The sequence below is a fragment of the Urocitellus parryii genome, chromosome 14, assembly GCF_045843805.1.
Source record: "Urocitellus parryii isolate mUroPar1 chromosome 14, mUroPar1.hap1, whole genome shotgun sequence".
Classification (NCBI taxonomy): Eukaryota; Metazoa; Chordata; class Mammalia; order Rodentia; family Sciuridae; genus Urocitellus; species Urocitellus parryii.
In genome coordinates, this window is record NC_135544.1 from 23652492 (window position 1) to 24199649 (window position 547158).

The 547158-nt window shown below is 37.9% G+C and overlaps 9 protein-coding genes and 4 pseudogenes across 15 annotated transcripts; 11 read left to right on the forward strand and 2 right to left on the reverse strand.

Annotated features, from left to right (window-relative positions):
* The first annotated feature begins 17999 nt into the window (after positions 1 to 17999).
* LOC113183217 (disintegrin and metalloproteinase domain-containing protein 25-like) lies at positions 18000 to 20303 on the forward strand. The gene has a single exon (XM_026389474.2). It carries the CDS (start codon positions 18000 to 18002, stop codon positions 20301 to 20303), a length of 2304 nt encoding a protein of 767 aa, XP_026245259.2.
* Positions 20304 to 46339: 26036 nt separating this feature from the next.
* On the forward strand, positions 46340 to 46900 carry LOC113183243 (TATA box-binding protein-like 1; annotated as a pseudogene).
* Positions 46901 to 62309: 15409 nt separating this feature from the next.
* On the forward strand, positions 62310 to 64412 carry LOC113183216 (disintegrin and metalloproteinase domain-containing protein 25-like). The gene has a single exon (XM_026389473.2). It carries the CDS (start codon positions 62310 to 62312, stop codon positions 64410 to 64412), a length of 2103 nt encoding a protein of 700 aa, XP_026245258.2.
* Positions 64413 to 84216: 19804 nt separating this feature from the next.
* Positions 84217 to 84735, forward strand: LOC144250048 (proline-rich nuclear receptor coactivator 2-like; annotated as a pseudogene).
* Positions 84736 to 97093: 12358 nt separating this feature from the next.
* LOC113183215 (ADP-ribosylation factor-like protein 5A pseudogene) lies at positions 97094 to 97893 on the forward strand (annotated as a pseudogene).
* Positions 97894 to 102757: 4864 nt separating this feature from the next.
* On the forward strand, positions 102758 to 105133 carry LOC113183214 (disintegrin and metalloproteinase domain-containing protein 25-like). Its single transcript, XM_026389471.2, has 2 exons — positions 102758 to 104797; positions 104903 to 105133. Exons 1-2 carry the CDS (start codon positions 102758 to 102760, stop codon positions 105131 to 105133), a joined length of 2271 nt encoding a protein of 756 aa, XP_026245256.1.
* A 25543-nt stretch (positions 105134 to 130676) lies between these two features.
* LOC113183213 (disintegrin and metalloproteinase domain-containing protein 25-like) lies at positions 130677 to 132827 on the forward strand. Its single transcript, XM_026389470.2, has one exon. It carries the CDS (start codon positions 130677 to 130679, stop codon positions 132825 to 132827), a length of 2151 nt encoding a protein of 716 aa, XP_026245255.2.
* Positions 132828 to 161898: 29071 nt separating this feature from the next.
* On the forward strand, positions 161899 to 164331 carry LOC113183211 (disintegrin and metalloproteinase domain-containing protein 25-like). Its single transcript, XM_026389469.2, has one exon. The coding sequence runs from the start codon at positions 161899 to 161901 to the stop codon at positions 164329 to 164331; it is 2433 nt and encodes an 810-aa protein (XP_026245254.2).
* A 17157-nt stretch (positions 164332 to 181488) lies between these two features.
* Positions 181489 to 246870, forward strand: Slc7a2 (solute carrier family 7 member 2). Its single transcript, XM_026389432.2, has 12 exons — positions 181489 to 181613; positions 220931 to 221321; positions 222011 to 222166; positions 226740 to 226905; positions 227926 to 228059; positions 231721 to 231943; positions 234293 to 234429; positions 236900 to 237002; positions 238581 to 238786; positions 239834 to 240000; positions 240716 to 240824; positions 241852 to 246870. The coding sequence occupies exons 2-12, from the start codon at positions 220946 to 220948 to the stop codon at positions 242046 to 242048; spliced, it is 1974 nt and encodes a 657-aa protein (XP_026245217.1). The 5' UTR covers positions 181489 to 181613; positions 220931 to 220945; the 3' UTR covers positions 242049 to 246870.
* A 15793-nt stretch (positions 246871 to 262663) lies between these two features.
* On the forward strand, positions 262664 to 309141 carry Pdgfrl (platelet derived growth factor receptor like). Its single transcript, XM_026389485.2, has 6 exons — positions 262664 to 262837; positions 275483 to 275780; positions 297777 to 297928; positions 302970 to 303263; positions 307148 to 307287; positions 308689 to 309141. Exons 1-6 carry the CDS (start codon positions 262783 to 262785, stop codon positions 308875 to 308877), a joined length of 1128 nt encoding a protein of 375 aa, XP_026245270.1. The 5' UTR covers positions 262664 to 262782; the 3' UTR covers positions 308878 to 309141.
* On the forward strand, positions 270023 to 270395 carry LOC144250169 (small nuclear ribonucleoprotein G pseudogene; annotated as a pseudogene).
* A 1441-nt stretch (positions 309142 to 310582) lies between the features above and the next one.
* Mtus1 (microtubule associated scaffold protein 1) lies at positions 310583 to 458142 on the reverse strand. Of its 7 annotated transcripts, none has more exons than XM_077792687.1 (15): positions 458067 to 458142; positions 407183 to 409411; positions 402445 to 402640; positions 380550 to 380711; positions 373401 to 373532; positions 370444 to 370482; positions 343309 to 343523; positions 335340 to 335406; positions 320453 to 320667; positions 319433 to 319538; positions 318323 to 318396; positions 318083 to 318178; positions 315588 to 315704; positions 312688 to 312785; positions 310583 to 312160 (listed from the first exon to the last, which is right to left on the reverse strand). In XM_077792687.1, exons 2-15 carry the CDS (start codon positions 409271 to 409273, stop codon positions 311947 to 311949), a joined length of 3822 nt encoding a protein of 1273 aa, XP_077648813.1. In that variant the 5' UTR covers positions 409274 to 409411; positions 458067 to 458142; the 3' UTR covers positions 310583 to 311946. The 7 variants fall into 7 exon arrangements, with proteins under 7 accessions (XP_077648813.1, XP_077648814.1, XP_077648812.1 ...); XM_077792688.1 differs by lacking the exon at positions 458067 to 458142 and adding an exon at positions 457630 to 457892 and having other exon boundaries at positions 315588 to 315701; XM_077792686.1 differs by lacking the exon at positions 458067 to 458142 and adding an exon at positions 457630 to 457889.
* A 44671-nt stretch (positions 458143 to 502813) lies between these two features.
* On the reverse strand, positions 502814 to 536940 carry Fgl1 (fibrinogen like 1). Its single transcript, XM_026389478.2, has 8 exons — positions 536876 to 536940; positions 523199 to 523278; positions 520096 to 520276; positions 511023 to 511182; positions 510687 to 510784; positions 507157 to 507245; positions 506806 to 506993; positions 502814 to 503019 (listed from the first exon to the last, which is right to left on the reverse strand). The coding sequence occupies exons 2-8, from the start codon at positions 523268 to 523270 to the stop codon at positions 502860 to 502862; spliced, it is 948 nt and encodes a 315-aa protein (XP_026245263.2). The 5' UTR covers positions 523271 to 523278; positions 536876 to 536940; the 3' UTR covers positions 502814 to 502859.
* Positions 536941 to 547158: the final 10218 nt, after the last annotated feature.

Consider the following 547158-nt stretch of genomic DNA (forward strand, 5'->3'; position numbering starts at 1 on the left):
TAAATACAGTCTAATTCTGCCTTTGAGTTCTATTGAATAAGAACAAAATATGGTTAAGAAGTTGCTCAAATTTCAAATAGCTTTGACAGCACTATATTTTGATAAGTTGGGAGTAAATGAATCAGAAACATGGATTTTATTTTCTTTCTAATACAGATGTGCTTAAAAATCAAGTGAAATTGTGATTGCTAAAGCACGTTCCATAAAGGCTTAAAGTACAGCATTTCTTTCAACCAAAGCAATGAAGTTATTCTCATTTGTCTTCTTAATGAATTCTAGTAAAAATTTGGCATGGTGTTGATTTTAACTTTTCCCTATTTTATTATTTCATTTGAGAATACACTTTATTTTAAAATTCAAGCTTTATGGATGACCATTACATTGGTTATATTTTTCTATTAATATATGGAACTAGAAAAAAATGTTCTGTATTCACATTTACTAATTTAAATGGAATGGATTATACCAGTTTCCCTTAGAGGTAAGTGGGTGGATGGAAGAAAAAAAAAATATATATATACAAGATCAACAGCTATGCTTGAAAGGAAATCCAAAAATGTGGATCATGCTACATTATTCCCAGAGACTAAGTTTCATCCATTTGTATGGTATTTAGAAAACCCATATTTCTCTTTGAATTGTTAGCCATTGATGAAATTACATTAAGAAAATTGTCAAAGCATCAGAAGTCTCACACTTATTTTAATAATACATGCATACCAATGTTTATAGTGGTACAATCCAAAATAGCCAAGTTATGGAATAAGCCTACGTACCCATCGATATACAAATGGATAAAGAAAATGTGGTCTATATATGCAATGGAGTCTGAAGAAGAATATATATATATGCCATCAGTCATGAGGAAGAATGAAATTATGTCATTTACTGGTAAATGGATGGAACAAGAGAACATCATGGTAAGTGAAATAAACCAGACCCAGAAAGTCAAGAGTTGAATGTCTCTTTCATACGTGGAAGCTAGAGAGAAAAAGAGATTAAAAAGGGGAAATATTTTGTAAATAGAAAGGAGAACATCAGAAGTAGAAGCAGAGGACCAAAGGTGAGGAAGAGGGCAGGTAAAGTGGAAGAACTGGGTAATAAAGTCGACCAAATTATTCCTTATGCATGTATTAATATATCATAAATCATTTCAATTTTATATATAACTATAATTTCCCAATTAAAAATAAATAAATAGAGACCAAAAGAGTAGAGAAGAAGATGAGGAGGGAGGAGGGGAGGGAAGAGGATAACACTGGGAGCTGAAATAGAGAAAACTATATTATATGCATTTATGAATATGTCAAACCTCATTTTTATGTATAACTAAAATGCATCAAAAGTTTTAAAACTCCAGTGGCCCAATAATTTGTTATTTGTCTGTTACAAATCTCAATTTTAAGTGCCAATCATGTCAGCTTCTTTACAGAATTACAAAGCATCCCCTTTACTCTCACAAAATCAGGTTACCATGAGTAAAATTTAATATAAGGAAAGTTGTTCAGCCATGATGTATATCCCCCAGAGACGTTATTATTAGCCCAACATTCATCTTCATGATTGTATCAAACTATTGTTAACTGTGTAAAGCAGAAAATCCATCATTTATGGGTCTCAGAATAACAAAGGATCTGTCACCCTCTACCATCTCATTCTGTATGTATGAAGTACACAGAGTAAAAACTGATTAGTCTCCAGATATTTCAGCTAGCAGGTCTTTACAGTCTGTTTTCCACTTAGGTGGTTGCCTAAGAACAGAAGATTGAACCGGGTTATCACAAGAATTGCCCAACATATCAAACTTGTCAACCGGTTTTGACACCTGCGTCAACACCAGAGAGAAAGCAATGATTGCAGCTTGCTAGTCACACCCCTCTACACGCCCCCCCGATGTCACTAATCATAGTGCTGCCAGTTGGCACAGATAATCCAACAATTCAGACATTATTTTCCACTAAATTTTGTTCAAATCTTTGCCTCCTTTGTATAATCTTTTCTTTTAACCTCAAACCTCACCACAGAGATGTCATTTTAATCCCTTGAAATTTAGGCAGCAGATTAGAGATCAAGCAATAGAAGATGTATCTTCTAAATAATATACTACATGTCCTTTGCCTTTTATATTTTTATGGGCTTGTGACACATGTCATCTTGTTGACAGATGTTTTTTGACCATCCTCATCTAATCATTGCATTGCTGTCTCTCTAACTACATTACTACTAGCATCTCTGGAGATACAAGGTTAAGAACAAGTTGTGCTAAGTATTGAAATCCTGTTTGTCTAGGGGGAAGGATGTTTGAGGCAGGTACTACTGTCCTGCCAACTACCTCAACCTTGACCCACAGGACCCCTGACACCTTCATGACGACAGCAATGACATGGTCAAGGGTCTCCTTTTAATGTGATATATTTCTTATCTCTTGTTACTTTTTTCTTTGTCTTTGATTTTTGATAATTTGATTATGATGTATCTAGGTGAATTCCTCTTTGGATTGGATTTAATTGGAAACTGCTGTGCTTCCTGTACCTGGATGTTGTCATCTTTCCCCAGATTTGGGAAATTTGCCCCAATATTACCTTAAATATGCTTTTTGGGCCTTCTTTTCCTTCATAAAACCCTGTTATATATAGATTCTTAATAATATCTAGTGATTCCCATAGGCTTCTTCATTCTTTCTCATTCTTTTTTTTTATTATTTCATTCCTTTGTCTGGATAATTTCAAATGTTCTATCTTTGTGTTCACTGATTCTTTTTCTACTTGATCAATTCCACTGTTAAGGTTTCTACTAATTTTTTTTTAGCTTCGTTGCTGTATTCTTTACCTCCAGGATTTCTATTTGGATTTAAAATTATTGTTTATATTTCTTTGTCAGACTTCTCATTTGGTTCATGAATTATTTTCCAAATTGCATTTAGTTTTCTATATATATTTTCTTTTTTAAATATATTTTTAGTTATACATGGACACAATATCTTTATTTTGTTTGCTTATTTTTATGTGGTACTGAGGATAGACCCCAGTGCCTCATATGTGCAAGGCAAGTGGTCTGCCACTGAGCCACAACCCCAGTCCTCTATCTATATTTTCTTATATTCCCTGAACTTCTTCAAGAGGATTATTCTGAATTCTTTGTTGGTCATTTTATAGATCATTTTATAGATCATTTTATAGATCTCCTCTACTGCCAGCTCCATTACTATTATTATTTCCCTGATTTTTCGAAATCTTTTTATATCTGAATATTTGAGGAAATGGCCACTCCTTCCTACATTTTCTGGTGTTCTTTGGTGATGATAGACCTTTACTATTTAATCTAGCATGGGATTCTGATTGGGCTAGCTTGTGGTGACCTTAGACAGGTAGACCTAACTAGACCAACATCTAGTTGAGCTGGGCTCTTAATTGTGTCTGGGGTTGAATGGAACTGCTGCTATGTTACACAGTCTAGTAAGACCACCAGCTGAATTCTGGTGTAAGGCACAGAGTTTTCTTTGGCTGTACAGTGCTATAATTTGGGATCTGTAGTTGAGCAGGGTTGCATGTTGAGGTCTAAGGCTAGGTGAGGTCTCTAGGATTACTCTTCAATTACTTGGGGCAGGCAAGGCCAGACATTATGCATCATGGATATACATATGCATGGACTTGCCTCCGTCCTTCAGTAATCTTTAAGCAGATCAGTGAGAGTAGGTGAATCAGCATGTGGCCACTGAACTTCCCTGAGCTTCTCTTTTGGGTAATCACTGACCCACCCCTGTCTTTCAACCTATAGAAAGTTTATGAACCATACTGGTTCTTGGCTGGGTTGAAGCTCAGAAACCAGTACGCAACAGCACCAAATATTTTCTTCGCAGATAATCACCAGCCTGCACCTATCTCACAGCCTGGGGAATTTTCAAGTTAAGCATTGGGGCTATGTAAGAAGCCATCCAAATATTCAAGTCTGGAAGGCCTGTTGACTGTCCTTTTAATAAAGTGTACTGTCTACAGTCCAGTTGGGCTAGAGCACTGGGATAGGTTGCTGAGAGATCCAAGAAGACCCCTAGAGATGGAAGTGAGACATAAGATTTATTGAAAAACACAGGGAAGTTCCATTGGCATCTGGCTGGACAGGTGCCTCACCGGAAAGTCCAATGGTGATGGGCTGGACAGGTATACCTCCATTCACAAGTGCCTCCAGTGTTTTACCAGAAAATAATGCCTTCATCCCTCACAATGCTTTGTCCAGTGACAGCTGACTGGATGAGTATTTTCCTGTCCATGGTACTGTGTTCTGTACCAATTACCACAGGGAGAAGGGTTTTATAAGTTAGGCTACAGAAACAGTGACACCACTAGCTTAGCTTGCTTTGTCCTATTGTATGACCACCAATGGTAAGCATGCAATCAAGAAAACAGCTTTCTACAAATAGTACTAACTTGCCCTAATTCCCAGAATACATGAGAGAAAGCTAGTGTCCTTTGAGATAATCTTTATCAGAACATTCTGGCCCATACTTGCTCTCATTGTTCCCTTAACTTGGCGAGGTTCTTGGGAACAGAGAGGTATACTTCAAGGACATGATGCTTTAATGTTCTTTTCTCACCAATGAAACATAGAGTGATGCTGTAGGCTAGCCTCTTTGGTGGTGTATCTCCATGGTTAGAAAACAGAACCGAACAACCACCATCAATCCATGCACTGGTCATTGTGAGCCCTACCCTTGCCCAATATTCATAACTGACCTTGGTGGTCAGTTCTTCTGATACTCCCAAATGTCTCCCATTGTATGAGATAAGAAAGTGCCTCCCGCAAATGGTCCTTGAACAGCAGGGTAACTGAACTGAATGTTCACCTCCAAATTTCTCCTCCATTTATAAAAACTGTAGATCCCAGGGAATGCTCTGTATGCATCACTATGTCAAGCTTGGGGGCAGGGACAATGAGGTAAAAATTAAACCACTCCTCTTACCTTTGCATGCTGCTGTTTTCAGTTCTGCAGTTCAAGGTGGTGTCTCAGCCTCACAAGTTCTGAGGTATTGTGGATATGTTAGTTGGATTGGGGGAATGGGTGAGAATGAAGCTGGATGATTCTTGTTCTGCCCCCTGGCTCCAATATCACATCTTAATCTCTTAACTATAGAGTTAGTGCTAACATTATTTGTATGTGCTTTTTAATACATGGAGACAGCCCACAAAATCATACTTTAGCTATAGATTCTTTTTCCAAAGAAAAGAAGAAAAATAGGGTGAGTACCTACTGATTGATAGCACAGTGGCATCTGATCACTTTTATTTTATTTTTGGAGCAAACCATATATACTTGTGTTTAAGATATTCACCCATTTTAAACCATTGATAAATTTCCAGGATATCCTTCTCTTTGATTCAACTGAGGGGTCTGTCCATCATTAAATTCGTGAAGACAGTGGATATGTAACTAGGAAAAACTTACTCAGTCTCTAACTTAAAAGCATCACCTACTCTGTTTTGCAAATCAGTTAAGAGGAAAACATGATTTTATGTGTTGTGTAGTTCAAAAAGAACTCAGACTTTGAAACCAGAGAAAATAGTAAGAGTTTTAAATTTAGTTTTTGTAGAGAAAGCCTACCAGTTCATATATGAATATGTCATTGAGGTTATAGGTTTACAAACTGAAAAGCACAAAACTGAGGAAAAGGAAGGAGGAGGGTGGGGGAGGGGAGGGAAAGGAGAAGAAGATGGATAAGGAGGAAGTGCCTGGCTAACTTTGTGTGTGATCTGATTTTTTTTTTAATTTTTTTAAATTTTTTTATTTTTATTATTTTTTTTTATTGTTGGTCGTTCAAAACATTACATAGTTCTTAATACATCATATTTCACAGTTTGATTCAAGTGGGTTATGAACTCCCAATTTTACCCCGTATACAGATTGCTGTATCACATCAGTTACCCTTCCATTGATTGACAAATTGCCTTTCTAGTGTCCGATGTATTCTGCTGTCTGTCCTATTCTCTACTATCCCCCCTCCCCTCCCGTCCCCTCCCCTTTTCTCTCTCTACCCCTTCTACTGTAAATCATTTCTTCGATTTGTATTATCTTGTCTTACCCCTCCTTTCCTCTTATATGTCATTTTGTATAACCCTGAGGATCGCCTTCCATTTCCATGCGGTTTCCCTTCTCACTCCCTTTCCCTCCCACCTCTCATCCCTGTTTAATGTAAATCTTCTTCTCAAACTTTCGTCCCTACCCTGTCCTTGTTTACTCCCCTTATATCAAAGGAGTCATTTGGTATTTGTTTTTTAAAGATTGACTAGCTTCACTTAGCATAATCTGCTCTAATGCCATCCATTTCCCTCCAAATTCTATGATTTTGTCATTTCTTAATGCAGAGTAATACTCCATTGTGTATAAATGCCACATTTTTTTTATCCATTCATCTATTGAAGGGCATCTAGGCTGATTCCACAATCTTGCTATCGTGAATTGTGCTGCTATGAACATCGATGTATGTGATCTGATTTTGATACATAGTTTCCAACCCTGTAAGTCATCAACTCAGTAAAAGGAATATAAGAAAGATGGAAAAGGAAGATGCCCAGAAATCCATCAATAACTACATATAACTAGACTCTGACAATCTACTTAGAAACAGAGCAGGGCTTAGCTCTCTCTCCCACTTTTCTTTGGCTCTTGAGATGTCTCCCAAAATAATGTCTAATACTCACACTTCGGCTAGTGCCACACGATCAAAATATGCTTGTTTCCCTTTTTAATATTCCCAGTATTTTAAAGGAACTATGAAATGTAACTATCACAATTAGTCTGTTTTTTAAAATTTGCACAAACCCCAAAGTTCTAGCAGAGGGTAGGCAGATGATAGCTATGGAAGTACTTACATCTAAAATGTAATATTTAAGAGAAACATTAAGCAAAAGATAAATTTAGGCTCCAAAATAGGAGTTATAGTACATAGGTACATTGTATTATTACAAAATAAAAGCAGTATCACAAATATCAACATATTTTGATTATTGGCATCATTGTTCTGTATTGTAAATGTTTCTCAAGGAATGTCTTTACTCAGATAATATCTCTGGAAGGTAATTCTGTATTGGATTGCTGCTTGGCTAGTAGAAAAACACAAACACAAGGAACAGAAAATCATTAAGCAGTATATAGGACTTTGAGACAGAGACAACTGGTCTTGGGTGGTCCTGGTTCATGGTGATAGATCTATTTTACCTTTGAACTATTAAAAAAGAGATCCAAGTGGGTCCTTACAATTTTACACTGTTTGACTTGAACAAAAGTAAAGAAATTTTCATAAGAAATAATATAATAAAGCTAAGGCAGTAAAAGTATGCCATGAATGCATTTCTAATCCCTGCCATCTTAATCTTGCTTCTTCCACTGTTAAATAGAAGTAACGAGAGTAGAAGTCTTTGTTTAGCACCTGATAATAGATCTACAGGATTCAGAGTTTCACCTTTAAGCATGATGTTGACTATACATTTTGATTTTGAAATGCCACTTGTTGGTTTGAACTACTTCTCTTCTTTTCTTGTTTGCTGAAAGTTTCTGTCCCAAAAGGATGTTGAATTTTGTTTTCCTTCATCTTTTCAGATTACCATATGACCTTTTTTCTTTGTCCATATAGTGAATTATATTGGTTGATTTTCAAACTTAAAACTACCTTTCATTCCTGGGGGTGGGAAAAATCACACTTGGCCATGATGAGATCTTTTTTCCTTTATATATTATGGAGTTAATTAGCTACTGTTTTGTTAAAGATTTTGGGTCTTTGTCCAGGAAAGGTTTTAGTGAAGAGGTTATTTGTTCATTTGTTTTTTAATGCAAATATGAACCTGGTAAATTTTTATTGAACAGTGTTTCTTATTTTCAATTTCTGGAAAATTTGTACAGAATTAGTATTATTGACATCTTAGATATTTGATAGAATTTGCAAGTCATGCCATCTGGATCTGGGTCTAGAGTTTTCTTTGGGTCAAAATTTGCAACTACAAGTCAGTCAACTTAATTGATACCAGGTGATTCTGACTATTTCTTTCTACTAAAATGAACTTTGGCAGTTTGCATTATTAATAATTGCCTAACTTAGGTAGAATTAACAAATAGAGATGATATGCATTTAAACATCTTGATGTTTTGATATGAGTATGTACACACACATTATGCACACACATATATATGGTATGAAATACCACAAACTAATGTATGCATCCCTTCACATAGCTACTGTTATTTTAAAAAGTGAACAGAAGGAAGGAAGATGGAACAGAGGGAACAGAAATGAAGACAGAGGGAACAGAAATGAAGACGGAGGGAAGAGCAAATTTCAGTTACATAGGAAAAAGAGCAGGGGAGGGAAAGGGGAAGTACTAGCGACTTAAATGGAGCAAATTACATTCCATGCATGTATAATCATGTCAAAAATGAACCTCACTATATGTATAACTATAATGCACTGATAAAAACATTAAAAATTTTCAATTATATAACTCAATATTGTCACCTGCAATTTGCTGTGCCAGTGTATCTCCATAATTATCTTGTATAGTTGACACTTTATACTTTTAACTAACATCAACCCTTTCCCGGATACCACCCCCCCATCCTCTGGCAACCTCCATTTTACTGTTTCTCTGAGATTTACTATTTTAGATTTCATATGTAAATGAGATCATGCAGTATTTTTCTTTGTATGACTTATTTCACTTAGAATAATGTCCTCCAGGTTCATCTATGCTATTGTGCATGTTAGAATCCCCTTCTTTTTAAAGGATGAGTAATATTCCAGAGCGTATTTGCATTTGCATGTCTGTGTGCATATTTGTGTATCACATTTTGTATTTTTTTGTATCTGTTTGTGGACATAAAGATTCTTTTCATGTTTTAATTATTGTGACTAATGCAATGAACAAAGGCATAGATATATTTGTAAGATAGTGATTTTATATATATATATATCTCCATAAATATATATGTATATATGTATATATATACATATATACAAAATCATATTATATTCCAATAAAAATCATATTCCAATAAAAATGTGGAAATTTTTTTTAAATGTAAAAATAACACTACACATCAAATAAATAAATAAATAAAGGCCATTTGAACAGATGTGAGGTGATATCTCATGGTGGTTTTAGTTTTCATTTCCCTGATGATTAGTGATGTTGAGCAACAAAAAGCCTATTGACCTTTTGTGTATCTTTTGATAAATAACTATTCAGGTACTTTGCCCATTTTAAAATTGGGTTACTTGAGTTTGCTTCATTTGCTGTTGTTGCTATTGTGTTGCATGAGTTCCTTGGATATTAGCTTCTTAATCAGATATACCATTCGAAAATATTTTCTCTCATTCTCTACTGCAATGTGTGTCTTCCCCATATTCATATTTTGAAATTCTAACTCCCAATGTCATATTTGTAGGAGATGCCACACATGGGAGTTAATTTAAGGTCATGATCACAGAAACTACATGAATGGGATTAGGACTCTCATAAAACTATGAGACCCCAGAGAGCTCTTTAACTCTCTTTCTGTTATATGAGGATACAATGAGAAAGAGAGAAGTCAGCAACCTGAAAGGGGACTCTCCTCATAACCCACCCATGCTGGCATACTGACCACTGTTAAAATATCTACAGCTGTAAAAAACAAATTTGTATGAGTTAGAAGTCACCCAGTCGAATGGAACCACCATTTGACCCAGCTATTCCTCTTCTCATACTATACCCAGAGGACTTAAAAACGGCATACTATAGGGACACAGCTGCATCAATGTTTATAGCAGCACAATTCACAATAGCTATACTGTGGAGCCAACCTAGATGTCCTTCAGTGGATGAATGGATAAAAAAAAATCATGGCATATATACACAATGGTATTTTACTAAGCAATAAAAGAGAATAAAATCATGGCATCTGTAGGTAAATGGATGGCATTGGAGAAGATGATGCTAAGTAAAGTTAGCTAATCCCCCCAAAAAACAAATGCCGAATGTTTTCTCTGATATAAGGGGAATGACTCATAGTGGGGTAGGGAGGGAGAGCATGGGAGGATCATATTAATTCTAGATAGGACAGAGGGGTGGGGTGGAAAGGGAGGGGCAGGGAATTAGCAAGGATGGTGGAATGTGATGGTCATCATTATACAAAGTACATGTATGAAGACTTGAATTGGGTGTCAACATACCTTATATACAAACAGATATATGAAAAATTGTGGTATATATGTGTATTAAGAATTGTAATGCAAAAAAAAACAAAAAAGGACATTTATAATGGCATAAATTGGCGTGAACATACTTTATATACTGAGATATGAAAAACTGTGCTCTATATGTGTAATAAGAATTGTAATACATTCAACTGTTGAGGTGTATTTAAAAAATAATTAAAAATTTTGTTGTTTATGGAAAAAAAGAAGTCACCCAGTCTATGGTACTTCATAATATCAGCCTGAAGTGGCTAAGAAACCTAGGTTTCATTTTTATTCTGTTGATGGTTTTCTTTACTGTAGAGATTTTTAGTCTGATGCCATCTCACTTGTAAATTTCCTTATTTTGTGCTCATACTTTTGGTCTCATACCAATAAATCATTGCCAAGATCAATGTCAAGAAGATTTCTCTGTGCTCTTCTGGTAGTTTTATAGTTTCAGGCTTTATATTTAAATTTTCTAAACAACTTACAGTTGATGTTTGTATGATATAAGGAACCAATTGTATTATTTAGCCTGTGGCCATTCAGGTTTCTCAACACCATTTGGAAATTTGTCTTTACTCATCATTGTTCTTAGCATCTCTAAGGTGCATGGATCTATTTCTAGACTTTCTGTTCTGTTTCATAGGTCTATCTGTTTTTATGCTACCATGCTGTTTTGGTTACTGTAGTTTTGCAACACATTCTGAAATTAGGAAGTGTGATTCCTCCAGCTCTCTACTTCTTGCTCAATAATACTTTGGCTTTTGTGGTTCCATACAAATTTTAGAATTATTTCTTCAATTTTTCTTTAAGGAATGACAGTTTTTTATTAGGATCACATTAAATCTGTAAATCACTTTGGATAGTATGGACATTTTAACAATATTAAGACTTATTATCCATTAACATGAGATATCTTTCCATTTGCCTTCTTTAGTTTCCTTCTTCAATGTTTTATATTGAATATACAAGTCTTTCACCTCTTTGGATAAGTTAATTCCGAAGAATTTTATTTTTCATTGCTATTGTTATAAGAGTTGTGTTCTTAATTTCATTTTGAGATAATTCCTCATTAGTATATAGAAACGTATAGATGATGTATGTTGATTTTATATACCACAAATTTACTGAATTATTTTGTTAGTGCTAGAAGATTTTATTCTATAGTTCTGTACATATACAATTATATCATCTGCAAAGAGAAAGAAACTTACTTTTTCCATTACAATTTGGATGATTTTATTCCTATTTCTTTCCCAGTTGCACAGATTAGAACTTTCAGTGCTATGTTGAGTACAAGTGAGGTCGACTGTCCTTGCCTTTTTTCTTCTCTTGCAAAGAAAACTTAATTTTTTCTCTTTATTTAGCATATTAACTGTGGGATTTTCATACATAGTTTTTATTGTGTCTAGATACATTCCTTTTATATATAGTGTGTTAAGAGTTTTTAATCATAGATTGGGGAATTTTGTCAAAATCCTCTTATGCATTTATTGAAATGTTCTTCTGATTATTTATCCTTTGTATAATGTTAGTTAAATCTGTGTATGTTGAACTTTCCTCCCATCAGAGGGATAAATCACACTTGATCAAAGTGTATGATCTTTTTAACAGGCTATTGAGTTTGGATTGCTAATATTTTATCAAGGAAGGACTTGCATCCAAGTTTATCAGAGATACTGATCTGTAACATTCTCTTCTGGTGGTGGCTTTGGTATAAGGGTAATACTGGCCTCATAAAATGAATTTAGAAGTGTCTTCTTTTTGATTTTTTTTTGAAAGTTTGCAAAGCATTAGCATTAATTCTTTAGGAGTTTGGTGGAATTTACCAGTAAAGCCATCTGAGTCTGGGCTTTTCTTTGTTATGAGAGTTTTTGATTACTCATTCCATCTCTTTATTTATTATTGGTATGTCTGACTTTCCAATTCTTTATTATTCAGTCTTGGTAGGTAATATGTCCCTTACAGTCTGTCCATTTACTTGAGATTATCTAATTTTTGGTGTATAGTTGTTCATAAGAGACCCTTAAGATCCTTTTTATTTGTGAAGCATCTGTTGTAATGTCTTCTTCATTTTAAAATTTATTGAAGTCTTCTCAATTTTTTTGTTAGTTTAGCTAAAAAGTTTGTAGATATTTTGTATATTTTTAAAAAATCAACTCTTAGCTTTTTGATTCTTTTCTATTCTCTATTTTTCTGTACTAATAATTGTGATGTCCTTTATTCTGCTAACTTGGGCTTAGTATTTTCCTATTTTCCAAGTTCCTTGATGGTTATTGCTATACACTGCCTTTATAGGATGATTTTGCTGAATTATATAAGTATTGGACTGTTCCATTTTCATTTTTGTTCAACTCAAGACATTTAAAAATTGTTTCCTTTTATCAAATCTGAATATTGGTTGTGCTAGAGTGTATTGTGTAATTTCCACACATTTGTGGACTTTTCCAGTTTTCCATCAACTGTCTGTTGACTTCTAGTTTCATTCTGTTTTAGTCAGAAGAGATACTTAACATAATTACGATCTTTTAAAATTGTTATGACTTGTTCTGGACTGTAACATGTGAGTAGTCCAGCAAAATGTTCTCTGCATTCTTGAACAGAATGTGTATGCACTGTGGTTGTGTGGGGTGTTCTGTTCACGTCTGTTAGGTTTATTTATTCTAAAGTGTCGTTCATATGTGCTATTTACTTATGAATTTTATGTTTAACATTACAGCCCATATTGAAAACAGGCTATTGCAGTCTCTCACCATTATTATTTTCCTGTCTATTTTCTTCAGATCTGTAGATATTTGTTTCAGATATTTAGACGCACTAAAGTTGCACACAGAGATATTTATAATTGTCATACATCTTTCTGATGTATTGACCCTTTATCATTATATAATGACCTCCTTTGTTCCTTGTGACAGTTTTTGACTTAGCATCCATGTTCTCTGATGTAATTCGGTGCCCCTATGAAAGGGGAAATTTTGGACACAGGGAAAATCGTAAATGGAGATTAGAATGATGTAGCTGCAGACCAGAAGCTGGGAGAGAAGGCTGAACTAAATCATTCCCTAACAACTTTAGAAGCACTGGGGGCCTGAGGATACCATGATGTTGGACTTCTAAAACTGTCATACAGTAGATTTCTTTTTTGTTATTGTTGTTAAGCTACATTATATACCTTTGCTATGACAGCCCTAGAAAAATAATACAGACATGAAAACTATCAAATCAAGTTTGGTCCCTTAAGAACTCGTGATAAAAGTGTGTGTGTGGGGGGGGGGGGGAAGGCAAGAGAATCCAGCTGCAGATATGCAATGTCTCCCTGAGTCATTCATTGGCCTTAGGAAGAAATATGCAGATGAGTGCTGATGTCTGGGTGTCTCTGAGAATGTTTTAAATGGGTTCATTTTTTTTTATGGAACTTAAAGTCCTTCAAGTGGTCCACAGTATGGTTCAATATTGAAATAAACGGAGACCAGGGTCATAGTATGAGCAAACTGCATTGAGTATATGAAGAACATGGGAGTAAGGAAAAGAGTCTTATTCATATTGAACGGTTATTAGAACACAATCAATGAGGGTAAGGAATCAGGGCTTTTATATTGAGTAGTAAGTAGCAACCAGCTTTAATAGAGATAATGGAGCCAGAGTGAAGAGGAATCTGGGGTTGTTGCCATGTTCTTCTGAATTCTGAGAGACTCTTGTTGCTAGGAAGCTCAATCTAGAACTCAATCAAATGAGAGACAATTGAAGGAGAGAGGATTCATATTTCTCGAGAACACTCATTCATGAGTGTTCTTGAGAAAATCGTTGTTGATGGGTGTCAGAAATGAGACATGAAGAGGGCTATACTTAGAAATGATCATGGGAATCATCACTTCATCTGTTGGTAAGTCATTCAAGAGTTTAGCTCTAAAGAAGAGAAACTCGAATAATGAGGACATGAGTAAACACACACACACACACACACACTCACACACAATAAAACAATTAGTTCTTGGCAGTTATTCAGATCTTGAAGAGGATTATGCACTTTGCAAATTCCTTTTCTACTTTATTTGGTGGAGACACTGTGAACCATTTTTAATGTATTGTTACTCAAGTTTGAAAACACTATCTATTAGAGGTTTAGATGGTAATTAAAATGCAGAGGTGGATGGATTTGATGAGCTCTGATATACGAGAGTCAAGTTTGAGGCCTCTGTACTATTATGATATTATTTTACTTTATGAATGAAAATGTTATATTCCCTCAGTGTCTTCGCTTCTGTAGTCACTGTATAAAACAATGTCATAAGTGAAAAGAGTCTGGCTTGAATTTTCTTTTCAGTTTGTTTTCCTATCACCTGCTTGAAAGGTGAGGTTTTAAGAATCCATTCTGACAGATTTATTTTAGTTCAGTCTCAAAAAATGCACACAAGAAATCAATGATTATTTTCCATCACAACAAAAACCTACACACCTTCATTATACATATAAAGACAGACATGGATAGCAAAGAAGCCGATCAGAATTTTACCCATGATTTAGAGAAGTTATCCTTAGAGGTGTCCTTTACTGACATTTCTTACTCTTGTGGGCTTTTGGCATTCCATGAAGTAAGCCTCTTCTTTATTTTACTTGATTACTTCCTCAAACAATCAAGGTGCTCTTCTCATTTTAAAGATCTGGATAGTGTCGAGCCTCAAATAGGTCCCTTGTCTCTTATCTGCAGTGACAAAGAAAAGAAAATTACCTGATCCTGTTTAAAATAGGCATTAAATGTAGAATTCCTGGTTTTACAACTTAAATTACCATGATGAAATTTGATAAAATAGCAAATTGCAAAACAAAGACAATATTGATTTTCAGATGAGAGTCCTATGTATCAATGAGGAAATTCAGGGGGAAAAACCCCAGAAAGTTAGGAAAACATGTAAACAACAAGGCAAAGATTATTTTTTGGTCAGGGTGGGGGGTGGGGTGAGTACTGGGAATTGAACTCAGGGATACCCAACCACTGAGCCACAGCCAAGCCCTAATTTTGTCTTTATTAAAGACAGGTTATCATTGAGCTGTTTAGCACCTCCTTACCATCTCACCCTTACTGAGGCTGGCTTTGAACTCCCATCTTCCTGTCTCAACCTCCCAAACTGCTGGGATTACAGGCATGCACCACTGCGCCCAAAGGCACAGATTACTAAAAGCATGGAAGTATTTAAAATAAATATCTGTGATTTCATCTTTAGGCTGAGCTATCAGGCTATTTGTATGTCTCCCTCACTTACACATCCTCCTAAATAGACTGTACTGTGATTTATTTCCCCAGAATAATTGGCATTGTGTTACCATAGTGGTGAAAGCATTAATTTAGACTGGGTGGAGCATTTTGGCCAACAGTGTTTGAACCAATGGAGTCTAGAGCTGGGCTGGGGTATGGGGATGACAGGTCTATGATGGAAACTTGAAAAGTGGAAAAACATGGAAGGAAACTTATGTGCATCCTATATGAAACTGATAAATAACATTCATTTAAGAATAAAGTTATGGCTAACTAATATGTGAGAGTTAAGATGGCCAAGCATCATGACAATGATATAGGACACAGCTTTCAGTCAATGGCTCAAAACTGTTGAGCACAAGTTGTAACGGTAACAAAAAAACACCTGGGAGCTTGTGGTTGCCCACAGGCTTGCTAAATGCATAGAGAGCATGGAAAAGGTTATTGGTGGAGAAGAAAGTAGGAGTAGGCACCCAATATGTTCTGGCTTGTGCAGGATTTATTGGGAGGTTGAGGAAGGAATAAGGAAGAATAGTAGATAATGGTGGAAGGAGATGGCTGCTAGTTTTCTGGTTTGGAAGTGGCTTTGGCAACCAAAGCAAGGTAAGACTGAATATCTGATCTGTCTGACAAAGGGACTTCTGAGAAAGGAAGACATCTCCTCTGGTGGGCTTCCCAATGTTGACTTACAAAATAATGTTAAATTAACTAGGAAAAAAGTGTTCTCCATAAAGAAGTGTTAATAGAGGAGAGACTGCTGCTGTTTCATGAGTGAACGATTCCATAAGTGACCGGAAAATGATTCTGGGGAGAGAGAAAACTTGAAGAACTTAGAATCAAGATCAAAGAAAAACTAAGGAGAAATGTGTCCTGGGTCCAGGAGGCGAGAGGTCCTGAGTCCAGACACTTTTGTGTGTGAATTTCCTGCTGTGGGAAGTGGTGTTTCATCAGGGTGTTTTAGATCCCTCGTTGCAGATTCCACATTTCTCTGCTGACGTTGTTGCTCTTTCTCCCCCAAACAGTGTGGTGGTTCTCAATCTCATCACTTTTATGATATTATTGCTATGGTATTAAATGTCATGAAAACTATGGATACTCTCACAAGGTCAAGAAAAACAGGTATTTTTATATGGAATCTATTGAATGTAATCTAACAGATTCTTAAACTATATGTTTGCTGCAAATACTGTGGAAAAATATGTTCCATATCATTAACCTGTATCATCTTTTGATGTTTCCCAGGTGTGCCATGCAGTATCTGCATATTCTGCAGATACTGATAACAAAGCAACAAATCAGTATTATTGGCCGGGCAGTGTGCTATTATCAGATTTCTCATTTGTGCAAATTAGCGCCTCACCCAATAGAACCTCCTGAGTATATTTGTATTATCAAAATTATTGTTTAATCTGTATTTTTGTATGTGTTGTCATTTCTGAGACAAATCCATTGGAAAGTTGAACTTGGAGCTGATTTCCTCAGCATCCTGAAATGCCAGGGATTTTGATGTCTTTGCTCTGGTACAGCAACACCTGCACTGAAGCTTACTCCATCCTCCCAGGGTTTATTGATATTTTTTTTTCATTTCTGAAGACACTTTATTTTGCTTTTAGTACCTTCTCTTTTCCCACTGTTACTCTTCCAGCTAGTTTGCTTTTTTTATTTTTATAGGGTCCCAGACTTTGAAAAATATTATTTTATATGAGTGTAATCACATATAAATACCTTTGAGTGAAATGTATCAACCCAAGGTACTCCCCCTTCCAATTCCACCATTGCTTGTTTTAATGCTGGAAAGTATCTAGTATAAGCAAATTTTATTACTTTTGAAGGATAATTGATGCTTTGACATTGAAATCTGACAGGATTGGAGGAATTTTGAACAAATCCTTAGTTGCATGGAAGTCCATATTAAGAATCATGAAGAAAAGTAATGTATGTGAGAATTGTTTTACATATTTCTCATGAGTAATGTGACTAAATAATCCTTAGAAATAGGAAGGAAAAACTATTGTTACTTATTCCAATCCAATTCATATAAATACAGATTCCCTCATCAAAACAACTTCTATATTCACCTTTACATTCAGACTCTTGTTTTAAATATTTATTGTGGAAATGTTCTCACATACTCATATACTTAGAGAATGGTATCATGAACCCACGTCTCCTATATCCGTGTTTGGCAATTTTCAACCAGTGGCCAGTTGTCATTCTTTTCAACTCCCATAATCTGATTCTGCATCACCAAAATTAAGAGAAAATCCAATGCAAAATATCTAGTCATGCCCTAAACTAAACACTAATGCATTTGAGCCCATACCCTGCTGTTCTCTCTACCTTGGCCTGTTGATAATTTAGCCACCCCATCTCTGCCCTTCTTTTTATTTTATTTTTTCTTTTAGTTCTGTGGCTCTGACGGATTGACTCTGAAGGAGACATCCCATTAAGGGTCAGTGCTGCTTGCAACCAAGTCAAAGGGAGGAGACAGGACAACAGCACCTCCTGCCCTGCCTCTTTGCTTCCAGTCACAGACCATGATGGCTGTGGGTGAGGCCCTGGTGCATATGAGGATCACTCTCCTGAAACTCTGCCTGAGCATCTTGCTCTTCCTTTCTGGATGGGCCCAGATTGGGCACTCTCAACACCATAGCCTCCCAGAAGTAGTGATACCCTTGAGGATAACTGGCACCCATAGGGTCATGAGACCCCCTGACTGGATCTCCTACAGTCTGTACTTTGGAGGCGAGAAACACATTGTCCACATGAAGGCCAAGAAACTTCTGGTGTCCAAACCCTTCTCTGTGTTCACCTACACAGATCAGGGTGCTCTGCTCGAGGACCACCCTTTTGTCCAGAGTGACTGCTACTATGACGGCTTTGTGGAAGGGGACCCAGAATCCCTAGTTTCTCTTAGCACCTGTTTGGGGGGCTTTCAAGGAATGCTAGAGATCCATGACATTGTTTATGAAATCAAACCCAAAAGACTTTCTGCCACATTTGAACATCTGGTTTATAAGATGCAGAGAGAGAAGACACAATTCGCACCCATGAGATGTGGACTAACAGAAGAAGAACTAGCACGACAACTGAAGCTCCAAAGGCGTGATAATTCCATTCTGAGGCAAAGTGGCTATAAAGGGTGGTGGACCCACAAATGGTTTCTAGAAACAGTTTTGGTTGTAGACTATAAGCGATTCCTTTATAAGAAAAGTAATGTCTCACTTGTATTAGAGGACGTATTTGTCATTGTCAATCATATACATTCCCTTTTAAGTCCATTGGATGTTGATTTGTTTATACTTGGAATTGAGGTCTGGAATGAAAAGAATCTTCTCAATGTCACTAATGACATGGTTCAAGTCCTGGAACTGTTTTGCGACTGGAAGGTAGCCAGTCTAAATTCTCGCATAAAAAATGATATTGCACATTTTCTGGCACACCAAACTTTTGATAGGTATATTGGCTTAGCCTATGTTGGAACTGTTTGTATACCTCCTTATAATTGTGGAATTGAGAGTTTCCTGGGAGATAAATTGTATGATATTTCACTTGTCATAACACATGAAATGGGTCATAATCTGGGTATGCATCATGATGCACCAGAATGTAAATGCGAGCATCGTGTTTGTATCATGCATGCATCAGAAATGGAAGGCTATAGATTCAGCAATTGCAGTTATGCTCAAATGTGGAGTACCTTTCCAGTTCTGAATTGTATGCACAATGCACCAAACCAAGCAGACATCATCAGGTGGACAGTCTGTGGGAATGGTGTGGTTGAAAGAGGAGAGGAATGTGACTGTGGATCCCCAACTTTGTGTTCAAACCATCCATGTTGTTCGGAAAACTGCACTCTGAAATTTGGGGCTGAATGTGCCTCTGGGCTTTGTTTTGAAGACTGCCTTCTCTTGCCACCAGGTAAAGTGTGTAGAGAAAATGTCAGTGAGTGTGATCTTCCAGAGTGGTGCAATGGCACCTCACCTGAGTGTCCAGAAGATGTGTATGTGCAGGATGGGGTCCGTTGCATGGGCGGTGGCTACTGCCATGAGAAGAGATGCAATGCACGTGATGAACAGTGCAGACAGATCTTTGGCAAAGAATCCAGGAGTGCACAGGAGAGTTGCTACACAGAAATGAACAGCCGAGGTGACCGCTTTGGTAACTGTGGTCTCGTTGGTGAAAACTATGTGAAGTGTAATAAATCAGATTTCCTCTGTGGAAGAGTTCAGTGTGAGAATGTGAAAGAAATTCCCTTTTTGAGAAGTCACACTACTGTGCATTGGATTGACTTCAATGGTGTGACCTGCTGGGGTACCGACTATCATTTGGGGATGACTGTACCAGATATTGGTGATGTGAAAGATGGCACAGAGTGTGGTGCTGAACATGTGTGCATCCGCCAGAAGTGTGTCTCTATGTCGCTGTGGACAAGTGATTGTTCGCCAGAGACCTGTGATAGGAAAGGGATCTGCAACAACAAACATCACTGCCATTGTGACCCTAACTGGGAGCCCCCTTACTGTATAAAAATAGGCCATGGAGGGAGTGTTGACAGTGGCCCACCTCCTGGGAAAACAGTGCAAGAGTGGATGAAGAAGAAGAAAGGTCCTTTTTTTTTATTTCCGTTTTTGGTTTTGTTTATGAGTTTGTTACTTTTGCTTGTAAAGATGCACAAAGCACCACCTAGGAAAAAAGAGAAACGTGTCCAACCTTCACCTGAGAAGAAAGAGTTGGGTGATCAAACTTCACCCGAGGTGGAACAGCTGAGGGATCACACTTCACCTGAGATGGAACAGCTGAGTGATCACACCTCACTTGAGATGGAACAGCTGAGTGATTAAACTTTACCTGAGATGCAGTAGCTGGGTGCTCATACTTCACTTTCACCTGAGAGAGAAGAACTCAATGTTTGAACTTTTACATGAGAAAGAAGATAAAATTTCTTGCAATTTCAGAAAATAATCCCAATCCTCAATGAAATTTACCATCCATTAAATTTTAGTATCCTGGCAGTAGAAATGTTATTGCAAATGTTAGAAACCACTGGCAGAAAGTTTCAGAGGACATTGCTTCAGGATCATAAACTTTCGCTTTTTAATATATGTAATTCCTACCTCATTCTCCCTTTTCATTATTTCAAGTAATTTTAGTGTGTTTTTTTTCTTCATATTGACTCTACTGGGGATTGAATTCAGAACCTTGTCCTCACTAGGCAAGCATTCTACCACCAAATTCACCCCACATCATGGTTTATTTTTCATGGAAAATAGTTCTTTGTGTTTCTTGAGCCAAAGGCCTACTGTATGGATGGATCGTGTGTGGTGTGTACTCAGCTTCTCTCAATTGCAAACCATCTTCCTTTTTCAGTCTTCCCTGTCACAGGGAGAGAGGAAACTCACAAATCACACCTCATTGCAGTCCTCCCTAGCACTTTCTGCCCTTGGGGGAGTCACAGGGAGACTGGATATCTATGGGAACTGCTTACAGTTTGTATCAGCATCACTTCGGTTAGAGTTTTTATCTAGGCAGCAGCAGTAGCTTTCAGTCTACATGTAATTCCTATGTATATTTAGTAACTTCCAGAAGCACAAGTATCATCAGCCCAGGACAGAGAAAAGGTATCAAACAACATACCCTCAGAATCTTGGGTCCTGGTTCTCTAGGCTCCCTGCCAGATTCCAGAGGTTCAGCACCAAGCTGGCTGTACCTGTTCTCAGAGGTTGGGGTCCTAGAACCATGGAACCTACTCCAAAGCTTGGGGTTTGAACATCCTCAACCTCTTCCTGTTGATCTCCACTCGTAATGGTGACAGCTATGCCTTCTACTTAGTAACTTGTGGTTATCTCAGGAGTGTGGTATCTTATTTTGCGACTGAATTCTGAGGGCTATAAAACTTACCTTGGTATGATGGTGGATACAGAAAGGAGTCAGATATCAGAAGATTTGAATTTTTTCCACAATGCCCTTTACTCTCTTGAGAATATGTTTTAAACTTAGGGAGAATGTCTTTGTAATCTCTAAACAGGACCAAAGCACTTGCCTCTCAACTCCTTCACAACTTTGATTATAAAAATAGAATGAAAAAAGATATTTACAATTGTATGTAGGATGTGATAAGTCTTGTTAAAGTATATTTTCTCTGGGGAAAAAGACATAGAGATCTCTAATTAAACCTTAAAAACCATACTTCGAGGTCATTAGAAAGCTGGGAGGCAAGGAGAACTCAATGAACTAAATTTTCCAACTGGAACACAATTGTGAAGTGAGTTGAGTATCGACAGGCATTCTTTTCTCTGGAGAACTAGTGGATGCTGGATGTGAATAGAGGAGGAGGTTTGGCCCCATTGGAGGACAGGAACTCTGCTGAGAAGCAGATGAACTCCAGTCCTCTTAGTTACTTCTCAGGCCTGCATTCATAAAGTAGACATTTGGGGGACTTCCACTGGTAATCATTTTCCCCAAAGTCTCTTCTGCATTGTGAGATGTTGGTGAGCTACTCTGAAATTTCTAAAAGGCATATTTTCCTAAATCCATGTTACATTTTGTACACAAGACACAGTGAAGTGGCTTGTCTCAAGCACATTCAGTTTCTCCATAAAGACACTTACTGAATTCTGGCCTTTCATTTCACAGAAGGCTGAAGACCTAGATTATGAATCTTTAGATGGTAGACATTAGTCCCCGTAATCCTTCAAAGCTGAGCAGTTAGTGTCATGTACACTCCCAAGTGAAAGTCGAGCAGGCCCATATCTGAGCAGTGCCCCATAAGTAAAGATTAATCCAAGATTTATTGAAAACTCGCTTACCTCTGGTTTAGCTTAATCCATGATTGACTTAGGTAACCAGCCACTTAGTCCATCTTCCCAACATAGGAAATGGGAACTCTGTAGTGGAGCCACTTGGTGTTTCCATGTACATTTACCAGCTTATAACAAATATTTCTATACTGTTATGGTACAAATGTCTGTTCCAAAACTCATATTGAAATCTCATTGCCACTGTAATGGTATTGGGAGGTGAGTCTTTATGAGTGTTTAGGCAAGGCCATCATGACAGATTAAGGCCATCATTATGGGAGTGGTACAGTTATCACAGGATTGCCTTTCTCATAAAAGCAATCTCCTTCTTGCACCAGGAAGGCCTCATTACATGCAGTCCCTCAGTCTATGAGTTCACAGCTTTCAAAACCATGAATTAATATATTATTAATTTTCTCTATAAATTATCCAATGTGTAGTATTCTTTTAGAGCAGACTAAAAATATGTGCTAAAACAAACTAAAATGTGCTGAAAGGAAAAACATAAACATGACTTACTATTACAGTTAAATAATATAGAAATAAGGAGGCAGAAATAGGGAGATAGAAGGTCAGATCTAGTGCTAAAATGATTCATAGTGTAGAACAAGAGTACATGAATTTACAACTATGATTAATCTATCTCAAACTAGGAGAAAATGTACAAAACATAAGAAAGACATAAAACATAAAATTTCTAAATCTCAGTGATTTAGAAATTACCTAACTGATATTTTTGAATTAAAAATTATAAATATAAAAAGAACTTAGTAGATGAGTTGAACAGTTGATTGGGCACACAGATATACAGAATTAATCTTCTGGAAGAGATATAGTGAAGCATACAAAAAAGAAACATAAAAAGGTAACAGGTGTTTGAAATATGTGAAAAATTATAAGATTCCTAGTATTGGGAGTGCAGACAAAGGGAAAAGAGAATTTACTGAAAGTAATGTTCAAAGAGGGGTTTTCAATGTTCTTTTATAAATGGAAACACAATTTCACACCACTGGTCCATACTGGATTATATATTTTTCAGAGATATTGTTAGCTTTGGTCTTTCTTCATATTGTGTCCTCTCTAAAGAACCATCTTCAAGTTTGTTCATTGCTTTCTCATCTTATTCAGCTATTCAGATCTTCTGCTGATCTCCTTTTTTTATGATTTTTAAAAAGTTTGGCGATTATAGTTTCCATTGCAGGAATGTCCATTGGCTCTTTGATATAATTTATCTCCTTATTGATATTCAGAGTGGGATTTATATAGTCTACATTTGGTCAGAAGTTATACTTAATCCCCTTAAGCCAGTGATGAATATCACTTATTACATATGCTTTTCTGTTGAGGGTCTAGGGTTTTTGACACTCATAATCATACTATCTGCATAGAAATGAACTTGCCACTTCATCATCCTCTTTGCCCAAAACATGCTGCACAATGACACCTTGAGAGCCTGTCCACCCCATGTTCTACAAAGTGGCTGATGGCCTGCACTAGCAACTCAGATTACTTGGCACTTGAGAATTAACCATATGGTTTTGTCCATCCTCTTTCTTCTCCAGAAATCTACAGGGTGGCCTGCACTCAAATGCCATAGCCCACCCAATCCCAGGAAGTAGTTACATGGCCCTTCCGAACCTCCTGAGGCCTGCAAATCCGTTAGATGGCCCAGCCCACACCCTTGAGCCATAGAAGTTGCAGAGTAGATTAGTCTACTGTCTTGTGGCCCCAGTAAATAATTTGAGTGATCCTTTCCATCTACCCACATCCTAGGAGTCCTTTCCCGAATGGCTGACCTGTCACTGACTCACAAAGGTACCTTAAACCTTCAAGACACAGAAAAGAACCATTTTTTGTACTACTGGTACAGTCCAGCCACCCTATAGCACTTAGACACTAACAGACACCCTGTTCCTACTGTCAAGAGTACCATGCCATGTATGCCAAGGCCAATGGAAGAATCCTATTTCCCATATAGCCTTCAGATTTTATAAGTGCCCTGCCTATCTTGACATGCCAACTAACTGTACCTTGCCTGCTTGGACCTGCCAGAGTAGCCCCACCATTCTGTGACCTGCAGAAACTGAGAGATATCCCACAATTACAACTTCATGTACCACAATCAGAGCTTGTAGTAAACCCACTGTACCTAAGAAAGCTGCACTCTAGATAAATGAACAATCCCTCAATCCTGTCCAGCCTTACTCACCAAGACATTCATGGGCATCATTGGTCTTGATTAGAACTGAAGAAACTGCATTCCCAACATTAACCAAAGCCATCATAAGCCTACCCAAACAACATCCTAGGACACATTACCACATAAAGTCTTTTGCTATGAAATCCATCTCATAAATAGCAAAGGCATTTGATTTATCAGATGTACAACATAAGGACATAGGAAGCATTAAATAGCAGAGAAACATGACATCTCTAAAGGAACACAATATCTGTCTACCAGTGGTGCCAAAAGAAAATGAAATCGATAAATTGCCTGAGAAAGAATTCAAAATAATACTTTTAAAACAAAATTAATGAGATATAAGAGAAGATAAGGAGCCAATCAATGAATTTAGTAAAACAACTTATGCTATGAATTAGAATTTCAACAGAGTGAAGGGCATTGTTAAGAAACAAAAATCTTGGTGCTGACAACTAGATAGATGAAAAAAAATGAAAGTGAGGTTTTAAAAAACTACAAAATAGATCAAGCAGAAGAAAAATTTCTGAACTTGAAAACGGGTCTTTTGAAATATCCATGTTTCTCTCTCTGCACTCCCTTGTCCCCACCCTACCACATAAAAAATAAGACAAAAAAAAAAAAAGAAAATGAAGAAAGTCTTTGAGATTTGTGGGATTTCACTAAGAATAAAAACATTCATTTTTTAATATATTAATAAATAAAAATATTCATATTTTTATAGAGCCTCTGGAAAGAAGACAAAAAAAGCTATAGTAATCTAATTTAATGAAATACTAACTGAAAACTTCTCAAATATTGGGGGGAATGTGGATACCCAGGTCTATGGAGCTCAAAGGACCCCAATTAGATTCAGCCAAAACAATTATTCTCTGAGACATATTATAGTCAAATGTGATATGTCCTAGGTAAAGAATTCTAAAAATGGCAGTAGAAAAGCAACAAAGCACATATAGAAAAATCTCCATTTAACTAACAGTAAATTTCTCAGTGGATATCTTTCAAGACAGGAGAGATTGGGACAATATATTTGAAACTCCGAAGGAAAAAACAAAATAAAACAAAAGCTGCCGACCAAGAATACTATACCAAGCACAGCTATCCTTCAAAATGGAAGGTGAAATGAAATGTTTCCAAGACAAGCAAAAACTGAGGCAATTAATCGTCCTGAGGCCAGCCTTTCAACAAAAGCTTAAGGGAGTTCTACATAACAAAATAATAATACCTACTATCAAGAAAATGTACAAATATATAAAACTTAATAGTAGCTCATATAAACAAAAGCAAAAAAGATCAACCCTTATCAATACAGAAACAATCAACCACAAAGAACAAGAGAGAAAGGAAGGAACCAAAGCATATACAAAACAACCCCCAAATTAACAAAACAACAGGAATAAGTCCTTACCTAGCAATAAAAAGTTGGAATGTAAATGGCTTAAAAGATTCTCCACTTAAAAGATTTATACCAACTGAATGGGGAAAACAAAGACCCAGCAATATGCTGCCTATAAGAAATACACTTCTCTTGCAATGACACACAGGCACTTAAAATAAAGAGATGGACAAAAATATTCCATGGAAACAGAAACCAAAAGCAAGAGCAGGAGTAGCTATTCTTACACAGCACAAACATTTCTACCTTGCACACAGGCAAGGCCATGAGACTTGTTTTGAGACTCTAATGATACAATAGAGAAATCTGGGATCCGTTTGTTAGTTTTTCTTTCCTGGCTCTGCTACCACCATGCATTACGATCTTGGTGAAAGACATTTTAAATCCCCAGATCATCCTTTTGTGAAGACGAAATACTGTACTGGGCCAAGTTAGGATATGCATTGGCTCTAGGTTTCCATGAGCATAGTGTGGTTTACCAATGCACAGGAATAACACTCAGCTTCAACAATACAAATTTCAGATTTCCCCTGTACTACACATCTTGGGTTGTCACCTGCCCCCTCTCTTCTTGGGAGTAATAATAAAAGCATCACATTAAAATAGTCTTAAACTGGGGAAGGTAGCGTATACCTGTAGCACAGCTACACAGGAGGCTGAGGTAGGAGGATCACTTGAGCCCAAGAGTTTGAGAACAACCTAGGTAGCATAGCTACATTCCATCTTAAAAAATCATAAATAAACAAAATAAAAATAATAAGAGTAACCCAGGGTTACTTAAGAAAAGCTCAGAAATAGCCTCTTACTCTGTTCTTGTAGGTACATACTTACAGGAGTGTTCAAATGTTGTAGATTTTTATTTGCTTTGTCATAAATGGACCAGAGAAAATTGTGTGTGGAGATTTTTTCAATTTTGATCACATTTTGTGGACTGCAATTCTTTGTGTAATCAATCACAAATGATTTGTTATTTTAAAATAATAAATCAAGAATGATATATTAAATAATTATGTAAGATTTTTTAAACACTATAATTCTTGTATAGTTTTAAAGGTAAATTAACAAACCAACACACAGCAAAAAACGAAACATCAACAAATAATTGTGCTGGCACATAAGCCTGAAATTAGTTTGCATAATCAGCCTAAAGAGGAAAGTAAATAGGAAGGATAATGAATATTTGAACAACTTTTAATTAGATTAGCAATCCTATCACCCACAATCCCTGAGACAGTGTTTATCACAAAATCATCAAAGAGTGGCAGAAAGCCATTAAAACTCTCACACCAACAAAAGAAAAAGTACCACAATCCCTCTGAGGAACCTATTTAAGGAACAACCATGAAATAACTCAGTATAAAATGAATTGTGTTGGGAAAGATGGAGAAGCAAACAAAATACGTATTTAAAATTGTACGGCTTAAACTGGGCACACAGGCACATGCCTATAATCATAGCAATTCAGGAGGCTAAGGCAGGGGAATTGTAATTTCTTTTTTTTTTTTTTTAATATTTATTTTTCAGTTCTTGGCGGACACAACATCTTTGTTGGTATGTGGTGCTGAGGATCGAACCCGGGTCGCACGCATGCCAGGCAAGCGCCCTACCGCTTGAGCCACATACCCAGCCCAGGAATTGTAATTTCAAGGCCAGTCTGACTCAATTTTTTTCAGAGATAAAAATTGATTTTGATGTTAATGAATGAGTTAATCTACACAGTGGTTCCTTTTGGCTTCAGCAAAAGTATGTACATTAAATCAAATAATTATTTTCTGTGCAACAAATTAACAAAAAATTAATATATTACATCATAATAAAACTAATCAAGAGGGAAATACAAAATGTTCTTCTGCTTTTTTGTTCTGTGTTTTAAAGTACCATATAAGTCTATGGAAATTGAACTGAGGTGTGCCTTGGCTCTCACACAAAACATACCACATTGACCAAAAAAAAAAAAAAAAAAAAGAACTCTGAGATAAAAATAACAATGATTTATTTTGTTTCCTACCTAAAATTAAAAAATAAATAAATAAACAAAAGCTGCAGACATCTCAGTGGTAATGTGTCCCTGAGTTTAATTCCCTGTACCAAAAAGAAAAAAGAAATTGCACTGTTTAAAGAAAAATAAATAAATAAACTTACACATATGCTAACCAACCAACAAGACAATTCAGTTATAAAGTTTAAGAAAAATGCTAAAAGGGAAAACAGTATTAACTCCTTGTGAATGGCATATATTACAAAGACATTGTATCTTTCCTAGGTTGTAGGTTAAGTGGATAGTGTGGAAGGCAAAGGAAAAGCACTTCTCACAAGAATGAAAATTGTTTAGGATGGTGCTGTTAGGATACCTATGCTCTTATCATTGGAAACAAACTCTTATTTAATATAACAAAATAAATTTTTTCTAACATTGGAATATATCACTGTTTAGTTCACACTGATGAGTTACTTGGATTTCATTAGGCACCATGTTGTATCAAATACAACAGAATCATACTTGGTGCCATAAAATGGGATACATAGAGGATTTAAGACCAGCTAAAGAGTGAGGGGCAGAATTATATTATGCAAAATATGAGCGATAAATACACTGAGTATCTCTCTTTTTCTCTCCCTCCATAGGGTTCCATGAACCTAACTTCAGGGAGCAAGAGTACAAAATATTTTCATCAATAGGTTTTACAATGATAGGAACTACTGTGCATATCTTTATATCATTATATAATACTTTACAATTAAATAACACACTGATATGTAGTTCTTGACACATATGGTCGGGAAAAGAGCTAACTGTGTGGAAAAAAGAGATAGTTAATCAAAGACTAGTTGTTGAACTGGAACAAAAATTGTGTTTAGATTAGTGTTGACATGAGCAATGTGTATAGAAAAAAATGGTAGTAATTTGTGCCTGAATGCTAATCCATGAATTTATTTACAAAAGACAACTTGTGATGTAAAAATATGCCTCCAAAATTAATTCAATATTGAAGAAAACAAAGAAAAACATAAGTTCTATTAAGTGGTAGTTACCCAGTATATGACTTTTCCTCTGCATAAAAAACAATCTATAACCTTTCACTACATTATATTCTCTATCAAGGTGTGTTATAATTTGGATCTCTAATGTCCCCTGAAAATCTTATGTGGTAGGAAATGCAGGAATGTTCAAAGGTGTAATGACTAGTTTGTGACAGTGGTAAATTCATTAATGGATTCATTTCCTAGCACACCTCGGGCCCAGGGAAATGGAGCCAGCTGGCTATGGACTGAATATCTGAAAATTTGAACCCCAAATAAACTTTTCCTTCTCTAAGTTGTTCTGATCAGGTACTTTGTTCACAGCAATGAGAAGCTGACTAACATAACACAAAGTGCTCTCTAAATATTTGTAATTAGCTTGACATTTATGGCAATAAACTCCTTTAATGATTCTAAACATTTTCTCAAGAAGTTCATCTCAGTGGCAGTTTCAATATCTGAACTGACAGATTCTGCCACTCTTCCTCTGCACAGGCTTCTTTATATAACTTGATGCAAGGGGAGCAGACAAATGAACTATAGCTATCGGGGTACTGGTAGGATTAATTTATATTATAAGGATAGCACTTAAGTCTGAGTATCACCATCTATTCTAGCTGGAGACCTAAAGCTGGCTTCACAAAATCAAACTATTCCAATAACTTAAGAAAACAATGAAGAAAGCACACAAACACACGGAAATACGTTTTAAAAATCCGTGATGGCTCTCCGACCTTAAGGGTCAGTGGAAAGAGAGAACACCACCGGAATTTTTTATTCTTGTATAGGAGACACATAAGAGGAGGTTTCATTGAAATTATATCCCCCAAAGGGCAAACGGGTGGGATTACAAAGGAACAGGTGAGTGTAACTCAACCCCAGCGGGTGACCCTTACATCTGAAGCCCCACCTGGTCATCTGAGATGGGGTAACACCTAAGTTACTGTGGAAAGCAATAATTGCTCAGTGCCCCATGGCACCAGGACTTCAAGGCATCTGCATCCAGAGCAGCTCCCAACATATTCCCTTTCTTAAAAAAAAAAAAAAAAAAAAAGGCAACTGGGGAATAATATCTTCCAGTCACTGGATTCTTGGTCCGAGGTCATTATGACCTACTATTGAGATAGAAAAGGAATTAGTAGAAAACATATCATTTCAATAACATAATTAACTTTGGGAGATCTAGGTTATTATTATTACTCTGCCAAACACTCATCAGAAGATTCGTAATCTTTTCCCAATTTTATTGGGAAGCATTGTGCTTGGCCATAGTAACACAGACATTTTTATTTGGCATGGCATTTAAGCCTTTCCACAAATCATAGATCAGAGGGCTCATCCACATTATTCATTACAGTGGCTTCTAGAGCATTTTAACTTAATTTCAATCCTTCCATCGGCACCTATCTGACTACAGAGAATCTTGGAAGTCATTTAAGTCAAATTATTAAGAAAATTCATATGTTGTAAGTTTTAAAACATAGCCACAAGGCTGTATTGTAGGAACAATGAATAATATGTTAAGTAGTCACTTAAAGGATCATGACAACAAAAATTTGCCTAGATCTGGTTAATTGGCTTGTTTCAAGGCCTGAATGTTAACTTCAGCATGCTAGCTGGCAATAGGACAAAGAAATGTTAATGAAGGATCAATGCCATTTTTCTCTACTATAACTAGTGATAAAATTAGGCAAGTTTTACCTTTTATAGGTCACAGGATATTTAACCATCCTTTCTCTCAATTTTCACATTTAAGGAGTCTTTTAGGTCTGTTGGCAATGTAAATATTTTGAAGGCAGAAGTCAAACATCAAAACATCCTTTTGGGTGCCATCTCACTGAGGATTAAGGTTTCTAGGATTTATGGCATGCGCATGTAATTCTAGGAGACCAGCCTAAAAAATATCCACCATTTCTAGACACTTTATGTTATACTGACAAGACATTTGCACAATCTATCCACTTAGGAAAGGTGCCAATTTCTATTGTAGAATAATTAGGGCAATAATACATTGGTGGATATTTTATGTAAATAATTGGCCTGTATAAGAAGGTTTTTTTTCAACAATCTTTCTAGTTTGACGATTTTTCAGATATATAATCTTAATTTCTAAGGACTAGCGTGATTGGCTGGCTTAGATTTCTCATATGCTGTCTTTTTCTCAAAACACATATTCCCAGTCTGTTTACCATAAGATCAACATATACGTATAACTGACCATTATAGTCAGTACAATTAATCTAGTTACATAGGTGGACTTTCCAGTCCATACTGCAAGACACATTAAAGGTGGACCTGAGAAATGGGTCCATAGAAGTTTGTTTGTAATTTTTACTTACTTGACAAGCTCATGAAGCTGTATGGCTATAAACTCTGCAGCTGGAAGTTTACCTTTCTGTGCCAGGTTTTTCAGTCATTTTCATGAGGAACAGTTTAAACTCTATCTTTTGAAATTTGATTTAATTTACTAAATCACATTCAGTAGCAATTAGACTCTCAATATTAAAATTAAGACAAAAATTTTTAAAATATTTTGTAAGACCTATTATGTGCCTGGGGGGTCCTGTTTCCCCCTTTTAAAATATATTAATATTGAGGGCTGGGGATGAGGCTCAAGAGGTAGCGCGCTCGCCTGGCATGCGTGCGGCCCGGGTTCGATCCTCAGCACCACATACCAACAAAGATGTTGTGTCCGCCGAGAACTAAAAAATAAATATTAAAAAATTCTCTCTCTCTCTCTCTCTCTCTCTCTCTCTCTCTCTCTCTCTCTCCCTCTCCTCTCTCTTAAAAAAATATATTAATATTGAATGAAAGGCTGACATAAGTCATAATATCATTAGTTTAAATTATAGACAATAGTACAAGCATTATAAATAATAAAAGATTTATTAGCTCTAGCTAGTCATGAGACTTGACAAAAGTCTTTTAAAGGTACTATGGTAAATAGAAACTTAGCCTTTACTAAATGTATGACTTGATTTTTATTTTAACAGAATTACCAAAAATGAAGAATGTATTTTGAAATTAACTCTAGATTAACTTACATAATTGTCTTAATTTGGGATGAGGCTAGTGACAAGAGTTTTTAACTTAGAATCTGTGGCCTTTATTAGGGGCATAAGAAATCATATAGACATCTATCCAAAATAGGAAGTACATATGCTAAGTGAGCCTAGAGAAGATATTTTGTTTTTTACCATTAATAAAAAATGAAATAGAGAAATGAATAGTCTTTTCTCTATGAATCCATGAAAAACTGTCATTATGTTATTAAACTTAGTATTGACCTAAGTAGGAAGAGTTAGTATCTCAAACATTAATGGGTAAAAACAAATTAACAGTATTGTTTAAGACAGTGATCTAATTTAATTTAGAATTTTATATGACATTGAGCTAGCAATAACATTTTTAGAGATCTTATGTCAAAACAATCTTTGGTTAAAGAAACAATTGTATGAGCATCCTTAATAACTTTATTTAATGTGGTAAAATTAGTTCTAATAATTATGTATAATTTATGGCTTTACCAATTTAAAAAATATCAATGTATGGAGGGCATTACCTTATATTATTGAAGTTGAGAAAAGGTCTATCATGTTAAATCTCTTATTGAAATTAGCTATTGGTTTATTGAGCTAATTTATTTATCACTGTCTAATATTTTAGGGGTAACTATTGTTAGGGTTATTTTCCTCAGTGACAAATTGTTGACAGGGACTTGAAGTAAGGCCCTGTTTCAAATGTTTAGAGGCTTCCAAAATCTGTTTTTGAAAGAAGAGTAAAATTTTTAACTAGGAAGCTTATTTTTCTTGGAGTAAGATTAGCATTTTAATCTGTCTGTATGTTTGTCTTTTTTAAAATCTTCATTTGGGCTCCATTTAACTGTGATGTAACATCTAAACTTGGCTAGGAGTATGTTAATCTTTGCAAATACCTTGGAATATCTAGGGATAACTGGATGATACACTCTTCTTTTGAAGATGGGTGGCCCCCTATAAGTTTAGGTGCTGTATTGTCTCTTTAAGTCTCTCCATGAAAATAGTAGGATTTTTCTAAGGGGTTACTAAAATGATTTTTTAGGCATTTTGTTTATCTGTTGGATACCAATTTGTCTTGAATAACTGTCAGTGTTCCAGACAAACTGTCAGGCTTGTCCCTATTCTGTGTTATTGGGACATGGTTATGATAAATCTCTTTAAGACTGTTTTTAAGATGGCCTTCTATTTTAAAGTTTAGCTAAGTAATAGAATAATATTTCTCTAGGCAAGGTTAGACATCTGGCATACATTTTGAAATATTACAAAACATGAATTCGGATTGAAAAATCCCCCTGAATTTGTTCCAGTCTGTATTAAGTTTGAGAGGTCCCCTTTGATCTTTTTTATCCAGTAGACAATTGTTAAGGCTTTCTTTGATGATAGTAGTTGAGGATAGATATGAAAATGAGATACCTTTTATTGCTTATTGTAATATCCCAGTATATAGACTAGCTTATCCATCCTAACAATTTACAAAGAACCCTCAATCTCTTTTTGAGAGAAGGTTTTAAAATATCTCTTTAATCTCAGAATATTATCCTTTAAATGGATGTCTCTTAATTGTCTTTTAGAAAATATGATTAAGGTTACTTCCCAGTGTAGAAACTAGTATATAAATCTTACCATATTTTTTATAGATGATAGGTCCAGTCAGAGAACTTATATAATACCAATGAATTTCCAACAAAATTTGTAACTTCTATTGTTCAAAACTAATATACAACTTTAATTTGGAGAACACCAATCCTAATAAATTGTTCTCCACAATCTCATAAACATTCAATGAGGGCTGGGGATGTGGCTCAAGCCGTAGCGCGCTCGCCTGGCATGCGAGCGGCCCGGGTTCGATCCTCAGCACCACATACAAAGATGTTGTGTCTGCCGATAACTAGAAAATAAATATAAAAAAAAAATCCAATGATATCTTGAATCAATCAATTTTAGTTTCCAAGGAGCAGTGTCCAAATTGGAATTTAAGTCAGTATTTTAAAATATTTATTGCTTAATGAAGGATGTGAATTTATTCACTAAAATTAATCCTTGTCTTAGACATTAATAATCTCTAGGCAAATTAAGACCTACTTAAAGGAAATGAACTTAACATTTTAATAGGTCTTTATCATGTCAACATATGGACAAAATCTTGGTTCATATTAGTATAATAAACTCAGGGGGAAAATATGTAATATCCTAGAATTAATCAGTTCAAACTATTATAGTCAGTCCAGTTACACATAAATCTGTTTTTCAATTATTTTAACTTTCTATATCATCTGTCTAGATAATGATATAAGGATTTCCTTATTTAGGAAAATTCTTTTATCATTAAAATCTAGAACATGAATACCTTGTTTTACCCAAAAATGATTTCTTTCTTCTTCTTAGGACCTCCAATATGTGCTTCCTCTCTGTGGAAGTATCTTGTTCTCCTTTTAGAATATTTCTTGGTTATACTTTGGAACAATTTCTGTAAACCTTAGAATCTAAACAAATTATTGTACCTTGATAAGAAGAAATATCTCAATGAAAATATAGTTACAGCCCTTAGACATTTTTGTAGACAGAATCATATTTGTTTATCATCTTATAAAAGTTTCTACAATAATTTCAGAATTAGAGATTACTTGATGGTTGTATTATCTCTTGAAAGAAAAATTTTTTGGAGTAAAATACATTTATCTCAAATATCTGTAACTATAAAAGGCAGAGCATCAGATAAATGCATGTATAAGAAATATAAATTATGTGTTTTCTGTTGAAGGAAAATGATTAGAAGCAAATATACAGATATTAAACAATTAGACATATGTTCATTATCTTATGAAAAGAGTATAGATTAGTTAAATACCTGGAAAATATGCATTAAGAACAAAAGTATAGCTTATAATTATGTCGACCTTATGAAATCACGTGTTTCTTAAAATATTTGGATCCATTTTAACTTACTTTTAACTAGGGATGCACCCTTATCTCTATGTGACGTCACAAAATTTCTGTGCACATATTTTTTTTTATTTTCTGTATTTACATAGTTAGAAACTGAGAATAAGGTCATTTGATCATCATGAGAGGTTGTGAGAAATATCTCAGATTGCTGGCCTTTTATTATCTCATGATGATCAAAGGTACTCTTATACTCCTCAAAAATAAAACTCAAACATGCATCACTCATAAATGTAGCATTATCTTTGCGATTCTCCTTAATAATACAGCTATAAAGAATTTCTAAGGGAACCTGTTAAGGGATAAAAATCAGATTATTTAGCTTTGAGAACATGTGTGGACTAGGGCAGCAATGTAGAAGGCTGTGAAGTTTGATTTTGCCTGAAAAAGATATCTTTCATTAGTATTTATAGGTGGGCATTCTTGAGTGAAATATAGGCTCTGTGTAGATCTGGTAGCAGATCTGTGAGAAAAAGTATATGTTTAGTGGTTGGAAGGCAAAGCCGGAAACCCTGCTTGAGTGACAATTGAAAAGACCAATAGGAAGGCCCAAGAAAACATGGGGGATGGGAATCACCCACCATTTTGTTCCAGCCATGTGGCTGGAGAACTCTTCCAGGTTCTCCTCAATCCAAAGTTTTGCCCGAGCTCCTGTGTGTTTTTCTTATGTTCTATTACCAGTAGGTCTGATTGAAACCTGATGCGCCCAGTGAAGTCTCTGTGGCTTGTGAAGCTAGTGCAGCTTGATCAGAGCCACTGCTGTTGCCACTGCATGCTGAGCCTGCCAGGGGAAGCACACAGTTGTAACAAAAGAGTGTGGAGTCGGTGGGTGTGGCCATTGTGAGCAACTGCAGCCATTCCTGCCACCATTGCCATGTTTAGACAGGGGTTTCCCCAGGTTTGGGCTTGTTGCCTGAGGCAGGGTCCTGCTTGGGACAAACCCCTGGAGCTTCCCCAATTGGATGCACTCTGTTCAATCTGTTTGCTTTCCCCTGCCTAGAGTCCCTCTGCAACCTCATCATGTAGGCACCTTGCCGGTCTCCCCCAGGTAGCAGAGGTTCCAGTGGTGGCCCTGTGCTCCCCTGGCTATAGGGCAGATGGTATGAGGTGGGAGCCAGGGAGCCGGTGGGTGTGCCTGCTGCCTTTGCCTCCTGGCTTGCCCTGCATCCGGGCCCTTGCACCCTGGGAGAAAGCGCATACATGGGAAGTCAAGTTTCCCACAGATTTCCAATTGGTGGCATTTGTGCTATAAGTAACAAAGGCCCCCTTTTTCTGTTGTTTGCTTCTTTCCCTGTCCTGTGCCTGCATTTGGTTCCCACAATGAAAGTCCCCAGTGCCAGGATGACCTGGTGCTCTACCATTTCTCCCTCCAGTGGTGTGTGCTCTTCGAATAGCCACGAGGTGCAGAGCTCTGAGTGGCTCCCCTGTAGCTCCTCCTCGTAGTATACAGGCACCCCCCCCCAAAAAAATTAAGCCCCCAAAATGGGTCCCAGTGGCAGACTCTGGTGCTATTGCCAAATCCTAAGGCAGCATGCACCCCATTAAATCAAGGTTTCCAAGGGAAAGAATTAGCTAGCAGCTCCACAGGGGACAGTGTCAAAGCCTTGCATTTGCTCCAAAACAGCAGAAAAACAAAATTTCTCACTCTCCAAATGCATATTCCTAACATATAACCCCCAGAATCTTTACCTAATATTTCAAAATATAAAAATTTTTTAAAAAATCCACAAAAGTGCCTTTCCCATGGGAGAGAACTGAACTTGGCAACATATCCTTTTCCAATCATCTTAATTGTTGTGGTACTTAAAATTTTCTAACTTCTCATTTTTTATGTCTACTATTGTCCCCAGAATTGCAAAAAATATAATTTTTTCCTGTTTCTAAAGTTAAAAAATTCCCAGATATTATAAGTTTAATGTCACAATTTTTTCTTCTAATTCACTTATTTTCTACAACTTAACTCCTAATACCCTGAAATCCTAAGTGGGTTTAACTTCTGGAGAGACATTCCAAACCAACTAAATTTCTAAAATTCAGGCTGGCATCTCAGCGGGACCTCCATTTATCACCATCTATCCCAGCTGGTGAACTAATGGAACTAATGCTGGCTTCACAGAATCAGACTATTCTAATAACTTAAGAAAACAACAAAGAAATCACACAAACACACAGAAGTACGTTTTCAAAATCTGTGATGGCTCTGCGCCCTTAAGGGTCTGTGGAAAGAGAGAGAGCCACTGGAATTCTTTATTCTTATATAGGAGACACACAAGAGGAGGTTCCATGGAACATTCTATCCCCCAAAGGGCAAAGGGGTGGGATTACAAAGGAACAGGTGAGTGTAACTCAACCCCAGCAGGTGACACACATGGAGCCACACCTTGTTATCTGAGCTGGGGTGACACCCAAGTTATTGTGGAAAGCAATAATTGCTCAGTGCCCCATGGCATCAAGACTTAAAGGCATCTGCATCCAGAGCAGCTCCCGACATCTGAGGGAGTATTATAATAACTATGACAGCTATAATAAATTAAATCTAATGTTTGCCTCAACATTTGTATCTATTTCTCAATTAGCTAACAACTCCAAGGTGGGGGGGGGCAATGAAATTAATTCTCAAACTCCAGCATGTGATATATGGACCAAGAGACCTCTAAACTGCACTAGCAAAACTGACACCTGGTGATCAAGGTAACATATGAGGATAATGAGACTCTTGAGTTGGCCTGCAAATGAGTGGCCACTCATTTTCTAAAAAATTCACTGTTCAGTCTCAGTTCGGTGGAATATAAGTAGTAAATTTTTCCCCAATAGTGCTTATTAAATTAACCCATTTCTGTGTATGGAGTTACTTTCCTAATTCTCCCTCAGTCCAATCCCATAGCTTTTAAATAGCTTTGATTAGAATATCAGTCTAATTTCAATTTTTGTAGCTTCATTCCATAGCTTTAACTTAAAGGTATTGTTAGCATATGATGAAGTGCACATTTAAAGTATACCATTTGATAAATATGGACACATGTAAGCATCCATAGAAACTATGAACACAAACAAATCAAGGGTCCTCATTTCCTTAACATGGCCTTTGTTTCATGGTTCCATTAACATCCAAAGTTCCCCTTTTCCTCTTGTAGTCCCTCACTCTTACCCTTTCCCACACCTTCCTTATCATACATAGTATGCAGGTATTTTTTTGTTTGGCTTATTTTTGTTGGCATAAATTTTTTGAGATTCATCCTGTTACTGCATGTTTCAATAATGCAATTCTTTTTCTTTAGAGTAACATTCAAATACATGGCTATACCACATTTGTTCCAACTATTGATGGACATTTGAGTCAATTCTCCTTGAGGGTTATTACAAACAAGGCTACTATGAAATTTTGTGTCAAGTTTGTTTGCTATTGTGGTACAAGGGATTGATCCCAGGGCTTTGCACAAACTTTTCTACCACTGAGTTATACATCTAGCCATTTTTTAAAGACTTTTTAAAATTTTATTTTTTGAGACAGGTTTCACTAAGTTGCCCAGGCTGACTTCTTTTTTTTTTTTAAATTTTTATTGTTGGTTGTTCAAAACATTACATAGTTCTTGACATATCATATTTCACACTTTGATTCAAGTGGGTTATGAACTCCCATTTTTACCCCGCATACAGATTGCAGAATCACATCGGTTACATATCCACTGTTTTACATATTGCCATACTAGTGTCTGTTGTATTCTGCTGCCTTTCCTATCCTCTACTATGCCCCCTCCCCTCACCTCCCATCTTCTCTCTCTACCCCATCTATTGTAATTCATTTCTCCCCCTTGTTTTTTCCCTTTCCCCTCACTTCCTCTTGTATGTAATTTTGTATATCCATGAGAGTCTCCTTCCATTTCCATGCAATTTCCCTTCTCTCTCCATTTTCCTCCCACCTCTCGTCCCTGTTTAATGTTAATCTTCTTCTCATGCTCTTCCTCCCTACTCTGTTCTTAGTTGCTCTCCTTATATCAAAGAAGACATTTGGCATTTGTTTTTTAGGGATTGGCTGGCTTCACTTAGCATAATCTGCTCTAATGCCATCCATTTCCCTGCAAGTTTCATGATTTTGTCATTTTTTAATGCAGAGTAATACTCCATTGTGTATAAATGCCACATTTTTTTATCCATTCATCTATTGAAGGGCATCTAGGTTGATTCCACAGTCTAGCTATTGTGAATTGTGCTGCTATGAACATCGATGTAGCAGTGTCCCTGTAGTATGCTCTTTTTAGGTCTTTAGGGAATAGACCAAGAAGGGGACTAGCTGGGTCAAATGGTGGTTCCATTCCCAGCTTTCCAAGAAATCTCCATACTGCTTTCCAAATTGGCCACACCAATTTGCAGTCCCACCAGCAATGTACAAGTGTACCCTTTTCCCCACATCCTTGCCAGCACTTGTTCTTGTTTGACTTCATAATGGCTGCCAATCTTACTGGAGTGAGATGGTATCTTAGGGTTGTTTTGATTTGCATTTCTCTGACTGCTAGAGATGGTGAGCATTTTTTCATGTACTTGTTGATTGATTGTATGGTCCTCTGAGAAGTGTCTGTTCAGGTCCTTGGCCCATTTGTTGATTGGGTTATTTGTTGTCTTTTTGTCTAATTTTTTGAGTTCCTTGTATACTCTGGATATTAGGGCTCTATCTGAAGTGTGAGGAGTAAAGATTTGTTCCCAGGATGTAGGCTCCCTATTTACCTCTCTTATTGTTTCTTTTGCTGAGAAAAAACTTTTTAGTTTGAGTAAGTCCCATTTGTTAATTCTAGTTGTTAACTCTTGCGCTATGGGTGTCCTATTGAGGAATTTGGAGCCCGACCCCACGGTACGTAGATCATAGCCAACTTTTTCTTCTATCAGACGCCATGTCTCTGTTTTGATATCAAGCTCCTTGATCCATTTTGAGTTATCTTTTGTGCATGGCGAGAGAAAGGGATTCAGTTTCATTTTGTTGCATATGGATTTCCAGTTTTCCCAGCACCATTTGTTGAAGATGCTATCCTTCCTCCATTGCATGCTTTTAGCCCCTTTATAAAATATAAGATAGTTGTAATTTTGTGGATTGGTCTCTGTGTCCTCTATTCTGTACCATTCATCCACCCGCCTGTTTTGGTACCAGTACCATGCTGTTTTTGTTATTATTGCTTTGTAGTATAGTTTGAAGTCTGGTATTGCTATACCGCCTGATTCACACTTCCTGCTTAGAGTTGTTTTTGATATTCTGGGTCTTTTATTTTTCCATATGAATTTCATGATTGCTTTATCTATTTCTACAAGAAATGCCATTGGGATTTTGATTGGCATTGCATTAAACCTATAAAGAACTTTTTGTAATATCGCCATTTTGATGATGTTAGTTCTGCCTATCCATGAACAGGTATATTTTTCCATGTTCTAAGATCTTCTATTTCTCTCTTTAGGGTTCTGTAGTTTTCATTGTATAAGTCTTTCATCTCTTTTGTTAGGTTGATTCCCAAGTATTTTTTTTTTTTGAGGATATTGTGAATGGAGTGGTTGTCCTCATTTCCATTTCAGAAGATTTGTCGCTGATACACAGGAATGCCTTTGATTTATGCGTGTTGATTTTATATCCTGCCATTTTGCTGAATTCATTTATTAGCTCTAGTAGTTTCTTTGTAGACCCTTTTGGGTCTGCTAGGTATAGAATCATGTCACCTGCAAATAGTGATAATTTAAGTTCTTCTTTTCCTATTTTTATGCCTTTAATTTCTTTCGTCTGTCTAATTGCTCTGGCCAGTGTTTCGAGAACTATGTTGAACAGAAGTGGTGAGAGAGGGCATCCCTGTCTTGTTCCAGATTTTAGAGGGAATGCCTTCAAGTTTTCTCCGTTCAGAATGATGCTAGCCTGAGGCTTAGTTAGCATAGATAGCTTTTACAATATTGAGGTATGTTCCTGTTATCCCTAGTTTTTCTAGAGTTTTGAACATAAATGTCGAATGCTTTTTCTGCATCTATTGAGATGATCATATGGTTCTTATCTTTAAGTCTATTGATGTGGTGGATAACATTTATTGATTTCCGTATATTGAACCAGCCTTGCATCCCAGGGATGAATCCTACTTGATCATGGTGCACAATTTTTTTGATATGTTTTTGTATCCGATTCACCAGAATTTTATTGAGGATTTTTGCATCCAGGTTTATTAGAGATATTGGTTTGTAGTTTTCTTTCTTTGAAGTGTCTTTGTTTGGTTTAGGAATCAGGGTAATGTTGGCCTCGTAGAATGAATTTGGAAGTTCTCCCTCTTTTTCTATTTCCTGAAATAGCTTGAAAAGTATTGGTATTAGTTCTTCTTTTAAGGTTTTGTAAAACTCTGCTGTATACCCATCCAGTCCTGGGCTTTTCTTAGTTGGTAGTCTTTTGATGGCTTCTTCTATTTCCTCAATTGATATTGGTCTGTTTAGGTTTTCTATATTCTCCTGACTCAATCTGGGCAGATCATATGACTTAAGAAATTTATCGATGCCTTCACTATCTTCTATTTTATTGGAGTATAAGGATTCAAAATAATTTCTGATTATATTCTGTATTTCTGAAGTGTCTGTTGTGATATTGCCTTTTTCATCCCGTATGCTAGTAATTTGAGTTATCTCTCTTCTTCTCTTTGTTAGCATGGCTAAGGGTCTGTCGATCTTATTTATTTATTCAAAGAACCAACTTTTAGTTTTGTCAATTTTTTCAATTGTTTCTTTTGTTTCGATTTCATTGATTTCAGCTCTGATTTTAATTATTTCTTGCCTTCTACTTCTTTTGCTGTTGTTTTGCTCTTCTTTTTCTAGGATTTTGATATGAAGTGTGAGTTCATTTATTTGTTGGTTTTTTCTTTTTTTAAGGAATGAACTCCAAGCAATGAATTTTCCTCTTAGAACTGCTTTCATTGTGTCCTATAGATTCCGATATGTTGTGTCTGTGTTTTCATGTATCACTAAGAATTTTTAAATTTCCTCCTTGATGTCTTCTACAACCCATTAATCATTCAGTAACCTATTGTTCATTCTCCAAGTGATGCATGATTTTTCCTTCCTTCTTTTATTGTTGATTTCCAGTTTCATTCCATTATGATCAGATAAGATGCATGGTATTATCTCTACTCCTTTATAATGTCTAAGAGTTGCCCTGTGACATAATATATGATCTATTTTTGAGAAGGATCCATGTGCTGCTGAGAAAAAAGTGTAACTGCTTGATGTTGGGTGGTATATTCTATATATGTCAATTAAGTCTAGGTTATTAATTGTATTATTGGGTTCTATAGTTTCTTTATTTAACTTTTGTTTGTAAGATCTGTCCAGTGGTGAGAGAGGTGTGTTGAAGTCTCCCATGATTATTGTATGGTGGTCTATTAGACTCTTGAACTTGAGAAGAGTTTGCTTGATGAACACAGCTGCACCATTATTTGGGGCATATATATTTATGATTGTTATGTCTTGTTGGTGTATGGTTCCCTTGAGCAGTATGAAGTGTCCTTCTTTGTCCCTTTTGATTAGCTTTGGCTTGAAATCTATTTTATTAGATATGAGTATGGACACTCCTGCTTGTTTCCGCGGTCCATATGAGTGATATGATTTTTCCCAACCTTTCACCTTCAGTCTATGTACATCTTTTCCTATCAAATGCGTCTCCTGTAGACAGCATATTGTTGGGTCTTGTTTTTTGATCCATTCTACTAGCCTGTGTCTCTTAATTGGTGAGTTTAAGCCATTAACATTTAGGGTTATTATTGAGATATGGATTGTTCTTCCAGCCATATTTGTTTATTAATGTTACTAAACCTGATTTGTTTTCCTCTTTGATTACTTTACCCCCCCCTTTACTGTCCTACCTCCCACTGTTGGTTTTCATTGTTATTTTCCATTTCCTCTTCCTGTAATATTTTGCCGAGGATTTTTTGAAGAGATGGTTTTCTAGCTGCAAATTCTTTTAACTTTTGTTTGTCGTGGAATGTTTTAATTTCATCTTCCATCCTGAAGCTTAATTTCGCGGGATACCCGATTCTTGGTTGGAACCCATTTTCTTTCAGCATTTGAAATATGTTGTTCCAGGATCTTCTAGCTTTCAGAGTCTGTGTTGAAAGATCAGCTGTTATCCTGTTTGGTTTACCCCTAAATGTAATCTGCTTCCTTTCTCTTGTAGCTTTTAAAATTCTCTCCTTATTCTGTATGTTGGGTATCTTCATTATAATGTGTCTAGGTGTGGATCTCTTATGATTTTGCACATTCGGGGTCCTGTAGGCTTCTAGGATTTGGTATTCTGTCTCATTCTTCAAGTCTGGGAAGTTTTCTCATTTTATTTCATTGAACAGATTGCTCATTCCTTTGGTTTGGACGTCTATACCTTCCTGTATCCCAATGACTCTTAAGTTTGCTCTCTTTATGTTATCCCATATTTCTTGGATGTTCTTCTCATGGTTTCTTAACAGTCTCGCTCTGCTGTCTATGTTCTTTTCAAGTTGAAATACTTTGTCTTCATTGTCTGATGTTCTATCTTCTAAGTGTTCTACTCTGCTGGTAGTATTCTCATTTGAGTTTTTAATTTGGTTTATTGCTTCCTCCATTTCTAGGATTTCTGTTTGTTAGTTTTTTATAACCTCTATCTCCCTGTATATTTGATCTTTTGCTTCTTGGATTTGTTTATGTAATTCATTGTTGAAGTGATCTTTCATTGTGTGATTTTGCTGTCTAATGTCTTCCTTGAGATTCCAGATCATCTGAAGCATGTATGTCCTGAGCTCTCTATCTGACATTCCATCTGCTGCAGATATTACCTCTTCTAAAGTTGAGTTGACCTGCATTGCTTGTGGTCCTTTCTTTCCTTGTCTTTTCATACTGCTCGAGTTTCTTTCTGCTTGGTGAAACTGTTGTGTTATCAAATTTTCCCCCTATATATTTATATTGCTCTTGTATAGTTGCAAAGTCTCCCTTTTATGGGGAAAGACAATGGTAACAGTTCTCAATATCAATAGTACATCATCTAAGCACACATTTTCCTTCTTACTACATTTATAGGTAGACTCTATGTCTACAAATGGTGGTTTCGATTATCATTTACAAATATAGTCATTAGTTTCATGAAAGGCATACCATTTCTGGTAGCTTGAAGAAAACTGGATTTCAGGTGTAGGATGTTATGTTTATGGGGAAAGGAGTGAGAGTATGGGGTTAATCTAACTTAGTAACTTTGAAGAGCTCTGACCAATAGATGGGTAATTTATGGAAGAATGTATAGATTCAAATTCCTATCTGTATTTATAAGATTACCCTACTAATGAATAGTAAAATTTAGGAGGTTGCAAGTGGAATAGAGGGAGTAAGAGGGAGGAAAACAGATAACAAGGAAACAGGCTGACTTCTAAATTGTAATACTCCTGCCTCAGTCTCCCAAATAGTTGGCATTACAGCCATGTACTTCAGTGTCTGGATTGTATTCAAGTTTTTATACCGATAAAGGCATTTGTTTCTGTTTTACAAATATCTAGCAGTGGAAAGTTTGGTTTATATGATAGATATATAATTAATGTTTAAAGAAACTGCCCAACTGTTTCCTAAAATCATTGTATGATCCCAGCAAGAACAGAGATTTCTCATTACTGTATTTGATGATTTTATATTAGAATCCTTTTCCCTGGATGACCATAACTGCTGTTCTAGCTCATTGTCTGAATATAAATGGCTCTAGAGTGTGATTAACTCTGGAAAATATTTGTTCATTTTTGATAGCTCCTTTATACAGCTGGTGACAACTTCCAACTACCTGGTAACTTCATATAACATTGTCTCATATATTTACCTCTTTATACTCCCAGTTTACCTTATGAAGCCAATTCTGTGGTCAGTGAGTCAGAGGATCAAGTACTGTCCCCTTCTCAAACAAGGAACTAAGAAAAGATTGGGGTGGGATTTTAGCCCCCATGGAACATGGCAGCCCACCAGTATCCTTCCTCTATTCTCTTATACCAGCAACTAGTCCTGTCACCAATCCTGTTGGCCAGATTGTTGCCAATAAGAGAATACAACACCAGTATTCTCTGGTTCTAATCCTTAGAAGTGATGTTTTTTGGGGGTGGGAAGGAGTTGGGCTCAATCCATGGCTTTAGACAAAGATGATAATAACTTTGATCCATGTATCTCATGCTTCCAAAGCCCACATCTCATATCAAGATCTTTTAAAACTGATAGTGAAGGATAAGCCCCAACTTCTAACCTCTTTTAACTTAGAATGAGGGATACTTAGCCATTTTTCCTTTAGTTTTATGTTTTAATTGCAATCCTGAGACAACAGGAAGAGATCTCACTTAACATACTACTCTGGCCCAGCTACACACCTGGAAATTCCAGGCATAAGGTTATTTTTCATAGGAATGAATCTTCATAAGCTCTGACATTTGAACTTCTATGACTGAATATAACTTCAACTGGTTAAACCAAGGGTTGGAATTACAGTTGTATCTGAGTCAGATTCTTAAACTTTGGGGAAAATAGTATTAAAGTTATATGAACATTTTAGGAATTGGTGAGTTGGAAGATTCTTGTTACTTGTTGCCCATTTATTAGCAAAAAGTGAAAGTCAGGACATTGAACTTCAAAGTTAATTAATTGTCCATGAGATAGAAAATATTAGTGTAGGAGGATGTTCATTTTCCCCCCCTATATAGCTTTGATTTTCATCCAGTTCTATGTCAAGCACTATGTGGATGAATAATCTCTTAGAGTTCTCTTCCTTCTTCCAAAATCACCCTGTCATATGGTCCTATTGGCTCTAGTTGGCTAATTTTAAAGGCACTAATATTAACCCTAAATTTCAGAAAATCAAACCATGGGTTAAACAAAGAGAAGTGATGGACTTTAACCACAAAGAGAGACAGAATAAAAAAGAATATCTTCCATGTTTTTGAGTGGAAGAGAAACAACTCAATTAATTAGCCCCCCAAATACATACACAAACACACATACACTATGCCTGGAATGGATGGCCCCTAGAAATCAGGTTGGTTAGTACTGTGGATTGGTTTTAAAATATTCAGATCTTTAAATTAATACAAAAGTTATGAAATATTTAAAGAAAGAAATAATGGTAATTAAGTTTATTTACAGTGTATTTTGCAAAAATTTAAAAATTCTTTTTAAAAAATTCTTTTTCTATAAAACTTTTTATTAATTACAAAATATCCAGAAAAATCAAAAGAAGAAAATTAAAATCCCCCCAAATCCCCTTAGGGCCCAAACACCAGTAGCTGAAAGTAAATATAATTCCAAACCAGTGTAGATAAGGTAGGATGGAGTCCCCATGACTGAATCCTGGTGGCCTTATAAGAAACAGAACAGAGACCAGACACACATAAACACGTGTGCCCCCTGTCTCACAATGTGATGATGCTCTGTTACCTCGGGACTCTTCCAGATGTGATCTTCGTCACCAGAAGCTAAGTTTTAAACTACCCCAATGGATGCAGACAGTGATGTTGCATTGGACATTCTAGTTACAAATGTAGTTTATGTTTTTAGAACAAGATGCCATTTGAACCTAAGGAACACTGCTTTGAAGGGAGCAAATTTAACTTAAAAGCATGATTTTGGGAAAGTATTAATGAAACTTAGAAAACCTATAATTATAGCTACAATTTGGTCCTCAGGAAAAATTATTTGCACTGGAGTAACAAGTGAAGAAGAGGCTAAATTTGGTGCCAGACTTTTAGCCTGCAGCTTGTAGAAATTACATTTTCAGGTAATATTTACAGATTTTAAGGTTGTTAATGTTTTGGCAGTTTGTAACATGCCTTTTGAAATCCATTTGCCAGAATTCACAAAGAACAATAGACCTCATGCCAGTTATGAACCTGAATTTCTTCTTGCTGTGTGCTATCAGATAAAGTCTCTAAGAGCCAAATTAAAGATTTTTTCCATAGGAAGTATCACAGTAACAGGGCCCAATGTACAGGCTGTGGCTACTGCTTTGGAACAAATATACCCATTTGTGTTTGAAAGCAGGAAAGAAATTTTATAACTCATCATTTAATTGGCTAGAATCTCTAACTGAGCACCTTTTAAAACCTGCTCCACATTGGACTCAAAGCAAAAGAAAAACTGGACCAATAGTAATTGAGGAAATAGACTCGTTTATTCACTCCCAGCTACAGTTTAAGCTCTAGTCCCTTTGGATTTTATTTCAAACTTTGCTGTAATATAAAAAGGAAGTTTACAAGACATTACATTGCTGCTTTTACAAAAGGACATTCTATTTATTTTTGCAGTAATTCTCATGTCCCCATAAGCAGAGCTGTCACAATGTGCACTACCTTAAACTGTTTTATTGTTGTCATTGTAACTTTTTTCCCGTTTGAGCTAATGTATTTTATTGTGAATAGTCTTACATTTTTGCATGCTGAACATGGGCACCAAAGAACCTGTAAAAGTTATTTTTTTCAATTGAATGTGCACAAACAAAAGTTTGGAAAAGAAAAAAAATATTCCAGCCATCTGTCATTGATCAGAAAAAAAGACAGGGAGTAAGAAAAAAGGGGAAATTTTCAGAACCAGCAATTATGGTGTATAAATTATGTAAAAATTAATGGTAATAAGGTTCCTTTTACTTTAATTCAATCAAAGAAAATGATATTGAAAGAAAACTAAAGGAATTAGTAAATTTGAGATTAATATTTGTTTATTGTGCAATATATTTCTTCAAAAAGCTTTATAAAATTAAGGGGAAAACTCCTTAATAGGTTTAAGTAATAATAAAATATAAAATATTATTTTATTCTGAAAAACTTCAGATTACTTATAAATTACTGTTTAGTAGTATTTATTTATTAATATTTAGATATATCCAGATACCTAAAGATAAATATAGAACTTTTGATATTTATACAATTTTTATATAAATGTTTATAAATGCTATATTCTTATAATGTCAAGATTCATAGAATTTATATTCTGTTCTGTAGCCACAATTTCCACATTGACCAACATTAGTTCTGTATTCTTACAATGGATCCAATACTCTCTACCACCTCAGCACAGCACTATTTCTCATATTGGTGAGTGCAAGCTCTGCATAAAAATGCTTAACAAATGTTCACATTAAATGTTCCTTCAAGTGCTTGCATTAATATAACATATTATTATATTATAATAATATGTTCATTGTTGGAGCTCAAGAAGTAAAAGCCAAAAAAGTTTAATATATAAATAATGCTTTCAAGCCAAACAAAGGTAAACGAGTCTAGAAAAATGTCAGGAAAGGCTGATCTTCACTTGTAATAACAGCAGACAGACTAGAAAAAGGCTTAGTAGTATTATATCCATTATTTTACCTGACATTTTAGTTTTAACAAACTCTCATCTCCTGTATTCATTTCTTATATTGAATTAATTCTGTCAATATAAATTTTATTGGTTTATAATTTTACTCACTTTTAATTTATAATTTGAGTAGGTTTTGCAGGTTTCTAAGAGATATAAAAAGGGAGTTCGTTTTTTATTTATAAGCTAAGAAATAACAATAACATAAAGTCAAGTAAATGAAAATTAAAAGTTGGTTAAAAATGGGAGGCAGTGGCCCTTTCTCTAGCATATCCCCTTGGCTCTTCTTCTTTCAGTGGTAAAGATAATATTGACTGCCAACCCAAATGCCAGCAATGGGGGCTTTTGTTTTTCCTGTCCCCAGAGCCTTCTGTGTCTCACATATGGCAGGCCAAATATATTGGAGAATTAATTCCTTATAAGCAGTATTCAACCCATAACTAAAGGAAAATGGAATACAAATATTTCAGTTCTCCCACGTTATGGGTGAAATAATATTAAGATAACTGTGTCTTGTACTTGTTCAGCATATTTAAGATCCACCTGTTGGATGCAGCTCCCTTATGTAATGAACCTAAAGCAACAACATTGTCCTGAGGGTGGATACCCAGAGACTAGATAATAAATAAAGCCTGATGTCCTGCCCAAGTCCACTTCACAGTAGATCCAGTAGATCTATAGACTACCAAGTAGAAATTTCTCTATTACCTAACTACCTATTCAAATTCTATACCTATAATTGGCAAAATCTAATCTGTGGTCTGTATGGTGAGAATAACCAAATTGAAACTCCATGAAAAGGTTCCCACTTTCCTTAAGATAAACTAAGAACTATGTCATATATTAAGTAAAATGGTAGAAAGCAGGGAGTATGGTTCCTACCCTAAGACAATTTAATTTCACTTAAGAAGTTAGCCCCATAGTGTCCATGTTCAAAATGTATGGGTCAGGGAGGCACTTAGGAAATTTGTGCCTTTCATCTCCATAAATTTTGGCCATGCTGCACCAAGAGGTCCTGGATCCTATGAAGAAGAGGAAACCATTTACAAAAAAATATAATAAGGGTCCAACTAAATCTAAAGTTACCTATTCTCCATTGTCCTTTTGCTTCTTCTTCTAGTGGAACAACAACAAAAATGAAGCCTGATACAAATGAGGATAAAAAATTTACATGATAAGGGCAAGGATGTCATGAAAGCTTTTCATGGAAGTGTGCTTTGGCCACTGAAGCATGCCCACCCACGTTACACCCTACATCTGGACTGCTCCCCAAAGGCCCGTGTACTGAAAGCTTGGTTCCCAGCCCATGGTGCTGTGGGCAGGTGGTGGAAACTTCTAAGTGGTCAGGCCTGGTGGGAGGTATTCTGTTGAGGGTGGGTTTGGAACCTTGACCCTTCTTCCTTGATTTTTATTCCTGGACATGATGTAAGTAGCTTTGTGCTACCATATGTTCCCTGCCACCCATGTGCTGTCTGAAAGCAATGGACTAACTGATGCTGGTCTGGAACCTTCAGAACTGTGAGCCCAAATAAACTTTTTCTCATTCTATGTTGGTAATGTCAGGTATTTGTTATAGTACACTCTTTTTCTGGAGGCGTCAACACTCCTCAGGGAAGACCTGAACCATAGCCGATGAGGTATGGCATGCAAATATCATATTTTCCTCTCCTCTAAGTGAGCAATTCTGAGGCAATCATGTGATTTACATGCTGTTTCTCGAAGTCCTCCAGAAGTGTTAAGCTCCAGTTGTCCATGAAGCACTGTTCTTGGTAACAGAACCTTTGCTCCCAACCCTCCATTTATTCCCTATTTCTTTAGTTGTTCCATAAATATTTCTTGCACTCAAATCCTTATTTCAGTGTCTCTGAGAGATCACAAACTAAGGCAGATCCCTTTAAAATTGTTTTTTTAATTGAAAACATGTTGAAAAAAAGCATGTTGATAACTTCAAAAAACATGGCAAATAGTGCTCATTCACCACATCCACTTCAATAACCATATTATCAAGCAGTGTTCTAATTGCTTATATGCTCATAGTCAAGAAATAAAGATGCAACAAGATTTTGTTCTGCCTTCTTTGAGAAACCAAGAAATTGTATAGTCATGTTAAAAACCCATTTAAAATGCTTATTTACACTTATTTGCCAATTTTGTGTTCGTGTAACACAGCAACTGAAACCAAGTACTTCATTAAAAAAAAAGAGGTTTTGGGGGTCTTACAGTTCTGGTAAACAGAAAGACCAAACAGCATGGTATCAGCATCTGACAAGGGCCCCGTGGCCATTTCACTAAACAGTGGATCAGCTGGCACATGTGGGAGCAGCATGTATGCAGAGAGGGGAGGCAAGATACAAGAAGCAAGAGAATGAGCTGAAAAAACCAAATTCACTTTATAACAACCTGTCTTACAAGTACTAATCTGCCGCAGTCTGGCTGGGCACAAATCACGAGCCACTAAAGCAGGAACAAATTTTATTTTTTCTACTGCAAGAAAAAACCTCACACACACTCCTGGGGAATCCTCCCGAAAAGCCACGAGGCTCCTCCAGGAACCCCCAGCCGGAAAATCTCTCCGGGAAAACCCTCCTCCTGCACTTCGCCAACCAATGGGAACTCCCGGGGAATCCCCGTGAGAACTAAAAATAGCGCGAGAACTCAAAATTAGCGCTAGAACTCAAAAGTAGCGGCAGAGGCGGATATTAACGCCTTGCCTGTCAATCAATACTGTTGGCAAAATGCCAGGGGCCATACAGACTCGGCTGTGGCTCTCAGCACTAATCTAATCCCAGGAGAGTTAGAACTCTGGAGACAGCATCAATCCTATGACCTTAATGTTCCACTGTTATAATCCTCCCCCCACCTGTTAAAGATTCTGTTACCTCTCAACATTGGGGACCAAATTTCTAGCCCATGAACCTTTTAGGGACAAACTCTGTCCAAACCATAGTGACATATATATACATGGGCATTTTCCATTTGTATATTAAAGTGGACAAATATCTGCTTTCAGAGAAGCTCATCTAAACTGAAGGGCTTGAATCTACAATAAGACTGCGTGTGAGGCTAAACTGTATTCTGCATAAACAAAAAGAGTGCTTTTAAAACTCTGTTCTGCATAAATGGCCCTTTTGGGATCACATAGGACACAAGCAGTAGATTTTATGTATCCTCAGCATGCTTTAGCAAAATAGGTATCTACCTCCTTAGATGTCCCTGCCAAACTCTCTTAAATATAAAAGGATGTGAAACCCAAACTGAAGCCAACCTCCTACCACATGTGCACATGTGCACACGTACACATACGTACACACCCATACCCACAGGAAATGTTAGATGGTTACTCAATGTAGTCTTCATTGCCCCAATTTGCTTTATATAATGCTGGAAAGTACTCATCAAATCATATTTTAAATAGTATTCTCTATATTTCTATATGAGCTTCCATGTCTTAGCACAATGGAACTAGAGAAAGAGGCACTGTCATGTTCAATTTAGTCAAGATTACCTCCATAACAATACCTCAAAGACTGTATTCCCCTAATTCGTACATGAGGATTAGAATATGAACTCAGCTAAGATTACCATTCTGATGATCATGTACCATGTTATTGCTAATAAATTCCTTTATATAGTTTCCCACACAAACAAGCAGAGTTTCTCTTATGTAAAATTTTAAAAGAAATGTATGCTAAGGTTTGTATTTGTTTAAAAACCAAAACAGTACCCTCAAGAGTATCCTAACCCTATATTAAATGAATATCAAATTTTGGGATTTAAAAATAATGTTAATAAATAATTTTCATTGACTGCATGATTAGATGTGTAAACTTTCAAATGTTGAAAATTCAGCCTGTGTTGTATATTGCCTTTCTGGGTCAGTTTTCCTTTTTTCTTTCTTTTTTAAAATTTAGTATTTGAAGTGCTTTCTCAGTTCAATAGCTTTTCTCTCACCAATTCATTTTAATCATAATACTCAACTAGGTGCCAATTTTGGTTTTCCTATCTGGCTTTCCAGAGAAGCTGAGATTGCAAATGTTACATTAGAACAGGGGGCCTTAGCAGATATTTCTGAGAACCATATGTAAAGGCATTTAATTAAAAAATACATATTTTCCATATTTCAAATAATGATCACATACCTACCTTGGTTGTGACATGATTAAGCATTTAAAATTAAATGTAATTGCAAGATTTTTCTCTCTTGCCTTGTTTTCTCCTGGGAGTATTTTTGCACCAAAGCTCCTTAAATGATACAGATAGTAGGAAGATGACAGACATAGGGCCAGCAAAAAGGAAGGCTGCATGAGCACCATGCTGAGATCCTTTAGACCAGATAACAGTCATGAGTCATCCTCCAGGGTCCACAGCTGCTCACCCTTGATGTGGCACCATAGATTGAACTTTTGTTGAAGGACAGTTTGGACAGGGTAATCTGGTTCAAACAAGTCAATTCTTTAAAAACTGTCAATAGTATCAAGATGGTAGAATAGAGAAGGTCACTTTCCTGAATTCTCTGTGGTGTTAGACTAAGAAAGGAGATGGGTAGTTTCTCAGCAGGGTCATTGAAAGACCAAAAAAAAAAAAAAAAGACCTTTACTGGAATTTAATACTGGACAGTCAAAGCAGATCAGGGACTCAGGAAGGTGGATATAATAAAATAAGGAAGAAATACCTAGTGCATCATTTGCTTCCCCTGCCAGTGGCACCACCCAGAGCTGTCCCTCCTCCAGCAAAATGGAGAGATAAGGGAATTAAATATCCTATATTTTTAGGTGTATCTAGGTACAGAGTTTAGAGATCAAAACCAATGTCCTACTAAATTGAAAGGCATGCTGCACAATATCATTGTACCACAAAGAAACCATATCTCTCCCTGTTGTGTGCAAAGGACATAGGAAGGAACCATTTTGCAGCTGCAATGCAGCAGCCATCAAGTGACAGAGCTAATTCCGGAAAACCTGAGTCTGGTCCAAAATACAGGCTTGACAAACCTACACTGTATGTCATGCCTACATGACTAGGAGAAAATCAAACATAGAGAGAGGTTTACACATGGGATAATTGGTTGATGAAACCCACCTGGCTCTCCCTCTCCTCTTATTTGGATGCTTACAGGACATAGTGGGAGAGACCCATCTGGCTGGGGTTTTGAAAGGGCGGAAGCAAAAGAGATAAGTTTGGAGACTCAACCTGAGAATAAGAAATATGGTGTCCATAGGTGATACAGCGTACTATGAATTGGTTTCTCTTCCACATGAGTGGAACCCAGGGGAGTTCCCCAGGGTGCAGTCTTCCAGCATGGACCAGCAATTGGTGGGCCCTACAGGTAGGATGATTTAAAATCTGCAGACCCAATTGGCATTCAGTGAAGAGCCTGTACCTAAACTCCACCTCCAGTAGTGGAGTTTACCAATATTACCTCTCTCACATTAGCAACCCCACCTTGAGGGTGGAACATGATGCTCCAGATGACAGTGCTGAGAAGGGAAGCAGAGAAACATTTGAACTCCAATGGGAAACAATTTAACTTTTTGAGATTTTTTTCTTTTGTTATTTTCTGTGTGTAATTGTTAGCTTAATGGTTCATGGACGTTTATAGGTATTCATATTCATTTGTTTGTTTTTTCTCAATTTCTAGCATTTTTAAATGAGTTATTTTTCATGAATCAGTTTTTTTTAGGATTGGGATTTTTGATTAGCATATTTATATTCCAGTTTTGTTTTGTATTCTTTATTTTATTTTCAATGTTAAAAATTTTTACTTTATATAATTTTTTTCTCTCTTAGATGTTTTGATTCTTTTTCACTCTTTTTTTCTGCTAACAGCCAATCTCTATTGTTCTCTTTTCACTCTTCTTTTATTTTTTTACTTCTATCTACTCTCCTCATCATAATCATGACATCCTATATCACCTATTCTCTCCCTGTAAACCATTTGAAATTGAAAACCCTTTTGCTAACTTACTATTTTTATATAGGCAATAGCTGATAATTTAATTTCTGTTTATTTTGACAACATTATAGATGTCATTGGTTTAATGCTGTATATTATTTGCAATGGTTGTTGTTATTGTTTGTCTCTTCTTAAATGTTGAGGTACTGGAAAATTTTAGCATCACTGTAAGTATACAGGGTAGTATCTTTATGGCCTCAGATCCATAGTGTTAGTTGGGCAGACGCAAAAACAACATAAAAAATCAAGAGAACAAATCACCCACCAAAAAACAAGATACTTCAATAACAGAATCCATCAACACCACAGTGAAAGAAATGTCAGAGGAGTTTAGAATGCACATGGTTAAACTGATCTGCATAGTAAAAGAATGTAAGGAGTGAAATCAGAGAGAAAAAATAGGAAGTGAAAGATCACTTTAATAAAGAGATAAAAGCTCTGAAAAAAATCAAGTAGAAATCCTTGAAATGAAGAAATCAATAAGCCAAAATAAAAATTCAATGGCAAGCATAACCAACAGACTAAAGCAGTTGGAAGACAGAGTTTCAGGCAATGAGACAAAAATAGATAATCTTGAAAATAAAGTTGAATACAGCAAAAATATGTTAATAGATCATGAATAGAGCTTCCAAGCAATATGGGATACCTTAAAAGACCAAATATAAGATTTATCAGGATAAATTTTGGAGACACAAACCAAAGGAATGCATAAACTTTTCAATGAAATATTATTAGGAAATTCCTCCTCAAAAAGAATGAAATGGAAAAATCAAAAGAAAGGAGGCTTACAGGGCCCCAAATATACAAAATTACAACAGAACCACATTAAATCACATTATTATAAAAATGCTTATCATATAGAATAAGAAAATAATTTTAATAGTTGTCAGTGAAAAATGACTGGTCACATTTAGAGGTAAACCAGTTCAGACCACAACTGATTTCTCAACACACAATTCATAGATAGGAAGTCTTGGAATATCATATACCAAACACTGAAAAAAAATGGATGCTAGCTACAAATACTATACCCAGCAAAATTAAGCTTCAGATTTGAACGTGAAATAAAAACCTTGATAAAAGTTGAATGAATTCACACCTAGAAAACCTACACTACAAAACATTCTCAATAAACTATTTCATGAAAAAGCAATGAAAAATAAAAGTGACAACCAGAAAAGGAAGGAAATACACTAGAAGAATAGTCAATCAAAGGAGAAATAATTCAAATTAAAAACAAAAAATAAATCAAAAAGACTGGGAATACAAATAATTTCTTTGTAATAACATTGAATGTAAATGGCCTAAACTCATCAATCAAAAGACAAAGATTGGTAGATGCAGTAAAAATAAGACCCAACAATATGCTGTCTCCAAGAGACTTACCTCATAGACAAAGACACCCACAACTCAAGGTAATAGAAAGGGAGAAAAACCATATTATTCAAATGGATCTTGTAAACAAGCAGATATTTCTATTCTCATATTAAATAAAGAGATGATCTGAAAGGGACAAAGAAAGCCAATTCTTATTGCTTACAGGAATTATACATCAATAAGACATAACAATTGTAATTGATGCCTCAAACAATAGAGTATCTATGTACATAAAATTGTTCTCAATTTCAAAGAAACAAATAGACAACAACACAATAATATTGGATGACTTTAACACACCTCTCTCACCACTTGGATAGGTCCTCCAAAAAAAAAAAAAAAGAAATAAATAAAAAACCTTTACAACTAAGAAATACAATTAATAATTTAGACCTAATAGACATATATAGAATATTTCATACATAAATGACTGAATACAATTTTTTTCTCAGCAGCACATGGATCATTCTCCAAAACTGACCATATCTTAAGGCAAAAACCAACACTGAGTAAACATAAAAAATAGAGATAAGAGATAATCCCTTGCTTTCTATCAGATCGCAATGGAATGAAATTAGAAATCAATGATAAAATAAAGAATAAAAGCTATTCTAATATCTGGAGACCAATAATATGCTATTGAATGACCAATGGATAGCAGAATAAATGAGGCAGTAAATAAGAAAATATATACATATAAATGAGAATATATATACAATATCTCAAAATCTCTGGGACACTATGAAGGCAGTTCTAAGAGGAAAGTTCATTGTGTTAAGCTCATTCCTTAAAATAGAAAGTGAACAAATAAATAACCTAATGTTACATATTGAAGTCCTAGAAAAATAAGAGCAAATCAACACCAAAGAAGTAAAATAGAGGAAATAGTTAAAAGCAGAGCCAAATCAATGATATTGAAACAAAATGAAACAAAAATCTAAAGTTGACAAAACAAAAAGTTGGTTCTTTGAAAAACTAAATAAAATTGACAAACCTTTAGCTAGACTAATGAAGAGAGAGAATACTCAAATTACTAAAATTCATGATGAAAAATTAAATATCACAATAGACATACTGAAACACAGAGTATAATCAAACTATTTTGAAAATTTATACACTAATAAAATAGAAAATGTCGAAGATATCAACTAATTTCTAGAGACATATGACCCACACAAATTGAATCAGGAGGTCTTAGAAAATTTAAACATATCAATTTCAAACAATGAACTGGAAAAGCCATCAAAAGCCTACCAAAAAGAAAAGCCCCAGGACCAGACAGATTCTTAGCTGAGTTCTACCAGACCTTCAAAGAACTAACACCAACACTCCTCAAATTATTCCATGAAATAGAAAAGGAGGGAAGCTTTCCAAACTCATTCTATGAAGTTAGTATCTCTCTGATACCAAAGCCAGACAAAATTTCAGGGGGTTGGGGCTTTAGCTCAGTGGCAGAGCACTTGCCTTATGTGTGTGAGGGACTGGGTTAAATTCTTAGCATCTAATAAAAATGAAACAAATAAAATAAAGGCATGCTGTCCAACTACATCTACAAAAAAATTAAAAGAAAAACTTCAGACCAATATCCCTGATGAACATAGATGCAAAAATTCTTAATAAAATGTTGGCAAATCACATACAAAACATATTTAAAAGACAATGCACCACAATCAAGTGGGGTTTGTCACAGGGATTGAAGGTTGGTTCAACATATGGAAATCAATAAATGTAATTTATCGCACCAACAGGCATATAGGCAATAATCATATGATTATCTCAATAGAAGCAGAAAAAGCAATTGAAAAAATCAGCACTCACTCATGCTCAAAATATAGAAAAACTATGGATAGGAACATGCCTTAACATTATAAAAGCTATACATGATAAACCCAAGGCCAACATTATTCTAAATGGTGAAAAATTGAAAGCATTCCATCCAAGAACTGGAACAAGATAGGGATGCCCTCTTACCACTTCTATTCCACATAATCCTCAAAACTCTAGCCACAGCAATGAGACAAAAGAAAAAACATTAAAGGGATACGAATAGGAACAGAAGAACTCAAACTATTCTAATAGTAATATAGTAATAGTAAGAAGTCTCTTACTATTATATTTCTATTTATTCTTTAGATCTTTCTAAGTTTGTTTCAGATATTTAGGTGCACTGATGTTGTACACAGAGATATTTATAATTGTATATATCTTTCCAGTGCATTGATCTTTTATCATTACATGATGACCTCCTTTGTCCCTTGTGTCAGTTTTTGACTTAGCATCCATGTCATCTGATACAATTCAGTGTCCCTAGGAAAGGGGGAAATTTTGGACACAGGGAAACCCATAAATGGAGATTAGAATGATGTGGCTGCAGACCAGAAGCTGGGAGAGAAGGCTGAACTAAATCATTCCTTAACTTTAGAGGCAGTGGGGGCCTGAGGATACCATGATGTTGGACTTCTGGCTTCTAAAACTGTCATACAGTGGATTTCTTTTTTTTGTTGTTGTTGTTAAGCTACATTGTATACCTTTGCTATTACAACCCTAGAAAAATAATACAGAAATGAAAACTATCAAATCAAGTTTGGTCCCTTAAGAACTCGTGATAAAAGTGAGGGGGGAAAGGGAAGAGAATCCAGCTGCAGAAATACAATGTCTGCATTCTTAGGAAGAAGTATGCAGACGAATGCTGATGTCTGGGTGTCTCTGAGAATGTTTTAAATGGGTTCTTTTTTTTCTGGAACTTAAAGTCCTTCAAGTGGTCCACAGTATGGTTCAATGTTGAAATAAACTGAGACCAGGGTCATAGTATGAGCGAACTGCATTGAGTATATGAAGAAATGGGAGTAAGGAAAAGAGTCTTATTCATATTGAACGGTTATTAGAACACAATCAATGAGGGTAAGGAAGTCAGGGCTTTTTATATTGAGTAGTAAGTGGCAACCAGCTTTAATAGAGATAAAGGAGCTAGAGTGAAGAGGAATCTGGGGTTGTTGCCATGTTCTTCTGAATTCTGAGAGACTCTTGTTGCTAGGAAGCTCAATCTAGAACTCAATCAAATGAGAGACAATTGAAGGGGAGGGGATTCATATTTCTTTTTGTCATGAGTGTTCTCGAGAAAATCTTTGTTGGTGGGTGTCAGAAATTAGACATGAAGAGGGCTGTATCTGGAAATGATCGTGGGAATCATCACTTCATCTGTTGGTTAGTCATTCAAGAGTTTAGCTCTAAAGAAGAGAAACTCAAATAATTAGGACATGAATGAACACAAACTCTCTCTCCCAAAGTAAATCATGATTTCTTGCCAGTTATTCAGATCTTAAAGAGGATTATGCAGTTTACCATTTCTTATTCTACTTTACTTGGTGGGGACACCGTAAATCATTTTTAATGTATTGTTACTCAAGTTTCAAAACAATGAATTAGACTATAAATAAGAGTGAGGTATAGGTAGTAATTCAGAGATACATGGTTTTGATGAATTTTTTGCATATGACAGTCAATTTTGATTCCTCTGTACTAGTAGAACATTATTCCACTTCGTGAATGAGCATATAATATTCCATCAGGACCTTAGCATCTGGAATCACTGTGATTAAAAAAATATAATGAGTGAAAATATAGTCAAATTTTGGCTCAAAATGTGATGGCTCAAAATTTCTTTGGAGTTTGTTTTCCCATTACCTGCTTGAAAGGTGAGGTCTTAAGAATACATTTTGGCAGATTTATTTTGGTTCACTCTCAAAAATGCATACACAGTAATCAATGATTTTTTTCATCACAGCAAAAACCTACACACCTGCATAATTACTAAGTCATATAACGATGAACTACAGACAGCAAAGAAGCCATTCAGAATTTTACTCATGATTTTGGGAAATTGTCCTCAAAGGTGTCCTTTACTAACATTGCTTACTTCTGTGGGCTTCTGGCGATCATGAATTTAGTCTACCTTTTATAATACTTGTGTACTTCCCCCAGAAATCAAGTGCTCTTCACTCTAAAGATGAGGATAGTGTTAAGCCTCAAAAAGGTCTCTTGTTTCCTATCTGCAGTGACAAAGGATGGAAAAAAAAATTACCTGATCCTGTGTTAAATAGGCATTAAATGAAGAACTCTTGGTCTTACAACTTAAATTACCATGATGGAAATTTGATAATAATAACAAATTGTAAAAACAAAGACAATATTGATTTTTCAGTTGAGAGTCCTACATATTGATGAGGAAATTGAGGGGAAAAAACAAAGTCGGGAAACCATGTAAACAAAAAGGCACAGATTATTAAAAGCATGGAAATATCTTTTATTTAAGAATAAAGTTATGGCTAACTAATATGTGAGAATGAAAATGGCTAAGCATGATGACTTGATATAAGACACAGCTTTCAGTCAATGGCTTAAAACTGTTGAGCACAAGTTGTAACAGTAACAAACACTTGTTTGTTTGTTACTTGGTTGCCCACAGGCTTGCTTAACACAGAGCATGGATACTGTTATTGGTGGAGAAGAAAGCAACAGTAGGCACCCAACACTTCCTGGCTTTTGTGGGATTGATCAAGAGGTGGAGGAAAGAATTAGGAAGAATGGTAGGTAATGGTGGAAGAAGATGGCTGCTACTTTTGTGGTTTGAAGTGGCTTTGGCAACCAAAGCAAGGTACGACTCAATATCTGACCTGTCAGACCAAGGGTTTCTGAGAAAAGAAGACATCTCCCCTGGTGGGCTTCCCAATGTTGATTTATAAAATTAAGTTAACTATGAAAAAGGAGTTCTTCATTAAGAAGTGTTAACAGAGGAGAGACTGCTGCTATGTTTCATGAGTAGACGATTCCAAAGAGACAGGAAAATGATTTTAGAGGGAGAGAAAACTTTAAAGAACTTAGAATCAAGATCAAATAAAAATTGAAGAGAGGCTGGGCACAGTAGTGCACATCTGTAATCCCAGTGGCTTGAGAGGCTAAGACAGGAGAATCATGAGTTCAAAGCCAGCCTCAGCAATTGCAAGGTACTGAACAACTCAGTGAGACCCTGTTTCAAATAAAATACAAAATAGGACTAGGGATGTGGCTCAGTGGTCCAGTATCCCTGAGTTCAATCCCTGGTACCAAATAAATAAATAAATAAATAAATACAATTTTTAAAGAAATGTGTCCTGGATCCAGGAGGCAACAGGTGCTGAATCCAGACACTTTTGTGTTTGAATTTCCTACTGTGGGAAGTGGTGTTTGATCAGTGTGTTTTAGATCCCTTGTTGTAGATTCCACATTCCTCTGCTGCTGCTGTTGTTCTTTCTCCCCCAACTAGTGTGGTGGATATTATTTTTTTAATGATGTCAAGAAAACTATGGATACTCTCAAAAGGACAAGAAAAACAGGCATTTTATATGGAAATTATTGAATTTTCAATCTAACAGATTCTTAATATATCTTTGCTAGAAACACTATAAATTTATGTTCCACCTCATTAACCTGTATCATCCTTTGATGTTTCCCAGGTGTGCTGTGCAGTATGTGCATATTCTGCAGCATCATTCCTACTTTGCTTGATAACAAAGCAACAAATCAGTATTATCAGCCAGGAACTGTACTTTTATCAGATTTCTCATTTGCACTCATTCATCATAGGATATTTGTACTATCAAATTATTGTTTAAACTGTATTTTTGTATGTATTGTCATTTCTGAGACAAATTCATTGGAAGGTTGATCTTGGAGCTGGTTTCCTCCACATCCTGAAATGCCAGGGATTTTAATGCCTTTGTTCTGGTACAACATCACCTACCCAGGAGCTTTCCTCCATCCTCTCAGGGTTCATTGATTTTCTTTGCATTTCTGAAGGTACTTTATTTTACTTTTAGTAACTTCCCTTTTCCAATTGTTACTCTTCTAGCTAGTTTGATATCCTTTTCTTTTAATAGGGCCAGAGACTTTGAAAAATATTATTTTTTGTATGAGTATAATCACATATAAACACCTTTGAGTGAAATCTATCAACCCAAGTTATTCCCCCTTACAATTCCACAATTTCTTGTTTTAATGCCTGAAAGTATCCATTAAAATCAGACTATAATACTTTTGAAGGACAATTGATGATTTGACATTGAAATCTGACAGGACTGGAGGAAAACCCAACAAATCACAATTATTTGCATGGAAGTCTGTATTAAGGACCATGGAGAAAACTAACATATGTGAGAATTGTTTTACATAAGTAACCTGTGTAACCTGTGTAAATAGTCATTCAAAATAGGAAGAAAAATCTATTGTTCTTATTCAAAATCAATATGTATAAATCAATACTCCCTCACCAGAACAAGGTATATATTCACTTTTTCATTCAGACTCTTGTTTTAAATATTTATTGTGAAATATTCTATGTATTCATGTATTTAGAGAACAGTTCATGAACCCACGTGTTCTACATCCGGGTCTGCCAACTACCAACCTGTAGCCGGTTGTCATTCTTTTCAACTCCACCGTCTGATTCTGCCTCAACAAAGTTAAAGAGCAAATCCAGTACACAATATCTAGTCATGCCCTAACCTAAACACGAATGCATATGAACCCATACCCTGCTGTTCTCCTCCATCTTGGCCTGTTGATAATTTACCCACTCCATCTTTGCCCTTCTTTTCATTTTTTCTTTTAGTTGTGTTGTTCTAATGGATTGACTCTGAAGGAGACATCCCACTAAAGGTCAGTGCTGCTTGCAACCAAGTCAAAGGAAGGAGACAGGACAATAGAATCTCCTTCTCTGCCCTTTTGCCTCTAGTCAAAAACCATGATGGCTGTGGGTGAGGCCCGCGGGCATATGAGGATCACTGTCCTACAGCTCTGCCTGAGCATCTTGCTCTTCCTTTCTGGATGGGCCCAGATTGGACACTCTCAACACCATAGTCCCCCAGAAGTAGTGATACCCTTGAGAATAAATGGCACCAGTAGAGCCATGAGACCCCCAAACTGGATCTCCTACAGTCTTCACTTTGGAGGCAAGAAACACATTGTCCACATGAAGGCCAAGAAACTTCTGGTGTCCAAACCCTTCTCTGTGTTCACCTACACAAAGCAGGGTGCTCTGCTCGAGGACCACCCTTTTGTCCAGAGTGACTGCTACTATGATGGCTATGTGGAAGGGGACCCAGAATCCCTGGTTGCTCTTAGCACCTGTTTGGGGGGCTTTCGAGGAACACTAGAGATCCATGACAATGTTTATGAAATCAAACCCAAAAGACTTTCTACCACATTTGAACATCTGCTTTATAAGAAGGACAGAGAGAAGACACAATTCCCACCCATGAGATGTGGACTAACAGAAGAACTAGCACGACAACTGAAGCTCCAAAGGCGTGATAATTCCATTCTGAGGCAAAGTGGTTATGAAGGCTGGTGGACCCACACATGGTATCTTGAAGCAGTTTTTGTTGTAGATTATGAGCAATACCTTTATAAGAAAAGTAATGTCTCACTTGTGATAGAGGAATTATTTGTCATTAGCAATACTGTACATTCCCTTTTATGTAAAGTGGACGTTGAATTGAGTTTACATGGAATTGAAGTCTGGAATGAAAAGAACATTTTTGAAGTGAGTAACAACATATATACTGTCCTGCAGCACTTTTGCAGCTGGAAGAAAGATAGTCTTGATCCTCGCCTAAAAAATGACCTTGCACATTTTTTGGCAAAACAAGATTTTGAAATACATCTTGGTTTAGCCTATGTGGGAAGTGTATGTGATGTTGGTATGCAATGTGGAGTGAATCGTGCCCTGGGAGATAATTTACATGAATTTGCACTTACCATAACACATGAGATGGGTCATAATCTGGGTATGTTGCATGATGAACCTGAATGTATATGCGGGGATCCTATTTGCATCATGTATCCAGAAAAATCAAATGGCATTAAATTCAGCAACTGCAGTTATGCTGAAATGTGGGAAACTTTTCCATATATGAACTGTTTGCGCAGTGCACCAAAACAAGAAGACATCTTGAAGTGGACTGGCTGTGGGAATGATGTGGTTGAAGAAGGAGAGGAGTGTGACTGTGGATCCCCAACTTTGTGTTCAAACCATCCATGTTGTTCGGAAAACTGCACTCTGAAAAATGGGGCTGAATGTGCTTCTGGGCTTTGTTGCGAAGACTGCCTTCTCTTGCCACCAGGTAAAGTGTGTAGAGAAACTGCCAGTGAGTGTGATCTTCCAGAGTGGTGCAATGGTACCTCACCTGAGTGTCCAGAGGATGTGTATGTGCAGGATGGGGTCCGTTGCATGGACAGTGGCTACTGCCATGAGAAGAGATGCAATGCACGTGACGAACAGTGCAGACAGATCTTTGGCAAAGAATCCAGGAGTGCACAGGAGAGTTGCTACACAGAAATGAACAGCCGAGGTGACCGCTTTGGTAACTGTGGTCTCGTTGGTGAAAACTATGTGAGGTGTAATAAGTCAGATTTCCTCTGTGGAAGAGTTCAGTGTGAGAATGTGAAAGAAATTCCCTCTTTGAGAGGTCACACTACTGTGCATTGGATTGACTTCAATGGTGTGACCTGCTGGGGTACTGACTATCATTTTGGGATGACCATACCAGATATTGGTGATGTGAAAGATGGCACAGAGTGTGGTAATGGACAAGTGTGCATACACCGGAAGTGTGTGTCTATGTCATTGTGGGCAAGTGATTGTTCACCAGAGACCTGTGCTATGAAAGGGATCTGCAACAACAAACACCACTGCCATTGTGACCCTAACTGGGAGCCCCCGAACTGCACAGAAAAAGGCTATGGAGGGAGTGTTGACAGTGGCCCACCCCCTGGGAAAAGAGTAAAAGAATGGATGGAGAAGAGGAAGGGACCTTTTTTTTATTTCCATTTTTGGTTTTGTTTATGAGTTTGTTACTTTTGCTTATAAAGATGCATCAAGCACCACCCAGGAAAAAAAAAAGAAACATGTGAAACCTTCACCTGAGAAGAAAGAGATGGGTAAAAAAACTTCACCTGCAAAGCAACAGCAGGGTGCTCAAACCTCACCTTAACCTAAGGCAGAAGAACTCAATGTTTAAACTTTACCTGAGACAGAAGACCAAAATTTTGCATTTTTCAGAAAATAATCCCAATCCTTGATGAAATTTCCACTGCATTAACTTTTAATATATTGGTGGTAGAAATGTTATTGCAAATGTTAAAAACTACTGCATAAAGTTCCAGAGAACTTCAGTATCATAAACATTCATTGTTTAATATATGTAATTCCTAGCACATTCCCACCTCTCATTATTTCAGCAATTTTAGTGTTTTTTTAAAAAAAAAATTCTTTATTTTAACTGTACTGGGGATTGAATTTAGAGCCTTGCACCAACTAGGCAAGCGTTCACCCACCAAATATTTTTCATGGAAATAGTTGTAGTTCTTGAGCAAACACCAATTGCATTGATGGATCGAGTGTGTGTGTGTGATTGTGTGTATGTACTATTCATCTCACAATTCCAAACCCATTCCCTTTTCACTCTGCTCTGTGAAATGGAAAGAGGAAACTCACAAATCACACCTTTTTGCAGTCCTCCCTAGGAGTTTCAGCCCTTAGGGGAGCCAAAGGGAGACTGGATACTTGTGAGAACTGCTTAAAATTTTCATCAGATATACAAAATTACTTAATTGGAAGACAAGTCAGTGGAAAAGGGCCCATAGTGAAGCATATAAAAAGAGACCATGAAAATAAGAAGGTAACAAGAGTGTGGAATATGTGAAAAATTACACAATTCCTATTATTGAAGTGCAGAGCAAGGGAAAAGAAAATTTCATCCAAATAATGTTCAAAGGGCTGTTTTCAATATTTATAAATTGAAGCACAATTTTATCCCACTATTCCATACTGGATTATATATTTTGCAAGAGATTTATTAGTTTTGCTTCTCTATTTCTTCAGATTTTGTCATCTCTATCTTCAACTTTGCCAATATTTTTTTCTCCTTATTCAAATCTTCTCCTGATCTCCTCTATGATTTTTGAAAAATTTGGTGATTATACTTTCCATTTCAGGAATTTCCATTTGGTTCTTTGATATAATTTATCTCCTTATTGATATTCAGAGTGGTATTTGTATAACCTATTTTTGGTCAGAAGTTATACTCAATCCCCTTGAGCCGTGATGAATTCACTTATTACATCTGCTTTTCTGTTGAGGGTTTAGGGGTTTTGACATGCTCTATCATGCTATCTACATAGAGATTATCTTCTTTCTTCCCAGTGTGGATTGTTTTATTACTATTTTTTGTTTAGTTGCACAGCAAAAGTGCTACTTTTCTTCCTAGCACTAACTGAAGAAGTGTAAAAAGTTAGACAACCTTGTCTTATTTTTGATCCTCCAGGAAAAGCATTCTTTCTTTCATAATTGAGTATAACAGCTCTCAGCTGAGCCCAGTTTGCAGAGCTGCTGTGTGTCCTTGCCACTTCATCATCCTGGTGAAAAAGCCTGATCCACATGTAACCTCTTTGCCCAAAACATGCTGCACAATGACACCTTGAGAGCCTGTCCACCCCATGTTCTACAAAGCAGCCTGATGGCCTGCACTAGCAACTCAGATTACTTGGCACTTGAGAATTAACCATATGGTTTTGTCAATCCTCCTTCTTTCTTCTCCAGAAATCTACAGGGTGGCCTGCACTCAAATGCCATAGCCCACCCAATCCCAGGAAGTAGTTACATGGTCCTTCCTAACCTCCTGAGGCCTGCAAACCTGGTCCAGCCTACACCCTTGAGCCATAGAAGTTGCAGAGTAGATTAGTCTACTGTCTTGTGGCCCCAGTAAATAATTTGAGTGATCCATCCCAACTACCCACATCCTAGGAGTCCTTTCCTGAATGGCTGACCTGTCACTGACCCACAAAGGTACCTTAAACCTTTAAGACACAGAAAAGAACCATTCTTTGTACCACTGGTGCAGTCCAGCCACCCTATAGCACTTAGACACTAACAGATACCCTGTTCCTACTGTCAAGAGTACCATGCCATGCATGCCAAGGCCAATGGAAGAATCCTATTTCCCATACAGCCTTCAGATTTTATAGGTGCTCTGCCTATCTTGACATGCCAACCAACTGTACCTTGTCTGCTTGGACCTGCCAGAGTAGCCCCACCATTCTGTGACCTGCTGAAACTGAGAGATATCCCACAATTGCAACTTCATGTACCACAATCAGAGCTGGTAGTGAACCCACTGTACCTAAGAAAGCTGCACTCTAGCTAAATGAACAATCCCTCAATCCTGTCTAGCCTTACTCACCAAGACATTCATGGGTGCATCATTGGTCTTGATTAGAACTGAAGAAACTACATTCCCAACATTAATCAAAGCCATCATCAGCCTACCCAAACAACATCCTAGGACACATTACCACATAAAGTCTTTTGCTATGAAAGCCATCTCATAAATAGCAAAGGCAATTGATTTATCAGATGTACTGATATCAACATAAGGACATAGGAAGCATTAAATAGCAGAGAAACATGACATCTCTAAAGGAACACAATATCTGTCTACCAGTGGTGCCAAAAGAAAATGAAACCAACAAATTGCCTGAGAAAGAATTCAAAATAATGATTTTAAACAAAATCAATGAGATACAAGAGAATATAGGGTCACATTTCAATGAATTCAGGAAAGCAACATGTGATATGAATGAGAAATTCAGCAAAGGGTAATAATCATGATTAAGAAACAATTAGAGGGGCTGGGGTTGTGTCTCAGCGATAGAGCGCTCACCTAGCACGTATGAGGCCCTGGGTTCTATCCTCAGCGCCACATAAAAACAAATAAACAAAGATTAAAAAAAAAAGAAAAATTAGAAAGAACTCTTGGAGCTGAAACCTCAATGAATGAAGTAAAAAAAAATGCAAGTGAGATTCTCAATAACCACAGAATAGGTCAAGCAGAAGACAAATTTCTGAACTTGAAAACAGGACTTTTGAAATAACTCAGTCTCTCTCTCTTCTTTAACTTACCACCCACATAAGTATGAAGAAGGAAAAATTAAAAAGAATATAGAAAGCCTTAGATACTTGTGAGATTCCATTAAGAATTAAAACATTCATAGTATAGAGAATCCAGTAGAAAAAGACAGGAGAGGTATAGTAAAATTTTTTATTGAAATGCTAGCTGAAAACTTCCCAAATCTTGGGAAAGATGCGGATAACCTCACATATGAAGCTTAAAGGACCCAATTAAAATTCAGCCAAATCAATTACTCTCTGAGACAAGTGTAGTCAAATATTTTAAGTCCAAGGCATAGAATTCTAAAAATGACAATAGAAAAGCATCAAAGCACATACACAAAAGTCTCTATTTTACTAGCAGCAAATTTCTCAGTAGATATCTTTTAAGACAGGAGAGATTGGGACAATATCTTTGAAACCCTAAAAGTAAAAACCAAATAAAACAAAAGCCTGCCAATCAAGAGTACGGAAAGTGAAATAAAATCTTTCCAAGACAAGCAAAAATTGAGGCAAATCATCATCACTAGGCCAGCCTTACAATAAATGCATCAAAATTACATCAAAATAAAAGGATAATAACTACTTTCAAGAAAATGTAAGAAAGTATAAAACAATAGTAGTTCAGATAAACAGAAAACAAAAAAATGACCAATCCTTATCAATACAGAAATCAACAAAGCACAAAGAACAAGAGAGGAAGGAAAGAACCAAAGAATATACAAAACAACCACAAAATTAACAAAACAACAGGATTAAGTTCTTACCTAGCAATAACAAGTTGGAACGTAAATGGGTAACATTCTCTACTTAAAAGATTGATACAGGTTGAACAGGGAAAACAAAGACTCAGCAATATGCTGCCTATAAGAAATATACTTCGCTGGTAATGACACACAGTGACTTAAAATGAAAGAATGGACAAAAATATTCCATGGAAGCAGAAACCAAAAACAAGAGCAGCAGTAGCTATTCTTATATAGCACAAACATTTTTACCTGCAAACAGGCAATGTCATGGGGCTTACTTTGAGAATCATTTGGCAAATGATACAGTAGAGAAATTTGGGGTCTGTTTGTTAGTTTTTCTATTCTTGTGTTACAGTCTTGGTGAAAGACATTTTAAATCCCAGATCATCTTTTCATGAAGATGAAATACTGTACTGGGCAAAGCTAGGATTTGCATTGGTTTTAGGTTTCTATGAGCATAGTATGACCAATGCACAGGAGTAACACTGAGCTTCAACCATACAAATCTCAGGTTTCCCTTGTCCTGTACACCTTGGGTTGTCACTTGCCCCCTTTCTTCTTGGGAGTAATAATAGAAGCATCACATTAAAATAACCTTAAATTGGGGGAGGCAGCACATGCCTGTAGTACCAGCCACATAGGAGGCTGAGGTAGGAAGATCACTTGAGCCCACAAGTTTGAGAACAACTGAGGTAGCACAGTTATATGCCATCTTAAAAAGTCATAAATCAGCAAAATAAAAATAATGAAAATAATCCAAAAGTGTTACTTAATACAAGCTCAGAAATAGCCTCTTACCTTGTTTATGTAGGTACATACTTAAAAAGAGTGTTCAAATGTTGTAGATTTTGTTTTGTCATAAGGGAAATTTAATGGACCATAAAAAATTGTGTGCAGAGTATTTTCATTTTTAATCACAATTTGTGGACATTTATTCTTTTTGTATTCAATCACAAATGATCTATTATTTTAAAATAATAAACCAAGAATGATATATTAATTAATAAAGTAATATCTTAAAATACTCTACTTCTGTATATTTATAATTAACAAACCAACACATAGCATAAAGAAAACTCCAACAAATATTTGTTGTGACAAAATGTCTGAAAATTTAGTTTGCACACCAAGTAGTGAAGAATATTTGAGCCATTTTTTATTAGATTAGCGATCCTATCACCCACAGTCCCTGGGGCTGTGTTTATCACAAAACTTTGTCAAAGACTTGCAGAAGGCCATGAAAACTCTCACAGTAACAAAAGAAAAAGTGCCACAATCCCTCTGATGAAACTATTTAAGGAACAACCATGAAATAATACTTTTCAGTATAAAGTTATTGCTAAAGTTGGACAATAAAACAAAATAGAAATATTTTAATTATACTGCTTAGGCTGGGCAAGAGGCATATGCCTATAATCCTAGCAATTCAGGAGGTTGAGGAAGAGAATGGCAAGTAAAGGCCAGCCTGCCACAGTTTTTTTAGAGATAAAAATATATCTTGATGTTAATGAAGGAGTTATCTACACAGAGGCTATTTTTTGTTTTTAGCAAAAATATGTAAGTTGAACCAAATTATTACTGTGTAACAAATTATAATCAAACTTCAATATTCTACATCATATTAAAAGTAAATCAAGAGGGAAATACATAATGTTCATCTGCATTTTTGTTCTTTTATTATAAAGCACCATATCAGCTGTGTGAAAATTAAACTGAGGTATATTTTGATTCTCACACAAAATGGATATTGGTCAAAAAGAAAACATTATAATTAAGAGAAAATAACAATAATTTCTTTTATTTCCTATCTCATCATTTTAAATTTTTTTAAAATAAAAAAAGGAATGTGAATATAGATCAGTGGTAAAGTGTCTCTGAGTTCAGTTTCTTGTACCAAAAAGAAAAAAACAAATTTCATTCCTTAAAGAAAATAAATCATCCTTCAAATATGTCAACCAACATGACAAATCAGCTATGAAGTTTAAGACAAATGCTCAAAGAGGAAACTGTATTAACTCCTCAAATCCCTTTTAATGACACTTGTGAATGGTATATATTACAAAAACATTGTATCTTTCCTTGGTTTTAGGTTAAGTAGAGAGCATGGAAGGCAAAGGAAGAGCATTTCTTATAAGAATGAACATTGCTCAGGATGGTGCTGTTAAGATACCTATGGCCTCCTCATTGCAGAAAAGCTCTTATTTAATATAACAAAATAATTTTTTTCAACACTGGAAATTATCAGTGCTTTTTTTGGTTGACACTGTATAACTTAGTCGGATTGTATTAGACACCATCTTGTATCAAATATATGCACAATTAAGCTCCAGAATCATACTTGGTATTATAAGACTAGATACATATAAGATGTAAGACCAGCTAAAGAATGAAGAGCAGATTCATCCTCTATCTCATGCTGAATACGGGTCATAAACACACTGAGTAAAAGAGTAGATATGGGTATAATTGTACTCTTTGAATTCTCTCTCTCTCTCTCTCTCTCTCTCTCTCTCTCTCTCTCTCGGGTTCCATTTAAATTAAATGAGCAAAAGGTACAATACTTTTTTTTAAACATCATCATCATTTACTGTTCAGAGAGAGTTCTTACAAAAATATTGATATGTGGACTGGGGATGTGGCTTAAGCGGTAGTATGCTCGCCTGGCATGTGCAGAGCGCTGGGTTCAATCCTCAGCACCACATAAAAATAAAGATGTTGTGTCCACCAAAAACTAAAAAATAAATATTAAAAAATTCTCTCTCTCTCTTTTCTCTAAAAAATATTGATATGTTACTTTTAAGGACATAAATGTTTTCTAAAGAAAACCAAACAGCTTGAGTAAATGCTTTGCATGGTCATTTTCCTACTGAGATAAACAGATCATCTTCTCTCCCATATGTACTTGGCACAATGTCCTGTCATAGACCTGCAATTCACCAGACACCTTACATTCCCAAGACAGTGCTAATTGACACAGATTCTGGAATGTTGCTTTGAGAAATTCAGTAATGCCATATCTATAAACCATAATGACAGTCTCAAATGCATTCCAATGATATCAAGAAAAGTGGGCTGGAGGTCTGAGCAATTTGGCAACAGACTCTACTTCCATGAAATAATACTTATAGAAGATTGTTGGAAGAAGTTCAGTCTACAGCCAACACACTGAGAACACACTGCTGATTCCATCTATTCTAATATGTTTGGAGTCCATGGTCTTGACTATTAAAGGAACCAAAGAAGGCAGTTAGAAGTGAAGTACAGGGCTGGAGATGTGACTCAAGCGGTAGCACGCTCGCCTGGCATGCATGCGGCCCGGGTTCAATCCTCAGCACCACATACAAACAAAGATGTTGTGTCCGCCGAAAAAAATAAAAAATAAATAAAATTCTCTCTCTCTCTCTCTTTAAAAAAAATAATTGTTAAAAAAAAGAAGTGAAGTACAGTGTTTATTAGGCAGCATGGGTTGAAGAGGCCAATATCATGGGAAACAACAAAGAATAAACACTTTCTTCTTGGATATATATACCTGATGATTTAATGAAATATGAGCTTGGCCAGGATGTTGGTTTTAATTCCTCCTGTCGAGTATCTACTCTCATTCCAGAAGAAAACAAAACACTATTAGGAAAATGTTCACTTCAAAGAATTCCAATGCCTATCAAGAAAAAAAGTTATTGATTAATAACCATAACATGATTGGCCATCCTTGCTCCAATTCACCTATGTTCAAAAACCAAGCTAGTTTGACTTTTTTCTTAATGGATCAGCCTCATTTGGACTGCAAACTTTCAGATTCATCAAGGGAACTTCATCCATCAAGGATGATACCCTCTCTGTGAGAGAATGTATCCCAAATTTCAAACAATTCTTTTTTGTTGTTGTTGTTCTAATTAGTTATACATGACTATAGAATACATTTTAACATATCATACAAAAATGGAGTGTAACTTCTCATTCTTCTGGTTGTATAGATGTAGAATTACATGGGTCGTGTAATCATATATGCACATAAAGTAATAATGTCTGATTCATTCCACTGATCTTCCCACCCCTATGTCCCCTCCCTGTCCTTCACTCTCCTTTGTGTAATCCAACGTACCTCTATTCTTCAATAGAACCCAATGCTTACAGTGAATTAGCATCCAAATATCAGAGAAAATATTTGACCTTTGATTCTTTGGGATTGCTTTATTTCACTTAGGATGATATTTTCCAGTTCCACCCATTTACTGGGAAATGCCATAATTTCCTTCTTCAGTACAGTTGAGTAATATTCCATTATGTATATATACCACATTTTCTTAATTCATTCATCTGTTGAAAGGCATCTAAATTGGTTTCATAGCTATTGTGAATTGAACTACTGTAAAGACTGATGTGGCTTAGTCACTGTAGTATACTTATTTTAAGTCCTTTGGGTATAAACCAAAGAATGCAATAACTGGGTCAAATGGTAGCTCCATTCCAAGTTTTCTGAGGACTCTCCATACTGCTTTCCAGAGTGATTGCACCAATCTGAAGCCCCAACAACAACGTATGAATACACCTTTTACTCAACAACCATGCCAACATTCATTGTTACTTGTATTCTTGAAAATTTCCATTCTCACTGGAGTAAGATGGAATCTCAGTGTAGTTTTGATTTGCATTTCTCTAATTGCTAGAGATATTGAACATTTTTTAAGATATTTGTTGATTGATTATACTTCTTCTTGGTGAAGTATCTGTTTAGATCCTTAGCCCATTTCTTGATTCGGTTATTTTTTTTTAGATGTTAAGTTTTTTAGAGTTCTTTACATATCCTGGAGATTGATGCTCTGAGATATATGTGGTAAAGATTTTCTCCCATTCTGTAGGTTTTCTTCACGTTCTTGTTTCTCTTGCTGTGAAGCAGCTTTTTAGTTTCATACTATCCCTTTTATTGGTTCTTGATTTTACTTCTTACACTTTAGGAGTCTTGTTGAGGAATTCAGTTCCTAAGCTGACATGGTAGAGATCTGGGTCTACTTTTTCTTCTAGAAACATTGGGTATCTGGTGTAAAGCCTAGGTCCCTGATCCACTGTGAGCTGAGTTCTGTTCAGGGTAAGATATAGGGGTTTAATTTTATTTGTCAAACAGGCTGTCTTTTCTCCAATGTATATTTATGGGGACTTGGTCTAGTATGAGATAACTATATTTATGTGGGTTTGTCTCTGTGTCTTCTATTCTGCACCATTGGTCTTCATGTTTGTTTTTGTGCCAATACTATGGTGTTTTTTTGTTGTTGTTGTTGTTACTATGGCTCTGTAGTATAATTTAGTGTCTGGTATTGTGATGTCTCCTGCTTCACTCTTCTTGCTAAAGATTACTTTGGCTATTCTGGGTCTCTTATTTTTCCAAATGAATTTCATGATTACTTTTTCTACTTCTATGAAGAATGTCATTGTAATTTTAATAGTAATTGCATTAAATCTATATAATGCTTTAGGTAGTATTGCCATTTTGACAATGTTAATTCTGCCTGTCCAAGAGCATGTAAGGTCTATACATCTTCTAAGGTCTTCTTCAATTTCTTTCTTTAGATTTCTGTAGTTATCAATTTTAGGGGTATTTCACCTCTTATTAGATTGATGGCAAAATACTTTTTTGATGCTATTGTAAATGGGATAATTTTCCAAATTTCCCTTTGGTTAATTCATTTCTGATGTATAGGAACACATTTGACTTTGAGTATTAATTTTATTACCTGCTACATGAATGTATTCATTTATGAGCTCTAGAAGTTTTCTGGTAGAATTTTTTGATCTTCTAAATATGGAATCATGTTGTTGGCAAATAGGGATAGTTTGAGTTCTTCTTTTCCTTTTCATATTCCATTAATTTCTTTCTTCTTTCTACGTGCTCTGGATAGAATTTCAAGGACAATGTTGAATATAAGTGGTGATAAAGGGCATGTTGTCTTATCCCAGTTCTTAGAGGAAATGTGTTCAAATTTTCTCTATTTAAGATGATTGTTGGACTTGGGTTTACATATATAGCTTTTACTGTTGAGGTACGTTCCCACTATCCCTAGTTTTTCTAGTGTTTTGAGCACAAATGGATGCTGTATTTTCTTAATTTTTTTAGAAAAAGAAGAAACCCTTCCAAACTCATTCTATGAAGCTAGTATCATCATGATAACAAAACCAGACAAAGACATATCAAGGAATTAAAACTACAGACCTGTATCTCTAATAAATGTAGATGCAAAAATTCTGGTTTTGTAAAGGATTCACTGTGAAGTTTCAGTTCAGCAAATAAAAATCGTAGACATTTTCCCAACTGTATTTGTTAAATTAACCCATTTCTGTGTAAGGAGTGACTCTCCTAATTCTCCTCAGTTCAATTCCATAACTTTTCAATAACTTTGATAAGTAAATAAGCCTCATTTCAACTTTTGTAGCCTCATTTCCATATCTTTAACTTAAAGGTGTCATTAGTATATAATGAATAGCACTTCAAACTATAGAGTTTGATAAATTTAATACACGTAAGCATTGATGGAAATTACGACAATCAAAACAATGGTGTATGTTGAATGTAACCGCAGTTTCATGGATCCATTAACACCCAAATTTTCCTCTTGCCTCCTGTGGTCCTTGCTCCTACCCCTTCCTGTATCCTCCTTCTAATATATAGTATACAGTTATTTATTTGGTTGGTTTACTTCACTTGCCATTAATTTTTTGAAATTCGTCCTGTTACTGTATTTCAATAGTGCAATTGTTTTTATTACTGAATAATATTAAATTACATAATTATACTACAATTTTATATCCATTCACTTGTTGCTGAACATTTTATCATCTTTCTTCGTGGTTATTACAAACAAAGTTACTATGAACATTTGTATCAAGTTTGTTTGTTTTTGTGGGACTAGGGATTGAACCCAGTGCCTTTCACAAGCTGGGTAAGCCCTCTACCACTGACTTATACCCTTAGCCATTTTTTAAGACTTTTTTTTTAAAATTGATTTTTAGTCAGGTCTCACTGAGTTGCCAAGGGTAGCCTCCAATTTACAATCCTCCTGCCTCGACCTCCTTAATAACTGGCAATATACTCATGTGCTTTAGTATCTGGCAATCCAAGTTTTTGTATGGATGTAGGTATTTGTTTCTGTTTTATAAATACCTATAAGGGAAAAGTTTGGCTCATATGGTTGCTATATATTTAATATATAATGAAATGACCTTATTGTTTCCCAAAGTTATTATATGATACCAGCAAGGACAGAGATTTCTCATTATTGAAATCTATGATTCTAGATTTTAAATTATAATCTTTTCCCCTGAATTACTATAAGGCTGGTCTAGCTCATTTTCTAAGTATAAATGGCTATAGAGAGTGGTTCACTCTGGAGAAGCATTGTTTAACTCTGATAGGTCCTTTGTAGAGTTGGTTACAACTTTCAACTAGTTGGAAACTTCATATCACTTTGCCCTCATATGTCCATCTCTTTGTTCCCAACAGTGTCATGGTCCTGGAAATACTCCCAGTCTACCTTATGAAGCCAGTTCTGTGATCAGTGGGTCAGAAGATCAAGTACTGTCCCCTTCTCAAACAAGGGACTCAACAAGGATTGAGGGGGGAGTTTTAGCCCCCATGGAGCATGGCAGCCCATCAATATCCTTCCTCTATTCTCTTATACCTGCAGTTAGTTCCTGTTATCACCATTCCTGTTAGTCAGGTTTTTATCGATAAGAGAATTAAACACCAATATTCCCTGGTTCCAAAAATTATATTTTGGGGGGTAGGGCATCATCTGTGACTTTAGACAAAGGTGGTAAGCCTCAATCCATGCATCTCATGCTTTCAGAGCCCACATCTCATACCCAGATCTTCTCAGACTGGTAGAGAAGGATAAGGCCCAACTTCTAATCTCTCTGAATTTAGAATGAGGGATACTCAGCCATTTCTGCTTAATCTTACCTTTTAACTGCAATCCTGAGACAACAGGAAGAGATCACTTAACATACTTCTCTGGACCAACTACACACCAGGAAATTCCAGGCATATAGTTATTTTTCATAGGAATGTATCTTCATAAGTTCTGACATTTAAACTTCTATGACTGAATAAAACTTCAACTGGTTAAACCAAGGGTTGGAATTGCAGAGTCAGATTCTTAAACTTTAGGTAAAATAGTATTTAAGCTATATGGACATTTTAGGAATTGGTGAGTTGCAAGGGTCTTGTTCCTTCTTGCCCATTTATTAGCAAAAAGTGAAAGTCAGGACATTGAACTTCAAAGTCAATTAATTGTCCATGGGATAGAAAATATTAGTGTAGGAAGATGTTCCTTTTTCCACCCTATATAGCTTTGATTTTCATCCAGTTCTATGTCAAGCACTATGTGGATGAATAATCTCTTAGTATTCTCTGCCTTCTGCCATAATCACTCTGTCACATGATCCTATTGGCTCTAGTTGGCTAATTTTAAAGGCACTAATATTAACCCTAAATTTCAGAGAATCAAACCATGGGTTAAACAAAGAGAAGTGATGGACTTTAACCACAAATAGAGACAGAATAAAAAGGAATATCTTCCATGTTTTTGAGTAGAAGAGAAACATCTCAATTAATTAACCCCCCAAACACATACACAAATGCACTCATGCGCGAGCGCGCGCGCGCACACACACACACACACACACACACTCACACACACATACACACACACACTATTCCTGGAATTGTTGACTCCCAGAAATCACATTGGTTAATATTATGGATTGGTTTTAAAATATGTTCAGATCTTTAGATCAATACAAAAGTCATGAAATACTCAAAGAAAGAAATAATGGAAATTAAGTATATTGGTACCATATTTTGAAACCCTTTTTTTTATTTTGTCCTGTAAAACTTTTTGTTAATTACAAAATTTCCAGCAAAATCAAAAGAAGAAAATTAAAATCCCCCCAAATCCTCATAGGGCCAAAACACCAGTACCTGAAAGTATATGATTCCAACAATCTATCATGTTCAGAAAAAAGAGAGGGAGTAAAGAAGAAGGAAAAGTTTTAAGAACCAGCAATTATGGTGTACATGTTATAAAAAAATTAATGGTAGTCACTTTACTTTTACTTTAATTCAACCAAAGATAATTATTCTGAAATGAAACTTCAGGTATTGGTAAATTTGAAGTTAATATTTGTTTATTGCACAATACATTTCTTTTAAAAAAATCTTTAACATTCAGGGGAAAATTCCTAATATGGTTTCAGTAATATTAAGTTATAAAACATTATTACATTCTTGAAACTTCAGATACCTTATATAGTACTTACTGTTAATTAGTGTTTATTTATTAATATTTAGATAATCCAGTTATCTAAAAATAACTGTAGAATATTATTATGAAAAATGGCAAAATTATTACTTATATTTAGGCTTTTGTATTTCTATAACCCAATATCCTGGTTTTAATATTTATATAACTTTTAAATAAATGTTTATAAATGCTATATTCTTATAATGTCAAGGCTCATAGAATTCATATTCTGTTCTGTAGCCATGATTTCCATATTGACCAACATTAGTTCTGTATTCTTACAATGGATCCAATACTCTCTATCACCTCAGCACAGCACTATTTCTCATATTGGGGAGTGCAAGTTCTGCATAAAAATGCTTAATGAATATTCACATTAAATATTCCTTCAAGTACTTGTATTAATACTTAAAATAATACCTTCACTGTTGGAGCTTAAGAAGGTAAGAGCCAAAAAAGCTTAATAAATAAGTAATACTTTCAAGCTAAGCAAAGGTAATGAGTCTATGTTTTACTATAAAAATGAAAGCTTTTAGTTTTTGAAAAAAAAAGACAAGAAAAATATCAGGAAAAGTTGGATCTTCATTTGTGAAAAAAAAAAGCAGACAAAATAGAAAAAGTCTTAGCAATATTATATGCATTATTTTACTTGACATTTAAGTTTTAACAAACTATCATCACCTATATTCATCTATTATATTGAATTAGTGCTGTCAATATGAATTCTATTGGTTTATAATTTTATTCACTTTTAATTTATAGTATCAGTAGGTTTTTCAAGTTTCTGAGAAATATAAAGAAAGGAGTTGATTTCTAGAGATCCAAGATGGCAGATTAGAGATGTCCATATCACACAAGTGGGCCCCAAAGGAGATCCTTGGGGTGCAATCTCCCATGGGGAGGGTATGTGCCATATCCCACTTCCAGGTACCCTGAACCCAAAACCAACCCTACCACCCTGGTAACCTTAACCATTCTGAAGGTGGAAATACCAGCAAACAACAGACAACCTCACTTATTTGGGTGAGAAGGAAAGAAGAAAAGATAGTGATCTCCAACCAAAACAATCCTTGTTTCTTCATTTGAGGGTTTTCCCTCCTTCTTTTTTTCCTCCCCCTCTATTCTCCAACATATGTGAAACCAAGTACTTTGCATGAATTAGGATACTGAGGAGTGGGATGTGTGAATAGGATATTACAGTTATGTAGTATAGTCTCTTTTCTCCTATTTTTACATTTTTTATTTTTCTTAATGTTAATGTTTGTTTGTTTTTTGTACTCTATTATCTTCCCACTTACTTGTCTGCCCCAAATCACTTCATCTCTCTTCTCCTAAACCATCTTCTTTAGATTCCTCTTTCACACTTCCTAAGATCTAATAACTATCCTCACCGCCTTGTCTCTCAACATCTCATCCTACACCTCACCGCTGGGGTTCATTGTCCACCATCAGAAACTGTAGACCCTTTTGCAAACCTGCTGTTTATATTGTAGATAATAATTGAACTCACCATTTCTGTACATGTGACCAAGCTGTAAACATCTTAATAGCAACTATTTGATTTAAGGTTGTATTTTGTTTGTATTGGAATCTGTTAACATTGTTCTTCCCCTTAAAGGAGAGGTATTGAAACCCTGCAGGGCCACTACACACATATAAGGTAAAAATAGTAACACTTCAGATCTGCAGTGCTAGAAGACACACAAACGAAAAAACAAGAAAAGAAAGTGCCCCAAACAAACCAAGATGCTACATTATTAGAGTCCATGGCCAGAACAGGAGAACAAATCACAGAGAAGGAGCTCAGGATGTACATAATTAAAATGTTCTGTGAATTAAAGGATGATATAAGACAGCAAATATAGGCAGCAAAAGATCATTTTGATAAAGAGCTACATAAGCAAATACAGGAAACAAAAGATTACTTCAGTGGGGAAATAGAGGTTCTGGAAAAGAAAAGTCAAACAGAAATCCTTGAAATGAAAGAAACAAACAAAAAAGAAAGAGAGAGAGAGATAGAGAGAGAGAGAGAGAGAGAGAGAGAGAGAGAACCAAATTAAAAGTTCAATTGAAAGTATCACCAACAGATTAGACCACTTGGAAGACAGAACCTCAGACAATGAAGACAAAATATATAATCTTGCAAAGAATGTAGACCACACAGTAAAGATGGTAAGAAACCATGAGCAGAACATTCAAGATATATGGGATAGCATAAAAAGACCAAATTTAAGAGTTATTGGTATAGATGAAGGCATAGAGTTCCAAACCAAAGGAATGAACAATCTATTCAATAAAATAATATCAGAAAATTTTCCAAACATGAAGAATGAATTGGAAAACCAAATACAAGAAGCTTACAGGATGCCAAATGTACAAAATCACAAGATCCACACAAGGTACATTATAATGAAAATGCCTAGCATAGAGAATAAGGAGAAAAATTTAAAAACTATGAGAGAAAGGAATCAGATTACATATCAGGGAAACTAATTGGGTTATCTGCAGATTGTTCAACCCAGACTTTGAAGGCTAAAAGATCCTGGAAAAACATATACCAAGCCCAGAAAGAAAATGGATGCCAAGCAAGAATATTTTTTTTTAAATTCATTTATTTATTTTTTAGTCATACATGACAGTAGAATGCATTTTATATATAATACATACATGGAATATACATACATCAATCATATTGTCTATTCCCAAGCAAGAATCTTATATCCAGCGAAATTAAGCTTTAGAGTTAATGATGAAATAAAAACCTTTCAGGGCTGGGGTTGTGGCTCAACGGTGCTCACTAGCACATTTGAGGCCCTGGGTTCAATCTTCAGCACCACATAAAAGTAAATTAATAAAAAAATAGGTATTGTGTCCAACTACAACAACAACAGAAACCTTCCAAGTTGACAAAAGTTAAAAGAGAATTTTTTGACTTTTTTTTTTTTACAAAGCCTGCACTACAGAACATCTTCAGCAAAATATTCCAGAGACGGAAATTAAAAACAACAATGAAAATCAGCAAAGGGAGGTATTGCACTAAAGAAAAAACTAATCAAAGGAGAAACCAAGTCAAATTAAATACCAAAAATAAACAAAAATGGCTAGGAATACAAATCATATCTCAATAATAACCCTGAATGTTAATAGCCTAAACTCACCAATTAAAAGACATAAACTGGCAGATTGGATTTTAAATAAAGACCCAACAATATGCTGCCTCCAAGAGACTAATCTCATAGGAAAAGACATCCATTGACTGAAGGTGAAAGTTTGGGAAAAATCGTACCACTCACATGGACTGTGGGAACAAGCAGGGGTTTCCATCCTCATATCAAATAAAGTATACTTCAAGCTAAAGTTAATCAAAAGGGATAAAGAAGGACATTTCAGGAAAAACATACACCAAAAGACATAACAATTATAAATATATATGCCCCAAACAATGGAGCATCTGCTTTCATCAAACTAACTCTTCACAAGTTCCAGAGTCAAATAGACCACAACACAATAATTCTGGGTGACTTTAACACACCTTTTTCACCACTGGAATAGATCTTTCAAACAAAAGCTAAACAAAAAAGCTACAGAACTGAAAAATACAATCAATAACTTAGACTTAACAGACACACATAGAATATTTCATCTATCCACAAGCGAATACACTTTCTTCTCAGCAGCACATGGATCCTTCTCTAAAATAGACCATATGTTGTACCACAAAGCAACTCTTAGCAAATACAAAAAGATAGAGATACTACCCTGCATTCTATAAGATCATAATGGAATGAAATTAGAAATCAATGATGAAATAAAAAAATAAAAGATACTCCAACATCTGGAGACTAAATAATATGCTATTGAATGAAGAATGGGTTGCAAAAAACATCAATGAGGAGACTAAAAAATTCTTAGAGGTAAATGAGAACACTGATACAATATATTGAAATCTCTGGGACACTATGAAGGAGTACTAAGATGAAAGTTCATTGCATGGAGTTCATTCCTTAAAAGAAAAAAAAGTCAACAAATAAAATAACCTAACATTACATCTCAAAGCCCTAGAAAAAGAATAAATCAACACCAAAAGCAGTAGGAGACAGGAAATGATTAAAATCAGAACTTAAATCAATGAAATTGAAACAAAAGAAACAATTGAAAAAAATTGACAAAACAAAAAGTTGACTCTTTGAAAAAATAAACAAAATTGATAAACCCTTAGCCATGCTAATAAAGAGGAGAAAGAAAATTCAAATTACTAACATACGTGATAAAAAAGGAAGTATCACAATAGACACTATAGAAATACAGAAGATAATTAGAAATTATTTTGAAAATTTGTACTCCAATAAAATAGAAAATATCGAAGGCATTGACAAATTTCTAGTCATATGATCTATGCAATTTTAACAGATCAATTTCAAGCAGTGAAATAGAAGACACCAATAGAAGCCTACCAACCAAGAAAAGCCCATGACTGGATAGATACAGAGCTCAGTTCTACAAAACCTTCAAAAAAGAACTAATACCAATACTTTTCAAATTATTTCATGAAATAGAAAAAGAGGATAGACTTCTAAATTCATTCTATGAGGCCAATATCATCTTGATTCCAAAACCAGGCAAAGACACATCAAAGAAAGCAAACTTCAGACCAATATCTCTAATAAAGATAGATCCAAAAATTGTCAATAAAATTCTGGCAAATTGAATACAACAACATAACAAAAAGATAGTGCACCACGATCAAGTGGGTTTCGTCCCAGGGATTCAAAGTTTGGTTCAACATACAGAAATCAATAAATGTAATTCATCACATCAATATACTTAAAGATAAGAATCATATGATAATCTCAATAGATTAAGAAAAAGCATTCAACAAAATACAGCACCCTTTCATGTTCAAAACACTAAAAAAAAAAAACCTAGGGATAACAAGAATACATCTCAACATTGTAAAACCTATCTATGCTTAGCCCTAGGCCAACATCATTCTAAATGGAGAAAAATTGAAAGTATTCCCTCTGAAAACTGGAACAAGGCAGGGTTGCCCTCTTTCACAACCTCTATTTAACATAGTTCTTGAAACAATGGCCAGAGCAATTAGACAGATGAAAGAAATTAAAGGGATATGGATAGGAAAAGAACTCAAATTAGCACTATTTGCTGATGATATGATTTTCTACCTACAAGACCCCAAAAATTCCACCAGAAAACTTCTAGAACTAAAAAATGAAATCAGCAAAGTGGCAGGATATAAAATCAACACCCATAAATCAAAGGCATTTTCGTATATCAGTGACAAATCCTCTGAAAGGGAAATCAGTAAAACTACCCCATTTACAATAGCCTCAAAAAAAATACTTGGGAATCAACGAAAGAGGTGAAAGACCTCTACAATGAAAACTATAGAACACTAAAGAAAGAAATCAAAGAAGACCTTAGAAGATGGAAAGATCTACCTTGTTCTTGGATAGAATTAATATTGTCAAAATGACCATACTACCAAAAGTACTATATAGATTTAATGTAATTCCAATCAAAATCTCAATGACATTCCTCATAGAAATAGAAAAAGCAGTTATGAAAATCATCTGGAAAAATAGGAGACCCAGAATAGCTAAAGCAATCCTTAGCAAGAAGAATTAAGCAGGTGGCATCACTATACCAGACCTTAAACTACACTACAGAGCAACAGTAACAAAAACAGCATGGTATTGGCACTAAAATAGACTTGTAGACCAATGGTACAGAATAGAGGACACAGAGACAAACCCAAATAATTACAGTTATCTTATATTAGACAAAGGTGCCAAAAACATATTGAAAAAGGATAGCTTCTTCAACAAATGGTGCTTGGAAAACTGGAAATCCATATGCAAACAAAATGAAATTAAAGCCCTATATCTCACCATGCACAAAACTCAATTCAAAGTGGATCAAGGACCTAGGAATTAAACCAGAGATTCTAACCCTAACAGAAAAAAAAGTAGGCCCAAATCTCCATCATGTTGATTAGGCCCCGACTTCCTTAATAAGACTCCTATAGGGCAAAAATTAATATCAAGAATCAATAAATGGGTGGATTCAAACTGAAAAGCTTCTTCTCTGCAAAAGAAACAATCAGTGAGGTAAATAGAGAACCTACAGAATGAGGACAAATTTTTACCATACACACATCAGATAGAGCACTAATCTCTAGGATATATAAAGAACTCAAATCTTAACACCAAAAAATAAATAACCCAATCAATAAATGGGCCATGGAACTGAACAGACACTTCTCATAAGATGATTTACAATCAATCAACAAATACATGAAAAATGTTGAACATCTTTAGCAATTAGAGAAATGCACATCAAAACTACTCTTAAGATTTCATCTCAAGAAGGTCGGCTCTCAGACGCCGGGTGGTCAGCAGCCAGCTCCTCGTTGCTCCTGGGCTTTGTTAGATCCTTGCCTCATCTCTCCCTGGAAAAGAGAGGGAGGGAGGCTTCGACGTCGAGAGGGAGCCGTGCAATCCGAGCTTGAAGTCGCTAGGACTTCTCTCAAACTTGTGTGCTGAGGAGACTCAGACGTTGGCCTCAGCTCCTAGGCTGAACTCAGCAGATTGGCCCACGAAAACTTCTATATTGAGACAAAGGAAAGGATCCATCAGAAAACAACACCTATTATTTTGGGCTTGGCAGCAAGGAAGAGGACAGGTAGTGGAAATCCTGTAATCGGAAAAGCAGACTGAAAGGTGACAAAGAAGCTGAAGATGGGTGGTGGAGAGAGGTAATAACATTCCAGCCCCTCAATCTAGAAATGGTAGTAAGAACCAACAGCAGCTTAATAGAAGACCAAGGATCAGAATTCCCAGATGAAAATTGTTTATAAAAAAAAAAAAAAAGAAAGAGGACATGGTTACAACTCATCAGCAGCTGCATAGCTAGGCCACGCAAAATGGGGGGAAGAACAAAAATTTTCCAAGTAATCCAAATTGGAATGCTAGCTTATCAAGTCCCACCCTACTTTTTAAGTCTCAAGTTAATCAGAACTATGCTGGAGCCAAATTTAGTGAGGCACCATCACCAAGTGTTCTTCCTAAACCACCAAGCCACTGGGTTCCTGTGAACTTTAATCCTTCAGACAAGGAAATAATGACATTTCAACTTAAAACCTTTCTTAAAGTCCAAGTATAAAATGATATAAAGTACTAATGTTTAAATTTAGTTTACAAAAAGTTGTCAGTTGGTCTGAAACAAATTACAGATTCACTAGGGAGTTGACCAATTTGTGTAAAACTGCTTATTAATGTAAGAATATCAATCAAATTTCATCTCATTTGTTTTACATATTGTGTGCACTGTAATGTAACGGTGGTTATCAGTGCAACTTAAAATAACTGTACTTGATAGTGTTCTCAATTGAATAGCTTTTAAGTGAAAACCAAGTTTATATTGGGAATGGTAAAGGAATCAACTTTTTATATTTTTATGGGGGGAATATAGTAAAAGATTCATGGAGAAGTAGATTTACGTGTAGTAAATCAGATTAAGCATCTAGCTGAGACAAGGATTGAAAACTAGGTGGACATTTGAAAGTTTAATGTCCCAGAAAGCCAAACTAGTAACACGCCAACAACTTAATGCACTGCCAAGAGAGAATGTGAATTTTTAATAGTTGTATTTTACTAAATTGCACAGTGATGAATGTGTAAAGAGCCCTTGGAGTTTACTAGAACAAGGCACAGTATACATAAGGTGCCTTGTTTCTTAAATTGCAATGGATAGGTGTCTGCCAATAGTTGCACCCAACCATTTTTTATAGAAATAGTATTGAGCACTTGATAGCTTTCAAAAAAATACATTTTTTTTTTGTTTTACAGCACTGCACAAGCTATTCTGACAGTGATCTGGCCTCATACCCCTGCAAATCTTAAAGTGGGGAGCTGTATAATGTGAAAGTTCAAAGTACCTTGGGAAGAAGAGCCATGTAAATACACATAATAAACTTGTAGCATATGTAAAGTCTTCTTGGCCTACAAAAAATAGAATATTTTAGTATGAATTTTCTGAATATAAGACCATGGACTGTTTTTTTATACTATGGCCTAATTTCAAAGGTCCAGAATTGTTTTTAAAGTTTGCCCTCAAGCTAAAGTGCCCGTGTATGTGTGTCATAATTGATTTGGTTGTAAACTATATTACAAAGTAAATCCTAGTGTAATAAGTTTTGTATTATAAACAAAAAAGTCTCAGCTGCTAGAACATTTCCTAATTTTAGGAAATGTAAAATGCAGTACAGGATTCCTCTACTCTCTAGTCTATAAACCCAAAGATTCATTTTGGCTTTCACAAGTTCTTGTAACCAATGATACAAATCAAAATTGTATTTGGTGCCAGTGAGTTTATTTTTTTCTGGTCATGAGTAAGTACAACCCAGGGGACCACTTAATGCAAAAGGTGTAATCTCTTGCATAATACCCCTTTAGGCATGTTTTACCAATCTTAAGGGAAAGATGCTAAATATGACAGTCTAATAGCAAGTTAGAAAAGTACATGGGCCAAAAAGTTCTGATAATGCCCTGCTTTCTAATTTGGCATCTTTTTTGATGTTTTAATATAACAGGCTAAGTTATACTTCACTAAATGAATTTTTTTAAGAGAGAGGGAGAGAGGGAGAGAGAGAGAGAGAGAGAGAGAATTTTAATATTTATTTTTTAGTTATCGGCGGATACAACATCTTTGTTTGTATGTGGTGCTGAGGATCGAACTCGGGCCACACGCATGCCAGGCGAGCGCGCTACCATTTGAGCCACATCCCCATCCCCACTAAATGAATTTAGATGAACTATTGCCCAAGTCAAATATTGAATATACTAAAGGCAAAAAAAAATTCATCTCATTCCAGTCAGAATGGCAGCTATTAAGAATACAAACAACAGTAAGTGTTGGCGAGGATGTGGGGGAAAAGACACACTCATTCATACATTGCTGGTGGGACTGAAAACTGGTACAGCCTATATGGAAAGCAATATGGAGATTCCTTGGAAAACTGGGAATGGAATCACCTTTGATCCAGCTATACCACTCCTCAATATATACCCAAAGGACTTAAAAAACAGCATGCTACAGGGACACAGCCACATCAATGTTTATAGCAGCACAACTCACAATTGCTAAATTGTGGAACCAACCTAGATGCCTCTCAGTAGATGAATGGATAGAGAAAATGTTATATATATAACATATGTATATAAATATTACAGAGAATTAAATGAGAATAAAATCATGACGTTTGCAGGTAAGTTGATGGAGTTGGAGAATATAATGCTAAGTGAAGTAAGCCAATCCCAAAAAACCAAAGGCTGAATGTTTTCTCTGATATAAGGATGCTGATTCATAATGGGGATGGGAGGGCATGAGAGGAATAGATGAACTCTGGATAGGGCAAAAGGAGGGAGGGGAGGGAAGGGGACATGGAGGCAGTAGAATAAGATGGACATCATTACTCTAAGTACATGTATGAAGACATGAATGGTGTGACTCTATGTTATGTACTACCAAAGATATGAAAAATTGTGGTATATATATTTAATCTGAATTGAAATAAATTCTTCTGTTATAATAACAAATTAGAATAAATTTTTAAAAAGAAAGGAGTTAGCTTTTAATTTGTAAGCTAAGAAATAACAAAGTCAAGTAAATGAAAATTAAAAGTAGCAGGTAATGGCCCTCTCTCTCATGCATATCCCCTTGGCTCTTATTCTTTCAATAGTAAAGATAATCCTGACTGCAAATCCAAATGCTGGAAATGAGGGCTTTTTTATTTTTCTTTCCCCAGAGCCTGCTGTATGGCAGGCTGGATAGATTGGAGAAGTAATAGCTTGGAAGCAGCCCTCAAACCATAATTGAATTGCTAGGTAATAAATAAAGTGTGAAGCCTTAACCCAAGTCCATGTCATAGTAGATCCAGTAGATCTATGGACTACCAGGTAGAAATTTCTTCGTTACATAAGGGCCTATTCAAAATTTTATACCTATAACTGGCAAAATCTAGTCCCTGGCCTTTATTATGAGAATAACCACATTGGAACTCCCTGAAAAGACTCCCACCTTCCATGAAGAAAACCTAAGAACTATATCATATATTAAGTAGAATGATGGGAAGTTGGAAATATGGTCCCTACACTAAGGCATTTAAATTTCATGTAAGAAGTTAGCCCCAATAATGTCCATGTTCAAAATGTGTGGGTCAGGAAGACACTTGGGAAATCTGTGCTTTCCATCTCCACAAATTTTGGCAATGCTGAGCCAATAGATCTGGACCCCGAGAAGGGGAGGAACCCATCTACAAAAAGGTAAAATAAGGGTCCCACAAAATCTAAAGTAACCTATTCTCCATTGTCTTTTTTTAGCTTCTTCTTCTAGGGGAAAAAAAATAAAGCCTCTGATATACATGAGGATAAAAGGGTTCTATTACATGAGTAGTCAGGGACAATTATGTCCTGCAAGACGTTCATAGAGGCTTTCTCTAGCCACTAAGGCATGCGTGCCCACTCTTAAACCTTTAATCTGGAAAGTTCACTGAAAGCCCATATGTTGAAAGCTTGGTTCCCAGCCCATGGTGCTGTGGGCAAGTGGTAGAAATTCTTAAGAGGTGGGGTCCAGTGGAAAGTGTTCTGACTGTTGGGGGCATGCTATGGAAGGGTGTGTTGGAACTTTGACTCTTCTTCAATTTTCACTCCTGGCCATGATGTGAGTGGCTTTGCACCACCCTATGTTCCCTGCCATGGTGCAATGTCTCAAAGCAATGGGTTAATTGATCCTGGACTGGGACCTCCAGAATTGTGAACCAAAATAAATTTTTCCTCCTTCTAAGTTGATAATCTCAGGTATTTGTTATAGTAGTGAAACACCCATTTTCTGGAGGTATCAACAACTCCCCAAGAGAAGACCTGAATCAAAGCTGATGAAGCATGGCATGCAAATAGCATATTTTCCTCTCCACTAAGTGAGACAATTCTAAGCGATTTACATACTGTTTCCCAAAGTCACCAAGAAGAGTTAAGCTCCAGTTGACCATGTAGCACTGCTCTTGGTAACGGAACCTTTGCTCCCATCTCTTGTCTTAATTCCCTACTTCCTTTGTTATCCCAAATAAATTTCTTGCACTCAAATTCTTGGTTCCATGTCTTTTGAGAGAACACAAACTAAGCCATGTCCCTTTAAAATTTTTTTCATTAAAAACATGATTGAAAAAAAAGCATGTTGATAATTTTTTTAAAAAAATAGCTATAGTGCTCATTCACTACACCCACTTCAATAACTACTGGGGCAAGACATATTACAAAGCAATGTTCTAATTGTTACATGCTCAGAGTCATGAGCCAAAGATTCAATAAGATTTTGTTCTACCTTCTTTGAGAAAACAAGAAATTGTATACTTATGTTAAAAATCCATTTAAAGTGTTTAATTGTCCATTTAAAAATACTTATTTACAAAAGCTTATTTGCCCATTTTGTGTTGCTATAATACAGTACCTAAAACCAAGTACTTCATGAGGAAAAGTTTTTGTCTTATGATTCTGGTAAACACAAAGAACAAACAACATGGTATCAGCATCTGGCAAAGCCTTCTGGCCATTTCACTAAATACTGGATCAGCTGGCATAAGTGGGAGTAGCATATATGCAGAGAGGGGAAGCAAGAGACAGGAAGCAAGAGAATGAGCTGAAAAAGCCAAACTCACTTTATAACAACCAGTCTCACAGTACTAATCTAATCCCAGGAGAGCTAGAACTCTGGAGACAGCATCAATCCCATGACCTTCACCTTCCACTGTTATTACCCCCCCCCCACATACCAATTAAAGATTCACTACCTCTCATCATTGGGGACCAACCTTCCAGCCCATGAACCTCTGGCGGGGGGGGGGGGACAAACGATGTCCAAACCATAGCAACATATATATACATGGGCATTTCCCATTTGTATACTAAAGTGGACAAATTTCTGTTTTCTGAGAAGCTCATCTATGCAGAACAGCTTGAATCCACAATAAGACTGCTTTTCAGGCTAAGTTGTACTTTGCCTAACCAAAGAGGTGCCTTTCAAACTCTAGTCCACATCATTGGCTCTTCTGGGATCATGAAGGGCCCAAGCAGCAAAGCTATAGATTTCCAGCATGCATTTGCAAAATAGGTATCTACCTCCTTAGATATTCGTGCCAAACTCTCTTAAATATAAAAGGATGTGAAACCCCAACAAACTCCTACCACATGTGCACATGTGTGTGCATGCACACACACACACACACACACACACACACACATACACACACACAGAGGAAATGTTAGATGGTTACTCAATGTAGTTTTCATTGCCCTGAGTTGCTTTATCTAATGCTGGAATGTACTTATTAAATCTCATTTAAACCAGTATTCTCTATGATTCTATATGGGGCTCCAAGTCTCAGCACATTGGAACTAGAGAAAGAAACACTGTCAAGTTCAATTTAGTCAAGATGATCTCCCTAACAATACTTCAAAGATTGTATTCCCCTAATTCATACAATAGGATTAGGATATGCACTCAGTTTAAAAAGATTACTTTACCATTCTGATGATAATGCACAATTTTATTGCTATTAAACTCCTTTGGGGCTGGGGCTATAGCTCAGTGGTAGAGCATTTGCCTTGCATGTGGAAGGCACTGGGTTCAATCCTCAGCACCACATAAAAATGAAATAAAGGTATTGAGTCCATCTACAACTAAAAAAAATATTAAAAAAAAAAAACTCCTTTGTATAGTGTCTCAACCAGAGTTTCTCTTGGGAAAAGTACTTATGTTACTTTTTAAAAGAAATGTATACTAAGATTTGTATTTTTAACAAATCAAAACCAGTACCTTGGAGAGAATCCTAAGCCTACACTAAATGTCAACTTTTGGGATTTAAAAGTAATTTTGAGGGCTGGGGTTGTGGCTCAGCAGTAGAGTACTCGACTAGCATGTGCAAGACCCTGGGTTCGATCCTCAGCACCACATATAAAATAAAATAAAGGTATTGTGTCCATCTTCAACTAAAAATTAAAAATATTTAAAAAAATAATTTTGATAAATTATTTCCATTGATGGCATGATTAGATGAGTAAACATCCAATTGTTGAAATTTTTCAACCTCAAAGCCTAATTCAGCCTGTTTTGTATATTGCCTGTCTGGTTCAGTTTTCATTCTTCTTCTTTTTTTTTAATTTAGTATTAGAAATGCTTTCCAGTTCAATAGCCTTCCTCTCACCAAATCATTTTTATCTAATTCTCAACTACGTGCAAATTTTGGTTTTCCTATCTGGCCTCCCAGAGAAACTAAAATTGCAATTGTTACATTAAAACAGGGAGCCCCACAGATTATTCCTGAGACCCATACTAGAAGCATTTAATACAAAAAAGACAGATTTTTGCATATTTCCAATAATGATCACATACCTACCTTGGTTGTGACATAATTAAGCATTTAAAATTAAATGTAATTGCAAGATTTTTCTCTCCTGTCTTGTTTTTCTCCTATGAATTATTTTTGCACCAAAGCTCTTTGAATGATACATATGGTAGGAAGATGATAGACACTGGGCCAGCAAAAGGGGAGGCTGCATGAGCAGCATGCTGAGACTCTTTGGACCAGATAACAGTCATAGGTCATCCCTAGCATCCACTGCTCCTCACTCATGGAGGTGGCCCCATAAATGGAACTGTTGTTGAAGGTCAGCTTGGACAGAGTAATCTGGTTCAGAAAGGTCAATTCTTTAAAAGCCTTTAGTCAACAGTTTTAAGATGGCAGCATAGAGAAGGTCACTTTCCTGAATTCTCCATGGTGTGAAACCAAGAAAGAGACAGGAAAGGTGAAAGACAAAAGGGGGGTGGGGTGGGGACATTACTGTTATAATATTGAGCACTCAAAGTAGATCTGGAACTCAAGACGGTGGATATAATAAAATAAGGAAGAACACCCAGTGCATATTTCACTGCCCCTGCCAGAGGCACCACCAGAACTGTACCTCCAGGAGCAAAATGGAGGGATAAGGGAATTAAAGGATCCCATTTTTTTTCAGAATGCCTTTTCATTTATTGTGTAAAATGGAACACAACTTTTCATTTCTCTGGTTATACGTGATGTAAAGTCTCACCATGTATGCAGTCATACATGTATCTATGTTTATCTCATTCCACCATCTTTCTTGCCTCATGCCCCCTCCCCTAGTTCCTCCATTCTTCCCATGCCCCCACCCCCCAATTGTGGATCAGCATCCACTTAACAGAGAGAACATTCAGCATTTGGTCTTTGGGGATTGGCTTGCTTACTTCGCTTAGCATGATAGTCTCAAACTCCATGCATTTACCTGCAATGGCCATAGTTTTATTCTCTTTTAATGCAGAGTAATATTCCATTGTGTGTGTGTGTGTGTGTGTGTGTGTGTGTGTGTGTGTGTATATATATATATATACCACATTGTCTTTAGGATCCCATATTTTTAGGTGTGTCTAGATACAGAGTTTGGAGATCAAAGACAATGCCTACTACACTGAAAGGCACTATGCACAATATCCTCATACCGGAAAGAAACCACATCTCTTCCTATGTTGTTTGAAGGACAGAGGAAGGAATCATTTTGCAGCTGCGATGCAGGAGCCAGCAGCTGAGAGATCCAATTCCTGGAAAACCTGAGTCTGTTTCAAAATACAGGCCTGGCAAACCCACACTGCATGACATATAGTGTGCCTACGTGGACTAGGAGAAAATCAAACATGGAAAGAGATTTACACATGGGACAACTGGTAGAGGAAACTCTTCTGGCTCTCCCTCTCCTCCTCCAATCCGACTGCTTTCGGGACACGCTGAGAGAGAAGCATAATGGCTGGGGGTTTGAAAGGGCTGGAAGGAGAGATTGAGTTTGGAGACTGAATCTGAGACCAAGAAATATGGGACCACAGGTGAGGCAGTGGACTAAGAATTGACTCTTCCACCACAAGAGTGGAACCCAGGGGAGAACCCTGGAGTACAGTCTTCCAGTGTGAACCAGCACTTGGTGGGCCCTAAAGGTGGGCTCATTTAAAATCTTCAGACCAACTGGCGTTCAGTGAAGAGCCTGTAGCCTACCTAAACCTAAACCCTGCCCCCACTTACCCAATTACCTCTCTCACCCTAGCAACCCCACCCTGAGGGTGGTGCATGATGCTCTAGATGTCCCTGCCTACCAGTGCTGAGAAGGGTAGCAGAGAATTATTTGAACTCCAACAGAAACAATTTTATAACTTTTCATCAAGATATTTTTTTCATTTTTTCTTTTCTGTAATTGTTAGCTTAATGGTTTATGGACATTTAAACATATTCATGTTGCTTTTTCTCACTTCTAGCATTTTTTTTGAAAATATTTTTTAGTTGTCAATGGACCTTTGTTTTATCTTATTTATTTATATGTGGTGCTGAGAAGCAAATCCAGTGACTCACACATGTCAGGCAAGGGCTCTACCACTGAGCCACAACCCCAAGTCTCTTTTCACTTCTTTCTTTTGCTAACAGTCGATTTCTATTGTTCTCTTTCATTCTTCCTTTAATTTACTCGTATCTTCTCTTCTCCTCATCATAATCATCACATCCTATATCACTTCTGTTCTGTCCCTGTAAACCATTCAAAATTGTAAACTCTTTTGCTAACTTACTGTTTTTATCATAGGCAATAACTGATCGTATCATTTTCTGTAACAAAATATCTGAGGCTGAGTAAATCATAAATAAATGCAGTTTATTTAACTCAGTTTGGGGACTAAAAGTCCAAACCAGCTCCATCATGTCAGCCTCTACTGAGGCCTTTCTGAAGCAACATAACCTGGCTGATGGCATCATGCAGCAGGTAATTGCAGGAGTGGCCAGTGGCACATGGGGAAGAGATCACATGGTAAAAAAGAACAAAAGAGAGCAAGGTAAGGAAGCCAAATTTGCTTTACAACAGCACATTCTTACTGAAGCATCTGTTGAAATGTCTTCTCCTACATTTCCAATTTTATTTACACCTCCTCATTTTTTTGTTAGTTTAGCTAAAGGGTGGTTTTTGTTTGTCTGTCTGTTGTTTTGTTTTTTGGTACCAGGGATTGAACCCAGGGGTGCTTAAACCCTGAGCCACATGCTTAGCCATTTTTATTGTTTATTTTGAGATAGGTTTTGCTAAGTTGCTTAAAGCCTCCCTAAATTGCTAAGGCTGGATTTGAACTTGTAATCCTCCTGCCTCAGCCTCCTGAGGATCTGGAATTTCAGGTGTATACCACTGTGCCTGGTGCTAATGGGTTGTTTGATTCTTTCTTTATAACTTTAAAAAAAATCTTAGCTTTATTGATTTGTTCCTATTCTTTATCTTTTCTCTGCTCCAATCTTTGTGATGTCCTTCATTCCACTAACTTTGGGCTTAGTGTTCTCGAGACTACACTTGTAGTTCCTTGAGGGTAGTTGCTATAGACTGCCCTTATTATAGGATGCTTTTCCTGAATCCTATAATATTTTGAATGTTGTGTTTTCATTTCTGTTTGACTCAAGATATTTAAAAAATTTTTCTTTATTCACATCTGACCCATTGGTTTTGCAATGTGTAATTTCCACACAGTTGAGGATTTTCCCAGTTTTCCATCTATTCTTAACTTATGATTTCATTCTGTTTTGGTCAGAAGAGATATTTAACATAATTATAATCTTTTAAAATTGTTGTGATTTTTTTCTGGAATGTAACTTGTGATCAGTCCAGCAAAATGTTCTCTGCATGATTGAGCAAAATATATATGCACTGCAGCTGGGTGGCATGTTCTGTTCATGTCTCTTAGGTTTATTTATTCTATAGTGTTGTTCACATGTGCTATTTACTTATTAACCTTTGGCCTAATATTATAGCCACAAGAAAGCAGGACATTGAAGTCTCTCGCTATTTTTATATTTTTATTTCTCTCTTTAGATCTGTCAAAGTTTGTTTCAGATATTTAGGTGCACTGATGTTCTACACAGAGATATTTATAATTGTCATATATCTCTCTGATACATTGACCTTTTATCACTACATGATGACTTTATCTCTTCTGACAGTTTTTGACTTAGCATCCATGTTCTCTGATATAATTCAGTGTCCATATGAAAGGGGGAAATTTTGGACAGAGGGAAAACAGCAAGTAGAGATTAGAATTATGTGGTTGCAGACCAGGGAACTACCAGAAGCTGGGAGAGAAGGCTGAATTAAATCATTCCTTAACAATTTTAGAGGCACAAGGGGCTTGAGGATACCACGACGTTAGACTATGGCTTCTAAAACTGTCATACAGTAAATTTCTTTTTCTTGTTAAGCTACATTATATACCTTTGCTATTACAGCCCTAGCAAAATAATAAACATGAAAAACCATCAAATCAAGTTTGTCTCTAAGAACTAGTGGTAAAAAACTAAACTAGTGTGTGTGTGTGTTGGGGGTGAGGGGGGAGGCAAGAGAATCCAGCTGCAGATATGCTTTGTCTCTGAGTCATTCATTGGCCTTAGGAAGAAATATGTAGATGAATGCTGATGTCTGAGTGTCTCTGAATAGGTTCAAAAACAAAATTTAATGGAACTTGAATTCCTTCAACAGTTCCAAAGTATGATTCAATGTTGAAATAAACTGAGACCAGGGTAGTAGTGGTTTGAGCAAAAGTGCATAGTGTGTATGAGGAAAATATCAAATAGGAATAAGGAAATGAGTCTTATTCATATTGAACTGTTATTGGAATACAATGAAAGTAAGGAAGTCAGGGCCTTTTATACTGAGTAGTACGTAGCTTTAATAGAGACAATGGAGCCAGAGTGAAGAGGAATTAGAGGTTGTTGCCATGCTCTGAATTCTGAAAGATTCTTGTTGCTAGGAAGCTCAATCTAGAACTCAATCAAATGAGAGACAATTGAAAGGGAAGGGATTCATATTTCTCTTTGTCATGAGAGTTCTCAAAAAAGTCTTTGTTGGTGGGTATTAGAAATGAGACATAAAGAAGGCTGTACCTAGAAATGATCATGGGAATCATCACTTCATCTATTGGTAAGTTATTCAAGAATTTAGCTCTAAAGAAGAGAAACTCAAATAAACAGGACATGAATGAACACAAACTCGCCCACCCTACTTCACCACCACCCTGAAAAACCATAATTTCTTGAGAGTTATTCAGATCTTTAAGAGCATTAAGCACTTTATCATTTCTTATTCTACTTTATTGGCTTGGGACACAGTGAATCATTTTTAATGTATTGTTACTCAAGTTTGAAAACACTGAATTAGACTAATATTAAATAAGAGTGAGGAGCCATGAGCAGTGGCGTGGTGTAGGACTATAATTCAAACGGCTTGGAAGGTGGAGGCAGGAGGATCACAAGTTCAAAGCCAGCCTCTGCAAAAGTGAGGTGGTAAGCAACTGGGTGAGACCCTGTCTCCAAATAAAATACAAAATAGGACTGGGGATGTGTCTCAGTGGTGGAGTGCTCCTGAGTTCAATACCCAGTATGCTCCCCCACATACACACACAAAAAAGAGGGAGGGTCAGTGGTAATTAGAACAGGTAGATGGACGCATTGTTGAAGTTTTTGGCATATGATAATCAACTTTGAAGACTCTGTACTACCAGAATATTATTTCACTTGATGAATGAAAAGATTATATTCCCTCAGGGTCTTTGCACCTGGAGTCACTATATAAAACAATGTCATGAGTGAAAAAAGGCTGGCTTGAATTTTGTTTTCAGTTTGTTTTCCTATTACCTGCTTGCAAGATGAGGTCTTAAGAATACATTGTGAGGGGGCTGGGGTTGTGGCTCAGGGGTAGAGTGTGCCTGCATGTGTGAGGCCCTGGGTTTGATCCTCAGCACCACATAAAAATAAATAAATAAATAAATGTGTCCATCTACAACTAAAAAATATTTTTTTCCAAAAAAGAATTCATTGTGAGAGATTTATTTTTGTTCACGCTCAACAAGGCACACAAGTAACCAATGACTATTTCCATCACAACAAAAATCTACACACTTGCCTAATTTTAAATACATATAAAGAGAGAGAAGGACAGCAAAGAAGCTGTTTAGAATTTTACTCATGATTTGGAGAAGCTGTCCTCAAACATGTCTTTTAGTGACCTTGCTTACTCCTGTAGGTTTTTGGCATTCGTGAAGTTAGCGGCCTCTTTACTTAATTATGTCCCCAAGCAATCAAAGTGCTCTCCTCCCTTGAAAGATGTGGGTAGTGACCAGCCTCAGCCGGGTGCCCTGCCACCTATCCTCTATGACAAAGAAAAATACCTGATCCTGTCCTAAATAGGCATTAAGTGAAGAATTCTTGGTTTTGCCACTTAAATTTACCGCGGTGGAAATCTGATAATAATAACAAATAGCAAAAACAAAGACAATATTGATTTTCATTTGAGGGAACATGTTGATGAGAAAAATTGAGTGAAAAAAAAAAAAACCAGAAAGTTGAGAAACGATGTAAACAACAAAGGCACAGGTTATTAAAAACATGGAAGTATTTAAAATCAATATCTGGCCCGGCACCCACCCGGCCCGCGTGGTTGACTGGCGGCTTCCGCCTCAGCCGCAGAGAGAACCTGGGAAAGGACGGTGGCCCGCGAGGCTCCTAGCGGTCAAAGCGGCCGCGATATCCCTGAGCCAGGCTAGTGAGGCGGCGTCGATGGAAGGGCCTCGCGTCGCACAGCGGACAGGTTCTAGGTCTCTGTCCACCCTTCTGCCTGGGCCAGAGGAGGCCAAACAGCCTGTGGGGCTGGAGGGGAGTCTGGTGCCTGAGAAGGGGAATTCTCTTCACCAGGATATGAAGACTATTCAATCACCAATTGCACAAAGTGATCCTTGTTGGTTTGGACAATGCAGGAAAACTACCATCCTTTACCAGTTTCCTGTGAAGGTTGTGCATGCATCCCCTACAATAGGAAGTTACACAGAAGAGTGATTAATAATACGCGTTTCCTACGTGGGACATTGGCTGCCAACAATCTCTGCATTTTTTTCTTGAATACTTACTACACCAACACGGAGTTTTGAATAATAGTTGTGGACAGTACAGAGAGGATTTCTGTAACTAGAGATGAACTCTACGAAAGCGCCTAAGGACCTAAGAAAAGCTGGATTACGGTTTTTTGCTAATAAGACGTGAAAGACTGCAGGACTGTAGCATAAATCTCCTAGTTTTTGAAGCTAACTTCTATTAAAGATCATGAGGGGCATACCCAGGCAGGTTGCACTCTTACTGGGGAGGGACTATGCCAAGAACTTGAATGGATGTCACGATTTAAGATTAGATGATCTCTACTGAGCTCTTCTCATAGACTTGTATAAACAAAGTGCTGGACTTTCCCTGAAAACTGCAAAAATTAATGGTTTAGATATACTTATAATGAACTGATTTAAATTTTTTTTTCTACAAGAGGAAAAATTTAAACCACTTATTTGCAAACAAGATGAAGTCTCATATTCCAATTTGCTTTCTCATTCGTTCCTTCCAAAATACTGTATGAAAGCTGCATTTGACATTTTACTCAATGAATCCTCTCAGGACAATGTATAGCCCGTGCTAAGTACAAAGGGAGAGGAAGAAAATTTGAACGTTAAGAGCTTTATTATCAATATTATCCCTCCTTAATTGAATATTGTTCTCTTCTTTTTTTTATTGTTGGTAGTTCAAAACATTACATCTATTTTGATATATTTCACAGTTTGATTCAAATTGTTCTCTTCTTGTTCCACTAAGTCAAAATACAAATCAGCACAGATACTGTTTCCAATATATTAAAATGTAATGTTACTTATGAAAAAAGTATTTTGCTTAAAGTTGTGTATGTATTATGTATATACCTCAAGTTCAAGTTAATAGCTTTGATTTATGTTCTAAAGAAAAGCAAATAATACAAAAATTAGTAATACCCTTAGTTACTGCCCTAATGTGATAAGTACTGGCATTAGTATTAAGTGCTTTTCCTCTGTATTGTACTAACCAACCCCTGCCTCAAATTATTGAGCGGCTCTTAAAAAAAAAAAAGATACAGGAAAAAAAACTTGACACTGTATACCTATTTTGGTTGATCAATAACACACGTAGAAACATGTAATCCAACTCAGTGAAATATCCGTCAAATCTGTGGCTTTACCAGGGACATGATTGCACAGTGAGCTTTACCAGATTATTATTTGTATTGGTTTAAATTACTGAATAGATTATTACTACATTCATCAATCATAGATTGCAATTAAAACTATCAGGTGATTTCTTCTTAATTGACAACTATTGTATAAAACATGACTACCCAGAGAGGTAACATTCTATAAATATTATTAATTTAGCTACAGTCTTTTGAAGTATTAAATTATATATGTCAAGCAGTTAAAATGAATTTGAGAGTACAAGTAAGACATAAAAATTTTCCAGGCAACATTTCAAATTTTTAAATTTGCAGATATCCTACTTCTTATCTTAGGAGTTGGAATACTTGTCAGTTTTTATTGTTGTTGTTTATTTGTTTCTGAAAGTTTTTGTCCATCTTCTTTCACTATGTAAATGCAATGTATAACAATTAATAATGCAAATTATTTTTGAATGCTGTTGGCTGAAAAATTGATTCACATATGATATATTATCTTACTAAGAAACAACTTGACCCAAAATAACTTTTGTTTGCTTAAGTTCTTTTTTTATGTATGAAAATTGAAGGTATTTTTGTCATGATTGTAAAGAGAATTATCCTGTATTAAAACATATTCTTGAGTACTCTATTTGTATCTTTTATGCCCTTAAAATTTGAAAGTTAATCCAAATTGGCATGTTTAGAATATTCAAGAAAAAAAAACTACTCTTTAAAAAATTTTTTTAGTTGTAAACGGACTTTTATTTTTACTTAATTTATTTATATGTGGTACGACGAATCGAACCCAGTGCCTCACATATGCTAGGCAAGTGCTCTACTACTGAGCCCCAACCCCAGTTCCAAATAACTACTTTTATTAAAATTTTTAAATTTTTTAGTTGCACATGGACACAATATCTTTATTTTATTTTTATATGGTACTGAGGATTGAGTTCAGTGCATGCATGCTAGGTGAGCACTCTACCACTGAGCCACAACCTCAGCCCCCCAAATAACTACTTTTAATACCAACCTTTTAAATTTCATGAAGATTCGGGTAGGAAGAATAGTATATACTCTAAGCATTGATAAAAATTTTAAAATGTATTTCTATAAAATGTAAATTGATGAGTATCTAAATCCAAGTTGGGTATGCTACATCAGTGTTAACTTTGGATGTTTCATGTTTTATATTTATGTTTTAATGTTCAAACCTCAATTAAAATATTAGTATTTGTCAGGCTTTTACAAAAGTAAATCCTAAATTACTAAGCTTTGTCCATATGTACTCCTACTTTTGAAATTACTTGTCATATATTAAAAATTCCCTTAAAAAAACCCAGGGGGGGGGGGAATCAATATGTTCCTGACTTCACCCTTTAGGCTGAGCTATCAGGCTATCTTATTCTAGTTCTGTGTATCTTCCCCTCTTACCCATCCTGCTAAATAGACTCTGCTGTGATTTATTTCCTTAGAAGTATTGGCCGTGTGTTGACACAGTGGTGAAAAAAGGTGAGAGCATTCCTCTAGATTGGTTTGAGCACTTCGGTCAACAGGGGTTGAACCAACGGAGTCTTGAGCTGGGTTATAGGAATGAAAGATCAGTGATGGGAACTTGAAAAATAGGAGAACATGGAAGGAAAATTATGTGTGTCCTCTATGAAACCGATGAATAATTTTTAATTAAGATTAAGTTATGGACAACTAATATGTGAGAGTTAAGATGGCCAAGCATGATGACATGATATAGGACATGATCAATGGCTAAAGACAGTTGACCACAAGTCGTAACAGAAACATACTCTCACACACCTGGGAGCTTGTGGTACTGAGGATTGAGCTCAGTGCATTCATGCTAGGTGAGCACTCTACCACTGAGCCACAACCCCAGCCCCCACAAATAACTACTTTTAATGCCAACCTTTTAAATGTCATGAAGATTTGCTTAACACAGCGAGAACGTAGATAAGATTATTGGTGGAGAAGAAAGTAGCAGTAGACACCCAACACCTTCTGGCTCAGCAGCACTGATCAGGAGGTTGTTGAGAGAATTAGGAAGAATAGGAAATAATGGTGGAAGGAGATGGCTGCTACTTTTGTGATTTAAAGTGGCTTTGGCAACCAAAGCAAGGTACGACTGAATATCTGATCTGTCAGACAGAGGGGTTTCTGAGAAAGGAAGACATCTCCCCTGGTGGGCTTCCCAATGTTGACTTATAAAATTAGGTTAAATTAACTAGGAAAAAGGAGTTCTCCATAAAGAAGTGTTAACAGGGGAGAGACTGCTGCTATGTTTCATGAGTAGATGATTCCATAGTGATAGGAAAAAAATATTAGAGAGAAAACACAAAGAACATCAAGATGAAATAAAAATTAAGGTGAAATGTGTCCTGGGTCCAGGAAGCAACAGGTGCTGAATCTGTGCTCTTTTGTGTTTGAATTTTTTACTATGGAAAGTGATGTTTGATCAGTGTGTTTTAGATCCCTCATTGTAGATTCCACATTCCTCTGCTGCCATTGTTGCTTTCTCCCCCAACCAGCATTGTGGTTCTTAATGTCACCACTTTTATGTTACCATTCCTTTAATGATGTCACAAGTACCATGGATACTTTCTCTAGGTCAAGACAAATAGGCATTTTATATGGAAACTATTGAATGAAATCTAACAGATTCTTAAAATATATCTTTGTTACAAACACTGTGTAAATTTATGTTGCATATCATTAACTTATTCCAGGTTGTATCATACTTTGATGTTTCCCAGGTGTGCTGCACAGTAACTGCATATGCTGCAGTATCTTTCCTACTTTGATAACAAAGTAACAAATCAGTATTATCAGACAGGAAGTGTGCTATTATCAGATTTCTCATTTGTACTCTTCCATTATAGGATATTTGTACTCTCAGAATGATTGTTTAATCTGTATTTTTGTAGGTTTTGTCATTTCTGAGACAAATCCATGGGAAGATTGATCTTGGAGCAGTTTCCTCAGGATCCTGAAATGCCAGGGATTTTGATGCCTATGCTCTGGTACAACATCATCTGCACCAAAACTTTCCTCCATTCTCCCAGGGTTCATTGATTTACTTTTCATATTAAGAGACACTTTATTTTGCTCCCACCCTCCCTATTTCTGTTCCTCTTCCAGATAGCTTGATCTACTTTTCCTTATATAGGGCCAGATATTTTGAAAATAGTATTTTGTGTATGAGTGTAATCATATAAAACACCTTTCAGTAACATCTATCAACCCAAGTTATGTATTCCCCCTTCCAACTCCACTATTGCTTGTTTTAAGGCCTGAAAATATCCATTATGAGCAGATTCCAATATTTTTGAAGGACAATTGATGCTTTGACATGGAAATCCAACAGAATTGGAAGAAGATCAAACAAAACATAATTAGTTGCATGGAAGCCCATATTAAGGATCATGAAGAAAAGTAATGTATATAAAATTGTTTTGTATATTTCTCCTGAGTAATGTGTGTAAATAGTCATTTGATATAGGAAAGGCAACTAATTATTATTTATTCCAAGTCAATTTGTATATATTGTAATTCCTCATCAAAACAAGGTATATATTCAGCTTTTCATTCAGACTCTTGTTTTAAATATTTATTGGGAAAATGTTCCCACTTGTACATGTATTTAGAGAATGGTTCATGAACCCACGAGTCCTTCGTCTATGTATGGCAATTTTCAACCAATGGGCAGTTGTCATTCTTTTCAACTCCCACAGTCTGACTCCACCTCACCAAAACTAAAGAGCAAATCCAGTGCATTATATGGAGTCATACCCTAAACCAAACACTAATGCATTTTAACCCATACCCTGCTATTCTTCTCCACCTTAGACTTTTCATAATTTAGCCACCCCATCTCTGCCCTTGTTTTCATTTTTTCTTTTAGTTGTGTTGCTCTGATGGATTGACCCTGCCAGAAGACATCCAATTAAAGGTCAGTGCTGCTTGCAACCAAATCAAAGGGAGGAGACAGGATAACAGCACCTCCTGCCCTGCCCCATTGCCTCCAGTCATAAACCATGATGGCTGTGGGTGAGGCCCTCGTGCATATGAGGATCACTGTCCTCCACCTCTGCCTGGGCATCTTGCTTTTCCTTTCTGGATGGGCCCAGATTGGCCACTCTCAACACCATAGCCTCCCAGAAGTAGTGATACCCTTGAGGATTACTGGCACCCATAGAGGATTGAGACCCCCTGACTGGATCTCCTACAGTCTTCACTTTGGAGGCAAGAAACACATTGTCCACATGAAGGCCAAGAAACTTCTGGTGTCCAAACCCTTCTCTGTGTTCACCTACACAAAGCAGGGTGCTGTGCTTGAGGACCACCCTTTTGTCCAGAGTGACTGCTACTATGATGGCTATGTGGAAGGGGACCCAGAATCCCTGGTTGCTCTTAGCACCTGTTTGGGGGGCTTTCAAGGTATGTTAGAGATCCATGACAATGTTTATGAAATCAAACCCAAAAGACTTTCTGCCACATTTGAACATCTGGTTTATAAGATGCACAGAGAGAAGACACAATTCCCACCCATGAGATGTGGACTAACAGAAGAAGAACTAGCACGACAACTGAAGCTCCAAAGGCGTGATAATTCCATTCTGAGGCAAAGTGGTTTTGAAGGCTGGTGGACCCACACATGGTATCTTGAAACAGTTTTGATTGTAGACTATCAGCGATTCCTTTATAAGCAAAGTAATGTTTCATTTGTTATACAAGAAGTATTTTTGCTTGTCAATAACATACATTCCCTTTTAAGTCCATTGGGTGTTGATTTGATTTTACTTGGAATTGAAGTCTGGAATGAAAAGAACTTTTTTGAAGTGAGTAACAACATATTTGGAACCCTGTATGAGTTTTGCAATTGGAAGAGAGACAACCTAGATTCTCGCATAAAACATGATCTTGCACATTTTTTGGTAAAACAAAATTTTGGTATGTATTTTGGCATAGCCTATGCTTCAACAGTATGCATACCTGGTTTGGAATGTGGAGTGGATAGTTTCCCAGATGATGACCTGTATGAAGTCTCACTTACCATAGCACATGAGATGGGTCATAATCTGGGTATGTACCATGATGTATGGATATGTCAATGTGGGCAACGCCATTGTATGATGTCTGAAGAACGATCAGATGGCACAAGATTCAGCAACTGCAGTTATGCTCAAATGTGGGAAAACTTTAAATTGATGAACTGTATGCTCAACGCACCAAAACAAGAGGACATCTTCAGGGGGACTGGCTGTGGGAATGGTGTGGTTGAAGAAGGAGAGGAGTGTGACTGTGGATCCCCAATTTTGTGTACAAACCATCCATGTTGTTCGGAAAACTGCACTCTGAAATTTGGGAGTGAATGTGCTTCTGGGCTTTGTTGCGAAGACTGCCTTCTCTTGCCACCAGGTCAAGTGTGTAGAGAAAATGTCAGTGAGTGTGATCTTCCAGAGTGGTGCAATGGCACCTCACCTGAGTGTCCAGAGGATGTGTATGTGCAGGATGGGGTCCGTTGCATGGGCGGTGGCTACTGCCATGAGAAGAGATGCAATGCACGTGACGAACAGTGCAGACAGATCTTTGGCAAAGAATCCAGGAGTGCACAGGAGAGTTGCTACACAGAAATGAACAGCCGAGGTGACCGCTTTGGTAACTGTGGTCTCAGTGATGACCACTATGTTATGTGTAATATATCAGATTTCCTCTGTGGAAGAGTTCAGTGTGAGAACGTGAAAGAAATTCCCTCTTTGAGAAGTCACACTACTGTACATTGGATTGACTTCAATGGTGTGACCTGTTGGAGTACTGACTATCATTTTGGGATGACCATACCAGATATTGGTGATGTGAAAGATGGCACAGAGTGTGGTAATGGACAAGTGTGCATACACCGGAAGTGTGTGTCTATGTCATTGTGGGCAAGTGATTGTTCACCAGAGACCTGTGCTATGAAAGGGATCTGCAACAACAAACACCACTGCCATTGTGACCCTAACTGGGAACCCCCAAACTGCACAAGAGATGGTCACGGAGGGAGTGTTGACAGTGGTCCACCCCCTGCAAAAGAAGTGCAAGAATGGAGAGCGAGGAAGAGAACACCGCTTTTTATATTACTTTATTGGCTCTTGTTTATATGTTTGTGGCTTTTAATTTTAATTACAAAGAAAACACAGCTTAAGAAAAAAGAGGAAAATGTGCAGCCTTCACCTAAGAAGGAACAGTTGGGTGCTCAAACTTCACCTGAGATGAAAGAGTTGGGTGATCAAACTCCTCCTGATATGGAACAGCTGGACAATAAAACTTCACCTGGGATGGAAGAATTGGGTGATCAATCTTCACCTGAGCTGCAACAGCTGAGGGCTTCGACTTCAACTTTATCTGAGGCAGAGGAGCTCAATGTTTAAACTTTATGAGGAACAGAAAAACAAAATTTTGCAATTTTGGAAAATAATCCGAATCCTCAATTAAATTCCCATCCATTAATATTAGTATCCTGGCAATAGACATGTTATTGCAGATTTTAGAAAGCACTGACAGAAAGTTCAGATCATTTCAAGATCATAAAAATTCAGTATTTAATATATGTAATTCCTAGCTCATTCCCACTTTTCACTATTTCAAGCAATTTTAGTAGTTTGTTTTGTTATTTCTTTCTATTAACTGTACTGGGGATTGAATTCAGAGCCTTGCTCTCACTAGGTAAGCATTCTACCACCAAATACCTCCCACCCTAGTGGTTTATATTTCATGGATATGGTTCTTTGTGTTTCTTTAGCAAAGGCCTACAGCATGGATGGGTCAAGTGTGTATGGGGGGGTGCATGTGTACTCGACATCTCTCAATTCCAAACCACCTTCCCTTCTCATTCTGCTCTGTCACATGGTGTCACAAATCACACCCCTTTGCAGTCCTCCCTAGCCTTTTCTTCCCTTGGGGGAACCAGAGAGAGACTGGATGCCTGTGGGAACTGCTTGAAGTTTGTATCAGCATCATATCAGTGTTTTCATCTAGGCAGCTGTAGTAGCTTTCAGTCTGAGTGTTATTAAATATCATCAGCATCTTGTGGTTACCTCAGGGGTGTGGTTTCTTATTTTGTGATTGAATTCTGAGGGCTATAAAACTTACCTTTGTATGATGGAGAACACAGGAAGGAGTCAGACATCAGAAGATTTGAATTTTTTCACCAATTCTCTTTAACCTCTTGAGAATATGATTTAAACTTAAGGAGAATGTCTTTGTAATCTCTAAACAGGATCAAAGCACTTGCCTCTCAACTCCTTTGCAACTTTGATTATAAAATAGGATAAGAAGATATTTATAATTATATATAGGATGTAATAAGTCTTGGTAAGTTTAATTTTCTCTGGGGAAAGAAGCCTAGAGAACTCTAATTAATCCTTAAAAACCATACTTGGACATCATCAGAGAGCTGGGGAAGATCAAACTGTAAGAAATTCTGAAGTGAGTTGAGAATCAACAGGCATTCTTTTCTCTGGAGAACTAGTGGATGCTGGATGTCAATTGAAGATGAGATCTGGTCCAGTGAGAGGAAGAGAAGCAGAACTCAAGTCCTCCGAGTTACTTCCCAGGGCTGCATTCGTAAAGTAGACATTTGGAGGTTTGAACTTGTATTCAGTCCCATCAGCCATATTTCATGGAATTGTGGGATACTGGTGAGCTTGTGTGAAATTTCTGAAAGGTGTATTTTCCTAAATCCATGTTATATTTTGGACACAAGACACAGTAAAGTGGCTTGTCTCAAGCACATTGAGTTTCTCCAGTAAGACACTTACTGGATTCTGGCCTTTTATTTCACAGAAGGCTGAAGAGGTAGACTGTGAACATTTAGATGGTAGAGATTGATCCCTATAATCCTTCAAAGCTGAGCAGTTAGTTCATGTACACTCCCAAGTGAAAGTCGAGCAGGCCCATATCTGAGCAGTGCTCTATAAGTAAAGATTAAGTTGGGAGCCATGCTCTCCTTCTCCCCTCATATATGCTTCCATCCGGACTTGCCTGCCACTCCCCAGATCCTTCCCCTATTCCATGAGCCAGTGCCTTCCCATTACCCCCTAGAGATGGACCCTACTGTCTGAGATGTTTCAAGTCCTTCTGTAGCCCCACACCATGAGCCCATTCACATCCATCTCAAAACATTTTTTTTTAAAGAGAGAGAGAGAGAGAGAATTTTTTAATATTTATTTTTCAGTTCTTGGCGGACACAACATCTTTGTTTGTGTGTGGTGCCGAGGATCGAACCTGGGCAGCATGCATGCCAGGTGAGCGTGCTACCACTTGAGCCACATCCCCAGCCCCCATCTCAAAACTTTTTGCAGAACAGCTTTGATCACATTCTTCCATTAGCTTTGTTCTCCCCTCCAAGGATTTGAGCTGCTTTGGGATCCTGGCCTGAGGGCCGGAGGACAATTACCAACCACACGCCTTCTTCCATTTACCTAGTGCTCTTCTTCTTCTTTGTCCACACTCCAGACTCATTTGGGTACAAGTCTCCTCTCTAGAACTTAGATCTTGGCCCCGCACCAAGGTTCTCACCCATCCCTTCCCCTTGATGAGTTCACTCCAGCTTGCCATGGGGAACTCCCAATCCCTTCCCCTTGGCGAGTTCACTCTTGGATCTTGGTTCTCAGGTCCTCAGCAGAGGTCACGAAAGCCCTGGCCAGGCAACCAAGACTCTCTATGGGCAAAGCCCAGGACTAGGGAAGTAGTGGGTGACTCCCTTCTCAGTCCCAGACTCCAACTCACCATAGGGAACGCCCAAATCCCATCTGACTCAACTCTTGGCTGCCTCCTCACCCACTGAGCCTCACTCCATTTGGCTCCTGATCTAAAGGCCCAAAGACCAATTCAACCTTCTAATCTTCATGACTTTTGTACAGGATTTCTTCTTTCTCTACTCTAACCCTTCCCTTTGCTCACCTTGCTCACCTGCCCAGCTTCTACTTGCCACTAAAGCTCTGGATTCCTCCACAGACCCTACTTCTAGCATGGGACCCAGAACTCTCCTATATTGTAAAACCCTAGGCAGCAATCTCCCTGGCTGAGGCCACACTGAAGCTAACGTTGACAAAAGACAGACTGAGTAGACTTGATAGGGGACCTAAGGGGGGAAAAGTGTCAATTTAACTTTCCCCTTGTCTACCAACATTGGCTGCAACCTCTCATTAAGGAGTCAAAGAAATTCACCTTTGGTGCCCCACTCACCATCCTGGCACCCCAGAACCTAAAGGAACTCCTCATCTATAAGGGCTTATATTCCTTACCCCCCTGCTGCCTTTTATCTCTACAGATTTCCCTGGTGGAAGATCCCAGTCTTACTTTCCACACGTGCTCACCTTTAAACCCTGCTACTCTCCCCTCTGCTCCTCACAACTCTTCTGTCTCTTCTCCTCTTACCCATTCATGCATTGAAACTCTGGAGGAGTTTCTTCCACATCCCTCCTATGTATAGGAAAGTCCCTTGCTCCAGGCAACATACACAGGGTTCACAGATGGCTCCTCCTTCCTTCAGGAGGGAGTTCATCAGCAGGGTATCTAATAGTTTCTCTAACCTCAGTTGTGGAAGTGGCTGCCCTCCCCAATAATACATCCAGTCGGCAGGCTGAACTTGTTGCCCTCATCAGAGCCTTCCCTTTGGCAAAGGGAGCCTCCCTCAATGTCTACACTGACTCTAAATATGCTTTCCGCATACTTCTCTCCCTCTCTGTTATTTGGAAGGAGCCTGGATTCCTTACCACCAAGGGAACCTCAATTACTAATGCCTCCTTTATCTCCAATCTCCTTCAGGTTCCAAAGCTTCCCACTGCCATTGGAACTGAAGGATGGCAGCTAAGTAACCCTCTTCTCCAGTGGGCACTTCCTTTCCTGACCTCTCTCCTTGTCATAGGCCTTTTGCTTATGCTTGCCCCCTGCGCCATTATATTTATTCAAGACCAGATTCAAAGGATCTCTAACCAAACCGTGAACCAGCTTCTGTTACAGGACTTCCAATCCCTCACCAAAATTGGACTGTCCCCAGTCAGCATCGCCCAGCACCTCTTGACCATCACCATTGCCTCAGTGACACACTGTAAGGGTATGGTGAGCAATGGAGGAAGAGACCACCAAGAGACCGACTCATGCAACAGCAAAAGGGGTTTTATTGGGGATCCAGCGCGCTGGGGCCCCGTGCTCACTCAACAAGGGAGAGCGGCCCAGAGCCCCGAGCAGGGGTTGAGCAGTGCTTAAGTACACTTTTTTAGGGAGGGCAGGGACTTTACATACATCACAGTCCCCTTTAACAAATCACCATAACACCGAGGGAAAATCAAACAACAATTCTCAAACATGATTAGTACATTCATTGGCGGGTACAGGTCGGGCTGGAGTGATAGGTCAGTCCTAAGGAGGGGGGTACATTCAAACTGATTGGTTTGGGCCCTTAGATGTCTATGTGCCAAGCTGCACAGGGTCCTAGGTTATTAAACAACTAAATGGTCAGGGGGAATATCTACTGGGCAGTCCCAGGAATTTCAGGTTTTGAATGCAGTTTAGAAACTTTACAATACCTAGTCCTTTACATTTCAACTCAGGCTTTGCAGCTTAGAAGCAGCTTTACAATGCCTGGTCCTTTACATTGTAACCTCAGTTTCTTTTATCCTTTCAACACCACTCTCCTAACAAGGGTCCAGACACTGCCCCTTCCCAGCAGGAAGAAGCTGCAGAAAATTGATCAATGCCCCTGTCCCTTAAAGACCCCAATAAGAAACAAAAAAGGGGGGAATGTCAGGTGCTTACTTAGCATCTGGGTGGCCATCTTAAGTGACAGTCGCCATCTTAAGAAAAATTTTGCTTTCCCTTCCCAAGGGACTTTCTGAGAAAGGCTCACCACTCCCTCATACCAACCCCACCCTTAAACACCCACATTAGGACCCGCCCTGTTCTAATCCCTTAGCCACCCCCATGAAAGTCTCCAACACCAAGTCTATATTGCCTCTCTCCATTATGGAGATATGTGCCTTTATTTGACAGCTCTGACAAATAATATCTCAAGTATATCATGGGATCCCTTGAAGAATAAAAACATTCACATTATAGAGAGTCCAGAAAGAAGAGAGGAGAAAAGAAATAGTAAACCTGTTTAATAAAATGCTAGCTGAAAACTTCCCAAATCTTGGGCAAGACATCAATAAACAGGTCTATTAAGCTTAAAGGAACCTAATTAGATTCAGCCTGAACAATTACTCTCTGAGATACATTGTTGTCAAATATTTTAAGTCCAAGGCATAGAAATCTAAAAAAATACCAACAGAAAAGCATCAAAGCACATATAGGAAAATCTCCATTTAATTAACAGCAAATTTCTCAGTGGATATCTTTCAAGACAGGAGAGATTGGGACAATATCTTTAAAACTCTAAAAAAAAAAAAAAAAAAAAAAAAAAGCAAAACAAAACAAAATCCTGCTGACCAAGAATACTATACCCAGCATGGCTATCCTTCAGAATAGAAAGTGAAATGAACTCCTTCCAAGACAAGCAAAAACTGAGGCAATTCATCATCACTAGGCCAGCCTTACAACAAATGCATCAAAATTACGTCAAAATAAAAGGATAATAGCTACTATAAAGAAAATGTAAGAAAGTGCAAAACTTAATAGTACCTCAATACACAAAAGAAAAAAAGGATCAACCCTTATCAATACAGAAACCAACTACAAAGAACAAGAGAGGAAGGAGAGAACCAAAGCATATACAAAACCACCACAAAATTAACAAAACAACAGGAATAAGTCCTTACCTAGTAATAAAAAGTTGGAATGTAAATGGCTTAAAAGATTCTCCACTTAAAAGATTTATACTGACTGAATGGGGAAAACAAAGACTCAGCAATATGCTGCCTATAAGAAATACACTTCACTGGAAATGACACACAGGAATTTAAAATGAAGAGATGGACAAATATATTCCATGGAACAGAAACCAAAAACAAGAGCAGGAGTAGCTATTCTTACACAGCACAAACATTTCTACCTTGCACACAGGCAACAGTCATGAGACTTGCTTTGAGACTCCAATGATATAGTAGAGAAATTTGGGATCCGTTTGTTAGTTTTTCTTTCCTGGCTCTACCACTACCTTGTATTACCATCTTAGAGAAAGACATTTTAAATCCCCAAATCATCCTTGTGTGCAGAAGAAATACTGTACTGGGCCAAGTTAGGATTCACATTGGTTCTAGTTTACCATGAGCATAGTGTGGTTTACCAATACAAAGGAATAACATTGAGCTTCAACAATACAAATCTCAGATTTCCCCTGTACTGTATACCTTGGGTTGTCATTTGCCCCTTTTCTTCTTAGGAGTAATAATAGAAACATCACATTAAAATAATGTTAAACTGGGGGAGGTAGCACATGCCTGTAGTACCAGCCACACAGAAGGCTGAGGTAGTAGGATCACTTGAGCCCAAGGGTTTGAGAACAGCATTGACAGCATAGCTACACTCTCTCTTAAGAAATCATAAAATAAAAATAATAAAAATAATCCTAAGGGGTTGCTTAATCCAAGCTCAGAAATAGCATCTTACCCTGTTCATGTAGGTATATACTTAAAGGAGCGTTCAAATGTTGCAGATTTTATTTGTTTTGTCATAAGGGAAATTTAATGGATCATAGAAAATTGTGTGCAGAGATTTTTTATTTTTGATCACATTTTGTGGACTATAATTCATTTTTGTATTCAATCACAAAGGATTTATTATTTTAAAATAATAAACCAAGAATGATATATTAAATAAAATAATATTTAAAAGTACTCTAATTTGGTGTAGTTACAAATGTAAATTAACAAACCATCACACAGCATAAAGTCTTCTCTGATATAAGGGGGGTGACTCAAAATGGAGTAGGGAGGAAGAGCATGGGAAGAAGGTTACTTCTAGATAGGAAAGAGGGGTGGGAGGGAAAGGGAGGGAGAAGGGGAATTGCATGGATGGTGGAAGGAGACCCTCATTGTTATACAAAATACATGTATGAAGATGTGAATTTGGTGTCAACATATGTTATATACAGAGAGATGATAAATTGTGGTATAAAGGTGTATTAAGAATTGTAATGCAAATAATAATAGAGCTCATGTAAAAAATAAATAAATAAATAAATAGTTTTTAAAAATCAACAGATATTTGTGCTACACATAGTCTGAAAAATTAGTTCGCAAAAGCAGCCTAAAGAGAGAAATATTTAGGAAGGATAATGAAAATTTGAGATAATTTTTATTAGATCAGCAATCCTATCACCCACAGTCCCTGGGGCAGTGTTTATCACAAAACTTTGTCAAAGATTGGCAGGAAGCCATGAAAACTCTCACACCAACAAAAGTAAAAGTGCCACAATCGCTCAGATGAACTTATTTAAAGAACAACCATAAAGTAATACTTTCCAATATAAAATTGTGTTGCTAAAGGTAGAGAAAGGAACAAAATAGAAATATTTAAAATTGTACTGCTTAAGCTGGGCACAGAGGCACATGCTTGTAATCCCAGTAATTCAGAAGGCTGAGATGGGTTTCTTAAGTTCAAGGCCAGCCTGACTCAATTTTTTTTTGAGATAAAACCAGATTTTTTTTTTAAATATTTATTGTTTAGTTATACATGGACACAATAAACTTTATTTGGGGCTGGGGATGTGGCTCAAGCGGTAGTGTGCTCGCCTGGCATGCGTGCGGCCCGGGTTCGATCCTCTGCACCACATACAAACAAAGATGTTGTGTCCGCCAAAAACTAAAGAATAAATATTAAAAAGTTCTCTCTCTCTCTCTCTCTCTCTCTCTCTCTCTCTCTCTCTCTCTCTCTCTTTAAAAAAAAAAAAAACTTTATTTTATTTTTATGTGGTGCTGAGGATTGAACCCAGTGCCTCATGCATGCTAGGCATGTGCTCTACTGCTAAGCCACAACCCCAACCCCCCAAAACAGATTTTGATATAAATGAATGAGTTATCCACACAGTGGCTCTTTTCGTAATTAGCAAAAATATGTAAGTTGAAAATATATGAAAAAAATGTTCAATGTCTCTAGTAATTAGAGAAATGCACATCAAAACTAGTCCAAGATTTCATCTCACTCCAGTCAGAATGGCAGCTATTAAGAATACAAACAATAATAAGTATTGGCGCGAGGATGTGGAAAAGGCACATTCATACATTGCTGGTGGTACTGCAAATTGGTGCAGCCAATATGGAAAGCAATATGGAGATTCCTTGGAAAACTGGGAATGGAACCACCATTTGACCCAGCTGTCCCAATCCTCAATCTATACCCAAAGGACATAAAAACAGCATACTACAGGGACACAGCCACATCAATGTTTATAGCAGCATAATTCACAATAGCTAAACTGTGGAACCAACCTAGATGCCCTTCAGTAGATGAATGGATAAAGAAAATGTGGCATATATACGCAATGGAATATTATTCAGCATTGAAAGAGGATGAAATCATGGCATTTGCAGGTAAATTGATGGAGTTGGAGAATATAATGCTGAGTGAAGTAAGTCAATCCTAAAAAAACAAATGCTGAATGTTTTTTGATTTAAGGGTGACGATTCAAATTGGAGTTGGAGTGGGGGGCATGGGAGGATTAGAGAACTCTAGATAGGTCAAACAGGAGGGAAGGGAAGGGAGGGGGAAGGGGTAGGTAAAGCAGTTGAATGAGATGGACATCACTATTTTAAGTACATGTCTACTTTATGTACAAAAAGTACCAGACATACGAATAAATGTGCTCTATATATGTAATATGAATTGAAATGCATTCTGCTGTCATTTATAACAAATTAAAATTTAAAAAACATTATGTAAGTTGAATCAAAAAATTACTTTCTGTATAATAAATTATAATCAAACTTTAATATCCTATATCATAATAAAACTAACTCAAGAGGGAAATACATAATGTTCTTCTGCATTTTTCTTTTTGTTATAAAGTACCATATAGACCAAAGGGAAATTAAATGGAGGTATACCTTGGTCTCACATAAATCATATACTACTACTTTGAAAAAAAGAACTTATTGTTATTGAGAGAAAATATCAATAATTTGTTTTGTTTCCTACCTCAAAATTAATTTTTTTAATAAAAAAGGGGTCAGACATGGTGACACATGTATGTAATCCCAGGGAGGCTGAGGCAGGAGTATCACAAGTTCAAAGCCAGCCTCAGCAACAGTGAGGCACTAAGCAACTTAGCGAGACCCTGTTTTTACACAAAATACAAAAAAGGGCTGGGATGTGGCTCAGTGGTCGAGTAACCCTGGGTTCAATCCCCAGTGCCAAAAAAATAAAAATAAAAAAGGGATGGGGATAATAGGTCAGTGGTAAAGTGCCCCTGAGTTCAGTTCCCTGTATTAAAAAGAAAAAAGAAGTTCCACTCTTTTACATATATATATAATAATCAACTTACTATTATGTCAACCAACATGACAAATCAGCTATAACGTTTTAGACAAATGCTCAAAGGGAAACAGTATTAACTCCTCAAATCCCTTTCCTAGAGACACTTGTGAATGGTATGTATTAGAAGGCATTGTATCTTTCCTAGGTTGTAAATTAAGTAGATAGCATGGAAGGCAAAGGAAATGCATTTCTTATAAGAATGAAAATTTCTTAGGATGGTGCTGTTAGGATACCTTTGGAGACAAACTTTTATTTAATATAACAAGATGAACTGTTTCCACAATTAGAACTTACCACCACTTTTTTGCTTGACATTGGATGAGTTAGTTGGATTGCATTCTGTGTAGTGTTGTACCAAATACATAGACCTTTAAGCTCCACAATTGAACTTTATGCCATAAGATGGAATATATATAGGATCTGAGACCAGCTAAAGAATGAGGGGCAGATTCATCCACTATCATATGCTGAATGTGGGTCATAAATACACTGAGTAAAAGAGCATTTATGAGTATAATTGCAATTTACCCTCTACATGCCTCTATCTCTATCACTATCTCTATCTCAGTCTCCAAAGGGTGCCATTAACCTAACTTAAATGAGCAGAGGGTACAAAACTTTTGCATCAATAGATCACAGTGAAATAGAAACTGCTATGCATGTCTTCATATCATTATAGTTTACTTTACAGTTGAACAACACACTGATAGATAGTTCTTGACATATGGTTGGGAAAAGAGCTAACTGTGTGGAAAGAAGACAACGTTAATTAAAGACTAGATGTTGAGCTAGATATCAACTGGAACAAAAATTGTGTTGAAATTAATGTTGATACGAGCAATGAGTATAGAAAAAAAATGGTATTAATTTGTGCCTGAATACTAACCCACAATTTATTTACAAAAGATAGCTGGTGATTTTAAAATATGCTTCCAAAATTAATTAGATACTGAAGAAAGCAAAGAAACATGTAAATTCTAAGTGGTACTCAGTGTGTGACTTTTCCTCTGTGTAAACAATGAACAATCTACAGGTTTTCATTATAGTATATTCTCTATCAAGGTGTGTTATGGTTTGGATCTCTAATGTCCGCTGAAAAACTCATGTGCTAGGCAATGTAAGAGTGTTCAAAGGTGTAAGGATTAGGTTGTGACAGTGGTAACCCCATCAGTGGATTAATACCCTTGATGGATTACTAATTTGAATGGACCACTGGTGGTAACTGTATATATAGTCAGATTGGGCATGACTGGAGGAAATCATCACTGGGTCCATGTCCTTGGATTATATATGTCCTTGGCCCTTTCCCCACTCTTGCTCCCTCTCCCTTTCTCTCTGTTTCCTGGCTGCCATGAGTTGAACAGTTTTCCTCCTCCATGGGCTTCTGCCATGATATTCCTGCTCACCCCCAGGCCCAGAGGAATGGAGCCAGCTGAACATGACTGAACCTCTGAAACTTTGAACCCAAAATAAACTTTTTCTCCTCTAAGTTGTTCTGGTCATGTATTTTGTTCACAGCAATTAGAAGCTGACTAAGACAAAGTGGTTTCTGAATATTTGTAATTCATCATTGGCTTGATGTTCATGACAATAAACTCCTTTTATGATTCTAAACATTTTCTCAGGAAGTTTATCTCAGTGGTGTTTTCAATGTCTGAACAGACAGATTCTGTCACTCTTACTCTGAACAGGCTTCATTATATGAATTTGCTGCAGCTATCCCCAGGAGGAACAGACAAATGAACTGTACCTCTCCAGGAACTGGTAGGATAAGCTTGCATTACAAGGAAGGATGTAAGTCTGAGGAGTATTCTAATAAATAGGATAGCCATACTAAGTTAAAGCTAATGTTACCCCCACATTTGTTTCTATTTCTCAACTCAGAACTTCAAGAGGGAAAAATGAAATTAATTCTCAAACTCGAGTATGTGATGTATGGACCAAGAGATCCCTAAACTGCGCTAGCAGAAATGAGACTTGGTGATCAAGGTAGCATATGAGGATAATAAGATTCTTGGGTTGACTGCAGAATTTGATGACTACAAATGAGTGGCTGGTTTTCTAAAAGATTCGCTGTGAAACTTTCAGTTCGGTGGAATATAAATAGTAAACATTTTCCCAATAGTGTTTGTTAAATTAACCCATTTCTGTATATGGAATTACTTTCCTAATTCTCCCTCAGTCCAATTCCATAGCTTTTTAATAACTTTTCTTAATAGATCAGTCTCATTTCAACGTTTCTAGCCTCATTTCATATCTTTATCTTAAAGGTATTGTTAGCATATGATGAACTGCACATTGAAAGTGTAGAGTTTGGTGAATTTCGATACATGTAGGCATTGATGGAAACTATGACCACAATCCAAACAATGGTTCTCCTTGAATGTGGCCACATTTTCATGGTCCATTAACACCCAAATTTCCCTCTTGCATCTTGTGGTCCTTCACTCGTACCCCTGCTCAAACCTGCCTTCTCATATACAATATGCAGTTATATTTTTTGGCTTATTTCTCTAGGCATATTTTTTTTTGAGATTCATCCTGTTACTCTGTGTTTCAATAGTGCAATTCTTTTTCTTACTAATATCTAAATACATGGTTATAGCTAATTTGCTTATTCACTGACATGTTGAAGAACCCTTGAGTCATTTCTCTGTGGAGATTATTACAAACAAAGCTACTATGAACATTTGTGTCAAGTTTGTTTGCTTTTGTGGTAGGAGGTTTTTAACTCCGGGGCTTGAACAAGCTGGGTAAGCCCTCTACCGTTGAGCTATATCCCTAGACATTTTTTTAAAAAAACTTTTATTAATTTTATTTTTGAGACAGGTTTGGGTAAGGTACCTATGTTGGCTTCCAAATTGCAATCCTCCTGCCTCAAAAATAACTGGCATTACGGCCATGTGCTTCAGTGTCTGGCTTGAATATAAGAACTTTTTTTTCTTGGTTACCAGGGATTGAACTCAGGGGCACTCAACTTCTGAGTCACATTACCCCTATTTGTATTTTATTGAGAGAAAGGGTCTCACTGAGTTTCTTAGCACCTCACTTTTGCTAAGGCTAGCTTTGTACTTGCTATCTTCCTTCCTCTGCTCCAGAGCAGCTGGGATTATAGGCATGCACCACCGAACCTGGCCTATATATAAGTTTTTATATGGATACAGGTATTTGTTTCTGTTTTATAATACCTAACAGTGGAAAGTTTGATTCATATGGTTCATATATATTTAATGTTTAGTGAAATGACCCTACTGTTTCTCAAAGTCATTGTATGATCCCAGCAAGGACAGAGATTTCTCATCACAGCATTCTAAGATTCTAGATTCTAGATTACAGTCTTTTTCCCCCAGTGATTAAAAGTGCTGTTATATAGCTCATTGTATGGGTATAAATGGCTCAAGAGCATTCACTCTGGAGAAGATTTGTTCATCTTTGATAGTGCCTTGACAGAGCTTCTTACAACTTCCAACTATGTGTTCATACCACATTGCTCTCATATGTCCACCTCTTTATTCCCAACAATGCCATGGTCCTGGCAATACTCCCAGTCTAACTCATGAAGCCAGTTCTGTGGTCAGCGGGTCAGAAGATCAAGTACTGTCTCCTTCTCAAATAAGAAACTGAGAAAGGAATGGGGTGAGATTTCAGCCCCCATGGAGCATGGCAACCCACACCAACATCCTTTCTCTATTCTCTCATACCATCAACTAGTCCCATCACCAGACCTGTTGGCCAGATTCTTGTCAACAAGAATATTAAACAAAATCTCCCCTGATTCCAATCCTTGTAAATGATTTTTGGGGGGTTGAGGTCCTTCATCTTTGGTTTTAGACAAAGATGGGAATAATTTCAATCTATGAATCTCATGCTTCCAGAGCCCTCATCTCATACCCAGATCTTCTCAGACTGGTAGAGAAGGATAAGCCCCAACTTCTAATTTCTCTGAACTTGGAATGAGGGATACTCAGGGTTTTTTCCCTTAATTTTCCCTTTCAACTTCAATCCTGAGACAACAGGAAGAGATCTCACTTAACATCCTACCCTGGCCCAGCTATAACACCTGGAAATTCTAGATGTATGGTTGTTTCTCATAGGAATGAATCTTCATAAGCTCTTACATTTGAACTTCTATGGCTGAACATAACTTCAACACACTGGTTGAACTAAGGGTTGGAATTGCAGTTGTAGCTGGCATGGATTCTTAAACTTTGTGCAAGATAGTATTTAAGTTATATGGACTTTTTAGGAATTGGTGAGTTGGAAGATTCTTGTTCCTCATTGCCTATTTATTAGCAAAGAATAAAAGTCAGGACATTGAACTTCAAAGTCTACCAATCACTCATGGGATAGAGAACATTAGTGTAGGAGGATCTCCCCCCCCCCCCCCCGCAATAATCACCCTGTCACATGGTCTCATTGGCTCTAGTTGGCTAATTTTAAAGACACTAATCTTAACCGTAAATTTCAGAGATTTAAACCATGTGTTAAACCAAAGAAAAGTGATGGACTTTAACCACAAATAGAGACAGTATAAAAAGAACATCTTCCACTTTTGTAGGGGAAAAGAAAATAACAATTTATCCCTAAACGTACACACACACACACACACACACACACACCCTACCTATGCTACATCTGGAATAATTGGTCCCCAGAAACAGGTTGGTTAGTACTGTGGATTGGTTTTAAAATATGTTCAGATCTTTACATCAATACAGAAGTCATGATATAGTTAAAGAAAGATATAATGGACATTAAGTTTTTTTACACTATATTTTGTAATACTTTTTTCTGATTTCTGTCTTACACAAATTTCTTAATTACAAAATTTACAGAAAATTTTTTTAAAAAGAAATTTCAAAATACCCCCAAATATTCATAAACCAAAAACATCAGTAACCAAAAGTAACATATAATTCTAACCATCTATATCATTGTTCAGAAACAAAAAATGGAGTAATGAAAAAGGGAAAGTTTTCAGATCCAGCAATTATGGTGTCTATGTTATGCAAAAATTAATGATAATCGGTTTACTTTTACTTTAATTCAAAATGGAGTAATGAAAAAGGGAAAGTTTCCAGATCCAGCAATTATGGTGTCTATGTTATGCAAAAATTAATGATAATCGGTTTACTTTTACTTTAATTCAACCAAAGAAAATGATTCCGAAATGAATGCAGGAATTGGTATATTTAAGGTTACTATTTTTTTTTATTGCACAATATATTTCTTTAAAAATCTCTCTAAAATTAAGAGGAAAAGTCCTTAAGATGTTTCGATAATATTAAATTTTAAAATACTATTATGTTTTTGAAATTTTCAGATATCTCATATATTACTTTTTGTTTATAGTATTTATTTATTCATATTTAGATAATTCCAGATATCTAAAGATAACTGTAGAACCTTATTATGGAAAATGGCAAAATTAGTACTTACATTTAGGTTTTTTAATTTCCATATTCCAACATCCTGGTTTTGATATTTATACAACTTTTAAGTAAATGTTTATAAATGCTATATTTTTATACTATCAAGGTTCATAGCACTCATATTCTGTTCTGTAGCCATTATGTCCACATTGACCAATATTAGTTTCTGTATTCTTACAATGGATCCAATATTCTCTATCACTTCAACACAGCAGTTTCTCAAATTGGTGAATGGAAGCTCTGCATGAAAATGCTTAACAAATATGTGCACTAAATGTTCCTTCGAGTGCTTCCACTAACATTGATATTAGGGCTTGGATGCAGCTCAGTGGAAGAGAGCTTGACAAGCATGTATAAAACCCTGGGTTCAATACCCAGTACCACTACAAAAACAAAAGATTGATATTATAAATCATACCATCATTGTTGGAGCTTGAGAAGCCAAGGGCCTAAAAAGGCTTAATATAAAAATAATGCTTTCAATCCAAGCAAAGGTAAGTGAGTCTATGCTTTATTATATAAATAAAAGCTGTTCATTGTTGAAAAAAAGACAAGAAAAATATGAGGAAAAGTTAGACCTTCATTTGTAATAAAAGCAGACTAGAAAAAAACCTCAGCAGTATTTTATTCATTATTTTACCTGAATTTTTAGCTTTAACAAACTATCATCACTTACGTTCATCTCTTACATTAAATTAATGCTGTCAATGTGAATTTTATTGGTTTACAATTTTATTAACTTTTAATCCATAATTTGAATAGGTTTTATAGTTTTCTAAGAGATATAAAGAAATGAATCACTTAGTTTTTTATTTATAAGAAATAAAAATAAAATAAATTCAAATATATAAATTTTAAAAGTAGCAGGTGATAGTCCTGTCTCGTGCATATCCTCTTGGCTCTCATTGTTTTAGTAGTGCACATAGTACTGACTGCCAATCTAAATCCTGCAACTTAGGCCTTTTTCTTTTTCCACCAAATCTTGCTGTGCATGACACATGGCAGGCCAGATATATTGGAGAATTAACACATTGGAAGCAACCCTCAATCATAATCAAAGGAAAATGGAATATTAATTACTTCATTTCTCCCTCTTTATGAGAGAGGAAAGGCAACTATTTCTTGTAGTTGTACAGCATATTTAAGAACCACCTGTTGGATGCAGGTCCCTTATGTAAGGGACCTAAACAACCATCATAGTCCGGTTTTCCAGTGGGAGGTACATGGAGGCTACATGATAAATAAAGTCTGAAGTCCTGAGCCAAGTCCATTTCACAGTAGATCGAGGAACTACCAATTAGAAATTACTCTGTTACCTAATTCCTGATTCAAATGCTATACCTATAATAACTGGAAAAATCTAGTCCCTGGTCTGTATGTTGAGAATAACCAAATTGGAAACACCTGAAAAGGCTCCCAACTTCCCTGAAGATAAACTAAGAGCTATATTATAGAATGGTAGGAAGCAGGGACTATGGTCCCAAACCTAAAGCTATTTTAACGTCACTTAAGAAATTAACCTCCAAAGAATCCATGTTCAAAATGCTTGGGTCAGGGAGCCACTTGAAAAATTTGTGCTTCAAATCTCCACAAATTTTGGCCATATTGAGCCAAGAAGTCCTGGATCCTGTGAGGAAGAGGAAACCCACAGCAAAAAGATAGAACAAGGGTATTATTAAATTTAAAATTACCTATACTCCATTGTCCTTTTGCTTCTTCCTCTAGTGGACCAACAAGAAAAATGAAGCCTGATACACATGAGCATAAAAGGGTTGTTGTTACATGATAAGAGCAAGCATGATTGTGTCCTGCAAGACATCCATTAGTGGCTTTCTCTGGCCACTAAGACATGCCTGCCCACTGTTACCCCTTCTATCTGGAATGTTCACCAAAGGCCCATGTATTTAAAGCTTGGTTCCCAGCCCATGGTGCTGTGCACAGGTGGTGGAATCTCTGAAGAGGTGGGGCCTGGTGGGAGGTCTTCTGACTGTTGGGGCATGCTTGGTTTTCATCTGTGGCTGTGGAGTGAGTGGCTTTGTGCCACCCTATGTTCCCTGCCATGATGTGCTGTCTCACCACCACAGATTCAGAACCAATGGGCTAACTGATCCTGGACTGGGACCTCCAGAACTGTGAGCCAAAATAAACGTTTTCCTCCTTCTTAGTTGATATTATCAGATTGTTGTAGCTACCTGGAAATGGAACACCCATTTTCTGGAGGTGTCAACAACTCCCCAGGAGAAGCCCTGGTCCAAGCCTGATGAAGGATGGCATGCAAATATCACATTTTCCTTTCCTCTCAATGAGATAATTCTGAGGCATGTGACTTGAAAAAACGATCAAGGCTTGCCGTTGGAGAAAATGCCCGTTTATTGAGGAACAGCTCTGCATATTTATAGAGCCGGGGGTGGTTTGACAGTTATGACAGTTTAATGGTTGAACAGTTTGACAGTTTGCTGGGGTACTTTCTAATTGGTGGGTAAGGATCATGTGAGCCAGCAGGGCTAATCTGATTGGTGGGTAAGGATCATGTGAGCCAGCAGGGCTAGTCTGATTGGTGGGTAAGGATCATGTGAGCCTGCAGGGCTCACCATTGGACAGCAGGATCATGTGAGCCAGCAGGGCTCACCATTGGACGGCTCTTCTTGGGGGATGGGGAAGTTAGTCTTTGGAGCCCAGGCGACTCCCAACATGACTTACATGCTATTTTCCAAAGTATCCACAAAGGGCTAAGCTCCATTGTCCATGCAGCACTCTTCCTGTAAGGGAACCTTTGCTCCCATCCCATCTGTTCTTCCCCTACTTCCTTAGTTCTCCCAGATAAATTTATTGCATTGAAATCCTTATTTATTTCAGTGTCCCTGAGAGACCCCAAACTAAGGCAGGTCCTTTTAAAAATTGTTTTTCATTAAAAACATGCTTGAGAAAAATTACGTTGATAACTTTAAAAAACATGGCTGTAGGTTTATTCACTATGCCCACTTCAATAACCACTGTGATAATACATATTACAAAGCAGTGTTCTAATTGTTTACATGCTCATAGTTAAGAACCAAAACCTAGAAATAGTATACTTCTGTTAAAATCCATTTAAAATGCCTATTTACAAATATGTATGTCTTGACCAATTTGTGTTGCTATAACACAGCCAAATACTTCATAAGGAAAAAAGTTGTTGTGTCTTATTATTCTTGTAAATGAAAGAACAAACAGCATGGTATCAGCATCTGACAAGGGCACCCTGGCCATTTCACTAAATAGTGAAATAGGATCAGCTGGCACAAGTGGGAGCAGCATGTATGCAGAGAGGGGAAGCAAGAGACAGGAAGCAAGAGAATGAGCTGAAAAAGCCAAACTCACCTTATAACAACCAGTCTCACAAGTACTAACCTAATCCCAGAAGAGCTAGAACTCTGGAGAGAGCATCAATCCCATGACCTTCACCTTCCACTGTTATTACCCATTCCCACACAAACATGTTAAAGATTCACTACCTCTCAACACTGGGGACCAACCTTCCAGCCCATGAACCTCTGGGGGACAAACCATGTCCAAACCATAGCAACGTATATACACGTGGGCTTTCCCATTTGTATACTAAAGTGGACAAATTTCTGCTTTCTGAGAAGCCCATCTATGCAGAACAGCTTGAATCCACAATAAGACTAATTTTCAGGCTAAGTTGTACTCTGCATAACCAAAGAGGTGACTTTCAAACTCTAGTCCACATCATTGGCTCTTCTGGGATCATGCAGGGCCCAAGCAGCAAAGCTGTAGGTTTCCAGCATGCATTTGCAAAATAGGTATCTACCTCCTTAGATATTCGTGCCAAACTCTATTAAATATAAAATTATGTGAAACCCCAACAAACTCCTATCACATGTGCACACATGTGTCCATGTGCATGCACACCCACGCGCTCACACACACATACCGAGGAAATGTTATATGGTTACTCAGTGCAGTTTTCATTGCCAAGAGTCGCTTTATCTAATACTGGAATGTACTTATCAAATCATATTTAAACCAGTATTCTCTATGATCCTATATGGGGCTCCAAGTCTCAGCACATTGGAACTAGAGAAAGAAACACTGTCAAGTTCAATTTAGTCAAGATGACCTCCCTAACAATACTTCAAAGTTTGTATTCCCCTAATTCATACAATAGGATTAGGATATGCACTCAGTTAAAAAAATTACTTTACCATTCTGATGATCATGCACAATTTTATTGATAATAAACTCCTTTGGATATTCTCACACAAACAAGCCAGAGTTTCTCTTGGGAAAATTACTTATGTTACTTTTTAAAACAAATATATACTAAGGTTTTTATTTTTAAAAAATCAAAACAGTACCTTCAAAAGAATCCTAAGCCTATACTAAATGAATATCAATTTGGGGAATTTAAAAATAATTTTAATAAATAAATCCTTTGACTCCATGGATTAGGTGATTAAACTTTCAAGTGTTAAAAATTTTCAACCCCAAAGCCTAATTCAGATTGTATTGTATATTGCCTGGATGGCTTTTTATTTTGTCATGTTTTAATTTAGTATTTGAAGTGCTTTTTCCATCCCATAGCCTTCCATCTCAGTAACTCATTTTTATCTAATACTCAACTAGGTGCAAATATTGGTTTTCCTATCTCGCCTCCCAGGGAGGCTGAGAATGCAACTTTTACATAAAAGAGGGGGCCCTGCATATTTTGCTGAGACTCATACTAGAAGCATTTGATAAAACAAATAAAAATATTTTCATGTAATTCAAATAATGATCCCATACTTACATAGGTTGTGACCAGATTAAGCATTTAAAATTAAATGTAATTGCAAGATTTTTCTCTCCTCTCTTGTTTTCCTATTGTGAATTATTTTTGCACCAAGTCTCCTTAAATGATAAACATGTTAGGAAGAATGTAGACACAGGGCTAGTAAAAGAGGAAGCTGCATGAACAGCATGCTGAAGTCCTTTGGACCACTAAACAAACCCTCGTGGATTATCCTCCAGCATCCACTGCTGCTCACTCATGGAAGTGGCCCCATAGAGGGAACTGTTTTTGAAAGACTTCCTGGACAGAGTAATCTGGTTCAAACAGGTCAGTTCTTTAATATCCCACTGTTTTAGTCTATTGTGGATTGCTATAACAAAATATCTGCGGCTGGGCAAATTATAAATAAATGCAGTTTAGCTCACAGTTTGGATGGCTAAAAGTCCCAAAACAGCTCCCTCACGTAAGCCGCTACTGAGGCCTTTCTGACAGCAACACAACATCGCACATGGCATCATGCAGCAGGTATTTTCAAGAGTGGCCAGTGACACATGTGGAAGAGGTCACATAGTAAAAAAGAACACAAGAAAGCAAGATGAAGAAGCCAACTCTTGATGAAGCATCTGTTGAAATGTCTTCTCTTTCATTTCCAATTTTATTTGAGCCTCTTCCATTTTTTTGTTAGTTTAGCTAAAAGATGTTTTTGGTTTGTTGTCTGTTTGTCTGATACCAGAGATTGAAGCCAGAGGTGTTCAACTAATGAGTAACTTCCTACTACTTTTTATATTTTATTTTGAGACAAAGTTTTGCTAAGTTACTTAGGACCTCACTAAGTTATTGAGGCTGCATTTGAACTTGCAATTCTCCTGCCTCAGCCTACTAAGCTGCTATTATTTCAGGCATGTTCCACCGAACCCAGTGTTAAAGAGCTGGTTGATTTTTTTTTCCTATTTGTACAAAAAAAAAATCTTAGCTTTATTGATTTTTTTACTACTTTATTTTTTATGTTCTAATAATTGTGATGTCCTTCATTCTGATTACTTGGACTTAGAGTTTTCCTATTTCCCTGTTCCTTGAGGGTTATTGCTATCAGCTGCCCTTACAAGATGCTTTTGATGAATCTTAGAAGATTTGGAATGTTCTGGTTTTGTTTGAACCAAGATATTTAAAATGTTTCCCTTTATTCATATCGGACCCATTGGTTGTGCCAGGGTGCATTGTGTAATTTCTACACATTTGTGGATTTTTCCAGTTTTCCATCGACTGTTGACTTCTAGTTTCATTCCATTTTGTTCAGAAGAGATACTTAACAATGTAACTACAATCTTTTAAAATTGTTGGGACTTCTTCTGAAATGTAACATGTGATCAGTCCAGCAACATGTTCTCTGCCTGCTTGAATAGAATGTGTATGCACTGCAGCTGGGTGGCATGTTCTGTTCATGTCTTATGGGTTTCTTTATTCTATAGCGTTGTTCACATGTGCTATTTACGTATGAACTATATTTATAGTATTATAGCCACAATGGAAAGCAGGGTATTGAGGTCTTTTACTATTATTATATTGCTGTCTATGTCTCTCTTCAGACCTGTCCATATTTGTTTCAGATATTTAGGTGCAATGATGTTGTGCACAGAGATATTTATAATTGTCATATATCTTTCTGATGAATCAATCTTTCCTCATTACATAATGAATTCCTGTGTCTTTTGTGACAGTTTTTTTCTTAGCATCTTGGACAGAGAGTGGAGATTAAAATTATGTGGTTGCAGACCAGGGAACTACCAGAAGCTGGGAGAGAAGGCTGAACTAAATCATTCCTTAACAACTTTAGAGGCACTAGGGACCTGAGGATACCACCATGTTGGACTTCTGGCTTCTAAAACTGTTATACAGTAAATTTCTGAGGTTTTTTAGGCTACATATTTTATATTCCTTTACCATGACAGACCTAGCAAAAATAATACAGACATGAAAACCATCAAATCAAGTTTGGTCCCTTAAGAACTACTGACAAAAGTGTGGGGAAGGGGGAAGGCAAGAGAGTCCAGCTGCAGACATACAATGTCTCTGAGCCACTCATTGGCCTTAGGAATAAAGATGCCAATGAATGCTGATGTCTGGGTGTCTCCAGAAATGTTTTAAATGAGCTCAATTTTTTTCCCCTGGAACTTGATGTCCTTCAAGTGTTCCACAGTGTGGCACAATTTTGAAGTGAACTGAGACCAAGGTAGCTGTATGAGCAAAGTGCATATTGTATATGAGGAACATATAGAATATGAGTAAGAAAGTCTTATTCATATTGAATGGTTATTGGGACACAATCAATGAGGGTAAGGAAGTCAGAGCTATTTATATTGAGAAGTACGTAGCAAGAAAGTTTGATAGAGATAATAGAGCCAGAGTGAAGAGGAATCTGGGGTTGTTGCCATGTCCTTCTGAATTCTGAGAGACTCTTGTTGCTAGGAAGCTCAATCTAGAACTCAATCAAATGAGAGACAATTGAAGGGGAGGGGATTCATATTTCTCTTTGTCATGAGAGTTCTCTAGAAAGTCTTTGTTGGTGGGTGTCAGAAATGAGACACGAAGGGGGCTATACCTAGAAATAATCATGGGAATCATCATTTCATCTGTAGGTAAGTCATTCAAGAGTTTATCTGAAGAAGAGAAATTTAAATAATGAGGACATGAATGAACACACACACACACACACACGCATACGCACACACACTCAATAAAACTATGAGGTCTTGGCAGTTATTCAGATCTTGAAGAGGATTATGTACTTTATAAATTCCTTTTCTACTTTATTTGGTAGGAATACTATAAACCATTTTTAGTGTATTGTTACTCAAGTTTGAAAACACTGAATGAGACTATATAAAAGAGTGAAGTGTAGGTGTTAATTAGAATACAGAGATTGATGGATTTGATGACGTTTTGGTGCATGACGGTCACTTTGAGGCCTCTGTACTATTATGACATTATTCTACTTGATGAATGAAAACAGGGTCTTGGCATCTGGAGTCATTGTACAAAATAATGTAATGTGTGAAAAAATAGTCTTCCTTAAATTTTCTTTTGAGTTTGTTTTCCTAATACCTGCTTGCAAGATGAGGTGTTAAGAATACATTGTGAGAGATTTATTTTGCTCACTCTCAACAATGCACACAAGTAATCAATGACTATTTCTATCTCAACAAAAATCTACACCCCTTCGTAATTACTAAATACATGTAAAGACATGGAGAGCAAAGATGCAGATCAAAATTTTACCCATGATTTGGAGAAGTTATCCACAAAGTTTCCTTTAGTGACCTTGCTTACTTCTGTGGGTTTTTAGCCAATGTGAAGTTAGCCACCTCTTTATTTTACTTGATTACTCCCCCAAGCAATCAAGGTGCTCTTCTCATTTTAAAGATCAGGATTGTATCTAACCTCAGACAGGTCCCCTGCTACTTATGTGAAATGACAAAGGAAAGAAAAGAAAATCACTTGATCCTGAATTAAATAGCACTAAATGAAAAATTCTTCATTTACAACTTAAATTAACATTATGCAATTTGATAATCATAACAAATTGCAAAAACAAAACAGTATTGATTTTCATTTGAGGGTCCTACCCGTTAATAAGGAAATTGAGGGGAAAAAACAGAAATTAGAGGAAATATGTTGGACAAAATGCACAGATTTTTAAAAGGATGGAAGTATTTAAAATCAATATTTGTTTGTAACTTCATTCTTTAGGGTGAGCTATCAGGCTATCTTTTTCTAGTATTATGTGTCTTCCCTTCATACCCATCCCCCTAAATAGACTGCTGCAATTTATTTCCCCAGAAGTATTGACAGTGTGTTGTCACAGTAGCGAAAGCATTAATCCAGACTGGGTTGAACACTTTGGTCAACAGTGGTTGAACAGATAGAAACTAGAGTTGGGTTATGGGAGTGACAGGTCAATGAAGAAAACGTGAAAAGTGGGAAAACATGAAAGGAAACCTTTTGTGTGTCCTCTGTGAAGCTGATGAGTAACTTTTACTTAAGAATAAAGTTATGGCTAATGAATATGTGAGAGTTGAGATGTTCAAGCATAATGATATGATATAGGACATAGCTGTCAGTCAATTGCTAAAGGTGGCTGAGCACAAGTTGTAACAGTAATAAACACATCTGGGAGCTTGTGAGTTGCCCACATGCTTGCTTAACATAGTGAGAACATGAATAAGGTTGTTGATGGAGAAGAAAGAAGCTGTAGACACCCAACACTTTCTGGCTTGTGCAGCATTGATCAGGAGGTTGTTGAAAGAATTGGGAAGAATGGGAATAAAGGTTGGAGGAGATGACTGCTAGTTTTTTGGTTTGGAAGTGGCTTTGGCAACAAAAGCAAGTTATGACTGAATATCTGGTCTGTATGACAGAGTGGGTTTCTGAAAAACTAAGTCACCTCCAATATGTGCTTGGCAAATTGTTGACTCAAAAAAATTTTGTAAAATAAACTAAGAAAAAGGAGTTCTCCATAACGAAGTTTCACCAGAGGAAAATCTTTTGCTGTGTTTAGTGAGAAGTTTCCATGAGTGATAGGAAAATTATTTTAAAGAGAGAGAAAGCTCAAAGAACTTATAATCAAGATCAAAGAAAAATTAAGGAGAAATGGGGTCCAGGAGGAGAATGGTTTTGAATACAGACACTTTTGCGTTTGAATTTCCAATTGTGGAAAGTGGTGTTTGATCATTGTGTTTTAGATCCCTTGTCACAGATTCCACTTTCCTCTACTGCCATTGTTTCTCTTTCACCCCCAGTCAGCGTGATGGTTCTTAATGTCATCACTTTTAAGTTATCATGGCTTTAATGATGTCATGAAAACTATGAATACTCTCAAAAGGGCAAGAAAAACAGGCATTTTATCTGGAAAGTATTGAATGCAATCTAACAGATTCTTAAAGTATATCTTCACTGAAACCACTGTGGAAATTTATGTTCCACATCATTTACCTGTATCATCCTGTGATATTTCCCAGGCATGCTGCACAGTATCTGCATATTCTGCAGTCCATTTCCTACTTTGCTTGATAACAAAGCAACAAATCAGTATTGTCAGCCAGGAATGGTGCTTTTATCAGATTTCTCATTTGCACTCATTCATCATAGGATTTTTGTATTCTCAAAATGATTGTTTAATCTCTATTTTTGTAGGTTTTCTCATTTCTGAGACAAATCCATGGGAAGGTTGATCTTGGAGCAGTTTCCTCAGGATCCTGAAATGCCAGGGATTTTGATGCCTATGCTCTGGTACAACATCACCTGCACTGAAGCTTTCCTCCATTCTCCCAGGGTTCATTGATTTCCTTTTCATATCAAGAGGCTTTATTTTGCTCCCAACCTCCCTATTTCTGTTCCTCTTCCAGCTAGTTTGATCTACTTTTCTTTATATGCAGCCAGAGATTTTGAAAATATTATTTTTTGTATGAGTGTAATCCCATAAAACACCTTTCAGTAACAAAACCAAGTTATGTGTTCCCCCTTCCAACTCCACTATTGCTTGCTTTATGCCTGAAAATATCCATTACAAGCAGATTCCAATACCTTTGAAGGACAATTGGTGCTTTGACATTGAAATCCGACAGAATTGGAGGAAGATCATACAAATCATAATTAGTTGCATGGAAGCCCATATTAAGGATCATCAAGAAAAGTAATGTATATAAAATTGTTTTGCATATTTCTCCTGAGTAATGTGTGTAAATAGTCATTTGATATAGGAAAGACAACCAATTATTATTTATTCCAAGTCAATTTGTATATATTGTAATTCCTCATCAAAACAAGGTATATATTCAGCTTTTCACTCAGACTCTGGTTTTAAATATTTATTGGGAAAATGTTCCCACTTGTACATGTATTTAGAGAATGGTTCATGAACCCACGGGTCCTCCGTCTGTGTATGGCAAATTTCAACCAATGGGCAGTTGTCATTCTTTTCAACTCCCACAGTCTGACTCCACCTCACCAAAACTAAAGAGCAAATCCAGTGCATTATATGGAGTCATACCCTAAACCAAACACTAATGCATTTTAACCCATACCCTGCTATTCTTCTCCACCTTAGACTTTTCATAATTTAGCTAGCCCATCTCTGCCCTTGTTTTCATTTTTTCTTTTAGTTGTGTTGCTCTGATGGATTGACTCTGCCAGAAGACATCCAATTAAAGGTCACTGCTGCTTGCTACCAAGTCAAAGGGAGGAGACAGGACAACAGCACCTCCTGCCCTGCCCCATTGCCTCCAGTCATAAACCATGATGGCTGTGGGTGAGGCCCTGGTGCATATGAGGATCACTGTCCTGCAGCTCTACCTGGGAATATTGCTCTTCCTTTCTGAATGGGTCCAGATTGGGCACTCTCAACACTACAGCCCCCCAGAAGTAGTGATACCCTTGAGGATAACTGGCACCCATAGGGTCATGAGACCCCCTGAATGGATCTCCTACAGTCTTCACTTTGGAGGCAAAAAACACATTGTCCACATGAAGGCCAAGAAACTTCTGGTGTCCAAACCCTTCTCTGTGTTCACCTACACAGACCAGGGTGCTCTGCATGAGGACCACCCTTTTGTCCAGAGTGACTGCTACTATCATGGCTATGTGGAAGGGGACCCAGAATCCCTGGTTGCTCTGAGCGCCTGTTTGGGGGGCTTTCAAGGAATGCTAGAGATCCATGACAATGTTTATGAAATCAAACCCAGAAGATTTTCTACCACATTTGAACATCTGGTTTATAAGATGCGCAGAGAGAAGACACAACTCCAGCCCCACAGATGTGGACTAACAGAAGAAGAACTAGCACGACAACTGACACTGCAAAGGAGTGATAATTCCAATCTGAAGCAAAGTGGCTACGAAGGGTGGTGGACCCACACATGGTATCTTGAAACAGTTTTGGTTGTAGACTATCAGCGATTCCTGTATAAGAGAAGTAATGTTTCACTTGTGGTACAGGAAGCATTTGTCATTCTCAACAATGTACATTCCCTTTTAAGTAAATTGGATGTTAATTTGAGTTTACTTGGAATTGAGGTCTGGAATGAAAAGAACTTTATCAAAGTGACTAATAACATATTTAGACTCCTGGATGAGTTTTGCAATTGGAAGAGAATCAGCCTTGAATCTCGCAAAAAACATGATCTTGTACATTTTTGGGCAAAACAAGATTTTGGTATACATCTTGGCTTAGCCTATATTGCAACTGTATGCATACCTGGTATGGAATGTGGAGTGGAAAGTCTCATGAATGATTATCTGTTTGATTTTTCACTTACTACTGCACATGAGGTGGGTCATAATCTGGGTATGTTCCATGATGTATGGATATGTCAATGTGGGCAACGCCGTTGTATAATGTCTGAAGAACAATCAGATGGCACAAGATTCAGCAACTGCAGTTACGCTTATATGTGGGAAAACTTTCCATTTATGAACTGTTTGCGCAATGCACCGAAACAAATGGACATCTTCAGGGGGAATGTCTGTGGGAATGGTGTAGTTGAAGAAGGAGAGGAGTGTGACTGTGGACCCCCAATTTTGTGTTCAAACAATCCATGTTGTTCAGTAAGTTGCACTCTGAAAAATGGGGCTGAATGTGCCTCTGGGCTTTGTTGCGAAGACTGCCTTCTCTTGCCACCAGGTCAAGTGTGTAGAGAAAATGTCAGTGAGTGTGATCTTCCAGAATGGTGCAATGGCACCTCACCTGAGTGTCCAGAGGATGTGTATGTGCAGGATGGGGTCCGTTGCAGGGGCAGTGGCTATTGCCATGAGAAGAGATGCAATGCACGTGATGAACAGTGCAGACAGATCTTTGGCAAAGAATCCAGGAGTGCACAGGAGAGTTGCTACACAGAAATGAACAGCCGAGGTGACCGCTTTGGCAACTGTGGTATCATTGATGACCACTATGTTATGTGTAACATATCAGATTTCCTCTGTGGAAGAGTTCAGTGTGAGAATGTGAAAGAAATTCCCTCTTTGAGAGGTCACACTACTGTGCATTGGATGGACTTCAATGGTGTGACCTGCTGGGGTACCGACTATCATTTTGGGATGACTGTACCAGATATTGGCGATGTGAAAGATGGCACAGAGTGTGGTAATGGACAAGTGTGCATACACCGGAAGTGTGTCTCTATGTCATTGTGGGCAAGTGATTGTTCACCAGAGACCTGTGATAGGAAAGGGATCTGCAACAACAAACACCACTGCCATTGTGACCCTAACTGGGAGCCCCCGAACTGCACAGAAAAAGGCTATGGAGGGAGTGTTGACAGTGGCCCACCCCCTGGGAAAATAATAATGAAGAGAATTAGGCCAAAGAAGAATTTCCCTGCACCACTTATTTTTTTATTTCCATTTTGTCTTTTGATGTTGATTGTGTTACTTTTGTTTTTGTCGAACCTATAAACAACACCTAAGAAAGAAGAGGGAAATGTGCAACCTTCACCTGAGATGGAATAGCTGTGTGTTCAAACTTACCCTTTACTTGACAAAGAAGAGCTCAATATATAAACTTTACCTGAGATAGAAGAGCAAAATTTTTACATTTTCAAAAAATAATTCCAATCCTCAGTGAAATTTCCCATGCATTAACATTTATTATCCTGGAAGTAGAAATGTTACTGCAAATGTTAGAAACCACTGTCAGGAAGGTCCAGAGATCATTGCTTCAAGATCATAAGCATTCACCATAATACATGTAATTAATAACAGTTTCCTACTTATCATTATTTCAAGCAATTTTAGTAGGTTTTCTAATTTCTTTTATTGGATACTGGAGATTGAATTCAGGGGCACTCAGCCACTGAGCCACATCCCCAGCCCTATTTTGCATTTTCTTAAGACACAGGGTCTCCCTGAGTTGCTTGGCACCTTGCTTTGGCTAAGGCTGGCTTTGAACCTGCAATCCTTTTGCCTTAGCTTCCCAAACTGTTGGGATTTCATGTGTGCACCACTGCTCCCGTGCTGATTTCAATATTTTTTAATGTTTACTGCACTGGGGATTGATTTCAGAGCTTTGCACATGCTAGGCAACCATTCTACCACCAAATATTAGTCTTAGTGGTTTATTGTTCATGGAAATACTTCTTTGTGTTTCTTGAGCCTACTGCACGATTAGATCAAGTGTGTGTGTGTGTGTGTGTGTGTGAGAGAGAGAGAGAGAGAGAGAGAGAGAGAGAGAGAGAGAGAGAGAGAGAGAGAGTGTACTCCCCATCTCTCATCACTCTGCTGTGTCACAGGGAGAGAGGAAACTCAGAAATCACACCTCTTTGCAGTCCTTAGCAGTTTCTGTCCTTGGGGGAGCCACAGGGAGACTGGATACCTGTGAGAACTGCTTGAAGTTTGCATCAGCATCATCTCACTTTGAGTTTTCATCTAAAAATCAGCTGCAGTAGTTTTCAGTCTGCACATTATTCCTATGTATATTTAGGAACTTCCAGAAGCAAAAGTATCATCAGCCCCAGAGATATAGCCCCAAAGCTACCAAACAACTTATCCTCAGAGCCCTGGGTCCTGGTTCTCTGAGGCCTCTGCCAGATTCCAGAGGTTCCAGCACCAACTTGGCTGTACCTGTCCTCAGAGGTTGGGGTCCTAGAATCATAGAACCTATTCCCAAGATCTGGGCTTGAAGATCTGACCTCTTCCCATTGATCTCCAGTCCTCATGGTGACAGCTATGCCTTCTACTTAGTAACTTGTGGTTATTTCAGGAGTGTGGTTTCTTGTTTTGTGACTGAATTCTGGGGGCTATAAAACTTACCTTGGTATGATGGAGAACACAGGAAGGAGTCAGACATCAGAGATTTTTTTTTTAACCACTGCCCTTTACCCCCTTGGGGAAAAGATCTAAACTTAGGGAGAATGTCTTTGTAATCTCTAAACAAGACAATAGCAGTTGCCACACAATTTCTTTGCGTCTTTGATTACAAAATAGGATGAAGAAGTTATTTACAATTTTTGTATGTAGGATGGAATAAGTCTTGGCAAATTTTGTTTTCTCTGGGGAAAAAGACCTAGAGGTCTCCAATGAAACCTTCAAAACCATACTTTGAGGTCATCAGAGAGCTGGGGAGGCAAGGAGGACTCAATGAACTAAATTTTCCAACTGGAACACAATTGTGAAGTGAGTTGAGTATCGACAGGAATTCTTTTCTCTGGAGAACTAGTGAATGCTGGATGTGAATGGAGGAGGAAGTTTGGCCCCATAGGAGGACAGGAACTCTGCTGAGAAGCAGAGGGACTCCAGTCCTCTTAGTTACTTCCCAGGCCTGCATTCATAAAGTAAACATTTGGGGGACTTCCACTGGTAATCATTTTCCCCAAAGTCTCTTCTGCATTGTGAGATGTTGGTGAGCTACTCTGAAATTTCTAAAAGGCATATTTTCCTAAATCCATGTTACATTTTGTACACAAGACACAGCGAAGTGGCTTGTCTCAAGCACATTCAGTTTTTCCATTAAGACACTTAATTGGATTCTGGCCTTTCATTTCACAGAAGGCTGAAGAGGTAGACTGTGAACATTTGGATTGTAGAGATTGATCCCCATAATCCTTCAAAGCGTAGCATTTGTGTCATGTACACTCCCAAGTGAAAGTCGAGCAGGTCCATATCTGAGCAGTGCTCTATAAGTAAAGATTAGTCCAAGATTTATTGAAAACCTGTCACCTCTGGCCTAGCTTAATCCATGATTGATTTAAGTAATTAGCTCCTTAGTCCATCTTCCCAACCCAGGAAATGGGAAATTGTAGTGGAGCCCTTGGTGATTCAATGTATAATTACCAACATACAGCGAAATATTTTTACACTTGCTGTTATGGTTCAAATGTCTGTTCCAAAATTCATTTTGAAATTTCATTGTCACTATAATGGTATTTGGAGGTGAGTCTTTCTGAGGTGTTTAGGCAGGACCATCAAGACAGATTAAAGCCTTCATTAAGGGAGTGGTACAGTTATCACAGGATTGCCTTTCTCATAAAAGCAATCTCCTTCTCTCTCGCATCAATTCTGTCCTTTCCATCTGTCATCATGGATTGATGCACCAGGAAGGCCTCATCACATGCAGCCTTCAATCAATAATTTCACAACTTCTGGAATCATGAGCAATAAATTTATTTTCTCTGTAAATTACCCAATTTTTAGTATTATGTGATAGCAGCAGAAAATAGGCTAAAATCTATGGTAAAAGGAAAAAACCTGACTTGCTATTAGAGCATTTTTTTAAAAAAATGGAGTAAGGAGATAAAAGAACAAACTCTTAGAAGTTCCAAAATGATTCAGAATGTAGAGAAACAATACATGAGTCTATGATCATGATTAATATATGTTAAAATAGGAGAATATGTACAAAATGTAAGAAAATGTAGAATATCTTCAGTGAATTAGGGATTATCTAATTGATATTTTCCAACTCAAAATTATTGTAAATAGAACTCAGTAGATCAGTTGAACGGTTGATTGGACAGTCAGATATACAAAATCACTTAACTGGAAGACATGTCAGTTTAAAAATATCCGTAATAAAGCATAAAAAAAGGCCCATGAAAGAAAGTATATGAAATATTTAAAAAATTATTTGATTCCTAGTATTGGAGTCCAAGAAAGTAAAAGGGAATTCAATGCAAGTAATGTTCAAAGAACTGTTTGTCAATGTTCTTTTTTAAATTGAAGTAAGAATCCATCCCAGTCCTCCATATTGGATTATATATTTCTCAGAGACATTTTTAGCTTTTCTTCTTTCTTTAAATTGTGTCCTCTCTAATGATATATCTTCAAGTTTGCTCGTTTTTTCCTTGCTTATTCAAATCTTCTGCAGATCTCCTCTAGATTTTGAAAAAAATTCCCACATCCTTGCCAACACTTATTGTTACTTGCATTTTTGATAATTGCCATTCTGACTGTAGTGAGATGAAGTCTCCGTGTAGTTTTAATTTGCATTTCCCAAATTACAGATTTTTGAACATTTTTTCTTGACCATTTGTATTTCTTTTTCTGTGAAGTGCCTGTTCAGTTCCTTTGCCCATTTATTAATTGGGTTATTTATTTTTATTGGTTATTTTATTTTTGTTGTTGTTGTTGTTAAATTTTGAGTTCTTTGTATATCCTAGAGATTAATGTTCTATCTGTGGAACAGGTGGTCAAGATTTTCTCACATATGTAGGCTCTATGTTCCTGCTCTTTATTGTTTCCTTTGCTTTGAAGAAGCTTTTTAGTTTGTTTCCATCCCTTTTATTGATTCTTGATTTTACTTTTTGTACTTTCAGAGTCTTATTCAGGAAGTCTGTTCTTGAGCCCACAAGATGGAGATTTGTGCCTACGTTTTCTTCTAGTAGGCACAGGGTCTCTGATCTAATGCCTAGATCCTTGATCCACTTTGTTTGGAGTTTTGTACAGGGTGAGAAATATGTGTTTAGTTTCAATCTACTATATATGTACTTCCAGTTTTCCCAGCAACATTTGTTGTAGAGGCTATCTTTTCTCTAATATATGTTTATGATACCTTTGTCCAATATGAGATAAACTATATTTATGTGGGTTTGTCTCTGTGTCTGCTATTTTGCTCCATTGGCCTTCATGTCTGTTTTTGTGCCAATACCATGACAGTTTTGTTACTATGGCTCTGTAGCATAATTTAAGGTCTGATATTGTAATGCCTCCCATATTATTTTCTTGGTAAGGATGTTTTGGCTATTCTGGGCCTCTTATTTTTCCAAATAAATTTCATGATTGTTTTTCCTATTTCTATGAAGAATGTCATTGGAATTTAATAGTAATTGCATTGAATCTGCATAGTGCTTTGTGTAGTATGGCCATTTTGATATTAGTAATTCTGCATTTCCAAGAAATCTTTGGAATTTTTCCATTTTCTAGGGCCTTCTTCAATTTGTTTAGTGTTCAATAATCTTTATTGTAGAGGTCTTTCACCTCTTATGTTAGATGCATTTGTTAAATTTATTTTATCTGTTAAAATTTATTTATTTGTTAGATTTATTTAATCTTATGTTAGGTTTATTTTTTTTCAAGGCTATTGAGAAAGAGTTTTCTTGATTTCTCTCAGCTGATTCATCATTTGTATACAGGAATGCAGTTGACTGATGCATGTTAATGTTATGTCCTGCTACTCTGTTGAATTCATTTAGGAGTTCAAGAAGCTTTCTGGTGGAGTATTTGGGGGTCTTTTAAGTACAGAATTGTGTTGTTGGCAAAAAGGGATATTTTGAGTTCTTCTTTTACTATTTGTATCTCTTTAAATTCTTTCTTTTTTCTAATTTTTTTTTTATTTAGGATGATGTTAGTCTTTGGTTTAACATCTATAGCTTTTACAATGTGGAGGTATGTTCCTACTATCCCTAATTTTTCTAGGGTTTTGAACATGAGTGGATACTGAATTTTGTCAAATCTTTTTTATGCATCTATTGAGATAATTATGTGATTTTTGCCTGTAAGTCTGTTAATGTGATGAATTACATTTATTGATTTCTGTTTGTTGAGCCAACCTTGTATTCCTGGGATGAACCTCGATTGATCATGGTGCACTATTTTTTTTAATGTTTTAGCATGCTATATGCCAATATTGTATTAAGAATTTTTGCATCTCTGTTCATCAGGGATATTGTTCCAAAGTTTTCTTTCCTTGATGTGCCTTTGTCTGGTTTTGCTATCAGGGTGATACTAGCTTCATAGAATGAGTTTGGAAGGGCACCCTCCTTTTCTATTTTATGGAATAATTTGAGAAGTATTGGCATACGTTCTTCTTTGAAGGTCTGGTAGAACTCAGCTGAGAATTCCTTTGTTCCTGGGTTTTTCTTTGTTGGTAGGCTTTTGATGGCATATTCATTTTCATTGTTTAAAATTAATCTATTCAAATTTTCTATGTTCTCCTGTTTCAATTTGGGGAGGTCATATGTCTCTAGAAATTTGTCAATGTCTTCATGGTTTCCTATTTTATTGCAGTATAGATTTTCAAAGTAGTTTCTGATTATTATCTGTATTTAATAGTGTCTACAGTGATATTTCCTTTTACATCATGAATTTTAGTGATATGAGTTTTCTCTCTTTTTGTCATTAGCTTAGCTAAGGGTTTACCAATTTTATTTATTTTTTTCAAAAAACCAAGTTTTTTTTTTTAGTCTATATTTTGAATTCTTTCTTAGAATCCATTTCTTACATTTTTGGCTCTGATTTTAATTATTCCCTGTCTTCTCCTTTTAGTATTGATTTCTTCTTCTTTTTCTAGGGCTTCAAAATATAATGTTAGGTTATTTATTTGGTGACTTTCTGTTTATTTAGTGAATGCGCTCACTGCAATGAACTTTCTTCTTAGAACTGCCTTCATTGTCCCAGAGATTTTGATAAGTTGTGTTTCAATTCTCATTTTCCTTTAAGTGTATTTTTATTTTATCCCCGATTTCCACTGCTATCCATTAATCATTCAATAGTGTATTATTTAGTCTCCAGGTGTCAGGGTAGCTTCTATTCTTTGTCATTGATTTCTAATTTCATTCCATTATAATTTGATAGAAAGCAAGGTATTATCTCTATCTTTTTTATATTTGCTTAGAGTTGGTTTGTGCCTTAAGATATGGTCTATTTTAGAGAAGAATCCATGTGTTGCTGAGAAGAAAGTGTATTCAGTCATTTATATATGAAATATTCTCTATATGTCTGTTAAGTCTAAATTATTAGTATTTGTTAATACTACTACTAATATTATTACTAATAATATTATTCTTTATTTAGTTTATGTTTGGAGGATCTATCCAATGGTGAAAGGGGTATGTTAAAAGACACCCAGTATTATTGTTCTGTGGTTTATTTGATTCTTGAAATTGAGAAGGGTTTGTTTGATGTAAGTAGATGCTCCATTATTTGGGGAAAATATTTACAATTAATTGTAGTTGTCTTGTTGATATGTAATTCCCTTAAGCAGTGTTAAATGTCCTTTTTTGTCTCTTCTGATTAACTTTGGCTTGAAATCCATTTTATCTGATAAGAGGCTAGAAACCCTTTCTCCTTTACAAGATTTATGTACATGATATGTTTTTCCCATCCTTTTACCTTCAGTGTGTGGATGTCTTTCCCTATGTGGTGAGTCTCTTGGAGACAGCATATTTTGGGGTCTTGGGGGGTTTTTTGTTTGTTTGGTTGGTTGGTTGGGATTTTTAAATTTTTTGTAGTTGTAGACAGACAGAATGCCTTTATTTTATTTGTTTATTTTTATGTGATGCTAAGGATCAAACCCAGTGCCTTGCACATGCTAGGCAAGTGCTCTGACAGTGAGTTACAGCCACAGCCCCTGGGTCTTGTTTGTTCTGCCATCTATGTCTTTTGATTGATGAATTTAGGCCATTTACATTCAATGTTATTATTCAGAAATGATTTTTATTTATTTTTATTTTCATTTTATATCATATTAATTTATTTCTGGTTTTTAATTTAAATTAGTTTCTCCTTTGATCAATTATTCCTTTAGTGTAGTTTATCCCTTTGTGGATTTTCAGTTTTATTTTTTATTTCTTCTTCATAAAATATTGTATTAGTAGGTTTTTTAGTTCAGGTTTTCTAGGTCTGAATTCTGTTTATCATGGAAGATTTTTATTTCCTCCTCAAATGTGAAGCTTTATTTTGCTGAGCATAGTATTCATGGCTGGCATACATTTTTCTTTCAGAGCATGGTGTGTGTGTGTGTGTGTGTGTGTGTGTGTGTATTATTCCAAGACCACCTAGCTTTGAGCATCTGGGCTGAGAAATCAGCTCAGATCCAGATTAGTTTCACTCTAAATGTTACCCATCATTTTTATCTGACAGCCTTTAATTCTATTCTTATTCTGTATGTAAGGTATTTTCATTATAATGTACCTTGGTGTGGATTTTTTAAATTTTGTATATTTGGGACATCATAATCCTGCTATATTTGGTTTTCCATTTCATTCTTAAGGATTCACAAATTTTCTGATATTATTTCAATGGAAAGATTGTGCATTCCTGCAGTTTGTATCTCTAAGCCTTCCTCTATCATGATAAATCTTAAGTTTAATCTTTTCATGTTACCCCATATTTCTTAGAAGTTCTGTTCATGGATTCTTAACATCTTTTCACCATGTTCAACTTTATTTTCTAAATTATATATTTTGTCTTTATTGCCTGAAACTCTTGTCTTCCAAGTGGTCTAGTCTATTGGTGATGACTTTCATTGCATTTTTAATTTGATTTATCATTTCCTTCATTTTGAGGATTTCTGCTTGATTTCTTTTCAGAATCTCTATCTCTTAATTGAAATGATCTTTCACTTCCTATGTTTTCTCTCTGATTCCACTCCTTACATTATCTTTTACCATATAGATCAGTTTAACTATGAACTTTCTGAATTCTATCTCTGATATTTCCTCCACTTTTGGATCAATTAAGTGTATTGTTGAGGTATTCTGTGTTATTTGAGGGGATTTGTTCCCTTGGTTTTTGTATTGATTGTCTACCCACCTATCTGGATGGATCTAATGCTGTGTATTTTCTACCTTATACATTTATAGGGTCTATCAATGTTACTAGCACCTCACAGATGGGGAGGGGAACTCCCATGAGCACCAATGTATGCAAACACTATATAGCAATAGATTAGGTCCTTAGTTCCTATTTTGATATCTAGTGTTAATTGATGTAATACATAGAGATAGTAGGAACAAATTTTCCATCAGTAAAAACAGTAAATAATCATACATTATGTCTGAGTTAAAATCAAACAATTGGTGTTTTCTATGACTTCCACTATATTAACTATTCCTGTGATATTGGTGGTATACTAGACATTATATACCTCAATTATTATTAATAACAATTAAAGATAGAGTTGAGTATTAGGGGAAAAAAGCTTTGGTCCTGATTAGAGCTGAAGAAACTACATTCTCAACTTTAACCAAAGCCATCATAGTTTACCCCAACAACATCCTAGAACACAGCCCCAGAGTAAAGTCTTTTACCATGAAAGCCATCTTATAAAATTAGTAAAGCCAATTGATTCATCAAAGATACCAATATCAACATAAGGGCACTTAGAAAGCATTAAAAAAGCAAAGTAACATGACATCTCTAAAGGAACACAATAGCAACAATCCCCAAAGAAAAGGAAATCAACAAATTGCCCAAGAAAGAATTCAAAATAATGATTTTAAACAAAATAAATAAAAGAGAATGTAGGGAACATTTCAATGAATTTAGGAAAAACAACTCATGATATAAATGAGTATTCAGGAAAGTGTAAAGATAATACTTAAGAAACAGAAATTTAAATCTTGGAGCTGACAACTCAATAAAGGAAATTTAAAAATGCAAGTGAGATTCTCAATAACAGCAGGATATATAAAGCAGGAGAAAAACTTCTGAACTTGAAAACAGATCTTTTTAAAATACTCAAGTCTCTATCTCTGCTCTTTCCTACCACCCCAATACACATGAAGAAGAACAAAATATTAGAATGAATGAAGAGAATCTTGGAGACTTGTGGAAATCCACTAAAAATAAAAACATTCACATTATAGAGAGTACAGAAAGAAGACAGAAGAAAATGTATAGTAAGCCTATTTAATAAAATTCTAGCTGAAAACTTCCCACACCTTGGGGAAGATGTCAATACACAGGTCTATAAAACCCCAATAAGATCCAGCCAAAACATTCCCTCTCTGAGATATATTATAATCAAATGTTATAAGTCCAAGGCATAGAATTCTAAAAATGGCAATGGAAAAGCATCAAAGCACATATATGAAAACTAACAGCAAAATTCTCATTGGATATCTCATTGGGAAAATATCTTTGAAACCCTAAAGATAAAACCAAAATAAAATAAAAGCTGCTGAAAAGAATACTATACCCAGAATAGCTACCCTTCAGAGCTGAAGATGAAATCTTTCCAAGACAAGTGAAATCTGAGGCAATTCATCATCATTAGGCTAGTCTTGCAACAAATTCTTTAAGGGAGTTCTACACATCAAAATAAAAAGATAATAACTACTATCAAGAAAATGTAAGAAAGTATAAAACTTAACAGTCAGATAAACAAAAGAGAAAAAGAATCCACCCTTATAAATACGAAAACCAACCAAGCAAAAAGAACAAAAGAGGAAGGAAAAAAACAAAGCATATACAAAACAACCATAAAATTAACAAAACAACAGGAGTAAGTCCTTACCTAGCAATAAAAAGTTGGAATGTAAATGGCTTACATTCCCCACATAGAAGATTTATTATAATGGCTGAATCGGAAAAACAAAGACTCAGCACTATGCTGCATATAGGAAATACACTTGCTGGCCATGATACACCAAAATAAAGGGATGGACAAAAATATTCCATGGAAGCAGAAACCAAAAACAAGAGCAGGAGTAGCTATATTGACATAGCTCAAATATTTCTACCTTGCATATAGGCAACGTCACAAGACTTGCTTTGAGAAATCAAATTATAAAGTAGAGAAATTTGGGATCTGTTAGTTTTTCTTTCCTGGCTCTGTCACCAACATGCATTAAGATCTTGTGAAAAACATTTTAAATCCTAGATCATCCTTTTGTGCAGATGGAATACAGTACTGGGCCAAGCTAGGATTCACATTGGTTCTAGGATTCTCTGACCATAGTGTGGCTTACCAATGCATAGGAATAACACTGAGCTTCAGCAATACAAATCTCAGGTTTCCCCAGTACTGTACACCATGGGATGTCACTTGACCCTTTCTTCTTGGGAGCAATAATAGAAGCATCACATTAAAATAATCTTAAACTGGGGAAGGTAGCATATACCTGTAGCACTAGCTATACAGGAGGCTGAGGTAGGAGGATCACTTGAGTCCAAGAGTTTGAGAACAGCATAGGCAGTATAGCTACACTTCTTAAAAAATCATAAACAAAATAAAAATAAGGGCTGGGGTTATGGTTCAGCGGTAGAGCACTCTCCTAGCACATGCAAGGCACTGGGTTTGAACGTCAGCACCACATAAAAATAATAAATAATAAAAGATTTTTTAAATAAAAATAATCCTAAAGGTTTATACAATCCAAGCTCTGAAATAGTCCCTTACCCTGTTTATGGGGGTACCTAGTTACAAGAGTGTTGAAATGTTGCAGATTTTATTTGTTTTCTCCTAAGGGAAATTTAATGGACCAGAGAAAATTGTGTGCACAGCCCTGTTATTTTTAATTACTTTTTGTGGGCTATAATTCTTTTTGTATCCAATCACAAAAGATCATTTTAAAATAATAAACCAAAAATGATACATTAAATAATAAGGTAATATTTTAAAATACTAGAATCCTGTATAGTTATAAATGTAAATTAACAAACCAAAACACAAAATAAAGAAAACATAAACAAATATTTGTGCTAACATATAGACTGAAAAATTGGTTTACAAAATCAGTCTAAAGAGAGAACTATATTGGAAGATAATAAATATTTGAGCAACTTTTTATTAGATTAGCCATCCTATCACCCACAGACACATGCATATAATCCCAGCAATTCAGGAGACTGACTCAGGGGTTCTCAACTTCAAGGACAGCCCGACTCAATATTTTTTAAAGATAAAAACAGATTTTGAGGGAAATGAATAGTTGTACACACAGTAGCTCTTGTTACTTAGCAAAATTATGTAAAAAAAAAATTCCTAAATAATTACTTTGTGTAATAATCATAATCAAATCTTAATAAACTACATCATAATAAAACTAAATCAAGAGGGAAATATATAACATTCTTCTCCTTTATTATAAAGTACCATATAGGCCAAATGGAAATTAAAATGAGGTGTACTTTGGTCTCACACATAGGATATACTACTTTGGCCAGAAAAAAAAAGAAGAAGAACTATTGTTATTGAGAGAAAATAACAATAATTTTTTTGTTTCTTACCTCCAAACTAAAAAAAAAAAATAAAATCAAAAGGTATGAGGATATAAGTTTAGTGATAAAGTGTCCCTGAGTTCAGTTCCCTGTATCAAAAAGAAAAAAGAAATTCCACTGTTTAAAGAAAAAAAAAAATATATATATATATATATCAACTTACAAATATGTCAACCAACATGACAAATCAGCTATAAAGTTTAAGAAAAATGCCCAAATGGAAAACAGTATTAACTCCTCAAATCCCTTTACTAATGACACTTGTGAATGGTATGTTACAAGGCATTGTATCTTTCCTAGATTGTAGGTTAAGCAGGTACATGGATGGTAAAGAAAAACACATTTCTTCCAAGAGTAAAAATTGCTTAGGATGAAGCTGTTAGGATACCTAAGGCCTTCTCTTTGGAGACAAACTCTTATTTAATATAACAGATAAATTTTTTTCCAACATTAGAACACATCACCACATTTTTGCTTGACACTGGATGAATTAGTGAGATGGCATTCTGTGTGGTATTGTATTGAATACATAAGACCTTTAAGCTCCAGAATAATACTTGGTGCCATAGATGGGATATGTATAGAATCTGAGACCAGCTAAAGAATGTGGCGAAGATTCATCCACTATCATATGCTGAATGAGGGTCATAAATACACTGATTAAAAGAGTGTTTATGAGTATAATTTCAATCTTTCAATTCTTTCTTTCAATCTCTTTCTCTCTATCTCTTTCAATCTCCCCCACTCCATCTCTATCTCTATCACTACCTCTATCTCTGTCTCCAAAGGGTTTCATGAACCTAATTTAAATGAGCAAAGGGTACAAAACTTTTGCATCAATAGGTTTCACAGTGAAATAGGAACTGCTATGCATGTCTTCATATCATTGTAGTTTACAGTTAAAGAACATACTGATAGATAGTTCTTGACACATGTGGTTGGGAAAAGAGCTAACTGTGTGGAAAGAAGACAAAGTTAATTAAAGACTAGATGTTGAGCTGGATATTAACTGGAACAAAATTTGTGTTGAGATTAACGTTGATATGAGCAAAGAGTATAGAAAAAAAATGGTATTAATTTGTGCCTGAATACTAACCCACAATTTATTTACAAAAGATAGCTGGTGATTTTTAAACATGCTTCTAAAATTAATTGAATACTGAAGAAAACAAAGGAACATGTAAATTCTATTAAGTGGTAGTTACTCAGTGTGTGACTTTTCCTCTGTGTAAACAACAAACAATCTACAGGTTTTCACTATGTTATATTCTCTATCAAGGTGTGTTATGGTTTGGATCTCTAATGTCCTCTAAAAAGCTCATGTGCTAGGCAATGCAGGAGGGTTCAAAGGTGTAAGGATTAGGTTGTGACAGTGGTAACCCCATCAGTGGATTAATACCCTTGATGGATTACTAATTTGAATGGACCACTGGTGGTAACTGTATATATAGTCAGATTGGGCATGACTGGAGGAAATCATCACTGGGTCCATGTCCTTGGATTATATATGTCCTTGGCCCTTTCCCCACTCTTGCTCCCTCTCTCTTTCTCTCTGTTTCCTGGCTGCCGTGAGTTGAACAGTTTTCCTCCTCCATGGGCTTCTGCCATGACATTCCTGCTCACCTCCAGGCCCAGAGGAATGGAGCCAGCTGAACGTGGACTGAACCTCTGAAACTTTGAACTCAAATAAACTTTTTCTCCTCTAAGTTGTTCTGGTCAGGTATTTTGTTCACAGCAATTAGAAGCTAAGACAAAGTGGTTTCTGAATATTTGTAATTCATCATTGGCTTGATGTTTATGACAATAAACTCCTTTTATGATTCTAAACATTTTCTCAGGAAGTTTATCTCAGTGGTGTTTTCAATGTCTGAACTGACAGATTTTGTACCTCTTCCTCTGAACAGGCTTCTTTATATGAATTTGCTGCAACTATCCCCAGGAGGAGCAGACAAATTGTAGCTATCCTCGAAGGATAAGGATGGACTTAAGTCTGAGGAGTATTATAATAAATATGACATCCATAATAAATTAAAGCTAGATCCAACATTAGTGTCTGTTTCTCAACTAGATCAGAACTTCAAGTGGGGGGAAATGAGATTAATTCTCAAACTCCAGCATGTCATGTATGAACCAAGAGACCCTTAAACTCCACTAGTAGAAGTGATACCTGGAGATCAAGGTAGTATATAAGGATAATGAAACTCTTGGGTTGTGTACATCATTTGATGACAGCAAATGAGTGGCTGGTTTTCTAAAAGATTCTCTGTGAAGTTGCAGTTCAGTGAATATAAACAGTAAAAGATTTCCCAACTGTGTTTTTTAACCCTATTAACCCACTTCTGTGTATGGAGTTACCATCCTAATTCTCCCTCACTCCAATTCCATAGTTTTTCAATAACTTTGATTTCTAGATCAATCTCTTTCAACGTTTAGAGCCTCATTTCATATCTTTAAGTTAAAGGTATTGTTAGCATATGATGAAATGCACATTTATCGTGTACATTTTGATAAATTTGGGTATATTTAAGCACCAATGGAACCTATGACCACAATCAAAACAATGGTTCTCATATCCTTGAATGTGGCCATGGTTTCATGGATCCATTAAATCTCCCTCTTATCTCTTATGTTCCCTGGCTCCTACCTCTCCCTGAACACTCCTTTTCATATACAGTAAGCATTTTGTTGGGGGGGGGGGTGTTTATTTCACTTGGCATAAAAATATTTTGAAATTAATCCTGTTATTGTGCGTTTCAGTAGTACAATTCTTATTCTTATTGACTAATATCTAAATATATGGTTATACCTAATTGGTACATTTTGATGAACATTTGAGTTATTTCTCCTTGGGAGTTATTAAAAACAGATACTATGAAGATTTGTATCGAGTTTGTTTGCTTTGTGGTACTAGGGATTGAACCCAGGGCCTTACACCAGATGGGTAAGCCCTCTATCACTGAGTTTTATCCCAAGCCATTTTAAAACATATTTTTTAGTTACAGATGGACACAATTTATTTTACTTTATTTGGTGTTGAGGATCGAACCCAGTGCCTCACGCATGCCAGAAAAGCGTTCCACCTCTGTTGAGGGCCACAGCCGAGTCGGGATGACGCATGGCATTTTTGCCAGAAGTAGTGGTTGAGAAGTGACACTAGCGAGCCATTAAGATGATGACTTTTTGAGTTCTGGCGGAGTTCCGGTTGGGTTCCGCTTGAGCTCTCGTGGGGATTTCCGGAGAGTTCCCATTGGTTGGGGAAGTGCTGGAGGAGGGATATTTCCGGTTGCTGGTTCCTGGAGGAGCCCTGTGGGATTCGGGAGAGTTCCCAGGGAGTGTGTGTGGAGTGTGCTGGTGGAGTTCAGAAATAAAGTTTGTTCCTGCTTCAGTGGCTCGTGATTTGTGCCCAACCAGACTGCGGCACACCTCTGAGCCACAACCCCAGCCCTATCCCAAGCCATTTTTAAAAGACTTTTTTAAAAAATGTATTTTTGAAAAAGGTCTAGCTATGTTGCCTAGGATGGCCTTCAAATTGCAATCCTCCAGCCTCAATCTCCCAAATAACTGGCATTACAGCCATGTGCTTCAGTGTCTGGATGGTATCCAAGTTTCTGTATGGACATAAGTATTTGTTTCTGTTTCATAAATATTTAGCAATGGAAAATTTGGTTCATATGGTAGATATATAATTAATGTTTAAAGAAATTGCTCAACTGTTTAAAGCAACTGCCTAACTATTGTATGATCTCAGGAAGGACAGAGATTTCTCATTACTGTATTCTATGTATGATTCTAGATTCTAGATTACAGTCCTTTTCCCCCAATGATTAAAAGTGCTGTTATAGCTCATTGTATGGGTATAAATGGCTCAAGAGCATTCACTCTGGAGAAGATTTGTTCATCTTTGATAGCACCTTTACAGAGCTGGTTACAACTTCCAACTAGCTGGAAACTTCATACCACATTGCTCTCATATGTCCACCTCTTTATTCCCAACAATGCCATGGTCCTGGCAATACTCCCAGTCTAACTCATGAAGCCAGTTCTGTGGTCAGCGGGTCAGAAGATCAAGTACTGTCCCCTTCTCAAATAAGAAACTCAGAAAGGAATGGGGTGAGATTTCAGCCCCCATGGAGCATGGCAACCCACACCAACATCTTTCCTCTATTCTTTCATACCATCAACTAGTCCCATCACCAGACCTGTTGGCCAGATTCTTGTCAACAAGAATATTAAACAAAATCTCCCCTGATTCCAATCCTTGTAAATGATTTTTGGGGGGTTGAGGTCCTTCATCTTTGGTTTTAGACAAAGATGGGAATAATTTCAATCTATGAATCTCATGCTTCCAGAGCCCTCATCTCATACCCAGATCTTCTCAGACTGGTAGAGAAAGATAAGTTCCAACTTCTAATTTCTCTGAACTTGGAATGAGGGATACTCAGGGTTTTTTCCCTTAATTTTCCCTTTCAACTTCAATCCTGAGACAACAGGAAGAGATCTCACTTAACATCCTACCCTGGCCCAGCTATAACACCTGGAAATTCTAGATGTATGGTTGTTTCTCATAGGAATGAATCTTCATAAGCTCTTACATTTGAACTTCTATGGCTGAACATAACTTCAACACACTGGTTGAACTAAGGGTTGGCATTGCAGTTGTAGCTGGCATGGATTCTTAAACTTTGTGCAAGATACTATTTAAGTTATATGGACTTTTTAGGAATTGGTGAGTTGGAAGATTCTTGTTCCTCATTGCCTATTTATTAGCAAAGAATAAAAGTCAGGACATTGAACTTCAAAGTCTACCAATCACCCACGGGATAGAGAACTTTAGTGTAGGAGGATCTTCCTCTTTTTTTTTTTTTTCCTGGCATAATCACCCTGTCACATGGTCTCATTGGCTCTAGTTGGCTAATTTTAAAGACACTAATCTTAACCATAAATTTCAGAAATTAAAACCATGTGTTAAACCAAAGAAAAGTGATGGACTTTGACCACAAATAGAGACAGAATAAAAAGGAACATTTTCCATTTTGGGGATGGGGAAAAAAATTCCCATTAACCCCCAAACACACACACATACACACACACACACACACACACACACACACACCCTACATATGCTACATCTGGACTAGTTGGTCCTCAGAAACAGGTTGGTTAGTACTGTGGATTGGTTTTAAAATATGTTCAGTTCTTTAAATCAATATAGAAGCTATGAAATAGTTTAAGAAAGAAATAATGGAAATTAAGTTTCTTTACACTATGTTTTATAATACTTTTTTCTGACTTCTGCCTTATACAAATTTCTTAATTACAAAATTTCTAGAAAAATCAAAAGAAGAAAATTCAAAATACCCCCAAATCCTCATCAAGCAAAAACACCAGTAGCCAAAAGTAACATATTCTAACCATCTATATCATTGTTCAGAAACCAAAAAAAGGAGTAATGAAGAAAGGAAAGTTTTCAGATCCAGCAACTATGGTGTATATGTTATGCAAAAATTAATGGTAGTCAGTTTATTTTTACTTTAATTCAACAAAAGAAAAGGATACTGAAATGAAAATGCTGGAATTGGTCAATGTGAGATTAATATTTGTTTATTGTGAAATGTATTTCTTTCAAAATTTTTCTAAAATTAAGCAAAAAAGTCCTTAAGAAATTTTGATAATATTAAACTTTAAGATATTATTATGTTCTTGAAACATCAGAAAACTCATCTATTACTTATTGTTTATTAATATTTAGATATATCCAGACACCTAAACAGAACTACAAAACTTTATCAGGAAAAATGACAAAATGAATACTTATATTTAGACTTTTGTATTTCCATATCCCAATATCCTGGTTTTGATATTTACATGACTTTTAAATAAATGATTACGTATGATATATTCTTCTAATGTCAAGATTCATAGAATTCATATTCTGCTCTTTAGCCATAATTTTCACACTGACCAACATTAGTTCTGTATTCTTTTGTGTTTTTTAAAATTTTTTTATTGGTTGCTCAAGACAATACAATGATCTTGACATATCATACATTTGATTCAAATGGGGTTGAATTCGTATTTTTCCACGTGTACAGATTGCAGGATCACATTGGTTATATAGCCACATTTATACATACAGCAATACTAGTGTCTGTTGTATTCTGCTGCCCTTCCTATCCCCCCCTTCCCTCCCTCCCCTCCCATCATCTCTCTCTACCCCATCTACCTTAACACATTTCTCTCTTTCTTTTCTTCCCCCTCACACCATCATATATGTAATTTTGCATAACAATTGTTTAAGTTGTAGATGAACACAACACCTTTATTTTGTTTATTTATTTTTTGTGGTGCTCTGGATTGAACTCAGTGACTCCTGTGTGCTAGGAAAGTGCTCTACCACTGAGTCACAACCCAGTCCAAGTTCTTATTCTTACCATAGATACAATACTCTCGATCACTTCAGCACAGCACTGTTTCTGAAATTGGTGAGTGCCAGCTCTGCATGAAAATGCTTAACAAATGTTTGCATTAAATGTTCCTTCAAGTGCTTGCATTAACACTGATATTATGATAATACCTTCATTGTTGGAGCTCAAGAAGGCAAGAGCTCAAAAAGTCTTAATATATAAATAATACTTTCAATTCTAGCTAAAATAAGTCAGTCTATGTTTTACCACATAAATGAAAACTTTTAATTGTTGAAAAAAAAAAGAAATATGTCAGGAAAAGTTGGATCTTCCTTTCTAATAAAAGCAGAAAGACATGAAAAATCTTAGCAGTATTATATCCACTATTTTACCTGGCATTTTAGTTTTAATGAACTTTCATCTGTTACATTGAATTAATGCTATCAATATGAATTTTATTGGTTTACAATCTTATTCACTTTTAATCCATAATTTGATTAGGTTTTACAGTTTTCTAAGATATATAAAGAAAGGAGTCAATTGGGTTTTTATTTATAAGCTAAGAAATAACAATAAAATAAAGTCAAGTAAATTAAAATTAAAGGTTGATTAAAAGGAGTAGGTAATGGCCCTGTCTCATGTATATCCCCTTGACTAATTTTTCATTAGTGAACATAGTACTGACTAGAATCCAAATGCCTACAACTGGAGGTTTTTGTCTTTTGTTTTTGTTTTTCTGTTGTGCCTGGCATATGGCAGGCCAGGTGTACTGGATAATTAATACATTGAAGCAGCCCTCAGCCTATAAGGAAAATGGAGTACAAATATGCCAGTTCTCCCTCCTTATGGGTGAAATAATATTCAGGCAACTGTTTCTTGCAAGTTGTTCAGCATGTTTAAGAATCACCTGTTGGACGCAAGTCCCTTATGTAAAGGGCCTAAACCAACATCTTAGTCCTTTTTTAGAGTGTGTGTACACAGAGGCTAGATGATAAATAAAGTCTGAAGTCCTTGCCTAAGTTCACTTCACAGTAGATCCACTAGAACTATGGACTACTAAGTAGAAATTACTCTGCTAAGTGCTTATTCAAATGCTGTAGCTTTGACTCGGAAAATCTAGTCCCTGGCCTGTATGGTGAGAATAACCAAATTGGAACCCCTTTCACCTTCCTGAAGATAAACTAAAGGCTATATAATATATCGATTAGAATAGTAGGAAGCAAGGACTATGGTCCCAAACCTAAAGCTATTTTAACGTCACTTGAGAAATTAGCCTCCATAGAATCCATGTTCAAAATGCCTGGGTCAGGGAGCCACTTGAGAAATTTGTGCTTCCCATCTCCACAAATTTTGGCCATATTGAGCCAAGAAGTCCTGGACCCTGTGAGGAAGAGGAAACCCTCTGCAAAAAAAGATAGAACAAGGGTATTATTAAATTTAAAATTACCTATACTCCATTGTCCTTTTGCTTCTTCTTCTAGTGGACCAACAAGAAAAATGAAGCCTGATACACATGAGGATAAAAGGGTTGTTGTTACATGATAAGAGCAAGCATGATTGTGTCCTGCAAGACATCCACGGAGGCTTTCTCTGGCCACTAAGGCATGCCTGCCCACTGTTACCCCTTCTATCTGGAATGTTCACCAAAGGCCCATGTATTTTTAGCTTGGTTCCCAGCCCATGGTGCTGTGGGCAGGTGGTGGAAACTCTGAAGAGGTGGGGCCTGGTGGGAGGTCTTCTGACTGTTGGGGCCATGCTTGGTTTTCATCCATGGCTGTGGAGTGAGTGGCAATGTGCCACCCTATGTTCCCTGCCATGATGTGCTGTCTCACCACCACAGATTCAGAACCAATGGACTAACTGATCCTGGACTGGGACCTCCAGAACTGTGAGCCAAAATAAACGTTTTCCTCCTTCTTAGTTGATATTATCAGATTGTTGTAGCTACCTGGAAATGGAACACCCATTTTCCGGAGGTGACTCCCCAGGAAAATCCCTGATCCAAGCCTGATGAAGGATGGCATGCAAATATCACATTTTCCTTTCCTCTCAATGAGACAATTCTGAGACATGTGACTTACATGTTGTTTCCCAAAGTCACCAAGAAGAGGTAAGCTCCAGTTGTTCATGAGGCACTGCTCTTGGTAACAGACCCTTTGCTCCAGTCCCATCTGTTCAGTCCCTGCATCCTGAGTTCTCTCAAATAAATTTTTTGCACTCAAATCCTTATTTCAGCATCTCTGAGAGATCCCAAACTAAGGCAGGTCCTTTTAAAAGTTGTTTTTCATTGAAAACATGCTTTAGAAAAAACATTTTGATAACTTAAAAAAAAAAACCACAGCTGTAGTGCTCATTCACTATACCTAATTCCCCACCTGGGTAACACATACTACAAAGCAGTGTTATAATTATTTACATGCTCATAGTCAAGAACCAAAGTTGCAACAAGATTTTGTTCTACCTTCTTTGGGAAACCAAGAGATTGTATACTCATATTAAAAGTCCATTTAAAATGGTTATTTACAAATATGTATGTCTTTGCCCATTTTGTGTTGTTTTAACACAGCCAAGTACTTCATAAGGAAAAGAGATTTTGTGTTTTATGATTCTGATAAATGGAAAGAACAGCGTGGTATCAGCATTTGACAAGGGCCCCCTGGCCATTTCACTAAATAGTAGATCAGCTGGCACATGTGAGAGCAGCATGTATGCAGAGAGGGAAAGCAAGAGAATGAGCTAAAAAAGTCAAACTCACTTTGTAACAACCAGTATCACAAGTACTAATCTGATCCCAGGAGAGCTAGAACTCTGGAGACAGCATCAATCCCATGACCTTCACCTTCCATTGTTATTATCCTCGCCCCCACACAGATACCTGTTAAAGATTCTACTACCTCTCAACATTCAGCCCATGAACCTCTGGGGGACAAACCATGTCTAAACCATAGCAACATATACACACATGGGCATTTTCCATTTGTATACTAAATGGACAAATTCTGCTTTCTGAGAAGCTCATCTATGCAGAACAGCTTGAATTCATAATAAGACTGCTTTTAAGGCTAAATTGTACACTGCATAACCAAAGAGGTGACTTTCAAACTCTAGTCCATATCAATGACTCTTCTGGGATCCTGCAGAGCACAAGCAGCAAAGCTATGGATTTCCAGCATGCATTTGAAAAATAGGTATCTATCTCCTTAGATATTCGTGCCAAACTCTCTTAAATATAAAAGGATGTGAAACCCCAATAAACTCCTACCACATGTGCACATGTGCGCGCTTGCAAATACACATACATACACACACACACACACACAGAGGAAATGTTAGATGGTTACTCAATGCAGTTTTCATTGCCCTGAGTTGCTTTATCTAATGCTGGATGTACTCATCAAATCATATTTAAACCAGTATTCTGTATATGGGGCTCCAAGTCTCAGCACTTTGGATCTAGAGAAAGAGACACTGTCAAGTTCAATTTAATCAAGATGACCTCCCTAACAATACTTCAAAGATTGTATTCCCCTAATTCATACAGGAGGATTAGAATATGCACTCAGTTAAAAAAAAAGATTACTTATCATTCTGATGATCATGCATAATCTTATTGCTAATAAACTCCTTTGTATAGTTTCCCATACAAACAAGAAGAGTTTTTCTTGGAAAAGTGCTTATGTGACTTTTTAAAAGAAATGTATACTAAAGTTTGTATTTGTTTAACAAATCAAAAAATTACTTTCATGGGAATCCTAAGCCTATACTAAGTGAATGTCAACTTTTGGGATTTAAAAATAATTTTGATAAAGAATTTCCATTGACTGCATGATTAGATGAATAAACTTTCAAATGTTGAAAATCTTCAACCCCAAATTCTGCCTGTGTTGTATATTGCCTGTCAGGCTCAGTTTTTGTTTGTTTGGGGTTTTGTGTGTGTGTGTGTGTGTGTGTGTGTGTGTGTTTTAAGAATTCTTCATTTATCTTTTAGAAAAGAAAAAATTTACTTTAAATACAAACAGTATCTTTAATTCATCAATTTATTTTGGTATGGTGCTGAGGATGAAACCCAGTGCCTCACCCATGTGAGACAAGTGCTATGCCCCTAGCTACAACCCCAGCCCCTTGTTTTTGTTTTAATTTAATATTTGAAGTGCTTTCTCAGTTCCATATCCTTCCTCTTACTAATTCCTTTTTATCTAACACACAACTTGGTGCAAAGTTTGCTGTTCCCTATCCCTAAGCCATGGAAGCTGAGATTGTAACTTCTACATTAAAATAGAGGGCCAGCAGATTTTTTGGAAATCCATACTAAGAGCATTTAATTAAAAAAATAGAGATTTTTTTCATATTTCACATAATCATCCCATACCTACATATGTTGTGACCTGATTAGGCATTTAAAATGAAATGTAATTGCAAAATGTTTCTCTCCTGTATGTTTTCCTATTGTGAATTATTTTTTAACCAAGTCTCCTTAAATGATAAACGTGTTAAGAAGCAGGTAGACACAGGGCCAGCAAAAGGGAAGGCTGCATGAACAGATGCTAAAGTCCTTTGGACCAGATGACGGTCAAGGGTCATCCTCCAGCATCTACTGCTGCTCACTCATGGGGTGGCCCCATAGATGGAACTGTTGTTGAAGGACTGCTTGGAAAGAGTAATCTGGTTCAAACAGGTCAATTCTTTAAACCCTACTGTCTTGTCTTAGTCTATATTAATTGTTATAACACGATATCTGAGGCTGGATAAATTATAAATAAAAGTAGTTTATTTAACTTACTGTTTGGCGACTAAAAGTCCAAAACCAGATCCAACTTTTTAGCCTTTACTGAGTCCTTTCGGAAAACAACATACCGTGGCGGATGGCATCACATAGCAGGTATATATGCAAGAGTAGCCAGTGGCACCTGTAGAAGAGGTCATATGGTAAGAAAGAAAGCAAGAGAGTAGGCAAGGAAGCCCATCTTGCTTAATAACAGCACACTCTTGTTGAAATGTCTTCTCTTTCATTTCCAATTTTATTTGAGCCTCCTTAATTTTTGTGTTAGTTTAGCTAAAGGGTGTTTTTTGTTTGTGTGTGTTTGTTTTGGTTTTTGAACCCAGGGACGCTTAACCATTGAAGTACATCCTCAGCCCTTTTTATTTTTGAGACAGGGTTTTGCTGAGTTGCTTAGGGCTTCACTAAGTTGATGAAGTTCGATTTGAACTTGCAGTCCTCCAACCTCAGCCTCCTAAGTGGCTGGGGTTACGGGCAAGCACCACTGTAACTGGCACTAAAGGGTTGGTTGGTTTCTTTTTTTCTATCTTTAAATTAAAAATTTCTTAGCCTTATAGATTCTTTTCTCTATTTTTTTCTATTCTAATAATTGTGATGTCCTTCATTCTGATTATTTGGGCTTAGAGTTTTCCTATTTCCCTGTTCCTTGAGGGTTATTGCTATCGGCTGCCCTTACAAGATGCTTTTGATGAATCTTAGAAGATTTGGAATGTTTTGTTTTCATTTTTGTTTGAACCAAGATATTTAAAATGTTTCCCTTTATTCACATTGGACTCATTGGTTGTGCCAGGGTGCATTGTGTAATTTCTACACATTTATGGTTTTTTCCAGTTTTCCATCAACCGTTGACTTCTAGTTTCATTCCATTTTGTTCAGAAGAGATACTTAACAATGTAACTACAATCTTTTAAAATTGTTGTGACTTCTTCTGGAATGTAACATGTGATCAGTCCAGCAACAATGTTCTCTGCCTGCTTGAATAGAATGTGTATGCACTGCAGCTGGGTGGCATGTTCTGTTCATGTCTTATAGGTTTCTTTATTCTATAGTGTTGTTCACATGTGCTATTTATATATGAACTATATGTATAATATTACAGCCACAATGGAAAGCAGGGTATTGAGGTCTTTTACTATTATTATATTGCTGTCTATGTCTCTCTTCAGACCTATCAATATTTGTTTCATATATTTAGGTGCACTGATGTTGTACACAGAGATATTTATAATTGTCGTATATCTTTCTGATGAATCAATCTTTTCTCATTACATAATGAATTCCTGTGTCTCTTGTGATAGCTTTTTACTTAGCATCCATGTTCTCTGATGTAATTCGATGCCCCTATGAAAGGGGGAATTTTGGACACAGGGAAAACAGTAAATGGAGATTAGAATTATGCGTCTGCAGATCAGAAGCTGGGAGAGAAGGCTGAACTAAATCATTCCTTAACAACTTTAGAGGCACTAGGGGCGTGAGGATAGCATGATGTTGAACTTCTGGCTTCTAGAAACTATCATAGAGTAAATTTCTTTCCTTTTTTCAGGATACATATTTTATATTCCTTTGCTATGACAGCCCTAGCAAAATAATACAGACAATGAAAACCATCAAATCAAGTTTGGTCCCTTAAGAAATAGTGATAAAAGTGGAGTGGGGCAGGCAAGAAAGTTCATCTGCAGATATGCAATGTCTCTCAGCCATTGCCCAAGAAATGAAGATACAGATGAATGCTGGTGTCTGTGAGAATGATTTTTAAATGGGCTCAATTTTTTTTTTCTGGAACTTGAAGACCTTCAAGTGTTCCACAGTGTGGTTCAATGTTGAAATAAACTGAGACCAGGATAGTGGTATGAGCAAAGTGCATAGTGTATATGGGGAACATATAGAATGGGAGTAAGGAGTAAGGAAATTAGTCTTATTCACATTGAACAATCAATGAGGGTAAGGAAGTCAGGGCTATTTATACTGAGTAGAAAGTAGCAATAAAGTTTGATAGAGATAAAGGAGCCAGAGTGAAGAGGAATCTGGGGTTGTTGCCATGTCCTTCTGAATTCTGAGAGACTCTTGTTGCTAGGAAGCTCAATCTAGAACTCAATCAAATGAGAGACAATTGAAGGGGAGGGGATTCATATTTCTCTTTGTCGTGAGAGTTCTCTAGAAAGTCTTTGTTGGTGGGTGTCAGAAATGAGACACGAAGGGGGATATACCTAGAAATAATTATGGGAATCATCACTTCATCTGTAGGTAAGTCATTCAAGAGTTTAGTTTTGAAGAAGAGAAACTCAAGTAATGAGGACATGAATGAACACAAACCCTTAGACACACAGCTCAATAAAACCATGATTTATTGCCAGTTATTCTGATCTTTTTAAAAATATTTTTTTAGTTGTAGAAGAACACAATATTTTTATTTTATTTATTTTTATGTGGTGCTGAGGGTTGAACCCAGTGCTTCACACATGCCAGGTAAGCACTCTACCGCCAAGCTACATCACCAGCCTACTTATTCAGATCTTGGAGAAGATTATGCACTTTACCATTTCCTATTCTACTTTATTTGGTGGGAACCCTGTAAACCATTTTTAATGTGTTGTTATTCAAGATTGAAAACATGGAATTAGACTATAAATAAGAGTGAGGTGTAGGTAGTAATTAGAATATAAGAATGATGGGTTTGATGAAGCTTTGGCTTATGACAATCAACTATGAGTTCTCTGTACTATTATGAAATTATTCCACTTTATGAATGAAAACATTGTATTCCCTCAGGTCTTTGACATCTGGGGTATCTGTATTAAAAAAATGTAATGAGTGAAAAGATAATCTGGCTCCAATTTTCTTTTGAGTTTGTTTTCCTACTAACTGCTTGGAAGGTGATGTCTTAAGAATACATTCTGATAGATTTATTTTGGTTCACTCTTAACAATGCACACAAGTAATCAATGACAATTTCCATCACAACAAAAATCTACACACCTTCATAATTATTAAATACATCTAAAGACATGGAGAGCAGAGAAGCAGATCAGAATTTTACTCATGATTTGGAGAAGTTGTCCTCAGTGGTATTCTTTACTGATCTTGCTTACTCCTGTGAGCTATTGGCATTTATGAAATTAGCTTCCTCATCTTTCACTTGATTACTTCCCCAAGCAATCACAGGGCTCTTGTCATTTTAAACATGAGGATAGTGCCCAGCTTCAAACAGGTCCCCTACCACCTGTCTGCAATGACAAATGAAAAAAAAATCACCTGATCCTTTATTAAATAGCATTAAATGAAAAATTCTTGGTTTTAGAACTTAAATTACCATCATGGAAATTTGATAATAATAACAACTTGCAAAAACAAAGACAGTATTGATTTTCAGCTGAGGGTCCTACACATTGATGAGGAAATTCAGGGAAAAAAACAGTAAGTTTGGAGACCATGTGGACACAATGCACAGATTTTTAAAATCATGGAAGTATTTAAAATCAATATCTGTTTGCCAGTTTGTCCTTTAAGCTGAGCTATCAGGCTATCTTATTCTAGTTCTGTGTGTCCCCCTACATTATCCATCCTCCTAAATAGACTCTGCTATGATTTATTCCCCCAGAAGTATTGGGAGTGTTGGCCACAGTGGTGAATGCAGTAATCTACCTTGGGTTGAGCACATTGGTCAACAGTGGTTGAACCAATGGAGACTAGAGCTGAGGTATGGGGGAGACAGGTCAATGACGGAAGCTTGAAAAGTGGGAAAACATGGAAGGAAACTTATGTGCATCCTCCAAGAAACTGATGAGTAGCTGTTATTTAAGAATAAAGTTATGGCTAACTAATATGTGAGAGTTAAGATGGCCAAGTGTGATGACATGATATAGGACCCAGCTTTCTGTCAATGGCTCAAAACTGTTGAGCACAAGTTGTAACAGTAACAAAAACACATCTGGGAGCTTGTGGGTTGCCCACATGCTTAACACAGAGCATGGATAAAGTTATTGGTGGGGAAGAAAGCAGCAGTAGGCACCCAACACTTCCTGGCTTTTGCGGGGATTGATCAGGAGGTTGATGAAAGTATGAGAAAGAAGGGTAGATAATGGTGGAAGGAGATGGCTGCTAGTTTTTCAGTTTGGAAGTGGCTTTGCAACCAAAGCAAGTTATGACTGAATATCTGGTCTGTATGACAGAGTGGGGTTATGAGGGGGAAAAAAATCTCCCTTGGTGCACTTCAAATCGTTGACTCAAAAAATGTTGTAAAACTAAGAAAAAGAGTCTTCCATGAAGAACTGATAACAGAGGAGAGACTGCTATGTTTGGTGAGAGGAAGATTCCATAGTAATAGGAAAATGAGTAGAGAGCGAAAATCTCAAAGAAATGAGAATCAAGATCAAAGAAAAAATGAAGGAGAAATGTGTCCTGGGTCCAGGAGGCAACAGATACTAAATCCAGCTACCTTCGTGTTTGAATTCCTTTTGTGGGAAATGGTATTTGATCAGTGTTTTTTAGATCCCTCATTGCACATTCCACATTCCTCTGCCAGGGCTGTTGCTCTTTCTCCCCTAACCAGTGTGGTGGTTCTTAATGTCATCTCTTTTATGTTATCATTGCTTTAACGATGTCATGAAAACTGTGGATACTCTCATGGGGTCAAGAAAAACAGGCATGTTATATGGAAACTATTGAATGCAATTTAACAGATTCTTAAAGTATATCTTTGCTGCAAACACTGTAAATTTATGTTCCACACCATTAACCTATATCATCCTTTGATGTTTCCCAGGTGTGCTGCACAGTATCTGCATATTCTGCAGCATCATTCCTACTTTGCTTGATAACAAAGCAACAAATCAGTATTATCAGCCAGGAACTGTGCTTTTATCAGATTTCTCATTTACACTCATTCATCATAAGATATTTGTACTCTCAAAATGATTGTTTAATCTATACTTCTGTATTTTATGTCATTTCTGAGACAAATCATGGGAAAGTTAATCTTGGAGCTGGTTTCTTCGGCATCCTAAAATGCCAGGGATTTTTAAAATTAAATTATTTATTTATTCTAATTTGCTATATATGATGGCAGAATGCAATTCATTTTGTATTACACATATAGAGCACAATTTTTCAAGTTACTGATTGTACACAAAGTATTTTCACATTATTTGTGTCTTCCTACATGTACTTGGGGTAATGATATCTAACTCATTCCACCATCATTTCTACCCCTTTTTCCCCTTCTTACTCCTCTCCCCTCTTTACCCTATGTAAAGTTCCTCCATTTCTCCCATGCTACCCACCCCCATTGCCATTATGAGTCAGCATCCTTACATAAAAGAAAACATTCAGCCTTTGATTTGGGGGGATAATGCCAGGGATATTGATGCCTATGCTCGGTACAACATCACCTGCACTGAAGTTTTCCTCCATCCTTCCAGAGTTCATTGATTTCCTTTTCATTTCTGAAGGCACTTTATTTTGCTTTTAGTACCCTCTCTTTTCCAACTGTTACACTTCCAGCTTGTTTGATCTCCTTTTCTTATCATAGGGCCAGAGAAATTGATAAATATTATTTTTGGAATGAGTATAATCACATATAAACACCTTTGAGTAACATCTATCAACCCAAGGTATTCCCCCTTCCATTTCCACTTTTGCTTGCTTTAATGCCTGAAAGTATTCATTATAAGCAGATTCTAATACTTTTGAAGGACAATTGATGTTTTGACATTGAAATCCTACAGGATTGGAGGAAAAGAGGAGAAGTCATAATTAGTTGCATGGAAATCTATATTAAGGACCATGAAGAAAAATAATGTATGTGAGAATTGATTTACATGTCTCTGCTGAGTAATGTGTCTAAAAAATCACTTGAAATAGAAAGGGATGCCTATTGTTATTTATTCCAAGTAAATTTGTATAAGTTGAGATTCCATCATCAAAACAAGGCATACAACTTTCCTTTTCATTTAGATTCTGTTTTAAATATTCATTGTGAAGATATTCCCATTTGTACATGTATTTAAGAATGATATTATGAACCCACATATCCTTAAACCCAAATGTCCTTCATCCATGTGTGGCAAGTTTCAACCAGTAGCCATTTTTCATTCTTTCAACACTCACAGTCTGACCCTACCTCACCAAAATTAAAAAGCAAATCCAATGCACTATATGGAGTCATGCTCTAACCAAACACTAATGCATTTTAGCCCATATACTGCTGTTCTCCTCCACCTAAGACAGTTCATAATTTAGCCACCCCATCTCTGCCCTTTTCATTTTTTTTTTTTAGTTGTGTTGCTCTGATGGATTGACTCTGCCAGAAGACATCCTATTAAAGGTCAATGCTGCTTGCAACCAAGTCACAGGGAGGTGACAGGACAACAGCACCTCCTGCCCTGCCCTTTCGCCTGCCTCATTGTCCATGATGGTTGTGGGTGAGGCCCTGGTGCATATGAGGATCACTGTCCTGCAGCTGTGCATGGGAATCTTGCTCTTCCTTTCTGGATGGGCCCAGATTGGACACTCTCAACACCATAGCCTCCCAGAAGTAGTGATACCCTTGAGGATAACTGGCACCCATAGAGTCATGAGACCCCCTGACTGGATCTCCTACAGTCTTCACTTTGGAGGCAAGAAACACATTGTCCACATGAAGGCCAAGAAACTTCTGGTGTCCAAATCCTTCTCTGTGTTCACCTACACAAAGCAGGGTGCTCTGCTCGAGGACCACCCTTTTGTCCAGAGTGACTGCTACTATGATGGCTATGTGGAAGGGGACCCAGAATCCCTGGTTGCTCTTAGCACCTGTTTGGGGGGCTTTCGAGGAACACTAGAGATCCATGACAATGTTTATGAAATCAAACCCAAAAGACTTTCTACCACATTTGAACATCTGCTTTATATGATGGACAGAGAGAAGACACAATTCCCACCCATGAGATGTGGACTAACAGAAGAAGAACTAGCACGACAACTAAAGCTCCAAAGGCGTGATAATTCCATTCTGAGACAAAGTGGTTATGAAGGCTGGTGGACCCACACATGGTATCTTGAAGCAGTTTTTGTTGTAGATTATGAGCAATACCTTTATAAGAAAAGTAATATCTCACTTATTACACAGGAAATATTTGTCATTGGCAATACAGTACATTCCCTTTTAAAAAAATTGGATGTTGAATTGATTTTACTTGGATTTGAGGTCTGGAATGAAAGGAACCTTGTCAGTGTGACTGATAACATATCTAAACTCCTGGATGATTTTTGCTATTGGAGGAAAACCAGCTTTCAATCTCGCATAAAAACTGATGTTGTACATTTATTGGCAAGACAAGATTTTCATATATATCTTGGCTTATCTTATGTTGGAACTGTATGTGAATCTTACTTGGGATGTGCAGTGAATCGTGTCCTGGATGATAAACCATTGGAAATGTCACTTTCCATAGCACATGAGATTGGACACAATCTGGGTATGTACCATGATGCAGTAATATGTACATGCGGGCAACCCCGTTGTATAATGTCCAGAGAACCACCATATGGCTCAAAATTCAGCAACTGCAGTTATGCTTATATGTGGGAAAACTTTCCATCTATGAACTGTTTGCGAACTGCACCGAAACAAGTGGCCCACCCCAGAGGGACTATCTGTGGGAATGGTGTGGTTGAAGAAGGAGAGGAGTGTGACTGTGGACCCCCAAATTTGTGTTCAAACCATCCATGTTGTTCAGAAAGTTGCACTCTGAAAAATGGGGCTGAATGTGCTTCTGGGCTTTGTTGTGAAGACTGCTATCTCTTGCCACAAGGTAGAGAGTGTAGAGAAAATGTCAGTGAGTGTGATCTTCCAGAGTGGTGCAATGGCACCTCACCTGAGTGTCCAGAGGATGTGTATGTGCAGGATGGGCTCCGATGCAGGGACAGTGGCTACTGCCATGAGAAGAGATGCAATGTACGTGATGAACAGTGCAGACAGATATTTGGCAAAGAATCCAGGAGTGCACAGAAGAGTTGCTACACGGAAGTGAACCGCCGAGGTGACCGCTTTGGTAACTGTGGTCTCAGTGATGACCACTATGTTATGTGTAATAAGTCAGATTTCCTCTGTGGAAGAGTTCAGTGTGAGAATGTGAAAGAAATTCCTACTTTGACAGGTCACTCTACAGTGCATCGGATGGACTTCAATGGTGTGACCTGCTGGGGTACCGACTATCATTTTGGGATGACCATACCAGATATTGGTGCTGTGAAAGATGGCACAGAGTGTGGTGATGGACTTGTGTGCATTCGCCAGAAGTGTGTCTCTAATTTTTTGTTGACATTTAATGCAAAATGTTCAGCAAAGAACTGTGCTATGAAAGGGATCTGCAACAACAAACATCACTGCCATTGTGACCCTTACTGGGGTCCCCCCAACTGCACAGAAAAAGGCCATGGAGGGAGTGTTGACAGTGGCCCACCACCTCCTGAACCACCCACTCTACCAGCCCCTGAATCAATCACTACACCACCCCCTACACCAACCCCTGCACCATCCAATGCACCAACCCCTGCACCATCCAATGCACCAACCCCTGCACCACCCAGTGCACCAACCTCTGCACCACCCAATGCACCAACCCCTTTTCCACCCAATGCACCAACCCCTTTTCCACCCAATGCACCAACCCCTGTACCACCCAATGCACCAACCCCTGCACCACCCAATGAAATAACCCCTGCACCACCCAATGAAACAACTCCTGCACCACCCCCTGAAAAAATGGCAACGAAGTATTTCCCTGCACCACTTATTTTTTTATTTCCACTTGGTCTTATGCTTTTGATTTTGTTACTTTTGTTTTGTAAGAAAAAACGATAAGCAATGCCTAAAAAGAGGAAAATGTACAACCTTCACCTGAGATGAAATAGCTGAGTGTTCAAACTTACTCTTCACCTGACAAAGATGAGCACATTATTTAAATTTTAACTGAGACAGAAGAGCAAAAGTTTTGCATTTTCAGAAAAGAATCCCAATCCTCAATGAAATTTCCCATGCATTAACATTTATTATCCTGGCAGTAGAAATGTTATTGCCGATGTTAGAAACCACCGACAGAAAGGTCCAGAAATCATTGCTTCAGGATCAGAAACATTCACCATTTAATAAATGTAATTCCTAGAACATTCCTACTTTTCATTATTTCAAGAAATTTTAGTGATTTGTTGGTTATTTCTTTATGTTTTCAGCAGTAGGGGGGGAGTAAATTCAGAGCCTAGCACTCATTAGGCAAGCATTCTACTACAAACTTCACCCCACCTCGTGGTTTATTTTTCATGGAAATAGTTCTTTGTATTTCTTCAGCAAAGACCTACTGCATGGATGGATCATGTGTCTGTGTGTGTGTCTGTGTGTGTGTGTGTGTGTGTGTGTGTGTGTGTGTACTCCCCATCTCTCAAATCGAAACCATCTTCCTTTTTCACTCTGCTGTGTCACAGGGAGAGAGGAAACTCAGAAATCACACCTCTTTGCAGTCCTCCCTAGCAGTGTCTGCCCTTGGGGGAGCCACAGGGAGATCGGATACCTGTGGGAACTGCTTGAAGTTTGCATCAGCACCACCTCACTTAGAGTTTTCATCTAAAAATCAGCTGCAGTAGTTTTCAGTCTGCACATTATTCCTATGTATATTTAGGAACTTCCAGAAGCAAAAGTATCATCAGCTACCAAACAACTTATCCTCAGAGCCCTGGGTCCTGGTTCTCTGAGGCCTCTGCCAGATTCCAGAGGTTCCAGCACCAACTTGGCTATACCTGTCCTCAGAGGTTGGGGCCCTAGAATCATAGAACCTATTCCCAAGATCTGGGCTTGAAGATCTGACCTCTTCCCATTGATCTCCAGTCCTCATGGTGACAGCTATGCCTTCTACTTAGTAACTTGTGGTTATCTCAGGAGTGTGGTTTCTTGTTTTGTGACTGAATTCTGAGGGCTATAAAACTTACCTTGGTATGATGGAGAACACAGGAAGGAGTCAGACATCAGAGATTTTTTTTTTAACCACTGCCCTTTACCCCCTTGGGGAAAAGATTTAAACTTGGGGAGAATGTCTTTGTAATCTCTAAACAAGACAATAGCAGTTGCCACACAACTCCTTTGCATCTTTGATTACAAAATAGGATGAAGAAGTTATTTACAATTTTTGTATGTAGGATGGAATAAGTCTTGGCAAATTTTGTTTTCTCTGGGGAAAAAGACCTAGAGGTCTCCAATGAAACCTTCAAAACCATACTTTGAGGTCATCAGAGAGCTGGGGAGGCAAGGAGGACTCAATGAACTAAATTTTCCAACTGGAACACAATTGTGAAGTGAGTTGAGTATCAACAGGTGTCTTTTCTCTGGAGAACTAGTGAATGCTGGATATGAATTGAGGAGGAGGTTTGGCCTCATTGGAAGACAGGAACTCTGCTGAGAAGCAGATGAACTCCAGTCCTCTTAGTTACTTCCCAGGCCTGCATTCATAAAGTAGACATTTGGGGGACTTCCACTGGTAATCATTTTCCCCAAAGTCTCTTCTGCATTGTGAGATGTTGGTGAGCTACTCTGAAATTTCTAAAAGGCATATTTTCCTAAAGCCATGTTACATTTTGTACACAAGACACAGTAAAGTGGCTTGTCTCAAGCACATTCAGTTTTTCCATTAAGACATTTAATTGGATTCTGACCTTTCATTTTGCAAAAGGCTGAAGAAGTAGACTGTGAACATTTGGATGGTAGAGATTGATCCCCATAATCCTTCAAAGCTGAGCAGTTAGTGTCATGTACACTCCCAAGTGAAAGTGGAGCAGGCCCATATCTGAGTAGTGCTCTATAAGTAAAGATTAGTCCAAGATTTATTGAAAGCCTGTCACCTCTGGCCTAACTTAATCCATGATTGATTTAAGTAACTAGCTCCTTAGTCCATCTTCCCAACACAGGAAATGATAACTCTGTAGTGGAGCCACTTGGTGATTCAATGCACAATTACCAGCTTACAACAAAATAGTTCTATACCTGCTGTTATGGTTCAAATGTCTGTTCTAAAACTCATGTTGAAACTTCATTGTCACTATTATAGTATTGGGAGGTGAGTCTTTCTGAGGTGTTTAGGCAGGACCATCAAGACAGATTAAAGCCTTCATTATGGGAGTGGTACAGTTATCACAGGATTGCCTTTCTCATAAAAGCCATCTCCTTCTCTCTATGCATTCTCTCTGTCCTTTCCATCTGACATCATGGATTGACCCACCAGGAAGGCCTCATCACATGCAGCCTTCAATCCACAATTTCACAGCTTCCTGAACCATGAGCAATAAACTTATTTTCTCTATAAATTATCCATTGTGTAGTATTCTGTCATAGCAGTAGAAAACAGGCTGAAATGCATGTTAAAAGAAAAAAAAAACCTTACTGTTATTAAGGAGTTTTTAAAAAGGAATGAATAAAGAGAAGAGCAGACTCGAGTCTTGGTCTTTTGGATAAGATCAAATGTAGTGTGATTCAGATAGCAGAGCCAGAGTATATGAGTTTATTACTATGATTAATATATCTTAAAATAGGAGAATATGTACAAAATATAAAAAAGAATCTATAATATCCTCAGTGAATTAGAAATTATCTAATTGATATTTAGAACTAAAAATTATAAACATAGTAAGAACTCAGTGAATGGGTTAAACAGTTGATTGGACAGTCAATATATAGAATAACTTAACTGGAAGACACAGTTTTTCTGTAATCAATATAGTTTTCAACATGAGAATAACTAACTTACTCTGAGGAGGAAAGCATTAATCCCTCTTAAAGGTTCTTTAGCTTAACACTGGATGTTCCTAACTAAACTTCCATAACACAAATCTTTGGAGAGTAAACCATATCCACACTCACAGCACTTAGATTAGTCTTGTCAGACAGTTAAATCTAATGCTTTAATCTAATGCTTTCATCAGAATATTTATCTCTACCTTGTGAATTAAGAGTTTTTTTAAAATTTTTGTATCTTTTAGCTGATACTTAAAACATTGCATATATTAATGGAGTACCATTTAATGTTTCAACACATGAGTATAATGCATAACATTTAAATCATTTAATCTACTCCACTGCATAATGTTTAAATCAGTTAAATATATTTATACTCTCAAATTTTTATTTTTCTTTATGTTGAAAACTTTTATAATTCTTTCTTCAATATTTTTAAAATATATAGTATATTTTGTTATCTTAGTCATTCTATTATGCAACAACATAGCAGAAGTACTTCCTCCTATCCAACAGTAACTTAGTGTACGCATTGATAAGTTTTCTCCATTTGTTCTTCTTCCTCCCCTCTCATCCTCTGTAACTCCATTCACTCTAAACTTGTATAAGATCATCTTTTTATAGTCCATATATGAGTGAGATCATGTGGTATTTTTCTAAAATTAAGAGATTTAAAATTTTAAATTGTATTTAGAATTGAATAGATTGGTGGAAGTATGAAGTGATATAAGAGTAAAACCTTAGTAATTTAATTTGTACACAATCTTTTCCCTTACTTATGTATGTCTTCACAATGTCTTGGAGAAGTTAAATAAGCATTAGTATTCCCACTGTCTGGAAAAAAAAGGAAAACACATTGATTTAATCAAGGAATGTTTTGCTCAAAATCAAACATTTAGTTAAGTTAGGAACCAGTAAGATTAATTTGGGCTTTTTACTGCATATCTGTATACAACTTTCTTTTTATTTCATAATTTCTTCCCCCCAATTAAATTTTAGAGAAGATTAAAATGAAAACAGAACATATCTGCAATGCTCTCTAGGGCGGCATCCCACTCAGGGTCAGCACCACTGTAAGTATTATAAGAGGTCTCCTATTCTCTCTTTCTCTGTGTCCCTCTCCCTTTCCAGGTAAAAGAGAAAAGGAAAAGCTTCCTCTAAAGCTTCTGAAAAAAAATGCACAATATCTCCACGCAGTGTAGTTTGATTTAGTACTTGATAGTGGGGTTCAATCCACATCGAGTGGGTAGTTACAACTCTTCTCTATGTTGAGGAAAAGCCCCAGATGTTTTCCTTCTGACTAAGCATGCACTGACTTGTTACAAAGATGCTGGTGGACCAGACCACACTTATCACTAACTAAGACTGCATTTTTGTCTGGGATTCAGAAGGAAAAAAAAAAAAAGTGACCGCTTAATTTGCCAAAGGGCATCAATTCATACCAATCCAAATTTAAAAGTAAAACAGGTGGGAACTTTTAAAACATATTATCTGAAGCATTCATTGCCTGAGGACATTAGGACACATTACAAACTCACATTTCCAAGGATGGATTCTGTCTAAGTCAGTTAAATATAAATATAAATATATCTAAGACAGTTAAATATATCGAAGTCATGCAGAGTAAGGAATTGACTCTCCCGTTTCCTTTCTCCTCGGTACCAGACAGTAATGGACATTTTTACCGTTCGATCTCAAAGAATTAAATTTTCTAATGAGGCCACAGGGAAGCACTGGAAGGTGTTAGACAGTAATATTTTCCACATGAATATTTCAAGAACCAAGTTTCACAATCTGGAATTCACAGCACTATGTAAGAAGTTTTTGCTAAGGGGAAATTGGAACTTAGGTTTTTTGGTTTTTTTTCTTTTCCAAACTTGGGCTAAAACTTTCCTATGAGTAATTCTATTATGGCTAACTTTATGAATATATGATATAACTGGTGTGTCATGAAAAGATTCCCATTCAGTAACTTAACAGTTTCAAACCTCCTATCATTTTATCTTGTGGCTTCATTTCTTTAGGACTTAGAGTTTTCTTAATCATGTAACTTTACTGCTAGCACTTAGAATTGAAATGGTTTCCTTGAATTTCCCATCTAGGAGGTTTCACTTCATTTTGATGCTGATGCTAAGCCAGTGTCCCTTGAGAATAAGCAAGGGACTTGAAACAAGCGTGGCTTCAAAGGCAGCCAGAAAGAGGTCTCAGAGGTTCATGACAGGGAATTGAGAAAGGATTTGAGTTCGGCTCCTATGAAGAGATAATTCTACTTCCATGTAGGACTTCTTCTAGCTCCAACTGTTGAGACTCAAGTATCTCTTTCTCATTTGGTTGAGAGTAAGACACTCTTCTTCATAGAGGTATACATGGAGACACATTCTTAAAATGGAAGACAACTGACTTTAACATGTAGGATTGCAACCTCCTATGATATCACACAACTTAGGCTAAGAAAAAATGTTGTGAAGTCAGCAGTAAGGTAGCTTGAGAAAGCAACCACATTCCCTGTTATAACATATTTACATTGTCTCTTCTCTGTTGTTTTGTCACAGCTATCAAATTCACAGAAGGCCAGTGGTTAGAAATGAAAAAGCATCAGAGCTGGAAGTATAGTAGAGTAAGGTAGACCAGCTGTCCCAGTTATCTCAGGATTGAGGGGAATGATTAGTCAACTAGATAAGCAGCAATTTAAATGAACACTGACTTCTGTTTCACATGGGTTGGTCTCTTCATTGAAATGGTTTACTCAGGACAATATTTCCTTAGAGAAAAGGTCACATAGTGCCATTGTACAAAAATCTTATGTTTGGTGCACAGGTTTAGAATCTGGTCAGTAGCAGAACAAAGTAGGTAGGACTGACTGGCAACATTAATATCCCCTTTATTTTCTAGCTTCATAGGGCAGAGAAGTCCTTCTGAAGGTAATTGAATGCATGGAGGCAAATGATATGTGGAGAACCAATCCATATCAGAGCACAATATTTCACCCCAGACAAATTGGTCTACCCATTTTATCCCAAGCCTATTCAGGGCTTCTTCACTTCCTCTTCCCCAGAATGCTTTTCTCTTTCTTTCCTAGCTGCAGACAAGGATGTTTTAAAACTCTACTTCTTCAGAAAAGGCATTCCCAACCACCTCCTATTTAAAGCTCTCTCTCTCACAGGAATAAATTTTTTCTTTTGGAATTTGTCTACCGGTTTTATTTATAATTGATTTTCAATGCCTTATATTCTCTTGTTAGTCAGCTTTGCATCTTTGAGACCAAAATAAATACTTGACAAGAATAACTTAAGAGAAAGAGTTTATTTTGAACTCAGAGTTTCAGAGGTCTTGGTCCATGGCTGACCAATTCCATTGGTCTGGGTCTGGGGTGATTCAAAACATCATGGTGGAAGGGTATGGCAAAACAAAACAACAACAACAAAAAAAAACAATTTCTCAGCTCATAGTAATCTGAAAGCAGAAAAAGGGTAGAAGGAGCCATGGACTGATATGGTTTAGGATATGCCCCCAGTAACCAATTTCCTTCAGCCACGCCATACCTACCTACAATTACCATCCAGTGGTCCATTCAAATCATGAATCCGTCAAGTGGATTAATCCACTGATGAGATTATGGTTTTCATATCTTATCATTTCACTGATGAACATTCATATATTGTCTAACACAAGAGCTTTTCAGGGACATTAAAATCCAAACCATAACATCTCCTCAAGTGGGCTGTGTAGAAACCCAGGTTGTGAAGTGCCGCAGTGTGTCTGGGCACAAAACAACCGAGCCACCACAAAGCCTTGTAGGTTCAAACAGCAACTCCTTATTCCCGAACTCTCACGGGTACTCTACACACACTTCCCAGAACACACTCCCTCCACCAGGCTCCGTGTGCCAATTCTCCTGGAACCCCTTGCGAACTCAACAGGAACTCCAAAGTAGCGGGCACTGGAGGCATCAGGATCTGCCCTAATCCCCTGGAGCCGCCCTATTCCCACCCCAGGATCCGCCCTAATCCGGGAGCAGGATCACCTTTCAACCATTCCCTCTAGCAAAATGCCAGGCGTCATTCCGACTAAACTGTGGCTCTCAACAGTGAAGTAGGGATATTTCTCTTTGAAAATTTTCTCTGTTCTTGTATAGTGCCTAGCCCAGGTTTGTACATTGTCTAAACCAGATTGTAATAGAAATATAAAGTAAGCCACATTTGCAACTCATTGAAAAAAGTACAAATAAATAAGTTAAATCAATTCTAATCATATCTAATCTTACTTAGCTCCATATATCCAAATAATTATTTCAACAAGTACTCGGGTGAAAAAATATTGAAGTTTTTTTTTACATGATTTTTATTGTACTGTCTTTGAAATACAACATTTATTTTGCACATCAATGAATCTCAATTAGGACTAGCCATACTCAAATAAATGCTCAAGAGCCACATATGGCAGAGGCTACTATGTGGATGATATAGGTCTAAATGGTAAGCCAAAGAAAATGTACTAAGGTGGATAATGGAGACTTTCTATGACTTAGGGAGTTTAGTTGAATTCTATAATCAATTAGAAGATACCATGAGTTTTTGTGAAGATTGAAATAACTTGCGTTAACATAATGAGGGTATAGATTAGGAAGGTGAATTTACAGAAATCAAGGGTTATTTCTGTGTTAAAGAGCTAATGGAGTAATAGTAGCAGAAGTGTGTGGTTGGGGGGAATATAAAAAAGTAAAAGAAAGAGTAAACAATAATTCTAAGGCATTAAGCCTGAAGTGTCAGGAGAATAGGAAGAAAGAAGGAAATAGGAGGAAGATAGCATAAGTAAGTAAGGACCTTGTTTTAGCCATCTAGTTTTTGCAAGTTTATCTCATCAGAGACACAATTTGGAGCAAAGGTGAGACATGAGGCCTGATAAGGCAACTTTGGGGATCCATGCCATCAAGTTGGTTGAGCCTTAGGAATGGATCTCAGCTAAGATTGTGAAGGTTGATTGTTGAGGGCCACAGCCGAGTTGGGATGACTCATGGCATTTTTGCCAGAAGTAGTGGTTGAGAGGTGACGCTAGCTAGCCATTAAGATGATGACTTTTGAGTTCTGGCGCAGTTCCCGTTGAGTTCAGAAATAAAGTTTGTTCCTGCTTCAGTGGCTCCTGATTTGTGCCCGGCCAGACTGCGGCAGTTGATGGAGATAAGAATGATTCAAGAATATAACCTTGGGGAGGGTCAGGACCAGCAACCAGCCAAGTGACAGCAGCTACACGCGCCGGAGGGGAACTTGGACCGGACCCACAAGGACAGGTCCGGCGGAAGGCTGAGGGCTAGGCCCGTCCCCTCCCCCAGTGTCTGCAGGTAGGAGGGGGACTGTGAACACCAGCAGAGCTGGCCCAAAGCCTGCTGAGGGGTGGAACCGGCCCCTCCCCCAGTGCCTGCAAGCGAGGCGAACCTGCAAGCCACGGGCGGGCGGGTCAGGACCAGCAACCAGCCAAGTGACAGCAGCTACACGCGCCGGCGGGGAACGCAGACCAGACCCACAAGGACAGGTCCGGCGGACGGCTGAGGGCTAGGCCCGTCCCCTCCCCCAGTGTCTGCAGGTAGGCGGGGGACTGTGAACACCAGCAGAGCGGGCCCAAAGCCTGCTGAGGGGTGGAACCGGCCCCTCCCCCAGTGCCTGCAAGCTAGGCCAACCTGCAACCCATCGGGAGGTTAGGCCCAGCAACCTATGGAGTGACACAGGTGCCCCTGGCACCTGCTGGGTAGGTGGACCTTTGACTGACCAGCAAAGCAGACCTAGGGCCTGCCAGCATGGTAGACGGATCACACTAATTGGAGGAGGATCACAGCCACTACCTGCCCTGCAAGGGTGATTTTTCAACTATACAAGAGCAATATAAATAAATAGAGGGGGAAAATATCAAAGACACAACAATTTCACCAAGCAGAAAGAAACGCCAGCAGTATGAAACGACAAGGAAAGAAAGGACCACAGGCAATGCAGGTCAACTCAACTTTAGAAGAGGTAATAGCTGCAACAGATGGAATGTCAGATAGAGAGCTCAGGACATACATGCTTCAGATGATCTGGAGTCTCAAGGAAGACATGAGACAGCAAAATCAGACAATGAAAGATCACATTGACAAACAAATCCAGGAAGTAAAAGATCAATTTCACAGGGAGATAGAGGTAATAAAAAACAAACAAATAGAAATACTAGAAATGCAGGAAACAATAAACCAACTTAAAAACTCAATTGAGAATACTACCAGCAGAGTGGATCACTTAGAAGATAGAACATCAGACAATGAAGACAGAGTATTTCAACTTGAAAAGAACATAGATAGCTCAGCAAGTCTACTAAGAAACCATGAGCAGAACATTCAAGAGCTATGGGATAATATCAAAAGACCAAACTTAAGAGTCATTGGGATACAGGAAGGCACAGAGCTCCAAACCAAAGGATTAAGCAATCTATTCAGTGAAATAATACAAGAAAACTTCCCAGACTTGAAGAATGAGACAGAATCCCAAATCCTAGAAGCCTACAGGACGCCGAATGTGCAAAATCATAAGAGATCCACACCTAGACACATTATAATGAAGATGTCCAACATACAGAATAAGGAGAGAATTTTAAAAGCTACAAGGGAAAGGAAGCAGATTACATTTAGGGGTAAACCAATCAGAATAACAGCTGATCTCTCAACACAGACTCTAAAAGCTAGAAGATCCTGGAATAACATATTTCAAACGCTTAAAGAAAATGGATTCCAACCAAGAATCTTGTATCCGGCGAAATTAAGCTTCAGGTTAGTTAAAAGAATTCGCAGCTAGAAAACCATCTCTTCAAAAAATCCTTGGCAAAACATTACAGGAAGAGGAAATGGGAAATAACATTGAAAACCAACAATGGGAGGTAGGACAGTAAAGGGGGGAAAGTAGTCAAAGAGGATAACAAATCAGGTTTAGTAACATCAATAAACAAACATGGATAGAAGAACAAACCATATCTCAATAATAACCCTAAATGTTAATGGCTTAAACTCACCAATTAAGAGACACAGGCTAGTAGAATGGATCAAAAAACAAGACCCAACAATATGCTGTCTACAGGAGACGCATTTGATAGGAAAAGATATACATAGACTGAAGGTGAAAGGTTGGGAAAAATCATATCACTCATATGGACCGCGGAAACAAGCAGGAGTGTCCATACTCATATCTAATAAAATAGATTTCAAGCCAAAGCTAATCAAAAGGGACAAAGAAGGACACTTCATACTGCTCAAGGGAACCATACACCAACAAGACATAACAATCATAAATATATATGCCCCAAATAATGGTGCAGCTGTGTTCATCAAGCAAACTCTTCTCAAGTTCAAGAGTCTAATAGACCACCATACAATAATCATGGGAGACTTCAACACACCTCTCTCACCACTGGACAGATCTTCCAAACAAAAGTTAAATAAGGAAACTATAGAACTCAATAACATAATTAACAACCTAGACTTAATTGACATATATAGACTATACCACCCAACATCAAGTAGCTACACTTTTTTCTCAGCAGCACATGGAACCTTCTCAAAAATAGACCATATACTATGTCACAGGGCAACTCTTAGACAATACAAAGAGGTAGAGATAATACCATGCATCTTGTCTGATCATAATGGAATGAAACTGAAAATCAATGATAAAAGAAGAAAGGAAAAATCAAACATCACCTGGAGAATGAACAATAGGTTGCTGAGTGATCAATGGGTTTTAGAAGACATCAAGGAGGAAATTAAAAAATTCCTAGAGTTAAATGAAAACACAGACACAACATATCGGAATCTATGGGACACACTGAAAGCAGTTCTAAGAGGAAAATTCATTGCTTGGAGTTCATTCCTCAAAAAAAGAAAAAACCAACAAATAAATGATCTCATACTTCATCTCAAAATCCTAGAAAAAGAAGAGCAAAACAACAGCAAAAGAAGTAGAAGGCAAGAAATAATTAAAATCAGAGCTGAAATTAATGAAATTGAAACAAAAGAAACAATTGAAAAAATTGACAAAACTAAAAGCTGGTTCTTTGAAAAAATAAATAAAATTGACAGACCCTTAGCCATGCTAACGAAGAGAAGAAGAGAGAGAACCCAAATTACTAGCATACGGGATGAAAAAGGCAATATCACAACAGACACTTCAGAAATACAGAAGATAATCAGAAAGTACTTTGAATCCTTATACTCCAATAAAATAGAAGATAGTGAAGGCATAGATAAATTCCTTGAGTCTTATGATCTGCCCAGATTGAGCCAGGAGGATATAGACAACCTAAACAGACCAATAACAATAGAGGAAATAGAAGAAACCATCAAAAGACTACCAACTAAGAAAAGCCCAGGACCGGATGGGTATACAGCAGAGTTTTACAAAACCTTTAAAGAGGAACTAACACCAATACTTTTCAAGCTATTTCAGGAAATAGAAAAAGAGGGAGAACTTCCAAATTCGTTCTACGAGGCCAACATCACCCTGATTCCGAAACCAGACAAAGACACTTCAAAGAAAGAAAACTACAGACCAATATCTCTAATGAACCTTGATGCAAAAATCCTCAATAAAATTCTGGCGAATCGGATTCAAATACATATCAAAAAAATTATACACCATGATCAAGTAGGATTCATCCCTGGTATGCAAGGTTGGTTCAATATACGGAAATCAATAAATGTTATCCACCACATCAATAGACTTAAAAATAAGAACCAAATGATCATCTCAATAGATGCAGAAAAAGCTTTCGACAAAGTACAGCATCCCTTTATGTTCAAAACGCTAGAAAAATTAGGGATAACTGGATCATACCTCAACATTGTAAAAGCAATCTATGATAAGCCACAGGCCAGCATCATTCTGAATGGAGAAAAATTGAAGGCATTCCCTCTAAGATCTGGTACAAGACAGGGATGCCCTCTCTCACCACTTCTGTTCAACATAGTCCTCGAAACACTGGCCAGAGCAATTAGGCAGACGAAAGAAATTAAAGGCATAAAAATAGGAAAAGAAGAACTTAAATTATCACTATTTGCAGATGATATGATTCTATACCTAGCAGACCCAAAAGGGTCTACAAAGAAGCTATTAGAGCTAATAAATGAATTCAGCAAAGTGGCAGGATATAAGATCAACACGCATAAATCAAAGGCATTCCTGTATATCAGCGACAAATCCTCTGAAACGGAAATGAGGACAACTACTCCATTCACAATATCCCCCCAAAAAATAAAATACTTGGGAATCAACCTAACAAAAGAGGTGAAAGAGTTATAAAATGAAAATTACAGAACCCTAAAGAAAGACATAGAAGAAGACCTTAGAAGATGGAAAAATATACCCTGCTCATGGATAGGCAGAACTAACATCATCAAAATGGCGATATTACCAAAAGTCCTATATAAGTTCAATGCAATGCCAATCAAAATCCCAACAGCATATCTTGTAGAAATCGATAAAAGAATCATGAAATTCATATGGAATAATAAAAGACCCAGAATAGCAAAAACAATACTAAGCAGGAAGTGTGAATCAGGCGGTATAGCAATACCAGACTTCAAACTATACTACAGAGCAATAGTAACAAAAACAGCATGGTACTGGTACCAAAACAGGCGGGTGGACCAATGGTACAGAATAGAGGACACAGTAACCAATCCACAAAACTACAACTATCTTATTTTTGATAAAGGGGCTAAAAGCATGCAATGGAGGAAGGATAGCATCTTCAACAAATGGTGCTGGGAAAACTGGAAATCCATTTGCACCAAAATGAATCTGAATCCCTATCTCTCGCCGTGCACAAAAGTTAACTCAAAATGGATCAAGGAGCTTGATATTAAATCAGAGACATGGCATCTGATAGAAGAAAAAGTTGGTTATGATCTACACGCTGTGGGATCGGGCTCCAAATTCCTCAATAGGACACCCATAGCGCTAGAGTTAACAAATAGAATCAACAAATGGGACTTACTCAAATTAAAAATTTTTTTCTCAGCAAAAGAAACAATAAGAGAGATAAACAGGGAGCCTACATCCTGGGAACAAATCTTTACTCCACACACTTCAGATAGAGCCCTAATAACCAGAATATACAAAGAACTCAAAAAATTAGACAATAAGATAACAAATAACCCAATCAATAAATGGGCCAAGGACCTGAACAGACACTTCTCAGAGGAGGACATACAATCAATCAACAAGTACATGAAAAAATGCTCACCATCGCTAGCAGTCAGAGAAATGCAAATCAAAACTACCCTAAGATACCATCTCACTCCAGTAAGACTGGCAGCCATTAGGAAGTCAAACAACAATAAGTGCTGGAGAGGATGCGGGGAAAAGGGCACTCTTGTTCATTGCTGGTGGGACTGCAAATTGGTGCAGCCAATTTGGAAAGCAGTATGGAGATTTCTTGGAAAGCTGGGAATGGAACCACCATTTGACCCAGCTATTCCCCTTCTCGGTCTATTCCCTAAAGCCCTAACAAGAGCATGCTACAGGGACACTGCTACATCGATGTTCATAGCAGCTCAATTCACGATAGCAAGACTGTGGAACCAGCCTAGATGCCCTTCAATAGATGAATGGATAAAAAAAATGTGGCATTTATATACTATGGAGTATTACTCTGTATTAAAAAATGACAAAATCATAGAATTTGGAGGGAAATGGATGGCATTAGAGCAGATTATGCTAAGTGAAGCTAGTCAATCTTTAAAAAAGAAATACCAAATGACTCCTTTGATATAAGGGGAGTAAACAAGGACAGGGTAGGGACGAAGAGCTTGAGAAGAAGATTTACATTAAACAGGGATGAGAGGTGGGAGGGAAAGGGAGTGAGAAGGGAAATTGCATGGAAATGGAAGGCGATCCTCAGGGTTATACAAAATGTCATATAAGAGGAAAGGAGGGGCAAGACAAGAGAATACAAATGGAAGAAATGATTTACAGTAGAAGGGGTAGAGAGAGAAAAGGGGAGGGGAGGGGAGGGGAGGGGAGGGGGATAGTAGAGAATAGGACAGACAGCAGAATACATCAGACACTAGAAAGGCAATATGTCAATCAATGGAAGGGAAACTGATGTGATACAGCAATTTGTATACGGGGTAAAAGCGGGAGTTCATAATCCACGTGAATCAACCGTGTAATATGATGTATTAAGAACTATGTAATGTTATGAACGACCAATAAAAAAAAAAAGAATATAACCTTAAGAAGACCATAATTAGCAAGCAGAACAAAAAGTTATCAAGATGATAGGAGGAAAACTAAGATATCATGGAAGCCACGGTGGGAGGCAATTTCAAGAAAGAAAAGAACAGAAAGCAAGAGAGAATATGAGGTTCCTGAAAACTGAGAACAGTCTACTAGACATAGTTAGGAAGACATCTTTGGAGCAATTAGGACATTTGTCAAAGCTGAAGGACAAAAGAGAAGGTCCATTAGTTGAGCTCTTTTCTAAAATCCCAGTTTTTAGTCCTTAGAATCACAGGCTAACTGAAGATGTTTGGATGGAGAAAGTTAACTTTTTGTTTTTCCCAGCAGATACAATCCCAGCAGGAATTCTGGCAGAAGGAAACAGAACCCAGCACAGTGCCGGTCGAATTCTGGGCGATTCTTGATTAATGGCCAAAGTAAAGAAAACCCAGCAAGAAGCCAAGTGACAGGATGCAGGGAAATGTGTAAGGGAAGCAGTGTAGGACTGAAAACCATTGCAAAACCATTATTTGGTCTTAGTTAAAAGAGAAACAGAGAAACATGAATTTAAAAGATAACTTGTCATCACAAGGACTTCTCGTACTCATTTTCAATCATTTATTCAACATTTCATTGCTTACCTTCAGGGATGGGCAAATGTGGAATGTGACCAATGGAAAGTCACCTTTACAAGTTTGAGATCAATATCCAGTGGTCTAATCATTTGAAGAAAAATGGAGGATTTTAGCTTGAAGATTATAAAGTCACAAAGCAGAACCAATAATAATCAACTCATTCAGCCTTATTGATAGTTAAAGCAATCCTTTGTCGTTGTGGACTTAAGATTTAGTTTGGGTTGTATTTGGCAAGTGTGGGAAGACAGGGTGTGGAATATATTCAACTACAACAGTCCCTTGGAATTCCCTGCAATTTCATAAACTTTTTAGGAGTTAAGGTTTGTTTGTGAAATCCTCAGAAGGCAACAATCTTGGTTACTCCTGAATATGACTAAGGTGGATTTTCTGTTTCATTCCTAAGAAAGAAACTTGGCAGATTTAAAAAAATAAAATGTTCAACTTATTTCAAATATTTCACTTCTAAAATTTTTATTTCACTTTCTCTTATCTCCAACAGTACATGTTAGAGCTCATACTAGATCTGTGGTCATCTTATTCTTTCTTCATCCACACAAAGTTTAAAAGCTGAGAAATTATCAAAGATGTAATGCAAGACTCGGGATTTATCAATAATTTCAAATATATTAAGACTAGTGTGTCAAAGTACTCATATTGGGAACTTGTTAGAAAGAACTTGCTCATTTTTGTTAAAAGATGAAGTGGTTTTTATTATTTACACATGGACACACTGTGTTTTTGTCCCAGGAAGTATCAAAATCAGATGGGCAGAATAAACTCTAGGATTGGTATTCTGACAAAATCAGCAGTTTCTAAAAGTTGAATAAATTTGTTTATCCTAAATCATTGTGCTGCAAACTAATCACAGATTAAATACAGGGTATTTAAATAAAAATATATGGGGAAAGTGTCTTATATTTTAAAACAGAAATTTCTTTTTTTTTAATCAAGTGAAAATTTTTAGATTAGATCCTTTCCCTTGAAAATTAGATGAAACATCTTGGGGGCTGGGGATATAGCTCAGCTGGTAGAGTGCTTGCCTTGCATGCACAAGGCCCTGGGTTCTATCCCCAGCACCGCAAAAAAAAAAAAAAAAAAAAAAAAAAAAAAAAAAAAAAAAAAAAAAAAGAAAATTAGATGAAACATCTTGAGTTTTTTAGTTTTCACTCCTTTGTGCAATGCCTACTAGGGATTTAATTGGAATAGGAATTTGGTGTCAGGGTCTGTACCTATAATTTTTCTATGTTATTAGTGATCATTTGCATAAAGAATTTATTTTATACCTTGAAAATAACTTTACATTAGTAGAATCTTCATCATGTAGGATATTTACTTGAACATATAATTCCCTAATAATCACAGTGTCCTTTAGGCCTGGAATTCCTTAATGGAATCCATGGATGACTAAGGGGTAATGAACTATGAAGACAGTAATTGAGATCTCGTGCATGTACCTCCACACCATTTATTAGTCTCTTGGTAAAACGTGCCTTCAAGAAAAATGGTTTAGAGCATAATATTAAAAGTATGTGTCACTGCATCAGTATGAATCTTGAACTCTGTAGATGAATAAAGCGATATTACTACAATATTAAGGTAGACCTTTCTGCCAAACAAAAACAATAGTATAAACTTTTTGTTAAATTCTGTGCCAGTGTTTTGCTTCATTTGGATTAAAATTAACAAGAGTTTCACATTGTGACTCTAATCTTATCAGACTCCCAAAGTAAACAATAGCACAGTATGAGAGACCTTGATTGTGTAACTTCTGCTCTTGCTCTCTTGGAGAGCCATTTTCTTATAGACCCATTCCCAACAATCATGACTACCTACTCACGTTACTGGAGTTTTCAAAATACCAACTGCACATTATTTATAAACTTTTATTTTCTTGGTGGAAGTAGTACTAATCGATAAGCATAACCATCTGGGCTTCTATGTACCATTATATTTATTATTTTCTTATTTCCCAATGGTTCTCAGAATGAAAAGTAAACAGTGGGGGGGGGGGGGAAAGTCCATTTAGAAGAAACTTCGGAAATGCTCCTAAGGTTATGTCCCCCCAAAGAAATGGAGAATTTCTTCTCCCGCCAAGATCCTCCTTTCCAAGCCAGCGCCCACCCACTGTGACCCAGGCGGGTGCACGCCCACGTGTGCCAGCGCTGCTGGCCCCAGGCAATCCCAAATGAGCAGAGCTGGACGCCGCCCACCCAGAGGATTGGCCAGCCGCGGGACCCACCCGGTGGGAGGCGGGCTTGGGGAGCGGGGTCGGCAAGCGCGGGGGCGGGAGAAGGCGGTGCCTCCCCGCCCCTCGCCCCGCCCCCGGAGCGGCTACACCGAGGGACGCCCACGTGCCCAGCCCGCCTTGTGCAGCTCGGCGCCAGGCTTTCTACTCTGCGGGGACGAGCGAGGTGGCGGCCGTTCTTCCAGCCACTTCCAGCCTTGCGCAAAGACAAGCTCGCCCACCACCGCCCCCTCGGTCGGCCCTAGCGCAGCAGTAAGTTGCCGGGTCTGCGGCCGCACAGAGGGGCGGCCTGGGCGTCGGGGGGCTGGCGGGGAATAAGTGTGGCGGGGGCTCTCAGGCCATGTCCAGCTGCGCGCAGCTGCCCGGAGGCCGCGCTCCAGTAACTCTTAGGAGGAGATCCCGGGAGCTGTGGGCTGAGGCTGCAGTTGTGGACCCTGCCAGGCTGCGCTCCGCCGTCCGCCTCTCCTGGTCTAGCCGCGTCGGGCTCTGCAGCAGCCGCGCGGGTCGCGAGAGCTGGGAGAAAGCCTGACACCCAGACTCCGTGGGGGTCACTGTTGTTCCGCGGGGGCCGGGCACCCCTTCCCGGAAAGGCAGGCCAGTCCTGTGTCTGGGACTTACGAAAGGTCCCAGAAGTCGCCTTCTGCCCCTTTAGGGTTCTTGGTTTAAATTTGGAACACGGCTTGGGTTGCTGGAAGTCTTTTCACCTCCGGCTGGAGACCTGGTAGGACAGGTAAAATGGCCCCTTCCTGGTGTTGAAATTGGCATTTTAAAGTAAATGGACGTAGTTTTAAACGTGTTTGAGATAGGATGTATCTTTTAAGTCCATTTTGTGAAGCCTTCAGCATTGAACTGGAAATTCACATCGTGAGGCATTAGCAATCATTGCTAAGCCCGTCACCCCAAAACGCCTGTTCAACCAAAGAATATTAAACCTTCAATTTTCACGTATATTCCCATCTATGGAATAAGGTAATCAGAAATGGTACCGTGTAGCTTTATCAAAGAAATACATTTAGCAGAAGTCACAAAGTCATACAAGGCTTTGGAAGAGGAAACTACCTAGATTTCAAGAGTAAAAAAGTTCATTCTATTCAAACTTGAAAACACTTATGCAAAACTTTAAAAGAGGATTTTAGGTGACTCATTTCGGACTGATAAGATTGACCTAGATGTTTGAACAGGGAATATCTTCAGATCTTACTGAAACAAACTACCTGAATCTAGGGACTGGACTATGAAGTGTATGTGGTCCCCGGGCCTGTTCATTCTTGCCTGAGCCTGTGTTTTAAAACTTTTTCCCCCCCTTTTTCCTCCCTCAGTACTACTAATAATTATCTTCTCAGGAAAGTGAAACGTTTTGTGTTTGTTGTCTTTTTCAAACATATACAGGATAAAACCATTCTATGTTCTATACTTCCTTATGGTTACTTTGGGATATTAAATCCTTTTTCCTTCTAACTTCACAGAAGATTGACATGAAATGGTGTCTCAGCGCAGAATGTGAACCTTTTTTCCTCCCTTTACTAAAATGTTGTTAGTTGGCTACTCCAGGGTGACTCCGGGAGGCCATGTTATATATAAACATATATATTGATTTTTCAAGTTTCCTGCCTTGATTTGTAAATGTCATTTGCCTTAAGCCATTTTAATCTTTTAAGGTATGGCAGGCCTTGGAGACCAGACTAAAACTTTGTGATATCTGCAGAGATTCTGTTTGCAGAGTCCTTGACTTCTTTAGCATATCAGCATAGCTTGATTCCAGAGTCTTCAGTCATTGTCATTGGAGTTAGAGTTAGGAGACTGTAAGAGGAGACTAGAAACTGGGAGGAGAGACATGGTAGCTGTGGTCATTTGAGTAATCTGAGCATACTCTGGAGTTTTTCATCTTATAGTTCTATGTATTTTTGCCACTTGAACACACGTGTCTGAAGAGTTTTAAAGATAATGTTTCTTTTCTATCACTACACATGTGCTCACCTTTGCAGAGTGACACTGCCTGGTCCCTGTTTTCTTCTCATAGCTCATTTTTTGTCCTGACTGTTCTGTCCAGGAATGGAACCTGCATCTTCTTCTTTTTTGGTCATACTTTTTTCAAATGGTTCTTCCCTTGTAGATTTTCTCTGATGACTTATTTAGCCTGGTTAATGTCTTTCTGATTTGTTATATTTGTTTGCCCCCTATCCTGTGTGTGTGTGTGTGTGTGTGTTTTCAGAGCCATCTGCTGGCTTTATGTTGGTACCCTTCAGCTACCAGCTTTCAAAACACAATCATGAAAACACCCTTATATTACTCTTTGCTTCACTCTTTCACCAAAATGGGTGTGAACACATGGATTTTTGAAGACTGACTTCTTATTGCTTACCTGATGCCAAACATTTAGAATAAAAGTAAAATTTTCAGTTGAATATATTTCTGAATTTTCACATTTGGTACTATGTGCATCATTTAAATGTTTTGCAATACAACTAAATACTTAAAGTTTCTCTTAGGTGATACCACTTGATGAATGGCTTAGAAAATGTGCTTAACTTATTCTAAACCTCTGTGTAGTATTCAGATCCATATAGATATAACCTTGAAGAACAACAAAAAACTAATAAATTGTTCTTTCCATTGTCCTCTACTTTAGCAACACAGTGCGTCTCATAGCACATGGTTAGTGTGTCTCTATGATTGAACAAATGCCGCTATGTGAACAATACTGTGTAGCTCCAGCCTTGGAGGTATTTGATGATTATTTTCACTTTTGGGAAATTCTGTGTTGATAGAGAATTAAAAAGAGCAATTTTTTAAATTTGCCATAACTGTATAAAAAAATATTACCACTTCTCAACAGATGATTTCAGTTCTGTGCACATCAGAAAGCAGGCGATTAATGCATCTGATCTATGAAGATATCTACAAAGATGATCAGTAAAAGCACATGTGCTTAGCATTTTTGTTTGACTGCTAGTAACAAATTTATCCTGACTTCTCTTTTATTTCCTGTTATTTGCCTTTCTGGCTGTTTTATAAGTGGTGGTGGTGGTTATGGGTATGTGGATGCCATTTTGACAAAACCAAACCAAATGGGGATTCATTTCAGGTGCCAGCTAGTCAAAACAATCTCAGCATATGATTCATCTATTATTTTTTAAAAATTTTTTATACCTTTATTTATCTATTTATTTATTTTTATGTGGTGCTGAGGATTGAACCCAGCGCCTTGCATGTGCTAGGTGAACGCTCTACTGCTGAACCACAGCCCAGCCCTCATCTATTAATTTTTCCTGTCCAATTTAGTAAACAGAACTGGTATATGTTAGTCTATGGAAACAAGGAGTATACTGTTGTTTTTCACATGCTTATGGACTCATAAACTTCAGGTTCTGAGAACCTCTGCTGCCATTGTGGTAACCTTCTCACTGGTAAGTATAATTAGTATTGACTTAAGGAAAGGTATGTGTAATTGTGGCTATTGCTTAAAAGACTGGATTTGAATGTGAATTATATCTCTTCTGTCCTTATTTAGGCTTAGTTTGAATCTCTGTCTACAGAGAGATCTGTGATTCCCTGGTTTTTTATGTGCCTATTGATTTGATACATTGATACATTTGATACATTTTCAAATCTTGGTTTAACTTGACATGGAACTTTATTCATCCAAGATTGGATCATCCCACTAGGGTATGTCATGTATTGGATTTTATTTCTTATTTTTCTCTTAAAAATGAAATAAATTATGAATCTATACCTGCACATTCTAGGAAAATAATAAAAAAGTGCTGCTACATGCTATAAGGCGAATGATATGAGAACATTACATGACCTTTCTTCTAGGAGTTAAAAAAAAAAGCACTGTTATATTCATTTTTGGAATATTTGGTGAACAATACACAACAAAGAATTTTTATGTCCCTTGTTGATTCTTACTAGTTTTTCCCACAGTTGTGGGAGAAAATTCTCTTAACCCATTCTGGCTTTATCATACATACAATTGTATCAAAGGCTCCCTAAACATACAATTATATTAAATACAATGCTGTCCCCCCCATCAAAGCTCATTTCTTTCTAGGGGAGATGTAGTGATCACAGAGTATAGAGCGTGGGGTTTCTATGGAGACCAAACAAGGCTGTGATCCCGACACCTTCATTTTGAACTGTACCCATTTCATCCCGACACCTTCATTTTGAACTGTACCCATTTCAGGGGTCATATAAGCAGATTCCACTGAAAAACAGATGTTTGTCTCCTCAGAAAGTCAAATTATAAAGTAAAATTTAAAGCTCACTTTTTACTGATTTTACTTCTCTGTTGGCAGAAAAATGTTGTGTGAGTTGATAACCTTGATCGTGATAAAAACATAAAGATTGTTTGGCTAGGGTATTTTCTTAATGGCTAGATACCTTGTCTGTGGTATCTAGCCATTATTTTGGTAAATGGTGAGTGGCAGTAGTCACTAGTGGAACTAACAGTTAATTTATATAGAACCTAAAAAAATAATAAAAATCTCTTTGCAATTTCTGCATTATTGGCTTCCTTAAGATGAACTTTGGGCAGATTTTCTGAATGCAATACAGTTTCTGCTTCTTAAAAATCACAGACTTTCTAGAATTTGAAATGTGTTAGAGTGGCAAGACTGGGATATCATTTATGTATCACATGCAGTGTCTTATTTATCAAAGCAAGTAGTTTCTTTGTGTTATAATCCCCCTGCTCATCATTCATTCTGTATAGCTTCTGAAAGAAAGTATGCATTTAGTGGAAACAACTGAATTTGATTTTTGTGAAACTAATGTGTAAAATGTACCACTACTCCTATGCAAAAGTTATAGTATTTAGTAATTGTATGAATAACCAAATTACTGAGTGGCATTTTGATACATGGAGATTCTGTTGGAATAGGAGATAGGACTTTGTAACTTTGATTTTAAGAATATCTAATGGAGTTTTTCATCATCAAAATTTAGTTCATTCATCATGGATGAATGAATGTGTATTATATGTGACTGTGGACTGGGTCTAGGGTCTGTAGAGAAACATAGAATAAGTCACTTGGTCCCTGCCTCTGGGTGTTGACAAACTATTGAAAGATCTGAGAGAAAAGGTACAGTATTCTATGAGGTTATATTTTATTTCATTATTATTTTTACTTTGTACTACTGATGATTTTGCCCATGGGAACTCTCCTACTGAGCTATATCCTCAATATTTTTATCTTTAAGAGAGGCTCTCACAAGTAAAAAGTTGCAATCCTTCTACCTGAGCCTCCTGAATAGCTGGGATTAAGGTGTTGCTCCAGTTTGCCCACTCAAGAGATTATATTTTAGATGGAAATCACAAAGACTAAATTCCAATGCTGCAATCAAATTAAAAATGTAAAGTTATATCTTAATTTCTTACTCTCATTTGAATTGTTACACTAGGCAAGCTTGATTTTTACACAAACTCCAAGTGAATTTACCACCCACAAATCCTGAGGGGCTTTCAGCTGTCCCTTCTATTATTGCTGCTGCAGCAGGAGACCCTCTGAAGACCACCCCTGAAAGCAGTCAGCATCTTCCAGTCTTGGCTTTCAGCTTGGCATGGATGAAGAACTAATAAAATGTCGATGGTGGAAGACATTCTTGTCCATTCCATGTTCTAGAGGGAAGAGTACTTTGTTAGAAAGAAACACATTCAGTTTAGTGACCTACCATTGGTTATTAGGTAAGTGTGTGTGTGTGTTTTAAGAATGTTTTCCTGTAATCTTCAATTCCTGTCAGACATAGCTCTTCTCTTGGACAGTGTAGTGATCCATGAAGACGTGAAGGTGTGTACCACTGCCTCAACTTCCAAGTTTCTAGTTCTTAAAAAAAAAAAAAAAAACTTGATAATCATTTCTGAGAAGGAGGCACAATGGGTTATGGGCAAGAAATTAACTTACGTTTCAGTCTACTAGGCACATTATTTAAAGGAGTGCTGGAGTGAGTCCATTTCTTCTAATTGAAAAAAAATCATGAAGATTTTTGTTTAATGACCCTGGAGTACTGAGAATTTCCTTCATAATTCTTGGCAACACACTGTTTTCTTGACATTGTTTGTTCATCAGTGGCCAATAAATATCTGTCGTTTTAGTTCTTGGGGTAGATACTGGGTAAGCATTCATTGTATTGTATTTTTCAGTGATAGATGGATAAGATTTTACATGGACTTCCTCTAAATAAATTAGTAAATAAAATTTTCAAAAATCTCTCCTTTGTGTTTTTCCTTCAAGTAAAGAATATTTTTATTGAGCGAATTTTCCCCCTTATCCTTTGGAAGGATGGCTTTTTTCAGACATGGATTTCTATTTTTTTTCCTCCCGAAATTTACTGTGTTTTCACTTCAACAATGTTCTTGGTCTTTTCAAGTAAAAGGCACTTAGTATTTTTACATGGGGCCAATAGTTCAGAGGATAGTTGGAATTTACCCTAGGTATTTTTTCTGATAAAAATTCAAACAAAAACATTTCCTGACAGTTTGTATCAAATTGGATATGAATTCCTCTGGGAAAATTTCATTCCCCCCAATTTAAGCTACTCTGTATAGACTTTTTATCTGCTTTAATGATCATTTTAAATAATACAGAAGGTTGAAAACATTATTTTTCATTAGGTGCCCTTTATTCACAATTTATAATCTTGAAGTGATATTTTTAAATGTTTATGTAATTATAATTAGCAAAGCCAATATTAATAGAATTGGTCTCCATTTGGGGATAAAATTGAGGTCATTTTGAATTGCCAGAGTAACTTTATTAAATCTGTTACATTTCTAAACGAATTCCTTAGAGAATCTATGTATGTTCAGAGTTATTTTCCTCCCAAATCCTCTTCTCTTTGGCTTTTTTTGTACATTACAGACAAATAATATAGACAAAATTACATTAACAGTTTTGGAGAAGTTAAAAGTTCACATTCTTGTTAAGTAGAATAGTTAATATTTACAACTTTGAAGTCCATGCTGTTTGAGCAATCTCTGAAATTTAACTGCAGATCTGGAAGGACTGAGTAACTGGATCAAGTGGGAGAATTAAAGAGATTCAGTTTGAAAATGAATGAAATAATTTTCAGCAGTCTTTTCTAATAATGTTAGAAAGAAATACATTTAGTTTAGTGACCTACTAATTCAGTTTAGTACTTGAGCTAATGCAATTTCACCTATACTTTGTGTCTATAAGATAGAATCAGAAAGGAGCCCTTCCTCCTTTACCCTGATATGCTGTCCATTCTGATTACATTTCTAGTCAGTGACATAAATAAGAACCTCAGTTCACAGCAGCCATTCAGTATAGAAACAGCTTCCTTGATGTTTGGGGGAATATGTAGATACTATGTGATGAAATTGTGTATCCTCCCATTCCACTCAGTTCACTTCCCCATAAAAAAAGAATGCACATACAGACATTTAGACTGCACCCCTACACCCAACAATTTTGGGTGAGATTTGTGGTAGTTCAAGACTCCCTATATACCAACCAGTGGACAGCTACAGTTTTAAGATACTAGGGCAAGAATCTTGTGGTCAGAAACCATTTTAACTCCTCAGAAAAATATTGTAGGAGAATTCTCTGCAGAATGGGGGCTTGGTCATGTATCCTTTCCTCTGAATGATTTAAGATGGATTTTGGATTTTGGAAGGACCCAGAGTGGCTCTGTGGTAGGTGTGGCAGTGGGGGGGGCACTCTGAGTCAAAGAGCTACACTAGTAATACTGGGGTGACTGCTCCACAGTAGAAGCTGTTCCTGGCCTTGAAGGAACATTTTGGACTTTAATTTCCTGCATCACCATCTTTCCCTCCAAATTCTCAGATTCACAGATTTCAACATGTGCCTCTGGACCAGGAAGTAAATTAATTCTGAGGTTTAGCCACAATGATTTTGAGTATTTGTAAATGCATCCATAAACAGGAAGAAAAACAAGAATGAATAGGAATAGTCAGTATCCTCTTTAAAGTTGAAGCATCTTTAGAGAGTGACTGTGAAATCCAGTCTTGCTGCCTTGGTGGATCTTGTGGAAATCTCTGGAATTTAATAAACTCCCAGTAGAATAAAACCAAAGAGGTCATATACTAAAGAGCAAGGGAAGCATCACTGTGGGCATTGTTTTTAACGTGTAAACCCAAGGCCTTCCCTCTTCCTTGTGTTTAGTAATGTGCTGAGTGAATAATAATAAGGCAAAGTGAGGAATCTGAGAGTTGATTCTGTGCAGAAGTTCTTGCTTGATTCGTTGTTAGGATTTGTAATGTTTTGTTGCACCAAGGGGAAAATAAACCTTTTAAAAATGCATCACATTTAGTAGTTATGTAGGTGGAGTAGGGTTTGTGTGTGCACTATTCATCAGCACTATTCATCCAGAAAATAGCACAAAACAGATTCACATGCCATTGAGGAACAATCGTGGGTGTTGATAAAATTCATAGTACTAGAGCTGTGAAAACATCAAGGCTGGTGCCTGTTTTAAACTCTCTGAAACTGGAAATTTCACCTTTGACAAAATCACTTTTTTATTTGATAGTTGATGCATGAATAAGGCTTGGTATCCTGGAAATAGTTTGATTTTATTACTGTAAAAATGATGAGGGATTGGGGCATGATGGTCTAGCATGCCTAAGGTTCTGGGATCGATCTCTGGCACTCTGGGGCATGGTATTTGGTTTTGTATTTCAAGCTGTAAGCAGTATATTTAAAACTACCCTAAGGAAACTTTCTAAAGCCTTAGAAGTGTTCACTTCTTTCCTTCACCTAGAGAGTGTAAGTCAGCTGACGTTAGACTGTGAGAAACCAAGCGAAGACAATAGTCCAAGCATTTTGACTTGGAAAACATCCTGATTTATATCGGACCATTCTGCTTTCATGAAAGAAAATCATAATAGCTATAACAAACTACCTATGTGGAATTTTATAAATAGGATTAAAATACAATTTTAACTGAAAGGTTTTTAGATTTAAAAATTTCTTGGAGCTTAGTATGTTTGATAGGACGTTTTAGTAGTGTTACATTCTTAGCATATGAACAATTTTATTAAATGTCACACATTTGTGGAAAATGAGAAAATATAGCCAATCCAAAACATAAAAGCATTGTAAATATGGGTCTTAAAGCCATTTAAAGTCATTAAGATTTAAACCTCATAAATGGTGCTTGTGTAAAAGTAGGTCTGTTTGGAGTGCTATTGGGGTGTGATTAAAAAAAGAAAGCTGTGTGAATTTTTACTTTTTCTGATTTTTCGAGATAACAGATGGTTTGCACTTAGTTCAGTGACCCAGACAAAAAAAGAGCAGACTTTGCATAAAATTTCTGTTGATAATGCATTTTATCTGCCCAGAAATGGATCATATGAACTTTTAGGATAATGAATAACCTATTTACATTGCTCTGATCATTTTTGCTACAGAACACAAAAGAGATGTGAAGGACAAACAACCTAGTATTGTTGCTTTAAAAGTTATTCTTGTGGGCTGGAGTTGAGGCTCAATGGTACAGCGCTTGCCTATCATGCATGAGGCCCTGGGTGTCCATCTACAACTAAAAAAATAAAATAAAATAATTTTTTAAAAAGTTATTTCTGTAAATTATTTTAAATTTTTTTTTTCTCTTTTTACTGCATTGTTACCTCTAGGTATGCCTGGTCTCTTTTTCAAAGTGCTAAATTGTTACTGTGACTTTAAAAAAGGGAAAGCACTATTTGTAAAGATTTTAAACTTTTAAAGTTGCAAGGAGCCACATAATTTCTGCAGATCCAGTTTTGAAGTATTGGGTACTGATCCAGTTTTGAATCCATTGTTTGTCTTTTTGTTGATTGGACTTTTCATGGTGGGCATCTGGGGAGATCTACTAGCAGAGTGTGGACACCAGCCCTAATCTTCAGGACCAATAGTAGTTGTACATTCAAACCCTCTGTTTTAAAAGTGTAATTTACCACGTGTAATTTTCATGCACTACATATTATACCAGAGGAATCAGTAAAATTGAACTATGTAATTTGACTTCTCATTTTGTATTCATGAATCAAAATTAAGGTTGTTTTCAAGAATTGGTGGGGGGGTGTTCTTTTTTTAAAAACTAAGTGTAAAATAAAAGGAAAAAAATTATTCTTTCTTTTTCTTCACCCCCAGCAAAATGATAATATGCAGAACAATGTTTTAAGGAGCAATTTTTCTCTACTGTCCATTTGAATAGAATACCTACTGGAATTATTTCCTGGGTTGACCATTTTCACATCTTTTAAGACATGATATTACTTGTTAACATTAGTAAATCACGGGATTCTAGACTCAGAAGCAGCCTATGCATTACATTTCATTTCAAGCAGAACCATGTCTGACCATTTCTCATAGGTGTGTGTATTATGTAGTGAGCTGGCCACTATATAGAGAAAGACATATCTGCAGAAAACTCAAAATATTTCCCAACTGGTAATATAAATAATATTTTCGTATTTAAAGACAATAAAACATTGAGAATATCTGTAACTGTAATGGGGGAAATCAGCATTTTTCCCTGAGCATCTTAACCCCTCATACTACAGTGCTGATTTTTCCAAATTAGTTTGGTGGCTAGGAAGAGAGGGAGGGAGTGGTTAAAGCATCAGAAGAACCCTTAAGTTTTCTGCCCTGAACAAGAAACATAGCACATTCATTATTTCTTAGGTTTTCCCACCAAAAGTGTCTTGTGGTCTCTCCTGACCACAGGGGTATGATGCCACTCACAGATGTTAGCGACCCTGATTTGTAACTGGGACATTCCTGGGGCAGTGGCTGTTTAAGAAAGAGTAATTTACCATTGGTTATTTTCCTTCTTTCCTCCCTTTCTTTTCCTCCTGTTCTCCTCCATTTTCTTCTTCTCTTGAGAGTGTGAATAGGAAACGTACTTAAACCTGACTCTCGTGCTTACCAGAGACCCACCTCTCAAGGCTGAGCTCTTTTATAGATCTTGTCCTAGGTGTGTCCCTTAACTCTGCTGTCCTTAGCCTCGAATTTGTATCATCTCCTTTGGATCAGTTTGTCCTTGAAGAACATGGTTATGTGCATCTGGCACAGGCTCTGGGGAGTGTATCAGGGTGTGAGGAGCCTGTACTCAGCATATTTGTGGCACAGGTGGGGCATCCTTGCTGTCCTCTCCCTTGCTAGTTCTCCTACACTCCTTTTTCCCTCAATCCTTTCTATAAATATGCTAATTGTAGGATAATTTACAACCTTTTCGGAGGATAGAAACAAACCAGTGAAAATGGTAACTCAAAATCTTTTTTCTGCATTCATTTGTACCATCATGTTAACCTTGCAAGGAAGCATCGCTTCTGAGTAACTTAAAGGGCTCAGTGCCTGCTTAGAATTGAACTAATATAGTTGCTCCCTTTCAAAATTCTGCTGTTAACTTTTGTTACTGTTCAAGTGATATAGAGTAGATAGAATTCAGTCAATCACCTTTGTATTCTATATAATCTGTCTCTAAAGCATTAAGTGTTATGCATACATTTAACATTTATTATGCTTAAGCATCTACTTGTTTTAGATTAGGTTTTTCAAGGATAATAATTATTTTATAAGGGTTTACTGTTACAAGGCAATGAACTGGGGGCTTTCCAAAGCCTCAACAGCAACATTCTCAGTTTAAAAAATTTCCCATTTGCAACTTGGACTCTTGAAAGTTAGAATTTAGAGTTGGAACTCATTTTATTGCCACTAAAGTTTATATTCTTTCAACAAGTTACCTCCTGACAAACTGATATGTGGAACCATTGATTTCACAAAATCATCTGTCCTTTTAAGTAAATCTCACTTAGAAATCTTTGGCATACTAGCTCAGAGATAAATTTTGAACTTTGTAATCTCAGTTTTCTTGATTTTACTACTATGATTGCTCAGTAACTATGGAATGCCTAGCAAGTGCAGAACTTTTCTGTGTATTTAAATATAGACACAAATGAAAAGGAGCCTTTGGAACTTACGTTAGTGCATCTGTAGCCAAAACTAAATAACAAAAAGCTATGGGGTTTTTCTCCCCTGGTCCCAGAGTCATACAATCCAGTATCATTTTTAAAATCATTAAAAAAATAGAACCCCAAGTGATTTAGAGCAAAAAGTATATAATCTCTTCTCAACCCTCCTAAGGTGTTTATTTTTAATTTTTTATCCACCACAATTTCATACACATAAAAGTTTACTCTTAAGCTTTTTTAAGTGTGCAGTTGAGTAGTATTAAGTGCATTCACGTTGTGGTGCAACTGAGCTCTGAACTTTTTAATTTTGCAGAGCTGAAACTCTAGACCGACTAAACAACTCCCCTTTCCCCACCTGCTCTAGCCCCTGGTAACCACCATTCTGCTTTCTGTCTCCGTCAATGGGACTACCTTCGGGACCTCACATAAGAGGGAATCACACAGTCTTTGTCCTGTTGTGACTTTCTTATTCAATCTATAATGTCCTCAAGGTTCATCTCTGTTGAAACATGTGTCAGAATTTGCTTCCTTTTAAAGCTGAATAATATCCATTGTAGAAAAAATGAATACTCCACATTTGCTGATCCTTTATCCATTGGTGGACACTTGGAACTCTTCTACTTTAGGGGAGAGGGGATATTGTGAATAGTGCCCCTACAAACGTGGGCATACAAATATTTCTTTAAGACCCTGCCGTCTTTCTGGTGCATATCCAGAGAAGAAATCACTGGATCACATGGTAATTAAGATTTTTGAATGCACAATACTGTTTCTCACAGTGGTGGCACCAGTTTATATTTCCACCACCACACAGGGGTTCCAATTTGTCCACAGCCTTATACCTTTGTTCTCTGTACCTTTTAATAGTGGCCATCTTAATGAGTTTTAAAGCATTTTATAGTTACAAATTTGCTCTACACTGAAAAAAAAGAAAGAAAGTGACACTTTACCTTTATTCACACACATAAAGAACTTAATCCCTTTATTCCAAAATTTAAGAAATTTCAGTTTATTCCTTGGATAATACATATATTCATATGCATAATAATGAATAGTATAGGGGGAGAAAAGCTCCTGGGCTTATCTCAACTTAAAAAGTGCATATAAATATTAAAGACACCCTCTTCTCTGTAAGGGTACAAGCTCCCAGCCAGCCATGGTGATCCATGTCTATATTCCCAGCATCTTGGGAGTCTGAGGAAGGAGGTTTGCAAGTTTGAGGCCAGCCTCAGCAACTTATTGAGGCCCTAAGTAAGTTAGCCAAACCCTGTCTCAAAATATTAAAAGGGCTAAAGATGTTGCTTGGTTGTTAAGCACCCTTGGGTTCAATCCCTGGTACCACAAAAGAAAGAGAGAGAGAGGGGGGGGAGGGAGGGAGGGAGGGGAAGTATACAAGGATACAAGCTCAGTCCTTACTGGATTGCTTAGGAGAAAAAACACCTCCGCACATTTGTGAGACTTCCTGCACCTCAAAAGACCTCCACTGATTTGGTCTCAGTTCTCTGGAGTAACCTAATGAATGAACATAAATAAATGAAACAGAAAATGCAGGATAGTAAGGAATGTGGTGAACCAGAGAGTGATCAATTTAAAACTTGTGGGTCCTAAAACATATTGGGCGTTGGAAGCAGTGACTAATAAATAGTTATAAAGAAATCAGCAAAGTCTCTGACATTCTCGAAAGAGTAGATGTGGAGTGAACTGCAACCCAGAAGACCCCTATTTTTATTTTAGATCTTTCTAAATAATGTCAGAACACAGTGGTGTATAAAGCAATTTCAAATACATATTCCCATCTTAAAATGCATGGAAAGCCGGGGAAGTATGTTGCAGCTAGTGAGAGCTGAGCCCTTTAAGCTGTCTGATTCTAGAATAACTTAAAATTATGTTTTCTAGATTTATCTTGAAGTGTATTTGAATGGGAAGAAAAGTCGGTTTTGTGTCTTAGGATAAAGGCAGTAGAGACTCCATGAAAACTTGATTGCAAAGAAAAGGATAAAAAAAAAATATATCTGTTAGTATGGGATCTGGATATCCCCAGTATCTGATGGCATGGATTGGGCTAAGTAGGTCAATGATGGAGCATTTCTTTTCTCGTCTTGTAGGAAATTATTTTATGTCTGATGGGTAGACTTACCGGTAGAACTATGTGCCACTAGAGAACAGGAAAAAGGGGGCAGAAAAGGAAATTACAGTTGTTAATACCAAAATAGACTTGTTGTATCAGATGAACCTTTAAACTTAGGTTTACCAGATCAATATTTATTTGATCTGAATAGTATATATGTCATAGTTTAATGCCCCTTGACACTTTTGCAGAATGCATCAATAAGGCAGATATACCTTATAGTTTTTAAAATTTTCTAATCCCTATGGATTTACATGGCTGCTACTTTTGGGGGAAGGAGGAGGATATTGAGTGGGGTGTGAAGTCTTGGACAGTGTTGACTTTGGTGTAAACTACCTACCAACACTCTCGACTCCTGGTTTGTACATATGCAGGGAACCGTAAGCTAAGCCTTATTTCTCAGTGTTAGGTAGGCTGCCTAGAGCCTGGGAGCAGGCAGAATTCTGCATTTCTCATAGCTTCTAGGTTGTGTGACATAGAGGAAAAGATATGACTTTGAAGTTACACAGGGCCAATTCTAGCTCTGTGATTTTGATCAAGTTACTTAACATCTCTGAGCTTACGTTTCATCATTGAAGATGGGATGCTTTTTCTGAGTGGTAGTGAGGAATAAATAAAGTCACCTGTGCCGGGAGCCTAACAACATAGCAGAAGAGCAATGAAGAGCCTTAGTTGTTACTCATCATTTTCATATCTGGTGTAGAAGAATCTTGCTTTAAAATGAAATCCCCTTTGAATTACATTTTCTCCCCATATGATAGCTCAGATGTTTATTATTCCCTTTTCTTCTTTCTTCTTATTTCACAATCCTCTTCAGCTACTATACTGAGCTGGATGATGTAATCTTTAGCCAGTATTGGCTCTTCCTCAAGCTATGGCGACAAGTTTCTTTCCTGAAGGCACACACTGGATAGTATTTCATCTCAGTTTAGAATGTGTGCTTCATAACAGGACTATTTATTCGTGGAGAACTGCCTGTGCCTCTCGCTTCCTGGGATGTGGTAATTAACACTTTGCTCAACACAGCAGTCAGTTTCCTCAACCCAGTGTTCATTGTGGAAAACTGAACTGTGGAAGAAATATAAACTTCACGCTCGTCTCTCAGATGGTGCAAACATCTAATCAAAAACTTCAGTGGCTATAACACAATAGAACATTAGTCAACAAATTTTATTTTTGTTTTTATTGTAAGACTTTATACTGGGTGCACTGGTCCATGCTGGTAATTTAGGATGCTAAGTAAAGCAGGAGGATCACAAGTTTGAGGCCAGCCTCTGTAACTAGGTGAGACCCTTAGCAACTTAGCAAGACTCTATCTCAAAAAAAATAATAATTAATTTAAAAAAAAAAAAAAACAGAATAAAGGGACCGGGATGTAGCTCAGTGTAAAGTGCCTGAGTTCCATCCCTAGTATTTAAAAAAAAAAAATCATTATATTGCTTCTAAATACTAATGCATATTTTAATCTATCACGGAGAGTCAGACTTAATTTAGGATCTTAAACTTGATATGTACTAGTGTGTTAGTCTGCTCAAGGTGCTGTAACAAATACCACAGGATGGGAGGCTTAAACAACAGACATTTATTTCTTATAGTTCTGGAGGCTAATAGTCTGAGATGAGGGTACCAGGACAGTAAGGCTCTGCTTGCGGCTCTTTTTCTGACTTCTAGCTAGCCCTCTTCTCTCTATGCCCTTACATGGTAGAGTACCAGCTCAGACTCTGCTCATGGGGGATCCTTCCCACATGGCCTCTTCTAACCCTAATTGCATCCCAAAGTTTGCAGCACCAAATACTGGGGCGTTAAAATCACACAAGAATTGGGGGAGGGGGAGTATGTAAACACTCAGTCTATAACTACTAGCTAGTAGTTGATCTTTCTAAGCTTTGGTTTTCTCATCTGTATATTAGAGATAATAATTGGTACCTACCTCATAGCATTATTGGGTAATTTATTTAGGTTAACCTATCTAATGTACATAGCCTAGTTCCTAAAACTGTGTTCCCTTGATAAAAGTTGGGTCTCAGTAGTAGCACCAGAGGTAAATAGCACAGCAATGGTAGTATATCTGTGTACATTTTATGAGCCTGTCTCATTCCAGAATGCTTGTCAGATTTTGAATTGATGATCAAATTCTCATTAGGCAATATCAGACACACTTCCATATTCCTGCCATTTTCTCTTCCCCGTGTAGCTGCAAGCTTCCTGCCTCTACCTCTGGCTCCTCCAGCCATTCTCCAGGTGAGCCTTCCTGAGGCTATGGACTAAATCATTGGGCTCTTCTTTTGCCTTATATATAGCTGTGTATTTTCAGCTGCTTCGTTGCTTCATGATCTTTACTTCAAATCCTTCAGTCTGTTTCTCTTAACTTTTTTCACTGAAGCTTCATCTTGTCTCCCTCACTCACATCAAGATCATTCCCATCAAGATAAGAGGTTCTCCAGGTCTTCAGAATACAGGTAGGCACATTATTATCTCTAATTTACAGATGAGAAAGACAAAAGTTCACGTTCAGCTTGTGGGATGCTGTTTGGTGTGGACTTAAAACTGGGGACATTTTGAGATTTAGATAAGTAACCAAAGCATTTTAAGTCTTAAAAATATTGGTTTTGTGTTACACATAGCAAATATGTTTTAGGATCGAATCCTCAAAGATTAAAAACTTTATTATAGTATATGTTCCATCAAGATATATTTCAAAGCAGAGTCATCTCATGCTTGGGGAATTGTCGGAATCCATGTATGTGTGCATACATGAACCCTTAATAAAAATCATAAGTATTATTCAACACAGAAATGTACTTTCACTCCAAAAAATTAAAAAATATTTTATTATCTTTTTCAATTCAAAGGCAGGTAGTAAACTCCACAAAGGAAGGGGTCATATGAAGATGCATCCAACAGGCTGCCCTCCAGCTTTATCAAATGAGCATGCCTTGAGAATGAGGTGATAAGCTAAATACAGACATTGCTCTAGTGCAGGGCTCTAGTGATGGATGCCATCCACAGAGGTGTCAATAGGGTATTATGGGCTGTCAAAGGAGGAAACCCTTCACAGAAGCCAAGAGGAAGTTTAATGGAGAAGCTGGGATTTGAGAAAGACCATGAAAGAGGTGTGAAAGAACATCTCCATGTTTAAGAAGAGGTTAAAAAGACATTGTTGATGGGCTGGGGCTGTAGCTCAGTGGCAGGGCGCCTGCCTTGCACGTGTGAAGCACTGGGTTTCATCCCCAGCACCACATAAAAATAAACAAATAAAATAAAGGCATGCTGTCTACCTATAACTACAAAAAGTTTTTTCTTCAAAAGACATTGTTGATATGGAACAGCAAGAGTAGAGAACTCCTCCTGTATTTGTATCAAGGTTACATATTTGACATCGAGATAAAGAAATGTCACTTTAAATAAAACTGTCTAAAAGTTAAAAAAAAAAAAACCTTCTGGAAAATATGGGACCTGTTGGTAAGAGCACACAATTCTCCTTGATCAAAGAAAGAGGAATGTACAGATCTGTGCAGAGGGGAGGGGAAGAAGAAGATTGTGGAAATATTTCCCATTTATTACTTGCTTTCTGTGTGCCAACGCTGTTTCAAACGTTTCACTTATATTGATTGATATAATCCTGAGAGAGAAGTCTAGCTATATGGATCGAGGTCATGGTAGAGACTTTGAATGCTGGGGTAAAGAGTTTATGTTGGGGTCCCCATTGAGGTGTATGAATTGCAATAAGGAGTAATAAGCTCCTATGAAATCAGAACTATGGGGTGAATTTTAGATTGAAGGAACCTTCAATACTAGAAGTCCCTATAAGCAGTAGTAGTATTTGCAAATTTCCAAGTCCTTTAAGAAAGAGGATATATTTTTAAATGAAGGAGCATGTTAGTAATTTATTTTACAATCCATTATTCATTTTGTGACCACAAAACTGCTATATAAGATTTTTGAAAAGTGTCTTAAAAGCAAATCAATTGTTACCTCTTTGAAAGTTGTTTAAATTTTTCATCTAGAGCTAAGATACATGTTACTGAAATGACATTTTGTAAATCTATTTCAGGCTCAGCATTTTTGAGATGGAATTCGATTTTGAAAGAAAACACATAGTACCATAATGATATTTACTCTAGCTGATTTGTTGATATTATTGATTAGGTTAATATATGCAAGTAACTACAATTTTTTCCTATTCATCTTTTGAATCTTTTGGTTTTGTTCTGTTTGGGTTTTTTGTAGTCCCTGAGCCTTTTTAAGATACTTACTTCTAGGAAAAATTCATATAAACATGAAATTGTACGTTTTGATGAAAGGAGGTCAAAGAAACGTTTGTATTTCGGAAACATGGAGGGAAATACTTGTAGATCTTAGGCAATGTTTGGTGTACTTTGTTTCTCCCCCATACAAAAATGCTTGTAAATGACCTGTGCTTGTTCTTTGTGATTGATGGCAAGGGAACAGAGTGTAGGGTTCTAAGAATTTGCATCAGATGAATTTGGCAGTATTCTGCTAGTTCCCTGGTATTTAACTAGGCACAGTTTCTGTCCTGTTAGTTTGTGTGCACTAAAGAAGTTACGCTGAAAAAGTTCTACTGCTCGTCCACACTCATCCCTGCCTGACATCCATCTGGTGCCTCTGGAATTCCACTTCTGAGCTTCACACTGTGAAGACAGCCCGGGCAGGACTTAGCCCAGAGAGGGGCTCCTCACAGGAAGGAGACGTGGCACTGGGCTGTGGCCTCTTTTCAGCTTTCTGGCAGCAAGTGTCTCATTAGCATGGGGTGCTGGGACAGCTTGGCGAAGGAGGAGAACCCAAGAGACAAGAAACCCAGCTCTGTGTCCACACCCACATGATGCATTGCTCATGAGCAGCCAGTGAAGGAAAAAATCAAACCCAAATGCGGAAGCCAGTTTCTCGGTGCTTTCGTTTTCCTGTTGAAGGTTTTGTCCAGCAGCTCTCCAGGGAAGCCTTACGGGGGGCCATGCCTAGGGAAATTGCATTTGGAAAGTTGTTTTGTTGTTGTAGTTGTTTTTGTTGTTGTTTATTAACAGGGGCTACAAAATGTTGTTGAGACTGTGCCTTTAATGACTGCAGTGCCTGCAGCAACTCAGCCTCTGAGGCAGGAGGGGGAAATGGTCTAGGCTGTACTTGGGGCCTGAGAGCCTAAAAACCTGACTGTCGCAGGGCTGAGCCTGTGTCCTGGGACCTGAGTGCATCCTGCACTTGTTTGTGCCTACCCGGGCGGGTGGTCCAGAGGAGAGACTGGGCAGGATTCTCTGTTTTCTCAGACAAAGAAATAGAGAATGCTGCTTGTCCTCCTTATCTGTTTCCCAGTTTTTATCCGGACATATGCATGAATACCTAAAATCAAGACTGGGTTCTTAGTCTCCCATGAAGCATACTGTGGCTACTGAGCACTTCTACTAATATCCTCCCCGCCCCTTCCCTGCTGGGGTTGAGCCCAGGCCTTGTGCATGCTAAGCAAAGCAAGCCACTGAGCGACATCCCCAGCCCTGAATTCTAGCTAATATCAAGTGAGGGGAAATGTCCTTTGTGACTTCTGGGAAGTATCCTTCAAAGGTGTGTGGGAGGGTATTTCCTTTATCCCTTCCTACTTGGTACTGACTGGAATGCAAATATGAGGACTGGAGTTTGAAGAGATTGCTTAGACCTTGGAGTTAATGGTTTATAGTGGAATAAGCGAGAAGGAGCTCATGTCCCTGATCTGTAGATCTCAGCAGATGAACTCGAGACCTGCCTGACAGGACAGTGAATTAAGCTGCAGGTTCAAACCACTGCCATCTGGGTTTTCTCTCCCTGACATCTGAGCCTAATCCTAATGAATTCAGGGGACTTGGTGGTAGAGGAAGTTAAAATGAAGATAGGCAAGAGAGATTGAGATTTTCAGTATTGAAGAATTTTTAAGCAGTCAACAGTGTTTTAAAAAAATAGAATGGACTAATAAATTCTGAGATGAAGGCATTAAAACATTTAGCACAATTATTCTAGGGTAGCTTAAAGGTCCTTTTCTCATAAAGTGGGGCATTTAACAACTTGGAAGGTGTTTGTTGACCTACAGTTCTTTCCTCATGTATCCATAAACTTCCAAAACATTTGAGTTTTAAAGTAGATTTGGGATTGACCTAACTAGCTTACCAGTCTGAATTGTGGTCAGATTTGTGTGAGAGCTTCCTTTGAAATTTGCTTCATGGGTTAAAATTTTATCAGTTTTGTTTCTCATGGGTTTAAAAAGAGTATGGATTCTCTAATTTCTTGATTCAGAATTCCTAGCATCTTAGTCCAACACATTTACTTGTGTATTTGTTTATTGTTGCTCCCTGTGGGTTAGTTTCCATGAGAGTGAGGACTTGGTTTTGTTTACGGCTCTGGCTCTGACATTAAATGACTAGAACCGTGATGCACAGTAGAACTGATTGCTGTTTATAAGTTAATAAAACCATGTTAGGTGATGTTCACATCATCTGAAGCACTGCTTATTTTTTGTTCTTTTAACTTCAATCATCCAGGGAGGTGAGCTGAATGAAGTCTCTCACTAAGCATGCATTCCTCAGTTTGTCCCCATATTTCTTTCAGTTTTTGCTTTATGTTTTCTGAAGCAGTTTTATTTTAGTACATCACTAAGGTTTAGATGTGATTTGTCCCCCAAGGGTTTGTGTCCTGGAAGCTTGGCCCTCAGTGTGGCAGTGTTGAGAGGTGGTGGGACCCTTGGGAGGTGGGGGTCGAGTTAGAGCTGGTCAGGTCATAGGGGTTGTTGCTCTTGGGGAGAGGTTAAGGTAGTTCTCCTTGGACCCTGAATTTGTTCCCACAAGGTTGCTAGAAGAACAAGATTGGCCTCTCCCTTCACTCTGGATTCCTGTCTAGGCATGTGATCTCTTCTTGCATGCACTCCTATCTTGATGCCATCCACCATATGAGGCCTTCACCAGAGCTAAACTGATGTCTGTGCCATGCCTCTGAACCTCCAGAACTTTGAGTTAAGTCAACTTCTTTTCTTTATAAAGCTCCCAGCCTTAGGTATTTTGTTATAATAACAAAACTGACTAACATATACATAGAAATGTAGTTGAATTTATTCAACTAAATAATAATAATTTTAATTTTTATGTAATAGCTCTAATTATTAGGCCTTTAGCCTCAAAGTTCATCATATCTTATATTAACATGGCTATGTAATATCTTATTGACATAACAACTCTGCTTTCTTTTTTATTAGAATTTGCCTGAATTTTCTTTCTCTACTTATCAGCATTTGCCTGCTTGTTTTTTCTTTATTTATTATGATTATTATCCTGTTTATTCTTTCTCCATCTATTTCCAACCTTTCCATATTCTTTTGTTTTGATATATCTCAGTTATGAGTTTTTTAAAAATTCAAATAGATGCTCTTTGATTTTGACAGGAAATTTTGTAAATCATATTTACTGAGATTCTTGATCCTTTAGACATGTTTCTATCATTTTAACTTATGTTTTATTTGTGCCCCATTTCTTACCTCCTTTTTTTTCTACTGTGCATCACTGTTCTAGTCATTAATGACAGAGTCATAAACAAAACCAAGTCCTCACTCTCATGGAAATTAACCCACAGGGAGCTACAATAAACAAATACACAAGTAAATGTGTTGTACTAACATGCACAGAACTCGGCATCGAGAAATTAGAGAATCTATACTCTTTATAAACCCATGAGAAACATACACAAAAACTAATAAGATAAATTTGAAGCCATGAAGCAAATTTCAAAGGAAACTATTATACAAGTCTGGCCACGATTCTGTACTATTTGGATTTTATTATTCCATTTACTTCCTCTACTTACTTGACTTATATAAACTCTATTTCTTTTCTTTTGGTGCTTAGATCTGAAATTTGCCATGCATACTTTAAACAAGTCTGTTGACTCTCTTTCCTGATAATAACCTATGTGTAATTATTGTGTTCCATTTTAGTTAAGGAATTCTTTAGCTGTGTCTAATATGCCATTTAACTCATTTACTAAGTTTTAAATTTTTCTGTGATTCTATTTTTCCAAGAGGTCTCTTCAGTTATTTTTAAAATCTACCTGGGTGATTTCGTAAGTTTTCTGCTTTGATTCATTTTTTTAAAATTTTGATCTTTTATTTTCTAAAACTTTTTCTACATAGCTATTCCTTATGCTTAATCTGAAGTTTGAGGAGGGTTAGATATGTTGTTTCTATTAACTTTCACATATAGCGTTTTAACTTTAATATGTAGTGGTTTATTTAATAGTGTGTGTTTGGGATTTTTTGATTGTGAGCCCATATTTTGTTGAATTTAGTCTGTAGAAATTTTGAAGGCTAAAATTAAGTGGACTTTCCTCCAGGGAGGATATACATTGGTATATAAAACATGCTAAATCTATTTTATTAGATACACAAAAATGCCACTGACCTGGACCACGTGAGTCCTCTTTGTCCTGCCCTAGCACTGTAGTCTGGTTTCAACTCTCTCATCTGGAGGAGGGCCTGCGGCTTCCTACTTGATTTCTTAGTTTTAAATATGTGTTATACGGGAAAGATATTCTTATAAGAATTAACAAGAGCCGGGTGTGGTGGTGCATGCCTGTAATCCCAGCAGCTGGGGAGGCTGAGTCAGGGGGATCACGAGTTCAAAGCTAGCCTCAGCAAAAGCAAGGTACTAAGCATCTCAGTGAGACGCTGTCTCTAAGTAAAATACAAAATAAGGCTGGGGATGTGCTCAGTGGTCAAGTGCTCCTGGGTTCAACCCTCAGTACAAAAAAAGAAGAAGAATTAATGATGGCATGTATTTGTAAGATTCAGCCTCTGATTTCTCAAGTCTCCTGACAATTAAAATACAGGTTGAGCATCCCTAATCTGAAAATCCAAACTTCAAAAATCTAAAACTTTTTGAGCTCCAAAGTGATGCTCAAAAAGTTTAGATTTTCAGAGTAGGGATGCTCAACCAGTGAAAGTCTACAGGTATTCCAATGTCACAAAATCTCTAAAGTCTGGAACACTTCTGTCCCCAAGCATTGCAGATCAGTGATACCCTATCTGTACGGTTTTGAACCTGCCTTCAAAAGACTCTAATGTCTGTATGCTGGTGTTTGAACATAAAGGAGCTTTATGTAAAGAGAGAGACTATTTATACAAAATCTCATGGGGACGGGGAAGGGATGAGGTGGCAGCTTTAGAGAACCACTCAGTCACAGGTCACCAGAACGCTGTGTGGAACAGGGAGACCTGGGTTCTGATCTAGTCTCTTTAGTTGTCTGTGTGCCTGGAAAAAAGTCTTTGGGCCTGAGCTTTCTTCTTTAGTGATCAGCAATCCCTTTCATTGTAAGTCTTAACTTCTGTGTATCCACAGCCTCTCTCATTAAAAGCAGGTGGCTTTTATAAGTGGATTATTTTTGGTGTTCTGAGACAAGAATTTCAAATACATGACTTTGGTTTATATTTTCATAATGAATTAAGTGCCTGCCTTTTCTGCACTTCACATATCTATCTCATGGATCCTACAGCATCTTCCAAGAATGACACTCTCTCCTTCATTTCACCAGTAAAAAGATGAGGAATGAGAGATAGAAACCTGTCTGAGGGCATCGAAAATCCCAAGCTGCTCCCACATTGGGTTGCTTTTAGGAGTTCACTTTTATCACTTACCTATAAGATCAGTGCATGGGTGGCAATATAACTACACCTGATTCTCATTAGAAATTTTTCAAGTGTTTAATTTTGCATGAGTGCCATCTTCAAGTTCTGTTCTATGCCTAGAAGTATGGGAATAATTGTTCCGTTGTTGCCTTTGTAAATTATCCAAAAAAAAAAAAATGCCTTTTGTTTTCTCTTTATCCCCACCTTAAGAATTAGTAAAAATAATCAGATGAAATGTTTGTCCATTTATGTATACATTTGTAACTTTCACACCTAATCCTGATTTCTTTTTTTCCTGGCTTGTTGTAGCAGAAGTAACAGCTACCACCCACGCACGTGAAGTCAGGAACAAGTTCTTAGCCTCCATGATTAATATCTGTGATATTCGTGTGCTTGTTTTTTTTTTTTTTTTTTTAAGCAATAGCACCTTAACTTTTGGTATTGAAGAAGTCACCAAAAATTATTGATTGGGGCAGGAATCAAGTTCAGACTCAGAACTTTACTCTGTCCCTGAAGTTAGATAAAATTGTAATCTAATATGGAACCCTTTTCCCACATATTTTCTCTACATTTGTGTTTTTAAAATTATCTTTTCATTATGGGTATTTCTCTAATTGGAAAACTATTTAGAAATCTTTTTTTTTAAAGGGTGACTGATCTGATGCATGTATTAATTTGCTTGACTATAGTAACCATTTCACTATGAATAAGTATATAAGAACATTATGTTGTATGCCATGAGAATATACAATAAAAAACCCAAACATGAAAGCAGCAAGTGGCCAGAGGTCTTAGTTGTAATTATTAGCACTTGTTGCATTTGCTTTTGATTGCCTAACAAATTGTCTTTGCCTTCACAGGACAATGTCCTAGGAAAGGGGCACCATCATAGATAACAGCTTTGTGTGAACTGCAGGAATGGCAAGTCCTGAGGGAAGCTCTGGTGATAACTGCAGGAAGATTTGTTTACTGTGATTTTAATTTGACAACTGTTTACCTTTAACTTATTGTGGTATAATTCTGTGTGCCTCCTTAGTGACGGGCTGTGTTCACACAAGAGTTCACACTCCGGGCACATTAAGTAACTGGATGGTGCTAGAGCTGCAGATGATGAAACATTGTTTTGCTGCATGCAAAGGACATTCCTGCAAGCAGGATTTGTTGAAACCTTCCTATGAAAGATTCTTAAACAAACTTGGTCTTTGTTCACAGAAGATAAATGAAATAGGGAGGCTGAGTAGTGAGAGTTTGGGAGGTTCCAAAAATTGCAGAAGCTTTTTTTTTTTTTTTTTAATCTATAACACTTTTTCTCCTGATAACAGAAATAGTTTGCTTATACCCAGGGACATTCTCTAATGACTAGCTGGTGGACACAGTCCATATACTTACATTTTCAAAAGCAGATTTCAGAATACTCAGAGAAAACACAAATAGAACTCCATGAAGTGTAATCTGGAAAGGTTATACTCTATGAGAAGAAGAAAAGAGCACAATACAATTAAAATCCTAGTCAGATAACGAATGCTTAGAGATGGAAACAGGAGGGGCAGATACGAGAGCATTCATGTCACTGCCACAGGAATTCATTTGAGGGGTTCATGTTTAAGAAGAATACAGCGAATAGTATGAATTTGTGAAAAAGTCACAAAGAAATGTTTTGAGTTTCATGAAATATTTGTTTGTGAAGGTGAACAACAAAGGGCGAAATTCTTACCTGGTAGCAGCAGCAGGTGACCTAGGCAATATAGAGCTCCTGAATCTCCATCTTGCTTCTGTCCATCCAGGAAGAATGGCCATCTGAGTAGAAGGTCGAGTGGATAACCATGAGGGAAGCCAAAGCCCAAGCTGGTGAGAGAGAACCTAACTGCTTTAAGCTCGTTCAGTTTTCGAATGAATTACATCCTGTGGTATTAAGAGGATTTGTAGCTATGTGTGTGGATCGACCACCTGTAATCCTGACACCCTGAAGTACCAGAAAGGAAAGAGGCAATCACCCTTATTTTTATTTTTTATTTTTTGGTTTTATTTTTTTTATTAGTTGTTCAAAACATTACAAAGCTCTTGACATATCATATTTCATACATTTGATACATCATATTTGAACTCCCATTTTTACCCCGTATACATATTGCAGATTCACATCGGTTACACATCCACTTTTTTTTTTTTTTTTTTAAAGAGAGAGTGAGAGAGGAGAGAGAGAGAGAGAGAATTTTTAATATTTATTTTTTAGTTCTCGGCGGACACAACATCTTTGTTGGTATGTGGTGCTGAGGATCGAACCCGGGCCGCACGCATGCCAGGCGAGCGCGCTACCGCTGAGCCACATCTCCAGCCCACACATCCACTTTTTTACATACTGCCATACTAGTGTCTGTTGTATTTTGCTGCCTTTCCTATCTTCTACTATCCCCCCTCCCCTTCCTTCCCCTCCACTCCCATCTTCTCTCTCTACCCCACACCCTTATTTTTAAACTGAAGACCAGTGTAGATAGAGTCTGGAAACCATAGAACAGGGAGTTGGACACAGTTCATTAGCAGAATTCCAGCAATCTGTGGTATGTACTTGGAAAAGAAGTAACTGATCCCCAAAAGGCACCCAAGTTTACCAAGAACAAATTGTGCCTAACACATTTCACATCCTCTCTTTTATAGTTATCAGACTGCTGTATTTGGGAAGTTTAAACATAATGTGTTAGGATTTCAGCAAAGCACTCAGCACCATATATTCTGATAACCTTGGGATAAGTTGGAAATGTGCATTTCTCTGTAGGGGCATCATACGCTCAGGGTGTTGACTTATGGGTCAGTATCATAGAGGGAAGTTCTCGGTGGCATGCCATAGTGATCTTTTGTTGCTCCGTCAGGCTTAACCATTTTTGTCATTTACTTGGGTTAAGATCAGATTTGCAGTGGCACAGAGGTGGATGGCGTGTTTCAACACACTGTTTGATGGATTTGCACTGCAACATGATCCCAAGCACTATAAAACTCAAAATGATGAATTTAGGTTTTAAGGTAGCGAGACAAAATGAAAGTCAAGGAACCCATTCTATACTGATACACCTTTTAAAAATGGTGGTACACACCTATTATCCCAGTAACTAGGGAGGCTGAGGCAGAGGATTGCAAACTTGAGGCCAGCTTCAGCAACTTAGGCCCTAAGAAATTTAGCAAGACCTTGTCTCAAAATAAAAAATAAAAAGGGCTGTGGCTGTGACTCAGTGGTTAAGCATCCCTGGGTTCAATCCCTGGTACCCTCCTTCTCCCCCAAAAGTGTAAAATAAATGTTTTTATGAGTGCATTATGATATTTATGTAAATATCTTTGAGAAAAAAGACAAGAAATTTAGTCGACTACAAACCAAGTAAGAGTCATTCATTCATTCATTCATTCACTCATTGAACAAATATTGACTGCACTCCTGACTGTATTTCAAAGACTGAGGACACTAGATACAACAAATGAATATAATGTAGACCTTGATTTCAAGAAACTTGTAGAGCAACTTGTAGTCTAAAGAAGTGTATTAATTTCCAAGGATTGCCATTAAAAAAAAAAAAAACAGGTATCTTAAAATAACAGAAATTATTATCTCACAGATCTGGAAGGTACACGTCCAGAATCAAGGAGACAGCCGAGCCACACTTCCCTGACACTATGGTGGTGAATCCTGCCTCACCTTCCCTAGCATCTGATGGTGGCCGGCAGTCTTAGTGTTCCTTAGCTTGTAGCTGCGTAACTCCAACTTCTGCCTCTGTTCATCACAAGTCGTTTTTCCCCCGAGCACTTAACCTCTTCTTATAAAGACTGATCATAGTGGATTAGGGCCCACCCTAATGACCTTATCTTAAATTGATAACACCTACAAAGACCCTGTTTCCAAATAACATCACCAGGCAAGGTACTGGGATTTAGAACATCATCATAGCTTGTGGGAGGACAAAAGTCAACTCCTTAACAAGGAGGAAAGCAAGTAGTCACCTGTGTACTATCTATGATAAAGAAAAAGTGACCTAAAAATGCAGAGTAGGCTAGGGGTGTGGCTTTGGAGTGGAGCATGTGCTCAGCCTGCTTGCGGCTCTGAGTTTAGTTTGATGCCCAGCATTTTCCCTACCAAAAAAACAAAAACAGAACAATAGGGTGACCTGGTTTAGCAGGGGAGGGAGGTTTGTCCCGAGTGATTGGGTGCTCTCCAGGTTAAAAAGAGAAGGAGCAACTTTCCAGGAAGAAGAAACAGCTATGCTGAGAGCCCTGCAGCAGTGAGGCTTGGAGTTCTGAGGAAGTTGATAGGAAACCCAGTGTGCTGGGGTGGGGAGCAGAAGATGGGCTGAGGAGATAGGGAGGAGCAGAGCCAGCAGGGCTGTGCTCACCGTGTGGAGGCAGTGTGAGGGGGTTGTGGAAAACAAAGCAAAGAAGAATACAGGTATACAAGTATATAGGGTGGATGGAGTCCTTGGCTGACCACATTTGGAGCCCTTTGTGTTGTAAGGAGTGCCTTATTTAGATGAGTGTTTGTTGGACTTTGAATTAATACATTTATCTGAAGGGATAGATGGCTTAGGATTTGGAACTAATGACTTGCATGAGAGGACTTTTCTATATTTGTCCTTGGGGCAGAATTAGACCCATTGGTAGGAGTTAAAGGAGGAGAGAGTGCCATGAAATAAAAGGCTTTCTAGCCCTGAGAGCTACACAAGGAGAGAACAGGAAGTCTTGAAACTTAGGGGACTCTTTGCCCCCAGAAGATGGCCACCTGTCAGGGATGATGGAACTCTGCAGTGAAAATAAGGTGGGAACAGTTTCCTTGAAGGCCTTCTACAAGGAGCATTTGTAGGCTTTCAAATGTTACCCTAAGATTTCTAAGATATATTTACATGTGTACTTTATAATTAAAAGTTGAGAGCATTAAAAATGCCTTAAAAATCACACATCAGGCTGGGGTTGTGGCTCAGAAGTAGAGCACTCGCCTACCACACATGAGGCACTGGGTTCGATCCTCAGCACCACATAAAAATAAAATAAAGATATTGCATCCACCTATAGCTAAAAAATAAATATTTTTTTAAAAAAATCACACATCACTGGAGCCGAATTCATTTAAAAATCTGGGCAGAGTTTGAACAATCTGCTGCACTCTGCTCGGCAGCACCGGTGTTTCCTGACACTCTGCTGTGATTGCAGTAATTACCCTTAACCTCACATCTGTGGTACAACCCTCTCTCCCCTTGTCCTTGAGTCCTCACGGCTGCCTGTAGCTGATGTGTTCTGTCAAACTCACTGCTGGGTACTGGGATTTAGAACATCATCATAGCTTGTGGGAGGACAAAAGTCAACTCCTAACAAGGAGGAAAGCAAGTAGTCACCTTTATGCTATCCTATCTATGATAAAGAAAAAGTGACCTAAAAATACAGAGTAGGCTAGGGGTGTATTTTGAAATGTATGTTAAGCAAAAAAAAAAAAAAAAAATCCTATTTAGAAGTGATGGCATGTGAACACACACAGTGTCTTTTACATCAGGCAAGCAGCATTCCCTTCACTGGGAGAGCAGGAAGCAAGAGGGCACAGGGTGTGAGCAACCGTGTGAACCCTACCACATGTCTTCAGAGGGATGTTCTCAAAGCAGCACAGACCAGCTGCCAAAAGGACACTTCAAAGGAATTTCCATCTTCAGTCACATCTCTTGAAGGAGACATAGCCGTATTCTACTTCTTTTTCCTCTCCTCCCCACTTCTCTTTTAGCAGGTGGACATTCTGGAGGGTCTTGTTCTTGAGGCTGCTGTCTTTACCTAGAGTCAAAAAGAAAGCTCAGGAGCTGATAGAGAAGGCAGAGAACCTTCTCGATCTGTCTCTGCAGTAGCTCAGAAGACCTGGGAGTGGGAGCACAGGTGAAGGACTAGGGACCAGCGAGAGGCAGCCAGAAACATCTTAGGGCATCTTTTTACCTGTGCAGGTGAGAAGACAAATGTTCTAAGGATAGTATGAGGTCAGATTAGACTACAATATGCATGTGGAGAATAACAAAATATAAGGCTAGGAGGTTCTGCTAAGAACAAGTCACAGCGGAGGGGTTTTGAAACCCAGGCTGAAATGTTGGAATTGTTGAAGTTGGCAGGAGGCCGATGAGATGCAATTGTGGATAAATTGATCCGGAGATCTGAAAATTAAAAGATCATTGTTTACATTTTATAATTCTCTTATTTTACTATGTGCTGATATTTCTAAATTATATTTTCAAGCATCTATAAAAAAAACTATGGAAACTAAATTGTTGAGCCAGAATAGTTCATTTATACATCTCTGGACATCATTTAAGGTCAGGGCTGGTTTTCTGGACATAGCCAGAATTCAGGGCCAAAGAGTGGATCTTTTTCTCTGCATCTTAGGGCTGAATACCATGAAGGGCAGATCAGAGGATTTTTTCCTACAGAAGCAGGATGCATGTGGGGTCCAAGGGAGTTTATCTTGGTTCTTTCTACACTCTTCTTACTTGAATACTGCAGGTGTACCACTGCCATTGTAAAAGCCTTTAGAGGAGAGAAGGCTAACTTACCATTTACCTAAATTTTAGTTTGGGGTAATAAGACTAAAAATGAATGTTTTAAACAAGAAGTATAAGAAGCATCAGGAGTAGCAGGTAGAGTTTAATTTAATATAAGTAAATATATACATATTTTATATAAATTTCCGAGTTTGCAATGCTTTATTCTTTTGTTTCTATGAATCTTATTCATATAAACCTGCTCTTTAAATATTACTTTAAAACTCATTGATCAGTGATTACCCAGTAGTTTTTTAGATTCTGAGATAATTTGAATCTTAAATTGTATAGCCACTTAAGCCATTACTATTCAAAACTAAAAATCAAAATAAGTGTTTCCAGGAATTTTTAACTAAGAATTTGCAGAGTAATATGATTAGGATTTTTTTTTCCTTTTTGCTATTTATTAGGGGAATAACTATTAATTACTAATAAGTATTTTACAAAATTCAGAATCTTTTCAGAGTTTTTAAAAAATACAGTGAGGAAATTTTTGAGGAAAATTTTTGAATGTATATTTTAAGAAGTGACAGATTATGTAAATCATCAAAATTCAACATGTATTTTGAAGATTATGGATATTGCTTAGTTATTAGAAAAGAGCATAGTTGGTTTCCTTATTTTTGCTTTGCTCTAAGGAGTAGCTAAACAGTATTCAACTTTTTTAAAGAATGGATTCAGGGGTGGAATAATGGATCAGTCAGATTAGTCGTGGCTTCTCCCAAGGAAAAGCGCTTGCTGCCTCCAACTCTGACCAAGGCGAGCCCTTTCTGGGAGTCCCAGTAGTGCCTGGACTTCCCATAGCCACAACTATGTAGCAAATTCTTTGGTAATGACCACTTGTTTGTTCCCCTCAGTCCCCTGGAATTTTGTTAAGAAATTGCAATGTTGACTTTTTATTTTTTGAAAATTTTAAGCCTTGATCTTTTAGAGAAATTGGCATTATGTTGAATGACTGGTAGGTTGAATTCAAGTCTATGTAATAATATAAAAATTAAGACAAATTCTAGTAAACACTTTTTAGAGAAATTGTTTGCAGTTATAGCTTACTAATAAGAGAATAGAAATGTGACAAGGAAGTCAGACTTCAATTTTAGGGATCTTATTGTTTCATTTTAATTTAAAAACATTTCAATTTAAAAAATTATTCTTAGTTTGCATATTCTAAATATAATTTTTACTGACTCTGAACTATGATGATGAAGAACTGGCACCATTTTCATTGCTTCTTGGAGCACACAATAGGAATGTTTTATTCAGAAGTATTTAAAGCCAATGGGAACTCACAAACTTCTCTTAGTCGATAGTAGTGTTTCAACAAACTGCCAAGATGCTAATGATAAAAAATATGCATTATTCCTGTAATTTAAGAGGTACCAAATCAGAACGTGCTTTTCAAAGTTGAAAAATAGTTTCAAAAGTTATTACTGTTTTTCAAGAACTGACTTTGTAGCAAAACCATAAACCATAACTTGATATCCATCTCCATTTCTTGAACTTGAATTAAAAATGAGTGTGAATTGTTGTTCAGTTCTTTTTCTACCATAATTTTATGGAAGAAATTTTGCCAACCATTGAAACGAAAGTGGCCAAATTCTAACTATTAATGAAGTTAGGTGGTTTTGGGGGTGGAGGAGGTAAAGTTGGTGGATGGAAAGGGGTGCTTTCCAAGAGAATGATTAGAGGAAATTGGATTTCTCAGCTCTTTGCCTTCAAACAAAGAGAGGTTTCATGTACTTTTAATTCCCTTCCCAGTCTAGGTACCTACTTCTAGTGTCTCAGATCTGAAATTCAGCTACTAACCAAGACATGCTTAAGGTTCCTCCAGGTCATCTGGATTTTCTTGGCCTCCTGGAGTTGGCTTGAATTTTATGGGCAGTGGATTAAAGGTAGGAGTAAGGTAATATAGAGTGTTTTTAAAACAGTTGTGTTTATTTTTTAAAGCAGTTTCCTTGAGACGTAATACTGAATGAATCCCCCTCTTGTAATGAGGAGCAGTTTGGACACTGCATTGGCCACCATAAAATTTAGCAGCATTTATAGAAGAATTACTGGCAATTTAATTGACAGTAACCAAAGATTTAATGCTATAAACTTCAGTAATCTAGAAAATCTACTCATCTGAAATAGCTTGCCCCATAAAAAACATCATGCCAAATGTTACAGTGTTCAGTGGGTGTGTGTAAAAAGCAGGCCTAAAGGGTATTAAACTCTTTGAATACCTTATGGGAAAAATATTGAAACAGATTTCAAGTTATTACATCCATACACCTGTTTCTGGAAGGAAGAATAATTATCAGGAAATGTAGCAGAAATTGCCAAAGTTTCAGATTTCATTGAAGAGTTGAAAGTGGGAGTATAAAGCCTGGTAGAGCAGGCCCTCCTGTGACCCCCATGACCTTCAGCTATAGCTTCCGGTTTTCTTGACCAAAGACAACTCAGCATAGCTGAAGCACACAGAGGTTTGTGGGAAAGATGCAGGGGAATCTGGCACACTCAATATCAGGTCAGCAGGGGCCGAAGGAAGGGAAAAGTTGGCTTGTGCCCCTCCTTCCACGTCTCCCTGCTTGGGCAACACACTCTGTTATCCCTACTCTTTTCTGAGTGGCCACAGACTGGCTTCTACTGCCATCTTCTTGATTTCTGCACTCTGCCAGACTGGTGCCCCGCCCAGTGACTCCAGCCAGAGGACTGATGGTTTGACTGGTTCAGTTGTTGTAATGTTCAGAGTTACAAGGTCTCCTAAATGTGCCCAGCCTTTGAGTATTTAACCCTAAGCTAGGTACCTGTCTGTAGCCCACTTACTGTGGCTTGGGGGTTGTAAAACAGTGCTATGGGGAGAGCAGTGGAGAGGAGGCAGGAGCAGTGGTCAGTGAGATGGGTCTGTGGTATAATGACTGGGCAGCATAGTGGTTGTCAGTAGAGGGTCCCACCTGCTGCGTTTCACCTCTGTTTCCATGACATGCTGATTGTGATATTGCATAACTCTTCTATACCTCAGTTTTCTCATCCATGCTATGAGATTAATAACAGTCCTGATCCTACAGGGATAGTGTGACAGGTCATCAAAGAATAAGTTATCGGGGACAGTGGTGCAAGCCTGTAATCCCAGCGACTCTGGAGGCTAAGACAGGAGGATCATGAGTTCAAAGCCAGCCTCAGCAATGGCAAAGTACTAAGCAACTCAGACCCTGTCTCTGAATACAAAATAGGGCTGGGGATTTGGATCAGTGGTTGAGTGCCCCTGAGTTCAATACTTAGGTATTTTTTATTTTTTTAATGTTTATTCTTAAGTTTTAGGTGGACACAGTATCTTTATCTTACATTTATGTGGTGCTGAGGATCGAACCCAGTGCCTCGTGCATGCTAGACAAGCACTTTACCACTGAGCCACAACCCCAGCCCAGTACTTAGGTATTTTTAATAGTAGCACTTGTAGATTAGTGACGGGTGTTAAATAACTTTGGAAAGGGTGTTTCCTAATGTTTGCAGTGGCACTCATAGGGTGATGGTCTCAGCAGCCTGGGGAGAGGGAACAGGTGGTACCCTCTGGCATTCGGAGTGATTTATATAACCCAACGATTGCAAAGACCTTTGGGGACTAAGCCGGTCACTGAGCTCTTTGACGGGACAGGCAGAGTGCTGACTGGGCAGCTGCTCTGGTTACCAAGATGCAGAGGGCTTGCTTTCTTCATTTCACTTTCTTCCTCCCCAACCCTAAGAACAAGGTTGCATGCTCCACCCCCTTTATTTATTCATTTATTTGCATCTATTTGAATGACAGGTATATTTTGCTCCTGGTTTTTGCTTTCACTAAAGTTAAATGAATTCACATGTTTTGAAGCACCCATTGTCTTTACAAACTTTAAATCTCTACATCAGCCATTTATTTCTTGCATGTCCTTAAGAAAAGTCCTTGCCTGAGTCTGGACTCTGTATCAGAAATTTTGAAATAATACACTTTGCTCTTACTTCTGACAGTACTGCCTTGCTATAAAAAGGAAGAAAATATAAACTGTATTAGGACAGTGGTTGTAACTTTGTAGTGGCCTCAGCTGTGTTTTAATTTATACTGGTATCTACAATGACATTCACCTATCTGGAGAAAACTTTAGAGATTAGAGTTATGTAAGTTGTTCAGAAAATTTGTCATGAAGGTAAGATAAATTTTGGATCAAATATAAGTGAATATATATGAAAAAGTATTCTTATTTTCCAGAAAATTAAGGTTTTAGGTTTGAATGCAAAAGTTTGTTGTTTTGGTTTTGTTTGTTTGTTTGTTTGTTTTGCAAACCCAGACTAAACAATTATCTTTTATGATTGCCTTTTATCCTGAATAATAGTTATTTCTTAAGAAATTAATCTCACAAAGCTAAGAAAAAAGAATAAGAGAAAACCCAATATTTTTTAAAGATTTTTAAAAGATGGACACAATATCTTTATTTATTTTCATGTGGTGCTGAGGATCGAACCCAGTGCCTCACATGTGCGAGGCAAGCACTCTGCCGCTGATCTAAAACCTCAGCTCCAAGAGAAAACCCAATAATTTTGTGGCATCCTGTCCATATCTTTCTTTCTTTTTACTAAAGTTATTTAACCCACAATATAATTTGTAAAATTGTCTTGGAACTTTAAAGTTGTAGAAATACAATTGATGATGGGTGTGGAAATCCAAGATCAAAAGGTCTAGTTCAGAGAAAAAAAGTCCCAGGAGGCAAAGATCTTTGTCCTATTTACTGTAATTACTTTCCTTCTATCAGTCCAAAAAACAAAGTGCATATGTCTGTCTGTGAAACTAGCAACTGGAATGAGGAAAGAAAAATTGGTTATAATTTGAATGAGCTAATTCATGGATGATTTGTTGGGACGCCTGTCCCACTCACTTGTCACTGCTAGTTCCACTCCTGTAAGATTTATTGTTAGGGCCTGTGATACTGGGACAGAGGACTGAGTTTGAAATTTCAGCCTGTACTTAGAACAGGAGGGGAACAATTCATTTCTATGTGACTTAAACTCTACATCTAAACTATTGAACCAAAGTGAAAATCCAGGATGGACTTTTGACTGTATTAGCAGATTTTGAAAGATTGAAAGGAAGTCCTCTCTGTGGTGGAAAATCATCAGGGCTGAGGATTTACTCGACCCCAAAATTCTGTGCTATCATGTTGGCAACCTGGATGGAAGAAGTTTTAAAAGGTCATAACTCCAAGATGCTGAAGCAGGAGTTTAACTTTCTTTGTCAAGAATTAATAGGGGTTGGGGTTGGAGTCATAGCTCAGTGGTAGAGTGTGAGGCAAGTGGGTGGCACTGGGTTTGATTCTCACCACCCATGTAGATAAGTTAATTAAATAAAGTTATTGTGTCCATCTATGACTAAGAAAAATACTTTTAAAAAACTGATAGGAGTTCGTCAAGGCATAAGGTGCTTAGAAACTGTGATACTTAAGGTGGGGAGTGGGTGAACGTGGGCTGAGGAAGATGCACATGTGTCATTAGGTTCATTGGCTCATTGAAATCATCCAGAACCTTCAGCAGCAGACTTTATTGTTAATCTTTCCCAGTCCTCACTTAGCTAATTTTATTTTCAGGTCTCATCTAGTATTATGCCTGTTTTTCTTCCTCAAATGAGAAGCCACTGTTTTAGCAATTTTAAAAAAATATTGAAGATGGATACATATCTATTTCTGGTATCACCATAATGATTTGAGATGTCATATAGAGACATATAGATATCATATAGACATGTCATATGGAGACCCTTTATAATTCTAAGGCCAGGGACATGGGGATGAGTGTTACATGGGCCTCTTCCCAGAGTCAGATCACTGTCTTTTAGCACATGTATGCAGGTTCCATACTAAAGATGAATCCTTGGTAAGTATAGCAGAAGCTGACTGTGGGTATATGGTGCAGATCCACAGTGCACTCCTGGAAAAACTGTCAGCCCCCTGTATCAGTAGCATCACTTTGTATGGGTTTGTTGCAAAAGGATGAGTGTATTATTTTTATCCTGCTGTATAATTTTTTATTTTTTTGAAAAAATTTTTAATTGATATTTTTAAATAAATGACAGCAGAGTGCATTACAATTCTTATTACACATATGCAGCACAATTTTTCATATCTCTGGTTGTATATAAAGTATGTTCACACCAATTCGTGTCTTTATACATGTACTTTGGATAATGATATCCATTGAATATTTTTTTAGCAGTGAAAGTGCCTTGCGAAAATGAGAGTAAGGGGCTGGGGATGTGGCTCAAGCGGTAGCGCGCTCGCCTGGCATGCGTGCGGCCCGGGTTCGATCCTCAGCACCACATACAAAGATGTTGTGTCCGCCGAAAACTAAAAAAATAAATATTAAAATTCTCTCTCTCTCTCTCTCTCTCTCTCTCTTAAAAAAAAATAGAGTAAGGTTGACGTAACTATCTCACAAGAGTTTTTAAAAAATATTTAAAGGAAAAGTTATTAAACAAAAAAAGTATTGATAGCAAATTATTTCACTAACACTGGACACACATTATTTTCTCATTCCCTTGTTGCCACACTATTTTTATATATCACTGTCTCTGCAAAAAAAAAAAAATATATATATATATATATATATATATATATATATATATATATTTTATAAAAGCATGAGATTATCTTTTTTCTTTAGTTACTAAGCACTGTATGATACGCCCACTAGGATGTGATGAATGTTTATTTAAGAATGACTCATTAAGTTGACCCAGTATGTTTTCATGTTCCTTTTCTCCCATCCCATTGTATTTCTACAAAATTAGTTTTGTGTCACTGCTTTTATTTATCGGTATTTCACCAGGCTATGCGTAGTTGAGATTGTTTGCAAAGGACATTGAGTAACCTGTCAGTTCTGAGAAATTTCTGACGTATGCTTTTCAATTACTCAGAAGCAAATGAATGCTTGACAATTGGGACCTGTGTCTTATTTCCCCAGAGCCACACAGAAAAGCTATCTGCACATAAAATACTTTGCATCTTTAATAGGAGACAAGCAGGAGACATCCAGTCTTACCTGATGAAAGCGATACATTTCTAAAAGGGTTCACTTTTTACTTCCTACATAATCTGAAGTGAATGACATTCAATTTTATATTGGAGAGCTGACCACTAATCTATTGATTTGGGGTAATAATTGGTTTCCTTATTTTCTTTCATTTTTATGCTATATTTTCCTCTCAAAATTTCACAAACATGAGTGTGATTATAATATCAGAAAAAGGTTTTAAAAGTAAAAGCTCCCCCCCAATCTTATCAAAAATCCCTGCTTCGTTTTCCTTGCTTGCTTTCTGATTTTTTTTTCCTCTGTTAAATATGCTTAGTTGTAGAATCTGTGTCTTTTATTCACAAAAGTCAAGGTTAAACAAGTGCTAGCTCCTTCATGAACGTTTATTTAGTTAAATGACAAATAGGTATACCTCTTTCTGTTGCCCACTTGTTGCATTCCTACAGTTGGGTATGACATGTCCCATGATCTTAAATCTCTAGTGAAATTCAGTGTACCATTTCCAAGCACTGTTCCTTTAGCAGTGGTGCCTAATTCTTGATCTTGGAACAGGTCTGTATAAAAATACTTCAAACGTTACAGAAACTCAGCATTTAATAAATACCTTCTCCCATCTTCCCTCCCCTCTTAATTGAACTCTACATAAAACTTTTACTTTCCACTTTCTGATTCTTTTTAAGCAGAACATGTACCTACTTTATCTTCTAGGTATGTTATACAGGGATAGCTATCAACGCCTAAATATAGTATTGACAAAGTTGCAAACTTTTCAACAAGCACTTGTGAAGTGCTATGTTTTGGTATGGAAGAAATTGAAGATGTGTAAAAGTTTATTTTTAACTTCAAGAAATTTTTTACTTGTTTTCCATGTTGCTTTATATTCTTTGAATTAGCTGCCTTCAATATTGAGAACTTGTATTTATGTCAATGAATAATGTTCAGTGGGTTAATTTTACCTGCCAGAATTAATGTGATACTGATTTGTTAACATTCCAGAAATATCTCTTTCTCTTACAAATGTCATTTAGATTTAGTAAGGAAAAGTAGCTTTATTTTATTCTTACAAATAAAATATTTTAATACAAGCTTTAGATTAAGGTTGAACATGTTCAGGGGTTTATTTTATAGCATATAAGGGTCTAACCTGTTGAGGGAAGATGTCAAGTTGTGATCTTATGAGTTGAGGTTATTGATGGTGAATATAATAAGTTGAAGGAAACAGCATTCAAAGCCAACAAGATCATTGTGCAGAAGTACAATACATGAAATGAAAACAAACATGACTTTTCAGTTAAAATTTTATTGACTGATAAGCAATTTGTATTCTATTTCCTATTCTTTAGAATTTGCCTGCTGAATCACATGTCTCTGTAGACAAGGCCATGTAGAGCTTTCTAGTTTTTATTTTATACATAGGTTGTACATATTCATTGGAATCAAGTTTAAACAGATATTAGAAATATAAAATGAGGAATGGGGAGTAAGATTCTTTGCCTTCTTTATTTCTTCCATTTTTTAAAAAAAGGCTATAAATAATAATATATAATAGTTGACATGGATTTGGGGTTTACGTATTTCTTTTAAAATACGTAAACATGATTGAATAGTAGTTTTAGTCACATAATCTCAGCATGCTTTGAGGGCAGTTTCATTATCCTAGCAAGTTCACATCTGCTCTACATTGTTTTAAAAGGAAACTGTAGTTCACACAGACTGGCTAGTGCATCACGATCACCATTTTACCTGCTTTTAGACAAAACTATACTGTAAATGCCATAAAGCTAGAGAACACATCTGTGTAACACCTTTCTGTATATACTTGTAGCACAATCCCTGACATTTAGTAAGGTCTAAAATACCTGAGTTGACATTTAGTAAGGTCTAAAATACCTGAATGCTTATAGATACAGAAACAATGAGGCAATTTACTTCCTTCCTTGGAGCAATGACTAAATTAACCACCTCCTGGAATTTCTGTCAACAGAATACTTTTTTAAATTTTTAGAAAGTGAACAAAAGTGACAAATCCTTTTGAACACCCAGGTCTGCTAACCCTTTGCTTCCCAAATCAGCCACTCAATGGCATCTTATGTGTGGAGTGTGAGTGGGCTCTAGCAAATGCATAGCTCTCAACCCTCCATCATGTGGTTGCTCTGAGCCACACCATGTTAACAGGTAAAAAGTGAATGCAGTCACCCTGAGTCAGGACAGGACAGGTCGCCAGATGGAGGGATGCTGTTTCCAGATGCCTCTGACCCCCTCCTCCTCCTCTCTCCCACTCAGGTTGCACTCTTCAGAATGATTCCCTGCAAAGCAGTGCTGACTTTTGCCCGATGTCTGATCCGGAGAAAAATTGTCACTCTAGACAGTCTGGAAGATTCCAAACTATGCCGCTGCTTGACCACCATGGACCTCATTGCCCTCGGGGTGGGAAGCACCCTGGGTGCTGGCGTGTATGTCCTTGCTGGGGAGGTTGCCAAAGCTGACTCGGGCCCCAGCATCGTGGTCTCCTTCCTCATCGCCGCCTTGGCGTCCGTGATGGCTGGCCTCTGCTACGCTGAATTTGGGGCCCGAGTCCCCAAAACTGGGTCTGCATATTTGTACACTTATGTTACAGTTGGTGAGCTGTGGGCCTTCATCACTGGCTGGAATCTCATTTTGTCATATGTGATAGGTACGTTTCACAGATGAATCTAAATTGTGTAGACTGGTAGAAGCAGCACCCCTGAGCAAGAGGCCTGGTGGTGGGAGTGCAGGTCTGTGTTCCTTGGTAGCTGCCTGACCGCCCGTGGGTCACTGGATCCCAGTGTCTCACTTTTCTCATTTCTAAAATGTCTCCAGTTGCACAATTCTGTGATTGATCAATTGATTGATCTATTGGTTTTATTTATTTATTTATTTTGCTTGAGATAGAAGCCAGGGCCTCATGCATGCTGGCTAAAGCACTTTACCACTGAGCTACATCCCTCCCCCAATTCTGTGATTTTGTTTCAATACCAGATATGTCTCCTAATGGGTTTGAAAATCCCATGTTAAAATATATATATATTATTTATGGTTAAAATATATATGTTAAAAAAAAATATATATATATATATATATATATATATATATATATATATATATATATATATAATATGTGGTTCTTTATTGCAAATAAAGTCACCTGATTCTACAGTTTTGAACTTGAGCATTTGATACTAGTGTGTAATTACAGAATTATTAAAATAATTTTCTAATGTGATTAAAATTTTCAATCTATGTAAATTAATGTAAGTTAATCCTAGAATAAGACCAAGTAGCATATGATGTTAATTTTCTGCTAGTGATTTTTAATCTCTGAATGTTCTATATTTTGGGAAGGTACATCAAGTGTGGCAAGAGCATGGAGTGGCACCTTTGATGAACTTCTTAGCAAGCAGATTGGTCAGTTTTTCAGAACATACTTCAAAATGAATTATACTGGCCTTGCAGAGTATCCAGACTTTTTTGCTGTGTGCCTTATATTACTTCTAGCAGGTAAGATAACCAAACATACTTTTCCCTATGATGAGCCAAATTCCAAATTAATCATCTCAGGAAAGTAGGTCACTGCTGAATTTGGAGTGTGAGTTCTCCAGATTAAGTCAGCATGTTTACACACTTAGGTTTCTGTTGGATGTCTGTGGGCATTGTCACTGGTTAAACTCATTTTATCTTCTGTGATTGGTTATGTTTCAAAATTAAGCAACTCAGGAGACTCCAAAAAAAAAAGATTGCAAGTTCAAGATCAGCCTCAGCAATTTAGCAAGACCCTTTCTCAAAATTAAAAATAAAAAAGGTAGGTTTGTAGCTCAGTGATAAAGTGCCTCTGGGTTTAAACCTCAGTACCAAACCAAAAACAAAAGTCTGAATCTGAATTGTTTGGAATGATAGAAGAAACATGTCTGAGTAAAAGGCATTAGCCAAATGATAGCATGAGGATATTTGCAAGTATACTATTTCTAGAAGAAATTCAGGTTTTCTATCAGGCTTTCATCTGCATACTGTAGGCATCGGTTGAAAAGGAGGCATTCAGATCATCTTTTTTTTTTAAATTTTTTAGTTGTAGATGGACACAATACCATTATTTATTTATGTATGTGGTGCTGAGAATCAAACCCAGTGCCTCACATGTGCTAAGCCAGTGCTCTAACACTGAGCCACAACCCCAGCCCACACCTTTTGTTTTTGAACATAGATGTTGTATAGCAAACATAGTTGATGAAATTTTTTAGTTTTTACCAGTGTTATAGCACAGTGGTTTAAAAAGGCACAAGAACTAGAAGTAGGAACAATCTGGTTTTCAGTCTTGCTCTGCCACTTACTGCTTTTAGAACAGTTTGTTTACAGTTTACTTAATCTTTCCATCCATCACTCAGTTTGCTCATCCATAAAATAAGGATATCAGTTTCTACCTTAAACATGCCTCTTTCATGGAACATAGTAAATACTCAATTGATGGCCAACTTCATTTTATAAGCATAGTTAATCCCTATTGTCCCCCTCTGTTTTCTTTTTCTTTCTTTCTTTCTTTCTTTCTTTCTTTCTTTCTTTCTTTTTTTTTCAGTTGTAGTAGACAGCATTTTATTTGTTTATTTTTATGTGGTGCTGAGGATCGAACTCAGTGCCTCACACATGCCAGGCAAGCAATTCTGCCACTGAGCTACAGTCCCAGCCCCATTTTTTTCGTTGTTTCTTTAATATATTTTTTATTTGTTCTAATTAGTCATATATAACAGTAGAATACATTTTGATATGTCATACATAAATGGAGTATAACTTCTCATTCATCTGGTTGTACATGATGTAGAGTTACTTAGGTCATGTAATCATGTAGGCACATAGAATAATAATGTCCAATTCATTATATCATTCCTACCCCCAGACCCCTTTCCCTTCCTTCACTTCCCTCTGTCTAGTCCAGAATACCTCTATTCTTCTCCCTGCCCGCGATTGTGAATTAGGATCCTCATATCAGAAAAAACATTGGGCCTTTGATTCTTTGGGATTGGCTTATTTTGCTTCCTGCTATGCCCTTTGACTTGTTTTAATTATTTGAACGTTTTTTATTTTGATTGATAGTGCTATCTGCAGCCCTGGTTTTGCTTGTGTGTGTGTGTGTTGCTAGGGATTAAACCCAGGGCTTTGGGCATGCTAGGCAAATGCTCTACCCCTGAGCCATTGGGCATGCTAGGCAAACACTATTACTGAGCCATACCGCCAGCCCTGAAGTCCTAATTAAGCCCATCAAGGATTGCACTAAAAATAAATTTTTTTTTATTTGTTCCTACTTCCTAGTTGATTTACTGTGAGTAATATACCTGCTCTTGCCTGTCCAGCCTTACCTCTATTTTTTTCCCCCAGATTAGAAGGATGTGACAAAAATATCTTTTGGCTCATTATGAAATGTTTACCTGTAAAATTATCTGATTTAAAAAATATCTTTATCATTTAAAAAGTTAGTCCTTAATAAAATGTATTATATAGGGATAGAAACATGAACAAAATTTATCGGTCTAAAATGTTTTCTATTTTGCTTCTAATGGCAAAAAAAAAATACATTCATTGTCTTTCATCAGATGATGGAATTTAGTTTGGTTTGGTAGCGAAACAGTCTAGCTTACATTAAATAAGTTATATCATTTTTTATTTAGAGGTGATTTCATTAAACTTAAAATATTCAGCATTAATCTCTCAGCATTGAGCAGCATGTAGCTGTGACCCATTTAAATTCCATGGCAAGACTAAGGTTTGGCCTGAGCCTACATCATTTTTCTCTGTTCACTCACCATCATAGCTTTCCTTTAAAGATAGTCTAAACTTACATTATAACACTGTCCTTACAGTTTTTGAAGGTCAGAAACCCCTCTTATATTTATTCCTTTGGTAATACCCCCTGCCTTGTCAATCGGAGGGAAGTACATGCCATATTCAGATGAGATATTTATTGGTCTCTAGTCTATTGGTGGGAGATGAGACCTCAGAGTAAAGAGTGCACATGGAACATTGGGAAACTGATATAAGATGGGATAGTTCCTTTGTTATTCTCTGGGATGTATAGCAACCATTTGTAACCCAGCTAGACAATTACAGAGTCAGTACTTGTGCTGACCCTATGGCTGTCCTTTGTATCATTCAGAGTTATTATTATGAGATTCTGGGAATTAGAAGAATGAGATTCAACTTCTCTCACCTCTGCTTGGAAAATCTTGCTTATGGGATGCAGGGTGTTGTGGGTATAGAGAAGAAGCAAGTAAATCTGTGGCATAGTATTTCCATAGCAGTCATTTCTCCAATAATAATATGTAAACTTTATTAGGTCCATAATTCATATCTTATGCTAGATAGATTAAAGATTCAAATATGATAAATATAATAATCGTTAATAACTAGAAGGAAACATATGAACATTTATAGGTTGATATTAGGAAAAAATCATTAAAGATAGTAAATAAAAAAGGAAAATTTATAGGTTATTTGAATAACTTTTCTATATATATAATCAATAGGAAGGTTAAAAGCAAATGACAGAACTGGGTATAGTTAAGTGTTAGAGCACCTGCCTCATGTGCACAAGGCCCTGGGTTCTGTCCCCAGTACCACAGAGAAATAAAATAAAATATTAAATAAAAACAGAAAGCAAATGATAAATAGGGAAAGTACATACTATACAGAGAGCTTATAGCATTAATATATAAATAAATCTTATAAATCAATATGAACAGAATACACTGATAGAAAAACTGGGCAATTTCAATTGGGCCAAAGTTTCTGTAGAATATTTTCACAATATGACTAAAAAGCCTTGGGAAAATTGCATAACCTTTGATACAGTATTAACTTATAGAAAATTATTGTAAATAGCTCAAAATACAAAGGGCTGGGGGGCTGTGGTTCAGCGGTAGAGTGCTTGCCTAGCACAGGTGAGGCCCTGGGTTCGATCCTCAGCACCACATAAAAATAAATAAGTAAAATAAAGGTATTGTGTCCAACTACAACTAAAAAATAAATTTAAAAAAAAAGGCTGGGGATGCAGCTTAGTGGTAAAATGTCCCTGGATTAAATTCGCATTATCAAAAAAAAATTTAAAAAAAAGAAAGAAAATTGTTGTGGGCTGAGGCTGTAGCTCAGTGGCAGAGTGCTTGCCTCAAATGTGTGAGGCACTGGGTTCAATCCTCAGCACCACATAAAATAAATAAACAAAATAAAGACATTGTGTTCATGTATAACTAAAAAAAATTTAAAAAAGAAAATTGTTATAAAGAAATAATTAGAAAGTATACAGAGATATTTATAAGAGGATGATATCACTGCTCTTTATAAATGTAAAAAAAAAACTTAAGAGTGATCTAATTGTCTATAAATAAGAGATTAAAGTATGGCATCTCTGTATAATTGGTTACACAGCTGTTAAAAATGAGGTTATGTATTTGTTGATGTGGAAATATGTCTCTGTGTTTGTATGTGCAAAATTATGTAGGAGACATCATGGTTGACTTTTATTCTCTTCATAGTTCTTCTGATAAGATTACTTGTATAGAATATGTTTATATCTTACTATACAACAAATCAATAGTTTCTATAAAGCTATTGATTAAAATAAATTTAACAAGGAACTTTTTTGGCATGACAATTGAAGAATTATATTCCAACTATGTGTAAAATAAATACATGGCAGATGTATGATTGAGTTTTTAATTTTAAAAGGTTCAATCCCCAGTACCATGAAATAAATAGCTTAAAATAGCTTTTTAGAATAGCATTCCATTACAGTGAAGTGTTGCTTTACATCTGCCCACCATTGGTAACAATGGCCAGAGTTACTAGACTTATATTTCTTAGTATGGAATCTCCTGGCTGAGCACTTTTTCCTCCAGAAATCAAACTGGTTGTGTTCAGAAGATGTGGCCTCACAATGAGTCAACTAATAAGTGAACTAGCCATGGAAATGAATAAATGGGAGTTAAATACAAGAAGGCTGGTAACAATAACATCCCTGAGTCTATATTTGCTTCAAAATGTCATTGCCTTTCTTGTAGGTAAAATGACAGTGCTCTTTCTTTTTCCATAGGTCTTTTATCTTTTGGAGTAAAGGAGTCTGCTTGGGTAAATAAATTCTTCACAGCTATTAATATCCTGGTCCTTCTCTTTGTCATGGTTGCTGGCTTTGTGAAGGGAAATGTGGCTAACTGGAAGATTAGTGAAGAGTTTCTCAAAAATATATCAGCAAATGCCAGGTAAAATATTTAGGGTCTTTTTTAATCCCTCTTTTAATTTTTATTTTAATGTTACATTGTATTTTAATGTTTCATGGGGTGTACATGAAAGTTTCCTTTAGTGCAGTGGCTCTCAAACGTTTTGCTTCTGAGACCTTTCTGGGCTCTGTTCTATGCCAAGGCTCTCCCTCCCAGACTCCCCTCCAGACATAAAGGTGTAGGTGTGCTCCCTGTTGAGCCACTGTGAGAAGCTGTATAGCTGCTGGTTCTTGGGAAGGGCCAGGGCAAACCCTAACCACTGGAAGAACTTGACTTTTTCCCCCCAGCTGTTCACCACCCCTAAAAAACAATGAGTGTTTTTGAGTCATACATCCTTTGGGACCACATTCAGTTTCTTTACATTTTTTCAGACTTTTAATAATTTTCAGGTCTTGTTTTTTGGAGAATGATATTAGGTGTATAAGCAGAAATAAGATTACAAAAACATCTATTATATAGAGTAAGATACATATAAATGTTTCTCTTTATATATATATTGTCCGTGGTCATTCTGATGAGGTAGAAATTAGTGTCCTCTGATTTTATACAGATTTTAACATATAATAAAATTTTAGCTTCCATATTATTGAGCAAGCCTAGGGAATTCTGTTTTACTTGTAATCTGGTTCCTATCTGCTTCATGAATTGAAGAATGTACTCATATTGGAAAAATAGGAAGGAAGTTTCTTGTCTTTGTCACAGAACTTGGCCCATGCTAGGGTCTGTACTCTGAAAATCCTGCCTACTTGTGGGTTCTAGCCAGAGTAGGTCTGGATCGTATATGCATTTGCTATTGATCAGCCTCTGCTTGGATGTTAGTGACACAGAGGGTCATCGTCAAGAACAGGATGACAAAATAAGATGTTAGTTTTAGTTTTTTATATGTCAGCTTCAAAGAGCTGATGAATACAACAACTTTCAAAGGATGTTGTTTGAGACAAATCACCAAAAGTGTAAGTTTCTCTGAAAATGACTTAACAATGTGTTTGCTTTCTTCCTTAGAGAGCCACCTTCTGAAAACGGAACAAGCATCTACGGGGCTGGTGGCTTTATGCCTTACGGCTTTGCAGGAACCTTAGCTGGTGCTGCCACTTGCTTTTATGCCTTTGTGGGATTTGACTGCATTGCAACAACTGGTAAGAATAATGTCTTAGCTCCAGGTAGAAGGTGAAAGTATTCCTTATACCACAGGAGTAGCTGTGCGTGGCAGCAGAGAGTGAAGAAAGAGTGGGATTTGGGTAGGAAGGGTGCTGATTCCACATCCATCTGTGACACCTGCCATATCTGATTTAAAAGGCACTTAGTGAAACTACTGAGCCTTGGCTTCTGTAGCTGTACAGACCCCTCAGATACTGTGAAGATTACCTAAGGTAGCATATGGGTCCAGTACTTTGCAAGCTGTCAGATACTTAGTGTTAATCATAATTATCATCCTTAACCTTCTATTTGGAGTGCTATCGCTTTAAAGTGATTATCTTCTTAAATTGTCTTTTCTTTAGTCAGACAAAACATTGACTGATACTTTTATCTTTATCCTGTACAATAAGTACTCAAATAAGAATTGCTCTCCAACATAGAAAATTTAAACAAATCAATTTCAAGCAATGAAATTGAAGATGCCATCAAAAGCCTACCAACAAATAAAAGCCCAAGGCCAGACAGATTCTCAGCCAATTCTACCAGACCTTTAGAGAACTAACCCCAATCCTCCTTAAGTTATTCCGTGAAATAGAAAAGGAAGAAACCCTTTCAAACTCATTCTATGAAGCTAATATCACCCTGATACCAAAACTAGACCAAGACACATCAAGGAAAGAAAACTTCACACCAATATCCCTGATGAACATAGATGGAAGCATTCTTAATGAAATACTGGCAAATTGAATACAAAAACATATTAAAAAGATAGTGAACCACAATCAAGTGGGGTTTATCCCAGGGATGCAAGGTTGGTTCAACTTATAAAATCAATAAATGTAATTCATCACATCAATAGACTTAAAGACAAGAATCACATAATTATCTCAATAGATGCAAAAAATGCATTTGACAAAATACAGCACCTCTTCATGTTCAAAACACTAAAAAAGCTACGGATAATAGGAACAATGCCTCAACATGGTAAAAGCTATATACACTAAACCCAAGGCCAACATCATTCTAAAAGGAGAGAAATTCCCTCTAAAAACTGAAATAAGACAAAAGTGCCCTCTTTCACCACTTCTTTTCAACATAATCCTTGAAACTCTAACTAGAGAAGTTAGGCAAAAGAAAGAAAATAAAGGGTTATAAATAGGAAAACAAGGACTCAAACTACCCCTATTTGTCAATGAAATGATTCTATATTTAGATGACCCAAAAAACTTGTCTCTCACCCTGCACAAAACCAGAAAGCTTCTAGAATTCATAAATGAATTCAGTAAAGTGTCAGGATATAAAATTAACAGTCATAAATCAATTGCATTCCTGTACACCAATGATGAATCAACTGAAAGAGAAATTATGAAAACTATCCCATTCAAACTAGCCTCAAAAAAATTAAAACACTTGGGACTCAGCTAACAAGAGAAGTGAAAGACCTCTACAGTGAAAACTGTAGAACTGTAAAGAAAGAAATTGAAGAAGACCTCAGAAGATGGAAAGATCTTGCATGTTCTTAGATAGGTAGAATTTGTATTGTCAAAATGGCCATAATACCAAAAGTGCTATACAGATTTAGTGCAATTTTCCTGTTAAGGTTCTGATGATGATCTTCACAAAAATAGAAAAAGCACTTGTGAAATTCATTTGGAAAAATAAGAGGCCCAGAATGACTAAAGTAATCCTTAGTGAGAAAAGTGCAGTAGGAGGCATCACAATAGTAGACGTTATTATACTACACGGATATAGTAAAGAAACCAGCATGGTATTGGCACAAAAACAGACACGAAGACCAATGGAACAGAATAGAGAACACAGGCAAACCCACATAAATACAGTTACCTCATACTAGCCAAAGGTGCCAAAAACATATGTTGGAGAAAAGATAGCCTCTTCAACAAATAGTGCTAGGAAAACTGGAAATCCATATGTAGCAGAGTGAAATTTAACCCCTGTCTCTCATCCTGCACAAAACTCAAAATGGATCAAGGACCTAGGCATTACACCAGAGACCTTATGCCTACTAGAAGAAAATGTAGGCCCAACACTCTGTCATGTCAGCTTAGGAACAAAGTTCCTCAACAAGACTCCTAAAGCACAATGAGTAAAATCAAGAATCACTAAGTGGGATGGCATCAAACTAAAAAGCTTCTTCACAGCAAAGAAAACAATCAAGAAGGTGAACAGAGAGCCTACAGAATGGGAGAAAACCTTTGCCACTTGCACCTCAGATAGAGCATTAATCTCCAGGATATATAAAGAACTCAAAAACTTAACACCCAAAACCCAAATAACCCAATCAATAAATGGTCCAAGGAACTGAACAGACACTTCACAGAAGAAGAAATATGAATGGTCAACAAATAAATGAAAAAATGTTCAACCTCACTAGCAATTAGAGAAATATAAATTAAAACTACGCTGAGGTTTCATCTGACTCCAGTACACTCATACATTGCTGGTTGGGACTACAAATTGTTGCATCTCAGAAACCATCATTTGACCCAGTTATCTCACTCCTCAGTTTATACCCAAAGGACTTAAAATCAGCATACCACAGTGACACAGCCAAGTCAGTGTTTGTAGCAGCTCGATAATTCATGATAGTTAAGCTATGGAACCAACTTAGATTCTCTTCAACAGATGAATGGATAAATAAAATGCAGTATATTTACACAATGGAATATTGCTCAGCCTTAAAGAAGAATGAAATATGGCATTTGCCAGTAAATAGATAGAACTGGAGACTGTCATACTAAAAGAAATAAGCCAATCCCAAAAAACCAAAGGCCAAATGTTCTCTCTGATATGTGGACGCTAACACATAAAGGGGGTGGGGAGGGAAGAATAGAAATTCATTGGATTAGACAAAGGGGGATAAAGGGAGGGGAGGAGGTATGGAAATAGGAAACAAAATGAATCTTACTTACAACTTTCCTATTTCCTAACAATTCAGATATGTACATATATGAATACACAACCAGTGAAACTCCACATCATGCACAACCACAAGATTGGGATCCTAAATAGAATAAGTTAAACTCCATGTGTGTATAATATGTCAAAATACGCTCTACGGTCATGTGTATCTAAAAAGAACAAATTTTTAAAATAAGAATCACTCTGCAAGTGTTTCCTTTGGGTTCTTACCATTACATGGCCTTATAATACAGTTGACCATGTTTTGGGTAATGCCTAATTTTATAAGGATAAAAAATATTCTTTTTTTTAATATTGCAACTAGAATTCCTTTAGAAATAAGTTTATGGGAAGCCTTCATGTTTAAGAGCCTACAGAGCGTCATAGCAGTCATTTAATCTCTGTGGATGAGTCATTTTCCAAATGGATTCAGACTCTAGGCCTATCCCTAAATCCTTAAGAATGCTGATGTGATTTTTTTTTTTTTTAATGGGAAACTTTCTTTTTTTTTTTAAATGCGTGACTTCTCCCTCTGGAAATTAGATTTTTATGTGATAGCTAAGTACTTTCAAAAAAAGAGGGGAAGTTTTGTGTCAAATAAGTGGATCAATCTAAGAAAACAGCAGGGACAGACGCAGAGTAGAATCATCATGGAGGACAGGAAGAATTTGACCCACATTAAGTTCTTTGCCCTTAATTTATTTCTTAAGCATGAATATCTTTTGTTTCTTTCCTTAGGTGAAGAAGTCCGGAATCCCCAGAAAGCTATTCCCATTGGAATAGTGACTTCTTTGCTTGTTTGCTTTATGGCTTATTTTGGGGTCTCTGCAGCTTTGACACTTATGATGCCCTACTACCTCCTCGATGAAAAAAGCCCCCTTCCAGTGGCATTTGAGTATGTTGGATGGGGCCCTGCCAAATATGTTGTTGCAGCAGGCTCTCTGTGTGCGTTGTCAACAAGGTACATTGCTTTTCCTTTGGGGTAGGGGCAGTTTGGGTTCCTCCAAAGTGCAGTTAGTATCTAAAACACTGCCTTTGTATGTTCTAAAAATATCCTAACCTGAGGAACTTATTTTGCAGCTGTGTGTTCTCACTAAACAGTTTGCCCTGAGTTGCCATGTAAAAATATTAATTGATTAAAACAAAAAGCCTTTTTCCCCCATCAGTTTTAGAATTAGCTTTCCAAGATATGGATGGTCCAAGCTTCCACTGAAATATATATGGCATCAGCACAAACATATATATGTCACTCATCTTTGTATAAGTGTGTGTTATAAAACTTTAGGATTCTAACTGTAACGTTAGAATAACGTTAACGTTTTTCTGCTGGCCTTGGTGTTGCTTGTAGTGTTTGAGACGGTCTGAAACTGTATGCAGACTTGGCATTTCCTGCTGTCCTTTAAAGTAATATTGTCTGTGTGAGTGGATGATATGTGTTGTATCATTTTAAAATACAAACATATACTTTTTATTATGAGCACAGACTTTTCAGAATGAACTTGCTCTAGAAATAGAAATTACCATTCTCAAATTAATGGTGGAAGTTCATATCCTATTTATCTTAAGAGAAAAGGGCATTTGAGTCTTACATGGTCATATTCAGTTGCTGTTTGTTTTAATACTTTAGGATTCATATCTTGTTTTTTTTTTGAGTTATCCGTATTTCCAATTAATACATGATCAAAAGTAAAATTTTACCCTAATATTTTACTACATTGTACTATAGAATATTTTTACAAAGAGAAAATTAATCTTTTTTGCCTGATTACTAATGTTTTGAGTGAAAGTAATTTTCTAAAAGTCAAATTAGAAAAATAAATATAACTTTCAATGTAGCTTTATTTCAGAATTCCTTTTATTTTTTTAAAACATAATAATGTTGAGTGGCAATTAGAAATTATTCTGTGACCTGGTGTACACCTATAGTTTCAGTCACAGAGGAGGCTGAGTCAGGAGGATTTCTTGAGCCCAGGAGTTTTGGGCCAGCCTGGGTAGCATAGTAAGGTCTCAAAAAAGAAAGAATTGCTATTGTGGGTTTCTCAGCCATCTGCTAGTGTTGAGGTTTATTTTGAAGACCTTCACATGGTTTAAAAAGTCTGAATTGTAAACATATTGTGTCACTGTAGTCTTAGAAGGGTTGGACAGAGATTCATCTGTGGTTAAGCTCAACACACCTTTATTAAAAGAGAAAATGGATTTTTAAAAATAAAGCATTTTACTTGTTTTCTCTTTAGTGTTCATCTTTTACAACTAAATAATAGATGGAATGGTATTACTAGAAACACAAGTAATTAAAAATCTTAAGCAAAATTCTTGTTAAACTTTACTGTTACTAACTTTTAGTTGTGGCTACTTCTCTGTACTACCTTTTCAGTAAGTTGATTTTTTTAAAAAAAAACCTGTATCAGCTTTAATTATCTTGTGATGCTGAGAATTATTACCAATTTGATCAAAGATTAGTCTATATGATGAAAAATAATGATAATATAAAAATGCATAGTTACTGAATATGAGATGCAGCTGCTTAATCTCTTCTTTAATTATGTGTTAATTTAGGAAGTTTATTTCTGAATTATTGTCACCAAAAATGTCTTAATGATATTAATTTGGTTTTTTTTGAAATGTCTAATTATTTCATTCTAATTCAATAAGACTCATGGTGCACACAGATGACTTACTTGCAATATTGTTTTCAGTGTGATAATTTGGTTGGGCAAATAATCTGGAACAAAATAATGACTAGTACAATGTATTGGCAAATATTTTTAAATGTCCAATCATAGTGCATTTTAAAATAATATGACTTCATAATTATAGCTGTCCAGCTGATTTGTACACAGTTACTTGATTTCAGTGCTGAGGTGTAATCTTGCATGAATGTGTTTGCCATACTGCATGTCTTTGCTTTTCATTCAGTCTTCTTGGATCCATTTTCCCAATGCCTCGGGTAATCTATGCTATGGCGGAGGATGGGTTGCTTTTCAAATGTCTAGCTCAAATCAATTCCAAAACGAAGACACCAATAATTGCTACTTTATCATCGGGTGCAGTGGCAGGTGAGAGAGGGTTGATGTCTGTTGAGAAAAGGGGGATCTTTTTCATCAAGGATTCTGAGAAAGAATAGAAAGTTAGGTGATCACCTGTTTTGATTGATATGAAGTTCAATAGTTCAGTAATTTTTTGTGACTTGTTCCTGTTTTGAATTTTTTGGTTCTGCATGTTACTATGTCCAGTCTTTACCTGTGTATATACCTTTCTGGAATAATACTTAAAATAACTTACATGTGGATTATGAATTTTTCTGTTCTAGTCTTCTGGGCTCTATGTTTCCTTTACCCCGCATTCTGTTTGCCATGGCCCGGGATGGTTTACTGTTTAGATTTCTTGCCAGAGTGAGTAAGAGGCAGTCACCAGTTGCTGCCACGTTGACTGCAGGGGTCATTTCTGGTAAGCTTTACAAATATAGGCTTCTTCAACACTGGACTGGAGCATTTTGTGCGCATGCATGGACTTAGAAAGTGGGTCTGCATGCTGTGCATGTAAGTTAAGAACAAAATCATGGATAAATTAATGTATGAGCATTGGAATTAACATTTGAAAATTGTGGTGGTGGTGGTGGTAAATTGAAATTCATCCTTAATTTATATTTTGGGATTTTTTTATTATGTCATTATTTTAACCATTTGGACTTCTAACTGATGTGCAAAGGTTATAAAATAATGCTTCTTCAATATGTATTGGGTATACTTTTTTAATTGATGAATGAGCATATGAAATTCTATTTTTGATACAGAATATTTTAATTGAAGAATCACTTAATTTGGGAAATATTAATTTTAAGATAATGATTCTAGGATTTTTTTGAAAGCTAAACTTCACCCCTCCTTAATCAAGTATTGAGAAATGTCAAAGATAAAAGATAACCTCTGGCTGGCCATTGTACTTGCTGCCCTCAGTACTGTGGCATCCCTGCTTTTTGGGTGCCTAGTTCTCTGAGACTTACAATATCCTCTTACCCCATTTGGAATCTAGTTGTATTTGCACCAATTTGGATGTGTAACTTACATTCAGAAAATCCAGATTGCCTACATTTTGACATGTCTTCATATCCTTATAAAATGTCTTCGGCCAGATTCTTATTGCATGCAAAAATTTTCATAGATCCTACAGCTTGAAAAGAATGGTCTTAGAGGACTGTTATAAGAAGCAGGATAAAAACAATAGAAAGTTTTATAGATATATAAAATGATATAGTCTTGGTAGTAGACATTTAAGTCAAAATAATTTGTTAAAGCTCTGATATATTGGGGACTTAGAGAGGGCTAATGCTTCATTATATATGAAATGCGATTTCAGGGCTAGAAAGTATCTGCTGAAAACAGTTTCACTTTGTGAACATTTTTCAATAAATCTGACAGTTGACAAGGCGTAGATTAGAAGGTCAAGTCACTTGTTTTCTCAGATTTCTGTCCCTATAAAATAAAGATTGAGCTGGATGACCCAAAGATCATTTTATTTATCAGTGTATTACAGTATTAAAGATAGTTCATAAATTTTTCTTGTCAAAGGATCACACATTTTATTTAATCTCTAAAACCTTTTACTCTTTTAAGTAAAACTATTGCCCAATAATACTTTGTATTCAGAATTTTAAAGATAATGTATCCCTCTCCACTTGAAAATAATGTAATTCAGCAGCATAATAAGATGTAGAAGTTAATAATGAAAGAAGGTAATTGTAATGGAATTCTTCTTTTAATGCTCTGAAATATTACATTTTGGTTATTTTGGACTCTCAGACCTTACTTGCCTGTATGGATAATCAATCATATTTTCCTCTCTAGCTACCTTATTTCACTGTGATCCTTATAAAACATACGAAAATTAAGTATACTAGCAATAAAGAGTTTTTGAAGTTAGACTTACAGTGTATTTAAAGGAAAGATGTGGTATTGTAGAAGGAGTGCAGGGATGTTGGTTTAGGTGGAACTCTGCCTCAGCCTGGTGATTGTAGCCTTGCTAAGTTAACCTGTCTGTAAAATGGGGATAATCCTGTTAGGTCAGACCATGGGCAAATGCTGGGTTTTGGGTCAAAAATGGTCCAATACCAGCTATTTTACATAGCTAAACCAAAATTATTTCCCATCTCATAAGATCATTGACTTAAAGATGAAATGAGATCATAGAGATATAAATCTTTCAGAGAGGTCTGGAATACCATATAAATGTAATGTGACATTCTCTACTTACTAGGATAGGGACTGATATGTGATAAATTTAAGTTAATATTAAAATATATTTTACTTGTTAACATCATTGTGATTTTGTGTGCAGGACCACAAACTGGTCTCTCACATATAACCAGTCTACCTGGAATGTATAGCTTTAATCAGAGTAGAATTTCATCTATATCAGAAATATTGAATTGAAAATTATTGTATTGTTTAATTTTGTCAAACTCATTTCAAAGTTTTTGGGTTGTATGTACTTCTTAATACAGATAGAAATTAAAATGACTACACAACTTCTAAAATGAAAACTCTCTGAAATTTTTTTATGGTTTTTAATAGTGAGCTAGCCAGTATTTGCTAGCAATATTTTTCTTCTGAGACATCCCAGGACAGTATTCTATCATATATTTTCACTGTTTGTCAGGACAAATGTGTTGCAAATAATAAATGAGACATATTTTGTACTTGCTAGACAGCTGAGGGTCTTTGAAGACTGATTAGCAATTTATATGACCTAAAGAACACTTTATAACTATGAGAAATATATTTTCTATACTTTAATTTGTCATTGATACTGAAATTTTTAAAAAAGTGCCAGTTATTTGTCCCTGAGTCAAGTGATTAACTGTATTGAATTTCATCAGAGGTCATGAACTTGGTCTTTTTTCCTTTTCTTCTCCCAATAGCTGTGATGGCATTTCTTTTTGACCTGAAGGCACTTGTGGACATGATGTCCATTGGCACCCTTATGGCCTACTCTCTGGTCGCAGCCTGTGTGCTCATTCTCAGGTGAGTTACCACTGGTTCTGAAAGGCATGTGCTCAGGGAGGGTAGGGCTCAGGGAGTAAAGAAAATGGGTCTTACCATCCTTGCTTTCAAGGATGCCAATAGTCTGACAAGGTGAGAGGCCATGTCCGTCAGTAAAAATCATTGTAAAGTGGCAGAAGCAGAAGCAGCCTTGGTCTTTAGCAAAGAATTGAGCACAGTTTGATCATTAGTGAGAGGTCAGCCCAATCTATGTAAATGGTATTTTCTTATAATGTATAAAGACATTTAAATATACAATACTTTTTGTCCCGATAATTCAGTGCCAAAATTTTACACTAAAAGTTTAATTGAAGAAGCATGCACACATATATACATACATATTGCTGTATGTATATATGTGACTGCATGACCAATATGATTCTGGAACCTGTACATTCAGAAAAATGAGAAATTAAACCCTATCTGATTCAAATGTCATGATATGTCAAGATCATTGTACTGTCATGTGTAACTAACTAAAACAAATTTAAAAAAGAAGCATGCACAGATAGATTTAAAAGATGTTCATGGAAAAGGTAAATTTACAAGAGTGAAAAAAAATGCAACTAACCTATCAAAAAGAGAATGGTTAGATAAATGAGGATACATTTATTCAGTGGATTCTTTTACAGCAAATAAAGTGATAATTGTGTGGATATATATGTCAGTTTCAGGATGTAAACCTATATATAGCATCTGAGCTTACTTAAATAACATATGTTTACATAAAGAATTGATATATGTATATACACATATATGCCTGGATGAAATTGTACCAAAATGCTAACAGTAATTAACACTGGGAGTGGTTCCAGGTGGTTTTAATTTTCTTCTGCATACGTTAGGGTATTTTTTTCTCAGTGAGCATATTTCTTTATATGGAGGGAAAATACTACTTTCTAAAATAAGCAAAGGCTGCTCAGAAGAAGAGGCCTCACTGGAGAAGGATGGGGGAGATACCAGGAGGTGGGGCCTGTGGTAGGAGGTGCAGGCTGCTATCTTGACAACTTTCTATAGAGGAAGAGGGCATAAATCATAAAGGAAAATGGTATGCACTGGGTAGGGAGAAGGCAAAATGGTTAGATGATCTTGTCTGGGTTAAGCTATAGGAGTCAGATTGGAAAGTTAGTGGAAATGAGACCAGACTATGATGAGGCCTTTGAATACCAACCTGAAGAGATTACACTATTCGGTAGCTGGTATTTAGCCAAAGTTTCTATACTGTTTCCATGAACTCCATTTCCTTTGAGCTTAGTTGATTTCAGAAGCAATTATCCTATTGTCACAATTGCCTCACCTTAAAATTTAACTGTTTTTTGCATCTATTGTATAACTTTCTAATTAAGTGTTATCAGAGAAAATCCAGGGTTGCTACAGATATTTTATTGAAAAGGTTTGTGACCTGGGTCGGCACATCATGTGTCTGGGTCGTGGGAAGAGTCACTTGATTGCACACAGTATGACTTTGTAACATGTCCTTCTTAAGAGTTGTGGCTGCTGGTTTCATTTGAGCCAAATGTCTCTTTGAAAATAAAGACACAAGTATCTATTTGGGGATAGGTACCAGCCTGGTTTATGTTATGAGCAGCCCAAATACTCCCCTGAGAAAGAAGCTCTGGGATCATGTGCCGATACAGCCTCAAAAAGTGAGTCCCAAGTCATCATGCTGCAACAACAAGGCTTCAGCCTGCGAACACTCTTTAGCCCCTCTGCTCTGCCTACACGACAGTCGGCTTCTCTCGTGAGCTTTCTGGTAGGATTCCTAGGTAAGTCTTCTTCACTGCATGTTGTAAAGACCAGCAGATGTGTGTAAATGGAGCCAGAATGAAGTGAAAGAAAGAGGACAGTAGGACTTGTGTTGCTCTAACCTATGTTAGCAACCAATTTGAGTCCTGAAATTTCCACCTAACAAGTTATGAGTAGTTGAGATTATGTGAGTATTATCAAGATAGGTTTATTGCGTCTTGATAATTGAAGAAGAAAGGAAGAAATTCCCTAAGGAAAGAGTTGCAGAAGTGCAAAACATTTCACTGGTTGTTAGGATACTCTGCTTTAAGTCTATCAAGTCAAATACCTCTTCCAATAATGGAACCTGAATCAGATGGGATTGGGAGGCAATGTAGTAAATCTTTGTTTGCTCACCCAGTTATCTAATTACCCGTAAATCCAGTGACTTTTCTTGATCATCATGGGTGTGGCACCCTGCTGGGCACTTGGAGTAGTAGGAGAGATGGTCCTTGCTCTCACAAGGCTTTTATGGCACAAGATTATTGCTGGCAAGCCAGGGAAGAGGAGGTTTCTCTGAAGAAGAGTTAGAGGACCCTCTAACATAGACTAGGAATCATGTCATTGTCTGAAACAGGGAGAAAGGATGCAGGTCATGTAATATTATCCATCTGAATTATCACTTTAAGTTTGCAACAGCTTAAAATACACTTACCATCTCTCATTGGGGGAAAAAAAAAAGCAGGGGAACTGTCTACCCTCTATAGCATCCCATCAGTCCATGTAATATAGTCAGAGAGTAGCAAATGAGGTTCCAGATGGCATATGGGCAAGGAAAGCAAGATGGTAGCATCAAGTGAGAAGGTTGTTGTCTAAGCAGACGGTAATGCAGAATCATACAGTGTTTCTTAAATCAGTAAAATCAACCATCTCTTTTCCCAATGCAAAAGAAGAAAGGAGGAAGCAAATAATCTTTATATTCGGTGAAGCCCATATATAAAGAACTCATGTTATATCAGAATAGACTGTTAAAACTGCGGAAGTGAAGTGCATGTGCTGACTTCATTTTAATACTTACACCTTGGCAGCATTCCTCATATTGGGCCTGAGTATTCTGACCACTTATGGAGTCCAGGCTATTTCCAGGAGGGAAGCCTGGAGCCTCGCTCTTCTCGTGCTGTTTCTTGTTCTCTGCATCGCCGTCATCCTCACTATTTGGAGGCAGCCACAAAATCAGCAAAAAGTAGCCTTTATGGTATGTGTGGTGGGGATTAGAGATCCTAAGCATTGTGTGCACTCACTTCCTCTGTTTGAACTGTGAGTTGTTTAAAAAAATAATAATAATCCTAACAAAGTTAACCCATGAACAAGAATGCCAAAATTCCTGGACATGTCCCTTTTGTCACAGTATTCCCTCTGTTGTACTCCTCATTGCTAAAATTTGGATATGCTCCTAACGCAAGATGTTTATATAGGGTAATAAACAAATTTTTTTTACTAATCTGTAATATCAGAAAAATAATTGGAATATCTTTAGAGATTCAGAGCCCTCTCACATTTATTCCCATCGAAAGCCCTTCCTCTGTAATAATCATGTCCTATTAGAAGTGAGAGCAGGCTTGGGCTGGAAGAGGGTTACCATGTATACACAGAGTTCCAGTGGCATGCCCTGTTGATTTCTATAGTCGACGGATAAGCCCTAAACCCACTTTATCTTGGTGATGATGCAGAAGTTATTGGGATTGGTCAAATCTCCTATTGCTTTGAGCTTCAGTAAATAATCTGAAATGTGTCTCTCCTTTCAGCAGTCTCTAGAAGTACGTTTTTTACTTGGGTTGGTTTTCTTGGAAGAATATAAATTTAATGATGCATTTTGAGAGTAATTATGACAAATTTATTGCATAATTTTGGAATCATTTGGGGAATATGCTTTCAAATATGAGTTTAAAAAGATGTCCTTTTCCTCTTAGGTTCCATTCTTACCATTTTTGCCAGCATTTAGCATCCTGGTGAACATTTACCTGATGGTCCAATTGAGTGCAGATACTTGGGTCAGATTCAGCATTTGGATGGCTCTTGGTAAGTCTTTTAATTTATTAGTTTTGGGAACTTTGGCCCTCTCTTTCATTTTTCATGGGCTGTCATTAGAGAATATTTCCTCTCTAACTTCAAGCTTTTTAAATTTTTTTTTAAAATTCTTCAGTTCCTTCCTATCCCAAGTCTTAGAATACATCAGTGTTTTTTTTTTTTTCCTCAGGTATTTTTCACATACCTGTTTTTTTGTTTGTTTGTTTTTTGCTATGCTTGAAGTGCTAGGGATAGACTTCAGGCTCTCGCACATGCTAGGCAAGTGCCCTACCACCCAAAGATATCTCCAGTCCCTCAGATCCCTTTTTTAATTTAAATCTCTCAGTAAGCCTGGAAAACCACTTGGGTTCTATTTTTTCCAACTTATGGATGAGAAAAATGAAGCACAGAAAAAGTAATGTCATATCAACCCAAATTCTCACCCAGTTTTCTAAAATATAACCAAAACACAGCAAAATGCTTGCATATATGTAATTACCTTAAGAGAATACATAAAACATCACCTCTTATCCTCACACAGTTAGCATGACCGTTGATTGACAGCTCCTGTGTGCACCATTCTTTGGCCTCTCCTGGTGATAGTGACATGTGGAAGGCATATCCATGTCCCTTTTATTAACATAGGACATGCTTTCCAGAATAACTAACCATGACTGTGATAGTCCACCATGCCTATTTAAGATGTAATTTTAGTCTTTACCCACATGTCATTTTGTTGAAAGTATGGTATTGAGTTTTGAAAACATACATATAATTTTATTCCACATAAACATTGCCTGAAAAACATTTGTTTAGAGAAAAATGCATTCTATAAAGTTAAAAATAAAGAAGTACATTTTTCTACCAGAAAAATATAGAGGAGACATGCTATGGGGTACCTTGTATTTGCATTCCATTCTTCTAAAATGGCAGAAAGAGAAGAGGGGAAAGCCTATTAAGTTGTATGTTAAATTTCCCAGATGAAGAATTACTTTCTGACACACCTAAAACTTTGTTGTTGTTTTTTTCCCTCCAAAAGGTTTTCTTATTTACTTTGCTTACGGCATTAGACACAGCCTGGAGGGTAACCCAAGGGATGAAGAAGATGATGAGGATGCTTATTCAGACAACATTAATACAGCAGCAGAGGAAAAATCTGCCATTCAACCAAATGACCATCACCAAAGAAATCTCAGTCTGCCTTTCATATTCCATGAAAAGACAAGTGAATGCTAATGCTTTCAGGAGCAGAGCTGGTCCGTAGTCTTACATACATATCCTACATTGAATAAACTATGACAGGATGTCATCATCATGCTAGGTGGTCATGGGATTGCGACATGCACAGTTCACCTGAATTGTATCTCCTCACATGGTGAATTATATGCATGGGAAACCTCCTGAGCTCTCTTCTCAGTGATGAATATCCCTAAAATAGTGTATGTGTGTGTGTGTATGTGTGAATGTAGGTATATGTTTGGGAACATGAATGTTAAAAGTTAGTTGGTGTATTTTACCATTATTTTGTCACATCACACCAGTATTGTCATAATTGGTGGCATATACTGCACATACCTAAATAGAGGTGAATCACTGAATAGAAAGTGTTTTGTATGTGCCCTCTGTGGTTGGGGAAATAATGATTGCTTTTCCTTAATAGGCTTCGTTAATGTCAGTGCAGGTACACTAAAGACGCAGTTGCCCACTATCATGTCTATCACTGGTAGGGGTGAGGGGATAAAGAATGAGCCTTTTCTTTAAGTTGTAAATACCAGTAATGAGTTTAGTTCAATTCTTTTCCTGTGTGGTACAACAGTTTGCTAACTTCAGCCAGAAGGAGCATTTGCCTCTGCTGTTATATGCAGGACAGAATGGCATTCCATGTCACCAGATGGCATCCCCTGGAACTCTTCTTTGCAAGCTATAGTCCTTAGAGGTGAGATACCTGCACCGTCTGCACCCTCAACCCACTGAAGTGCTTGTGAGATGTACTGTGATCTACTTGGGACTCTTAAAACTAAGGAGTGAGGTAGGCCCCATGGCCTGAAAGCAGGAATAAATGGAAGTCACTTAAACCAGTAGAATCTGAGAAATGACTCAGTTGGTGGAATAATTCATACATTTTTTGTAGGACCTGATCACAGTTCAACATTTTTAACTAAACAGGCACAAAATTCACTCCTCTTTTTCTATTATTTTGTCTTATCCTAAGTGTGAGGGGATACAATAGCAAATTCTACCTTTACAACACCAAGTAGAGGAAAAGATGCAAGAAAGTAAGAAACAACTCCCCTATTCTGCTATTAAAGTGCCTGTTTGGATAGTAAAGGGCATTTGACCCAGTTTAAGGAGTTAAGATCTATTTTGATTCTGTTGTTTCTTTTGGAAGCACTTAGGGAAGTCTCCCACCCTGCTCCCCAATAAATCTTTTAGCACTTTTTATTGCCTTTGCTTTTAAATGACTGTTAGTCATTTAAACTATTAAACTATTAGTACCAGTTCCAGTGTTTCACAATAGCCATCAATAAGTGGGGAATTCTTTTGATTAAGAACGTAATTACTTAAAGCTTTAAACTAAAAAATTAACCAAACTGAATTAAAGCTATATAAACATGATAACCTTTGTCTATGAATAAATTGTGTATGTTAAAATATTCTACGTTCTATATTTTACCTTATAGTGGATCATAAATTCATCTTCAGTGTGTTTTGCTCCTCATGAATGACTTTTCTGTGCAAATATTTAAATGGTTCATTAGAGGAAGCTAGAGCTAGACACTTACATGGGTGGCATCCCAAAACACCTTGGGTGAGTGTTACCAAGCATGCTAGTTGATCCCCCTAATCCAAAGGCAAGGAAAACATTTGTTTTCTGACATTTCTTCTAGGAGATCAGTTATCTTATTGATGCTATTCAAGTTGCAATTATATTGTGTAGTCAGGAGTTGTTTTAATTGAATATCAGATTAACAGGTAGGAGGCTTATGTTTATAGCCGCTATGTTTTAGCATCCCTAACACAACTCATTACTGACATTCCACAATTTCCAGGATGCATGTGGTAATATCTGAAGCTCAGCCAAGTTTTACTGAAGGGGAGGAGTTAAATAAGCAAGGGGCAAAATATTTTAGTAAGGACTGTGGGGATGAAATCCTTGCTGTTCTAGCAGTACACTTAGACCCTTTTTATTCTAGAAAAAAATGTAGGATGGGCCCTTCACACAGGAAATGTGCACAATTTCATATATGAATCTTTAAATCTTTTACTATAACAAAATTAAGAAATTAGCTTAGAATGTGATAGGCAGCTAAAATAGGATGCCCACTATATTCAATTAGGGAGCAGAATTAAGTTAAAAATTGTTTTTTCCACATTGAAACACTTAGTAGACAAAAATGTCTATGAAGAGATGCTTGGTCATGGCAGCACATTTTTTCTGTGAAGACTCAAGTGGATGTGCCTGTTTGTATGTATGTAAGCATGTTTACGTATGTATGTGTGATGTATATGTGTGTGTGTATTTCAAATATCCGTGTATTAAGTTGTGTTTATGGTAGGCTTTGATATTGTTATTTGGATAGAAAAACAACTGATGTGGAGAAAAATTAATGTTTTATATTGATAGGTATTTTAGGTTTTAAACTATTTAAAAATATACAGCAATTTTATATGTATATTTTCTATAGATAGATTAAGAAATATTTATCATGTTTCTAATATAAAATCACTGAACTCTACATTATATATATTATAACAGGTGCTTTGTAATCTAAATGGAGTAGAGGTAGGGACTTCGGGTATCACTGTTTACTTGTTTCCTTTGTACCTTTTCTGACACACCAGTTCTGTTGCCTGCATTTGAATTTATAACCCTTTGAACAAGATGTTATATTTACTTTTTTAGGATTACCAAAATGTTTTATGTAGATTTGACTAGTAATCAATCAAATTTATTTAAAGTCCTCTCCAGAATTTAAAAAAAAAAAAGTATATCACATTCTTTTAATTATGATTAAGTAAAAGCAGCTCCCATAACTTTTCTTTATATACTAGGAATTATCTTCTCAACATTTTTCAATGAAAATGTCTTATAATGACTCCTTAATGGTTTTCTCTAAAAAGGAATGCTTTGTGAATTACCATAAAAGGCAATGCTATCCCTGCATTTAAGAAGATGACTGTGCATACTCTAGTTTAAAAACTCCTTATGAGAAAAGCTTGTTAGAGCCTTCAGTATAAATTAAAATTCAGATAATTGCTTAACCACATTTTCCCCCAAGATAAACATCAAGAAAACTAAAATATCATTTGATACATACACATGTACATTAGTTCTATGTATCAACATCTCAACGTTGAAACTAATATCGGTATATAAAATCTTACTGTTACCAAAGTTGATATCAACCAATGAAAGGCAGGATAAGAGCCTGTTTTTTATTTTAATGAAAAAGTTTTTAAGCTTTTTTTATTTTAAATATTAGCCAAAATATTTTCTGAGTCCTGGGTGTTGGCAAGTTAGCTGTCAATTCTTTTTGATAAAACATTTTTAATTAGAATCTGTTTTTACCATATTTTCTAAATTCATTTGAGTACTTCACAAGGAGTATAAGGGAAAGTAATTGCCCTCAATGATGAGAGAGCAGCTGAGCCTTATCATCTCTCTCTATCAGGGCATAACTACATGACAAAGTCGTGCCAAAATTCCAGCTCTCCTTTCCCTGCACCGTTGCTCATGATTTCTCCTGATTGCTTCAAGTGACAGCACCAAAATTACAATTCCCACAGGGCTTTCAAGGATTGGGTTTAGAGTGTACATTATGGATTATTAAGATTCACATGATTAGTGAGTATTTCTGGTGAGTGAAGTTAACTACCCTTTTTGCTAGTGCCAAAACAGTGCCTTCTCTGTATGTTCTCTACTTTATAAAGTCCTCTAACGTGCTTATATATCAAGGGGAAAAGTACTGAAGATCATATAGTACCTAATGCCAGCAAAGGTCTTTTTTTTTTTTTTAATGTATGGATGTGAAAATAAGGTTGCTTAACTTGTTTTGTTTTTTTTTTTTTTCTTGTATAATTATATTTAAACACTTTAAAATAGTTTTCTGGTTTCTGGATTTTCAGAGGCCTGATCCATTGTTGTTGTAGTTGTTGGTTCATAATGTTCTTTATTGTTTTATGTATACTGTATGGTCTTATTGATTTCAAATGCATTTTGTTATGGCCCAACCCAGTGGGTAACACTGCTTGCTGAGAACATTGTACTCAGCTGTTGTTCACCATGGCTAAAGCCACTGCCACAGTCTCTGGGCCTTCAAGACTCTTCTTCGACCACTGATAGCACCATCAAAACCAGAACCCCAGGCTGGTTCCAGGGTCAGACAGCCTGTACCATGTGAGCAGCTCTAGCTACCCCTGTTGGTCGGGTCTTAGAATAATGGGGAGAATAAGATATAAAAGACTTAAAATGCAAATAAGTTTGTTTGGGGTCCTTAATTTCAGTTCTGAATATCCCATGAGTATGTCCAGATAAATAAGGACCAAGGAACATCTATGACTCATGGAAGAGGTGGCTGCTTCCTGGAACTGGCAGGGTAGGAGTAGGGCCTGCTGCTCTTCCTGTACACTGACGTGCAGAGTGCATGGCCACGACCCAATTCATAAGAGCCTTTTATTACCAACAGAATAGGTTTCTCTGACCCTCAACTGGTCAATGGACCCTTTATTTTTCAGATCCACTACCTGTGCCTAGTTGTCTTAATGCTTCGTTACCATTGTACTTAATAGAAATTATTGATAGGGTCTAAACCATACAGCAATTCTATGTCTATAAAACTCAACAAATTCATTGCATTTGTGCTAATGTAAAGATTTTGTTGTTGTTGTTTAGGAGATCATTTTAAATTTAATGTTTTCAATGATAATCAGTGTGTCTTTTTACTTTTAAAGTTGGATTCTTTTTTTAGAATTTGTAATAAAAAAAACTATGGCTGCTTTAACTACTGTAAAATATGCTTTCTAATGCGATCACGTATTTTTAAATAAATTTTAATGTGACAATAATCAAGTATGCGTGTTTCATACAAACCAAAAGTATGCATTTCATATTGACTAAAACCTTTTTTAACTGGGGGAACTTTAAAACTCAATGTGATCTACTTTGAAACTATTTTGTTACACTTGCCTGGGGCCTACTATATAACTGCCAAGACCTGCAACATTAAAGAGATGTTTTTCCATATCTTCAAGCTTCTTGGCACATTCCCAAAACTATCAGTTGCTTCTAAAGCATGCTACTCCAGGGTCTCACAAGTGAGATTCTACACCACCTCAACTGCCATTCCATGGACCAGTCATTTTCACAGTGCTCTGATCTATAGGAAGCTATTCAATGGTCATCCCACCAAACCATAACCTTTAATAACTGGTGATAGGTTTTATAGACCTAAAATTTTTTCAGGATGGTAAATAAATATTTGCCAACTTCAACTCTTTTGACCCTCTGATAGGGAGAAGTGAAAGTATTTTGAACATGATTCTAAGTTACAAATCTTTTAAATTAGCTTAATTTTGAAATTTCTTGGTGTATAGTAGTTATATTGATGCTAGTAAAATGGAAGGAACACCTTGAAATGTTTACACTTTGATATCAATTTAGCCAGCACAGGAAACCATGCTAAAATAGCTAAGAATCTGATAAGTAGATACCTAAAACCATGGATCTAATTGTTGTCTTGATTAGCATTGCTAATAGGTGTGGGTGCCTCATCTCTGCTTTGGCACCATGGGAGCACAGGAAAGAAGAACTCCCCAGCAGCTGTGTCTGGGTCCAGGCAGGACCCCCTCAGGGTACGAACATGACCTAAGTGTTGTGTAAGGATGGCCACGGATAAGATTTCTCCTTGAGCTCACAATCCATGAGTTGCTGAGGGACCGTGTTGAGAAGTCCCCATCTGTGTGGGATGAGTGATTCATTTTGTCCCATAAAATATCTCAAAAAAATTCTCCAAGACATACAAAAATAACTCCCATCAACACATTACCTCAACTGTTTTAAAGTAGGTCAAAGTAGGGGTGAAACTGGAAAGAAACTCAGTGCAAAACAGATTTACTGGGCTGGGATTGTGGCTCAGCAGTAGAGCGCTCGCCTAGCACGGGCAAGACCCAGGTTTGATTCTCACCACCACATTAAAAAAATAAATAAAAGGGCATTGTGTTGTGTCCATCTACGAGAAAGATTTCTCTCTCTCCTTTAAAAAAATTTAAAAAAAAAAAAAACAGATTTACTTATGTGAACCTTTCTAGTAACGGTTGATAGCCGCCTCTTAAATATGTTTAGATACCAGAGATTTGAGAGATCATAAATGTGGATAAAGAGGCCTTGTTCCTCTACCAAGACTGGAGCAGTCATCAGGAATAGAAAGACACAAAGCAGAGATTGCATTACCAAGAGACCCAGGACTACATCATGACTCGGGTCATGGTGGAAAGCAAGCTGATTTCTGGGTTCTGGGTCCTTTAAGCTATTAATATTATAGCATCACCATAGTTCAGGATTCTGGGGTTCCCCATTGGCTAAGTCTCCAGAATCTACCCCCACCTGCACATTGATGTCTAATAATTCTTTTTTTTTAATTTATTTTTTTAATGTTGGTTGTTCAAAACATTACATAGTTCTTGATATATCATATTTCACATTTTGATTCAAGCGGGTTATGAACTCCCATTTTACCCCGTATACAGCTTGCAGAATCACATCAGTTACACTTCATTGCTTTACATATTGATAAACTCATGTCTGTTGTATTCTGCTGCCTTTCCTATCCTCTACTATCCCCCCTCCCCTCCCCTCCCCTCCCCTCTTCTCTCTCTACCCCCACTACTGTAATTCATTCCTCCCCCTTGTACTGTTTTTCCCTTTCCCCTCACTTGCTCTTGTATATACTTTTGTATAACCCTGAGGGTCTCCTTCCATTTCCATGCAATTTCCCTTCTCTCACCCTTTCCCTCCCACCTCTCATCCTTGTTTAATGTTGGTCTTCTTCTCGTGCTCTTCTTCCCTAGTCTTTTCTTAGTTACTCTCCTTATATCAAAGAAGACATTTGGCATTTGTTTTTTAGGGCTTGGCTAGCTTCGCTTAGCATAATCTGCTCTAATGCCATCCATTTCCCACCAGATTCTATGATTTTGTCATTTTTTTACTGCAGAGTAATACTCCGTTGTGTATAAATGCCACATTTTTTTTTTATCCATTCGTCTATTGAAGGGCATCTAGGTTGATTCCACAGTCTTGCTATTGTGAATTGTGCTGCTATGAACATCAATGTAGCAGTGTCCCTGTAGCATGCTCTTTTTAGGTCTTTAGGGAATAGACCGAGAAGGGGAATGGCGGGGTCAAATGGTGGTTCCATTCCCAGCTTTCCAAGAAATCTCCATACCACTTTCCAAATTGGCTGCACCAATTTGCAGTCCCACCAACAATGTACAAGTGTACCCTTTTCCCCGCATCCTCGCCAGCACTTATTGTTGTTTGACTTCATAATGGCTGCCAATCTTACTGGAGTGAAATGGTATCTTAGGGTGGTTTTGATTTGCATTTCTCTGACTGCTAGTGATGGTGAGCATTTTTTCATGTACTTGTTGATTGATTGTATGTCCTCCTCTGAGAAGTGTCTATTCAAGTCCTTGGCCCATTTGTTGATTGGGTTATTTGTTATCTTATTGTCTAATTTTCTGAGTTCTTTATATATTCTGGATATTAGGGCTCTATCTGAAGTGTGAGGAGTAAAGATTTGTTCCCATGATGTAGGCTCCCTATTTACCTCTCTTATTGTTTCTTTTGCTGAGAAAAAACTTTTTAGTTTGAGTAAGTCCCATTTGTTGATTCTAGATGTTAACTCTTGTGCTATGGGTGTCCTATTGAGGAATTTGGAGCCCGACCCCACAGCATGTAGGTCGTAGCCAACTTTTTCTTCTATCAGATGCCGTGTCTCTGATTTGATATCAAGCTCCTTGATCCATTTTGAGTTAACTTTTGTGCTTGGCGAGAGAAAGGGATTCAGATTCATTTTGTTGCATATGGATTTCCAGTTTTCCCAGCACCATTTGTTGAAGATGCTATCCTTCCTCCATTGCATGCTTTTAGCCCCTTTATCAAATATAAGAAAGTTGTAGTTTTGTGGGTTGGTTTCTGTGTCCTCTATTCTGTACCATTGGTCCACCCGCCTGTTTTGGTACCAGTACCATGCTGTTTTTGTTACTATTGCTCTGTAGTATAGTTTGAGATCTGGAATCGCTATACCACCTGATTCACACTTCCTGCTTAGTATTGTTTTTGCTATTCTGGGTCTTTTATTCTTCCATATGAATTTCATGATTGCTTTCTCTATTTCTACAAGAAATGCCGTTGGGATTTTGAGTGGCATTGCATTAAACCTATAGAGAACTTTTGGTAATATCACCATTTTGATGATGTTAGTTCTGCCTATCCATGAACAGGGTATGTTTTTCCATCTTCTAAGGTCTTCTTCAATTTCTCTTTTTAGGGTTCTGTAGTTTTCATTGTATAAGTCTTTCACCTCTTTTGTTAGGTTGATTCCCAAGTATTTTATTCTTTTTGAGGATATTGTGAATGGAGTGGTTGTCCTTGTTTCCATTTCAGAGGATTTGTCGCTGATATACAGGAATGCCTTTGATTTATGCGTGTTGATTTTATAACCTGCCACTTTGCTGAATTCATTTATTATCTCTAATAGTTTCTTTGTAGACCCTTTTGGGTCTGCTAGGTATAGAATCATGTCATCTGCAAATAGTGATAATTTAAGTTCTTCTTTTCCTATTTTTATGCCTTTAATTTCTTTCGTCTGTCTAATTGCTCTGGCCAGTTTCCAGAACTATGTTGAACAGAAGTGGTGAAAGAGGGCATCCCTGTCTTGTACCAGATCTTAGAGGGAATGCCTTCAATTTTTCTCCATTCAGAATGATGCTAGCCTGAGGCTTAGCATAAATTGCTTTTACAATGTTGAGGTATGTTCCTGTTATCCCTAGTTTTTCAAGAGTTTTGAACATAAAGGGATGCTGTACTTTGTCGAAAGCTTTTTCCGCATCTATCGAGATGATCATATGGTTCTTATTTTTAAGTCTATTGATGTGGTGAATAACATTTATTGATTTCCGTATATTGAACCAACCTTGCATACCAGGGATGAATCCTACTTGATCATGGTGCACAATTTTTTTGATATGTTTTTGTATCCGATTCGCCAGAATTTTATTGAGGATTTTTGCATCTAGGTTCATTGGAGATATTGGTCTGTAGTTTTCTTTCTTTGAAGTGTCTTTGTCTGGTTTCGGAATCAGGGTGATGTTAGCCTCTTAGAATGAATTTGGTAGTTCTCCCTCTTTTTCTATTTCCTGAAATAGCTTGAAAAGTATTGGTATTAGTTCCTCTTTAAAGGTTTTGTAAAACTCTGCTGTATACCCGTCCGGTCCTGGGCTTTTCTTAGATGGTAATCTTTTGATGGTTTCTTCCATTTCCTCAATTGATATTGGTCTGTTTGCTTGATGAACATAGCAGCCCCGTTGTTTGGGGCATATATATTTATGATTGTTATGTCTTATTGGTGTATGGTTTCCTTGAGCAGTATGTAGTGTCCCTCTTTATCCCTTTTGATTAACTTTGGCTTGAAATCTATTTTATTTGATATGAGTATGGACACTCCTGCTTGTTTCCGCAGTCCATATGAGTGATATGATTTTTCCCAACCTTTCACCTTCAGTCTATGTATATCTTTTCCTATCAAATGCGTCTCCTGCAGGCAGCATATTGTTGGGTCTTGTTTTGTGATCCATTCAACTAGCCTGTGTCTCTTAATTGGTGAGTTTAAGCCATTAACATTTAGGGTTATTATTGAGATATGGTTTGTTCTTCCAGCCATAGTTTGTTTATTAATGCTATTAAACCTGATTTGTTTTCCTCTTTGATTATTTTCCCCCTTTACTGTCCTACCTCCCACTGTTGGTTTTCATTGTTGTTTTCCATTTCCTCTTCCTGTAGTGTTTTGCCAAGGATTTTTTGAAGAGATGGTTTTCTAGCTGCAAATTCTTTTAACTTTTGTTTGTCGTGGAATGTTTTAATTTCATCTTCCATCCTGAAGCTTAATTTCGCGGGATACACGATTCTTGGTTGGAACCCATTTTCTTTTAGCGTTTGAAATATGTTATTCCAGGATCTTCTAGCTTTTAGAGTCTGTGTTGAGAGATCAGCTGTTATCCTGATTGGTTTACCCCTAAATGTAATCTGCTTCCTTTCTTTTGTAGCTTTTAAAATTCTCTCCTTATTCTGTATGTTGGACATCTTCATTATAATGTGTCTAGGTGTGGATTTCTTATGATTTTGCACATTCGGCGTCCTGTAGGCTTCTAGGATTTGGGATTCTGTCTCATTCTTCAAGTCTGGGAAGTTTTCTTGTATTATTTCACTGAATAGATTGCTTAATCCTTTGGTTTGGAGCTCTGTGCCTTCCTGTATCCCAATGACTCTTAAGTTTGGTCTTTTGATATTATCCCATAGTTCTTGAATGTTCTGCTCATGGTTTCTTAGTAGACTTGCTGGGCTGTCTATGTTCTTTTCAAGTTGAAATACTCTGTCTTCATTGTCTGATGTTCTATCTTCTAAGTGATTCACTCTGCTGGTAGTATTCTCAATTGAGTTTTTAAGTTGGTTTATTGTTTCCTGCATTTCTAGGATTTCTATTTGTTTGTTTTTTATTACCTCTATCTCCCTGTGAAATTGATCTTTTACTTCCTGGATTTGTTTGTCAATGTGATCTTTCATTGTCTGATTTTGCTGTCTCATGTCTTCCTTGAGACTCCAGATCATCTGAAGCATGTATGTCCTGAGCTCTCTATCTGACATTCCATCTGTTGCAGCTATTACCTCTTCTAAAGTTGAGTTGACCTGCATTGCCTGTGGTCCTTTCTTTCCTTGTCATTTCATACTGCTGGCGTTTCTTTCTGCTTGGTGAAATTGTTGTGTCTTTGATATTTTCCCTCTATTTATTTATATTGCTCTTGTATAGTTGAAAAATCACCCTTGCAGGGCAGGTAGTGGCTGTGATCCTCCTCCAAATAGTGTGATCTGTCTGCCACACTGGCAGGCCCTAGGTCTGCTCTGCTGGTAGGTCAAAGGTCCACCTACCCAGCAGGCACCAGGGGCACCTGTGTCACTCCGTAGGTTGCTGGGCCTAACCTCCCGATGGGTCGCAGGTTCCCCTAGCTTGCAGGCACTGAGGGAGGGGCCGGTTCCGCCCCTCAGCAGGCTTTGGGCCCTATCTGCTGGTGTTCACAGTCCCGCCTACCTTGCAGACACTGGGGGAGGGGACGGCGGTCCGGTCCGAGTTCCCTGCAGGCGCGTGTAGCTGCTCTGTCACTTGGCTGGTTGCTGGGCCTGACCTGCCCGCCCGTGGGTTGCAGGTTCGCCTAGCTTGCAGGCACTGGGGGAGGGGCCGGTTCCGCCCCTCAGCAGGCTTTGGGCCCGATCTGCTGGTGTTCACAGTCCCGCCTACCTTGCAGACACTGGGGGAGGGGACGGGCCTGCCCCTCAGCCGGCCGCCGGACCTGTCCTAGTGGGTCCGGTCCACGTTCCCCGCAGGCGCGTGTAGCTGCTCTGTCACTTGGCTGGTTGCTGGGCCTGACCCCTCTAATAATTCTTTACACAAGGACCAAGGCTGTCATGTCCTGATCAAAATCCAGCTTAAAATTGCATGTTATTATTAATTTTTTTAATCATATGTCTATCTTTTACTGCCAATGTTGTTGATGGGAACCATTGTCTTGAATTGGTTCTGAGATGTAAGTGACTGATAATGTAGATGCTTTTTAAAAAGCACTTAGAACAAGTAAGCAGAGGTAGAGATCATTGAAGTAGGAAGGAGGGATCCCATTAAGAGGAAGCCAAGGATGGAGAGCTAAAGGTCTTACGTCAAAAATTTCCAATTACATATTTTAGTTTAGAGTTGTCCCTCTTTCCCCTGCCATTCAAAGACTATTGCAACTGTTAAAACTTGTGATGAATCTTTACAACATGCTACATTCTTAGCTAGAAAGGTCATTTCTTTTGTGTCATTGACTTTAAGGAGACTAAGTTTCTAGGATCTTTGCCTGACCCTATGGTATCTCATGGATGTCTCTAGGAGTGTCAAAATGCCTGGCATTTCTATTAGAATGAGATTTTCAGTGAGTATTGTATTTAAAGCCATTAAAGTTAGATCCTGCTAAACCTTGAAATAATAATTCTTGCAAAAAAAAATCTGGTATTTCTGTGGTCCATAAAGACTATTTAGAGAAGTTAAATGTCCTATCTTGGGGGGCAAAGATGGAATGACCAGAATATAGGGCAATTTTTACATTTTATGCTTACTGAACAAATTCCTGATGGCATTCACCACTTTGAAAGCAGTTTAAAAAAACAAAACAAAAAAAAAAAAACAGGGTAAAAGAGTAGGGAGATGTTTCTATGACTACTAGATAGTCATAGAAAACTACCATCATTACTTAAAATTTATAATGACTATGCATATAAAATAATTCACATACAAAAAAAGGAAATCCTTGTACTGGAAGGGCTGAAATTTCATTGTGACTTTTAGTAACCTGAAGGTATTGCTGATATTGCTGCTTTGTATCCATCCAGTACACATTATATACAAATTTATGATTCTAAAGAAAATTGAAAAGCATAGGTCTTTATGGACATAAGCAGTGGCCCTCCATTGCTGGGTCACACTCAGTTCTCCCACTCCTCCATTCCCGATTTTTACTTATTCCTTCTGCCACTCTCCTCTCTAACTATCCATCTGTTAAGCCAGTGCCAGGAGCTGTTGATCACACTCTGCAGGGAAAGGTAACAATACTCAAGTAAAACTGTACCCTCCCAAGTGTGACAGTGGCTTCCTGGCTACTTTAAAAAAGATATTTCGGTGCTTTCACCTTCCATTCTTCCCACATAAGGAAGCAGCTGGTTCAGGAGAGGTGTGAATCCCCTGGTTGCTCCATTCCTGAGCCACTCAGTGCTTCATGAATTTAGGGAATCCATGGATAATAAACACTAAAGGCTAATCCCAACAGCTCAGGAAGCAGAGGCAGGAAGATTGCAAGTTCAAAGCCAGCCTCAGCAACTTAGCAAAGCCCTAGACAACTAAGCAAGACCCTGTCTCAAAATAAAAAATAGAGCATTCCTGGGTTCAATTCATGGTACCAAACAAACAAACAAAACAAAGCAAAAACACTAAAGGCTAATGTAAGAGTGGCATGGGGGAACAGATAACCAATAGCTAATTAAAAAAAAAGTGGTTGTTGCTGGCAATATGATCAATTATATAAAAATCCAAGAGGTAAGTTCCAAATAGGAATAATAAGAGGGTTCATTAAAGTGACTAGATATAAGCTAAACAAGCAAAAATTAATGAGGCAATAGGAAACCAGGCTTCAAGTTGTATTTGATTTAGAGCAGCAAGATATTGCCTATTTTAATTAGTTAATTAAATACTTAATTAACACATATTACAGGAAAAAATGAAAAAGATCAACACAGTGATTCTAATAATAAAATTCTCATCCCAGAAACAAAATACAGAGGATTTTATAGTAAAATAAAATCCATTAAAATATAACTTTGGCAATGTTGTTTTTAAAATTCAAATTCATCTTGAGATTTATGTCTTTTAAGAAGCTACATGTAGGGGGCTGAGGCTGTAGCTCAGTGGCAGAGTGCTTGTCTAGCACATGTGAGGCACTAGGTTCGATCCTCAGCACCACATAAAAATAAACAAATAAAATAAAGGCTATTCATCTTCAAAAAAATTTTTAAAAAAAGAAGAAGCTACATATGGGCTGGGGCTGGGGCTCAGCAGTAGCACACTTGCCTGGCATGTATGAGGCACTGGGTTCGATTCTCAGCACCACATATAAATAAATAAATAAAGGTCTATCAACAACTTTAAAAAAATATTTTTTTTAAAAAAACTACATGTCTTAGAAAGCCCCTATATTTCTTGGAATCCTACTCCCATCCTCTCCTGGACTGCTATATCAGTTTTCTAGGGCTGCCATTACAAAACTACGACAAATTGAGTGGCTTAAACAGCAGAAAGATATTTTTTCACAGTTCTGGAGATCAATAAGCTGATTCTAAATTAATTTGGAAAAGAAAATGTACAAGGATAATCAACAGAAGAAAAAATGATGAAGTACATCCTTGGCCCAAAGAATAAAACCCACTACACTCCATAGCAATGAACACAGTGTGGTATTTCCCTAGGTATAAAAATATCAGTAGAATAAAATAAAACAAAAAAGATCCATTCACATATGTATTTAGTACATACTAAAAGCTCAAAAAGAAAAAGGACCAAATGGTGAAATAATGACCATCCTACCAAAAACATATAAAGCTAAACATCTAACCAGCCATACCAAAAATAAATTATAGGGAGATTTAAAGGCTACACATGAACAACAAAATTACAAAACATCATGATTTAGTTTGATAATTAGAGGCAGAAGAGACATAAAACCCAGAAGCCATGAAGGAAGTTATTGAAAAATGTAATTGATTAAATATGTGCTTTAATTGCTTGAAGAAAGGCATCATTAACAAAAACACAAACGAAGGATGAAAATGGTCTAAAATATGTAAAATACACAAAAGCTCAATAGCTAGTACATATGTGTGTATTTGTATACATATAAAACTATTATTATAAAGCAAAAATAAAAAGAACTCAGTTTTCAAAAATAGACAAATATATGTGACTAATAAATACACGATAAGATGCTCAGCTTCAATAATAATAAACAGAATAGGAACTGAAAGAACACAATGTGATTTTTTGCCTCTATCAGGTTATAAAAATTGAAAGAATGGTCACATTCAGTATTGGTGGAGCAGTAAAGAAATAGGTCAGTATACATGCTCCTGAGGAAAGTCCAACTGATTATAAATAGGGATAGCTTTGTAGAAAGGAAAAGTGGTAGCATTTATCAAAAATATTAAATACCATGGACTTTGGCTAAATAATCTCACTTGTAAGTGTCTATAGATATACTCATGGGTACAAAGAAGTTGGGATAAGCATAGTTTGTGTGGCAGTTTTTACAGAAGATTTTTTAAAACAAAGTACTATAAAGAGGAGAAAATTAAATGACAGTGTGTCTAAGTAATACTTTGTTGCTAATAGAAAGGGTAACATACATGAAAGGGTATTTCTATTATTTTCATCATTTCCTGTCATATAATTCTGTGGGGGGTTTTCAATACTTTTGAATGAATTAATTATGTAGTATTTTGTTAAGTGTTCTTTTATAAATAAAGTACAGCTGGGTACCTTAGTGCACACCTGTAATCTTAGGGATTCTGGAGGCTGAGACAGGAGGATCAAAGCCAGCCTCAACAATTTTGTAAGATTGCAAGCAATCTAATGAGACTCTGTCTCAAAATAAAAATAAAAAGGGGTAGGGATATGGCTCAGTGGTTAAGCACCCTGGTCTATTCACTGGTACCAAAAAAAAAAAAAAAAAGAAAGAAAGAAAGAAAGAAAGAAAGAAAGAAAGAAAGAAAAAAAAGACACACAAGCAGAGTGACCCAGTGCTACTCTTCATTAATGCCAAACTTCTTCATAATGTGGCGCCATTTTTTTCTCTCCCCAGGTCTTCCACTTCGCCTACCTCAAGGATCAGCCAGTGTGCTGGCATCTTCTTCAGTATGTACTTTGTAGCTTTGTGCTTTGCCCAGATTTTCTTTCTCCAGGTATCACTGTTTAAAAACAAGACAAAAAGATTTAATGAAAAGCTATTAATACATTATGAATACAATAAAACACAATTCAGTCATTAAACATGAAATAGAGGGTGGAGTGAAATCAACTAAATTTATTTCCTGGCTAATGTCTCATTTTTTAAAGAAAGCAATTTTTCTGACTATAAAAACAATTCTTATTCATGGTAGAATACTTTGTGAATGCAGAAAATACACATTTTAAAAGGACTCCTGTAATCACATGATTTAAAGACAACCATTATGAGTTTCATCCAGGTTTGTTGCTTTCTGATCAGTGTTAAATGCAAACACATCAAAAACGTCTTTCCAACATGCATGGAATCTTACATACATAGTGTTATATCTGGCTTTTCCACTGAGTGATGTAGAAACAATAGTACAATATCCGAGGTAAGAATCCAGGCAGTGACAAAGAAAATAAGTAAACTGCCCAGTTCACACAATTACTAATTAGTAAATTCAAACCAAGTCTGTGGTCTGTGACCTGCCTTCTTAACACTATTCTATCCCCCACCCACTTTTATGTCAGCTTTGTTGGGTAAAAGTCACCTTAAATAAGGTAACAAACAACCCAAGCAAATAATGGGCAAAAGATCTGAACAAACACCTCACCAAAGAAGATATAAAGGTGGTAAACAAGCATATGAAAAAAGCTCAACATTATGTCACTAGCAAATTGCAAATGAAAATAAGGAGATAGCACTAAATGTTTCCCTATTAGAATGGCCAAAATCCCAATCACTGACACCAACTGCTGATGGAGATGTGCCCCCTGGCAATGGTGACACAGTGGCTTCTATCTCAGTCCAAGCCTCCTAAGGTCATTTTTGCTTGTCTTGTGTCAGCTCAGTCATAAGCAGGCCTTATATGCCTGGGCCTTAACCAGAGGCCTCCCTTAGTGTTCCTGTCCTTCTTCCCAAAGGCACAAAAATTGGCCTGTGTCAATAGAGGGGCTTTGGAGGAAGGAGGAGCAAGTTTCCTGTCCCTCCCAGCACAGCAGCAGACCTCTGCTTTGTGTCAGTACAGGATCCCGGAGGAGAGCTGCATTATCAAACTTAGCCCCACTGCAGATGGCTCTTCCTCCCAATCCTCCATCCACAGAGGAGGACCTTTGCCTGGAACCACAGGTAGAAGGCTTTCCCCTCCCTCATCCAGTGGCTTTCAGCTTTTGCTTTATGTAAGAGAAAAGTTCAGGAAGAAGGCAAGTTTTCATCCCGTGCACCCTTGGAGGAGGTTTTCTCAGGTCTTCTGTCTGCTCCTTCTTATGAACAATCAGCAAAGATTCGTTGGAGTGGATTTGGGATTCTCCTTGTGTCTGGGGCTCACAGGGACCCTCAACTCTTGTGTCAGTCAGTCTTCGTTCAGGTATTAATTCATTAAAATTTTCAGCTGTTTTCTTCTTGTGGCTGCTTGTACGGCAGTACCTATACCTCCCTACTCCTGCAAAAAGCCGAGCAGGAGTCCCTGGCTCCATGGGACAGCTCGGGATTCTGTTCATTTTAAATTTTAAGCTCTCTGTTGACACGTTTATTAGAATAACCACAAAGTATTCCCCTCTGATTTCAGGAATTTAAGAAGGGCATCTTTAGAGCCTTTCCTGCCTGTAGATCCGGGGATCCCTGCTTAAGAGCCTTCATTTGTAGGGATAGCAGAATGAAGGTTTAGACCCACATATATAGAAGAAAAATCAAACCTGAATTGTAACTTACCACAAGTTTGACTTTGGGCATCCTTATCCACGAAATGGGGATAACAATAGTGCCTACCTCATAAGCCTGTTTGATAGGATCAACAATAAGTGTGTGGTAAGGATCTATGGACCTAACACTCTACTTGAAACGTAGTTAATTCCTAATAAATAATTATTATTTTCTAGGAACTGGTAGCACAATGCCAACTTTTATAGGACACAGAACTCAGAGTTGGTAGTGCAAGAGAAAAGCATAAAGAGATTACAACTAAATTCTGAGTTCTGTCGTCAGTGCTATTGTAGAGGTGTACATACCAGGAAAGTACTTAGGACAACTAGCAGGATGTGAGATTGAGCTAAATTTTGTAAGATTAGTGAGGCTGCTAATCTTATGAAAAATTAGTGGGGTGGGACAAAAGGAAAGCAGATGGTCAAATGGAGGGGGGACTGTTGGGGCAGGAGCAGCAGGAGCGGTGGCTAGGGGTGCAGAAAGTTGGGGCATACCATGAGGAATGGAGGGCAGGAGGGGAGTGACCACATAGGAGGAAGCCAGAGAGGCAAGCAAAGGTCAAGAACTCCAGACAATGAGCCTTGCTGGAATGCCTCAGAAGGGTGGAGGCAGGGTGAGTTTTATTTGAAGATGGATCTAATTGCTAGGGAGATAATCCACTGACACACAAGAAGGAGAGATGGAGAGATCAGTTAGAGGGCTGCAGCCACACTCTGAATGAGAAAGGATAGCAGGTCCAACCAGGGAAGTGACAATTGATGCCAGTGGCAAAAGAAGGGTGGACTTAGGGCTCCAGGGGGGTAAAACAGAACAGGACCTAGCTACCCAGTGGAGCCAGCAAGAGGGAACTCTAGACTGAAGCCCAGGCTCCAACAGAGAGGGAGTGTGAAACACTCAACTCACAGACTCAGAGTGAAAAGGGACCCCAGGCTGGGACAGCCAGACAGATGTACATAAGCCAGCATGCACTCCAGGAGGTTTTGCTCAGAATCCTCCCCAGAAGGTGACTGTGGAGAACAGGCTCTGTGCTCTGCTCTGAGTTACTCCATGATACATAGAACAGGAGCTCTCAGACTCACCTACACCTGAGTTACTCCATTTTGGAAAGCACCTTGTCATAAGCTACTGCATTTTGAGCTTAAGCGCCAGCTGGAATGACTCTACACCTTGATTGTACAAATCAACAACCACCATTTGCCTAGCACAACTATAAGGCCGACAGGGTCCAGTCTCGGAGTGCTCCTTGAGTGAGGAGCCTTGAGTGAGGGGGTTGCTCATTTGGTGATATAAGTTTGATAATGCCCATGCATCCATGTGCTTCTGATTAATTTGATACATTTACAGATGAGAAGCAGGGCCTCAGTGGGAAGCCAGTCTCATTGTAGTGTTAGCACCAAATATTACTACTACAGACTCCTGGACTGGAAGTAACAGGAAGGAGACTTCTCCCTTACCCCCAATGTAAGAGGTCCGGAGCATAGAAACGAGTGTTTCTTAGCTGCTTCGTGCCGGAAGAATCAAGAATTCTATGTTCTTTTGCCAACTATAGCTTTGCTATCCACTTACACTGTTTATGGGGAAAACTGTTATCTGGGAATAGAAAAGGCCAAGGACTCTCAACTCCTCTCATGGCTCATTTAACCTTCCAGGATCTTGCATTCACAAAGGGAGGGAACTAAACTTGAGGATTGTTTGAACAGATGTGCACTGTGTGTTTCATGTTATGGTTATGAAGACTAGGACATTGTCCCATCATGGCCACTTTTAAGGAGTGGAGACTAGCTTGGAGATAAGCATTTAGACTACTGCAGAACTGTGTGTCATTGTCATTAATGTAGACCAATGTAGATTCACAGGGTATAGTATTTTCACCTGTAGAAAGAAGTTCACTGAATACTTGTGGGTCACCTGATAGTCATAAGCTGGACAATCACAAGTTCTTTTATTCAAGTCTTAATTTCTAATATCTATAACACTCAAATCACACATCATACTTCACACAATTATATATATATATATTTAACAGAAAGGCTAAGAATGGGTTAAGGCAGCCATAGGGGTTCAGTCAGCTGAACTGAGAGGAAAGGCAGAGAGCAGGTACTAATGGTGGTTAGATTAGATGTTCAGGGTGTCAAAATGCAGGAACTTATACTATGCCAAGGTCCAGACAGACAGCAATTTCAGAGTGTCCATTTGGAGTTTCAGCTTGGAGTGGGTCATGCATGGTTGTCATGGGCAGGAGAAACCATGCTCTGCTGAAGCTAGATGGCACAGGAAATTGAAGGTTTGTCACTATGGCAAATCTCTCCCCCTCAGCTTCCTGAGTAGAAGAGACTACTGACACTCACAGCACCTAGCCCTTTTCTGGGTTTCTTAATGTGCATGAGAATGGGATTCAGTACTAGAACTGAAGAGCCTACTTGGAGAAAATGAATCCTATACTTACAAGGAGCCCAGAGCGCTGACAAAAGATGGGAGGAGGGTACTGATACTGTTACTTGGATTTTGGGGGTGGGGCACAGATCCTCCTAAACACCTGTATAGTGTTCTGCAGAGCAGTGGGTTTTCTGTATACTAGAGGAACAAGCAATTCCTCCAAAATCTTGGTGGGAAGGAGTTGGCCAGCTGTGAGTCCTTCTGCTGGCAATGCAGACTCTTCCATATTTGGCACCTCCCCTCATATGTCTCAGCTGTAGTAAGATGCTCCTTACTCCTTTTTCAGTAGGTTCAGTCCTGGGTGCATAGCCCATCTCTGTCCAGTCATAGGGTGACAGCAGGAATAATCAAGGACAACAGTGCAACAAATGAGAGAGACAGACAGACCGACAGAAAACCAGGCAGGCAGACAGACACTGACCTTCTGGGATCAAACAAGTTTAGGGGGAACTTTTTACAGAGCACTTTTTACAGGCCCTGCTTGAGCAGGTGGAGTAAGTGCTGGTGATATTTGCATAGATATATTGTGTGACTCCATCCATATCCACAGGTTGGACCTCAGCTACTGAGTGCGGGTGCCACCCAAGACCTTCTCGAACTTGTAAACTTGATAAAAAAAAAAAAAAAAAAAAGGCTGAGACTTGGAGAAAAATCGAGGCGTGGTTATTGTCATTGACATTTCGCCTTTAGACCTTCCTCAGAACTCAGAAGTAGTACTGCTCTTCACCGCTCCGCCAGGGGGCAGGAGGGGTCACATTACACAGGGAATTTTTTAAAAGAAAAAAAAAAAAAATCCCTAACTTTCCCCCCAAATTGTGTTCCTCCTCATGAAACCGAATCCTCCAGCTGCAGCCTCCCAGCCGCCCGCCCCGTGCTGCCGCCGCGACTTGGAGGCGGCGCCCCTCGCCCGCCGCCTCCCCCTGCGCCCCTGCCCTGCCCTGTCCTGCGCAGCCCTCAGCGCCGCGCCACCGACCCGCAGTCCCCAGCCCTGAAGATGAAGGTTTGGCTGCTGCTTGGTCTTCTCCTGGTGCTCGAGGTGCTGGAGAATGGTGAGTGACTCTGGACGGATACGATCGGGCTTGTGCTGCCTATAGCCCCCCGACCCCCGTCCCCATCCGGCAGTCTGTGGTTCTGCTCCCACGACTCCCTGCCCGGTGCACCTGCCCCCGGGTAAGAGGGTCTCCTTTCTTCTGCTCTCCACCTCTCTTGCTAGCCTCCTGAGAAAGTGGCCGTTACTTGGACCCTCAGGAACCCATCGGGTCTGCTCCAGCCCTCTCGGGCAAAAAAAGCCCTCCGCGGGCAAACGGAGCATCCTCAGCCAGAGCCTGGTCCAACCCCGGTGTCAACGTGTCGGTCTGGGAGGTGGCGCGGAAGGGGTAGATCGCTTCCATTTCCGCGCTGCAATCGGACCTCAGCTACTGAGTGCCGGTGCCACCCAAGCAAGGCAATTGCTGATTCTTACGCAAAATTCTTGCACAAAATTCCAAGGGTCCTCCCCCGCAGTCCTGAATTTATTTCTGTATACCAGTTTGGGCTTAAATCCTGCAAGATCTGCATAAGTCTTTGACCAGAAATTTTTGTGAAACCTTAAACCTCAACCCCACCGCTGTCACGTTGCTTCATTTCTAATGGGATGGAAAAAGGCAAAGAAAAATGCACATAAATGCACTTTTTAAAACGTGTGCCTGCTTGTGGTTCTTACTGTTGTGTGGACTCAAAACCACAGGGTCCGGTTTTATTTGTATGTATGTATGTTTGTGTGTGTGATTATGTATACACACACACACATATATGGTATAGATCATATATATTCTATTTTTGTAGTATCTATCTGCTGTTTAGTTTGCCTCTTTAATTGTTGTTATTTTTACAGTACATCTTTCATCTGGTTACATCCTGGTTTCCTCAAACCTCCCTTGAAATTCCTTGGCTACAGCCATGCATTTGCTTAGATTTGGTTGGAAAGCAGCTTTTTTTGCTGTTATGCCACCTCACACTGGCTCAACCTGGTTCAAATTTTAAAACACTCCTCAATCCTGAACAGTTTCTTTCTTTCCTGTGAAATTATAATCATTTGGAGAGAAAAAAAAAATTCTACTTTGGGAAGTTCAGGGTGTTTTGTGGGACTTGAAGTTGAGCATGAGGATCCTTCAGCCTAGAGCCATGCTTAATAAAATAGAGGCAGAGTTCTGCTGGAGGAGCAATGTTTACTCTTTGCCCAGAGAGAAGTTGGCATGAGTTCAGTTTGTAAAATCCAATATTAAAATGCTCCTGGCAGGTCCCTGTATGTGACAGTTGAAACGGAGGAAATGCAGTATTTGGTACCATTTTTTTGAATAGGGAAAGAGATGGCCAGTCAAAATAATTTCAAATAGTCCATTCATTTTGTTTATACCCAAGATGCCAGTCTCAGAGGTTCAGGAGATGTCTTAGGCCAAGGTGTACCCAGATCATGTGAATTGTTACCAACATCTGCCTAAATTAATTAGCATCTGTTTAAACAAAATGTGATTCATTCAGTATTAAGTTGAATACAGACTGAATATTTTATAAGAAATAATGAGTAAATTTTATGTGTGAAAATAGTGCTGTGATTTTGTTTTTTAAAGTCCACATGTATGATTTATAGACCATGGATAAAATATTGAACACATACTTGGCAGTAAATTTGCCTTATTAAGTTATATAACACTTTTCCCAGCCTAGCCAGAATTATTTTTGGTGTTTTTTATTTTTTTATTTTTATTTTTTATTTTTTTCTGTTTTGAGTTGCGGGGCAGGCTCAGACCAGGAACAACCAAGGAAAGTCATACTGGAAGTCCTTTTAATGCTGGTCTCTGATTGGCAGATTGATCCCAATGCCACCTGCTTCTGATCCCAAATCACAAACTGTAGACCCAAGGCTTGGCTTGTCCCATGGCCTTTTGGCTTTTGAGATCACATCTGGGAGAGAGGTTTTTATGAGGAGGAAAAGGATTCCCTGCAAGTGGGGGCGAACATCTGTCCTAACCTAGTAAAGTTTGCCATGCCTAATTCTAATGTGAGTTATGTTTTTAGAAATGTTATTTCTCTTCATGAGGTGGAGGTGATTAGAGGTGCACATTTCATACCTCAGTAGCATGAAACTGAGGCATGAAAACAGTGAATAAATTGCCCAAGATCCCAGTTAGAGGTACTCATAAGCAAATGGAGAGGATAGATAATAAATAAACAAGACATGGGGCTGGGATTGTGGCTCAGCGGTAGAGTGCTCACCTAGCATGGGTGGGACCCAGGTTCAATCCTCAGCACCACATAAAAATAAAGGCATTGTATTGTGTCCATCTACACCTAAAAAATAAATATTAAAAAAAAATCAGGTCATGTACTTTTAAAAAGTAAATAAATAAATAAACAAGACATAATTTTGGGAATTGATAAGTGGCATGAAGAATCATTAACCCAGGTGCATTAGTTCCCTGTGGCTGCTATAACAAACAAGTTGAGTATCCCTTATCTGAAATGCTTATAATCAGACATGCTTCATATTTCAGATTTTGAAATATCTGCATATATAAGTGATTATAATAAAGATGGGGACCTAAGTCTAAACACAAATTTCATTTATGTTTAATATATGCCTCATGTACAATATTTTTAGTACATCTGTATTTTGACTGTGACATGTCACAAGAAGTTGAGTATGGAATTTGTTTTCTTTTTCTTTTTTTTTTGGGGGGGGGCGTGTACCAGGGTACAGGGGCACTTAACCATTGAGTCATATCCTCATCCCCTTTTTAAAATATTTTATTTAAAGACAGGGTAGCAGTGAGTTTCTGAGGGCCTCACTAAGTCACTGAGGCTGGCTTTGAACTCACAATCCCCCTGCCTCAGCCTCCCTAGCCACTGGGATTACAGGTGTGTGTCACTGCACTCGGTGGGTAGAGAATTTTCTTTTGTGATGTCATGTTGGTACTCAAAAAGTTCTGGATTTTGGAGCATTTTGGATTTTGGATTAGGGATGCTCAACCTGTACCATGAACCAGGTAGTTGAAACAACAGAAGCTTATTCTCTTGCAGTTCTGGAAGCCAGCAATCCAAAATCAAAGTTTCAGCAGGACCTTGTTGCTTTTGAAACTCTGGTCAGGATGCTTTTGAGCCTCCATCTAGTAGTGTCTGGCAATTCTTGGTTCTCTGTGGCTTACCTCTGCATCACCCCAATGCAGCTGATGTCACATAGCTGTCTTCTTTGTGTGTGTCTCTGTCCTCATGTGGCATTTTCCTCTTGGTGTGTCTCTCCTCCTTTCATAAGAACATCAGTCATACTGGATGAGACCCTATCTTCTGTCTTCATCTTATTAACTTGATTATAGCTGTAAAGACCCTATTCCAAGGAGTTCACATTCACAGGTACCAGGGGTTACGACTTCAACATGTCTTTTTGAGGGACACAATTCAACCAATAACCCAGGGTGAGACATGAGAGGTGCATGATGCCAAGGTGAGGAAGCAACCCCTACAGATGTTGGAAAGAAGAGCCCTGCATTCAGGTCAAGGCCATGGCGAATGCAGCAGCTTCCAGGTGGCTGATGACCATGGTGCCTAAGGACCATGAGATGTAACAGGAGATGGTAAACCCTTGTAGCACATGGGAAGACTTCACACTTTCTTCTAAATTAGGTGAAAGTCACTGGAGGTTCTGAGCAGAAAAATGTCCATGATTTATATTTTTAAAAGTTGAGTTCTAGGTGGAAACCAGGACCCTACTTATGAGGTGGTTTAATAGTGTGAATAAAATATGGCTTGGGCAAGGATATGGCAGATTATGGAAGTAGATGGAGGGAAAGGAGACTGGGGTCAGAGTCAGTTTTGAAGTCAAAACCACAAGCATTTGCTCCGGGATTGAATATGGCTTAGGAGATAAAGAAAAGGATCCAGTAAGACTGTGAGGTTTTTGTTCTGAGCAACTGGGTCCACAGACTTGCCATTTACTGTTGAAGGAAACTCTGGAGAAGAAGCAGGTCTAAATCACTTTCAGAGTTCAGTTATAGATGTATTCAATTTGAGATGCCAGCTAGTTTTCTAAGCAGCAGTGCTGAGTAAGCCATGGGATATTCAGATCTGAGTTCAGAGGCAAGGTCAAGACTGGAGGGAGGGCAGCTCACCACATGTAAATGACGCCAGAGCCCTTGGATGGTGTGAGGTCACTTAGAGAGTGAATGTCATTAGAGAGAAGCTGCCAGGGCTAAGCCTTGGGGGGCTGAGATGGAGCAGAAAAGAGAAGGAAGAGCTGCCAAGGAGACAGCAGAATTGTCAGCGGCACAATGACAGCAGGTAACTGAGAGCCAAGAGGATAAAGGTTTTCAAGAAGCACATCATCATCTGGGTTCTAATAACGGTTCTGGGAAAATGCCTCAAATTCTATCCTGAAACAGAAGTAATGCATCCTCTGCAATTTTATGAAAATGATACTTTAAAAAGTGGTAGGAGGGGTTTTGGAGTGGGGTTCTGGAAAGGAAAAGGTCTAATCTTTCCACCTTTGTATCTTAGAAAAAGTATGTGTTCTTATGGGGTTTTTCAGGAAGAGTGGAAAAACAAGAAAAGACATCTCAGTCTATACAAGTAAAAAGGAGGCACACCTGAGCTGCTCCAAAGGGTTTATGGTGTGGGGGTTACTTGATGCTACCCTCAGGGCTGGCCTTTCCCCTTAACTGCTCATCAGGGAGGAAAACAAACAGCTGTAGCTCTTTCACGTTAATGACTATGTTCAACATGTAATCCTCCACTAAGCAGCAATGATTCAATTAATGAATTTATTTGCTTCTCCAACACAAGCCTACAGAATTAGAGAGGTCAATAGCCAGGTCAGATTTCATGAAGAAGGTCTGGATGGAAATTCTCAATCAATGCTGAATAATCGCGGTCCTTTTCCTGCTTGCTTCTTGCTGTGTAACATAGGGTCATTCACTGGGAGCTTTTGACCAGCGTCTCCTCACTTGTGGATGCTAATATATGCCTTGGAAAAGTCATCTCCGGCCCCTGTGCTCTCATCCCCAGTGTCAAGTTCTGTTTGACTTGGAACTCCTTGTGAAGGGCTGGGCCCCTCCAAGAATCCACTTAGACAATGGTGCTATGCCTGGGATTTATGCAAATAAAGTGAAATTGCCACAAGATGCTCATCTCTATGGTGGAAAGACAATGGCATGCACCAGAGAACTCTCTAGACTTGGAGTCAAAGGATTTGGCTTTGCATTCACTACCTTCTCAATGACTTGGAGTAAGCTATTTGGCATCTGTTAATTACAAAAAGAATAATAGCTTCTTTGTTTCACTACCAGTTTACCATGGAGTCACATGAAACAACTACAAAGCAACAAATAGCACTTAACTAGCTTTTACTATGGATCACACATTATTCTTAGCATTTTAAACACACTAGCTCATTTAATCCTCACAACAATCCATGCAATAGTTATTCTCAATTACAGAAGAGGAAGCTCAGTCAGAGAAAGGGCAAATAACTTCCCAAGACATGCAGTTAGTAGGTGGCAAGTCAATGATGATATTTTATTGTCTGTGAATTTTGCCACCTATTTCTCTATGAAATATCCTATGCAATAGTTTCAAAAATGCAATGTTAATAGATTATCACTTTTATTTACTTATGATACAAATTCTTATAAAGCCTTTTGGGATATAACCAATTTACATAGTTAAGTAAGTCATATTTTAAAAAAAAATTAGACATGGATTTTGGCAGTTCCTCAATCCCAGTATTCTCTGGCTCTGTGGGGCCACTAGGCTGGGATTCTGCATGTGTGTGAGTGTGCACACACACACATGTGCTTGAAGCCAGAGCCTCACATATGACTATGCACAAGCTCTCCAACTCTTCTCAGGCTGGCTTCTTCAATTTAGTGTTATTAGCACCAAATCATGGATCAATTCTGTGGTCAGATACCTGGAGCAGTGATACATTGGATCAATTGATGGATCTATTTGGTGAAAAAAGTCATATGTTTTTGCAAATACAGTAGCAAATATTTGGATACATGATATCTGTAATTAGATAATATGATGTTCCTGAGTAGCACAGTCACATAGGATCTGACAGTTCAGAAGTCAGACAAAGACTAAATTCCAAAGGATTTAAGAAGGTTATTGTCATTTAGTGATTTTTTTTTAAACTAGGGATTGTACCCAGACAAGCTTTTACACTGAGCCACATGCCCAGCCCTTATTATTTATTTTGAGACAGGGTTTTGCTGAGTTGCTTAGGACCTTGCTAATTGCTGTGGCTGGTCTTGAACTTGCAATCTTCGTGCCTTAGTCCCCTGCATCATTGGGATTACAGCATGCACCATCGCCCCCAGTTGTTTATTGTCATTTTGATCACTTGAATTCCTGTTATATGATAAAGAAAACACCAAGTTAGACATTAGTCTGGAGATCTATTAATCTCATAGACATAGTGTGACTAAAATGTTTATAACTTGGACATTATCATGGTAGGCTTTTATTTTTATCTTTAGGGGGGAAAATGTGACTTCTAGGGGCAGGCATGTAGCTCAATGGTAGAGTGCTTACCTAGCATGTTCAAAATCTTGGGTTTCAATATCCAGTAACAAAAAAAAAAAAAAAAAGGAAGGAAAGAAAGAAAGAAAGAAAAAAGTGACTTCTACCTTATTGCAAAGCTGAGGCTTCTGCTTCATAATTAATGTTGCTGAATCAGTGAACTTCTGTTTGTCTGATATATTCCCACCAGTTACAGAGCTTCTCCTTCTAAGAGGCTGAGGAATCCTGTGCAGGTAGCCACTGTGTGTGGAACCAAGCGTGAATAAATCAAATAATGAAGGTCAGTGAGAGTCTAGACAAACAACAGTTTCAGCAACAGGCACTGGGAACTCTGTCTAGGAGAACAGGGTTCAAGGACACAGTTCTACTCCTTAAGGGGATTGAGAAAGTTCAGCAGGAACTATGACCCAGAAGAACTGGAGTAGAGGAAAGAAAGGAAATAAGAAGAAACAAAGGCCTAGGAGAGGAGCTGGTCCTAACCAGACCTGAGGCCACAGAAAAGAGCAGGTCTCAGGGAGCAAGGCTTACCAGCCCAAGGAAGGCAGTGTACTGAGGACCGGAAGTGGGCACTGAGCTGAGAGTTCTCAGGAGCCGGATTGGTTCCAGAGTCTGGCTCAGGCTGAACTGAGTGGAGGCTAAATGGCTCCTCTCTGTCTCAAAGATCAAATGGCAAAAAAGCGGCTTTGAGCTTGAAGAGTAGACAATATGAGCAAGGCTCATCCTCCCGAGCTGAAAAAATTTATGGACAAGAAGTTATCATTGAAATTAAATGGTGGCAGACATGTCCAAGGAATATTGCGGAGATTTGATCCCTTCATGAATCTTGTAATAGATGAATGTGTGGAGATGGCAACTAGTGGACAACAGAACAATATTGGAATGGTGGTAATACGAGGAAACAGTATCATCATGTTAGAAGCCTTAGAACGAGTATAAATAACGGCTGTTCAGCAGAGAAATCTATGTCCTCCCTCCAGAAGCCCTGTTTAACTATGACTTGAAAATTGGGTCATGTACACTTTCATATTAAACTTTTTGTTAAATAAACTTCAATAACAAAAAAAAAAAAAAGATCAAATGGCATGGGTTGGGGATATAGCTCAGTTGGTAGAGTGTTGCACCCATACTGAAGGTTCTGGGTTCAATCCCCAGAACCATAAAGGAAAAGGAAAATGAAAGATCAAAGGGTAAGCCTTTTCTGGTATCCTAGTTTATCATTTCATAGTTCAGTTCAAATTAATTGAGTTTTGATTATGATTTTCTCCTGACTTATCATTTTCCCCATTTTATACAAATGCCCTGCAATTCCCTCAATTGGCTGATGTTTGTGTAGTCATCTATTGCAAATATATACAAAATGTCTGTCTCCACATAGTGAAATGAGCACTTTGGAATAGGGATCAGGAGACTTGAGTTTTATTCTACCATCTGCCACTCATAAGTAGAGTGATGCACAATTTATTTAACTTTTTAGAGCATCCTTTATTATTTTAATCTATAGCACAAGGACTTTACCTAATTGATTTCCAAGGTTCCATAAGTTTGGATGCTTGTGTAAATCTCTGGGCATAGATCAAGTCACCCTTTGAGCTTATGCAGACAGATGGTCCAGCTGAAACTTAGGTGCCTATTCGCCTTTTTATCCTTGGTGAGTGGACAACGGCACGGCTATAGGAGACTTTGCTGAGGTTTCTAGAGCCCAGTGGCCTGCCAAGGGCAGGGCCATGGGAGCAACTCTCCCTGAGACAGGTAATAAAGGGTGCATTGTCTGAAGAGAAGGCAAAACAATAAGAACGCCAACTTAAAGTAGGTCAGCTTTTTAATTATCTCTATTTGCTGCCAACTCTCGACAACGTTGGTGATAAGATCCTCCTCCTCCAAGTATATTTCATTGGCTCAACTCTGAACCATTGCTACAGTTAATGTTTAGTTTTAATAACTTATCTGTAAGCTTTAAGTTAGCATCTGTTTAGCACTTTTTCTTTAAGAGACCTTGTATTCTGCATGAATGTTGTCAGCTCTTGACAAATTTAGAATCCACTTTACACTTTCATTTTGAAAGAGAGTTTGCTATGGCGCAAAGTCTTTTGAGTACACTTCTGGAGCTAGTTGGGTCTCCAGTCCCATGAGACTCCAAGACTCTGCATTTAAATGGTAGACTCAAACCGAACAGTGAGAACTCAGGGATGAATAAGACCAAAAGCAGATTTTGAATGAACTACAAGGAATAATATTTTTTTTATTTATAAGGGCAAATTTTAGTTCATATGTCAAATATTTTGCTGAATTTGAATAATATTTTTGAAGCTGAAATATATTCCTTTAAAATTGTTTAAACTAAAGAATGAATGAATAATGATTATTTGTGATAATTAATGCAAACAGTTTTGACAATGAGAAAGAGGGTATTTTTCCCATTACAATTGTGTGTAATAGCAGGATTTGTTGCAACATATTTGTAGATGCACAAAATATAACAATATAATTTGGCCAATGACATTCCACAGTATTTCCCCTCCACCACCACTCCTTTCCCTTTCATCTACTGATTTTCCTGCCCGCCCCCCAACACACACACCTTTCTTTTCCTTTTTCCTCTTTAGTTTCCACATTTGAGAGAAAACATACAACCCTGTACTTTTTGCATTTGGCTTATTTTGCCCATTTCCTTGCAAATGAGAAAATTCCATTCTTCTTTATGTCTGAGTAAAACTCCATGGTGTATCTGTACCACATTTTCTTCATCCATTCATCCATTGATGGACACATAGATTAGTACTGTAGTTTGGCTATTGTAAATCGAAGCACTCAATTCTTTAATAGTTGGGGCGGGTATGCTGAGTTTCATATATTAATCCACACAAAATTAATTGTATGGTTAAATTCCTAACATTACAAAAGTGTATAAAGTGAAAAACCAAAGATTTTTCTTTACATTCTTTGTTTTGGGAGCAACCAGATTCCTTGCTTCCTCCAAGTTCCTATGCATATACAAATAATCAGAGGGAAGGCCCATTGCTGCCCTGCTCACAGAGAAAATCATGACCTGTTCAGTTCCACCTGTTCAGGGTAAGTTACTCTTTCCTTCATGGCTTCATCTGCAGACCCTGGGTGTGAGTCCTTAGAGCTCTGGTTACCATAATTTATAGGTCTTCTTCTGAGAACATGGTAGTATTGCATTTACCTCCCTTGAAGTTAAATATGACTTATTTGGGTCAATAACAGGTGAATTGGTCAATAACAGCTTCTAGACTGAAGCTTCAAAAGCAGTGAGAAATCTTCTTCTTCCATTTTCCTCTGCTTTGGTGTCTGGCAGTGTTCTGGTGGCTGCTCTGTTAGCCTGGGTCCTGAGGTGAGAGGAGGTCCTTGTGTAAGGATGACCTGTCCAGTCAACACTTTATGGGTATGTGCAATGAGCAAAATTAACCTTCTGTGATACCGTGATCTAAGAAGAAATATATTTTTGGTCTTTGTCCACAGTTCTGAGCAGTTGTAGCTTCCTGAATTAGAAGGATGAGAGAATACCTTTAAAAAAAAAAATCCAATAAGCCCCTTCCACTATACTTGAGTTTATGTTAATGAGGTGATTTTTAGAGGATGAGGCTGTTGCCCAGTGGAACCAACCATGTGATTAGAGGATTGGAACTTTCAGCCCTACTCCCTGAGCTCTGGCAAGGAGATGGGGGCTGCAGATTGAGTTCAATCACCAATGGCCAGTTATTTAATCAGTCATGCCTACATAATGGAAACTCCATTAAAAACCCTAAGTAAAGGGGTTTGGAGAGCTTCATGGGCTAAACTTATGAGGTGCAGGAGGATGGTGTGCTTGGAGAGAGCACGGGAACACAAATGTCCCTCCATATTGCCCTGTGTACCTCTGCTTTGGGCTGTTCATTTGTATCCTTTATAATAAACTGGTAAACACAAGTGAAGTGTTTCCTTGAGTTCTATGAGTCATTAGAAAATTATCAAACATGAGGAGGGGGTCATGGGAATCCCTGATTTGTAATCCAGTTAGCCAAAAGCACCAGAGACTCAGTAGCATCTAATATGAGAGCAACTCCTGTGACTGGGCCCTTAACCTGTGGGTGTAACAAGGAGTTAGGCTGTTCACTTGGGCCTGGGAATGTCCAATGGGTAGCTAAAAGCACAAATTAAAAACTTGGCATCTCTGTCTCCATTTTGCATCTGAGTCACCTTGGATTCAAGGAAGGATGGGTTTGATTGATAAACATCTTGCATGAGTGCAAACTCCTTCTCAGACAATTGCAACTTTCTTATCTTAGATCAGGCCCCACCTTACTAATCCTGAGATAATGATCCACCATAGTTTTCCCAAGACTGCTTGACTGTGCATCTCTCTAGTTTTTATCTATATAATCTGGAAGTTCATACCAGTACCCTGGAAGATAGAACTGGAAATACTCATCCTCTTTGTCTTCCCAGTATAGCTATACTAATTAAAGTTCCTTTCCTGCTTTTCACTATTACTTTTCCATTTGTTTTTGGGGTGAGTGACTGAACCTAATTTGTTGGGATCTTCAGGCCTCTTCCAGGAACACAGGGTCTATGCTTACGCTAGGTAGATAGTATCAGAACTGAAGTGAATAATAGGACACCTTATTAGTTAGTATCAAGAGACTTGGATAATTTCTTGATGGGAAAAACCCATACATTTGATGCCAAGATACTGTGAGTTCAGATATTTCCTTCATTTTGCTATTTTGAGCCACTGAGATTTGGGGAGGGGGCATATCCTTACTGCAGCATAATCTAGCCCATCCTAACTGCTAATTCGTCCTGTTGGAAGTCTCACAAGTGCCTGGGGCTATTGAACAGCAGATGGATGTTGGCTGTGGAGCTGAGCTGGCAATAAAGCCACACATTGTGAGCTCATCCTCTCCCTGGCTCCTCTCTGCCATGTCCTTGGACCCTCACCCATTCTCTCAGTCCCCCTCCTGGCACCAGTCTGCCTTGTTCCTTCCTTTCCACAGGCACAGTCTTGTTTTACTTTTGGTAGAGGAAAAGCTGGTTCTCCTTTTTAATGGCTGCTTAGTATTATTGGCTTTCCCTTCACAAATAATTGTCACTTCTGCTGCATTTGATCATAAGCAAAGCTGGAGGGGCCATCTTGGTGTAGAGGAGAGCGGTGGTCCAATCACAGGCCTCTTCCTCCTTGAGCCACCGAGTTGTCCTCATAGTCCTAGATTGGTATTTGCCTGGAGTTTTTTCCTTCTTATTAAAGTGATGGGGCAGTTCAGCAGAAGTCCATCCTCATCAGCCAGAGGCATTCAATGCAAAGGTCCAACTCCAAGTCCAGGGGGGGACAGGTGGGCAGGAATGAGTGAGGAGGCCATCTCTTAGAATGGTTGACTGCTCTTTGGGCCTCAAGAAGGTGAGACATCTGGCTAGGTCTTGACATAGTGAGGCCATCAGATCTGCCCCTTGCCTTTGTGGTTTCAGCTGCTCCTTGACTTGCTGACACTCCCAGAGCTAGGTAGGAGCGTAGGACTGTCTAACTCAGATGCAGTGTACAGGGAGTCCAAACTTCCTTTCCAGGTGTTGTTTCTTCCAGGCAAACTTTCTGGACCAACTTCCCTGCTGTGGATTCCCACAGAAACCTGTAGGTGCTGCTGTCCAGCACTGACCACCAGCGGTACTCGGAGTTACTCCTAAGGTCTGCTAGGAAGCTCCTCCTGCCAAACCAGATTTGGGGTTCTCTCTCCGGTCCAGGCCCCAGCATAAGGAGGGGGAGTGGGTATTCCTGGAGGCTGGAAGACCTGAGGCTCCTCTAGGTCAGGAGTCAGTGCTTCATCTTGGGGTTGCCCAAGGCCAGTACCATCGGCTCTTCTCAATCCTAGTTTAGAATCTCCTTAACCCCTTGGAGGCATTCCCAACTCTGTTCATTCTTCAACTCTATGGAACATGAGCCCAACTCCAACTCCTGCCATTAACACTGTGGCTGCTGTAACAAAATACACTGAGTGGCTTAAACAACAAAAATTTATTTTCTCTCAGTCTTGGAGGCTGGAGGTTTAAGATCCGACAAGAGGGGTATTAAAAGATTACCCACTTGGGCTTTCACATACTCCGGGGATGTCACAATGCTAGCCCACTTCTCTCTCCTCCCATTTGCACAGTTGCTGGCCAAGACCCTCCCAAGAACAAGCGTCCAAAAGAGCAAGGAGAGAACAGAATCAAACCTACCAACAAAAAGGTGAAACCCAAAATTCCTAAAATCAAAGATAGGGACTCAGCTGACTCCACACCAAAGACTCAGTCTATCATGATGCAAGTGATGGAAAAAGGTCGCTTCCAGAAACCCGCTGCTACCCTGAGTCTGATGGCAGGTCAAACGGTAGAGCTTCGATGTAAAGGAAGCCAAATCGCATGGAGTTACCCTGAATATCTTGACACCTTTAAGGATTCCCGCCTCAGGTAAGCATTCTTTTGTTCTTGTTTAACTTGTGTTGGGTCAAGTTTTGGGTTTTGTTCCCTCATTCGATATTATGTTGTTTCTGGCATCTACCGTTTTACTCTAATAGGTTGTAAAAATGAAAGCTCAGTGAGCAAAAGCTGTAGATTTTATATCTTCAGAAAAGAATTGTTGCAAATCCTATTGACGCTGGTTGAAAGAATGAAGTTCTATGGGCAACTCTAATGCACAGAAATGGAGATTGAAGGTACTCCTTAGTCAAAACTGATGTGTAGATTAGTGAAAATGTACTCAATGATTTATGTTGTTTTTAAGTAATCATAGTGAAAGCTGAAATGACCTAATGAGATTTCTGTGGCTAAATTGACCAGGGAATAACTTTCACTATTTTTAAACTTTTCTATTGTGTCTGATTATTTTTACTTCTGTGAATGTAGAACTTTCGCAGACAAAGCTGCCTGAGTTGGTAAGAAGGCCAAATATTTCTCATGTTGAAGCGAGTACTTCAGGAGGCTGAGCTTCTTGTTCAGGGCAAGTAGTCAAGAGGATGACAATGAATGAGCTGGGTGCAGTGGTACACGGGTGGAATCCCAGCAACCCAGGCAAGAGGATCACAAGTTGAAGGCCTCAACAACTTAGTGAGACCCTGTCTCAGAATAAAAAAATAAAAAGGACTAAAGATGTAGCTCAGTGGTAGAGTGCCCCTGGGTTCAATCCCCAGTGTGAACAACAAAAAAAAAAATTTAAGATAATGACAATGAAAAGGGGTTGGGAATGTGGCCCAGTGGTTGAGCACGAACAAGGCCCTGGGTTCCATCGCCAGGATCACAACAAACAAAACTGCTGAGAGGACCTTCCCAGGGTACTAGGAAGGAGCCCTGAGTACTGGCTATGGGTCAAGAAGTGTGTTTGGGGTTAGAATCCTGTATATCTTTGGGGAATTCTCCTAAATCCTTTGGATCTTAGTTTCCTCGTGCATAGAATGAAATCAAATGATTTCCAAGATTTTTTTCCAGCCTTGTTTTCTATGATTTATGATAAGAAATACAGAGTATTATCTGGGATGACTGGAATGGGAGGAAGAAAGAATGTAGAAGGAGGGCATTTCAAACTCTGCTTGTTCATAACAGACATATATTTCTGCACAAATTCCTCCTCCACCGAAATTCAAGCCTGCGAGGACATCACCATCCTCTCAGTGGCTCAGCCAGAAAACTCAGCAGCATCTTTTGCTTACTCCCTTACTCCTCATGTCCACCCGCCAGGTGAAATCAGCCTTCTCAACAAACATAAACCTGTGCTCTTTCCACGTGGTTTCATTCCTGTTCCTCTAAGAAGCCACACCCAGGGGTACCCTCTTAGCCACGCCCAGGCTGCCCTCAGCCACACCCAGGTGTACCCTCTTAGCCACGCCCAGGCTGCCCTCAGCTACACCCAGGTGTACCTCTTAGCCATACCCTGGGGAACCTTCTTCTTCTTTTTTTTTTTTAACTTTTTTTTTTTGTAGTTGTAGATGTCACAATACCTTTATTTTCTATTTATGTATCTTTATGTGGTGCTGAGGATGGAACCCAGGGCCTCACATGTGCCAGGCAAGCATTCCACCACTGAGCTACAGCCCCACCCTCTGGGGGCACCTTCTTAACCACACCCAGGGAGGTCCTCCTCCTGTCCCCTTCTCCAAACAGTGAGATGTTAACCAAGGCAGAGCTGGTCATGTCACTTCCTACTCTGTGGTTTGCACTGGGATCAAGTAGAGCCAACCCCAAGCACTGAGACCCTCCTGATCTCTACTTTTTCTTAGCGTCCCCTTCGACCTCCACATTAATATCTCTGCTCTCCTGACCTGGGCTTCGGGGACGTTAAAAGCACCAGGACCCTGGGTCTTCAAAGCTTGCTGCTTCTGTTGCCTGCGGAACTTTTGGTGCCTCCTCACCTGGCTCCCTTCAGCCCAGGCTCGGCTTTCTCAGGGTGTGCGGGCCCATGGTAGCTGGCCTTCCTCCTTCCTGCTCTCTGCATACTTACACCTACTTTTTCCTGAAACTTTGAGTGCTAGGTATTTAGCTTTATCTATTTAATGACCAAATGACAATAACCTCCCATCTTCCCAATACATATGCCCTTCTTTCTTACACACACACACACACACACACACACACACACACACACCTTAGAAAATAAACTAAAATACATGCATCTAGGTATCCATCCTCTTGTATAAGACCTCTTTTGCATATTTATTCTGACCCTACACTTCAGCATCACGATGTAACACTGTAAAGTCTTTAAAAAAAACTTTATTTATTTATTTATTTAGTATGTAGTACTGAGGATCAAAGGCAGTGCCTCACATGTGCAAGGCTAGCACTCCACCACTGAACTACAACCCCAGCCCCTGTAGAGTCTTTTTTAAGGTTTGATTGGTTGAATGGTGACCAGAAAGTGAGAGAGTCAATCAATTTTCCCCATTCCCCTCTCCATACTTGAAGAATTTGTGTGTGTGTGTGTGTGTGTGTGTGTGTGTGAGAGAGAGAGAGAGAGAGAGAGAGAGAGAGAGAGAGAGAGAGAGAGAGAGAATATGTATGTATATCCTGCTTGGTACAAATCTGGAGAGATTTAATACTACATATATTTGCTTTTTAAATACACATGTATTTGTGTTTTAAAAAAAAACATAATGTAAATTTATCCTCTTAATAATTTGTGTGGTGTGTGTGTGTGTGTGTGTGTGTATGTGTGGTGTGTGTGTGTGTGTGTGTGTGTGTATGTGTGTGTGTGTGTGTGTGTGTGTGTGTTGTGCCTGGGATCAAATCCAGGGCATGCTAGGCAAGGGATCTACCACTGACCTACATTCCCAGCCCACTCTTAACAGTTTTTAATACAACAGACTTCTAGAACTGAGACTTGCAGGACTGAGACTCTATGTCCACTGAAAAATTCTGTTTTCTCTCTTCCCTATCCCAGCCCTGGAAATCACCATGCTGCTCTGTTTCTATGAATTTGACTACTTTATAACAATAGAAGTGGAACCATGTCGTATTTGGCTATTTGTGACTGGCTTATTTCACTTAGCCTAGTGTACTCATGGTAGCACAACAGGACTCCTTCTTCTTAATTTTTTCTGGTGTTGGAGTTAAGCCCCAGCCTTGAGCATGCTAAGACCATACTGTACCACTGAGCTGCAATCCAGGCCCAGATTTTCTCCTTGTTTAAGGTTAAATAATATTTCATGCATAGATAGATGGATGGATGGACGGATAGGATAGATAGATAGATAGATAGATACAGAGATATTTAAATCCATTCATCCATGGATGGACATTTACTTTGCTTCTACATTTTGATTATTCTGATCAAAGTTTCAGTGAATGCATGTGCACATATATCATTGACATCTTGTTCTTAATTCCTTTGTTATACTCCCAGAAGTGAGATTTATCACATGTGTATTTTAAACTACTTAATTTACTGAAATCAGATTTACATACTTCTTTGAAACCAGAATTGAGGTAATTTACTCTAAACATTTATTTTTTTTTCACTTATAAAAAGTACCCTACACCTAGAGGGTTTGGTGCTTGAAGATTTAGTATTTTTTAAGAGTATTTTCCAAGTTACATCTGAATTTTATGATGAAATATGTTTGAAAACATTTTAAGGAGCATGAATCTGAATTGAAAAGGAATATATGGGAGTTGAAAAAAATCCATTTGACTTTTTGACATTAAATAGCATTTATTTGATGCACAGTTGGGGCCTTATAAGAAAGTAAAGACAGATGGGGGCCCCCAAAGATCTTATGAAATGTGAAAAACATCTACTCCTACCTCTCTATCAACCAAAAAAAGCCACAATTTATTTGACACTAGAAATTTAAGAAACGGACTCTTGACATTGCTCCCAGAACGTGGCGCCTTTGGACAGCAGAGAAGAATTCTTCACGTGTTTTCTTTTCCTGTGGAATTAGTTCTTTCCAGCATTGACTGCTGTGGGGTTGGAAGCTCCCCAGGTGTGCTTCCAACAGAGCCTGGTGGTGTTAACCGATATTGGTAGCTTTCTGGAACCAAGTTTAATGTTAGTTACCACATTTATCCAAACAATCTGAATACTTCATCTTTTCCTACTAAAGTGTGAGCTGTTCTTGTCACTGATCTATAAAAGCATGCATACAGAGGCAGCAATTTATGAAGAAGAAAGGGGTCTAATTATCTTTCAGAGCCCCAGGTAAGTGAAATAGGACCTATGTGGATATAAATGTTATATACATTTGTTTTCCCCAAAGTGATGGGCATGACATAGTCACTTACTAAATGCTTGAATGCATTAATATATATGGCATAACATTTTTGGATAGTTGATTTAAACATGATATAAACAAAAGAAAATTACCCACTCCAGTATAAGTAAGTTGGCCTCTCCTTAGAACTGAAGGATGCAGAAATCCATCTGGACCCATGAATTTTTTTGTCCCAATGTTTTAGCTTCAATACTGCTCCAGTTTCTTAGACTATAAAACAAGATGGTCTCTGCGAACCCTCACAGCTGTGAAACTGGGATTTGAGAAAATGAATTTTGAAACCAATATTTCAGTACATTGGCATAAATATTTTAACCAGCAATAATTATATATATATATATATATATATATATATATACATGTAGTCTAACTATTTATCATTTTCGTAATAATATTATGTTCCATTAACTTAATAAAGCATTGTTTGCTCACCTGGTTCCCAATTTGTGGCTGCCTTGAGAGAAATTTTACTATCATAATTTGTGTAATTATAAGTATTTTTATATAAATCTCTTGCTGTGATTGTTTATATGTCTAACACTGAGAGAGAGAAGCATTCAATTTCCTTAACCAAATCATAAGGAAAGAAAATGTGTTATTTCACACATTTGCTCTATGAGAATGAAGAGTTGAATGTGTTCTGGAACAAAGAAGCCAGACTGAGGCCCAGTTAGGTTGGAATCCTGCCTTTACCACTAATCAACAAAAGTGACTTTTGATTAATAATTTCTCTAGGACCCAGTTTCTGCGTCTGGAATATGAGATAATATTACATATGGTAGGTGCTACCAACAGAATGTATGAGCCATGGTAGGCATTCAGTGAATTTTAATGAATTGTTACCAGGCAGAGTATATTTACCAAGGACACTAATCTGTTGATTCTTTGGGATAGTTAATTCTGCCCAGAACTCACACAAATAAGAATTGTGCATGGCCTAATTGGCTTCCCATATAGAGGATCCAAGAAGATTTGTATACCTCTTTCTCAACAAGGTGTGTACTGATGTCAGTTGATATTTTGCAACGTGGTGTTTATGTCTGTCTTCCCTCACAGAAGAAGGAGCCCCCTGGGGAAAATCCCATGTCTGTTGGGCTCATCATCAGATTCTGAGCACCCAGAACAGTGACACGCACACCAGACCTCAGGGAATGTTTTTTGGTTTTTTGGAGACTCCTGCTCATGTCAGGAACCAGTTCCTCATCATGCATTCATTCATTCAATATTTTAAAATAACTGCTTTGAGCTCAAGTGTGTACTTCATATAGTGAGAGGAGGGTCAGATAGGCAACCAATTAGTGTTACTGTATTTTCTGCCTAAAGTGTTGTGCCACATGCATATCCCCATGTCTCAGAATCTATCAATGCTTGACTTTGTAGAGCTGTTAGTTGACGTTCTCTTCTCTCTCCCTTTATCCACCCTGCCCTGTTCTGTCTTCACTTCTTTCTCTTAGATTCTGGGGTCCGTTATTTCTATAACACTAGGATGTGTTCTAAATTCTTTTGCTCTCTGTTCCTCCTTCATTCCTGCTTGGAAGCTGTTCATCTCAAAGGAACCTGTTCATCTGCCCTCTCTGTCAGCATGTGGTCACTGAGCTCTGCTGGTGGAAGCCACAAAGCTGCCCAGATGGGTGCCATTAGACTGTGGTCACCTTAATTCAGCGTCGGAAAGCTGAATATATTTCATTGGAGAGGGCACATGTTCTGTCTTCTTAAAACTCTGCTTCCCTCCATCTCTCTCACTTTGAACTAAAGAAGCTATCTCAATTTATGGAGAAATTGTAGCTAGAGTTACCTTAACCTCCCCTATCACGTATTCTCCTTCCCTGTTCTCTCAGTCACAGTGGAAGAAGGGTTTTGCCTCCTAACGCCAAAGTTGTATTAGTGCCCTGGATCCCTACATATTTCTTGTGAACTTTAACACATTAGTTATTACCTCTCTGATCTGGCCTTTCAACCTCTCCATCTTGACTGGGTCCATCCTTTCTGTAAGTCTTCACCAAATTAAGAATCAGGCCTTGACCGCCAGGCAACCTGTAGCCACCTTCCTCTCTCTTCTCACCTTCACTGCCAGACCCTATACTCCTGGTTCACATTTTTCCTGTGCATCCTTCCTTCCACCTCCTCCTGGCTCCATGACTCCACAGACGACGCATCACCAGGCCAACAAGGTCTCTGAAGCCAGAGGTCACTCTCCATCCCCGTGTGACTTGCTCCACCAGGTCCACTCATGGGGGGGGTGAGCCTTCTCCTCTTGGCACCTACAGCACTGTGTTCTTATAGGATTTTCTTTCTGTCTCACTAGCCCCTCTTTGCAGTCTCCTTCACCTGCTCCAGTTTTCCCAGACATTGAGTATTGGTTCTGTGCCCTCTTCTCACTATATTCTGACAAATGCCCTCTGCTTATCACGTGTTATAGTTGAATGCTTCTTCTGAGCTACAAATTGGTCTCTTCACATGCCTGCTCACCATATCCCCTGGGGTCTTCCATGAGCCTCTTTTTTCAAACTTACCTGAGCTCATGATCTTCCTCCACACCTGGTTCTCCTGTGCCCTTCAATTCAGTGAATGGCAATAATCCATCCAGCTGCCTCTGACCCAAGACCTGGGAATCACCTTGGACCCTTGCATCTTTCTCAGTTCCATATCCAAACAATGATACTACTATCTAATTATTTCTAGAATTTTCTTACTTTTTCCTACAACAACCACAATGACTCTACTGTCTTATTAATTGTGTTATCTGCTTTTTCACGGGTGTGCCCAGCACATTGTATAATAATCAAATCAATATTCAGCATACCCATCACCTCATACATTTATCTTTTCTTAGTGGTAGGAACATCCGAATTTCTTCCTTGTAGATATCATGAAATATCTATAGCAACCATAGTCACCCTGCTGTGCATCGGAACACCAGCTTCCTCTTATCTAACTGTAACATTGTACCTGTTACACAGTCACCCGATCCCTCCCCTCTATCTTCCCCAGCATCCGGTGACCACTCAGAAGGGAACAGAGTCATAGAGGACAGATAGACAGAGAGTGACAATCGGGTGGTGGGTGTGAGTTCTAGAACCCAGGCCCCCTGGTTCCTTAGGTATAGCTGCTGACCTCTCCAGGGCTGTGATTTGTCCAGTGGGATAAATTTAGCTCCAGGGTCACTCTTGGTCTGAGGAAGGTAGCTTCAGAGAGGATAGATTTGTTGACTGCTTTTTTAGCTCTAGATCAGAGTAATGAATCTGATTTTAAATTTATGGTTCAAACCAGAAATTAAGAGGATATGCTTATGCAGAGTTTTGCATTTACTTCCTGCTTGGGACAGCCTTGAAACTGATATTTACAAAAACCACGTCATCATTAGAATTCCCACTAGGTGGCAGGCATCAGCTGTGCTATCATTGTCTTCTTGAGAAAGATTTCTAATGAGTACTGATTGGCAAAGAATGCACACTTCTGCGTGTGGTTCTTTTATCCTGTTAGCCTATGTAGTGGTCACAGTTTCAAGTTATATTTTAATTGATAAGGAATTAGATTTACCAACATATTTATTTTTCATTTACTTGTGGTACTGGGGATTAAACCCAGGGCCTCATGAAAGCCAGGCAAGCCCTCTACCATGGACTGAGCCACATCTCCAACTCAGCAAGTCTGTTTTAAAATGTGATGTAAATTTATGTATCCACACAGGAATGTAGTCATGAATAGCTGTGAGCCCTGCTGCGTCTTTCAAGATCAGTGGCCACTTTGAATCATTTGGTTGCTTCCTTGGAGGCTGAAAGTAATACGCTGAAGATTCTATTTTTAGGATTTTCTGTATTTTCAGGTGCTGAAATTGATTCAGTTTTCACTACTACACTCAGTCCATCCTCATCATATAGATAACCCCTTTCTTTAAGATCAGTAACAGCAAAGAGGTTTTTATTTTGTTTGATTTGTTTTTTTTTTTTTTTTTGCGGTACTAGAGATTGAATGCAGGGCGCTCTACCACTGAGCTATGCCCCCCACCCCCAGTTTTTTAAAATATTTTTATTTTGTGGTCTCACTAAATTGCCAAGGCTGGCCTTGAACTTGCCATCCTCCTGGCTCAGCCTCCCTAGTTGCTGGGATTACAGGTATGAGCCATGGGGCCCAATAATTTTTGTTTTTTTTCTTACCTGATAGTAGTTATGATCATTTATTTAACACTTTGTTTCTTGGGTCCTCTGCCCCCTCCCTCTTTTCCAACAACAACAACAACAACAAAATAATTTTAAAGGATTATTATGTTCAAGGTCCTGTGCTAGGTAGATGCTGAATATGAAATTAGCTGGGGAGCAAAATATATAGAGCCTCCCATGGAGTTTTTAATCTTATGGGGGAGACAGACTGTCAAATAAGCAATTTTAATATCATTGTGTGCGTGACTTTCTTATAGAAATACAACATCAAGGAGGTGAAAACTCAAGTTGATATCTGAGGGTTGAGAGTCAACCAGGTAAAGGAGGGTGCAGAAGAAGGTAAGAAAATTCCAGAAGGAAGGAGCAGCATGTAGGAAGAACCTAGATGTGAGAAGAGTGTAGCACCTGGAACATTGAGGGGGAAAGTAGGGTGTCTAGAGGCAAGGCCCAGAGGAGGTTACTAAGGAGGTGAGAGGATGCTGGGAAGTGAGCCGGAAGCAGAACACGCAGGGCCTTGTTAGCCAAGTTGAGCAATGTAGAGTGAAATCTAGGGCAGTTGTGAGCTCTCGACTCAAGGCCTTTACAAATGTGCACACATAAAAATTGCAGAGGCATATAAAGCCACAGTGTGAGAGCTGGTGTTCCACCCTGAGGCTGCCTTTGGGACAAAGACAGCGATGTCTCTTCCCAGTCCCAGGTTTGCCCCCTTTCCCTCCATGCACCCCACATTGCTTCCCTCAAACTGGGGCCTTTAGACAGACTCATGGACCTAATGCTTCTCGACAAGAGCATTTAAACTTTTTATTTTTATTTTGCTGCCAACATAAAACACATCAGGAGACTATTCCAGATCATCTCCTTGAGCCCCATTGGTGCATCAACATGTTTCATTTCCATCTTCTCCAGAAACACTTTATTTCTTCAACCTCATCGTAACACACTCCCAGGGTTGAGAGCAGGCGATTTCTTGACATAGTGCTGAGCCAAGGACGGACACAAGAAATACAGAGGCCTGTCCAATGGCTTAAGTAAATCTGTGCTGGTAGGGACCAGGGGCTGCTGGAGATTGGAGCTGGAGATTATGCAGACAAGCTGGGCTGATGGGGTGGTACCCCTGGGTCCTGCTCCCTAGGAAATAGCATCCCAGCATTGTCTTTCAGGATGTTTCTGGTGGGATGTTGGTGTTTTTCAGTCAAGAACTGGAAGTCGGAGCAGTGGGTGGAGCACAGGAGATCTCTCTGATGGCTGGTTCCTCTGAAAACAATAAATAGCTTCTAGAGAGAAGGGAAGGCATCTGGGTTTTCATTTGGCTGCAGTTGGTAGCCGCTTACTCCACCCACGGACAACACAAAGGCGGGTGGGCTGAGGAAGCAGACGGCGGGCTCGGGGCCAGGCTCTGCAGTTTCTCCAGCCTGCAAAGAGAGAGCTCAGGGACACGTTTTAAAAGAAGAAAGATGTTTACAAACAGAAGAATCCCACTGTTGAGAATCTGCACAGACTTTGGTAAATATTGTGAACACCACCATGGTGTTATAGTAAGAGGAAGGTAGCTTTTTCCCCTGATTTATTTTGTTTTGATAAAATATACATAAGAGAGCTGAGGCTGGGGCTTAGTGGTAGAGGGCTGGCCTGATACGTGTGAGGCACTGGATTCCATCCTCAGTACACATAAACAAATAATTAAAAATTTATTAAAAATATATGATTCGCTTAGTCATTTTTAAGTATACAGCACATTCACATTGTTAGGTTGGTATCTTGTAGGTATTTTGTTTGTTTGGGTTTTTTTTGCTACCAGGGATTGAATCCAGGGGCATTTAGCCACTGAGCCACATCCTCAGTCCTTTTTTATTTTTTATTTTGAGACAGGGTCTCACCAAGTTGCTTAAAGCCTCCGTAAGTTGCTGAGGCTGGCTTTGAACTTGTGATCCTCCTGCCTCAGCTTCCCTCGAGCTACTGGGGTTACAGGTGTGCATGCACCACTGCACCTGGCTCTTTTAAGTTTAAACTCACTTTCCTTCAAAGCTAGTTTTTGTTTCCTGGTGAGTTTCTTTCTTCTCCCTGTGTCTTTGTCCTTACCTGGAGATGAGTCTGGATTGGTTTGCAGTGGTGAATCTAAAGCCTACACTGCCACCAAACTCGGATGCATTTCTTCAAATGACTTTCTACCCCAGAAATTAAAAACAAATAACTCATCCAATCCCAAAGGTGGAGCTGTCTGCTCCCAGACTCCCCGGCACCAGCACCAGGTCCTTCAACATGTGCCTGGAGATGGACCTCGGGGGGTGGCGGGATGAAAGACTTCTCTAGTGTACTAAATGTTCTCACAGTGTTCAGGTTGTTCGGTGTTCAGGAAAACACAGCTGTGCTCTGTCCAGGACATGGGTGGGGGAGGGTAATAATAGAACCAGTCTCATTGTGTTGTCAGGAGAGAATGAGGTCATTCCTGCAAAGTGGTTGGCACACATGGTCAACTATCTCAAGGATGATGAGCTATTTTTATTCACATTACTGTACCCCAAAGAGGTAAATCATAAGCAAGCAGCCAGGTTTTCAGGAGGTTTTTTTTAATGCTTTAATTAATTAATTATTTTAAGAGAATGTTTTAGACTCATGTGTCAATCTCCTACAAACTCCATATTCATGTTAGTTTAGACCTGGAATGTTCCGCAAAGGCCCAAGTATTAAAGGCTTTGCCACCAGCCTGTGTGGCTATGCTGATGTGGTGGAGCATTTAAGAGATGGGCCTAGTGGAATATCCATTAGTTATTGGGAGTTTGGCCTTGAGAGGGGGTGTTAGACCCCAGCTCCTTCTTCACTCTGTCTTTACTTCCTGGCTGCCAAGAGATGAGCATTTTCTTTTGACATGTGTTCCTGTCATCATGTGCCTCCTCACCACAGGCCCAAAAGTAAGGGGCCAACCACCCATGGATGGAAACCTCTGGAACTTTAAGCCCAAATAAACCTTTCTTCCTTAAAAGTTGATTATCTCAGGTATTTTGTCCCAGTGATGGAAAGCTGACTAACACTGTCCGTGATGCTAGAGCACTGATGGCTATTCATGCTAATGATCCTCAGGTAGTCTAAGATCCAGTGCACTCCCCACCACTACCATTCTAGCCATTAAGAAGGGGGAAAATGTTTTCTGCTGTTATTTTAAAACAATGTTAAATAAACGAAACATTACATTTCTTGAGCATTCTGGTAAGTCTTGGTACTGTGGAAAGGTTGGCAAGAGGAAGTATAGTGGACCTCTATTCACAGTAAATTCACTATGCCCTGTGTGAATGCGCCCAGGCTCCTTGGCCTCTGAATTCACTCTTCTGACTTGGCCATAATACATTCACTGTGACTGTAGGCTTGCCTATTAACAATTGTTTTTCTAACAAGGGTGGCAGAGGCTTGCTCCATTGTCTTCTGGCCCTCACTCCTTTTCCGGGGCCTATTTTTCCCAGAATATGTGGCTGTGGGCATTCAGCTGAGCAGAGCTGGGAGATCTTTTTCCCACATCACCCACTGAGAAGTGTTGAGGAGCTCACTTTACATGGTAGGATTAGAATGGCCAATACGTAAGAAGGAAGGCCTGCTACGATCCAGGAGCTTGCAGGGCCAGGGTGAAGCCACAGGGAGGTGGCCCCGTCTAAGGAGCTCCCCCTGTGTGAGAGCCAGACTGAGAACAAAATCAGGCTGCACTCCCATGGGTATTATTTTTATTTACAAGCATAGAATGATATCCCAGATTTTTTTTTTTTTTTAGACCTGAAAAAGAATTCCTGCTGGCCCCACCCTGTTGGAAATTCATGTTCTAAAAAAGGCGATATGATGTAGAAGTCACCTCCAGGTATTTAAAGTACACAGGAGCCATGCAGGATTACACATTTATAGAGCATCGATTCTGCAGTTTTATAAGTAGTTGAACTTGTTTTGCTTTTATTATAGTTTTTCTTATGACAAAACAATACGTGCTCATTTGATTTAGAAATTTTCAAACTACAGAAAAGCAGAAAGAAGGAAGCCACTAAAAATCCCAGACATACTCACTATGAGCTCTGTAGTGTAGAATCTTCCAGAGTTAACTTTACACATAAGGAAACACACAGTTATGATTAACTTTTCCCTAACGTATCATGAATCCTTTTCCTGCCGTGTGGCTACAATACCAGAGTACATTTAACTAAATGTCTTGGGTCTCGTGGGCTCTTGGATTCTGTCCCATTTTCTGCTATCACATGCTGTAGTCCGGCTGGGCTGCCTAAGTCCGGCTGGGCAAAATAACCGAGAGGTGACAAGCAACTTGAAGTTTGAAGCAGGAACCACTTTATTGCGAGTGAACTCAGTAGGAACTGAGAACTCAAAGTAGCGGGCACCCAAGGTAGCAGGAGCCCCTTCTCTGCCAGACCGCAGAGGTACATATACCCAACTAATTACACACAGCTTAACTTAATTGATATCATCTAAACACAGCAGTCAGTCATTAAGGAATCCTCATCATCTTAATGGCTGGCTGGCCTTGGCTCACAAACCACTCCTCCTGGCATACTGCCAGGCGCCATCTTAACTTGGTAGTGGCCCTCAAAATCACAGTTATTGCACAACTAACATCAAGGTAGCAATGTCCTGTTCCTATGGGTGGAATCTGGCCCCAGGCTACAAGTGTTTTATTCTAGGTGGCCTGATGGTATTTTCAGTTGGGTGAATCTCGGGCATGTCAGGTCTGGTTCTGGTTTGTGGTGTCAAAGGGACATAGACACTTCTCATTTTTTTTTCAGAATCATAGGAAGTATCTGAGGAGGAAGAGGAGTTTTCCCTTGGTAGAGAAGCCAGATGCACTGGACAGAAAGGACGATAGCATCAGGTGGCTGGAAGACTGGGAGGAAGTAGGGAGGGGAGCTCCCAGCATGGTGCTAAGAACCCAGCCAGTGCCAAGGAACGGACTTGGAGAAATGAGAGAAGCTGGCAGGGCCAGAAGGACTCCACATATGTGGTCTCCTGTGAGAGAATGGAAGAGTGCCTAGTGTTGCTTCTTTCCCAGTACTACAGGAGAACTGGCATAAGTTGTTGTCGTAGAAAGGACTTCATTGCCTTTGCCATACATTAGCATAACTTGTCATTGGGACAGAAATATTGTAGTTATAAGTGCAAGAGTTTGGAGACGATTCTTGGATAGCACTCAAACATGGAGATAGATAATAGATCAAGAGGACAGATGATAGGTGGATGGTCAGTTAGATTTCAGCCTAGTTTCTGATATGGGACCTCTATTTGCTTTGAAGGTCCTTAGTTTGCACATTTGGTTCTTCCTGAGTTCTCACACATATGTCTTTTTTTTCTTTCTTTTTTTTTTTAAATATGTAAACGGTGACAGCTTCAATGTGTTTTGCCCAGCTGTCTGTTTCCCAGGATTTGGGCTCTGTTCATATGGCTCCATTCGCAGCATCATGGAATAGTTCTTTTCTGACACATTCTTAAATCGAGACCCAGAGTAAACACAGGCCCTCGACAAACACTTGAAACAAGGACCAGCAAATACCCACGGGTCTTCGTCTCCCTTGGTTCTTGGCACAGTGTCTCACATGTGGTGGAAGCTAACCAACTGATGGTTGAAATGAATATTGAATAAGGAGGATGCATTACAAGATCTTTTCACCTGGCCCTTTATATTTTTGTTTTATGCCAATGTAGGGAACACAGAGTGGCCAAGGCAGAAAATCTAAGTCTAGATAGCTAAGTGGCCCCAGGAAAGTTATTTAAACTGAGCTTCCAATTCTCCTGTGGCTCCAGCACTTCCTGTATAACCTTGGGAAAGTTTCCTAAGCTGTCTCGCCTTGGTATGTTCCCTCCAACATGGGAATGACAGATAGCACTTCCCTCCCAGGGCTTCCTGAGGGTCAATTAAGTCAAAATGGGTAAAGGGCTTATATCAATGTTTATATTAGGCTCAACTTAAGTTTTAGTTATTATTCTAATCGGTTTTGAAAGGCCAAGGTTCGTCGTCGGAGATTAAAATGCACACACACAGATAGCAGTGACAAAGATGAAGCACTTTACTGCAAGCTGGTGCTAGCTTATATAGAAAGTGAGAGTCTGGGCTGGGGATGTGGCTCAAGCGGTAGCGCGCTCGCCTGGCATGCGTGCGGCCCGGGTTCGATCCTCAGCACCACATACCAACAAAGATGTTGTGTCCGCCGAGAACTAAAAAATAAATATTAAAAATATTCTCTCTCTCTCTCTCTCTCTCTCTCCTCTCACTCTCTCTTAAAAAAAAAAAAAAAAAAAAAAAAAAAAAAAAAAAAAAAAAAAAAGAAAGTGAGAGTCTGTTATCTTAAACCAGGAAGCTCCCGGGGCCAATCATAGTAAAGGTCAGGTCATCACCTTACTGTGCATGCACGTCCACCCTGCATAAGATTCATGGGGGGCACGAACTGTCCACTAGCACAGAAGACAGGAGGACCAATTAGAAGGTTTTCAAAACAACTTGTTATCTGCTCACTGGCAACTTGCCCACCGCCATGTTGCATTAGGGGCTCCTTATCTGAAAGGCCCGGGGATTTCTAGCCACCTACTGTCAATTTGCCTGCCGCCATGTCTGAAAGGCCCGGAGAGTTCTCAGGGAGACTCCCAACAGGTTTCATCACCACCAGCTGATAGGATTAAGAAAAAGTAACCTGCATCTTGGATACTGACACTTCCGTACTTGATTATTTTGGGGGGAGGGGTACCAGGGATTGAATTCAGGGGCACTGGATCACTGAGCCACATCCCCAGCCCTATTTTGTATTTTATTTAGAGACAGGGTCTCACTGAGTTGCTTAAGGACTTGCTAAATTGCAGAGGCTGGCTTAAAAACTAAGATCCTCCTGCCTCAACCTCCCAAGCGGCTGGGATTACAGGCGTGCACCAACATGCCTGAGTTCTTCTTTTTAATTTTTTTTTCAGTTGTAGATAGACACAACAACTTTATTTATTTTTATGTGGTGTTGAGGATAGAACCCAGTGCCTCACACATGGTAGGGAAGTGCTCTACCACTGAGCCACAATCCCAGCCCCTGTACTTGATTCTTAACAACTGGTTTTCCTGACAATGTTTGCTTCAATTAGTTACTGGATGATTAGGTGTGGATTTAATTAGAGAGTAGTTGAGCTGAGGGTGAAGTTCAGTGGTAGAGTACCTACCTAGCATCTGCACGGCCCTGGGTTTGATCCTGAGCACAACAAAATCAAACAGAAAATGAGGTATCAGTTTGAAAACTGGGTTGATTTAATCAGATTACTCATGTTTTTGTTTGTCGTGTGAAGATGTAGGTATGATCATAGTTAATCGTCTTTACAAGAAAGTTAGAGGCACCATCTCTCAATCAAAATTGCTTAGTTCATTTCGTTTTGATTGGATGGAAATCCATACCCATTTCGTTTACAAACATGAATAAACCTGTGTCTATACAGCACTAGATTAGATACTTTGCCACTTCACGTCTGGAGACTTTGGAAAAGTTACTTTTCTAAGTTTCTGTGTCCTCATTAGCATCAAGAAAAAAATTGTATCTCCACGCTAATGTGGTTGTGAGAATTAAAAGGGACCATAATAATGATGACAATCTCTAAACTCTATGGAGCTCTTGTTCCAGACCCTGGGCAGTTACGAAACTTATTTGAAGAGCTTACACAATGCCCAGCACTCCATGTGTTATGGTTTGGATGTGAGGTATCCCCCAAAAGCTCACATGTGAGATAATGCAAGAAGGTTTGGAAGAGAAGTGATTGGGTCATAGCCTCAACCTAATCAGCGAATTGATCACTGATGGGATTAACTGAGTGATAACTGGAGGCAGGTGGGGTGTGGCTGGAGAAAGTGGTTAATTGGGGGCGTGCCTATGGGGTATATATGTTGTATCTAGGGAGTGAAGTCTCTCTCTCTCTGCTTCTTGATCACCATGATGTGAACTGCTTCCCTCTGCCACACTCTTCCACCATGATGCTCAGCCTCACCTTGAGACCTAAAGAAAGCAACTGGCCTTCCATGGACTAAGACCTCTGAAACTGTGAGCCCTCAAATAAACTTTTCCTGATCTAAAATTGTTCTGGTTGGGTCTTTAAGTCACAGCAGCGAAAAAGCTGAGTAAAACACCATGAATGATTGTTTTTACCACAAGTCTGAAGAGGTAGGTGTTGCCAGACTCTGGAGGTTGGGACCTCTAGCATAGGGGAGTGTACAGGTCATGGTGGAGTGGGATTTTGAGTCTTTGCGGGCTACATCTAAAGTCCGCCATCTTAAGGTTTACATGGCCCCTCCATCTCACCATAGCCCAGCCAATCAGAACTTTCTTTGATGTGCACTGATCTTCCTTATTTCTCCTCTCAGGAGATGCCCTTCTTTTGGAATGCATGTCTCCTGTTTGCATGTGTTGAAATCCCTCCCTTATCCCAAGTCCCTCTGGGCCTTGAAGCTTTTTCCTGGTTATCATCCTTGGAATTCCCAGGGTACTTGCTACTGGGAATTTGAGAGTAGACAACTACTGCCTAGACATCTTTGCTTCTTCCTCTCCGATCCAGTGCCTCCCATTTAATTTGTGCTCATGAAGTATGGATGGTACTGATGAATAATTACCTTATAACTCAGAGTTCACCCCTGGCTCTTAGCTTGCAGCATCTGGGGAGAGAATCCCACAATAGTTACCTGGTCACTGCCAAGGTGAGCAGCATAGTGGCCCTTAACTCTGGGAACTGCCAGCTCCTTCCTTTGTGCCATCCTTTGGCCACCTCTAGAAAAGAGTAGGTCGGGCTGAATGCTGGAGCTTCAGCCCTTCACTGATGGGAACAAGAAGTGCTAACCCATTGGAGGAAACCTCCAATCCCCAGGAGTCTTAAGTTTTGCACAAATGCTGTCCACATTCTGGCCTTGTCTGTCACTGAGCTCTCTGCAGGCAGGGCTGGAAGTGCTAGTGTGAAAGACAAAGCCAAGGTGAGCTGAGGGGTGGGGATGTTTGGAGCTGCTCTAGTTAATGCCAATTTTTCTAATCTTATTCCACTTTTGTCACGGCACCTCTTTTTCTTCACTCAGATTTATATCCTTCACCTCTTCCACCCCTGCAGGTGTTATTCAGCGGTGCAAAGAGAAAGCAAGGGTCTTTGGGATGAAGTGCTTCCTTACAAACAGTAGCTCTCTTAGGGCTCAGTGAATCCTTTTCTTCACTTCATGACAGATGCAGCACCTGGAGGCCTTAGGCCATATCCCAACCCTTTGGGCTGCATGCTGCTTGGACTATGCAAGACCATTAGTAGAAATGGACATTTTAAATCCAGGTACTTAAACTGTAATCCTGCTAAATAATTTGTTTCCTGTTTAAAATGGTTTGCACAGAAGAGGGGGTGGAAAAATGTAGAAATGTTTTCCAGTGCATTTCCTTCCTTCCGCCCCCAATCCTACTAAAGATACAGCATGAGGATTTCGTGGTGGCAGTAGGCTTATTCCCAGGTGTTAGGTTTTTATGTGCCTGTTTATTTTCCTGGTAGGAATGGCCTCTTTTACTTACTATCACTACAACAGGAACAAGTGCTTGGCCCAGAGAAGGTGTTCAGCAAATTCACTGATTACCTGTTGGTGTTGTATCCTGGTTCTGAGTTCTGTGGGGATATGACCTGATATCCTGGTCCACATGGGGAGACCTCTACCTCCATTTTCTCTTCCCTTTGTCATTTTTTATCCGATGAAATCAAGATCCATCCTTAAAGCCAAAATTGATCTTCTGCTAGTTGTCTGAGTCATTCATTCTGCAAAATAAAATGTGTGTGTGTGTGTGTGTGTGTGTGTGTGTGTGTATCTCATCTAGGCAACTGAGTCTGTCAGGCATCCATTTCTTGTGTCTTTCTCCTGTGATTTCCTTTATGATTCCCTTTCCTCAGTTTGTCCTCCCCTCTATCCACCTATTCTTTTCCCAATGACCCCATAGTTTTTTTGTTTTGGTTTTGGTACCAGGGATTAAGCCCAGGGGTGCTCAACCACTGGGCCATATCCCCAGCCTTTTTTTTTTTTTTTTAATACATTTTAGTTAGGAACAGGATCTTTCTCAGTTTCTTAGGGTTTCACTAAATTGCTAAGACTGGCTTTGAACTTGTGATCCTCCTTCCTCAGCCTCCTGAGCTGCTGGGATTACAAGTATGTGCCACGGCACCCAGACACCCCTTAGTTTTGTCCTGAATGTCTTCTACCCCTCTCTTCTTGAATGTGTTTATTCTTCTGGCTTCTGCTCTTACCTTTGGGTAAAGGGACTCCCATAAATACAAATCATACTTAAATGACCCACATTTCATCTCAAATTCAAAATCTTCCATGGGGGAATCTATTATTTTTACCAAATTTCCATTTACCTCCCAACTATTCTATTCCATTCCATTCTATTCCATTCTATTCTTTCTGACACAGAAATGCAAATCAAGTGGCCATCCCTGGTGCATCTTATACCTTGTCTGTCGTAAATCTCTCTCACCCTGGATTTGCTTACATTCCAGCCCAGGCCCCAGTGCCTCGTATTTCTCTTTGCAGCAATGGCAGCAGTGTCCAAGGCCCTCCCCGTTCTTCCTTACCCTCCCACTCTGCCCCCACCTTGGCTATTGTGGTCCCATCATTTCCTACCTCCCAAACTGGATGGGAGGGGTCCCCGCTGCTTGGTGGTTGAACTCTGCAACTGTCTTGCTCTTCTCAACAATATGCCCACGGCTCCCAACCCACTGCTCTGTCTTGCTCTGTAATGGATGAAACCCCCAAGTCATTATTGGGTTTCTTCTACCCACCACCCACGAAGGCCTCTGCACTAAATGCAGCAGACCCTGATGTGGCTTGAGGTTTCCTGAGCAGTGTGCTTGGTGTGCCTCTCAGTCCCCTTTCTGTCCACCCTCCTTCCCCTACCTTTCAAAGTCTAGTTTGTCTTACCTCCTCCTCAAAGCTACCTTCAACCTCTTCAACCCACGGTGAGCAGCCCCTTTAGAAATTCTGTCATTCTTTTTTGCTTTTTAAAAAAATATTTAGTTGTCAATGGATATTTATTTATTTATTTACGCAGTGCTGAGGATCAAACCCAGGGCTTCACACATGCCAGGCAAGTGCTCTACCACTGAGCCACAACCCCAGCCCCAATTCTATCATTCTTGTTCTGAGGACCTCTTTAGTTATTCTTGGATCTTTTCGTATTGATTGGTTTTAACTCCCTAACCAGATTGGAATTTCCTTAAGGTTGACTGATTTTTTTTTTTTTTTTTTTTACTTGCTGTGCTAATTCTCCCCAGTGTTGAGTGTGTGCTGTTTGTCATTGCTATGGTCGTATTCACAATAACTACTTTCAATCTTTAATTTTATGTGTAATTACAAATAATTAGGATAATACACCTACCCAGGCATTGTATGAAGTGCTTGATATGCATTTGCTTATCTAATGAGTACATATTCAGTAACTTAGGAAGAATTGCTCAGTTGGTCACCAGCTATGGGATTTCGGGGAAATCATTTCTGACAGTTTCCTCTTGTGCACGGTTGTTAACTTTCCATTACTGTAAAACACTTGAAAAGAGAAAAGGCTTATTTTGGCTTGCAGTTTTTGAAGGACCCAATCCATGATTTATTGGCCCTACTGCTTTGGGCCTATGATGTCACATTATGGTGGAGTGGAGCTAAGTTGCTCTCCTCATGGCCAGGAAGTGAAAGAAGAGGAAGAGGAGGGGCTAGAGTCCCACTCTCCCTACAAGGGCATGCCCATAGTGACTGGAAGACGTCCCACTAGGTCCTACCTCTTAAAGGCTGTACCACCTCCCTGGGCTGGCAACCAAGCCTTTAACTTATGGGCCTTAGGGACAGATCCAAACTATAGCACTTGCAAATAGAGAACTGTTTTGCAAGTTCTTTCCATTTCCAACTCTGTGGTTTAATTACAATTCACTCGTATTTAGGGAATCCTCACTGTACACTCTGCACAGATTTGTCACTTTACTCTGCACAGAAATGGCTCAGTCCCTTCCCTTACTACCATCTGGATAATAACAGGAAGCCACGGGTATCTGAGTGGTGGAGAACAAGGGACCCAATGACTTCATTAGGAGAAAGTGGGGAGATTCCTGAGAGTCTATTGTAATTAGAAGCTTCCTGAGGGAGGAGAGATTTCCGTTCCCTTTAAAGGAGGCAGTTGATAAAGTGGGAGTACAGAGACGCCTCTTGGCAGGACTGTTGAGCACAACAAGCTATTCAGCAGTGAACTAGAACAGGGTTGTGGTTAGGCCCAACTAGCCTCTTGCATGTGCTAAATTTAAAGTGATGACTGACCATATTGCTGTAAGATAAAACGAGAATCTCGACTCTACCAGAAAGGTATGTGGCTCTCAGAGGAGTGGAAACGTTTGGATATTTGAGAAGAATCCTCAGATTTAAACCATTTATTTTGGCATCCCCATGTGCTGAGACTCATTCAAGAGAAGACAGTATTCATTGCAAGGAAGATACATCTGGATTCCTGTCATAATATAATAGAATTGATTACCATTACAATTGGTCGGTACTAGTGTTTGATAATAACAAATATGTCTCTCTTGGTTTCAAAAAGGAATTGAAGGGGCGGGGGTTGCAACATATATTTGCCTGGCAATAAAGTGAAAATACAAGAGAAAGGGAGAAAATAAAAATAGAAATAATAGAGTGAGACTAGAGAAATAGCCCAAAGGTCCAATGACATTAAATATTTTACCAGAGCTGGGCTGCCAACCTGGGGCTCAGCTTGCTAGAAGCCAATTCTTTTTTTTTTCCCTAAAGAAAAGGGTTTTGCTGCTGCTGGTAGTAGTGGTAGTTTTAGGTTTGTTTTTTTTTCTTAATATGATGATGTAGCATTTCTAAGATTCCAAGCTTATAGTCAGAGACTTATCCTCTTTTTTTTTTAATTTGTTCTTTTTAGATATACCTGACAGTTGAATGTGTTGTGACCTATTATACATCCAAGGAGTGTAACTTATTCTAATTAGGATCCCATTCTTGTGGTTGTACATGATGTGGCGTTTCACTGGTGGTGTGTTCATATACTAACATCGGAAAATTATGTCCGATTCATTCTACTATAGAGACTTATCCTTATTAATGAAGAGGATTTTGTATTTGGGATAATGCTCTTGTGCTTTCATTCATGTTGTTTGCTTTTAAAAGAACTCATTAGAAACCATGGCTAAAAGCAAAACACCAGCCTGAGGCTTTTTGGCTCAGCTTCTGAGGTCACGCTGCTAACAGACCCATCAGCTTGCTTAAGAAAACCCCAGTTCTGAGGCCAAAGAGAATTTCCTCTCCTTGGAAAACACAATTGTCATTTATTATTTCCTTTTAGGAAAGGCTTTTCTCTCTGCTTCCCCCATGCCCCATTGCCCTCCAAACACGCTCTGATTGCTTGGTGCCATCTGAGAGTGCCTGAAGTCACTGGGTGTTTAAATCAGAGAGCAATAGAGCAGAAGAGTGGTATCTGGAAGGCCCCTGGCCTGGCTCTGACCTGCCTGGGTCCCTGTCTCTCTTGTACTCATAGTGTGAAGCAGCATGAGCGCTACGGCCAGCTGACCCTGGTCAACTCCACGGCGGCTGACACGGGTGAATTCAGCTGCTGGGGGCAGCTCTGCGATGGCTACATCTGCAGGAGGGATGAGACCAAAACAGGCTCCACCTACATCTTTTTTACAGGTAACATGTTTAGTGCATTTAATGGAACTCTTCAAACTTCTGTTTTTGGCCCAGAACTAGGGGTTTCCATTGCATGCTAAATAGCCAATAATGACAGTAAGAGCCCTCCCTGTTTAGATTCTGGGTTAAAGGCTTTATATCAATTACTTCAAGTAAGTCCTGACAACAACCCTTCAGGGAAAGTACAAATATCATTTCCATTTTTAAAATGTTTAGGTGGGAAAGTGGAGGTCTAGAGAGATTAAATAAATCCTCAAGATCACACAGCAAGGAAGTGGTGGTACCAGGATATGAACAGAGAACTGTCTGATTCCAGGGGTCTCTACCTGCAGTGTCCAATATGGTACCCACTCTGCACATGTGTCCACTTAAATGTAATTGATAGTACTAATTAAAACCCAGTAAAATTTAAAACTCATTTTCTCGGTCACACTTGTCACATTCCAGTGCTCATCTGTGACATGTAGCTGGTGGCTATGGTACTGGAAAGAACGCAACATAGATAGGGAACATTTCTGTCACCACAGAAAGTTCTGTTGGATGGCACTGCTTTGACTTTATCACCCTAACCTCAGAACCTATGAGGACCCCCTCTGCGACCCCCATAGTCACAGGATGCTTTGCTAAAGACCTCCTCACATTTGTTCTTATGAGTACATGAGCTAATGTTTCAGGGGCAGGATTCTCAATGGGTGTGGCCCTTGTGGCTCTAGTCCCTGTCCCTGAACCTAAGCAGGGTGACTGAAAGCATGCAGATACTGTGCCAAATATGGTGTGCAAGTTGAAGCTTGCACTTTGACAGACGGGTGTTGCACAGTGGTCCCCTCTTCCTCCTAAGAGTTCTCTAAGCTCTGAAGTTGGTGGGGGCGGGGGATGAAATTCTCCAACAAGGTTCAGAGGTCAAGAATCTTACACATTCCACATCCTGGTACTGGTAATTCAGATAAAGCCAGAATCTTTTATTGGTGTCCAAAAAGGGATTTTCCATGAGATTTGTCTGCATCGTACTCAGTTCATCTGTCTTTCAGACCTAGAGTGACTTATGCCTAGGACCTAGATGACCTTATGCCTTGGCCCTTAATTAATGCTTTAGTAACATTTCATGGGTTTTCCCCTTTCTTCCCAAATAGCTTGTCCTTTCTGACAAGCAGTCACATTAGCAGGAGGGTATATTACCATTCATTTCCATGACATCCCTAGGAAATGAATAAAATCTAATTTTTAATTGTTTTAGAAATAATGCTAATGCTGAGATTCAAAAAGGCAAGTGACTTGTCCAGTGTTTCGTGACTTTTAATGGCTGAGTGAGGAGTCAAAGCTTGTTCTTCTGACATAGGACCCATGGGATTACTGCTTGGACTCTTTAAAGAACAAGGGCAAGATGGTAGACAGACTGATAGACAGACACTAGCTAGCGTAACTTGCATTGCCAGGAGAATTGCTAACATTTGTACACAGGCAATACCTTTGGGTCTTCATTTTGGTCTGCTACATAAAATTGCCCATGTGTCCTTTGTATTATGCCACACTACAAAGCAACAGTGGAAAAGGCAACCAATGAAGATAAGTAAGAGCCTATTCCAGACAAGGAGGGCACCATCTTTCAAACAGCAGAACGAAGACTCTTTGTTGAGATTAGCTCTGCTTGTCATATTTTCCAAAGTATTGCTCCAGGTTTTGAACTGAAGGTTTCACTTGAATAGAATGTCCTACTAGGTTTATGGGCTCTCTTTGAATTTTTTTAAAAAAATAGTTTTAGTAGTAGATGGACACAGTACCTTTATTTATTTATTTATTTATTTATTTATTTTTATGTGGTGCTGAGGATTGAACCCAGTGCCTCACATGTGCTAGGCAAGTGCTCTACCACTGAGCCATAGCCCCAGCCCCTCTCTTTGAATTTTTTAGATCTTCATTGAAGTCTTTTTGTGAATCAAAGGAGGACAAAACCATTGATTTCAAGAAACCTGGGTCAAAACAGGATGTTATCAAATGTGTTGTATAATTTTTAAATTCCTTCACACTAAGCTAAGAGTCCTGTTGGATTTTCAGAATAGGGTTTGGCAATTTGTCTTTTCAAGCATGGCTGTGTTTGAAAAAAACCAAAATGGGGGCCATTCCAGAAGCTGAGGTTCCTGCCGCTGGCTCTGTCAGAGTATATGCTTCTCAGCTACCCGTGCAGAGAAACGTCTGCTGTTCATTATGTTTGTGTTTCCTAAAGTTTGTTTGAAAATATTTTGAAGCGTCTTTCTGGGGGCTGACTGTTCATTTGTGCAGTGTTTGATGAAGCAACTGCCACATATATTTCCTCTTTGGTCTTTGTCCAGGAGCCTCTCAAAAGGGTTTTCTTCTCTCTTCCACTTTTTATAGAAGTATAACATACATAAAGAAAAACATTCAAATCCTAAGTATATAGCTCAATAAGTTGTCCCCAAGGAACTGGCAGACGTAGCCACCGCCCAGACAGATCAAGGAGGAGAACGTTACCAGCAGGAGGGCTTCCCTGCAGTGAAAGACTTGGGCAATAATTTTCATATGTAGGAAAAACCACATTAATAAGTACTGTACTAAATACTGAGTTGGCTGTAATTTGGATTTTAGTTTCTAGACTATTAATTTTTCAGAAATATAAAATCCCACATGTTTAGTTTTCCAAAATAATGTTATACAAGCAGATGCAAACACATGTGCATGGGATATATAATATATATATATATATATTCTGTAATTTTTTAAAGGAACTTCAACACAATTGGTTTTTTGTTTATGTGTGTATGTGGTGCTGCTCATCAAATGCAAGGCCTTGTGCATGCTGACAAGTTCCTTACCTCTGAGATATATCCTGAGCCCTGCAAATATATTTTAAAACAACTGGTAGGGTCACTTATTTCAAAGCACCTATTATAGTATGAGAAATAAGACAGTTTTTGTTTTCTGAAAATTGGATTGTTCCCTCATTCCATAGGCTTTGCTCATACTCTAAAAACCCTTTTAAAAAAAATGTTGCCTCTACAATCTTACAATCATATAATCCTGGTATTATTGCTAACAACATGTCTTTAATATTAAAAAAGAAATCGTGGTACTGGGGATTGAACCCAGAAGTCCTCCACCACTGAGTTATACCGCCCAAGCCTTTTTTACTTTATTTTGAGACTGGATCTCATTAAATTGAATTTGATATCATCCTGCCTCAGCCTGAGGCCCTGGGGTTACAGGCATGCGCCACCATGCCCAGCTAGGATGTCTTCAATAGTATTGACTCCAGGGTCTTCTTTTTATAAAGGGTTGTTGAAGCACAGATAGATTAAGTGATACAACCAAGGCCAAAAAAGAAAGAAAAGCTGGTTTATCATAAAATAGCACAAACTGCCTGGTCTGGTTGGTATATAGCCTTGCAACGGTGGAGACTCTTGAAGCTATAACCTTAGAGATAGGAGGAAAGACCTCCATGCTAGTATCTTGGTACTCCAAACCACAGAACGCTTGGCCCTTGAAGACTCTTGATGTTGCTTCCAGGAATCCTGTGGCCCAACTTAAAACATTATACAGTGTTGACACAGAAGCTCATAGAAGAGAAAACCGAGAATGGGTACTTGTTTCAGGAACATTGTAAGAACCCAGGAAACAATACAGCAAGTGTTGTGGTGAGATGAGCCTGAAGATTTCTTTTAGAAATCCTTATAATATTCTTTCACAGAATGACCCAGAAAACAAAGGATTTAATGTGTTGTGCCAAATGAATCAAGCAACATATACACCCTCAATAAAACAAAACGAAAGCCCAACTCAAGAGTCCCTGAGCTGTCCTGGGGACAGTATGGCTAAGCCAGTCCTCATTTCTCCCATTTCTATAATATAAAAATGCCACCATCTTTGGCTTAAAGAGCCTGGAGAATGCAGTTCACTTCAGAAGGAAAAGGGGGAGTCCAAGAGGTTGGCTGAAGGTCTCAGCCTAGTGAAGGCCTAGCAGAGGCCAGACCTGGGATTAGGTTTCTCCTGCATCCCCACCCCATTCCCACGCACTAACCTTGGCAGGGAGTAGGTCCTCTGAGCTGAGAGTGAAGACAGGGTCAGGACACCAGTTCTGTCACTATGCTGGGCCTCCCAGAGGAACTCTGATATGCTGAGAAATGCTGATGATGGACAGTTACTGACTGTGGGCTCTGGGGCTAATTTCTCCACACAGAAGCAGCAGCAGATTGTTCCAAAGTACAAAACTTCTCTTAAGGAAAATCGTCTTCTTCCCTGCTTTCTTAGTGTGGTGATCCATGGATCTGATTGAGACTTGAACTAAGTTTGTTTGTTTGTTTTTTTTGGTACTGGGGATTGAACTCGGGGGTGCTCAACCACTGAGCCATATCCTTAGCCTTTTTTTTTTTAATTTAAAGATAGGATCTCACTGAGTTGCTAGGGCCTCGCTAGGTTGCTGAGGCTCACTTTGAACTAGCAATCTTCCTGCCTCGGCCTCCTGAGTCACTGGGATTACAGACACATAGGGTTGTAACATTTCTTTTGAGGAGATATCTTAGTCAGCTTTCCATCATTAGAACAAAACATCTGAGATAATTAACTTATAGAGAGGAAAGGTTTATTTTGGTTCATACTTTGGGAGGTTCTAGTCCATGAAAAATTGGCCCAAATCTTTGGGCCTGTTGCCAGATGTCCCAGAGAAAGTCTACTGGAGAGCAAAACCGCTCATGGCCAGGAAGCAAGACAGGAAGAGACTGGGCTCCCACAATTCCCAGGGCTCTAAAGACCTCCCACTAGGCCCTACTTCCTAAGTGTTTGGCCACTTTCCAATAGCGCCCCCCGGGGGACCAAGCCTTTAACACCTGGGCCTTTGGGGACATTCACCATCTAAACTATGGTAGGAAGTACTTTTCCTTCAAAAAGTGAAAAGCACAGAGGATCCATCCGTTTCTACTCATAAGGACCCAGTGTTCTGAGTGATCACCCCCCTCTGTCTTTGTGCCTGAGTGTGAGGATCCCTAAGGTGCTCTTTCGCCTGGTCAATGAGCCTGTGTATTCCCCTTCGCAGAGAAAGGAGAGCTCTTTGTACCTTCTCCCAGTTACTTTGATGTCGTCTACCTGAACCCAGACAGACAGGCTGTGGTTCCTTGTCGAGTGACTGTGCTGTCAGCCAAAGTCACTCTCCACAGGGAGTTCCCCGCCAAGGAAATCCCAGCCAATGGAACGGACATCTTTTATGACATGAAGAGAGGCTTTGTGTACCTGCAACCTCATTCTGACCACCAGGGGGTGGTCTACTGCAAGGCGGAGGCCGGGGGCAAGTCCCAGATCTCCATCAAGTACCAACTGCTCTACGTAGAGGGTAAGTCTGCTCCTCCATAGGGCCTAGATTTTAGTCATTTCTGGATGGCCCACTATAGGTACTGCAGTTCCCTCTTATGGGTGGAAATAAGGAAGCACAAAGTGCTGTCCTAGATGCCTTCATTACAACACCACTTCTGGAATGTTCTACATCCTTGCCCTCTGATCCAACCAAATTCTTTGGCTCCGGTACTGCCTGTGCATTTGACCAGCAAGTCTGCTCTATCTCCAGCCTCCCCTTAGAACATCCTCTAGGCTTCTTTAACTAAAATCTGCTGTCTCCCAGGAGCACCATCTAGTCCCCACCTCGAGGATGCCCATTCCCACATCCTGACCGTCATTCTCTCAACCTGTTAGGAACCTCCACGAGGTTCCACCATCTTTCTCATCTCTTCCTGTCGCTGTTTGCCACTGAATTTTAAAGATTACGTCAATGTCCACTTGGAACCCACTGGCCTGTTCATTATTATGTCAACAGGCACAACTGGTCTCCATATCAGAGTCCAAACCTAAACTCCAACCATAGGCTCATACCTTCCCAGGTTGACCCAGCCACTCCTTCTGCAGGGACCCTCCCCTCTCTACTACCCCCAGAATCATCCCATCCTCCCCACCCCAGCTGGCTTGGGTTCCAGGGCTTTCTTGCAATACTCTGCTGCCACCTTGAACTCCTTACACTGTGTACTCTCCTCTCACGGGTCCAGGAAACACATCTTCTAGCTGAGGGTGGAAAAGTGTGCCTTTTCTACCTGCCCAGACCCAGAGAGCTGAAGGCTGATGGGAAAATCCCACAGGTGGACAGCAGGTGTTGCTATGAACTCTGGGTCTCCAGTCTTTGCTGCCTGGCAGTCTCTGCATTTCTCCAGTCTCTTCAAATGGGTACTGCAAACCTGAAGTCCTCACAATTCTGCCCACTTCATTTGCTTCCAGTTGGCCTCAGTCCTTCATCCTGACAGAATTGAACCAAGATCAAATCTCTCCATTAAAAATGGATTTTTTTTTTTTTGGAAATGTGACATTTTGAGGGGGGAGTTTCGACTCCGAGCATCATACATGAAATGCCTTTTTCCATAGTAACTTCCATCAATTCTGCTGTGTTTTCTAAGTGTAGTGAGATCCGTTGGTGTTAGCTAAGTCAAATTTCTCATCCAACAGACACTTTGGGTTAGTAAGTCAGCCTTAGTCTAGTTTTTAAGACTGTTCATTTAATATTTTAACTCCATATTTACTCCAAAACCAGCTCCTGTTCTCCCCTTTAGCAAGCCTAGCTGCTTGGAGAGGGAGTAGTTGGTCTTCGCTTGGTCCCCTTCCCACTTTGGTGCTAGCCTGGGGGAAGGAGAGAGACTGGAGCCCAGAGGTAGTGGTAGTAAATGTTGACCTGGCTTCTCATTTATGAACCCAATGGGGACAAGGCTGTGGCTTCAACACTTACGTATGACAAGGGACTCATCCCAAGCATGTCCCTGGGTGCCAAAAGTCCCATTTCAGATGTGGTCTCATTCTCCTGCTGATCCCTTGGCTGCAGGCCCCCTCTGTTAGCGTGCATTTCTTTGCATTCAGCTGCAGTGTGTTCCCAGAAAAACAATAGCCTTGGAATCTCTGTTCCTCTGATCCCTGGACCATGGAGCATGTGGCAGCCAGAAACTTGCATCCAGTCCCTTTCTTCTCCTGGCAGCCCTCACCCTCTTGCCTCTTCCAGGGCCCCTCTGCCCTGGGCGGATGGAACAAGGCAGGCCAGTGAGTAGATCTATTGCAGAAGGACATACTGCTTCCTTTCCCTGACAAGTGTTTCTTTGGAGTCTCGTACCCTCCAATGACTTCCTGGAGAGAACACGCCCTCCCAGCCCCTTGCAACTGGGGCAAGCCGATGGTTTTCCATGCATTATAGTCCCTTCAAGATGACTTTTCTCTCTCTGAGAACTCTTGTGCTGATGGAGCGAGTGGTCTGTGTGAGGCGCAGGGTTCCTTTCACTGCATGGAGCTTCTCCATTCTCTGAAGAGATGAATGGCCCCGAGCTAGCTGCTTTCTGAAATTCGAATTTGGGTTCCTTGAGGCCTCCTGTGCTCAGCCACGGGACTTATTCAGCAGGCTTCTAATAATGTCACAAAATAACTCTCACAACTCTCTTTGACCACCCGCAGCCCATTGCTAAGACTCTTTCTCCATCAGAGCCAGGCTCCCTGAGAGAGAGCTCTCTATTCCCCTTCTGTTTCCTTTCCTTCTTCACACACTCTTTGATCCACTCTATTGGCTCTTTCCCCTGCACTCAACCAGAACAGCCCTGGCCAAAGTCCTCAGGGACTCCCATGCCATTAAGCTCAGAAGACAGTGTCTGTCCTTATCCTACCAGATTCCACCTCTCCTACATACCCCCCCCCTTCTTTGGCTCCACTTCTTCACTCTGCTTTGTTAGTGCTTTGCTTTCTGTCAGCTCTTAAGTGTTGCAGTTCCCCCAGGCATCCTTCCTTCTCTCCCCTAGAACTCTTCCTGGGCAAACCTGTCTATGTCCAAGGCTCCCCTTCATATCTATTCACTAAAGCACCTAAATGATTATGTGTGGCCCAAAGCTGTGAGCAGCAAGCTCATGTGTCCAACTAGGGTCTGCACTCATCTGCAATTAGATGCCCCATGGCCCCCTCTGTCCTCCTTTCTGAACTCAGCATCATCCTCCCTGGACCCAGTTCTCCCGTGTTCTCTGCCTCAGTGATGGCACCGCATTCATCCAATGCAGGACCACAGCTGGGAGCCAAACCCAATCTCTTTCTCCTCCTAGTCCTTTAGATTGACTTTTAAAAGGTACTGTTTCTATCCACCCTCACTGCAAAAAAAGACCTGCACTATCATTACCTCTTCCAAGAACTAAGGTATCTAATTGAGCTCTATGTCTGCCCTTTCTTTCTCCAGTGCCTTTCCCACACAGATGTTGATTATAATTCCAAGAAAACCACATCTCTTAGAACCACAGTTGATATCTTCCTCATGACCCACCTCTGCCTCTGCCCTCCTCATCAGCCTGGTCTGGCTTCTCTCCTCCCTCTCTGCAGCATGCCCTTGCCTTCCTCTGCTGGGGGGGGCCTTCATCTCGCCTCATGGGCTTTGCACCTGGGCATTCCTGGCCTGTGGATGCCTCCCCCTCTCCCATCCTTGTCTTTCAAGCTCACCCTGAGATTTTTTTTTTAGTTCAGACATTGCTTCCTCATGGAAGCTTTTCCTGGCTCTCAGACAATTCTGAACTTGCAGAGAACGTTGGGCTTCTCTTCTGCAGCTCTCAATACAGTTGAAATTTTGAACGAACCATACAATGACTTGCTTAGTGGCTGCCCCTCCGCTGCCACGCAGGCCCCGAGTCCATACTTTCTCATTTGTCCCTGTGGTCCCAGCTCCTAGCACATACCTAAGGCTGCCATCAAAATTACTAGTTAAGAAGTGACCATAATAAAGATGTGTATTTTCAAAATGGTATGAAGTAAAGGCACTGCAAACAGATAGCTCTTGTGACTTTCCTGGAAATACCATTCTCAACCAGATATTCAGATTTTCTCCATTTTTTTTTTTTTTCCTGAGAATTGACAGCCACTCACCTGTCTGTTCACCTCCATTCCTTTCGGTGCTGCTGTCCAGACTACCTTCATCCTGTTCTACTTGCTTTTTCCACCAGTACCTTCCTCCTATTCATCTTTTATTCCCTTCATGTGACCCTAGAGTTCCAGATGACTACCCTATTCTGGGCCACCAAGGTAGAAAGGCACAGGCAGTGCCAGAGGAGACCCAAAGTGGAGGGCTAGCCTCGGTGCTGGTTGGGAAGCCATGAGGAAGACAGAAATATCATACTCTCTCCAAAGGATCATGGATCTCCCCTCACACTGTCACCTGCTTACTTCCAGTTCCCAGCGGCCCTCCATCCACAACCATCCTGGCCTCCTCAAACAAAGTGAAAGGCGGGGATGATATCAGTGTGCTCTGCACTGTCCTAGGGGAGCCTGATGTCGAGGTGGAGTTCAGGTGGATCTTCCCAGGGCAGAAGGTAAGCGCCACATCTCAGCCAGCCCTTTTAACTCATGGTTTTAAGAACTGCAAGAAACCTATGGGACAATGGTAGGGACCAAAGCCTGTTTTTCTCTAAATTAACTTCAGCATATTTCCAAAATGAATTTTTTAAGGACAATAAAAGGGATTGGTTCCATTAGGTAAGTCACTCAATGTGCCCTCTTTGTATGCAGTTTTTCTTCATTACCTTAATTGAGACAAAAGGGAAAGGAGGAAACTCCCTCTATCTTCAGTCTCCTCTTGTAGGTATGCCAGAGGCTCTTCACAAGGTTCACTTACACTCTGTGCTCTGGGACGAGGAGCTCTGAGCAGATATCCACCAACTGGGCATATAAACATGGCCCTGTCCAAAAGGTGCTGTGAGGCCAGATACCATTTAAAAATAGACTTTCCATAAAAGCAATTATAGGCATATTTAGGCTTTGTGCATGCTCTGCTTGCAAAAATAAATAGCTCCACTACCAACATGGAATAATCCCTTTGTTGCCAGAGGAAATTTGGCCCCTTAAGTCATACTCAGTAGCCAGTATACTTCTGGACTAAGGCTGTGATGGGTGGAAAATAAATACCTCCGGAGAATAGTATTTTCTAGCATCCTGGTACTTGATGCTTGTTTTTAAGCAAGTGTTGCCACACTTGGAAGGCATTAATGATTTTTAATAGAGGGCTTTTTTTCTTCATTGCTAAGTGATATTTTGTGAGCAGAAAAACTCTTAACTTAGTAATATATTACCTTTATCAAATGAATTCAGAAACACTATGTTCTTACCACCAAAGTGGGCCAAAATATTTCAAAAGTGACCATCTCCTTCTAGAAAGAGGGGCCACATTATCCACAGCATCACTTTATCCATCCTCAGTACCAACAAACCTTTTCTCCCTGGGGTTTGAAGTCACCTTTGCCTGGCTGTGCTTCTCCCTCTCCTGTGTGTCAGTGCTTGGGAGTTCTTCATTTGCTGAAGAGTGCCTGGGTGTCCGACTTTTAAGTTTATAAATAAGAACCACCTGAGGGGCTGAAGGTGGGGAATGTGAAGACAGGATCAGTAGGAAATTCTGTTCACGTTTTTATGCTTAATACTAGTTCCACTTGGAGTTCCAAAAAAAGACATTTTTATACTAAGTAGAAACTTACTCAAGGGCAGAAAGAAATCATCAAACAGTATCCTGAAATTCAGTTCTGCTGGGGGAAAAAAAAATGCAGCCTTAAATGATTATACAGTGTAAAAGCTCTCAGAGTCTCCGAGCTCTGCATACCAAATAGTCTTTTCTAAGCATGTGCTTTGCACTTTGAAAGGAAACTCAGTGATGTTGGATGCACAGGAGCTGTTTTAGAGCAGCCTGCTGCCCTGCTTCAATCTGTGTGGATGTCTTTAAACAGGATGAAAGGCCCGTGGCGATCCAAGACACTTGGAGGCTGATCCACAGGGGACGTGGACACACCACAAGAATCTCCCAGAGCATCATCACAGTTGAAGACTTTGAGACCATTGACGCAGGATATTATATTTGCACTGCTCAGAATCTCCGAGGACAGACTACAGTAGCTACCACTGTTGAGTTTTCCTGACTTGGAAAGTGAAGTCTAATGGACTGATGGAAAGCCCATTTGTCTACACAGTTGGCTTTGGGGTTCTTTTTATTAGTGCTTTGCCAGAGGCTGACATCAAGTGCCAAGCCCCAACCCCTGCCTGTGAGTCAGACTCAGACATCCAAACTACAAGGAAGTCATCCATCTATTAATAGAAGTGTTAACTTCTCTAACAGAAAGCATGTATTTTGATTGCTTACCTACATCCATGTGTTTCTAGTTTTTATACTAAACAAGCATATGTCAATGAGTTTATATAATCATTTCTATTAAATGAGCAAGTTTTTAAAAAACAAGCATTTAGCCCATTTTTCTAAGTGGGCTTGAAGTACATCCAGAATTACTTTGGCAGCAATATTCAGGTCAATACCCAGTATTCTTTGATATAACAGCCACACTACCATTTCAAAATGTGCTTATAGTTTGACGAGTGGCCACTTGTGGGTAAGTAAAGATTGAAATATTCAGACATGGCACTTTTTCTCAGTAACTTTAAAGCTAATGCGACTTATTGATGAAGGCATTAAAAAAAAAGCCTATTTTAAAAAAAAAAAAAACTGCTGTGCTCAAAAGCACTAATTCTAGTCTATTTGATAAGAACCAGAGCAGGCATTTTTAAAAGTTTAACTTTTAACCTAATGTAGACACCATGATTAAGGAAGATATGATTGTCTAGACCCATCTCTGAAAATATTTAGACCATAGCTGTTCCAATTTTATGTTACACAGCAGAAATTCTTAAAACAAGCCAAAATATTTCTCAACACACATCTTTGAATTTAGAAAAGCTTAGCCCTAACTCTAGCTCTGTGAGCCAAATTTCAGCCCACAACGAATTCTGTGGTTGCCTTGGAAATTCTTGTTGGAATAGGAGATATGACCTGAACTACTGAGCTGAGAGGGGCTACGCATGGGTAATGCTTTGAAGAGCAAAGTAGGGCAGAGGCTGCAATTCTTACAGTGAATATTCCAGCATTATTTATTTGATCAAAGTAAAATACACTTTCCAACACTACAAACAGCACAACCACAGTTGTTTACACATCCATATTTTTAAGATGTGCCAACATTTTGCATCCTACATGAAACATTTGGTTTGGAAAAAAAAATCTTAAAAGTTCTCTATTTCTTTTTTCCTATCTTCTCTCCTGTTGTCTCCCATCCTCTGAAGACACGTTAAACTAATTGCTATGATTTATTTCCCAGACACCTAAATGGTATGGAGGACAGCAGAAAATAGCACAAGATTAATCATGCATAAGGGGTGAATGGCAAACCCAATTTTGGCTAATGTCATTGAGAACAACTTGGAAGCATGAGCAGAGATTCCAGGAGGTGGCAGTGAACCTGCGTTCCCGTTCATCTGAAGCAAACATGGATGATTACATACATAACAAACTATTGCAGGTTAAAAACTTCCAACACAATCACTAATGAAAATAACATGCATCATGAATATCAATTTGCTACGTAGTGTACAGGTAAGGTGATGACTCAAATATCCACCTCTAGTATCCTGAGTCTACAGGGGTTATATTTGCATAGTCATCAAATGCAGATTAGTAAATACTGACATCACAATGTTGACACATGCAGAGAGAAGGGAAAAAGCCACAGTTGTCCTTCCACCTTCCCCAAAGTCCTAGAAGTAGGGAAAGTAACAAGTGAATTTTTGAAGAGAAACTCGAACACAACTTGGAGAGTTGTAAAAGCCACATTTTTCCACTCATCGGCTGGCCATTCTGCTACCTTCCCAAAGACAGCAGGAGTCCTTAAAGGGTATCCCCAAGAGAGCATTATTCCCAGACAGTTTGGTTCTAGCAAACACTGCATCACTGGCTTAGTCAAGGTGCCATGTTCACAGACTGCTCAACACTATCTTGGTTCTAGCCAATGACATTCTGTTTTCTCAAAGGTTTCCCAAAATGTGTCAATTCAGATCCAGGCCTTGGTTTATTTGGAAAATAGGTTCAGCACCTTGAAGAGCTGGCTCTGGAAAAGCATATTCCTCTATCCTTGTCCCAGAGAAAAGCAGGTAGGAGGTAGAAGGTTTGCTTTTGTGACTCTGGATGGTGGAGAAAGGACAAAGGGAGAGATGAGGATAATAGGAGAGAAGACAGACAACAGCTTAAATCTGTAAGGAGAACTTAGATCAAGGTAAAAATAAGGCAGAACAATCCATTGCTACTGCCCTTTTTTCTTTATACAGATTTTTTTTTTTTAAGAAAAATTAGGGTTCTACATTTGCTCATAGCCTGAGAAAATGGATCATAGCATAGTGTGAGGCTGTAAAAAATCTACAGGTAAATCAAGCTAAGTTTCAACTGACAGGGCTGAACATTGAAAAACTGCCAACGTGTTACTCCAAAAAATGATAGGGAGAATATACAGACTTCGACAAGTCAAAGCTTTTCCTGTCGCACCCTCTCCCCACCTCGTTACAGGGCTGAGCAGAGACGGTGGTAGATCATTAAAATTCAAGCAACTATTGCTTTTTCTTTTATGGCTTTTGTTGAAACAGGTGCACTATGATTTTCTTAGTCCATACCCAGTTATATTAAGCTTTTGACTTTTAATGTGCAGCAAAGAAGGCTGCCCCAGACACAGGACACTGTTACATCCATTTCATTCACACCCCCTACCCACAGTCCGACCGAAATAAAAAAAAATCACAAGAAGGTGTCTGTGGTGAAGAACATTATAAAGGTTATAAATCTTTATCTTAATAGGCCCCTGAGAGTTTTTCCCCTTATGCTTAAGTGAAAAAGGCAATGAACAAGATTCTCTCGTTCCTTAAGTGCGCTGTGCAACAATGTCCACGTCGATCCCGAAATCCTTTTTTGGAGGAGTCTTCTGCAACCAGTCCAAAGTGTTCCTCCAGAGTCCCCGTCTCGTAACTAGCCAACTCTGGTGGCAGGTGCTTTCCAGTTATTCTGCAGTAATTCCACATAAGCTAATGTAGCTTTTGCTCCCACAATCACTATTGGGGTCGGTCCTGCAAACCTGCGCCCAGGTGCCTTCAGAGAGTCTGTTGGCTTTCAGAAAGCGTCATCTGGGTGAAACGCTGGGGCTGGGGAAGGAGCCAGAATTCCTTGGTGACTGAAAAGGGATGGCTGAAGACGTGGGGGATCTCTTGGGGCTACACAAGTCCCCGTTGTGCAGCTTCCACAGCAGCTCCTCATTCTCCATGGAGAGGCGCTTGTTGACTTTCGACTCCTTCTCCAGCGACTCCTGCAGCACTGCTTGCTCAGTGGAGAGTTGCCTTAAAGACAAAAAAGGGCCAGAAGCCGTGTGGGTCTAAGTTAACAGCAGCAGCTTGAAAAAATTTCTTACCACTTACAATCTGAAAGCTACACCAATAAAACAGAACTCTACACATGGCTACAGGTTATTACGCTGGCTTAGAAATCCACATATTGAAAGCATAAGCTGAAGCCAAAAAAAATTATATTTTGGGGGCAACTTCATAGTAGGCTATGACACTTCTGTGAGAATTTTCCATGTTTTCTGACTGTCTGAGGTTCAGGGTTATTTTCTTTTTGTCTAAAAGCATTCAGAGTGCTTAGGCGGGGGCTCTGGGAGAAGGCTGTTCACCCAGGTCTGTGTTCAGTCCAGACCACTTTGGTAACAGCATGGACACCTCCGATCCCACTTCCCAGATGATCAGTGCCTCCATAACCCCCAGCTTCAGTCACGTGACCAGGAGGTCCATGGGGGAATGAGCCAAGACAGTAAGGCTACAATCAAGGATGGGAGGGGCTAGGAAAGAATGGGCCGTTCCATTTTTACCTTGAAATTGCCATGTGCTTGTCCATCCGAGCTTTTAATTCCTCATTCTCCTGCTGGAATCGCTTCAATTTGTCAACCAAGGCTGTGTTGTTGTCCACCTTGGTGAAAACGAGAATTCCAACATTTATAGGTAATAAAAAACAAACAGAATCCCCTCATTTTTTTCAGGCACATTCCTGATGCAAGCACACTTTGGGGAGACTAAGGGAAATTTAATAGCATATTGGAATATTTAGACACTGGGACACTGCAGAAAGAATCAATCTACAACAGCAAAACAGAGCATCTAGATTATGTATTTTTGAAAATGGTATGTTTCACTACCGACATATCCAAGTTGAAACTTTGTTTCAAATTCCTCCTGAGAGCTTGTTCCCTGCTGGGTCTTTCCCTTTCAAAGTGGTAAAATAAATACTGCAGCTGAATGGCCAATGTTTGTCAAAGTTATTACATCTTATGGCGATTTTTGCAAAAATAAAAAAAATAAAAAATTTCTCACATCTGATGAAAACTCCTAGGTCAACATTTCATAGTTCTTGGTCAAAGAACTTCATGTTCTAGGACATTAAGAAGGCCTTAAATGCATCTCATGGCAGTTGCCTCTGCATGGCCAAAGGTACAGTGCAGTGGAGCACAGCACCAAACAGAAGGGGTAACACTGCAGAACCAAGGGGTAACACTCCGTCTTGGTTCAAGACACATTTGTTTTGCTGGACTGCCAAGGCTAAACCATCAAGAACCAACTGATCAGCTGAGAGATTAAAAGATAAGATCCCTGAAGACATTTAATCACTTAACACGATGGAGAGCCGATTCCATCCAGTTCACTTTTCAAAGGTACGATTTCATTACTTGCTTAAGAGGCAACATCACAGTTTGGTCAGAATTAATCCAAACCTCTGTCATTGCAGTATTAATGACTAATCCACTTTGATCCAAGTGCCTAGTTTGGAGCTTTGTTGTCATTTTTTGTTAGTTTTGCAGAACCCAGGGCCACGGGCATGCCAGCAAGCCCTCTACCACTGAGCTATATCCTCAGTGCCCAGTTGCTCCTAAAACATCCTCATATCCAGGAAATGCTCAGCACAATCCATTCAGGTGAAATAACTTTCCAGAAAGTGACTACAGAATAAAAGAAAAAGGAGACCTCAAGATACATAGTAATTATGAAGGAATTCAAGATGAAAATTAGAGGTGGGAAAACCTGGGTTTAAGAGACGAAGTGGGGACTGGCGTTAAAATATTCTCATCTAAGCCTCCATTTGTTTAGAAGAGGAAATTGGTCCTGATAATGATACAGAACTAAGTATTTATCTATTTTGGGTATTAGGGATTGAACCCAGGGGTGCTTTACCATTGGGTTACATCCCTAGTTCTTTTTATATTTTGTCTAAGTCGCTGAGTCTCACTAAGTTGTCCCCAGTCTTGTGATCCTCCTGATTCAGTTCCCAAGTTGCTGGGACTATAGGCTTGTGCCACCATGCCTGGCCAACAGATCTAACTACAGACAGAGCTGGTTTTCACACACACCACTGCTTTTTTCCTTAGACAACCTCTTCGAAGACCTGGAACTTGCTATAAGTAAGTTGATGGTGGCTGTGCCCATCACAGCAGCAACCCATCTACTGTGATGCCCCTTGGGTGTGGCGAGAGACAGAAACACCACGGGTCAACAAAAACTGAAATGTGCTGGTGCTTTCACAACAGCGTCGATTTCATTACATATCATTTCTGAAAAGTTCTGTTCTATGAACGGCATATGAGGCAACAAATTATTAACAGGATTATCTCTCTCGTCACTACCTGCTGTCCAATCTGGTTTAACAGGATGATTGTTGGCAGGAACTGGTATAGCTACTAGGTTGGGCCATTAACAATCATGAGTTCCTTTCATTTCTTTAATAAGACCAAGATTTCCTGATGATATCAAGTGTCCATATATCCAAGTGGGGGCCTTAGCCATTACCTTCCTCAAAAGACAAATAATAGTCTCTAAAGAAAACCAAATGAAACCAAACTTGGCCAAATCCCCAAACTCCCAACAAACAAATGCCAAACAGACCAAGAGCGACCTCCATGCTCCTACTGTCCAGGGCTAGTCTGGGTTTGAATGAGGAACTTATTTGACAATGAGTCACCCACAACAGGGGTGGGGGTGGGGGTGGGGGTGGTAAGCAGTGCTTGGAGGCTGGCTCCTTCCAGAGCACAGTACAACAACAACCGGGATCACTGAAGCTGCCTGGCCAAACCTGCCAACTTGGTTAGAGTCCTGGATAGTGGCAGCTGGGTTTCAGGGCTAGGTCAAGAGAACACTGGCCTGCCACTCAAACACAGAGCACGGGGCAGCTGGGCTTTGTCCTAGAGGCTGCAAACTAAATTCTATCCATATTTCTCACAATGCTTTCTATTTGTCCCAGTGGATTGATCTTATAAAGCATAATTCTTTTATCATACTCTAATTTACATGAAGAAAGATGAAGAATTTAGATATATTATGTTATTCCAATGGAATTAATTTACATACCCAACTGTTCTGGACCTGAGAAACCTACCCAGAGTTGGTGGTTATTCATTTTATGTTATCCAAAAACTTTTATTATACAGGTGAAGATTCACAGACCACTGAAACGTGAGTCTGATTCATTTGGTTATAGTTTTTCCAAGAACTGAATGCTCCTTTACATATTTCTTGAAAAACAAACATTCTAGAAGGCAACAATGAATCAGCCTTGATCAAACTTGGAAAAGAAAATGAAATTACCTTTTGTATAAGGTCCAAATACATCTAAGTATTGGTGAACCAAACTCCATAGTTCTAAGACTCAGAGTTTGATTCCTATTTCGCAGGTATTAATACATTTGGTAAGATCCTCAATCTAATCTCCTGAAAGAAGACCTACCAGTTTCTCCATTTTCATTAACTTGATGTCCTGTTGATGCAGTTTCTCGTTCTTGATCTCCAACACAGCTTTCAGGCTTTCTAGTTCTTGCTCCAGATACATGATCTGAGGGTTCTTCTGGAAAAGACACAGTTCAACATTGCTCTGACTTGTTTCATACACTCATAGAGTCTCTTTAATATAAAGAATCTTTTAAAGTTAGACATTGGAAAAACAAGTAGCAAGTAATTTCCTCCTCCTTTGAGCAATTTTAGAGAAAGAGGTGAAAAAGAAGAATTAAGATCATTTAATCTCAAGGACTATAGTTGTAATATTGAAAACAAACATTTCACTCAATTATCAGTAACTTCATGCAGAAAATATATTGGTAGCATCAAAAATGTTATTGGAGCTGGGCTCTGTGGCACATGCCTGTAATCCCAGCAGCTCAGGAGGCTGAGGCAGGAGGATCACAAGTTTAAAGCCAGCCTCAGCAATGGTGAGGTGCTAAGCAACTCAATGAGACCACGTCTCTAAATAAAATACAAAATAGGGCTGGGAATGTGACTCGGTGGTTGAGTGCCCCTGAGATCAATCCCGGATACAAAAAAAAAAAAAGTTACTGGAAACAAGACTATTGCTTATAATACAAATGGAGCTCTGGCTAGAGATCAGGCAATCTACAAGTCCATTATTAGTGGTGTTTAGAGGGAGAAAAGAGAAAAACAGTTCTAAGAAAAGTCAGTACCAGATCAGGAATAAAAGACAGTTCACTTATAGGGCTCTCTGGAGAAATAGTAATCATGTCCTGAGTCTTTGAATTTTTTCTTCTGATAGTGTTGGCTTGGCCCTACTTCTAGGGTGGCCATAACACTATCATTTTGTATCCTGATATCCCATCAACTACCTGGCACATAGCACATAAAATTCTTCCCAAAATAAACAGTCATTAGGGGAAACATCCAGAGATCAAACCACCAGGATGGACCCCACACCACCCCATACCCTACTGCTTGCTTTATCGATAGAAATTCAACTGAACCATTCAAAATCTGTGATATTAATTAACAGCATAATATTTATTAATCAGATCTTTAACAAAAGACTTTTTTGTTAAAGATTCGAGATTCAGTAGTTGGGATGATCAAAATTACCCAATAGGGCATTATTCCCATTCTGGACCAATCCTGGGAGAATCGGGGAACAGGTCTTAGGGATTACTTAATCCCAGCCTCCAAAGCTTTACTTCACAGAAAGAGGAAACATGTTCGGCAAGTCAAGTGACTCACTCAGAAAAGGTCCAGAAAGGTATCAGAACCAGAAAGGATCTGAACAGGAATTGACACCTGGATCTTCAACTCTAAGCTCTTAAGTTTTATATTATACAATCTTTATACACATAACTTTTTTGCCCAGAAAATAACAAATCCCATCTCATCTCCCTCCAACCCCTGTAGTACTGGGGATTTAAACCAGGGGCTCTTTACCACTCTGGCACATCCCCAACCCTTTTTAGTTTTAAAGATAGGAATCTCGTTAAGTTGTCCAGGCTGGCCTCCAGGAGCTTGCTCTCCTCCTGCATCAGCCTCCCCAGTGACCAGGATTACAGGTGGCTTGGCAACAGATTTTAAGTGGCACAAAGCTTTGCTTCTGCAATCCCAGAGCACAAATACTTGTAATGGAAACAGTGGTACTAAGAACAGCAAGGACCGAAAAAAACAAAACAAAACAAAACAAAAAAAAAACCCTGCTTTTTAAATTAAAAATAAATAAAGGAAAGGGCAGGGGAGTAGGGATACACACTGTAAGAGAAAGTTGAGCTTTCAAGATAAATTCATGTTTCAAAAGTAATGGTTTATTTATACAAAGAAACATCATTTACTCATAAAGGGAAATGAAGTTAAGTACTGGCATGTGCTCCCACATGGACAAACCCAAGAACGTCGTGCCAAGAGAAGAAGTCAATCACAAAAGGCCACACGCTACTGATCAAATGTCCACAATCAGCAAATCCATAGACATGAAAGGCTGCCTGGCTGCCTAGTGCAGGAGGTTTGGGGGGAAATGGGGAGTGATGGGTCAGGATACTATTTGAAGTGATAAAAATGTTCTGTAATTAGACAGTGGTGAGTGATGCATAATGAATATCCTCGAAAATGAACTGGAAATTTAAAAAGGGGAACTTTGTAATAAATCATATTACAATCATTTTTTTTTAAAAAGATGGTTTTCACATAAAACCCTGACCCTGATAGTTTCCTGTAGGTATTTGCTCAGACCACCCTGAAAATATTAACTTTCTTTCTGTCAGCTTTTAGAATGTAAAAAAGAAAGGAGATATCAGTAAACAAAGAGAAGCTGTTTTACATTTAAAAAAAAAAAAAACAACTGCAAGACATCAAGGGGATTCCAAATTAGCATTAATTCTCTGGCTGCTGAACACTGAATCTGAGAGGCAACTCAGATTCAGTTTTTCAGAAGAAAAACTCAGTAGTGACAGACAGCACACAACTTACCAAATTTGCCTTCTCCCTGGATATTCTTTTTTGCTCTTCCGATTTCAGCTTTTCATTTAAAGCATCGTTTTCACTCTTCAGATCATTGATTTGTTTCTAAAAGACAAACAATGACATGTAGGATGTCAGTTAATCAGCAGATGGCAGAAAACAGAGCGAAGGTACACAGGGACATATCCAAACCACAGACATCCATAATGATGGCTTTTTGTTTGGAGGAGGATATTGAGATTCACCCACCTCTAGTGATTCCTGCTTCTCAGAAAGTAAATCCTCAAGCATTTTCTTTTCCATTTCATGGCTCTTCTTGATTTCTGAAAATGAGATTTTTTTTTTTTTAAGGCAGTAACATTCTGTGATTGCTGCACTCCACAGTTGCTGAAGCATACAGATGTATGAGCTCGTCATGAAGTTATGATGGTGCTACTTCACATCTGCATGATGCCTTCACGTAAATTAAGCAACCTGTTCTCAGAATGGCTTTATGAGGTGGGTAGGGCACTGAGACCCACAGAGCCAAGAGACTTTAGAAAGCACAGAATAGAGGGCAGGGTCTCAAAACAAGGGCTTCGGACTCTAGGTCTGGAGCCACTGTGTTCTTTTCAATGTGCACTTCCTCAACACAATAGCCTACTAAGATTAAGCTTGTTTCCAGCACAAAGATGGAAAAACAATGTTTATTAAATGTCTACTGTGAGCCAGTCACCTTCACCTAACTACCTATCGTCATCTCTGACCTCACGTAGCTCTATTTTTCTGATGAGAAAAGTCCTTGCTCAAAGTCACACAGCCCATTCCCACCACGTGTGCATGTGCTCCTCCCCAAGATGCCCCTGGCTGGTGTGAAGACTCCAGCCACACTGTCAAGTTCTGAAAGAAAAGGCTTCTTGTTCTTTTCCTTCAACCTCAATCTTTCCAGTGATGACAGGAGAGATAATAACAAAGGCTTCTTTCTTGATCCAGTGAGCGCCGCCTACATTTCACAGCAGTGCTGGTGTGCAAGGCGGGTACTGTGGCTCCTTCACTGTGGCACGATATAAAACTGATGCCTTCAACTTTCCAGGAGCATAAAATAGCAACCAGCTACAACAACCAACACCAAAAAGGCCTTTAAAATCTTTAAAAGTTCATACTGCTTCCTAAAAGACTGGCATTTATAACAAATGCTTATTTGTATCCTTAGGGAGAAAGGGCCTCCATTAACAATGAACAATATAAAAAGAAACCAAGAACACCCCAAGATGAATACCACAGGGCATTCTCTGGAGGGGAAAGTCTGAATCATTTCTGCTTAAAGAAATGTCATGTTTTTCCATTATCTCATTTTTAAATAGCAAATAACATCCTTGCCTGAAAGGGAGTTTTCATAGGCCTTCTTTAGCAATTCCACTTTCTCCGAGTGGTTAGCTTCAATTTCCAGCTTAGCGGTTTCATGGGCGGCATTTAAGTTGTCAAACTATGAGAAACAAACAAAACAACAGTTTCCTGGTAAAACCAAAAGTTCTATGTTGAATAAACAAGCAGCAACATTCAGTGACTTCATACAAAATGGCTCCAGAGCTTAAGGGCTGCCTAAGCCAAGGAAAGACCACGTGAAGAACAGCTCAATGTGCATTTACTGCTCTATTCCTGTCCCCAGGGCCCTCTGGTAGCAATGGCAGAGTCCATCCAAAGGATGCTTCACAATGACAGTGATAGGTGGCCCTGTCACACTCACCACCACATCCTCAGCCCCTAGCACAGGACTGGCATGTACAGTAGACACTGTGTAAATACTTGCTAAATGAAAAATTAAGCGAAAAGAGGTATATAATATCCTAGTCAGTGGGAAAAAAATGGGTTAGAGAAGAGGTGGTGAGGGGGAACGGGAGTGGAAGGAAGGAGGAGGAGGACAAAATTTGAACCAACACCAGTATGCTTCCAAATCTGGGTAGTTGGACAAAGGCCTGTTTTAGCCGGGAATGATGGTGCAAACCTGTAATCCCAGCGGCTTGGGAGGCTGAGGCAGGAGGATCACAAGTTTAAAGCCAGCCTCAGCAAAAGCAACGTGCTAAGCAACTCGGTGAGACCCTGTCTCTAGATAAGACAGAGCTGGGGATGTGGCTCAGTGGTTGAGTGCCCCTGAGTTCAATCACCTGCATCCCACCCCTGACCAAAAAAAAAAAAAAAAAGGCTATTTTAAATTTCATCTTTTCCTTCTTTCTTTTTCTTCCCTTCTCTAACTCAGCATATATACATTGCTTTGATCATAAGAAAAATTCAATCAAGACAATTTCTTTTAACCTATTCAATTAAAAGACCAAGGGAAACTCCTCGAGAGGTACGAACAGAGATTGAAGCTCAGCACACTCCCTCCAGCAGGGCACAGACCTGCTCTTGCAGCTGGATTTTATACTTCTCTGCTTCTTCAATGTAAATGTTCTGGAGCTTTTCACACTCTCCAGTGTAAAACTCCTTCAGCCGATTCTCCAGTTCTGCTTGGTCCGTCTGGTGCTGCTGGTTAAGCTTCTGGACAAATCCTTCATAGGCCGTTTGTAACTCATTCCTCGCTTTTTCTAATTTCTCACAGGTTGTCGAAGCAGCAACTGAGATGGAAGAGAAAGGGAAAGTTGCCGCTGAATTTGTTGAATGTCCTAAATTCACAGTGTTCACACACCCTGGTGGTGACTCCAGAGGCATACACAGTAAGGTCTCACTCCTCTGGTGACCAGTGCTAGTTTACATCTTGAATGTCCCCAAAGGCCCATGAAGGCTTGGTCTCCAGCCTTAATGCTATTGGGTGGTGGTGATTGGGAGGTCTTAGGTCACTGGGGCATGCCTTGAAGTGGATGGCGGGACCCCAGGCCCCTTCCTCCTCCTCTTTCATATCCCAGCCACGAGGCAAATGGTTTGCTCTGCCACATAATCCCTCCCCTCCCACCATGCTACACTGCCTCACCACAGGCCCCAAGCAACGAGGCCAATCCACCACGGGCTGAAACCTCCAAAACTAAGTCAAAATAAGTCTTTTTTCCTTCATAACTGGATTATTTCAAGCGTTTTCATTACAGAACAGAAAGCTGGCTAACAAAACCAGATTTTCAAGCATAATAGTATATAACTGAACTATAAAAAGGAACAAAAGGGAATGATATCTGGAAGAAGCAACAACAAACAACCATAAGACACCCCAAAAGACTGACTACCAAGTGGTATGAGAAGAGCTGGGTTCCCAAGTAAAGATCACTCTCTTCTGTGATGACCAGTCTGGGCAATGGTCACAAAGAGAAGAGCCCAGATTGGCCAATGTATGTATGAATTGCTTTTCTTTATTTTGTTTTGTGATGCTATACTGGGGAAGAAACTCAGGGCCTTGTGCATGCTCTGCAAATGCTCTAGGTCACTGGCCACACCTTCAGCCTTTCTCTGGCCAAAGTATTTCTGATGACAAGCAACTCCACTCAGACCAGCCAGGGTTAGAAGCTAAGACACAGAAGGAGCAGCAGCAATCACACAAAAGAAACAAATGGACTTTTAACTTGTACTGAATTTGAGTTGATGGTAATTTGCTATTTCAAAAATATAGGTATAAAAACAAAATATTAGAATATACTAAACACAAATCACAAAAACCTTAGGAATAAAGTACTACCTTTTAAAAGCTCTAATATCAAATAAATATACTGAAAGGTTAGCATATTTTTAAAAAGCAAAGTAATATGATAAACACAATTTTAATGTGAGACATCTTCCCTTTTCCCTATCACTATTAAAAAGAGGACTATGCACAATATAATACATTGTATAACACAGAGATACCTATTTACACACTCTAGTAAATCCTAGAAGATCTCAAAAGTCTCAGGAAGCCTGACTTCAAGATTTCCCAGCCTTCCTTCACCACTGAAGAAACACAGGTAAACAGAACATCAGCGGGTTTGTGTTTTTTTTGTTGTTGTTGTTGTCACTGGGGATTGAACTCAGGGACACTCAACCACTGAGCTACATCCCCAGACCTATTTTGTAGTTTATTTAGAGACAGGTCTCACTGAGTTGTTTAGCACATTACTTTTGATGAGGCTGGCACTGAACTCTCAATCCTCCTGCCTTAGCCTCCAGAGCCGCTGGGATTATAGACCTGTGCCACCATGCGCAGCTGGTTTGTATTTTGAATACTGCACAGTGCCCACAGATTAACACAAAACAGTCACTGGTAAATCTGTTGAATTAATCTTTATCTTTCTTTTGGTTAAAAAAATACCTTTTAGGAATTATGAAAAAAAAAACCTGTTTTAGGGCAAAGGATATTTTAGATCAATCATTATTCTACCTAAAGAATGTGAAATTGGCTGGTTCCTGGGTCAACTTCTTATAATGGTGTAGAATTGTTTCTCCAGGAATTTGCCACGTGGTGGTAAAACTAACCAAAGGCATTTGTCCCAAATCAGAATTCTTTCAGAGGTAAAGGAGGTCATGTTAAACTAGTGGCCAAGAATAATGTCTACCAAAGAGAACTCTTAAAAATAAATATTTACTGAAGAGGTGCTATAGTTTAGATTTTAAGTGTCCCCAAGGATCCATGAGGTACCAGCTTAGCCCCTAGCTAGGTGCTATTGAGAAGCAGGGGAACCTCTTGGAGGTGTGGACTTAACAGGAGGTCATCAGGTCACTGGGGTGTGCTCTAGAAGGGAACTGTGGGACCCCAGCGTCGTCTTCCTCTCTCATTCCCCAGTCACAAAATGGTTTTTGCTCTGCCATGACATATGGCCTCACTCAAAGTAACAGAGCCAACACATCATGGACTGAAACCTCTAAAACTGGGAGCCAAATTAACCTTTTCTCTTTCTAAGTTGGTTATCTCAGGTGTCTGACCAAGTGCTCGAGAGCTATCTCACACAAGGGGAAAGGAACGTTCGACGAGACAGAAAAGCAACTTGGTGACTGACACAGAACAGGGGTCCATACTTGTTGAACCCTGAGATCCTATGAGAACCCGATTCCTAAATGTACAAATAAGGGAACTAACGCAGGGAGGGTAAATGCTTTGCCCCTAGGCACAGTGCTGGTAAATGGCAGAGGGCTGGATCTGGGCAAGCAGCCTGGATGCTGATTCAATCTGTGCCAGAGACTGTGCTCCTCCTGCCTTCCCCAAGCTGCCTCTTGTGCCAGGAGCTGGTGGGGAACAGGATGGCGCCTGTCCCAGGAGGCTCCTTGTCTAAGACAATACAGACACAAGCAGCAGCAATATTGGGCTACACCTAGAGTCCCAGTGAGTGGCACCCAAGTGAGTTCCCACCCAGTCGGAGCTGGGGGGAACCAGGGTTGGTCAGATTTTTAAAATATTTTTTAAAAAATTGTGGTAAAATTGACAAGACATAAAATTTACTGGTACAATTCAATGGCATCAAGTACATTCACATTGCACCATCCATCTCCAGAGCTTTTCTCTCCATGCCCCCCCCCAAACTAAAAATACATATCAACTGATAACTCCTCCCACCCTGCCCCAGCCCCGGGCAACCACCATTTCACTTTCACTCTCCAGACTGTGACTGCTCCAGGAGCCTCCCATGAGTGGAATCACACAGTTCTTGTCCAGCTTATCCCACTTGGCATATGGCCCTCAAGGTCACCAATGGTATAGTATGGTCAGGATTTCCTTCCTTTCTATGGCCAAATAACATTTTATCATTCATGTATCTATCTCACAAATTCACACATTTACCTGTTGATGGACACTTGGGTTGCTTCTACCATTTGGCTGACTGAATAATGCTGCTGTGAAAATGTGTATACAAATACCTGCTCTCAATTCTTCTGTGTGTACATATCCAGAAATTGAATTACTGGATCATATGGTGATCACAGTTTTGATTACTGGAGGGACCACCACACTGGTTTCCATAGTGGCTGCATTGTGCTGTAGGAGAGTCTGGTTTCTCCACATCTCTGCCAAAATATGTGGAGCCATCCTGATGAGTGAGAGGTGGTATATTATGGTTTCAATGTGGTCAATAGGTTTTTAAACTAATCCACATGATATAAATAAATTCCTGGTATCAAGAATAAAAATTATACTCCAACATGAGCAGTAGCAAAAGACCAAACAGTGCGACCTTGGGGACTAAAAAGTTTACAAGCAGAAATGCTGAAGATCCAAAAGTAGACAAAGGCCAGATTACAGGGGCTATCCCATGGAAGAGTAGACAAGTAGCCCTTTGGGATTAAATATTAGAAATTAATTTTTTTTAATTTCATAAAAAGTTAATGACTATCTTAGGCTGGGGCTATAGCTCAGTGGTAAAGTCTAGTATGTGTGAGGGTTTGATTCCCCAGTATCAAAATACACCTTTCACGTTCACTGATATTCCATTGTTTATCAAAGGAGAAAACATAAAGATTCAATAAGTCAAATGTTAGTCAGATGAGTAAATAACACGTTAGCCTCCGCCAACTTACTCCACAGTATGCACAAATAAAATGACAGGACAGGGCCACAGGATGGGAACCTTTCTCTGAAGATTCCTGTGCGCATTCCATAGTAGACATTTATATGGACATGGCCAATAGAAAAATGCTTTGCAAACTTTCAACGATGGTATCAAATAGCCCTCACATCACAGAAATCTTGGTTAGACCTGGCCTTTTCACTTAATTCCTTTGGAATTTCAGATATCCGCAAAATTTTTAAAAAAGAAAAAAAGGACTAACATGATCTGAGCTCTCTGAAAGCTCCTATCAGAAACAGAAGTGCCTGAGTGAAGCCAGTAACTCAGTAATAAACTCAACCTGTCTCCATAAGTTACCACACCTGGCGGATTTCAATGCATTTGCCGATAATCAAACTACCTCCGTTTTCTCTATATAGCTATGGTACAGAGTTTCAAGTCAAATAGGATACACAGAAATCCGTTCACATTAGCCACCGGACAGGATGTTTCCTCTGTTTAGCAAAAACAAAAAGTCCAAATAGTGTGCACTCTTGTTGGCCACCACGAATGAGGTGAGGTGAGGACAGACAGGAGGGACCGGGAAAGGAAAGAGGAAGAAAAAGGGTCAGTTGGGCAGCGGGTAGTTTACTGCTGTTATTCCAACAGTCCAAAGCTGCAGGCCCAGCCCCAGACGGTGACATCAGCCTGCAGCTGTGCAGAGACCTTTGCTCTGTTTACTGGACTGTGGTGTGCTGTGTGGAGAACAGCTGGGGTGCAACAATTATCACTCACACAAATGGCTGTAGTTTGAATCCACTCGCCTGGGCTCCGAGGGAGACATTTATCTGGCATGAGGAGTCCAGAGCTACTTTTAAAGGGATGCACATGTAAACACTGAATAAAGGGTTTGCCTAGTGCTTCATCTCTGCAGGGACACACTGTGCAGGGAGGGAGTGGAGGGATGTCACCCCATGGACTTTCCCTGGTACTTATCACAGCACAGGAGACATCTACGACATGCCTATGCTGCCTCCCACTCCTGTCCTCAGTCTTGCTCATTCCCACGCTCAGTTTACCAGACAACCAACTTTTTAAAGAACTGACTACATGAACACAGAATCTACTTGCTGAAGCCAAGGAGGCATTTTGTCCTTGTTTCAATCATTCTTAGATGGATTTTAAATCACACATATGATTAAAGCCACTGAGGGACCACGACCTGGGGGAGAGCTGAGACTTCTGTGCACGCACTTGTAAACTAAGAGAGCTTGCTAACAGCCATCTTCCTAAAAATGAGGAATATGGTTTTCAGAATTTACAGAAAAGTCACCGGCTCATTTAAAGAAACATCTCTAAAACGTAACACCAAGTAAAGAGCAGAAGTCGATACTTTGACCCCGGGGTACACCACCCCTGAGAAGAATTCTAGGCTGAGGAAAGTACAGGAAAAACTTAAAGAGAGCTGCCCAGATAGTCTGCCTGAGCTACCTGAGCAAGGGAGAAACATTCCCTAAGAAGTGAAGAAATACCTGAAGCTTTGCTTTTCAAACAATTATTTGCATGACATCTAGAAAAGTTGCCATGCCACAGTCAAACATAACCTCAGGGGGGGAAAAAAAAGAGTAGGATTCATCAACTGATCTTACGCAGCAAGAGTCTTCACGGGTTTTTGTAAGGGACGGTTAGATTTATTTTCATCTCAGACAAGTTTCCCTTTGTTGACCAATAAATGTTCTGTTTACAGAGGAGAGTACACACCCATGGCCTGAACATATACTTTTGAAGTGATACGGAGCTTTCTTAATGATCATTTCACAGAAGCATGTTCCATTATGAGAAAACAACAAAAATTTTTTTTAAAAAAACAACTTTAAGAGCATAAATAAATGCCTTAAGAGAGTACAGCCAGGACACTTAGGTTGAAATCTGTCATACCATTCTGCTACGTGATTTGAGCAAATTACTTAAGCTTTTCAAGCCTGTTTCCTCATTTCTTAAATGGAGGTAATACAAGTGTTTCCCCTATGGGATTAAATAGGCTAACACATGAAGTGCCTGGCCCTGTGCCCGACTTGAGAGTGTGGTAAATGTTACTGTATTATTTCTAGCTGACTCAAATGTGTTTGGAGGGTCCTCAAAGGCATGCTTGGGATTCTGTAACAGTTAAAAAGTCACATTTCTTGTTTGGATTAAAAAAAAAAAAAAAAAAACACGCATGCATGCCTACAGATGACAGGGAGCCAGTTTAGTAGTGTACCTCCATCTCAAACCTTATCAACTATGGTTGCTCTTGACATCATCTACAACAGAATTTTCCTAGTTTCAGGGGAGGTATGTTCACATGGAAGGTGAGGCAAATTTTTGTGGAGCTACATAAGAAAAAGAAGAGTCAAACAAGATTTCAATTCATTCTCTCCCTGCAGATGCACACCTTCCCTAGGTCCTGGCAAGCCCGCTGGACTCTTCTCTGTACCACCCATGAGGGAAGTGAGACACCTGGGTCCAACTCTGCTGGTCGGCTTTGAATTCCTCTTTCAATCTCTTTGGCTGACTGGGAACAAGCCACCTGCTCTTAGTTCTGGTCTCAAACAGCACACAGTTGGTATAATTCTCAGCATAACTTTACCTGACTCTGTCCCCACCCTCAGAACCAAGAACAGATACTCTACCTTCTACCGTAGTAGTGTGATTACTTCATAATATCGTACTGAGGAGAAATCCTACTGAACCCTTCCAGGGCCAGCAATGATGTTGGTGACTCTTAAAGCAGGGTGGGCTCTTTTAAAACTGGAGGTAATAGTATTCAACCAAGTATCCAATAAGCACCTTTTTTTTTTTTTGGTACCAGGGATTGAACCTAGGGGCACTTGATCACTGAGCCACATCCCACCCCTTTTTAAACATTTTATTTAGAAACAGGGTCTTGCTGTGTAACTTAGGGCATCACTAAATTACTGAGGCTGGCTTTGAACTCGCAATCCTCCTGCCTCAGCCTCCTGAGCCACTGGGATTATAGGCCAATAAGCACTTTTTGAAAAGCACATTGATACTTTGTGGGAAGGCAGTCTTCTGCAGAACAACAAAGGGTGAAGCCTAGACCATCAGACATACAGGCTTTTCCAACTTCCTGGGCTTCTAGGTTGTGATTAACAAGGTAGGAACGAATACCACCTGTTCTGCCAACCTTAAAGTTTATTAAGAGAAATACATAGTTACTATTAAATTTTGTGGAGTCTTCACAGACTGTGGAATGACACCTAATCACAAGAGCTCCACGATTTGCTTCCTCAAAAGTACTTTTGTTTTTCCCACATGACCCAAGAAATCTGGCAGACATGTGCTAGACGAGGGTTTTTTGTAAATTTCAGAATTAGCTGCAAAGGTTTTTCCTCATTGCTCTTGGGCATTATACCCATGAATTGACATGAACCAATTTCAAAGTCTTCCACTGATCATAACTTACAAGAAATTGATTTTTACAAGATGCCTGCACTATCAAATCAACTCTCCCATAAATAAGACCCCTCTATCTTTAAAACTCAGTTCAGACTTTACAAAGGGTTCTTATGTTTTTGAAAAGCACATTGATACTTTGTTCTTATGTTTATTTTTCATGTAATATAATAATACTTTGAGTTGATAAATAGCTATTCCCACAAATCTCATTTTACCAAAGAGGGAGCTAAAATGTCAGACTTCAGTGGAGACCTCAAGCCTTTGAGTACTATAGCATAAAACACCAAATAGGATCTGACCCGCTGTTTCCCAAGTCTGAGATGCAGAAGAGAGAAGTTAACTTAGACCTGTAATGGACACCTCAGGGAATTAAGAGCTTAATTATCTTGTGGAGGTGCTGAAAGACTGAAAGATCAGTCTTGGGGCGGGAGGAGTACCTTTGTGGAAGCAAATCCTGGAGCTCTTGTGATTAGGTATCATTCCATGGACAGTTAAAAATGATCTTTTTCCCCTTCCCCCTACACTTATTAGTTCTCACGAAGTCTTACTGGCAGGTGGGGGATGACTGGGCCCAGTCAGCCTATCTTCTACCTCTTGACACGAGGCCAGCTGGGCCTCCAAGGAGCCTGCAGGTTCTTCCTGCCAGTGCTCGCTCTTCCTCCCACCATGAAGACAGGTCAGGAAAGGCTTTGTTGGTTTTCAGTTCGCTCACTGGCCAACGACAGGCTGAAAAACAGATGCTCTTCTTTTCACAACAGCAGACAGACATCCCAAGTGCAAAGGAAAACATCTAGGAATGAAAGTGGATCCCAGAGGAAAGCATGGCCTGGTAACTGGCAGTGTGCTCCACAGCGCAGGCCTGAGGAAACGGAGCTCGACTTGGAAGAAACCATGTTACAATCAAGAGAATTAATTTAGTGTGAATAGAAATGTGATTTCAAGTCAGCTGCTAGCTATTCTGCCTGTCCTCCCTGATGAATCACTGTTTAGGGTACAAGGGTAAACAGCACTGGTAAAAGTCTATATCATGCATAAAATCTGGAGGCCTGTTTACAGGCATGGAGCAAGGTGATATCACTCCTACTATGCTTACTTGATTTTTTTTTTTTTTTTTTACATAAAAGAAACAACTTTCTAGATAGTGCACTGTCAAAGTATAGTCCTGGGAGCACCTATGTCAGAATCAACTGGGTGATTATTAAAAGCGCAGATTCTTGGGCGCCACCCCAAGTCCACTGAGTCAGAATTAATGGGCGTGAGAACTGGGAGTCTCATTTTAAGCACGTCTGTTTCATTATACAATGAAGTTTAAGAACTATGCTCTAGACAAATGATGCTAAATTAGGAAAACCAAAAGGTGAGAGACTGGAGTTAAGACAAGAACTAGGACAAAGAGGAACTTCACTCAGGAGCTTTCAAAAACAGACACCAGTGCTAATATTTTACATTACTGCAGGTGAAACAACACGGTTTTTTACTGATAAATGTGGCTGGCCAAAGTCCAAACTTAGGACAGATATAGATAAGAATGAGCTAAATTTGAGGTATCTATCAACTCCATCTTCAACTCAGCCAGATAAAGTACTCTGCTTGGTGTATACTTGGTTTTCATTTCGCTGATAGACATTTCATTAAAGTCTACTTTAAAAAAAAAATCACTTCTGTAATTCTGTAACACAAAACTGACTTAGCTATATGAAGAGTTTTTAAATTTTTAAGTTCACAACCTTGTTAAACCAAACGTATAGCCAGAACTAGGACAGGGAAAGAATTAACACATTCCATGGGGTGTGAGCTAGTCTGAAGTTCAGAGCCACTAGGTTAAGTGTTGATCTGTTTACTACTTTTGACAACTTACTTTTTAAAAGTAGATAACAAGACATTCTAATAATACTGTACTTCTTAAACTTTCTATCAGAAGAAAAAGTTCCAAAAGTTCAATGCAAACTAGCGTTTATTTCAAAGGATTTTCCAATGTTTTTCATGAAGTTTTCCTGTTGCGATTGACTTGGGTTTTTAATCCAAATGCTTTGCTTCTGAGCAATTTGGCCTTAGGAAAGGACTCACTTTGTTGGAGTTTTGTTTTCTTTTTATAAAATGCAAACTACTTATAGAGCTAAACATTGCTTTTTAGGAATAAATAATAAATGTTGCAGCCATACCCATCTCATAACTTTTACACAGAGGGCAAAATCAACTAATCTTTTACATACTATGGGAATTATAGAAGTGTTTAATGAACTAAGGGTTAGAGCCTTCATTTGGTTCATAAAACAGAAACAAGTAGGACTAACATAAAATTACGTGAGAGTTAGTTAAGCTGTTAGTTCTTATGGCTGAAAAATAATTTGGAATGCAAAATACCTTTCTCTATTGAAATAGATGAAAACATGTGATCCCAAGGACTGACTTTAAAGAACAACAGAAACCCCTAATAGATCATAATGATGGCCCTCTATACACCAGTTTTCATTCAGCACAGCTCTAGAAAGAATCAGGATGACACATTTACCCTCTCTCTGAGGCAAAATATCTGCTGTGGGTGTAGACCATTAAATTTAACTATTCAAAATGATCCGCTAATTAACTGGGATTATCAGACACAATGTGTCCAAGAAAATTATATTTTACCTTTATTATTATTCACTCCTAAAGACACAAATGTAGCTCTCCAAACAATTCCTAAGAAAACATTTGTGCACAAAACCCATCAAGTGTTTGTGTACCAAAAAGAGAAAACCCCCTTTCCCTAGCTCCCATCCTCAGTAACAAAATCCCCTCATTCACTACGGTCTAGGTACTGGGTATGTGCCAGGCACAAGGTGGTAGAACTACAAAAAAATGAAGGAGATAGTGACCTTGCCTTTGAAGAGCTCATAGTTCTGGACGGCGAGAAGAGATCTATAAACAAACAACTGTCAGAACAGAGTCTTCCGTGTGGATAAAGCACCCTGAAGGGCATAGGAAAAGTGAAATTCACTTGCATAAAAGATTTGGGCGAAACCCCCCTGAAGACGAGGTATTTTAGCTGGGACTTAAAACACGAGCAAACGATGAGGCAAGAATAGAAGGGTGGTAGAAAGAGGAGGAAGCACCGCAGGCAGAGAGGGCAACACGTGCAGGAGCAGTGGACAGAGGTCGAGTAAACCCGGGCCAGGGCCTGGAAAGGAGAAAGAGCAGCATGTGAGGAAGAGAGCTGGGGGCCTAGAGGCAAGGCAACCTGTTGGGCGGCCACTGCAGTATCATCTAGATAAGAAACTATGGAGCTTATATTAGAACAGTGGCAGCCGGAACGCTAGGGAAGGATGTAGTACTTAGGACTCAGACTGCCACACGGGCAGAGCATGGGGAAAGGAGGGTGATCATTCATTAGCTTGGGTGGAAAGTGAATCAGCAATGTCACCACAGGCCGAGTGAGGAATGGGTCTGAGTGAGGAAAGACTGCGGAGAATCTGGAAGCCTAAGAAGGTTTAATCACAGTGGACTGGCTCACCTAGAGGCAGCCCTAGAGGAAGAACACCACCTACAGCTTAGGAAGGAAAGGGCTAGGAGAATACACCTGTGAGTCATGGTTGTGTAGCATGGAGGTGAAACCAAGGGAATGGATGAGGAAACCCACTGACTGCAAGGCTATATAACAGGTAAATGCAGGTTTATCAGGCAAAAATGGAAAAATACTGCACCTGTTAAGTTAAGAAGACCAGAGGATACACACAGTAATAGGGATGCATCTTAAAAACATGATACTGTATGAATGAAGCCTGACACAAAAAAATGAGCATACTATGTATTTTCGTTCACCTGAAATTCTAGAAGAGACAGCACTAACCTATGTTGATAAAAAATAAGTATTTGCTTCTGAAGGATGGGGTGGTCCCCCTGAAATAGGGCACAAGGGATTTCCTGGGATCACAGAACTGTTCTATGTCTTGACAAGGATATAGGTTATATGAGAATATGTTTATCAAGTTGGACAGAATAACAGAAATGCTGCTGTATGTAAATTATACCTAAATTTTAAAACCAGAGCACAAAGCTGTATATATTCATCTAAACAAAAACAAGGAATTATGCAAATATAAAAGTTATAGTTGGATAGTGGAACTAGGGGCTATTTTCTTCTTGATTAAAAATTTTGTTTTCATATAAGTTTCTTAAATAATAAAGGAGCTTTAAAACCTCAAATGCCAATAATATTTATCAATTACTCAGGAAAATGTGAAGCATATTATAACCCCCACCCCCACCCCTTGCAGGAAGCAGGAAAGAATCTATATAATTTAGGGCTCTACTGTTTGAATATACTAGGAGAACACAAGATAGAGCAGAGACATTGGTGTAAAATCTCAAGGGGTCGCTGGAATGAGGGGAGCTCCACAGTTTCTTTCTGAGCTTTTTTGAAGAGTTATTGCAGAAGCAAATAGCCAATAGCCAATCATTCCATGAAGGTGTGTAGCTCAGATGGCAGAAACATGCAGGCTGCGGTGGAGGGAAGCTACCTTAGCTTGGTGGGGACAAGAGGAGGCATTAGATTCTCAAGGTCAAAAGCACAGCTCTACTTGGGCTTCAGTGCCTCTCAGTTTATGAGTTGTCTTTATTCTCTGCAGTGCATAGTAGTTTGGGAACCTGGTCTCTGTTTTCATAGAGAAAGTAAAGAAAATTCTCCCTGTTGGAGAGCGACACCAATGACCTCACATCATCTTGGAGGGAACGGTGGATACTGAGCTGATGAGGATGATGGCAGCTCTCTCTTCTTCAGTTTCCTGTCATGGGCCAGGTGCTATGCCATTGTTTCTTATATGTTACTATTTTATTCATGCTATACAATAGGCCAGAAAAATATCAACTTTCATATCACCAACAAAGAATCTGTACTCAAAGAAGTCAGGTAATGTCTAAGAATTGGAAGGACAAACTGCCAAGCTACTATCTCCACACATTAAACTCCACCATCAGGAGTCTAAGGAGCCTGTCCTGAGGTATTTCTGATAACATTTCATCTAATTACTATTCCTACCTACAGTATGGTTTATGCCCTTACAAAATGGCAAATGCGGTCAATCACTACCCAGCTGGAAAACTGCGTATATCTCAATACCTATTATTTAATGGCAGTTAACACTTGGTGGGAGACACTTTACAAAGTATCATTACCCCCTGTGATTCTCATAACCACCCTCAGGGCAGACAATCACTACTGCCATTTTACAGAGAATGAAACTGGGACAGCAGGGACAGACGTGACTTGCTCTAGGTCACTCAGCTACTACGGATTTGAACAAGGACACGTGACGACACAGTCCTTGCTTGGTGCTCTTCTCAACTGCCTCAAAATTTAAAACAAGCTTTAAGCTCTGTTATGTAAACCTATCATTTTCCATCTCAGTTCAGGCTAAAACCAACAATCCAACTGTGTGCTCTGAGATGTTCTTCCTGGACAGTTTATCACAAGTGTTTAAGGGATTATCTTCTCTTCCCTGACGGAACCAAACATTTTCCAAATTCTTTATGCTGCTACTTGAGCAGTTTTGCTGGATTCAACAGCAGCAATGACACATTCCCAGAGATGGACCTTGGGTGACAGGAGGATATGGCCAGGCTACCCACTGCATCCCGACACTCTGGCAGCAGAGGAACAGCACACCCGGACACTCTCTCCCAATTACAGATGGAAGGTGAGAGTGGGTACAAACTGATGGCTACTTCGTGACGATGTGATTGACTGGAGGTGTCGAGTACTGCACCCCAGTTTAAATTGCTTAATTGTGCCATCCACTAAAAGGCAAAAAGAGGATCCCCAATTCAAGAAGAGTGAATGAGCACAGTGTTCCGTTCTTGTTCCTCCTTGCCTTAAAGAGAGGTTGAAATGTGAAACACTAGGTAGGCTCAGCTCCACCTTCACTGGGGTACAATGAATGCTAAACACACAGAAAGGCCTCTTTCCTGATGTTCTAACTCTGTATCCATTACATTATTTAAGGCACAAATGCAAATTAAGGTGGCCATCTGTGTAAGCAAAAGGGCAGCAGTCAGGTAACATGGCAGGAAGCCCTCAGAAACGCCTCTCAGCTGTGGTTTCCCTGAATGCTTTCACGAGAACTGTCAAGTCTTTGGGGTTCTGAAGTTTCATTTGTCTTAAAATTACTTTCCCATAAAGGGTACTTCATGTACACAGCCTAAAACAAGGTCAAGACTGTTGCTCTGGCCAGATACTATGATCCAGGGAGTTAGCCAGGAGTTTGTCCTCCCTCCTCTTGGAGGGTGGAAAGAGAAAAGTAACATGAAGAGCAAGTCTTGACCCTCTAGGCTCTGCCCTTCAATTCTTGTCCTGGTTGGAGACTTGGCGTGGTGACAGTGGTTGTTTCAAAGAGTTTCGGTTCAGCAAATTAGACTGGCAATGCTTAAACTCTGGTCTTTTCCAAAGAGAAACGGGCAGATTCTCTTATATCTGGATGAGCATAATTTGCTCTTCTAGCTGTTACCTTTGCATTACTTATACTCATACCTACCCATGCTTCCAGTGGAGACGACTGCTGGCACACACAGAAAACTACGAAGGGCAAGGAAGGCAGCTTTTGGATGGACAGCTCCAGGCATGATTGGCGCTAAAGTAGGAAGCCAGTTCTCTAGGCTGAGGAGCCCCACAAACAGGGGATCCCTAAGCAGCCCAGCTCACTCTTACATAGTAGCCGAGGCAGAAAAGGCAGTATTGTCTCTATCCCATGAACCCTGAGGACCTCTAGGACAGACCTGAACTAAAATAGTCTTGCCTTGAACAGCAGGAGTGGGTGCTGAGCCATTCAGACATGGCTCCCTGTGGAGTTGGGCAATTATTCACCCTTAGCACTATCCAAATCCTAAGATCAAAATAGAATATGCCTTTTTCAGATGGATGGTCCTGACAAGCAGCATCCTTTTAACTGTAAACTCACTACTCACAAGCCATCCTTAGGAAGTGTAATGTAATTGCTGTTATCAAAGGGAATTTCCTCAATGTTCTTTCATATGAAAAGTGGTTCAGAAAAAGGAAAAAAAAAAAGATGATGGAATTATTTAACGGGAATTCAAGCGATTAAAAAAATTATTCTGTCTCTCTCTCTCTCTCTTCAGCAAGAGACATGTTTTGGTCATCAGAGGCTCTGCTAGGCTTTAGTGAGATCAGTGCCAGGAATTCTGTGAACTTGAGGTCAAGCTGCCAAGATTCAAAAGAAATGTCGATAGTAAGTGTTTGCACAGATACTGGAGTGGGAGAGCTGACAACCGCCAGCATGCAACTCCAGACACCATGCAGACAGGAAGTCCAAATTCTCCAACCTTCCCCTCACCCCATACAATGTAACACCACCACAAAAAAAGAAAAAGAAAAAAAAAAAGAAAAAAGAGGCTCTTACCTAGCTCTCCCCTGAGGTTCACAAGTTCTTGAGATAGGGTTTTGTGTTGTTTCAGTGCTTCCTCCCGCTGTGGAAAACACACATCAAGTTACTAATGTTTTCAAGAGGGTCCTTTTCAGTAAGGTACACATTTGTTATCACTAGGAAAACGAGACCCAAGATCGGGAAGCCAAGATGTGAATCATTTCAGCTAAACTGTGTGTGTTGTTTAAAACACACACACACACACACACACACACACAGAGATGTCGTTAGTTGTAAAGGAAATTCGTGTTTTAAAAATCTGTATTTTCTCAGGTTCTCGTGAAACTTTCCTTTGAGGAACTAACTGAATTGCTCATTTAAAAAAATATTTGCTTAGAGTCAATGCTTCTGGGCTGATCCATACAGCCTTTCAGCTAATGCATACTGTACTTAGGAGAAAACACATTCTCCTTCCCACGGGCAATAAAAGGCCTAATCAGTTTAAGATAAATATTTAATGTTCTAAACATAGGCATTTATATATACTTTGTCCTATATTTACAAATAAAAAAGTTTTGTTACAAGGGCAATCCTTTACTTCTAAATGAGACCAAAAAAAAAAAAAAAAGTTTGTTAAAAAGCTACAACAACAAAAAAGTAAGCATTTAAAGACAAACTAAAATTGAATTTATCCAGCTACACACGAGTTTTGAAAGATTATTATATCTTAGAGCAGCTATAATTCTAAATAGATGTTAAAGAAACGAAGCAAAAGAAACAGGCAGCTGTTTCAGCATTAAAAAGGCAACGATCAACTTTGCGATATACAGAATAATTTTTAAATTCCCCGCAGCAACTCGCACCAGTCACAGAGCCACACATACTTACACACAGTCATCAGACACAGTTCCTTACAAGGTGGATTCCCTACTATCAGGGCGTAACTAAGGAAGACGTACAATTTCCAAGCTCTGTGAAAATGCCCTCGCTAGGATCGCCCCAGAGGTAGCTCCCACCGCATCTTGATTGCAGTATTGCAGAGATCATAAGATCCAGCCTTTGCAGGCAAGAGTTGCTTGTCATTCAAAGCATTTCCCCGATTCCAGACACCCTCTGCCCTAGTCCCTGACATTCTTCCAGAAAAGCACTATAAACAAATACTAATTACCCTTGTTGCTGCACATGGAGAATAGAGGCACATTTTGCTGCTGGGGCAGCCCATTTTCCAGCTTCTGTCTCCAACTCCCCACCCCCTGCACTGTCCAAGAAGTGCACAGGTGGCTGTGCCACCCACCAGTCGGGCCTGCCTACATTCAAAGCTCTACCAGGAGGAGCGCCATTGGCCCTGGTGGCCTTCCTGAACGTCCTGCAGGTTACCGTATGCCTCAGACTCCTCTCTCCCCACAGAAGCTGATACTGCAGCTTCTGCCTTTGGCACAAGCAGCCTGTGATTACTTAAAGCCACAGCCCTTCATTTATGAAAAACGAGAGCCAGACATTAGACTGATCGATTGCCACTTACTTAAATATCAGCTGGGATGGTGGAAACAAAAACTGACCCTTCTGCATGGATAATGGAGTTATTTTTAGATTTGTGAGCCTCGTTACTCCCCTCTCTAATTGAGGTCATTAGATTATCACACTTGCTAATAAAGAAGGGAAACCTGTTCCTCAAAACCCATAAACTAAATGAGGTTATGAACTAGGTGAAGGGCAATGAAAGGGGCCATGTTGTGCTGTAGAATTTTACATGATGTTGTAAAATGAATGGGGTTTCTCTCAAAATTTGATTTGATTACATAGGACACAGACCATTGATGAATTTTTTTCCTCTTTTTCTATTGTTGCATTATACATAACAGTGGGATTTATTGTTACATTCTTGTACATGTGCACAATATGAGTTTAAAGTGTGCAGATTCAAGATTTTGAGGTCATTTCTATTTTATTACTTTTATTTTGCACTAGTCTCTCACAACACAGTTAAGGAAATTAACACTCCTATGAATGGATAACAGTGACCAAGACTGAAGAAACATTTTATTCATTGAGAACATTTTAGCCTTAACGGGATCCTAAATGCCTGAATTTTTAAAAATGTGGTATTATTTTGAAATAACCAATCAGTGATTCCAAGTTTTAAAAATAATAAATAGGGCTGTGGGTGTAGCTCAGTGGCAGAGGGCTTGCCTAGCACTAGAGTTCAATCCCCAGCACTGCAAATAAAAAAGTAATTGTTAGGAAAGCAATCAACTGGGATAATAATGGAAGAAATAATTTAAAATGTATATATAATTTTAAAAATATGTTCTTAATCTCAATTTCAGCCTTAATTTTGTTGGGTAATCTACTTTGGATAAACGGTAGTACGTTTTGTCCCTGATTATATTTATTAAGAAAGAGAAATACATAGTTACTATTAAACGTTGTAGAGTCTTCACAGACTGTGGAATGATACCTAATCACAAGAGTTCCAGGATTTGCTTCCTCAAAAGTACTTTTGTTTTTTTCCACATGACCCAAGAAATCTGGCAGACATGTGGGAGACAAGGGTCTTTTGTAAATTTCAGAATTAGCTGCAAAGTTTTTTCTCATTACTCTTGGGCATTATACCCATGAACTGACATGAACCAATTTCAAAATCAGAAGACAGCTTTATTAGATACCACAAGTGATCCTGAAGCAGTCAGGCAGGGGAATGAAGCTCTGGGAGTGGGCATCGCCCAGTGAGCCTGGGCTACACCCCCCTGAACTCAATCCCTTGCCTCATTTGGGTGGAACTTTCTTGAGTGTCTTCCCCTCAATAATATGGCTTAAGGCATGCTCGCTGTCGCTCTTGTCCTCCTCTCTTGCTTCCCTTGTGGGAGCTGGGGCCAATGAGACATCGCTGAACCCCAAGAAAAAGATATTTTCTCTGTCTCAGTGCCAACCCAATTCACCTGGAGTGACCCTGACTGATGAGTCACACGTGGTGGCACCCTCTCTGGATGCCTGACCTTCTTTACCTGTTACAGAAACCTTCTGGGAAGGCTAAATGCCAGTCAGCAGAGACACCATCCCCTACCCCAAATGTGCTTCTGAATTGGTTGGCAAGTTGTTACTCATTACCAATTAGCTAAGCATTTTTCATAGCACATGCTTTAAAAAAAAAATGTGAGAAATTTAAGGTCTTTGCCTTCAAGGCTCCTGGGTCCTGGGTGGAACTAAAATGTCCAGGCCCAACTCTTTGGTTATCAATCAAAACAGATGACCTCATCTGAGGGGAAGCAGTACAGGATAATGGAAAAACTGAAGGCTTTAAATATGATATTTATGTGAAATGCCAAACACAGGGCCCATACCATAACAGACACAAAAAATGTGTTCATTTCTGCCCGACTTCCTTGGTAGCTTGCCCTTTAAATGTATTCATCCTTTACTTGCTGATGATAAAATATATTTTGTCAGATTCTGATTCACTGTTTTTCTTCAGATATTCCCAGATCAGTGCTTACGTCTTAGCTAATGAACTCCAGATAACAGGTTTATTTAATTCTCTTGTTACTGTAACAGCAGACACATACACACACACACACACACACACACACACACACAGTGGAAAAAAACTAAAGGGGGAATCTGGATAGAAAAAAATGCTTTTATACTCATGCATTAAACATATGAAATGCTCCAAGAAAAAATATGGATTCACCATAATTTAATTAAGGGTCCCTGGGACACAGGCACTTAGTGTCTGGCTGTGGTCCCATCAGTGTGCCTGAATTCTGCTAGCTACTGAGGAGTATCAAAAGCACAGGATCTTGCAGGAAGGAAAAAAAAAAAAAAAAAGCCCACATCAGACAGCTCTGATGTGGCCATGTCTGACCTCCCCAAGGGCCACACAGTGAATTTGTCAGTATGGCTACTTTTTTTTTTTTTTTTTTTTTAATCTGAGGCAATTTTACTTAAAGTAGACTCCTAGCATCACTCAAGATTCATCTTTGTTTAGTTACTAGTCTAGGCTAAATTTGAAGGCACTTAAAATAAGAGATTGTGGGGAGGGGTAGAATTCACTCTTCTCTAGGTTTACCCAGAAACCTACACAGACCCTTTTAAAAAGACACTGGGAATACTACCATCACAATCTTGTTGGCTTTGGCTGTCAGTGTAGGATACTGTACAACCATTCCAGGATGAACCAAGAATGAGAACACACTGAAGATAATGGTGTGTATTCTGAGAAACAGAGGGTGTAACATAAGTTTCCAGAATGATGAGACATTGATTAGAACTTCTAACGAAGGTGTGATGGAATGTGTCTGCATTGTTGAATACACTTGCAACAGAAGGATAAGAGATAGTTCTGGGACTCAGTATAATCAACCCTTTTTACCCATAACCCAATGCTTCAAAATCATTTAGAAAAGATTAGTAATTGCAAGATATATATGTGCACATATACGTACACACACATATTTATACATATAAATATATATATTTGTACATACATATTCATACATATTTATATATACACACACAACATATGTGTATGCACACACACAATCTACAGGGTGAAGGGATTTTTTTTTTTTTTTTTAGTTGCTTAACTTTCCCTCTGGCTATGTCTTTCCAACTGTTTTATAACAGTACCTGTACATATTAGGCAATCAGTAAATATTTGCTGACTGAGTATGAAGAAAGAAGGAACAAAGGACATTTACATGAAAATTTCCTGTGTATCCTCCATCTGGGATTCCATACTCCTCATTCATTACTTCATTCACAAATACACTGTCTATCCCAGCTGCTGGGTGGGTAACTAATAATGAACTAGAGTCAGATCCTGCTCTCGGTAAGCTTCCTATCTTAAAAAGCACTAACTGGAAAACTAAATACAAAGAACCAAAGGGAAGTAGAAATGCTGCTGGAATCTAGAGGGTGAGCTGAATAGACAACTAGAAGGCTGAGGAGTCTTCACTATAGAGGGAACTCCTGAGCTTTGTTCAGTAGAGTCACAGTTACATAGGTGTCAGGACCCACATTTAGGTGTGAGCGAAATTCATATATGGTAAAAACATCCTTGGAACTCACTCATGGTTATGGACTATCCAAGCATTTCTCTGTAGGCCCAACCCAGTGAATTTTTAATCTAGTGTTGGATCTGCTCTTTCCACAACTGAGTACCTGATAAATTATTTGGCTTGTGTTTAAGAGCTAGGTTTTATAAGAAAAAAAAAAAGGATTTTAAAAAACTTTAGATCGAATATAATGGAGAAGGTTCATATCACAAGGGAGCGAAACTTGGGGCTTGAGAAGATGCCTGAAAAGCAGAGTCCTGTCTTTCATCTCGAATCACTCCTGGGCCTCTGAGGGACCTGGAAGACAGCATGGCCTTCTTCACTTAATTTGCATTTTTACTTTGGTTGTTTGCATAAAAAATTCTATAAATTAAATGCAGATGGTGATATGAGAATGTTGTTAAGGAAAAAAAAAAAAAAGTCCTGAACATGTGAGAAGGTTTCAGAGGGAGAGTAGCCACCCAGGAAGAGTATTTAAACCAAGGACGAAAAGGGATAGGACATTTTCAGTTCATAAAGTCCTAGCCATAAGTTTAAGTCCTGGTCCTCCTCTTGCTTACTGTCTGATATTACTTCACAACTCTATTCCTTAGTTTTCTTGACTGTAAATTCCAACTTACTGTGATTTTGATGATGATTTAATAAGGTAAGAAAGAATATCTGGTATCTTAGAAAATTTTCAACAAATGTTAAATCCCTCTCACTTTTCCTCCATTTTCCTAGTATGCTGCTGAGCACTGGCACTGCGAGGCTTACATTAAGAGGGCAGCTGGTGGGCTGGGGTTGTAGCTCAATGGTAAAGCTCTTGCCTTGCACATGTGAGGCCCTGGGTTCCATCCTCAGCACCACATAAAAACAAATAAATAAAAATAAAGATATTGTGTCCATTATAACTAAAATAAGTAAATATATATTTAAGTATATATATTTAATATATATATTTATATATATATATATATGGCAGCTGGTAATAAATTATAGATAACCTTACATTCCAACTTGTAAACCAGTTTTCCAAAACAAATATGATGTGCTGTGTAATTTAAAATTTTCTAGAAGCCACATCTTTAAAAAATTTAAACAGATGATATTTTACTCAATCTGAATATATATTTATCAATACCATTTTGACAGTCACTATAAAAATTAATAATGAGGCATTTTAGGTCCTTTCACTTCATTCTAAGTTTTAAAAATCCATATGTATTCACCACACATCTCAACTCAGATTGATTACATTACAAATGCTCAATGGCCTCCTAGAGGCTATCCTATTGGCCAGATCAGTTGTAGACAATGGAGATACGCCGGGGGATTTAATCAGCAGAATGGAAAGCTTTGGAACAATGAAGTTGGGAGTAGTGTTCGGGAGAGATTACAGGGGAGAAAGCTTACAGGCATAAAGGCTGGTTATGAAGTTGCTATCAGAACCAAGAGGACAGTTAGTTGCTCGGGGGCTGAACAAGGAGGACAATTGGTAGCAATGGCAAAGATGGGATGAAGGGGACAAACCCTGAGTTGAGAGCTCACAAGACCTCCTGACTGACTTATGTAGGAGATAAAGGAGAGAAGAGTTGAAGATGGTGCTGTTAAGCTGGATGCAGTAAAAACGAAATCACCAGTTTAACTCTGAATAGAAAAACCAAACGTTCCCTCTGTGGTTCCTAATTTATCCAACTTGGTTACACAAACTAATTCTTGAATTCCTTTCTTACATATTAAAGAGTACCCAAAACACAATATACTACCATAAGTAAAAAACTAGGTAAATGTCTTTACCTCCCCCTCAGGGGGCAAAAGATACACACGTATGTGTACACACACACACACACACACACGCACGCACGCACGAGGATGAGAATGCAGCTCAGTGGTAAAGTGCCTGCTCAGCATGTGCAAGGCCCTGGGCTGCATCTCAGGCAAAACACACACCCACCCACGCACACATATACACATAAAATATATCGTATATGTAATGTTTAGTAGCTTTATCTGTATAGCTTTTAATTAATATTGATATGGACATTATATATTTGAATAAAACCAATATCCATATTTATATAAAAGACAAAATTGCGAAATATTCATCAAATATTGGTCTAAACTGTTATCTAGTCTCGTAGCTCTTCAAAGGCACAGGCCAAGTCTTATTCACCTCTGTGTCCCCTCCCTAGGTGGGCATCCGCATGACAGTGGCCTCTGTATTAAGATCACTATGGGTTTACTGCGTTGAACTGACTTACAGAACGAAATTGAACAGTTTTCTTCTTTTGAGAAAGGAAGGTATCCACCTTTAAAACTGTGATTAAAACATATCTGAAGAACTATGTCTGCAATGTTCACTTAACAAATGTTCACTTAAACTTGGTTTCTCTATAAATTTTAACCAGTTCCTGAATTAACATCCCTGTAAGAATATCAGGGAAGAGTAAGTAAACAAAGAAAATCTGCTTTGCTTCTGACATACCACAGATTATTTTAGGAATGGATGGAAACTTTGAAGAGTCTCCAGATGTGATTCTGGGAGTTATCTCAAAAAGAGTTATCTGACCCATAAACATAATCAACCTCATTTTTGAAAGCATTAAATTAAGTGTGATATTGGAAAGCTGCATATAATTAGACAAAAAAAAATGAACTGGGAGGGGGCGCTTAATGCTATTATAGGTGCACTAAGAGTACCACAGGCAATTATCTTTTTTGAATATTGTCATCCTAATCAAGAGACTGGGGAGAAAAGGACATACAAAGAAAATGTTTCCATTCTAAATTTCAGGAGAGGAACTCGGGTATCAATTAAAAAGCAGAATTGGAGGAATTATACTGGATAGTTCCGCTCATTAACTCAGGCATATTCACAAGGGCATGTGCCCCCAATCTTCCCCCATTTTGCCCCACCCCTGCCTCAGTGAGCAAGATGACCCAGAGTGGAGGCCACCCTTCCTTACCTCGGACAGGAGGTGCTGGATCACAACCGTCAAGGCTTCAAACTTGACGTTACCACAGGAAAGAAGCTGTTTGAGCTGCAGGATAAATCCACTCTGATTTTCACATTTTGTTTTATATCGAGCCAATTCCAGTGTTTTTTCCGAGGACAGTACATCTGGAGATGTCTGTGTCTGGATGCATGAACTTCGGGGATTCTTTTGTCTGCCCTTTTCAACTGTGAAAGGAATTAATACAGGCACAAGGATGTGTGAGGTTAACTTTTCTAATCACCAACACATGGGTTCAAAAACAACTCGATAAGCCACAAAAATGCATTTATGTGATGTTTACACAAGGAACGCATATGGATGAGAATGGGGTTGATCAAAGATCTGGATGCTTAGAATTTGTAAATGCAGACTAAGGCTACAGTTGCTGACTTTTAAAGATTAGTTTGGAGCAGAGAACTATGCACATAAAACAAATACGTCTAGCAACCTAGACTTTAAAGATCTTTTCCTTCTCCTGTACATTTTGTACAAATGCCTCACTCTTGTCATATTATAGTGTCATATTATAGTCCAGAAGAACAAATTAACAGAAGAACAGAGAAACATGAAAGTTGGGTGGAAAATAATGTTGGCTTCATAGCTTTCAATTTGCAGTTAAATTGGTAGAGAAATCTGATAGTGACTACTATTCTGATTATATATGCTGAAAGCAAAACACAAATGACTGGACTTTAAAGATCTTTCCCTTCTCCTGTACGTCTTGTACAAATGCCTCACCCTTGCCGTGCTGATGGCCCGGTCATTTCAAAGATTTATACCGCAGATGTGCCATTTCTGAGTCTTTAATAAGTCAGCACTTAATTGAAAATCTACTCACATTTTGCCCCTTTAAGTCCACTGTTAAGAAGAGATATGTGCTTGACCATACTATTCCGTTTTCTACAAAAGGCGAGCTTCATTCTCCCCTCCCCCAGCAAGCAGCAATAAGGGCGGTGAGGTATTTTTTTTTTAAAGCACTTGCTAACACTACAAATCCACCTAAGATGTCACATTAAGTGATTCTTCACTTCCTATGCCATCCTGCCCCAGGGAATGACTCTATTTTAAATGAAAAACTGTTCAGTTTGGAACCATTCCAAATGTCCCAGTCACTTTAAATAATCTAACAGAATTGGAAAAACAGGAAGCAAGCAGCTTAGCTTCTTGAAACAAACAGGCCAAATGATCAAAACAAACCTAAATCTGAAGAAAAAAAAAAGACCCAAACAAACAAACGTTTCCTTAGCCCGACAGACATTCCATGGCATCTGCATTTTGTGGTCAACAAATTGAAGACAACTTGAAGCAGCCAGTGATTATTTTCTCTAATTTTTCAGGGAGAAGCAAACCACTACTGTGATTGTTTGAAGGAAAATAAACAAAGCACAACCTTGGTATTCATGTTCCAAGAACCAATGGCAAAATATACTCAATATACTTTTCAAGTATAAATCAGAAAAAAGGCTCTTATTTTCTGTGGTTTCTGTACATGGTTAAACAACTCACATTTGTATCAATACTTAATAATCCTTAGTTCTAAAATACTAAAATATCCATTGTGTTTTATTAATACTTGAAGAGAAGGGGAAACTATCCACAATTCTTTATTGGTAATAGGCTTTTTTTTTTTTTTTTTGATACTGGGGATATAACCCAGGGTGCATTATTATGGAGCTATATCCCCACCCTTTTTTATTTTGACACAGGATCTAGCTAAATTACTGAGGCTGGTCTCAAGTTTGCAATCCTCCTGCCTCAGCCTCCCAAGTCCTTGTGAAAAACCAGCCTCTATCTCAGAGCAAAGCCTGTCCAAAGAAGGGACATGGCCTTTGTCCTTGGAAAAACCCACAGAGCACTCCTAGGCACATTCCCACCCTGCTAAGTTGTTTATCTACAAATAACAGGAGAGATCTGCTGCACCAGGTGTCCCTGACTCAGTCAGGTTAGGTGGGGATCCGTAGCAACCCCGTAGCAGCCACCAATCAGCATGAGACAGGGAAATACCTGGGATGCCAGATGACCCTCCCAGTAGTTTATGGTGGTTGATAACATGTTGGGAAACCTTGTAGTTCAGCACACACACCCCTCTTGGCTTAAACCAATCAGTTCAAACGAATACCCCTTTTGTACTGACCAATCACCCCTACCCAACTTGTTTCTGCCAGTGAATGTGCTAATCATGTTTTAGAGTTGTTATTTGATTTTCCTGCGGTGTGTGATGATTTGCTAAAAGAGGCTATGATGTATGTGAAGTCCCTGCCCTCTCCAAAGAATGAATAAAACTGCTGCAAACCTTGGGCTGTGTGCACGGAGGACCGAGCTAGCTCGCAATAAACACCTCTTTGCTGCTTACATCGATCTTGGGTCTCTGGTGGTCTTTGGGGGTCCCGAATTCGAGCATAATAACACTTGGGATTGGTATGTGCCATTGTGCCTCATTACTGATAATAGTTATTAAGTTGCTTATTAATAATACCCACTTTCCTAGCAGATGGAGAATATATCCAACTGATAGTGTCATATTATAGTCCAGAAGAACAAATTAGTCACTTATTATATAAATTAAACATAATCCAAATATTTAACAACCTGTCAAAATATCTAAGAATAGTGTTTCTTTATTTTATGTTACTTCCTAAATGTTCTAAGAAATTGTATTTGCCCGATAATATATAATAATTGTGTTTTACAGTTCAGTATTCTCACTTTCCCTTTCTTTTTTGAAATGGGGGCCTTACTACGTTTTCCAGGCTGGCCTCAAACTACTGGACTCAAGTGATCCTCCTACCTCAGCTTCCTGAGTAGCCAGGACTACAGGTGTGTGCTATGACCCTGGCTTCCCTCTCTTTTTATCCTTCCAGTAACCTAGGTAGGGAAGGGAAGGCTCATGAATATAGAAGAACTTCCCAAGGTGTAGACAGCCTCTGTGGGATTGTTTTAGTCAGAATCCTCCAGGCCTCTTAAGCAAGTCTCAGCTGTTCCCACATGCTTTGGAAAGTGGATTAGGTATAGACATAATATCATATAAACAGAAATTAAAATTTTTGCAATAAACTTAACAAAATATTGTTTTAGTATATTCAGGTTAGATACAAGTTCATTCTCCTGATATCATTGTTCTGCGTCCCACCAATACTCACTCAAAAAAAAAAAAAAAAATTTTTTTTTTTTTTTTTTTTTTGTACCAGGGATTGAACTCAGGGGTACTCGACCACTGAGCCACATTCCCAGCCCTATTTTCTATTTTATTTAGACACAGGGTCTCACCGAGTTGCTCAGCGCCTCACTTTTGCTGAGGCTGCTTTGAACTCGCAATCCTCCTGCCTCAGCCTCCCCAGTCACTGGGATTATAGGCAGGTGCCACCACTCCAGGCTTAAATTCATTTATTTTTGATAATTGCTTTATCATTTCTTGAGTTCTTAATAACATCTGATTCTCTTTCTAGAATTTCTCTCTCAACTATTATTATTTAACACAATATCAGTTTTAAAACTGCCAGATGACAATTATTTACAAAATCTGAAGGAACTTTTTAATATTAACATTTTTTGAGAAAATGCTAAGATTCTTGCTTTTTTGCTTATAAATTTATGACAAAAATATTATAGAATACATATTAAAAATGTTTAACTTTTGAGATCAGGGAACAGGAACCAGAGAGGTAAAAGATGTCCTACAGCTTTTTTTTTTTAAACTTTTAAACCACAGGGTAAATGTATTACCTACTCAAAAGTTAAATATAAAATCAAAATGTAAACATTATTTTTAAAAAATGGTTAAATGAATTTTGAGCACTTTGTATTTAACACTTAGCCATCAAGAAGATATAATCTGTTCAGAATCCTTCTTGGGGAGTAGACAGGATTCTAAATAATATGGGTTTTATTAGGGACTTGGACTAGATTTATAATTAAGGAAGAAAGAACACACTGACATATTATTCTAAGAGAACATGTCTTCGTTTGTCCACAGTGCCCTCTACCTGGAGCTGGAAAAGTATGCTGTGACCTCAATCTTCCGCTCCACAAACTGTGCTCCCTAAGGACAAAACTGTACCACGGGGCAGCTGATGACCCAGTTCGCATATCCTTCCCTCTCCTCACTCCGGGTTCAACTGAAGATCAGAGATGATGCAGAAATCTCCGATGATGCTCAAAGCTCTAAAGACTCATATAAGTAGGATTCTTCAAAATACTGAAAAGCCACGGGTTTCCCTTAAATACTGTGGGATCTGTTATTTACATGAAGTTAAGGATAATATGAGCCAAACTTTGCCCTTCTATGCTTACATGCCCTTACATATTTATTGGGATGTGACTATTTTGATAATGCAGCTATTTTTTTTTAAAAAAAAACATTTTGTTATATATATATATATATATATATATATATATATATATATATAGTAATTATGTTCCAATTTCAAAGAATCAATTTAATAAGAAACCTTAAAATTAAATGTTAACTTCTACATCAATTCAGATTTCTCTCAACAAGACAATCGATTCAACTTTACATGGGATTCATTCTAATGAAAACTGAAACCTCCATCACAAAAACACTTGAATCAAAGTCATTTGCTCAACTGAAACAGCTGAATAATAACAACACTCTTTGCCATCTTTGTTCTTTCTGCTCAGAAACCTTAATTTAACAATTGTAAAACTAACCCAGTGAACTGGTTTATTGTCTTTAAGAAAGTACTTGGGCAAAGAGGAACAGGCCCATTTTTCAGATACTTTTTGAGAGAGTCAGGTGGGTCATAGAGAAGGACACATCCATCCTAAACAAGCCATACTTTTACTGAATCTGCTGGTTTTCCAAGTTATTAAAATCAGGTTGGACTCATGACTACTAAGAGAATTTGCCTTGGGTTCCATGAAACACAACACTAAACGCAGGATTCAATAATGTTAACTAGTTTCTGTACTTACTGAGCCACTCACTCACTCACCAACTATTTACCAAAATGTACCATGATAGCATTGATAAGGTGCTGGTGAACCTGCTCTGGTGCCTCAGGGTCCAGGAGGCAGCATGGTGGTGGTGGGGGGCAATGCTGCGTCTGAAGCAGGTCAATACCTGGGACCCTATTGACACAGATTTTTCCTAGTGTCATCCTCTTCAACTTTCAAACATCAACCTCCTTGTACAAAGGTGACAGGCACTGGGTAATATGTGCTTTCACTACATATTGCATTGAAAACTAGTGTTGTCTAATGAAATGTAGGTCATGAATCTCTACCAGCCTGAACAGACAGCCAATTCACTCCTTTCTGCCTTAATCTGAACCTATGTGTCTAAAAGCCCCAATAGAGATACCCACACACAATTTCTTTCAATCAGTGTTTCCTTAGCATTTGATGATGGGTGTTTATCACAGGATTCTTCATGAGAGCAAAGCATTAAAGTGAGAATTACTGGAAAATATTTTCTAATAAAAGGGAGCATCAAACTATGAAACGGTCACCCAAATATCTACTGCTCTTTCTGTAAGTGTCTATGGGATTTACATGAAGTTAAGGATAATATGAGCCAAACTGGTCCTTGCTCTCTGTTTAGCAGAGACAGAAACATGCCAATAGTGGCAACATGATTTGCTAAATAGGTACTAATCTATATAGTGTGGTGGGAGCACTAGCAGGGAAATGCCTAGATCTGGGGCAGAGTTCCCAGGGGCATAGTCCTTTATGGACACTTGGCAGACAGACAGGCAGGCAGAGGACAATCAGGGTAAGGGCATTCCAGGCAGGTAAAGCCAGCAAACACAAAGGCACAGGGGATGCCCTGGTATCATGACACAGGCAGAAATCCCAAAATTAAAGTAAAATGAAACTGCTGGAAATAAATAGGGAAGACAGCATTTGCACCACGCAAGGTTTTATCTTGTAGGAAACAGAGAATGCTGAGCGGGGTCCTGGAGGCATGGAAAGGAAGATCTGAGGGAGCAAGACCAGAAGCAGAGAGGCTGGGAGGGAGGCCCAGAAGAGAAACTCCAGGGCCCCTGGTACTGAGAGCAGGCAGGAAAAGAGGAATTTGCTCCTGGGGGAGAAGAGGAGGACTGCGTGGCCAGCTGGATCAAGAGGCATCCAGGGTGAGTCACAGGTTTCCAGCTAGGAAATAACATCAGGAGGAGATTAGCAAGAGGAATGAGGGCGAGGGCAGAGAGGGGAAAGAGTTTGGGGTGGGATGTGTTGAAGAAGGTGTTAGGACATTCTCTACGCTCTGCTCTTGAGTCTCTAAAAACAGTCTATTTTAATCTTACCTGCTTTCTAAATTTAATGAGCAGTCATACAATTTTTCCAAGGTGCAATTGGCTCCTTATTTCCCATTGTCTTGTAGATGGCCTCTAACCCACAAATATGAAGACTCACTTTCAGGTTGTAGCAATTTAATAATGAACCCATGGTAACTTGTATAACATTATCAAAAAATTTTTTATTATTATTTGTGTTATAAATATTAGCTTAAATTTATATGAAACTTTCTAGTGTTCTTTTCGTTATTTGTTTGTTCTGAAAAGTTAGTAATCATAATTTAGGAGACACATGTAACATTTTTCTATTCATAGGTAGGTGTGGTATTTGCTTAATACGGACCAATACAGGTTCAGGAAAGTACTAGTGTTTAGAGTTTTAAAATTACCCAACCAAGAAATTCTTTGGAGAAAGGGGACTTTAGGAGTCCTTAGTTGTTTTTTTTTTTTTTTTTCTGTCTTGGAGATTGAATCTAGGGCATGCTAGGCAAGCACCCTATCACTGAGCTACACCCCCAGATCATCATTTACATTTTTACTTTACTATATTGGTAGGATTTATTGCCATGAGCTATATTATAGGTGTTAACAGTTTTGCTTTTTTGTTGTTGTTGTTTTTGTGTTAAAAGCTAAATTAGATTAGAAAATAGAAGGCAAATTCACGTAAAAATTACTGTTTTGGGTTAATTATGCTTGTAAAATTTTTCTTGGAAGAAACCCAAATAGTCCAAAGTTGATCTTAAACATTTTCTATGTAGCTTGGCAGGAAGAAAGCTAGATTCTCATGTTCTTGCGTACCTAAAATAGACTAGCAATATCAAAAGAAGAATACAAATTCATTCCCTTCAGAAGTACTGGAAGAAGGCACTGCCTCCCTCCATCAGATGGCTTTCTAAATAGCTTAAAGTCCATCTTACTGTGTTGACTTTTTGGATTTGTTTCCATCTTAAAAGGTATGTTTAAATGGTATGTTTACCAGTAAGGCAGAAAACAACAAGAAATATGTGCTAGTTAGAATTTTATATATATATATATATATATATATATATATATATATATATATATATATAGATATAGATATATATATATTTTGGTGGCACTGGGGATTGAACCTAGGACCTAGTGCATGTGAGGCAAGCACTCTACCAACTGAGCTATATCCCCAGCCCTAGAATTTTATATTAACATTAAATATTCCAAAGACAAAGTATTTTCATTCCAATAACGTAATAATTTCATTAAGAACGTGAATTTTAATTTAAATCAGGAAACATATAATTGAGTTATGTTTATTCACATTGTATATTAAACTGTATAGGGGGGCTGGGGATGTGGCTCAAGCGGTAGCGCGCTCGCATGGCATGCGTGCGGCCGGGGTTCGATCCTCAGCACCACATACCAACAAAGATGTTGTGTCTGCCGAGAACTAAAAAATAAATATTAAAAAAAAAAAAAAACTGTATAGGTCTTTTCTCAGAAAACAGTGCAAGTTATAGAGAACAATATGTTGTTCAACACACTGCTATTTCATAAGATAGTAGCTACCCATCCTAGCTTTTCCCTTTATTATCATACAAATTGTGGTTTCTCACCCTAAAATATTCAACAGTAGCCTTCTTATACATCTATGTTCTTTGTTTCAATGATCATTTGGGCTCACCAATTTTATTAGATACCTAAAAACATGCTTAGTATTATAAAGCCTGCTTTTGCCAAGCATTTTTCATATTATTTGTTTATTTATTTACTTATTTTGGGGGCCAGGGATTGAACCCAGAGGCACTTAACCACTGAGCCGCATCTCCAACCCTTTTTTCATATCTTAGAGACAGGATCTCAATAAGTTGCTTAGGCCCTTGCTAAATTGCTTAGCCAGCTTTGAATTCGAGATCCTCCTGCCTCAGCCTCCTGAGCCACTGGGATTACAGACATGCGCCACTGTGCCCGGCTAAACCAAGCATGTTTTTTTTTTTTTTAAATTTCAACAACAGGACTAGGGTTGTGGCTCAGCAGTAGAGCACTTGCCTAGCAATGTGTGGGGCCCTGAGTTCGATCCTCAGCACCATGTAATAATAAATAAATAAAATAAAGGTATTGTGTCCAGCTATAACTAGAAAAAAATAAATATTTTAAAAAAAATTCCAACAGCAATAACATGCATCAAAAAAGGATCCTTTTAAATTTAACACACGGATGAATACAGTACCAGAAACAATGTTACCACCAGTAGGAACTGGTCCCAAAGCAAGAAGGGAAGTCTTCAAGACCTTTCTCCTTACAATTACTGCCTCCAGGGCCCTTTTTATTTTATGATTTCAAGTATTGTCTCTCCCGAATTTCACATTTTAGGTGGTGTCACCACAGTGCCAACAAGGCCAGAACCCGTGGGTCAGAACTCCACAGACACATATGGTACCCCCATGTTCCCAGACATGTTGCCATCATGTTTTTTTCTAACAGAACCTCCCCCCCAAAGCAGCATGGTTGAACCAAGACACATGCAGATATATAACCTGAGTGGGTAGGTGGGGGGGGGGGCAAATACTCCAAAATGGGTTAAAAGGGGAAAAAAAAAAAACCCACAACCTCATTAATGTGTATTAAAGACAACAGACTATCTTAGGAACCAAAATTAAAATAGCCAATTAAAACATTCAACATTAGAAATAGCTATCATACAGAAACAATAACAAAAAGAAAACAACATTCTCAAAATACTAACCAGTTAAGAGGGCAGTGCCTAGATCTCAGGTCACTAGTGAGCAATAGGAAAAAGGCAAACCTTGCACCCATGAGAAAGCTCCATTAGTCTTGATCCTCCCCAAAGTTATATAATTGCTCAGTTTATAGGGATCCTAATGTGCTAAAATAACCCACAGTATTGCCTAAGACAAATACAGAAAGATAATACTCAACATTAAATATATGTAAAATCATATCCATTGCTTCAAAATATGTGTTAGAGATAACAAAAAGTATAATACATATTATTCTATATACAGAATGATTCTCTATTAATGAAAACTCAACCTACTGAAATATTTCAATTGTTCTAATTAAGTTAGCATTTCCTATGTATAATTTACCATATTCTTCTATTGTTACCTGATGAAAAACACTGCTATACTCTTGAATCCAAATCCAAACCTTAATTTATGGTTTAATCTCCATTTTTGTGTGCATGTAGATACATTAAAACACAGCTCAGTGCAGTAAAACATTTTTTAGCCATCTAAAACCTGTCAGATTAAGATGTATTGGCTATCTCTCTTTCAACCTTCCCCCTACCCCACTCAGTACTAGGGATTGAACCCATGGGTATTTTACCACCGAGCAACATCCCCAGACCCTTTTAATTTTTTTTTTTTTAAAGGATTCCACCAAGTTGCTTAGGGTATTGCTAAATTGCCGAGACTGGCCTTGAACTTGCAATCCTCCTCCCTTAGCCTCCTGAGTCACTGAGATTATAGGAGTGCATCACCATGCCCAGCTTCAACCTTTAAAAAACTTACCAAAATATTATTTATAATGAAAAGTTATTTAACACTTAACTGCTTTTTAAGTTAGAATGCTGTAACTAGGAAAGGCAGACCCTCACATCATAGCAAAGCTATAGCTACAGGGGCGTCTGTCAATCTATGGCAATGTTTGTAATATAATGCCATTTATAATACCATATCTTACTAAATTGCCCTTACACTTATGTATGTCAAGAGACCAGGAAAACTGTCAAGTCTGCTTCCAAGGAATCCAAAAAGAAGAATCTGGATTCACAGCAAGATAACAAAGAGGGGGTGGAAGGTTACATCTTTTATCTGTTACTCTTGAACTTGGGTTCTACAAATTATTAAATCTTATCTTTTTACAAATTGTAATACAGAGGCTGGAGTTGTAGCTCAGTGGTAGAGCACTTACCTCAAAAGTGTAAGGCACTAGGTTCGATCCTAATACCACATAAAAACAAATAAAAGCACTGAGTCCATAAACAACTAAAAAATTTTTTTAAAAATTGCAATACATACAAAGAAGCTATGTAGCTTCACTGATGTCTTCATTTTGTAGTGAGAGAAACACAGAGTTGAAATTTAGTCACTACCACCTTAATAGTGCATGGACAGAATAACCACCATAAATGCACTATTAATAAAATATCAATTGTATAAGTCACATCTAAAATTGAGAACATTTTTTTCTCAATGTATTGTTTTATAATTAAAAAAACTCACTTAAGTGACCAAAGTCAAATGTTTCAAATTTTCTAATTAGTATTTGTGAAAACAGCAGCTTCAAAATTTACTTGAAATAAGTACAAACAGGTAATTACCAAAAAAATTCATTTTAAACAGACCTGTTGCAAGATTTGACTTGTTAAATAATATTTGCCCCTCATTTTCAAGTGGCTAATAATGGCTTCTGAGAAATAACTTTTACCATCCCTGGGGCAGAAACCATAAAATACCCATCAAGTACTGGAGAGACTAGAAAAGTCAAAACATTCTGTTTCCCAGCCTCCCTTGCAGGTAGACAGCCATGTGACTGGGAGCTAACCACTGAGATGCAAGCTTAAGGGACATGATATCACCCCCATCCCTATATATTTTTCTTCCTGTCCAAAGCAGCTATTGTGAGATCAAGAGGCCACAGTCATGAGGAAAGGACTAAGAGGAAAAAGTAGAGATGTTGATCCTGACATTACTGATCTAGTGAACGTGATTCCTTTTTCTTAGGTGAGACAAATAAGCTATTTCTTGGTTCAGCTGTTTTTTGCACCTAAAAGCAGTCCTACTTCTACTTGACAGTTTAATAGTGAATACCAAATATAAGAATATAATTGGATGAAGTTCATCCTAATTAAACAAATTTATTCACATTCTGCCTGATCCTAATATACAGTCAAAATGCTTCTCTTCAATACTACTTTTAAGTACATGAAAATATTTTGTTCTAATAACACTTCTGCCCTTCAATACACATACACATCCACCACTCCTTTTTGCTTCTGCCATCACTTTTAATCTCACTAGCTCATCAAAAAGAATTTTTTACTTCTTACTGCAGTAAATTGACTTCACTTAAGTCAAAGAACATTAACTCTGAGGTTCCAATGACACTGCTCATAATAATTAATACAAGTATTTCCAGCTTCACAGAAAAAATGAATTCTAAGTGGTGATGACTATTTCTACTTAGAAAATTCTCTTCCCCATACTGATTCATTATAAAGTTGGAACTAATAGGCTGGGTAAAATTCTGAAATATACCGAGCTTAATGCTTGTAGCAAGAGATCATGCCAGCACTCTGACTAGTCAGTGAAATCTCTTCTGCACTTCCCTGCTCCAGATATCTTCATCCATGCCTGACATCACAGGAGACTCCTGAAAAACTCTCTATTTCTCTTCTCACCCCTATTTAACCTGTATCCAACAACACACTTCATCCATGGTGTTGCTCAAAAACAATATACCAAAGGGCCCAGCTCCCATGTTCTGACTGGGTGTCGGTCCCCGCCATGCCCTCTTTCTCATCAGATTTTCTACTCAGGAAATACAAGTCCTTTTTTTTTTTTTTTTTTTTCCTTGAAAGAGGCACCCCCTCCCTCGCCTCCAGGCCATCACAAGCTATTTTCTCCATCTGGAATACTTTTCATTTCTCAGCTAATTCCCGAGGGGGCAACTTAAAAGACATGACTTCTTTATGAAGTCCTTGATGAGGGTAGCTCCACCTACTGAGAGCTGCCTGTGAGCCTGGTCCACACCCTACCACTACACTGCCCCACCTGCCAGGTCTGACGACACCTGTTAAACTATGGGCTGGGTGGAGGCAGGGCCAATGTGGGACCTGGTCTTGTGCCACGCACATAGAACAACGTCTGACAGATATTTATGAGAGACTGATTTTAGTCCTGCAATGTGAAAAGACAGTGTACAAGCTGAGGGAGGACTGGTGGCACAGAACAAAAATAAAACCCTTCAGAGATAGCCCAGACCACATTAGGGCAGATGATAGGAAATTATCAATATTTTTCCCAATTTTTATTAATAAGAGGAGCAATTTCAAATATTTAAATGCCTGAACCAGGGTAGTGCCAGTGGGTAAAAACAAATAAGAGATTTTAGAGGATGAAGTCTTAGATTCTTGTGATCAATTGGCTGTGGATAAATAAAGTTTGATAACCAGAGAGGGGAGAAACAGGGTGCCATGAACTAAATAGATGAATGAAGAATATTAGCTGAGCTTAGGAGGTAATTAGAAAAAACGAATTTTTAGATGCGGTGATATAACCAGGGTTTTAAAATCTATAGGCAGGAAATGCAGAGAATTTGAAGCTAAGGGGACCCTGGAAACATCTTAATTCCAGTCCTTTATTTTGCAGCCTTGTGAGGTTAGGTGATCAAGGCCATTCACTTAGTTACTGGCAGAACCAAAGCTCTGACCCAGGACTCTCGGAATCCAGGTCAACAGCACTGCCACTAAGGCAACCAACACCTCTTCCTTTACTAAGAATACAAACAAGTTACTGCCTTCAGATCATTTAAGAATAAATGCAATGGCTTCAATATACACATATCTGGGAGGATTTCTCCAACCTTAAAATGACATAATATGGATAAGCTCTTAAGACTCTTATTGGGGGTTAAGTAGAAATACATTTTTTTACATAATTTTAAAATGTTTCTTCCACACAACTCTTTCTATATCATTTTTTAAAATGTCCCTACCATTCCCTGGTTCTAATAGAATTGTAACAACATTCAAAATCAGAAAAACCTGAAAGTCGGAAATTCTAAACAGAGTTCCCAGGTTTTTAGACCCATTTCTGCCACTTACTGTGTACCCTTGGGCAAGTTAATTCACTTCTCTGGGCCTTGGACTTCCTGGTGCAAAATAAGGTAGACTAGATCACTGCTATATATGCATTCTAAAAGTCATAACTGCAAGCAAATAAATTTTTAAAGATATTATTACAGAAATTTGGAAAATAAAATATATCTAAAAATCATTATTAACTAAACTTGGGTAACTACAGCCTTGTCTCTTTTGCTCAGGTTTTCTTGGAAAGCTATTTGCTTCACAGAAGTACCACAAATCACCTAAAAATGTCAACTAATAGCTGGTTAAATAAATTATGTTCGGCCAACAATATGGCTATTATAGGACTATCACAAACAATGAGGCACCTGAGCATGTATTAACACGTTTAATGTGTTAACATGAAACTCTGAGATATATTAATATTAAAAAACATCCTATAGGAGGCTGGGGTGTGACTCAGTACTTGCCTAGCCTACCTGAGGCCGGGGGTTTAATCCCCAGCACTGGGAGAGAAGAGGAAAAAAAAAAAAAAGTACAGAAGTTATATACTATGCTTCCAGTTCTGCATAACAAAAAAGATAATATATAAAAACAGGGCTTTTATATCAATATATAGGTTTGCACATGATTAGATTAGATTAGATGATTAGAAAGTGAGAAGAAGAATATCCAAGAAACTATGAGGGGGGATGCTCCGTGGAGAGGGCAAGGAGCCTGGGTTGGACAGAGCTCCACTCAGGAGCCTTCTGGAGACTGTTTCTCTTTTCAACCTGGTATATGGATTACAATACTTTTAAACTTGTTACAATTAAAAGCTATTTGGCACTATTCTAGATAAATTACTACAAATATAGAGCGCCCATTTACTGTTAATTTTCCCCACTTTTAAAAATTCATTTCAATTTTTATTTTTGAGGGGTGCTGGGGATTGATCCCAGGGCCTGAGGCTGAGCTACACTCTCGGCCCCCCACCTTTTCATGTTTAAGGCTGAAGGAGTGAGAGGGGTACTGGGGCTGGGAGAGGAAAGGCCACTGTGTCCCTCGCCGCTCACCTCATTTACCTCCGGCCCTCAGCTCAGACCCACGGGGAAAGACCGCCAAAGGCAAATGACAGGGCAAGGGGAGTTATGAAACCTGAGGAAGAGGTGTTGGAAAAGATGAGAATCATCCCACAGAGAAGGCAGATGCCTCTGGGAAAACAGTCAGCTGAAAACAATCACCAGGGACAGAGCCAAGTGAAAAACAAGAGGACATGTCCTATCAAAGTCAACACCAACCAGCCCAGAACAAGGGGAAGAGCACCTTGGTCTTCACAGCCCAGAGCCACTTAACTGCCCACAGCTGTAATCATCATCTGGCACAAGAGGCAGCAGCACCAGGCAACCAAATCCCCTGCAAGTGAGCCGGCAGGTTCACGTATGCCTAAAATACACACCGAGTTTATTTCCATCTTGGGCACAGAAAAGGAAATATCAGATGAGAACATAAACACCAGGGGCAGTATTCTGTGATTGCAAACCCTTTTTACTTAACAAGATTGGAAAACTAAATTTGGGGTTTGCTTGTTAGCTCCCCACATATATCAGGATATTTCATTTCATAATTGTCTAGAACATAGAAATCTTTCAGGATATTAAAATAGCCTATCAATCTCAATGAGAAATGACAAAAATGAAGAACTACAGAAATCCTCTTATCTCCCTTTTTAATAAAAACAGAAATGGTCTTTTTGATTTACTTGTGTTCCATTTCCAAAATCATCTGAAGTCAGTTGTAATTTAATAGGTACTGGTTTTTACAAATTTGGTTGGTGGCAGAGAAAAGAGCCGGCAGCACCAAGGCAACGATTCTGCATCCCCTAAACACAAACAGAGCACACAGGTCCACTTGCAAACAAAGTGCAACACCAAGAAAAAACTGCTTATTTTCACCAATTCAGCTGACTTCTTTCATTAAAGACAGCTCTATTTCCCTAATTATCTGTCTTCTTAAACATCTCTGATAAACATCTGCAAGTTAATCAAGATGTCCCCCATGCAACACTCAGCAGAGATCTAGGCAAGACTAACCTGTATGGAAAATAACAGTGCTCTTCCTGAACCCTGAAGGGAGTCGCAGATTTCGAAGCAATCCTTTGGCAGTCAGCCGGACGTGGATGGTGGATAAGGAGAATTTGGGTGACAACAACATGTCTTCAGAGCAGGTGGAAGGGTTTCACAGAAGAAGCTGCTTCCGTGGACTATCACATGCTGTCTTTTTAAATTCAGTACTCTTCGGGGCCAAGAGGCACAGCAGAGAAAACATGCCTACATAGCTAATGTCATTCCACCAGAGACTCACAAAAGAAAAAAAAAAAAAACAACAGCGCTATCCAAGGGTTTCTGGCTTCCGTTTTCACTCCCAGATGTTGTCAAAACAATGCTCTTCCTCTGAATAAGATCTCCTCTTAGCAAATTCAGAGGCTAGCAGCCGATAAGTTACATCACACTGTGCCTGGGGTGGCCTGTGGCTCTCATCAGATGGGAAAGGGGAGGAGAAAGTGGGTGGTCTCAGGAGCTTTATGTAACAGCCAATGCTGTCACAGGTCCTGTAACTACTCGGAAGATGGAGGGAAATTAACGACCTCATATACCTCGTGTTTATTTAGAAATTAGGAAAAAAGTAAGATGAATCTGTGTCCTGATTCAACATTTTAAAATTAGGAATATTCACACTAAGAACACTGGGCATTCCCCCCCCCCGCCCCGCCCTGCCCCGCCCCATATTTTTACCTATGAACCTGATGCCTTGGGTAAAGACAAAAGCAAACACCGTCAAGCAGCAAATGTTCTCAATCTTTAATAAAATTTCGATTCTACTAGGCTAATGACAGAATGATGAAAGGTTTAGGTTCAACTTTAATTCTCATGTGCTTAGGACTTAAATAAAAATGAATAAAAGGCTAATGCAATTCCTTTACCAGGTATAACATAATAGTCCAGAGGAGCAGTCAACCAGACATGCAGTGCTAGAGGAAATACACTTATTACATTGGTAAAGTATCAAGGTGGGACTGGGGACGCAGCTCAGTGGCAGAGCACCTGCTTAGCATGTGTGAGCCCCAGGTGGGGAAAACGACATAAGGTGATCTTTTACTGTGATCTTTTAGAGACTAGGAATGTGGTCGGGGAACAGCTTTACTGGTCCCTATTAATTTTATTTCAGCCGAGTGGTTTGTAAAAAGTACATTTAAATATGATAGCAAAAGTCAAAAGAAGTTGAAAGTTAAAGGTAGGATTAAGAAACACATGCAATATGCTCACTTAAAGTTAATTCTGTTAAACCAAGGGTAGCCTGAACTCAATGTTATTTTTTTCTTATATTTTTATTAGCTGTTGATGGACCTTTATTTACTTATTTATATGTGGTGTGAAATCCAAACCTAGTGCCTCACACTTGTTAGGCCAGCTCTCTACCACTGAGCCACTACCCCAGCCCTCAATGTTATTTTTAATTTTAAAAAAAAAAAAAGCAATGTATAAAAACGATGGATGCCTGTTTCCAAGATTTCCTAAAAAATAAAGACTCAAAAAGAAATGGAGAAACTGGTAACCAGAAACAACCCTACTACATGCTGTTAAAATAGAGAGGAAGCAATTATTCTTTTAGAAATTCTACAGAGCATCTAGGGTTTGAAGAGGGAAGAATACAGAACAGGAAAGGAAATAATTAAACACTTCCTCCACCCTGTTCACTCCACACTCCACAGCCTGTCACATCAGAGGTCGTCAACAACAGAGACAGACCCACCGACTTGCCTCAGGTCACTGTGAGACAGAGACAACGTGTTCAGATGCACGCTGCATCTGTGGCAACTGAAGCACAGATAATCAAGGAATGAGGTGAAAAAAAAAATGGACTTTTAGATGTTGTCTTTCTACTTTATCAGTTTATTTTTAAAAATCCAAATACTTTCTCCCAGATTCTGAATATTAAAAACATATCAAGCTGGGCATGGTGGCCCATGCCTGTAATCCCAGAGGCTTGGGAGGCTGAGGCAGGAGGATTGTGAGTTCAAAGCCAGCCTCAGCAACTTAGCGAGCAAGGAACTCAGCAAGGCCCTCTCTGTAAATCAAATATAAAAAAGGGCTAGGGATGTAGCCCAGTGGTTAAGCATCTCTGGGTTTAATCCACAGTCCTAAATAAATAAGTAACATGCCATGATTCTCTCCCTACACCTCCCCAAACTAGGTAAAAGCCAATATACCAACCAGCATCAGAAGTATAAATAGAATAATCAAATTAAATATTGATATTAAAAATAGATATGCCACGGTCTTTATTGTCGGAAATGTTTCTGCATTTTTGGGTGGTGGTGAGGCTTTGTTATTTGCTATTGGTAAATTACAAATCATCCCCGTCTTTAGCTTAGACTTCCCAAAAGAAGAAATCAGCAATTTAGTCACCGATTAGTCATATTCATTAAAATTTTTACTTGAACTGTCCTACATACTTTACCAGTAATGTTATTAATGATCTTTTTGAAACATCAGAGCAAGAAAGTGCAAGAATAGATATAAATAATGCCAGTGAGAAGGAAAATTCAAAAGACATTCTTGTTTGTACAAGAAAGCACGTACACACAAAAGCAGAGAAGCCTACTAAGTAGAGACCAAGAACTGCTCAGGCTGAGTTTCCATCCTTTCCCAAACACAGTCTGCCGCCTGGTGGCCATCCAACACAAGTGAGCCCCAGCAATGGGGCTGCTATGCTCTCCATTAACAGGGGTGCCAGGGATGCCTTCAGACCACCAGGCTCCAGGCACTCTTGCACACACAGGGGTCACTGCTCACTTAAGAAACCGAGATATTTTAAGGTCTCAACTATTTTTAAAATACATACCTGCACTTACATATATACACACATACTATTATTTTAAACATACATATATACATACATATACATATCAACACACACACTTCTGGGGGAGCAAAATTTTTCAAAAATTTGTTCAAAAAAGTTCTTTGACTATTTTAATCAGTCAGCTCCTACCATTTCTACACTGTCTACTACTGTTTCCGAAATTATATTTAAAATGGAAAAATAGCTAAGAAAGTGTCAGGTTTGATTTAGGTGAACATGGTAAGGCTCACCACAGGCAGCAGTGGGGAAAAAAATCAAGAAAATTTGATGGTTGTATGGCAATATGTAAATCAATGGAAGTGTAACTGATGTGATTCTGCAATCTGTATACCGGGTAAAAATGGGAGTTCATAACCCACTTGAATCAAAGTGTGAAATATGATATATCAAGAACTATGTAATGTTTTGAACAACCAACAATTTAAAAAAAGAAAATTTGATGGTTAAGATGGGAACAGTTTGCAGTTATTACAGACTAAGTTTTTATGACTTACATTAAAATATGTGCTAGTATGTTACTATGAATTAGTAAGTAGAAAAGTAACACCAAAATTTCAACATAGAATTTCAACTTTAAACAGATAAAGGATGAGTATTGAAACAAATATATAAAAACATCAGCAATGCTTCAGGAAGTTTTAATTTTTGTTATACATTTCAATATTTTCCTTTTTTTAATACATAGACATTGGATGCAGGAAAAAAATTTTAAACATTAGAACAGTTTTGCAGAAAGTTTCCAAAATAAACAGAGTTTCTACAAATGACATAGATAAAGGAAAACAATTTTAAAAAAAAACTGTATAAAGTCTGCAGTAAAGCTTAAACAACAGAAGAAGATAGCCTGAGTGTTAGGTCAGTACATTGTAATATCACAACGTATGCAAACAACAGAAATCAAAATTGTATTGCATAAACCGTACTGTGGCAATGTGTGTCTGTTTTGTTTTGTTTTAAATCAGCAATTTAGAAAACAATGATCTCATGATTCTAGCATATGTTGCTCAAGGGGTTTAGATGCCAGGAAATGCATTCCAAATAAGACTGGGTTGTTGCTAATGACGGTAAAGAATCAGCTGGCTAGTTCAGACACTGCAGCCTCGCTGTCCAGCCAACCTTCTTAACCTAATAGAACATCAGCCATAACACTCATCTCCTTATATCCCCTAACACATGACACAAGTTGCAACAATCTCTACCATAAAAAGTTCAGTTTTTTATTTCAGTTGTGGAATGCTCAACTCAAGGCCCAATATTTCCATAATGTCCTCTTCCTTAGGAGGAAAATATACTATACTGTAATTGTTTTTACAAATTCACACAAGACAATAAAAAATTTAAACTACCTACCCATAAGATTATCAGATATTCAAGAACAGTGTAATTTCCTTTTCTGTAGTTACCCAAAATAAGAGCTTAATTTAAAAGCAGTATTTTATTTCATGCTTAACATTTGTTAAAAAAAAAAAAAATGATCATGTGAGGGGTTTTATTTTAAACAAATTTAATTTTTAAAAATAAGATTTAACAGCCAGAGATATAGCTCAGTTGGTAGAGTGTTTGCCTTGCATGCACAAGGCCCTGGGTTCGAATTCCCAGCACCAAGAAAAAAAAATTGTATCAGGCCACTCTGTATATCAGACCACTCTGTAACTGCTTAGTAAACTTATTAAACTTAAAGTTTAATATCTGTCTTACCAAAGGATTAAATAACCCCCTACATTGTTAATTCGATAGCTTCAAGAGATTATTAAAGTGTCAATAAACATAATTTAAACAACACCTGTAAAGACATTGAGGTTATTTTCAATTTGCCCCCATTTTAAGCAATTTTGAAGAGCAGTAAGTAAATCAATCCTTTTCCTAGGATCATTTCTGATAATGAAATTGCTAGGTAAAAGGCTTTGGCTATATACCACAACTATTGTAATCTCTACTCTACAGCATGTAGGAACAACTGTTCAGTATTTTCATTCAGTAGGTAAACTTCTTTCATGTTCCTTGGCCCTACATATTTCCTTTCTTTCCACTCATTTTTCCTTTTTGTTTGTGTATTATCCTATTATTATTACTATTATTATTATAGTAAAACATTTAACTTGAGATTGAACCCAAGGGTGCTTAACCACTGAGACAGGGTCTTTCTAAGTTGCTTAGGGTCTTGCTAAGTTGCTGAGGCTGCCTTTGAACTTTAGATCCTCCTGCCTCAGCCTCCTGAGCTACTGGGATTACAGGCAGGCAGGCACCATTGCACCTGGCTCAACAAAATTTTAAGTTTACAATATCATACAATGTTGTCCAGCAGATCTCTAGATCTTTTTCATCTTGAACAACTGAAACTATCTATTCCCCTTGAAAAGCAACTTCTCTTTTCCTGGCAACCACCTGCTAGTGCCCAGGACCTCTGTGCTGCATTATGCTTCTGTGATTAAGCACCTTGTGTAAGGGGAATCATGCATTTGCCCTGTGACTGACTTATTTCCACTCAGCATAATTTCCTCGAGGTTCATCCACATTGTTCCAAGGCCAGATTTTCTTCTTTTTTGAAAGCTGAACATTACAACGTCCACGTATACATTTTCTTTTTCCTCATCCACTGATAGCCTTCAGGTTGCTCCCACACCTTGGCTACCATGAGTAATGCTGCAATGAATGTTTGAGGGCGACTTTCTCTTCCAGATCCTGGTATTGTTTTGATGAATGCCCCCTTTATCACAGCCATGCTTCACAAATATCGCCTCCCGTTCTGCCTTTCATGCTACCGTTCCCTCTGGTCTGTGGAAAAGTCTTAGTGGTGTAGTCCCACTTGTCTAATTTCGTTTTTGATGCCTGTGATTGTGGGGTCATACCCAGAAGCCATTACCAAGAACACGTCATGAGTTTTCCCCTCCTATGTTTTCACAGGAGGGCTTCATAGCTCCAAGACTTACATTTAAGTCTTTAATCCATTTTGAGTTGTTTTTGTGCACGGCGGGAGACGAGGGTTTACTTTTTTCCTTTTGCGTGTGGATATCATTTCCCCAGCACCATTTGTTGAAGAGACTACCATGTCCCCACTATGTATTCTTGGCACACTTGTCAACCAACAGTTGACCATACATGCAGATTTATTTCTGGATATTTTATTCCACTGTACTATATGCCTAACTTTAGGTCAGTACTATACTATTTTAATAACTGTAGCTTGGTAATATATTTTTAAATCAGGAACTATGATGCCTTTAGCTTGTGGCAATTACAATTACGTAATTACAATTACAATTACACAACAATTATGATTGTTTTGGCCATTTTGGTTCTATATGGTTCCAAAGAAGTTTTAGGATTTTTTTATCCTGTCTCTGTAAAGAAAACACCATCAGAATTTTAATGGGAACTGCATGGACTCTTGGTCTCTTTGGATAGTATGCCCATTTAGTGTTTATTGTGGAGTTGTCTATCTTGCTGATTTCAAGGAGCTCCACATAGAGTAAATAGGGTGCTGATATCTCAGTTTGTTCTTTGCTTATTTATAATGATTTTAACAGAGGAGGAGCTTAAAACAGCTACATTTACTAATACAGTGTTAGTATTATAACAGTGTTCCCAGAAAGGCCTTTTCTACTCAAGACTACATTCTTAGTGCTTTTATTATTTTAACTTTTGTGTTTAAAACTAATCCCATCTGGAATAGAGGTGAAGAAGAGATCTAGCTCCTTCTAAAAGGCAGTTATTGTATCAAGATTTACTAAGCAATCCATTCCCCACCTACTTCCTAATTCAAAACAGCAAATTTATCATGTATCTAAATAGCATCTGCCTTTTTTTAATATTTAATTTTTAGAAGTAGTTGGACACAATACCTTTATTTTACTTATTTTTATGTGGTACTAAGGATCAAACCCAGGCTAGATGAGAGCTCTACTGCTGAGCCACAACCCCAGCCCTGCATCTGCCTATTAAATATGAAAAGCACATGATTATAATCCTATGGCAACAGACAGCAAGCCTCATCCAGAGGACACACTCTGGCAACATTAGCACCACCCCATCAGAGCAGGGTTGCAACTTTAAACCACTTTCCAATACTCGGGAAAAGGAGCTACAGAAAGCAACCCTGCCGTGTGCTACCTTGACTAAATGGGTACGGAAGGAAAAGTGCATGTGTATTTTCCAGGGCAGACACCCTGGCACCTGAGACTGATGATCTTAGGCAAAACAATCAGGGAGCAGAAGAAACAACTCAGATGCCTCTGGTGTCCCAGATAGCTTCCCTGTGTGGCAGAACCAACACCATAATATTATGCTGCGGTACATGTGATATCTTCCTTGTAAACAGTAAGCCAAGTTTATTTAGAGTCAATGTTGCCCAGAACCTTATAGCATCGTAACCTTTAAATAAATTACAACAGCTAGACCCTATGAGAATGCCTCTTGAGTTTAAGAGGTCTTTTTTCCTGCTGGCTTTAAGGATTCAAACTAATCCAACTTCCTGGAAAAGAACTCTAAAAATCAGCCACTAGAAGTGTAAGAGCCATGGAGAGCATGGTCCTCACCATCCCTCAAAGCAGAAGGAGCCACTGTCTGAGGACCTCGAATATAGAAATCCTACCTTGTCCAAGTTATTCCCATACTGGAAAGTACTCCCTAAACATTCCCATATTGTGAAATGAGAAACTTGAGAATTAGAGAGGCTTAGCAACTTGCCTGATGTCAGTATGCAAATAGAAAGTGTCAGGCCCAAGATTTACACCAGCACCCAGTGCCTCACAAGTTCACTCTCTTCCTGCTCTTCTGTATTATGGGAGAAGGGAATTCCTTCAAAATAATTGATTAAATACTAGACTAATTATGTAAAATTTTTACATATCAGTCAAAAAAAATTTTTTTAAGTAATATCCAGTGTTGACCAGGAGATGGTGAAGCCAGCACTCTCACATTGTCAATCATGGCACAAACTGACACAAAGCTTTTGGAAAACAACACTGTTATTTAAGTGAAGTGACTAACATATGTGTATGTTTACTGATATTACTTTTAATAATCAATCATAAGAAAATTCTCCAAACTTTGAAAATGCTAAGTGTAAAGCTGTTCATCGCAGAATCATTATGAATGTAATATAGAAGCACTCCAAATATTCAAGAGCGGTTGCTAAATATTCCCACATATGCTGAATGTGACCTTCATTCAAAGTGATCACTGTGGCCAGGTGTGGTGGCACATGCCTGTATTCCCACAGGCTCAGGGGACTGAGGCAGGAGGATTGCAAATTGGAGGACAGCCTCTGCAATTTGGAGAGGCCCTATGCAACTTAGTGAGACTCTGTTTCAAAATAAAAATTAAGAGGTGGGGATATGGCTCCATGGTTAAATGCCCCTGGATTCAATCTCCAGTACCAGGGGAAAAAATTGATCACTGTATATTAAGAAATAAAAATGATATCAAGCTATCTGAATTTTATTTTAAAAATCACAATAAAATAACCTGAAGGGTAATTTCTGAACCTCTGCTTGCTAAATTTCTTTGGAATCTGGCAAACTGCTATAGTTAAAGGTGATTATTTTCCTAAAATTAAAGGATATGAAGTTGGTCACCTGTAACTTTTGCCACTATTTGCTGCTCAGAAAAATAAAATGATCTTAAAGGTTTAGTACAATGATTAAGTACAATGGTTTCTATATCATCTAAAATGTAATGATTTGCCAGCAGAATATGAAGAAAGTCAAGGGGATCTGCTGTCACAGAATATCATGCTGGTGGTGGTGGGGAAACCTTAGCAATTCACCCTTCCAGTTATATGGAAAAAGAAAACTATCATTGAAGAGGCTTACCACCTAAAGTCATTGGCTACTGGGACACCACTTCTTAGCATCAAATCTGTGCCTCCCAAAAATGACATGTGGAGACTTTTCCTCATTAGATTCTTAATACCAGGTCAGTCTTAAGTCTCAACAATCAAGTCACAACAAGTCATGTTTGTGGTTTTAGGAAAATACATGAATGTACCACACAATCTAGATCAAAATGTCAACCTCTTAAAAGGATGATACTTCAATTAGAAAACCGATTAAAATTACGTTAAAAATGTTAGTGGTTATTCAGTCAGGTGTTACACAACTCTGCCCATTTCTACTCCAAGGTCAAAGGCTTTGTCAAACAAGCCCACAGTACTTTCCATTTCTTTCCTCACATAATCAGGCATAAATTTGCCATTCTGATAAACTCTGTCACTGAAATGTCAGTCCTACAACCTAACAAGGGAATAAGCCTGATGCTACAGCATTTCTGTAAAAGAAGAATACATCGAAGATTATAATCTACTATGTCTGACAGAAGTATTCTTATCATAGTTCATATGATCACAGAATTGAGGCATGACTTTAAGATTGTCTTTCCAAGCTTGATATTTAATATAGAGCAAAACAGGTGAATTAGATTAATTTAACTAGCCACTTCACTGTGCCACGTATCAACAGCAGCACACAAAGCACAGAACAGTCACACACAAGAAATAATACTTAACAAAAGACTTGTTCAAAACTCCTATTTTGAGAACTATAAAATATTTCAGAAATCAAAGAACACATAACTGGAAAAACACCCTATATTCATGGATTAGAGTACTTAATATTGCTAAGATGCCAGTAGTTTGCAAATTCATCTACAGATTCAATGCAATCTCTATCGAAATCCCAGCTGATTTCTTTACAGAAGTTGATAAGCTGGCCATAAAATTCATATGAAAATTCCAGGGGGATCCCAAAGAGCCAAAACAATCTTCAAAGAGAAGACAAGGTTGGATGACTCATGCGTCCCAATTTCAAAAACTTGACTACATCACAGTAATCAAGACAATGTAGTTTTGGCAAAAATAGATGTATGTAGATCCACAGAATGCAATTTAAAGTCCAGAAATAGATCCTCATATTTATAGCCAATTATCTAAGACAAAGATGCTAAAACATTTTAATGGAGGGGGAAAAAGTTTTCAACTCATATCCACATGAAAAACAATGAAGTTGGATCCCCTACCTCACACTTATATTTTTTAAAAAAATGAACTCAGAGTTCATAACTTGGTATGTGTGAGGCCCTGGGTTCAATCCCCAGCACTAAAACAAAAGCAGAACACCTCAATGGATCAAAAACTTAAGTGTAAGAGCTGATAATAAAATCTTAGAAGAAAACAAGCATAAATCTTGATGACCTTGGATTGGGCAATAGTTTCTAAGATACAAAATCAAAAGAAAAAAAGAAAAAAAAAAAGATAAACTGGACCTTGCAAAAACTTTTGTACTTCAAAATACTAGCAACAAAGTGAAAAGATAGTCCACAAAATGGGAGAAAATATTTACAAATCATATCCCTGACAAGGGTCTAATAACCACAAAATATAAAGAACTCCTATAATTCAACAATACAAATGATCCAATTTTTTTTTAAATGGACAAAGGATTTGAATAGACACTTCTCCAAAGAAGATACACAAGTGGCCAATAAGAACAAGAAAAGATGCTCAACATCATTAGGCCTCAGGGAAATGCATATTAAAACCATGAGATACTGTTTCATAGCCAGTAGGATAGCTATAACCAAAAAGACAGAAAATAGCAAGAAAAATTGAACCCCTTGTAACACTGCTGGTGTAAAATGTAAAATGATACAGTATCTTTGAAAATAGTCTGGAAGTTTCTCAAACATGCTACATACAGAGTTATCACATGATCCAGCTCTCTTGATAATGGTTAACTGATTTTCCTACATAAACAAAGCTATCTTTTTCTTCTAAATGTTAGTATGTGCGAGAAATTTTTTAAAAAGAAAATAAAAACCTCAATGTACATAGAGTAGTATCTTTTGATTTTTAAAATTAGAACCACATATACTCAAACTCAGGCTATTGAGGACCTTTAGAATTTAAATCATTCTGCATGGCTGTCTTTTCTAGCTTCAAGAATTTACAAAAGGTTAACCATTTTCATAACATTTCTCACATTGCTCTGCCTTATTAAACTGAGTGTGTTTGGTGTGTCTTCAAAGATTCTAGTTATTCCCTGTGCACTGTCATCTGCCCTATTTTCTTTACACAGGAGTCTCACAAATTTAACTTCTTGCCTAGGTTTTCCTCACTAGATTGCGTCCTTCAAATCAGACCTCATGTAGCCTTCCTGCCTTCCTAGAATTTACTGTAGTTGTGATTCATGTTTATTAGCCAATTCTTTGATTACCTTGTCAGCTCCCTGAAGACAACACCATTGCTCATTTTGGGCTCACAACTGCAACCTGATCTGACACTGTCACAGACAATGAATTAACTATGGTCAGGGTGCTGTAACAGGGCCCCTCTCTCTCTCCTGATTTCCTGCCCTAATCTGCAAAGGACTTAGAATCCACTGTATGTAAAGTAAGAGTCTGCAGATAGTACACGGGGGACCTGATCAGATACACAGAGTATATACGAACTACAGTGAATCCACTTTGTGAAATCTGTGACTTTGAGACACAAAAGTTTTTGATTCTATGTGATTCAAATGATTGAAGTTACAGGCCACTGGAGAAAGATGTGTGCCCAATAGAATTGTAAAAAAGAGAAAAAAAAAAAAAGAACAGAAAAATGTAAGCTGCTGAGCTGACAAAAGGCGCTAAAACCAGATTTGGAGACTATTCAGCAATTTAAGACTATCCAATTTGGATATCCAATTTGGATAATTTGGAAAAAAAATTTGGATAATTTGACAACTGGCATGGAGCTATAAGGCACTACAAGAAAACCGTGAGGACTCTGCTTAACAGTGTTTCTAGCACATAACCATCTGCCAATTACTAGTTAAAACTAGCTGCCATATTCTATCTAGGGAACTTTACAGAGATCATATGAACCATATTAACAAAATCATTTTTTTAAACTGAAATTACCCATTACTTATAAAATGTCCTTTAACATATCAGGTGTCTTGTCAATCATGCTCCCCAAATATTAACAATCTGCAGGTCCACATCATAAGCAGTTATTTATACCTCAAAGTCTAAAATTCTATTTATAAGCCTACGAGTGAGCAATTGCTTTAAATAAATTTAAATAATTTTCATGATAACATGACTTAATAAAAAGATTCTTTTTCTCCATCAATATTTAAAGTGGTCACTCACCTGTATTGAAAGCTGTAAATAGGTTTTTTCTTGAAGGACCTAAAACATAAAAGAAATATATGTAAAATGCACATATATTTTATTGGAAATACCACACAAAAACCAAACTATTTTGTAATAAGAATGGTTTTATTTTCAAAAACAATCCATTAACCTAAACTTTAGGTTTCAGGTAAGAAATACTACTGAGATGAAATCACTTTTTATCAAGCATGTTTTAAGTAAATGATATTCCAAGTGTGATCCAAAATGATAGTTTAAGAGTGATATAAACTCATCACAAATTACAGTTTTTAAGTGGGCAGTTTTAATGGGCCAAGCCACATTATTTTTAAAAAATCAAGAACAGCTAAAGTTCATTTTTTTAATGTCACTGAATTATGAAAAGTAAATGGATGTGCAGATTATTTAAAAAAACATACTGAATGCACACATTTTCTAAGCACATAGTATTATCTCCCATTGCTATCAGGGCAAAGGGGCCAGACTTTTTATAAAAGACTAGCGTGCTTTCTCAAAGTGCCAACTTCTATTCAATTGTGAAGAAAAGCACACTTAATGCATTTTCTCCAAACTGATACAGTATAAAATACAACCAGGAATGGCAACTGGCATGGAGCTATAAGACACTAGAAGAGGGGCTGGGGATGTGGCTCAAGCAGTAGCGCGCTCGCCTGGCATGCGTGCAGCCCGGGTTCGATCCTCAGCACCACATACCAACAAAGATGTTGTGTCCGCCGAGAACTAAATAAAAATAAATATTAAAAATTCTCTCTCTCTCTTTCTCTCTCTCTCTCTCTCTCTCTCTCTCTCTCTCTCTCTCTCTCTCTCTCTCTCTCTCTTTAAAAAAAAAAAAAAAAAGACACTAGAAGAAAACTCCGAGGACTCTGCTTATCAGTGTTTCTAGCCCATAACCATCTGCCAATTACCAGTTAAAACTAGCAGCCATATTCTATCTAGGGAACTTTACAGAGATGATTTCTTTTCAAATATGTGACCGTTATAAATGGAAAGCACTGATTCCCCTTCAAATCAAATCTCTGTGATATAAAACTTATAAATTCAATGGTGAGGTACTTCAGAATACTGGAATTCTCTGGTCCACAAAATCATCAGGGGAAGCTCTAAGTTTTTTCCTGAAAGTTACCACAGTATCAGAGTTTGACAATTTTTTTTCAGTCACTGTTGTGCACATTATGGGGTTTTATCATCATCAATAAAAACTACAATTCACATCTTGATGCTATCCCAGGAAAGGGCCATTTGACGCCTCAGAAATGTATTTAAGAGCATGGACAAATGAGAAATGGATGGCACACTTAAGAATTTTTGTTCTAATACTTGCAATTGTCTCTTCAATTAGGTAGCAAGAAGAAAGTGTTGATCAACAGTCAAAAGGTCTATTACCTTTAAGTTACCACATGATCACACACACACACCCGAATACATGGAGATATATACATACAGAAACACACACAGAGAGGCACAAATACACTAAACTGTTCAGAATGCTGAGCAATGGATACTCTCATACTACTGTTAGAGAGTAACTCCTTTTTAGAAAGTTACTTAGTAATATATACTAACAAAGAGATTCATACAGTTAAACCTAGTAATTCTCCTTTCAAGAATATCAGGAGGAAGTAATTAGAATCTGAAACAATGAGCAATGATTCATATTGAAAGATGTTCATCTCAGTATTATGTACCACAATAGAAGTCAGATACTATCCAATATAAACTAACTGGACCACCATAGAATTGGAAAGTACATCACCATTAAAAGTGAAAGAAACTCTCACGATATACTATTAATTAATAAAAAGCAAGATACTAAAGGATGAATACACTATGATCTTGATATTGTTGAAACAAAAACAAAACCTTGTTTATATATATAGGAAAACAATTAGAAGGAAATGTAATGGTAATTGGTGGCTGACAGAATCAACAAAGACTTTTCATGTTTCTGTTTTCCAAATTCTCTAATATAAAAACAGGTCTCATTTTGTGGGTTGATTCTCTCATTTACATTTATTCTTTCAGTTAAGCAATCTTTTAATTCACTAAGAACAAAGAAGACTTTTTTTCTGATTTGTTATATATGACAATGGAATGTCACAATTCGTATTACATATATAAAGCACAACTGTTCATATCTCTGGTTGTATACAAAGTATGTTCACACCATTCGTGTCTTCATACATGTACTTTGGATAATGATGTCCACCACATTCCATCATCATTTCTAACTCGGTGTCCCCTCCTTCCTCTCCCACCTCCCTACCCTATTCCTCCCATCTCCCCCTCCCTATCCCATATGAAACAGCTTGATGCTGTTTGTTTTAATGAATCATAATAATAGCCATTACTTATCAGGTGGTTAGTATGTCCTCAATACTGTTAGAACAAGGAAGACTTCTGATGTGTGTCAGACCCACTGTGAGAAACTTATGCGAAAACATTGCATGTGAAGTACATACATGTGGAGAATATATAAGCATGTTTTATAAACCCCAAAAATTATTCTTAGCAGCTACAGCAATTATAGTGAGTGACATAGGAAAGATTAGAGATAAAGAGCAGAGAGAAATGAACATGGTCTTGGAACAAAGACAAGAAATTAATAACCATGAAACATTGACAGAAAGCAAATCATAAATTTCTACTCCTTTATGTCTCATGCTCTAGAGTGTTACAATAATTTAACTCTTTTGCTACTTTCACCTTATACCCTTCTTTTACCTGTGGACTTTTATCTAACAGGTTTTATTTACAGAACCTACTAAATCTCAAACAAGAACAACTCTCTCAGTGTCAAATGTATTCTATCTCCTTATTCAATACCTTTTTTTAAATGCAAAATATACCATAAACCTAATTGTCAAATTTTAACTTCCTACAAGTCAAGGACTCTACATGTCTTACTCTCCTTCTATCCATACTAAAGACCATACCTTTTGGAGGAGTTTTTAGCAAGTGCACATGAGCTCTGGGTACCAAAGGCTTCAAATATAAGGATCCTGAGCCATTCTGAAATGCTGGTTTTGGAGGTTTCTCCTCATACTTGATGGCAGCAGCATTACCAGCTGTAATAAAATAGAAAAGTACTTTTTATAAGTAAATAAATTGGATGAGGATCAGGGGAGCATAATCAATCTTTCACAGTTACTCCTTCTTCCTTGAATCAACAAATGCTCATTGAGCATCTATAATGTGCCGGTCATTACTGAGTGTTGGATATACAAAGGGAGTTCATGTTTTCAATCTTGTATCTTCAAGGACACAAAGTAATGCTATAATCAGTGTGACCATACATTCTGGCTTGCGTGGCATTATCCAAGTTTATATATCTTGTACAGTTCACCCTTCATCCCAGATAAAAATTGGGAGGTAGATCATATGGCTACCCATGCTATGTAACAATCATGCCCAAGGTGCAGACAGGAGAAGCATACATCTTCACAGGTACAAGGCAGAGTACAGCTAGCCAGCTACATTAATGACACAAGGACAATCAGACAAAACTCTAAATTCCAACATGAGATCTGGTTATGACCCCTGGCTGCTGCAGCAAGAATCTGAAATGCCAACAGCTGCCCTGTTATTAAGGTGCCTAGCCCCAAAGCAAAAAAGATCAAAGGGACTCCGACCTAAATAAAAATCACCTTCTATATTACATGGAAAAGTTTCTCCTCCACCAATAAGACTTGATTTTTTATTTTTATTTTTTTAATTTGTTTTGGTTGTAGATAAACACAATATTTTTATTTTATGTATACGTGGTGCTGAGGATCGAACCCAGTACCTCTGCATGCGAGGCAGGCGCTCAACCACTGAGCCACAACCCCAGCCCAATTTTTTATTGTTTTTAAATAATTTTCAACATCTAATTCCAAACATCTAATGCTACTCTGCTATTCGGCCCTATGTTCACACATTTCTTAATTACCCCTTTGTTGCCTTTCCTCATCTTACACTTTCAACAAAGGTTAAGATGTTTACCTTGTTTACAAATACATTATCAATGTGAAGACCGCTAGAAAGTTTTTGCTAGGCAAAACTATCCTAATTCCTACAATAGTGCTCATAGCTGTCACATTGGAAACTTGTAAAAAAAAAAAAAAAAAAAAAAAAAAAAAAAAAACCACAAGCAATTATGCTCCCCTGATCCTCATCCAATTCTTGTACAATAAGCCATCTGTGAATTCTTCTTGGGCACAGATAACTTTTCTAATATTAGGTCAAATCACTCAGAGCCTTCCCTCCTGCTGACAAGCTGCTGTCACTTTCCTGACCTTTTTTCCAATTCTCACCTTCCCCGGCACTTAGAGCTTGTTTTTCCAAAAGTTGACAGGAAGCTAAGGGAAATGACAGACCTAAAGGTGCTACTACTGTAAAATTCAACAGCACTTTTTAGTAGATGTACAGGGAATGTTATAGTCTTAAAATGACAGACTCAAAATTTCATAGGTTATTTTCTAGATTTTCATATAATACGGTTATCAGGCTTCAATGAGCATTCCAGTTTTTGTAAAATTGAATCCAATAAAGGAAGAAAATGATGTTATTAGAATCTTAACCATGATTAATAACAATTGGGATTTTAGTCTTGCTTTTCTGTAAGCAATTTTTGTTATATTTAGCAGTAAACAAATCAAGCCACGAGTTCAGTTAAATTTCTGAAAGTAATATAAAACTGTATGATTCTGCATTCATGCTTTTTTCCCTAAGCGTTAGACCTGCACTTCACAAAAGAATTTAGTAAAAATATTTCTTACTGAAGCAAAGGACATATTTTTCATGAGATGTGACATTCATGTCTGCTAAAAATTCTCTACCATATGCAAAACAAGCTCGATACAACAGCCCCTAGCACCAGATCCCTCATCAACTTTGGGACATACAAGAATTAAAACTCATATTTCAAGCATAAAATGTCTGCATCTTACTCAGATACAAAAACATTTGTATCTTTATGGCTTACTTACATATTTAGGTAAAAATATACATATATACTGTATAGTGTGATCCATTATATATGCATCCCCCTTAGTGAGGCAAATTGTTACACTGAACATACTTTTATGACCCAACACCCAAATACCTTTCAATTCTCAAAACACTCTACTCCAGCTGGCTCTTGCTTTTTAGTCAATGCCATCTTGAAGGATGAGGCATGATGCCCTTAAAATATTTCTCCTACTTTCTCTTTTGGTTCCTAAAATGGCAGCTGATCTGGTATCCTGATGCTATCTAAAAATTTCCTCATCCAGAGTTATTATTCCCAGATGATGAACTCTTTGGTGGCAATGATTCCAATATAGTGAGAGAAGCATAACCAATGTTCAAGCAATGGAACAGAAGCCGGGATATTCAGGCTCTGGTCCTGACTTGGCCACTGCCTCCCTGTGCTATAACACAGGGACCCACCAACCCATCACGGTACTCATACCTACGGAGGCCAGATGCATCCTCAGAATCATCCTAGCACAGTGCTCCTGGGGCCATGACCACCCTAGAACACTTGAACTGTGGATTCAATATGTGAATTCTACATGTGATCACCCAGGTCTCAGCTCTAATATGCAGTTTTAAAATTATGTTGTCATCTTTAGTCCTATCTAAATTATGCTGAAGTAATGGACTCTCTGGAATATTTATTTTCATTTCCCCAAGGCAAAATATGCTTCATGTGAAATGAGAGAGAAAAAAAAATCAAAAAAGAAAATGAAACAATCTTCTCAAAGTCTAAGCAGAAGAAATAATTTTACTTTTAGAAAAGGATTTATCAGGGGCTGGGTCTGTAGCTCAGCGTAGCATGCACAAGTCCCTCGGTTTGACTGCCAGCACTGCAAAGCAACCAAACAACAAAAATAACAAAAACTTATCAGTCCAGTTTATGTGTAAATGAACTACATTCTAGCATATATTTGAAATTAGTGTGGTTTTTTTATTTACTGAATTATGTATATACACACAGAGCCAACCTTCTGTTCATTTCTTGAATTTTTTTGTGAATCAGTTTCACACTCCCCACTGTGCCAGATCATCTGCCCACCTGGCTTAAAATCAAATCACTACTGAAAGCCTAAGCTTTAGGATTTCAAAAGCAAAATGTTCAACTTTGTAATAATGAGAATGTCTCACAAATACATCAGAAAAACAAGGGGAACAAAAAAGTGTTCTGGATTAAATTTCCATATTAAACAGTCCACACATAAGTGCATAAGCAGAAATGTAGCTGTGATGCAGAGCCGGCTGCCTCTCCCAGCCTCCTCACCTACGGCAGACATTACTAGTCAAACAAAGCTTCCCCTCGGAGCCTGGAAGCAGCCTGAGAAAGTGGCAGCATTGCACTTCCTGGAGATTCTTATCAACTGACCAATGTTGGCGGGCAAGTTCATACTCACTTGCCATTCCTGCCATGACAACCAAACAAAAAACAGGGTGAACAAGACTCCTTCTCTCTACCGGCTTAATCGCCTGAACAACTCAGAACACCCTCCTTCCAAATTATCAGGCACCTTCTTATTGCAATGAATAAATAAATATGAATGAATTTTTATATGAATGAATTAATAAAGTCAGTCAGACATCTGCTGCATATGGCTTCTGAAGATGATTGGCTACTTCCCCTCTCATTCCTCAGATGAGAAGACTGAGGCAAAGAGAATGATCATCCAACTTCACCAGAACTGGCAGGAAAACTAGGATGAGCTTGAGGTGAGTGTCCTTTTCTATGTGCCACCCCTACTCCCCCATTCCAGGCAGCCAGGGCTAGCCATAAAGGTGATAGAAAAGAACACCTATTTCTTTATTTAGCCTCCTGATCCATTTCCAAGAGAATGCAAACAGCTTCAGTTTGCATCTCATACACTTCCCTGCACCATCTGCCCTCAAAAATAAACATGCTTTTGTGGCCAAAGTGAAAAGGGAAGGAAGTCTCTGGACTTCAGATTCCTGCCAATGGGGCAAAATTGTACACTCTCTCAAGACCTAAATTGCACAATGGTCTATAAATCTTCAACTGTATTCAACACCCAGAATATATCATTTATCCTTATCCAATTAATTTAATGGTCTTAAAAACTGGATGCTAGGTACCTGACTCTAAAAATAGCTTATGATATTTAACCTCAATAAATGAGTGTGTCTGGTTACAGACACTATTGTGTAGTGTTTTATGCTAATATCCAAAGGAAACCATCTTCATGACTTTCAATCTTTCTATGTTTAAAAACATACACATATAAAATGCTCGCCAAAACTCTGAAATAAGAAAAATTACTGTCTTACACACATCTTCATTCATTTATGTTATTTCTATAGGATCCCAAAGTACTGAGAACTGGATGCTAATTTCACAATAGTACTACACTATTCCTTGGAAGTTCTTAAATGATGCTGCCACCATTTGTCACATCACAAAGAAATGAACAAAGCAAAAAAACCAACATCCTTTAAAAGGGTTCAAATGCTTAAGCCAATAAGAATCAAAACATTAATCAATAGATTATTTCCTAATGTGACCCTCCATTTTGAGAAGCAGGAAAATTCCAAATCAAAATTAGTTTAAAATATGCACATTTAGTACTTTTATATGAAACACATGTTAATTATGATTGAAGAAATTAATCAAAGATGTGATGTTTCAATTATAATTGTAGGAAAGTATTTTTTCTAGATTTGTACAACCACAAACTACATACACAAAAGCTACTAATAAGAAATCAAACTATCAAATAGTCTTTGAGAATAGCATCATTTTGTATGCCAAGAATACTGACAATGCTTCCAAGTTACATTTAGTAAGAATCTCCAAAGACACAAAATATACAATAAGGTTTGTTCTATACAGAAGTATTCACATCTTAAATATATTTAAATACGCCCAAGAAATACTCTAGTTAACACAAATTACAAATTACAAAGATAACAATCAAGAGGTCCTAAAACCAATTTATTGAATAGAAATCCAAGCATGCTTACAAAGAAAAGAATCAAACCAGAAATCATCGACCTACTTCTTTTCCCAGTAAACGTGGCTAACAAAGGGATTATACAAAGGCTGTAGGATCCCACGACCAGCAGTGTCAATAGGGTAGCATCATAGTGCCTCTCTGAACCAGCCGGTGGGGTGAGTGTAGAATTGATAAAGATTTTTGAAGAAATATCAGTTTCTGTACAACTGCGAAATCCTCCTGGTACAGTCATTTAAAAGGATCAAAGCAAGCTCAATCAGGAAAAACTGCAGCCATGCTCACTCTCGTGTCCCTCATGCTTGCTCTTAGTGAATTAGAATGGAGGGGAGGAAAAAAAAAAAAAAAATCTGTGCGCTCCAAGGCACTACACAAAACAGATTAAACCAGCCAGCAAATCAAACCAAGAAAGAGACTCACTGATTTGAATGCTTAATCTGCAACAGAGACACATCGCCACTAGACAGCTCCGTGGGCGTATGGTGAACCCCTTTGTTAACAGACAAAAAGGAATGACAAAAGCATTTTACAGCCTCCTTAGGAGTGTCAGACAGGGTCCTGAGGCAGTGTCCAAGCCAACATGGCTGTCGATGGAAAACGCTGGGTGACAGCACTAGAAAATGCATCTGCTTCCAGTCCAGTGTCGCAAACCCTATCCCTGCGGGTACTTGGTGATTCCGTTTTGGCAGTTTGTTTTTAAAATTCACACTGTAGAACAAAGAAGGCTGGAAGGGAAATGATCTTAAAATAATACACATGTGAGTTACCTTTTCAAATTCTGAGAATAATCAGTTGCATGCAAACCCTTCTGATGTTTGCCCCAAATTCAACTAATAAATAGGTCATAATCCTGTTAAGATTTAGATAATATATTCCAGAATTGCTAATGTGTTCATTTGCTACTATTTAAATTTGTGTATGAGACCAGCTACTGCTGTTTAAGTGACTTGTCAGAAATGTGCTGTCATTAATTCAATGACTGATCCTCCATAAACCATTCTGTCACATACCTGCTGTGTGACTTTGGACCTGTAACAACATCTCTGAGCTTCAACTATTTCATATATAAAAATCAAGATAACAGACATCATTCAAGGGAAAGATATGAAATAATGTATAGTAGCCCTGCTACTATTTTATATTCAGAAAGATTCAATGAGCATTATTCCACTTTGTCCTTATCTCCTCACCAAAAAGAAGAAACTGATTTGGTCTTAAAAGGGAGAGAATCCTCCACTCCTCCCCACATGTTTGTATCTTGTTTTACCTGATATTTTGGTCACCAGCATAAACGTCTTCCTTCTCCTCAATTACTTTTTAAAAATTATTGGTTCATTTAGTTATACATGACAGTAGAATGTATTGGGACACAGTATACATGTATGGGTCTCCTCAACTACGTGTTACAGTGAGGACCGTTTCATCGATATCCTGTATTCCTCACTATTACCTATCATGATGGGGTCTGGGCACAGTAGGCACTCCAAGAGGGTCTGGAATTAATTCACAAATTATTTTGTGAGTTAATTTAAGGAGGAAATGAAAAAATAAGTGCTGAATCCATTACATTTTTCAAATGCAAAGGAAAGCTTAATTAATTTGCTTTACTAATTAACTTTTTATACAGAAAACAGAAGAACCTTAAAAATATGCTCCATTTCAATTATTTAAAATTAGGCTTGAAGTTACAGCATATTAGTTACACTGCATGATTCTAGCATCTAAAGTAAAAGTTACAGAAAATACATCTACAAGAAAGTCTTTTACAATCTCTCTGAGTTCCAGTTGGGTTCCAAGAGCCTCTACATTGTTATTCTTTCGTTAAACCCCAGAATACCACTGACTGAAATGATGCTTTTCAGACTCCTTCGTGAAAAAACACAACAGGTGCCTCAACACATCATCTTTTCAGTGCTTCAAAGCACATTCATCAACAGAGAATGTTTAATAAAGAATTCATACTCCCTGCCCAACTTTCTGAACAATTCCAAAGAAGCATGATGCAGATTTTCTCCTAAATACAGAATCAAAAATTCTCCTACTTGTTTATGGAGCATTGTTTTTTTAAAAAATATATAAATACTGTTCCAACCACCCCCAAATTTTGACACGAGAGCAACTTACAATTAGTGCTGTAGGTGCTCAGGTCACTGTGGGTGCTGGCAACGGACCGGCTGCTTCCTGTCCTCCGCAGCACAGAACTTTTCACAGATGCCTTGGATTTGGGAAGTGGCCTAGGCAAGTTCGCCCAAGATGGCTGTGCAGATTTCAAGCATGTAGGTTTTCCTTGGGATTTAAAAAAAAGGAAAAACGCACATTTCATTTTGAAAGCTGGCACATTCAGTTTTGTACACTCAAAACTTCTTCACTGTCAGCAGAGTCAGAATACAAAATGAATATTCAGGATCAAGTAACTTCAGATGAAGGATGAAAGCTTCACACAGACTTTTTATTTTCAAGGCTTCAGAGACAGAAGAGCATAAATGAGGAGGCAATCAGGCTATGAGAAGGGTGGCTGTAACCCTGCACCCTGAAGTAACTGACGGGCACGTCCTCGCTGAGGTAGAAAACAGATCAGAGGATCCTGTGAGCGAGCTTTCAGCAAAGTTGAAATCAAAGCAGAAGCAAATTGATATGAACCCCCTCCGTACATTAATACAAAAATAAATGGCTCCATGCACATGTTAGGCTGCCAAATAAACTATAAAAGTGAAAAATTTTAAAGCATCCAAAACAGAAACACCAACTTGATCTGAGAAAAAATTCATTTGGAAAATGCCTAATGCCTAACACCAGGTGGTGCTACATTATTAGTATTTTTAAGATCCACCTCTTCATCTTTACTCACCAGCTTGCCAAACATACCACACCACACTTTCTCAACTCTTCCTTGTGGCAAGTTTCCACTTACTTGTGAAATATGCATGTTTCCTGTCCTCAGACATCTTTGAAGGCACACCATGCTTGCGCTCAGACCTACTACTAAAGGCATGAGCATAGCCCAAGCTCAAGTCTTTGATCCCAACTCTCTTCAAACTCATTTTCTTAAAGAGTCTCTTATTTACTTTACTCGATGCCTTAAACAGATGAATCCCAAATTCTCACCTGCAGCACCACCCACCTGAATCCCAGTGACACTCAGGTTTTAAATTCCTTTTTGAGGGTTTCAACTCCCATCTGTATATGCTAAATTCTAGCTTCACTTTTCCTTTTTCACAAGCTCAAAACATTGCAATGGTGTTTTCTCCTCAGATCCCCATACCATCGGTCACTCTGTGCTACTAGCATCACATAATCGAAGGACACCAAGGGTAGAAAAAGACCTTTGAAGAAAATATTGTCATGTTTTATCAATGGCACCACAAGTGAGTAAAATCATGCTCATTCCCTTATCTTAGGGATTTCAGTAATAAAAATCACATCTTAATGGAGAAAAAAAAAAAAAAAAAAAACCGCCAGCTCCTGAGGTCAGGCAGCTGAAGCCTCCAACAGGAAGCCTCCCCATCACCAGCCTCACCCCATAGTGTTCTTGTGTATCAGTGTTTGCTCTGCTCCAATCCACCCAGGGTTCTGACATCAGGATACAGACACACCGTGTGTTATTACACTTGGTTGAGCACACACCATTTCTATCCTTCCATCACTTCCAACTCTATCACCTTTATCTCCTGAACATGAAAATTAAGGTCATGACCCGAGCTCAAGTTTGGGATTTCCCACGATCTACAATATGCTGACGTTTTTAATTCTCTTAATTAATATTTAATTTTAAATGCATAAAAGGGAGTCCTAGGATTGGTTTCTACCAAGTGCTGTTCCCTTGTTCCCCTGCCCTCTACATACACACACACACACACACACACACACACCCTGATTTGTCTTTTTCCAGGTCATTCTACTCTCTTCTCCTCTTATGCCCTCTGTGTGACTGAACTGGGCTCCCTCACCAGCTCCCATTTCTGCCCTGTGAATACAGGGTCAGCTGATAATTCTCTCGTAAATCCTCGCTAGGACACACTTACAGCTCCACTCTAGGTCTACTGACCTATAACCTGCATTTTAACAAGGTCCCCCAGATCATGAAAACACACATTAAATTTCAGAAGTGCTGCTGACAATCCCAAGGCTGTGGAGCCTCTCCGGCCAGGTCTCCCTTCCCTGTGAGGTCCACCCCTGGCCTTGCACTCACACTACACTACACCAACGAATTCCACAGGTCTCCTAGGCTACTTTCTTACAGGAAGAACGTCCGATTCGAATCTGCAGCTTAGACCTAGCACTGGTGTGGAGTATGGAGTGAGAACCCGTGTTTGCTGAATTGACTTTTCTTTCAATGCCAAGAGTAAATAATGAATGTGGATAACGTGTTCCCTCATCATCCACATGAAAGCATGACGCACTGTATCCCTCTGAACAAGCCTCTTCGGTCCTTTAAAACAGTTAGCAAATATCGGATATTCCAATACCCATCTGATCTTCAATTTATATTTGCCATCAGTTTTACAAGCTTTTAGAGGAAAAGAAAAATTGATTGGGGGAATAAAAATTTACCAAACTATTATACCTTCAGCAGAAACGTTCTAATGAATCATCATCAGAAATAGTGAGCAGGGCTGGGCCAGTAACAGATTAAAATTTCCGGGGCCAGAGCTCCAATGTAGTCAAGGCTCAACAGGTTTTGAAGTCACTTATTCTTCAGAAAGGTATGCTTCACAGAACGGCTTCTGAAAGCATTGTAAGTTTACAGGCTCAGCATGAGTAGGCTCAGCATGCCTCAGAATTACTAGAGACCTGGACCTTTACTGATTCTACACATAGCCTACACCAAAAGCGCACTCACCCCGGAGCCCAAATGCCATTCCAAGTCTCCTTGTCCCTCCCCTCTACCTAATGGCAACTTGTAGTCCCTGCAAAGTCTTCTGGAAAAAGAAAAAAAAAAAGCCAGCTTTATTCCATCATTATAATAAGCAATAAGGGTAGTAAGTAATGCCTTTCACCAAAAGATTAGCTCTTTTAAAATTTAGTGGGGGGTTTTGTTTGTTCTGTTTTATTAAGATGGGGTCTCACGATGTTGCCCAGGCTGTCCTTCACTCTTAGGGTCAAGTTATTCTCCTGCCTGAGCCTCCCAAGGCCTTGGACTACAGGGGCACACTACCACACAGCTCTCCTAGCCAGTTCTTTTGATGCTGAGAATAATCCTAGTGGTATATTATTATTACAATCCCAGATAAGAGAACTAGGCAGTTAAAGGGGTTACTTGGATCACATGTCTAACTAGTGTTAGTGAGTCAGAATCCCTAACCACCAGCCCAATGTTCCCTCTGCTGTGCCACAGAAAAGCAGCATCACATTTAAAGGAAGAAGAACAAGGCTTGTGGGCAAATTCAAAATTTGAGCTTTCCCTCTTTTTTTTTTTTATTGGTTGTTCAAAACATTACATAACTCTTGACATATCATCTTTTATACATTTGATTCAAGTGGGTTATAAACTCCCATTTTTACCCCAAATACAAGTTGCAGAATCACATCGGTTACACATCCACATTTTTCCAAAATGCCATATTAGTGACTGTTGTATTCTGCTACCTTTCCTATCCTCTACTATCCCCCCTCCCCTTCCCTCCCATCTTCCCTCTCTACCCCATCAGCTATTGTTCAATTCTCTCCCTTGTTTTTTTTCCCCTTTCCCCTCACTTCCTCTTATATGTAATTATGTGTAACAATAAGGGTCTCCTTCCATTTCCATACAGTTTCCCTTCTCTCTCCCTTTCCCTCCCACCACTCGTCTCTGTATAATATTAGTCTTTTCCTCATGCTCTTCCTCCCTGCTCTGTTCTTAGTTGCTCTCCTTATATCAAAGAAGACATTTGGCATTTGTTTTTTAAGGATTGGCTAGCTTCACTTAGCATAATCTGTTCTAATGCCATCCATTTCTCTGCAAATTCCATGATTTTGTCATTTTTTTAGTGCTGCGTAATACTCCATTGTGTATAAATGCCACATTTTTTTATCCATTCATCTATTGAAGGGCATCTAGGTTGATTCCAGAGTCTAGCTATTGTGAATTGTGCCGCAATGATCATCGATGTGGCAGTATCCCTATAATATGCTCTTTTAAGGTCCTCAGGGAATAGTCCGAGAAGGGCGATAGCTGGGTCAAATGGTGGTTCCATTCCCAGCTTTCCCATGAATCTCCATACTGCTTTCCATATTGGCCGCACCAATTTGCAGTCCCACCTGCAATGTGCAAGTGTACCCTTTTCCCCACATCCTCGCCAGCACTTGTTGTTGTTTGACTTCACAATGGCTGCCAATCTTACTGGAGTGAGATGGTATCTTAGGGTGGTTTTGATTTGCATTTTTCTGACTGCTAGAGATGGTGAGCATTTTTTCATGTACTTGTTGATTGATTGTATGTCCTCCTCTGAGAAGTGTCTGTTCAGGTCCTTGGCCCATTTGTTGATTGGGTTATTTGTTATCTTATTGTTTAATTTTTTGAGTTCTTTGTATATTCTGGATATTAGGGCTCTATCTGAAGTGTGGGGAGTAAAAATTTGTTCCCAGGATGTAGGTTCCCTATTTACCTCTCTTATTGTTTCTCTTGCTGAGAAAAAACTTTTTAGTTTAAGTAAGTCCCATTTGTTGATTCTTGTATTTAACTCTTGGGCTATGGGCGTCCTATTAAGGAATTTGGAGCCCAACCGCACAATATGTAGATCGGAGCCAACTTTTTCTTCTATCAGATGCCGTGTCTCTGATTTGATATCAAGCTCTTTGATCCATTTTGAGTTAACTTTTGTGCATGGTGAGAGAAAGGGGTTCAGCTTCATTTTGTTGCATATGGATTTCCAGTTTTCCCAGCACCATTTGTTGAAGATGCTATCCTTCCTCCATTGCATGCTTTTAGCCCCTTTATCAAATATAAAAAAGTTGTAATTTTGTGGATTGGTCTCTGTGTCCTCTATTCTGTACCATTGGTCCACCTGCCTGTTTTGGTACCAGTACCATGCTGTTTTTGTTACTATTGCTCTGTAGTACAGTTTGAACTCTGGTATCACTATACCGCCTGATTCACACTTCCTACTTAGAATTGCTTTTGCTATTCTGGGTCTTTTGTTTTTCCACATGAATTTCATGATGGCTTTATCTATTTCTACAAGAAATGCCGTTGGGATTTTGATTGGCATTGCGTTGAACCTGTAGAGAACTTTGGGTAATATCGCCATTTTGATGATGTTGGTTCTGCCTAACCATGAACAGGGTACATTTTTCCATCTTCTAAGATCTTCTTCTATTTCTCTCTTTAGGGTTCTGCAGTTTTCATTGTATAAATCTTTCACCTCTTTTGTTAGGTTAATTCCCAAGTATTTTATTTTTTTTGAGGATATTGTGAATGGGATGGTTTTCCTCATTTCCATTTCAGAAGTTTTGTTGCTGATATACAGGAATGCCTTTGATTTATGCATGTTGATTTTATATCCTGTCACTTTGCTGAATTCATTTATTAGTTCTAGTAGTTTCTTTGTAGACCCTTTTGGGTCTTCTAGGTATAGGATCATGTCATCCGCAAATGGTGACATTTTAAGTTCTTCTTTTCCTATTTTTATGCCTTTAATTTCTTTTGTCTAATTGCTCTGGCTAGAATTTCAAGGACTAAATTGAATAGAAGTGGTGAGAGAGGGCATCCCTGTCTTGTTCCAGATTTTAGAGGGAATGCCTTCAGTTTTTCTCCATTTAGAATGATGCTAGCCTGAGGCTTAGCATATATAGCTTTTACAATGTTGAGGTAAGTTCCTGTTATCCCTAGTTTTTCTAGTGTTTTGAACATAAAGGGATGCTGTACTTTGTCGAATGCTTTTTCTGCATCTATCGAGACGATCATAAGGTTCTTATTTTTATGTCTATTGATGTGGTGAATAACATTTATTGATTTCCGTATATTGAACCATCCTTGCATCCCAGGGATGAATCCTACTTGATCATGGTGCACAATTTTTTTGATATGCTTTTGTATTCGATTCGCCAGGATTTTATTGAGAATTTTTGCATCTATGTTCATTAGAGATATTGGTCTGTAGTTTTCTTTCTTTGCAGTGTCTTTGTCTAGTTTCGGGATCAGGGTGATGTTGGCCTCATAGAATGAGTTTGGAAGGGCTCCTTCTTTTTCTATTTCTTGAAATAGCTTGAAAAGTATTGGTATTAATTCTTCTTTGAAGGTTTTGTAAAACTCCACTGTATACCCATCCGGTCCAGGGCTTTTCTTGGTTGGTAGTCTTTTGATGGCTTCTTCAATTTCTTCCTTTGTTATTGGTCTGTTTAAATTGTATGTGTCTTCCTGACTCAATCTGGGCAGATCATATGACTTAAGAAATTTATCCATATCTTCACTGTCTTCTATTTTATTAGAATATAGGGTTTCAAAATACTTTCTAATTATCTTCTGTATTTCTGTAGTGTCTGTTGCGATATTGCCTTTTTCATCCCATATGTTAGTAATTTGAGTTTTCTCTCTTCTTCTCTTCGTTAGCATGGCTAAGGGTTTGTCGATCTTATTTTTTCAAAGAACCAACTTTTAGTTTTATCAATTGTTTCAATGGTTTTTTTTTGTTTCAATTTCGTTGATTTCCGCTCTGATTTTAATTATTTCTTGTCTTCGGTTATATTTGCTGTTGTTTTGCTCTTCCTTTTCTAGGGTTTTGGGATGTAGTGTGAGTTCATTTATTTGTTGTTTTTTTCTTTTTTTGAGGAATGAATTCCAGGAAATGAATTTCTCTCTTAAAACTGCTTTCATTGTGTCCCATATATTCCGGTATGTTGTGTCTGTATTGTCGTTTATCTCTAAGAATTTTTTGATTTCCTCCTTTATGTCTTCTGTAACCCATTGATCATTCAGTAACATATTGTTTATTTTCCAGGTGATGCAGGATTTTTCCTTCCTTCTTTTATCATTGATTTCCAGTTTCATTCCATTATGATCAGATATGGTTCATGATATTATCTCCACACCTTTATATTTACTAAGAGTTGCCCTATGGCATAATATATGATCTATCTTTGAGTAAGATCCATGTGCTGCTGAGAAGAACGTGTATCCACTTGATGATGGTTGATATATTCTATATATGTCGGTTAAGTCTAGGTTATTGATTGTGTTATTGAGTTCTCTAGTTTCTTTATTCAGCTTTTGTCTGGAGGATCTGTCTAATGGCAAGAGCAGTGTGTTGAAGTCACCCATAATTATTGTGTTGTGGTCTATTTGACTCTTGAACTTGAGGAGAGTTTGTTTTATGAACGTTGCTGCACCATTGTTTGGTGCATACAAATTGATAATTGTTATGTCTTCTTGGTGGATGGTTCCTTTTAACAGTATATAGTGTCCTTCTTTATCCCTTTTGATTAACTTAGGTTTGAAGTTGATTTTATTCGATATGAGTATGGCCACTCCTGCTTGCTTCCGAGGGCCATGTAAGTGGTAAGATTTTTCCCAACCTTTCACCTTCAGCCTGTGTATGTCTTTTCCTATCATATGAGTCTCCTGAAGGCAGCATATTGTTTTTTTGATCCAGGTTACTGAGCTTTCCCTCTTAATAGGGGAAAGCTCTTACAGTAGAATGGTTAACAGAGTAGGCATACACCAAAGGCCTTAACCATTCACCAAAGTACTAATGTTTAATAGTAAAGTTGACCTAGAGTAGTTACATAAGAGGATCTCATATAATGAAGCAATAAAGCATACACATCATCAGCAATATTGAAAGAAAGACAAGGCAACACTAAGCTAATTGAGGGACTATATTAATCTGAGCACCAAAATCTCCAACAAGTGAAATCAATATGAAACTTCTCTTAAAGTTCTGAAAAAAAAAAAAAACCTTTATGGGTTCACACCACATCATGTAACATATCCTGATGTAAGGTAAAAAGATTTAAGATCTACCTATGGATATATTATTGACCATAGTCATTTATTTTAAGCTTACACATTTGGCATAGACTTACATCCAGACAACAGATTTGTTTTGGTTCTATGAATTATAACCATCTGTTGCCTGGGAAAAAAGAAAAAAAAATGTGTGCTTTGCCGTATGTTATAACAGAGTCTATTGGATTTGAAGCATACATGTTTTCCTCTAGCACCCAACTTACTAGGAGAGCCATCTTAGAAAACCTGATTGAGAGCTCTGTATACAATAATTGTGTTAGAGCACTGAAAAACTGCATTGAGCATTGGAAAACTGACTTGGCTGTTCTTTACAGTGGATAAAAAAAATAATGAGTTTTGGAGATTCAATTATCTAAATATAAAAATATTAACTCCTATATTACCTACATTAGAAGACATAGTTCATCTTAATAAATATATAGACAATGGATTTATGTGAAAGTGTGTGTTACACAAGTATATACTTGCTTACCTAGTAAAGTAACTGTAACTAATCATAAAGTTTAAATGTGTGGTGATAGAAACAATTGACATGTTGCCACAGAAATCACTACCATATGTTTGCAGGGAAAATTATAAACTGTTAGCAAAATCCTTAAGTCTTTTTATTAGTTATGCTGTTGTGTAGCTTGCACTCCTTGGTAGGAGCACAGAAAAAGAAAATGAGGCTGGAGAGGTGGGTAGTTTCCAGTTGAGAGAGCAATGACAGTAGAGGCCATGCTGAGAATGTTAGACCTTACTTGCTGCGGGTGAGTGTGGTGAGAATTTGGGGACAGGAGCTATGTAGCCTCTTCAGCACTCCCACCAGGACCTGATCATGCGGTGGTGGAATGCAGAACAGACTGAAGACTTGGAAATCAAGGAAACAAGTAAGAAAAGTCTGGGGCACCTGCCAGGGGTAGAGTGGCGGAAATTTTAACTAGACAATGGAAATTACTGAGATCAGTTTGTAACATATAAAAATTAATAAGAAATGCACACGGCAGAGTCAGTTACTACAAGAGTCGGGAAGAGAAATTTCTAAACAGTTAAAATACAAAATTTAAGAATCTGTTTATAATTATAACTTGGGTTCTTTAAATGAAATCACATAGAGAAAGTGACCTTTGTAGTAGTTGTGTACAGCAGCTCAGAAGTATAATAAAATTAAAGTCTACCCAAAGCAATAAAAAATTAACAATTTTGGGGAAAATGAATTACAATACTCAAATCAGTGGCTACAGGTTCATTTCCAACTCATACTTTCACTAACAATAATGGACAAGTCTACAAACTTAGCTTCAATGAAAGTGTTTTAGTGTGTAAACATTGCTTAAATAAACAAGATATGTGGCCTAGAAAATAGATACTACACAATACCAACAGGTTTTTCATCTACCAGGAAGATAGAATGGTCCTTTAGCAATGATGAACAGTTGCACATACACAACTTTCTGTGAAGAAGTTCACTAAAAAGTGGTAATCCCATGTGAAAAGTTTAAAAAATAGGAAAATAAGAAGTTTAAATAAGCATATGTTAAACATGCACTAAATTTATATTTTAATTGAATGCTATTCCAATAAGGTACTTTTAAAAGAGCAATTAAGTTTTTAAAAAACTTTAGTCTGTAATTAAGATAAAAATAGCCAAAAATTCCATAACAGAAAAATGAGAAATCCACAACTCAAGAACAACAAACCAAACAATTCAATTTAAAAATGGGCAAAGGACTTGAACAAACATTTCTCCAAAGAAAATATACAAATGGCCAATAGGCACATTCAAAGATACTCATCATCACTAGTCATTAGGGAAATGCAAATCAAACTACAATGATACAACCTCACATCCATTAGGACAACTACTATAAAAAACAACAAGTATTGGCAAGAATGTGGAGAAAGTAAAACCATTGTACATTGTTTATAGGAATACGATAGGGTGTAGCTGCTATGGAAAATAGTGTGGCGGTTCTCCAAAGAATTAAACATGGTGTTTCCATATGATCCAGCAACTCCGCATCTAGACGTACAACCAGAATGAAAGCAGGGATTTGAACTGGTATCTGAACGCCCAATCCCAAAGCTGCATTACTGACAATAGCCAAAAGTGGAACCAATTCAGAGTTCACAAAGAGAGGAACGAACAAAACGTGGTACATAAATACAATGGATTATTATTCAGCCTTTAACAAGAGGGAAATTTTGACGCTTGCTACACCTGCATGATCGTTGAAGACACAATGCTAGGTTACCTATGGTAGTTACAAAAGGACAAATATTGTAAGACACACCCCCCCCCTTTTCATATCACAGGGACAGAAAGCAGAATGTTGGATGCCAGGGGTTGGGAGAAGGAGAAACTTGGGAGTTATGGTTTAATGGATACAGAATTCCAGCTGAGGCAGATACAAAAAGTTCTGAAGATGGACAGAGCACAACAATATAACTGTCCTTTACTCCACAAAAAACAGCATATTTTTAAAAAGGCTAAAATGGCAATTCTACATGGTGTAAATTTTACTGTAATCTTCAAAATATATAAAAAGGAATTTGTGCAACTAGTTGATAAGGCATATTATTTAAGCATAAAATAGTCAATTGTGGGCCTAAAACTGCATTGACAGATTAATAACCTAGTTATTAATAAACACTGGCAATATAAGAAGTCAGGATAGAACAAAGGAGATAATTTAAAATCACAAAATGAATTTATTTGTGATATTAAGATATTTTAATTTCAAAGAATTAAAATTTGAACTGGACACAGTGGTACATGCTTATGATCCTAGCTATTCAAGAGGTTGAGGCAGGAGGATGACAAGTTCAAGGCCAGCCTCAGAAACTTAGAGATACCCTGTCTCAAAAACAAAAAGGGCCAGGGGAGACTGGAGATGTAGCTCAGTGGTAGAGTGTCCTAGGTCCAATCCCCAATACCATAAATTTTAAAAAATATATATATTAAAGTTTTGAGAAGCAGTGTGAGGGTAGTGGTTAAAATTTGGACAATCTAGACCAGATGGCCTGGGTTCAAACCCAACTCCAACATGCACTAGCTATGTGCATGTTACCTACTTTCTCTGAGTTTCTATTTCCTCTCTGTAAGAATGGGGTGATTATAATTGTACTTACCTCATAGGTCCTTGTGAGAGTTAAAGAAGTTTATAATTAAAAAAAAAAAAGAAGAACAGTGCCTGGTACATAATATCATACAAATATTAGCTCCTAGATCTCACCAGCCATCAAAACAAAATTAGATAAAAAAGTAAAAGGTTTAAGATAAATATAAAAAATAATTAAATATAGGCCAATCTTCTCTGTGTAGGAAGGTCTTGTTATGCATAAAAACAGGAAAAATTTAGGGAAATGATATATTTGACAGCATAAAAATTTAAATTTTTAAAATCACCACATACAAAATTAAAAGGCATACGGTAAAACAAAGAACAAAGACCAGATCAACAAGAATCATATGCTCCCAAAATAAAAGTCAGTAAAAGGAATTTTTTTTTTTTTTTAAACACAGCCTCAATTTGTCCTACACCTTTCCTGGCTTCCCAATCCCCATCTCCATGGCTCACATCCTATAGAAAGGTTTAAAAGTCAAATAATTGATTCCTGACCTTTCTTGATGTTTGGAGGGACCATGTGATCCAGTCTGTGCAGATAAGAGGTAAGAATAAGAGTACTGGGAGGTAAGTTGCTGACCAGGATTTTTCCTCCCTGATAAACGTAGAGAGGCATGTCAGGAGAAAACTCCTTCTCTGGGACACCAGGGTTGGCTTCCAGCCTTTGACCACAGTGGCAAGAGGCTGTTACACATGGAATTCTCAGCGACCATATTTTAACTGAAAAGTCACTGAGATTAGCCAATGGGGGTTGAGGCAGGAGGAGTGGAAGCCCAGAAAGTAGAAAGATGACATTACTCAATCACTGCAGCTGGATCTGCCTGCCTCTAGACTTCCTGTTAGACACGACCTTCAGGCTTAAACCCATTGGGTGGGTTGTCCAGCATCTGCTGCAAACCATGCTCAACTACCATATTCTGTCTGTGACACTTAACACAGTTGATCCCTTCTTTCTCCTTGAAAGGCTTATTTACTTGGCTTTGAGGATGCTACACTGGACTGACTACCCTCCTATATTCCTAGCCATTCTTTCTTGGTCTCCTTTGTGATTCCTGCTGCTCTTTCCACCCCTTTAAGCTTGGGAGTACCCAAGAGGTACCTCTGACCTGCTCCTTCTACACTTACTGTCTTGGTGATCTTATCCAGTTTGGTAGCTTTATATATCATCTCTTAAAGAGCCTCTTGCCACTGTGTTTCATTTGTATTGAATCCCAAATGATATTCCTACACCAGACTTCTATGAACTGTCTTTTATATATCTACTATTCACCTATCTCTGTAATTGAATTCCTGATGTCCACCCCCTCAATATCCATGCCTGCATCATTCTTTGCCAACTCAGTTAATGTCAGCACCATCTTTCCACTGCTCACACCAAATGTTTATGGTCATCCTTCACTCCTCTCCTCTCTGCTTTTACCCCTCAACCAACCAAGTCCTGTTGGCTTTACCTTTAGCACAATCCTGATCCAAGAAACCAGTATCTTCTGTTGTTAATAAGCCTCTCCTCATGGCTCCCAAACTCACTTCCTCTGTGATCTTGCTCTCACTACCTCTCCAACCTCATTTCCCATTTCCCTTTTCCTTACTTCATTCTTTCTATTCCTAGGACACATCAGTCAAGCTCCACTTCAGGATCTTTCCTCTTGCTGTGTGCTCTAACTGGAATAGTCTTCATCTAGATAGTCACAAAGCTCTGACTCCTTGAAATTACCAAGATGTAATTTCAAGGAGGGAACATTTTTATCTCGTATTCACCTAATCACCTGAATGCCAAGTACCATCAATTAAAATGAGATATCATTTTGCACCTTCTAAACATGAATACTTGGAAAGAGTGTTAGAAATGTCAAAATACTGGCAAGAGTTTTGGAAAAACTCACATGCTCAGAGTAGGAGCACAGACATGTATGCTGCTTCTGGCAGGGAACTTGGCAATGAATCTCAAAGCCTTGAATAAAATTCCCCCACCCAGGGTCCATCTAGATGAATGTATCCAGGAATTTATCTCATCAGTTTATGTACTTTCAGAGTTCTTCTATGTGGAGTTGTTAAGTATACTAAAAAATAAACTACCTTAATGGTCAAAACATCTGGAGAAATAAACTGTACCTACTATGTAGACACAGTTGAATGAGTTACAGCTTGAGTGAGTCCCTCAAAGTAATTGTGTTGAAAACTTAAACTCCAATGCAACAGGGTAGGGAGGTGGGGCCTAATGAGAGGTCATGAGGGCCCTGACCTTAGGAATACACTAATGATATCTTGGGTTAGTTATGGGAGAGGAGGCTTTTACAAAAAGTGAGTTGGACCCCATCTGTCTACTTATTCTTTCATGCCCTCTTGCTTTTCTGCCTTCTACCATGAAATGAGGCCAGTGCCAGGATCTTGGACTTCCCAATCTCCAGACCGTGAGTCCAATAAATTTTTATTGTTTATAAATTACCCAGTTGGTAGCATTCTGTTACAGAAATGCAGACTAAGACAATATCACCTTCTCATGATAGTAACATGGTTTTAAATGACTATAATATTCTAAGAAAAATGTAAGAATCTAAGAAAATAGGAACCATACCTTCTAAATAAAAAATAAAATTCTGTGAACTAACTAGGTACCTACTGGTTATTAGGCATAGGATTTTATTTTATTTTTTTCTTTTTGGAGACGAGGTCTGTGTTACTAAGGCTTGTCTCAGACTCCTGGGCTCAAGTGATCCTCTGGCATAGCTGGGACCACAAATGCATGTCACTGTGCCCAGCTAGAAGTGAGATTTCTAAAACAGTATAAATTGTCCCCATTAAATATGTGTAAACACGTGCAAAAAGAAAAAGCACTGAATAGTTATAAATTCTGATGTTGAAAGCTATTTGGTGGTAGTAAGGTTAAGGGTCATTTTTGTTTCTTTTTTCCTTCTGATTTTTCACTTAAAATAACCTGCTGGCAGTAGACACTTGACAAATAAGTTCAATGCCTAGTACCAAAATAAATAAATAAATAAATAAATAACTGGAATTGACTAATTCAAGATGACAAGGGGTAGAATAAGGTTTGCTTTGCTTGGAACAATGCCCCCACATTCCTTTCATGAACTTAAAAGACCTAAACTCTGTCTTTTCTTGGTTGCTCGCCAGAATACTATTCCACTGTGTCCTAACTGACCATCTGCTCTCTTCAGTATTTCTACACATCTTCATGTTATACTCTGAATCCTCTATTTCTGCTTCCTGGTACACCAGCCAATTTCTACTTAAACACACACACACACACACACACACACACACACACACACACACACACACACCAACAAAACCTCAATCCATATGTGTGTTTCTGATGTTTATTTCTGAGGTCTTAAATGTCAGAAAGCATCAACACTAAACCAAGACTGGCTGTTACCAATGTAAGGGTATACATCTCTTATAAAATTAACATTTATTATATAGAAAGAATTCCATCAAGTTGGTATTCGTAACCTCAGCCTCTTCTGAGATCCCATTGTTTCTCACTTTGTTTTGTTGTCTCACATCATAAGGACAAATGTGATGAGAAGGACTCACCACCCGCCCCCTTTGTCAACGCCCTGAGGGCGGGAACCATGTCTCACTCTCTCCACGATCCTCCAGTGTCTGGCTTAGGACTTGCAGAGTATTCACTCTCAATCTGTGAAGTGAATGAATTACTTTCCAGAGCACAGAATTTTAGTAACTCACTCCATTTCTATATGGTGAAATGTTATTTCAGTATCCCACGTTCTTACCAGAGCCAAGATAATACTTTACTAGCAGGATATAAGAAACTGTACTCTGTGTACCCATCACACTGACTTAAATTCCAGGGTAAACTCACAATAGGAAACCACAGCAGCACAGGTGAGTCACAACAAAAACACAGCCAGTCCCAAGAGGGTGGTAATTTGACAGAGAAACAAGAACATTCCACAAAGCAAGGTTTTCACAGGCACTTGAATCACACAGAAGCACAGCACTGAAGGTCAGGACCTGAGGACCTGTCTGTGCCTGGACTTCTCAAGAAGTCTGATGCTTTGGGTGTGGATTAACAAAAATAACTTCCTTAGTTACGGGGCTGGGAATTTGCTCACAGCTAAGGGAATGTCTAAACTTCAGAGTATGATAAACCCAGGACTTGGAAGTGCTGCATCCTTTCCCTAGCTACCATGCAAAGATGGACAGGGTCTTCACATGTTCACCAGTGAGTTTATTTTTTGGCAATGATACCAAGAACTGATAAGAACAGAGGATGGGGCTGGGGTGTAGCTCAGTGGAAGAGAATGTGTTTAGCATTCACAAGGTCCTGGGTTCAATCCCCAGTGCCAAAAAAGAAAAAGGGTAGAAGGCATTTGGCAAGCTTTCTGACTCATTAGGAGCCAAGATTTGTGGGCAGAGCTCCTCTAAGCAGTGAAATCACTGAGACCTCAAGAGTGAGCATCCACTTCCTTTCCTAAGTTTACAAAAGTGAACCAGTCAATAAAATCCACAAACTTGTTTGGAAGAAATCATCAATCCTCAAAAAAGTGAGCTTGAAAATATGCAAGAAGCTACCCAGCCCATGATCTGCTGCTACTTTGAATGTTCACTCTTAAACCTATTTCATCTCCTAGTATATCTCCTTCTACACGCTTCTGCATTCCCCTCTTTATTTCAAAGACATATTTGCCCGGGCAATGGATGCATTCTGACTATTCTGTTGGCGGGCTGTCATGCTCATCCCTCTTGCTCAAGATTAGCTGTTTTCCCACAGGCTTTCTCAACCTTGCCACATTTTTACTGTCTTAAACCTCAAACACGTGCCCACCCCTTTGAGGAGCTCTCCAGTCTTCAATACCTTCAGGGTTAACATCCCTCAAGCCAAACCCCTCATTCTCTAGAGAATCTTCTCTTGCTGCTCTATTCTGTATATCACTTTATGATCTCACTATCTACACAGCCATCAGAAAAAGAATGCTGGTGACACTTGGGACCATTCAGATCTTACTGGACAGTCTTCCTTCAAAATATCTGAAGTACGTGCTCCACTTTCTATTCCGAAATGCTGGCAGGAATCTTAAAATTCTGTGTCTAGGCTACTAGAACGGACTTGCCTCAACCTCCTTAGGGCCATCTCTCACTGACCCCAACACATGCTTTGCTCCAGGCATGCTGACCCTAGCCTCACTGGTCCCCAAACACAATATATACTTTCACAACTCAACATCTGAATCTTTGACAATGCCAGCTATTTTACCTGCAGGCAAACCACCACAGGCACATTCCAAGGCTCCTTTGAATGTCCACACTCTTCTCCAGCCTTTCCTTAGTCTGAGCTGGTGTTGTTCCCTTTACTAAGGGCACACAGTGCTCCCTACAAGTCTCCATTCAAATCAAGTCCAGTGGTGTTCCTAAATATCTGCTAGGTAACAGGTACAGTGTGCTAAACACAAGAATATAAAAAAATCACTAAACCTGGACTCTATGCTATGGATCTCACAGGTTAGCAGGAGACAGACATGTAAGAAAATAATTACCACACAGCTTGATATGTCACAAAGGTCAGAGCAGTTCTGCCAAGATCTGAAGCATGAAGAGCCTACATTGTAGAATTTGCTTGGACACCCCTTTCCACCCCACCCTCCAATTACTGAGGTTCCTAGGAGAGTATATTGGTTTAATCATATTTATATCCTGAGTCTAGTAGACTCCCAACATGCAGGCCCTCCAAACGTTTCATGAATGGACAAATAAGGGACTTCATAGTGACATATTAAGCATATTCTATGAGTTATTCCACAGACCAATGTCCTTCAGAATCATTACTAAGCGAGAAGTATGTGCAATATCTAGAAAAGATCAAGAATTTAGTGATGTTAGTGAGAAAGAATAGGGAAAATACTTCTTTCTCAAGTGCCTACAGGGTCCTTGCTTTAGCTTATCTTCTTGCACTTCATCATCTTATATACTAAACATTTTATTTAGTTTATTTTCCGACTTCCCTTACTAGAACTTAAGCTGCCCAGGGGCAAGAATTTGTCTCTTTTGTGCACTTCTTCATCACCAACACTAAGAATCGTTCCTGGCACAAGCAAGCATTCACTGGACAGATAACATAATGCCCTTTAATGAATAATCCATTCAGATGCAATGATGAAGAAGTAAGTGTGTCAGGGCTGCCATATGCACAGCAAACAGGGGCTGAGAGCACAGATTCTAGGGACAGACTGTCTGGCCCTGTCCCTGTCTCCACCAGTTATCAACTGTGCAACCTCATCAAGCTTTCAAATCTCAAATGCCTCACAGGTACAGTAGGGGTAATCATAGTGTCTATTCCTTATGTGCTGTGAGGATTAACTGAGCTCATGCATTTAAGGGAACACAGGATAGTGCCTGGCACATCATAAACAGGTTAACTACCATCAGTATGTTGACAGAAAAAAAAAAATCCAGAGACATACTCTAAATGTGTTTTAATTACATACAAATATAGATGCATCTATTAGCAATATATTAAATATAGCTTTTAGAATAACATTGAATGATAATTTATGATTTCTAGTAATTAATTCTATAGATAGGTGAAAATTCTAATTTTGCTCACTTCCTCTCTCATATTCTCACTTAAAAAAGGTTTTGGATACAACAAGAGTTAAAAAGATTTTAAATTCCCTTTAACACTAAGTAAATGAAAAAAAAAAAAATCAGTTTGCATAAACCAAGCAAGAAGTTGTACCACTCAGGAGGAGAAAAGAGAAACCTGTAACAATAGACAGGTTATTACACGTTTCGGATATTCCACTGTCCTGCAAGGAATTTATTAACCTGCCACAGACTGAATTAAAACAAGAGTTTACCCGTGGTATTTCTCTTTTTCTGGAGAAAAGTAAAAGCCGACTCTTTCATGAGGCCTCGGCCACACCCTCACATATCCATTTGTGTGGCTGAGGCAGGAACCAGCAAAGGCGTCCCCAGGCAACTGAAAGACCCACAGGGCAGGGAGGACATTCTGTACCACTTCTGGAATCCTACCTGGCTCAAGGTAGTCACTGAAAAGGCAACTGCATGATTCAGTGGGAAACACACACTCTTACGATGGAAACCTGCTCAGAACCAGTGCTACCTGAAGCTGCGATCCTGACGTACCTATCTAGGTTACTTACTCAGCAGCACTCACTTTTGATAACCATAGAGAATAAATTTGTATCATGGAAATTTAGCCAAGGGTCTGAAGTGTACCACGGTTTCTAAACCATTCCGTTGTTGAGCTCAAGAATTTTCTTTCTTTATTCAGGAACTCACAATCCTACCCACAGTTCTTCTTTAATAATGTGAGGGCTGAGAGCTTGGACTCCAGAGTTTACCACCTTGTCTGAATCCCACCTCAGCCACTTCCCAGCTACATAACACCAGAAAAACCCTCCATGGTGGTTTCCTAATCTATAATATGGGAGGAGGCCTCAGAAAATTATTCTGAGTGTAATATGGATTCATCGGTGAAATGATTAAAACAGAACCTGGAACTTGGTATACATTCAACAGCGTGAGCTGCTATGGCTGGCATTATAGACATAAGTTTTATCATTATTTCATCTTACTTATTTAACTAAGTGTGTTAAAAAAAAATACATACTCCCAAGAAGCCAAAGTACTTTGGATTTGGCTTCTCATAAGCTGAGTCAGTTTTATATAAATTCTCCCATTTTGACAAAACAGAAGAGATCCATTCAGTTTAATTATAAATCTTTCTCACACTCATTCTAAATCTTCAAGAAAATGGCTATTTTAACTCTGGGTCTGGTTTTCCACTTAGTTCTCTGAAAGAATTTATTGAAAACCCTATACAGGCTGGAACATTCCTGCTGCTCACCTTTTCAGCAAAGTAACTTTGTACAAATACAGTGGATATTCGTTTGGTTTCAATTTTCGAAGACACAAACACTGCATTGTATAAGAAATAGCAACAGGCTCTCAGTGATCTGAAGGCGCATTGTTTTTGTTCCTTGATTCTTCTGTTCTACTCTGTGATGATTACAGTTCCTCTCCCCAACACAAAAACACCTTTCAATTTATTGTGAACATCCAAACAAATAAGTTGCCATCAATTTTTTAAAAACATAACAGCATAATCAAGTTAGTCCTTGACTTCGTCTGCTCAGGCTGCCTTAACAAATATCATAAACTATTGTACTTTAAATGAAATTTATTTCCTCGTGGTTCTGGAGGTTAAGAAGTCTTATCAGCTCATGGTATCAGCTGATTTGGTTCTAGTTGGGACCCTCCTCCTGCCTTGAAGCTGGACACCTTTTCACCAAGTCTCACAGGGTAGAGAGGGAGTCCTGGTGTTTTTCCTCTTCTTAGAAGGGCACCAATCCTATTGGCTCAGGGTCTCATCTTTATGACTTCCTTTAAATCTTCATCACTTCCTTAGTCCCATTAAAATTCATGGCTTCCACATACAAATTTGGGGTGATAAGACTACTTGGTCTATAAATCTTCTAACCTCTCAAACATAAAACTCTAATTCAAATCCATAACATTTCTAGTTACATAAAATTTTCTTCCTTTATATATGGGAAAACCACTAGGTAAATTATAATTTAACTCGGACTAAAAAATTTTTGTTTTCTTGGTACTGGGGATTGAACCCAGGGAAGTTTTACCACTGAGCTATACCCCCCGCCCTTTTTATCATGAGACAGTTGCCAACCCCGGGCTCAAACTTGGAATCTTCATGCCTTGGCCTCCCCAATAGCTGGGATTACAGGCATATACCACTGTGCCCAATGGCATTTAAATTTTAAAAATTTGAATGCATAACTTAGTTATCAAGCTCATTGACACAGGATAACAAAAGCTTCAGTCATTTTCCCTGTCCCTTCATAAAACAATACAGATCACTTTTCCCTAAGATAGGACATTATGTAGCACACACTGAAAGGATTCAAAAAATATTTCAGGGTTTAATGGGAATGGTCACCTACCTAAAATAATTCTATCTTTTAAAATATACCCTGGGTACTGGCCTGATTTTTTTTAATATTCATTTTTTTAGTCTTAGGTGGACACAATATCTTTATTTTTATTTTTATGTGGTGTTGAGGATCGAACCCAGCGCCCTGCGTGTGTGCCAGGTGAGTGCGCTACCGCTTAAGCAACATCCCCAGCCCCCGATTTCTTAAAAGTGTGCGCACTTAAGTTTTCTGGGATTTGAGCATCATGTGGTTCAGAGAATCATACTAGTAGCAGCCATGACTCAGAAAATTAGATGAGCTCCAAACTGCACCTAGAAAGATAGGACTACAAAAGCTGACAGGATCCTAGAGTCCCAAGCTTTACACTCGACAGATGTGAAAGCTGATGGTCAGGGAGGGTAAATGACTTACTGTCTATGGCAGCTCATGGGTCAGAGTGATATTAGAACACAAGGCTCCTCACCACAGGCCATAGCTCCACATGCCTCCAAGCCACAGGTTCTTCCAAATAGGAAGGGAACTCCCCACACCCTGGCAAACACTGTGTGCCTTGTGAGGCAGCAACAGTGAGAACCAGAGCTTTGATCTCTCTCTCACACCCTGATTCCCAACTCTGGCAATACCCTAAAAACAAGGATCACTGCTTCTCCCATATCCTTTGGCTTCACTTTGTTTTCCCCTCAAACGATGAACACTTCAAGCAGATGGATTCCCCTTTCCTCATCAGCTCTTCTATGGATGGAAATGAAAATGGGCCAGGTGAATCCCTCTTCTTCCACTCATCTCTCTCCATGGGTCTGCTTCCCCAACCGCATGATCTTCACATAATCCGTGAATCTAAATAAACATCCCTTAAAACACTTCTGTGCCTTATAGCCTTCTCACACTAGCATCTTCATGAGAGGATTGGAAAATGAAACCTAAAAATCCTCAATTGTAGTGAAGTAAAGAGATCCTCTGGGATTTGGCTGGTTTTATTAGTTTCTGTAAATGTGCTCACTTGTGTGGGTACATGATTTTAGAGGCATGTTTCCTTTTAAGACCATTCAATAGTAGTCACTATTTTTACAAGGGAACTTACTTCTAAATCTATCTGACATGCCTTTAATTTGCTCAACGTTGTACCTGCAGAAATAAGGGGTGTTCCCTGCAGACCCTGATCCGTCGACTAGAATGGCTGGCAGGCTTTGTCTTAGCCTCTGTGAAACAGGGCTTGACTTTTCCATTTCCTGTTCTGGTTTGTAACACAAAGAAATCTGAACATCTGCCAAATTTAGTAAGACACTTAATAGCTATTCTTGAAGTTCTCAAATTTCATCCATCCAACACAGCTTTAAAACTACACCTTCAAAAGTACAAGCCAGCATAGATGAAAGTTCACACCAGAAAAAAACTCAACTGTTTAGTTGCCCTCATCTCCCTATAAATTTATATAGAGTAATTTTCTACTGGAATTTTACTGAAAGATGTATTCTTTCTTATATGGTGAGGACACTCGATGAATCTATAACACAGAAATACTGCTAAATATTAACCGTTTATTTTTAAAAAGTTAATGAAATGACTCATAGTTCCAACAGTCACCCAAGTGCATGTAGGTATGCATCCTTCTCAATAGCTTGTAGTTTATGTACATAAATCTATCTCCAACTAGATTTTGTAATGCTCAAAGATAAGGGCTGAATTGTCTTGTTTTGTGATTTTTCCTAAGCATAATGCTGAACCTCAAAAGGCTAAATGTGGGCTGGGGTTGTGGCTCAGTGGTAGAGTGCTTGCCTCACACATGTGAGGCACTGGGTTCAATTCTCAGCACCACATATAAATAAATGAATAAAATAAAGGTTCATCAACAACTAAAAATATATAAATATATAAAAAAGCTAAATGCATTCATGACAGAGGTGTTATTGCTGTGACCAAAACTGTCATTCTGCTTTCTGCCAAGTTTAATTCAACATTCAAATAATTCATAAACGGCTGTAAGCAGAGCTCAACTACTTTATTCTTACCAGAGGTGGACACACGCCTGATCCTCTGAGGAGATAAGGTTCGATCAGAACTGAGGCTCCGACTGTCACTGTTCCGCCTTAAACAGGAAACAGCAGGCCCCACTTTGACTTTTGGAGTGGGTGTTTTTCTCAAACTGCAAGAGTCAGGTTTGGATATGTTCCTCCCTGAGGTGGTGGTAGGTTTTGAAGCAGAACCCTAGGGGAAAAAAAAAAATCAATTAAAATTTAATCCAGATCAGAGCTTGTCCATACAATTTCCATGTGTTATTAGCGATGGAAGAGAAACACTGTCTTAGCAGATTTTCCAGATAAACATTTAATTCTTATTTTTACTATGAAGCAATTAAAACTCTTCACAGCTGACTTTTCAATTCAGCCCGATCTGCCTTTGGACCCATTAATGAGGTTGTTCTCAAGTCCACCCATACCACAAGTCCTTTGCTGGAGAGTTCTCTCTCTAGCATCTGATACTGACCACTCACTCCATCTTTCTTTGGTTTCCCCAACAGAGGTCTTTCCTGGTTTTTCTTCTGGTTCTCTGGCTATTTTTCTGGGTCCTGTTCTGTGTCTTTAAGTGCTAGTCTTCACCAGGACTCAGACTTGGTCCTGTTCTCTTTTCTCACCACATCGTCTCCCCACATGATCTCATCTGCTGTCTCAACCACCACCTCCACATTGGTGCATCCAAAATCCATATGTCCAAGCCAACACTCTCTCCTGACTTGATCCTATATTTAACTCCTATCTGCCCCTCCCCACTTTGATCCTTCAGGTACCTCTGATTAACAATAATCCTATTATTGTTGGTGCTAACAGTCCTTATACTATGCAAAATATCATTCTAAATTCTGAATACATGTATCAACTCACTTAGTAATCCCATGAGATTCATACTTTATCACACTCCATTTTACTGAAGAACATGAAGCACTTTCTAAAATTAAACTGATTTTACACATTCATCTCAGAACTTACCTCTTCTCATTCACCATACAAGCTTCTTCTGGCTGCTTCCTTTCTTACCTCTTATATCCCTCTTTTCCATCTCCCCTAGAATAAGCCAGCCAGCATGGTTTCCCACTAGGATTACTGAAGCTATGTCCTCAGGATCTCTCTGGTCTCACCAGCCTCCCATTCATCTTCCATACCCTGGCCAGGGCAATCTCTCTAAAATTGAAATAGGGTCAGACCTATTTCTACCCCCACCTTCCAGAAAAAAAAAAAATCAACTTTTTTTAAGATACATCAAGCCCCTTCTAATATGGTAGCCTCTTCATGCTCTTCAGCTTATGTCCAAGCACCCCAGCTCTACCACACCCACTTATCTGGAGGCCCCCAAGTCAGAATATCTTCTCGTATTTCTTCATCTTTATACATGGCATCCCCTCCACCTAGAATATGTGCCTTCTACATTCTGGCAGTGATTCAACTACATCTCCCCCAGAAAACTTGATAATTCTCCCCACTGACCACACCCTCCTTCCTCTCCTGCAACACAGGAATCTATTTATTTTCCCAGCTTTGTATTTAACATGCCCTTCTAGCTTACTTTTTAACATTCCCCACTGCACTAGGCACTACGTTTGGGCAGGGGCTATGTCCTTTACATCCTACCAGCTGCCACCATATATGTGGCACACAGTAGGCACCTAATAAATGTTTCCATTCTACATTCAGGAAATGGGAGTCAAGCCTTACTCAGAGGACACATGCCAACGCTGTAAACTACCATCTGTGTTCTGCCTTCACATAAAGAAGAGAGGTCATTTTGCAGTGAATGATGGAGCTAGAATTTGAAACAACTTCAGAATTCATGCTCTTAATTCAGTGTTGCATACTCCCACGTGGACCCTTCTTTATTTAGTAAATCATAAGGATGATTTCCAATAGATACTAAAGCCCTATGCTGATGGCTGTTGGATCCAAACACCAGGTGAACTCAGTGCTAACTTATAGACCAATATCCCAAGGGAAGAGCTGCAGGTCAGGTTCTGAGATAGGAGAACAATACTAAATTGGCCAGGAGAAGCAGGGGAGAGTAGCAGACACACTCTTATCTTCTACTTCTACCTTAAAGCTGGCTGACCAAATCCCCCAGAGCAACTTTCTTCTAAAAATTAAAACAAACTTCTCACTAATTTACAAAAGTGAATCTTATCTTGCCTTTCAGAGCCACAAAAGCCCTGTGATGTATGTAACGGTGAGAGAACCTGAATTTGAATTTCCATTTTTCCACTTAGCAGCTTTATGAGTTTTAAATAACCTCTTAAACAATTGCCTTGTTGTTACTGGGAAGAATAAATGACAATGTATGTGAAGCACCTGAGCACTACTGGGAAAATTAAATAGCTTAACATACATACACAGTGACTGAGCCAAGTGCTTGGCTCAGAGCAGACACTGAATAAATATCAGTTCCTTTCCTTTTAGACACTTCACCACTTTCTATCACATTATCACAATTGCATAACTTCTTCAATGGGAAACTGCACTTCACACTTTGTATCAAAATAAAATTCCATCTTCCAAATAAGAACCTTTCTGAGGTTTCAGATAAACCCTGACCACCCAACAGCTTATGAGGTTGTAGACAGCCTCGAGTCAACTAATTTGGCCCACAGACCATACTGAAAATTAACATCCCTCTCCAGGACTCTCTTCACAGACCCTGGGCAAGCAGAGCCCTTGGGGAGTGCTGAAGTCACCCACGAACACTGCAGGTGACTAAAGTACACAGCCAGAGTCACCCACTCAGCTTTCAGAGCCAAGCACCTTCCCTTCCAGACATGTGGATACTGGAGAGGCAAACTAATGAAATCAAAGGGCACCGTGCTTAAGACAGGGTCATGGAAACAGAGTGAGTTCTTTACAGCAGTCCATAAGTACCAGCACCGCAGAGAACGTAGGGCTGTCCTTCAGGACTCATATCTAATTATGAATCCTAATTGCAGGATTCTGAAGGTGAAAAGCACCTCATCTCCAAGATGTACCGGGACCCCTTTCAACCTGAAGATCCTATTACCTTACTTGAATACTGCATCATGGGCCTGAAAAACATGCTTTCATTCTGCATGGGGGAAAATATAAGGTTAAGACTGAATGCATAAATCTGGAAAAAAAAATCCTCTAGCTTCAAAAGTATATAACCAATTTATATTCAAGGTAAATATTTAAAGAAACTTTACACCAGTTTTTCTGGTAGCCAGGGATAGATATGAAATAAAAGTCTCCCATAAATCAAGAAGAAATAAGTGTTCTGTTTCTATGTCTATCAACAAGCACCAAATTATAATTACAGGTTGGAATCAAGATGTTACTGAAACATAATTTAGCAAAATATTACAATTATAAATGATATGTTCAGTTTGATAAATTCTTTAAAAAATTTTTAGTTGTCGATGGACCTTTATTTTTATTTGTTTATATGTGGTGCTGAGAACTGAACCTAGAGCCTCACACATGCTAGGCTACAACCCCATTTCTGATGTTTTAAAAAAAATTAAAAAAAAAAACAAACAAAAAAGCTTTTAAACAAGCTTTAGGATGACCAAACCATTTGTTACAAATCTGTGGTGTACCATTCTTCCTAACAGATCTCTAAACTGACACAGCTGAAGAGTATCTTCAGTCTTTCTTAACCTTATCACCTAAAATAACCTTATAATTTCCTCCTTGTGGCCCCCGTGCACCCTTAAAACTGCTCTGAAACAGCCCATCAGCACCTGACCACAGTACACATTTCATCCCTCTTACATATGAGCCCTCCAAAGGACAGGCTGTCTGTGTTATGTCCACCTTCCTTCCCTGTACCCAGTTCCACTCCTGGCCCCAGGGACAGACACCTAAGGACAGCCTGCGTGGGGCTGAAAATACACTGTCCCCACAGCCAAAAATAGGCCTGAGGACAAGTACATAACCCCAACAGTAGCCTGTCAAAGTGTTTTCAAAACTCAGAAAACTAATGTCTTCATACTGTTGCCAAAATATATGCAAGTTTATAGAAAAATAATCTTTGAACTGCACATGAGTTCTTTATTTTTTTTTAAATGGACTGATCTAGTCCCTCTAAGTATTTGTTGCTATAGGAAATATGCTGCTTGTTCACTAAACACAAATAAAATGGATTTTATTTATTTCTTATACTAGAAATCAATACATTAGATATGCAAGAGACCTTAGAAATCTACTAGTCCAATCCTTTGGGTCCACAAAAATTACTTTCCCAAAGTTACATTAGCTTGTCAGAGACAGAATCAAGAATCACATCCTTGTTCACAGGAGAGGGGTCTACTCCCAGAGGTAGGTCCTCAATAAAACATCAAGAGTTATTCTTATGTTTACTAGCACTCCCTAGCTATTTCTTAGTGTAGGTCAAGATATCTGAAAGTTTATAAACTATTTTCAGAAAACTAAATACCTAATGTAACCAGGTTATATTTTAACTTCAAATAACCAATTATAGTAAAATATTAAATTAACTTGTTCTTTTAACACACTATCAAAAGGAACATTGATATTCAATACAAAATACTGAAATGGAGGATTTTTTTCAACATGCAGGTTTGTTGTATGTATGACCTACTCACTCTAGTATGTATTGTCAGACAAAACAAAGAATTAACACCTGAAAGCATATTTGCACACCTAGTTCTGCCATATGATTGGATATTAATGGACCAATATTGCTAATAGACCCGTTTTTTCCACCACCCCTGAGCACACAAAAGCTTTCACTTACCAAAAACAGGGAACCGTATTCAAAAGTCTGATTCATAACTTCCTTTTTTAGCTCTCGTTTTTCCAGAGGTGTCCTATTTTCTTTTTCACCCTTCTTTTCAGGGCTAATTCCATCGATGTTGGAGACATATGTCAAACATTCAGCACTTTCCATTTCGACAGGGAGTATGCCTTTCATCTTCTCAAAAAGCACAGCTACAGTCCGGGTCTCACAGGCTGCATTACAAGAACTTGCTTTGTCAACATCTTCCTGATTCGATTTCATGGCAGATGTTGTTCTTGGAACCCTGTGTGAAGCATTTTTAGCATGAGTTGTAACATGTACAGCCTGGCCAGTAATGAGTTTATTAAACTGCTGCTTGTGTGTCTTGTTAATTAGGATTTCTGCTTTTGTGTCTGAGTTCAAGTCAGATCTTGGTGTTTTGCTCAAAACTGTCAACTGCCTTGTGGAAGACACTGTTGAGGGGGATGAGACACTATTCAACTGAGATTTGGGTGTGACCTTTGGTACCGCAGGATCTTTGGACTGCAACACAGGTCTAGACATAACTTTTGCTTTGACATTCTTGAAATTTGGTCTTGGGTAACTTATAATTTCAGTTTTTCTAACCTTGCTACCTACAGAGATATTCGTTTTGGTGGCTAATTTTCCTAGGCTAGGCTTAGACATGTTCACAGGTGTCCCCTTGGATTTTGGCAAATTTTTAAGGTCTCGATGACTCTTCTCCATTTTATTATATTCCTCTGTTGCTTCAACAGGCGAAATAGTAAAGCTTGCATTTGTGCGTTCTAGGATGGGCGTTGACATGCAAACTTTGTTATTTGTGCTAATGATCATATCACTTGCATCCCAAGTCAGTTCCAATGATGAAACCATCTTTTGTCCTGGTGAGCTATTTAATATCAGTTCTACACCATCATTTTGGGTTCCCAAATCCTTATCATTGGAAGCAATTTGTCGATCATCGGTCACAGTGAAGTTGTGCTCCGAGTTCAGCACTTGGGCTTTATTTTTATCAAAAGCTGGCACAAGTAAAGGGCATTCATCATCAATAACACAATCGGACACTGTTTCTCTTAGATTTTGGCCCATTTCCTTTTCACCATATGAGCTTTGTGAATGTGTCTTACTATTTGGTTCATCTTTAGAGAAACAATAGAACTCTTGTAATATAGACCCATTGGGGACTTCTATGCCATCGGAAACTGGTGTTAGTGCTTGTATCTCTTTTTCTCCAACTAGTCTTTGCTGTGACCCATCTGTGTACTCACTGGTGACCTTTCCTAAAGAATACTGACACTGATTTCCAATATCTGGAACAACATCTGTTTGCATTACCATGTCAGAAAATGTTGTATTTGAGGCCTCTGACGATGTGGCTTGAGGGTTTTCAAAGATCTCTTTATTATAATTAATTTCTCTCATATGCATTTTGTCAAAATGGGATGATGTCCAAGTGGAACAGGATACAGAAGATGTATTTCCACTTCTCATACAGGTTGGTTGAGGTCTTCCAGAGGTGTGCAAAGACTGACTCTTTTCACTGACATGATGTGTGATAAAAGTGCAGTTAACTTTATTCCCTTGTGTGTCAAAGGTTTTGTTTAACTCCAAGGCAGTAGTAGCGTAGTCTGAACAATTCAAATCATCATTAGATTTCCACATGAGAGGCAGAGATGGCTCAACACTCTGGTCCTGATCTGCTTCTAAGGAATGACAATCGCTGTGCTGGTATTTGGGCTTCTCTGTATTTATAAGTGCAGAAGACAGACATGTGGGATCTTCATGTGTTTCCAGTACCCGCTTACTAATGAAATCACTTGACTTTTGGTGATCGAGTACTTCAACACATTGGTAGTTTGAAAAAATACTTTCATCGCTGTCCAGAGAAGGGTCCATTTCATAATCGACCACCATGTCCTCTGGGTTGAGAGAACTCCAATTCACATGACTGATTGAAGAGTTTCGGGTAGATGGCGATTTTGGGTTGTATGCATACCTATTTCCATTTTTATCGCTGAAAAATAAGGAATGCGATTCATCTTCTGTTTTATCATCTGAATTATCATCATTCATTCTGGATATTGACATTAAACCTCTTCCATTTTACTTCTTCAGTTCTTCTCAAACGAGAGGGAAGGAAAAATATTTGCCAGCCTCCTAACTTTTCAGCACAGTTGGAAGTTTTTCAGTTCAAGATACTTCAAAGGTGAAATGATTCGTTGTTCCCTGGAAGAAATAAAATGTTGAACTCAAGTAAATATTAGAAAAACTAATGTCACCCCTTGATTAATTTCAATCACTTTTTTCCCCACATTTAGAATCCACCACTTTTAAATATGTGAATAATTAAGAGATTGTTAGCTAATTGTCTATCCCCTTTTAAAGTTTTGGGGATTTTTTTAGTAGGAACAAGGCATCAGAATGGAAAGTAGAGATACTGCTAAAGTCCCCGGGACACACCTCACAACTGATATGCCTCCTCCCTTGTCATAAGAAGAAAGCTAAGTCTGGCAAAGTTTTTCCTTCTTGTTGGTTGACAGAGTGACCATTCATCTGAACTTGCCTAAGACAGTCCCAACTTCTGTCCTTAGTCCCAGCATAATTCATAACAGTGTCCCTTTCTCAGAAGAGCCCCCTACCATTTCCAAGGAGAATGATGACCAGACAGACCACATGGGCCCAGCAAATGAGCTAAAGATCAAGGAAGATTTAAGGAATTCACATTTCTCTTTCCTCTCCTTCCACTTCTGTCTTAAACATATGCCATTTCCAAACTGAAGGGGGGAGAAGTTGTCGATTTTTTTTTTTTTTCGTAATGGGCACTTAAACACTGAGCCACATCCCCAGCCCTATTTTGTATTTTATTTAGAGACAGGGTCTCACTGAGTTGCTGAATGTCTGGCTAAGTTGCCGAGGCTGGCTTTGGACTCACAATCCTCCTGGCCTCAGCCTCCCGAGCCACTAGGATTACAGGCTTGCGCCATTGAGTCCAGTGAAGTTGTTGATTCTTAAAAAAAAATGAAAGTGGTACTCTACTGAACGTTCCTTAAAATTTTAAGCAGAGAGTTACTATATGTTTACACTGACCTGTGTTTCTCCAAAATCCACAGGTGAAAGCCTAATACCCCCACCCCAATATGTGACATCTATTTTGGAGAGGGGGCCTAAAAGAGGTAATTAAAGTTAAAACAATAGAACTCTTGTAATATAGACCCACTGGGGACTTCTATGCCATCGGAAACTGGTGTTAGTGCTTGTATCTCTTTTTCTCCAACTAGTCTTTGCTGTGACCCATCTGTGTACTCACTGGTGACCTTTCCTAAAGAATACTGACACTGATTTCCAATATCTGGAACAACATCTGTTTGCATAAAAGTGAAACGCTTATCCAAGAGAACTGATGCCCTGCTGAGAAACCAACACCAATACACTCTCTATTTCTGACCCCTTATGTCAGGACACGGCAAGAAGCAAGTTGCCTGTACAGAAGGAAAGGAGCTCTCATAAGAAACCAAATCCTGATAGAACCTTGCTTAATCTGGGACCAGCTTACAGAACTGTGAGAAAATAAATTTCTGTTATTTAAGCCACTCAGTTTATGATATTTTGTTATGGCAGCCCTAGCCGACAAAGATTTCATATCACCCAGCTACTTTACTCCTAAGTATGTATTAAGAGAAATAAAAACATGTCCACACAAAAACTTGCAAACAAATAAATGCACACGATTCTTTAAAAAAAAAAAAAAAAGATATTTATTTATTTGTTTTTTAGTTTTTTTCGGCAGACACACATCTTTGTATGTGGTGCTGAGTATTGAACCCAGGCCGCACGCATGCCAGGCAAGTGCGCTACAGCTTGAGCCACATCCCCAGCCCCACGATTCTTAATAGAAGTATTATATTGTACTGTATGGCCAAAAAGCAGAAATAATCCACTTATCCATCAACTGGTGAACAGATAACAAAATGTTGTATATGCATACAATAGTATTCTTGAGCACAGAAAGGAATACAACATTGATTCATACATACTACAACATGGACATGTGTTACATGAAAATATTATAGTAAGTGGAAAAAGTAGTCATAAAAGACTATTATGATATTATGAAATGTCCAGAATAGGCAAATCTATCCAGATACAAAATAGGTTAAAATGGTTCAATCCCTAATACAAAAGAAAGAAAGAAAATAGGTTAGTGGTTCTCTAAGGTTGAGAAAGGATAGAAGAAAGGGAATGAAAAGTGTCTAAATGGGATGTTTCTTTTGGGGGAGTGAAAAGTTCCAAAATTAGATTTTGCTGATAACCGCACAATGCTATGAATATACTAAAAACTATTAAATCATGCACTTAAAGTCTTAGAAGCACCCATAACAGCTTTCAAATCCTGTGATTTTTTGAAAATAACTAAAATTTTACTATGCTTTTTAATCAAATTAACGTGCTTAAGAAAGATCCGAAAGTTCAAAGTTGAACTACAATCACTCAAATCACTCATTCAGACACACATCCACTTGAACTGACTTTCTCATCCTAATAATCAATGTCAGCCAAATGTCATGGTGCTATTGTGAATAAAATATCCATGAAGGGGGAAAATGACACTCTGTGTGAGATCTATAAATTTTTGAATTAAGAGATCTCATTTTTCCCTTTTGCAATCTTTCTCTGTATTGAAACTTCAGTGACCTGAATAAAAAGAATAAAATCAGAATAGGAGCCATGAAGAACTGAAAGGATCAGTATCTTCTCTAACAGTGTTTTGTGTGTTTCTGGCCATGAATCCCGAAACCAACCTTAAATGGGATTTTAAAAACGCTGCAATATTTATCTCAACAGTGCATGTGTGCATGCACAAAAACACAGATTCTAAACTCCTAATCCTAAAATAAGGGCTTTGTTATTTATATACCAATGGAAAACACAAATTAGTCAACTATTTTCACCAGATGACTCTTCAATTAAAAGGAATCACTGAAGCAATATTTTTATTAGCTAGGACCTTCATAAAAACTTTCATGAAACACAAATTAACATTTTAAATTCTCTGTTATAAAATATACTGAAGCTGAATGTTCAAATCAAGAAGTACATTTACTCCCTTTTGAGTTTACAAGTATGGAGTATAATTTCAAAAGCATTAAAATATGTTACACCTTTCAGCTTCCAGGAAGATGAATCCTCATTCAAATTATGCTGGTAGAAGCAAACATGAGCAAAGAACATTACAAAAATAAGTATTATTTGCCTTTATAAACAGGGTCCTTAGATTCAATTAATGGAATTTTTGTTATCTAAGCTCTCCTTCTTCCAAAGTACGTAAAAAATGATTTAAAAAAAATACAACCTGTTTTAAACTGAATAAAGTAAACTGTTCATATGTCAAAGCATTTTATTTAAAAAATACACACATAATAGGATAAATTATACCGCCAGTCCCATGCTATTTGACATTTAAGTTGTTTCCAGTTTCTCTTTATAAATAGCCCTAATCTTTTTTCAATCTTTGATTTCTGATCATTTCCTTTAGAAAATCTTCTTGGAAATAAAAGCATTAATGAATCAAAGGGCATGATTATTTTAAGGTTTTTGACATAGTTTATCAAATTGGTAAATAAAAAAGTCAAGATTTTTTATAATGTATGTCTTAATATATGTGGATATATTAATATATGTGGATATAGATATAATCTGAGTTCCATTTTTAAACCTCATGCATCTTGTTCAGCATGGTATCACAAGCATTTTTATAAAGACCATGAAATTCCATTAAAGTTAAGACTAAATGTTGCAGATTTACAAAAAAAAATCAATGGTTTATGTAGAGTAACATGAAAATAAACCCATCAACCATTCAACTTTCAGATGATATTTAGTATATTTGGGCTTATTTTTTTTTAATTCACAGAAACAAATTTCAAGTGGGTTAGCAAAGCTATTTTAAACAAACACAAAAAATGAATTTGGAAGATATACTTAAGGAGAATTTTGATATGGCATATTTACAGAAGTATTTTCTGTCTTTTAGATAAAAGAATTAGTGATACAGAGATCTGGATACCAAAGTTTCTGCAGTTAACCTTATCAGTTCCAGGATTGGTTAAAAGATCAACTGCACCATTCACTTTAGAAATCAATGCCTTGACTCACCATTACCATGAAGATAAAGACATAATCAGGAAAGGGCTGACCAGCCTTTCCAGTTTGTTGAAAGTTGGCCATCTGCCTTAGGATCAACCTCATTCCTCTCCCCCTAAAAAATAACACCTCAGCTTCCACCCACTATGAGCTAGACATATATTCTTTGAATTAATCTCACCTGGTTAAAGTTTTCATATACCTATGGTTGCAATATAATTTACCTCAAAAAAAAAAAAAAGACAAAGTTACTGTCTTGGAAATATTTTTATCAAAGCAAAAGCAGAAAGAGAAAGGAGAGAGAAAGAAAGAAAAATTTGAAACAAATCATTCTCACCATAAATGATAAATTCTCAACTTTCAGTACCACTAAAAGAACAAAGTATAATGATCAGGTTTCCTTTTAAAGAGAATCTTTTTTTTTTTCACTTAATGTTTTTTATTTTTATGTGACAACAGAATACATTACAATTCTTATTACACATATAGAGAATCTTTGGGGAAAAAAGATCTTTTTTGAGAGAATTTTGGATGAGAGCTATTCTGCAATAATTCAAATTTTGGCATACAACATAGCAACTCCTCTTGAATAAAAAGGTTATCAAAATGTGTATTCCCATAATGATTTATAAGATTCAAAATTGGTACCCAGGTATTAAGAGAAATGATCAAAGAATTACTAGTATAAGTTCTAGGATAGAATTTTGATACCTTTGAAGAAAAACAATATAGGTAATAATAATTTCGGTTCCTCTCCAAATTTGGCTTTAAAAAATGACTTTTTATTGCCCAGAGATAAAAGTTACATTATTTCTTATAGTGAAGAAATACATCTGAAAAATTGAATCATTATCATGTTAATCAAATCATAATTGAATCCATTCTCTATCATATGAATGCTGGAAGAAATTTTAGAAATCCAGTTCAGACTTCATTTTACAAGTGAGGAAACCTCTGGGGAATAAACTGCACCTGGTGGCCAAATTAGTCATTAGCAGGTTTGTGTCAGGTTCTACAACAGATGTGTCTTGTTGTAGCAATTGAGGCTTATATAACAGCCCATATCTGCTACATCTTCCTATGACCCACCATGTCTAGCTCTGTAATTTGAACATTCATAGGATCAAACTTGCTGTACAATGTGATAATTATGAAAATGAAAAAAAAATTATTTCTAAAAATCAAACATAAAACTAGCTTCATTAGCTGAGGCTGTGGCTCAGCAGTAGCGCATTTCCCTGGCATGTGTGAGGTACTGGGTTCAATTATCAGCACCACATACAAATAAATAAATAAAATAAAGGTCTATCAACAATTTAAAAAAAATATTTAGGAAAGCTAGCTTCAACAATCTGTGAGGTGAATAGAAAGCCTACATCCTGGAAGCAAATTTTTACCCCTCACACATCAGATAGAGCACTAATCTCTAGGGAATATAAAGAACTCAAAAAGCTAAACACCAAAAAACCCCAAATAACCCAATCAATAAATGGGCCAAGGACATGAACAGACACTTCTCAGAAGAGGATATTCAATCAATCAACAAATATATGAAAAAATATTCATCATCTCTAGCAATTAGAGAAATGCAAATCAAAACCACTCTAAGATACCATCTCACTCCAGTCAGAATGGCAGCTATTATGAAGACAAACAATAAGTATTGGGAGGATGTGGGGAAAAAGGCACACTCATACATTGCTGGTGGAACTGCAAATTGGTTCAGCCAATATGGAAAGCAGTATGGAGATTCCTTGGAAAAGCCTTACAAACAGCATACTACAGGGACACAGCCACATCAATGTTTATAGCAGCACAATTCACAATAGCTAAACTGTGGAACCAACCTAAATGCCCTTTAGTAGATGAATGGATTAAAAAAATGTGGCATATATACACAATGGAATATTACTCAGTAATAAAAGAGAATAAAATCATGGCATTTGCAGGTAAATGGATGGCTTTGGAAAGATAATGCTAAGTGAAGTTAGCCAATCCAAAAAAAAAAAAAAAATGGTGAATGTTTTCTCTGATATAAGGTGACTGACTCATAGTTGGGTAGGGAGAGGGAGCATGGGAGGAATTGATGAACTCTAGATAGGGCAGAGGGGTGGGAGAGGAAGGGAGCAGGCAGGGGGTTAGCAATGATAGAGGAATGTGATGGACATCATTATCCAAAGTACATGTATGAAGACATAAATTGATGTGAATATACTTTATATGCAAACAGATGTGAAAAATTGTTCCATATATGTAATAAGAATTGAGATGCATTCTGCTGCCATGTATTTAAATATAAAACCAATTTTTAAAAAAAGAACTAGCTTAATGGGCTGGGTTGTGGCTCAGCGGTAGAGTGCTCACCTAGCACGTGCAAGGCCTGGGTTCAAGCCTCGGCACCACATAAAAATAAATAGAGGTATTGAGTCCAACTACAACTAAAAAAAATTTTTTTTACACAGTTGTAATTTGTAGTTTCCAATCATAAAAATCTCAACAGTCTTCTTAAAAGTGTTTTTAAGAACTCACACATCACCATAATTTAGCTCTCTGAGCTTGGAAACCCAAAATATTATCTGATCTTCAATTTGCTTTAAATTTTTTTTTAAAAAAGACAATAGCACAATATCTAAGCTATGAATTTTATTTTACTCTAAATTTAAAATTTAAGCAGTTGAACAAAAAAATATTTGGTATGCATATTTTTAAATATATTCATAAGTCTCTATTCTTCTGCTCAACCTATTCAAGGTAGGTTTTTCCTCAAAACCTCAGCTTATTACCATTCTTCACAATTCGGGTTTAAGTTCTTAAATTAGCTCCTGTGACTGTCTTCAGACAAACTCCTCAAACGCCAAGTTTAGTAAGGCCCATCTTATACCCAGGAACCAAGGACAAGCCTACCTGGTGCTCAGCTTCCTGAAGTATAATAATTTCTTGGGACACCAGTTGAACAGGAGGAAGCTAGCACTAGTTTAATGGATAGCAAAATAGAAGGCTATGGAAGCAACACCAGCATTAAAAATATCTTAGTAAGTACAAATTGGAAATCATATGCTTTTATTCTCATTCTTCTAAACATGTGTTTCTGACTTTAATGTGCATACAAATCGACTGAGCCTCATATTCAAAAAATGATTTATTAGTGGGGAGCATTGGGATTCTGCAATTTCGACCCATCTCCCTAGTGATATTGATGCTTTTAGTCCATGCACCACCTAGATGCAGCAAGACATAGCAGAGAGCTTTGAGAAAGGAACTGACTGGATCAACCATACTGCTGGCTGTCAGGTAGCTGCTTTCACATCCAACTGTACCATGTCTCTAATTGGAACAGACTTTCCCCATTTTTGAATCTTCATTTAGGCTTTTGAACTTTCCTCTAAAGGCAAGAGTGTGTGCTCATTGAGAGGGTTGCTTCTATACCTCTTCAGTTTTTTCACGGAGAGAGCGCTGAACTAGGGTACGCTCCCGCCCTTTTTCTGTCCTATCTGACTCCACTCGGAAATAAAGTGACATTAATGGATCTTGTAAATTTAGGAAGAATTAGGTGCCCATGTTCAGAATGGCCCAGTACTGTCCTGTTTCCACTCAGGAATGAACTGCCCCCTAGAGTCAGGAGTAGGAAGGTAAAGAAGGTTTTTAAGATGGGATCAGGGACTGGGGTTGTGGCTCAGTGGTAGAGCGCTCACCTAGCACGTGCGAGGCCCTGGGTTCAATCCTCAGCACCATATAAAAATAAATAAAACAAAGGTATCATGTCTAACTACAACTAAAAAATAAATTAAAAAAAAGATGGGATCAGTACCTTGTGAGAGGGGGAACAATCACATGGTAAGACAGGAGGCCAGAGATTTAGGGGCCACCTCACTCTTTATAACATGCTCCTGCAGGACCTACCCAGGGTCCCTTGACAACTAATTAACCTGAGAGTGATGCCCCAGTGACCCGATTACCTCCCACTACATTACCACCTAACACCACCATGCTGGGGACCAAGCTTCTAGCACACGAACTCTTGGGAGACACACTCAAACTCTATCAGTTCATGACTAGGGAGAGGAGGAAAGTAGGAATAGTATTAAAGAATTTTAATGTTATGGTTTGGACCCGGAATGTACCACCAAAGGCTCGTGTGTTGAAGGCTTGGTACTCACTGGTAGCTCTAATGGCAGATGATAGAAAATTAGGAGGTTAGAACTAGTGGGAGAAAGTAGATTACAAGGCATGTTTTTGAAAGGTATATCTTGTCACTAGCTTCTTTCCTCTCTCTGCTTCCTGTCTGCCATGGGGTGAACAGGAGACCTTCCACCTGCCTTCACACGGGTCCAGAAATTATGGAGTCACATGACTGTGGACTGAAACCTCTGAAACCATGAGCAAAAACAAAAATCCTTCTTCCTCAAGTTGGTTTTCCCAGGTATTTTGTCATAGTGGCAGAAAGCTAACACAATTAGCAACTGATCCCGAAAACGTGATGGCCACAGCACTGAAGCAGGATCCTGCACGTCAGGCCCCTGATGAGCCAGGCACTGACCTATAGCTTTAGATTACGGTGAGGTCCAAGGGATGACCCAGCAGAGGCTACTGCAGCCACCCACAGAAACACATGGGGCTTCAGGGAGTGGCTATTTGCAAATCATTACAAGGCATGTCACCAAGATGTCAGTCCAGATGGACAGGATTTTTGAGAAAGCAAGACATTTGTTTTATTCACCAATATATTTACAATACTCAGAAGAGTATGTAAGAGGGTCTCAAAAAATTTGTTGAGTTGATGTATAAAGAGCCAAAAGGAATTGATTTTGGACTTGAACTTCTTTGGGTTTTATTTCGCATATGTGGGCTTTAAAGTACAAGGGAAGAAAAAAAAAATCAATCCTAAAATTATTTTTCCCCAGGAACTTTATGATGGCAAAGGGTTAATAATATTCAAATGCAAGGCATCTCTATTTCACTGGCATCTTAACATTTTCATCAGATCTCACTGTGCTCCTACAAAAATCCATATTTTATATATATATCTCACACACACACACACACAATGTTATATATAATTTAAGACTGAAAAGAAGAAAATAAATTTATGCCCTGGGCACAGAGAGACCTCAGAACCAATTTAGATAATGCATCCATCAGAGACTTCTGGAACAAGACCTGAACTGCCCTTCAGAGGGGCTAGAAGAATGCCCAGAGGGACAGTGTTTCACCAAGGAGCAGTCTCCTGAAGTTGTGGATTAAGCAGAAGTCTGAATTGAGGGAATAAGAAGTAAGGATGCTAGAGGTGCATACTTTCTCCCCTTTCCTGCTGTGTCCTTTCATGCCAGAGTTCAACTAGTGTTATCTTTCTTCACTTCAGTCTGATCCCTTGTTTTCATCCTGCTCAGAGGAAGCGAAGTAACAAATCTAATGAGAAAATGTGGGAGGAATAAGCCCCACATTCTTGGCTGGGCTCCTCCTGCTGTCTTCCTGGGGACAAGTCGGCCTATGAAGAGCACAAGTGCACTCCGTGACCGTGACCGGGGCAGCCCTGCCGTTGACTGAGAGGACCTGATTCTGGGCTTTGACATTACGAATGTAATGACATTACGAACGTCAGCTGCACCCTTCACAAGCAGCCTTGATGGTGACAGAATGGCAATTTCTTTACCCTATTGTATTTTGCCATTGGTTCTGAAGTCAGATCAGAAAGAGCATGATGGACCCTCTATTCATAGCAAATATTACAGTTTTATTTATTTTTAATTCCTAGTTTAAACCTATGGCTTCCACAAGGTTCACCTGTTTTATTGTAGGAAAATATGAATAAGAATAATATTACCATATTTTGTTTATCCATTCAGTTATGGATGGACCACATTTTGTTTATCCATCACCTATGGACGAACACTTAGACTACTTTCCTCCTTTTGGCTACTGTGAATCACACGGCTATAAACACGGGTATACAATTATCGGTTCCAGTTCCTGCTTTCATTTAGGTTGGGCATATACTCAGAAGTGGAACTGATGGATCATACTGGAATTATATTTTTAATATATTTGAGGAATCACCATATTGACTTATACAGCAGCTACACCATTGCACACTCCCACCAGCGATGCACAAGTGTTCCAATCTCTCCATATCCTTGCCAATACTTGATATTTTCTATTTTGTTTTACATCAGGCATCCTAGTACATGTGAAGTGGTATCTCATGGTGGTTTTGATTTGCATTTTCCCAATGACTAGTGATGCTGAACATCTTTTCATGTGCTTTTTGGCCAGGTACGTATCTTCTTTGGAGAAAGGTCTATTCAAGTTCTTTGTCCATCTTTTTTTTAAGTTGGGATTTGTTGTTATTGCTGTTGAGTTAGTACACTTTTTTTTCTCCCAAAAAAAAAAAAATAGATCCAATTTTGGAAGCATGATTGACTTAAGAGAGTATGCTAGAGAGGGGAACTTATTTAATTCCTGCTCTCTCTTTGAGGGGCACAATTCAACCCATTAGACAAAAGTCAGCTGACAGAAGCTGGGAAGAGGCAAGAATAAGGCCTCCTCCATAGACAAGCAAAGGGAGCACTGTCCTGCTGAGGCCCTGATTTCAGACTTCAGCTTTCAGATTTGTGAGAAGATAAATTTCTGTTATTGTAAGCCACCCAGTTAGTGGTACTTTGTTATGACAGCCCTAGGAAACTAATAAACTCCAATCACAGAAAATAAGTCAAGTCAAGTCCTTTCATAGGTTAGTTGTCTGAAATTCACAACACAGGTTCTATTCTTACAAAAAAATATATGCATAAACAATTGTGAGATTCCTGGACAACCTACACATGGTATTTTAATTTACAAATGTAGCTTTCATATTGCCCAATAGTACTGCTATTTCCAGATTATAGGAAGTGCAGCCAGCAAGCATGGCTTCATGGATCCCTAAATGTTAGAAACACATACCCTTTGCCATAGCCATAGCCTCCAAGATAACGAAATTTTTCTCTCCCTCTCTAATGGGTGAAGTGAAGACGGTATTTACCCTTTCCCACAACCACTCAAAGAAAGTGACTCTTGCTCTGCAATTGCCCAGATGGTGAGAAGGTCTCTACCCCAGTTCTTTCACACGCCCAAGCACAAACAAAAAAATTTGTCTACTTCCACATTTTTCTCTCTGCTTGTAACTGCAGCAAAATTAAAACAGCCCCTCATTTTAAGGATTAGTAGCGATGGAAAAAAAGTTATTTGAGGTGGAAATATTGGTATAAACCCAAAAACATCCTAACTTTGAGAGACATTTATACAGAAAACAATAGTTCAAATGTTTAGCAATATTAGAAACTAAGAGAAAAGACTTTTTATAATATTTATAATTATGCTGTTTTGGGAACTAAAGACCTAGAGGGCTAATGATTTTGAAGCGTAAGACAAACCCCTTAGAATAGGTTCAGTTCTGCTGTGATAATAACCCAAACTTCAGTGACTTCACACAAATGTCAGGGGTGTGGGCAGGGAGCTCTGCCCATATCCCTGCTCAATCAGGAGTCCAGATTAACTGCATGTCACTCGGTGAAAGTTCCATGATCAGTAGGTCACTAGGTACTGGGAGTTCCTCAGGAAACAATGCACTCCCTCTTAAAGCTCCTGCCTAGAAGTGACACACATCACTTCTGCAACAGAAGCAGATGTCACCAGATGAAACAGGCCATCGGATGACATCCAACTTTAGGAAAGTGTATAAACACAATCTTATCCTCTGCCCAGGAGTGGGAGAACAAGAAACAGCTATGCACAGAACTAAGGTAGTAAGGGAAGAATCTATTTCTGCTAAGAAATATGATACAAGCAAATCTAATAAACAAATTTAGCAAAGTAGGACACACACACTCATACACACACAAAAAAAATTAATAAACAAAAACCAGTATCTTTCTATGTGCCAATAATAAATCCACTGAGAAAGAAATCAGGAAAACAATTCCATTCAAAATAACTTTAAAACAGTACCTAGGATTAAACCTAACCAAGGAGATAAAAGACCTCTACAATGAAAATTTCTGAAGACTGAAGAAAGAAATTGAATGAGACATAAGATGGAAAGACCTCCCATGTTCATGGATGCTCTCCATGACACCAGGACTGGTTATCTGCATTTCACCATCCTTAAAATCTTTATTTCTTTTGTTTTCATTTTGATTTCTTGACTCTTTCAGAGAGGTTATCTCAATGCAAGGATAGCACAGACTCAATCTGAATACAATTAATAATAATCTCCATAAAAACATCAAAAAATACACACAAAAAAATCTATTCATAATTCCAGTGACTTAAGAGCTGAGGCTGGAGAATCCCAAATTGGAGGTCAGCCTGGGCAACTTAGTTAGACCCTAAGCAACTCAGCAAGACCTAAAAAATTAAAAGGTCTTGGGGTGTAGCTCAGTGCTACAGTGTCTCTGGGTCAATACCCAGTATGATAGAGGAGGGCAAAGAACACATCCAACACATCCACTCACAAATACAGCTTCTAAATTACCTGACAACAAAAATGAGAAGCTGCACCAAAAATTGGCTCTTAATTTTCATAAAACCTCCCATCAATTACCACAAAGCTATATATAATTAAGTGATCTGTTTAGCAGTTTGCCTTCGTAATTTTTTTTCTTTTTACAAAAATCTAATTAATTGTGACTTTAGAGCTACATTTTAAGCATAGTTGACATTGAGTGCTGTTTACCGAATTTCTTTTGACAAGTTCAAGTTTGGCATAGCTGTTAAAGATCATAAAACCGAAAGCACACTCCATTAGCAAAAACAAATCATATCAGTATCAATGCAGTTTTAAGGACAAGAACAGAAACTTGGCAACTAATAGGTAATTAAATGTCTGCAAAGCACCACATGTGAGTACACCCAGTACACGAGTAATTACCATCATTGATTAGACACTGACAGATGGAAAAATTTAACATTCCCACCCATCCCAGAGGCCACATGCAAATCCCATTCCTTCATTATCTCTTCCTCCCTCTCCAGACTTCACTAAACCCTGTGCTTTCAAGTTCCCTTACCTGGGGATCTCAAGTCAGACACCAGTACGTGCATACCCATTCCTCATTCTGCCCCTGTCAGCAGAAACCTGAATCATACAGATGTCTGCTACGGCCCACGTAGTTTTGGAAAAGAGGTCATCCATAGTTTAGCAGAAAATGCTGATTCAGAAAAATCATGATTTTCTATGGAGTTTTGGAAAATCAGCCAAAAATCTGGATCATTAAGATTTATTATTTTGGGGGCTGGGATTGTGGCTCAGTGGTAGAGTGCTCGCCTAGTGCGGGCGGGACCCGGGTTCGATCCTCAGCGCCACATAAAAATAAGGGCACCACATAAAAATAAAGATTTATTATTTTTGAACTTTGACTTAAGTTTATACCCATTGAAATTCTAAGACCAGATTCCCACTTAGACTCAGTTTCAACAATTTATTCTTTTCACTTGAAACTCATAAAAACTGCTATGAAGGATACAAATGTGTGTCAGTGTGATGTTTTAGAATAAGATTAATAGCCAATATGTGACTATTGATGGGGCACAAAAAGCTATTCTAAGTGCTTTCCATAAATTTTCACAAAATCACAAACAACTCTTGAGAGGTATAAAGTAGTATAAGCCCAACTGTATACATGAGGAAGCTGCAGCATCCAGAGTTAATAACTTGCCATAGTGAACTAACAAGGAGGCTGCAAACTAAGTACTCTGGTTTTGTGTTTCTTTTCAATGCTGTGCTAAAGAAAATCAATTCCAACAGGGAAAAACACATACAAAGCATCATATATGAAAGAATGATATATTCTACCTCATTAATACCAAAAGTTAGAAGACAATGAAGAAATGTCTTCAAATTTATGAGTAATAAGTTATTTCCAAAATGTAATTCTATACCCTATCAGACCATGAATTGGAAGTGAGTGCAGCCAGGCACAGTGATGCATGCCTGTAGTTCCAGCTACTCAGGAGCCTGAGGCAGATTACCTGAGCCAGGAGTTTGAGGCTAGTGTACTTCAAAAAAAAAAGTAAGGGTAGATAAAAGAGTTTTAAAGGCATGCCTAAAAATCCCTTTGAGTTTGTAAACCTCAAACTTAGCACCCTTACACACTTTCTCAGGAAACAGAAATGGTGGAGAATGAATGCTATCAAAATGCAGCAAAGCAAGAAAACAGGGAATTCAAGAGAGGGAAAATGCAGAGCCCTACACTAGCCCAAAGAGCAGCAGGATGCCCGTGAGGTCCAATAAGGATGTCTCCAGGGAAAACAGAGAATAAATATTGGAAAGCTTTAGCAAGTTAAAAGCTTGAACAGAGAGAAACCAGAGATTTTGGAGATGTGAGATGCTTGTCCAGAACAGTCAAACAAAACAAAGTACACTGCAGGGTGAAGGGAAACAATTATTAATCTTAAGGAAAACAAACAGCTATACAAAAGAGAAAACATCATAATATACCATGTGGCTTGCTGAGGACATTAACATCATATTTGTGGAAGCAATAAAATTTCACCAAAAAAAGTCTTATGGTTATAACAAAGATTTGGGAAGTTAGAGGGGTAACAAAAATCCTCATCAATAATAAGTTAATACATCATGCTTAAAAAAGATGTTAAGAGACAGAAATATAAAAATATTGCTTTAAAATATAGGGGTGAACACAATGTGAAACAGTGAAAGGAGAGAAATTAACTGGATCTAAGAACAAGAGTGAGCTGCCCTTGGATAGAACCCTCTGGGCATGAAGTCCTGCTCTCTTATCTACAGTTTCACTTTCCACAGTTTGTTACCCACAGCCAACCTCAGTCCAAAAATATTAAGTGGAAAATTCCAGAAATAAACAATTTATAAATTTTAAATAACTTCTGTAACAGTACATTGTTATAACTGTTTTATTATTAGTTACTGTTGTTGACCTCTTATTCTGAGGAAACCACAAAGTATGGGTACTATTCATGACTTCACGTATCTACTGGGGGTCCTGGAATGTATCCCTCACCCTCAAGGGGAGATGACTGTAATCATCTTCTTAAACTCTGTGCATATCATAAAAATTAAAGAATTACAGAAAAAGATGACATGGAAACTTTAATCTCTAGCCTATTTTCTCTTTCTACATAGAATCATGTTACAAAATAAGGCTCCCATTTTAGTTCCTTTTGTTTGTTTGTTGTTGTGGTGCTGGGGATTGAACCCAGGGCCTTGTGCCTGCTAGGCAAGGGCTCTACCACTGAGCTCCATCTCCACAGCTCATGGTTCTGCTTGCCTCTTCTAATCTGAGTCTCAAGAGAGGATGAATGGAATTACAGATGGAGCTCCATGAAGAAACTGGGAAACCTGGACTTCAAGTGACCTTTTTCTGAATGTATCAGTGACTCTTTCAGCTGCTGCTCTAGACTTAATCCTAAAATGGATACTGTGACCTGCTGATTTTAGGCCAATATTCATGCTGAAACATTCTTCTAACTCTAGCCACCATGGATGAAACCTATGGACGACTGAGGTCAAACGTGAAATTCTGCTCTAATTATAGGCCAAAGCTACAAGGCTGCCTTATAAAATATATCCTAATTACAGCATTAAAATGTGAAAATATGTCTCAGACATGATTATTTTGTGAGGTGCTGGGGAATCAACCCCAGGGCCTCAAACATACTAGCCAAGTGCTCTAGCACTGAACTATACCCCACCTGGCCCATAAATGATTTTTAAAAACTAATAAATTATTCAAACAAAGCTCACTATAAAGCCATTGACTCTCAGACAATAACTTTAAAAATCATATATGGACTCTTAACATGGACCCAATATTTTAATTCTCTTTTAGGCTGAAACCCAACAATCTTTACCCACACCAGAGAATACACATGATGTTCTCAGCTGTTCCTACATCTGTCTACACACTGCTCGTGCAAAGTCAAAGCATGCCTTTGAATTTGGGATCCAAAATCCAGTTAATTACAAATGACAAGAACCTCAAATAAGTGGCAGAAGACAAAGCTAATTATCTCTGTCTCATGCAGAAGTTTGCATAGGTTGTCCAGGATGGGGGCAGCCAGCTAGCTATCAGGGACCCAAGCTGCACCTTCCTCATTCCTCTGCTAAGCATAACCTCAATCCATGGCCCAAAATAGCACCATCTGTGTTTCACTGGACAGGAAAGAAGGAAGGTGAAGAACAACAAGGATGGAAGCTCCCTCCAAAAAAATATACTTAGCCCGGTGGCCACAGCTTACTCATGTGACCATACCTGCCCAAGAGGAGGGCCGGGAAACAGACAGCAACATTGACAGCCACCTGAATCCCCAGATAATAATTCTATAAACATAGAAATAGGAGGAAAAAAAAAAAGGAAAGTGAAGGACAAATATTCATCTCTGCCACACTTGGCACAGACCCAACCCTCTATTCCACATCTGTTCCACAGAACACTGCTCTTCGTTAATACGACAATAGATTTGTACTCAGACCCCCATGGCTATTTCCATTTTAACAGAGCTTTTCTAGAAATCAGAATGCCTTAAACTCAAACCCATTCTGAATGTATCCTGCCAGATTCAGGGATGGGGGCCAGATCTTTGAGAGAGACGGCCCTTCAGGCACCTGCAAGTTATGATGACCATAGTAGTAGACTTGTAGATCCCACAGAAAACCCACAGATCACTCTGAACCAACCACATGCAACAGAAAAAAAAAAAAAAATGAGCTTCTTTTCATGAACATGATCCATCTATTTTTACTTTGGTTTTCAGTTTTCAATGAATAAAGCCCCTTAAAGGGTCCACTTCTTAAGTGTAATTACTGGCAACTATGCTTCTGGATCTTGAACTAAAATGTGTATTCAATCACAAACTGTGGACTGGCAATATTGGGAATATTTTATCATAATGAACACAATTAGGGAAACTATTTGAAACATGTGTCTGACATCTTCCATGTGCTGGGCGTGGTTGAGTTCTGGAGCCGCTACAGACTGGATTCGTACTAAGTGAGGCACAACAAATGAGCAAATGCCTTCCTAAAGATCCACATACCACAGAAGTAATGAAAAGACCAAACTGAGGGGCTACCAATGCTTGCCTAGGGAGGTCGGGGAAAACTGGTAGGACTTTGTCAAGTAGAACTGGAGAGACAGGCAATGCAGCCAGAGGCAAGCACACAGGGCCCAGTATGAAAGAGACTGGGACATTTGGAGACAGGAAGAAGCTCCGAATGGCAGGTGGGTAGACCAAGGGGCAGCAGTGGGGTCAGTTCTAGAGTTTGCATTCTCATTCTATGCATAATGCGAATCTGCAGAGCTGTGAATATGGACACTAACACCTGGCTGATGTGTGGAAAATGTTCTAGTGAGGAGATGCTGTAAGCAGGAAACTGTTGGGCTGGATCCGATCTAACACAGGGGGTTGGAGAGGAAAAGGAGAAGAAAAGCCAGACAAGCTTAAAAGGCTCATTTCTGTGCTATCTACACCTAGCAGCAGAGTCAGTACCCAATAAATATTTGCTCAATTTAAAATTATTTTAAGAGGCTACTTCGCAATATTAATATTTAAAGCAGAAACCCACAGAAGATGGGATAAGAAAGCTGCATTTAAAAGTCTATCACATCCTAGGAAGATACACAAAGGATTTAAACTTTTAGTACAAACTAGCAGAATTTTATGCTTTCTCTTTAATTAAACTAATATATGAGCTTAGGATATTAATTCTAGGTGCACTAGGTTGAAAGGTTTACTGCCCATTCCAAATAACAAATAGAGGAGCCCCTCATACAATGAAGAGGAGATCTGGGTTAAAACAAATAATGTATTCAAACAAAGAGATGGTATGATATTATTTCATATAATTATCCAAGGAAAGGCAGTTTACTGCTTTTTAAAACAATTTTTAACTTTAAGAGAAAACATTAATGAACAAACTATGCTATCAAAAAACTATTTATGTTATAGAAAAAATATATATATACCATTCCCTATTCCCACTCACCCTCAAAAGCACATAACAAGGTTTGTATTTAAAATATCTTTAGGGGCTGGAATTGTAGCTCAGTGGTAGTACACTTGCCTAGCATGTGTGAGGCCCTGGGTTCAATCCTCAACACCACGTAAAAAGAAAAATATTGGGTCCATCTACAACTAAAAGAATTAAATCAAAAATAAATAAAATAACTTTAAGGTCCTATATTTTACTAATTAAAATATTTTATAGGATCAAATATTGCCAAGTGCCTTAAAAGCAGATGTTCCTCATTTTTAAAAACAGACCCATTATGAGACTACCAGTAGATAACAGGTGTGTGCCACCTAAAACTGATATCAAACACACCAGAAAAATAGAAAACAGACTTGAAAGGAAAATAATTGTTTTTACACTAATAGAGATTAAACAATTCACTCATATTGTTTAAGCGTCATATATAAAGGCTTTTGAACCTATGGCTACAATTTAAATAAGCACTGGCTCAGGAAAACTGACTGCTTCTGATAATACTACAGTAAAGTCTTAGGTAATTTATATTGTGCAATTAAGAGCCTTTTTTTGGAGTAGGGTGGAGGGAAGAAGGAGGAGTGAGGCCCCAAGGACACCATCACTGACAAAAAGGTCCCTGGCTAAAGCCAGCTGGAAATATACAGTCCACACAAGGCCAATTAACTGGCCTACCAAGGTTAAAGAATTCTGATTCCTGCAGTTTGTTCCAAAAATATGCTTTTATTCCAAAATTTTCTGGCTCAAAAACTTAAGACCTCCAACCCAGCATGTGAAAGACCCCACACATTCACCAAGCCTTTAAACTGCATTCCTGAGAGCTTAGTCAGTAATCTTGCTAAGTAAAATGTTTTAAAGTTGGCCTTTTACAAATAAAGACACTTCAGGATATCCTACATTCTTTAAACATGCTATAAAATACAGCATAAATAACAAAGTTGTGTTCCCTCAATCCTCTCCTACAAGCTAAGATAGTGTAAAAGCCAACTTGCCAAGTTAAACATGACCACAGCATTTTAAATCATAAAATGCTAAAATTGTTCTAGTTTTCTTCCATCTCTCCCTTCCACTCTGCTTCATTCACTTTGTTTACACATACACACACACACACACACACACACACACACACACACAATAACCCGAATCATAAAGCAAAGTTGACCAAATAACCAAGGTGTTAGCTGCTCCACATCAGATGACATAGTAAACTAAAGAGAGAGAGAGTGTGCGTGTGTCTAAGTAATAATTTCGTACTATACTGCATGCTGATATCAGTATAACCATAAAATGACCATGGTCAGTTGTAACAATATGTAAAATTTTTATGTTACTTAATTGTTTTTGTGTTTGACAATTTATGCCCAAAGCAAGCACCACACTTGACTACTTTTCTTTCCAAAAAGTAGGCAAGAGTATTCAGATTTGTTCACCATAATATTTACATTTTCAAAGATTCTAAAATTTATCCTTGAAGTGGGGGTAATTCAATATGATAAATTCCATAAGCAAAATGTAAAAGAGTGGAAAGTATATAAGACTCAGAAAGCAGCTTATTTATCACTTTTAAAACTTCAGTGTTTTTTTCCCCAGTTTAAATGCTAAAAATCAACTATATTCAGCTAACTTACCTATGTTCCTCAACATCTTGAAAAAGCAAAACATGTCTTATTTATTTGTTAAAAAAAAAAAAAAAAACAACAATAGAAAACTAAAAATCACTTTTGGTTGCACCTAAGAGACCGATATTTTTATACAGCAAAGAAACAAAAACAACAACAACTAAAAACTGCTTTTGGTTGCACTTAGGAGACTGACATTTTTATATAGCAATGCGGAAACTACAATCAGACCAAAAGAAATGCAAACTCCAGACCATACAATGACTCCTCTCTAGAGCCCACAGTTATTCAAAGACCAGCTCAGCCTTGCAGCAAAAAAAAAAAAAAAAACTAAGTGTAAGGACACCCCCCTCACCCCCACCGCAAGAATGTTCCTTGGATTCCTTGCCAAAGAAACATTACAGACTTTTTGAGACTTAATAGGCGGAAAACTTGTACCCAGATGTTTCTTGGTTTTACTGTACATCACTTAGAGTAATACTCAAAACAAAACAAAAATGACAAGCTTTGTGAAGTAAGCAATTACTGGTCTATCCAAACTGTCTCTCTCTCAAAACAGGAGGGACTTTTGCTTGTCAGATTAAATCAGCATATACTGGTGCTGGGTGATTGCTTCTGGATTAAAAAAAAAAAAAAAATCAGAATATTCCAGTGACTCGGATAGTTAAAAGTTTTGATGGAAAGATGTGAAGTATGTATCTATACCACAACTGGAACTTTGACTTAAAAGTGTAATCTTTATCAACCCATCTCAATTTTACTTCTCATCTCTTATACAAACAAATTCTTAGGAGTTTCATATCCTTTAAACGGAGAAAGTTCTGAATACATGAATATTCATATTAATAAATAATATAATATGTATAAAGGAAAGTTCTAAAAAGATATGTAATGTACCATTAACAATGACAGTTCACTATCTCAAGTGAGGGAAGTAAGTAGAAGGATATTTCATATCATATTTGCTTTACACATTTTTATTTTTTTGGAATTTTACTTAAATATCAAAATATTAAAAGCATATTATGCTCCAATGAACTATAATACATTTCATATGGATTGTACTTTTTTCATCAACATCTGTTTCATACATAGGAACTGAAATTAAAAGATCTGGAAATCATTTATTCAGAACCATAGGCCAGTATGTCTACTCTTTACAACTTGTCTCGAAGCTGCTGATTCACAAAATAAGTTAACTGCAGTTCCTTAAATAAATGTCTTTCAAAATCTAACCACAGATTGTGTGATCCAGACACCTGAAATGCTTGCCAAGAAGTCTTGCAGGCAGTCTACACACGAAAACAAACACTAAACAAAGGAACCTCTCCTGAAATAAGCTACTACACTCTTAAAACAAAGATAACTTCACTATCCTCCTAAAGAAGGGCCCAACTGAGTTCATTTAATCCAAACTACAGACTCTGTATGTGAGAAAACTGAGATCTGGAGAGAATAAGTACAGATTTCTAGGATGCCTTCATTGAATATTTGAGATACACACTTCACACAGGTCTATGCAACAGAAACACCAGGGGTGACAATGACATTAAAGGTGATGGTGCCCTGAGCAACGCTGCAGCCACTTGACTGCTATGAAATTCACACAATCCTTTAAAGACAGAATCAGGATCAGAATTATCTCCCACCTCTCCTCTGGCTCACCATCATCTTGCCTCATAAAATTATGAAAGAAAACAAAATTAAATGGTGTACTTAGGATATAACCCGAATTTTTATTCTTCTTAACTATGAATTTAACTCCCTTAGGTGAAATGGGAAATGGCCATAGACTAATCATGCATGAAGAACATTATATATACATATACATACATTATATATGGAAAAACAGAAATGAGAGACAAGCTTGCAGAACAAAACAACCTTTAAAAAAAAAAAAAAAACCTTAAGATGGCCCACATCAACATAATGTACTAAATAGCCTGTGTCTCAAAGCCACAGGTAAAAACAAGAGTAAATATTTTAACTGTATAATCCAAACTTGAATTCCTATTGTTTGCAATATCCCCACTGATTACGCCGTGGAGGATTTAAATAGAGGGAGTCATAATTATGACTGTCATATTGTGTTTGCTAAAACAAAACAATCTGGTCTTGATTGCCAGTGGAAGAGGCCAGCTTCATCAGTACTGATGTCATACCAAGGAAGCACTTTTGGCTACAATCCTTGATGCCAATTAAGATAAGAAACCAGTACATTCAGTACTGCACTGGGTCACCAAGCAGATTAAATTTTTCTACAAAGAGAAACTAGGCCAACAACTACACATAGTATGTTCAACCTCTTTTTTTTTTTTTTTAACAGCCCACTATCACTTGATACTAGAGAGACCTAGGCATTAAGTAAAAATGTTTCAGACCAGTGTAATTCTTCCAGAATCTAAAACTGCATAACCACCTATGATTCACCACGCCAACACACAAAAGGATGAAAAGTAGAGAGAAATAAAGTGGACACGGGTGCCTTTGAGAAAGCACTGGCATAGAAACTACTCAAGAATTACACAACAAAGCTAATCCCTATTAGAGAATCAAAAGGAGATTAAGCCTGCAAAAGTAAGTTCATAAGAAAACTATCTGCCATGAACAAAACTATCCTTCTAGTTTCCTAAATTTGTGCCATACACAAAAACACATACACCTTTCCCTCTCTTTCACCTTGGTGGTTTTAAAAGTTATATTAGGCTGAGCAACACTTATTTCTCTTTAATCCTGACATGCCAATGAGGATCCAAGAGGGAAAAGAGTATACAGTGAAATATAAAAATTAGGAATCAGGGGTTGGGGTTGTGGCTCATCAGTAGAGCACTTGCCTCACACATGTGAGGCACTGGGCTCAATCCTCAGCACCACATAAAACAAACAAAATAAAGGTATAAAAATTTAGAAATCAGAACCCCCCAAAAAGACAATGTCTTGGAATTTGTGTGTGTACATGTGAATGCACACTAGGGATGGAACCCAGTACCCTGGGCATATAGTCAACCACTCTACCACTGAGCTATAGTCCCAGTCCCAAACCAAACTTTTAAATCACTTAAATGTCATCCATCACCAAACCCAAATTTAGCAATGGGAAGAGAGTCTTCATAAGTCATGCTGGCCACATCACCCACAGAGATGGCTTGGAGGTGCACCAAGGTTACCTGAAGCAAGTCCAAAAACCCAATGTCTGTATCAGTGGCCTTTCTACACATGGCAAACTTAGGGCAAGATACTCCACTTTGATGTAGCACCAAAGCCCAACAGGGTTTCCCAGGAAGAACCCTCTGACATCTTCTCAATCACTCCTGCTATGACAACAAAGCTTTGACACACATCTCCACACTCAGGTACAACAGCTAGCATCTCCTAGGTAAAGACTTGGCCAAAAGCATGACATGGAAGCAGGACTGGGATGCCAACCATGGGGACCCCCATGTTCTTTCCTATCCCACAGCCCTCACTCTCCCTCCTTCAACACCATCACCTCATCAAAGGACCTCCAACTATGCTACAGGTAAAGGCAGTCCCCAACTTCCATGCCTGTGATCTTGCAAAGTTCACTTGGAGATTTACTTTACTTGAAATTTGTTTTCTAGAGAAATGCATTCAACAGTGCTGAGGTTTCCAGGCTGGCCCCAAATTGATGTCCCTTTAGTCCATAATGCAGCTCCTACTAGCTCAGAAAAACTTAACATCAGCCCTTAACATCTCTATGAAAGCCAAGGAGCCAATATCTGTAAGGGCTTTGCTTCAATGGGAAAACAGGCATTTCAAGTTGGAAAAACAAAGAAGATACTTTCCCTATTTGACCCTGGCTATTACCACCTCAATCTCAGTTCTTCTTCCTAAAATGTAAAGGAGAGTAATGAGGAAACACCACCAGATGTCAGGATCAATCTCATGAAAAGAAACTTATCATTAGTCTTGTGGGAAATGCAATCAAAGCCACAATGAGATACCATTTCATACCCACTAAGATAGCTAATATCAAAATGTGAGTGAGATGAAACTGGAACCTTCACGCATTGCTGATGGGATTGTAAAAATGAAGCAGCAGCTGTGGAAAACAATTTTGCAGTTCCCCAAGAAAACTAAACACAAAATTACTACATGATCTAGCATCACACTCCAAAAGAAAAGAAAGCTGGGATTCCAGGAGATATTTGCACCCCCCGTTCACATCAGCATTTACAATAATCAAAAAGTAGAAGCAACACAAGCATCCATCGATGGATGACTAGATAAACAAAGTGGGGTAATGCATAAGTGAAATATTTATTCAGCCATAAAAAAATGAAATCCCAACGCATGCTACACATGAATAAATCTTGAAAGCATTAGCTAAGTGAAATAAATCAGTCAGAAAAGAACAAATATTTTATGATTCTATCTGTATAATAATTCTTACAGTATTCAAATTCATAAGGACAGAAAGATTTAAAAAGGTTACCAGGAAGAGGAAAGTGAAGGGTGAGGAGTTATTTTTTTAATAGGTACAGAGTTTTTGTTTAGGATGATGGAAAAAGTTCTGGAACAAGCAGTGATGGTTATGCAACATTGCAAACATACTCAATGCCACTGGATTGTACTCTTTAAAATAGTTTAAAAGAGGAGCTGGGGATGTAGCTCAGTGGTAGAGTGCTTGCCTAGCATGCATGAAGCCCTGGGTACCACACACAGAAAAGTAAACTTTTTTTTAATTTACATTTTACCATAACTTTTTAGTAAAGCAACTCCACAAATTAAAATTGTCAGAGCTAATGGCTTGACGTCATCCCTCAATTTTCTCAGTCTACAGAATAAGTGAAAAATACTACACCACCTATCTTAGAACTTCAGGCTGCCTCATAAATATTTCAGACCACAAACATTAACTGTGCACTGTAGCACTCATCCTCTTTACCGATCATTGTGGCACTACACTACTGACAGCTAGAACCTTCGGAGTCACATAGGAGGAACCAGTTTGTACATATGAACAAATTCTTTAAGTTTGCAAGCTTTTAAAATCTTTACTGGTATATGCACTACTAAAAATTATCATAGTGAGTAGGGCATATCTGTTGACAATGATGTTTTTAGACATGGCTATTTAGAATTTAGAACTTCCTAAACATCCATGGCCAACAGATAACTGAGCAAGTCCCAGGAGAACTCAGGTGTAGACTCCAGGTAAAACAGCCTGACCAATGTAAGAGAGTACCACTGGGGCATAAAAATCAAAGGGACCACAAGACACACGATTTAGGAACAGGCTCTCAGCAGGCATTTCAGAGTAAAACCAAGGGGGGCTCAGGCTGCAACTGGGCCTCCAAATTCCAACACCAGCGTTGCTATTATTTCCAGACAAAGGATGATGTGGGATCACCTCTGCATGGAACATTCCCACTCAAGACCCACTTAACAGAAGGAACTCCTTACTCAGGGTTAAATAAACTCCAATTAGAATGCATGTTTCTGAGGGTCAAAGCGGTCCCACTGCCTTGTCTGCAGTTATGAAAGTCTTAAACACAACACTAAAGTAAGCATTTGATAAACACTGACTGAGTTAGATTTCATTAGCTAGACATTAAATGTCACTCATTAAGCGATGGAGCAAAATTAAGAAGTGGTAAACAGTTATTTTCACTATTTAAATACAAAGAAGTAGATGTGTGTGATAATACTCCCTTGACTCTCTCCTCTGTTAAGACAGTTAAGGGTACAGTGGCACATGCCTATGCTGGAGGCTGAGGCAGGAGGATCACTGCAGCCCAGGAGACAAGAGGCCAGCCTGGGCAACACAGGGAGACCCTGTCTCAAAAGAAAACATTAAAAAAAGATAATCCTCTTGGAAAGCTACTTCAATAGCCAGAGGGGGGGGAAATGGATTTTTATACCACCTTACTTTATGTGGAAAACTTGAGTGTGGGCTTAGTTCACCCCTCTCTCTGAGAGCAGACCCTTCTACTTGCTAAGGTGTGTTCCACTCTGAGTTAGTAAATGAGCCCTGGTGTAGATACCTACCTCAGGTGGAATCAGATCACCCCACCCGCCCGCCCCGCCAACCTCTGGCATTCAGATTTGAAACAGCAGTCCAGGCACACTGTGTCCTGGAACTGAAGAACATATAAACCCAGCCCTCATGCACCAGCTTCCTTTCTTCACGCTCCCAGAAGGAGAGAAAGCAAGTCTCCACAGAGAGAAGAATGAACCAACACCCCAAGAGAGGCAGAAATGGAGAACCAGGAGGGCCAGTTGCCTAACTGACGTGACCCCTGGCAACCTCCCAGACTCAGCCTGGAGGAAGACTCCACACCCTATTCACACCTACCCCTGTCTGGCCAGTTCCCTGAACTGATTTCTGTTACCTTCAGCTAAGAATCTTAAACTGTTACTTAGAATTTACCAGGGGAGAAACTATAGAGTATTTTTAGCATATTTTCTACAATTGTAAAGATTTTTCTAGAAACAACTTAAATGTCAACAAGAAACTAACTAGAAAATTACAGTACAATAAGTCAGTGAAATAAAATCATTTAAAATCTATACCAGGCCTTGTGGTGGTACATGCCTATAAACCAGCAGCTTGGGAGACTGAGGCAGGAGGATGGCAAGTTCACAGCCAGCTTCAGCAACTTAGAGAGACCCTGTCTCAAAACATTAAAAAAAAAAAAAAAAAAAAAAAAGAAGGGCTAGGATGTGGCTCAGTGGTTAAACAGCCCTGGGTTCGAATAATCCCTGGTACCAAAAAACAAAACATAAAAAAATAAAATCTATGCAGTTTATTAAACAACTAGAAAAAATATACATTTTATTATAGCCATGTAAAATACAATATACAAAAAAAGAACAAGGGTAGCAGAAATGTTAGATGTGGATGGGTTCATGGGGCTATTGGTTATTGATGGGGTTTTAATGTCTTCTGTTGTTAACTAAAACTAGGAAGAGAAACCTAATTGCCAAAAACTAGAAAAGACCATATGTTCAACACTGATGGGTGATTTTTTTAAATTGTGGTACATCAATAAAAAGGTAAACCAATACACATAACAACACAAATGTATCTCAAATACCCTGAAAGATGCCAAACAAAACAAAACAAAGCTATTTACGTTTAGCTCTGTTTATGTAAAAATCTAGAAAGGCAGAAGTAAGAGAACAAGATCAGTGTTTGCTTGGGAATGGGGTAAGAGAACTCATAAACACAAGAAAGCTTCTTGGCATGGTGGAAATTTCTTTGTGGTTGGTGGTTACACACCTACCTACATGTGCTTAACAAAATTCCATGAACTGTACTGTACAGGCAAATTTTAATATATAAAATATACCTAAATAAACCAGGTTTAAAGAAGATACTGAGCTTGGAAACCAAATCAAAGCTACTTAGGTACCTCTAACACATCTGTTTTCTAATACTGGGTGACACTTATTTATCATATTTAACAAGCTATCCATCATATGTCAAACACTCCACCAGGAGTTATATAGAGTGAATAAAATAGACAAAAAAAAAAAAATAAGTGCAACTACACAAATAAATTGTAGTCAATGCATAAAAGCAGGAGCACTGATGACTGTCATAGGACGGAGGGTCAGCAAAGGCCTCTCCAAGTCACACTCTCAGCTCAGACCTGAGGCATAAGCAGCAGGAAAAGGATTTTAAATGCATCATTATATTAATAGTCAATAGCAACTCAACTGAATATATGAAGTGTGGTTGTATTTTAATATTTTGGTAGGATGTGAAATGCAGCCACCTAAGGAAGAGTCCTTATGAATAAAGATCTTAAAATAGCACTACAGGCCAGATGTGGTGGAGCACACCTATAAACCCAGTGGCTCAAGAGGCTGAGGTAGGAGGATTGCAAGTTCAAAGCCAGCCTCAGCAAAAGGGAGGTGCTAAACAACTCAGTGAGAGCCTGTCTCTAAATAAAATACAAAATAGGGCTGGGGATGTGGCTCAGTGGTTGAGTGCCCCTAAATTCAATCCCCAGTACCATCACCACCCAGGCCCTCCCCCCCCCACACACACACACACACACAAAAGCACTATAGGCAATGACTAGGAGATAGAGAAGTTTGGGGGTTTTACTTCAAAGAGTGCTATAGTTCCTCCATCCCTTGTTAATATTTCAAAAATGATTGACAAAATGTATACATTTCCCTAAAATGAGATGGCCTAAGGTTAACTAAATTCCATGTTCTGGGTGTTTTTTAAAAGATGTGTTGTAATCGTTTCGACTTTTGGCTGAATTTATTGTGACTTATTTACAATACTTTCCTGAAGTTAATCAAAGCTTCTAAATAACAACACAAAACACACACACACGCGTGCGCGCTCCTGCCAAAAGTTAACCAGAATGTTCCCAGTTTGGTAAGCAAAACTCTTCACACTCTGGGATCAAGTTCAAGCACACCTCCTCCCCTTGGCTTCAGAGGTGCTCCCCTGGTTTTCCTCCTAGTCAAGACTTTTCTTTTTGGCAAATGCCTCTTACTTCTCTAACCAACCTTTAAGTATGAGGAGTAATGCAGGTCTCAGCCCCTCCCCACACTTCCCTTCCACACTCCCCTCTTGTTTTAAACACCCTTTGTTTGATAACAACTCCCACTTGAATCTCTCTATCCCTGATCTTTACCCAAAGCTCCAGAGTTTAGTACCCAACTGTCATTTAACACCTCCATTCATGTCTAAGAAAGACCTCCTGGATTCTAGACCTCTGACAACTTCCCTCTCTTCACAGTGCTCCTCCTTCTCAGCAAGAAGGCACCAACCACTGTGCACCCGGGTTGCTCAGGCCAAAAGCCTGGGAGTTGGCCTTAAATTGCCCCTTTCCTTTTCACCCCAGCATAACTCCATTAGGTGCCACATTCTAAATGCATCCTCAGGGCTGAGGCAGTGGCTCAGTGGCAGAGTGTTTGCCTAGCATGTGTGAGACACTGGGTTCGATCCCCAGCACCACATTTAAAAAACTAAATAAACAAAATGCATCCTCAATGCAATTATTCCTCACCTTCACTGTTATCCCCTGGGCTAAACCATATTCTCTTTCTCCTGGACTACGAAACCATTATCCCCTTGTCTCCTTACAATATACTCTCCACTCAGCAACAAAATAATCCTTTTGAATTATAATTCAGTTCATGCCTCTAAGCCTTCTTCTTCTTCTTCATGGTGCTGAGGATGGAACCCAGTGCTTCATACACACTAGGCAATATAGTTACATCCCCAGCCTCTGCACCCTGGTAATGGCCTTCCGTCACACTAACCAAAGAAGGACCCACTGCTCTAGAATGATGTGAAGGTTTGGATGCATGCTCATGTTAAAAGGTTTGATCCCCAGGGGGGCACTAATGGGAGGTGCTATGGACCTTTAGGAGATGGCGTCTATGGGAAGTCCTTAGATCATTAAGGGCATGTTCCTCATGTGGGACCCCTACTTGTCCTCCCTTTCTCTTTGCTCTCTGACTCATGGTGTAAGAGCGCTCCTCTGCCACATGCTCCTGCCATGTGTCATCCTTGTCAGAGACCCAAAGTCAATGGGGCCACCTGATCTTAGACTGGAACTTCCAGAACCATGAGCCAAAATAAATCGAAGTTGATTGCCTCAAGTATTTCCTTACAGGGATGGAAAACTGATTAACACAATAAGTGGCAACAGATGAAGTTTAGTGCTAAAGGTGACAAGAAGCATTTTCAAAGGCACAGCAGTCTACTGCCATCCCCGCCCCAAATCCCCGATGGCCTGCAAATCAGATCACACTGCATACACTCAACAGTCCATGCTGAAATGCTGCGGCAGAATCTCTGAAGTCAATGACCAGCCATTCCTAAATCAATATGCGTTCAAACAGAATACTCCTCCCCCATCTCATCAGACCTCCAAGATGACTCTGAAGGCTGAGGGAGAAGGGTGCTGCTCTAGGTCTTCTGACCATGGTTCACTTTCATGCTTCAAAGTCATCTAGTCCATATAGCTTCCACTGAAAATCTGTACAATACTGTATCTAAAGAGATATAAGGAAGAATGTTAAATGAATAAATAAATTTCAATCTCAAATGTATTGGCCTCTGTTTAAACGTTCTATTGTCTGCAAGTTGTCAAACAATGCTTCACTTTGTGTTCCTAGGCAGAAATAAATACATCTGATGCTAAAACTAGACATGCTACTGTTTAGATTCCTCAGACTTACTGTGATTAACTTGAAATACAAGCGTTTCTCCCAAGTTTGAATCACCTAGAAACAAATGCCAGTGAAACCTATCTTCATAAAAGGAAGGGCCTCAATATTTACTGTTACTGTTTCTAAAATTTGTTTTAAAGTCAACCAGTAAAACTTCTACCTCCCCCTGCAGAAGCCAGGAAGAAAATTCAGGCTTCTCTCCCTCTGCACACCTGTCATTGGACAACACCCTGGCCCCATCGCCTCCCTTCTTATGTGATCATCTCCTGGCAGCAGGAAGGCCGTGGTGGATCTGTGCCATTCAGGCCTTCTTTGAAAGCTATTTTTAGGACAGCGGCCCCTCTCTGATTCCTAACTTGGCCCTAGATAATCATGAGGCAATCTTTAGAGAGAAACCCTTCAGAAGCCAGGGAAGTCCTAATAATATTGGCAACATTCCTCCGCTAACACAGCAAGAATCTCCAAAGAGCCACAAAGGAGAGGACAGCCTCATCAGACCTGAGTGTCCTCAGCTGGGCTCCTGTTTCACATGCATATGGTGCCTGGTATCCAGGATTTCATCAGGTGAGCAAATCAAAGATGGAAGAGAGGTACTACTCCTCTATGGAGGTTTTGAACCATGTGCCAGGAAACTGAAAACAACTCACAGATGAGAATGTGTCGTGAGCACTACCGACACTGAGATTTCAGATTTGTGGAACAGCATTGGAAAAAGATATTGAAAAAAATATATCCAAAAGAAAATGTTAATCATCCTTCATTAAAAAAAAAAGAGCATACCAAGACGATGTAGTAAGTTAAATATCCCCTGTGCTATTTATACATGTAACATCTAACATCTATCAGTTCTAATTGGAATAGGCATTCCAGAAACAAACTATATCTGATGCTAAAACATCTAATCTTCTACACCTCTATAAAAAAAAAGAACTGCAGTAATATAAATTTAAAGAACTCCAAGTTCAAAATAAATATTTGTTTGGCGTCTCCATCTCACTACTAAAATGAATATAAGGACCTCAAACTAGGCCTAAGTATATCAACTGGAATTTCATGGGAGAATGCATCTAAAACTATGGGGAGAAATTTACATATTTCATTTTGCACCTTTCCTCCAAGGACTTTGTGTGGGATGGAGGGGTTACTAGAGATTGAACCCAAGGGCACTCTGCCACTAAGCTCCAGTCTTTTTTATCTCTAAGACAGGGTCTTGCTAAGTTGTGAGGGTTTCACTAAGTTTCTGAGGCTGGCCTTGAACTTGCAATCCTCTTGCCTCAGCCACCTGAGTTGCTGGGACTACAGGAATGCACCACCACCACCACGCCAAGCTCCCTCCAAAGATATCTTAACATATCAAAATTGATCTCTGTTCTTTATCCCTAAGCCGAACTTTGTCAAGAATCAGAATATTTTTTTCTGAATACACAAACCTATGGTGTTAAAAATATCTGCTCTCCAGATTTCTGCTGATAACATTAAATGAAGACCTTATGAAACCCCTGAAGATAACACCTTTTATGTATCTGATTCAGGTTCAAATATATAAAATAAAAAAGATTCAGGGCTGGAGTTGTAGCTCAGTAGTCAAGTGCTTGCCTAGCATGTGCGAGGCCCTGGGTTCCATCCTCAGCACCATATAAAAATAAATAAAAATAAAGGTATTGTCTCCAACTACAACTAAAAAATAAATATTTAAAAATAAAGAAAGAAGAGTCACTCACTAGTCCCAGCTCTAGTAGTTAGCATCTGTTTACTGAGAGTCTCTGGCTCTAAATGTGAGTACACCTCTGTTTGTCAGGTATCCTTCCTTGCATCCACTTTGGAGTTGGAATTTCTGCTAAATGTGAGAGCAGTCTGGGAGAACAAAGTAATACCACATGGACCTCAGGAAGCAACAAACCCAGTGAAGTTCCCTCCCTTACCCTCACAAGCAAAACAAAATCTCACTGCTCCAATATTGGCTATTTTTTGCATTTCTTAGATGGTAATGCAAGAAGAAGGCACCTATCAGATCTCAGAATTTGTCCTCAATAGACATGGAGGAGCAGATGATATATTTTATAAAAGAAAAAATTTTTTTTACTATGCATGTTGTGCTATGAGAAGAATTTGGAAATTCATGAATCAGGTTTTGTCAGTTTTACATTCGTAAGGATGATATGTTCCATTCAAAGCTCTCATCTCCATGAAAATGGCCCTTTAGTCTGGCTCCTAATGGTATGATGTCTTAACTGACAGACTTTAAAATCATTGGTATGTGAAAGTCAATCAAGACGGAAACATCAATAACTACCTTTGGCAATAAATTCTCAACAGAAACAGTTCGATAATATATTGACTTCATCCTCAGCTGTGGCCCACAAATTTCAAACTGACCAAGGCCAGGGTCATTGCTCCCAATATCATAGATCTATGAGTCCTGATGACCTGACAGATCAGCTCAGAGATGTTTGTTTTGTGTGTGCAGGTGTGGGGTGGAGGGCAGTAACTGGAGATTGGACCCAGGGACACTTAACCATCGAGCCACATACCCAGCCATTTTTTTTTATATTTAATTTTGAGACAGGATCTCACCAGGTTGCTTTGGTCCTCACTAATTTGCTCAGGCTGGCTTTGACTTCCAATCCTCCTGCCTCAGCCGCCTGAGCCACTGGGATTCCAGATATGAGCCACTGCGCCTGGCATCAGCTCAGAGTTTAAAGACAGAGTTGCATGAGATAAGGATTTTCACTTAAAGACGGGAGAGAAATGTCCTACCATACTAACCCAATTAATATCTGTAGAATTTTAAGCCCCCTGATTTTTTAGAATGAGTAATTCCAGTTCTTACTCATGCTTTTCTCCAAATGATTTCAACTCCGCGTAAAGTGTTTTACTCAGATCAAATAACTTCTCTCCTTTTGGACACTAACTTCCTAACTTAGCTGTAGAGGCAAGACAGCAGTGTGGCTTAACTAAATCCAGTGGGGATTACAGTTGAGAATAATGCTATTCTCTACATTTATATAAATACGCTTCAGTGAGCAACTTAAACCTTTTCAATTTCCTTACCACTCTTCTCTTCACATTATATAGACTTCTGAGAATGAAATGATTCTTATGTGATTTTTATTATATTCAGAGTCTCCAGTTAGGCACATAAAGGAGTTTTACCATAGCACTTTCAACAGTCCCAGAGAAACTACAGGGGTTCACAAGGGGGGTTGGTTCCCCCAGAAGCACTGCCAGTTTCCTCCCTTATCCCCGTTTCAGAGGAATCTTTCTCCGCCAAGGGCTTTCACTCACTTGACAAATATTCCTTAACCCTCCACTGCTTTGCTAGGTGTTGGGCACAACGTGGTGAACAAGGCAGACCATGCCTTCAAGGCGCTTTCAATGATCCTACAGTTAAGACAAGAAAGTACAAGCAAACAATTATAAAAACTGCCCAAGTAGAGGTGACCAAAACCTAAGGGGACCTCTGGGGACCTTAGGCCATGGATATGGAGGGAACGGTGAAGTGCAGCTCCTGGAAGACAGGGAAGCTTGAGCTGAAGATAAGGAGCAGGCAGGTGAGTGTTTCTCAGCCTTTCAGATTTTATGGACTAGTAAAACTTTCCCTTTGGAACTCTGGAGAGACAACATGGGGATACTAGCTTTTAATTTCGCCACCAGGAGTATATCAGACAACTACTGTCAACACATTATAAAGGCTATTTTAACACAAAAATGGAGTATGTAAACCACTCCGGAAAGCAGTATGGAGATTCCTCAAAAAACTAGGGATGGAACCACAATATGATCCAGCTATCCAACTCCTTGGTATTTTTCCCAAAAGATCTAAAATTGAGCTAGGCACAGTGGCACACACCTGTAATCCCAGTGGCTTGGGAGGCTGAGGCAAGAGGACTGCAAGTTCAAAGTCGGCCTCAGCAACTCAACAAGGCCCTAAGCAACTCAGCAAGATCCTGTCTCTAAATAAAATATTTAAAAGGGCTGGGGATGTTGCTCAGTGGTTAAGCACGTCTGGGTTCGATCTCTGGTACCAACAAATAAAAAATTTTTCCAAAACACTTTTTTAAAAGATCTAAAATTGGCATTACTAGAGCCAAATTGAGACCTCAATACTTACAGCAGCACAATTCACAACAGCCAAATTACAGAATCAATCCAGATGCCCATCAATAGATGAGTGGATTAAGACGCTGTGGTATATATATGCCATGGAGTTCTACTCAGTCATAAAAAATAATAAAATTATGGCATTTGCTGATAAATGGGTGGAAATAAAGTCTATCATGCTAAGTGAATAAGCCAAACTCAGAAAATAAAAAGTTGAGTGCTTTCTCTCATATGCAGAAGCTAGAATAAAATGAAGGAAAGGGGGAGGGAAAGACAGGATAATATAAAGACCCAATCAAATATAAATTAATAGACGAGTGAAAGGAAGTCAAGTACAGTAGAGGAAGGAGAATGGGAGAGAGGAGGGAGCAGGGGAGGGAAAATGGGATGGAAAAGAGGGAGAATCATTAACTGAAACAGATTTCCATGCATGTACAAGTTTGTCAGTGTGAACCCAACTACTCTGTATAAACATAAAGCTCTAATTTTAAAAAACGGAGTACATAATTGCAGAATAAAGAATGTTCCTTTAGTTGGGTTATATGAATTTTGACTTTTGAAAACCTGAGCTCCCTATATTTTCTCCATCTCGTTGCATCCTAGTTAACATTTTGTCACCAAATGTTTGATTTACAATCTGCATTTGGAAGCTCTGAGCTAAGCCACAAAATGGCAGCCATAGGGTATGGAGGACAGTTTGCAAACCTCCAGGAAGATCAAAGCAGGAGACCCACAGAGAAAGACACCAACAGAGGCTGGTGCTAAGAGAGTCGATGGACCAGAGAAGGCCTGGGACACTTGAAGGCAGGGCAGTGTAGCTGACCTTCCCAGCAGAAGCCACAACAGAGACCACATTCACCAGCACACACCAGCCCCACAGGATGCAGAGGGACAGAGGCATCAAGGACCAGCCATGATCAACTGCCTCAGTAGAGACCAGAGGCCTGAAGGGCAGCACCTGGATCAGACCACCCTCATCCAGTGCCGCCATGTTATCAGGCTCCTCAGAACCCAGGTATCAACTCAGAAGGGCTGTACTGGGGAAGGAGAGAGAACAGCCCAAGACAGGAAGTTTAAATTGACCCAATTTAAATACCTGGGAGTGATGGTTTTAACCAAAAGTTATCTGGTGGTTGCTGTGTGTTCTCTACAAGAGAGATGAAATGGAGACCTGTGGGCAAGCTGGGTTAGAAAGAGAAAATTCCACTTCTGATTTGTACTGTGAAAGTCATCCTGTGAAGTGCTTCTGTGGCTGCTACAGTGACTGGGGCTGGAAGAAATGGACCCTCCCTGAGCACTGTTAAGGAGTTAAGGATCTAGGTTTAATACTTAGAAAAGTGAGGGTGGTATGTTTAATACGCAGCATCTGAACACACTCCAGGAGCAGCTCATGTTACGTTCAGCCCAGAGGACTTCTCCACAGTTCTTTGGATCACTTAAAAAGCCACTCACCTCAAACCAACACAGACAGTTCTGTATCAAGGATATACTCTTTGGGAAGAAAAGAAAAATAGAACTTTTTAAAAAAAGGCTCTTTCCTAACGCAGTTGACAGGTTTTGTGGAGCGAGGATGACCTAACAGCTGAGAAACGGTCTGCAGCTTCTGAACATCAGGAGGACTGGCCAGAGAAAGAGCTGGTCAGCACGATGCTCAGCATGTCAAGGGCCTAGCAAGTGGGGACCCCCTCTCTCTGACACACTGTCATGCCTGCTTACTTGTCCACCATCAGCACTGTGTGAGACCAGGGTGGGAGAGGAAGCAGACACCTCTTCCATGGACAAAGATAACATCAGGGCTCAGCTCTTCAGGGTCCACTGACAGGCCTTTGGACAGACAGGTCACAAGACAGTCACCTTCCCCATTCCTCCTCCTTTTCAGAGATGTTCACCTGATGTTTCCAGGAGAATAGCACCTTGCCCAAGAAAACAGTTAATGAATAGCAGCAATGGATATTAAGCCCAGTTCTTTATTTTTTTATTATTTTTTTTTTTAAAGGAGTCTCACTATGTTACCCAGACTGGCCCTAAATTCCTTGGCTCAAGCCATCCTCCTTCCTCCTCAGTTGGTGAGACTGCAGGCAGGTACCACTGTACCAAGCTCAAATGGGGAATCTTTTTCACCCTCCTCTCCACGATCACAAACATCACCTAACATCTGTAGCTCTTAAATGCACAGCAACAGGGGCTAGGGTTGTGGCTCAGTGGTAGAGCACTTGCCTAGCATGTGTGAGGCACTGGGTTCAATCCTTAGCACCACATATAAATTAATTAATTAATTAATTAAAGATACATCATCAACTAAAAAAATATTTAAAAAACAAAACACAGCAACAGACCCCAAAGCCACCTGGACATGGAGGGTACACGTTTCTCAAGGAGCTCCCAAACTGACTCAGTAACTGAATTACATTGGCAAGCCAAAAACTAACCTTGACCTCATTTTCCACATCTACAAAGACCAACATAACGACAACCACCCCTCTTACAGGATTGTTTTAGAGTTAAATGAAACTGTTGTAAACTTTCTAACATACCCAGTTGTTAGCTGCTGTGGTTGTAACTTTGACAACCTTGTCTGACAACCTGTATTATCGTCCTCACCGTGCTGATGACCAAAGCTCAACATCTTGTTCATTCACCCGAGAGAACTTTCTGGGATGACGGACATGTTCTAAATCTTAACTGATGTATGGTTACATACAGGCATATTTATCTAAACTCGTAATTATACACTAACACTAGGTGCATTTCATTTCATGGTTCTTAATTTTATCTCAATTTTTTTTTTCCAAACATCACATGGCCAGTAAACAGCAATGTGCAGCCAAGCACAGTGGTGCATGCCTGTAATCCCAGGACTTCAGGAGGATCTCAAGTTCAAAGCCAGCCTCAGCAACTCAGTGAAGCACTAAGCAACTTAGCAAGACCCTGTCTCAAAATATAAAACATAAAAAGGGCTGGTGATGTGGCACAGTGGTTAAGTGCCTCTGGGTTCAATCCCTGGAACAACAACAACAAAAAAAAAAAAAAAAAAAACAGCAATGTGCATTCTGACAGATCCAATACTTCATGTCAAAATTTACATTTTTTTTTTCTGGTTCTTGTTCTGAAATCTGCTTTCCAACTAATCCTTCCTACCCATTTGAAACTTCTGAATGTTCATTATACCAATTAACTGCTAATTTATCTATTCTACTTATTCAGAATTTTAGCTTTACTGTTACCTCCTAAATATATTCCCCCAGACCTTTCTATTAAATGTAGGTCTCTGGACACAACTCTTTAAGGGCACTATAGCCATAGACTGCATCTCCTTAAAAAGCAGGTCAGGACCATGTGCCAGTTGCCTACAGTTTCAAGCCAACAGACTTCTGATGACTCGAAAATGTATTTTTCAGCCTTAGTCAAAATCCCTAAAACTATTTATTGAGCAAATAAATATAAAGAGCTAGACTCAATACTACTAATAGAGAAGTAAACAAAATTAAGATCTAATTAAGGTCAAAATTTTGGCTATTACATCATAATGTAGATGATTTTCAGAATTCCACTGAAAAGTAGATCTCTTTCCCCATGAAAATCAGTAAAAAATGACAGTCAAAACAACAAAACCAAGTTCAAGAGCAGTATTGAGCCAGTATAGAAAGAACTGTTCAAGCTGGGCATGGTGGTGTACACCTGTAATCTCAATGACTCAGGAGGCTGAGGCACAAAGATCGTAAGTTCAAATAAAAAAATTTAAAAGTTAAGGATGTTACTCGGTAATAAAGAGCCCCTGAATTCAATCCCCAGTACCAAAAATTAAATTAAAAAAAAAGAAGAACTGTTGGTAAAAGTAAATAACAAAAACTAAACCACCATGCATACCTGGTACCCATCGAGGACAATGTCAAGGACTATACAGTTGGGCTAAAGAAATGACTTGAAGACTTCGCATGCTTTTTGTTTGTAAAATTTCATATAGTTCCCTAGAGAAATTACCCAAGAAATTGCACAAGCAATTTGAGGGAAATGAGGTAGGCCAGGTAGGTGGGCAGAGTTTAAAGCTAAAATAAAATCTTTTCCAGAAAGGGCTATATGACCATGAATAAATAGCTCCTTGTTCAAAACCTTTGGACAGGTATCACATCTCTTCAAAGTCCACTTGGCTTAAAGGAAATAATTTTCCACTTGAATCGTGCCAAGACCAACTGAAAATCGTCACTGTGTGTGTCGGGTTACGCAAGTTGGCACCTCACCTAGTACCTCCCAACCTTTATTAAACATCAGCTTCCTGTACCCTTCACTTGAAAATGATTACGTTAGGCTTTCCATTGGCTAATAAAAGTTTTTGAACAGAAGATCAACATATGTACACATATAACTCACTTTGGTTAGGCAAAAGGACTGCCAACTTCCAGAAAAGCGTCCACTATTAAAGTCCCAATACTCTACCTTTCTTAGACAACACCTGGTAATAGAGAGCTGATGTCCTCCAGGGCTAGAAATGCGACCCAGACTCTCAGGTGTAACTGGTTTCATGGGGCATTCATCTCTTCCCAGTTCCAACTGACATCAGGCCTCACCTTTTAGCTGAATTTCCAGGGAATTATCCCTATACACCCCAATAATTACCTGCCTCTGTGTAGCTTAATAAGGAAATAGGACTCGTATTCTTATAGAAGAAATTATTTCAAATATCAGTCCCTATTCAACATGACTGGACAGCTAATTTATGAAATGGGATGAAATCAGAAGATCCAAATGATGGTTCTTTCAGAATAGTCTGAAAGCTAAATTCCTATAGTAATGAAATACATTGTAACAATCTGTAACTGTCAAATTTCCATTTGTGCTACTAATCTAAATGACTTCCAACATTTAACATTCTGTATTAATGTTCTGTGGTTAGAAAATGGAACAATAATGAACCATAATTCTAAGCTATGTCATCTGAATTTTTATATTCCAAACCATTGCATAACTTGGATCCCACTTCAACACCCATATTTAGGAAAAAACCTGGCAATACTAATTTATTACATTTTACTGACATTAAAACTCATCAAGTAAGAGCACTGTGTTGGGAGTAGAGAAAGAATGAGTAGAAGTCCTTAGTACCAGTCCTTAACTTACCATAAGACAAAACATTTACTCATATAGTTCTGGTTCCCAATTTCCTTCTGTGTCAAACAGAGCTCTCATGACCTGCTCTGCACAAATCACAGGGCTGACATGCTTACTGAATGAAAATGTTCTTAATGTGTTATATTAACAAGGTGCTTTCCAAAAACATAATTTCTCTTTGCCTCAAAAATAAAAGTTCAGAATCTCTTTAGTATTTAAACATATAAATAGTAAGATTTTACAATTTATACTCTTGAACATTTTGGACTAAGTTAAAGCTTAACTATTAGAATAGGGGCCCTCAAGTACTTTAAAATCCATAAGGGCATTATTACTTCAAAAGTGATGACTCAACTCTAAGTGCTTTTAAAATGTGCGGATAGAAAACTGGTAACATAATATACAGACTTTAGCAAAGGTGAAAGTATCTGCTTGGATTTAAAAAGATACAGCTCCAATCTAACAAAATATGAGCAGGTCACTAAATTCACAGCTCTAAAGAAAATCAAAAGGTAACAAAACTGGAGTCCAAGAATAAATGTCAAATGCTACTGTATAAACCAAATCTTTCAAAGGAAAAGAGAAAGTTATCAGGCTCCTTCCTAATAATTTGATTCCAATAGAGAGCACCAGCAAGTTTAAGCAACACCTTCACCAAAGCCAAGTCAAGGAAATTACAGAAAACAACTTATAAATCAGAAGAGATTTTAAACAAAGGAGATTATTAGCACCTATTGATGATCTTCTATATACCTGGCACTGTGACAGAATGACCCCAAGAGATAGCACCTTAGCCTTGAGGTACTGATGAGGCACCTGGCGTGCAGAGGTAATGAAGTAACTCACGGAAGGTCACCCAGCTGACATAGAAGACCTGAGACATGAACCCGACTGTGTCTAATTGCTCAGTTTTTACACTCTCCATTTCATTCCTATTCCAAGTGTTCTGATACTCATAACATTTTTTCCAATTCTATAACAAAGTATCTTTCCAAGGTCTCATACCTGAGGTCAGGGTGAGCAAAACCTAGCTAACTGTAGAAATACCTCTATTTTAGTATTCCAAATTCAAAAGCAAAAGAAGAAAAGCAATACTCAGTACTGGACGGTGGGGAAGAGGGCAAATTATTCAAGATCAAAATACCTTTTACTATTGAAGTAGAAAATAACTGTCCTATTACTATATATTAGTAAGGTTATAAGTTTTTGAATTTCAGTTTCATTTGATAAACTAAAACTCACATTTTTTATAATAGTCCAATCTGCAATATAAAATGGCTTACATTTTTCCATAATAAAAGAAACAGGTTTTTTTCCTACCTCCATTCCACTTTTATTGATTAGAACCTTATTTTCACATTGAAATTAAGAGTTAGGAAATCCCTCTGCAATAGTTCCCATTAGTGTCTTCCTAAAGCAACATCAGTGAGATGTTGACAGAAATATTTCTTAAATGTTAAACAACAATTTGTTAGTACTTGAGAGCATTACATTGAGTTCAATAATGAAGAATTCTACAAATCAGATGTGTGATTTGTATGGTGGCTCATGCCTGTAATTTCAGTCACTCAGGAGGCTGAAGCAGGAGGATCACAAGTTCATGGCCAGCTTAGGCAAATTAGCAAGTCCTTGTTTCAAAATTAAAGAAAAAGAAAAGAGAGCCAGAAATGTAGCTCAATGATAGACCACATGCCTAGAATGCACCAGGTCATGTTCAATCCCCATTACTGTATTGAAAAAAAAATCTAGCAAACTACCAAAAGGTTTTATAGAAATGCAAAACTACTCTGAAACACAAATATTTAATACTATAGGAAAAAGAACAATCTCAGGGTGAAAAGTCATCTGAATTCTCCTCTGTAAGTTGTAAAAGACATAGTTTTTTAAACAGAAAACAGCCCAAGTTGGTATTCAAGAGAAATCATCAACTTGTGATTTTCTGTGTAAGTGGAGAAAGTAATAAATTATCACAAGTGGAATCAATTCTGAGTAAGAGTTTGCACATGGGTATGGCAGATATCCTGAGAAAGGCTCTTCCTAACAAAAAAAGTAACTCAGAAGGAACAGGATCCTCTGCACCTTCCAGCTCTGCTACTCTGCTCCAACGTCATCCTTCCCAGAGAGACACAGGAAATAATTGTCCTATGATTATATATTAGTAAGGTTATAAGTTTTTGAATTTCAGTTTCATTTGATAAACCTCCTTTGTCCCTTTGCTTGTCCAGTATGTAACTTGGGATGAGGGGTGAGAGCAAGAGGAGAGGTCAAGGAGGAAAGTGGGGAAATGAGTAAGGAAATTCATACTTCTGATTTAAAAGATTTTCTACTAATTAACTGCAAAAAATAATTTGAATTTCCATGCCATCAGAACTCTAAATGATTTATGGGGCTACATCCATCACAAATAATTATAAAAGTACAAATGTTCCCAGTACTGTAAGGTTCAAACTCTATCTTCAAAAGCCTTACAAAATGTAACAAGAAGATATTGGAGAACTAGCTCAATGGTAGAGCACTTGCCTAGTATGCTTGAGGCCTTGGATTCAATCCCTAGTATATTTTTTTTTAAAAAAATGTGTATATTGGGGCTGGGGATGTGGCTCAAGCGGTAGCGCGCTTGCCTGGCATGCGTGCGGCCTGGGTTCGATCCTCAGCACCACATACCAACAAAGATGTTGTGTCCGCCGTGAACTAGAAAATAAATATTAAAAAAAAATTTAAAAAAAAAATGTGTATATATATTTTCACCTACACGGAGAAAATATACATATCTATTCATATATTGGAAAAATTAACTACCAAAAGTATTCAGAGAAATTAAGTAAAATCAGAGTACAGTATTAAGTGTTTTTGCTTTTCAGCTCTTCTAGTAATAAGAAAAAGAGTCATGATGATTATAATCAAGAATGTCAAAACAACCTGTTTACCAAAATTTGGTGGGAATTATGGCACAATAACAATTTGGGAAATAATTCCAACAACAAAAAAAGTAACATCCTCAGAATTGGGGCCAAATGCTTTTCATATCTGTGCCCTGGTACAAGATTTGGACCATAGAAAGTGCTTGAATCAGGACTTGTGGATGATGAAAATCAAATATAATATTCAAACAGCAAAGATTCTTTTACTTGCCATTTAACATGAAAACATAGCCCTAATTATATACATAAAGGGCTTGGTTCTGCAAGTGAGGCTGACATGGATGAGCTAATAAAACAAGTGCATTTTTCTCAATAAACAGGTCCTGACATAACTCAGCCTTTTTAACCCACTTCTCATTTCTCCAATCCATCTTTCTCTACCAGCATGAGGCACTTCTGCCAGGTTCACTGCAGTTAAAGCCTACTGGATCAGATTAGTGACAGGCAAATATGGTTCAATTATGTAATGTGTCTAAGAATGAGAGGACTACACTATAGCAGTTTACTGTATAATAAAAAAAAATACAACTTTTTATGACCCAAGATAATTAACTGGTATTCCGGTAAGTACAACTCAACTACTTGACAGAGAGGTGGGGGAAGAGGGCAGATCTATGTTTGAAAGCCATCCCTTAGAACGCTTGTATCTACACTGGCTTCTATTTTTATTTCATCAAGCTAGCCAAATGAGCTCTGATTGAAAAGGACCTGCAGTTTCAACATGCTATCACTAATCATTAACAGTCATTAAAAAAAAGATAAATATGAAAGAAAATTAATTTCTTATATGCAACTGAACACTACTAAATACCTCATATGAACTGCTTATCTGAAATAAGGTGAAGAAATATTGACTTTTCCTTCAGGATTGGTATATAGCACCTGTAAATAACACCTGAGTTAATTATTACCAAGGCTCCAATGTAGGGAAAAAATAGGAGATAAGCTAACAACCCAATAGTCAAGACTTAAAGAATACAGTCATAAATGTGATTTAAGCTATATGTTTATTTACATAAGAATATACTCTTACACCTCTTCTTCCTATTCTTCTAGTAAGTATGGATATTTCACAGAAGGACTCCTTTCACAATGCCAATTTAAGTTTCTGCAATATCCTAGTTAATAGCAGACCATCATGGTAATTGTGATAGGCCCTCAAAATTAAATTTTCTTTTGCATCCAATTTTCTTAGCTAAAAGAATGATAATAAGGTAATTTAATGTTTTAAAAGCCCATTCCAGCCAGGCTCGGTGGTGCATACCTGTAATTCCAGTGACTTAGGAGACTGAGGCAGGAGGAATACAAGTTCAAGGCCAGCCTCAGCAACTTAGGGAGACCCTGTCTCAAACAGAAAACAAAAAGTTCTAGGGATACAGCTCAGTGGTAAAGCACCCCTAGATTCAACCCCCAGCACCAAAAATAAAATATTTTTTTAAATGAGAATAAAAACCCATTACAAAGCATCTTACCTAGAAGACCCATGTGTTCCTAGTCTGCCCCTCTGTTCTGTTGTGCTGGTGGGAAGCACTGAAATCTGGTTCTGAAAAGCCTGCTTTGACCAGAGGTCACCACACTGTGGGAAACCGAGCAGAACTATCCTTCCTCTTGGCACAATCCTTATTGACACATAAAATCAGTATAGTTTCAGGCATAGTTACAATGCCTGGAAGTCATTCTTTGCAACCTCTTTGCCCCTTTGCAGCTAGTCTAAGGAACTTAGGACCTGCACTTCATCTTTTTTTCACTGCTCAAAAAGATTCTACTCAGCCAGACACATGCCTATAATCCCAGTGACTCAGGAAACTGACACAGGAGGATCACAAGTTCAAGGCCAGCCTCAGCAATGTGAGGACACCCTGCCTCAAAAATAAAATGAAAATAAGAAGTGAGGATGTAGCTCAGTTCTAAAGCCCATAGGTTCAATCCCCAGTACACACACACACACACACACACACACACACAGATTCTTGTTTTATTCATGTAACTAATGTGTACACATGAACATCCTTGAGACACGGGCCTGACAGCGAAACTTAAAAGCATTTTATCTTTAAATAAATACATTTTCAGTACTCAATACTGTATTTGAGCTACAGTGCAAGGAAAACCTACTAGCTTTAATGAACAAATTAAGTTGCCTTGTAAATCTAAGATTTATGTGGAAATATGTACTTCTGAAGTGTTTGAAAGCTATAAAGTGAAGTACCTCTAGGTACTACCTTATTTACACTCAATTGGTTGAGCAAATCTTTCTTCCTCAATTGTGTAACACTGTATATCTGAAAAATCACAAATACAAACTGGTTTATGGTGTACAAAAATGAAGCTTACAGTATTTATTCACATAGTAAAGATAGACCCTCAAATCTGTCATCCCCAAAATGAAAAACTTTTTTTTTTTTAATCTTGGGCCAAGTGAACAAGAAAGTTATTCATTAATATCATCATAGAAAACTGCCCACATGAAAGAGTAGTAGTAACTGCTGACTTCAAAGAATACTGAGAGTATTTTTTTTAAATTAACTATCATCAGAGCAATCTTTAATTAAACTTGGTTTAGGAATAAAATTTTTAGAAGAAATCGCTACTCCAATTACATTAGGCTATCATAACTCAAGCATGGAGACCTCTGGTCAAAGCAGGTTTTTCAGAACCAGATTTCAGGCTAGCTGAGTTCTTACCATGAGACCTGGTTCCTCTTTTCTGTAGAATATGATCACTCGTCCTCAGCTCCTCTTACTTACTTCCTCTGAAGGCCACAGTCACCACTGCCCACATACCTGCCAGCTATAGGGCCACCTCCTCCTGGGCCTACTCACCTCCAAAGAAAGTCTGCCACCAAACACCAGGAGTACTAACCTCATGCTCACAGCCCAAATAGTACCCCGTGGCTTACCCCTGGGCTCTAAAGATTGGGGGGTGGGGGAGAATGCATGGATTCAGGCTGTGATGGAGAACTCATGCGGTTCAGTGAAGCCTTTGAAAAGCCCTCAGGAAATATTTAAACTTCCATAGTATATATAGAAAGATAAGTTTGAGAAATCAGGAAGGTTTTTTGTCCCCTTCAAACAAATAGTTTAATCTATGAACAGTGTTGGAAATTAGTTTGGGAAAAACATTACTGTCAAGACATCAAGGAAAGACTCATATTAACAATTCTGTAAGAAACTACAATAACGAATAGCAAAAGAGTCTGACAAAATTACACTAGAAATGGATGAATGGAAACAAAGGAATTGTGGGCCTGCTTTGTATAATCACAACAAATCTAAAAGATTTTCAATGTCTGGGATTTGAAACTTTCTGCTTTGATTTCAAAGAACATTGTTTGCCAGTCTTGACAATTTCTCACCAAAAATGCAAGAAATTCTGCAATACTGTATACTCTAGAACATAGATTCCAACCCATTACAACAGCCTCCAATTCAGAATTTGAGGAGGAATTCTTTTCACAAAAGTATTCTACCACTTTCACACACAGTTCTTAAACATAATTTAGAAATGTTAAGAATTCTGTCTCGAGAATGTCAATAGATTTAGTAATGCTGAGTACAGAATTTTGTTGATCAACACCACTATAAATGCTTACAAGGCAAAGACTGCAATGGAAAGATTATCTTCAATATGATGGCAAAAGTTTTCTAACAATCCATAAAGAGCTCTTATGAATTCACAGAAAGACATTAATGTTCCAAGAAAAAATGTGGCACTATATCCAATTAAAAAGAAAGAAAACCACTGGACACAGTGGCACACACCTTTAATCCCAGCAACTCAGGAGGCTGAAGCAGGAGGATTACAAGTTAGAGGACAGCCAGGGCAACTAAGCAAGACCCTGTCTCAAAAAAAAAAAAAAAAAAAAAAGAGTGGGGAAATGAGGATGTAGCTCAATGGTGGAAGTGCCCCCGAGTCCAAACCCCAGTAACAAAAATTTAAAAAGAAATAAACCAAAAATATTTTTTTGTTGTTCAATACCATTTGTAACCAAAGAAAATGGAAATTTAAATATTGAGGTAGCATCTTTCACCTAAAAAGCTGGCAAGAATATTTCTTCCTTTTTTAGGGATGATCCATGTTAACAAGTACTCTCACAGAATGCTGATAAACATTATTTTGGTTAAAACTTTTTTTTTTTAAACAAATGCTTATCAAGAGACTTTGAACTATGAACTGTTTTTCAAGGACTCCTTCCTAATATATCCTGTCCCAAAGTTTTTAAAAGGATGATTTTTCTAAGAGTATATTTAATAATAGTAACTGGAAATAAACAAAAGTTCAGCTGTTAGAAAATGGTTATATAGGAGCTGGGGGTTGTGGCTCAGTGGTAGAAAACTTGCCTAGCATGTGTGAGGCACTGGGTTTGATTCTCAGCATCGAATATAAATAAATGAGCAAAATAAAGGTTCATCAATGTCTTCAAAAAAATTTTTAACAATATAAAATGGTTAAATAAACCAATACAACTATAGAATAAAATACTGCATAAACACTAAAATAAGGTTTCTGAAGACAATCATGAGTAATTTTTATGATATGCTAAGCAGGAAAAAATGGCATGTATATTGGTATATATTATAGTAACAATTTGTTTTATATATTAACATATACGAAGAAAATGTTAATTATATCTTTAGGTAGGTAGGATGATTATTTAACTCTTGCACTTTCTTCTGAATCTTCTAATTTTTATATATCAAGAATGCATTACTTTTGAAATCATAAGATAGTTAACAGGACTATTAAATGACATTAAAAGCTCAAGTCTAATAATTGGAGCTTAGTTTCCAAGAAATAGTATAAGAAATTTATCTAGAATGTCATAATCCTATTAAACACTCTAAAAGTCAACTTTGATTTATTGACATTTAATTAAATGATGCAGACCTCTACCAAACACTATTTTCTCTACAAGAACAGATGTTGGAGGCTGGGGGTATACCTTGATAGGAAGAGTATATGGGTGACAGGCACAAAACTGATCTCCAGCCCCACCCCCACGGCCAAAAGCCAGAAAGAATAGGTGGGAAAAGTCGATGCAAATTACATAAAGAACTGCATGTTACATGTTATTTTAAACTAAATTCGACTCCTATGAGGGTTTTTATTTTTTAATAAGCAAATAGGGTTTGGGGTATAACTTTCTTTATGGAATACAATACTTAAAGAAAAATTCTATAAAAGCAATTTTCCACATTGTAAAGCTATGTAAGTAGGGTATCGTTTTAATTTAAAGTCCATCATTTCCTGCTGTAATCATCCCTAAAAAAGTTGGTCTATGTAACCACAATTTCGATTATGCAGTTCCCTTTGGAGTTACCCATACACTGTTATCTGGGTGTAGTTAGATTTCTTACAAAGGTCATAGGTTCCAGGTAGCAAAGACTCATTTTTTTTTAATCCCCCCACCCCATAGATTTCTTCCTCTCCCAGGAATTCACTCCTTAAAACTCCACTCCCACCCACCCCCATCCCCAGAGCTGTGATTTAGTGTGATGATTGAATTCCAATCACCTGGCAAAACATGAAAGCTCTCACCCCTCGTTTGGCCTAAGATTTTGGTTTTATTCAAACAAACAGAATACACTGGATTTCCTTGCTTAGAACACTGACTGCTTAAAATAGTATTTAACGGAATAGGTGCAACTATGCAGGCAGGCTAAATGAATAATTAACCTCTTCATTCCCCCTTCTAAGGTTAATTATTCCAAGTCAAAATCTACAAATGACCTAGCAGAAAAGAGTATGTCTTAAGATTAGGGGGAGGGGAAGGATTAGGGCAAAAAAGATTTATCTAAAATAAGTTCAACTCCTAAGTCCACTAATTACTATTGAGTCGTCAATAAGGTGGCCTTAACTAGGAGTGGATTTTTTCTAGAGAGCTTGAAAAGTACAAACGAGCCGCAGGAAGTAATGAGGCACAGCGAAAAGACTTAGGAACTGCAGCAACCCCCATGACTCCCACATTTTCAGCCCAGATTGCCAAGCAAACTGCCCAGCGGGAAGGCTAGGGTCGCTGGCCCCGGCGGTTCAAGTGCCAGGTGGGCGGCTTCTGGCTGGGGGTACAAGCTGGAGTATAGGCTTTACCCAGTCTATAGTGAACCCCCCCCCCCGCCATCACCCCAGCCGGTCACTTTCAAGGTGACAGCGACAAGATCCGCATCCGTCCCTTCCGCAGGAGCCTCACTGACCCCACGTGAGAACTGCCTCTGCTCCACGGAGCTGCCACCCCACCTTCTCCCCCAACTTTGGCACACCCAAATACGCGCCCCTCTCTTCGGAAACTAGTCCCCTCTCCACCAGTCAGTTGCATTGACCGCGTGCCCCTCGGGGAGAGATCGCCACCGCAGCCAGACTGGGCGGCGGGAATCTACTCAGCTCTGCACTTACCCGCAGCGCCTCGGAGCCAAAGCCGAGCCCTCGGGGGAGCAGCGGCGGAGAGAGCGCTCGGAGCCCGGGCGCCCTTGGCACTCTAGGCGGGGGCGCTCCAGGCCGATCCCGGGAGGACGACGCGGCGGCGTGTGCACCTGAGGCGCGCGGCTCGGCCCCCAGCCCAACTGCACCCCGGCGGCGGCAGCAACGGCTGCCAAGCGGGAACCCGGAGTCCGGGCGTCAGGGCCTCCCCGCCTCCCGGGCTGCCAGGGGGTGGAGCAAGGGCGGGGAGTTGGGAAAACTTGTAAATAGAAAAGCTCAGCGGTCTCAGCTCCAACACCCGCCGCCGCTCTTTCGGAGCGGACCCCTCCTCCGTCTCCCAGCTGGAGACCCAGGACAGGCGAGGTTCCAGAGGGCTGCGCCCCGAGAAACTTGAGAGACGCGCGAGGCGGTACCTTGAGGCGCGAGCCAGGGAGACTCCTGCTTTTCTTGGCTCGACGAGGCTCCTCTCGGCAGGTTGGCGGGCTCTGCTCGCTCCCTCCTCTCGCGCTCCCGTGTCCCAATCCCGAGGCCCCGCGCGCTCCCGGGCTAAGAGCGAGCGCGCCCCCACGCCTGAGGCGTCTACCCAGGAAGGTGCTGCACCTGTTGCCACGTGCGACGCTGGGCCGCGGGATGCTGCCTGCGCACCTGGATGAAGCGCGAGTCCCCAGACCACACAAGTCCCCCGGGCGACCAAAGCTCTGCCAATGCTAGGTACCTAGGGCTGGCCGGGCTACACAGAGGATCAGCGTCCCGCTCCTCCGCTCTGACCACCAGTTCTTCTGAGCCCTCTGACCTCATGACAGAGGTGGGGTCAGTGCATCAAGGGGTGGTGGAGATGGGAGGTGGGAGGGTTGCAAGGAACCAACAGCGAATGTCCCTTTGTGGTTCCCACTGACGGTCTGTATTTGTCTTCATAGTTCTGAGAGGTTTATTAGCAAACACCTATTAAAGATGAAAGAAATGAGCACTCCAACTGTTAGATACTAATATAAAAAGTGGGAAGGAGTGTAGAACACTGGAGAGAGAAACCGGGCCCACCCACTTTTCCCTAAACACAAACTGAGTCTTTGCTCTTTGCTTGACTAAGCAAATTTCATCCAAAGCTATTTTCAGCCCATAAAGTGTTTTCTTCTATAAGGCATATTTCGAATACAAAGCTTTTCCAAAGATAATATTCTGCCTATGAGAGATATAACATTAAAGAAGCATTAAATGTCAGACAACCTGAATCCAATTTTTAAAAACAGTTTAATTACCTCACTGGGGTTTGCTAAAAGCACTTTAAGTAAATTTTTTCTGAAGGGGGAAAAAAAATCTAAAGATGCTATATTTCATAGTTGCCTATACCAAGAATATTAGATGAACTCACAGACAAACAGATGTGTTGTTATTTGTAGTTGTACACTCTTCACATATACCATGGTCCATTATTTCTTCATGAGACCCAGGTGTATATAGGTCAGATTATTATCTTCATTATTCTGAGTGAAGAAATTGAAGCTCAGAAAGGTCAAATGACTTGTACAAGGTCATACAGCTAGTGAGGAGCCAGTGCAAACCCAGGAGGCCCAACTCCTAGTCTTATTTTATTCCATTATATAATGACACCTCTCACTTGTTGTTGAGGTCCCTGTTACAAAGACAGACACATAACTAACATGATCTATGACTTTTAAAAGAAGCCATGTGCTTAATTTTAAAGAGAAACAACATTAAGCACCATTGGATGACTCACCCATACACACACACACACACACACACACACACAAAAAAAAAAAAAAAGAAAAAAAAGCCACGGATGTTTCTGCAAGTCATGAGACAATTATGCTAATTACCAATGTGCCTCCTCCCTAAGCAGAATATTCCTTGTGTTAAACATGTTATTTAATCTTTATAACCCTCATATGACCCAGATGACTTGGTCCAACCCCCCACAGTTCTATTGTTATACCTATAAATATAGAACCTGTTTTTCTTCATTTTTCTATGGGATAGATTGAGAGAAAAATAAACAAAAAAACACCCTCTGCCAAGTACTTAGAGCTACTTTTGTGGGCATTGGGAAATCCGAAACTTCACTGCTAATTGCATCCACATAAAAACAGAAATTATCTTCTAAGGATATCATCAGGGACTCCATCAAGGCAAATATTCATGAAATTGGGCCTGTTGGCTTTTCTTTCCATCTTGGTTCTGGGCATGTTGCCATTTTCTTGATCTCTGAACTCTAATGCTGACCTGCCACAAAACTTCAGGAACAACATTAAGGATCAGATAATAACTCCACATAACTTTATGGCTCTTTGTCATAAGAAAAAATTTAGCATATATTTTTCCTCTTCAAGGAAAATGCAAATTAAAACTATATTGAAAAATAATTTTTTCACTTAAACATTAGAAAGTTTGATAACACTCTATAGAAATGTGAACAGGCAATCGCAGTGCAGATGTAAATATAAATTATAATGACCTCTATAGAGTAATTCACAATGCCTAACAAAATTATAAATGCACATGTTCATTGAGCCACTAAGTTCACATATATGAATTCATCTTACAATACACATAAGAAGAAATGGCATGTACATAAAACCTTGTTTATCTCAACATTGTTTATATTAACAGAAGATTAAAAACAATATAAATTATTCATGAATTAAAAGCTGGTAAATCATGATACAGCTATAAAATGAAGCCTTATTGAAGATAAAAAAAAACAGGAAGTTCTTTATACTACTATGAAATGATCTCCAAGATACTTAATGTGCAATTTTTTAAACGTATAACACTTATATAATTTCATTAAATCAGGGGAAATTATATACACCTGTATGCATGCATCTATTTTTTTTTTGTTTGTATAAACATAATATATCTAAAAGGATACACTACCAGAAATTGATAAAGATTGGTTGCAATCTTAGGAAGGAGTTGGACAGTTTGAGGGAAAAATTTGAATAGAAACTTTTATGAGATATAATTTTGTACTTTTTGAATTTTTAACCATGTAAGTAACAGTACCCATTCCAATATTTTAAGATTTTCATCACTGGAAGTTTTTCCATCAGGAGTGACTAAGTTTCTTAACTAATCTCACTTATAGAAAAGCAAATGATCAAATTTCTCATGCATTAAGGACAGGCCAAAGAAACTACTCAACCTATTTTTATCCTTTAACTTTAACCCTATTCTTTCTCTAGTTCATCTAAAAAGGGAGAATTTTAAGAGAAAACTCTAACAAACGGGCTGTGAGGTTGGTGAAAATGATGAGTTAACAAATTCCTTAGAATTTTATTAGCACTGACATCTCCCCAGGGTAGAGCTTCCAGCCAGATTTCCCAGAATCACATTCAATCAGAAGGAAAAAAGAACCCCATGCCCAATTCTCAAGAGGGAAACTTCTGTGTGTTGATGAGCAGTGAGGAAGTAATTCCATGGGAATTCTGTGGAGTCATTTTACTTTGTTCCCAGTCTAGGTTTCTTTTTGTTGTTGGTGGTGGTGTTGTGTTCTTAATAGGTACTTCTACCATCACGTCATTGAACAGGGATTTGAACAACTCTAAAAGGAACAGTAAATTTTAAACAATAACTATTTAGAGGTACAGTGTTTTTCATATATAGGGTCCCAGGAAAAGCACTAAACATACCATTGAACAAGTTAAAACACTGAACTGTGGTAGCCCAGTGCCCCAACCAATTACATAATTAGCATTTTCAAAAGGGGTTGATTCCTTAAAGGAAACAAAACTACTACTAAGCAGTGAATTCCAAGAAATTTTTTTCATTCTCATTTTCTAGATCAAAACTACTAAATGGAAAAAAAAGCCCAATATATTATTAAAATATTGTAAGAAACTTTATATGTTTTTTTTTTCATAGTGGCTTTGGATAAAAACCAAAAGTATGATATTAAAACTCCACTGAAGGAAGGTATTCATCCAATTAGGGACCAGGCTAATGTCCTCCCAGTCTATAACTGCATAAAGGGATCAGAGATGGGCTATAAATAGAGGTGTGTGACAGCAGCTCCTCCAGATAACCTTCTTAAAGTCAGATATGCTTATGGTAAAGTTCTAACATCTCCACAAATCTCTTGCCTTAATAGGTAGTCACAGTTGCTTTATATAACATTCCAGAAATTTTCCAGTCAGTCAGCCACGGGTGCGGAGAATTGGTACAATTTGTAGTAATCTTCGACAGAGTCCCCAAATATTGGAATTTTGTGATACAGTTGATTTTTCTTTTCTATTTTCATGACCCAAAATAAAAATGTTTTGTTACAAATAGCCACAGGACTTTTTAACTCCTAGATTCCAAGTTGGTGGGCTGCATGGTCAAATACACAAACTGGCCAGCTGAAGTAATGACTACATAACAAGAAAATGAGAGCAGTGAATTATCCTAATTTACTTACAAATAACTCTCAGGTTTCTTACTGCCTATTCTTCTTAGTGGGTTTGGAAACTCAATTGGACTGTTTTCTTCATGTTCCAGAATGGGGACTATTAGAGTAAGGTTGTTCTAGCAGAAGTCTTCCCATTTTTAAATGGAGTTTACCAAGAATAGAGTTACTCATTGCAAGTTCATAGCAGTAGCAATAATGAGGAAATGTAGCTTCCTTTTATCAGAATAACCTGAGAGCATCTGAGGAACTCTTTCATCTCCCCAAACTGTGAATTCCACCTTCAACAGCCCTTCTCTTCCATTTATAGACTTTAGAAGGAACCATTCTTATAGCATGATGCCAAAATTATTTTAGTTCACGCACAAACAAGTTGTTCTATAATTCTTCTGTAGGCCTTCTCATATTAGGAAGAAATTAAGAAAAATATAGCACTACCAGTTTGTTATGCAACCACTTTGAAAGTGTTTACTTGGAGTGCTTAAAATGTCATGACCAAAGAGACTACGGGGCTGTGTAATCCACTCTTGACCATGAATCATAACTGTGTCACACTTGAACTTAGTTAGGCTTTGCTCCAATCAGATGAAGTTGTCCCTTAAAAAGAGGATGTATTTCAAATTTTAAAGGATTTGCTGCTTTATGACAAATATTACAATAAATCTGTGGCTTCAAGGTCTCATACCATTGAGATTATGATAGGCCACCTAGACTTTTTGAATGTGTTTTCAATTTATGCCTCTGGTCTTATTCTTTTGATTAAATGTAAGCTCTGAGAAAGCTGGATGCAGCCTTCCAACTTGTCTCCATCCCCTTGGGCTATCAGTGATAACCAGAAAATAGTGCAGAGTCACAAAGACTGATGAGTTCAGTCTTGCTGTGTATTGTTACTGAGCCAGAGTGCAGTTCTGGTTTATGATTGACTTTTGGTTCATTCCATTTACAATTTTTGGTCTTGATTAATGGTATCTGATGTCTGACTAGCTCTGAAATCTCCCCCCTTGCAAGTGGTATGTAAATAGCCCAGAGTGCTCTAATTTTAACAAACCTTTGCAAATCATGATGTAAGAAGAGTAGTATATTAAATGAACAGCAATTAGCCCTCGTGTTGTTGCATAAGCATTCCTCAATATATAATCACTCTTCTGACATGGGCAAGTGATCCAGGAGACACTGAAAATACGATCATCGTTTTCTCTGTAGTGAGTGTAAACTGTGTCTGCCTAAATCACATTACAGTGTGCAAGCATTTTAAATTAGTGCCAGGTTAGTGATCAGAAAGTAAGACAATCTTACCTTTGGGCATGTTGAACACTGAGAAGTCCAGTGGCTAATCCAGTCTAGTAACTTAATACCACCAAAGATTTATCTACTTTGGACAAGTATATTTATGATATCTTTTAAAATACTTACAAATTATAGTTAATCCCCAATAATTTACAAACTGATTATCTTCAGATCTATAACAGGAGAATAAAAACACTAAAATATCATTATTACTTGTAAAACTGAGGATGCAAAATGGAATTTGAAAGTTTAGATTTGGGACCCAATTATGCTTTAATTGATCTAACCTGTCCAGATCTCATTTCTCTTTTATAGAATTAGTACATTAGATCTCATGCAGCTCATGCAGTGGTTTTGAGAATAAAATAAAAGGGATTATTATTAATATGTTTTTTGTTTATGTATTATCTCATGTCTAGAATTACTGATATTGCTCATTTCCATTCTCATTGGTCTACAAAAGCAAGCCTATGGAAAAACGCACATTTCCAAAACAACATCCCCTCCCATCTAAAAAGACCTGCCAACCCTCCTGATTTCAGGTCTTCACTTCTGCCATATGACTCAAGTGAGCAAACTGGTAGTCTCTAAATTTTTCAATTTATGCTTCTCTATAAAGTATATGGTAAAGTAAATATATGAAGTCATATTTATATATAAAGTATTATGCCTGATATTTATTTATTATTAAACTTTATATAGCACTAGAATAGCACTAGCATATTTATATATCATGTACACAAATAAACTATACCAAAATAAAAAACTAGAATAGGATAAGATTTTAAAATAGGTATGTAGGTAGGTAGGTAGATAGATAAATCTCATATTTTCTTCTCTCACCAGGTACTCTCTGGTACCAATCAACTATCCCTTTTCTTTCTTTCTTGATGATATTAGTGTAGAAAATTTTCCAATAATGAAAATTAGAAGACACAAAAAAATCATTTTTAGTATAAATGTTCAGACTTACCTATTTCACCTTCTGGCATTCTAAGTAACCCCCCAATCAGTTTTCCTTAAAAATGCACATACCTGGAAGCAGCCCTTTAAATATTGAACTTAAACCTTGCATCCAGAAAGGGTGATTTTTTTAATCCTAATTGTAAAATATAATACAGACAGAAAACTGCATAAAACACATTTGTAGCTTAGAAAATATTATAAAGTAAACATCTTTTAAACCATTACCTTGGTCAAGAAATAAATAGAGGTGGCCAAGCACCCATCTGAATCATGACCCCTTCCTTCAGCCTTTTGGTAAACACATTCTGGTTCTTATGGTAATCACTTCCTTGCTTTCATTTATAGTTTCATCATCCACATATCAACTCCTAAACACTATAGTTTTGCCTTTTTAAAAAGATGTTATTTGAGTCTACATATTCTCTCCCACTCTTCTTTTTTATTCTCTTTGCAATGTATTTGTTGAAGAAATGGGATCATCTGACCTGTAGAATTCTTTGTGTCTGGGTTTTGCTGATTTATCCCCATATTTCTCTGTCCTTTCTATCTCTAGTACATATTGTTGGGACAAGCAGTAGTTTGAGGTTTGATTCTGGTGAGGGGAAGAGTATGTAACTAGTGGTACTGTTCTTCTCACCAGAAGGCACACACATATGTTTGACTCAACTTTGCTGGTAGTAATCATTGATGCTTAATTACATCCATCCATCCATTCATCAGAGATGGCAATAATGATATTCTAATTGAATCATTCCTTCTTCAATTATTAGCTACAATATTTCTATGAAAAAAAATTCCTTCCTGTATCATGTAATTACCCAATGAAATAGCTCACATAGGAAAGAGGAAAAGGACTAAATTATTACCCTATATTTAGCCTTCTCCACCACAAGCTTCTACCATGATGTATTGTGCTGCCATAGGACCAGAGCAGAGGAGTCAAGCAATCATGAACTAAAACCTCTGCAATGGTGAGCCAAAGTAAATCTTTCCTTTCATTAAGTCGATTTTTTTTTCAGGTATGTGTCAGGGCAATGGAAAGCTGATTAACAGTCTTTGCCAGGATTATCTTGTACTTTTTCTAGCCCTGACTTGAAGTTAGCCATTTCTTTAAGCCTCATTCAGTGGTTTCATTCAGTAGAAAAGTGTTTTCCTAAACTCCAATCTGGTGCTAAGGAAATTCACTGATATTGAATTTCCTGGACACTGAAATTTCCTAGAATTGTGTTTCCTAGAAATTCACTGTTTCTAGGAAAGAACTAGGCAGTATATTATATCTGTGTCTACCTAGACTATGTATAAGTTCTCTGCACAGAGAATCTTGTTTAATAACAAATGTGATTTTTTTCTCTTTATTAGTGGATTTCTTTCTTTCTTTCTTTCTTTCTTTTTTTTTTGGCTAGATGACCAATATATTTTTTCCTTTAAAATCTAGTAAATTTATTTTTAATATGTATTAGGTGTATTGGTGTTGCTAGTTCTGGCTCAGTTATATTTTTTTAATTTTATTTATTTATTTATTTTTGTAGTTGTAGATGGACAGAATGTCTTTATTTTATTAGTTTATTTTTATGTGGTGCTAAAGATTGAACCCAGTGCCTCATGCGTGCTAGGCAAGTACTTGGCCACTGAGCTACAACCCCAGCCCCCTGGCTCAATTTTCACAAGTATGTAGTATAACCTTTAACATGTAGCTTCAGTTACATATATTGGTAATTTCAAACAAATATTCTTGATTCTATTTTTTGTAGTTATTCTGTGCCTTCCTTTGTTTTTTCATCTTTAGGAATTCTCATTAAACATGTGTTGTATCTTCTTTGCCTATGTATAAATTTGGCTCTTTCTCTCCAATCCTTTGTATGGCTTTCCTTCCATATTTGCCTCTTAATTTCCTTTATCTTCTGTTCTTAAGGCATCCAATGTGTTTATTTATTCCTGTGTTACTGTTAGCTGAATCTTCATTTCTGAATTGATTTTATTTCTACATATTTTTTCAGACTTCTGTCATCTCATTTCTGAGGTTCCCCAGTTCTCATGTTTGTTGTCTTTTAATATTGTAGATGATTTCTTTAATGTCTTTCAGTTTGTGGTGAAATAATGTGACTGTTTTTATTTATTCTACAGATATGTCTTTTTTGGCATTTTTGCAACTGACTGTAGAAATGTTATTCAGTGTCTTATCCTCTTTTTCCTTAGAGTAATTGTGTATGGGATTTAACCTTGGTAAGTTTTTAGTCATTTTTAATATGAAATAATTTTCTGAAACTTTGGAAAGGAAGCAGAATTTGAGATAGCTCTGCCAACTTCACAATTATGTACAACAAAAATGTTGTTTCTGTGTAAACATACAGCAGCTTACTCTTTGAGATCTTTTGACTCTGTTCTCCTTCCTCACTTTTACCTGGACCCTCTCTTTCCTTTGTCCTTATCGTCCCTGGTCTGCTTAATGAGCATTTTTTCTCCCAGAAGTTTTTTCTCTGTGCAGTGCTTGTGTAGGAGTAAAAATTTTGGCTCATTAATTTTGAATACTCCAGACACTTTGCACTTCCCTGCCATTGGAGTGTGCAAAACCTCTTCCAGTTTCAGCTGCTTTCTCAAATTGAAGCTTTAAGCTTTCCAGTGAGCGCCTGGTAGCTGTTTTGAGATTCTCAAGACTATAGGTGCCTCCTTGCTTTCGACTACACAGCTTCTAATACCACACAGCCCTGTAGCTGACTGTGGCTTTCTTCAATTGTTTGGGACACCTTATAACATTGTTTTGTTATAGATGTTGTCTACAGTTTTTTTGAGCCAGGATCTCACTGTGTTGCTTAGGCTGATTTCAAACTCCTGGGTAGAAGGGATCCTCCCCTCTTAGCCTCCCAAGTAATTGGAGCAACTGCCATGCCTGACTATGATTATACTACATACTTGTGAAAATTGAGCCAGGGGGATAGTTTTTGATTTTGTTAACTTTGGTCCTCTCTCTTTTTATGGAAGAATTTGCAAGTTAAAAAACAATAACCCCCAGATACAAGTGACTGATGAAAAACTTTGGTAGTCATAAGCTCTGTATAGTGGATACTCCTTAGCAGCACAAAGAATGAATTGCTCAATAGGTTGGCAGAAGCCCCCTGTGGATGTTAAACAGGAGTTGTAGAGCAGAAAAGGAAAAGAGAAGGAGGCAATAAGCTTTTATTTGGGGTCTGTTATGTGCCATATATTTTGTTTGTAGTTCCACATCTGGTATTTGCTTGGATTTAATCTAATGATCGACCCTAGGCTTCTGAAATAGATTTCTTTTTCTTTTTTTTTTTTTCTTTTGGTACCGGGGATTGAACTCAGTGGCACTCAACCATCACTGAACCACATCCCCATCCCTATTTTGTGTTTTATTTAAAGATAGGGTCTCACTGAGTTGCTTAGTGCCTTGTCATTGCTGAGGCTGGCTTTGAACTCGAGATTCTCCTATCTCAGCCTCCCGAGCCACTGCTATATTAGAATTTAAACCCAGGTCTTCATAAGCCCTATGCTCATTTGACTTGCAGTTTACTCTCTAGGAAGGAATAAGAATCAGTTAAAATGTAACAGAGTAGAGATAGCTGCTTCAGTTTTAGTGTTTTAGTTTTGTCAAAACTGTGTTGTTTGGTTGGACCCTTGAAGTAAACTTATGAAAATCATTAAAATGGGAAAGATGACATAGGATAAAAATAGAAACAGAGAAAAAATATATTTACTAACATGTAAAAGAATGATATTTAATAATAAATATGTTTCTATCAAAGCAAGCAATTCAGAAGTTATATAGACAGACCCCTGAGAATTTACTGACTTAAATAGTAACAAATGTACTTGACAGGTAGTACGGATTAAAAAACTCCTTGGTTAAAATTCTGAGTTATCAATGGCTTTGTGGTGCACATCTGTAATCCCAGTGATTTGGGAGGTAAAGTCAGGAAGGTCATGACTTCAAGGCCAACATCAGCAAGTTAGTGAGATCTAAAAAGGGTTTTGGGGTACAGCACACCTGAGTTCAATCCCCAATATTAAAAAAAAATCTTGAGTTACTGAAGTCAGTTATGATGATGATAAAAATAATACCAAACCTTGGTTGTGTACCACAAACTATTTTAGGCATTTTACACTTTATATTTGTTAACTGCTTAAATACTCATAACAACTCTATTATGTAGGTAATATTATGCCCATTTTATAAATTACAAAATTAAAACCCAGTCTGGTTATAATTATGCCCTGTGTCACATATCCAAAAAATAATAACAGGACTACAATTAAAACAAGTTACTTTAATTAGCCCCCAAATTCTGGGTCTTACATCTCTTGTATAATATCTCTATTCATTACTTCAGTGTAAAGAGAAGAAAAATCTGAAAATTTTAAGAGGATTCCAAAAAGTCGAAACCACAAATTATCGAATAGAGAATTTGAAAGGAGTAAATAAAACCATATCCAAAAAAGTTTATTTAAGGAGATAAAAGTAATAATGGTAGGAGGCAATGTTGATAATGGGAGAAGCTAAGAATGAGTGGGAAAGAGGATATATTAGAAAACCTAAATTTTGCCATGAACCAAAAATTATAAAAAACAATAGTCATCAAAAAATAGTAATAAAAGAGTAAACATGTCCAGGGATTTCAAAGAGCCTTTTCACAGCTACCGCCCTCCCCCCCAATCACATCCTTACATATGTGGGTGTGCACATGCATACATATGTGCAAACACATACACACACAGTCACATCTCTCTTCATTCCCAGACTCAACATCTCATTTGCATATTCCCACTGGCTCCCAATAATCCTAAGGTTTCAGGTAAATTAAATGGTACCCTTGAAAAAAAAGATTAGAAACCTTAGGGAGAAAATCCTCAAGGAATAGAACTGGACATTTCATTTCTCAGGAAACAGATTAACAAGTCCACTGTATTTGAAGGAGGAAATTTTTTCCAATTAGATCAATTTCAAAGTTTCTTTGGGTCAACTGTTCCTAGGCAAGTCTGACCTGTCAGGCTCCTTTGTTGATGCTTGATCTGATTATGCCTTATCTTTCATTCACAGAGATCAGAGACTAAGAAACCAGGAGATCTATTAAAGGGCCTTCAAAACACACTGACAACTATTGACATGTCTCCTATTTTATGCCCCAGGTAAAAATGATAAGCCAAGAAAAATATAGTTAAATTCAACCTGAGGCACTTGACACAGCATGGGTAATTATGAGTATGCAATATCCGTTGATGCTCTATGGACCTTGGATATGGGATTTATAACAAACCCCGTGACTCGTGTTTCAGGACAACAGTCTTAAAGCAAAGGCTTAAAAGTATCATCATTAGACTAATTGAAATTCATTTGATCCTCCAATGTAACAAGATCCTTCCATCTGCTTCCCCAAGCCATTACTCCTTGTGTTCAGCATATTGGTTTGTCTACCATTAAATATTCATTGTCTACAGGGCTTTTTGGAAGACAAACAAAGCAGTCATTTTACTGCTTTATATTGATTCCTGGGTTGTCCTTAGGAAAAGCTTTTAGGAAGTTTAACAGTTTTGAATGATACGGAGGTTTACTCTATGATTAGCAAATAAACTTCTTATTTCAATAATAGGATATTGGAACTTAGATGTTCATTTCCGTCTACTCTGTCCTGTCATTATTGATGAAGGCCTCAAATTACACCAGTTCTGACCTGGAACTAATCTATTTAGCAGAATATTAAAAGAGAAAAGAAGAGAATTGTATATGATTTTCTCAGCCATGATGTTAATTGCCTTAAAAGGAAGTTATGCACCCAATGAAGAATGGAGCCATCCAAGTGGCCTGAAGCTAAGGAATTCAGGTACATTTTTCACCTTTTTTTAGGGGATAAGGGAGGATGGGGGGAGAACATAGAAAACTAATTTTTTTTTTTTTTAGTTTAAAAAGGAGCTTTATCAAGATTTACTAAAGCTGGTTTAAACCTGAGTTTGTGATTTATAGTCTCCTTCCACAAAGCCTTGGTGCCTTTTTATAGGACACTTATCCTAGATCTATCCAACTTATGAGAAATGCCTTTGGTTTGAGTGTCTGGTATGTCTGATCTTCCATTAAGCACATTTAAATAAAACAGTGCATTCCACAGTGTCAGATATATTAGTTATATATTTGATGTGGTAAATATTTAAGAGGTTCCAGTTATTATCATGAAAAAATATCAAAACACATGATAGTCATTTAGTCTTTATTTTGGCTCCCAAAAATATTCACTAAACAGATACTGTTTTATTTTTTCTATGTGTTTTACCAGGTACAGATACTCTAAAAAAAAATCTACTGAACAAAATATAAAAGAAAGCATAAAATATAGTTTCTGTCCTAAAAGCCTAACAGATAATAGTTGTTTGAAATTCACAAAAGACATTGTTTTCTACTTTATTATTTTAAATTTGTTATTGTATTATTTAAACTTCACATATCCACTTTCTTATTGTGGTTACAATCTAAAATTGCAATTAACCTTGAAATAACCTTCACTTTCCTTTTTCATTACATTCCCCTTAAGAACTTCAATAAATCATTTTACTGAAGACCATAGTCTTTAAGTACATTTTCCTAAGCTAATCATTCAGGAAGACAATAGTAGTGTTTAAGGAAGCACAGTTGTCCAAAACTATCTCTATATATTCACCTGAGGTTCTTGGTAAGCCCTCTTTCTCACTCTCTACTTCAGGAAAGTGCCAATGATTAGGAGGTCCAACTATTGTTTAGCAATGAAATGAATCATGTTTTTCATTGCTTTATGAACTTCACTAAATGAAAAAGCATATTTTAAAACGTGGACACCTGGGGTTTCACATTTGTTAGTGGCAGAGTAGTTGGTATCAAACTAATCCTCTTGTGGAAAACAATTGTGTACTAAGAAAAAAAATATAAACAAATTCTCTTTGAAGGAACTGGAGAGTGACCAAAAGCAGGCAAAAACTGGAAAGGAGTCAACCCTTGAAAGAAGAAACTATATATGGTTTTCAATTCAGTCCCTGTGGTACAAAGAATCCAGAACTCCAGCAGAAAAACACAATACTAACCAACCAATATCAACCAATATCAAAAATGAAAGAAGGATATTAATAAAGATTTTAAAGAACATAAAAAGAAAATGGGAGAATACTATAATCAACTTTATGTCAGTAGATTTGACAACTTAGGTAAAATGGAAAATTTACTCAGAAAAATGCAACTGATTAAAATGAAACAAAACATCTAAATAACCATCCATCAATTACACAACTCATTCAGAAGACAGAAAAAGGAAATACTTCTCAGCTCACTTTATAAGACCAGTCAAATACTATCATCTGACTTTGTCAGCATAACTCGGATACAGATATTATGAAAAAAGAACATTAGAGACCAATGTTCTTAATAAATTTAGACACAATTATTTTTATCAAAATATTAGCCAATTTGTATAATAGTATATAAAAAAGATGTCACATCATGGTCAAATAGGGTTACTCCTAGAAACAAAGGTTAGTGAACTGAAAATCCCGTGGTGTAACTCAATGTAAAAGCATTTAAAAAAAAAACAGAATAATTACAATAAATATAAACTTTTGATAAAAACTTTTGACAAACTAGGAATAGAAAGGAACTTCCTCAACTTGAAAAAGAGCAAATGTGAAACCTCAGCCAATATCACACTTAGAGGAAACTCTTAAGATTGGAAACAAGGCAAGCTGCCTGTTCCCTCTCAATTCTTATTCTCCTGGCAGTCCCATATAGTTTGATAAGACAAGAAACAGAAATAAGACATAAGTAGAAGAAAGGAGGAACTAATTCCTATTTGCAGATAACATAATTGTTTATACAGAAAATCTTAGGGATCTACCAGCAAGTTAATAGAATTAATATGTGAATTTAACAAGATTTCAGGATATAAGGCCAGTAGTAAACAATTTTGGAAATCAAAAGATCACTCCATTAGCAGCTTAAGTGTCCATCAATGGATGAATGGATAAAGAAAATGTGGTATATATACACAAAATGGGGTTTTATTCAACCATAAAGAAAAAAAAAGTATGTGATTTGCAGGTAATGGGTGGAATTAGAGACCATTATGTTAAGTGAAATAAGCCAAACCTGGGAATTCAAGAATCATATGCTTTCTCTCCTGTGGAAGCTGAAGAGGGAAAATGAAAAGAAAGTAGAGATAGGGATCTCAAGAAAATCAAAGGGAGATCAGTAGAGGAAAGGGCCAGAGGAAGGAGGCAGGGAGAGAGGAAGGAAATGATATTGGCCAAATTATATTGTTATATTGTGTAAATGTATGAATATGTAACAATGTATCCCATCATTATATTCAACTATAATGCACTAATAAAGAATGTGGGGAAAAAAGATGATTCTCAAATTATAGACTCTAGGACTACAGGCTTGAGGATCATCTAATTTGGTCTCTTGGGTTTGGCTTATACATGAATAAATGGAGGACTGACAACATTGGGGAAAAAAAAAAAGACCATTCATGAACAATAGCATTAAAGCATAGAGTAAGCTTGGCTTACTGCAGGAGTACACACCTGCAGTCCCAGCTACTTGGGAGGCTGAAGCAGGAGGATCACTTGAGCCCAGGAGTTCAAGGACAGCCTGGGTAACTATAAAGTGCCATCCTGGGCCAATGTGGACTACATAAGCATCACAGCCCACTGAATAGGAGAATCTGGTGTCTGGGAACTTACAGTAGACATTTCCTCTGGCTGACTGCCCAGACACGGTCCTATTCAAGCTCTGTCTCAGGTCCCACACAGCTCCAAAAAGGGGTGACTTGCTGCAGCCACACAGCCTCTCAGAGATAGGTGTGACCTGCCAAGATGCCAATCAACCTGCTGACTACAAGACATCATGAAGCAAGACTCCACCCCCAAAACCTTATGCCTACCTTTGATGTACCCCCTTAAATAAACCACGGGAGCCATTTTTTTAAATGTCCAGCTCCAGCTCCTGTGTGGACTGGGTCTATCAGGCACTCTACTTTACAACTATAATTCTGACTCTGTCTTTTGTTCTTCACTAATTATTTTTGACTTATTTTCTCTGGTGGATTATACCCTCCTGGGCAGGTAGAAGGACCCCCAGACCCCATTTAAAATAAATTTTTAAAAATATGCTTAGGAACAAATTTAACAACAGATTTGTAAAACCTCCATATTAAAAACTACAAATACTGACTGATAAAAGCAGTTATATAACACCTACATAAACATGGAGATATACCATTTTCATGTTTTGGAAGTCTTGATGTTGGTAAAATGTCCATTTTTTCCCATTGATCCAGAGATTTATTGCAATCCTAATCATAATCTCAGCAGGCATTTTTATAAAGTGACAATCTGATTCTAAAATTTAGGCAGAAATGAAAGAGCCTAGGATAGCCAAAACAATTATGCAATAAAAGGATGAAGCTTGAAGATTTATATTATTTAGCTTTAAAACTTAATGTAAATTACAGTTATCAAGATGTGTGATATTGGCAATAGACAGACCAATCAAGTGGAATAGAATAAAAAGAAGAAATAGATCAATACCTATGTAGTTATTTCATTTCAGACAAAGGTGCTGAAGTACTTCAGTGAGGAAAAGAAAATCATCAATAAATTATGCAGGAAAACTGGATAACTATGCGGCAACAAAATAATCTCTGCCTCCTTAATTCAAGGTAAATCGTGGACCTTACTGCAAAAGTCCAAACTTTTATTTTTTGGAAAATAAGTATATTGTCAAACCCAGAGAATAAGCAACAATTTTTTAGATAAGCAAAGACATTATCACAGAATATTTTTTAAAAGATACATTTTATCAAAATTTAAATCCTGTCATTAAAAGATACTTTTTAATAATGAATCGGAAGCCACAACTTGGACAAAATAATTGTAAAACATATATCTAGTAAAAGTCCCATATCCAGAATATATAAATTAGTGCTACAATTCATTAATAAAGGCACCAAACCAAGAAAAAAAAGAGATACAAAACTTTAACAGACACAGGGTGAAGGAAACATGTTTAAGAAAGTCCTCAATATTATCAGTCATTAAGGAAATGCAAATTAAAACTGCAATGAGACTACTACATACCAACTACAATGGCTACATTTAAAAATATTGACAATGGCATATACTGACTAAGAGACGAAGCAAGTAAAAGTCTAATACCTCACTGATGGGATACAAAGTGGAATATTCCCAGGAAAGATTTGATAATTGCTTTTTTAATTTTTCTCCCGGTGTGTGTGTGTGGGGGGGGTGGTGGTGGTATTGGAGAATTAAGCCAGAGGTGCTCTATCATGAGCTAAACCCCAAGTCCTTTTTAAATTCTTATTTATTTATTTATTTATTTGAGACAAGGTGTCAATAAGTGGCTGAGGTTGGCCTCAAACTTGTAATCCTCCTGCCTGAGTCTTCCAGGTTTCGGAGATCACAGGCATGCCCCACTGCACCCAGCCTGACTTGGTAATTTCTTATAAAGTTAAACATACTCCTGTACCTTATGACCTACTTCTAAATATTTACCAAAGAGGAATAAAATGTATGTTCAGAAAAAGTCATGACTAAGAACATTCACAGCCACCTAAAACTGAAAATGACCCAAAGGTTCATTAATAGGTGAATGGATCAACAAATTGTATCTTCAAACAATAAAAACTATCCACAAGAAAATAATTACTGATACACCCCAAAGCATGGATAAATCTCACAGACATTATGCTGAATAAAAGAAGTTAGGCATAAAGAATACATTCCACTTATATCAATTTCTTGAATAGTTTTTTTTAAAAAAGCTATGCTGACAATTTATGGCAGAAAAATGAATCTAAGATGAAACAAAAACAAAGTCAGAAAAATAAATCTAAGATGAAACAAAAACAAAGCATTTGCTTCTAGCAAGGTTGATAATTAGGAAGAGGCAAAGGAAACTAAAGGTTGAAAAGTATGTACTAAATGTTATTAGAGGCATGGGTCATATGGGAGTACATATTTGTCAAAATTCATCTGTGGTAGTTTATTTTTCTTTGCTTTAATGACATGCCAGAGGTAGGACTCTTTATAAAGAAAAGAGGTTTATTTTGGTTCTTTGTTACAAAGGTGCAAGGTGGAAGGGGCACATCTGGTGATATCGTTCTTACTGGCAGAATCCCAAGGAGACAGGAAGTGCATGTGTGTATTATGTCCATCTGATCTCTCTCCCTCTTCTTATAACGCCACCAGGATTTAATAAGGGGTCTACTCTTAAGATTTTAATTAATCCTAATTATCTCCCCACCAGTGCACACGGTAGCCAGATTAAGTCTCCACCCTCCCAATACTTCACGGTGGGGATCATATTTCAACACTTGGCATCTTGGGGAAATGCTCAAACCACATCTAAGCCATACATACATAGCACCATCAACTTGTGTACTTCAGATTCGTGCATTTTATAGTATTTAAATTTTATTCAAAAGGTAAAGAAGCTGAGCTTCTGAGTGTTTTTAATATTCTTAATATTTTTCATATCCTTTTATCTTTTTATCTCTCTGATAACCACCTTGAAAAGCATATACAAAGCACTGAATGTCCCTGGCCATTTTTTTTCCTTGATGCTTGTAGAATGACATATACCTCGTATCAGTTAATGTGGTAAAATAGGTAAGAAGCAGGAGTGATTCTGAATTTCATGTACTGTGAAAGTATAAGTATCATCTGTGTTGAAATGGAAAAAAAAAAAAAAAAAACCTTGCATTTGAAATAACTCAAAACCCTATGTTCTTCAGCTGACCTAAGTAAGTAATAAATATGGTGAATTTAAAAATGCCGATAGGGCTGGGGGTATCAGAGCATGTGCTTAGCATGTGTGAAGCTCTGGCTGGGTTCAGTTCCCAGCGTGCCTTCCACCCCAAAACAACTACAACAAAGCAAAAAAAAAAAAAAAAATGCTGAATAAGGATAATGGGTGTTAAAATGATCACACATGGATGTAAAAACCCATGTAATGTGTCGAGATTTTCCTTTGGGGGGGGGCTGGTGGTGCAGTAAACAACCTCTCCCCATCCCCCCACCCATCCCCCACCCCCGTTGCTGCCTTCCTCTCTGATGGCTTCCTTCTTCCCTCCCTCCCTTCCTCCCTTTCATTTGTTCATATCAGTATGGACTAAAACATTCTAACTTTACTCAAATTACCTCAATGCTCCCAGTGTCCCAGTTTTGGGTTAGGGGAAGTCACTTCAAGCCAAATCCTAAACAGGGATCTATGAGGCCTATGGGAGCCCCACCTCCCTCTCTAGTTTCTTGACCTGCCTTCTATCCACAGTGACCTTTTGCCATTTCCTGCTTCCTGCCACCTTGGGGTCTCATTGACCATGTCTATGCCTGCCTGGAATGTTTTTTTATCTCCTTTTTCTTGGTTAATAATTATTTAACTGTCTGAACTGAGCTTTAAAGAGTCCTTTTAACAGAGAAGTCTTCCCTAATCCCCAGCCTAGGTCAAGGACTGTGAACTTTCACATCTATTATACTGTGCTAAAAATACTGCAGGAACAAAAATCAATTCACGAAATAGCATATATATTTTTTTTCAAACCACAAAACCCACTAAAGAAACCTCCTGCTAGAAGCCAGCTTCATATGTAGTGAGGATTGAATCGATGGAAGAAGAAAAAAAGAGAAGAAGAAATCAAAGAACTAGGAGCTTCTCAGGCCAAGGGCCAAGGATAACTTAGGGACATAAATTTTTATCAGTGAGCAGCTGCTGAGAGAAATATTGTGAATGTAAGCTACAGGAAAAGATTATGTATATATAGTTGTTTAATAGGAAAGGACTCCTTTGGGGTATTTTCATAATTAAGATTTGGGTTTTGCTTTTATTTAATATTTTTGAGCTGGACTAACCAAGAGAATGGAATGGTTAATATGGTTTCTCCATGGTGAATATTAACTTAATGAATCTGTTCTCTCCTCTCCTCCACTTACATATAAATTTCTGAGATCTATATCCTTGTCTTATTTGCTCATCTTTGTAATCCGGGTGTTTGCACAATCAGTAGCAGGTGCTATATCAATATTGATTAAATTAATGTGTGTTTAAGGCAATTTGCTTAACCTCTCCAGACCTCAATTAAGGTTGCACTTCAGACGTCTTAACTCTTTCAATAGAAAGAGCATCAACTGCAGAGAAGAAAAATTCAATCTCTCCACTGCCAGAAAACTAGAGTTGTTTGAAACAGCCAATTATTGTTCTGCTATTTCTCTGAAGTTTCATATTCCATCTTAAACACTTGTTATATTATTCATCTTAAAACTTTAAATTTTATATTCCATACTATTATATATCAGTATTTATTTAACACTAAAGTGACTTTTATCTCAAATCCTCTAATTAAAATAAATAGCTTTGTACCTATTACCCCTAGGACTATGCAAACTTCAAACCTATTTAAGAAACACAAGTATTAATTAAATGACCTATGAGGTTCCCTTTTAGCTCCATGTTTTCTGATTGTTGGATTTTTAAAGAAGCCAAATAGCTAATATTTACTGAATTTCTTTCATGTTTAAGTCACAGAGGAGAATACAAGGAACAATGAGATACACTGTTTGCCTTTATAGAAACTGAATTGGGTAAGTCATGGACACATGAAAAGACAGTGTTAGGAGGCAGTATTGAGTAAGTGCCAAGTAAATAGAGTAACTTGTACAATTCAGAATGTTGGAGCCCTGTAGGCCTCAGTTTCCTCGCCTATATCATGGGATAAAAATGCTCCGACTTTTTATCTCACAGGGTAGCTCTGAAACTCAATAAAGCATGCCCACATACAAATGAAAAAGTGATCAGGGAGTTTTAATCATATGGTCAAACTTTGAAATTTGAGTATTAAACAAGTTGATAGGAAAATGACTTCATGAAGTCACAAAAGGATATATATATACCACAAAGGTACAGGAAACTAAAAATAATCTTTATTAACCAAAAACCAAAACAACAAAACAAAACAAACTCAGGGGAACTATTTCTAGAAAAGCAGAATACTATGGGCTTTGAATTACAAGAAAAATCTAGAATCACTGTCATGGGTTTTATTTTAAAAAGATAAATCCCTTGATATAATTTGGTTCATATTTTGAAACAGCTGGGAACCTTTTGGTATAGACCAAAGGGCTATTTTAAATGCTTCAAACCCTTTAAAGATTATTAAAAGGAGACTTGAAGAAACCAGATAATTATTTGCAGAGATTAAGTGTCAAAATGGTAATCTTACTAAAAGAATAAAGAAGGAAAATATGATTGTATGTTTAGTGGAAAATGAATTGGCATTATGCCAGAAGTGGAAGACAAGAAAAGAAGTAAATTTAGGAAGTAGTTTCAATATAATTCTTGATGGAAGGTTAAAAACAAGTAGCCTTCTACATAATTTGGAATAAATTTCAACATTATTGAATGACTAACACATGGCTCAAATCTTAATCTGAGAGTTAAATCAGTTATATACGATGAAATGTGAAATCTATGGGAGGCTTTCTAAGAATAGTATAGAGGAAATGGTATCTGGTGATAATGACAATTATATGTATGTGATCATTTAAATGAGATTTGAAAGTCAACGAAAGAGAAAATACATCATTAGTTTGTGGCATCTGTTTAATCAAAGTGTGTAAATGAAAAACCAATCTTTATTTCAAGAAGTTTCTAACAAGCATTCCTGTTATGATTTGGATCTTTAATGACCCTTGAAAATCTCATGTGTTAGGCAATACAGGAATGTTCAGAGGTGACATGATAGATTATGAGATCTGTAACCTCACCATTAAATCCATATTATGGGTTAAAAATTTGAATGGAGGGCTGAGATTGTGGCTCAGCGGTTGAGCGCTCACCTAGCATATGTGAGGCCCTGGGTTCGATCCTCAGAATCACATAAAAATACACAAAATAAAGGTATTGTGTCCAATTACAACTAAAAAATAAATGTTTTAAAAAAAGAATTTGAATGGATTATTGGGTGGTATCTATACAAAGATGGGGGAAAGCTGGAGAAAGGAGGTCACTGGGGGTGTGGCTTTCTTCCACTGCATTGTTCTGCCTCACCTCTGGCCAAGGTTTTGGAGCTGGCCAACCCTTAACTAAATCTCTGAACCTATCAGCCCCAAATAAACCTTTCCTCCTCTAACTTATTCTTGTCAGGTGTTTTGATCACAGTGATGCAAAGCTAATCAACACTATATCCCTTTTGCAAAACATGGAAAATACTGCACAATTTAATGTTGAAACCATACACATTTGAGTATAACTAAAGATGGCTGCATTTGAACAGTACATAGTGTGTAATACAATATGTGTATAAAGCAAGGTAAAGAAAGAGCACTCCTATTGCTAGTACTTGCATAAAATCACTGAAACAGAAAATCTTAATTTGCTTCTAGGATGTAAGAATGGTGAGGGTTCTCTTTGTATATCCTTTATGATTTTATTTTTATTTTTTTTTAAATTTGACTTGTTTAAGTGAGTTACGTAGTCGAACAAACAAACAAAATCAAGTGACCTCAAATAAAATGATTATCTGGGAAATAATTTCTGGAGATTCGAAGTTTATTAATTTAAAAAGTCAATTTGTATCACATAGATAGGTAAGATAATAATCTTTCTCCAGAACATCTTTCCCAAACTTTAGCATGCATCAGAATCACCTGGGGGCTCATTAAAAAATAGAGTTCTGGGCCTCACCTTCCAGATTTTCTGAATCAAAGGTTTGGGGCAGAGTCCAAGAATTTTTATATCAAATAGGTTCCCAGGTGACGCTCCTACTGCTCCTGGTGATATGGGGACCAAGAACCACTATTTTAACAGTTATATCAGCAAAGAATTCCTGATGCTGTAAAAGACTCCACACTCTTAGGCAGAAATAAAAATGTATGATAAGTCATCAGGTTATGTAAAACATAAGCGAAACTTCACAAGTCTAAAATGTAACAGGATCTAAAGATCACATCTCAACGAATTGTTTCACAGTCTTCTGAGAGAAGTAAATTGACACCAGGCCCAGTACTCAGTTATTTATTATGAATAAAACAATCACATCTGAGTTTCTGCTCTTCCATCAAGAAGCTTTGTGTTCAGTTTAAACAAATAAGAGTCCCTTTTTGATGGACGGTCTATTTGAATGTCTGTCCTGATATTGAATTACATAGAAGGTAAGACTCAAGGAGTTTTGTGATAAGTGTTAATATTTCTTGTATTTGTTTCTCATTAACTTTTATCCCAATTCAAATCTGTCAGTACTCAGGGAGTAGGATATAATTTTGCAATTTTCACATAAACTTAAAGCACATAAAATACCTATGTAGGTTTAAAGATGAACATTACTGCTAACGTTGTACAAGCTTAATTTCTCTAATACTGTTTCTTTAACTAAGTATAATTATAATTATTGAATTTTGGTGCTTTATGACAGTAATAAAAATACGGAATATTTACAAAACACTCACTATATATTTACATGCATTAAGTCATTTACTCTTCCCAACAATGCTATGGGATATGTACTGTTGTTATTCTCATTTTTCTCAATATGAAAAGTGAAGCTCCAGGAAGTTTAAGAAGCTTGTCCAGGAGCTGGGGTGGTAGTTCAGTGGTAGAGGCGCTCGCCTAGCACGGGCGATGCCTTGGGTTCAATCCTCACCTTCCAGATTTATTTACTTATAAAAATAAATAAATTAAATGAAGGTATTGTGTCCAACTACACCTAAAAAATAAATATTTTTTTAAAAAAGAAGCTTGTCCAAGATTACGTGGCCAGGAAGTGATCTAGCCAAGCTTTGAATAGGACATGTAAGCAGACTGTTTTTTTTTTTTTTTTTTTTATGTGTGTGTGTGTGTGTGTGTGTGTGTGTGTGTGTTTAAACACATTGTCCTAATACAAGCTCTTATAACTGTAGAGACAGTACATATACTTATCTGATTATATAATATAGTATATGCATAACAGTCCTCTGCAGGGGATCATTACACAGAAGGCTGTTAAATTTAGGTCGTATGTTTATTGCAAAAGATAAATGGCAAATGTTTATTGAGCATTTTATACTCTTTTCTAGTTCCCGATAATTTTTTTTGAAGCAGGCTTTTTAGAGCAGTTTTAGGTTCACAGCAAATTGAGCAGGAATTATAGAGAATTTCCATATATCTCCTCTTCTTCCTATATTGCCACCTCTCCCATTTTCAATATCTCCCACCAAATGATTGTGCATTCGTTCTGATTAATGAGCCAACACCAACATATAATTATCATCCAAAGTTCATTGTTTAGGGGCCACTTTTGATTTTATACCTTAAACTTTGACTGATGCACAATGACATGTGTCCACCATTGTAGCATCATATAGACTAGTTTCATTGCCCTAAAAATCCTCCGGGCTCTGTTATCCATCCATTTTCTCCCTGCTAGCCCTCTAATTTTTTTTTTGTTTTGAGAGAGAGAGAGAATTTTTTAATATTTATTTTTTAGCTTTTGGTGGACACAACATCTTTTTATTTTATTTTTATGTGGTGCTGAGGATCGAACCCAGTGCCGTACGCATGCCAGGCAAGCACGCTACTGCTTGAGCCACATCCCCAGCCCACCTCTAATTTTTTTTATATTTTATTATAATATAAAAAAGTATACAAACAATATATGAGAAAGAAGAAACATTTTGTTCAAATAATATAGTATGGTTAGTGATGTTTGCATAGTATACATTTTGGAACTAATTATCAAGAATATCAATTTCTAAGCATTTAGCCAACTAAGACCAAAGGATATATTTCATTAGCTCATTTATGTCTCTATAAATTTTTTTTCAAAATAAGAACTAAAAAATCTACCAAGCACTATAATTCAGAATAATATGTTCCTTCATGGATCTTATGTTTAATCAGAAATTCATCCTCTTCTAAAGATAGGAGAAGATTTCTTAAACAGATTACAGAAAACACTAACCACAAAAACAAGATTGATACATTGAATTTAAAATCAAGACCCATTCATCAAAAGAGAAAGAGACTGGGGCCATGGCTCAGTGGAAGAGCACTTGCCTAGCACGTGTGAGGCATTGGGTTTGCATCTCAGAACCACAAATAAATAAAGAAAATAAAGGTCCATCAACAACTATATATATACATATATATATATATATATATAGTGTATAATATATATGGAGCAGGTAAACCACAGAGTAGGAGAATATATTTGCAGAATTTTCATTCAACAAGGTCTCATATCTAGAATACATAAAGAAAAACTATAAGTTCTCAGAAATTTGAATAAATACTTCTTCAAAGAAGATGCCCAAATGGTCAGAGTGGCAAAAGTATATGAAAAGGTCTCTTTTAGTCTTCAGGGAAATGCCTATTAAAACCACATTGAGAAACTACTGACCCCTAGCAAAAGGACTAGTTTAAAAACAAAACAAAAAAATCCATAGCACCAACTGCTGGAGATGATGTGGGCAACTAGAACTCTCATGTTGCTGATGGGGGTATGAACCGGATCAACCATTTTGGAAACCTGTTCAGCAGGATTTACTAACGCAATATATATGCCTACCCTGTGACCCAAGTATGTATGTAAGAAAAATCAATGGTTTTGTCCTCTAAAAGGCATATACAAGAATGTTCCAAGAATGTTTCTAGCAGCTATGGTTGTGATAAAGCAAAACTGAAAACAACCCTAATGTTCATCAAAAGTAGAATAGAAAAATAAGCTGGGTGAGATATGTCCCTACAATGGAATATTCTATAAGCAATAAGAAAATGAAAAAAATACTATTGCATGTAACAAAATGAATGAATGTCATTGGAAAAATTCTTAGCAAAAGAAGGCAGGCAGGGGCTGGGGATATAGCTCAAGGGCTGGGGATATAGCTCAGTTGGTAGAGTGGTTGCCTCGCCATGCACAAAGCCCTGGGTTCTTCCTCAGCACCACACACACACACACACACACACACACACAAAAAAAAAAAAAAAAAAAAAAGAAGAAGGCAGGCAAAGTCCCCATTCCACTGTTCAATGTGTGTGCGTGTGCGTGTGCAGGCACACGCTCACGTGGGCATGTGTGCATACATTTACAACATTTACAATTGTCTCTTGGTATACAAGGGATTGGTTCTGGAACCCCCGACAGGGAAATCCACAGATACTCAAATCCCTTATAGAAAATGGAATAATATTTGCATATAACTTATGCACAACCTCCTGCATCTTCTAAATTATCCGTAGGTAGCTTATAATAAGTAATGAATAAAATGTGAGTGCTATTTAAATAGTTGTTATGCTGTGTTGTTTAGGGATTGATAATAAAAAGTCTGTACATGTTTTAGTACAATTTTTTAAAAATATTTATTTTTTAGTTTTAGGAGGACACAATATCTTTATTTTTATAGGGTGCTGAGAACTGAACCCAGTGCCTCACACATGCTAGGCAAACGCACTACCACTTGAGCCACATTCCCAGCCATTAGTACAATTTTAAAAAGTATTTTTCATCCTGGGTTTACTTCACAGATGTATATATTGGGTGAATAGTAGAATAGTGGCTAATTCAAAGTTGGAGGGTGTGGTACAGTAACTAACTGGGGAGAGGTATGACACAGCCTTTGGGGTGCTAGAATGTCCTATATTTTGTTGTGGGTAGTTACACAAGTGAGCACATGTAAAAATTCATTAATGTATTAAGTGAAGATTAAAGCACTTTATTACATATACGTTATACCTTTCTTTTTAGAAAAAGAAAAATCCAGTCTCTCTGATTAATATTGTGAAATATATATTGCCATTCTAAATAATTTCCAGCTCTGGCAGATGAAAAGAATGAACAAGTATGGAGTATTAGTCTAGTCAAAAGGATCCAGCTGACTTTTCTGAATATGGAATTGGCATGGTAAAATTACACTTTACTCATGACATTATGTACAATGAATGCATCAGTGGAACATCTGGAGGAAAATAATGAATAACTTTTACACAGTGAATATGCTGTCTGTTGAGAAAAGCTCGACTCTGATTGCTTTGAATTTATGAGTCAGAACTGGAAGGAAGAGAGTGTGGAACCCCACCCCACCCACTTTCTTCCCATTCGGCGCCCCTACTGACCACAAATCCTTGGCTTTGATTCTTATTAGGGTTTTTCTGTCACATTTTATGGTTTTCCACATTCTAAAATACAACTTGTATAAATAAATGACACATGTTTAAAGGCCCACAGATGCCTTTAGATGTTTCTCAGACTTCCCTGTGGACCAGTTCCGCACCTTCCCACCACTCAGCCCCCTCCATTCATAACATATTTAGGATCGGGCATTTGGACCTAAATGAACAGGCAGACAGCTGGAATTTTTCCTTCCAGCTTTCATTTACTTTATTGTTTGTTTCATTGGCTTTAAGTGGAGTTTGATTAGGGCATAGCCCATAGGATTAAAATTAACAACTTTTAGAAATTGTTTGAAAGTATAAGTTTACCTAGGTGAAGTTTTGTGTGATGTCACTATGAATGCTAAAAATAGATTGGTTTACCATGTGCTGCATTATGTGGCTGGTAACCATATAATTTAGTCAGCCCCTATCCTCAGGTTCAAGGATACATTTGCTGGGTGCATGCATGCAGGCATAAAGGAGCTGCTGAAATTTCTGCATAGCAGTTTCACACAAGTTTTCTATAAGACCAGCACAATAGAAATAGTAAAGGGTATTCTTAAGTTTCTCTATCACTAAGCATTGAGTCTACCAGAAGGAAATAACTAGGATCAAGAGAATGGCCTGAGCCTGGTATAATCTTGACCTACAGTCTCAAATGCAGATTAGCACTTACACGGAGGAGCATTGTTTTTGAGATTGTAAATATCCTTCTACTGCTGCTCACCACCTGACATATGCAGGACATTATATTTTCTAATTGCTTTTCTAATTGCCTGAATTCTCATTCTCTTGTCAAAATGAGTTTGAGATTAGGTTTTGGTGCAAAGGCAATGATGAAAACAGGTGCTTTCTTCCCTTTTTCCTTGTAGATGATTGCAAAAGGAATCCTTTCAAGGATTATCATGGGGTGTTAGGTCGGCTTCATGAAGCACAAATGATGAATGACTAATGGGCATTCAAAAGCAAACTTGTTAAATTGATTCTAACAGAGATTTGAAATTGTACTAAGATTTTTTTAAACTAGTTTTCATAAAACATTCATGTATACTAGTTGTTTACCTTTCTTTCAAAAGTGGAATTTAAAGAATTGAAATCACTAGTTTATTATTACTCAATTATTTCCTTGACTCTGGCCCTTACCATCTTTTCTTCGTGACATGATTCTTTCTCCACAGTTTAGAGACATTTTGGTGTTGAATCCTTAATTTAGATTTAGATTTAGATATTAGATCTTAAAGCCAGGATGCCTGGGTTCATATCCCAGCACATTAGCTGTGTGATCTTGGGCATTATTACCTGACCTCTCTGTGCCTGTATTTTTGCACTCATCAAAGGGAATGATTATTAACAAGACCTAGCACATAGGATTGCTGAGAGAATAGATGAGTAAGCAGAGACAAAGCTCCTAGAACAGCGTCTGGCATATAAACACTCTTAAGTGTCAGCTGCATTCCTGTGCTTGCAGAAGGACACTCCCAAACTTTTTGCCTCTTCTTCATGCTGTTTTTCTCCTGGTCTTAACTCTAGGCTTCACTCTATATCAATACTTTTGTTTATTTGTTGATATTTATTCTCCTTGAACATTTTACATCATGAGATTCTCACTGACCTTCATTACAGAACTACTAAAACCTGGCTGGGTGGTCACACACACCTGAAATCCCAGCTGCTTGCTGGACTGAGGAAGGGGTGTGGCAAGTTCAAGGCCATTCTTAGCAACTTGGTGAGAAGCTGTCTCAAAATAATAAACAAAAACGACTGGGGATGTAGCTCAGTGATAAAACACTCCTGTGTTCTATCCCAAGTACCTATAACAAAAACAAACAGACAAAAGAACTACCAAGACCTTAGACTAATATGTTAAAAAACTATCATTTGCAACCTTTAAAAAAAAGCATTAAAAAGGGAGTTGGGAGGAGACTGTCACTTGCTAAGTGATTCATCTGTTACCCACTACTGTCATGCACTGTCATGCACTGGTCATAAGACAATTGCAAGGAAGAGATGAAAAGAACATTCTTCTACTTTACTCATTTTTAAATCCATTTTTGGTTGTCAGATGATTCCTTATTGAAATGTTTTCCTTTGTGCTTCTTAACTAGCTGGACATTCCACTGTACCTCTGTTGCTGTCATCTATGATGTCACCTAGGTGGTATCCAGCAACATTGCAGACCACAGACAGGACCCTCCCAATGGATTCTTCTTTGGTTCCAGAGAGTTTGCTAGAGGGATTAGGGCCACATCTATCACACAATATTGGCAACTTCATTGGAAGTGATATTTCCTTGGTGCCTAACGTTGTTTTTCTGTTTCTTTCAGTCTCTTGGCAATTTCTTTAAGGTTTCGATGATCAGGGGAAAGCATCCTTAAATTACTGTAGTTTAAGAATAATGTGTAATACTCAAATTGCATTCCCAAATTATAAAACATGTTTGGAAGAGGCTAAAAGATCACTTATTCTAACCACCCAGGTGATGTGTAGGTACATTTGCAAAATTCTCTGCAACAGTTTCAACCTCAATTAAGCAAAGTCTGCCATGATAATGTCATCAATCCAAGAGACAATTTATTCTATCATTTAGATAGCTCTGATTCTTGGGAATTTCTTTTTTAATTTTAGTCAAAATTAGCATACTTGTATTTGTATCATATTTATTTATTTGACTCTTGAAGTCTTATGGAATAAATATATCTTTCCATTAGAAAACCCTTCAGACATTTGCCTATATGCTAGCATATTTCTCCCAGTCCTCTCTGGATATCCCTATGAGCTAAGTCTCCCATGTGAATGGTCTGTTCTGAATGAATTTAGTGTTTATTAATATACTTTTAATTTGCGGACCAAAATTGAACCAAGTATTCCATATATAGTTGAGGAAGTTTAGAGTTAAAATATACATCCACTCTTCCAGTTTCCAGATGATACACTTCTAGTATAGCATATTAGTTCATTTTCAGTAGCTGTATCATCTTTTGTGAATCATATAATCCTCTGGCACAAGACACACCTAACAACTCATTATTTGAAGTTTCCATAGCATTTTATACAGACTGCTATTGTAAGACAAAATGCAAAGGTATTCTAATAGTTTTATGCTTTTATTATAATTTACTCTAATTACTTCATTGGGTTATTGCATTTGACCGTGAATGCTGCATAGGTGAATTTTTCATCATTTCACTGTAGTGACTAATAACCCCTCTGTTACTCAAAACATGTTTGTTAAAAAAAAAAAAGTTAAATTAATTAAAATTAATTAATTAAAAAAATTAACTTGATAGTGGGCTGGTTAGCAAAGATCACTATATTATAATTTTATATGAAAATTCTATGTACAATATGTCAAAATGCATTCTACTATAAAATAAATTAATTAATTTTAAAAAGAAAATTTTGATATTAGAGGTCCACAGAGACTAATAAAGCCCATCTCCTTTCCTAAAGGCCTGCTTATATTTAAACCATCCAGCTGAAGGTTTATATGACTTAAATCAGAAAAGGGATTATTTAACCCCATAGTTAAATAAAGTGCATGCCCTCTGTACACCTCTAACTATATAACATTGGAAACATTATGTAAGTATATGGATAGATTACCACCCAGAGTCAGCTCCCACCGTGGCAAAGTAATGAGCTTTAGAAGACTGAAACTATGTACCAGCCTGTTCAAGGAAACCTGATACTGGAAACTTTCAGTGAATTCTGCTGCCCTGGCAGTTACAAGTCACCCAACAGTCTGGAACAAGAGAACTTATTTAGAGAACAAGCATGCCTTTCAGGGTATTGCCATGAGTCTGACCTTAAAACGAACAGTAGGGGTGTAGAAGATTATGGTCCTATAATTTTTGAGTTTTTACATGCTGTGTATCACTCTGTAACTGGTTTTTGGTAAATATATATTCCTCGTTAGTAGCTGCTATGTTGAACACAGAAAGATAGCTCAAGATCTTAAGTCAACTGGATTTTGCAAACTTGATATTCAATGTACAGTTCAGCTTTGATAGCAATATTTCCAAATGAAAGTAAGTTTTAGTGTTGCAACAAGTTCTCCTCACAGCCGTTCCTGTGTGCACCAGCTAACATGGAACAGTGAAGTATATGTCTGTGTCTTTGATGTGATTTACAAGGTGTATCCAGTTACAGCTCCCTTCCTTTCTGTCCGTCACTCAAGTTAGATTTAAAATAAATGAAGCTACTGCTTTAGTATTGAAGGCCATTTCTATGACCCGAAAAGGAAAGGGATTATTTATCACAAGAAAGGAAGAGAAGGAAAAGAAGACATTCTAGCTCTGCCTTATTGGCATCTTAGGGGATCTACCTGAAGGGCTAAGTCTCAGACATTCATTTCCCAAGGAGAAAGAGAATACAGTAACTAACTGCCCTTGGCTCCAAGCCCATATCTGGAGTCTCTTCGAAGACTGGAACAGATAGTGGGGCTTGACAGTGGGCTTTTTAAGGCAACTCTGGTTAGCAAAGATCACTATATTATAATTTTACATGAAAATTCTATGTACAATATGTCAAAATGCATTCTACCATAAAATGAATAAATACATTTTGAAAAGAAATAAAATAGAATACCAAGCACTGGTGGGCACAAAGTCCTCAGGCCAAGGTTAAGAGTGTCCAAGGCACTGGGCCAGCACTTCAGGGAGGAAAGACTAAAGGATCAACAGGAAGTAAGTAGCCAGATTCACCTAGGATTTGATCTGTGAGGAAAGTTGTCTAAGGTGGTAACTCTAGCTTTAAGGGAAAGCCAAGGAATGCTACGAATTCACAGGACAATCCTTCCTAGGAGGCAGCAGAAGGAGCCCCTCAAGGGTGCCAGCCAGCAATTAGGCAAAGATAGTCCCTCTGGGAGACTCACTTTGTGCAGAAAAGGCACAAACTGTAGCACTCAGCAAAAGTGAGTACAGTGTCTTCTTACCAAGATGACAAGACAGGTCACAGCCACCCTGAGAAGGGCCTTAGGTCTGCCACCCTATTTTCTTACCAAATTCATAAACACCAGTTTTGGGAAAAGCTAATGAGTATCTTCATATCCCACCGCTAACGGAACTTTTTTGAATTGACCACTTCATAAAATTCCTTCCTAACCCACAGAAAGATTTCTTACATTTTCCTTCTATTACTTGAGGACATTGGAACAAAATAGTTTTTCAGGTAAAATACACCAATATTTATTTTAAATTATTTATATTTTTAAATAATCCTCCAGACTACAAAGTATTCTTTGTGGAGGACTTGTTACAGTTTGTTATTGAAGACTGTGTTTTGGCAGTTTTATTTATAGATCGGGGGGGTGGGGGAAGTAACTGAAACGGCCAAATAAACTGCCCCATACTTTAAAAAAAAAAAAAAATTATCCCGGCTCTGGGCCTGAATCCAGCATGGAAAAGTTCTAGTCTCTAAATAGACTCTTTCAGGAAGTTTTGGATGATGGTAAAGACGGTCTAAAGAGAAGTGGTATGTCACCCTAACGCTTTGAGCTTTGATGAATATTTTCCTATGAAAAAAATTAAAGTGATCAGTGAGCTCTAGAGATTAACTTTTTATTAAATTATGAAGCAGCTGGCATTCATACCCACTTTGAGATAAAAGGGCAAATGCATTCCTGGGTCCTTGGCTCAGAACCTGACAGCCATTAAAAAGTTCCACCTAACTTACAGTTTGTCAGATATCAAATGTGCCTCATTCATCCACCCTCAAACAGTACCAGGTGCATCATGACAGCCAGGGTGCTTTCACTCAATGCATGGACAACATTCCTAAACCCCAAGGCCAGCACTATTTTGTTGTTGCAGTTGGATTGAGCCAGCCTGATACTTTCCTGTTGGAGCTGTGTCTCTCTTCCCAAGTGGAGGCCCCAACAGAGGCTTTGTGCCCTCAGGACTTGGTTTCATTTCTGTTATCTTCAGGTCAAAATTACCAGAGTCCAGCATCACCCTGACAGGGAGTCTAACCAGTCTTGCTATCTGAGGGAATGAATGTAGGGAACTCACCAGTCATCTGAGCATCTTGACTCAGGGGTATTTGATATCAGTATGTGTATCACAAGAGGCCACCGTTCTTGTGATATCAGCTGAAACATTTAGGGACCACTCCTGCTAACCATCTACATGCTGTAATCACTACGGAACTGCTGTTTTCTTACTCTGTTGCAGAAAACTATGAAAATATAGATCCAAACTTCTCACATAAACTTTTATCAATTTGGAGTACATCCAAGAGAGTCCTTGAACTCAAACTAAAAATGTCAAACTGCTCAGCTTCCTTGACTAAGTATTGAGGAATGACACCAAGGATCCTTAAACTTTGGGGTAAATCAGATTTATTTATGGAACTCATTAAAAACTAAGTTGCCCGGGGCCTGAACTTGATATTAAAAACAGCCTTGAGGATAATACTCAGTCCCTCCACTAGCTCCTCTGAGTTACTCATTCTACTGCATGGTGATTCACATGCAAACAATATACAGATGTTCTTTGAACCTGGATTTCAAAAGATCTATGTTTAGAAAAGTTCTTAATCATATTCACCAAATTCCTTACATATTCTGACTGTTTTCCAAATTAGTTTTGTTTTTTTTTTTCCTGGTCCTACTGGTCTCTGAGTCAACATGGAATTCTCATTAAAATTTCATTTTAATTTGGCATTGCTTTATTTTGCATAAGTATACCTATATAAATGTCTATCATCTTTGGACTTTTTAGAGATACTTTAAAAAATATATATACATATTTTATATATATATGATTTCCTTCCCATCCAACATGAGTAAGTGCATGACAATGTAAGACTCTTTAAAACTTCAATTACTGGAATAGGACAAAAGTCAAAGGGAATGATGATTTTTCACCAGCAAGCTACTTACTTTGTTGTTTCAATTTATTTTTTTTAATTTTTTTAGTGCTAGGGTGGGACCCAGGGCCTCACACAAACTAAGCAAGCACTCTTACTACTGAGCCACACCCCCAGCCCAACACAGGCTCTTTTTAATCTTCTTTAAAAACTAGTGATAAAAGGATGGTATTATTTATAAAGGACTTTCTTTATAGCATGTGATTCTGAAGAATCTCAATTAGCTAGTCACCAGAAAAGCACAGAGAAGGCTTTATCATGAGCTGACTTTTCTGAGGTTTCATTTTACAATTCAAGAGCTCTGTGTTCTAATATCACTCAACTGAAAAGAGATACTGTAGGTGTAATAAAGGAGGAAAACAAAAGAGATGAAGCAGCTGGCATATGTTAGCCACCTTTAAGAGCTCCTAAATTACCTGGTATTCCAAAGAATTATGGCATGTGTGGTAATTCCAGAGGGTATAATCATTCCTTTTGGGAGAGAAGCCACAGCAGAAACCCAACAGTAAGCTAGCATCCAACAAAGGCAAATCTGTTTAACACCCTGAAGAAAAAAAAAATTACCCTCAAATCTAAGCAGTGGGTGAAAGGCTGTCATCTTCTAAATGAACTTCAAAATCTAGTTCTTCTAAGATATACTCCTGGCCCCCTTCCAATTACTATACAACTCGGAGAAGCCTCTTTTGAAGTTTTCTATGTCTATAAAACCTGGATAATAATACTATCTGTCCCAGATGGTGGGAATTGTATGAATTAATTAGTTCAAGCTGGAAAAGGTCTTTGATAATGTTAAATACTGAATATTGTTATTGTTATACGTGCAGGTGGAGGCAATGTTACACAGCACATCTATAATTAGAAAGTCCTAGAAACTGCAAACTGTGCCAACACCCCAGGAGTTAAGAGACAATACCCTCTGTCATTTTCTCCCCAAGACTCGGCCTGTTATGACTGAATATTTAATTCCTTCTTTTATCCTCTGTGAAAGGTTGAAGCTTGACTTGGACTTGCCCACCATGGAGCACAGCTTTTACTAGGCGTATGTGCTTTTTAAGCCAGTGTTTTGAATGAAGTGCTGACATTCAGTAGAACACAGGGTACAGTCTTAGTACAAAGCTTGTTAATTGACCAAGAGAGTAAGAAAGCCCATCCCTACAAATGTCTGCCCTCTCAAAAATGCGGAAAATTTTTAAATTTATGAACTAAAGAGATAGAAGCCTTCTTTTAAAGATGAAAAGCTTTTTTTTTTCCCTAAATGGAAAAATGTTATATGGAACCAAAATATATAAAGCAGATAAAAAACTGAGTTATGCTGACTGAAAAGAAAAACATGGAATCTTTTCCTGTTCCCCATAAGGACCCTGAGCTGTGTCCTTAGAATCTAATGCTCCCCTGAGCACAACTTAGAGACCATTGGATCAGATCATCTTTAAACCAAGTTTCAAAATCTAATTTTACATTAAAAACCTACACTGCTGGGTTCTTGTAGAAGATGAAGTTTTCCCAGACTTGGTTCATTTTATATGCTATCTCCTCGGGAAAACCTTCTCTGACCATGCACGCTATGTCTTCTCACACCTTTGACTCTCGGGGAAGGTCACACAGCACCCCAATTCACCATTACCACATCCCCCTTTTATATTCTTCTCCATTACTACCATCTTCATCTTCATAGCAATATTTCTGGAGCCCTAACACATACAGTGTTACCATAGCATAGCTATAATATTATTAATATTCTAGAGAAGAGAACACTCAACACAGAAATGTAAAGAAATTTGCCACCTAAAATATGGCAAAGATAGAAGTCAGGTGTGGTGGTAGATACTGGTAATCCCAGCAACTTGGGAGGGAGGCTTGCAAGTTTGAGGACAGCTTAAGCAATTTAGCAAGGTCCTGTCTCAGAATAAAATGCAGAAAGGCCTGGGAGTGTAGCTCAGGGGTAGAGCACATTTGGATTCAAACCCTAGTAACATAAAAAAATATATATATATAATTTAAAAATTTTTAAAAAGCAAACCCCATACTGCATGGCCCTTATTCTCTTGGTCAATAACAAAACCCAACTTCACTTTGTTTATCGTTTGATAAGAGTAACTCCCTCATGTCTTTTGCCCCAGACAGATTTACTAGTGGTTCAAGGGCAGGCACTCTTTTATGTTCATCATCACTATGTTACTATGTATAACCTTGCACAGTACCTGACACACAGTAGGTGCTCAATAATTTAAATGAGCAAATTGGCAGCACATTTCTCCAAGAAGACATAACAATTTGCTTATGATTATTCAAAAGGGCAAAATATTAGATACAATAGAATTAAGTTTAACATCATGAAGAGTTTCAAAAAATAATTTCTAAAGAAAATACTAACCTCTGAACCTTTGGGATGAAGATAGTCCTCTGGTAAAAGCTAAATTTTACTGCTGGGGAAAGCCAAACTGACACAACTTGGGGAAAGGAATGCAGCAATTCCACTTCTGCAAGCTTATCTAGAAAGTAATTCAAAACCACAAACAAGCAAGACCTTTGTATAGAATTGTATTTACTACAACAGTGTTTGTTGCAAAAACAATTAGAAATAGCCTAAATATTTTAAAAGGAGGAATGGTCAAAGGTCATGGGGCCAACTACGGGTGATGTTTTATAGAATATTTAAAGTTGTGTATGAAAAATGTTCTAACTTGAAGGTACAGTTTTTAAAAAACCATGAAATTCTACTCTGTGATTTCATAACTATTGTTAACAAAGCAAAAGAAAATTAAAGCCAAGGAATTATCCAAAATGCTAATTGGATGCTAATCAATGCTAATGCTCTAATTAATGAATACTTTTTTCTTTCTGTCTTCCTTCCTCTGTGTATGTGTGTACGTGTAAATATGTGTGCGTGCACATACATGCATCAAGCCTGGGGCCTTTGGTTTGCCTGCTAGGCAACTGTTCTAACACTGAGCTGTATGTTCCCAAACCCCTGTTTGTTTGTTTGTTTTTCCTTAAACATCCCTGTATTTAAATTTTCTACTGGATTATTTTATTATCAACTGAAAAAAAAGCTATGGTTCTTCAAAAATATATATATTGTTTAATAAGAGTAGCCATCTAGCCAGGTGTGGTGGTGCACGCCTATAATCCCAGCTACTTGGGAGGTTTAGGCAGAAGGATTGCAAGTTCAAAACCAGCCTCAGCAAAAGCGAGGCATTAAGAAACGAGGTGAGACCTTGTCTCTAAATAAAATACATAATAGGGCTGGGGATGTGGCTCAGTGGCTGAGTGTCCCTGAGTTCAATTCAGGGTACCAAAAAAAAAAAAGTAGTCATCTAATACCACAAAGGTAGTTAAGTTTAATTTAGGAAACTCTTCTATAAATGAAAAGATTCTAGAAGCACAAACCTGGTTGTTAATTCCTAGAGTCAAATGGCATGTCTCTGTATGCGGTGTTTATCCTATACACACAATCTGTTTCCTAAGTACCAGGAGTTAGCAAGATGTGTTTATTGAAATAGGAATTTATGTGATATCCACATGACCTTTCTATAGTAGCTTCTATTAATATGGAAAAGTTTTAAACTCAGAAGGTAAGGTAAATATTTGGGTTCATGAATATGCTTTACTGCTTATAATTACATTTTTTCTCTCTCCAGTCAGATTCAATGTGACTCTCTATATTAGTAGACACTGTTCTAGATGTTTTCACTGTGTTTCATTCAATTTAATTCCCATAAACACTGTATTGATGTCCACACTTGACAGATGAAAAACCAAGGTTCAGAGAAGTGGTCATCTCTCCACGTTTGATTTCTTTGTTGGGCTGTGAGTTCTGGTCTTCTACACCTTCTTTTAATAGCATTGAAGCTGGACCATTTGTCCTATTAAAAAATAATAACTAAAAGGTAAAACCAAAAATATTTATTAAAAAGTAACGATGATATTATTAAAAAGTAATATTCTCCATATTAGTCTTATGGTGGCTAAAGTGGTTATATAACAGTATACAGTTGTCAAAACTCATCAAGTTGTACCCATAAATGTAAATTACTATAAAACTTTCTTTTAAAAAGTAATAAAAAACTAAAAATCATAAAAACAATTTTCATTGTTAGAGTTGTAATAGTCCCTAGGGCTTAGTAACTGGAAAGAAAATTGAACCTCTATCTAAAATTATTTTTACACTAGTTTTTCATTTCTGTTATATCAATTCTTTCTATATTGTCTGATAATTTGTCACATACTATAATTTCTGAACAAATAGCACATCTTATGGCATGATGCACATCCAGTATAGTGTTATAAGATTTTGTTTAAACCTGCAATTAAAAAAAAGAAGAAGAAGAACACAGACCAGCCATGTATGCACGACCAAGAACTATGATCTCACTCTAAATCACAACCATTAGGAGGACTTCTCCAAACCAAGCTGGTGTGTGTGTGTGTGCGCGCACACACACATCTTAAGGAAAATGTAAGTGGTGGGGTTAGAACCCACAATTTAGCAATCTCTTTTAGGAGGCTAGGAGTATATATACCTCAGTGATATGTGTGAGGCCCTAGCACTACCAAAAAAATTTACGTATGGTAAATGTCCATGTAAGAAATAAATGAAAGAATATTTAGCCTTTTTTTTGATAAGCTGAATAAATCTAATTTCACATGATGTTCTAATAGTAGTCCTGAGGTTTAGAATAGCCTCAATATTGCTCTATAAATTACTTGTGTTTAAAAAAAAATTGTAAACATCTCCCCGCCAGGCTGAGTTCCTCAAAGCCAAACCATGTCCAAACACGCTGTGTTTGCAATACTTTGCATTGTGTTTGTAACACAATTGGTAGTGAAAAAAATGGTTGCTATTTTTTTTTCTTTCTTTACTTTTTTGAACTTGATTTTTTTTTCTTTTCTTTTTTTTTTTTAAATAGTTGTAGATGGACGGGATGCCTTATTTTACTTGTTTATTTTTATGTGGTGGTGTTGAGGATCGAACCCAGTGCCTCACCAATTTGCAGTCCCACCAGCAGTGTATGAGTGTACCTTTTCCCCCACATCCTTGCCAACACTTATTGTTGTTTGTCTTCATAATAGCTGCCATTCTGACTGGAGTGAGATGATATCTTAGAGTAGTTTTGATTTGCATTTCTAAAAAAAATATGGCATATATACACAATGAATTTTACTCAGCAATAAAAAAGAATAAAATCATGGTTAGGTAAATACTCTGTCACTGAGCTATAGCCCCAACCCTCAACTTGATTTTTTTAAAGAGAAAGTTTGTCTCATTTTTTTTTTTTTTTAGTTGTCGATGGAACTTTTCATTGTATTTATTTATTTATTTTTTTAATGTGGTGCTGAGAATCAAACCCAGTGCCTCATACATGCTAGGCAAGCACTCTACCACTGAGCTACAACCCCAGCCCTGTCTAGTTGTTTTAAACATTAACTCATTCAATAGTCACATCCAGACATTTATGTACTATTTATAGATTATAGACATACCATATATAGAGATTGAATGAAAATTCTTTGGCATTGCTGTCCAATAGAAATATAATGCAAGTTGTGAATGTGCGCTATATATATGATTTTTAAATGTTTAAAAATGACATTTTATTTATTTATTTTTATTTCTATATAACAGCAGAATGCATTACAATTCTTATTACATATATAGAGCTCAATTTTTCATATCTCTGGTTGTATACATATATACTCACACCAATTCGTGTCTTCATACGTGTACTTTGGATAATAATGATCATCACATTCAACCAACTAAAAATGACATTTTAAAAAGTAAAAAAAAGGTCTAATTAGTGTTAATAACATTTTATTTAAACTCATATACCAAAGCATTGTCTTAACATGTAATTAATATTAAAATTACTCTTATTTTTAAGATATTTTCTTCTCTTCCTCCTCCTCCTCCTCCTCCTCATCCTCCTCCTCCTCTTCCTCCTCTTAAGTGCTCAGTAGCCACATGGGACTGGCAGCTACCACATTGTCAGCGCAGCTTGACAGCAGTTCAGATTCATTTTTGAAATGGGCTAACTTGCCAAACATACATATAATATGCCTCATTGTATAGTATCCTTAAGGTCATTGATCTGTTCCTTAGGACCAGCAGCCTTTTGTTCTTCATTTAGCTTCTATTAAAAGTATCTTTAAAGAGGTACTACATGTGCAATACAAAAAACTTCACATGGTACTAAAAGGTATAAAATATAAAAAAGAATGTTTTTCCACCCAGTCTTCATGCCTAGTTCCCTGAGTTAACAACCATCATGTGTACTTACAGATTTTTCCACATGTGTATGACATAGGATGATTTTATTTTGTTTAACATAAATGAGGGCATAATTCATTTTCATAGTCCTGATAAAATACTAGCAAAAACTTCGAAATATGCAAAGATCAGGGCATTTTCAGGTGTAAATCATTATCAGCAATGAGGAAGGAAGAAGAAAAAATAAGTAAACTGGATCTTGATATTATTTTAAACCCTAATTTACTTATAGCATCCAAAGTTTTGCTTATCATGGTGAAAGGGTAAAGTTTCTAAGCTGGAAAGCTTAAATGTAAAAGATTAGGTATTATTGAGTTCCTCTGTTACACCCAGATTCCTGAGATAGTTAAAACAACGCCCTACTGGCCATTTAGCCAAGGGCCCTGTGCAGTTCGTCACAGGGCCCGAACCAATCAGTTTGAATGTGTACCCTGCTTAGGAATGACCAATCACCCCCGCCCGATCTGTTCCCACCAATGAATGTGCCAATCACGTCTCAGAGTTGTTCAATTTCCCCGCGCCTCATGATGATTTGTTCTGATGTATGCAAAGCCCACTGCCCTCTCCAAAAAGTGTACTTAAGCTCTGCTTGACCTTTGCTCTGGGCTCTGGGCTGCTCTCCCTTCTTGAGTGAGCACAGAGTCCCAGCGCACTGGAATGGATCCCAATAAATATCCCCTTTTGCCAATTGCATGGAGTCAGTCTCTTGGGTGGTCTCTCCCTCTGACATTTCGCCGTACCTTTACATTGGAAATAACCAATAGCTATGAATTCTATAATATTGAATGGAGAAGCACTACAATAATAATTATGTTTAACAGGAGAGGTAAATATGCCACATTTTTTTATCCATTTATCCACTGAAGAACATCTAGGTTGGCTCCATAGTTTAGCTATTGTGAATTGTGCTGCTATAAATATTGATGTGGCTGTGTACCTGTAGTATGCTGTTTTTAAGTCTTTGGGGAATAGACCGAGGAGAGGGATAGCTGGGTCAAATGGTGGTTCCATTCCCAGATTTCCAAGGAACCTCCATACTGCTTTTCATATTGGCTCACCAATTTGCAGACCCACCAGCAGTGTATGAGTGTACCTTTTCCCCCACATCCTCACCAAACTTATTGTTGTTTGTCTTTATAATAGCTGCAATTCTGACTAGAGTGAGATGATATCTTAGAGTAGTTTTGATTTGCATTTCTAAAAAAATGTGGCTCATATACATAATGGAATTTTACTCAGCAATAAAAGAGAATAAAATCATGGCATTTGCAGGTAAATGGATGGAGTTGGAGAAGATAATGCTAAGTGAAGTTAGCCAATCCCAAAAAAACAAATACGGAATGTTTTCTCTGACATAAGGAGGCTGACTCATAGTCGGGTAGGGAGGGGGAGCATGGGAGGGATAGATGAATTCTAGATAGGGCAGAGGGGTGGGAGAGAAAGGGAAGGGGCAGGGGATTAGCAAGGATGGTGGAATGTGATAGATATCATTATCCAAAGTACGTGTATGAAGACATGAATCGATGTCAACATACTTTATATACAGAGATATGAAAAATTGTGCTGTATATGTGTAATAAGAATTGTAATGCATTCCGCCATCATTTATTTTTTTAAAAAATCAATTTTAAAAAGGAGAGGTTAAAAAAAGGCCACAAATGGAGTAACAACTATGACTCTACAATTTACAATCATTATATCATTTCTTTCTTCACATTTTTTCCCCTTTTTTTTTTTTTTGGTATTAGGAATTCTATATTCCCTTCTTCCATTTTTTTCTTTTCTTTTTTTTTTTTTTTTTTTTTGGTAGTAGAAATTGAACCTGGGGGCCCTTAATCACTGAGCTGCATCCACAGTCCTTTTATAAAAAATCTTTGAGACAGGGTCTTCCTAAGTTTCTGAGGCTGGTCTCAAACTTGCAGTCTTTCTGCCTCCGCCTCCTGAGTCTCTGAGATTACAGGCATGTGCCAGCACACCCACTTATTTCTTCAATGAGCCAGTCAACAAAATATTTCCTTTTTATTTATTCTTTTTAGATATACATGACAGTAGAGGGTCTTTTGATATATTATACATACATGGAGTGTAACTTATTCTAATTAGGATCCCATTTTTGTGGTTGTACATGATGTGGAGTTTCACTGGTTGTATATTCATATACAAACATAGGAAAGTTAAGTTTGATTTAGTCAACAAACACTGAAATTGTAACATGTGCCAGATATTGTGCTGGGAGCTGAAGAGAACACTGAACAAGATGGATGTAACCTCTAATACAAAGTATGTCATTCAGTAGATTTATTTCCTTGCAACCAACATTACATTTTTCTTTAGAATTTGCTGTCAAAAAACAAAAACAAAAACAAAAAACCTCAGGAATTTATTGTCCCTAAAGTATCAGCTTATATGAATTAAAGCACTGCATTTTAAAAAGTGATAAAGGCTAATAAATAATTCTACTGGTGAATTTTTAGAGAAATTTGTTTTAGACTGGGGTCTTCCAGATGTTGTTGGCTTCAGATAAAAAACAGTCCAGTTTCTCTCTATTATATATACATTCCTCAAGTGACCTATCTATTTCTCTCGTCTGCTTTTATTTCCTGCCCTCTAGCTACCTCCCATTCCACAGAAATGGACTTAGGAACACAAATAACATTCTCACTAAATCCAACAATTTTTCATTAGAACTCTTTCCTTTCTGTATTTTGATGACATTTTCATGCTTGAATCATTCCTTCTGCATTCAAAAGTAGTAATAGTGAGATTTATGCAACACTACACTGTTTAGCTCCCTTCTCCTGTGGAATCATTTTCACCCCCTTTTTAAAAGCTTTTCTTCTTTTGATCTCCTAATTGTGTGAGTTTTCGAGGCCACTATTGAGCAAGTCATACCCCTATTTTAAATTGTCAGTGGTGCTCCATTATTTATAGTTTTCCAAAGTGCAGTCTATGGAACACTCTTTCCACAAGTCTACATCCAAAAACAAACGTTCAGGAACCATGGCAAACACTTATCCCTTACCTGCACATTCTACAGAGATTATATATATTCTCTTTCCCAATCTTCCAGGTGGAGTAAGCCTATGACACAATTCTGGTCAATAGAGCGTAGACTGAAGTTTGTTGACCCTTCACCTTTCATATTGTTTTCAACATGGATTCAAAGTACTGGAAACAGCACACACTTGCAGTTTGAGAAAGAACTTAATAATTGCAGACATCAGCCTCCATGGTGCACAGCATTGAGCCCAGGCCACAGCCACCTACCCGCTGAGTTCATGTTACATAAGAACAGTAAATCCTTATTTGTTTGGACTTCCATAATCAGATGATTTATGCCTTGCAGATGAACACACTCTGTGTCCTCTTGGAACTTGGGAAAGCACATCAGCATATTCAGGGACCCAAGTAATTCTCAAGAGAAGAAATCTGCTGAATTTTAACGTGTCGTCTCCTAGGCTTGCTTGATCAGGAGGCCTTTTCTTCCTGCACTAACCATTAATATCCCACAGAACTGTGGTTCCCTACATCATTGCTTTTCCAAGTGTGATTCCTAGACGAGCAACATCTGCATCATCTGGAAACTTGTTAAGAATTTTGGGCTCCAGCCTAGACTCAGAATTGATATTTTAACAAGATCCCCAGGTAATGTGCATGGCTTTGGGAAACACTGGTGTTGAGGACAAAGTACAACTAATGTTAACATCTTTATCTGACCCAAGACTTCAAGGGTGTTTATCATTATTGTCTCTTCATGCCTAATTTACTAATAACTGCAACTAGTTCTTGGTGAATTTAATTTTTTTTTTTTAGTCGTAGGTGGACACAATACTTTTATTTATTTATTTTTATGTGGTGCTGAGGATAGAACCCAGTGCCTCACATATGCTAGGCAAGTGCTCTACCACTGAGCTACAACCTCAGCCCCATAGTTCTTGGTGAATTTTAACTCTGTGAAAGGCATTATAATAAGTAGTTTAGTTCTGCAATCCTCATAGTAATCCTGTAGGCACATACTATTCTATAGATGAAATAGCTGAGGTTACAGATGAAATAGCTGAAGTAGCCTACCAAAGGTCACTCAGTTATAAGGTGGCAGACTCCTCGGTTTAGGATTTAAGGATCATCAAACTATATTGCCTTTCTTAACTATGGTTTCCATGCACTTTCCTGTTCTGTATACTTTACAAGCAGGGTTCCTTCAGCCTGTAATGATTTACCCAACTATTCCTCGTTAAGAGGTTTCAGGTTAAAAAGTTCTAGGTAGCTTCTCTGACTCCACCCCCATGCCCCCAGCCAGGTCAGGCCCTTACTATATATCCTTCACATTTATCAGCTTTTCAATTTATTTTCATTTTTGTGATGATGTGGTTACTGTGTATTTTTATCAAATAACTAAGCTTCGTGTGTGCTCGAACGGCATCCTCTGTGCCTAATGCATCCATATTTTTTGGACTACCTTGCCTACACTCATGCTTTTGCTCTCACTTGAAAGGTATCAGTTCAAGTTCCATCCAGAAGAGCCACAGGCTGGTGGCTAAATATTTGATGCAGCACCAAAATGCTGGCATTTGAGTCCTTATTCCCTTCCATATTAACTTTGTAACTGAGCAATCATAAAAACTCAGAGTCACAAATTCTTTGCTAAATGGCCGTAATAACACCTATCAGGGTTAACAAAAGAATTAAAATGAGGCTCATGAAAGAAGTGTATAACCTATCAAAACATCCTAAGAATCTGAGTGGTGTTTTAAAGCGATTACAATTCTGGGTTGTGGTTAGGAGCTTCAACTCTGTAGCCTAAGACCTGAGTTCAAAGTCCGACTCATAATATGTATTGTCTATACAGTTGATTTGGTAATCCATCATCTGCTGAGTTCTGTCGTGTTTTGTCAGTGGCATTCATAATTTATTATGTTTCTGTTACTTTGAATTGCATTCATAATTTATTACAATGCTGGAGTTATCTCCTAAATTATGGTGTATATTCTGTGCTTTTTTTTTTTTCCTGGTACAAGTTCTTATCATAGTTTTTACACATAAAAATTAAATAAATATTAACAAAATCTGCATTTTTGGTGAATATTGCATATTTGCTGCACTGAAGATACATTAAGCAATAAAGACAAGTAAGAAAAATGAAAAGAAGTACACACAATTGCTATCATCATATATTTAGACATCCAGAATTGCTATTTTTCAAATTATTTTGAATTACAGAAATGAGAGCCCAACAGGGACAATTAAACAATATTTGGAATAAAATCATTTGGCCGAATTTTCATAACCACAGATTTCAAAGAATACCACCACCCATGCCAGGTGTACCAGACCACCCCATTGTCGGTTTCAGCTGTGTAGGGGCCCCTGTAGTATACACCATTCAGGTTTGCTGAGTGACACCTAGTGGGAGAAAAAAGAAAACAGACTTATTAGACTAGAAAAACACACTTCACAAACTATATTTTGCTAGCGAATGATCAAAACTTTTCAACTATGGATTCTGCCATTTCTTTGACACATGAATATTTATTGGTTTCCAAGAGCTGAAACATTCCTACAAAAGACAATTATTTTAAAATGGTGAGTTTTAGGGCCACAGCAAATCTGAGGATCCAACACAGGCCATTTGTAAAGTATTGAAAAGTAAACATTTCAGTTCTTAGTAATCTTTAAACAACAACAACAACAAAGCAAAGAACGACTTTGTAACCTCCAGCCTTATATCCTCCAGATCAAGGGAGCTAATATCCTGCTTGGCAAGAGGGGCATGAATAGCAAATCAAGGTGGGGGAAAGGTGCCCTGTTGAGGCTTCCCTGGTTGATCTGCGTGTCTGGGTTCAGCAGTCTGCCACCAAGATGTGGCTTTGTAATTCAAGCACCTTCTTCCTCTTCTTTAAATCACTAACCTATCAATTTTTTTTTTTTTTTTTTTTACTCAAGGATAGGCAAACAAAACCTAAACTACCATTTACAATTTTCCCAGCCATCGACCAGTAATCATTTGTCTGAATTGCTAAGTTAATTTTTAATATATATTGCACCAATCTAGAAAAGTTCACTAGGTTATCATAAAAACTTTAAATGTCCTTCTTCCTCCTTTAGAGCCTGTACATTTGTCCCTGGTACGTATGTATAAATTGCAGGTAAGAGTACTAGATAATTTTCTGTGTTGTTACTATGATATTAATTACTATGTTTCTTTATTGATATAACCAATGAAAAGATGTCAAATATTAGAGTATAAGGAGAACATTCACAAGGGGTAGTTTTGAAAATCTATGACAAGAACCCAAATTGTGAAATCAAAAATTACATAATACACCCATAAATGCCAAATGGCTGCGTTGGATCACTTAGCTTAGTAATTTGCTTTTAGTGACCCCCCTGGTCATTCTCCTAATTTAAATGGATGTCACTAATTGACATCATGTAGGCTAAATCTTCGAGTGTCTAGAGTTTACTGTATTTTTGAAACACCATGAAAAGTAATGTTAGAAAAAAGAACACTTGTAAATTGAGTCTCCAGAATAAATATTTTGGCATCTCTTTATATTGACATCTTCTACATATACTTTGATTTACTTTGATATTTAGTCTGTGATTTGAAACTTATTTGGAAACTGACTTTATGGTCAGCCCTTTAGTACTCTAAGAATAATTTTCCAGCATCCAGTTCTGAGAACAGCCTGGACTTGACACCAGGTTGGATGATGGTAGGTAGGTGCATGCTTGTGAAGAAGCAGTTGTGGTGCTCATGTTTAGACTCTGTACCAGCAGCACAGAGAGGGCAGCAATGCTCCGTGGTTGGTTTGCCATATGAGGAATAATTATCAAGTGCTAATATTCTGTGTAAATTAGAAGTTCGATAGGACAGGGAAAATAAAAAGGAAAGAGGAAAAGAGAACAATAGAGTTAAAACATAATAGTAGAAGTAGTTCAAATTTCTAGAACTATTTACTTTATCTCTAGCTTTTCTGAGTTTTCTTTGGTGGCTCCAGCTACTGAATTGTCTTTCTTTGTTTGCTCTAAAGCAGGTCAATCATTTATTTGCCCAATTAGTATGTGTGCCAGTTGTCATTCCGGTGCAAACTAGTCAACTAATTGGATAAAAAACATACTTTAGATCTCGTGATAATACTAGTGATTTTTCTGCACATGGAATTCTGTTCAAAATCCAACATTTAATTTATTTATTTACATATGTATATATGTATTTATTTATTTTGCAGTACTACAGCTTGAGCTCAGGGGTGCTCTTCCACTGAGTTACATCCCCAGCCCTTTTAATTTTGAGATAGGGCCTTGCCACACTTCCCGGGTTGACCTGTATTTCTTGAGTCCCTGGGATTACAGATATGTGTCACCATGCCCTGCCAAAATCAAACATTATTGATGCTTTCAAATGCCTTTGTGAATTATGGGTAAGTGTTAAATAATGCTAACTTAGAAGTAAAGTGGGAGGAAAACGAAGAGGAGGAGGGGAAGTTGCAGATGGTTTTTTTGAAGAACAGGAAAGCCACAGAGGAAAAGATGATCATCACTGGTCATTTGCAAAGTAGGGGAAATTATTTTGTTTCTTTGTTCCTTCACATTACTGCATGTACTCCAGTTCTCCTATAAATGGCCAGATAGTAATTGGACTAAAACTTAAAAAAATTTAAAAAAGCAAAATCCATTAAAAAAAAAACAACCTCTTTTTCCAACTCCTTAGATCTGCTTGACATGCTCCACTACGTTTAGCTCCTTGTATCTGAATTGAATCTACCACTCTAAAATAACTGTGATAATACCTGATGTTATAATGAGGACTTTCATAATTGTAAGTAAAATTAACACATGTCTGGTATGCCTCTGTTCAATAGAATAGAGGATTCCAAAATACTTGTTAAAAAATTAAATGGATAGTCCTCATATTAGGAAAACCAGACACTCCAGAAATATCAAAGATTGAAAAATTAAAGGTTTAAATGTCCAGATATTTGAAGTGGCACTCATCTTCTAACAAGAAAAGAACTTTCAAATCTTGGAGCACATTTGTTCTGCAGATATAGCAGGCCCATTGGGTCTTTTTGTTGTTGTTGTTGTTGTGCTGGGGATTGAACCTGTGCATGTGAGGCAAGCACTCTACCAACTGAGCTGTATCACCAGCCCCCACTGGGTCATTTTTTAAGGAAGACTCTCTGCATGAGGTTTCCATTTCTGTCTTAAATTTGTGAATACAACAAATGGAAATTAGTAGTCCAGCATCTCCAGTGGACAATGGTTAAAGGAATGAGGGATATTTGGCTCAGAGAGAAGACCTTAGGAATGCAATTCATAGCTTCTCACTTGATGCCAGAGAGTTAGTTACATAGAAAAGGAATTACAATTACTCCATAGCTACTGAGGACAAACCTGGTAAGGTAGAAGACAAATTTTAGATCCATAAAATGAAGATGTTTGTACAATCAAAAAGGGAAGTTGGGTGCAGTGGTGCATAACCTGTAATCCCAGCAACTAAGGAGGCAAAGACAGGAAGTTTGCAAGTTTGAGGCCAGTCTCAGCAATTTAGTGAGACTATCTCAAAATAAAAAATAAAAAGCACTAAGGATATAACTCCGAGGTAGAACACCCCTGTCAATCCCCAGTATCAAAAAAAATTTGAATGATCTTACTGATAAAATAACATTTAAGTATTAATCAGAGAGTAGGATTAGGTTTGGGGACTATTGTAGAAAACATTTCTGTACTGGGAGAATTTGAATTCAGTGAAATAATGAAAGTCACCGTGCTTGAAAAGTAGCACTATGTAAAATAAATACAGCAATAGCAATGTCTATTTTGTATAATATGAAAAAGTGAAGCATTAGTTGATTATTAGGATGCCACAAATACTTCTCCCATGAATATATGTTTTCTTTGTGTCTATTTGTGGCCTTCTATTTATTATTTATCCATTACACAGTTTGCAAACAATCTTTGTAAAAGTAGTAATTCTGTATATTCCCAAAACAAATCTTTCAAACTTTGCTCATGTACACACTGAACAAATCTTCAAAAATACTTCATGGCAGAAGAATCCTATTAGGGCTTACTTAATAATATTCATATTACAAATAAGACCAACATGACCTCATGTATTATAATTAATGCCCACCACTGAGCGATCAGCAACACCATAGCAACCATGTTCATAAAGCATCCAACCTGTTAAACCACCAACCAGACTGTTCCTCCTTGGCACAGTTTTCTTCGTAGTTGTCATTATCTCTGTCCCACGTGCTGAACTTCATGCTTTGGTGACTAGCCCACCACTGCACCTCGGGATGGAAGTTCCCTGCAAGGGAGTCTCCAGCTGTTCCAGAATATTCCCCGATATGCAAGTCATAGGAATTCTAAAGAAAAAGAGGAAAGTTTTCCTACCAGTTATCATCATTTAAACATGTTTATTTAATAAAGAAGAGACTCTATGGTATGTTTTTATTTCTACTGACTTAGAGTTACATTGTAGGTTCTCATTACTAATCCATGTTGATAATAATTGGGAAATTGTAGTACCTTTTCATTCCCGACTTTGAAATTTTTATATTGTGCATAACTGCTATTTTTTTCGAAATCTGTGAGATCAATTTTTAAAGTGTAGTCTCCTGGAAAAGAAACAAGAAATTGCATTTTTAAAATGAAGGAGACCCTCATTGTTATACAAAATATATGTATGAAAATTTGAGAAAAAAAAAAGAATAGTGTTACCCTAGATTAGGTAGAGAGAAGTGTTAGGAGGGGAGGGGAGGGGATGGGGAGATAGGAAGGATAGTAGAATCAAACAGACATTATTATTATTGTGTGTATATATGTGACTGCATGACCAATGTGATTCTGCAACCTGTATACTCAGAAAAATGAGAAATTATATCCCATCTGATTCAAATGTATGATATGTCAAGATCACTGTACTGTCATGTGTAACAAAGTAAAACAAATTTTAAAAAATGGGTGATGTGACATTGACTGGGGAAGTTAAAAAATAATTTATAGCTCTTTTTAAATTTCCTTCTACCAAGAATCAGTTTTCAAAGAATAAGCAGTGACCCCCTTGTATTTACAACAAGAATATTTTATTGCTTATTTTACTGGGGAAAAAAAAGAACACAATAGTAGAGGTAGAAAGGTTCTACTAAAAATTATACATAACAACTAGTACAATTCACTTGGTAAGAAAAACAACAGAAAAATCATTATTTAGTTAGTAGAATAATAAATCTAATAATGAAAAGACAGACGTTTTAAGAATTCTAATAGTATATCCCTTTTTCCAAATAAGAATCTTAATCTTAAAAATAAAGAATTACTGGGCTAAGGTTGTGGCTCAGTGACAGAGCGCTCACCTAGCACGTGTGGGGCGTTGGGTTCGGTCCTCAGCACCACATAAAAATAAAATAGAGGTATTGCCCAATTGCAACTAAAACAAAATATTTTAAAAAGTAAAAAATAAAGAAGTACTATTAATGATATCTTGTATTTTGAGTATCAGGCCACAACATTTCACAAGATACTCTCTCTTGCCTGCCTGTAAGTGAACTTAGTTATTTTTCCTGGTAGTAGAAAAGATCAGCCAGTAAACCCTTCAAGAACTACTAGAAGAAGAGAGAGGAATCCTGGGAGTTATATGAAAACCTTCCTTTGATATTAGCTCAAGAACAAGTAAACATTAATCTCAAAATCCATGGAGTGGATTTTGTTGCAAACACTTCCAGTCACACTTTGTATAACAGGGATAAAGCTATTTTCAGAGGCAATTTCACTACCTTAAGTGCTCTCATAATTAAAGAATGCAGGCACCAGGGCTCTGTCTTTTGTTTGGGATGATGTGATACATTGTTGTAAAGCCTGGAACTGATAATGCATTTATAGTAAGAACAAGCAGCCCAAACACTTAATCAAAACATGAAAGGGAGACTTGCGGATGTAGCTCAGTGATAGAGCATATGCTTAGTAGGTGCAAAGCCCTGGATTTAATCCCTAGCACCAAATAAACAAATATGAAGGTGAAGCAGATTTGTTGGCAAAGTCATCTGGGCAAAAATGTACACAATAAAAGTTTTGAAAAATAAGAGGCTTGAATGTCATATATTTAGAAGGATCCAAGGGTGGCAGGCATGGTGGCACATATCTGTAATCCTAGCAACTCAGGAGGCTGAGGCAGGAGAATTGCAAGTTCAAGGCCAGCCTCAGCACCTTAGTGAGGCCCTAAGCAACTTACCAAGAGCTTGTCTCAAAATAAAGGACTGGGGATGTGACTCAGTAGTAAAGTTCTCCCTAGGTTCAATCCCTAGTAATAATAATAATAATAATAATAATAATAAAAATACAAATTTTAAAAGTTCCCAGGGTTACTGCTTGGGGTTTTCATAGTTTAAATGATGAACTTGATACACATTAAAGTGAAAAAGAAATGGAAGTGATATGAAAGGAGTTATATATCTGGCAAAAACTATTTAAAATTATGATAATAAATATGCAAAAGAAAGGCAATCTTATATAAATTTAAAAAGCACTGATCTAAAGAAAAAGGAGAAAGTATTAGACTTCCTATCCATACACTCTATTATTCTTATATCTCAAAGATATTTATAACTATAATCCTACTGATTAGTATGAATATAGAAACACCTTTAGCTTTGCTGAACTTGAATGAAACAAGTAAATCCTTGCTCTAATATTAATACATTGTGATTTAGCATGTTTTCTTGGACAATACAACTTCCTTTTATGAAATATTCAGGATCGGACTGAGTGGGGTTGACTATAGTCTCAGAGTTAAGCAAGGAAACAGACAAGAGCAAAAGAACATGGGAAACAGAAGCTTAGAAAATGTGTTGTCAAATTATAACATGTTAGACAAATGTCAATCTCTAGGTAAAGACCTGCACATGAATGTTGGTGGGGAGGATTGTACAAATATCTGCAATTTACTTTGAAATATGTATCTTTTTCAAAAATTGATTGATGGATAGAATGATGGGTAGATGCATAGATATGTGATAAACATAGAAAAATGTCAATATAGAATCTGGGTGGTAGGTTGAAACTTCTTTCAACTTCGCTATATCTTTTCTTTTTTAATTTTTTAGTTGAACATGGACACAATGTCTTTATTTTACTTATTTATTTACTTTATAAATAAATAAATATTTATTTATGGTGCTGAGGATCGCACTTCCACAGCTCCAGCCCCATAACTTTGCTGTATCTTTGAAGAAGTTTTCAAAATAGAAAGTGGGAAATGACACAGAAACAAGGACATTTCTTATATCATGATTATATAATTGCAAAAACAGCCCCAATTCCCTAATTCTTCACCTCCCTTTTGTAATGTCTCTTCATATCTCTCCCTATTACTTCCTTTCCCCTTAATCTGAGCTGGTCTTGTGACTTTTTTTCACCAATAGAAGGAAAATGGCTGCGTGTCAGTTCTGAGGTCTCAAAAGATTATGTGCTTCCGTTTTCTTCCTTGAAACCCTGACTCTGCTACAAGAACAAGTCCAGGCTACTTAGCTGCAAGATGAGAGAAGATCTAGAGCACAGCTGAATATTTCCATATGAGGTCAACCTAGAGCAGTCAGCCTCCCACTGACCAGGATGTTGATTGCAGACCCATGAGCAAGTCTAGTGAAGATCAGTAGAACCTAACCCTTATCAGCAAGCTACTCCGCTAACTTATAGAATTATAAGGAATAATAGATGGTTATTGTATTGAAATCGTTTGTTCCACAATATTATTGTGGCAATAGATAACTGATACAGTACACATAGTTTTGTATTGATTATGACATTACATTTCCTTTCAAGAAATAGAATATATATATGAGAAAATAATTCCTTCCCAACCTTGTTCTAGTTTCTTTTCTTTTCTTCCTAGTTTTAAGCAGCCACAATTTGCAAAAGGGATAACTGCTCAATAGATATCATTACCATCTGCAAATTATAGTAGTTACTAAATTTGCTCAATTGCCTATGACTTAGTGGAAAACATTTTAGTGTTGTTTTCTATTGTATTTCAAGTGAATTTGCTATCAGGCAAAACTTACCTTGTGTAGTCAATAGGTGAAGATTTTTATTGCCCAGCCAATATTCACCATTTTTTTGGAGAAAATTTCCAAAGCCATTTTCATAGTCATTCCATCCTCTAAAATTTTTAAAATGAAGTTTAATTTTAGCAAAATCCAAATAGACATCTGAAATATCCAAGGTATCCCCCTCCAACATCCACCTCTAATATTTTCTTGTTGAGTTAAATCACCCTCCGTATTCTTACTTAGTAAGTGAAATTTTGTTTAATTAATAAACTTCAGTTATGATTTAAAAGTTTTAACTTAAATCTCACATTTATTACTGCAAATAAATTTTTGTTGTAATTAGCACACCTGTTGAAGTCCTCACTGCCATCAGACCTCCTCTGAATTACAGTCCATCCTCCTCCATCAGACATGTCACAATAAACAGAGAATTCTGCTAGGCTCTGGAGAGGTTTGATTTTGTAAAATCCACTGCGCTTATAGCCATCATTAAAAATCTCTGAACAATCTGTTTGTAAAACAAGGTAATTAACAGTTGTCATTTGTCTTTTTTTTTTTTTAAGGGAGCCTCTGAATTACATTACTTAATACCATTGGAGAAACATACATAATCATAATCATAATACATAATACATTGGAGAAACATGACATAATCAGCTTTTTATAATTACATTTTGTACATCTCCCAGTAGATATGAGAAAAGTCTTATTTCCTTTCCAAGGATTTAATTATTATCTAACTCCTTGATATGATCATGGAGGGAAAAGAGTGAAATAGGAATTGTTTTCTGATTTATGATTTTTGCAGAGAACAATATAAAATACAAATTATTTGTATTCAGTCAATTATAAAATATCTATATGAAACTTATAGCTTTATTAGACAGCATAGTAGAATCTATCTCTTCTATTAAGCTAAAAATAAAGGTAGAAATATAACATTCAAACAATAATTTAATATTGATTATCTTAACTTAGAGCCTTATAAGTAATCTGAACATTGGAAACATCCTAAATAGTAATCTTGTTAGGTTCTTAAAACTTCTCAGTCTTATCAGATTTTTTATTAACCTACTTCTAACAGTTACACACTCTTAAATGTTTTTGCCAAAGACTACCAGTTTCTATAATTCCTTTCATTTTTCTTTACATGGTGTTTCTTTTGCTATTGAAATAAAATTGCCACCAACCTGTCACTGAAAGGTTATATTTGTTTCTCAAGTGATTTGAGGGTAGGACAAGTTAATAAGCATTGGATATCCTCTAGGCTGATCTGTGCAAACTTGAGAATGTGGTTAAGCATTGTTTAGATACTCAGGAAGCTGTTTTGTAGGGTGACTAAAGTAGTGTCCACTACAAAGATCATCTCAGACTTTTGAATAAAAATGCTTTATCTTCTCTAACTTTCACATCTGTCCTTATCATTTTCTTTAAGAAAAAAAAAATTATCTTCCTGATTGGACCATTCCAATCTATCTTTCTTTCTTTCTTATTTTAAAATTTTTAGTTGTAGATGGACATAATACCTTTATTTTATTTATTTTTGTGAAGCTGAGGATGGAACCCAGGGCCCCACCCATGGGAAGCAAGCACTCTACCACTGAGCCTGAGCCCCAGCCCTGGATCATTCCAATCTTTAAACATACTTTTAAGTTCTTTCTTTATGTTCATTGTTTTGATGCCAAATTGTCTACACTCTTTTATTTTGCTACAGATAAAATAGGATTCATATTAAATAAGTTGAATGGGAAATAGGAATCAGAAGGAAAAAAAATAATCTTAGTCATGTGATAAAGTCCCCCACAAGGCTGAGACCAATCATACACTACTGCTTTGTTGAGATGTTCACCTTTGTGATGATCTAGGCTTTGTTTGTACATTTATTTGCAAGAGTCAAAGCACAAATGTTCCTTAAACAACCTCAATTATAAAGGTGACCCTGTTTCAGCAATTTAACAAGAAGAAAAACAATGCAGAAATGATTATATCGAGTTAGCCCAATATTGTCAAAAAGCTTAAGTCTTCTGGTCAAGTCTATTGTATGACAATTTCATCAGAGTAAGCACATTTTAACCAAGTTTGGAAAGGAGCTTTTTGTTTACATTTCATCTCCTCCCAAAGAGCTGAATAGCAAAGACTCATAAGGTTCAAGCTATTTTCCAGGCAAATGTGGAAATAATTAGCTATAATAGTTGCCTTTGGAAAATTTTGTTAATATAGAATTTACTGCCAACATTTTCAATTTGTTTTTATTTTTTGCCAACTATGAATTTGCTTATTTGTGTTTCTTCTCCCCAGGAGAAAATATCAAACACAACTTAAGATGTGTGGTGTGGGGGGAACAAAACTGAAAAACAAAAACAAAAACCAACAAATAAATACACATCAAAAAAATCGAGGGACTGGGGCTGTAGCTCAGTGGCAGAGCGCTTGCCTAGCATGCGTGAGACACTGGGTTAGATCCTTAGCACCACATAAAAGTTAACGAATAAAATAAAGGTACGATGTCCATCTACAACTACAAAATAAATAAATAAATAAATAGAAGAACAAAAAATCGAAAGAGCGCCAGTAGTTCAACTGCTTATAGTAAAAAAAAAAAAAAAAAAAAAAAAAAAAAAAAAAACAAGTTAAGAAGTCTAAGTGGGGAATTAAGAGAAAGATGATAGCAGAAAGTTTGATCGATATAGTGTTTAAAATGTGAACTAGATATTTAAAATGGATTTTTACAATGTTTTAACCCACGGTATTCCCTGGAGAATAGGTAGGACAAGGGCAAATTTAGGGAGCTGTGTGTTTACAGAAGGTTTACCTAAGTAAGGATTCTTGGATACTTACCTAGTACTAGAACCAAGCCAGGGCTTCCTGCCCTTTGTTTTGACAAACATTGCCTTAAACTGGGTGAGGTAAACACTGTCTCTGATCATGCAGAAAGCAACCCATGATAGAAGACTGAATGTTTAAGCTTCATCAAGTGACAAGCCAGCTTGCCAAAAGAGCTTTTCCCCCTTGTCCCAGAATGATGACTTAGGTTCAAAGCTGAGAACCAAAACAGACACTAAGTACTCCACATTCTCCACTGAAATAGTCCAGCAACAGAGATAAGCCTCAGTCCATGTTGGGACATGCCCAAACTAGACCTGTCCCAGACATTCTCATACTGAGGCAACACAAGAAAAACTTAAGAGGAGAAGTGTTGTTGGCTCTTTGGAGTATGCAGTATACTTATAGGGTGGGATGGGTGGGCTGTTCTAAAAACAAGGGAAATAATATATGATAATGTCCATAGATTACTCACATGCATTGAGTACTTCTTTTGAGCTAACTACTATATTAAAAATATTGGCTCATTTAATCCTCATGACAAATAGATATTCTTATCATTCCCATTTTATGGGTGAGGAACATGAGACACAAAGATATTATATAATTTTCACAAAGGTCAGGGCTAACAAGATGGGCAGCTGGACTTGGAAACCAGACTTCCAAAGTCTACACTGTAGCCATTACACATGCCACCTCAAGAACTGACATAAAGATGAGGGGCTTCTGCAGAAGGGGATATGGGGGAGCCAGTGGTCTTGCTGGTCAAATAGAAAAGATGCCAAATTACTGTAATTATCACCAATGAATGTGAATTTGTTGCAGTAATATTTTAACTCATAATACAATGCACCCAAATGCTTGAAAATAGATACAGTTTAATTATACACTGTATAAGAATCATGTGATTTATGCATTGTTTGCACAAATTGCTAGGTTGTTTATGCATTGTTTGCACAAATTGCTACCATGCAATGAATTAGAATTCAGAAAATAACTAATTTAGTAATAATATAGTAACTTGTAAATAAGAACAAAGATATTTATATTTCTACAGATCATATATGTGAGCAGTGTTTTGTTTTGTTTTGTTTTGTTTTGTAAATTTAAGGATACCAGAAACATACTTGGATGTGAGCAGTCTCTTATATATTTTGTATAATATATGGTATTGGGATTGAAGTCAAATTCCTTGTATGTACAATTATGTCAAAAGGAACCCAGGCACTATGTATAAATATAATGCTCTATAATGTCTATGAAACACACAGTATATTACATTTTATTGAAATTTATGTGTTATATATTTATTTATTGAGTGTCTGACCTTGGTAGCCTCTCTAGCACTATTGGTCTCTACACTAAAAAATGAAGTACAATTGAACTGTATATTTCAGATTTTATTCCCTCATCTCCTTTCATGTTTGTACCATATGTGAAGACTATTAAGTGCAAACCTACTGACTTTAGGGTTTTGTTTTAGTTGTGTATCCAGAAAAAGTAATCTAGAATGTCTATCATCTACCTTATCATCATAACACATACATACATACACATACACACATACACACCACCATCACCACCATTACCACCATCACCACCACCACCACACCCAATATAATGGTTTGTAATGATCAGTTTCTTATGACTCTTCTACCTAATTCCTTTTTGCACAATCAGCCCTTCTCTGACCTTGGCATTTTAAACGTCCACTAATACCTTGATTTTTTCCTCAGTCACCTCTTGTTTCCCAGGGTTAGTGCCCCACCACTCTCAACACAATAGACTTCTTCCCATGATGAGTTGCACGATAACAAACAACTGCCTACCTACTGCCATTATGTGACCCTTGTTGGTGACTTGTTCACATGGTATTTGATCAGCTACTCTGAATCCTGAGCTTGGTTTGGAATTGGGGATAATGATTCTTTACTTGCTTCTATCAGTTCTTACCCTTGAGATCATTTCTGTACTTGTCTTTTGAATTACATATGTATATGCTCATACCTTGTATGATCAACATGTTTCTCTCCTCTCAGGCTGTTATTCAAATAACTGTCTTGTCTAACTCCATGGGTCTCTTTGAAGTACTTGCCTACACTTTCTTTCACCTGTTCTGCCCACCAACTAAATTTTTTAAATATTGAATATTTTTATAGGCCAGTCACTATGAGAGGTGCTGAAGATACTACTAACTAGACAGTTGGGCAGGGGAGATAGACAATTAAGCACGCAGTTACAATACTCTGAGGTAAGTACAATGATACAAAAGGAAAGGCTGCTTCTGGTGTGCACAGAAGTGCTACCTCATCCAGGCTGCTGAGGCAGGAAAAGTTTCCTGAGAGAAGTGAGGGGAAGAAGGAAAATACAGAAGATGTTCCACAGAGAGGAAAGGGTTAATGAAAAGCCCCAAAACTGCAAAGAGAAGGTACTACCGAGAAATCAATATAAATTTAGTGTACCTGCCATATAACATGCAAAAGGAAAAGCACAGTAACCCAAATGTTCACATTCTGGTTCTCTGTATACTTTTTTAAATACCTTTGAAAATCATTTATTTATTCCTCCTGTCAAACAGAAATTTCATATCTTTTGACCAGTATCTCCCAACTCTTCATCTCCCCTTGCCCCTATAGACTCTGGTAACCAACATTCTACTCTGTGAGTTCAAATTTTCTAGGTTCCCCCAAAGTTATTTGTATTCTAAAATCGGACTTATTTCACTTAACCTAACATCCTCCAGATTCATCCATGTTGTCAAAATGGCGGGATTTCCTTTGTTTTTTAAAGCTAAGTAGTGTTTCGTTGTGTATATTTACCACATTTTCTCATCTATCCATCAACACCCTCCGTTGATTCCATATCTTGGCTACTGTGAATGGTGCTGAAATGAACATGGGAGTGCAGATGTCTCTTCCACATACTGATTTCATCGTCTTTGGATAAATTCCCAGGAGTGGGATTGCTGGATCATATGGTAGTTCTGCCACATACTTCTGACTACATATGCTGCTTCCACAAAGCATAATACTGGGGCTTCCTTTGCCAAAGTGATCCCTTCCGTTGCCAAACATACTTTAGTGCTCCATTTTGAGCTCCTCTGACCTGGAGGAGGTATCATCCCTAGAATCGAAGACCTCCTCCTTTATGCTTTTCTTACATTCTGTTCCCTCTCCCTTTCACCACTCCCACTTTCCTCTTTTCTCTAGCTTTGATAATGGACTTGGGGTTGTTGGTTGCTGCTTCTCTGATCACACTGATCCCTTTTTTGAAGTGGGGTGCTAACAGGGGCTGAGCAGCAAATTCAAGCTCATGTGGGAGGATGTGTCAAATGTAACTGTTAAAGATTTATATGCATCTTCCCCAAGGAAGATGGTATAAGGGGAATAGATATGGTACGTAAAATGCTTGTTTTTTAAATCAGGATCCTGTCTAGTTGTGTATATGGTTATTGTTGCTATGGTCTGATTGTGTTTCCCAAACTTATATGTTGAAACTTAAAAAAATCACCACTCTGATAGTATTAAGTAGTGAGACCTTTATAAGGTAATTAAGTCATGAGAACAGACCCTCATGGATGAGATTAGAGCTCTTATAAAGGACTCCTGCCCTATGAGGACAATGTTTGCCTTCTACAGAGTCCACAGCAGCCAAGCGCCATCTTGGAACCAAAGACCCAGCCCTGACCAGACACCAAGGCACCAAACCTGCTGGCATGTCTCATCTTCAGTTCAGACTACAGCCTCTAGAACTATAAGAAACAAATTCTTGTTGTCTATAAATTACCCAGACTCAGGTATTTTGGACAAATACAAATGGACTAAGACAACTGTGACAATTTATCTTTAGAACATAGAAAAGAAAATCATATTTATTAAGCACTCCCTGTGTGCTGGATAGTCCTAAGTGCTTTATATGTGATCATTTATGTAATCCTCACAGAACTTCTGTAAACTAGATGCCATTATCAGAACCATTTATAACTGAGAAAACGGAGGCACAGAGAAGTTGAATCGTTTTTTCAAGGAAATATTGCTACTAATGCTGTAATTAATTCTTTGAGCAATAGGCAAGACTTAACCTTGGCTAAGTGTTTGGGACAGTAGGCAGAGAAATCCAGAAAGATCTGATCTGGGCCACTGTGATGGAGCCCAGAGTCAGTGTACGCCATTGTCCTTACTGTCACTGTGACAGCCTCTGCTGTCTGTCTAGAAAAATTCACCAGGAAAAGAAATCTCTTTTGATTTTCTTATTGAGAATCAGTTACATCAGAACATACCAATTTCATGGATGCCTTGCTGGTTTCAAACCTAGCAGAGAAACCAGAAATATTATTGCTATTTCTCCTCTGGCTAGGGAATGTATGGCTCCAAATGTAACTGACTCTTCTAGAATAAGATTAATGTTTGGTGCCCTATCTGTCAATATATGACAACCAGCTAACCATAGACTTAGGTGGTAGTAGGGTCAGGTGGCTCTCAGAAGGAGTTATTGCAGTAAATCTGAATGTAGGTTGAGCACCTAGGCCTTTAAATGTCTGAAACTAATAAATAAAACATCTTTTTAAATCTATAGGCATGTCTCAGAGCTACTGCCTCATTTCCCCCCATCTCTGTGCTATGATTTGAATGTGTGTCCCTCCAAAATGCATATGATGGAAGCTGACACCCAATGCCTTCTGGGAAGTGATTAGGTCATGAGCACTTCACCCTTGTAAACAGGATTGGTGCTCTTATAAAAGAGGTTGGAGGGAGTGCCCTAGTTTCTTTCGTAGCCCTTCCACCACAAAAGATCCCTGCAAGGGATACCATCTGAGAAGCAGTGAGAGCCTTTATCAGACCCAGAATCTACTGGCACCTTGATCTCAAACATTCCAGAACTATGAGAAATAAATTTCTATTAATGATAAGTTATTTTGTTATAGCAATCCAAACAGACTAAAACACCCTGCTTGATAAAAGAGGATGAGAACCTCTTGGTAGATGATCTGATTTGCTACTTGGTGGCAGATAGCAGAAGCCCAAACCATATCACAGTCCAAGTGTATTTAGGTAGGCATTTTTCCAGTATCCTCTGTTGATCCTCAAATGCTCTCAAAGAAGGATCGTGCAGGATTACATTTTGGGTTGGCCAACATGATCTGTAACATACATTATTCTAATGATGATAGACACTCTTCTGAAAATGGTACACTATTTCCCTAAAAGGTTTTCCCCATCTGTACTACCCATTGACTATTATTCATCAACAAGATTTTCCTCTATCATGCATTTAAAGCCACAGGATGTTGACTGACACATTCTGTGTGTCTCCTGGATTTAGGAAGTAGGGTTCAAAGCAAAATTCATCTGTCCACTCTCTGATTTCCAAATGACTGCAAATGGACTGCATAGGAACCTACCTCACAATACCCCTTGCCAACTGATGTATTTATCATATCCCTTATGAATTTGCCCCAACTTGCCACTGAAACCCTCCATTCTATAGCAACTGTGACTCTCAGTCTTAGTGCTTCTGTTTGTCCCTTACCTCATTACTATTTCACTGATCAGTCAAGTTCTGGACAAACTGCAGATCTCCCAGAAGGATTTCTATGATACCTTCTAGTGAATTAGTGACAAAGTACATCAGTTGACCCTGCACCTGAGCAGTCTAAATGACACTTGAGCTACTTTTCATTATAAAGGTACTTGCTTTGTAGGACAGGTGATATCTGTGGTGCTGCAAAATGTATTAATTTGCTAAGGCTTCCATAATAAAATACCACTGAATGATTGATTTAAATAACAGAAACAAAAGGTTCTTAAATGATCAGCTCATTATACACTTCAATGCATATATCATTACCCTCTATGGAGAACTGTCCATCTGACTCCCTCCATGGGGGAAATATCACCCTAACCAAGAGGAAAATTAATAAGCTATAAAATATACATATCAAAAAACTTCTCTTATTTTTCTTAATAAGTGTGGTTCTTTTTCCTTTCCTGCTATTTTATTATACTAATTTATTTGCCCCCAACCCCAAGGCACATCAGAGTTTCAGAAGGGAAAAGTGGGCACAGTGGCATGTGCCTGTAGTCCCAGCTACTCAGGAGGCTGACACAGGAAGATCACTTGAGCCCAGGAGTTCAAGACCAGAATGAGTGACACAGGGAGACCCAGTCAGAAAAGCAAAAACAAAGAAACCGACAACAGAAAGAAAAACTGCATTAAACATGGAAAGAGTCACCAAAACAAAGCTCAAATAGAAAAATTCATAATTATAATCTGCCATTTGTACAATAATATTTAAAAATCTATCATCATAATTTCTTATAAAACTATAGAAATTCTCAGGTACTTAGCATTCATATTAAACACTCCCTGCACTCCCAGATAATATTGGAAACACTCCCAGATAATATTGAAACACTCCCAGATAACATTGAAAAAAAGGGTAAAATATGGTAGAAGACTTCTAAGATATGTTTCATATTGCTTGTTACTCCAACAGAAAAAGCTCTTTTGCAAGACCTGAAGTGAACAAATAACCAGCATTGCAGCTGAGTATATGATAAAAGTTACTGAAAGACTTAAGATTAAGTTCAATTCTGACCTGCATACTGTCTCTTGCCTCCAAGATCAATGACACTATTCTCCTCTCCTCTATCGAGGAACTGGACTTCCTTGTCATGCAAAAGCTGTGCAATCCTGACCTGTTGCTGTTTGACTCGGGTCTCCAGCCGGCGCACCTGGGCTCTGAGCCGTGCCTGCTCCTGGAAACAGTCCTCGAGAGCCTGCAAAGCAACGTGCATCTATGAATTATGAATTATGAATTTTCATGGAAAATAGATGTGGCTAGCAATTTGGATAAACCAATGATTCAAACTGGTCTCCAACTCCCATTTGAGAATGTTACTCGAACCAGAAAAGTGGTGTGAAAATTTCTAATACAATTTGCTATTTGGAGAATAAGTGGCTTATGCTACTCCTGAACTCAAGAATGAAATCATGTAATCAGAATGACTATGCTAAGAGATTTATAGTTGTTGTCTCATTCAGTCCTCTTGACAATTCCATGAGGTAGGAATGGACTCAATTCTGATCAGAAGACTTCCTCATGAAAGCCCAGAAGGTAAAAGAACTCTGGACTTCTCAGCTCAAGGAACATTTCTCCATCTCTGCAGGAAACCACCTAAACAGTAAAGTGTTTTATAGCAGTTACTCCTATCATTTAACTAACAGTAAAGTGCTTATGGAAGTTAATTTTATCGGTAGTATGTTATTCCCCATAAAAAATGAGGTTTTCAAATGGCCTTTTGGTATAAATGCGTTTTTAAATATAATTTCATGCTTATATTCTGATGACATATGGTTACCTTTGTAAGGGTTGCTGATTTAGACTCATATAGCAGAGTAGCCCACCCTGTTGGAAATTCTATTGGAACCACTTTAACTTTTTGTTTTAGTCTTTATTTTTCTTTCTGCTGCTTCAAAATGGCATGGAAAGAGCCTGGATTGGTTCAGTTACGTCATTTATCTTCTCTTGAAAGGCCAATAACCCAAGAAATGTGTAAGAGTGGACAAGTCTATAAGCTACGCTCCTTTTTTCACTTTTATTTATTTATCTTTTTTGGTTCATAATAATAAAAGAATGCAATGTATCACATTCTAGTTCAGACCTCAGTACCTCTCCTTCCCCTTCACTTTTCCCACCCCCTGCTCCCTTCCCATTATTAATCTTTCTGCCATTTACCTATAGTTTTTTTAAAAAATTAACTTGTTGTGTATATATACACAATGGTGAGATTCACTGTGGCATATTCACGTATGTACATAGGAAAGTTATGTCAAGAGTCATTCCATTGTCTTTCCTTTCCCGTCCCCACCCCTTCCCTTTAAGCTTTCTTCTATTGTGACAGCAGACTGAGCAGAGCTCTTTCAAGATAAAGCAAATGTGGTAGGTGAATTGGGAAAGAGAATTGCTGAGGTGGGTCTCCTAGGAAGAACTACTGAGGCCAAGACCCTGCAATAAAGACCCTTGAATACTCAATTCTGGGAAAGCCTCTGGGAGAATGGAAAGAGACTCGAGATAATTGTTTGCCATTTTCCCATTTCACCTCAACACCTCTCTCTATTTGTAGCTCATGTCATGATCTCTTCTGCTAATTAAAAATGTTTACTTCTCTAGGGAGGGTGCATGGAGGCAGGAAAGATGGTGGAATGAGATGGACATTGTGTCCCTAGGTACCCATGGTACAACTCTACATCGTGTACAACCATAGAAATGTGAAGTTGTGCTGCAATTGTGTACCATGAATCAAAATGCATCCTGCTATCATACATACCTAATTAAAATTAATTAATTAATTTAATAATGTTTACTTCTCAAAAACTGTGAATTTTTTTCTTTTTTTCTTTTTTTTTTTTTTGGTACCCGAGACTGAACCCAGTAGGGCTTAACCACTGAGCCACATCTTGAGCCCTTTTTTTTTAATATCTTATTAAGAGACAGGGTCTTATTAAGTTACTCAGGGCCTCCCTAAATTGCTGAGGCTTGCTTTGAACAATCCTCCTGCCTCCGCCTCCAGAGCTGCTGGGATTATAGGCGTGCACCACCACGCCTGGCAGAAATTGTGAATTCCAATATATAATCGCCCTATGCTACTTTTACACAGATAATTTCCTAAAACATTCCAATGTGGTCAGATAAATTTCCTAATTTACATTTGCTAATTTCCTGTCCTACATACTTTTTCCATAAATAGGATCTCCTATGTTCGAGGCCCTCTGACAGGCAGGCAGAACAGGATGATTAAATGTTTTATTGAGTAAAGGAAAGAGTTACACTGTCTTCCTGAGAAGGGTTATAAATTCAGTTTACAAATTTCAGGAGGACAGAAATTCAGCCTCCAAAAAAAAAAAAAAAAAAAAAAGATAGCAATGGAGAATCCATGATAAAGGCCTTTCCTTAGCTCTAGGTCCAGGTCACTAAATTTCTCCCCTTTTTCTAGAATTATTTCCTATTTGCTCTTGGTACTGTGTCCTATCACACTTTGATTTATCCTGAGAGTTATTTGCTTAGCCCCTTGAGTCACACAAGCTAAAAAATGAAGAACAAGAACATTTCATGGTGTCTCCATCTCTTGTCACTTACAGTAAAGGTAAATTGTTTGTGATATTGTTAAATAGAGTGCACTACATAATTTAACAATAGCTGAAGGGATTAAGGCCAAGGATGTTCAATCTTTATGAGACTGCATATAGGGGTTTAGTAAGCTTATTTAAAACTTAGGAGTCTTCTTTTTCCCTGAAATTTGAGTAAACAAGTATTTTGTCCTTTTTGACTCACAAAAGGAAGACACAAGTTTATCGTAATTACTTTTAAATAATCCAGGTAGCCTACACTAATAGTGTTCAGTGTTAGAAATTCCAAGGGCAATTCTAATTACTGTAGCCAGTTTTAAATTCTTAATATTAAACAAGGAAATAACCCAGTGAATTAAAAATATTTACTTACTTGTTGTAAATACTGATTTTTACTTCACAAATTTTTTTAAGTAAGTGCTACCTATATGCCAGGTACTTCCACAAAACTCATGTGTCCCCTTACCCTTATTTAACTTTTTTCAGTAACCAGTTTACTACAAGTTTTCTGTAAAATAAAAGAAAATCCAGGTCAAAGTAGACTTTACAATCAGTTTTCACAGTAAACTTACCCAGCCTTCCCTGCCCATTATCAGAGTAGTGGTGACAAGAAAGAAGCTGAATATCTTCATCATTTTCCCCATTGAAATAACTGAAAGAACAAAAAGAATTTTGCAAAGTGTTCAACTTCAAATTTTTCATGAGATCAGAACTGAATTCAGGTAGCTCCAAGAGGTTGGCTGCAGCTCCAGGACATCCCTAATCTAGAGTAGGCTTGGAAAGTCTCCAGGACTTCCCACCACACAAAAGGAATCACAGTGTACTTAAAGTACATTGAACCTATTCAGTAACACTAATATAAAAGGAATGGGAGCTTCTTTAGGTGTCCTGATATGTTGCTTGGATGACAGTATAGAAAAGTCACAAGCTCAGTAAACAGATCTGGGACCATATTTTGGCTGAGATAACTTCCTTGTTGTAGAACCATAGGCAATTTACTAAATGCTCCTGATCTATAAGTTGGAAATAATAATTGTTCCTACTTTATAGGGCTGTGAAAATTTTGAGAGAATATTTTTAGATAGCTGGCATATGATAAGTGATAAATAAATGGTAATTCATTTTGCATATTGACGTTCTTGTATTTTTATTTTGTTTTTTATTTATTTTTAATTTTTTTAGTTGTAGATAGACACAATATCTTTATTCTTATTTATTAATGTGGTACCGAGGATTGAAGCCAGGGCCTCACACATGTGAGGCAAGCTATTTACTGCCGAGCTACAACCCCAGCCTTGTATTTTAACATTTAAAATTTTTTTTTTAGTTGTAGATGGACATAACTTTGATTATTTATTTATTTATTTTTATGTGGTGCTGAGGATCGAACACAGTGCCTCACATGTGCTAGGCAAGTGTTCTATCACTGAGCCACAACCCCAGGCCCAAGTCTTTGTATTTTTAAAGGAAGAAAGTTATAACAAGTAGAAAGTGATATTCATTGCTTTTCTCAATGTTTTAATGGATGGGAAAGAAGCCAAGATAATATAAACATTAAAGTCTTCTTTAATGTGGAGGAAAATTAATTTTAACACTATTTGAGCATTTTTTTCCCCAGTGCTGGGAGGATTGAACCCAGGGGTACTTACCACTGAGCTACATCTTCAGCCCTTTTTATTTTATATTTTGAGTCAAGGTCTCACTAAATTGCTGAGGCTAGCCTTGAATTTATGATCCTTCTGCCTCAGCCTCCTGAATTGCTAGGATTACAGGCAAGCATGTCACCATGCCTAGCTTAAGATGATATTTAAAATCAATCTTAAAGTTGCAAGTCTTGTTGAAAATTTTTAATTATCCTAATAAAAGTTTCTGTGTGCTGCCACAAATCTGAGGTTTCATAAATTTTAGAAGCAAAGAAGCCTATAAGAGCAGAAAATTCCTGCATATTCTTCAAGCAAATTTTATACCTATGGTTTCCGATTAAAAAGAATTGTTATAAATTGAAATATTTACTTGTTAGCCCATCTTTATTCTTTTAGAACCCATGACCACTACTTCTTTCCATAAATTGCTTTCTTTACTTTTATGTAATTAAGGAAGTGGTTCCTACATTTTACTACTCACTACGATCACTTGGGAAGCTTAAAATATCCATATCTAAGGATTAAATCCAATGTGTAAAGGTGGCAATTTTTGGGCTGGGGATGTGGCTCAAGCGGTAGCACGCTCTCCTGGCATGCGTGCGGCCCGGGTTCGATCCTCAGCACCACATACAAACAAAGATGTTGTGTCCGCCGAGAACTGAAAAATAAATATTAAAAAAATTCTCTCTCTTTAAAAAAAAAAGGTGGTAATTTTTTGCAAAGTTTAGGAATCAGTGATTTAAGCATTTAAAGCAAATTTTTAAAAAATCTATGCCAACCATGTAGGTAGTTCTCAGTCCTCCTGGGGCCAGCAACCAACCAACCAACCAGCAACAATAACAATAAAAACCCAGTTACAAAATGGGAGGGCTATCATTTTAATTCAGTGAAAAAATAAAAAAGAACACTTTGAGAAACATTATAAAATATAATGTGAATTTTTAGAATATGTGAAACTATGCATTTTAGAGTTATAAAAAGTCTGCTAGACATAATTATAAAATATCCTTTTCTTTCTTTTTCTTTTTTTGGCAGTACTAAAGTTTAAAACCAAGAGCACTTTATCCTTAAGCTATATCCCCAACCCTTTTTATTTTGAAACAAATTCTTGCTTCATTGCCATGGCTGGCCTTGAACTTGTGATCCTCCTGCCTCAGCCTCCCCACTTGATGGGATTACAGGTGTGTGTATATGCAGCTCTGCCTGGCATAACTCTACAATTTGACTTCAAACATTTGTGCCTCTGTTTTTTACAACCTACCTAGAACTGTGCCATCTGTTATACAAGCATTGTGCTACTTCATCTTCAAATAATTCTATAAGACAGGTTCGTCCAGATGAATAGATCAGAAAGATTAAGTCACTTTATTGAGATTGCCCAACTGGAATACGGAAGGCCCAGGCACCTAATCAGCATTTTATGGGAACTTCCTCACTCTGCTCTTGGTACATACAGGGTTGCTAGTGGTCCTGAGACTTGGCCTTCTGCAGTGAACATCACTCTGTCACTCCTGAACATGGCTTTGACTTATTTGTTCCTGAATCCTATGTGCCTCCAAAAAAAAAAAAAAGAAAAATGTTAGGTTAACTTAGCCAGAGGAGACAGCTGCATAAAAGCAGAAGCAGACCTAGGAAATGGTAGTGTTAGCAAGAGCTTATTTATTGATCATCAGTTACTGGCTTAGCACTATATTAATGTGAAAAATAAAGCATAGTTGCCTAAGTGAGGTAATAGTTTGGAAAAGAAATGAAAATAAATATTACAAAGGAAATTAAAGACTATAAATTAAGTACACATGAAACCATGTGTATTGGAGGGTTTTCCCTTATTTTTTAATTGGTGCATTTCAATTATACATAATGGTAGAATTCACTGGAAACTATATCTATTTGTAAAACTAAACTTTTCCATACAACCCCTCAAGGCAAAATTAATTACTTCCTCCACCGTGATCCCATAATACTACATTCACAGACTAGCATACCACTTGCTCACTCAGTAGACACTGTTTATATGCCTTCTATATTCTAGGCCTTGAGCCAGGTGATGGAATTATTATTTGGCTAGTGTGTTATTTGTCTTTCTCTATTTCCCGTGGATCCTTAAAATAAGATTTTTGAAGGCAATAGTCATATCACACTGTTATACCCACAACATTTAACTCATTGTGGTGATCCCTGTAAAAGTTTAGTAGATGCCTCATCAGAAATTATTCCCCAGTTAGCAAAAACCTTTCCAGAGGGGAAAATGTGATCTTCTTGCCATAAAACTGGTGTGCTTATACTGACCATTTTATACATATTTCTTCCTCTACGGGAAAACAAGGGGTTAAGTGTATATTGGAAAACAAGCCTGGGGATGGGCTGTAGCTCAGTGTTAGAGCGCTTGCCTAGCATTCATGAGGCACCGGGTTTGATCCTCAGCACCCTGTAAAAGTAGACAAATAAAATAAAGGCATGTGTCCATCTACAACTACAAAGAAAAAATAAAAAGAAGAAGCCTGAAGATGGAGGTGGGGACTTATTATTTTTCTTTTTCACAAAATCCCACTAGCAAAGGAGTAACCAAAAAAAAAAAAACATGAAAGAAAGAAACCAACAAGTTGAAGTGAAAGGGAGAAAAGACACCAGGTGTGCCATGTCAACAAGCTGGCAGATGAGAAAAATCCTGTGGGGGAGTTGGCAGAGCTGTTGCAGCTGGGGACAGCAGGAGACTCAAGCCTACACTCCAGAACTGGGGCAGGATGGGAGACACCAGCTGGCTTAGAAGGCGGAGTGAGGCTGGGAGGACACCAGATCCTCACCTGAATCTTGAGCAGCCAGGTGCATGCTGCTTATCCCGTGCCACCAGAATATGGAAGGGTTACTTTCTATCGAGGTTGAACCAGAGAAGCGCCAGGTAGGGTAATGGCAGGAGCGCTGGAGGAAAGCAGAGGGACAAGGTTCTAAAAGTTGAGACCCCTCCCAGGTTACTTCTGTTCTCCAGCCAGGCAACTCTAAAATCCTCCATGGTTACTCAGGCCAGAGCTGCCTCTCTGGAAGAGCTGAACAGCCCCCTTTGAAAAGCTCTTCAGAGACTGACAATGGGGGATTCTCCAACAAAGGAGCCTTGACTTTGTTCCCCAAAGAAGCCCACCACTAGGCAAGCCTCATTTAGGCCCACAGGAAAGGTATAGATACAATATTTTGCTTATTTCGTTTTAATATTTTTAGTTGTAGATGGACACAATGCCTTTATTTTGTTTAGTTTTTTTTTTTTTGTTTGTTTGTTTGTTTTTGATGTGGTACTGGGAATCAAACCCAGTGTCTCATGCATGCTGGGCAAGCGCTCTACCACTGAGTCACAACTCCGGACCGTTGCTTATTTCTTTTATAGATGGGTTTATCTCTGAAGGTAATAACCTTCCTTCCTTCCTCCCTCCCTCCCTCCCTCCTTCCTTCCTTCCTTCCTTCCTCACTTTCTTTCTAGTGCTGAGAATTGAACCCAAGGCTTTATGAATGCTAAGCATACCAGTGAGCTACACCCCCAGCCTTTAAATTCACTTTGTGAGAAATACCAAATTTCTATATCACAATCTGGGGCAGAAATCCATATAACAACAATTAGCTTATCATGAAAATATATATTATTATCATTATAATTTAACTCTTTTACCCAACAGTATGAACAAAATAACTAAAATGTATAGAAAGAGGTAAATGATTAGATGAACTCTAGATAGGGCAAAGGGGAGGAAGGGGAAAGGAGGAGGCATGGAGGTAGGAAAGATGGTGGAATGAGATGGATATCATTACCCTAAGTACATGTATAAAGACATGAGTGGAGTGGTGTATCTCTGTGTACAACCAGAGATATGAAAAATTGTGCTCTATATGTGTAATATGGATTGTAATGTATTCTACTGTCATATATAACAAATTAAAATCAAAACAATCTTTAAAAAAATAAAGAGGTAAAGTACTAAATAAATGAGACAACTAAACAGGCAAAGAAATTAGATAAAATATAAGAACACAAAATTACTCATATAGAAAAGCTCAAAGTCTCTATAGACTAATTTTTTGAAAAGTAAATATCCTTTTATACATTTGTACCTATAGTTTATAACAATTTAGGAGCACTCTGGTATTTCATTCTTTCTATTACCTTAGTAACTATTTTTCTTTAAAATTCAATCATGTATTGATAATCTACTTTATGCCAGGTGCTATGTGTACTAGATGCTTTTATATATAACTTATTAAATATACTTAATGACATTGAAATATTAGCTTGGATTAAAACAGGAAATACTAACTTTAATTGTGTCACTTAAAATGTTTTCTAGTGTGACTTCTTCTATGCTTTTATAGAGGATAGAGTGAGTTGAGAAGAGAATTGTAAAGAACAGAAGTCCAAAGCGATTGAGAACAAAAGATTATCAAATAGGTTTGCTGCCAATTGATATTTCCTAATTAATAAAATAATCTTTGAATTTTTTCTAGGTTACATTTTTTATTGTCATGAAAAGTATAATGATTTCCTCACAAATTATTCTATGGAGCCATCATTTAACACAGTAATGTCCTAAACTATGCATTTGCAGATGTTGAGGTCATATTCCAAATCTGCAAATTTTTGAGTTGAAATAAATATCCAACCAAAGATATATGATGTTGAAGCCAGATTTAAAGTTAGGTAGTCAGTGTAGTTAGGTAAATCGGGTCTAATACCGAGTGAAATCTAAAATGGAGGCCATGCTGGGAATGACTCAGGGAAAACAGGACAACTCATGGAATGTTAATAAAGGCCCTAGGCCAAAGTCCACCTGGAAGAAATGTTAATGAACATCCCCCAACAGATTTGAAGACAGCCCATCCCAAAGAAGTGTTAATGAAGCCCAGGATACAGCCCCCAACAGATTTGGAGATAGCCCATCCAAAGAAGTGTTAATGAACAGCAAACTTGACTCGGAAATGACCAGATTACTTCTTTGTCCCAAACCCTTCCCACCTACATTCCATCACCAAACCTATAAAAAGGGGAACACATTGCCCGCTAACTGGATTCCACCTTTTGGGTCCCCTTCTTCCTCCGGGAGAAGTCTTTTTCTTCTGTCCTTTAATAAATTTCTAATTTCTACTCTGGCCTTGCCTCGGCGTGCTTCTTTGGTGTTATTCTTCAACATCGGGGAGCAAGAACTCGTCACCGGTCAACAGCGGTAACAATGTTATAAGTAAAAACATTTGCATTTGAATCTGCAGGTGGTTTCATGTTTTTTTTTTTGCCTGCTCGTTCTAGGATGGATCTGTCATTACCACTGGTCCATCTATTAAGACTCATTTTCGAAGAAAGAGCCTGCAGAATATAATTATGGTCATTTACTTTAAATTTATGGAATGAAGACATTTCCACTCTCCAAATTGAGCATGGTCATCAAACACTATTATAGTAAGATTTATTTTTTTATAGCTTTAGCTAAATTGATGGTTTAATCTTGTTCATTTGGACATAATTATATACAATTAAAGACTAGCAAAATGCAACAAATCTCTAAAGATACATCTTCTTTCCTCTGTCAGAATGGAAGTCAGAAAAAAAGAAAGAAAAGAATCCAATCATTTGCAATGACTGCATTTCATAAATTACACTTGAAAAAGCAATTTAGGTTGTCAGTGTATCCACTGTTGTTTGTACTAAATATCAGTAGTTTTGTATTATATCTCATTGGAAACTTAAGACTGACTTTTCCTAAGAAAAGTAGAGATGATGGGTAGAGTTCTGAAAATCATCAAGAAGGAAGAGCTCTCTATGGGAGACTTGACCTGGTTGTTTATGAATAGGTATTTTCCTACTTGAATCATACAAGTTTTTCAAAGTTCATTTTTCTGCTACATTCTAAGGACTCTAAATTACCAATTCTTTTTCAAAATAGAAAAGACAAGTATTTTTAGACTTAATACTCTCATTAATTATCTCTATTACTATTTAATATTATGTCAAACTGCAATTTAAAAATTGTAATTTTAGCCAGTCATGGTGATGCATGCCTGTAATTCCAACAACTCAGGAGGCTGGGGCAAGAGGATCTCAAATTTAAGACCAGTTTTAGCAATTTAGCAAGACCCTTTCTCAAATGAAAAAAATAAAAGAAATGGGGATATGGCTCCATGGTAAAGTGCCCAGGGTTCAATCCCAGTAAACCCCTTCCCCAAAATTCTAATTTTAACAAGAAAAGTAAATCAGCATCCGTGTTATAAAAAACAAATGTAATTGAAAGCAGGAATTGAGCAGATATTTGTACATCAATATTCATTACAGCATGAATTATAACAGCAAAAATGTGGAAACACCCCAAATGTCCATTAACAGATGAATAGATAACTGGGTGTGGTGGCACACACCTGTAATCCTAGTGACTCTGGATGCTAATGCAGGAAAAATCACAAGTTCAACACCAGCCTCAGCAACTTAGTGAGACCCTGTCTCCAAATAAAAAATAAAAAGGGCTGAGAATGTAGCTCAGTGGTAAAGTGCTCCTGGGTTCAATCCCCAGTACCAAAAAAGAAAGAGAAAAGTCAAAATGATAAATCTTATGTTATATATATTCTACTACGAAAACTTCCCCCAAACAGTTATACTTGTGGGTTACCTTTTGCATCATCTAAAATTATCTAGCATATTTCAATATCTAAGTATCTGAACATATTTTATTCCTTATTCATTGTAACTAAATTTTTTAAAAAGACATTGAATAGTTTCAAGGGTTAGATCAGCTACAAATTGATAAGGATTTTATTAAGAAGTAATGCTATTCATTTAAACTGAATTATAACAAGAGAAGTATTTGAGAAGAAAAGATTAAGAAGAAAAACAATAATAGGAACAACTGAATTAGAATGAGAAAGTTTCAGCTTACATTCTTGAACTATTCTTAGTTCAAGTTTTTAAGAACTAGTGGATTCTAGCCTTTTCCTTTCTATCACCAGATAATCACTAACTTGGAGTAGGCTTTAGTATCTTCCTTCACAAAAGGAGAATAATATTTTAATAATAGCCCAGGAAAATTGCTGAGTGAGCCTTTGGGGACGGCTGCTGTACTCCCACAAAGATGACAAATAGTGTGCTTTGCTTGGGACATTATTTAGAAGAACATGAATTTGCTGACAGGTAGAATTCACTTCTACAAGACTGTAATATTACTTAAAATCAAAGGTCAACTGAGAGCTCACCTCCATCAGCCCAATACGCAGGTTGAAAAACTGAAATCAATCACCTGTATCATATTTGTTCCTAAGGATTACTAAACATGCTACCAATATGTAATTGGTCACTCCTTTATTTCATACTGCTCACAATGAAAATAAAGAAGTAAACAGAATTCTACCTAATGATTTCCCAAAGTCTGTGCAGCCTCCCGTTGCTAAAATATTCAGCAACAACCTGGTTTTATGTGAATACTGTATTCTATGTTAAAACATGTGCTATTTAAAATACATAAAAACAAACTGCTAATGGATAGACAATACCTGAAATCTCATGGTTCTTTTTTGGGGGGTACCAGGGATTGAACTCAGGGATACTCAAACACTGAGCCACATCCCCAGCCACATTTTGTATTTTATTTAGAGACAGGGTCTCAATGAGTTGCTTAGTGCCTCTCTTTTGCTGAGGCTGGCTTTGAACCTCACAGTCCTTCTGTCTCAGCCTCCCAAACTGCTGGGATTATAGGCATGTGCCACCAGGCCCAGCTAATCTTATGGTTCTTGCATAAACTAATCTTCAGAATGATTCTGGAAGCAAAATTACAACATTTACTTTTTACTAAATGCAGTTAAAATAGGTAAGCAAAGTAACTTTACCAAGCAATGACTCTACCTTCTCAACTTACAAAACAACATTCAACTGCTTTTCACCATCTCTGTTGCCACCTTCTGGTGTGAGTTAGCGTTGGAAGATTCCAATGTTTGTTCCCAAACAGTACATTTTTAAGAATTACACTGGGACAAGTCCAAACTATGCCTTTCCTAAGCAAACCAAGATATATGGTGACTCACATATGCTATGGTTTGCTATATATCCTCCAAATTCCATGTGTTGGAAACTAAATCCTCAAATCATATGCTAATGATATTTGGAGATAGAACCTTTGGAGGTGATTCGGTTATGAGGTCTCTAACCCTCCTGAATAGATTAATCCATTAATGGGTTATAAAGGGAATGGCTTTTTTGTGAAAGCTCTGTCTCACCACGTGATACCCTCTGCCATACCATGACTCAGCAGAAAGGTTCTTACCAGGTGCAGAGCTGATGCCAGGCCATGCTCTGGACTTCCCAGCCTCTGGAACTATAAATAAACCTCTCTTCTTTATAACTGACCCAGTCTGTGGTATTTACCACATAACAACAGAAAAGGAACTAACACATCCACCTCCACATACCTTTCCTACCACTCTCCCCTGACTCCCTATCATCTGGACACATTGGCCTCTTGGTCATTTCTCAGACACGCTAACATACACATACTCCTTGGAGCACTTGTACTGCTGTTCCCTCTGCCTCAAATGCTCTTCTAAACATTTCCATGATTTGCTGCATCATAGTCTTCAGGTCCTTGCTCAAATATTCCCTTCCATAGATATCTTCTGTGACTATCATATATAAAACACTCACTGTCCCCCCTGCACCCCACATCTCAGCTACAAGGCGTTAAGCTGCTCCTTAGCAGTTATCACCAATATAATGAAATATGGTGTGTGTTCCCACCTACCTCCTATCTACAATGTGAGTACCAGGAGGGGAGGGACTTGATCTATTTTATGTGCTGCTGTGTCCTAATGCTGGGTGAATAGTTAACTATTGCTGTGTTCATTTCTTAGGGCTGCTATAACAAATTATCACAAAATAGATGGCTTAAAACAACAGACATTTATTATCCCATAGTTCTGGAGAATAGAAGTTCAAAATTAAGAAGTTCAAAATCAGCAGTGCCATGCTTCTTCCAAAGTCTCTACGGAAAAAACTCTTGCCTTTTCTAGCTTCTGGTGGTTACCAACAATCCTTGATTTCCTTTGGCTTCTCTTCCTTCTGTGTAGTTCTTTGACGAAATTTCCCTCTTTATATAAGGATATGGGGTTTGGATTAGGATTAACGTTAATCCTTGACCTCATTTTAATTTGATCACATCCACAAAGATCTAATTTATAAATAAGATTACATTCACTGGTAATAGAAACTAGGATTGAACATATATGGGGGAGCATAATTCAACTCAGAATAGGTATTCAAAAAGTATTTGTTGAATGGATGAGAAGAAAATTTGCATGCCTAAATTAAAATTTTATAGTTTCTCACTAGAGATCAAATTATTGTGTGCTTATTCAATTTATTAGATATTCTTGTCATAGTCCCTCTATCTTCTCTACCTTTTAGTAATAACTAAGCACACTTAATAACCCATGCTGTTCAAAAATTGTTCAGGATTTGCAAATATGACATTTTGGTGTATGATAGCTTATTTTGGTTTTAAAAGAGACTTAGATTTATAAAATCCTGAAGGAAAATAGATAAATAAAAACTTAATACCCCTAATCTTCAAAATTTGTCTATTTCAATAGACTAAGGCAATTGTCATGAATATAATAAATTTTTAGGTGGGGCTGGGGTTATGGCTCAGTGGCGAAGTGCTTGCCTAGCACGTGTGAGGCACTGTGTTTAATCTTCAGCACCACATAAAAATAAATAAAGATAGTGTCTATTGACAACTAAAAAATTTTTTTTTAAAGTTTCAGCTTGATTCACATTTTCAGCTGGCAATAAATATATTTCTTGAGCAAAATTATAATAGATATGGGGTTGGGGATATAGCTTAGTGGCCGAGCACTTGCCTAGCATGTGTGAGGCATTGGGTTTGATCCTTAGCACCACATAAAAATAAATAAATAAAAAAAAGGCATTCTGTCCATCTCCAGCTACAATTTTTAAAAATTACAACAGATATGATATGCTGAAATTTTCAAAAAATCTCTTCTGGCCTTTAATTAAATTTAATTTCAAGATTTATGATAAAGTTCAAGTACTAAAAAGTAAACAACAACAACAAAAGTAACCCTTTGACTCTGTATAATAGAGATTTCTCACACATGTAATCAATTACATAATCATAAACATAGTCCTAGAAATTTTAAAGTTACAGGAAATAAGAAACAAGAAAAAATGTTTTTAAGTAATCAAAAATAAAAAATTAGGATGAAACACAGAAAGTATTTTTATAAAACATAAAGAGATTTTAGGCAGAAAGCATTATCCCATGAGGCTGGAACAAGATGTCAAAACATAATCACAGGAAGTGAGATCATCCATCCAGTCAGAGATCCTCAACACATGAGAAAATGAGGCTCTGAGAGGGGATATTACTTATTTAAAGAATGAAATAGCCAAGCGCGGGACACTCGCCTCTAATCCCAGAGGCTCAAGAGACTGAGGCAGGAGGACCAGGAGTTCAAAGCCAGCCTCAGCAACAGCGAGTCGCTAAGCAACTCAGTGAGACCCTGTCTCTAAATAAATACAAAATAGGGCTGGGGATGTGGCTTAGTTGTCAATTCTCATACCAAAAAAAAAAAAAAAAAAAAAGAAGAAGAAGAAAAAGAAGAGGAGGAGGAGGAGGAGGAAGAGGAAGAAGACGACTTTCATTAGGTGTACTTATATCATTTTTAGAGATTGGTATAAAAAATAGAATATAAAAAGTACTTATTTGGAACTTCAACTCAAATTGTTCTTGTGACTGAAAAGAACCAATGAGTTAATGCTGACCAGGCCTTTGATTGAAGGAACTGCTAAAAAAAGACAGTAGCAAACACTGTATCCTTTATTTCTTTTTCCTTCTCCTTTTTTAGGAATGGTACTGAGGATTGAATTCAGCATGCTTTACACAGAGCTGCACTCCCAGCCTTTTTAAAAAAATTTTGACACAGAGTCCTCCTGCCTTAGCCTCCCAAATTGCTGGAATTATAGGCCTGACAGCTGGCCCCTTTCTCTTATTTGATATTATATATTTTATAATGTATATAAATTTTATTTAGCATTAGACTTGATAGAAAATAAAAAGCTAATGAAAATGTTTATACAGGTCTCTGTCTCTTGGTGTCCTAAAATTTTCATCTCATTGCCATTAAAATTATTAAATATAGTTTGTCCCAGAGAAAAGAAGCAGCCCCTAGTCTGGTAGATGCTTAAACAATAAGGCATTTCAAAATGACATTATATATTTTTCAAAATCACTATATTAATTTTACTATCTTTAGAATAATCCCTGAGAGTTATCTTAAGTCCTCTAAAATTTCTCAGTGTCCTGCTTTATAATTCTAATTAACAATTAGCATGTGGAAAAAAATGTTTCTGTATTAGAAAATTTCCTTTGGAGGTTAAAGTGTAGTTCAGTAGTAGCATGCTTGCTTAGTGTGTGGAAAGCCCTGAGTTCAGTCTCAGCCCAGCAAAAATAAAGCTTGCTTTGAAAATCTGGTTTGCATAATTCTTTATAGTACACCATTATTTATTCTGCAAATCTCGCCTATAGTAAACCTGTAACAAAATATTCTGTTCTATACTATACAATTAGTTGAATTTCTTTTATAAGTTTTTTTGCTTTGAGCTGCTTAAAATTATAAATTACTATTAGAATTATTAAAATTATTATGAAACTAGAATCATTTTCAAATGGTCATTCTCTAATGGGCTATATTATTTGATATAAATTATTTTTAGGGGGTTGGGAGTGTAGCTTAGTGACAGAGTCCATGCTTAGCATGTGGGAGGCCCTGGGTTCAATCCCTAGTACCTAAATAAATAAAAATAGATAAATAAATTTAAGGCTACAAATTTTAATTCTTTCCCCACTTAACAATTAGTTAATTACACCATTAACTTGGAAGGCAAAAATGTTAAATTTGGAAATGAAAAATTCTATAGCTGCACATAATTTTTAAAAACACAATTACAAAGCAAAGTACATTAGTAACATAAAATTTCAAAAATGATGTTTTAAGTGGGCCATTATGAAAAGAAAGAAGGCAAAAGAAATAAGACAGAAGAGTTACTGAAGGAAGCATGTTTAATAAGTTAACATTCACAAATGAATGTAACCTTAATGTAAGACAGTTAAAAATTTACCCATAAACACAACCTTAGAGATCTTCTTAGGACATTTTCTTCTAAAATTTTCCTTTGTCTAAAAATGGAATATAATCATATCTTTGTTATTTATCTCAAGAATTTATGCTTGACTTAAGCCTTAAAAAACTAAAATTTAATTCCCAAATAGATGAAATAACATAAAACATTTGTGAAGTGAAAATTCTAATGTGATCTAGTTTATTTTTCATTTTAGATTGAAACTGCAAATCCTATCATTTACATCAAACTCCCATGATTCAAAATATAAAGAGAATGGAAAGAAGATATAATTCTCCATCTATTTTCTAGGGTGCATAATCTGCCTTCTTGCTAATCATCTGATTTCTTTCAAAAGCCAACGGTTATTTCTTGAGTTGTGGTAACTACCATACCTGTGAAATAAATTAACAATATTACAGTCACATAAAGAAGCACAGAGATATTAAATAACTTGCCTAAAGTCAGAAATGAGTCAGAGAAGACAGCTCAGGCTTGGTCCAGACACTCTGCCTCCTAGGATCCTTTAACTACGTTCAGAGTTTGTAATTTTTATCCATTATTTGATTAGAAATACAGAGAATGTTGATTCTGGCTTTCATCCAGAAACAACATGAAGAAATTGGTTTAACTGGAAGGAAAATTAAAAAAAAAAAAGATTTAAGGAAAATCCCAATACTCAGATATTTTCCATTTTTCTCTGTTTGTATGAGTTTTTATAAAAGATCCAATTCTATATCTTTATATTTTAACCTCTTATTTTTGTGCTCAGAGAATTTTTGTACGTTAGTGTAAATAATACTCAGTTGAAGATTAAGTAAAATCAAAGTTCAGCTTTATAGGGGTATTAATTTTTGCTTTATAGATCCTATGGATAATAAACCATGATCTGTACAGATATGAATAATATGAAATTTTAACTAAAATATGGAAAGAGGCCAAATTTTTCTTAGTTATAAAAATGTGGCAGGTTAATAATTGCCAAGATGAAATGGTCAATTTATTCTTTAAAAAAAAACCAAAGTATTCCCTAAGGTGTGAAGTTGTGAAATTTATCCATAAGCATCAATTATTTTCTGGAAAAAATACTTCCTTTTATTTTAAAATCCTCTAGAGGATTTTCTAATGTGTAATAGGTGACTTGTTAACTCTGTTAGTCATGTTGTGCAATAACTTCAGACTGAATATCCAGGTTCATCCTTTCTTTATTCATTCTGATGTTACTCAAGTAGTTATTTGCTCTTTGTTCTGTGGTCCCTATTTCTTAACTCAGATTCCAGTAAAATAGAAGTTGTATTTTCCCTCTGTTCTTCATTGTTTACTGGGCTGGAGCACTAGCTGTGTTTGACCTTCATATTAAACATTTTCCTGCACTTTACTCGGAAATTTAGAAGGAAAAGGTCATCCTGGTGACTTGCAGGAAAGAAAAAAAAAATCAATTAAGCTGAAGTGATTTACATACATGGGAGAATGCAAATCATACATTCAAAATGGCAGAGAATTCAAGTTGCTGACTTTAAATTTCAAAAGCAAAATTTGGAGTTATTTAGCTAACATGATAATTATCTCTGGTAAAATAAAATACTTTGAAATATAAATCTACTTTTCCTCCTTGTGTTCCCGTTGCTTTCTTCCCATTCCAGCAATTGGTAAACCCTATGTTTACTTCCTTGGAGGAGGGTGGATAATATTAAATAATAACTGTTCCTATCACATATGGCACACTTACTATCCTAGATAGAGTAACTATGTGCTCTTTCCTTTTCTTTTCCTTCTCCTCCTCAATCTCTTCTTCCCACTCCTTCTCTGCTCCTCCTTCTTGGTGATTGAACTCAGACCTTCTACCACTGAGCTACCCACCCAGCCACAATATTAATTTTATTAACTCATTCAGTCACAACAGTTCTACAAGTAGGCACTTCAAATATCTCCCAGTTCATGAATGAGGAAATTAACACAGAGAGGTTTAAGTGACTTGGTCTGAGGTCACACAGCCTAGCAAGAGGCGAAGCCAGAATTCAAAAGCAATCTGGCTCAGAATCTGTGCTCTCACTATTAAAGCCAGATTATGCTATCAATCAAAGATTTAGCTGAGGTCATTTCTTGGAGAAACTTGGGGAAAAAAACTAATCAGTAAGGACAGAATCTAGGGTCAGTATTCTGTGAAGGCATGCAAAAACTGAAATTGCTAGAAGTAATATTATTCCTTCCGTCCATGATACATTGCCAGATATGGTGGAAGAATTGACAGCAAGAAAGGCCAGGGCTGGGGATGTACCTTGGTGGCAAAGCACTGTGATAGTAAAAGCAAATGGGACTCCATTTTGTTTTGTGACTCCATTCTGTAAAACATGCCAAGGAGAAGGGTCATGACTGGTGCAAGATGTTCTTTTCCTTTTGCTATAGAAACCTTTAAGAACACAGAACTGCCTAATGGGGCATTGTTTCTGTAACTAGGGTAATGGGTCTCTGTTTCTGTAACTGGGGTGACTGGGCTAACTGTGATTGGTTAGGCTTCCTTTTGTGGTTTTCAGGCTTATTAAGGAGAGCCCTTGCAATTGTTCGGGGCTGATCAGGGGAACAGCTTTATGTTCTGGTCAGTCGTCATCCGTGTGCTACAATAAAGGCTTGATTCAATTATATGTGAGTGGTCTGGAAGTCAGTTTATGAAACCCCGGGATGAAGCTTTAACTATAACAACACTTACTTAACATGTGTGAGCCCTGAGTTTGACCTCAAGCACGAAATGTGTGTGTCTGTGCAAACACACAAACACACAAAGGTAAAAATTGGGAACTTGCATGTTTGTGCAAAAGCTGTGAAATAAGAACGAGACTCGAAATCAATGGCTGTAAGAAGTGTGAGAAAATAGTAATATAAGACAAGCAGTTTGGATCCAGTGTTTGAGGCAATGGACAAGAAATAGAAGTAATGCATTCTTGTAGGCATGGTTTTTAAAGGGGGGTTCCCTGAACAGAACTGTGAGGTTATTAAGGCTCACATCTCATATTCACTTGCCTAAAAGTTAGATTTTCTGCACTTAGCCTCAGAGCAATTAGTCTCTGGAGAACTGACTAAACACTTCATTTCTCAAAGGATATATAAAACAGAAATGGTAACATATTAATTTAGAAAAAGAGAATTGTCTTGTAAAATAACGCGTTCAGATATTTTGCACAGGAGACTTTCTGTGGGCAAAGTCACACTGGGTTGCAAATCAAACTAAAGGAATTTTGGAGAACAAAGAATATGAATAAAAGGTATTGGAGAATCTTGGAAGCCTCCTTGTTTTTCTCTGGTTTGAGAATATTTTCACTAGACAACAGGCATGGTTCCATCAAGATCAGGTTGCTCTGGTTCCCAGATAGACTAGATGACTACTGACAAATTCTTCTCTTCTCCTTTGGGAAGACCTCATTCAGAGAACTCTTCAACTCACACATCAATGGGACACCATTGTCATTCAAACCTTCTGGATCCTCTACTGTGCCTGCTGACTTGGACACATGCCTTTTATGTGACATTTGACCCAGTCCCAGTACAAAGTTTTAATTTCAGGCCCCTTCATCTCCAGGGCCCTCAAACCTGCAGAAGTGGCCATATCTGTTCTCAGCTCCATCATCAGCTAGACTTAGGTAACTGATCTTATGCCCTTTAGTGTATTCTGCCAGCATACTGTATTTTCCAACCTTGATTCACAATTAGTGAAATGCATCTTTTATGGGGGCTTATAAGACAGTATGTCCTCTATAAAAATTATAAAAATTTACACTTAAGATGTGCCTTTTATTAAAATATTTAGAACAGAACATATTTAACTATTAAGGAAAGGGGAATTAAGAATAGTCTTCATCCCATATTACTCTGCCTTAAAGAATGAAATTATTGCATTTGCAGGTAAATGGATAGAGTTGGAGAATATTATGCTAAGGGAAATAAGCCAAACCCCCCAAAAATCAAAGACCAAATGTTTTCTCTGACAAGTGGGTACTGATCTATAATGGGGGTGGGGGGGTAGGGAAGAATGGAGGAACTTTGGATTGGGCAGAAGGGAGTTGGGGGGGGTAAGGGGTTTGGGGGTGGGAAGGACAGTAGAATGAGATGAACATTATTACCCTATATACATGTATGATACAGGACCAGTGTGACTCTGCACCGTGTACAGCCAGAGGAATGAGCAGTTGTGCTCCATCTGTGTACAATGTGTCAAAATGCATTCTACTGTCATGTATAACTAATAAGAACAAATTTTTTAAAAATCATTAAAAGTTTTTTAAAAAGGTATAGTCTTATTCCAGACCAACAACAGAACCTTTTCAGGTGGAGATAATAAAACTTCTTTCTAAAATGTTGATTTGGATGTCATCTCAGGCAAAGTCCTGAGAGGATACAATATTTGTTTTCATGTAGCAGATGTCAGAGAAATTACAATGGAAAGGCATCTTAAAATTAGTAAAACCAATTTTACTAATTAATCACTTTTAACTATTCTTTTTTTCTAATAAATACTTTTTAGTTATAGTTGGACACAACACCTTTATTTCACTTCTTTATTTTTGTATGTGGTGCTGAGGATCGAACCCAGGGTCTTGCACGTTCGAGGCAAGCCTTGTACCGCTGAGCCACAACCCCAGCCCTTAACTATTCTTGCTGTCAACGTAACCAGTGGAATTTATCCTGGTGCTCTAAGCAGAAAATGACAAATTGCAATGACCAAGTTAAAAACCCATACTATTGTCTTAAAAAAAAAAATAGCTATTTTGCTCTGTTGCTGGTCAATTCCTGGAGTTCTGGAATCATCGGGGTCCCTTAAAGTGCTACTTCTGCCATCTGGTAGATCTTAAAAGAGAATGGAGATGGTGGGAAAAGGCTACTTCTTCTTTCGAGTCTAACCCAGACTTGAAAACAAGCACCTTCCTGTCACAACACACGACTAAGTCATTCAGGGTCACTCTAGGAAGACTGGGCTGGCACGAAATAATCATACCAAGACAGAGAAAATACTTTTTTCTTGGGATTCTTCAGCGATGGCCCCTCTTCTCCAGCTCCCACAAGGGAGGCAGACAAAAAAGAGGAAGAAGATGTTCTGAAGCTACATTTTATTGAGGGGAAGACACTCAAGAAAGTTCCACCCCAGGGAGAGTCTAGCTTCCTGATGTCTTGTGGTCAGAGATCAACTGACATCTTGGAAGGCCACACCCATCTCATGTGCTGTGTGGGGATCCTAGGCAGAGTGAGTGAAAAGAACACATTCATCGCCAGCCCAAACAGAGAGGCAACGTCAATCCAGTCCACTTATGTGCTCGTGCTCATAGTTCACACACCCACTGCCCATGGCTGGCTCACCACACCTTCCCAAAGAAGCTTTTAGTAGGCTATGATATTTAGAAAAGTGTCTGAAACCTGGGGAATAATGGAAGAAAGTTATAAAGTAGAGAAGGAAAACTGGGATTTCCTATTCTCCCTGTGTCCATGGACCCAGATGACTACCACATTGAAGGGGCTACATAACCTACGTGGCAGAAGTGACCTTTTTAATTTTTTTTATTGGTGTCTTATAATTATACTTAATAGCAGAATTCATTATGCCATGGCAGAAGCATCCTTGATCATGTCCTACCCTTAATCCTGTCTTGCCTCATAAAAAGGGGTGAATATTCTATCTCCCCAGTCATTATAATAGTAAACACTGATAATATAGTCATGACTGCTGAAAAGACAAACATTTAGGATTATGCAGAGAAATATTGCTTCTTATTTCCACAAAGTTTCTATTTCACAATATAATCTGGGATTTAATTTTATGGTAATAAAAATCTCATTAAAGCTTTCCTCCAAGAAAAGGAAATGTTTTCTCCCCCCAATAAATATAATTCTGCACCTAGATAAAAAGAAGATCATCGTCAAAACCTTCTTAATAAATATGGTGGACTGACCACACATTTTTATCTGGGTTCCCTCCCCAAATCCCTCTAAAATGACAACAAAGGAATGAAAAGGCATAAACTCACAGAGCCAAAGAAAACAGAAGTGATACATGAGAAGATAAAACCTCATAACTACTTCTTGGAAGAAACACAAAATTCAAGGGTGAGTCAAGGCTGAAAATGGGGTGGTAGTGAGATACTATATCAAGTGTAATGGACCCTACCTCCATGGAGTTCCTACTCTTTATCCACATATTGACCACTTTTTTGCCCCTATTTTGCCCCTAAGCTAATTTGATCTGGAAAGCATTTTCATTTGGCAATGTCAAGAACATCAGAAGAGATGAGTCATTGTTGGGAGCTGCTCTGGACAGGAGCTATGTATGTGGCAAACCAGCCATGGGCTGTGTATGTGAGCTGTGAGCATCTGGAGCACACAAAGTGGGCTGGAGATGTATGGATTCCTCTTGGGAGAAATGGAATAGCTCAGAGAAAAAAATGTAATGACACAAACATACAGTAGCCTTTCCATAGATAAGCTAGCTCACCATTTAAATTGCACATTGAAGCTTTCGAGTCCACAAAATCCATCGATGCACATAAAGCTAGCTTTCAGTTTGCGCTTTGGGTGCCTCACATAGAGACAGCCAAAGAGTAGCAGACAGATGGTAAATGTCTTCACTGTGAAAAACAGATAAAAACAAGGGAAAAGAAAAAAAGTGGGGGGAGGGATCCAGGGAAAAAGAAATATTGTTGCATATCTACTATGTGATGGTCAGTGAAAAAATGTCCCTGCCTTCCTAGAGCTTGTATTCTGATGGAGGCAGAAAGTAAACATCAAACAGAATAAGTAGTTGTTCAATACATTAGAAGGTGATGTCATATATTGTAAAAGACATGAGAGAGGGGAGATTGGGTTTGGAGGAGGAGATACAAGATTAAATAGAGTAGGTCAGGCAAGGTCTTACAGAGATGATGTTTGAGCAAACTCTTGAAGGTGATAAGAAACTCAATAATGGGGATTTCAAGAAATGGGGGAAAGGAGAAACATTTAGACAAAGGCAATCCGACTGTCCAAGGAATAGCTCAGAAGCAAGCAATCTGTGAATTCAGAGAGTTAATGGGCATCCAGATCACACAGGGCCTACTAGTCTGTCAATTCACTTTGAGAGATGTGGAAAGCCACTGAGGGATATTTGAACCAAAGAATAGTATATTTAAAAGAAAAGACTCCGCTGGTGCCTTGGTTGTGTGTCTATTGTCCTGGATACTCAGGAGGCTTGGGTCCCTCCCCTCTGTCATCCCTTAAAAAAGGAGAAAGAAAAGACTTAATTTCGGGACCATAAAGGTAGAAGTAAAAAGACCAGTTCATGGACAAGGGGAATATGCCAGGCAAGAAATGACAGTGACTGAGAACAGGGTGGTAGTTATCAGGGTGAAGAGAAAGGATAAGATTTGGGGTATAATTTGAAAGTGAAAGAATGGTTTCGTTGTATTGAATGTGAGTAGTGTGGGGAAGGAGTCAAAGATAACTTTAAAGGTTTTGATCTGAGCAATTAGAAGGATGGACATACCAATAAGCTGAGGCAGGGAAGAATAAGAAATAAAACATTTGAAGCTGACGAGGAGAGATCAAGAACTCTATTTTGGATATTTTAAGTGCACGCTGTTAAACATGCAAATAAAAATGCTGAGAAATACTTTGAAGTTAATATCATTAAAGAATGCTATTCAAAGTCATAAGAAAGGATGAAGAAATCAAGGAAATGAATATGTATCCAAAAGAGAAGTGGTACAAAGAACAGAGCCCTGGGATTCTTAAATGTTTACAGACTGGGGAGAAGAGGAGCAAGAAGCAAAGAAAAATAGATGGGAGTTCTCAGTGAGGTTGGGGGAAATCAGAAGAGAGTGGTATCCTGTAAACCAGGTAAGAAGATGTTGTTGGGAAGAGGAGCTAATCTATGGGATCAATAGAGTAAAGTGAGGACCGAGAACGGATCCTTGAAATGAGTCAACCTATTCTGGTACAAGTGGCAAGTAGGGTAAAGAGAGGTTGTTGTTTTTAAAATATTTATTATTTTACTATGCTCGATTTTTTGTAACAGGATCTCACCATATATCCCAGGCTGATCTGCAAGTCACACTCTCAATCCTTCTGCTTCAGCCTCTGAAGTAGCTCACTACAAGGATATACCACTGTGTGCGGCTATTTTTAAATTTTTTTAAAGGAAGATATTTGCAGAAGATAAGTGTTCCCCAGACTATATTTAGTAATATTATCAGAGAAATAAAAGACAAGAATAGAATGCTATTAATTTTTAAGGGGAACAATTTGTGAAGAAGAAAGAATACAAAAAAATTAAATATAGTAGTTAATTTTTTTTAAATCACTGAATCGATTAGAATATATATTCAAGGAAACCTCCCAGAAAAGTAGAATAAAGTGACAAGGATGTGGAAAACAGGAGAGAAAAAGATAAGAAAATTAGAGGTTTAATTCAGGGAATCAAGAATCCACCTACTAAAACTTTCAAAGAGAGCATAGGAAACAATGGAGAGTAAATTATCAAGGAAATAATAGAAAAATAATTCCCAGTATCAAAGGAAATGAAGTTGAAAGAACCCATGCAGTGTCCAGAAAAATCAATTAAAAATAAAATCCCACACCTTGATCAACATCATGATGAAAATTTGAATAATAGTGATAGTGAAGAGCTTCCCAAAGCTTTCAGAAGGGAAAAACACATGTAAAAAGAACTGATGCTAAGAAAGGCAGTACCCTTTTCCACAGAAAGAATATCTTAAAAATTCAGAGGGAATTTATATTTTCCTAATAAGGACTCTTTGTACAACCAAGCTGTCAAGTGGGATGATAGAATAGACATGAGGAATTTTAAAAATACTCTCCTGACACCAGACTTAAAAAAAAAAAATAAGGTAAAAATCTATAAAAAAGAAGATGGGAAAGAAGTGGAGCATGTTGGCTAGACTGAATTAAATTTCCTAGAATTCCTTTCCCTTTATGTTTCTCACTGGGTGAGCTACAAGAGAGATTCATGTGGAGATATGGAGGACAGAAGGGATGTGGTAACCATCTTTGTAGCTCACACATGCTGTCACTCATCTCCATAGCATAAAAGAGCCAGGCCTGTGACTGCTCCCCCCTGCCCTGGATCTTCCTTCAGCACATGACAAAGGATCTGACTTCTGCAGGATGCCCACATCACCAAAGGTAGAGGCCACAAGAACTGACTCAGGTTTCAGTCCATCCTCATGGACTCCAGCTTCTTGTTGCCTTATAACCACCTACCATTCTTGTCCAGAGCCATCCGTGGACTGTGAATGGACTAAACCAGCATCACAGCAAATTAATAGGAAATCTGGTGTCTGGGAACTTCCAGTGGCAATGCTGCCAAATACATTAAGACCACCCAAATACATGTGAATTCCTATGCAGCTCTGCCAGGTCCCACACAGCACCAGAGAAGAGGCATGTGGACTCACAGAGATGGGTGTGGCTTCCCAAGATGCCAATCAACTTCTTGACTGCAAGACCTCAAGAAGCAAGATTCCACTTGTGAAACCTTTTCCTTGCCCTTAAATAAACCACCAGAGCCAATGTCTAATTGCTTTGTTCCAGCTCCTGCGTGGACTGGAAGATCCTATCAGGCGCGCTTCCTTAAAACTAATTCTGACTTTGTCTTATTTCTTCACTAAGTACTTCAGACTTTATTTTCTCAGGTGGCTTGTCCCCTCCTGAACAGGAAAAATTACTAGACAGGTGCTAGCCAAATCGAGATACCTTCTTACTTCTGTCCGTTCAAGCTCTAACATGATCTGTAAAGAGCAACTTTTCAGAGAGAGCTTAGCCAGCTCCCACAATTGCATTAAGTCAAACCCTTGTAGAAGTTCTGCTTCTCTGATTGAACTCTGACCCTTGAAATAAGTCTCCCAAACAGGTAAGCTGAAGGCCAGAGAGAAATTTTCTGAGTACACTCTTGGCTCCTGGAGACCTCCCAGAGTTCTCTGAGTTTTGCTCAAACCTGACTGCTTTCCCGGTAGGCCTGCTACATGAAGCATATAAAAATTAATATTGATAGATATTTGACATATTTCTCAAAATGCAAAGCTTTACTTTACACAAAACTTGTGTCCTCCCCAGTATACCAGTTAAGATAAAATGAAATGCTTATTCATCACTCTTCTTTTCAGAGATTTCTCACCTACCTGGACTTTCTTATTTCTACTCTCTCATTATCTAACCATGTCTACATTGATTTCCTAACAGGGAAAAGTGCAAAAGATGTTTTCTTATTCTATTTTTTCCTTCAAAATTAAAATGAGTTCTAGCAAAGGAATGTTTGTTTTTCTTTTACTATACTATATATACAAGAACTTTGGAGCTGCATACATTTTATGCTTTTGAACAATAACAGCTTTTTTATTAAAGAAGAATCTCCCCATAAGCTTGTATACCATTAAAATTTTTCCACCCAATAAGGTTAAATTCTAATAGAAAACAGATTTTTTTACACTTAAAAGATGAAGAAGAAATTAAGCTGTATGGTATAAATATATGGGGACAAAGAAGACAAGAGCTCATATTAAGTAAAGACACATTTTAAAATGTCTTTTAAAATTAAAAAAATAATAAAAGGAATTATCCAATATTTTCCTACCAAGTGCCAGGAACTGGGCCAAGTTCAGAGTAAGCAGACGAACCCTGGTCTATACCTTCTTTGTGTTTACAGTTCATTGCCTACTGAGGGTTTCATAACCTCAGTACTAAGGACGTTTGGCTCTTGCGCATTGTA

Excerpts from the sequence above, each read along its gene's own strand:
- LOC113183217 (XM_026389474.2), top strand. The coding sequence starts at position 18,000 with ATGGCTGTGGGTGAGGCCCTGGTGCATATGAGGATCACTCTCCTGAAA.
- LOC113183216 (XM_026389473.2), top strand. The coding sequence starts at position 62,310 with ATGGCTGTGGGTGAGGCCCGCGGGCATATGAGGATCACTGTCCTACAG.
- LOC113183214 (XM_026389471.2), top strand. The coding sequence starts at position 102,758 with ATGGCTGTGGGTGAGGCCCTCGTGCATATGAGGATCACTGTCCTCCAC. Across the intron at positions 104,798-104,902 it reads GTCCACCCCCTGCAAAAGAA|CTTAAGAAAAAAGAGGAAAA; the intron begins GTGCAAGAATGG and ends AAGAAAACACAG.
- LOC113183213 (XM_026389470.2), top strand. The coding sequence starts at position 130,677 with ATGGCTGTGGGTGAGGCCCTGGTGCATATGAGGATCACTGTCCTGCAG.
- LOC113183211 (XM_026389469.2), top strand. The coding sequence starts at position 161,899 with ATGGTTGTGGGTGAGGCCCTGGTGCATATGAGGATCACTGTCCTGCAG.
- Slc7a2 (XM_026389432.2), top strand. The coding sequence starts at position 220,946 with ATGATTCCCTGCAAAGCAGTGCTGACTTTTGCCCGATGTCTGATCCGG. Across the intron at positions 226,906-227,925 it reads AATATATCAGCAAATGCCAG|AGAGCCACCTTCTGAAAACG; the intron begins GTAAAATATTTA and ends TTTCTTCCTTAG. Across the intron at positions 228,060-231,720 it reads TGACTGCATTGCAACAACTG|GTGAAGAAGTCCGGAATCCC; the intron begins GTAAGAATAATG and ends TTCTTTCCTTAG.
- Pdgfrl (XM_026389485.2), top strand. The coding sequence starts at position 262,783 with ATGAAGGTTTGGCTGCTGCTTGGTCTTCTCCTGGTGCTCGAGGTGCTG. Across the intron at positions 303,264-307,147 it reads CCAACTGCTCTACGTAGAGG|TTCCCAGCGGCCCTCCATCC; the intron begins GTAAGTCTGCTC and ends GCTTACTTCCAG. Across the intron at positions 307,288-308,688 it reads GGATCTTCCCAGGGCAGAAG|GATGAAAGGCCCGTGGCGAT; the intron begins GTAAGCGCCACA and ends GTCTTTAAACAG.
- Mtus1 (XM_077792687.1), bottom strand. The coding sequence starts at position 409,273 with ATGTCAATATCCAGAATGAATGATGATAATTCAGATGATAAAACAGAA. Across the intron at positions 335,407-343,308 it reads TCCAGCACCTCCTGTCCGAG|CGGGAGGAAGCACTGAAACA; the intron begins GTAAGGAAGGGT and ends TGTTTTCCACAG. Across the intron at positions 318,179-318,322 it reads AGAAGCAGGAATCACTAGAG|AAACAAATCAATGATCTGAA; the intron begins GTGGGTGAATCT and ends TTTGTCTTTTAG.
- Fgl1 (XM_026389478.2), bottom strand. The coding sequence starts at position 523,270 with ATGGGGAAAATGATGAAGATATTCAGCTTCTTTCTTGTCACCACTACT. Across the intron at positions 511,183-520,095 it reads AGGCAAGAGACAGTATGCAG|ATTGTTCAGAGATTTTTAAT; the intron begins GTCAGAATTGAA and ends TTTTACAAACAG. Across the intron at positions 507,246-510,686 it reads TCACCTATTGACTACACAAG|GAGACTACACTTTAAAAATT; the intron begins GTAAGTTTTGCC and ends TTTCTTTTCCAG.